This window comes from Podarcis erhardii, assembly GCF_964252035.2.
Source record: "Podarcis erhardii genome assembly, chromosome: 15".
Classification (NCBI taxonomy): domain Eukaryota; kingdom Metazoa; phylum Chordata; class Lepidosauria; order Squamata; family Lacertidae; genus Podarcis; species Podarcis erhardii.
In genome coordinates, this window is record NC_138505.1 from 37,826,920 (window position 1) to 38,403,635 (window position 576,716).

General features: G+C 44.5%; 1 protein-coding gene and 2 long non-coding RNA genes across 4 annotated transcripts; 1 reads left to right on the forward strand and 2 right to left on the reverse strand.

Annotated features, from left to right (window-relative positions):
- Positions 1–7,603: 7,603 nt before the first annotated feature.
- On the reverse strand, positions 7,604–283,680 carry LOC309330532 (transmembrane protein 132C-like). 2 transcript variants are annotated; one of them, XM_081842225.1, is made up of 9 exons: positions 282,899–283,680; positions 190,351–191,239; positions 124,818–124,964; positions 82,637–82,823; positions 48,554–48,697; positions 21,705–21,910; positions 20,156–20,429; positions 17,929–18,120; positions 7,604–9,376 (listed from the first exon to the last, which is right to left on the reverse strand). In XM_081842225.1, the coding sequence occupies exons 1-9, from the start codon at positions 282,960–282,962 to the stop codon at positions 8,174–8,176; spliced, it is 3,306 nt and encodes a 1,101-aa protein (XP_081698351.1). In that variant the 5' UTR covers positions 282,963–283,680; the 3' UTR covers positions 7,604–8,173. The 2 variants fall into 2 exon arrangements, with proteins under 2 accessions (XP_081698351.1, XP_081698352.1); XM_081842226.1 differs by lacking the exon at positions 282,899–283,680 and adding an exon at positions 196,326–196,418.
- Positions 104,998–110,109, reverse strand: LOC309330577. The gene is made up of 2 exons (XR_014151484.1): positions 109,998–110,109; positions 104,998–105,149 (listed from the first exon to the last, which is right to left on the reverse strand). It is a non-coding gene; the product is annotated as an uncharacterized lncRNA (long non-coding RNA).
- LOC309330582 lies at positions 193,211–208,520 on the forward strand. The gene is made up of 3 exons (XR_014151490.1): positions 193,211–193,306; positions 194,321–194,435; positions 208,109–208,520. It is a non-coding gene; the product is annotated as an uncharacterized lncRNA (long non-coding RNA).
- Positions 283,681–576,716: the final 293,036 nt, after the last annotated feature.

Sequence of the window (576,716 nt, forward strand, 5' to 3'; positions counted from 1 at the left end):
TGAAATTCCCGGACTCTTCAGATTCAAAGCTACGGTATGCCACCTTGTAACGACACTTTTTAACAGATAATTATCTCATCTCAGCTTGCTGAAAGAGACTCTTAATATCCTTTTGCAGCTCTACAACTCCTGGGCCTCCTGAGTCCCTCGTCTGGGGAGCTCCGATACATTTGCCGAGAGCGATGCCGTCCTAGACGCTCTATCCACTCATTGCTGGGCCCCCTCCAGAGTTTCAACATGCTGGCACTTTCAGAAATGCAAATCTCGACATTTTGACCCAACATGAATTTCTCAAATAAATGATATTTCACAGCCCAACGGCTTCCTCCCCTGCTGAGAAGAGAATTTATATTTGCATTGACTTAAAATGACTTCTGATGGAAGGAGGGGTGAGGAGCGGGGAGGAATGATCCATTGCTTAAAAGCATGATGTTCCATCCATAGCATCAGGGAATATCTGTTGGGCAACAGGAGGACTGTTCGTTCAATATTCTTGCTTTAAATACCACCCCCCCTTAAGATCTCGGAAATTGTAGTTCCAGCATCCACTCACAATTTGGTTCAGATAAGTCCATATGAATGTGTGAGCAGGAGTAGGACATTTAATAGCTGACGCACAAAAGTATTTTGTAGCTGAAAGTATTGGGTAGCTGGTACACACTGGCATTTAGTTTATCCGGCAGTTTTAGATTGCTGACAGGGACTGTGGCCTTGAGTAACTGACCACTGGTAACTTGCGTTAGATACCTGACAAAAATCAAGCCAACCAGTCAGCTAGTCTAAAGTGCTCATCTACTCAACAATTATATTCCCCTTGTGCAGCCACATTCAACATTTTGATATTTTGAGACTTTCAAACTCAAAACTGCAAAACTGAATGTGTTGCCATATTTCAAATAGCCTTGAATATGCAAAGTTTGACCCTTAACAAACTACAGTTCCCATAATCCTTTGGGGGAGGCTATGACTGTGGGAAATGGTATCATGGTACATTAAATGCAGAGGCTTGACAACCATATGTCAGGAGTGCTCTGATGGTGTTTCCTGCTTGGCAGGGGGTTGGACTCGATGGCCCTTGTGGTCTCTTCCAACTCTATGATTCTATGATTCTATGAAATGTATGGTGTGAATGTGGCCTTCGATGGTTGACCTCAGCTGCAGGAAAACTATGATCCTTATGTTTCACTAAGGTTTAAATTTTAATTAAACTATGGGTTTAAATGTAGTTAGGCTTGTGCTCTGTGACTAGTTAGGCCCCCACACAGCAGACATTTTGAGGCTTACAAGGCTCTCAGAGCAGCCATTCTGTGGTGGTGTCCACAACAGTTTATCCTGTTCCAAAATTGGCCCTAGGGGATCCTTGATTGGGTGGGATCATTCTACAAAATTGAGTGAAGCATTAACCCAAATCACAGATGACAAGTGTACCTGCTGCCCCAAAGCTAGCACCTTCTTAAAAAAGAAAAAGAAAACTGTGAATACTTGGCCCTACTTGGAATCTCCTGGAGCTTCACAGATTGCTCTCACACACTTTATTGCTCAGTGGTAGAAAATATGGCGGAAGGGCAGGGCAGACGGCCGAGGTTCCCACTGGCATCGCCATTCATCAAGCTCATTCTCGCAGTCATCCTCGACATGAAAAGCTCCAGAAAACCTTGTTTCTGCCACAAGTGACTTTTTTGAGCAGTTCATCATTCATTGTGCCATCTCAGTGATGGATAGCAGGACTTTGCCAGAGCTGCTTGGCGAGACTTGGGCTTGCTGATACTTTCCCAAGGACATGAATCACTGTGTTCAACCTCACTTACATGCTAATGGGGGTCAGAGACCTATTAGAGTGTTTTGTGCTTCCCCTGTGAAGGCTGTGTATGGTGTTTGTGTGTATGTGTCATCAGCCTGTGGTAACCAAGACCTGGCCTCTGCTTTTATGATGCAGTCTGATGAAACGGAATCAATGGGGCAGGTAGGTAATTTTAGGCTCTTGGAGTAAGTGTTCTAAACGGAGCCCCTCCGTCCTCACTTCAAGATGTGATGAACCACCCCGGCGTTTTGGGTCCCTCTTGCTTATTCTGTGCAGTGGGATCTTGGGCTTCTGTTCCCCAAAGTCTTGCCTGGATAGCACCATTGAACAGAATCCATCCTCTCAGATTGATACAGCCTAGCTGTTTGGGCCAAGTGAGGTAACAGATAAGGTATCAATGAGGCAATGCCTGGTCAAGTTCAAAGTGTTACTATTGGTATACAAAGCTCTTAGCAACTTGAGACGGGTTTACCTATGAGATTGCCTTAACCCATAGACATAGGAGCCAATATTTGAGGGGACTGGGCCCCTCCAAAGTTGTTGGGCATTGTCATTCAAATGGTGTGCATCCACCGTGTCATGTGATCAGTTATGTGGGGTACGGCTTACCTGCCCCCATGCAATATTTTATTCAAGTTGGCACCCCTGTCCATAGACTCAACACTTCAATCAGCAGAATTGACACTACTACAGGTGCCACAAAATACCCATGCCACATTGGTAAGAATAAGTCATTTAGTGTGGCAGCAGCACCCTCACTTTGAAACTCCCTGCTTACTGATATCAAGCAGAAGCCTTCACTGTAGGTGGGGGCTGGCTGATGGCAGACTGAAGAAGAAGAAGAAGAGTTTGGATTTGATATCCTGCTTTATCACTACCCAAAGGAGTCTCAAAGCGGCTAACAATCTCCTTTCCCTTCCTCTCCCACAACAAACACTCTGTGAGGTGAGTGGGGCTGAGAGACTTCAGAGAAGTGTGACTAGCCCAAGGTCACCCAGCAGCTGCATGTGGAGGAGCGGAGACGCGAACCCGGTTCACCAGATTATGAGTCTATCGCTCTTAACCACTACACCACACTACACCACACTGGCTCAGACTGAAGTTGGTGGGGCAGTGTCCCACTTGCCCAAATGGAGCAGATTCCATTGGCCATTGTTTTAAATAATCAGGCTCTTCCTACATTCTCAGAAATGGTATACCCTACACCATATGAATAGTAGGCAACACCACTTTCCCATGTAGCAAGCTGTTGACCTCAAGCTGAACATGACATCTCCAAGAAGCAATGAAGCCTATTGAGAGTGCAGGATTACTGCATCCCAAGTAGACCTACTAGAACTACTAACTAGATCACAAACTGGATCACTAATTGGGGAGAAGATTGTAGCTCAGTGGTAGAACATTTGATTTGCAAGCAGAAGGTCCTAGGTTCACTCTCCAGACAGGGCTAGGAAGGATCCTTGCCTGAAACCCTGGAGGGCTGCTGCCAGCCAGTGTAGACAGTTCTGAGCTAGATGGACCAGTGGTCTAACTCAGTAGAAGGCAGCTTCCTATGTCCCTAATGGTCTGTGGTCTGTGAACATATTGAGCACCTTTTGACCCTGCCACTGGCTGAAAATTTCTGAATTTTTATTTTATTTTAATGTTGCCAGAGGTATGTGCAAACACCATTGCTTAAGGGCAGGAAAAATAAGGCATACTTTTAAAGCAAATGCTTTTTCATACCCATAGGAGCCTCCTGTTATTGTTGGACCAACTTCCACCACCCCTAAGCTTTGGCCCTTTGAGTTGGGTCTGATGGCAGCTGGAGTTCAATGACATCTGGACAACCACAGCTTTCACCAGCCATGGCCAGGTTCAAAGCATACACATTTCCATATAAAACAAGACACTTATTTGCAACACACAAACACCCCTTTCCCACTTCATTGAAGCATCCTTGTATCTGTCTCTGCAAAGGATTTTGATTTGATTTCCACACTTTCACCAACAAACCTACTGATCAAGCCATGTAAAGCCTTTTAATTACAATTTGTATAACACATATAAATAAATATTACATTCTTTGAGTCTACAATGCATACTAGGCAAATTTTGTTTTTTAAAAAGTCAATCTATGTTATAGGGTGGTGGGCTTCGTCACACCCAGACAGTCAGACAAACAAAAGGGGGGTAGGGAATCTGGACCCAAATAAAACTTAATGAGTCGTTCAAATAATAGTTGGAATTGATGAAGGCAAGCAGAGTGTGTTCCTATTTAGCAGGCAACACAGGGTGCAGCTTTCCAAAGATGTAGAAGAGAGTGACAAGACCGTTAAATCTTAACAAGATTTTGCTGTGAATCAGGAGGAAGAAGCGAACCTGGAATGTCAGGAACTGTGCTCTTTCGACCCCTTGCCATTTGGACCTGCAATTAGAATGTTTTCTTGGGCTATGATAGTCCTCCCTGCCACCAGGGGAGCTCCACTCAGCCAGGCAGCACATTAGTTTATTTTGACCTTGTGTTTTTTAAGCCCCGCCCCCCGGTTTAGTCCAAGGTTTTGATTGGGTGACAGGCAGCTTTGATTGGTGCTCCTTGGCTTCTAAACCTGGCTCTTTTGGCTGTGAGGGTATGTCTGCTCACTTGCTTGCCTGTCTGCCAGGTCCCTCTTAGGCTCCAGTCCTGGGCACGTGGGACTCCCTGCTTCTCACCTTGCTAAGCTTCATCTGCAGCAGCCAGCAGTTCTTTTCCTGGTGTCAACTTTCCCCTTGTGCAGGGCCGGCCCAACCATGAGGCAAGGTGATGCAACTGCCTCAGGCAGCAGCATTCCCTGGGGCAGCAGATCCCAATGTAGATCTTAGTTCCCCACATGTTTCCTGGTGTAGATCTTCACTCACCCCTTCTTCCCTGGCGGGGAGGGAGGCACCATCTTGTGGTTTGCCTCAGGTGTGAAAATGTCTCGAGCCAGCCCTGCTGCTGTGGCCTAACCTTCTCTGGGTGATGCAATATCATGGCATAAAGTTGCACACATGAGGTCACCGGGCTTGGCTTTGGGCTTATGGTAGCTGCTGGGAATAGGGGAAGGACTATAGTTCAGCGGTAGAGCATCTGCACTGCATGCAGTAGATACCAGGTTCAATCCCTGGCATCTCCAGCCAGGCCTGAGTGGGACCCTGCCTGAAATCCTGGTAGGTTTAGACATTATGGTTGCAGATACTCATATTTTCTGTCCTGACATTCTGAAAGCTGACATCCTCTTCCGCTTCTGTAGCATGTGGGGCAGAAGAGGAAGGACGAGCCTTCAAAATCTTCTTCCGGGTGTCTTTTGTTTTACTAATCATGGAGGGGTAAGGACCATGCATTGAAACCCACCATCTTGTGCACCAGGAATTCTGCTGTCCCCAGTATCTGAGATTTCCCCAGGTGCTGCTCACACACTTCCTCACCCTTGAGGACTGGAAATTTGCTTCCATGCTTCTGAGGCAAAAAATAGTCATCTCCATGCTTGGAAGTCATGTGCATTTTTTCTTCTTCTTTTAGGATATAACTTTGGTTGTGAGAATGAAACTAGAAAGTTCATTTCTCCCTCACTCACCTGCAAAAGACTTCCCTCCTGGACATAGTTCAGGAATGGTCAATGCCTACCTTGTCAGGACTACCTTATTGTTCTAGTCTGAAGGCTGAAACAATACACCTGTTTTGAGATCCTAAGAATCTCTAAGTCAGTTTTCAATGTTCTGTCACACTGTGGGGTGACCAAGAAAGAAAAGTGGGGCTACGTAGATGAGTGGGTGGAGCAGCACCACAAGGAAAAGGTCCAGCCCCACTTAAGTGATGCACCTTTTTCCTTGCTCCCATATTTATGAATGACTGCCACTCAGTCCTATGGGGGTACAGTAGTGGGGTGCGGGAGGAAGCCTTTGGTTCTGATGTTGCAGAACTTCAATCCTCCTCATCCCATACCATTGGCTATGCTTGATAGGGCTGATGGGAGTTGTAGTTCCGAAACATCTTGAGGACCAAAGTTTATGCACAGCATGGAAACAATGGAGCACTGCTGTTGGGGTGTGGGGTGCCAACATTGTAGTGTTGCAACTCCCCTGCCCACCCAAGTAGAAGGTAGCCATTTTGCCACTAACTGGAACACCGTCAATATATTTCCTCATCCTTGTAAAGACTATTCTAACATTACAAGGGAAGGGCCATAGCATTTTAATGATGCCTTCTACAAACCATTGCCTCCTCTTCCAAAACACACGGCACCTGGGATGCCCAAAGTCTCCTTTAGCCTACATTTCTCAGGTCTTTGGGCTTCCATTCAGCTTGTGGAAACTGTGGGGTTTGCCCAAGTTTGGAGCAGGACTGGCCCCACCTCTTGGCTTGGCTTAAAACACCAGCCTCCATGATGAGATGTGGGAGAAGAGACGTAGAACAGGGAAGGGGGAACCTGTGGCCTCCCAGATGGTGCTAGACTGCATCTCCCATGGTCCTTCACCATTGGACATCCTGGCTGGGGCTGGGAATTGGAATACAAGGATGTCTAGAGGGCCACAGGTTCCCCAAACCCAATGAAGGGGTGCATACAGATTGGGGCTGGAGAAAAGACTGGAGCTCTCTATCCTTGCCTCCCGCATGATAGTCTTGATGGGTTTTTATGGATAGCATGTTTAATATCCTGTTGTCTTGGGATGAAACCACAAAGGGAACATCACAATGGAAGCACCCACCACATAGAGGATCCTATGCAGCATTTTGTCGGTGTCATTTGTCTACTGATGATAAGGCTTTATGCCAAGGGTAGCCCAAGTGATGCTTGGCATATGTTGGACTCCAGGGCCCATCAGCCACTGCCAGATGGCCACATGTTCCGCCATCCCTGGTTCAGTCTGTAATGGAGTTGGGATCGCCTAACATCTCATACTTCACAGGTACATCATACGTGCAATCAGGAACAATGAGGTCATTGATTATTCAGGTTAAGAGATGCATGTGCTTCTGGAGAAGTTGACAGTTGTTAACTCTGCCATTCCAAAATGTTCAAGAACTTTTGACAAAAAAGATGGACATGAAATATGCACCCAGCATCCTTGCCAGTGGTGGCCTCTGGGACTGGCAGGGCAGACACCAGGGAAGCCACAATGGATGGAGCCTGAGCCAATGGCAGGTGGCACCAACTATTTCCACTTTTGTCCTGTCTTCCTCCCTGCTAAGCTCCATAACTGCAAAATAGAGACTTAGGAGGAAGAAGCTGACATCCAGGGCCAATCCCTGGACTGGCTGTGAGAAGGCAGGCAGGGGGGCTCGGAGGAATCAAGAATGAGGTTGGTGGTGAAATTGTGTGTATGGGGGGAAACCCCAGTCCAAAGTGGGAAGGGCTGATAGTTGGCAGGTGGGTGGTGAGGGCTGAAAAGGCTGCTTCAAGGGCCAGATCCAGCCATCAGCTGGCCCTTAATGAAATTCATGCATTCCAAAGGCATGCCACACTGAAATGAAGTGCTTGTGTTGATCATCTCCAAGTGTTGAGAGTATATGTAAACTAATGTTGGGATATTATTTTTGTTCCATAGAAAAACTCCTTGGTTAATTATTGCCCCCCACCCGCTGCATCCCTCCAAAATGAAAAGTAAGGAATGAAAGGCAGAAGAGTGGGGAACAAAGGGGCGGGGGACCCTACGTACAGCATTTGACACAATCTTTTTTTAAAAAAATTGAACTGTAAAGAAAATAATATTGTCTCTCCTCTGCCTGGCATCATATCCTGTCTCCAGCTGCAGTGACTGTATGACTATTACCTTCAGACAGTCTCTTCATAAGTCTCAGTATCATATTTTTGATGCTTTATTAGAAATATAAAGAAGTTTTCTTTCTTTTTTATTATCTTTTTTCCTTTTTTGTAAAAAAAGAATACTTTTGGTACCTTGTGTTTAATTGTCTTTGACACCCTAATCATCCATATCATAACCTCACCTTGTCCCAGCACATCATACTAGTCAGTTCAATTCCTTTGGGCTGTCCCAAATTCTGCCAAGCTGGTGCCCTCAAGATGTTTTGGACTACCAAATCCCATCAGCACAGCTGTACAGGCTGGGGCTGAGGGGAGTTGGTAGTCCAAAATTTCTGGAGGGGACCAGCTTGGTGAAGGTTAGCTTATCCAAATGGTTGGACATTCCATCTGGGGAGGGGGAATAAGAACAAGCCATCATGAACATCTTTATCAAATACCTCTCCCTGACTATATATATATATATAATCTGTTGTGTGTAAGTCTGTTCAGTTCCCCCCACAGTTCACACACACACAAACAGATCCATCTTATTCCGCAAGTCCCTCCCAACTCAACTGAAGGCATCAAGGTGTGGTTGCTAAACCATAAAAAAAACCATCAACTGAAGCTATGCTTTGTCTTTGAGCTTCTCCATGTAGTTTCTTATCTCTTTCGACTCCCCCAGGTCCATGTCATGGCAAACCCATTTAATGTCATCTTCATTGCAGTTGAGGATAGAGTTGATGGTGGGGCAACCATCGTCTGGAGGGATGGTGGTAAACGTCGTGAACTTCACCCGCTTCCGCTTGGAGGTGGGTGAATGCAAAGGGGGATCGGGTTTTGGCCCTTCCCCCTGCTTGCCCCCTGAGTCAGCCGACCGATGGATTTGGCTCTGGATACTTTTCGGTGTGCTGCTACCATTGAGGAGCTGGTTGCTCTCCTCAAAGCCTATCCCTCGGTCTATGTTAGTTGTGCGTTCGTTCTGCTGGGGGGAGACATCCGCTCGGTTCTCTAGGAGCTCACTTTCATTCCCAAGCCACACCCAGTCATGGGAGTGGCTCATGGAGGTTTGCCCTTCCATCGGAACTTGCTTGTGCCGGTATTTTAACGTGAAGGTGGCACAATTTATCAGGAAGACAAGGATGGCAAGGCAGAAGACTCCCAGCAGAGCATACATCCCAATCTCCAAGTCACTGAGACCCCTGGGTGCCTGCACAAGGTCACTGTCCTCTGTGCCACCATTGCTTTTGGGAAGGTCAATTTGCGCTGGGAAGTTGGTGAAGTCAATTGGGATGTTTTGGAGCTGCCCGTCATCCGAGAGCTTTTCTCCATCCAGGCTGTTCTTAAAGACTTTGCTTTTGATCGTAGACTTTGCAGTGGTGCCAGCTTTCCTGACGGAAACCTCCTCTCGTTCGGCAGAAGGGCTTCCATAGTACCGCCCGTCTTGCCCATACCGCTCTTGGTCCAACACCTTCTGCCTTCGGTCGCTCGCATGGTTCTCGATCTCATCGGCATCGTAATCGCCGGCCCCATGGGAGTTGGCATCATTCTGACCAAACTTGACCTTGATGCTACCGTTGCCTACGGAAAGAACACTCTTCCTCTTGGACTTCTGGCAGGTTTCAGAGATCATCATGTCCACTTTGACCAATGTGCCTTGTCCTTCGCCTTCTGCTGCAACCACTGGCCATTTCATAGCAGAGCTCTGGTGGGCTGAAATGACTGATTCATCGAGAGAGGAAGCCGAGAGGGAAAAGTCTTTGGGGTCGTAAATGTCCAGTGGGGTCACTGAGCCATCGCTGAACTGGATCCAGGAGCTGACCACTGCTTCCTAAAAGATAAAGGAAATGGTTAACCACAAGATCTGAAACGGGCCCTTCATCTCACAGTTGCATGGAGAGATAGGTATAGGTTTTCCTGCTTCCTAGCACTAAAATGAAGGATTATCAACTCAAACGAAATTGCAAATAGCTAAAACATGGAATGGGTTACTCAAGATGTAGTGATGTTCAACAACTAGACAAAATCATGGCAGATATAGATATCAATGGTTACCAGTCATGATCACTGTATACTGCCTTTAGGATTAGTCACAATAAAATGTTTCTAAGTATCAGTTGCTATGAAATATGAATGGGAGAGCTATATTGCAGCCATGTTCTCGTGTTCCCATGGGTCACTGTGATAACAAAATGTGGACTAGATAGACCTTTGGTCTGATCCAGCACGGCTTTTCTTATGTACCATACTACCTTCACAGTTCTGAGATGAAGTATTCGTCTGCATGTGCATAGGTGTCATGCATGTGCATAGGTGTGAATGGGGAGGGGGAAAAGATAATTCTTTCTATTTTCATTTTTCCTCTTCTTGGAAACAGGAGCAAAAGGACCATCATTTAGCCAAACTGTGATTGATACATTTTTTAATGGTGGCACCCCAATTATGGAACCATCTCCTCACCGATGTCATTTTGCTGCCCTGCGAAACCTTTCCAGGTCTATTTCCCCATGATTTTTTAATCCAGAGTAACTCATTTGATCTTTGTCAGTGTTTTTATGCAGCCTTTTATTACTTAACTTTTATTTCTGCTGACGATTATGCCCTGGTCTCTATAGATCTTGTTGCTTGGATATATGTTCCTTTTAAATTGTTTCTTCTCATCTGCTTTTATTGCAGGTTCCTTTTAAATTGTTTTTATTGTATTTCCTGAGATATATATGTTTTTATTAGCCACCCAGCGAAAGTGTTGGAAGGCGGGGGTAGAAATCCCCACATTGAATAAATAAAATATCCATTTTCATCAAAGCTGGAAAGAGGGAGGAAGCAAAATATTAATTAACAAAGCAACCCCTCATTTTTTATTTTTTTTTAGGAGGGGAATCCTATAGCAGAGCTACTGCCACTTCTTCTAAATCACTGTAAACACGGCAGGTGTGTTTTTTCTCTTTTTTTCATGGAAACACAGGGAACTGCTTTGCAGTGAATCAGACCCTTGGAGCATCTCAGTCCTTTCTATACTGACTGGCAACTGCTTGCCAGGATATGGCAGGGGATTTTCTCAGCCCTTCCTGAAGATGCGCAAGGACTGAGCCCAGGACCTCCTGCATTCAAAGAAGATGGTTTTACCAGTGATCTACAGTGGTGCCCCACAAGACGAACGCCTCGCAAGACAGAAAACCCGCTAGACGAAAGGGTTTTCCGTTTTGGAGGTGCTTCACAAAACGAATTTCCTATGGGCTTGCTTCGCAAGACGAAAATGTCTTGCGAGTTCCTGCGGTTTTTTTTTTCTTTTCCTCCCCTTTTTCTAAGCCGCTAAGCCACTTATCAGCTGATCCACTAAGCCGCTTAACAGCTGATCCGCTAAGCCGCTTATCAGCTGATCCGCTAATTCGCTAATCCGCTTAACAGCTGATCCGCTAATGGGCTTGGTTCGCAAGACGAAAAAACCGCAAGACGAAGAGACTCGCAGAATGGATTCTTTTCGTCTTGCGAGGCACCACTGTACATTCCTTCCCCAAATCAATATCCAAGTTAAAACCTGATACAGGGACACAGGAAGCTGCCTTAGTGGAGGCTGTCAGTGTTTGAAAAAGAAAAGGTTCTGACCTCCTTTTTACTCCTTTGCCTAGTCCTCAGACCTTAGTTGGCACAAAAGAGTCTTTGAGAAAGAGTATCCTTGCAGAGTATGGCTGCTTTTATTCTTAAAAAGTCTCCTTCTCCAACCACGACCGACAGCTTTTACATACACCAAACACAACCAGCTTTCTACCATCCAACCAATCCACACCAAACACTAACATTGGCCACTCTATATATACAGGTACAATTTGGTGAAAGGTTGCACGAGTCATTGTAGGCTGCTGACTCATGCTGGCTTAGTTCTTTTAGCATTAAAGAAACTGCGGCCATTTTTTAGGCGTGACAGGGGCTGGTTCATTGGGGCAATCAATCTCAGTCTCCCTCAGCCAACTTGCATGCAGTCCCTGGGGTGGCCCTGGTAGTCAGCTTCCTCCTGCTGAGTCTCAGGTTTGCCCTTCTGGAACTCAACAGGGAGGAGGGAGGTGGGGACAAAACTAGAATTAGTTGACCCAAGTGCAACAGCACTGCCTCTACTTGTGACCCCCAACACCTGGCATTCAAAGGCATATGGCGTCCCATTGTACTGTCCAATCATAATGCCAGCATATGTTACCAGGTTGTTTGCAAGCAGCTGAGATTTGTTCCACCCCAGCTCAGAACAAAGGGCATTGCTACCCTTCTGGTTAAATTTCAAGCTTTTTGCTGACAACAGCGAAGGGCGTTTAGTTCCCTGGGAGCCTGGGACTCAGCTAATATTCCATTTTGAAGCTAATCCACAGCATGCTTTGCAGAGACCAGGTGAGGGGAAAATGTACCATGGCACTGCAGAGAAAGGACAAAGGGCTCAATGTTTTTAGAATGCTCAACATGTTAAGTTGGAAAGGACCCCAATGGTTATTTAGTCCAATCTCCTGGAATCGCTGATAAGGGTCTGGAAACCAAGCTTTATGAGGAATGGTACAGAGAGTGGGTATGTTTCGCCTGGAGAAGAGGAGACTGAGTGGTGACAGCCATCTTCAAATACTTCATTGGAGGTTTTTAAACAGGGGTGGGAGGTCTCCTGCATAGCCAGGGGTTGCACTCAATGTCTTCAATGGTCCCTTGAAACTCCACAATTCTATGATCCTTCTGTTGAAGGCTAATTGGGCTGTGGGGGTGTTTTTAGTGTGCTTGGGGGGCAGCTGAGGAGAGGAGGACTATACTTCCTGGCTGTGTCATCCCCCCACCATAACTGTCCCTCCTCCATTTGACATCCAACTGCAACATGATGGGCATTTTTGGCAGGGAGGTCACAGCTGGGGAAGGAAAAGTGAACATCACAAAAAGCTACTGGCTACAATAGAAGGCTCCCCACCCCCCAGCACAATTACAGCAGGAAGGAATGGGGCCCTTTTGGCACTCGGGGGTGCCTCTGTGGGCACTTGGGTGCTGTGTTGGTGACTCATGGTCTAAGGCAGCCTTTGCCAATTTGGTGCCCCCGAGAGTACCACTCCCATGATCTTCAGCCAGTGCTGTGCTGGCTGGGGCTGAAGGGAATTGTAGCATCTATGAAAAAAAAAGAAAAACCCCTAGAAATAATGTAGCACTGTGTCCTTCAAAGAACTGTTTCTGCAAAGCTGGCCATGCTGGTGTGCTACATCAATAAATCGCCCCCATCCTCATTCTTCGACAGGCACCTCCAATTACCATCAAGGAATGAAGATGGATGAAAACCATCTCATCTGCAGAGCTTCAATCTTTCATGATGGCACCCGAGATGTGACGGATCTCCCCCTGGCCCATTAATTACAAGTCATAAACATGGAGAGATTATGGTAGCCCTGGTTACATTCGCCTCCTCTTCTCCTTCCTTCCTTCCTTTCTTTCTTTCTTTCTTTCTTTCTTTCTTTCTTTCTTTCTTTCTTTCTTTCTCAGTTCTGCAGTTCTCTCTGCAAACAAGCAACATTTTCACAGGATTGCTGCCAATGGTCTTTTTTTAAAAAATGGGATGATTTATTTGATGGCAGCAATGATGGGAAGAGTGTGAGATCACTTTGAATGGCAGCGCAGCACAGCTGAAGGGAAGAAAAAACTGGGACCACTCCAGCAGTTGTGTGTCCATCGCAGGACCTCAGATGTTGAAGAAAATATGGAGGAGAGCATGTCCAGGAGAAGGTAATCTGTAAGGTGCCCAAATCCTAGACATGCTACTCACAAAGTAAGTGGAAGTGATTTACATTAAAACCAATGAAGAACATCTAATGAAAATCTAAAAACACAGCAATGCTGATAAAAAGCAGGACTTACAGACCCCACCCCATAGAAAGAGGCCGCAATGGTACCCTTCAAATTAAGGACCAAAAGGCCAAGTAAAGATAAATGTCTTTGCCTCAAAGTAAATAGGGTGTCAGGTGGCATTCCACGGGGAGAACATTCCACAAGTGAAGTGCCACCTCAAAAAGGCCCAATTTTGTGTTGCCACTCTGCAAATCTTCCATGTGGGGGCACTCAAAGAAGGGCCTCATATGATGATTGCATTTTCTGGGTTGGGTCATGTGGGGAGAGGCAGTTATTGAAGGACTGGGTTCTTGAGACTTTTTATTTATTTATTCTATTAGATTTATATACTGCCTGTCACTGACTGAAAGTCAGTGCCAGTCAGCTGAATAGCAGTGACTTTAAGCCCCACTGAAATTTGCTACATTCCAGAGCTTCCAACTGGGAAGTATGGAGTATAGCTGATACAAACAGAGCTTGAAGTCAGCACCAGTCAGCAGAGATCTTCCTGTGCAATGGAACTTGAGTTCAGGCTATGCTGTGAAGGAAAAATGTGTTACCTGATGTCATGATGTCAGGTGATTGGCAGGGGGTTGCTCTGTCTGTCTGTCAAAGTGGCCTGCTGGGGGTGGGGGAGCTAAGGATTTGCCCTGCTGGACTGCAAGGTTTACACATCACCACATTAGAAAAAGAAGATTTGGTTCAAAAATGGACAGCTGTGAAGGAAGTATCCAGTTTTTCACCCATTCAGTATTGGGCTGTGCTGTCATTCATGATGAGGAAACGTCTCATATCTGAGCAGGCTTCTATCATTGCTTGAGTCAAATCAATCATATTGTGTTCTGATGAACACAGGCAGAGCCCATGGAAAAAACACCATTTGTCTTCTCATTGACATTTGTAAGCCGCTCTGGGAGCCATTTTTTTGCTGAACAGTGGGATAAAAATGTTTTAATTCAGATCTTTAATTCAATCAAATTGCTTATAATGTGAAATGGTCCTGGAGAAAGAGAAAGGGGAAGAAGAGAAAGGGAGATGTAGCCACCAGGTAACTCAGGCATAGGCAAACTCGGTCCTCCAGATGTTTTGGAACTACAACTCCCACCATCCCTAGCTAACAGGACCAGTGGTTAGGGATGATGGGAATTGTAGTCCCAAAAACATTTGGAGGGCCAAGTTTGCCTATGGCTGATGTAACTGCTGCTTGAGTCACTTGCTGATGACTGTGTTGACTAAGGGTCTAAGTCAGAGATGGGGAATCTGGTGTGCTCCTGATGTTGCAGAACTCCAACTCCCATCAGCCTCAGTCAGCATGGCCAGTGATAATGAAAGCGGTAGTCCAACAACATCTGGAGGGCCACATGATTCTCATTCCTGAGGTAAGCTGTATATGCCAAATGTAAGTAAGAAGACCTTAACACCCTCTGAGGACTGTTACTTTCCTTGTAACTCTCCCCACCTTTTTTAAATATGAGAGAGATTTTCAGCGTGCAAATAGAAAGATGACACACTGTCAATGCTGGGCTGTGGGAACAATCTTTGGTGAACCAATAGCTGTGGGACTCACTAGTAGTCAAGATCAAAGAGGACAGAGGAGCAGGGCAGGAATCAGGACCAAAGAGTGAGCTGGAACTAGAGGACAAGCCAGGAGGCAGGGTCAAGGAGCAAGGCAGAGAGTCAAGACTGAAGAATTAGCAAGAATGCATGTGCGGATCAGAACTCAGGGAGACCTTGTTCTCCAGCAAGGCTCTGCTAGCACAGAAACCCTCTTCTGCTCCTCCCTGCTCAGGAAGATTCAATCTCCAGCATTGGTGAATGGAGTCAATCCAGGGCCTGATGGTACTTCTTTGAGAAGGTGCCACCTGCAGTTCAGCGGCTCACCACATGGGGCAGCTGCAAACAGAACCAGCAGCTCCTGACATTTTCCATTTCCCCCTCCTGCCCCCACCTCCAGGAAAAAGAAATGTGAGAGCCTTGCTGGGTCTGGCCAAAGGTTCTTCTAGTCCAGCATCCCATTTCTCCTATTTATTTAGTCAATTAGCTGCTTCCCAGAAGCCCACAAGCAGGGCTCAAATACAACAACTATTCTCTTCTGTTGGCACCCATCACCTGGTAGTCTGAAACATAGAGGATTTGAACATGGTGATTCCAGATAGCGATCACGGATAGGAGCCGTGGTTCTATGCCAGAGGTCATTTCTACCTTTGAATAGACAAGAAAACACAAACCAGGGAGGGATTGGGGAGGAAGCTGGTAGCCATGAAGTCTCCTCCAGCCTCAATGGAGCATAAAGGATAGGCAGGAGTTATTTCACTCGGGGACATTCCTGCACTATCCTCCATTAGCAGCACAAGATAAAGGAGCCAAGCCTAAGTGCCCATTAAAATTTCCCCATTCTACTCTCTTTTCTTTCTCTTGAGCTGGTTTTTATAGCTTGTTGGGCCGTGAGGCAAAGGAGAGCACAGAAGTGCATCCTGCACATTGGGGAGTCTCAACTTCTTGGATTGGACTGATGCACTCATTTTCAATCTTCAGGGATTTATTCATTTCTGTTTATGGTGGGGAGCACCCCAAAGCAGCACCTTCCCCACCTTCTGCCCAAATTGGTACAGCCCATTCTACCATCTCACTCGGCAACATTTTTATAGACCCCGTTCAAGGGACTGTTTCTAGACATGTGAGGGAAATGAGTGCCCCCTTGCAGATTCCTTCTGTGTCTGCCTCACCTACTTATTTGATTTGCCTCGAGATTGAGACTTCTATACATTCCTCATCTCCATAGAAGCCACGACCTGAACCTTTCTACTCGGAAGCTTTGCCCTGGCTCACTTGGAGTATCAGAGACCTGTGAATTAAGTAGGATCAACACGCTGGTGCCTTGATGAGCCCAAGCGTGAACCTGCCTCTGTCAGCCAAATCTGAGAATAATAGGCTACCAGCGGTGAATGGCTTTGCCCTTCCAAATGGAAGAAAGGAACATGTTTCACCTGCTCCTCTCCTCTCCCTCCCTCCCTACTTTCAATGGAAGCGAAGTCAATTGGGGGTGGGGCTTGAAATACAAACTGCAGTTAAAAGAGCATCTCCCCAAAATGCCTTATACCTTTCCCCACATCACTGTTGCCTGCCATGCATTCCTCTCCCTTCCAGAGCTGCCAACTTGAATAAAATATTTTTTTTGGGGGGGGGGCGGGGAGCGGGTAAGCCCAACCCTGCATAATCAATGACATGACACAGTGCACACACACCATTTGAATGGCAATGCCCATCAACTGCAGAAGGTGCAGCAACACCCTCAAATATTTTATTAGGGGAGGTGAAGACCCTTTGGCTCCCATGCCTCCTTCTTTTCCATGGTAGTGGGACAAGGGTGGCAGCCCCTTTTCCTCTTCATTGGGATACCATTGCTGTTAGGAGTTTAGTTAGGGCTCTTGAGAAAATTTAATTCAACTTGGCTCCTAAGCCCAGTAGAGTTTATTGAATCTGGGAGCCCTAGAGAATGTCACTTCCCAGAGCTCCTTCAGCCTGGAACACTATTACCACCACCACTAACACCCAAGCAACAGGTAAGTTTGGAGAAAGAAAAAGGGAAGATAGCAGGATAAGGGTTCATGGGATGGGGGTTGGTTGGAGGGAAATTGAGATGCTCAGAATCAAATCCTGGGATCTTCAACATGCAAATCATGTGCTTTACAACTGAGCTGTGTTTCATTCTGAGAGACCAAGGGATTGTTTTTTTAAGCACCTGCAAGGAAATACTGAAGCAAGCAAGCAGGCATATTTAGGCAAGCCAAAGAGAATAGCATCACTTAAATGCTACTTTAAAATACCTTTTTAAAGACCCTGACAACCACAGATAGCAGCTGAGCTCTCCCCATAGTCAGATGTGCAGGACTCTCAGAGAAAGGCTTATGAAACAGGGGTCCACAGCTCAGCTGTAAAGCACATGTTTTGCATGCTGAAGATCCCAGGATTTGATTATGAGCATCCCAATTCAAAAAGGTCTCAGGATGCCATCCTAAGGAAATAAATCTTATGCAGCCTTTGGAGACCCAACATCTACGAGAAGAGATTGATCCATGGTCAAACTTGGTATATGACAGATTTGTGTGTTCAGCTTGCATACATTAAGCAGCTTTCTCCAATTTTTGCTGTTCTGCATTATGTATGACACAGTCATGTTCTCCAGTGTGATTCCCTCTCAAGCTTGGAGGAAGACATAACAGGAAGAGGCACCACTCAGGGAGCCTTTGCCCCCCACTCAAGAATTTTCTGAAGCAGAATATGTGTCCTTGCTGGAGTCTTTGCATTTGTAAAACACACACACAGTATAGTCTTTGTCTGCTCCACACATGATCTAGAGCAACAACTACTGGGCATTTGTTTAAAGAGAACCAAACAAAACATGAAAGCTAAAAATCTCAGGAAACAGATTACTGTGTCTTTCCAGAACCGCCACCCCTCCTACAATGGCGGGATCACACATCTTGGTGCATTGCTCCAGAGAACTGCCTGAATAGATAGAACAAAACAGGATTCCACATACTCTACCTGTTTGGGCGTATGGAGCAGCTCCTGGGCCACAGTGACAGCCACAACAGCTCGGTTACTCACTGCACTGGGCTGAAGGAAGAGTGACAATCCAGCTACCAGCTGGACCCCCATATCCGTGATGGTCACCTTCTCATCCAGCACCGTCACAGTTTTCTCTGCCAAGATGGAATCAGACAGCGGAGACAATACCTTTGGGAGAAGCCAAAGGACAACAAGGAATCTATTTAAGATGGGGTTAAAGAGCAATAGTCCCCAAATTCCTTATGCAGATTTATATTTTCTCACATGAGTATTTCAAGACTCCAAACGTCTCACAATAATGTCTATGGCAGGGGCTGGAGAACCAGCATGGTCGTTGCTAGCACAATTTTATACATCGTTGCTGCATAAGTTGGAAACAGGACTTTGGTGATGGCTAGTCTACCTACCCCTTAGTGAAACTGTGAAGAGGGCAACCAAACACCTTGAGAGGTATGAAGGACTACAGGTCACTGGCAGAGCCATCTGCTTTATATCAGTGGTTCCCAATTAGCTAAGTACTGCAAACCCCGTTTTTCAAAAGCCAATCCATGGATCCCCTACTTTGACAATTTTGATATCTCTATGGTAGTTTTTGTTATGTGAATGGTGCCTCAAACCCCCTGGGTGGGTTATGCAGACCCCCTGGGGGCTGTGGACCACCAACTGGGAACCTCTATATGACAAAAGGGCCCATCCATGGCATCACCAAGCACGGTTGGGGAAAGACTCCCAGCATCACCAGGGCTGGGGAAACAATGCTAATGTAAACCAGGGATTGGCAACTTGTGGCAGTCCAGATGTTCAGTTGCAATTCATGCCTACCCAGACAGCATTACTAATGGTCAGGAATGATAGCTATACACCAGAACATCTGTAGGGTCACAGGCTCCCCACCCCCATTGTAGACCATAGTAAGTTAGACAGACTAAAGGTCCAAATTGGTATAAAGCAGACTCCTATGTTCCTATCAGGCATGTTGACTTGTCACTTGTTGGTATCTTTTGCATACAGAAGGTCCCAAGTTCAACCCCCAGCATTTCCTGGTAGGTCTGGAAGAGGCCCTGTCTGAAATTCTGGAAAGCCACAGCCATTCAGTGCTGACGTTGACAATACTGAGCTAGTTGACTCCATACAAGGTGGCTTCTTAAATTTAGGCCTAGAGTTTTCAACTAGGGGAGGGGAGATTGAGTTCCAGCTTGTTGCCTGCTAGCAGAAGCTGTATTAGCCAGCTGCAGTACCTTAGAGAGAGGTATATTTAAAAAGAGGTGTTGTACTACTGCAAAGCAGTAAAGATGGGCCCAGTTTTCTGGTTCTGGGAGCTGTAAACATCATTTGAATGTATGGTAGATAAGACCATTCAGCTGAAGTTCTGGCTTAATGGGGTCAGGACATATGAGGGAGAGAGCCAGAAACAACATCCCTTCTGGAGGGACTCCTTATACATAGATAATTCAGAAAACCAAGAAAGCTCAGTTTCTTTGCTGCTGCTATTCATGGATCAGGCCCTGAGGAAATAATATCTATGGCCAGAAGGGCTTCCTGTAGCTGTTGGAAACAGGATAGCAGGGAAATCTTGCAAGGCTGACTGTCTTAAGGTACAGGGAACATTTGCTTGAATCTGAGTTGTCTGGGCTCTTTGGGGAACAAACATACAACATGGCTTTTGCCCCAGTGAGAGTTACCATTTTCAGTTTACCCTTTTCCATTCTGAGCAGTCTACTGAGGGCCACAGGACAGTGACCAGCAAGACCAGAGGCAAAAGTGGATGGGGTTATACATGTACCTTTGTATGGTAGGCTGGTCTCCACACACACTCACAACCCCTCTGGGTCCTCCATCCAGACAATGAAGAGGCATTGTCAGTGTTCAATGACACATTCTAGCTAGGCAGAAACACTTGCTAGCAGAGCCCGTGAGGTATGTGGTCTGGAGGGAGGGGGCATGTGCTGGGCACAGTACAAAGGGCCAAATAGAGAGGCCTGGAGGGCCATATTTTCACCCCAATTTTGAGGTTCCCCACCCCTGCTTTTGCCCATGCTCAGAATCTGGCAAGGCACAACGCCCAGGTACCATGCTACTAATTCAAGGCATCTGAGGAAGCTTCAGCCCTGCCTTTCTTGCACAATAAAACCATGGAATGGGATGCTCTCGCACCTAGGTGCAACCACAGCAGCTCAAAAGATGGCACCCATTGTTGACTGACCTGGACCATTGTCATGCCGACTTCCTGTCCCACCAAGACTTTGCCCCCCTGTAGCTGGGCCACGTGAGGCTTCTCTAGCTTCATGAAGTCCGTCACCAAATCCGTGATGTCAAACTGCCAATCAGATCCTAGCAAATAGGTGAGCTGTCCCCATGGGCTGGTGTCCTCAGCTACAAACTGGGTGAGAACCCGCACCATGGCGTGCTGGTACTGGAGGGTGCAGCCTCGTCCTTTCCGCTCATCTTCGTCCTCATCATCACTCTCCCTTGTAGGTCTGAAAGATTATTATTTCAACTTAACATTCATTCCCAACCAGCACAGATATCTAGCAGGTGTGCCTCATGTGCACAGACGTGCCTTTTACGAAGAAAATGCACCTTGCAAGCATATGAAGCAAACTCTTGCTTGGAGAAACCAAAGAAGACCAATGCGTTCTATTATGGTTGCTAGATCATGGTCAATGCACTTTCTCATAAGGCCCTAGTCAATGATGAGGTCCATGGCCAGACAAAAGAGTTTAGCTCAATTGTAAAGCACATACATTGTGTGCAGAACATAGGAATTCCATCTGTCTCGTTCAAACCACCCTTTCATCACCCAGGAAATTAAGACTTTGCATTATTTCCAAAAAACAAACTTAGCAATGGCAAGGGGGGGTGACCCCAAAGGTAAATGAGGAATGGAGGAAGGTGTCAGACTGAGTGAGACTGTTGGTCCATCTAGCTCATCGTTGTCCACACTGACTGACAATGGCTTTCAAGGATTTCAGGGAGGAGTCCTTCCTACCCCTACCTGGAGATGCCGGGGACTGAACCAGGGTCTTTCTGCATGCAAAGTATGTATGTGCTCCACCACTGAGCCATGGCCCTTCCCCAGAAGGTCTCATGCTCAGTCACTGGCATCTCCACTTAAAACAACCCGTTCACAGGTTGTGGCAAGGACTCCTGCCCCAAACCCTGGAGAACTGCTTGCCTAGATAGACAAATAATCTCACCTGGTATAAGACAGCTTTGTACGTTCCAAACTGGGGAAGGGATATACCCCTATGCCATCCTCATGGATTCTCTGTTGCCATGCCATTGCCATAGACCATGCTCTTCCTCACCCTCTCCTGTCCTGTGGATTGGCAATGTGGGGAGGCAAGGGGATCTCTTCAATGGAAAGAGGGTGGGGGCTCAGAGCTTCTTTCCTATTTATTACATTTGAAACCATTCAGCTTTCTGCGCTTCAAACTTTGAAAACAAGCACTACAGGAAAAGTGAACTGGTGTGTGTGTGTTGAAATATAGACGGTTAATTTCCCACATGGTGCTGGTAGGGGAGAGCTGAGTCCCTTCCAAGCTTTGTGTCTTCCACCGCTATCTCTCATGTGCTAACCTTCCATAGCAGTTGGGAAAGTGGGAAAGTTTAGCTGTGTGAGATAGCACTTCAGCCTCCTCAGATTCCCTGGTCTGTTGGGAGGTCATCTCCAAGATTCTGAAGAAGGAAAGGCAGGCTGATACATCAGCCTGGCTTGGAGGAGATCAAATGCATTTAGCAACAAAACTCACCTCTTGTTCGAAATGATGGGAACTCTCCAGCCTTTTATTTGACTCAGCTCAGTGTCTGAAACATCAATCTGAAGAGGCAGGCGTGGCACCCATACAGTAACCTGCAGAGGAGCACTCAGGTACTGATAGGTGAAGTTCACCACTGCATTCACCTTGCCTTTCATTTCTTTGCCGTTGACATAAACATAGTCACACCTGTCGGAAACCTAAAAGAAGAGGAGGGAAAAGAGAAGTATTTAAGGGTGACACCAGTGGGTATGCCATTTGAATAAATGTAGCTGATTCCCTCCAGATATTCTAGGATGTATTTTTTTTTAAAATTTTTATTAATTTTACAGAATAAGAAAAAGAACAAAAAAGAAAAAAAATAAAATACAAGAGTTTCATAAATCATAAGTCTTTTACAGAATCTTTTGGACTTCCCCACGTCTTCCCGAATCTGCATTATTTATAATACCAACTTCAGCATTTTGTTATCTTATTTCCTCACTTATTATATCTTTCATTTTATCATGTTATCCATTTCAGTATATTTGTAACCCAATGTTCATAATGCAAAGTCTTCAGCTATTTGTTATCTTATTTCATTACTTATTGTATCTTTCAGTTCATCATGTTACCAAAGTCAAAAATTATTATAACCATGATCTTATGTATTGTGATTAAAACATAATGCAATAAAAATTTTTCTTAATTTCACCTCTATCTTCTTGTGCCTTAGTTTTCATTTCACCTGATTACCATTGCTGGGGCTAATATTTCCTAAAAAGTGCATTTTCTTAACATTCATACAACTTATAATATTTTTGCAAATAGTCCTTAAATTTTTTCCAGTCCTCTTCCATTGTTTCTTCTCCCAAGTCTCGGATTCTGCCAGTCATTTCAGCCAGTTCCATATAGTCCATCAACTGCGTCTGCCATTCCTCCAGTGTGGGTAAATCTTGTGTCTTCCAACACTTTGCGATAAGAATTCTTGCTGCTGTTGTAGCATACATAAAAAAGGTTCTATCCTTCTTTAACACATTCTGGTCTACAATGCCCAGAAGGAAGGCCTCCGGTTTCTTAGGCACGGTATATCTGAATACCTTTTTTAACTCATTATAGATCATTTCCCAAAAGGCCTTCACTTTCGGACATGTCCACCAGAGATGAAAGAACGTCCCTTCCGCCTCTTTACACTTCCAGCACTTATTATCAGACAGGTGATATATCTTAGCAAGCTTGACTGGGTCATGTACCACCGGTATATCATTTTCATAATATTTTCTTTCAGGGCACTACATGCCGTGAATTTCAATCCGGTGGTCCATAGCCTTTCCCAGTCCTCAAACATAATGTTATGTCCAATATCCTGTGCCCACTTTATCATGGCGGATTTAACTGTCTCCTCCTGTGTATTCCATTTAAGCAGCAAGTTATACATTCTTGAAAGTAATTTGTCTTTAGGTTCTAACAATTCTGTCTCTAATTTCGATTTATCCACCTGGAACCCAACCTTTTTATCTGTTTTAAAAATTTCCCGAATTTGAGCATAATGCAACCAGTCTCGCACCTTGCTTTTTACACTTTCAAAACTCTGCAGCTTCCAATTGTCACCATCTTTTTCAATTAATTCCCAATATTTTGGCCAGTAGGCCTCCATGTTAAGTCTCTTACGTGCCTTGGCCTCCGCCGGTGAAAGCCACCTTGGTGTTTTGCTCTCCAATAAGTCTTTATATTTTGTCCAGACCATAAAAATTGCTCTTCTAACAATATGGTTTTTGAACATTTTATGAACTTTAACCTTGTCAGATATTCTAGGATGTAAATTCTTTTTTAATACAGGCCTTTACAAAAAACCTGAGGGTGATGAGCACCATCTTAGAAGCAGTGTTCATTTTCCCTATCATACAAGAGGAGGTGCTTCTTATGAGCATCTGAGAAGGCGTGTTCCCTGTTATACAGAAGGTAATGCCTCTTCTAAGATGGTGTCTACAGGAAAGGTGGGAAGCTGTGAAACCAGGGATGATAAAACTGTGGCCCTCCAGATCTTGTTGGACTCCAGCTTCCGTCAGCCCCAGCCAGCAAGGCTAATGGTCATGGCCAATGGGAGCTGCAGTCTGATACCATCTGGAGTCAGCCAAGTTGGGGAAGTCCAAGCTGCAGCAGCATCATGTGAACATGTGTGAACCTGTATCACAAATCCATAACACAAGGTTTGCAAACCACCCCATATCATCTCTCCCCCAAACTCTTGTATCCTCCTTCCTTCCTTGGGGCTTGGGGTGCCGAAGTTCTTATGTTGGGGGAATATTTATTGAATTTTATAACAAATAATGGTACAAATCTCAGTCATCATGTTATTTACAATTATTCTCCCTCCTTTCCTCTGGACTTCCCTCAACTGCCGCTCTGCTGAGTTATTTAGTTTTATTTATCATATCCTGCTTTTCCTACACAAAAACAAAATCCCTTATCATTTCTCTGAAATATCTGTTACTCAAATGAAATTGTGAAAGTTTATTCAAATCCTGCCAGTGAATCCAGTCCATTCTGTTGTTTCTGCGAATAAACTGTAAATGGTTCCCAGACTCTTTTGAAGTCCTTTTTGTGCTTCTCACGTAGTTTGTCTGTTAGCTTAGCCAATTCTGCACAGTTCATCGTCCCTGTATCCTCCTTCCTGGTGCACAGAGAGTTCAATCGTGCTTCCTGCGGTATCCTCCCCACCACAGTGAGCCAGCTTTGAGGGTTGGGCAGTGTCAGGGGACTGCCATCGGAACAGGGGAGGGAGGCAGGGGGGCCGCTGGGATACAGAGAGCCTCTGAAACTCCTGAGGAGCAGTTCCTCTTCCAGCGGTGGGAAAAGCCACACCTCCAGTGGAGAAGTGAGGGAAGGGGCCAGCCAAGCGAGGAAAGGGCTCGAGGATGCTGCTGAGAGCCCCAGCGCCTCACCTCACTGGGCTGGCCAGGAGGGACACATGCCACTTCCGTTGCCCACCTGGTGCAGAGGGGTGAAACACAAGGAGGGGAGGAGGAGGTTTGGGGTGCCGAAGTTCTTATGTTGAGGGAGAAGGGGCCACTCCCAGATTCTGCAAGTGACTAAGACAGACATGAACTTTGTAGATCTGCACTGTAAATAGTTTGCACAATAAAACCTGTAAATGACAGGTCGGAGTTCTGCCTGGTTACTCATGAGCAACCACCATCAGCATCTGACAAGCAGCACCACCCACCTGCCAATCACCAGCTGTCAGTATGATGTCAGGTGACTGACAGGTGCAAGGTCCAACCCACCCCTTAAAGTTGGCCTGCCAGGGTGGGAGGGATAAAGACATTGTCCTCTGGGCCTGAAAGGCCTTCTGCAGTCCAAAGCAGTAATGCTTCTGAATACCAGCTACTGAAAATGGAAAGGTGTGAGAGTGCTCTTGTGCTTAGGTTGTGCAAGTGGGTTTCCCAAAGGCGTTTAGTTGGCTACTGTGAGAACAGACTGCTGGACCAGATGAACTACTGGACTGATCTGGCAGCTCTTCTGATGCTGCTGTGTTTTTACATTCGTAGGTTCTGCACCCTGCTTCATGACATGCTCAGTGGTCCTTAACACTCCCTCTGCTTCCTGTGATCAGGTGTGAGCGCCATTGTCTATGTAGCTAAAATGTAGCATCCACGTGTAAAATGAGATGCATTGGCAGGAGCAAGGAAACCTCAAGGTTTGCAGAAGTACAAAATACTAGAAGAAAAAGCCAAAGAGGGGGGTCTCTCCCAGCCATTGAGCACTGAGCATGTTCAGTGGTGCTGGAAAGCTGCCTGGCAGTTTGGGGAGGGAGAAATGGAAGACGGAGAAGGGGCAGGAGAATGCAGTGGAGTCTCACAAACAGGAGTCCTCCACGTTGCAGCATTCTGCCATGAGTCCCACTTGCTTAGCATAATCTCTTCTGGCCTTCGTCATTACAGTTAAGAGATTCTAAATCCCCACAACAGCTTGATATGAAGAATGGAAAACCAAGTGAAAATAATTTCCTCCACAATAGCCCATTATCTGTTTATAAGCATTTGCAATACGTTTAGTACGATGAAGCTATTCTCTCCTCCCCCATCTCGCTGCCTCCCTTCCCTCCAACGCTGCAGTGGATTTATCATTAGCATGTAAATACTGTCCTGAACTACAAGCATGCATTAGCATAGTCAATTTAAGAGTTATATTAGTAATCACTTCTTTAATCAATGTTGCAATTTACAGACCATTGAGTTTTCTCATTTATTACCTTGCTGAGTACAAGTGGGAGGGATTTTTTATACTATTTTTTTAAAAAGAATCCTCTCTAGAAGATATAAATCATTAAGAAGGATGGGGATAGGATGAAGTGACGCTGCTTGATAAAGTCGTTGTCATAGTAATTCCTAAAGGTGTCATAAACGTCGAGGGAAATCTTGCAATGCGTTAATCATGCATAAAGTGGTCTGCAATCGGGGAACCTTCTGTGTTACTAAGGACAGACCAGAATGTTTGCAGAAATTAACCAGCACGCAGCTTCAATTCCCTTTATGCTGTGTGGCAATCCCACCCACCTCTGAAAATGTTTTCATCTTCTTTAAATGAGGACCATTAGCTACCAGAAGGAGATTCTCTCTCCCTGCCTTAAAGTTATATGAACCAGGGCTAGGCGAGTGCTACCAGATGCATCCATGCAACTAGCATTCTGAGAATCTTACGTTAAAATGTAAACATGAATCCCCAAGTTTCTAGGCTAGAAGGTTGACCCTGCCTGTAAAAGCTTCATGAATGAACAAAGTTTAGTATGCTGCTGAGCAAAGTTGTCGCACAGTCTTCTCTCTGGAAGTTTTCTATATGTGAAAAGTGTGTGTGTGTGTGTGTGTGTGAGAGAGAGAGAGAGAGAGAGAGAGAGAGAGAGAGAGAAGAGAGAAAGAGAGAGAGAGAGAGAGAGAGAGAGAGAGAGAGAGAGAGATTCTGCCTAAAGGCCAGTGCAGTACAGCATAGTAAAGTGACATTATATGTGAGATTTTTTATTTCACATCCCAGTTCGAATACTAGATCTAATTTTGTACCCTAGTTTTGTGGATATACACATCACATCCATTAGCTCTCCTTGTAGTTAGCATTCATACAGCTCTTTCAGTGTTTGATGCACATTATCACTGCAACCCACACCATAGCCCTGCAAGGTAGGCTCCTATGATCATCATCATCATCATCATCATCATCCACATTGCAAATGGAGGAGGGAGTGTCAAGCTGAGATAGAGTGGATTGCTAAAGGCTGGGATGAGGAAGCTATGGCCCTCCATATGTTGGACTACAACTCCCATCATTCCTAATCATTAGCTATGCTCGTGGGAGTTGGGGTCTAACAATATTTGGAGGGCCATAGGTTCCCCATCCTTGAGCCCAAGGCCAGGTAGGCATTTCACAGAGAAGCTACCTTGCTAACCAGTGGTCTTCAAACTTGGATTTGCTGGACTACAACTCCCATCATCCTGGACCAAAGGTTAAGCTGGCTAGGGATGATGGGAGCTGTGGTTCAACAACAATTGAGAGCCCAAGGTTGAAGAACACTGCCCTGTGCACACCCATCTCTATGCTCCATCCAGGAAACCAAAAGGCATGATCAGTGTTCGAGGACATATTCCAGCCAGGCAAAAACATTCAAGGAGGGGATGCAAAGCTGGGACAGTGAGCTGCATTGGGCCTGGAGAGAGGGGGCATGGCTGGGGAAGGAGTATGGCCTGCAAAGAGTCTCATGAGCCAGAGAAAGAGACTTGGGAGCAGCAGTTGACCCCTGAGCTTGAGATTGCCCACTTTTGGAAATGTGACAACCTGGCCTCTCATCTCCCACCCACTCCAAGACTAATGGCTGGTGTGGGATGCTGGTGATGTTTTGCAGAGAAAACATCTTGCAGAGGAGGTGGGAAATGTTTGCGATAAAACTTTCACCTTCAGGTTGACCTGCCTGTACTGGACACCCGATATATGATTTAACGTTATCTGTAGCCAAATGCTCTGTCAGAATCAGAACAAACGTGCCAGCCAGCCAAGGCAGGACAAGGCTGCTGTGACAAAAGACAGCCAGAAAACCTGCACTTCAAAAATTGGTTCTGGGCTAACATCCAGGCTGTTGTTTTCTCCTGCAATGACACTGCTGGCCCATCTCAATGCTAGACGAAACAAAAAAGCTCACATCCTGGAGAAGCGAATTTTGCAGCCAAGCCTCTTGTATTTTTTTTAAAGGAGCCATGTGATATTACTTAGGGACGCGGGTGGTGCTGTGGTCTAAACCACTGAGCTTCTTGGGCTTGCCAGTCAGAGGGGTGTCTGTAAAAACAGCCCACTTTACAAAGGCAAAATGTCCATTTGCTGCAGCATTCACTTTTGCTTCTGGTCCCACCCACCAATGGCATGTGACCGCCAGAAGCCAGCCCAGACAAGAATGTAGCCCTCAGGCTGAAAAGGGTTATTTTATATTTTAAAATATCTATCAAAACCAAAATGCCTACATATACCTCTGGGCACCAGCAAAATCACCAAAGTATGCAATTTTCAATTACCCATGCACATTAGTTCTGACTTTAACTAGTTAATTGTACTCTCAGAGATACTACCAAAGCTATTCATTATTTTTATTAATTATGGTACATATGTTTCTGCCTATTAGTAAATCATCGGTGCACAAAGCTAATTTAAATCCCACTTGCTCATGTGCAAAACCAGAAATCTTCTCTTTCTGTCTAATTGCACATGCCAGTAGTTCCAAAGAAATCAAACATCAATGGAGCAAAATGCAGCCCTGCTTTGTACCTCTTTTCAAAACAAACAGATCTGAGAAGATTCCATGTGCCTTTACTTGTGATTTAGGAAAGAGGCATCATATTCTAATCCACTTTATAAATTCTCAAGGAAATCCAATTTTTCCAAAGTAACAAACACAAATTGCCAATATATCTTGTCAAATGCTTTTTCAGCATCCAGGGAAATAAGTGTCGCTGGATTTATTCAATAGCTTTCCGAGCACAATTCAAAGTGTTGGTGCTGACCTTTAAAGCCCTAAACGGCCTCGGTCCAGTATATCTGAAGGAGCGTCTCCTCCCCCATCGTTCTGCCTGGACACTGAGGTCCAGCTCCGAGGGCCTTCTGGCGGTTCCCTCACTGCGAGAGGCCAAGTTACAGGGAACCAGGCAGAGGGCCTTCTCGGTAGTGGCGCCCACCCTGTGGAACACCCTCCCATCAGATGTCAAAGCGATAAACATCTACCTGACATTCAGAAGACATCTGAAGGCAGGGAACATCTGTTCAGGGAGGTTTTTAATATGTGACATTTTAGTGTATCTTTCATGTTTGTTGGAAGCCGCCCAGAGTGGCTGGGGAAACCCACCCAGATGGGCGGGGTACAAATAAATTATTATTATTATTATTATTATTATTATTATTATTATTATTATTATTGCTGTTTAAGGCAACCAAATTGGGTACCAATCTTAAATAGTCTGCTCCCTGTCTATGCTTAATAAAACCCACTTGATCCAAATGTACTACGGCTCTTATCACTGGTTGGACTATGTGCCAATTAAGAGGGCAGAAGTAGAACCAAAGGGTGGAAATGGCAAGGAAACAGGCTTTAGTTAAACCAGGGATGTGGAAGCTCAGGCTCTGGACCTGAACCTGGCCCTCCAGATCTCTCTGTCTGGCCCATGAAATTCTCCATAGGCCACAGCCCTCACCAGTAGGACCAGCATTTTGGCAGAGGAGATGAACCAAAAAAATGCCACCTCCCCACCAGGGAAGAAGTGGCGAATGAAGATCTACATTGTGGGAACAAGGGAGGGAATCTCTGATGGTTGAAGTGGGAATCAAAGGCAGTGGCAGGTGAGGGGAGGGGGGAGGCCCACTCTGAATCATGTCTGGTGAGTAGAGAGCCCAGGAAACCCCAGAGGGGTGGGAGAAGACTAGCAGTGCCTCCCATTCACCAAGAAGCTGCTGTAGTTGCAGGGAGAGGGAGTGGCTGTTGAGAAGGAGGCAGATCTGGCCTTCAAGGAGCATGTGGCAGTGGCAGCAGGAAATGCATTCTTTGGAAGCTGGTTCTGCTGCCCTTGTGGATCCTGCCACCTGAGGTGATTGCCTTGTCTTGCCTGATTGGTGGTCTGGCCCTGCTCACCAGTCTAGCTTCATACCCTCTCTGGGTGCATTTGCCTGGCTAGAATGTGAACCTAAACTATGATGCTTCCTGATTTTGGATGTAGGATAGAGAGGGGTGCAGGAAGTGAGCTACTGGACAAAATCATGGCTCCACCCACCTCTGACCCTGGCCCCACTTGCCAAGGGTATGTGGCCCACACAAGGTTGCCCAGAAAAGTTGGGCTGGAGAAAAGTTATTTATCCCTGGCTAAACATTAGGAGACATTTACTAATATTAAGAGCTGTGTGGCAGTGGAAGATTCTTGCCTTGTGAGGTTCTCAGAAGTATCCTAGAAGGAGTTGGACACCAACTGCCAAGGATATTGTTTGCATCCTGTATCAGAAATCTTGTCTCATTACAAAATTGGGTTGGACTAGATCAGGGTTAGCTAACCTGTGGCACAACTGCCTCATGCATCTGATAGGAACATAGGACACCTGCCTTATCCCAAATCAAGCTGTAAGTTCAGCTGGCTCACTTTTTTCTATACCAGGGATACTGGTGTAGGAACCTGTAGCTGCTGAAGGGGTCATGGGAATTGGAGTCTGGAAGGACACAGGATAGCCATGCCTGAACAAGGTGACCTCCAAGGTCCCTTCTGGCTCCAGAATCCTATGCATAGTAGCAAGGGTGGAGAAGCAGGAGAAGGTTCAAGTGACCCCCAAAACAGGTGCAAAATCTGCATGATTCAATACTGGAATAAATTTTAAACCAGAATTCTGGAGGGATTCATTGAGCCTATGAAACAATACAGGCATTGCACAAGGAGTATCTGCGCTTCCAGGATCAGGATCAGAGAGAAAACTAGTGACTTACTGTTACAATGGATTCTGTGCACACACCATGTATTTAACGCACACACACCCCTCGCAAGAATCCCAGGAACCATAGTTCACCTCTCACAGCACACCAGTTCCCAGCACTCTTAACAAACTACAGCTCCCAGGATGATTTTTGGCAGGGTGTTTGTGATGCTTAAAATGGATGCTGCGCACGAGGAAATAGAGCTTATTGTACAGGATTGGAAGCAGGCTGGTAAGGGAAGCTGTCTATCCTTTTTTTGAGACTTTCCACCTCAAAGGCCTCACTTGATGCCGCCTGGGAATTATAGCAGCCCTGCTGTGTCCTTTCCCTCTATTATCCTGGTTCTTCTTCTTCTTTTTACCTTGTGAAATGTTTTGGGGCTTTTAAACATATTTTGATATTTGCCATCTAGAGAGAGATTTGCAATCCCCTTTATGTAAATCCTGTGCTCTGCTGAGCAGAGAGATGGGCATGGCATTTTTATTTTTATTTTTTGGCATTTTCAGGTGCTCAATGTGACGCTCCCTCAGCACTTTCCTTGATTATCAAAGTTGCACTGCAGCCACTTTCCCACAGCTCCTTCTAAATTTCAAGGAAACATTGGGGCGGGAGTGGCGGTAGCAGCAGGCGGGCGGCGGGAGGGAGATAAAGCATAGAAGAAAAGAACGGACCTAAGCAAAATTTCCAAAATGCTTTTTCTAGTTTCCTTATTTCCTTTCCCTCCACTTCTCTTCCCCACCCCATTAGTTTACTGGCACCTCTTGTAACAAAGGCTGTTGCATTAAACCTCCAAACAGCTTTGTCCAGTGATAAATCACACTCTATCAAGGTGACTGGTGCAAATTGCTGGGAAGAGTCTAACCTTGGTCTACCTGAAAGCAGGCCAGTTGTTGTTCGGAGGTACCCTTAAGTACTGGGATGCTAGAGGCAGGATGCCAGAAAGCTGGGAAGAGACAAATATCTCAGTGGCAGACCTCCTGCTCAGCAAGCAGAAGGTTTCAGCTTCAGCCCTTGGCCTTTCCAGTTCAGAGGCAAAGGGAAAGGTCCTCAGATTGAAAACCTGGAGGAGTCTGCAGCTGTTCACAGTAACTAACATCAGCAGCCAATCGGTTACAAAGCTAGATTCAAAAGGCTGTAGCAAAGATAGCACAAATTTAGCATCACTCAGTGGTATACTTGTTGCATGCAAACAAAAGCACCTTAGCAAACAGTTGTGCAATAGTTTGCACAAGCATTATGAGCTAGAGACATGGCATCTCCCTTGCCATCCCAACTGTTTGCTTAATTAGGGTTTCTAAAGCCCTAATTAAACATTTTAGCCCAGCCCGATTTGGGGCTGAATTCAGGTGTGTGGTTGCTGGGTTGTGTCAGGGAACTGACATCAGAGCGAGAGGCGGAGGCAGGGCTCCAGAGCGATGCCGGAGAGGGGACCAGCAGGGGGGAAGGAATTCAGCATAACACCAGTAGAGAAGAGAGGGAGATGGGGGAAGTGGAGACAGCTCTCCAAGACCCTTCACCAGAGACTAGTGGAGAGAGCGCTGACACGCCCCTGCCTTCCCCGTACTTGCGCAGACGAGTTCCGCGCAGGGAAAGTAGGAGGAGACTAGGCGTCAAACAGCTCTTATGCTGGAAGAGGTTCAAGAAACGCCCACTGACGGATTCTGCAAGTGACTGACCGGTCACGGAGTGTGAGCTGTCAGCCAAAGCATGGTTGGCCAGGCAATATAACTAAAACTGAAGGCAACTTATGCACAAGTAACCCCCTTACAACCATTACAGGTTGGATCAACCAAATCCAGGGGCTGGGGTCAGAGACCTGGGTCCCGGGCAGGGCCGGATTTAGGTTTGATGAGGCCCTAAGCTACTGAAGGTAATGGGGCCCTTTATATGTCCCTTTATATGTTCTCATCCTGGGGCAAAGTTCTCAACTCAAGGTTAACTCTTCCAGTTAGCGGAGTTTGTAACCTGAGGTATTTATAACCTGAGGCATTTGTAACTCGAGGTACTACTGTGTGTGTGTGTGTGTATGTGTATGAGCAAACCAGTGACATTTTTGGGAGCAGGCTAGCAGGCAGGGCCCATTACTTACATCATAGGAGCCTACAGAACACAAAACACTGTTGCTGCATGTAGGTTTTGTTTTATTTGTTTTTTATTTTATATTTTGGAAATGTACATCCAGTTTTTTCCCCTTTAATTTTTTGGGGGGCCCTCAAGAGACTGGAGCCCTAAGCCATAGCTTGTTTTGCTTATACATAAATCCAGCACTGGTCCAGGGTGGGGGGGAGGCACTCTGCACAGCCCTAGCAGCATCCTCTGTCCCTATGAGATTCCCTCATCAAGTCCCAGATATGTGCTGTCATTTTGCGTTTCAGCCAATGAGAGGTCAACCTCATGTATGGCATCTCAGACTCTTCCTCCACTCCTGTTCATACCAGTTTGTCTTGGAGAAAGAAGGTTTCAAAGGGCTATGTGCAGTACCAGCTTCTGAGGGACCAGCCTCCTTTTCACGACACACTGTAAGTCTCCTGGGCATGGTCTTAATTAAATAGCCTGAGATCTAGAAGTCCTCAGGCCTTAAGAGTGCAATAATCAGTTTCTCTTTAGGGGAGCAACTGGGAAACCATGCCTGGTCTATCAATGTAGTCAGCTCATGAAGGCTCCCTGCTAGCTGCAATATATGGAATGAAATGCAGCCCACAGAACTAAGTTTCAAATTTAGCACCTGTCGCCTTCCCAGCTTTCAGCTTCAATCACAGGGAATTGGAACAGGATAAAAAAAATGCAGTGTGTGTTTGAAGGAGGCATATTAAACCAAAAGTAGCTAGTAGTTAGGCTTTGTTAAGAGCTGGCTTCACATTATTCATTAAACAGAAATCATTATTTATTAAACAGAAATAGAAGGAAATGTCCACCAGTAATATGGTTTGTTCCCCCCCCCCTTCCATACCTAAAAGCTGTTGACAGTACTGCTTGCCACTAGCCTGCCTTTTAAAACCATCTACTCCAGAGGTTGAGGAACAGTTGACAACATCTGTAATTGGACCTCCATGTGATTTCCCTCCCTTTCTTTCTGATGATAGCAATTGAGACCTTTTTGACCAGGGCTGCATTTCTCAAACAACTGAACAGTTAGCAAAGTCAGTTAAATAACACAGAGAGAGTCCGGGGAGAAAAGAAATCCTAATAATATGTTAGTGAGCAAACTGAACAAAAAGAGTGTGCAGTTTGAGGAGAAAGGAGCAACAGGGGATTTTCTTTCTTCCATCAGACCTTGTAAATAGCAGGGAGAAAATCAAGTCAGCAAACAGAGGAAAAACTCCCTCAGAGCTGCACAGCCAATCAGAGAACATGCTGCTACCCCAGCAAACATCAGGTCACTCTGTCTAGTTGCTAAGCAACACCTTCATCACCACCCTCTTGGTTAGTTGGCTTGCTGATACGCAATTTTCGGTGCCTGCGCATGCGCAGACACAATTTTCAGCAGCAGAAGCGAGTCCCTGCACAGCACTGCACCAGTTTAGCACAGCGCCCCAGCGGGCACCTCAATTTGTGGGCCGGTCAAACAACCTCCACAGGCTGCTTCCAGCCCAATGGGCCTTAGGTTGTTGACCCCTGCCTTATAGTATCCCCCCCCTCCATGGACCAGTTTAATGTACCCATTGTAGGGCTCATTATACAGTGTTACCTCGAGTTACAAACGCTTCAGGTTACAAACTCCGCTAACCTGGAAGAGTTACCTTGAGTTGAGAACTTTGCCCCAGGATGAGAATGGAAATCATATGCTGGCGGCGCAGCGGCAGCAAGAGGACCAATTAGTGAAAGCACGCCTATAGTTAAGAGCAGTTTCAGGTTAAGAAAGGACCTCTGGAATGAATTAAGTTCATAACTAGAGGTACCACTGTACAGTACTGTTTTTGAGAATGATGGGCAACCAAAATATATTAAGTCATCTGCTGAGACCCCCATCAATTTTTACATGGTCCACAAAAGTTAGAGAACAACTGAACTAATTTAATGACCACATTTCTTTCTTAAGGAAATGAGTAAAATATGTATCATAGGGTGTTTTTCTGTTGTTGCTTTTTTGGGGGGGGAGTGTTCTTTGTGGACGCATTGCTAAAGTAAACATTGCTTACCTGATATGTGCATTAGGAAATGGGGAGAGACATTGTGATAGGTTATGAAAACATTTTTGCCCCACCCTTCCTTGGAGGAGCTTGGTGTGATGCAAATGGTCCTCCTCCCCATTTTGTTCACACAACAACCCTGTGAGGTAGGCTTGGCTGAGAGAGAGTGACTAGCCCAAAGTGAGCATTATGGATAAACAGGGATTCAAATGTGGGTCTCTGTCATCCTAATCCAGGGGCCTACATAGGGTTGGTAGAGCTAATAAGCCTCAAATCTGCCCAGTGCCAGGGTTCCCAGAGTGTTCTGATACCAACTTAGGAATTTAGTGGCCCAGTGGAATGTAAACTTTTATTTGATCCACGTAAACCTTTGGGCCCTAAATCAGTAGCACTATTTGCAGTCTAAGGTCTGTTTCCTTCCAAGAGGACTATCAGAAGTCTGTTCTTCCCCGGGTAGTTGCTTGTTTTTATTTTCTCCCATAACCTGCTATAAAAATGTAATGTACAGTTTTAAATCCTATCAAACGATCGTCCTGAAAAGAACCCAAGCTAAAGAACTGGAGAGCTGGGCAGCAAGGAGAAAGGAGCAAAGAACAATCCAAGGAGAACAGATTGAAAAAGTTGTGTGTAAATTTGAGTATCTGCCTATAACATTCAGCACGTGACGACAACAACGTTTCTGTGTATCTTCCTAAATGTTTCTGTGTATCTTCCTAAAGTATGAGAGAAATTGCAGATTTAAAGAGTGCTGCTCAGGATGGGGGAGGGCTGATAGACATTTACTCTGGAGGCATGCAAATATTGATAGCAACATTTCTTTTTGGGTGGGTGGGTGTGGGTGTGTTCCAGAGATGCCATACTGTGGGATTTCCCCAGCTTAGCACATGATCCTTGCCCAAGAGTGGAAATCCATTGCACAAACTCTTGCACAGAGTCTAAAAATGCTCACATGCTTTGAAGATGCTTGAGGTATTGTGAAGACCTCTAGGTGACCCTCAGCCCCTTCCTGCACCAGGTCAGCAGGAGAAGACAAGTAGGAGATTCTACCAGCTGCCCACCTTGATACATATTTCTTTCTAAACTATATAGGAAGAAACTGTATTTCTTTCTAAACTGTTTCCAAAATATTTTTACTTCCATAAGGAGTTGCTGCAAATGTGTGCGACTCTGCTGTGTGGTGAAACCCAGAACTGCCTGTGGCTGCATCTCAATGAAGTATGAAGTACCTTCAGACCCTGGGCTAACTCTGCTCATCCAGACTGGCCACTGGAAATCCTCATGGGCAGGAGAGAGTATAAGAGAGCTTCCTGCTCCAGTTGAGCAGGATTTGATCAGTGACAATCTCATCCTGAGCTCTGGCTTATTCCACCTGAAAGCACCCTTGGTTACGCCTCAGTCCAGCTTGTCTTCCATCCTACTGCCTGGTTTGCCCATCAATCTTGACTGCTCCTTTAGTCCTCCTTCCTCCTTCCCAGATCACCTTATGCTTCTACCAGCCCTGACATTGCTAGCCTACCATGGCTTCCCTCAACCTGGTATCCTATAGGTGCTGTTGGGCCATCCCTCTTGACCACTGGCTATGCTGGTTGGGACTGATGGGAGCTGTTGTCCAACACACGGTAGTGGCTGGTACCCCCTCGGACTGGTAGAGTGATAACAAGGGAGGCCAACAGTAAGTCAAGCCAGAGCCAATTTATAGGCTTAACCAGAGGCAATACTGGGCAGAGCCAACTTATTCTAGTTTCCTTCCCATCCTCTTCTCTGCTGAATTCTACAAAAGCACTGAGGCTAAAGCACATCTGAGTAATCAGATGTTGGGGGTATTGCATTAGTTTTCCTGATTATAAGCACTACTCTCTCATTTTCTAGTGCTCCTGTCACATTGCAGCACCTATTGCATTATGGAGCTCTGACATTTTGATTTCATGCCCACCAGTGGTCATGGTGCAACACAACGATGAATATCACAAGACAACGTCACTCTTCCCTGTTTTTTGCACATGCACGCCTCTGTTTCCCCTTGATTTCTTGAAAACAGCAGGAAAGAACTGTATGCTGTGATAGTGCCCTAAAGTTCATCACTTTACTCCCAAGATTTTCCACTTTAAAGGGGGTTGCAAATGGTTTCTTTTCTGTTAGCAATTAACATGGAAATGAGCACTAAATTGTCACAAGACTCCCCTTGATTTCCAGAATTGGCATTTAGGTCATGTGAAAGCTCAGATATAACACAGAAATTAACAGGGAAATATTGGGGAAATGAAATGAGCTTCTGTGTGAATGCAACCTCAGGAGGAGGAAAGTGAGAAAACCGCATGGACTGGTTGACATAGGAAGGAAGGAAGGTATGGGGTGGCAGAAGGCAGATCAAAGACATCTGGAGAAAACCAGGTTGGGGAGGTCTGCTCTGGCAGTCTCTACTTGTGTTCTGGTCCTTCCCCCCCCCCATAAACCACTCTCCTTCAGCCTTTTCACGGATATAACATTTCCTTGAGAATACCTCACCAATTCAACAAATCAGCTGGCTTTAGTTGATTAATCTGCTAAGAAAGCCAACTCAGCCTGCAACATGGAAAAAACATATATTCAATAATTTGCATCTGACAAGAGTGTAGCAGTCCAGTGCTATTAAGCACTTTGAAACAATCCATCATAACAGCTTGGCGGTGCTAAAGAAATAGCTGAACACCGGTTTTATAAATTATTTCACATCTCTCTCTCTCTCTCTCTCTCTCTCTCTCTCTCTCTCTGTTCTCTACCCCCACCCCACCCCAAGGCTGACTCCCCAGATGCAGAGTTTTTAAAAACTCAGCTCCCGCTAATGGGGAAGGAACACCCCCCTTAAACTTGAGAGTGCAACAATTACCTGCTGGTCTCCTTAGGAAATTCTCCTCTGTCAGCTTTCTTTTTGTCAAAGTTAGATGCTTCTGAGTTATATGGTGGAGAATGCTTCATTCGCTTTAATTTAAATAGACACACAAATAAACAGGAGAGTGTCTATTTCAGGACTAGGCAATTGGTTCTGGATTTGTGTGCGAGAGAGAGTGAAAGAGAGAGAGGGAGAGAGAATTTCAAACTTCCTTATGTGCTTCTTGGAGGAACACTATCCTCAGTTTGGGGAAAACAGAGAAACATAGTACAGTGGTGCCTCGCAAGACGAAATTAATCCATTCTGTGAGGCTCTTCATATAGTGGTTTTTTCGTCTTGTGAAGCAAGCCCATTGACAGCTTAGCGGATTAGCGCTATTAGCGGTTTAGCGGCTTTTAGCGGATCAGCTGATAAGCGGTTTAGCGGCTTAGGAAAAGGGGGAAAAGGGGGGGGGAAACACGCAGGAACTTGCAAGACATTTCATCTTGCGAAGCAAGCCCATAGGGAAATTCGTTTTGCGAAGCGCCTCCAAAACGGAAAACCCTTTCGTCTAGCGGGTTTTCCGTCTTGTGAGGCGTTCGTCTTGCGGGGCACCACTGTAAGTTGCCTTACAAACCAAGTCGGACTGAAGGAAAGTTTTGCTTCTGCACATCACCCTAGAATGTTCAGTTCACCATGAGTTTATGAGACATTGGATCCTGACCTGTTCTTAGTGCTTGGTTGACCACATCTACAGATGAATGCTATATATTAATCATTAGTAATTGTTTAAGTCTTGCTATATTAATCACTAGTTACAATTTAATAAGGAGGTTTCCATGCCTGTCTAGTTCTGTGTTCCCTTTCCCAGCCTTTAATCTATTGGTGATTAATGCTTATATGCAACCTTTACTTTGTACTTGTGTTGACCAATCAGCAACAAGCACATATGTGGCAATGCTGTAATATTCAATAAAAGAGACTCCCCGAGACATGCTCGGGAGATGCCTCCCATATGACACCCACCACTCGTCTGTCATTTATTTCAACCCAACATCGGACAACTGACATATCAAGCTCAGCATTGTCTACATCAGGAGTAGCCAAGATGGTGCTCTCCACATTTGGCTGGACTACAGCTTCCTTCATTCCTGACCATTGGCCAGTCTGGCTGAGACTGATGGGAGTTGGAGTCAAACAACAACTCAAGGGCACCACATGACTGCTCCTGTTCTATCTGCACCTGCAGTGGCTCTTTGGGATTTCAGATCCAGCAGCCTATCCCAACCCTTCCTGGAGATGCCTGTGACTGAACCTGGAACCTCCTGCATGCAAATTGTGTTGAGATTTCCATTCCACCTTAATGAGCAGATGTGTGGAACTGTTGCGTGTCACATGTCTGTTTACATTCCAGCACAGCTTGCTGGGAACTTCCATTGTGTGTATAGCTTTTGCTTTTCCTGGTCTCTCTGAGAAGACGTAGAAAGAGAGAGATGACATGTTTCTTTGTCCTGATTTATGATTAATAAATCTGTAGTTGTAGAATGCTTTCACAAGCCTCACGCCTATTCTGTGTGCACAGTTCGATCTGCTGATAGTGTGCCCTGGCTTTGAAGCTAGGGTCACTGATTTACGTTGGAGCAGATGGGATGGGTCTTCACAGTGGGACGGCTGCAAGGAGATGGCCCAGCCAGGGCTAGCCAGCTTGCCTCCTTGCCCTCTGCATGTCGACAAAGTGTGCTCTACTTTTCAGTGGGAAAAGTGTTTTCCAGTTTAAAGGGTCTTGCCTGATCCAGCAGCCGCTGGTTCTGGTTCTGTAAGGGAAGCTGTGGATTTTCTGAGACTTTCAGGACAGAGTCCTCTGACTCTCAGCAGTATGATGGGAAGTGGTAGCAAGTTGGCTCCTAATGCAGAGAGGCTTCTGGGAAAGCAGGTGAGCCCGGGGTCACTGTTAAGGTCCATTCCCTCTCCCACTTACTCCCAGTCTATGGGCTCACTGCTCAAACCTGGCAGACCTGACCCTTCCTATAGACCTTCTTAGATAGACTACCTGGGGGCCTCAGGTTCACTGGAAAGCAGTTTGAAACCCACTGTGTGATTTGAAAAGCACCGTGCTTGGAAGGCGAGCCCTGCCTAGGCTCTGAGCAAGTGAAGAGAGGCCTGCTGTCAGGGACAGGGGGCAGCCATTATTAATAGACACAGAGAGATCTTCTTGGTGGAACCGAGCTTAGCAAGCAAGATTCGGCTCTTAGTCATGTTTTAGTGCCACTGTAAATATATTTTGGTCCACTTTTAAAAGGTTAGAGACATCATTTGGAAGTCTAGCACATTTATAGCTAGTGAAGGCACACGTAAATCTAGGTGCAAAGGAGCGATGGGGCTGTCAAGGGCGGAAGCCGAAGTTGGGGGGAGACAGTTGGCAGATCAAGCAGGGACATCAGTTACCTGCTGAGTCGTGTAACTTTTATTGCGAGGAGGGTAGTATTACCAACCTATTGATCAAAGAAATACTTTATGGGACTGGTTTTGTTGGAAAGCCACTTAGAGAAGCAACTGGGGGCAGGCGGCAAGGCTCTAGTCGCTCCCCCTGCCATCTAAGAGCAGACCAGCAAATCTGGCTGTCATATTTTCCGCTTCTTTCCTTGCTACTCCATGGGATGGGTCGTAGCTTAGCAGAAAAGCATCTGCCTTGCATGAGGAAGGTCCAAGATTCATTTCCCAGCATTTCCCAGCTGAGAGAGACCTGAAACTCTGGAAAGCCAGCATGAACAACCTTGAGCTAGATGGGTCAGTGGTCTGACTCTGAATAAGGCAATTCCCTACATTCCGACTTGACTCAGCCCTTTATTCTTTTTTTTTTAAAAATAATTTTTATTAATTTTACAACATAAACAAAAAACAAACAAACATAACACGACTTCCCCATACCTCCCCTTCACTGCATCCTTGTTTTAAAATTTTTTAGCAATCCTTCATCCATTTTTATATTTAATTCTCTTTAAAATTTTCTTAAGCTTAAATTTTTACAGCTGTAATTCTTTATATCAAATCCCTTGACATCTTAACATTCCGAAATTTTACAACAATTTTTAAGATAAATTTTAAATTTTTTCCAGTCCTCTTCCACTGTCTCTCTCCTCTGGTCACGAATTCTGCCAGTCATCTCTGCCAGTCCCATAAATTCAGTCACCTTGGTCTGCCATTCTTCCAGAGTAGGTAGTTCTTTAGTCTTCCAGTACTTTGCCAAAAGAATTCTTGCTGCTGTTGTTGCGTACATAAAAAATGTTCTATCTTTCTTTGGAATCATTTGGCCTACCATGCCCAAGAGAAAAGCCTCCGGTTTCTTTGCAAATGTCCACTTAAGGATTTTCTTAATTTCATTATAGATCATTTCCCAGTAGGCCTTAATCTTCGGGCAGGTCCACCAAAGATGATAAAAAGTTCCTTCGCATTCATTACACTTCCAACAGTTGTTATTGGGCAAATGATATATCTTTGCAAGCTTGACTGGGGTCATGTACCACCTATAGATCATTTTCATTATATTCTCTTTTAAGGCACTACATGCCGTGAATTTAATACCTGTGGTCCATAACTGCTCCCAGTCAGCAAACATAATATCATGACCAATATCTTGTGCCCACTTAATCATAGCTGATTTAACCGTTTCATCCTGTGTGTTCCATTTTAGCAGCAGATTATACATTCTAGACAAATTCTTAGTATTGGGTTCTAACAATTCTGTTTCTAACTTTGACCTCTCCTTCTGGAATCCTAGTTTCCTGTCCTGCTTAAATGTCTCATTAATCTGGTAATAATGTAACCAATCTCGGACTTTAGGTTTTAATTTCTCAAAACTCTGTAGTTTCAACTTTTCACCATCATATTCTATAATTTCACAATATTTTGGCCAGTCTGAATCCATGTTCAATCTTTTTACCGCCTTAGCTTCCATTGGTGACAACCACCTGGGGGTTTTACTCTCCAACAAATCTTTATATCGATTCCATACATTATAGAGTGCTTTCCTGACAATATGGTTTTTAAAGTTTCTATGAACCTTTACCTTGTCGTACCATAAGTATGCATGCCAACCAAAGTTATTGTCGTAGCCTTCCAGATCCAAGATATCTGTATTCTCAAGAAGTAGCCATTGTTTCAGCCAGCAAAAAGCTGCTGCTTCATAATAAAGTCTTAAGTCCGGCAGGGCGAAACCCCCTCTATCCTTTGCGTCAGTCAAAATCTTAAATTTTATTCTGGGCTTTTTGCCCTGCCAGATAAATTTAGATATATCTTTCTGCCACTTCTTGAAACAATCCATCTTATCTAAAATTTGCAATGTCTGGAACAAAAATAACAATCTCGGCAATACATTCATCTTGATAACAGCAATTCGGCCTAACAAGGAAAGTCTCAGCCTAGACCATATATCAAGATCTTTCTTCACTTCCAACCAACATTTCTCATAATTATCTTTAAATAGGTTCACATTCTTAGATGTTAAATTCACCCCCAGATATTTCACTCTTTTTGCAATTTCCAAACCGGTTTCTCTTTGGAAACTATCTTTTTCCCCCATCGTTAGATTTTTTTCCAGCACCTTTGTCTTATGTTTATTTAATTTAAAACCTGCTACTTGACCAAATATTTCAATTAATTCCAGAACTCTTTTTGTACTGGCTTCTGGCTGTTGCAATGTCAAAACTAGGTCATCTGCAAATGCTCTTAACTTATAATGTTTAGTTCCGACCTGTATTCCTTTAACCAGCTGGTCCCTTCTAATCATATTCAACAAGACCTCCAGTACCGATATAAACAATAGGGGGGATATTGGGCATCCCTGTCGTGTCCCTTTCTCAATTGGGATCTCGTCCATGACCATACCATTTACAATTAGTTTAGCCTTTTGCTCAGAATATATTGCACCTATACCGTTTTCAAAATTTTGGCCTACCCCCATCCCTTGAAGATTCCTCTTCATAAAACTCCAGCAAATGTTGTCAAAGGCTTTCTCTGCATCCACAAAAATCAACACAGCTTTTCTATTTATGTCAGTTTCCAAAAGTTCCAAAATGTCTATAATGTTCCTCACATTATCTGACAATTGTCTGCCTGGTAGAAAGCCTGTTTGGTCCTTGTGAATCTCCTCTAACAAAACTTTTTAAAATCTTTTTGCTAAAATGTCTGCAAAAATTTTGTAATCCACATTCAAAAGTGATATAGGGCGGTAGTTCCTAACTTGATGTTTTTCAAGTTCTGATTTCGGTATAAGTGAGATGAATGCTTCTTTCCACGATTCGGGAGCCTTTTTCCCCTCCAAGATTTGGTTGCAAACTTCTTTCAATGGTTGTATTAACCATTCCTTCAATGCTTTGTAGTATCTCGCGGTCAGCCCATCTGGTCCTGGTGATTTTCCTAATTGCATATCCTGAATGGCACCCTCTATTTCTTGATCTGTAATTTTCTCATTCAAGCTCCTTCTATTTTTTTCCGAAATTTTTGGCAGGCCGTATTTTTCAATAAATTCTTCTATCTCTTGTTCATTCTTTGGCCCTTGTTTGTACAGTTTCTTGAAAAAACTTTGAAAACAATTACTTATCTCATTTGGTTTATTAATAAACTTCCCATCTACTTCGAGTGATGTCACCGTATTCAACTTTTGTCTCTTTTTCAATTGCCATGACAGTAGCTTCCCACATTTGTCTGCTGACTCGAAGGTCTTTTGCCTCATTTGTTTTATTTTCCATTCTATTTCCTGATTCATCAGTTCCATATATTGTGTTTGATGAAACTTTATTTCTCTTAAAATCTCATGAGACTTAGGTTTAGATCTAAGTTTCTTCTCCCCTTCTTTTATTAGGTTCCAAATTTTCTCTTTCCTCTCATTCTGTTTTTTCCTCTTTATGGAATTCTGTTGTATTAGGAAACCACGCATCACGGCTTTGCTTGCGTCCCAAATTACTCTTTTTTCGACATCTGATCTCAGATTTATCTCGAAGTAATCTTTAAGTGTCTTTTGGGCCTTTTTGTAAATTGCTTCATCTCCAAAAAGGGTGTCATTCATTCTCCATCTAAAGGTTCCAGCTGTTGTCAGTCTCATTTCCATCTTTACTGCATTATGGTCGGAGCAGGTTTTTGGGCAAATTTCTGTTTTTTTAACCCTTGATGCCAGATTGCTAGAAATCCATATTTGGTCGATTCTAGTCCATGTCATTTTTGCTTCAGAGAAAAAAGTCCCCTCCCTTTCCAGAGGGTTCCTAGTTCTCCAAATGTCAATCAAGTCCATAGTGTCAGTCAGTTCAAAAAAAGTCTTTGGTAGTCTTCCATCCTTAGATATTACTTGTCTTTGGGCCTTGTCCATGTTTGTGGAAACAACTCCATTCATATCGCCAATCATTATAATTTTAAGGTCCAAAAAGTCCATTAAAGTCTCATGCAACTTCTTAAAGAACTCGGCCTTCCCCTCATTAGGTGCGTAAACTCCTACAATCAAAATCTTTTCTCCTTGAATTTGAATTTCCACTGCCAGGTATCTTCCTTGTTCATCCTTAAAGATCATTTTTGGTTCCAATTTTTCCTTGACATAAATCACTACTCCTCTTTTCTTAACTCTATCTGAAGCGATAAATTCTAGTCCTAGTCTCTTGTTTGTTAGAAGTTTTCTATGTGTCCTGGCAATGTGGGTTTCTTGTAAACAGATTATATCTAAATGTTCTTTCTTTAATATATGAAACACTTGGCCCCTTTTTCGGGGATGGTTTAGACCATTACAGTTCCAGCTCAAGAGTTGCAGAGACATTTTTATTGCTGGGTACCTCTTCCACCGACTGCACCAAGTTCTTGCTCCTCCTCGGTCGGTGCTTGGTTCAATCCAAATGAAAGGTTTGAAATGTCCGGTATTTCCCTCTCACTCACAGTTCCTTTCTGAAGATCCTCTGAATTTCTTTCCAGAAAATGTTCTTTATCCTGATTTGTTTTTATTTTAATTTTCTTCCCTTTGAAGTTAAAGGACAGCCCTTGTGGGAATTCCCACCTAAATGGAATGGTGTTCTGTTTGAGTAAATCAACTAAGTCTTTAAATTGAGTTCTGACCTCCAAAAAGTGTTTAGGAATATCCTTGAAGATCTGTATCTGGGAGTTTTTAATGACCAAAGCCTTCTGGAAATGTAAATTCAATATTTTATCTCTTTCTTCCTTTGATCTCAAAGTGATTAAGCAATCTCTTGGTTTCTTGCCTTGCTTCCTGCCAATCCGAAAGGCTGTAGTTATTACAAATTCATCTTCCTCTCCATCTAGCTCATCATTCCAAAAGTCTTGAAATTTATCTGTAAGGAATTCCCCAAGCTTGTCCTCTTCCTCTTCTGGTACCAATCTCAGTTTCAGATTCTTACTTTTCCTCTCCAATTCCAAAAGGGCCAGAGCTGCATCATGTTCATGTACTTTCTTTGCAATGGGCGCAAATTTTCCCTTGGTTTCCTCAGCAGTGCTCCTAGCGCTCTCAGCTATTTTCCTTGTTTCCGTGCTCTCTTGAATTAAACGATTAATAGAGTCTGTATTAGATGATATTGTCGTTGTGTTCAAGTCCAATCTTGTTGTCAACTCCGTCAGTTTCTTAGAGTTCTCTGTAGACTGTTTAGTAAGCTCTGCAGACTGCTTAGTAAGTACTTCTAAAGATTGATTTATTCCGAGTAGAGCCTGTGTCATAGAATCCATTGATGCTGCTGTTGTTTTCTCCTGTGCAGCTGCTGCTCCTGATATGGAACCTCTTTTTTGAGCTTGCTTTTGAGCCTGCTTTGTTTTACTTCTTGTTGATATTTCCTCCAGCGGGTTGCTCATAACTCAAGGTCGTTCACACAGGAAAGTTGCAAGTGGAAAATCCCGCTGAATCCACCGTAATGCAACTGAAGCCCTCTAGAGGGAGAAATTGTATCCAAACAGAGGTAACAGATAGACAAAGAAACGGAAAGTCCCAAAAGCAAAAGTCCAACCAAAAGTCCAACCAAAGTCCCTACTTTGTAGCACTTTATGGTGTTGAAACTTTTATCCACCAAAGTCCCGTTATTATGTTTCAAATAGATCTTATTTTGTAACCGCGATCTTTTGACAGCTCATTTGACAGTTCCTTCTCTAGGCGATCGCTGCTCCGGCAGTCTGGCCAGAGGTGTCGGCAGCGGAAACTTCCCCATTCATAACTCTTTCTTTCTTTTAGCAGGTTAAATTAGTTCAATTCCCCCCCCCCTTCCCCTGCTCTACAGGGGGGAGATCCTTTCGATGTCCGGTCTAATAGAATTTAAAATAACTTTCCTTTTAAATACAGCTCATTCTTTTCATTGCTCCGTCACTCATGCAGTTCCGGGAGGCTGACTTCCTTAATTTTGCCTTTCCCGTTTTCAGCCAAATCTTCAAAATTTTTAAAGTCCCGTTTCCTTAATTTTTCCGTTCTTACTCACGGGTGTTGTTGCCAATCAGTAGTTTCAGAAAGGAATCGGCGCTCTCCGTCAATGGCGATGCGGCTTCACTCCGCAAGCTGGGTAGCGATCCTCAGCACCGCGCTCGCCCCGATGCCGCTCCGGAGCCTTTAAAAAGGCTCTTTCACGATACCGGGGGGCGCAAAGGTGCCCACCGAATCTCCTTGTTCACAGGCTTCAGCGCCTGTGATTTTAGGGGTCCCCCGCTTGCCGTAGCGGGTACGACCCGAACTCGCGGAGCAGTCCTGCCTCGGAGCTCGAGGCAAAGACCGCCATTAAACGCTGGCGCCGACCGGAAGACTCAGCCCTTTATTCAGAATGATGAGGCCTGGAACCCTACTTTATTTTTAGGGAAAGAACCATTGCTCAGGGCACAAGCTTTACATGTGAAAGGTACTGGGTTTAATCCCCAGCATTTCCAGGTAGGGCTGGGAAGGACCCCCATCTGGGAGCCTGGTGAGCTGCTGCCAGTACAAGATGGACTAGTGGCCTGGCTCAGTGTAAGGAAGCTTCTGAGGTTCCTTGTCTGCCTTTGGGGTCAGAATGAACCTCTTTGCCCATTCCCAGTCTGGTTTCGGATATCAGTAGTGGCGCTGTGGGTTAAACCACAGAGCCTAGGACTTGCTGATCAGAAGGTCGGCGGTTCAAATCCCCATGATGGGGTGAGTTCCCGTTGCTCGGTCCCTGCTCCTGCCAACCTAGCAGTTCGAAAGCACGTCAAAGTGCAAGTAGATAAATGGGTACCGCTCTGGTGGGAAGGTAAATGGCGTTTCCGTGCGCTGATCTGGTTTGCCAGAAGTGGCTTGGTCATGCTGGCCACATGACCTGGAAGCTGTACGCTGGCTCCCTTGGCCAATAAAGCGAGATGAGCGCCGCAACCCCAAAGTCAGTCACGACTTGACCTAATGGTCAGGGGTCCCTTTACCTTTTAGGTCCAAATAACTTGACTTGTTTACTAGATGACTGAAGGTGTTGCTGGACTACAGCTCTCATCATCCCTGACCATTGACCATGCTGGCTGGAGCAGAAAGGAGTTAAAGTCCCACAATATCCAGAGGGCCGCAGGGTCCAGAATTAAGCCATGGTCTGGCTTAGAGTGATGTGCTGGCTGAGCACATCAGCCACTTCCCTGGCCACCTCTTTGCACTGGGCTCTGGTTGATGGACCACTGGGCTCTAGTAAATATACACATAGATGTTTCAAGTCTGGAGACTGCCCATGCCTGCTTTAGGACACCCTTTGACTTGCTGTTCACCCACTGAAAATGCAGGCAATGCATATATAAGGAGAAGAAGTGAAACAAGATTTGGAATATTTTATGGGCCCTACCTTTAACTATGGAAGTCTGGCAGAATCGCTAAGAAGGAATATGACTACCGTTGGGTTGGAGCTAACCCGAGATTTGTTCTTTAACACCAAAGACTATCAAAAAGATCGGCAGAGGGGACATGAAAGAGAGTTAAGAGCCTCAGACTTAAGATCTCCGGGTTGATGGACTTTTGGAGAACTGTTGGCAGGGGCTGAGACCGGGGAGGGGAGATGGTAAAAGAAAAATTGGGAATTTAAAGTGTATATATTGTAATATATATATATAAAAAACACAATTCTTTTAATGAGGGATGGGAAAATTGTGGAATGGAATCTTTGTGACCCTAGGGGAAACGTCTTAAGAGAATAATTTCAGATATATGTTTTAAGGAGAAATAAGATTAAATAAAGTAAAAGTGGATGGCTACTTGGCAAATGAGAGAATGGAAAATTACAGTATATTAAGATAAGTTATAAAGATAAAAATAAAGATGAAGGATTTGCTGAAATATCTATTTGAATTAGAATACAAAGAGGGGAGGTGTGAGGAGGTCAAGAAAGGGAGTTATATCAAGGTTTAACTTGTTCTTTTGTCGTTTTTTGATTGTATCTTTTTTTCTTTTTAGCTGTTTTTTCTTTTTTCTTTTTTTTCTTGGATATGTTTTGTTTTTGTGTACTGTGTTCCTTTTTGTAACCTTTTAAAACTTGAATATTATTTGGGGGAAAAAAGAGAGAAGAAGTGTCAGTGACCAAACAGTGGAGAGTGAGCTGGTGGGAGTATAGAGGTTACAGCATTGGACTAGGGACCTGGGAGGCCAGGAGTCAAATTCACACTCGGATGACCTGGGTCCAGTTACTGCCTCTCGGCTTAACCTGTTTCATAGGGTTGTTGTGGGAATTCAGTGAGGGCTGGGGGAAGAACCACTGACATCACCTTGAGCTCCTTGGAGAAAAGTTGGAATATAAATGCAAGAAATAAAGTTAAGACAAAGGGCCAGTACAAAGTTATTGACCCAAGAAGGCATGTGGATCATGAAGATCCAACAGCTCAAGAAGCCGGTTCAGCCCCTGGGAGATGCACATTTCAAGCCCACTAGTGGTGGTGGGGTGATAATCCTGTCACTTACTTTGACGACATCTTCAGCAGAGGACTTGCATTCCACGGATTCGGAGATGTCCGTCACAGCACTGTTCTCTTCAATTGACACCACTTTGATGGGGACCGCAACTGTCTTCCCTGTGAGGATCGCAGTGTTCAGGATCTCTGTGTCCTGCAGGGCAAACAACAGTGCAAAAGGATTGCTGCCATTGCTTTGTTTGAGCGGAGCTCTTGAGATAACGAGGAAACCTGAAATGAAGTTCTACAGCTGCCTTGCCCATCCTGGTACTTTCTCAGTGCTGTTGGGCAACAGCCCCCCCCACCATTGACTATTAGATCATGCTGCCCTAGGACATCTGGAAGGAACCAGGTAGGGGAAGGATCCTCTACATCAGCGGTTCTCAACCTGTGGGTCCCCAGATGTTGTTGGACTACAACTCCCATCATCCCTGAGCTCTGGCCTTGCTAGCTAGGGGTGATGGGAGTTGTAGTTCAACAACATCTGGGGACTCACAGATTGAGAAGGCTGCTCTACATCTTCCAGACTTAACCAATGTATATGTATTATATCTCTATAATGTTCTTGTGTGCACTATGGATTTATGTTGCCACAGGGTTGGCTCCCTAGCTTAGACGACTTTAAAGGGGATTTTTTGGGGGGGAAATGAACGAATTCCTATGCCCCACAAATAACCCAGAGGTGCATTTTAAATAAAAGCACACATTCAACTCAGGTAAAAACACCAGGCAGGCCCCACAAATAAACCAGAGATGCTTTTTAAATAAAAGGACACATTCTACTCATGTAAAAACATGCTGATTCCTGGTCTGTGGGCTGGATTGAGAAGGTGATTGGCCCACATCTGGCTCCCGGGCCTTAGGTTGCCTACCCCTGGTCTTGGTTATCCACAGAAATTCTAGGAAGCACCATGGACAGCGTCGCTTTAAGGGAGAGATGGGGAAATGTTTGGCCTTCTAGATGTTGGATTCCAGCTCCCACCAGCCTCAGCCAGCATGAGCAATGGTCAGGAATGACAGGAGTTGCAGTCCACAACATCTTGAGGGCTACCACTTTGGCCAACCTGGACCTAGACTAATTCCCCAGTTGAAACTGCCCAGGCAAAAGCAAGAAAGGACCTCCAAAACCTGAAAGGCAGCTCTTCATGAACACAGTTTCTTTCAAAAGAGTTCTGATCTAAATGAAAAGCAGATTGCTTTTTCATGTAGTTTTATCTTTGTTGAACCCCATCTCCTGATCTCCCTTTTGCAAAGAATTTCAAAGTTTGCCGGATGCACGTTTTCAACTTGCAGCCCTAGAAAATGACTGGAACATTTTGCAAAAGCAGCAACAGAGGTAAAAAAGAAGGGATTTTTTGTTTGTTGTCGACTTAAATATGGATCAAAGAATGTCCAAAGGTACCCACTGCTTCATTTCCAATTGTTTGAAAGCCATACCCTCCCCTCTAACCCCCACCCCCCCATCTTCAGATGCTTTGCTGCCAGTTTGATTCCTTCCATTGAGGAACAAAAGAAAAAAGAATGAAACAGTTGAGGTGGGAAATGAGGTCATCTCAGGTGAAGTTGCCCTTTGGCTATCATTTTTACCAAAAGCTAGGATATCTTATTCAAACATTGTCATGCACTATTATGAAGCTGCAACCTCTGCCCATTCCCAGCGATGTTCCCACCTACCATGATTGTGTATGCTGATATTATGATTCTAGTCTACTCTTATTATAATTATTAAATATATATTTGCATGCTTCCTGCATGCCCAAATGGATTTGGTTTGGAGTGGGTTTGCAGCCAGAGCATGAGGGAAACACTGTAGGTATATCCTCCATTTCAACACCACTTGGCATTGGGCTTATTAAGCTCACTCTGTCCTGAAATAACCAGCCCCTTCTTCTGCCATCTCCACACCCCTCCCACTTAACCACTGTACAGTTACAGCTGGGTTGGGGGGGGGGAGTGTCTTTCAGCCCAAGGGCCACATTCTGTTCTGGGCAACTTTCCAGGGACCACATGCCAGTGGCAAAACTGGGTGGTGCTATTCATGCAAATGCTACCTCTGTACAGTTGGCTAGTTTCTGCAAACACTTCTCTCTACCCTCTGCCAAGACAAGCAAGAGGCATTACCATAGATTGATGATACATTCTAGTCAGGTAAAGGCTCTCAGTGAGCTTGTGAATCAAGGCCAGTGGGGGGCTGTGGCTTGAGGAGAGATGGTGTGGCCTGGGGAGAGTTTTGAGGGCCAGATAGAGAGGGCTGGAGGGCCACATATGGCTCCTGGGTCAGATGTTCCCCATCTGTGCTGCAGATTTCTCTGGAAGCAGGTGCCTCTCAATGGGCCTTTTTTTTTTGGTAGCTATACCAAAGTTTGCACTGTGAACCATTTCTCTTTCCTATTCCAGGACTTTTGGCGAGTTTACGAATGGGTATTAAAAAGCTATGGACTAACTTATGGAATTTCACTGGTTCCATTCTGACTCATGGATGCAAAATGGTCTACTTGTCTTTTATCGTATCTGTAATTAAGACACTTCAATCCCCTGCCCTTGGCTAATGGTTTCATTACAGAAAACCTGCATATGAATGGATTTATTTTGATTAATTACTTTGGGGACTTACATCTGGGAGGAAAGAAATCAAAGGCATGGCTTGTTGTGCTAATGGCTTGCTGAATTTTTATATCCCTGCCCCCAAACACTCCCACATAAACCAGCATCTAAAACTGCAAGAATAGCCAGCTTCAGGAGCATTCATTAAAAAGCATCTAACAGGTACCATTAGCATCATTACAGATGACTGACATTAGTCTGGGATGGGTAACTATTGTGCTAGCTCAACCAGAATACAGGAGTGGGAGGCTAATAGTTCATCTCTGTCAAAATCAATTGTGATTTATTAGCCTAGGAACTGTCCAAGTTCATAAATCATAGGGATGCAAGAGGAATGTATTTTCCACCTCCATGTGTGCTGCTGGAAATCACAGGTCTGTGTAACATGCATTCCCATTAGTCAAATGGCACCAGAGACCATGAGACAGAATCAAGTAGATTGCTTGGGAGGAAGAAACAACATGAAAGAAGTGTGGGGGAAATGGATAGAGAAATGCTTTAGTATCTCTCTCAAAACACTATAACTTGTGGATAGCCAATGAAATTGAATGCTGGAAGATTCAGGGTAGACAAAATAAAGGACTTTCTAAAAGAAGTGCCATGGTTGGATCACTTCCTGGTGCAACTGGACTTCTCCACGACCTTCCCCTCTGCAGGGAGGTCTTGTACTTTCACAATGATTTCTGCATTCATGATGATGGTGTAAACGGCCTCAGCCCAGAATACCTGAAGGAGCATCTCCACTCCCATTGTTCTGCCCAGACACTGAGATCCAGCTCCAAGGACCTTCTGGTGGTTCCCTCATTGTGAGAAGTGAGTTTACAGGGAACCAGGCAGAGGGCCTTCTTGGTGGTGGCACCTGTGCTGTGGAATGCCCTCCCGTCAGATGTCAAGGAGATAAACAACTACCTGAATTTTAGCAAACATCTGAAGGCAGCCCTGTTAGGGGAAGTTTTTAATGTTTGATTCTATTTTTAATATTCTGTTGGTAGCTGCCCAGAGTGGCTGGGGAAACCCAGCGAGATATGCAGGGTATATAAAAAAAAATATTATTATGTTACTAAATGGGGAGGGGAGGGGTTGACAATAATGGATGGGTGGAGGAAGTAAGCACCAATGGGAAACAGGATCCAACTAAAAAGGGAGAGCTCAAGGGACAAGGAAACTCAAACAGGACCTAGCTGTAATATTTGCTTCACCGAGTTTTGTATATCAGGGACCACCAACCTTTGAGGGCCAGTGAACACATTTGGAATTTTGAACAAATGTAATGGGCAGCAGTCACAAAACGGCTGTCATGAAGACATGACATACCATGAAATGGCTGCCATATCTAAAAGAGTGGAAAAAGAGAACTACAACATGGCTTGGGTGTGTCTCCCATCGATGGAAAAAAAGGCACTTACATCAGCAGCCACAGGGAGAAGATCTTCAGACTCCTCCTCTGTTCAGAATGAGAGGAACAGTAGGCACTCAATGCTTCCACACAATGGAATGTTGGCATGTTCAACGCAAGAGAATTCCTACTCAGGAAATGAAGAAGCCGTCACTCATGGATTGTGGATTTCTGAAGGGCTATCCACTGGCACCGCAGGCACACTGCCATCTGAGGGAGTTATGCAGGTACCTATGGATATTGTTTTGGTGACCGACCTAAGACTGGAGTGTGCCACTTGATTTGTTTTGCTCTTACAATGATAACATAAAAGTGAGTGCCGCTCTCCGTTTCCATCCCTGATCTGTTACTCCCCACAGAACTGCTTCTCTCCATGTGATGAGTTGTGGAAACCTTGGTTCCTACCACAAGGCACTATCATAACACAAGAGAGTTTGCATCTTGCTTGGGTGACACTGTGGTCTAAACCACTGAGCCTAGGGCTTGCCGATCGGAAGGTCGGCAGTTCGAATCCCTGCGATGGGATGAGCTCCCGTTGTTTGGTCCCTGCTCCTTTCAACTTGGCAGTTCAAAAGCATGTCAAAGTGAAAGTACAGTGGTACCTCGGGTTAAGAACTTAATTCGTTCCGGAGGTCTGTTCTTAACCTAAAACTGTTCTTAACCTGAAGCACCACTTTAGCTAATGGGGCCTCCCGCTGCTGCTGCCGCGCCGCCGGAGCACGATTTCTGTTCTCATCCTGAAACAAAGTTCTTAACCCGAGGTACTATTTCTGAGTTAGTGGAGTCTGTAACCTGAAGCGTATGTAACCTGAGGTACCACTGTAGATAAATAGGTACCACTCTGGCGGGAAGGTAAACAGCATTTCTGTGTGCTGCTCTGGTTTCACCAGAAGCGGCTTAGTCATGCTGGCCACATGACCTGGAAAAACTGTCTGCGGACAAACATCAGCTCCCTCTGCCAGTAAAGCGAGATGAGCGCTGCAACCCCAGAGTTGTTTGTGACTGGACTTAACTGTAAGGTGCTTTACTTTACCTTCAGGAAGGACTATAGAACAGAAAGCAAAGAGCAGGAGAAAGAAGGGAAGTGACTCGACTTTATATTTACATGGAAGCCTTTTGCCAATTCTTTGACCAAGGGGCCTTCATTTTCTAGGGTCTGTATAGCTGAAGTTGAGATGATAGAGTTTCAAGTGCAGGTAAAGCTGCTTCTTTTTCTGCTGCAAACAGACAGGAATTAATTAATTCCCAAACACTCCCAGTATACAAAGGGGAGCATAATTACTTCATGTAAATAGATAATTAACAGGCAACAACATTAAAAAGCATTTTTCTTGCTTGTTTCTCTAATGACTTGATAGGCACAATGAATTGGTGGTACAAGCACAGAAACTGCCCCCCCCATTTAATCCCACGCAGGAGAAGCAGAGTTTAAAATGTGATTGATGAGTTGCATTTTCAACCAAACTCCCAAAGAGCTTCTGATTTCATCACAGATCCTAGAAATTTCACTGCTTCTCTCTAACTCAAAAATAAATTATTCCCCCAACTACAAAGACTGATTAGAGATCTCATTTTGTGCTTGCCTTTCAGGCTGCAAGCCTAGACATGCTTACCTGAGAGGCTGGCAGTAAATCCCATTGAACTGAATGGGGGTTACATATGAGTAGAGAGAACAGGGGTGGAGAAACTTTTTCAGGCTGAGGGCCACGTTCCATCTAAGCAACTTTCTGAGGGCCACGTGACAGCAGTAGGCAGGGACCAAGGCAAAAGTAAGTAAAGAAATACAGTGGAACCTTGGTTCTTGAACTCAATCTGTCCCAGAAGTCCATTTGACCCCTGAAACGTTCGTAAACCAAGGCACGGCTTCTGATTGGTGCAGGCACCCTGGAAACCATAGCTGACAGCCGCATCAGACATTTGGCTTCCAAAAAACTTTCGAAAACTGGAACACTTACTGCCAGGTTTCCAGCGTTCGGGAGCTGATTTGTTCATCAACTAAGCCGTTCAAGAACCAAGGTTCCACTATGAATGCAAATCTTGCTTTTGCACAGTAGGCCAGTTCTGACATACACTCACTCACTCCTCTCTCTCCTCCACCCGGACAATCAAGAATTCAATGACACAGAGCAGCCAGGCAAAAACACTCAAATATGGTGTAAAGCCGGATCAGTGAGGGGTGTGGCCTGGGAAACAGTCCTGAGGGCCAAACCAAGAGGCCTGAAGGGCCACATTCAGCCCTTGAGCTTGAGGTTCACCACTCCAATGTACATGATTGCACTGTTAGTCTCTCAAGAGAGGGTGAACTGCCTTCCATATGTCAGAGAGCTAAAAACAACTTTATATCCTTCCACAGCAGGCAGGTCTTTCTCTCCCTCCTTGATGTAGTAATCTGACTACAACCATTTCAGCAGCACTGCTTAAGTCTGTGGTCCTCTTATGTTGCTGTTTCCCACCCCACTCCCTCCATGCTATGTAAGTCTAGAAGCAGCCTTTAGAATTCACCTTTCTTCCTGATAAAAGAAAATGGAGAATACTACTGTATGGAATTCCCCGGAGATTCACTCCCCAAGGAGAAAGGGAAGAAAATATGTAAGAATCCAACAAGGGACAAGGATGTGTGCAAGTATAAACAGGAACAAGAAAACCTGCAGAGGGGGCATAGAAGGGACCTGAGAGCCTCAGATATTAGAACACCCGATTGATGGACAGGATACAATGGTGTAAGGACTGACATTATCCGAAACCAGGAAGAAGGGACGTTGGATAAAACCAGAATGAGAATTTCTCTTTTATATATCTTTTTATTTTTGGAATTAGTGTAATACTAATGAAATACTAGAATGTGCTGGAAAGGAATTAATTGGCTTTAGCAGAAAGGTTTGAAGGAGTTAAGTTTAAATATGGTTTAAATTTCGAAATTTTAATGTTTTGAAGGTAAGATAAGGTTAAAGAAATTAATGGTAAATTGAACTGCAAAAATTTTAAATGTTAATGATGTTGAAATGAAATGAAGTGGTTCTAGTAATAAGGTAAAATAAGAATTTGCAAGAATGGACTGATATTAGATGAAAATCTGAAGTCATAACATGTGAGGATAAACAATTAAGGGTAAATTAAGAGGGTATGAATTTGCTGAACCAACTTTTAAATGGAATACAAAAAAGGGAGGTGTGAGGAAGTCAGGAAAATAAGTAAATGAATGGTAAGAAATTGAAAAGAGGGATCTTTATTTTTTATTTTTCTTTATTTTTTCTATGTTAAATTTTGGTTTTTGTATTTTTCCTGTGTTTTTTGTTTACTGTTCTGTAACTTTTTTCTTGTTAAAATCTAATAAAATATCATTAAAAAAAATAGAATTCACCCATCTTCTTTTTGTTTTTCATCATGTTTTTATCTTAGATTGATGTTGGAGAAAAAAGATATTTGATTAAGTTTTGTGTTTCTCTTTGCAAACTCTAATAAAATTTATTTAAAAAATAAAAATAAAATCCCTTGTAGTTTAAGATGCTAGTGTTGACAGTGACAACCACCCCCTTATGTTCTAGATCTCCTTGGTAAGTACATAAGAAGAGCTTGCTGGGTCACGTCAAAGGTCAGCATCCTGTTCTCACAATGGCCAATCGGAAGGCTATGGGAAACCTGCAAACAGGAGCTGAGAGCAACAGCACTCTCATTCTTCTGTGGTTTCCAGCAACTGATGTTCATAAGCATTGCTGCCTTTGACCATGGAGGGTAGAACATAACCATCATTGCTAGAGGCCATTGATAGCTTCTACCTTTTGAATTTGTCTAACCCTCTTTTAAAGCCATCCAAGTTGGTGGCCATCACTGCATCCTGTAGGAGGAAATTACCATTTACTTATGCACTGTGTGTAACAGTACTAATTTACTGTAGAGTCATAAAGGTAAAGGTACCCCTGACCGTTAGGTCCAGTCACGGACGACTCTGGGGTTGCACGCTCATCTCGCTCTATAGGCTGAGGGAGCTGGTGTTTGTCCGCAGACAGTTTCCAGGTCATGTGGCCAGCATGACTAAGCCGCTTCTGGTGAACCAGAGCAGCACACAGAAACACCGTTTACCTTCCTGCCGGAGCGATACCTATTTATCTACTTGCACTTTGACATGCTTTCGAACTGCTAGGTTGACAGGAGCAGGGACTGAGCAACGGGAGCTCACCCCATCACGGGGATTTGAACTGCCGACCTTCTGATCGGCAAGCCCTAGGCTCTGTGGTTTAACCCACAGCGCCACCTGCATCCCAGTAGAGTCATAGCACAGGCAAAAAGACTCAAGGGAGGCGGAAAGCAGGTGAGGTCTGGGAGAGAGGGTATGACTGGGGAGATGGCATGATGTTGGAGGAGACTCATGGGTCACAGAGAGAGACTTGGAAGGTTGCATTTGACTCCTGAATCTGAAGTTCCCAGCTCTGTTTTAACATTTAGACCTCATGACTATGAAAATATTATTAACATAAGTCAAGTAGTCACATTTCTATTTAAGCAAATTGATTTGAGTCTCAGGCATGGATATGTTAAATCTTAAGGACTTGAAACTTGGTCTTTAAAATAAAATAAAAGTGAGCACTTTGGACGCAGTATTACATATGGAAGCCTTTCTTTGTTTTGGAAGACTTGAGATGTTTTTTTAAAAAGCTGCATGAGTAGGGAAGAAAGAGTTTGTAGGGTGCTGGAACAAAACTCCACAACAGAACTCACAACAACATAGACTTCATTGCATATTCAGAAACTGTGAAGCCACATTACGAGCCAGCCTGACATTGCAATCACAGATTAGAGTTATTATCCACAGTGGCGATTACAGCTGATTAGCAGCAGAACATTGTTAGGCAAGGGATTCTGTTTATCAACATAATCCTGTGATTAAAATTGCCCTTTGGCCAACTTGACTTGCGAACACTCCCACGTATGCACTCAGCGCCAGAGCTAAGGGAAGGGACGAAAAACACAGCCACAAACACTTGTGGAAAAACAAGTGTTTTTTAAATGGCAAGGTGTGCAACTCAGAGCACAGCTACATACAAACCTACAGAGCTATAAAACTAAAATGTAAGGGCTTGTGTGTGGGTGAAGGAAAACTCAGCTTACCCCTGGAATTAATCTGCTGGGCAAGCTTATAAAAGCCACCCTGCTTCCACCACAATCTGCAGAATGGGTATAGTAAGAAATTCCCAACTTTAACAGGATTGTCTTAAGGATACTCTCCTAAGTGAAGTGGGCAACTTCTACCTTGTGGACCTAATTAGGCCTGGCAAAGGTCCCAATTTCACCTCTGTCTGGTTCCCTGAAAGCATGCCCACCATATCCACACCTTGCATGATAAGCATAGCTGTCAACTTTCCCCCCTTTTAAAGGGAAATTTCCTTATTCCGAATAGGATTCCTCGCAAGAAAAGGAAAAGGTTGACAGCTATGATGATAAGTGATGGTTCCTTTGCAAGCAGATGCCAATCAGCTGATAGGAGCTGATAGGGTGCCCTCTGATGATCAGCTGCTCTTTGGGATCTCCCTAATAAAGCTGCTACAAGGTATGTCCGGACACCCAACTTTATAACAATGCCAAGAGGGGTTGTCCTCGACAACGATCGCCTGATTAGCATGGTCATTGACAGCATGCCTTGAACAGGGTGTGTTGTGAGTCTTGCTTTGTTTCTTTGCAGGCACAGTTCAAATTCAAACTGCTCCTGCAAATGGACTTCAAAGGGGCTCACTGTAACCACTAATCGGTGGTTGCAGCAATCCTCTTTTAATTTGCTATCTCTCCAGCCTTTATGCATGATGTTATGCACCGGGAGGGGCTAAATCCTAGCTCAGGGGCCTTATCCAGCCCCCAAGTCCATTTTGCTGCCTTTCATCCAAGTTCCAACCCATTTTGTCAGGAGCAGCAATCAGAAAAGAGTATGCAGTCTTGAGATAGGTGGAAAGACTGAAAATTCTCTGCCTGGCCCAGTGGTCTGGTATAGATGGAAGTTACCTGCCCTTTGGGCAATCAGAATGATCACCTGATGAGTAGAGAAGGGACAACAGCCCCCTTCCTCAGCTGAATTGTACTGATCAGCTGTGGCAGGATGGCTGTGCATTTCCCTCACCTGTCTGCCCATGTGTGCGGTGTGTGCATGGTGAGAAGTTGGGGTGCAGGTTGGCCATGCCCACCACTTGCATGTGCCCCCTAGAGAGATGTCTGAGGGTGAATGTGGCTTGTTCCTTTCCCAAACAACGTCACTTAAGACAAAGTCCTGAGAGTGGGTGGAAGAAACAGGATGCAGGGACCTGAGAATACTCTGATTCACCCTGAATGAATTGCAGTGCCTTAGTTTTAAAGTCTATGCATAGAGACAACCATTAATTAAATAGCCCTTTCTTATAGAAAAATCAGGATTGCAGGCACCACTTTGGAATGTTTAGAAATGCACATGCAGTCCTGCCTTCCTTAAAATACATGCCAGTCAATCGTTTTCGGTGGACCTGAGACACTGACATCTCTAAGACAGCAGGGGGTGTGGGGAGTGCGCCACACTCCTCAATTCGGATGCCTCAGAGCTATCTTTAAGATCCTTGATGCCTCTTCTGAAGTGCCTTTGAAGTGGTCACCCTGTTAACATCCGGACTCTCAGAAAAAATGTCAGTAGACAGACGGCTCCTTTTGATGTGCCACATGACGGTTGCATTGCTAAAATTCAATTATGCAAGCTATCAAAACTTTAAAAAATAAAATAAAATATCCACTTTCCCATGAAGGAGAGCAACATAAAACACTTGCAAACAAATTGAAATAACATTTTTGTGATGTGAGGTAATGGATCATGATTAGGATTTTGCCTTGCATCTAACTGTGTGTATATGTGGTTGGAAAGAAAGAAAGAAAGAAAGAAAGAAAGAAAGAAAGAAAGAAAGGAAGATGATAGATTAGGCATAGGCAAACTTGGCCCTCCAGATGTGTTGGGACTACAATTCCCAACATCCCTGACCACTGGTCCTGTTAGCTAGGGATGATGGGAGTTGTAGTCCCAAAACATTTGGAGGGCCGAGTGTGGCTATGCCCGTGATAGATAGAGCAAGCAATGGCCTAGAGGCGTGACTTCCTAACCGCTAAATTTCAGACAGATCAGGCAAAGGATGCCCATTTTAGAGGCAAAGAAACAAAACTTTAGTGTGGACGATGGAAACGAATACACCTTATTCCATTATGATATCAAACCAGTTGAGAGTTTAAAAACAAAGATGCACAACTTTCTTTGAGGGATGGGAAAACATGCTATGGGAAGGAGCACCATTACATGTGCCACCCCTTTATGGCAGTACAATGTGGGCAGCTACACTGTGTGGGGGCCACCAGCTCTTACAGTCATCATTTTCTAAAAAACATCCTTTACAAAATTGATAAGATGATTGTATTAGATAATCCAGCTCTAGCAGTAATGAGAAATGCAAATTAATCAGGACATGAAATAGAATCTGTGGCACGCCTTCACACATGGCTGCTTCTCTTTTCGCCCTCTGAAAAGCTGTAAATGTGGAAATTTCCCCTCTCTTTTCTCTCCTGACCCATCATAATTAATGTGTCTCAATTGTGATTAAGACCCCACTTCTTGATCTCAACCCTGCCCCCCCCTTCAGCTCAGGACTCTCTGCTTGGAAGAGTTGTAATGCTAAATATAATTAGGCATAGTTCAGTGAAAAGACAAGTATTATTTGCCCGTTGCCTCCATTTGCTAAGAAATAGAATACACATTTCAAGATATGGCGGCAGCTGGACATCATAGGAAGAGAATGGATTTCCCAGTGCATGCTGGGAAAGCACAAGATTATTGTGACTTCCCTTATTAGGGCTGCTAACCAGTTAAAAGATTTCCAGCTGATTAATTGCCTGGCATTTAAACAATGCATTGATTAGCTAATCAATAAAATAAAATTAAAGGCCTGCAGCACATGAGATTTAGCTACATACTGCAAATCAAGATGTAAACTCCAGATGCCCACTCCTGGCCTCCCCCAACTGCTTGTTCTATTAGCTTCTTATTCTCCCTTCCTCCTTCCTTTCATACTGGGACGGGACAATATGGGATTGGGGGGGGGGAACTCCCATCTCTTGCAGGGGCACAATTAGTGCCAGCACCGTCCGTTAAGAGTTTGGGTGTAATCTTCGACACCTCCCTTTCCATGGAGGCACAGATTGCAGCTATAACAAAGGCGGCATTTTTTCATCTCCGCCAAGCTAAGCAGTTGGCTCCTTACCTTTCTCGCCCTGACCTAGCCACTGTGATCCATGCGATGGTCACCTCCAGACTGGATTATTGTAACTCACTCTACGTGGGGCTGCCCTCGAGACTGACCTAGAAACTCCAGCGGGTGCAGGATGCCATGGCGAGACTCCTTACGGGGTCCTCGCTGCGAGATCACATTCACCCAGTGCTATACCAGCTGCACTGGCTCCCTGTGGAGTACAGGATCAGGTTTAAGGTCTGGTTTTAACCTTTAAAGCCCTATGCGGCCTAGGACCCTCGTACCTACAGGACTGCCTCTCCTGGTATGTCCCACAGAGGAACTTACGGTCTTCAAACAAAAACATCTTGAAGGTCCCAGGCCACAGAGAGGTTAGGCTGGCCTCAACTAGAGCCAGGGCTTTTTTGGCTGTGGCTCTGATCTGGTGGAACGCTCTGTCACAAGAGACTAGGGCCCTGCGGGACTTGACATCTTTCCGCAGAGCCTGCAAGACAGAGCTGTTCCACCAGGCCTTTGGCCAGGGCACAGCCTGACTCCCTCCTTGGCAATCTTCACAGAACTCTACCCCAATGGTTGCCATCAATTTGATTTGAAGTGATTTTTTAATGAAATGATTTTAGAATGTTGTATTATTTTATTGTTGTTAGCCACCCTGAGCCCGGCTTCGGCTGGGGAGGGCGGGATATAAATAAATTTTATTATTATTATTATGAACTATGGCAAGGACCATGGTGTTGATTCAGAGTTCATTCGGTTAAGGACCATGGATAGCAACACTACAGTTGAGGCTGAAGGAGCAAGTTGTTACAGCACTAGCATGCAGCAATTGTCAAAGTGTTACCGTTTGGGTTAAGTAGTCAAGATTAAAGACCCTCCCCTTTATTAATCTATTTAATCATATTTCTGGGCCATCTTTTTGGGAAACCCTCACAGCAAAAGCCAGTAAAAGAAATATTATGCTAGCCGTCTAAAACATTTTATCCACAGAAGAAGCAAGAAAATTGCAAATTTGACACCTGCAAAAGAAGTGTTTACAAGGCCTTCCAAAATGTTTGCTGTGTGGTAGCCTTCCAGAGATGAACAGTAATGGAGTGTCAGAGCTGTGGGGCCACCACAGAAAATACCCTTTCTTTCATCCCTGTTATTCTCCGTTATCAAGGTGGTGGGCAAACAAGGAGGGTTGCAGAACTTAGTGTGTGGGTAAATGGATAGGGTGGTCCTTCAAAGAGCTTGTGCTCTGATTGCCTTTTATGCAGCCACTGGCTTCTTCTAAGCAAGCAGTGTTTCAAGCTGCAAGGACTTTCTTTGGGGACACATCTTATGCCTTTCCTGATTCTCCTGATAACAGTCAGTAGGAAGATGAGAGTAGGAAAATGAGTAGGAAAATGAAAATACCCCTAAACCAGGCATAGGCAAACTCGGCCCTCTGGATGTTTTGGGACTACAAATCCCATCATCCCTAGCTAACAGCACCAGTGGTCAAGGATGATGGGAATTGTAGTCCCAAAACATCTGGAGGGCTGAGTTTGCCTATGCCTGCCCTAAACATGTTTTTAAAAGAAAAAACAGCACTGGAGGCAGCTATGCATACAGTATATCATTCTAGGTGGGAGGTGGGCACAAAGGCAATCCAAAAGTTGGCCAGTTAAAGGCAGTGAGCGACAGTGTGGGGAAGTGTGGGTTTTAGAGCCACACACAGTGAATTCTATACCTCTGGACTGTCAGTATTTTGCAGGAGGCATCTAAGCATATACTGGTGAATTTAGCTTTGTAGACAATTATAGTGCTCTCTTGCCCCAGCACAACAAATCCACTTTTAAAAAAAGTTTTTGCCGGTAGGAAAGTGGTGGGGAAATGTGGAGTGATCGAATGATTAATGGGAAGGTGCATAAGCACCCCATCAGCAAATCAGGGCAATTCCTCACTCTTGTATAACCTCCCTGCAAACAGATCAGAACAAACACCTGAAGAAGACCAGGTATAAGCTACCTTCCATATAAGCTTTGTGCTTCTAAATTAGGATGAATGCTCAATAAATAGGTCATCCAGAGGCAGTGGAAGGAGAATATTATTGGCTGGTGACTGTTTCCCATTTCATAGGGAAATTTTACTGCGAGGTGGGAGAATTTTAAACTGGAGAGGTTCTTTTTCATTTTTGTTTCATGCCAAGCTTGTCAAGAAAGTTTTGTTCTGTTTCTTGAGTGCTGGAAAATGCTGGCTGATCTCCTTCTCTCTCTCTCTCTCTCTCTCTCTCTTCTCTCTCTCTCTCTCACTCACTCTCACTGTCATTGTTGTCAAGAGGCATTCTGTCTATGAAAACTGAAAGTCACTTGGAGAGCTGTCAGTTTGCTGGGGTGGGAAGCACTGGGTTCTTTTTCCGCCTGGACCATTGCCAGCCATTTGCTTCTTAGCATTCATGCTTGTTGTGCAAGAGAAGTTGCACTCCATTAGAGGATGAGGCAGAGGGTAATGGGGAGGCAGTGCTGAGGACCTTGTTCCAATGAAGACTAATGATCAGCACCTCTCCCATCCTTTGCTCTGGGTTCATCTATAAAATTAGCTCTGGTGAGCGGAGCCTGCAACAAAATATTGTATCATCTATGCACCTACTATGGTCCCATCTTCACTATACATTTAAAGCAGTATATTACCACATTAACGAGTCACGGCTTCCTCCAAAGAATACCAGGAGCTGTGTGTTATAGGTGCTGAGAGTTGTTCGGAGACCCCTATTTACCCCACAGAGAGAAAATTCCCAGAATTCCCTGAGAAGAGGGATTGGCGAATGGGTGAGGGGGTCTCCTAACAACTCACAGCACCCTTAGTAAACTACCATTCTCAGGATTATTTGGGGAAAGCCATTGCTATTTAAAGTGGAATGAGATTGCTCTAAATGTGCAGTGCAGATGGAGCCATTATCACAGTTCTGTGACACATCCCAGCCAGGCAAAAATACTCAAGGAGTCTTATATAAGGGACATGGCCTGGGGAAAGTAGGTGTGGCTTGGGGAAGAGTCTGGAGGGCCAAATGAAGAGTCTGGAGGGGGAAAGTGGTGGTGCAGGCTGGAGGTCACTACCCCAGTGCTAGAGACATCCAGTCCCCTGCAGATATTCACTTCCCTGTACGTAATGAATGATCTCTAGCTACTGCTTCAAGATGAGCTTTGAAGCTATCAAGAAGGAAATCCAGCCATCGCTTCTGGAAACAGCTATTGTGGGAGGGACCCATGCTATGTCCACAAAATCTAAGATTTTTTAAAGAGAGAGAGAGGCAATCTGTCCTGTGCAATTTGAGTCTCATCCCTTTTAAAACCAAAATTAAAAATGCAGCAACATTATGTACTCGGCCCTATGGCTACGATAACTTATTTATTTGCTAATTTACTTAGCAGAGATGGTATAATAGCTGTGATCAACAGAGAGCAGCAGTGTAACAAAATGCATGAATATTTTATCTAAAAACATACATTTGTGCACACAGCTGGTGTGGAAGCGTGCCCAGTGGGGGCTGGGTAGGGGACTTCAGCAGTAATGGATACAACTCAGATTCTGTACGATAGCAACTTCCTTCCCAATGCAGACTTTTTTCAGGGTATCAGCAACTCCCAGCCCCCATGTTTACAAAAGCAAAGCTTCTAGTCTACAAGGTTGTTGTTGATGGAAATACTAAAAATCTGTCTCTGCACAGAAGCATAGCTTCAGACTAGAGTGCAGAGGGGCTCATAACATCATCATCATCAACACCACCAGCAATGTATGCATTTCATCCTTAATATTAATAATGATTTTATTTATATCCCGCCCATCTGGCTGGGTTTCCCCAGCCACTCTGGGTGGCTTACAGCATATATAAAACCACAACAAAACATTAAACATTAAGAAACGGGATATCCTATACAGGCAACAAACAGTTATTGCGTGACCAGGCGCAACAGCCCCAGCCCCCAGGGATCATAAGAAAGGGATAAAGATTCTGACAATGCTATGGAATTAAAAATTAGGCCACAACTTTATTAAACTTCCGAATGTAGGAAGATCTTGGCTTAGGCCTTGGGTGTGTTTCCCTCCCAGACCCCCAGCCAGGGGAACTAGGGCACATCAGTGTAAATGGGATATGGGGGTGCTCTGCGAGACATAAGTGTAGCAGGCAGCCCAGCCCATATCCCCGGATGCAGGTTAGTTCACTGATAACCTTTCAGTGTATGGCCAGTGACACCCATTATATAACCCCTGTAAGAGGGGACCCTGGAATGGCTGCCGCAGAGGGCTGAATCACCACTTCACGCCCCCTCCCCCAATTATAGGGAAGAAAAGAGTATAGGATTCCACTCAAGACCATAACCAACAAAGTTGTGATGAATTGGTACGGGGAAGACAAAAGCTGCCAATGCAGGAAAATTTCTTCCCGGTCCTTCAACAGCAATCAGTCAAAGACCATAGCAGCGCCCACTAAACAGGAAGAAAAAGTTAACCCGCATACAAGAAAATATTAAACAAAGGGAGGGTAGGGAGGGAGAATCTCCAGAGCTGACTGGCTGGCTATCATAGGCTCCACCCCCTATTTATAAATGGGGCTGGCCCCACCTCCCAGCAAGAAACTTGATTACTGAGGCTGGGCGTGAACCTCCAAATAATAACGCTGAGAGGCAAGCCAGCCCCCTTTCTACTAATAAGTTCCCTGGGAACTGTAGCACCGCGTGCAATCCCACAAAGGGCACCCACACTATAAAGTGTGAGTGCTCACTGTCTTCCACAGTGGTTCACATCTATATAGAGAGAGATGGAAACACTGCTATAAGCAGCATGAGCAGTGGGGGTCGGTGCCCAATGAAACTGGAGGGGCAGAAGGCAGGGAACCCACTGGTAGGTGGGGCCAGAGCCAATGACAACCAGGCAAATTAATTCTAGCGCTGTCCTCATCCTCCTCACTGCTAGTGTTACCAGGGCCATCTTTTTTTAAAAACAACAACAACAACACATTAATTACCGTATTTTTTGCTCTATAAGACTCACTTTTTCTCTCCTAAAAAGTAAGGGGAAATGTGTGTGCGTCTTATGGAGCGAATGCAGGCTGCGCAGTTATCCCAGAAGCCAGAACAACAAGAGGGATCACTGCTTTCATTGTGCAGCAATGTTGTTCTGGCTTCTGAGATTCAGAATATTTGTTTTCTTCTTTTCCTCCTCCAAAAACTAGGTGCGTCTTATGGTCTGGTGCGTCTTATAGAGTGAAAAATACGGTAAATTTTCCATTTTAACAATCCAATCAAATCACATTAAATATTCCAAATTATACAAATACATATCATATAGTCCAAATATTCTGCCAAATTATAAATTTTTATTGGGACTTCCCATGCTTCGATTTCGGGCGGGCTCTGATCATCTTATGTCTCTACTGCTTTGAGTGTCCAATAGTTCCTTTAAATCTTCCTGTTGTTAACCTTCTACCAGGGCCATCTTAAGCATAAGCGGTGCATGGGTGCGAAGATCCACTGACACCACGCTTATCTCTGCTCAGGAAAAGAAAACTGGAAACATGAGGAGCCCGGTGCAACAAACCAGCCCGAGGCATCAGCATCGGCGACTGAGCAAAGCCAGGCAGCTTGTGGTGTGAGCAGCTTGCGCTGGGCGGGCCTCTCCATGGCCCTACGGCAATCCCAGGCGCGCAGGAGGATGGAGCCGGGCAGCCATCTCAGCATCTCGCTGGCTCGCTTACCCCCGAACCTGTGGTGCAGAGCTACCTGCAGCAGAAGAGCCCGCCATGGCGCTCTGACCGATGGCTGGGCTCTTCATAGAATCATAGAATCATAGAATCATAGAGTTGGAAGAGACCACAAGGGCCATTGAGTCCAACCCCCTGCCAAGCAGGAAACACCATCAGAGCACTCCTGACATATGGTTGTCAAGCCTCTGCACCAATTCTTGGACTCCAATTCTTGGACTTCTCTGGACTCCAATTCTTGGGCCCCGGACTCTTGGCCTGGCACCCCTGGGAGCCTGGCGCCTGGGTGCCCCGCACCCCTGGTGCCTATGGTTAAGATGGCCCTGAGTGTTACAAAGGCAACAGAGAAGCTAATGAAAAAGGAAACTGACAGCCAGAATCATCCCATAGGCTGAATGTAGACAGAATGAGGCCTTGAATGAAGACTGACTGAGCTTTGTGGGACAGTGCCCCATTCATCCTAATGGACCAGCCCCAACTGCATACAAGTTTAAAAATACAAAACACACGAGGAAAGGGGAGTGGAGCAAAAAGGTAGAAGAGGAAGATCTGATTCTTCTAGGCCAGAACAAGGTTGTGAGCTGTTAATTGGGCTTTTATATTCATTTGGGACCAGGCTGCCCTTACCTTGCTCGTCAGACCTAAGAAATGTCCCACTGAACCCAGGTCAAAGGCCCATCTAGTCAATCATCCTATTCTAACAGTGTCCAACCAGATGCCTTTGGAGAAGACCTGAATGCAATGGAAATTGTTTTTCAATTGTTTTATTTTAGGTTAAATCGTACTGTTCTAACAACCTTATGGTTAAAACAAAATAAAAGAAAAAAAATTCCTTCCAGTAGCACCTTAAAGACCAACTAAGTTAGGTCTAGGTATGAGCTTTCGTGTGCATGCACACTTCTTCAGATACACTGAAACAGAAGTCACCAGACCCTTCTATATAGTGAGAAGGTGGGGAGGGGTATTACTCAGAAGGGTGGTGGGAATGGGTGATTGGCAGATAGCTGTGATGAGCCTGTTGACGACTCTTAACGACTGCAATAGGTCTTACAGGAAAAAGCAAGGGGTGAGAAGGTGAAAAATGGCTTTGTCATGTATAATGAGATAAGAATCCAATGTCTTTGTTCAGACCAGGTCTCTCCATGGTTTTAAGTTTGGTAATAAGTTGCAATTCAGCAGCTTCTCTTTCCAGTCTATTTCTGAAATTCCTTTGTTGTTTTTTTAACAATCTTGGGCTCCTTTGAGGGGAAAGTCAGGATATAAATTAAAGAAACTAGCAAACTATTAAGGAACATAGTTCAGTGGTAGAGTCTCTGCTTTGTATGCAGAAGGTCCATGGTTCAGTTCCCAGCGTCTGCTACAGCTTGGGCTGGAAAAGGACTCCTGGGGCGTACTGCAGACAATAACATGCTAGATGGTTCAATCAATGGCTTGACTTAATCCCTGGATAATGGATTAAGAAACAAGGCCCTCGTTTTTTTCTCTTTCCTCTCCCTCTCTCCCCACATACTCTAGGGCAAGAGTGTTATCAAATAAATAATTTAAAAGCACACCAACCTCTGCCCCCCACCTCTGCATTGCACATTAAGTTATTTCTAACACCGCACTGGGGGGGGGGGTTCTGGCTTGTTTTAACTTTGCAGATTAAGAGGATGGGGGTTTATTAAGGGTGCGCCTTTCGCCTTGTAACGGGAGGAATGCATCCTGCAGACATCTCTCCAGCTCTTCAATTTTTTAGCAAGAGGTGCTGGGGAATGACGCTTGAGCACTTGGGCATCTACTTGCGGGTTTTATTTTCAGAATCCAATTTTGAGAGAGAAAGCAGCCCAAGTGAAAGTTGCCTACCCCAGCTCCCTTCCAAAAATATATATATAAAGAAATAACAAAAGTACAATCTCAGTTTAATTTAGTCCATTTGGCAAGTCTGCAGGGAGACATTACCACCGGCTCTCACCTCATTTTGGAGGCACCTCTTTAATTTTTGATAAGCACTAGTAATAACACAGGCACTTGATCATGCGGCAGAGAGAAATGTGATGGTGAAGCAGCCATAAAAATGCCAACAAAGGGGGTGGAGGCAGGGGAAGCAGAGGAGTAACTTCACAATCAGTGCACCCATTTGCTCTCGCTCTTTTTCTTCCAAGGAAACTTTTTTTTTTTTGTCAAAACGGAACAGCAAACTCCTTATTTTATGGATTGAGTAGCACTGGAAGCTGATATGCTTGGGCAAACAAGGTTCTGCCAACATCAAAGCTCAACCTGTCCTCAGCCAGCTTTCACCTACCTAACTCCTTACAACGAGATGTAAAGGGCATCGTTTTCCATTCCACCCTGTAGTTGACATATGCCACATTGTTTCTGTGCCACTGCAGGTCATCTTCCACACACAAAAACCTGCATTTTTTTTCATTGCTTTTCACTGTGGTGAGATTAAGCAATTTACATATCTTTTAAAATTATTATTGAGATGCAAAATCAAGCATAGAACAGAATTATAGCGGAAAACAGGTATGAAATATCAACGTGAAGACAAAAAGGGGGCTAGAAACATCAGTAATACATTCAAGACTTTTGAGATAATAGAAATTACAACAAGTCTATTAAAACAAAAGCAACCATAGACGTGGATGTTTTCCAGGTAGATGAGCTGCATTTTTTACCAAAACCTTTGTTTGTGAAGCTCTACATGTATTCATGATTTATTATATTATCCACATCCATTTATAGACCTCGAGAGGTCAAAAAAGTAAGAACAAATTTCTTCCTGTTTGGTATGATTTTACTGTCTATGTTAATAATGCAGAAGATAACCAGTAATTTACACAATGCACATAATTAATTATGTATATTACATGTTACATTGTCATTATGTGATTTCACCCCATTCGTTTCAATGCAATAGAAATAAAATGCAAAGGGGGGGGGGGGGTAGCGGCAGCCATCATCAATTACATTTCGTTTGCAGATTGAAAGCAACAAAAGTGAATGTTGCTCATATTTGCTGTATTGATTTCCATTTCAGACATGGAACAAGTAAGTGAGCACGGGCAATTCCCATCTTCATCAGAATTCTCTGACGTGCCTGCTCTTCATAGGCGCCGACTCCATGGGGCCTGAGGGGGCCTGAGCCCCCTCAAAAATTCGTTTGGGGGGGCTCTGCCCCCCCAATAATTTAAGAAAATTATTAGTTATATTATGCTTTGTAAAATCACAAAATTATGTTGGTATTTTTTATTTTCCTTGTTTGACGATAGTTACCTTTTAAAATACATTCAGTAATGAGTTAAAACAAAGCCACTCCCGATCTAGAGAGGGGGTGGGGTTGCGGGCTCTCGACCCATCAACAATCTCGCGGGGCTGGCGTCAGCCCCGCGAGAAGCGGGGATTCCCCCTAGCTCATTAATATTCACCGCCCACGGCGGCAGCCAATCGGCTGCCGTAAAGGGCGGGCCCTCACAGGTTCACTTAAGGTCGGGGCAGCCCGGGGCTCGCCCCTTTTGTTCCCCCAGCAGCAGCGGTTTGGAGGTCTTGGCCCCCCCCCCAATATTTTTTATAAGTCGGCGCCCCTGCTGCTCTTCACTTAGGACCAACGCAGGAGCTGGAATGGTTTACCAGCATTGCCTTTGTAGAATTCAGCAGGGAGGGAAATGGGGTTCAAACCAGAATTAATTGGGTTCACCTGCTGTTGACTCTGGCTCCCCTTGGCATTGGTTCCTTCTCCAGCTACTGTTGGCCTCCCTGCCTTCTGCCCTTCCCATCTCAAGGGGCACCATCCTCCACAGTTGAGAAGTGCAGGGAATTTCTCAACACGGAGTAAGGTAAAGGTATGGGGACCCCTGACCATTAGGTCCAGTCATGACTGACTCTGGGGTTACGGCGCTCATCTCGTTTTATTGGTCGAGGAAGCCAGTATACAGCTTCCGGGTCATGTAGCCAGCATGACTAATCTGCTTTTGGAGAACCAGAGCAGCGCACAGAAATACCATTTACTTTCCCGCCGGAGTGGTACCTATTTATCTACTTGCACTTTGACGTGTTTTCGAACTGCTAGGTTGGCAGGAGCAGGGACCGAGCAACAGGCGCTCACCCTGTCATGGGGATTCGAACCACCAACCTTCTGATCAGCAAGTCCTAGGCTCTGTGGTTTAACCCACAGTGCTACCAGAGTACATTTAAGCCTTCCCCACCGTGTGACCATTCACTTGTTTTGGACTGCAACTCCCACCAGCCCCAGGCACTGCATGGCCAGAGTCAGGGATGATGAGGGTTGTGGTCTTAGGTTGGGGGAATCTGAGGCATCCAACAGCAGTGGCTTTCATGCTGTGGCTTCCCATCTCCAGCAATGAATGAGAAGATAAACGGCATTCATAGGTTATGAAAGGGAAGATGAACATGCTGGTGAAATTCTTATGGATGGGATGCAGGGTTTTTGCTGGCTGCTTTTAAGGTGGCCAAGAGAGGTTTGTGGGTACATTTCCTTGCATTCTAAAATCCTCTTTTTGGTGGTCTGCTGGGGAACCTTTTCAGCCTGAGGGACACCTTCCTTTCTGGGCAAGCTTCCAGGGGCAGTTGGGGGCAGGGACATAGGCAAAAGTGGGTGGAACAATGCGATATTACTTTTGCACATGCTATGTTTCCTCCATGGAGGGAAACAGAGGCATTATTAGAGTTCAAGACTGCATTCCAGACAGGCAAAAGCCCTTAGGGTACAGAGCAGGGCCAGTGGAGTTTGTGGCCTGGGGAGGGGCTCAAGGACCAGATGGGGGGGGGCTTACAGGGCCACATTTGGCCCCTGGACCTGAGCTTTCCTTTCCCCGGTCTGCCCTCTGCAGTTTCTTGGATGCCTGAATTCTCTGGAATCTGCACAACATCCAACATAGAGGGAAAAGGCAGGACAGAATATAGGTAGAGCCTTTCTCTTCCATGTGCTTATTTTGCATGTGAAATGTTTTAAAAACTGAAAAGGTGATCATTCAAAAATGCTTTAGTGAAAAGAGTTCTTTTGTCCACTTTTGCTGCATGTTGAAGGCTCAGCCATCATGTTTGAGAAAGGTTGGCTTGCGTTCGCCCAGAGTTCCCACAAAACACAGTGAATCCTTATTTTGTTACAGCCTCCTCGGAAGACGGAGGACAGCATCCCTCAAAATGCCAATACTGATACTTGGTATTCGATAGACATCAGCTCGTACAAACTGCAGGGTAACCATTTTTCACTAATAGGGGATTTCAGAAGGCTTACGAGTGTAATAAATTGCAATGCAAGAGCATTTATTATTGTTTGGGGAGGTAACAAATCCTGCAAAAGGGACAATCAGGCTGATAAAGCAGGGAGGGGAAGCAGGGGAGAACTCAGACTTGAGGAGTCCAGATTAAAATTAATGCTGCCAATCCTCTCCTTTCCATTTCATTTGCTAAAGTTTCCGTTCTCTCCAGCGTGCTATTACAGACGCTAACAATTGTAGCGTGACAGCACTCACAATGTGCAGTGGGCTTCAGTTGTTAATGCCTTTTGCAATGTTACTGAAAAGAGGTGGCATGGATTTTCAAGGGCTTGGCCTGTATCAGGGATGCAGAACCTGGGGCCTTCCAGATGTTGTTGGACTCCCATCAGCTCTAGCCAGTATGGCCAATGCTCAGGCATAACAGGATTGATGGTCCAACATTTGGAACAGTGCCAGCACATTCTCAAAGCAATCTAACTTAGTCTCATAAAACACATCCTTTTTAGCCTAGACCATGTCTATTGTGGTCTGTGACCAAACATGACAACCAATGCTGATTTGGAATTCACTGATATGCAAAATTAACCAAACTTTTTTAAGAATTAGAATCTGACATCGGAATCTCTCTGATGAGGCAGACATTGACATTGACATTGACACCGGAATCTCTCAAAGACTTCACATTTCAATGCCAACCTCAACCGGCCCTACCTATTTTCTTTTAAATCCATCATGACAGCCATCAAAATGCTAAAATCTACCATCTAAAATGGAGACTATGACATGTAGGGGAGCAGATCAATGAAGAGTTCTCAGCAAGTTAAAGTGAAGGTTCCTATGAAAAGAAAACCCTTTTCAGAGCTGTAGGAAGCTGCCCAGTCAAGAGAGAAAGAAGAGGAGACAGCAGTAAAAATATACAATATGGACATTGTCCAGGCCAAGTCACAATCTGACCAGGAAGCCTTTGAAGGCCTTCTAGGCCAAGCAAAATCCATGACCAGCTGATGTGGCAAAAGTCCTTTTCTGCTCATGAATGCTCTTCACGTGGGCAGAACCTGACAGGTCCATGGGTTCCAATTCAAGCTTCAGCAGCTCTCATGAAAGATATTCCAAATATTGCCACCTTAATTTTTTAAGTGCATTTCAAAGATGTCAGTGGGGCAGTTTGGCAATTTTAGACTCTGGATTTCACAGGCTTACTGGGATGGGGAGGTCACTCTCGAAACAAACGGATGGCAGCTGGGATGTCAGGTGGATGTCGGAGGGGACGCTCCCATCCCACTCAATATTTCCAATGGAGATATTTCTAATCTGGCATTTTTTCAATCTCTCCCCCTGCATTTTCAATGGTTTTTTTTTTTTTTCTTTCTTTCTGAAATGGAAGCAGCCAACCAGCAATACAGAGACAAGGGGGGGGGGGGATTATTTGTCTCTCCTGATTCCTGATTTGCCAACCAGTAAAGCAGAAACAAGGAAATAAGGAAGTATTGATGTTCGGATAACTGAATATGCTGTGTTTATACTGAGGTTTGGGCATAATTCTTTACGTGCAGATGAGTGAATTTTTGCATAGTGAATTGGCAGAGAGCAGGACCTGCATGTAATAATATCACTGCAAACAAAACCTGTCTGATACTAAATACCTTTGTGCATCAAGAAACAGTCATAATTTAAATAACACTACACACCAATGAACAACAACAACAATCCAGATAATAAATGCTACTGAACAGGAACCAGCAAATGCTGTCCAACACTAAAAAACTAAAACACACACACCATTGTACACCAGTAACCAAACAGTGTAACTATCACCAAATATCAGATTCTGGGAATATTCAGTGAATATTCAGAGAATATTCCAATATTCCAAAAAGGAAGGTGCAGGTGAGAAAGCTGCTGGGGTCCCTTGAAGTACTATCCAGTTATTCTTCTGACAAGGTGTTTGTTTCAGGGAGTCAAAAGTCCAAATGCTACCTTTTGATGCTGTTTCAAAAACCTTAAACATTTCTTGCTGAGTGTTCCAGGAAGCAATCAAGCAGTAGGCTGCTGAGAAGCACCTTGATTCTGCCAAGCAGTAATTAATGAGGTCCTTAAGGGGTTTGTATGATGACAGCAGAAACAATAAATAAATAAATAAATAAATAAATAAATAAATAAATAAATGCACTAATGAGAAAGAACGCTTTATCATAATGGAAGGTAATGACTGAGGGAAGGATGATAAATTCACTGGGAATTTTTTAAGCCTCAGCAACATAATGAGTTACCTCCAAGGATTTAACAAATAAATATTATTATTTTTTTTAAGAAGGAAAAGAAACAACCCTCTAAAGCTTTTCACTTTCACTTTGTTATCCGACACATGTTTTGCCTTGCTCGGCTCTTTGGTTTACAATTCATTATCTAGACAAATTCTCATCACCATTATGGATATTTCCTTTCCGTGACTCTCAACAGCTCAGCATCAGAAATTACTGTGGGAAGGAAGAATGGGAGGAGGGAATCAGAAGTGAAGAGGAAAGGATGTCAGGTGGGCTGGGTTCTTGCCTTCTGTGTGGTGGCACCCACTTTTTGGAATTCCCTCCCATTAAGTATTAGACAGGCTCCATCTCTGTTGTCTTGTTGGCAGCTGAAGACCTTCCTCTTTCAACAAGCCTTTTAATCAGAGATCTTTCCCTGTCTGCACCTGCAGTTGAATTGTTTTTAAGATAGAATCATAGAATTGTAGAGTTGGGAGGGACCTCGAGGGTCATCTAGTCCAACCGCCTGCAGTGCAGGAATCTTTCATCCAACATAGGTCTCAAACCCGTGACCCCAAGATTAAGAGTCTACTGACTGCTCTACTGACTGAGCTAACTTTTAAATAAGTTTTTATTGTTTTATTGCTTGCGTTTTTGCTGCCCTGGGCTCAGTTGGAAGGAAAGGTGAGATATAAGTGAAGTCAATCAATCAATCAGTCAATGTCAATCAGTATCCAGGACTTCCTCTGTAAGCACAGAAAAATGACCCACCGTCCTGACTGGGTCACTTGCCGTTCTTCAATGGTGATGATGTAATTGCCATGTATTAGTGAAGCCTTCCACAAACTTCACTCTAGAGCTGGGTTCTTCAATCTTGGTTTTTCAGATGTTGCTTGACTTAAACTCCCACCAGCCCCAGCCAACACAGAGAATGGTCATGGCTGATGGGAGTTGTAATCCAGCACCACTTGGGGATCGAATGTTGAAGAGCACTGCTCTAGATGTTGTTGGGGCTCCAACTCTCATCAGCCCCAGCCAGCAGGGTCAACGGTCAGGGATGATGGGCATTGGAGTTCAGTGACGGCTTCAGGGCTTGGGGAAGGCTGTACCAGTGTACAAACCTCAGTGGCAGCCTCACTACTTGAAATTTTGTCTAATGCAGTGGATAGTATGTCAGACTAGGAATGGAGACAGCCAGGCTGCAATCCCTGCTTCAGGCATGAAGCTCACTGGGTGTCTTGGACCAGTTACTGTGAGCCTACCTCACAGGGTGGTTATGAAGCCAAAATGTGTGTGTGTGTGAGAGAGAAACTGTGATATATATATATATATATAGAAAGAGACTTTGGATGGTCTGGAAGGATGAGGTATAAATGCAATAAAAAAGCCACTGACTGGACACTGGGTGGAGGGGGCAAGTATAGTTTGGATAGTTGTCTTCCCATTAGGTCTGAGCATCCTTGGATGTATCTCACATGCATGTATCTCACATGCATGTCTGTCAGCAGCATCTTGGTCCTCAGACTCTGTAATGCCATGGAATGTGGCCCTTTCCACAATGCTACTAGAAAATTGGAGCGACTTCCGGGTTAGCGCGAACGGCTAATGGCGGATTCCCTCCGAGCTCCGGAGGGAATCGGCTCTACTGAGGACGGGTCTTGCCGTGCCGGCGACACGGGGACCCTCAGAAACCGCAGGCGCGGAAGCCTGCGGACTTGGTGACTCGGTGGGCACCTTAAGCGCCCTCCCCGACCCACGAAGAGCCTTTTTAAAGGCTGCGGAGAGGGTACGGAGAGTGGCGTGGTGCTGAGAGTAGACCGCTACCTCAGTAGAGCGAAGCCGCAAGCCATGGCCGGAGAGCGCTGACTTTCTTCCCAAAATTTGGACTGGATAACAAAGGACCCGTGAGTAGTGGAATTTGGACTTTAAAAATTTTATCCTGTGAATTCGGCACGATCGGGGGATGTGTTAAAGGGAAGTCCGCACCCCCTCTACTTATAGACGTTTCAAAGCAAGGAACGGAGAATTAAGGCGGAATGAATACTGTTTTGATGATTTAAAAGTTTCTCACAAATTTGATAGAACAAGATTTTTGTGCTGGAGAGAAAGGGAATTTGGAACTTTGTGTGTATCCCCCCCAAAAAACCCGGGAGTGTCCTATTTGGGTCCCGGAGGAAGAAGTGAAAGGAGTTTGACAGCTGTCAAAGAAGCTGTCAAACGGGCGGACAAAGTAAAGAATTTTGCTATTTAATAACTCTTGGAATTAAAGCTGATACATTTGGACTGAGGCGATTGGAAACAAAGTATTGATAATAACAAAGTAACAGATTATTGGAAAAGGACTACTAAATAACTGAAAGCCCCCTAGGGGGAATTAGTGACATTACAATGGCTGCAGAGGGAAAATTACTGGCGGAGATAGAAAAAATGTTCTTTCTCGTGGGAATCCTGCAGGAGCAGAGTATGGCTCTGAGTAAAGTTTTTATGACCTTGAATCCTGAAACAAACAACTCTGCTGAATGCACAAAGGAGATGCATGATAAAAATTCTGCAGCTGAGCAGGAAGAGATGCCTTTGGAATTGACAGAGAAAAAAGAAGGAGTTCAGACACTACAAGTGGAAAATATCAACCAGGAATCTGCAGCGTTAGAGTATGAGCAAGAAGACCTCTGGATTACAGACCTGCGAAAGATGAGAAAGAAGAAGAGAGAAGCCCCTGGAGTACTTGGAATATTAAAACTAGAAAGAACAAAGCAATATGATTGGGACTTTTCTCTTGAGTATGGAAAACTAGATGGTCTTTCGCAGCAAACACTCTTCAACATTCTGAATGAAAGAAAATATGATCTGACTCTGACTGAACTCCTTCGGGGTCTTAGGACCATCAAAGAGGACTACCAATATAGTTGGCAGAGAGGGACTGACAGAGAATCAGACGCCTCGGACGTGAGGAATCCGGGCTAGAAATATTTTTTGTTTGTTTTCTGGACATTTGTCTAGGAAGGGACAGAAACCGGGGCAGGGGGGGGAGAGAATAGAATTATAAAATGTTATGTTTTGTTTTACTTGGTCAATGTGACCTATAATTAATATAATAAAGGGAAAATTTGTGAAGGGGAAGTTAGATCGACCTTAAAAAAAAAAGAAATTAATGATTATAAGAGAATTGGATAGTTGAATATAGATAAACAAAAGAATTTAATTTTTAAAAGCAATGTGAATATCTTTAAGAGGTTAGGTAAGAACTTGCTGAATTAATTTTGGAATTGGGATGTAAGAGGAGGGGGTGGGGGGAAGTCAATGAAAGTGGGTAAAGAAACTTAGGGTATGTAATTGTATTTGTGTGTTTGTTTGTCTTTGTCTTTGTGTGTGTGTCTGTTGTTATAAAATGTAAAAACCCAATAAAAATTATTTAAAAAAAAAAAAAAAAAGAAAATTGTTTGAGGAAGGTCTCATTCTGCACAGCAAGTGATCCAAAAGAAAAACAGACTCTCCATGCCCAGGTTATGAAACTGCTCACCCCTTTCACAAATACTTTGAGAAAGGGGCTTCAGAACCATCAAAGTGATGCATCCCTCTGTTGCTAGGTTGTCACAACACAACACGAGGCATGGGTAGGAGAGAGGGAAGAGACCGTTTTTTTCCTGGACTGGGCTAGCCTTCTAGGGTTTCCAAAATCTCTGACAATCCTCCTCCCTAGGGTCCTTTCAGCTGGAGTCACCAGGGATTGAATGTGGGACCTTCTACATGCAAAACATGGACTCCACCACTCTGCTTGCCCACTCAGCTATACTCCCTCCTTTCCTCTCCAACCACAAAATCTTTTGCAACCCATAGACATTGCCTTATTTTCACAACTGCCTGCTCTCTTCCTAGAAGTTGGAATAATTGTGCACATTCTGTGACATCGCTGAAGCTCAGACACTGATGAGGAGGAGTTGACAAGCAGTCTTTTTTAAGAAAAGTGCTTATTACGTATATATGGCTTTGTCTTTTGTATTTCATACTGAAACTCCAGCAAACGGTCTGTGTTCTTTCCATGGCACCATGAGCTTGTCTTGACTGTTCTCCAGGAGGATTTTTGCAGCATTTCCTCTAAGCCACAGCTTGACGACCAAGAGGTAAAAATGATACTTAAGCCTCAGTATGTAGCGGAAAAGACAGTGATACCATAAGCCAGCCCAGTCAACAGAGCCCCACGGGCAACCTTACAGCTGCTGTAGCAGCATGAGCAGTAGATGCTGGAGAAACTTCAGAATTGGCCAGAATCGAGATGTGCCAGCCTGCTCTCGCCACAGATGCTGCTTGCTTGTGAGCGACATCACAGAGCGATGCTTTTCGATCCGGCGGCTGCCAAGTGCCGCAGCCACCATATGTGCCCACAGTTGCTGCCTTTGCCTGCCAGATCAGAAGGAAGGAGGATAAGGCGAGAGAGCCTTTCTCCCCAGGATGCAAGGAACAACTGTGACAACTGAGATGTCTGAGCCAGTCTGCAAGAGAAACAGGACTGGGAAGCTGGAGGCTGAGAAGGTGAGGGATTTTCAGGACTGCTGAGAGCTGCTACTGCTCCACACTGCTGCAAAACAGCTTACATCAGTGAGGTGTGATCAGTTTCCAGCCTGAGGGCCACACATATAGTAGAAGAAGAAGAAGAGGAGGAGGAGGAGGAGTTTGGATTTGATATCCCACCTTTCACTCCCTTTAAGGAGTCTCAAAGTGGCTAACATTCTCCTTTTCCCTTCCTCCCCCACAACAGACACCTTGTGAGGTGAGTGGGGCTGAGAAACTTCAGAGAGGTGTGACTAGCCCAAGGTCACCCAGCAGCTGCATGTGGAGGAGCGGGAAAGCGAACCCGGTTCCCCAGATTACGAGACTACCGCTCTTAACCACTACACCACACTGGCTCTATTACTAGTAATAATAATAATAATAATAATAATAATAATAATAATAATAATAATATAATTTATTATTTATACCCCTCCCATCTGGCTGGGCTTCCCCAGCCACTCTGGTCAGCTTCCAACAAAGTATTAAAATACAGTAGTCTGTTAAACATTAAAAGCTTCCCTAAAGAGAGCTGCCTTCAGCTGTCTTCTAAAAGTCTGGTAGTTGTTCTTCTCTTTGACATCTGGTGGGAGGGTGTTCCACAAGGTGGGTGCCACTACCGAAAAGGCCCTCTGCCTGGTTCCCTGTAACTTGGCTTCTCACAGTGAGGGAACCACCAGAAGGCCCTCGGCGCTGGACCTCAGTGTCCGGGCAGAACGATGGGGGTGGAGATGCTCCTTCAGATATACTGGACCTTCTGGGCAATGTTTTGAGGGGCACATGCCAGTGATGAGTGAGGCCAGAGGCAAAAGTGGGCAGTAGGCTAGTTTTTACACACACTCACACAACCTTCTCCATCCTCCATCCAGGCAAGCAGGAGGCATTCAAGGATACATTCCAGCCTGGCAAAAGTGCTCAGGTTGCAATGAAAGGCTAGAGAGGGGTGTGGCCTAGGGAGAGTTCCAAGGGCCAGAGAGAGAGGCTTGGAGGGCCACATTCAGGCAGTCAAAAAGAGGATCTCCATCCAAACCGAGATGCAGTCTGTAGGGGTGCCCCCCATTCACCTTAATGAAAATCGACCCAATTCACTCTTCTCTTCTCAAAGCAATATACTAATCTTCAAAACTCACACTTCTCCTAATTTTGCCATGCAGTTCTTTAACCCAATGATTTGTAGAATAATGCATATATTAGGGAAACGTGTACATAATAATGCATACATTGGTAAAAATAATTCATAAAAATGCTTTCACACTAAGATACTCATGAATTTACATGAAGACTTAAAATAAATAAATCAGAAATTGCTACGGAAATGTAGGGAACTGAGTGGAAAAATGAGAAACTGAGAGAAAGCAAATTGACCGCCCACCTGTACTCAGAGTTCCACTATTTCATTCTACTGCATCAGCAGGTCCTCCACAGGCCCCACTCTGTTCTAAATTTCCAAAATCTAACTTCGAGGGGAAAACTTGGTACATAACACAGGGGACCTAAATTTTTTAATATAGAGTTGGCAGCACTTAGCTTGCCTGAATGCACAGAGCAATTCTGACTTCTTAGCAGATGGCTGCATCAAACTTTCCCTTTGACTCTATCTTTCTCCCTCTGTCTCAGTCTCTCTGTGATTCCGAACAAGGATATTGCCAGGTAATCAGCTCGGCAGGAGATTAACGTTCAAATGAAGAAGAAATTTTTTAAAAGAGCCCGGCTGGAACTGCAAAGCTAAAGAGAAAGCAGGGAGCTTTCCTTTATCTAGTCATATCCTGCTAGCAAAGGCTTTTTTAAAAAAACCACTGGCACATTATACACCTGGATTTTATCAGTGCAACACATTAGAGCTCCCGCCATGTCTTATCACCAGGCATGGCACAGAAACAGATGCACTCAGCACTAAGAAGGTGTTTCAAAGCACATTTTTAGTAGGTGTCCTCGTACCAGGCTGCTGTCTGATTTTTATCCCCTCCTCTCTTTTTTGGGACCAAGTACTATAAATCGCAATTGACTTTCACCAAGAGAAGGTTCCTGAACTGCCCATTAACATCAAGTAGTCTGAACTGCTTTCCTTTCTGTAATCTAACTGGGGCTGAGTCAAAGCTATTCACAGTTATTCCACAAACTTTTCCTCCCATCAAAATCACCCCAACTTCTTTTTCAACCACTCCCAGCTGCTGCCTAGAATTTTCTGTTTTGCCTGTTTGAACACAACGTCATCACTTGCTCTCACCTGACTTTGCTCACCCCCAGTAATGTCCCTGTGTAGTCAGAGCTGAATGGCTATGTATTGATTAGATTTATTGCGGCCATTGGCTCATAACGGAAACAATACATCCAAATTTATCCATAAACAATACAATTTAAACAGTTCCAAGTTAAAACACCCATATAAAACCAATTTTATTTCGGTTAAGTAAACACTATACACAATAAGCTCCCTCTATGTAAACCGCAATTCAAATCCATCAGATTTTGGGGGGTATGCATCTTGGTTCTGGCACTTATTAATGGTTCTTAAGTTTAGCTAAGCTGTCAGAGTCATACAGTGCTCCATTTCTCCTCTTTTGAAATAAAACATTAATCAGGTATCTAGCGACTGCAAGGGATCTACTTGTATCTTCGTCGTTTAATAGGTATATTATTTGGGCTTCCTGAGGTCCATCAGCAATTCTCGATAAATATGGGGCCAGAAACTTGGACCGTGAAGCCGAATGTAATGGACAACAGTAGATTATATGATATAATGATTCTATGGATCCACTTTTACAGTCGCAGAGGAGTGAGATCTGTCCGTTGGAGAGTCTGTTACCCAACACATTTGATGGGAAAACATTGAATCTAGCCTTTATAAAGGCATACCGGTGCGTCACCACAGATAAGGTAGTTAAATAAGAATGGCAATGTAGAACTTGCAATGTCTTCCCAGTGCACTGACACGTGGGCAGATGCAGTGGCCTAGCGTGGGTTGCCAGCACCCAGCGCAAGGCAAGCATTGCACCCCCTAATCCTGTGAATGTTGTATGGGATATCCCCTGGAAGCAACAGGTGGACTCTGCTGCACCCCTGCAGTAACCACTCTTCAGATGGGTCACCTGCCACCTGCTGGTTCTCTTGTTCACCTTTTCAGCTCTGTGAGCTCCCAGTAGGAGCAGCAACTTGTGTTCTCTGGCAGGCTTGGTGGTGTCCCAGGAGTGCTGGAGCCCCAGCTGCAGCAGGCATAGTAGGATGGTGGTGGAGAGCAGGTAGAGACACAAAGCACATCATTTCCCTGACCACCTCTCATTGGCTGTGCTGTGTGAGGGGCTCATGTGAGGTGGGCACTGGCGGGTTCTGGGCATGCTGGCAGCTCTCCTCTCCATGCTCCTGCTGCTGGGTGCATGCCTTGCCCAAGGACACATGCCAGGAGGGAAGCCCCAGAGAAGGACTGGCACAGGCTGGGGAAAAGTTTGGGCTTTGCCGGGCAGGAATTCTACCCTCTCCAGCCCCAGCCACAAAGCCAAAGGTGCCTCAGAGCTGCTGCCTCCTGGCTACTGAGTGGGAGACAGGAGTCTCGCAAGAGGTCTTGGCACCCACCCCGTGTCCCTGTGGGCCTCTTCAGGAGAGAGCAAGCAGCTTAGACAACCCATCAGTCCTCTTGCTCACTCATTGAAGGAGCAAGCAGGAGAGAGCATGGCCGGGCATGGGGCTTTATCTGAACAGCAGTGCAACAGGTAGAGTTAGGGGAGGGGAGGGGAGGGAAGGGGAGGGAAGGGAAGGGATGGGAAGGGAGGAGGTGGTAAACATTGCCTTTTTGTTCAGCACTTTTCTTCAGAACAAGTTCTCCATCCCTGTCATAGACATACCATAAAATGCAGGTTGGATTCTGACTGGGGGAGAAATCAGAAAAAAGCCACAATATCTTAACCCTCTTTTTCTCAAATGTTTCTTTTTAAAACCTTATTTAGTGTCAGGATAACATGGTGGTAGTGGGGAGCCATGTATCCTGAGCTGCTTGCGAGATAGGCAGAATAAAATAAATTATTACGTTGCAGTACTCACCATGTAAGAAGCCTCAGAATTAATAAATGGCAATAAAAGTAAATTTTGAAAAGGATTACGTCTGTCTACGTGAACTCACTTACCATCGCCAACGGAACAATCCCGACGAGATCCTTCTGGCAAATGAAGATTTCAGAGAGGGCTGGGTCTGTTGTCCCCTTTCGAGGATATTCCACCTGCCAGGTGATAGGCTGTGTTCCGGAAAGACTGCTGAAGCTGGCTATTTCAAAGTTCAGCCGCACCACCTCGCTGAACCTATTGTTATTATTTCTGGAATAATGGCAGGGGTGGGGGTGGGGTTGAGAGAAGAAAAGCAGAAAAGGCATTCAATTAAATAGATTGGCAAACATTGTATGGCCAAGGTGAAAGTTCACATCAGGAATGAGGAACATTTTTCAGCCTAAGAGTCACATTTCCTTCCATGCACTGTCGCAGGACCAGAGATGAAAGTGGGTGGAGCAACACATGCAAATCTGACCTTTGGACAGTAGAGTAGCTTTAGCACACACTCACATACTGCTCTTTATTCTCCATCCAGGCAAGCAAGAGACATGATCAGAGTTGAAGGACACATTCTAGCCAGTCAAAAGCTCTCAAAACAGAACCAGAGAGATAGTATGTCTGGGGAGGGCCTGTGGTCTGAAGAGAGTCCTGAGGGTCAGATAGAGAAACTTAGACAGCCTCATTTGATGCCAGAGCCTGTGATTCCACACCCTCTGCTTTAATTATTTGAACATTTGATTGGAATTCACAGGGGCTGGGATTGAAAACAGGGGCCATGTCTATGAGAAAAGAGTAGCAAAATGACATGGCAAGTTCTTTGGTGGTGGGTAGCATACCCCCTTAACCTCCTCCTTTTTGCAAGCACCAACACTCCCTCCCTATTAATTTGCATTAAATTAATAAATGTATTAGATATAAAATTAAAACTCTCAGAGAAAGTTAATCAAATCACCTTAACTATATGTAGGAATACAGATCATCATAAAATGTTAACAAACCCAAAGGTCATACGATAAAGAAGTAAAATGGTTGCATGTTATGTATAATAACAAAAAAAATCAAATAAGTCTACTCTGAGTAGAATTTAATTGGAATCAGTGAAAAGTGTATTTCCCCAAGCAGACCAGCCCATTTCACCTCAGTTCTGAAATTCTAAACCAAGCTCCCCACTGTGGCCAAAGTAGGAATACAGTCAGGTCTAGACTTGCCAACATATATTTTTGTTTTGCTTTTTGCTTTTCTGTACCTTTAATGGACCCTTGATCTCCAGACACCGGTACACCATCCTGCTTATTTTTGGGTCCTAGAGCAACATACACACTACCTCAGGTACAAAGTGAAGCATCCCCACCCCAAAACTATGGAACATCATTATTTTGCGTCTCCTTCCTGTGGTTCCATAGCTCTTGCAACACTCCCAGCAGATGAAAAGGGCCGCTTGCAATTCACTTGCCTTCAGCTATCATTGCCTTAGCTAATGGTTTGCTTTGCCTCCCTTTCTTCGTCTCCTTTCATTTTGTTTTTAATTTGAGTTAACTGTTTCTTCTAAACTCTTTAGCGTGTACGCAATAAAACACCTAAGCGGATTGCTCTAGAAATAAATCCCCTTTCAAATTCAGGTTCTCTCCCTCCTTCCCCCTTCCCATATCTTTGTTCTTTTGAAAAGTCAGATTTCTGCTTAGTATTCATCCGATGTGGAAGTCTCTCTCCGCAGACACTGAAAGCAAAACAGCATTTTCCTCCACAGGTGATAGCAACAGTTTAAGGGCTCTAAAGCTTCAGAGAGAGGCTATAGTTGAGTTAGACACCTCTTCAGGAATTCTCAGGGAAGGTATCTATTTTTTCCCTCCAAAGTTTCAGTTTCTTAAAAGCGGGTAGCAATTATCAAACCGGGGCCTGGATTCACTTTGGATCATCCAGCAGTGGCAAATCTCCTTATGTTTTGTGTCTCTTTCGCATATGCTCAATTCTTAGGTCTGTTCCAGCACATTCTGGCATTAAGCTGCAATTAAGAAGAAGAAGAAACCCCCACAAAAGACTGCATTTAAACATATGCTTTACATCAGGGTTGTGCATGCTCTATCGTGATCAGATTTGGGCTCCTAGACAGCCCAGGATGATCAGGAGCTGGACCCTGAACTGATTTGGAGGACTTGCACAATCATGCGGTTGGAGGGTGGGAGAAGGAGAGGTACCTTTCCCAGGTATGTTTAATTAAGGTTTTGAACTTAGAATCATAGAATCATAGAATCATAGAGTTGGAAGAGACCACAAGGGCCATTGAGTCCAACCCCCTGCCAAGCAGGAAACACCATCAGAGCACTCCTGACATATGGTTGTCAAGCCTCTGCTTAAAGACCTCCAAAGAAGGAGACTCCACCACACTCCTTGGCAGCAAATTCCACTGTCAAACAGCTCTTACTGTCAGGAAGTTCTTCCTAATGTTTAGGTGGAATCTTCTTTCTTGTAGTTTGGAACCATTGCTCCGTGTCCGCTTCTCTGGAGCAGCAGAAAACAACCTTTCTCCCTCCTCTATGTGACATCCTTTTATATATTTGAACATGGCTATCATATCACCCCTTAACCTCCTCTTCTCCAGGCTAAACATGCCCAGCTCCCTTAGCCGTTCCTCATAAGGCATCGTTTCCAGGCCTTTGACCATTTTGGTTGCCCTCCTCTGGACACGTTCCAGTTTGTCCGTGTCCTTCTTGAACTGTGGTGCCCAGAACTGGACACAGTACTCCAGGTGAGGTCTGACCAGAGCAGAATACAGAGGCACTATTACTTCCCTTGATCTAGATGCAATACTCCTATTGATGCAGCCCAGAATTGCATTGGCTTTTTTAGCTGCCGCGTCACACTGTTGGCTCATGTCAAGTTTGTGGTCAACCAAGACTCCTAGATCCTTTTCACATGTACTGCTCTCAAGCCAGGTGTCACCCATCTTGTATTTGTGCCTCTCATTTTTTTTGCCCAAGTGCAATACTTTACATTTCTCCCTGTTAAAATTCATCTTGTTTGTTTTGGCCCAGTTCTCTAATCTGTCAAGGTCGTTTTGAAGTGTGATCCTGTCCTCTGGGGTGTTAGCCACCCCTCCCAGTTTGGTGTCATCTGCAAATTTGATCAGGATGCCCTTGAGTCCATCATCCAAGTCGTTGATAAAGATGTTGAATAAGACCAGGCCCAAGACAGAACCCTGTGGCACCCCACTGGTCACTCTTCTCCAGGATGAAGAGGAACCATTGATGAGCACCCTTTGTGTTCGGTCAGTCAGCCAGTTACAAATCCACTGAGTGGTAGCATAGTCAAGACCGCATTTTACCAGCTTCTTTACAAGAATATCATGGGGCACCTTGTCAAATGCCTTGCTGAAATCAAGGTAGGCTACATCCACTGTGTTCCCTTCATCTACCAGGCTTGTAATTCTGTCAAAAAACGAGATCAGGTTAGTCTGACATGACTTATTTTTCAGAAATCCATGCTGACTATTGGTGATCACAGCATTCCTTTCTAGGTGCTCACAGACTGTTTGCTTAATGATCTGCTCCAGAATCTTCCCTGGTATTGATGTCAGACTGACTGGGCGGTAATTATTTGGGTCCTCTCTTTTCCCCTTTTTGAAAATAGGGACAACATTTGCCCTCCTCCAGTCTGCCGGGACTTCGCCTGTTCTCCAGGAATTCTCAAAGATGACTGCCAGTGGTTCTGAGATCACATCTGCCAGTTCTTTTAATACTCTTGGATGCAGTTCATCTGGCCCTGGAGACTTGAATACATCTAAACTAGCCAAGTATTCTTGTACTATCTCCTTAGTTATTCTGGGCTGTGTTTCCTCTGCTGAATCATTTGCTCCAAATTCTTCAGGTCGGGCATTGTTTTCTTTATCGGAGAAGACTGAGGCAAAGAAGGCATTGAGTAGTTCAGCCCTTTCTGTGTCCCCTGTTTGCATTTCACCATCTTCTCCTCTGAGTGACCCCACTGTTTCTTTGTTCTTCCTTTTGCTACGAACATACCCATAAAAGCCTTTTTTGTTGCTTTTAACCTCTCTAGCAAGCCTGAGTTCATTCTGTGCTTTAGCTTTTCTGACTTTGTGTCTACACGTGCTGGCTATTTGTTTGAATTCCTCTTTGGTGGTTTCCCCCCTTTTCCATTTTAACTTCATAGCTGGGTTGAAATTTCACAGAAGACATCTTCCACTCCAAGAAGACCACTCCACCATTCATTTCTTTCTTTTTCTGGTGTCTACAGTTTCCTACTCACAGTGTCCCGGAATGATGCAAGCCCCAGTACATTGTGGGAAATGCAGAATGGGAGCCAGACTACCGATGCCGGAAACTGCTTTTATGGAAACTGGTTAACACCACTGGTGCTGCTCTATTTTGTATTATATTGGCATTTCATTGTAACCCACTCTAGGATTAGTATGATGAAGGGCTGATTTATAAAAAGGAAGGAAGGAGCTGTCACATTGTCACTGTGAATGGTGAGCTCCACCCCAGAGAAACCTCTGGTGAACGTTACCTCCTCCTGGAAATATTAAGTGAAAAGATCACCCCAATTTCTGCCCATTAATAGCACAGATAATATGGAGAAGGCAGTTGTACACAGATCTGCAGATTACCAGATTCTCCCCTGACCAAATTTTGCTGCCCCCTCCTGAGATTGTGCTCCCCCAAAGCCTGTACCATATCCTCCTCATGCTTCACCCCTGATAGAGAGGAATACCTGTGAAGGGATATGCTCCAGACACCACCAGCTAGGCCTATTGTCATGTGGCCTTCAAATGCCTACCCACTGATATATAGGGCCTTCAGGGACAAAATATTGCCAACCCTGGCTTATGTGATTATAAATCTGTCTTTAAGACACTGCCTTAGGACACTGTGTGTGTGTTCTTTTCTGATGTAACATGGTAACAAGGCAGTTACAGTTATAGCCACATTATAATTTCAGTGTTCTCCCTCTCTCCGTTTCTTGTTTTTAATTGCCAGTTTTATTACAGTAGTTATTTAAAAAGAGTAAATTAACCAAGTCACTGCCGTCTGAGTATGTCTTTCTGGTGGGACATAATTTATTTATGCCTTGCTCTGGCAGGGCTGAGATGCAAGGCTTGTGGAGAACTGAGACCTGGTGACCACCATAATCAAGAAGCAGTTTTCAGATAGTAACACAGGGATGGGAAACCCCTTTTAGCCAAGCAGGGCAGATTGTTATTCCCCCCATCTGACAGCTAGATGCAGTCATTCACCGGATGTCACAATGATGTCAGATGACATTTTTGCCTGCAGAGATCTTCAGAAGCCCCATCTCAAAGTGCTATTTTGTACACCACATTGAAAAGGTCTTTGAAGACACCACCCATCAGCTAGTTGGTGATACCTGCAAATACCCTTTAGGATGTGTTTGATGTTCACCTTCCTCACACCTTACATCATATTTGATGGCCTGAGAGGGTCAAATGGGGAAGCCTGGTGGACCTAATTAGGCACATGGGATGGAGGTTCCTCATTCCTGTAGTCAAAGCCTGGTTTACAGGTATTCAGAGTCAGGTTCTTCAGCACCCAGGAGAGCTCCCAAGGACAGCTGGTGTTGCCCTAATGAAGTCCAAAACTCATTATATGTCCAAACTGGGCCTGATAACTGCCAGATCTGCCTCATAATGATTCTGGCATTCGATCTATTGTACTATGCTGCCTCTACAGAATCATGGTTGCAAATTTCAGACCACAACAGAAGCTTCCTGGATGAAGAAAAATCAGATTCCAGAATGAACTCTGCCTTCAGAGAAATCAGCTGAAGTGCTGCAATTTCATTTTAGCCTAAACTCAGCTTGTGACGACTAGAGGATGCAAGCAATTTGTAAGAACCAGAGTTAACAGTCAAGGCAAGCTAAGTGAAGGACTGGGGGCTGGGGAATTATATTTTTTGGGAGATAGCAACATTCAGCTTATGTTCCCACAGAGACAGGCAGAGGCAGTGGCAGCTGGCCTGTTGCTTCCCCTCAATTTTAAGACTTTGTCTCTAGTTGTTAGCCTCCTCCTTGGCACTTGTAAGATGTAACCTCATTTGGCACTGCATGCTTGCATCTATTTGCTGTGGGATTTTCCCTCTCCCTCCTGCAGTTCCTTGGCTAGATCTTTGCCCCTCCTCATGATGGAATAATTTGAGATGACAAGGGCAAAACACATATATCTATATCTATCCATCTGTTGAAAGAAATTGATATCTACAGAGCATTCATGTACACGTCTCCTCAGAAGCAAGCCCTATCAAAAGGGAATCTTTTTCAGCCTGGGGGCCACATTCCCTACTGGACAACCTTTCAAGGGCCACAGGGCAGTGATGGATAGTGCCAGAGGCCAAAGTACATGGAACACCAAATGTAAATGTTACCTTTGTACAGTAGGCTAGTTTCAACTCTCGCTCCTCTCTAACCTCCATCCAGACAAGGTGCATGATCAGAGTTTAAGGCCAGGCAAAAACACTTAAAGAGGATGAGAACAAGGACTGGTGAAGGATGTGACCTGCAGGGGGATGTGTGATGAGGGAGGGAGTGAACAGATGGAGAGGCTTGGAGGGCCACATGTAGCCCCTGGGTCTGAGATCCTCCACATCTACCCTACTGAGTTTAGTGGGGATTATTCAGCGGTGCAGTTCAGTAGCTCAAGGCTCAGAACTCAAAGTGGGAGCTTAGACCATTCAGATGACAATCACTTCAAAATGTGGCAAGGCAGTTATACTGCCTTTGCTTCCATCATCCCCATGCTCATTCTGCTGACTTTTCACTGGACCTCTCTTCCAAACACCTGCCCTGACGGCACCACAAGATTTAAACCCTGCATAAATAGGGACATGGGTGGCTCTGTGGTCAGAAGGTCGGCGGTTCGAATCCCTGTGACGGGGTGAGCTCCCATTGTTCGGTCCCAGCTCCTGCTCACCTAGCAGTTCAAAAGCACATCAAGTGCAAGTAGATAAATAGGTACCACTCTGGTGGGAAGGTAAATGGCGTTTCCGTTCGCTGCTCTGGTTTGCCTGACCCACATGACCCAGAAGCTGTCTGCGGACAAACACCAGCTCCCTTTGCCTATAGAGCGAGATGAGTGCCACAACCCTAGAGTCGTCCATGACTGGACCTAATAGTTAGGGGTACCTTTACCTTTAAATATGCATAGGATTGCAGTCATATGGCCTCAATGTTTAACCGATCAAACAGCTAAATTAATATCCAGAGGAATGCATCTAAAACATGAGACCTGCTGTCTACAGTCAGCCCTCTCCACCATTGATCCACTCTCTTCATTGTTGGGCCCAAATTCACTTAAGAGCTCGGCCTGAATTCCACTGGAGTCATGGACTTGGCTCATAAAGGGTTTGGTGAGTTACACAGAGAGAGCCCTACAGTTGCTGTTACAAGTTTCCCTGTTCCAAAATTTGGATGCATCTGTGCATTGCCTTATAGTCACCCAGTGGAGGCTGGTTCATTGGGGAAAATGAGGAACCGCCCCACCAATGCTAGTCTGTGCTCTCCTCACCTCACCTGCCTTCTTACTTCCAAGCCGCCCACAGGTGATCCTGGCTGTCAGCTTCCTCCTCTTTAGTTTCACTGTTGCCCTTGCACAACTCAGCAGAGAGGAGGATGGAGGCAAATCCAGCATTAATGGACTGTGCCTGCCATTGGCTTAGACACCACATACTGTTTGGGGGTCTCTGCTTTCGATCCCCACCAGTCCCAAAGGACACCAGTCGCCACTGCAGTCATCAAGTGATAAATACAGGGTGAGTCCTTTAAAAGAGGCCACATGGATACAGAGTACACATGTTCCATGGGGCCTCTTTTAAAAGACTCACCCTGTACATATGTATGAACTACTCCTACAGTTCAGGGAAAAAAGAAAAGATGCACAAAATGTTCACTGATCTTTAAAGGTTTCACGGGGTTTCAATTGATGGCTTTTGTCCACAGCACAAATGAATTGAAGAAAGCTTTCTCCCCCACCCACAACAGATAAATGGACATTGGTTTTGTGAATCCCTGGCACAGACAATTCTGTCTGACTGTCAAACACAGAAGAGCAAAACATCCTCAGTGTTTCAAGAAGACAAATGAAAGAGATACAATCCTAATGTGAAATGGTCTGTGAGAAATGTAGGAGCTGACTCAGATGATGTGGATGCTTTGCTGATAAAGTCTGACAAGGGGCAAAAACTTATTTCAAGTGATGCCTCAGAACAGAGCAGGTCAGGTCAGGTGAACATGGCTGTCAATTAAATAACACCTACGCCTGATGTGCTGGTGGTCCTGGTTTTCAGACCAATGCAATGGCGAGGAACAAGTGACCCTCCAGGATTTCAATTCTCCAGCCAGTGTGGATGATCCCTACAGTCAAGGATGATCAGAGCTATAGTTCAACAGCAGTTCCTCTCCCCTGCCCTGTGCACTTTTTGGGGCAGGATGATACATCAGAAGACATGGTTGCCCGCTGACCCAAACAGTGGTCCCTTTCTGTAACATGTAGTATAGAATTTACCTCATGGACTAATGAAAGGATGCTGAACCTGTGGCCCTCCAGATGTCAGTATGTTCTAACTCCCACCATCCCATAGTCAGGGATGATGGGAATTGGAGTCCACAACATCTGGAGGGCCACAGCTTCACCACCCCTGGCCTAAATCTCTTTTGCTGACTACTACTCCTCTCCTGCCATTAGTGGGCAACACATCTGGCCTAATTTGTTGAACTGGCAGGAACACACCACATATATATCAAAGTAACAGACAGTTTAGAGAACATCTATGAATGTCCAAGTTTTCAAGCTACACACCCCTTCCAGCTAGCTTTAAGACCACAGTATGGCTAGCTAGACCATAAGACATTGGAGGCTGCCTTATACTGAATAGAGTAGTCAACAACCTATTCATAAGGAAGTAGTAGCAGAACTCAAGCTAAGAGATGAACCCTTTTCATGCATGTAGACTGTGGGGGAAGAATAGTTCTTACAATTTCATTTTCTAAGTAGAGATAATAACATGAATAAAAATGAATTGAAAGCTGGGAAATTGTAAAGAAGAAAGAACTCCCCTCCCCCGCCTGCCAAATCTTCACCTTCATTGCCAACCCAGCTTTTTCTCAGAAAAGCAATTTCTGTTGTGTTCTTATTTACCCTTGGAAATACTATTCTAAACTCTGAGAGGTTGGGAGAAAAGCAGATGTACTTCAATCTTAGCATTCCTGGAAACAGGGTACAATTCACTTAGAAGAGTATAGTTTTCAGGTGAAAACTACATTCAGAGTATAGTTCTGAATGAGTCACTGTTGCCTCTGCTTTGGACATCCAAAAAGTAAAGCAATTTCAGGTAGCAAGACAACTGAAATCTGTGCATCATCAATAATACTGAGGGCCTGTCCTGAAAGATGGGGTGCACCTGGGGATTTTAGATTCACCCAAATGAGTTGTCCCGTTAGCACAAGGACCCAGTGCAAGAACATTTCACCTCCTCTACCCATGTTCTGAGTTCCTCCTCCAACCTATGCATATTGACTCAGATATCGTGGGGAATGATAACAGATGTCTTCTAGGCTGAAGGAAGCATTCCTTTGTGAGCAACCAGTGGGGTGTAGCGGTTGGAGTGTTGCACCTGGAAAACCAAGTTTCAAATCCCCACTTGGCTATGAAGCTCACTGGGTGACCTTGGGCCAGTCGCTGTCTCTCAGCCTAACTTATCTCACAGGGTTGCTTTAACGATAAAACAGGGAGGAAGAGAACCGTCCATACACACTACCTTGTGCTCCTTGGAATTAAGGTGGCATTTAATGTAATGCTTCCTCAGGTAGCAGAGCAGTGGTGGATGGAGATGGAGGAAAATGTGAGAAGGTCCAGATGCAGAAGGGGGCCGACCAATACACATGAATCTTCCTACCTTTCTACAGTTGGCTACATTCCAGCCATGCAAAAGGAGGGCGTAGTGAAAGGGCTGGGATGGGTTGTGCCTGGGGAAAGTTCTGACAGCTGGATAGAGAGACTGGGGGCAGTGGGGTCTGCATTCAGTCCCTAGGTTTGAGGTTTACCACCCGATAGTATAGGAAATAAGTCTAAATCAGCACTTCACCAATCTTTTGCTCATTGCATTTTTTCTTTTCTTGAAAACCACAATCTGATATCTGTTATTTACCAAGGTAAAACACCCAATTAGCTCATTTAAGGAATCCTCTAGATCTCATTGAATTTCATTTGATCTCTGCTCAAAACATACAGTTTAGTAAGACGTGTCACAGACGCAACTTCTCCAATCCCACAGAAACATTAAAAGTGTATAAGGTGAAATATCCTGAAATATTCCTTGTAGTAAATGCAGAGGGCAAGGTATTGAGCCTATCTAATGTTAACACATGTCTATATTTAGGAATATTTGACACATCTAAGCCTTTTGCTTCTCTAGTCCCATAATTGGGATGCATAACCACAAGTAACATGGAACAGGTTTTAGTTGCTAGAGATCCCATATTTTGAAATTATAGGTCCCCAATTCTTAATTCTTCATGAGCAGAGCTTGAGTCCCCTAGCCCTCTCCCCACTAGGGATTCCCACCAACTGGTATTCAGAGGCATACAGTGGTGCCCCGCAAGATGAACGCCTTGCAAGACGGAAAACCCGCTAGACGAAAGGGTTTTCCGTTTTGGAGGCGCTTCGCAAAACGAATTTCCCCATGGGCTTGCTTCGCAAAACGAAAATGTCTTGCGAGTTCCTGCAGGGTTTTTTCCCTCCCCCCCTTTTTCCTAAGCCCTAAGCCGCTTATCAGCTGATCCGCTGATAAGCCGCTTATCAGCTGATCCGCTAAAAGCCGCTAAACCGCTAATAGCGCTAATCCGCTAAGCTGTCAATGGGCTTGCTTCGCAAGACGAAAAAACCGCTATACGAAGAGCCTCATGGAACGGATTAATTTTGTCTTGCGAGGACTTCCGGTCAGCGCCAGCGATTAATGGCGGACTTACCTCCGAGCTCCGGGGGAAGTCTGCTCCACGGGTTCGGGTCCCGCAGCTACGGTGAAGCGGGGACCCCTAAAAGTCACAGGCGCGGAAGCCTGTGAACGAGGAGACCCGGCGGGCACCTTTTGCGTCCCCCCAAACTGCAAAGGAGCCTTTTTAAAGGCTGCGGAGCGGTAGCAGGTGAGTGGCGCGGTGCTGAGGGTCGTTACCCAGCCTGCGGAGTGAAGCCGCGTCGCCATGATCAGAGAGCGCTGATTTCTTCTTAAGAATTCAGACTTAAAAGCAACTACTCGTGAGTAGGATTAAAGGACTTAATTTGAGTTAAATTTTAAGAATTTCGGCACCAGCACGGGAAAGGTACAAAAAGGAAGTCTGCCTTTCCGCCCTGCAGATAATCTAAAGCAAAGTGATTGCAAGCTGTAACTTAAGAGGGAACTTTTTCTGAAGTTGGGAGTCTATCGTTTGGAAGAGCATCTCTCCCCCCCCCCCGGTTTGCAGGAGCGGTGGGGGGTGGAAAATTGAACTATATATGCCTGCAGGAAGGAATGAATTTAAAATTAAAAAGGACATCCGCTGCCTGATCTCTGGAGCCGGACTGCCTTGAAGGGGAAATTGAAGGGTGAGCTGTCAGCATTTTGAAACTGCTTATAGTAATAACTCTGCGTAAAGATACATTGTCTGTGGAGAGACTTTTATACAAAATAGCATTGGAGATAGAACTGAAACTGTGGCTTATTGGAAAAAAGGGGACTTTTAAAGAGACATTGTTCTAAAAAGTGTAAAGTGAAGTTGGAACTTTCCCCCCTAGTGGAGACTTTGTTGCAACAATAACAACTAAGCCACTTGAAGTAAGATCTAGTGGAAAATTCCTTTAAAAACAGAGGCACAGGTGTGGGACGCAACCTTGGTTCTGAATGAGAGTGTTATGGATAAAGAAAAGGGGAAACTAGAAGAAAAAAGTGCAAGCTTAAGATCTGGTAGACAATACAAGACTGACTTTTCCCACCAGCGAAGAGCTTCAACAAGTGGAGGCACGGGAACAGCTGCTGCCGTCCAAACAAAAGTAAAAACAATGTCAACAGAGGACGCCCTGGCAGAGGCACTTGGCAAAATTAATGCATCTTTGGAACATTTAACGAAGCAGGGAATAGAAACAAGTAAACAAGTTGCGGAAACTAATAAACAAGTAGCCGAGGTCTCAGCAAAAATTGATTTGAATACGAAAAGCATTGATGAATTAGGAAGGAAGGTGAATTCTAACACAGAGACTATTGTAAGACTTTTGGAGGATTCGGCTACAACTCGAAAGATTGCCGAGGAAGCAAAGGAAATTGCTGTTGCCACTCAAGAGAGGATACCACCGGTTATCAAGAAGCTGGAGGATCATGACCTGACTTTTTCTATGACTGAACTTCAAAGGAAAGAGAAATTTAAGGATCAGGTCGGTTCCGGAAAACGAGAGAGATAATCTGGTGGACTTTTTAACAAAATAATTTCTAGACTTTTGGCAACAGGGTTTGGAGAAGGAAGAATTTAAGATAGTGAGTGCATTTAGGCTTGGCATAAGACAAAAGAAGAATAAACCAAGAGACTGTTTGATAACATTAAGATCAAAAGAAGAAAGAGATAAAATTTTGAACCTGCACTATCAAAAAACTTTGGAGATTGAAAATTCCTTTGTGGAGATTTTTAAAGACATTCCGAAGCATATCTTGGATGTAAGAACCTACTATAGAGACTTGGTTGTTTTACTGAAAAAAAATAAGATACTTTTCAGGTGGGAATTTCCACAAGGCCTATCCTTTAAATATAAAGGAAGAAAGATAAGAATAAGAACATTGAGTGACAAAGACAAGTTTCTGAGAGATCACGAAGAAGATCTGGTGAAGGAGGTGGAACCTGGAGGGGAATCGACGCCGCCAGGAAAAGGAACACTGGACATTTCAAACCTATCATTTGGATTGAAACTACCGTTAGAAGAAGACCAACTACTTGGAGCAACAGGAGTAAGTAAATAGTCGCATCATGGCTCTGCAACTTCTAAGCTGGAATTGTAATGGTATAAACATGCCCCGAAAGAGGAAAGCAGTTTTTCATATATTGAAGAAAGAACAATTGGACTTGATTTGTTTACAAGAAACACATGTGATGAGGTCACATAGGTGAATAAAAGATTGGGCCAGGAATTTATCTCAGCTGACAAAGTCAAAAAAAGAGGAGTTGTGATATACGCAAAGGAAAAATTGCAACCGAAATTTATTTTTAAAGATGAACAAGGAAGAATATTGGCAATTGAAATTCAAGTCCAAGGAGAAAAATTTTTGATCGTAGGAATTTATGCACCGAATGAGGGGAAATCTGAATTTTTTAAGAAGTTGCATGAGATCTTGCTGGACTATTTGGATTACAATTTAATACTGATGGGAGATATGAATGGAGTAGTTTCTACAAATATGGATAAAGCACAAAGACAGATAATTACTAAAGATGGAAGACTACCCAAAACCTTTTTTGAAATGACTGACAGTATGGATTTAATTGACATTTGGAGAACAAAGAACCCCCTTGAAAGAGAGGGAACCTTCTTCTCTGAAGCCAAGATGACATGGACTAGAATTGACCAAATCTGGATTTCTAGAGGATTGGCACCAAAGATAAAGAAAGTGGAAATCTGCCCAAAAACTTGCTCCGACCATAACGCAGTAAAAATGGAAATGAAGCAATTAACAACTGGTTCCTTCAGATGGAGGATGAATGACACCTTATTTAGAGATGAAGAAGTTTATAAAAAGGCCCAAAAAGCTTTGAGAGACTATTTTGAAATAAATATGAAGACCAACGTGGAAAAAAGAGCAATCTGGGACGCAAGTAAAGCCGTTATGCGTGGATTTTTGATACAACAAAATGCAATAAAAAAGAGAAGTCAGAATGAGAAAAAAGATAAGATTTTGAGAAAGATAAAAGAAGGGGAAAGGAAATTAAGATCAAAACCAAAATCTCAAGAGATCCTGAGAGAAATTAAATTATACCAGACACAATATATGGAACTGATGAATCAACAAATAGAATGGAAAATTAAACAAATGAGACAAAAGACATTTGAATCAGCAGACAAATGTGGAAAACTATTGGCTTGGGAAATAAAGAAAAGACAAAAACTGAATATGGTTACAAATCTAGAAGTGGAAGGAAAGAATATTTATAAGCCAAATGAGATTAGAAACTGCTTCCAGGAATATTTTAAACAACTATATGCACAAGGGCCTCAGAACGAAATGGACATTGATTGTTTTTTGAAATCAAATGGATTACAAAAAATATCAGAAGAAAGTAAACTAGAGTTGAACTGTAAAATATCTGACCAGGAAATAGAAGGTGTCATTCAAAACATGCAACTGGGCAAGTCTCCGGGACCGGATGGGCTGACTTCCAGATATTATAAAGTTTTGAAGGACTGGTTATTACAACCTTTGAAGGAAGTCTGCAATGAAATTTTGGAGGGGAAAAGAGCACCAGAATCGTGGAAAGAGGCTTTCATTACACTTATACCAAAGACAGAGACTGAAAAGACCCAACTTAAGAACTACCGCCCTATCTCGTTACTAAATGTGGATTACAAAATCTTTGCTGACATTTTGGCTAAGAGATTGAAAAAAGTTTTGATGGAGGAGATTCATAGAGACCAAGCGGGCTTTCTCCCAAGAAGACACTTGTCAGATAATGTAAGGAATATAATTGATATTTTGGAAAAATTAGAAGTGAACATAAATACTAAAGCAGTTTTGATTTTTGTGGATGCGGAGAAAGCCTTTGACAATATTTCTTGGAGTTTCATGAGGAAAAATCTCCAGGGGATGGGGGTAGGCCAAGGGTTTGAAAATGGTATAAGTGCAATATACTCTGAACAAAAAGCAAAGCTAATTGTAAATAATGTGGTTACGGAAGAATTTAAGATACAAAAAGGGACACGTCAGGGGTGCCCAATCTCCCCACTACTTTTTATATCAGTCCTGGAGGTTTTGCTGAATATGATTAGAAGAGACCAGTTGGTTAAAGGTATACAGGTCGGAGCCAAACAGTACAAATTGAGAGCATTTGCAGATGATCTTGTTCTTACATTACAAGAGCCAGAATCTAGTACTAAAAGGGTTTTAGAATTAATTCAAGAATTTGGTCAAGTAGCAGGATTTAAACTGAATAAGTTTAAAACTAAGGTATTGGAGAAAAATTTAACACCTATTGAAAGGGAGAGGTTTCAGAATGAGACAGGTTTAACTGTGGTTAAGAAAGTTAAATATTTGGGGGTTAACATGACAGATAAAAATGCGAATTTGTTTAAAGATAATTATGAGAAATGTTGGACAGAAATGAAAAAAGATTTGGAAATTTGGTCAAATTTGAAGCTTTCCTTGTTGGGGGCGAATTGCAGCTATAAAGATGAATGTATTGCCTAGAATGTTATTTTTATTCCAAACATTGCAAATAGTTGACAAGATGGACTGTTTCAAGAAGTGGCAGAAAGATATTTCTAAATTTGTCTGGCAGGGCAAAAAGCCCAGAATAAAATTTAAGATTTTAATAGATGCAAAGGAAAGGGGGGGATTTGCCCTGCCAGACTTTAAATTATATTATGAAGCAGCAGCTTTCTGCTGGTTGAAAGACTGGCTACTTCTGGAGAATACAGACATTTTGGATTTAGAAGGTTTTAATAATGCTTTTGGGTGGCATGCATATTTGTGGTACAACAAGGTGAAAGCTCATAAAGCTTTTAAAAACCATGTTGTCAGGAAAGCATTGTATAATGTTTGGGTCAAGTACAAAGATTTGCTGGAAAATAAAACTCCAAGGTGGCTGTCCCCAATAGAGGCAAAGGCTGTAAAAAAACTTAATATGGAATCCAAATGGCCGAAATATTGGGAGATTTTGGAACAAGAAGGGGATAAATTGAAATTGCAGAGTTATGAGAAACTGAAAGATAAAGTGTGAGACTGGTTTCATTATTATCAAATAATGGAGGCTTATAAGTTAGACAGGAGAATTGGTTTCCAGGTGGAAAAATCAAAATTGGAAACAGAACTGTTAGAACCCAATGCTAAAATATTATCAAGAATGTATAACTTGCTGTTGAAATGGAATACGCAGGATGAAACGGTTAAATCAGCTATGATCAAGTGGGCTCAAGATATTGGTCCCAACATTATGCTTGCTGACTGGGAACAGTTGTGGACCACCGGCATGAAATTTACGGCATGTAATGCCCTAAGAGAGAATATTATGAAAATGATTTATAGGTGGTACATGACCCCAGTCAAGCTTGCAAAAATTTACCACTTGCCTGATAATAAATGTTGGAAATGTAAAGAAACTGAAGGTACATTCTTTCACCTTGGACGTGCCCAAGGATTAAGGCTTTCTGGGAGATGATCTATAATGAAATGAAAAAGGTATTTAAGTATACCTTCCTGAAGAAACCAGAGGCCTTTCTCCTGGGCATGGTTGGCCAATTGGTGCCAAAGAAGGATAGAACATTCTTTATGTACGCTACAACAGCAGCAAGAATACTCATCGCAAAGTATTGGAAGACAGAAGATCTACCCACCGTCGAAGAATGGCAGATGAAAGTTATAGACTATATAGACTGGCAGAAATGACTGGCAGAATCCGAGACCAGGGAAAAGAGATGGCGGAAGATTGGAAGAAATTTAAGGATTATCTTAAGAAATATTGTAAAATCATTGAATGGTAGAACGATGTTGATTTAGAAATTAAGGGGTTTTCAGCTGTAATGATTAGGTATTAAGAAAAGAAAGATTAAAAATTAAACAGAAATTAGGGGAAGGATTTGCTGAATTGATTCAATTAGAGATTGGAATACAGGAAGGGGAGGTATGAGGAGGACGGGAAAGTAAGTTTTATGAATATAAGGGATTGAAATTATACTTGTTATTGTATGTGTTTTGCATGTTTTGTATGTATTTCCCCCCCTCTCCTTTCTTGTTTTTTCTATTTTAGAAAACTCTTTCAAAACTTTAATAAATATTTTATTAAAAAAAATATAATAATTTCGTCTTGCGAGGCACCACTGTATTGCCTTTGATCCCGGAAGGATTAGGGTTGAATCAGAAATTTATTAGTCAACCTTCTTGGCTCAAAGGGGGCCTTTCAGAGTGGGATTTCCTGCCACACTCCCCCAATCACATTTTAAAAATCACTTTGACTATCTATTCATGGTCATGGAAGTATTGGACCATACTTGCTGCTGGTGCTGGACACAGTTATTTGCTTAATTTTTTACTCACCAGATGCCAAAGCAAGAGGAGTAAGCATGAACCTCACTCTCCTTTGGCTTTAAGACAGTTTAGCATGGCCAATGAGCTTAGATTACATGATGGCACTGGAAGACAAATCAGAGTGAGGGCAATACTAAATACCCCCCAGGACGACATCTAGTTGATTAACCATAGAGTTAAAAATAGAAAACCCCAAGAGCATGGGGTTTGCTATTGCCGTTATACTAAGTGGAGTGAATATTTTGTACATTTGGTCTCCCCAAAATTGCCAAAATGTAGTGTTCCACTTTGCAGCTTGCTAACAGGGCTCTATTGGGAGTCTGTCAGGGTGAATGAAACACTGCCCTGCCAACCACATTCTGCCCCCAAACCAGCTCCGACCTGTCTCCCTTCTAATAAACAAGCAGTCTATAAGAGGACCAAACTGCAAGAGGCAGTGGAGGACAGAAGTGCCTGGCGTGCTCTGGTCCATGGGGTCACGAAGAGTTGGACACGACTAAATGACTAAACAACAACAACAACAACAACTATAAGAGGAGGCAGTGCCTATTAGATTTTTCTCTTTCATCTCAGTTTTGCCGTTGTTGCACTCAGCAGTGAGGAAGATGGGGGCAAAAGAAGAATTAGTTGGCTCTGCCTATCATTGGTTCTGACACCACCTACTGGTTGGTCTCCCTCTCTTCTGTCCCACCAAACCCAATGAGCAGCCACCACTGGGGGGAGCCATTTTGACTCAGCCCTAGGATGAATAGATAAGAGATTAAGAGACAGACAGAGAGAGAGAGAGAGAGAGAGAGAGAGAGAGAGAGAGAGAGAGAGAGAGAGAGAAATGATAGGTAGATAGGTAGGTATAGATTCATAATTTGCTACAAATGATGTAATCTTTTTGCCTATGGGTTTCCTGCAATGAGCAGCAGAAGAAGTTAAACAGTATCCATGGCCAAACAAATTATATTTCAAATCTGCCCCAAATCATAATGGAAGATGGATGCAAGAGAGCGTGAGAAAGCCAGGACAAATGAAAATCCAGCAGTCAGTATTTGAATTAACAATCCCTCTTTCTCTCACCTGCTCTCTCCCTTTGTGCTTTTCGTACTGCAGTGGGGGCAGGGGGGGGGACAGCCACTTCCAGCTTCTGTAATTATTGATGCAGTTTTTGCTTGGAAGTGCAAAGATATTTGTGACAAGCCACAGAACTGAGAATATTGGAGGTGTAAATGGAATGGCCTCTTTCTGTAAGCTCAGCTGAAAACGGGTATTAGAAGAGACATCAAAAACATGCTGGAGAGTAGAGAGTGTTTAAATAAAATTGCCTCAATCTCTTCACCTTGCTGTATTCACTTCTGGCTGCTGCCTTCCAGCGCTGCCGGCATGTGTCCAATACAATGGCCAGTGTGTCCTCTTGAGATGACAATTTGAGATGACAAAGGCTTATTTTATATTCTTCACTACAGTGGTATCTTGGTTTACAACCATAATCCGTTCCGGAGGTCCGGTTGTAAACCAAAGCAGGTTGTAACCCAAGGTGCACTTTCACCAATGGGGCCTCCCCACAAAAAAAATGTTGTAATCCAAAAAAATGGGTTGTAATCCAAAAAAAGGGACACGAACTTCTGGGTTTATCATGGTTGTAATCCAAAGCGGTTGCAAACCAAGGTACCATTGTATTTCAGAAGGGAGTCGGCATGGTATAATGGTTAAAGGTGCTGCGCTAGGACCTTGGAGGACAGAGTTCAAATCACTGCTCACCCATCCACTGGGTGACCTTGGGCCAATCATCTTTTAGCTTAACCTTCCCCACAGGGTTGTTGTGAGGGTCGAACTGGGATGGAGGAGAATCATGTATACTCCCTTGAATCACTTGGAGGAAAGATGGAATTGAAATGTAATTATAATATATATTTTTTAAATCTCCCCCAGTGTTTCCTCCTAAGATCCAGTCCAGAGAGGGAAATGTTTGGGAACATGTGGGCCTCCTGCTATTGTTTGACTCCAACTCCCATCAGCCCTTGCCAACAACCATCATCACCTTGCCAACAAAGGTCTGTATAGTTAAAGCTATGGTTTTCCCAGCAGTGATGTATGGAAGTGAGAGTTGGACCACAAAGAAGGCTGATCACCGAATAATGGATGCTTTTGAATTATGATGCTGGAGGAGACTCTTGAGAGTCCCATGGACTGCAAGAAGATCAAACCAATCCATTCTTAAGGAAATCAGCCCTGAGTGCTCACTGGAAGGACAGATCGTGAAGCTGAGACTCCAATACTTTGGCCATCCCATGAGAAGAGAAGACTCCCTGGAAAAGACCCTGATGTTGGGAAAGATGGAGGACACAAGGAGAAGGGGCAACAGAGGACGATATGGTTGGATAGTGTTCTCGAAGCTACCAGCATGAGTTTGACTAAACTGCGGGAGGCAGTGGAAGACAGGAGTGCCTGGCGTGCTCTGGTCCATGGGGTCACGAAGAGTCGGACACGACTAAATGACTAAACAACAACAACCCATCAGCTCTAACTGATCTTTATTTATTTTATTTTTAAATAAAGGTAGATACTAGCACTTGGGACCTTTTGCATGCCACAAATGTGTTCCACCACACAGCTATCATCCTTTCCTAGGACATGAAGCTCCCTTATACTGAGTCATTGATTCACTGAGCCTGGTATTATCTTCTCTGACTGGTAGTGGACCTCTAAAGTCTGAAGCAGGGGTTCCTTCCCAGCTCATGGTCCCAGATCCTCCTAACTGGAAGAGGCAGAGTCTGAACGCAACTGCATTCAAAATGTCTGTCCTTCAGTTGAGTTCTTGATGCAAACTTTTTTAAGAATGTTGCAAACGAATTACTTTTACCATCCTCTTTAGAATGTTCTCTCTCTTTCTCTCTTTTAAAGGAGGCTGTTATCTCCACCTCTGTCCAGAGATGCACATAAAGTGCCAAAAATTGTAAAAGGGGTGGGGGGCGGGAATCAATATGTCATTAGCTATTTTTTCCCTCCCAGAAAAGTTCATAGAAGTAGGTGGTAACGTTGATGAGAAATTGGGAGGGAAGAGGTGGAAACAGTTCCAAAGATCAGATCATTCAAACAACGAAGCTCCTTGCTGATTTCTATCAATATATTCCTTGATGTGCTTCTCCAGAGCTCTGATCTGAGTTGTTAACTTGACATTTATGTCAAAACTACATCCCATAAAAGGTCAGAACAGGGCTTAAACATCACTAGTCGTGTAAACATCAACAGCCCTCACCTCGTGCTGAAAATACAAAGTGAAAGGAAAGAATGGTGAACTTTATGAGTGTTCACTCATGGAGACAATCCATTTTCTCTGATCCAGGTGAGATAGCATCTTAGGCCCCATCTGCACTGTACACTTAAAGCAGTATAATACCACCTTAAACACTCATGTCTTCTCCCAAAGAATCCTGGGAACTGTAGTTTGTTAATGGTGTTGAGAGCTCTTAGGAGACCCCCTACCCCTTTCACATAAGTACAATTCCCAGAGTGGTTTGATAATCAACCCCTCTTCCCAGGAAACTCTGGGAACTGTAGCTCTCTGAGAGTGTAAAGAGGTATGATACTACTTTAAATGTATAATGCAGATGGGGCCTTGCTGTGTCTCCTTAGTCCAGGATTCCCTGCCCTGATGCCTTGCAGATGTTTTCAGCAACAACCCTCACCATCTCTAACCATTAACCATGCTGAGGAAGGGGGCAGGAGGTGAAAACTGTTACTACAAAATTCAGAGAACTGCATAATCTGGAGGATAAAAAACCTTCCAGTCTACGTATTAGCCCAAGATGTGCAAATGGTGTCAATTTGCTAAAAAAACACAGAGGGAACAAAATTCTGCTCCATCGCTAGTAGAAGGCAATATGTTTTGTTTTTATTACTACATATCTGCATTTATTTCTGTACATATTAAGTGATAATTAACCTGTAAGTCTGAATTTCTGTTTTATTTGCTTGCATATGCTTTTATGTGTTTTTATATTGCTATATTACTGGTTTTAGGATGTTTGTGTTTTAATTTTTTAATTTTTTAAAGACTTGTATATTGGTTGCTTTCTAGACTGTATACCACTTAAGATATTTTGGAAATATTTAGTGGTATATAAATGCTTTTAAATAAATAAATAAATAAATAAATGAATGAATAAATGAATAAATAAATAAAAGCACTAAGTAGGGATGGGAGGGAACATTGAGTTTGTTGGCATATTAATAAGAAGCTACCCAATTTGCATTCCTTGAACCAGGAGGGAAACCAAAGTGCAGACATCCTTCAAAATTCACACTTCTCCAAATTTGTGCATTGGTTCCTCCACCAATCCAAAAATTTATCAAAAAATGCATTCTATTAGGCAAAATGTGTGCATAAAAATGGATATACATATTAGGGGGGGCATTAAAAATGCATTGTCTTAGGGGAAATTGCTTGCAAAAATGTGCATTTTAGTAAAAGCTGCATACAAAAATGTATTCATTAGGAAAAAATAAAACTAAAATGCTGATGGCTTTTCAAAAGGATTTTTGTTTTGTTTTGTTTTTTAAAAAAAACTTTTTCAAAGGATTGGAAAAATGAGAAACTAAAATTGACAGCTCCATCTATCCCTAGTACTAAGTAAAAAGCCTGAGCTTCTCTCTCTTACACCACACAACAGTCCTTGAAAGCAGAGGTTTATGCTTGCTGGTTGTCTCAATTCTCTCTCCCCCCTACCCCCCTCCCCAAAAAATCATCTCAGAATCAAGGGGTTGGAAGGGAACCCAAGGTTCATCTAGTCCAGGCATGGCCAAACTTGGCCCTCCAGATGTTTTTTGGGACTACAATTCCCATCATCCCTGACCACTGGTCCTGTTAGCTAGGGATGATGGGAGTTGTAGTCCCAAAACAATTGGAGGGCCAAGTTTGGCCATGCCTGATCTAGTCCAGCATCCTGAAATGCAGGAATTACAGCTAAAGAATTATTTGTCTCCAATGCAGTTCTCAGAAGCCCTGAATAAAAGATTTTTTAAAAAGCTGCCAGGTATCATGTGAATACGTAACATAATGCCTCAACTCAGAAAAAAAGAAAAAATCTTTGCAATGACTTCCACTCTGGAACACATATGGCTGCATACCTCACCATGCAGTAGGCAATATATCAGACTAAATAACTTAAAACAAAACTGCACACCCGAAGGTGAATTTATTGTCTGCATTCTCTTCCATGCGGAGATTCCTTTGAGGTCCCCGCCTGCACCCAACTTTTACGATCTGGCAGGGGATGGGAAACAACGATGGTTCTATTGGAGGCAGCTGTGTAAGCAGTTCCCATTTAACTGGAAGACAATGAAAAATTAATCGCAAACCGAATGTAACTAAGTTTTGGTGGAAAGAGCAAAACCACTCAGACATTATCATCTTCAACAGATGTTTGCTGACTGTCTAAATTTACAAAATTACCTGTCATGTTTTACTATTTCCTCGAGGAAAACAAAAAAGAAAATCAGCAGTCCTGACTTGTCTCTCTGAGTTAATAAAACGTTCCCCATATAAATAGGATATTAAAAGAGCTTTTGACTTGCAGTCATAACAGTTAGCTGGAAAGATTGAAAAATGGGAGAGATAGTCCTCTCACTAGTATTGATTGCTGTTCGATATTCTTAACTACAGAAGGAGAGTTCAGAAGAGTCTTGGCAGTTAAAAGACTGCATCTCTCTCCCTCTCTTTTTTGAACATCTGCTTCTGCTATGGAAGAAGGTGAGGTGACATTTGTCATGTCTGAAAAGTTGTTTTCCTACAGGCGGAAAATATCCAGAAGCATATCACGCAAAGAAAGTTGAACAGGAGCTGAGGGCCAGCAGAAGGCTCTCTAATTCTTTTCTAACAAAAGCCCTGCAAGGTAGTTTAAACTGAGAGATCACGACTAGCCCTGGGTCAACTAGTAAGGTCAAGCAGTGGTTTAAACCCAGATCTCCTGGGTCCTAATCTAACCACTAAAGCCACACACTTCAACCCCGATCCCCAGATGTTGCTGGACTGTAACTCCCATCATAATTATCAATAGTGGTAGTAATAGTAATAATAAATATTAATAATTACCATATTTTTCGCTCTATAAGATGCACATTTCCCCCTCCAAAAATTAAGAGAAATGTGTGTGTGTCTTATGGAGCGAATGCAGGCTCCTTGGCTTCAGCGATAGCAACGCGAAGCCTCCGAAGCGCAGTGGGAGCACTCCCGTCACGCTCCGGAGGCTTCGGGTTCCTTTCACTGAAGGGTAGGTGCCCTTCAGCTAAGGCGCAGTGCCCCTTCAGCTAAATGAGAGGGGTAATGGAAGGGGCTCCGTTTCTCCTGCCGCTTCACTGAAGGGGCGCTGTGCAGAGAGGGGAAGATTTATTTTTTCTTGTTCTCCCCTCTAAAACAAGGTGCGTTCTATGGTTGGGTGCGTCCTATAGAGCAAAAAATATGGTATAGCAAATATAGTGGATGCTACGGGCTTCTAAACAAGGTATTAAACACACAGCTTCTTTTAAACTTCAGTTGCTTATTTTAAGTGTTTCCTAAAGGAACATTTGGGATGTGGGTGGCCTAGGGCTTGCCGATCAGAAGGTCGGCGGTTTGAATCCTCGTGATGGGGTGAGTTCCCATTGCTCAGTCCCTGCTCCTGCCAACCTACTGTTCAGAAGCACACAGTGCAAGTAGGTAAATAGGTTCCGCTCTGGCAGGAAGGTAAACGGCATTTCCGTGCACTGCTCTGATTTCACCAGAACTGGCTTCATCATGCTGGCCACATGACCCGGAAGCTGTATGCCGGCTCCCTCGGCCAGTAAAGTGAGATGAGCGCTGCAACTCCAGAGCCGTCCATGACTGGACCTAACAGTCAGGGGTCCCTTTACCTTTAAAGGAACATTATCTCCTGACACATCCTTTGTTGCATTAACTTTGTTCTGTAAAATAAATATTTCTTATTTGTCCAACCTCTGCCTGAGTCTCCCAACTATCCAAGCTTACCCTCATACTAAAACCAAAAGATAACCCATCTTGGTTATTATAGCATGTACCGAGGGGGTTTGCTATACCCCACAGTTAAAAAACCAACCAAAAATGTTTTGTCTATTTCCTTTATAAAAATATATCCTGAACTTTTAACCACTAAGATTCCAGGGGTATCACTTCTGTTATGGCCCTCAGTTGCATTAACATGGACAACTGTTGTCTCAGGTCACTGAGTGGTATCCAACAGTCAGTGGTACAGTGGTTAGAGTGTTGGAATAGGACCCATGAAGCTCACTGGGTGACCTTGGACTAGTCACAGTGTCTCAGCCTAACCGACCTCACAGGGTTGCTGTGAGGATAAAATGGAGTTGAAGAGAATAGTGTGCAGCACCCTGAGCTCCTTTGAGGAAAGGAGGGATATCACTGCAAAGAACAAACAAACAAACAAACAAACAAACAAACAAACAAACACATAGGTGCCCTTCTGTGAGTGCAAAGGACTTCTGTTCCAATCGAGGTGTTCACTAACAATCTTTGCCAACTCCTCTGCCTCCTTGCAGCTCACAACACTCCTCCCAAAATCTGTTGTGGAAGGTCCTGTAACCCACCAAAATAAATTTTTATGTGTGGGAGGGTTCTGGGGGCTACAAAGAGGAGGGGGAATTACCAATAATAATCTCCTCTCTTCTTCCATTAGTAGGCACCTCTGATGAAGCCAGCAGTGCTAGGAGCACCAATTGGATTCAACCCATTGGAGATAAAAGGTAAAGGTAAAGGACCCCTGACAGTTAAAGTCCAGTTGCGAACGACTCTGGGGTTGCAGCGCTCATCTCGCTTTACTGGCCGAGGGAGCTGGTGTTTGTCCTCAGACAGTTTTTCTGAGTCATGTGGCCAACATGACTAAGCCGCTTCTGGCAAAACCAGAGCAGTGCACGGAAATGCCGTTTACCTTCCCACTGGAGCGGTACCTATTTATCTACTGGCACTTTGACGTGCTTTTGAACTGCTAGGTTGGCAGGAGCAGGGACTGAACAACAGGAGCTCACCCCGTTGTGGGGATTTGAACCACCGACCTTCTGATTGACAAGCCCAAGGCTCAGTGGTTTACACCACAGCACCACAAGCAAAGCCTACTGAGAGTGAGGGCAGGCTAAAGCCCATGCAGAAACTTTTTCACTAGCTGTCCTGGACACATGCTGGGAAAGGTTCATGTTTCCTGATTAGATGGGGGCAGGAGTTAAAAAAACAACTCCAGTCTGTTCCTGAGTGTTGTCAGCATCACACAAGGTCACAGTCTCCTTTAGGGCCAAGGAAACAAATCAAAGTTTGCTCCACAGCCGTGACTCTGTCTCCATGTTCGGTTCTAAACTTGCATAAGAGCAAGCAATCAATATTCAGTTTAGAAATAATTGATAGGATGATACAGCTGCTCATGCTAAAGGATTAAGTCTCAACCAATAGTAATAACCCTAAGGCTTTTTATAATGTAGAGAATCTTCTTCTGGGTGTGAAATCATTTCTCTAGAAGGAGAAATTCTGACAGATGGCATTAAGTTGTCAGAACCTACACATATATGGCTGTGATAGATGAGTTCTTCCATATGGATTTTAACTTCCTTGGCATGCTGGGTTTTCTGATGGCTATCAGGTCAGATGATGTGCCAAATTCTGGGAGAAATAAAGTCTCTCTGTGTAGCAAAATGCGTGGAGAGTTTCTCTGACAGAGACACAACCAGAAGCCATTTCATGTAGTGAGAAACAGAGTTGCAGATTGGAGCATTCTCTGGCTCTCCTCTGACTTCTGTCTGCTGCTCAGCCAGGGGCTCCAACCGGGCCCCCACTTTGAGGGGACCCAGCCACGTGACACCACCTGGCATGCACCGGGCGGGGGCAGGGCATGGGGAGGGTGATCTTCACGCTTCCTCATCCCAGCCCCTGCCTGGCTCCTGGACTCCCGGGCAGAGGCTGAGACGAGCAAAAGCAAAGATCAGCCTCACTTGTCTCAGCTGCCATGCAGCTGGGGGGTGCTGAAGCCCCTTCTGCCCCCTGTACCCAGAACCCCTATGCTCAGCCTTGACAACTTGGTTGTGAAATTGCAGAATTAAAGACCAGCAGGGGCTGAAAGGGAACTTGGCAGTGGTCGTATTACTCAGTGGTTGTTTGTTCAAGAGGGGTAGTTACTGTATTTTGTTCACTCATTTCATATACAGTGGTGCCCCGCAAGACGAACGCCTCGGAAGACGAAAAACTCGCTAGACAAAGGAGTTTTTCGTTTTCTTAGCCGCTTCGCAAGACGCATCTCCCCATGGGCTTGCTTCTCCGGCGGGGAGAAGATCACTTCCCCTCTGTCCCCGGAGATTGCGGGGCAGGCAATGGGGAGAAGCAATCTTCTCCCCGCCGCCCCTTGCTTTAAACAGGTCCGGGGACAGAGGGGAAGGTGCACGCCTTCCCCTCTGTCCCCGGACGGTCTCCATAGGAACGCATTGATTGATTTTCAATGCATTCCTATGGGAAACCGTGCTTCGCAAGACGAAAAACTCGCAAGAAGAAAAAACTTGCGGAACGAATTAATTTCGTCTTGCGAGGCACCACTGTATTTATATAACACAATGCCAAAATAACCTCTAAGTGGCTTACACCCACCCACACCCACACCCCTGCACTGCAAGGCAGGCAATTTACTATGGTCACAGTTCAATTCAAAGTGTTGGTGCTGACCTTTAAAAGCCCTAAATGGCCTCGGTCCTGTATACCTGAAGGAGCATCTCCACCTCCATTGTTCAGCCCAGACACTGAGATCCAGCACCGAGGGCCTTTTGGAGGTTCCCTCACTGCGAGAAGCCAAGTTACAGGGAACCAGGCAGAGGGCCATCTCGGTAGTGGCACCCGCCCTGTGGAACGCTCTCCCACCAGATGTCAAAGAAATAAACAACTATCTGACTTTTAGAAGACATCTGAAGGCAGCCCTGTTTAGGGAAGCTTTTAATGTTTGATGAATTATTGTATTTTAATATTTTGCTGGAAGCTGCCTAGAGTGGCTGGGGAAACCCAGCCAGATGGGTGGGGCATGTATGTGTGTGTATATTATTCTGGTTCTCTCACAAAGGTTTCTATTTCCCACCCAAGATGCTGACCCAAGGATGGGTGAAAATTCACATACACCCCTCGCTGGTATTTCTCTTTCTCACCAGGCAGGCTCAAGCAGCAACGTTCCTGCAGGCATGGTCATCACTTGACACCTGTGGCTTCAAGTGACCATCTGCATGCATGAACAAGCGGCCCCAGATCAAGAACCACATGGAGAGCTTCCATGGCATCTCCAAGGCAACACCCTTCCAAAGAGTCTTGGCACTGAAGCTTCTTTTCATTCCATCTGCCCCAGATCTAATTAAATGGCTTGGCAGTCAGTCCAGAATGGCCAAAGGGAGATACTCCTATGTACAAGGCACAATTTAGGTTTGGAGAGGATTAGGCACAGTGGTAAAAGAGGGGAGGTCTATCAGCTGTAATAATAATTTCTAAATGGAAGGGCTATAGCTCAGTTGCAGAGCCCATGCTTTGCATGCAAAAGGTCCCAGGTTCCATTCCCAGCATCTACAAGTGGGACAAGACTCCCTTCTGAAGGTCTAGATCAGCCTTTCTCAATCTTGGGTCCCCAGATGTTTTTGAACTACAACTCCCATCATCACTGACCACACGCTGGCTAGGAATGATGGGAATTGTAGTCCAACAGCATCTCAGAACCCAAAGTTGGGAAAGGTTGGTCTGGATAATTGCTTCCGGTCAGTGCAGACCAGTGCTGGAGAATCTAACTTGGCCTGAAAGGCTATATCCCCCAAAACAGGACCACCAGTCCCATATCTGACATCATATGTAACACAATGTGTGAAGCAGGTGAAGATGTGGCTGTAAAGGAACCACCAGGAGCTTAAAGCATGTTCTTTACTGCTTCTCAGCAAACAGGGCTTGCTAATCAGTTCCGACAGCATCAAGCTCCATAAATGATCCATTTTTAGGTATGCTTTGCATTCCACCTGTGCCGACAAACCAACATCCCACACCCTGTAAGCTGGCTTTGCAGACACCTTTGCCTGTCTGCAGGGTGTGGGGGTGTTGATTTGGGGGCATGGCTTGAATCCAAATTATACCTGCAAACACCAAAAGCAGGGCTTGCAGTGGGCACCAATTAGCTGGGTCACCATTTGCAGTCAGGAAAGGCCATGGTTCAATGTGAAAAGCATCTGCTTTGCATGCAGAAGGCCTCTGGTTCAATCTCCAGGAACACTGGGAAAGCCTCTCTGCCTTGAGAGTCACTGTCAGTCAGTATACACAGTTCTGAGCTAGCTGGACTCATTGGATTCGTTCGGAATAAGGCAGTCGGCCTCCTGTATTCCTGATGTCATAACAATGTTAAGTTATTAACATATGGGAAGCGCCACCCATTTGTCAAAATGGCCAGTGGAGGGTCGGGGAGGTCAGTATGTGGCCCACAGGCTAGATCCTGGTCCTCAGCCCTGGTGTAGGCAACCCTGAGCTGGATGGACCAATGGCCATCTTACCTGCCCATTGCGTGGTTCAGAAGCACTGATTGCCATTTCCCAAGAGGCAGTCAGTCAAGAATGGATATTGCCTTCATGCGCTCGTTATGGGGATCAGAGAGGCATATCAGAGTGGCCATGATGGGAAACACTGGACATGCATTGGGTCCAATCCAGCCAGTAGAGGCTGGTCGACTAGGGCGAATGCAGGGCTGCCCTTCCAAGCACAGTCTGTTCTTAGCCAGCCCCCATCTGGCTGCCGTCTTACTTATAGCGAGTCAGGGGTAGGTCTGCCTGTAATTTGCTTTTGCTCCACCTACTGTTGGTATCCCTGCCCTCCTCAAAGGTTACCAGTCACTACTGGACCAAAGAGGAAGATACAATGTCGGACTTCAAGGGTTGTGTCTAATCAAGTTATACCCACTGAGAGTTATAACCACTGAAATCAATAGACTTCAGTTAGACATGTTCATTAATTTCAAAGGGTTTACTCCGAGTAAGACTAAAACTGAATATAATATTTGAAGTGTTCCACAGGAAATGATTCATATATGGAATGAAACAAATAAAAACAGTTATAGAAATTATAGAAATGCTCTCCCCATGGAAATTTGCCTGGCACCTTCATTATACACCTTTAGGTTCTAGGCAAAAATGTTCCTCTTCAAACAGGTTTTTGGCTGACCAAAGTCCTTTTAAATGTTCTGGGGGGGGGGGGAGCTGGGGGGAGGGGCTTATTGTTCTGTTTTTATTATGAATTTTAAGTTTTTATATTTTTTTTTGCTGTATCTACGGATGAAGGGCGGTAAACAAATGTAATAAATAATAGTAATAACAAAAATATTTTAAAATCCATCTATCAGTGATGGTCATTTATTCTCCAAAACACACACACACAAACACATAAATTTCACAGTGAAACGCAGGTGGAAAGCCATGTAAAAACTCAAGTATTTGAGTCCTGCATTAGGCTACTCATTTCCTCCCAGCATCAAAATTGAAGCCATGATGGATGAGCTGCTAGCACTGTTTATTTGGCCCAGTTTCATAATCTGACAGTGTGAAAATACTGATCTGAGGCTGAAATTCAGACAGCACAATAAGGGCTGCCACAGAGCATCTACGTCACCTCCTGAAAGGCATCCTGGTTATGAAATTGCCAAGTTGATGGATGTCGCATCTGCATTGGAACTGAAGGTCTGATTCCTTTCCCGCCCCATGCCTTCCCCTACCACAGACCTCCTGAGCCCATAGAGACACTACTGAAAATCACGAGAATGTGCTCTTCTTCTTCAGCACACCCTCCTCACCTTTGGAATTGCGAACATCACTGATTTGGTAGGATGCCCACCCACACACCCAAGTTGCTCTCACAAGCTCCAAATGAGATTGAACCTCCCCTTTGCATGTGAGACAGGCTGCATGTTGCTTCCCATGCATGGGCTTCTGGGTAGAGGAGAGAGATAGAATAGCAGGGAGAGTAGCAATTACTGCACAGAAAGCAGCTCCTGCTGCTTGATTAATATCTCACCAAGGTTTTACAGGAGATAATGAATGGCCCATGTCAGTGGCCCACAAAAGTCTGGCTAGTCAGCCCAGCAGGGTGCATGCAAGCCTTAAAGGGACTCACACCAACAGGAGCCCAATGCAAAGTTTAAGATGCAAGATGTAGGAGATCCATCTGAGCTGTCACAAACTTTGGAAGCAAGCAAAACGTCAGAGCCTTACACGGGATTGATACCTTTTGAGAGGCTGAGAGCTGCCTGGGTAAGAATAGCCAGAGGAGGGTGGAGAAAAGCTTTCCTCTTGAGATTCTGTTTGCAAGCTGTGAAAGTGAAGAACACATTTCCTTTATATTGGGAGAAGAGCTGTTTTTAGGAAACCACCAAAATGGTTGAGCTTTTGGAGCTGTTTCCTCTGCTTTTTCCATCAGCTTGCCGATTTGTCAAAATCCCCCCTGCCCGATGCCATTTTCACACCCGGAAATCAATTCCTCCTGAGCTCCCACAAACATTCCCCTCTGCTGGTGGGCAGAGCTATGTGTTCTACAAAGAACAAAGGAAATTGCCTTATAATGAGTCAGATCACTGGTCCATCTAGTTCAATACTGTCTTCACTGACTGCTGCGGGCTCACCTGCAAAATTAACTATGTAAGGTAGATTTACCCTGTATTAGTCCATGTAGAGGAAGAGACATTTATCACAATACTCACAAGAGACTCTAGAGGTCACCCTAACAACCTTCAAGCGTTTGAAACAGGCTAAGCAAATGGATCACTAATCAAATCAATTTCCTCCCAGAAAATTGATTTGGAATTGAAAGGGAAGGATGAGTTCAGCATGATTTGTATTGTTAAGCCAGAACATCAAGTTGATGAATAATGGTCATTATGCTGTGTTGTACAAGACGGAACTGTGAGATTGGAGGCGTTGCCTGTGCAAATGACTGGGGTTAACAAGGAGGAGATAGAGACCTCATCGTGTCAGAGCAAAGAATATGGGTGTGTTTAAGAAACTCAGCTGATGGCTTAACCTTGATTTGTACACATGGGCAGGTGTGAAATCTAGAACAACAAGGCATGCTGGTAACAGACTGCGAGTCAAGCAGCTAAAATAAATTTGCATTATTTGGGCCCCATAATTAGTGTTTCTGCGGGGTCAAGCCATAGCCAGGATACCTGCTAACATTTACCCTGGGCAATCTTTAGAAGGGGTCTTACACTGTATTGCTCATTTGATAACGGGAACTATCGTCACATATAATTGTAGCTTACGAAAAAGAGTAGAATGGGCAGATTTGCAAAGGTAACTGATTTCCCCTCCTCCTGGCTTCAGTATAGAAATTGCAATTATATTTTGATGTAGACAAAGAGGTTTGCCATCCCTTCATTATTTTTAAAGTAGATCAAGAGGAGGGAACGATAATGAGCCACTGACCAAGAGATGGGATTGGAGGGCTTAAGAGAAGAGCCTGTTTACGTTTGTGTGGGTGCATGGGGGGAGAGTGCAAGATTGCAACCTTGCATGAGAGCATGGAGCCCCAAAACATGTGTTGGAGGGTATACACTGGTTGGGACTGATGGAATAGTACCATAGCTGTCAACTTTCAGATTTGAAAATAAGGGACCAGCAGCCTCGGAAATAAGGGATCAGCAGCCAAAATAAGGGATTTTCAGAGCACAGGTATGTTCGACTTCTGAGCCCCTCCGAGCCAAAGGCAGAATGCCCAGCCAGCAGCCAAACGAAGCCTCAAGTGGTGGTTCCCACAGCACAGCAACCCAGCAAAGGGGATGCAGCAAGGAAAACCACCATCACCTCTCTGCTGGGAAGCGCTGAGCAAAGGCGAGTCCCCAGGCAACGCGGCTGATTTGATCGGCACAAGGCTTGCAAGCTCCACCCCCCAGTCATTCTTAGACTCGTTATTGGGTGAGCAACACAGCCAAGCAACACAGTTGGAGTCTCCCTCCTCCCTGACCGGCAGGGAGGGAGGGAGAGGAGCTGCTTCCTTTGAAACCCAGGAAATTTAAGGGATATCATCAATAAGGGACAGCAGCGGGACACGGGGCTGGTATAAGGGACTTTCCCGCCAAATAAGGGACGGTTGACAGCTATGAATAGTACATCCAGCAATGGCAATAGGACCACAGGTTTGCCATCCCTGCTACAGTATAACTAAATATGCCTCCTACATTGGATGTGCTCTTTATACACGCCTGACAGCCGGATGTATTCTGAGACTGAAGTCCTTCCCTCATGCATCACAGTAGTCTCATTGATTGAATCCCTGCTGCTCTGATCACAAGCAGTGTGGTCTCAGTCCATTAATTTGGAGCATGGAAACACACAAAAATCAATGAGGTGCTACTTAAAACCCACTTTGCTCATGATTATAAATCCTGTGTTTAAATGTGTGCAAGGAACAAGAGAGAACATTTGAGTAAGTGGTAGAAAACAAACCAAGTCCATTGAGCCCTTTCTCAGATATAACAGGAAAGAAGGATGGGGCAATTGCAGGTGCTTATGCTGAAGCTGAGCCCAGATACGTATTTTCTACGCTCTAGCTGGGCCCTGTGTGCTAGACCAGTGGTTCTCAAACTTTTGTACTAGTAGGCTACTGAAAATTGGTGGGGTTCTGAGCAGACCACCTAAAACATATATTTTTTTCAGGGCCAGCATCATCAACACCAGCACTGCATTATTATGAAAACCACAGGCCCTAAGCCAGGCCAATGAGAAGGACCATTTTAACTAGTACCTAAAGGCAAAGGGACCCCTGACTGTTAGGTCCAGTAGCGGATGACTCTGGGGTTGCCACACTCATCTCACTCTGTAGGGCGAGGGAGCTGGCATACAGCTTCTAGGTCATGTGGCCAGCATGACTAAGCCGCTTCTGGTGAACCTGAGCAGCGCACGGAAACGCCGTTTACCTTCCCGCCAGAGAGGGATACTTTAATTAGGAAAAAAATTAGTAGACTACACCAGCGCTGTAAAGTGAAAATCATGGGTCCTAGGCCAGGGTGTTGATAGTCTGTTCAGTATATCTGACCCTGATTTAAAGAAACTGTCTTGGTGTCTGTTGTCAGATCCGAGTGCAGATATTCTCAGCTGCTCCACCAACTTTCCAGGGACCTTCTGAATGAGTTCATGGGCCACCAGTGGCCTGTGGACACAATTTGAGAACCTCCTTGGTGAAGTATCTAACTGGAGACCAAAACAGGTTCATTGGTTCAACACTTGAGGAGAGAAGAGGAAATGATGCCTTATGTGGAATGGCTAAGGGAGCTGGGCATGTTTAGCCTGGAGAAGAGGAGGTTAAGGGGTGATATGATAGCCATATATATATAAAAGGATGTCACATAGAGGAGGGAGAAAGGTTGTTTTCTGCTGCTCCAGAAAAGCGGACATGGAGCAATGGATCCAAACTACAAGAAAGAAGATTCTACCTAAACATTAGGAAGAACTTCCTGACAGTAAGAGCTGTTCGACAGTGGAATTTGCTGCCAAGGAGTGTGGTGGAGTCTCCTTCTTTGGAGGTCTTTAAGCAGAGGCTTGACAACCATATGTCAGGAGTGCTCTGATGGTGTTTCCTGCTTGGCAGGGGGTTGGACTCGATGGCCCTTGTGGTCTCTTCCAACTCTATGATTCTATGATTCTAAGTCTAGGGATGGACCCACACTGCCATTTTGAATTCCCAACAGGATGGAACCTAAACTCTGATAGATGTGAGATTTTGCAGTTGACAGTGACGTATGGGTCTAGAAAAGTCTGGGAAGTGAAGCTTAGTGAATACTAATGGGGATTTTATTTGCTTTATCTTGTGATCCCCCCCCCCAAATTCTCTCATGCTTTATTGCCTGGTTGATTTATCACTTCTCTCCACTGTCGAAAGCCAAATTGGGCAACAGTGTGATGTTCTGCTGCTGAAGTCAGCTGTTTATGAGTTTCAGCAGATGTTCCTGTTTGTAAGATACTTTGGGAGAGAAACCTTGCCTCATCTTAGCTATGCATCATTTTGCCCTTCCTTCCCTACATTTCCTCAGTCAGTAGGCAAGTGCTTCTCCTCTGAAGCTGATCAAACATGCAAACCGAGATTGGGTGAGGGGCACTGGAAAGTTTATGCAGCTATGTTCTTTTTAAAAACATCACACAAGGGTCACTCTGAAAAACCTTTTTCAGGACACAAGAGTTTTTAATGGATAACCTAGCTACCACTGGCAGCTCATTAGAGAGGAAGGTTGTGGAAAGAATTGTGCACCAGCAACAGCAACAGATTGGTTTCGACGCCAGGCGACAGAGTCAAATTCCTGTGGCTGCTTGATCAAAGCACACTGGAATTAGCAGTGTCGCAGAAGTTTGTAATTACCTGCTTTGTCCCGTGAAATTATCTAGTTTGTAGTGTTCAGTGAGATTAGGAAAGAAGTGTTTTAGCATTTTCTCTCTCTCTCTCTCTCTCTCTCTCTCTCTCTCTCTCTCTCTCTCTCCAATATATATATCTTACACAATGAGAACCAGCATTGTGCAGTGGTCAGAGAGTGTTCCTCAACAGTACCCACCAGATGTTGTTGGACTCAACTCCCACCAGCCTTTGCCAGTGTGACAGATATCCGGGCATGATGGGAGTTGGAGTCAAATACATCTAGAGATGTCACCATGTAGGAGAATGTTGGGTTGGAATGTTGAATTAGGACATGTCCTTGGTTTCTGGGAATCCTGAACTAAACATACATTTCTGTTGCTGTTGTTATCCCTATGGTTAATGTCATTAATTTTATTAGTATACTGTTGTTCTTGATAGTATTGGCATTGGTGATGATATTGCTAATGATATTGTTATAGATATTATTCATCTTTTAAACAACAACAGTAAGAGCAGCAACATGTTGCTCTATGGAACAAATGCCGCTGCCAAGCTACTTTGGGAGAAGCAATGACCCAGAAAGATCCCATTTGGGGACTGCCGTCCTGTGCCAAATTAAATTAGTTTGATAAAATATCTCTGTTCTGTGCAGATAGGGCTCCAAACTACCCTTGGCAATGTTCTGAAGGCCTGCTGTGTGGCATGTGCCAAAGGAAGACTGACAAACGGGAGCAGAGCAGCGCAACCTTCCATACCAAGTAGGCCGCAAAAGTAATTCGGCATGGGGGGAGGGGGGAGAGAGAGGCCAAAAGGAAGGGGGAGGGGGTTTATTGATGGGGGGTGTTCTTGTTTTTCTTTTGTATGTTGTGTTTTTGTCTTGCATTTAAATGCTGTCAACTGCCCTCAGATCTATGGATGAAAGGATGGTATACAAATTGAGTAAATAAACTTTTTTTAAAACAAACAAACAAACCCTCACCCCTGTTGTTTGGCTAAAAAGGCCACTTCGTAGTCAGTCAAAGCATTTAAACTTGTAAACCCTTCCAAAAAGATATACATCCCTTTGTAAAGATGAACAGGGACTGAATGTGCTAAACCATATTCAAATATGGCTTCTGCCATTGTGTCTGACTAGTCATGAAAAGGAACTATGCTAGAGGCTCTCTCATCTTTACAGCAGGGGTGGGGGAATCTTTACCGCCCCATCCCAATGTTGCTGAGCTACAACTCCCATCAGCCCCAGCAAGCATGGCAAATGTTCTGGCTGGATGGGAGTTGTAGTCAGCAGCATATGGAGCAGGGCTGTCTTTAGCATATGCTCTGCCGGGGTGCAAAGAGAATAACAACAACAACAACAACAACATATTATTATTATTATTATTTATACCCCGCCCATCTGGCTGGGCTTCCCCAGCCACTCTGGGCGGCTTCCAACAAAATATTAAAATACAGTAATGCATCAAACATTAAACATTCCCTAAACAGGGCTGCCTTCAGATGTCTTCTAAAAGTCTGGTAGTTGTTTTTCTCTTTGACATCTGGTGGGAGGGTGTTCCACAGGGCAGGTGCCACTACCGAGAAGGCCCTCTGCCTGGTTCCCTGTAACTTGGCTTCTCGGAGCGAGAGAACTGCCAGAAGGCCCTCAGCGCTGGACCTCAGTGTCTGGGTTGAACGATGGGGATGGAGACGCTGCTTCAGATATACTGGGCTGAGGCTCGGTGCCCCCAAATTAACTTTTATTGAGCTTTTTCTGGGAGGGGGGAAGCCAAAGTTGTTGACCTCTTTTTAGAGGGGAAATCGCTCACCTGTAATGATGATGCAGCAGGAAAACTGCTTTTGTTTTCTGAGTCATCGGGAATATTTGACGCTACGGAGTCACTGTCGCTGATCAAGATGTGCCCCCTCCCTGAATTCGGCCCCCAGGTGCCCTGCACACCTTTACCCCTGGGTAAAGATGGCCCTGATATGGAGAGCCCAAGGTTCCCTTCACCTGCTTCACAGCACATAAGGTCTAGAAACATGTGTGTGCTTTTTTAAAAAAGCAGACATTTTGAGCAAGCTAAATTCTGTGCATTTCCTGAAGACATATAGCCCTGTTCACTGTATAACAAAGACAAATGGTTGTCTCCAATAGTTGTCCTACTCAGAGTAGACCCATCAAAAGTAATGGACATTGACTCACTTGGGTCCATTAGTTCTCCTGAGAGTGTAGTTTAGCTGGATACAGCTCAAAGAGATTTGCAGTTCTATTTATCTAAGTAGATTTCATCAAGTGTGTTTATTTGTGTGTAGCAGGGACGATGACGTGACAGCCTGCTTATTGTTTTTACTGAGGATGTAACTATACTTGACATTGCCCATGAAAGCCCTGGCTTCCTTTTCAAGGATATCTATGCTTCCCCCCTTTTGGCAGACTCCCAAAATGTTTTCTTCTTCTCCTTTTTGGTCCTCTGCCCTTTGCTTGTATTGCAAACTCTCTATTGCAAATCCTACTAATGGAAATGAGATCCTTTGTGGTCAGATAGAGGCTGTAAGCTGCTCACAACAACAGATGTTTTCTCTGTCCCCAGAATGTCAGAGGTTTGTTGCACCCACTCTCAGATGTTGCTAACCAGGCATGGAATGCCTTTAAAAAAATCTCTCTCTCTCTCTCTCTCTCTCTCTCTCTCTCTCTCTCTCTGTGTGTGTGTGTGTGTGTGTGTTGGGGTGCAGTGTGTTTGCTTCAAAACCTGGATATCTTTCCAAGTTCAGAATTTATCAGATATCAAACCCTCTGACAGAGAACTTAGGGGGTGAATGGCAACTGAAAAAGAGCAGGAAAAGGGGGCACTGAAAAAGAATATTGATGTATTGACATTTTGTTGTTGCTGCTGTTGTTGTTGTTGTTGTTGTTGTTGTTGCTGGATAGAGGGGAGAGCTCCCTGAAGCTTGCATAAACAAAACTAAATAAATAAGGGAGCATGCAGAACAGGGCCTTTTTAGCAGTGGCTCCCAAAACGCAAGCCCAAGCCTTCATCATTCTTGGTCATTGGCCATGCTTGCTCCAAGGGCTGATGGGAGTTGTAGTTCAATAACCTCTGGAGGTTCCTTCACAGCATCGTGCATTCTGAAGTGGCCTTTAGCAGTTAATTATTATCTGAGCTGCAGAACTGGCATGATGACATAGTTTCAGAAAGTTTGTGTTATGCTGGGTTACTGTTATTTTTGTGCAGCCTTTTTTATAATGTTTCAAAGTGAGATGGATATTCTGAATGGTTGTAGCTTATATTTCATTGTTTATGTTTGGTATGTAGTTTATAAACTAGTTTGTGAAGTTTTTTCCCCCCTCCTTGAAAAGAGGTTAATAATAATACTACATGCAAATCAACCCAGTGGAAATTGCACATGCTCAGCAGCCACAGATTGTTTAGTGTCAGTTGGAAAACTGTTAATTTCTGCACTGTATTTGAGCTTTCACACAATGCGAAAGCCACTTCTGGAAAACTAATGGAATATAGCATAGAATTTTTGCATGCAGTTTTGCCTGTTATACACATTTTTGCAAAGCAATCCTCCCAAATATAATGCATTTTTGCAGGTCACTTTCATTAGCAATTACATTTTGCATTTTTGTTCACATGATTTGGCTGGAGAACCGCACAACAAAAATCAGAAAAAAGTGCAAATTTCAAAGGGTGGTTCTGTTTGCCTTTAATCGAAAAGTGAATCGAATTTCTCCTTCCAAGATGCCCCACAGCAATGTCACACTGAGGCTGTTCAAGGGCAGGGGTAGGCAACCTAAGGCCCGGGGGCTGAATGCGGCCCAATCGCCTTCTAAATCCAGCCCGCGGGCGGTCCGGGAATCAGTGTGTTTTTACATGAGTAGAATGTGTCCTTTTATTTAAAATGCATCTATGGGTTATTTGTGGGCCCTGCCTGGTGCTTTTACATGAGTACAGTGGTACGTCTAATTGTGAACGGGATCCATTCCAGAGGCCCATTCGCAACATGAAAAGAGTGCAACCTGCAGTGGCGCATATGCGCACGCACGGGTTGCGATTCGTAGCTTCTGCACATGCGCGTGACATAATTATCGCGCTGCTGCACATGCACGAGCGGCGAAACCCGGAAGTAACCCTTTCTGGTACTTCCAGGTCGCTGCGTGACGTAACTTGAAAGAACGTAATATGAAGCGGACGTAACATGAGGTATGACTGTAGAATGTGTGCTTTTATTTAAAATGCGTCTCTGGGTTATTTGCGGGGCATAGGAATTTGTTCATATTTTTTCCCAAAATATAGTCCGGCCCACCACATGGTCTGAGGGGTGGTGGACCGGCCCATGGCTGAAAAAGGTTGCTGACCCCCGTTCTAGGGCATTGCCAGAAATTTATTAATGGCAGCTTTGAGCCGTCCCCATGTACATTGGAGCACTAGAAAAGGAAAGCTGGAAAAATGGGGCTGGGCATGCACCCAAGCAGGGTTCAGCCAGGGTTGGGGGCTGCAGCAACTACTCAAGGGTGCCCAACACTGGCACTAGGCCTGCACCCATCAGTGTGCAACACAGCAGGGGAAGAATCATAAGGCCACCTGGCAGAAAGGAAGGGAAGCTGAACAAGGAACATGCATCTAGATGAGTAGTGCAGTTAATGAAGGCTTTGCAACAGGGTCCCCTCCTCCCGCCTGGGATAGAATTAGGTACCATCTGTAGCCAAAAAGAAAGAAAGAAAATGGTTTGAGACCTTTGCCCACGCCCCACAGAATTGCACTATAAATAAACTGATCAGGGTTTCAACATATATTACATGATGCTACTTGCCTGTTTTAGAGAGAGAGAGAGAGAGAGAGAGAGAGAGAGAGAGAAGAGGCTTCAAGGCATTTTTTTTCTGCACATGCTTTCCTAATGCACAATCAAATCCACTTTCTTCTCATTTGCAAATTGTGGGGGGAGAGTGATAGATTGATATTACCCTCCTCTTCCTGTGCCCCCCAAAGAGCTTTATCTTGCACAATGGCCCTATGCTAACATGTAATACAGGAAGAGCTCATTGGAAAAGTGATAGACCAACCAGCAATGAGGACATCTCTCTCAAGAAATGTAAGATCAGAGCAACGGAGCCAAACATACCAATGTTCTGCAAAGCCATTTGAAGAACAAGAGGACTCTTTGCTAACACACTCACCCACCACTAACCATAGTAAATTGCCTTATACCATTGATGCTATCTATTCTGGCAGTTGCTCTCCAAGATTACAGACTTAAAATCTTCTCCAGGCCCTACCTGGAGATGCCAGAGATTGAATCTGTGACCTTCTGCATTTAAGGCTCTACCACTTAACTAAAGTTCAAATCCTAAAGTTCATATTTACACTAATTTCAAATCCTAAAACCATGCATTTTTTCTGTTTAGCAAAATGGTCATTTATGATAGGCAGGTTCTCCTTTACAGAGAGTAAAGATGTTATGTTGGGTTAGATCAAAGATCCTGTTTCTCACTTAAGAATAGCCAAGGGTCCAGTATCTTGTTCTCAGAGCAGTCAACCAGATGCCAAAGGGAAGCTCACAAAGCCAATCCCGACATAAGGGGGGGGGGTTTGCGGGCTCACACCCACCAACATTTGCGCGGAGCTGGTTGCGTGGCAAGTCCCCTCCCCCATGTGAAATAAAGACACGGACACGTTAATTAAGGTTAATGGGCGTAAAAGGCCACAACTTTATTGATTAGAGAAATTGAAGGTATTGGCCCTAGGCATTGGCACCTATCGACTACCCGACATGGTGACCGGGAGGGGTTGCCCACAAGCCGTGGGGGTCCTGTTGAAGTACGCCAACTAGGATCCCACGGGTGTCACCGTTCGGGGGCGTGCCAGAGGCCCTTACCTTCCCAGGTTTCGGACAAGGCAACGCCCCCCGGAGTCCTCTAACGGACTACCCCTTTCATTGGGGGAAGGTGATGGCAGTTCCTTCCCCCCCGTCCATTTGCATAACAATTAACCCCTGCCAATGCCTAACCGCCAATACCAGGAAGTTGTGACGATTGCTACGAGGTAGGCGAAAAAACCAAAAGGCAGGAAGTGTGCCAACTTGGAAAAATTCCTACCAGGCCCCTTGCGGCGACCAACCGGAGTCCATAGCAAGGTCGTACCTGACTAAGCCTAAGAGCCTAAGGGTGGGTGGGATGGGAAAACCTCACAGCTGGCGAAAGGAGGGGAAGAGGGAGATCCCGGGGCGTGCCTGGCCTTAAGTACGGCTTTGGCCACGCCCCCTTCGGCCCGCCGATTGGCGGGCCGATTGGGAGGCACGCCCCGGGAATTCCCTGGATCTCGCGGGGGCAAAGGGCCAGCCCCTGCGAGGGTGGGAGGGGGTTTTGCCCGCAACCCCCTCTCCTCCAGAGTCGGAAATGGCTCTGCGGCCCCGCGCGACTTGGGGAACCCTTGGGCCACGTCAGCCCCAGGGCCACCGATCGGCTGGCTGCAGGGGCGGGGCTTGGGCCACTTAAGGTTGGCGCGGCCTGGGATCGCCCCTTTTCTTCCTCGCCCCAGCTGTGGTTTCCCACCCACCCTCCCTTTAGGTTTCCCTTCAGATTTTGCTATGGACCTCGGTTGGTCGCCGCAAGGGGCCTGGTAGGAATTTTTCCACTTGGCTAATTGGCATTGATTTAAAAGCCATTTGGTTTTTTCGCCTACCTCGTAGCAAATCGTTGCAACGCCTTTGGCTTGGCGGTTAGGCATTGGTAGGGGCATTGTTATGCAGATGAGTCGGGGGGAGGAGCGCCATCACCTCCCCCAAATATTTAAGGGTAGTCCGATAGAGGATTCCAGGGGCGTTGCCTCGTCCGGAACCTATGGAGGCTAGGGCCTAAAGCGGTGACCCCTCGGGGAGTGCCTAGGGATGTGCATCTTAGGGGCTCCCCCTGCTGGAGTTAACCCTTCCGGTTCTCATAACGGATAGTCTGATAGGACCAATGCCTAAAGCCAATACCGCTCTTACCTGTAACCAATAATGTTGTGGCCATTTTTCGCCCATTAACCTAAAATTTTGGTGTCCTGTCTCTTTATTTATTCCAACTGGTGGGGGGGCGGGAATCGCCACGCAAACAGAACCTGAGTGCAAGGGAGCCACTGGGAATGTTATCTTTCCTTGAGCTTGTCTACTCTTCTTTTAAAACCATCCAAGTTGGTGGCCGTTGCTACATCTTGTGGGAATGAACTCCATAGTTTAACTATGCACTGTATAAAGCAGTGCTTTGTTTGCCTGTCCTGCATCTTCCAACATTCACCTTCATTGGATGGCCCCAAATTCTAGCATTACCAGAGAGGGAGAAACAGGTATCTCATGGTCGTTCAACAGATGCCTTCAGGAAGCTCCAAAGCAAGCTGTGAAGGCCACAGCCCTCTCTAAATGCTGGTCTTCAGCCATTTCCCACTTCAGAGAGACACTGCCTCTATGCAATGAAGTTCCATGAAAAATATAAGAAGGTCCCTGCTGGATCAGACAAAAGGCCCAGCTGGCAAGCATCCTATTGACTATGTGGAATAATAGCTTGATCAGAATCACAGCCTTTTCACATGTTATGTGGTTATCAAACTGATACGATGGGAGCCTCATGTCCCATGGCAATGGCACCAACTCACCTGCTCCTTGGACTCTGCATTATTCTCTGACACATCACTGTTGTGGTCGAGTGTTTCCCACCGTTTCCTACGTTCTGCGTCACGTCCCACTGCCTTGGGTCACTTGCCTTTGCACTCAGGATATTTACTCCTTTCTTTACCTTTGCCCTATTGGGAAAAAAGAATTGCAGTCATCATCATCATCATCATCATCATCATTTTTTATTTGTATGCCACCTTTCCACAGTTAAAAAACAATGCTCAAGGCGGCTTACAGCATAATAATTACAAAAGTCGTAAACAATAAATAAACCACATTAAAAAAATACACAGCCAAATGGGAAACAATTTTCACATAAATCAAAATCTAAAGCTAAGAATACACCATTAATATCACAGTTTAAAATGACATAGGTAAAAAATAGCAGCAATTTAAACAAAAAACAAAACAAAATGGAGCCCTCTCTGCCCAGCAGTAGCAGCGGCAGCAGTCCTTTATAGAGCCCATCAGGCCCTACCCTAGGCCAGGTGTTGAGTGGCAGGACTGGGGCCCTCAGGCGCTGAGCAGGGGAGTCACAATAATATTGCAATCTGTCAAGGTATACACATACCCCTGCACACACAAACACACACCTGTATAGGAACCTAAGAATAAGCCTGAAGGTCAAGGTTGGGAAATACTTCTAAAATGGTCAAATGAGGCATTTTCTTCTGTGAGATACAAAACAGAAATACAGGTACCTTTACTAAAACGATCAGAAGAGGCAATCCCTGCTATATGAGAGCAAACTGGAAGTGACTTCTAATGAGTTCAGAAGTCTTTCCTGTTGTGTGACAGGAGGAATTCAGGGAAAACAAATAAGGAAGCCACCATTTTGAACGGGATTACACTCCACCCTGACAAAGAGTCCTGGCCTGGAAGATATTGCCAAAAGTCTGTCTAGCTCAAGGTTAGCCAACATGGTGTCCTCCAGATGTTGCTGGCTGGAGTTGATGGGAGTCTAACAACATCCAGAGAGCATCACCTTGCCTAGCCTTGGCTTTTCCCAGCACCCTGTTTCTTACAGAGGCCAACCAGAGGCTTTTGGGAAGCCAGTCAGACCATCAAGCAATGAGCAATCTGAAGCACAATGGCACAGGACAAGATAGAGACAAATGCAAGATGGCGTTGGTTCAGAAAGCAGGCTTCGGAGCTCCCCAGGACTTTAATGGACTTTAATTGCTGCTCAGGGAAGTAATTTTTCCTTTCTCCACTTTAAACTTACCAATTCACTGAGAACTTATCAGCACTTTTTCTTATCTATGTTATAAGAAACACTCTGGGCAAGTTCTGTGAGAAGCATCATGGGCAGGCCGCTAGCGGTTAATTGCCTTTTATACTTTGTTTTTTGACTTCCTGGCTTTCGTTACACAGAGAAGCTCATCAATAGAACAAACTGAGCACCTTTTCCCTTTCTTTTCTGGCTAAGGAAACCTCTCTTTGCTTACTCCTCACTGCATTATTATGCCTGTTTGTAAACGCTACAGGGATCCACAGGAGGCAGCCTTTCACCAGTTCCCAAACAATGAAAAATGGAGGACAAATGCCCTGTTATCTTCATTGAATTATCCTGAAAAGAAGCCAAGCAATTTCCAAACAAGGAGGAAATGTACGGTCCCACGTCTGAGCCAATTCATGTACGATGGTATTGGAACAGGGGGTAGCTATCCTGCCTCCCTCCAGCTGTGGCAGGAGCGTAGCTCTCATCATTCCTATCCATTGGACATGCTGGCTGGGACTGAAGAGACTTTGGGCTCAGCAGCATCTGAAGGGAGGCCCAGGCTAGCCACCCCTGTGCCAAAAGGAAATTAGACAAATTCATAGAGCATGGGCTAATCAAGGCCTATTAGCTATATGGAACCTCATTTGAGAAGAAGGATCCCACTGAATTCCAGGTGCTGTGCTTAAAATAAAAACATGGCAGGGGATATTCTCTTCTTGCCCCGGTTGGCTAGTGAGATGGCTAGTATGGGAGACAATATAGAGCAGGGTTGCCTTCGGATATGGGGAATACTGTGTTGGCTTTTCTGATTGCAACGCCAGTGGTTCTTTCAAGTTTTCTGGCAATCATTTAACACTGCAATACTGGCTGCATTATGGAACTGTGGCCTTCCGGCCATTATCAACAGAAGTATAGCATCCCAATGAAGGTACCACTCTATTCTGCCTTGGTCAGACCACACCTGGAGTCCTGTGTCCAGTTCTGGGTGCCACAATTTAAGGATATTGACAAGTTGGAACATATGCAGAGGAGGGCGGTATCAACAGAAGCATAATGTCCCAGCAAAGGGAAGATGACCAAGATGATCAAGGGTCTGGAAACCAGGCCTTACGAGGAACGGTTGAGGGACTTGGGTATGTTTAGCCTGGAAAAGAGGAGACTGGGAGGAGATAAGATAGCCATCTTCAAATATCTCAAGGGCTATCATATGGAAGAGAGAGCAAGCTTGTTGTCCCCTGCTCCAGATGTCAGACCCAAACCAATGACTTCAAGTTACAAGAAACGAGATTCCAACTAAACACCAGGAAGAACTTTCTGACAATAAGAGGTGTTTGACAGTGGAACAGACTCCATTGGAAGGTGGTGGATTCCCCTTCACTGGGGGGTTTTGAAGCAAAGGCTGGATGATCACCTGTCAAGCATGCATTAGTTGAGATTCTTGCTTTGCACTAGATTGGACTAGATGATGCTTGGGGTCCCCTTTCAATTCTACAGTTCTATGATTCTATGATATACCAACATGCCACACTATATTTCATTTACCTCAGTGGGTGTGGTGTGACAAAACAATGAACATCATTGGATGACGTTGCTACTTGCTCACCGCCCCACATGTGTGCTTCTGTTCCCTCATGAAAGCAGCCAGAAATAACTGCATGCCCTTATACAACCTCCAGTTTTTGTCACTTCACTCCTGTGATTTTCCATTCTAAGGGGGGTGCAGATGCCCCCCCCCGAAATTAAGCAGCACAGAAATGAGCACCAAACAATACACTATGTTCTATCAGTTTTCCTGAAGTGGCTCTCACATTGTATGAAATCTCAAATTAATGCATAAACTAACAGGGAAACATCAGGCAAATGGAATAAGCTATAGTGTGAATGCAGCCTAGTCTGTGATAGTAAACATGGCACCCTCCAGAAACAGGAGGCTGTTGGAAACAAGATGGGTAGACTTGATTGGGTAGCCTGCATGGGGGTCCTCCAGGACTTCCAGCTCTTCCTAACCATTGACTCTAAGGGCTGGCTGAGGGCTGATGGGAGTTGGAGTCCACACCTTCTACTAAGTCCATCTAGTTCAGTATTACCTACATCGATTGGCTCTCCAGTATTTCAGGCAGGTGTCTCTCCCAACCTTACCTGGAGATGCCAGGGACTTGAACCTGGGACCTTCTGCTTGCAAGGCTCTACCACTAACACTGAGCCCTTCTCCCATCTGGACACTGGCTATCCCTGGGCCAGAAAGGTCTTTATTCTGATCCATCAGGGCTCTTCTTCACGTTCCAAGATGTTGAGTAGCAGCAGATACACAAGAGGAAACTGCTGAAATGACTACTGACAAAGACCCTCCCCACCAACCATTTTCTTCCATCCAGACATCTCACACATTGGCTGCCCCTGTGCTGCCTCAGAGAGATCCATTGTCACTTGCAATTGGAGTTTGTATGGGGTGGGGGTGGGGAGAGAAGCTACAATTTCCCCAGGAGTTGGAGATTGCTCTTTCCACCGTAAAGCCCGGCAGAGGTACGAGCTGGCTTTGCGGTTGATTAGGGAGGATGTTTTCACTGGACAAGGTTAGTAGCACAATCCAGGACTGGAGGACAAAAATTTAAAAGAGGGGGAGGAAAAAAGATACAAGAACAGCAAGAGGAATAAACAACTCTGGTGACAGAGCCATTCTGTTAATTAACCCACCGTATCGAACATTTTGGGGAAAGCAACCTGCCTTTACATACACACACACAGAGAGAGACATTATATAATGGCCTTCTGGAGGCAGGAAGAGTCCAGGAGTAAAGTAGGTTATCCAGAGTAAGGGAAAATCAATGCAGTGATGGCACTTAGTGCTGGAATGGGCAGCTGGAATGCCCCAAAGACTCGAGCTTCTAAATAAATATGTGGAATTATAATCTGCAGCATTCTCTCCTCCCTCCGCAGTATCTCTCTTTCCCTCTCGCAGTTTTATATAACAATGTCAACAGATGAGGTGGAATTAGGCTAGGAAGTGAAAGATGTCTGGGTATCTGTGCTTATTTTCTTAAGCCAACTCAGCAGCCGCAACAGCAGTAGTATTACAAAGGCATCCTCTTTGGCTAACCACAAGAACAGGGAAAGCTGCCTTATTCTCAGCTTACATTTGCAGCCCTACTTGGAGAAGCTGGGGCTTGAACTGAGGATCTTCTGAGTACGTTTCCGAGCACAATTCAAAGTGTTGGTGCTGACCTTTAAAGCCCTAAAAGGCCTCGGTCCAGTATATCTGAAGGAGCATCTCCACCCCAATCGTTCTACCCAGACACTGAGGTCCAGCGCCGAGGGCCTTCTGGAGGTTCCCTCACTGCGAGAAGCCAAGTTACAGGGAACCAGGCAGAGGGCCTTCTCGGTAGTGGCACCCGCCCTGTGGAACACCCTCCCACCAGATGTCAAAGAGAACAACAACTACCAGACTTTTAGAAGACATCTGAAGGCAGCCCTCTTTAGGGAAGCTTTTAATGTTTGATGCATTACAGTATTTTAATATTTTGTTGGAAGTCTCCCAGAGTGGCTGGGGTATAAATAATAAATAAATTTATCATCATCATCATCATCATCATCATCATCATCATCATTATTATTATTCTACATGCATAGCAGACGCTGTGTCCTTGAGCTACGACCCATCCCACTTGTTATTCCCAAATGGTCATAACTGCTACTGAGCAAAGGAGCTAGAAACATTTCATTTCTTACATGTGTTATGCTAGCTTTTCCTTTATGGCACAGGCTGTTAACCCGCGGTCCTCCAGATGTGGCTGGACTGCAACTTCCATCTCCTCTTGCCTCTGGCCATGCTGGCTGGGGCTGATAGGAGTTGGAGTCTGTCCAACAACAGCTGAAAGGGCCACAGGCTCTTTGCTCCTGCATTAAGTGGCTCAGGGTGGTGAGCCGAGTCCCTCACACTGCCGTTTTATTCTTACAACAGCCTTTTAAGGTAGGCTAAAGGGATTTTCTTATGGATGTTTTATGTAAACCACTTGGGAGTTTATTATTACTATTATTAAGTGGCATATAAATTTTGCTAAATCATTTTTAAAATATATATCAAAATGTGAAAAGGGAGCTTGGCGGCATATGCGGATCTCCTTGCCCAGTAAGATGAATGGGTGATAGAATAATAGATGTTTAGAGTAAGAAGGGACTCCCAAGACCAATGCCTTGCGACACAGTTAAAGTCTCCCTGACAGATCCACCCAATTTCTGGTTTTTTAAACTACCTATGAAAGTGTGTCCACCACCTTCCAGGGGAGTCTATTCCATGGTCAAACAGGTCTTTCTGTCAAAATGCTCTTCCTAATGTTTAGTCAGAATCTCCTTTCTTGTAATTTGAATCCATTAGCTTGAGTCCTAGCTGCTGGAGTAGCAGATTTCTACCCCCCAAATCCTGCTTCAATGGTATCACTGAAGCCAATTTTAGTGTTGTAAAAAAGTATGTAGTTTAGAAATACACTTAAGCAAATAAAGTTTTGCTAGTCCTGCTATAGGTAAAAGGTAAAGCTAAAGAACCCCTGGAGGGTTAAGTCCAGTCAAAGGCGACCATGGGGTTGTGGCACTCATCTCGCTTTCAGGCCGAGGGAGCCAGCCTTTGTCCACAGACAGCTTTCCGGGTCATGTGGCCAGCATGCTTCTGGCACAACGGGACACCGTGATGAAAACCAGAGCACATGGAAATTCCGTTTACCTTCCCACCACAGCAGTAGCTATTTATCTACTTGCACTGGTGTGCTTTCAAACTGCTAAGTTGGCAGAAGCTGGGACAGAGCAAAGGGAGCTTACCCTTTCACATGGATTCGAACCACCGAACTTCCGATCGGCAAGCCCAAAGAGGCTCAGTGGTTTAAACCACAGCGCCACCTGCGTCCTCTTTGTCATGCTTTATTAAGAGCAGAAATCATACAATAGTAATCCTATTCATAATATAATATTGGTAATGATGTAATATGGAGAGCTGAAATTGATATGTAACAATGGCAGCTACTATTACAATTGCCTTTCCTTAACCCTCCTTTAACTGCTCAAGGCAGTCATGCCTGTTACTTGGTTAATGAGCCCTTGGCAGGGGATCAGTGGTGTGACTTTGAATTACTTTTAAGACACCCAGAGCCTAGGGGATAAGGTGGTCTATAATATGACAGACACCTAAATAGGGAGGAGAAACGCTGTAGAAGAGTGTTCCGTTGTGTCATAACACCACCCCAGAAAAAAAAATTCTAAACAGTTTTGGACTTCAACTTAATAAACACTGCCCCCTTTTGGCTGATTTCTATCAGCGTCTCAGATTATTTGTACCCCCCCCCCATTTCCCAATAACGCTTGCTATATAGCAATGCTGTTTCAAGATCCACCCCCAGCTGCAGTATAGAAATTGACGTCCTGAATCTGAGAATGAAAAATGAATTTCAAAGGGGTTGGGACATAATAGCACACAACTGTGTTGTGCACAATTTTCTGCAGTGCTGAAAATTGACTTCCCATTCCCCAGCACTTTTTCACCCCTCCTTAAAAAAAGAAAGAAAAAGAAAATTCACAGAAAAGTGCACTTTCTGGCTCTCACCTACCTTCACTGGCCCCCTTAGGCAGCCACGTCCGACTGGCTATGGAGCTCTGTAACAGTAACCCATTTACTGAATGACCCCGACTTTTTGAGATCACTCACATGCCTAATTCAACAGGCAAGGGCACCGATGACACCAAACAGGATAATCACAGAACTGTAGAGTTGGAAGGGACCACAAGGCTCATCTAGTCCACCTATCTGCAAAGCAGGAATCATCCAAACTCTCTTTAAAAACCTCCAATGAAGGAGAGCTAACCAGCTCCCATTCCACTGTCAAACAGCTCTTACCACCAGATATTTATTCCTAATGTTTAGTCATAACCTCCTTTCTTGTAATGATTGGCTTGGGTCCTAACCTCTGAGGCACAACTCTACTTTTTACATTTGCAGGTGAGGTAGTGGATGTGCTGGGCCGATGAGGTCTTGCCTCAGTATGAGAGTCAACAAACTGAAGCTCAATCCAGGTAAGACTGGGGCACTGTTCATGGGTGGTTCCCCAGACCAGATGGCTGGGAGGTGGCCTGTTCTTGATGGGGTGACACTCCCTCTGAAGGAGCAGGTATGTAGCTTGGAGGGTACTCCTGGATCCTCTGCTGTCGCTGAGACTCAGGTGGCCTTGATGGTGTAGAGTGCCTTCCATCCGCTTCGGCTGGTGGCCCAGCTGCACCCCTATTTGGACAGGGACAGTCTAACTTCTGGGTCCTGTGGTTTTAGCTGGATTCACCCAGCAGCAGGTAACAGTCTCCAGAGAGCAGTTCCTGTCACAAATCCAGTCACCTGAAGTAGCATCAGACTCTTCAGGACCACAGAGAGCTCCCAAAGGGAGGCAGCTGTTGCTTTAACAGAATCCAGAATTTAGCTAAGCATCAAGCAAAGCATGGCCACTGTCAAGAGTACCAATGCTAAAGTAAACTTGCAAGGGATTTAAAAGAGTGGGCACTTTGATATAGAACGCTTTCTACAATGAAGCTGAAAAGTCTTAAATTGTGCCTTTTGAAGACATCAGGGGTTGCCTTCAATTCCCTGCCCCACAACCCACACTCCTTTTGTTTGGATTGCAGTTATCCCTGTTATCACTCAAGCCTATTCAAGAAGCACTGACCTCGCTCTGAACTGACATCCTTTGACCTCAGTAACAGCTGTACATAACCAAATCTGACTGGCTATATAGTCTTGTGAAAAATGTCACCCCATTTACTTTGTGATCCCCAGTTAGATGGGATCACCCATGTGACTCATTCAGGAAACACCGCTCTCACTCTCAATTGGCTTAGTTTACCTTCAGCTATGCCATTGACTAGGGACATGGGTAGCACTGTGGTGTAAACCACTGAGCCTCTTGGGCTTGCCGATCGGAAGGTCGGCGGTTCAAATCCCTGCGCTGGGGTGAGCTCCCATTGCTCAGTCGCAGCTCCTGCCAACCTAGCAGTTCGAAAGCACGTCAAAGTGAAAGTAGATAAATAGGTACTGCTCCGGCGGGAAGGTAAATGGTGTTTCTGTGTGCTGCTCTGGTTTTGCCAGAAGCTGCTTAGTTATTCTGGCCACATGACCTGGAAAAACTGTCTGAGGACAAACATCGGCTCCCTTGGCTAGTAAAGCGAGATGAGTGCCGCAACCCTAGAGTGGTTCACAGCTGGACTTAACTGCCAGGGATCCTTTACCTTTTCCCTTCAGCTGTGCCATTGACTAATCAAACCTGAGTGACTATGTAGCTTTGTGGTGTGAACCTGTTCACCAGATAATTCCCAAGTGGTGCTTCTCTTTAGAATACTAGTGGGGGGTTTTGTGCTCTTTTAAAACAACAACAATCCATGCAGACTAGAAATCAGGAGAATTTGTTTTAGATTAGCTTTCTTCCCAACATGCGCAGGGATTTTGTTGTTGTTGTTGTGAAGAAGCATTTAATTATGTGAACCCCATACTTGCATACTGAAATGGTTGACTACATCAGTAAATATATTTCCTGGTTTCAGTCCTGTTAATTGCTGATTCAGTAAAATATGTCCTCCTAATTTCTGCTGCTGGTGCTTCCTAAAAAAGTCAGAGAAGTGATCTTAGCCAGCAGGGAATCACAAAGCAAATAGGTTGGTGCCACAAATGCTACCCTGAGAGTGAGCTATGATTGAGTCACAGTATCACAGGGGGCAACTAAGCCAATCTGGAGTGAGAGCAAAATTTCCTGAAGTAGTAATATGAGCCAATGAGTGAACAGAAAACAGAATAATGTCATAGTTATCCTTTCTCCTTCTGTGATGGAACTCCTATTTGGGGACTTCCCTGGCTGTTTTCTGGTCCATGTAGGACCAGTCTGGATAGTTAGCCTTGGTGAAGGCTTGACATTTTCATCCCCCAAAAAGTTTTTGATTTTAATTTCCACTGAAATGAGGCTGCATTTTAATGTTGTATTTTAATTTTGTTTTTCAGTTGTATTTCAATCAATTGTTTTTATACCTGGTGTTAGCTGCCCTGAGCCCGGTCTTGGCTGGGGAGGGCGGGGTGTAAATAAAACTATTATTATTATTATTATTATTATTATTATTATTATTATTATTATTATTGTATTGTGGAGTTAATTAGATTTGGCAATGTGCTAATATCACTGAGAACAACTGACGTCAATTCAGAGTAAAGACAATGCTACTTAAATACGCAGAAAACTGTTTTAAAAACCCTATCGAAAAAGGAGGGAAAGCTGAAAATATTCAGAAATTTCAACGAGTACCTTCATCTCAACACTACCTGCATTTTGGTTTTGGTTTTGGTTTTTTAAAAAACCTCACCCTCAATTTCCCCCCCTGTTATGATTAAAGCACTCTATCCTCTCTCCTCAACCCCCCCCCCGCTTTGCTCTATGCTTCACTGCCTGAACACCCATGCTTTGCCCCCTTCGCATTTGCTTTTGTGTCCCTCTGTGCTCCTTGCTTTACTGAGCATGCACATTTAGACAGAACACATGCTCACTCAGGCGTTAAGCCAGGTGCTTGTCCTGCGCTCGCAGCACCCAAGTGGGATGGAGTCTAGGGAAAACACTTTCACTCTCTAATGCAAACCAAAGTAGAAACTAAGAAGAAAGTGGAGAGAGAGAGAGAGAGAGAGAGAGAGAGAGAGAGAGAGAGAGAGAACAGCCCCTGTTCCACATTTTCTCTGTTGATTCAAAATTTCAATTTGCAGTTGAATCACATACAATATCCTTACATAGAGATTGGATTTTTTTTTTTAAGACTATAATTTAAAAACAAGAATGGTCAAAACCTGGGAAGTATAAATTCATTTATACAAGAGAAGATATTTATTCTGATATTTATTCACAGTGGACTATGCTGAGTTATCTTAAGCTTGAAAGCCTTTGGAGATGTGGGTCTGTGGGTAGGTGGGAGGGTTAATGTTGGTGCCATCATCCACCACCATTATTTATTTCCTGGCTACAAGCCTGAGGTGAGGAAGGATAATAAGATTGTAAGCTTGGAAAACAGGGGTTGCAACCAACTATGGGCTCATCAAGACTTCCTCTTGTGCACTCAGGCATAGGTCTGTATCTGAGTGCGTTTTTGTTTTGGTCCTGGCACTTTCCCTGGGAAAACCCACATTTTGCCACTGAATTGGAGCAAACTGCACATGGGGTTCCCACAGATTGCAGATTGCAATCTGCAGTAAAATTTGGGTTTTCCTGGGAAACACCCACCCACACCCCACAACTCGGACCTGGAAAGCCCAGATCTGTGCCTAGAAAACACAGAGCAAAGTTAAGTGTGGATGAGCTCTAACTCCTACTTAGAGGACACTTTTTGAACCAGTGAAGCTACATTTGCCATATCAATTAATTTCAATGGGGCTACTCTGCGTAAAACAAACAATGGATACAACCAGCAGATTCTGTTGTTCAAAACTATATTTTTTACTTTCAGGAAGGAATGTCATGCCAACTTCAGACAAGGCAAAAACAAGCAATTAAAGGGTCTCTAGAGTTCTGGTGTCCAAAGAAATTTGCCTAGTTAAATGGGAAGGGGTGGGGGAAGAATCTCCTGACTCCAATCCACTTCTTATGCACTAGAAATACTACTACTACTACTACTAATAATAATAAAATATAATAAAATATAATAATAATAAAATATAATAATAATAATAATAATAATAATAATAAATAAAATAATAAAATATAATAATAATAATAATAATAATAATAATAATAATAATAATAATACCCTGCCCATCTGTCACTCTGGGCGGCTTCCAACAAAGTATTAAAATACAGTGCTCTGTTAAACATTAAAAGCTTCCCTGAGCAAACCAGAAGGGTTCTCATCTTATTTTTACACCAGCCATCTTTCTTTATTAGATCTTCTCACACCACCTGGAATTTGTCATCATTCCTGAAATACTTCTACAGATCTGTGTAAGTGCATTACAAAATAATCTATTTTCTTCCGAAGTAAGAATGTGACAATAAACAGTCTCAGAGAGCAGATGAAAACGATTTAGAACAGATTCTAAAAGAAGGGACAGGGATGTAATCTTGATGAACAGCACAATTCTGTGAAATAAAAATGGTCTCTGCTGCCCATCCCAAAAGCAGGCAGTGACAGACAGGCATACTTCGGTTTGTGGTTTTATAAAAAGTCCTCATGAAAATCCATCACCACTTTTAGTGCTGATTCCACCTTAATATACATATGTCTGTACACCTATTATACACATTTTTATACAGCAGTTTTTCAAAATATAATGCATTTTTGTATACTCTTTTCTCTAATACAGTGGTACCTCAGGTTACATATGCTTCAGGTTACATATGCTTCAGGTTACAGACTCCGCTAACCCAGAAATAGTACCTCAGGTTAAGAACTTTGCTTCAGGATGAGAACAGAAATTGTGCTCCGGTGATGCGACAGCTAAAGTGGTGCTTCAGGCTAAGAACAGTTTCAGGTTAAGTACGGACCTCCAGAACGAATTAAGTACTTAACCCGAGGTACCACTGTAGAAGCATTGTGGTGCACACATTTCTATAGTATACACACTTTTGTACAAGCTACTTGGCTGGAGGACTGCATTGCAACATTCAGATAACTGCAAATTCCACACAAAAAATGTGTGATCTGTGAAATTGGGCCACGAAATTTAGAGTTCAATTTCAGCTCAGCTCGATACATTTCGGTATATCTGCCCTTCTGCTATGCTTCCTTCATAAGAAGAAAAAAACTTTATAAAGATGGTTGGCAATTTTACATCACATAAATCTTCTGCATCTTCCGAAGGGAATCATCTTCCAGTTCCCTGACTTCCCCTCAACCCTGAAGTAGTTCTGATTCCTCCAACATCAGCTCGGCTTCCTGACTGCAGGGATTCAAATCATTTTGTTTCAGCATGATGCCGCAAAAATGCAATTGCATGTGGCAGGGTCTCCGCACAGGAAAGCACCTGGCCCTGGGATCCACAGGCTGCTGCCGTAGCGGGAGAGTTCAGTTTGGGAGAAACAACCGACGTGGCGTATGAAATACAGATGAATCCATTTCAGTGCACCGAACGATTCTGCATGCTCTAGGGGAGAGTAGTGCATGATGCTCAAAGACGGGAGTGGAACCAAAGCCCTACATTTGGCTATCAGGAGAAATTATGCAAATTAAGAACATGTATGCAGAATGACACAATCTATTCTTAGCACAGAATGTGAGCTCTCTTGGCCTGAATTTCATTTCTGGTAAGGCAAGAGGTGCACACATTCATTCCCCATTCTGTGCTTGTACTTAGAACTGGGTTTTTCCAAAGGCATGGAATTGATTTGCTACATTTATATCCCACCTCCCTCCAAGGAACTCGAGGCAGCATGGGTAGCTCTTCCCTACGCTAATGTTTTAACGTGTTTGGAGCAGTGGAGGTGGGTCCATTAGGGCAAGTGGAGCACATCTCCCCCAACCTCAGTCTGCCCTCATCCATTGCCCACCCACATGCCTTCTTACATGCAACCATCCCAGTTGGTGGCATCACTACCTATCAGATTCTTCTGCCTTAGTCTGTACTGTCCTTGTAGGAGTCAGCAGAGAGGACGGGAACAAAACTAGAACGAGTCAGTTCTGGATCCACCTACTGTTTGGGCTAACTGCATTCTGTCCCACCAGCCCCCCATGGTTTGGGTAGGTTGGTCTGAGAGAGAAAGACAGAGGCAAGGACACCCAGTGAGATTTATGGCTGACGCGCTGTGGGTTAAACCACAGAGCCTAGGACTTGCCGATCAGAAGGTCGGCGGTTCGAATCCCCGTGATGGGGTGAGCTCCCGTTGCTCAGTCCCTGCTCCTGCCAACCTAGCAGTTCGAAAGCACGTCAAAGTGCAAGTAGATAAATAGGTACCGTTCTGGCGGGAAGGTAAACAGCGGTTCCATGCACTGCTCTGGTTCGCCAGAAGCGGCTTAGTCCTGCTGGCCACATGACCCGGAAGCTGTACGCTGGCTCCCTTGGCCAATAAAGCGAGATGGGCGCCGCAACCCCAGAGTCGGTCACGACTGGACCTAATGGTCAGAGGTAATAGTTTTGTTTGTATTTTTTCTTCATTTTTTTGCACTTCTGCAGACCTTCCACACTGGTGTTATTATTTTATTATTCGTCATTATTATTTATTTATTAGATTTCATCATAAAATCTCAGGGCTGTTGACAGTGGCGCTATTTTGGCTGCAGTCCCATCGGCGCCACAGCAGCCAAGCTTGCTATTAGAAGGAATAACTTGGTGCAGCTTCCTGCCCTAAGATATGATCCAAAACCACTTTGGCTGAGAGTTGTTAGGAGACCCCTGCTCCCTTCACAAAGCCACAATTCCCAGAGTTCCCTGGGAAGAAGGATTGATTGTTAAACCCCTCTGAGTATTGTAGGCCTGTGAGGAGTTCTAACAACTCTTAGCAACCTTAACAAACCACAACTCCCAGAGTTCTTTGGGGGAACTAATGGCTGTTTAATGTCGCATCATAGTACCATTAAATGTAAGGTGTGAATGTGATGCCGTGGCAAATCTTTTTCCATAGGAGGCATTTTTTAAGCAGATGAACCCTGTCCCTCTTTCCTTATTTGACAAAGTCTCTTAAGTTAAAGCCTTTGTATTAGCTCTGAAGCAAGGGAATCCCCTAGCCTACCCAAGCACCCCCATGCCTTTTCCCTGCTCTGCCCTTTGTGTATAAAACCCATTTGTACACAAAACACGGGTGCAGACACAGAGAATGTCCTGGTTGCCATGCAGTTGCTAAAGCTTGAACTATTTCTTATTGTTAGAGCCAATACATTCTGCTCTGCAAAGCTCATAACTTAATTTTTTTTTTATTCACCTGAGTTAAAGCACGACATAATTCACTTGTTAAAGAATAGAATAAAGAGATCTGCTACATTTTGAAGCATTATGTATGACCATACATAATAAATCTAAATGTCTCAAATGTTGAAGAGGATTTGCCACTACAGTGGCCTAAATGGATAGTGCATTTGGGGTCTTAGTTGCTGATGTGCGATGAAGTCTGAAAGGTGTGTGCACACATAGTGTTTTTTAAATCAATTCTTAAAACATTATGAACCAATAACTTACATTAACAACAAACCACCTGCTTTTGCTGTACTCCGTAAAACAATTCCAGCTAATGAAAAAGCTCTTTTAGCCACACTTTTGTTCCCTAAATCTAAACAAGCAGATCAATTTAGCCTTGGTGGCAAATTTCCACATTTTTCCATCTGTTCATTAATAAATGGTGCATTAGGCAGTCTCCATGTTTTTGGAGAAAAGGATTCAAGATAATTGCTGGTCTTGGCTTCTTTTGGTTATGTGTGATAGAATGATGAAAAATAAAAACCAGTAAATATCAATAAAATACAGCATTTACTTTTTTGATTTGTTCCCCTATAAGTGCTTTCAATGACCATCTCTCGATGGATGGAGGAATGAATCTATAAATGTTGGTTCTCTCCGTGACCCAGCCTTCTTGCCCTCTTCCTGCATTGGTTTGCCAATGTCCCGGTTGAAGAAAACATGTCAGTATTTTAGTATACATTTCTCCTATTAATAATAATAAAAAATTGTGTATGTAATTTTGCCTAATACTCATTTTTGGAAGTGATTTATCCTGAGATAACACATTTTTGTATGTTATTTTCATTACTATAACACCCACAGTGACATTCACACGATCCTTTCAAAGCACTATTTAAAACCTTCTTCAACAATCATGGCTTAGTCCAAAAAAGTCATGGCAACTATAGTTTGTTGCAGGATTTTTGGAATTGTAGCTCTGTGAATGATCTCCTAGCAACTCTTGGCACCCTCGGCAAACTACAGTTCCCAGTATTATTATTATTATTATTATTATTATTATTATTATTATTATTTTAGGGGGGAGTCATGGCTGTGAAAGTGGCGAGATACTGCTTTAAATGTATAGTGTGGTTGTGACCATGTTTTCACACTTTCCCCAAATACACACATTTCTGTACACAATTTTTACTCATTGAAGTACTGCCTCACATTTGGAAATGAGTGGATTTTGAAGGATAACTGCATTTCAGTTCCTGCATTGTTTCAGGAAGTGCACCATGGATAAAGATAAAGGTACCCCTGACCATTAGGTCCAGTCACGGACGACTCTGGAGTTGCACGCTCATCTCACTTTAATGGCCGAGGGAGCCGGCGTTTGTCCGCAGACAGCTTCCGGGTCATGTGGCCAGCAGGACTAAGCTGCTTCTGGAGAACCAGAGCAGTGCATGGAAATGCTGTTTACCTTCCCGCCAGAGCGGTACCTATTTATCTACTTGCACTTTGACGTGCTTTCGAACTGCTAGGTTGGCAGGAGCAGGGACCGAGAAACGGGACCGAGCAACCCCGTCACGGGGATTTGAACCACCAACCTTCTGATCGGCAAGTCCTAGGCTCTGTGGTTTAACCCACAGCGCCATCCGCGTCCCTGCACCATGGATAAGGTTACGTTAAAAGGCAAATCAAGACCCCTTTCCCCGCTCATCCAATGGAGGCTGGTCCATTTGGGCAGTCCATTTGCCCCTCCAACCTCTTGGCCACCCCCCACCTGCCAACCTTTTTACATTCAATCCAGGGAGTAGCCTTGGTTGTCAGTGTCACCACTGTAGAACTCAGCAGGGAAGAGGATGGGGGCAAACCTAGAATCAGTCCGATTTGCCTGTCATTGGCTCTGGCTCCACGTACTACTGGACTTCCACCAACCCAATCCCACCACTGCCCTCGTTCCTACCTCGATGACAGTGAAAATATTAACACAGGCACAGGCTCACAAGTTGGATAGCTTGGAGGAGCAATTCAGGGACTTGGCAGCAGACAAGAGGCAGAGCCACCTGTAAGGCAGTTGAAAGGCTCCATAACCCCGAGTCAACTGTTCCGCTCATTTGAAGGGTCTTTGATCAAACATACCAAGAGTTATGGGGCTGCACAACAGCAAGGGATATCTAGAAATGACAGCCACAAAAGGAAAGGACATGAATAATACAAAGGGGAGGCCATTATTTCCCGTGCTGCAGGAAAACGTTCCTGCTCCCTACAAAAGAGAGAATTTATCTTTCTTTGATCGGAGGCGACAAAGCCAGAATACTAATTTGTTCAAATGAAACACAGCAAAGGAAACGAGAAAACCGTCTGATATTTCAGCATCACACACTCAGTCCAGTGAAGGGATTGCATTGTGGACAATTCTGGTTGTCTTGCTTTAAAAAGGATTCCCTCCACCCCCATCCCCGCTTCAATCAGCATTGCCTGGCATGATTTCAGCAATGAGTCAGTTATCCGTCAATTAAAATACCCTTTAACGTATGGAGCTCAAAAAGGAATATTAATGTCTCTTGATGGCTGGAAATCTCTCTCCCCTGCCTTTGGAATGTGACATCTTTGAACTACTGAGAAAACCAGGGAAATGGCTTCATTCCTTTGCATTTGGGCACTGAGCAGCTACATCACCTGGCAACTAAAAAGAATGGGAGGTATACAAAAATAACATCAATGCCCCTTGACGGATGGATAGTTTCGCTAATTTGGACACAAAGGACAGACATGAGTGTACATCAAATGTAAAACACACTGTATTATCTACCTCATTCCTCTTTGAAGCATGTATATATGTGAAATGGAATGAACTATTCAGGAACAGAGCATAGATAAGCTGTCTGGCTAGCTGGAATCCTGAACAGGAGCTCTCCACATTTTGTTGAGGGTTGCAACCTGCCATTTCCAATCAACTACCAACCAACAAGTTACATGGTGGCTTGTGCCAAGTTTGCCTGAAATGCTGAGATCAAAATTCTTGGGTGCTGCGATCAATCATTACTTGCTTTGCTGTGACACTGAACTGTTCAGAGCAATCCTCTGGTCTATAGGATGCCTGCACTGGGTATGATAGCATTTCCCCCTGTGTGCTGACAATTACATTTCTTTTGTGAAATACGGCACCCAGCAGAAAGCATGAATAAAGAGGAAAGTTGTAGAAAGGAAGGGAGATTATGACCCCTTCCAAGATTTCACAGGCAAGTATAACAACATGCTTGTAGCAACCCTTTGCTGCTATAATTATTATTATTATTATTCCCTATCCATCTGGCTGGGTTTACCTGGCCACTCTGGGCGGCTTACAGCATATATAAAAAAATTGTAAAACATCAGACATCAAATATTTCCTGATACAGGGCTGCCTTCAGATGGGGAAACCCAGCCAGATGGGTGGGGTATAAATAATAAAATATTATTATTATGTCATAGTGAGGATCAGTGCCACTGCTGTACTAGTGGACAGACCCAATGGCATAAGTACCCTGGGCAGAAGAGGCATGCCCTGTTGTGTGGCAGAGAAAAGTGAGAGGCCCTTCTAAGTTGGTCCCTACCCCCTCTTTTTTTGGGGGGGCGGGTAGGTACTTGTATTTTAAAAGGTACATTGTGGGAGGAATTAAGGAGTGGGAGGGAGTAATTGGTTTGTTCAGTTTTTGTTCATGGTTTTAATATGTATTACGTATTTTTATTCTGTATTTTTATGCTGTGAACTGTCCTAAGAGCTATGGATGAAGAGTGGTATACATTAATTATTATTATGATTATGATTATTAAGTTGGAAGGGACCAAAAGCATCATCTAGTCCAACCCCCTGCAATGCAGGAATCTTTTGCCTATCTTGGGGCTCAAATCCACGGCCATGAGATTAAGTCTTATGCTCTACCAAATGAGCTATCCCAATATAATTTTAATATTAATAATAGTGCACTCCTTGGACCCTGCATAGCTGATTCCTACCCTGGTGGGCTGGGCCCTTAAAAATAAAAGAACAGAGGAGCACAAGGAGATAGAGTCTTGCAGATCTGCCATTTAATTTCCCGCAGTGCCTCCTAAATCATCTCACTCCTACTGGAGGAAACTCTTCAAGATCCCCACAATGTCCTCCAAACCTCAGGACTCTCACTAGGCCCCACCCCTCCCCGGTCTTGCTTCACACCTTCTCTGAGTGTTCCTCCCTGGCTAGAATGCGTTTTCGAACTTTGATAATACTTCTTTGTTTCCCTGGCTGGAAAGGGTAGAGAAAGGTGTGTGAATGTCTCCAGAATCTATTCTACTTCATGAAGATAAAAATTGCATTTGTTGCTCAAAACCCACTTTCGCCTCTGGCCCTGACCATTCATAAAAACACAGAATCGTAGACTTTGAAGGGTCCTGGGGGGGGGTATCTATTCCCTCCCACTGCATTGCATTGTTGGCAATGTGGCCCTCAGAAAGTTGACCAGAAGGGAATGTGGCCCTTGACCTGAAAATAAATTCCTTGAAATAAGCAGTTGCATTAGGATGACAAGTGAGATTGAGGAAAATATAAATGTTTTGGAGAATTATTAGATTATATTTAAATGAGCGGGACATAAGAACGCAAACAAGATGATAAATTGCTGGTAAAAATCTATAATGATGTAAGTGGGAACGGGAGATGTGAGGGAGTCCAAAGAAGCTATGAAACTATGTTATGATACATGTTACATTATTTATTATTTTTGCATTTGTATTTAAAATCTTAATAAATATTTATATATATATAAAAAATGAAATAAGCAGTTGCATACAAATAAATAATAATAATAATAATAATAATAATAATAATAATAATAATATGACGCGTTCTTAAAATGCCATCCCTGTCAAGCAAGTCAGAGTCCAACCTTCTCTTTGTCTCTCCCAAACTCCACAGAAGTGTCTCCCATTTCCCTGCCTGTATTTGAGCCAAACTGCATTCTAAATGACCCTGTCTAATAAAAGAGATCATTATTTTTTGTTATCAACCAAAAACCTCCTTTAACAGCCTCATAAGAGCCCTTTAACCACTTACTATAGAACAATTACATCGTCTGGACATAAATTTTGCCCGATGGTTTTTACTGCCACTCTAAGCCAATGAAGGAGTTGTTTTGTGAAGGGAACCATCTACTTCCAAGTTCAAAGGGTGGGGGAGGCTGGTCCTGCCTGGCTTGATATCACCCAGAAACACTAATGGGATCCAGGCAGGTTTATGGGACAAAGAGCAGGCCCCTTTCCCTTAGGCTGTTTTCAATTTTGCTTTCAGATAGACATATGTGCCCCATTTCCTGAAGATGAACCTAGAGTAGGTTAACCCATGAGTGGGGGGAATTGATTTTGTTTGCATTTTAATGACAGGCTACCTAATTCTCACTTCCTCAAACCAATATAGGGACCGAAAAACAATCCTTTGAAATTCACACTTCACGCCAGACTCTGAGATGTAGTTCTCCAAACGATCCATGTGATAATGCAAATTCTAAAAGAGAGGGAAATATGCATATACATGCATATGTGACTGAAAATAGCATGCAAAGATGAACCATATTGAGTGAAATTGCTTGCAAAATGTGCTAGGTTGGTGGTTTGAGCCCACACAGAGATGGCTGTCCGCAGGATTCCTGCATTGCAGGGGGTTGGACCAGATGACCCTCAGGCATAGCTGTCAACTTTTCCCTTTTCTTGCGAGGAATCCTATTCGGAATAAGGGAATTTCCATTAAAAAGGGAAAACTTGGCAGCTATGCCCTCAGGTTCCCTTCCAACCCTACAATTCTATGATTAGGAGAAATTTGCACTAATAAAAAATAAAAAATAGCAAGCTTTGCAAATTTCTATGGAAATGTGGAGAACTGAATTTAAGACTAGAAAAATGAAAAGAAAAGAAAAAAAGAGAGAGAAAGAGAATCTGAAACTGACCATCTGTCCCTACCCAGAGTCTTACCACTTCATTTTATCGCATCTTTGGACCTGGCCTCCCACAGCCCCTGCTAAATTGTAAATACTCAAAATCTAACTTCAAGGGGAAAACTTGGTACAAAGTGCAGGTCACAAATTGCTATGAAACTGAATTCAAGACAGGGAAAAGGAGGGACTGAGAGAACAAAAGCTGACAAATGTGTGCATCCCTATTCCTGGGCCTGAGGTAATAATAACAAGGCAGGCTGGAGCCATCCTTTAAAACCAGGAAGAGAAAATTTTGGCCTTCCAGATGTTGTTGTACTCATCCCAGTCAGCCTGGCTGATGGTCAAGATCAGGGGTCAGCAAACTTTTTCAGCAGGGGGCCAGTCCACTGTCCCTCAGACCTTGTGGGGGGCTGGACTATATTTTGAAAAAAATAATGAACGGATTCCTATGCCCCACAAATAACCCAGAGATGCATTTTAAATGAAAGCACACCTTCTACTCATGTAAAAACACGCTTATTCCTGGACTGTCTGTGGGCTGGATTGAGAAGGTGATTGGGCCGCATCCTGCCCCTGGGCCTTAGTTTGCCTACCCATGGTCAAGATTATGGGAACTGTATTTCAACAATATCTGAAGGGCCATAGGTTCTGTCTCCCTGCTTTTAAATAACCAAATACTCCCTCCCTTGAAATTCAACCTGCGGCCCCACAAAGATTTTGTGTGTGTCCATTGACCAGCTGCAAACACCAGCTTCACTGACCACTTGTCTCAACTTAATCAGCCCCTGCTTCCCTCTAGGTGATGTTATCATTCTGTTGAGATGCAAGAAAAGAATAATCAGCTCCCCCAACTGCCTTTTTCTTATTTTTAAAGTCACGTTATTTCTGTAGCACGTTCTGTTCTGTAGCAAGCAGAATAACACCCCTTGTAGGATACTTTTTTGGACTTCATTTATTCCTCCTCATCACTCAGTGGATCCACCTTTGGGGAATCCATTGGTATTTTAATTTTTGCCTCACCATTCGGGAAGGTAAAAGTGGGAAGGACCACCTTGGAGCTCTCTATTGATCTCTCGGAGGATAAGCCCAAACCGAAGCTGAAATGAGAAGTGCCAGAGTGCGTAATATGCCTCTAAGTGGTTTTCTATTGCTCTCAACTTCTTATTACCAAACTCTCTGGCTCTCCAGCATCGCAGGGACTCCCAATTCTCTCCCTGCTTAGTTTTCCAATCAGTGACTCAGAGGGCAGGAAGTAAAGGAACCGCAAGGCACGGGTCTCTCTGACACGGGCAACTCTGCCAGCGCCGAATCAAAACAGACCACATGGAATTTGAGCTGTTTATGCATATGGTTAGGCACTGGCACCAAGAGAGATGAAAAATATCAGCGACCTGATCACCAGAATATCTTATTTTCTCCGCTTGCCTTTTTAGTTTCTCTCTCCTTGCAAAACTGCAAAGTGTGAATGCCAGGACAGTCTGAAATAATGGGTAGAGCTGACATTTTAGAAAGGCCTCTAGACAACAACAGCAGCCACAACAGCAGCAAGGATCCTTATTGAAAAGTATTGGAAGACACCAGATCTACCCACCTTGGAAGAATGGCAGATGAAAATGACAGACTACATGGGACTGGCAGAGATGACGGGCAGAATCCGAGACCAGGAGAAAGAGACAGTGGAAGAAGAGTGGAAGAAATTTAAAGATATCTTAACAAATATTATAAAATTAATGAAGGCTAGAATGACATGGGTTGAAAAATAATATGGTGTTCAGAGATGTTGATTAAGAAAAGGAATGGAATTGATCAAAGAACTTTGGGAAATAAGGGAATGGATTTACTGATTGGATAATGAAAATAGAATACAGAACGGGGAGGTATGAGGAAGTCGGGGAAAATAGGTTGAGAAAATAAGGCTCGAAATTATACTTGTTGTTTTTTGTTTATGTATGTTTTTGTTGTTGTTGTTTGTATTTACATGTTGTTATTGGAAATTTTAATAATTTTTTTTTTTTAAAAAGAAAGGCCTCTAGACTACAGTTCTTCATCCTTGGCCCTCCAGATGTTATTGGACTACAACTACTATCATCCCTCAGCATTGACTAGACTCCTCCTCCTCATTTAATCCTTAGAGACCCCTTTGAATATCTTCCTTGCGGGCTTCTAGTAAATCCATTATCAGACTGGTGGCCATATATCTGCATGTTCTAAGATCTCTTAGACTTCCTAAGACAGTTCCTAAGTGAGGCCAAGGAAAGTCCTGTTACCTACACTTACTGGCAACAGTATGATCACACCTTACTCGCTGCCTTTTGTAGAGTCTCATGCCTTTCATAAATAACCATAAAATCTGTAACACCTGTGTGACATTAATGGAGTCAAACTAACAATTCATGTTTTGCCAGATAGGCACATGAAGGGACTGAGGCTCACTGAACTTTCCTGTAACATTTGCTAGAAAGAACTCTGTGAGATCACTTCCTTTGTCTGCCTTGGCAGGAAGCTGTAACACTACTTCCTTCCTTCCTTCCTTCCTTCCTTCCTTCCTTCCTTCCTTCCTTCCTGGACAGCCTCCTCTTTATTCCATGCTTCCAAGCTAACCACACGTGCATGTCTGAGCTCTGCAGCTCAGACACCATTTATGAACTTAACATTTTGTATTTCTGTAACTTAGGAGTTATAAACCTGCCTTCTTTTTGCTACAGTAACTGCTGCTTTACGACCTACATTATGTAAGTAAATGCCACTTTTACTTTTTCATAATTCAATATGTGTGTGATTGTTGTTGTTTTTTTATAATAATTTTTATTGTTATACATTTTATAAATTTCCATCCGATTATTCATTTAATCCTGCATACAACAAATCATAATTATTTTTTGACTTCCTTTAGCGTCTCTGACAATCATCCGTGGTTATACCTTTAGTACACATTCCCTTCTTTCGTATTGCCATTTTTCCTCCTTACTCCCATTATTTCTAATAGACAATACTTATTTTCTTTTTTTTTACAGTGCCTCTTTAAATCCCACTAGCGTTGTATTCACACCACATATATTTTTCAGATAATCCACAAATTTTCCCCAGTCTTCGATGAACTTTTGGTCTTTAGTATATCTGATTTTCCCAGTTAATTTATCCAGTTCTGCATAGTCTGTCATTTTTAGTCTCCATTCTTCTATCATCGGTATTTCCTCTTGTTTCCACTTCTGGGCCAACAGGATTCTGGCTGCCGTTACCGCATACTGGAAAAGCTTACAGTCCTTTCTTCTAATGTCCTTTCCTACGATACCTAAAAGAAAAGCTTCGGGTTTTTTCACAAAAGTATATCTTAACATTTTTTTCAACTCATTATATATCATTTCCCAAAAACTTTTCACTTTCTTACATTCCCACCACTGATGAAAGAATGTCCCTTCCTTGTCTTTACACTTCCAACATTTGTTATCAACCTTATACATCTTTGCTAATTTTACAGGTGTCATATACCATCTGTAAAACATTTTCATCACATTCTCCCTCAGTGTTGTACATGCCGTAAATTTTAAATGCTCTTTCCACAGTTTTTCCCAATCTTCAAATTGAATATTGTACCCAAAATCCTTTGCCCACTGTATCATTACCGATTTAACCTCTTCATCTTTCGTATTCCATTCCAGCAATATCTTATACATTTTTGACAGAGTTTTATACTCATTATTTATAATGTCCTTTTGGAAACTTGATTCTTTTTCCACACAACCCTTTTCCTTCAGATCTTTTTTAAATATTTCATTTACTTGGTAGTGGTGCAACCAATCATAAACTAAATCTTTAACTTGTTCATATGGCTTCAATTTCCATTTTCCTCCCTCGTTAGTTACCAATTCCCCATAGGTGGCCCATTTGTTTCTCATATTAGTCTTCTTCACACTTATTACCTCTAACGGGGACAGCCAGTGTGGAACTTTGGGTTCCAATATATTTTTATATCTCTCCCAAACCTCAATTAAAGAACCCCTGAAGATGTGGTTTCCAGTTCCTTTATGAACCCTCTTTTTGTCACACCAAAGGTACGCGTGCCACCCAAATCTGTTATCAAATCCTTCACGATCTAATAATTCATTGTTTTCTAACTTTATCCATTCTTTTAACCAACATAGACAGGCTGCTTCATAATACAATCTCATATCTGGCAGGGCGAAGCCTCCTCTTTCTTTTACATCCGTCAATAATTTAAATTTTATTCTAGGCTTCTTCCCCTGCCAGATGTACCTTGAAATCACTTTTTGCCATTCTTTAAAAATTCCTATACCCTTTAGTATGGGTATGGTCTGAAATAGAAATAACATCTTTGGTAGCACCGTCATTTTTATCGTGGAAATTCTTCCCCAAAATGATAATTTCATCCTGGCCCACACCTCCAGATCCTTCTTTATTCCCTTCCAAACCGGGATATAATTATTTTGGTATAAATCAATATTCTTGGCTGTTACCCAAATTCCCAAATATTTAACCTTTTTCACCACCTCTATCTCCGTTCGTTGTTGCATTAATTCAATCATATTTTGATCCATATTTTTTACAATCATTTTTGTCTTTCTTTTGTTCAGTCTGAATCCTGCCACCGTACCAAATTGGTCCATCTCTTTTTTTAAAAAAAATATATATTTATTAAAATTTTTCAATACAAATGTAAAAATAATAAACAATATAACATGTATCAACATAGTTTCATAACTTCTTTGGACTCCCTCGCGTCTCCCGCTCCCACTTGCATCATTGTAAATTTTTACCAGCAATTTATCATCTTGTTTACGTTCTTATGCCCCATTCATTTAAGTATAATCTAATAGTTCTCCAGAAGGTTTACATTTCTCACTTGTCATCCCAATTCCGTCTAGTTTAGTGGTGCTCAATTATTTATAATCTAGCATCCTTCTTAACATTCAACCAAATTACAGTATTTTTGCAAATACATCTTAAATTTCTTCCAATCTTCTTCAACCCTCTCCTCTCCCAGGTCTCGGATTCTGCCAGTCATCTCGGCCAGTTGCATATAGTCCATCAGCTGCATCTGCCATTCTTCCAGTGTGGGTAGATCTTGCGTTTTCCAGTTCTTAGAGATGAGTATCCTTGCTGCCGTTGTTGCATACATAAAAAATGTTCGGTCCTTCTTTAGCACCTTCTGACCGACAATACCCAAAAGGAAGGCCTCTGGTTTCTTAGTGAAGGTATACTTAAATACCTTTTTCAACTCATTATATATCATTTCCCAGAAAGCCTTCACTTTAGGGCAAGTCCACCAGAGGTGAAAGAATGTTCCTTCACTTTCCTTACATTTCCAACATTTATTTTCAGACAAATGGTATATTTTGGCAAGTTTAACTGGGCCAAATTGGTCCATCTCATCCAATACCTCCTCTATACTTTCTGTTGGTTCTTCCATAGTCAGTACCAAATCGTCGGCAAAGGCTTTAACTTTGTACTCATTTTGACCTACTGTTACCCCTTTTATTTGCTTGTTTTGTCTAATTGCATTTAAGAAGTCTTCCAGAACCGTTATAAATAACAATGGCGATAGTGGACAACCTTGTCTTGTTCCTTTAGATATTTTTATATCTTCAGTAATAACATTGTTCACTATCAATTTTGCTCTCTGTTCTGTATATATTGCCTTTATGCCATTGAAAAACTCTTGTCCAACCTCCATATGTTCTAAATTTTTCAACATAGATTCCCAAATTATATTGTCAAAGGCCTTTTCTGCATCCACAAACATTAGAATCGCTGGTTTATCACACCTATCAGACAGATATTCTATGACATTAATTATATTTCTTATGTTATCTCTCAGTTGTCTGCCTGGTAGGAAACCTGCTTGGTCTTTGTGTATAATCTTTGTTAATATCTTTTTCAGTCTCTTCGCTAGGATTCCTGCAAAGATCTTATAATCTGTATTCAGAAGTGAGATAGGCCTGTAATTTTTAACTTGTGTTAAATCAGAGTTTTGGGATTAATGTTATGTATGCTTCTTTCCACGTTTCTGGAATGTCTCTTTCTTTTAAGATGTTGTTCATAACAACGGTCAATGGAGTTGTCAGCACCTCTTTCATTTCTTTATAATAACTAGATGTGAACCCGCCCGGGCCTGGGGCTTTCCCTCTTTTCAATTCCTTTATCGCTTCTTTTACTTCTTCTTTTTCTATTGGGGCATTCAGCTGGTCTTTTTGGTCTGTCGGGATCTTTTGCACCATTTTCTCTCTTAGATATCTTTCTATTTTCTTCTTATTGTACCTTTCTTTATTTTTATATAATTGCTTATAAAAGTCCAAGAATCCTTTTCTTATTTCTTTCGGGTCAGCTGTCTCTTCTCCATTTATCTTGATTTTGTTAATTGTATTCTGCTCCTTTCTTTTTTTCAGTTGCCACGCAAGCCATTTTCCTGATTTATTTGCTGATTCAAAGTTTTTCTGTCTTAACCTTTTAATGTTCCACTCAACTTCTTTGTTTATTATCATCGCAAATTGTGTTTGTAAAGTCTTTATTTCCTGCTTTATTTTCAAATTGTTGGGTTTTTTTATCAGTTTTTGCTCATAGTCCATAATCTGTCTTGAAATTTCTTTTATCCTTTTTTCCTTGTTGTTTTTCTTCACTGCATTCTGTTGAATCAGAAAACCTCTCATTACTGCTTTGCTTGCGTCCCAAACAATACTCATTTTTGTGCCTTTGTCCACATTGTCCATAAAGTATTCAGATAGTTTCTTTTGCGCTTTTTCGACCATCTTCTGATCGTCCCACAAATTATCATTCAGTCGCCACCTAAATGATCTCTCTTCAAAGCCTTTTAAATCCAATTCTATGGGATTGTGATCTGAGATCACTCTGGCTTGTATTTCAATTTGTTGGATTCTTGGTGTCAGTTCGGTCGAAACCCATATTTGATCTATTCTTGACATTGACTGATTCGGTTCTGAATAATGAGTAAATTGCTTCTCCAAGGGGTGCCTAAGTCTCCAGATATCAATCAAGTTACAGTTCTTCATCATCGTAAAAAATGTCTTGGGCAGTTTCCCTTCTTTATTCTTTGCCTCTCTTAATCTATCCATTTCCAATGATACCACACCATTCATATCTCCCATTATTACAATTTTTTGGTCCATATACTCAAATAGTTTTTCCTCCAATGATCTGTAGAAATCAGTCTTATTTCCATTTGGTGCGTAGATCCCGACAATTATTAATTTCTCACCATGCCATTTAATTTGGACAGCTATGATTCTCCCTTCTTCATCTTTGAATAATTGGTGAGATTCGATTTTATTTTTGATGTATAAAAAAACACCTCTTTTTTTCCTCTTTATCCGAGGATATGAATTGATTCCCTAATCTTTTGTTGGTCAAAATTTTTCTGTGTCTTTTTGCCACATGAGTTTCTTGTAAACAAATAACATCTAAATTTTTCTTTTTTAGAAATTGTTCAATTCTATTTCGTTTCTTCTTATCATTCATCCCATTAATGTTCCAATTCCATAATTTCAACGCCATTCTTCTTCCGATTAAATAAATTTAATTTTTAATTTACAATCTATCCACCTCTTCTTCTTCCTCTTCCTCTTCTTGCGAACTTTCCCCGTTTTGGTCCTCTTCTTCTCCTAATTCAGACTCCCCCTTTGATCCTGGTCCTCCCTCTGCTCCCTTGGTCTCTTCCTCTCCCATCTGTAGTTCTTTGTATCTCCTCAAAAATTTTCCTATTTCCTCAGAACTGTCGTTGTTTTTAAGGGTGAGAAAAGGTCTAATACCAGGAAAATCCAGTTTGGATTATTGTTTCTTGAAGGTTAGATCACCCTTGTCTTAGCTTCCAAATTTAAGTTGCAAAGGATGGTACTCCGCTGATCTCACTAAGGTGAGCAAGGAAGGATAATAGCTAAACCATACATCCTCTCCTTGTGTCTAAATCCACTCCTAAAATACAGAGCCCCGCAGATTCTTGCCCTGGAGAGCAGTCTCCCTAAGGACAAATTTGCAAGACCCGGATTGCTACACAGGAGAGACTCTCTGCCTTCTGTACATCACAAACAACCCCATATACCAAGATCAACTGTTTCCTCCACCCCACAAACCTCACAGCATCCAGAGTCAATCCTTCCAACTCTGAAGAGCAACGATGACCCATTAAAACTTTGAACAGTGACTTGTCTCTGCCCCCTGTTCAGTTAAAAAGAAAAAAGAAAATCCCTCATAGATGGGCAAAAGGAGAATGCCTTCTTTCCCTTACTCACTGCCTTTGCAATCACCTAACAAGGTCCATTTAACCCAACTTTTAGCTTCCAAAGTAAGATCAATGTCCCTCTCTCCTGGAGCTTTCCTAGACAAAGTTCCTCTCGATGATATGTCTCTGTAGCCACTCAGACCTTGGAAACATTCTCTGATGTGTTCTTCTACTGTAGATTTTATCAATGGGTTAGGGGACACATAATTTATCCCCTTATGAGGTGGCTGGTCGAGCCTTAGAGACCCCTTTGAATATCTTCCTTGCAGGCATCTAGTAAATCCATTATCAGACTGGTGGCCATATATCTGCATGTTCTAATATCTCTTAGACTTCCTAAGACAGTTCCTAAGTTGTCACTTTTAATAATTGATAATTGGTTCTCCCGAGGCTGTGATTCTGTATCATTTTATATTTTGTACTTTGCTTAATGGTCGGTTGACTGTAATAAACATTTGATGAATTGATACAGCCAAGAGTTGATTCCGCTATATAATAAATGGCCACCGCTTCTGAACAACATCAAACAACATTATATGCCTGTTTCTTTGGCAAACCATGTCCTTCAATTTGTCAATTTGTGCAGTCCCAAACATCCTTAATAGCCTCTCCTTCAGAGGAGACGCAGACAGGGATCTCCATCAATGAGCCATTACAAGTTTCCACTGTGAGACACAGGGCTTACAAACAAATACTTGGGAAACTGCCTTATCCCTTATACACCCAGTAGATTCCTGTGGATTGTGGGAAGCAAGTTCCAAAGATCTCAGAAGCCCACTCCACGGTAATCCTCCGAAGGGGGTTAATGCAGAGGTACCTTGTGTTACCTCCCAGCTCTACAATTCTATAATTCTAACTTTGAGCAGGGTTTTTAGTGTGCCTGCTGCCTCTGTTCTGTGGAATAACATTCCTCTCAAGATGTGTTACTGTGAATAAAGGCGAGGGAGAGACCCTAATGGGAGATACACATTGTTACACCAATCCCTCCAAACCTGCTTTGAGCTGCCCTTTCCATCCTTACACCTTGGGGGAAACAGACTCCAGGGCTGAGAGTAAGATTGAAGTTTCCATCTCCTCCCCACTAAAACTCCAGTTCCCTGCAACTGACTTAAAACAAAAGCCACACAGTGGGTCAACTCCGAGTAGAAATTGTTTGGCTATCATCCACTGCATTTGAGAATCCTGCACTTTTCCATCTCGGAACTCCCTTTTTCAAAGGAGAGAAGTAGTGAAAAGGCTCTTTAAATGACGAATTAAGGGTTTTAATGACATCGTTGACCAGTAAACCAATCCCCACTTCCTCATTTGCATGTGCCAAACCACAAATTCGAGTCAGGATGTGATCAAGGTTACAAATATCCCTACTATTTTGTGGCCATCGCTCAACAATATCACTATCATTAATTCTCCATTGCAAGTACTCCTACTGGATACTAGGGAAAGTATCCCAGTAGCATTTGCTAGGTTTAACTCCCAATCACAGTAGGCCAAGAGAAGAGACTCCTCTTGAGATAGCCATTCAAGTCCTTTTCGTTATGCACCACAACAACACAAAGCCACAGCATGATCAATACATTCTAAAACCAGTTCATTTTGTCCTTCACTCACCCCCACAGGTTGATGCTTTAATGAGATACATATGAATAGGGATGGGGGATAGATATCATCTCCTAGCTCTTTTGATTTACTCATTTATGGCCTTTTGAAAAGATGCTAATGAGAACCTCAAAAGAGAGGGGGGAGTATAAGAAGAAGACCATTGCCCCTCATTTGCTCCTTGAAAACATGTCGCCATTCCTGGGTCTTGCAGGAAAGAGGAAGCAGTGGGCTTCCTCCAGATTGATTGATTGATTGATTGATTGAGTTGACTTGATTGATTGTGCAGACGAAGATGATAGAGAGTCTGGAAACCAAGCCTTATGAGGAACAGTTGAGGAAAGTGGGTATGTTTTGTCTGGTAAAGAGAAGATTGAGAGGAGATATGTTAGTCATCTTCTATAAAGGCTGTCAACATGGAAGATGGAGCAAATTTGTTTTCTCTTGCTATGGAAGGTAGGACTCAAACCAGTTACAAGAAAGGAGATTCTGATTAAACATCAGGAAGAACTTTCTGACAATAAGAACTGTTCAATAGTGAAACAGACTCCCACAAGAGATGGTGTACTCTCCATTCTTGGATGGTTTAAAGCAAAGCTTGGATGCCCATCTGTCATGGATGCTTTAGTTGAGATTCCTGCATTGCAGAGGGTTGGACTAGATTCCTGCATTGCCGAGGGTTGGACCTCAGGGTCCTTTCAGCTCTGCAAATCTGTGATTCTACAATACGTATATGTTGCTTTTCCACAATGAGCTGTGCCTAGAGTGGCTTACAGGCAAAAGGCAAATGTTGGGATGGGCAATGATGGTAGTTCTCTTCCCTAGGCTCCTGGATGTACCAGCTGATTAGGTCACCTCCAACAGTATGGGATATTTAATCATGATTTGGGATGTACAAAAGCATTGCTTTCTCTCCCACCCTGTATTCATTGCATGCAGTGCTGTTTCCATTCCACTGCAGTTCATTTCCCACCAAAAACTATGTTATTCCTCTTGCTGTCTGCTGTGGTGAAATTAAAGGTTGTGCAATTAATTATGTAAATTACATTGTTCTTATGTTATCCCACCCTATTCATTTCAATGCAAAGGAAACCCAATACAAATGGGGTGTATTGTTTATGGACTGAATTATGTATTGTTTAAGGACTGAAAGCAGCAAAAGCAAGGGGCAATCGTATTCACTGGATTGATTTCTGTTCCGGATTTCGGAAGGATATTTGAACACTATCTATTTCCACTCCTGTTTCCATTTTCATCAGCATCCCCCCATGTCCCTAATCATGACCCTAACTAAAAATAAGTAGACGAAGCTAACTCATACTGTGTCATGTGGAGGGACCATCATTGAATGGCAGAACATTCAGTGACCCCATTCAATCCCTGACATCACCAGCTAAACATACAAGGCAACAGGTGATGGGAAAAGGCCTTTCTCTCTGTACACCCCTTAGCAGCCACTGCTAGTCAGCACTGACAATACTTGGCTAGATGGAAAAACAGTGTAAGGTAGATTTCTGTGTGCCAGTCTATTAACTCAGTGTGGTCTACTCTGTTTGGCAGAAGCTCTCCCAGGCAGGCTTCCCTAAGCTGGTGCCCTGCAGATGTTTGGACTACACCTCCCATCAGCTCCTACCCAGCATGGCCAATGGCTAGAGATGACAGAAACATCTGCAGGGCACCAGGTAGGAAAAGGATGCTCTTATGTCTCTCAAGTACACAACTGCTCTCCTTTTAGATAGGGACATCTGGAATTGAATCTGGGACTTGCTGTATGTAAAATGTAGCCAATGAATTATTCTGATTGGCCATGGGCAGCCCACTGGAATTTTTCAGCAAGCACCCATGATCTCAGCACAACAGATGTAGCTTCACAGTGCCGTTGACAAGACAAAAATAAATAAATGACAGCCCATAATATCCAACAGAATTAAATGGCAGTGAGGGCAAATGAGGGCTGAGGCCAGTGAAGAAAAAGGAGCAGGAAATTGCATTGAATAGAACTGAAATACTGCAGACATGCACTGAATTTTTCAACAATTCCCCCAAAGAAAAGCAAAATGAGGGAAGTCGCTTTGGCTTAGGCTTAGTTGAAAGGGAGCCACCTCATCTATCAAAATGGCAACTTAAGAAAAATAATAAACCTGAGGTCAGAAAAGTGAGGATGTTTCAAAGAACGGATGTTTTTTTCTCCAATTTGTACAGCTTACTGCTATGTGGATTTTGTCTAAGCAGCACTCCAAAGGAGCATGCAGGCAGAATTCAGAAATTCAAAATAATAACAAAGGATAGAGTAGAGTGCCACACACAGACTGTAATTTCTTTTGCTGGGATGTCAAAATGTTCTCTCCTTCAATGAACGTCTTTCTCAGGCATTCTAATTACCGTGACAAACATCAAAAAGTGCTGCTTGCAATTTGGCTCCAACCTTACTTAACGGGGAAGAAAGTGTTTGAATTTCAGATGTGCTGTTTTGCCACTTAACTTCAGTACACCTTATAGCAGTGAAGAGGCAGTTCCCATGGCATTGGATGGAACGCTCAGTCTTTCTGAAGATCTAGGACAAGGGTGGGGAATATTTTTCAGCCCAAGGGCTGGCACATTCCCACCTGGGTAAGCTTCTGGGAGCCAGTGGCAGGTGGCGCCAGAGGCAAAAATGAGTGGAACTATTAGTGCAAATTTCACATTTGTACAGTAGGCTAGTTTCTCACATATCATCTGCCCAGGCAAGAAAGAGGCACCATCAGGGTTCAAGGACACATTCCAGCCCAGGAAAAACACTCAAAGAGGGGGTAGAGCAGGGTGAGGGGTGTGGCCAGGGGAGAGTTCTGAAAGCCAGTTAGAGAGACCTGAAGGGTTGCATTCATCCTTTGAGTCTGAGACTTCCATCCCCTGTTCTATGGGACAGCAAGACCCCAGAACTGGAACCTCCCGATTTGTTCTGATTGGGTAACCCTGAATTCTAATGGGAAGACCAAACATTCTCTCTTCCAACCCCCCTTTATCATTCTGTGGACTTTAATTACTCCCCACTCCCACTTTTCTTCTCTTTTCTAAACAGACAATTGTGCCAGCACTATCCATGCATCAAGCACACAGAGCGGGCAGCCACTTAAAACATAACCATGAAAAGATTACATTGATGCTGCCCAGATGCAGCCAAGAAGAACTCAGCATACACGGCAGCCTCTGGCCATAAAGGCCTCCTTTGGATTATCCTCAACAGTGAAGTCTCCTAGATAAGTTCATTTGCTGTTATAAAAAAAGCCAGTGGATAGAACTGATGGTTTGCATCTTATTGTCTTCAGCTGCATAGATGTCTCCAAGGCAATAAAGCTCAGCTAAATGGACCAGCTATAAAATTCACTGTGGAGACTGCTACAGAAATCAATATTTGATAGAAATGTATGGAACAGGAGAGATCAAAGTAGATCTGACTTCCAGAAAGAGCTGCAAAGTCCTGCCAGAATTAATAGTGCCAGACTGGAGTCATGGGCTTCCCTAAATGGCTTGAGTCCAGGATAGCATCTTCTTCCATATTATCCTGCCCACACCCTAAGATATGTTGGAGAGACCTTGCTATGCCTCAACCAGAGGATTCCTCATCAGAGGATGACCTGGGGCTACCAGCACTTAACAAAGCCCAGGACCTGACTAAATCTGGGGAGAAGGATCGGTTGGAACACTGGGACAAGGCCTCCAGTAGGCCAACCATGCAGTGGGAGAGTTCAGGAATGGAGGCTGAGGCTGAATAGGACCAGGTCCATGTGAGCTTAAACAGCAGAGTTCTAAACTCCAGAGAAAGCTCTTTAAGAGTCAAGGTCTCTTTGACCACAACTACTTTACAAAGGTAAGAGTCTCATCCATTGCTATGGTTCCACTCATCACTGGCATATAACAACTGATGACTTTCAGCCAGACCCTTCCAGAGTGAAAGCCTCGGTACCTGGCTGGAAGAGCTGATAGAACTGTCTTTCTTCCACCAGTCTGTCTTGTACCTGAACCTCTGCTTGTTTGGAATTGGCTCTTGGACTGCTCCTAGACTCACTTCTCATCTGGAATCAGACCTTAGACAGGCCTCAGATTTTGCTGCTGTCTGTGCCCATTCAAGAGACCTTTTTTTTTTTTTTTTTGCAGCTGTACTCCAGTTGCAGAACCTTCTTATGGCAGCTGCATTTGGTTCCCCCTCTCTTTTTAGCTTCTATAATCAAACACAGACGATTTTGTTCAGGCAGGCTTTTTTATTGACCTTGGCACTTTAAGCTGACTGTGATGCTTTAACCATCTGTCATGCTGTTTCTGATTTTTTTTAATTGTTTGTGAATTATTGATGATTGTTTTATTGTGATTTGAAAGTTGTCAGCAGCCTTGAGCACTATTCTTCTAAGCGGAAATGGAGGAGACAAATTATTCTCCCATATAAATAAAAGCTGGACCTGGAATGTCTGTTTGATATCTTCCAATATGTCACAGAGGAAAATAGCCCTATAAAATCCCCATCATTCCTATATCCAGGATCACTGCCCAACATCCTTCCAGTTACACATTGCTGAGGGCTGTATACCATGGGTAGCGAACATGGTACCCTTCAGATGCTGTTGCAGCCCAACTCTCATCATCCCTAATCACTGGCCATGCTTGCTGGAGCTAATGGAAGCTGAACAACATCCAGAGGGCCACAGGTATCCCATCCTTGCCTGAGCACCGACTCACATGTGTTCCAAAGTCCTTGAAGAAATGTACTGCCGCTACTGTCTTAATAATAATAGCCAGTTCAGAACTGGATGACATTTCTTGAATGATTTTTTTTTTGGGGGGGGGGGAGAGAAACATCATATGACATTTTAACAAGCTGGCAAATCAGATGTTGATTGGTGGAGAGCTATAAACAGGTAGGAATGTAGTCCCAACAACCCTTTCATTAGAAGAATAAAGGGTCTCCCAGAATGTCACAGCATTTTCTCTAAATGGGTAGGCTTTGCTCTGTTCCAGTTCTGTTCAAGCAAATTCAAAGGATTTCCCCTTATTTCATGAAGAAGATTTTGTTGAGCACTAATAACTGGACCTCAGCATAAGCAGAATATTTTTTCCTGGCTGTGGGAGGATTTGGGGGTGAGGGGTGGTTGACTAGTACCCTAGTGGAAATGGCTTCAGTGGAAAGATGAGGAGGTTGCTTCTTTCCATACTCTCTCTACTCTGGAGTTGTGAATCCTGCGAAATAAGGGTGGAATTAAAACTACTATACAAAGGTAAGAGTCTCATCCATCACTATGGGTCCACTCATCACTGGCATATAAGGCAGCTTATGAGGAAATGTGGCCCTCGGACTCTGCTTAATGCTTGCAGACATAGACTAGGTGGTTTTCAGTTGGAGACTTTCCTTCTTCTCAGCCACTACCACTGACAGCCATAAGAAATCAGTAAATACCATTTCTTGGACCCCAGCTTTGCCATTCCTGGTAGCACCTTTGGGGGGGGGGGATGTTGATTTGCAAGCATATAGCCAGGATTAAAGAAACAGCAAAGAAATGCCATGGGTGGTTATTGCACACCCAAGTGAACTATTTCACAGATAGGAGGGTTACATCAGATTTGTACCTCTAGGAACTATTACCAGCAAACATCAGATTATGGTTCAATGAGCTACAACAGACTCACAATGCTTAACAATGTATCAGCACACCAGGCACAGTCTGACGCTTGCCCATGCTCTTGGTCGTTTGGCAGGATAGGAACAAACCAACTTGATGTAAAGCACTTTCATAGCTATTCTTGAGATAGTGGAATGTGTGCACCCTATTGGTGTACTTCCATCTTGAATGTGAAAGCAAGGTCACAGGAAAGAGGAGCCTTCCTGTCCTCACCACAACAGATGTGTCTGGGTTAATTGACCAGTAGCTGGTAGGCTCAGGCTGGAGTTTCAGTACCCTGGATAGCTCCTAGGAGACAGTCTTGACAAGGCCTGTAGCTCAATTAAGGCCTTTTGTCCAGGGCATTTTTTAAGCTGGAACTCAGTTCTGGCACCTCTCAGATGGCGCCATTGCCATTCTGAGAGAACAAGGGAGGTGTGAATAGTGAGCACCTCTTTTTCTGGGGGAAATAGCACTGCTTTTATCCCTCTTGGTCCAAACAGCCCTTTTCAGGCTCCACCCTCTTCACAAAGAGTAGAGAGCCTCAGATGATTAGCTCTTTCACCTGCAGCCTAACATTCTGCTGCCTCTTGGTCATCTCTTGACTCTTCCATTGCCTGCATTGGGAGCCTGAAACCCCAACTGTAGAAGAGGTCTGCATCACTTCTGTTTATACCACAAATCATGAGGCAAATCAGAGTGATTCAGGGACAGGTCTCCCGTTTTTGAACCGGATTGTCACAATATCAAGATGCTTCACAGTTGCAAGTTCACAGTTATAAATTTATAACAAAATTGTGAAATTAATAAATATAGTTATGCTGCTGTTGCTGTTATTGTTTTATTGTTGCTGTTAATTTACTGTTTTTATATCCCATCTTTTCCACCAAGGAGCTCAGAGTAGCATACATAGTTATGTTGTTATGTGCTCTGTTATTTCTTTGCTGATATGAAAATTTGTTTGATATTTGAATTACAATTGAAAGAAAAACAGAGAAAAAATAGTGAGTTATGTTGAGGTAGTTCAGGGACCCCAAAAGATTCCAAGGCTTATTATCTCAAAAAATAAAATGACAGGAAATGTGATTGGAATATGTGGACTTGGGTGTGAATCAATGATTATATAATAACTAAATAATTACACTGAGGCACTTTTTTTTTTTTCATTTGCTGTTGCAAAAGTCGGAAATTGAAAGATAACTATAGCATGTACATGAAAATCGATTTCAGATTTGAAATCAGTATTGAAAGACCATATAAGAACAGTTGAAAAATCTCATGCAAAAGAAAATAAAAATAAAAAAAAAATTCCCCAGTATACTGTGTATCCCAAGGGAATATTTTTTTTTTGCATACCTCCAACTGCACATAGATATACATGTCACTTTCAATGCTATATAAGTCACTTACATTTATACTCATATTGTACTACTTTGGCTATGTGTTTAATAACATATTGAATTCTTGCAGTGTGAAAAACAAAGATTATGGTGAAAAGTGAAAAACATGAATTGAAAAAAAACCTAGAGCTTACAGAACAAAACCAACTTCAGATATGAAATCAGCATGTCGAAATTAGGTTAGAACAGCTGCAGGTGTCAATGTAACAAAAATTTTGTTCCCCAGTGTTATGGATTGATGCCCTAACATATAACCACAGTGAATAAATTTTGGAGGGAATAAAGAGTTAGGTTTGAATGTTTCTTATTATTAGAGGCAACATTGTGATGTTGGACTGAAGGAGAACTATTGTTGACCTTCATATACAACAACCATCAGAGAACCTCCTTTGGACTTCTTGTATCAAAATAAATGAATAAACTGGAATGTCCTGGGTTGAAGTCTGGAAAAAACACCACCTAGAAGAGGGAGGAACACCTGAATATTAATCTAGATTGAACATTTGACGGTTTTGAAGAATTATTGCATATATAACTGACAGGTGGATAGTTGGAAGTCATTTATACCTATTTCTTTTTCTCTCTCTTCTTTTTCTCTTTATTCTTTTATATTGTCTGTTGCTGTATTTTGAAAAGCCTTAATAAAACTGCATTTTTGAAAAAAGGAAGGTGATGGATTGAAGGTGGACTCTGTGTGAGAGGCAGGGTAGAGAGGATCTATCAGGGTGGGAGAATGGGAAAAGAGGGAGCAGCTTCCAGGTGACAGCTGGGAGGGTTCACCCTCTGTGTAGCATAAAGGTTAAAATTTTGACAAAGGGCTTTCTCTTCTTTTTCTTCCTTTCTATTTTCTTCTTTTTGCTATTCTTATATTTTTTTCTTATTTAGATAGGTTTGGCTCTTAGTGTATTTTATGCCAAAAACTTTTAATGATGATTGAATATAAAAAAGAAAATTAAAATAACTTAAAACACAGAGGCATCATTCCCCACTGAGAAATGAAACTGTAGAAATGTCCAGAGCTTGAAAGGAGAGAGGATGGAGAGGTGGTGTTGGGAACTTATTATTTTGATGGACAGGTCTTGCTTTTAATCTTAGTGAATTATTTCCTGAGGTCTCTCTAAACACTGTGATTTGAAGGAGGGATGTTAAAGTCCATACACATAGTTGCTCTTCACATGGGTCACCATTCTCCTCTCTGTTTTCATCGCAAGAGCAGGATGAACGCATCAGTGTAAAACTACTGGGCTAGGCTGCTTCTTTCTCAATCCTTCTTTCCCCTAAAAAAACAATTTAATACCAAAACTCTTGCTCTCTTTTCTTCATAGAAGGTACTTCCACAAAAGTGGGGCAGGGTGAAAAAACTGCTCTTCCTTGTTTTTCTGTTACATAGCAAAGATAAAATCAGCTAACATGATAGCTTCTTAACCTACAGTATTTCTCTGAACTTTGGTGAGTGTCTTCTCCCTGGGATGTGGTCCAGAGAGAAAGTGCTGAGGGGCTGATATCTAGGCCTGGGTGGCTGCATCCAGCCTCTAGAGCAGGGGTCAGCAAACTTTTTCAGCAGGGGGCCGGTCCACTGTCCTTCAGACCTTGTGGGGAGCCAGACTGTATTTTGGAAAAAAACAACAACAAACGAATTCCTATGCCTCACAAATAACCCAGATATGCATTTTAAATAAACGGACACATTCCACTCATATAAAAACACCAGAGATGCTGTTTTGGCCCCTGTGGCAACTTTGGGGTACAACAACTTTGGGGTAAAATTGTAAAAAGAAAAAAAAGCTTAAAAAGCTTAACAACTTCAATCCTAAAAAAAGCTCAACTCAACAACTTCAGTCGGCCCTCACACATGTTCACTTCATCATGTTCACTTCATCTTTGAAAAAAGTTTGGGCACCCCTGTGAGTCTAGACCTAAGGTGGGCTGTCCCTTGCCTGTTTGAGCCTCCACCCTTTGCTTGTGCAAACAGGACCTGGATCACAGCCAAAGTTTCCCTCGGAACCCAACAGCTTGAGATGTAGGGACAGCTCCAAAGAAATCTTATTCAGGCCCCCAGCCTTGACAATGCCTCCCTTTGCTCCCACGTGGAAATGATATACAAGCCAAGCCAGCGTATGGGCAGCCAATTAAAAATGCCAATAAAAGTTACAAGAACAAAAAAAGGTCATGTTTACTCATTATGTGAGGAGGAACAACAGCAGTGAGAATCTCCCCAAAACACACACACCCCGCCAAACCTCAGCCTCTCTTGTCAGGTGTTGATTAAACCGACACAATCATGGCCAATCATTTGGTTTCACCAAGTAATTAAGTGACACGGCTTAATGAGTAGGAATTTTGCCTTGATTAAATATATTGGTGCAGGATAGTTTGATGAGAAGAAAAGACATTATGTGTGGGCGGGTGTTGTATGTGTGTGTGTGTGTGTGTGTGTGTGTGGTGCTGTTTCTTGCTTGGATCTGTGTCCACTATGTGTCCCCTGGTGTTAAGTCACTGTTTCTGTTAGCTACTTACCTTGAATAAAATAGGGAAACCTTTGTGCAACTGGAACACCTGTATTCTCAAAGAAAGATCACTGTCCCAGCAAAAGCACACCCCCCCATTTATTTTGTAAAGCTCTTACACATACACAAACACACCAAGCTTTACAAATGGAAATATTTGTGGTAGTGAAATTGTTTTTAAACTGTCTGTGCATAATATAGTGTCATGAACTGGCAGGACTTCGGGGAGGGGGAATAGGATCCCGGCGAGGGGTGCGTCTGGGTCACACAGGGGCAAGCTAGGGATGGGGAAGGAGAGGTTGTTGTAGATAATACGGGGTGGCAGAGAATGATGAGGGGACAAGGGCCTGTGCTCGGGAAGCTGAGCAGTGGAACCCCTTGCCAGAGCCAGAGAGGCCTCCATCAGCATGAACATGGTGGGTCCTAAGACGTAAGGAACAACAGGCAGGGCACTCCAGGAAGCAGAGGCAGGCCTGGGCCTGCAGCCTAGTTCACTAGCTGGCCAGCTGGGGAAGGAGGCTTGTGATTCCTCAGCTGGGGAAAGCTGAGAGCAGGTGAGGGTCACCTGCCTCATCATGCTGCAATCAACAAGCATAGTATCAGAAGGCAGCAGAGCTGTGGGGCTGTGTCTACTCAACTGCCCATGATGAGGGACCTTGCCTGGGATTCTCCTTGGACCTTCATGGGTTTCGACTTTGAGATTGACTCTGGACTGTATCCTGAGCACTGAACTTCTGTCTTGGAACCCCCGGACTGTGTTTCCTGATCTTTGGTGTGTGGGTTGGCCTCTGGTCTTGGCACAATGTCTGCCTGCCAGGTAGGCCAAGGGATCAGGACCTGGTTTTTTTTAATCTATGGAGTTTTAAATACTGTATTTATATGTGGAACTGTTATATGGATTTATTATATTGTAGAGCACTCAGGGATGCTTCATGGGAAGCAGTTGGTAAATGAAATAATAATGTTGTTAATAAATAATAATAATGATATCCTGTGTTCACATGATGCATTGGAAGACCCACCACATCCACTTGGTGATTCACATCCTGGTTGTTTTTCACTGGACTGGAATAGAGGGGGGGGGTGCATGTAGAAACTAGTTTTCTGTGTAAATATAAAATTTACTTTTCTTGCTCTTCCTACTTTTGCCTCTAACCCTTTCCACCACTGTAATGTAGTCTTTGGAAAGTTGCCCCCCCCCAATAAAGTAGCCTTTGTTCCAAAACTGGACTGGTGCATCATCCATTTAATTTCTATCATGATGGAACTCAAGGTGGCCTTTATGGAATTCCCCAGGCAGTCATCCAAGAAGTCCCTGACCACATGTGGATCCGATTAGCCTCAGCAAAGCAATGGTACCATGTGCCTTCAAGGTCATGCCCTGTCGAAGAAAGCCACTGTGGAAATCAGGGGTGGGGAATACTCCAGATGTTGGTAGACTCTAACTCCTATCAGCTGGCCATCAGGATGTTGTTTTCATCCAGCAAGATCTGGAGGGCCCCCAGGCCCTCACCACGGATACAAAGAATGGAGCCATTCCACATCAGGCCAGATCTGTTTTCTAGTTCCCTGGCTTTTTGCCCAACACTTTTGGGATTCTGGCCGCACTTAACATCTTTGTTTGGTCGATGGCACCCACATCCCAAGTCCGCCCTCCCAGCAAGTGGATTTCTCCAAAGAACTCCCCTCCCCGCTCCCCAACTTACTAAGCACTCAGTGAAGCTAACTTTTAAAAAGTTCAGTAAAAGCTTTTGGCTGGCCTCACCTGCCACTTTGCAGAAGGGGTGATGGATGGCAGAAAGAAGACATATAAAAAGCAAGGCACTTTTCTCCCTCCCCTCCCCCGCCCCCACACCAGGCCCATGCAAACCATATGCTCCTAATCTGCCCGGCCATACTTGGCAGAGCACATTTTTATGAAGGCTCATTTTGTGGTCTCCAAAGACCCCATAAATATTTCCCCTACACAGAGAAGGTCTTACCACATTAATGCTAATGGGATCGTTGTGCAAAGGCAAATGGGAAGATTGCCAAGCTCTAACAGTGTGGCATGTCTCCCTTTAATATTCCCTGTCATCCTCTCTCCCTCTAAGAGTTAGCTAGAATAGTATAACTTGGAACTGGATCAGAAATGATGTGTGTGTTTTCATGGCCGTAAGGGACTGCGGCACTCAGGAAATCAGTAGACAAAGGCAAAGCCAAGCAGTTCTCAACATGTGATAAACTAACTATGGTGCACTTCCAGGAGGACCATGAAGCCTAAATAGAAATGATGGGGGGGGGGGCAATGCAGTGAGCCAGTGGTTTATTTGGAGGTCCCAGCACATATTGAAGAGGCAACCCTCAGGAAAGTGGCTTGCCTCTTCAGCAGTGCAAACAGCATGCCAAAAAAATCCTAGCTGTACGTAGTTCTCTCCAGCATGTACATTTTACCTCTGAATCACGATCAAAGGGATCAAATATACCCAGAAGTGATATCATTATACTTTCATGTGAAGTTGTAAGATTAGAAATGTGGTGTTGCAAAAAGAAGGGGTGGTGGTGGATGGGGCCAGGAGGCAGAGCCTAAGCAGAATACATAAAATATTGATGATGATGTTGATGATGATGATGATTTATTATTTATACCCTGCCCATCTGGCTGGGCTTCCCCAGCCACTCTGGGTAGCTTCCAACAAAATATTAAAATACAGTAATGCATCAAACATTAAAAGCTTCCCTAAAAAGGGCTGCCTTCAGATGTCTTCTAAAAATCTGGTAGTTGTTGTTCTCTTTGACATGGGAGGGCGTTCCATAGGGCAGGTGCCACTACCGAGAAGGCCCTCTGCCTGGTTCCCTGTAACTTGGCTTCTCACAGTGAGGGAACCGCCAGAAGGCCCTCGGGGCTGGACCTCAGTGTCCATGTAGAACATGTGCATTTCTGGCATCTGCAGAGGCTCCCCCCTAAAAAAGCACCAAACCTACTGCGGTGTTACATTCATCCCTACCATTCTTGTCCTCCCCACCTGTCTGTGCTGTACTGAAGTGCTTGGGCAAATGGAGAAGAAGATAGATGATAAATAGATAGTTAGATAGATAGATAGATAGATAGATAGATAGATAATACTTTATTCGGCTATAAGCCCACAAGGTAAAACAAATCAATAGATAAAAATAGCATTTTACAATCTAAAATATCAACTAAAATATTTCAACGCAAATGGAGAAGAAGATGGCATTGTGATGTGCTCAGGGCTTATACATTCCATGTTTCATCATCAAACATGAGAGTATGCTAGAAAGGTGGATGGGAGGGAAGATGAGAGAAAAGTTTCACCTACCCCAGTTCTAGTATAAATTGTAGAAATCCATGTGAAATTGGAAAGAGGGAGAAGCAGAATAATGTGCCTGGGGAATGTGTAGAATGACAGAGGGAACCAGGGGAATTTGCTTTTACTCTCTGTGTTCATGGCATGGGTGGGGAACCTCTAATACCCTAGTCAATCTTGACCCACTAGAAGATCCTTTGCAAAAGCACTCTTTGAAACAGCTTTGTACTCCTCCTTATGCAGGTGGGCAGCATCGGGGAAGGTGTGGAAGATGAGACAGGAGCAGGCTTTCTCCTTTTCTCCACCCCACCCTTTCCCAAGCAACCCTATTACCGCCTGCCCATTCACTTAAAGACAAAGCATGGAGCTGCTTCAAAGAGTTCTTTTGCACACTTCAGAGTCCCAGATCACTCACTCCAATGTTTAAAGGAGTAGGGCAGTGGCTGCTTCAAAGATGATTTTGCCTCCTAAATTGCTATATGACTGCTATTGCACTCCTTTTCAAAATGGGAGCACAAGGGCTGCCAAAGACTTTACATGCATCCCAGTGCTCACTTTTTAAACCTCCAATATTGACTTGAAATGTAGGAAATTTTGGCAGGGAGTAGTTCCACCTATCTGTCAGATTTGACCTGTGAGGCTTATCCAAAAAGCCAAAAAGGTTCACCATACCTGGTGTATAGGAAGGGGTGGCCAACAATCTCCCTGTCCCGAGATCACCTGTGCCTCTTAAAAGGGGACCAGTTCACACTCTGAACACCTTAGCAGTAGACAGCCCCAGCTTGTAAATCTATTCATCTTCACTGAACAAGCCTTAGTGAAAGGGATGCCACCCACTGGGATTCTTATAATTAAAAATGTCAAGTTGCTCCCTGTAATATTTCCACAGCTTCATTACAAGCCACTGGTGGCGATGAACTCATGACCTCCTCTTCAAAGGCTCTGTAACCGAGAGCTGAAGCTCTGGAGCCAAGCAGAGTTGATGAGCAAGTCTGTAACCCAAGAAGAAAATTGGTCCTTTTAATCATTGTGCCCTACTTCAGGCGTGGGGAGCCTTGTGTCCCTGGAGATCTTGCTAGATGGTAGCTCCCATCAGCCCCAGCCCAGGGTCAGAAATTATGGGACTCCAACACAGCACACCAACAACATATTGAAGGGAACAATTTGACCATCCCTGCCTTAGTTGTAGATTTTGAAAATGAGTAGTAGGAAGGAAGATTGTCCTCTGTGAAAATTATGGTTCTGCCAAAATTTCTGGTTTTGTTTCAGACTACACCCATTTGAATTTCAACTGAGATTTTTTTAAAATGGGAAAAGGTGGTGCCAAATGTTGTACACCAGGGTAAAAGACCCAGATTAACATCAGCTGCACTCTATCAGCAGACTGGGGTGGGGTGGAGTCCTTGCTTTTCCTCATTCACAAAGATACCACGATGCTACCCATATTCAAATTGTAAATTGAATAATACATAATGCAAATGATAAAACATGGCTGCAAATGGAGTTTGACAGAAATACATAGAGACCAAGTTTACCGCCCTGAGACCTCCGGGAATAATAATAATAATAATAATAATAATAATAATAATAATAATAATAAATTTTTAATACATAATAAAAATATCTTTGATTCCATTGTGAATCCATTTGCAAAGACAGATCTGAAAGCATGTTAGATGTGGGCACCTAAATTGGTCCTTCCATCTCACCATTGGTACCTTTTGTACTACATCCACTTTTGCATATGACAGAAAAAGAACATGTTGTTCAGAGATGGAGAGAGAAAGATCTTTATACACTAACCAATTTATTTGAAATGGGTTCACCTATATCAGCTGAATGAGAAAAATTGGAATGCAGGGTGTAAATTGGCTTCCTATTCATAAAATAGTGCTTTTTGTATCAAATTCTGAAGTTAAAGCACATGCCACAAGACCTTTAACATCATATACATCTATACTCTATCAGACAATTAACAAATTAACAATTGGAGGATGTAACTCCATGAAACAGCAATGGGAATTTGATCAAGGGATGGAGATTGCAGAGGAATAATTTGTGGGCTAGAGAGCCACAAAAATCAGTCTCAACACATGTATGAGAAAATATTTAAATTATTAAACTGATGACATTTGACACCATTAGGGTGTAGCTATATTCATAAAACGATATCACCATTGTGCTGGAGAGGCTGCAATAATATAGGTACAACATTTCACATGTGGTGGACATGTGAGCCTATAAAGCCCTTTTGGCAGAGGGTATTTTAATGTATTTTTAATCTTTGTTGGAAGCCGCCCAGAGTGGCTGGGGAAACACAGCCAGATAGGCAGGGTACAAATAAATCATCATCATCATCATCATCATTTACAGAAATAAGCTATATTACAGGTGGAATGTACCCCAAGTTTGGGATTGTTAATCATTTTTAAAGAAGGGCAATTTGGCCTTTGTTGTATTGAACTAATTATTTTTTTCTTTTCGTAGCTACAGAACTGGAACATCTGTGTATTTCTCACTGGAAAAAGAATGTGTGTCTGATTGCTGTATCAGAAAAGTTAACAAAGATTAACGTGTATGGAATAATACAGAAAATTTTGTGGAACTATGACATCCTTTTATAAAATACTTTACTGATAATCCAGAAGAATGGCAACCACCAAAATCACAGGTTGAAACTGGACAAACTTGAATAAACTAATCTGCCCTGAAGGGAGGTGAATTGAGATTTTGTTTTTGCATTTTGTTAGTTTTGGTTTTATTTTGTAATTGTTGTTCTATATTGGAAATCCAGAACCACCACCCCCAGTAGTAACAGTGGAAGGTAGTCAATGCTTGTCCTCCTCAGAGTAGATCTACTGGAATTAATGGACCCATGCTTGTCATGCCCATTAATTTCAATGGGTGTATATATTACGTACATACAACTCAGTTGTACCAAAGGTAAGTAGTAGCAACAACAGAGACACTCTTTTATAGCAATAGCAAAGTAGCCATGGGAACAGATATCTCTGAGTCATTGAACTGTACAGTTGGAAGGGATTACAATGGTCATCTAGTCCAACCCCCTGCAATGCCAGAATCCCCCCCATGTGGGGCTTGAACCCATGACCCACATTTTAAGAGTCACATGCTCTCAGACCAAGCTATCACATGAACATGGTTTATATATCCTAGATTACTAATTCCACTCTGAAGGCTATGCAACTATTTTGATTTTTTTTTGCAAGTGAAAACTTCATTCTAAACAACATATCAAACCTTCCATCTGCTAATCTTTGTGGGAAATGTTAGCAATGATGGAAAGAAAACAAACATCCTGTTTCAAAAGAAAGTTCCATCTTCCATCTCAGCAGCACTGACCACCTGAGTGTACTGCTATAAAGAGACACTTGATTATTCAGAAGCAGGCTGTTATATAATAATAATAAAACAGTGGTACCTCAGGTTAAGTATTTAATTCGTTCCGGAGGTCCATTCTTAACCTGAAACTGTTCTTAACCTGAAGCACAGCTGCGTCGCTGTTGTGCCATTTCTGTTCTCATCCTGAAGCAAAGTTCTTAACCCGAGGTAATATTTCTGGGTTAGTGGAGTCTGTAACCTGAAGCGTATGTAACCTGAAGCGTATGTAACCCGAGGTACCACTGTAATAATAATAATAATAATAATTTATTATTTATACCCTGCCCATCAGGCAGGGTTTCCCCAGCCACTCTAGGCGGCTTCCACCAGAATATTAAAATACAATAATCTATTAAACATTAAAAGCTTCCCTAAACAGGGCTGCCTTCAGATGTCTTCTAAAAGTCTGGTAGTTGTTTTTCTCTTTGACATCTGGTGGGAGGGCGTTCCACAGGGCGGGTGCCACTACCGAGAATGCCCTCTGCCTGACTCCCTGTAACTTGGCTTCTCGCAGTGAGGGAACTGCCAGAAGGCCCTAGGCGCTGGACCTCAGTGTCTGGGCAGAACGATGTAGGTGGAGACGCTCCTTCAGGTATACTGGACCGAGGCCATTTAGGGCTTTCAAGGTCAGCAGCACCACTTTGAATTGTGCTCGGAAATGTACCAGTCTGCTAAAACAATGACATCCCTTGCGCAGGAGCTGCTGATTCTCCAGTAGCAGAAACTTGGGGGGGGGGGTGTCACTGAATTCCAGACAGGTGCAGTGCCTCCAGCAGACAAGCAATGGCCTTGAAAGGTGATGTGCCATGGAGCTTGCTTTCCTTCGGCTTAAGCTGTTTCAAGGGTTTGCTCTTCTTAGGAACAGCTGGCTGTGCTTCCATCCCACTCAGGCTTACAGACTCAGCAAGTTCAACTCCCCTTTGGCTAGGTTTCTACCTGAATATGCAGGTGATCAGCATCGAGGTTCACTCTATGTCTGAGGTTGTACAATCTCACTATGTAGAAGGAGGAGAAGAATAATATCTGAAGAGGCAGACGTAGTAATTTCTCCACCTTTTCCTCATGCTAACATCTCTCTAGAGCAAGGGTGTGAGAGCCTGTGGCCTTCCAGATGTTGCTAGCCCGCCCCCATCCCAACCATTGAACATCCTGGCTGGGAGCGATGGTCAAAATCTAACCAGGAGAGATAGATTCCCCATCCCTGCTCTAGAAATCAGTGCTGTTTCCAACTTCCATCAGTCCCAGCCAGCACAGCCCAAAGGTCAATAAGGTTGGGAAATGTGGTCCAACTATATATAGTCCATGTAATAAAATACTGGCGAGTTGCGACACTGTGAAAAGCCACAGGCAACTAGGAATCAGCATATTTGTCAACGTTGGTTTCTCCCAGTTCCTCATTCCTCCTAACCCCCCCCATCTTAAATTTGGTTCTGCACAATTCTACATCAGTTTGATGATGATTTTAAAAAGTCCTCATGAAGATTCACCGGCATTGTAGTGCATTTTTTCCTCTTACGACACTTTTGGTTGTATCCTTGCAAAGCAATTTCCCTCAATATCATGTATTTTTGTATGTTTTCACTAACATACGGCAGGGGAGCTAACTTGGGCCCCAGGTTATGGGTGCCCAGTGCGTGTGATGGTGTCACATGCCCCCCAGCCTCGGAACCTGACTTCTGTTGGCACCAGAAGTCAGGTTCCAAGACCTCACAAGACCTTGGATGTTGTGTCGGGGGTGCTGAGCACCCACAACAATTTTTTGTGGGTGCTGAGGCAGCCAGAGCCCCCTATACCTGACACCCCTATGGATATTTATGCACAGTTTACCCTAGTATATGCATTTTTGTATGTGTTACTTGGCTGGAGAACTGCATTGCAAAATTCAGAGAAGTGCAATTTTTGAAAGATTGTGTTTTAGTTCAGATTGTGGGTTTTTAAAGTGTGAATTAAGTAGGTTTGCCTTTAAAGGCAAACTGAATTAGTCCCCCCCCCCCCCGGGATACAAGTGACACAAGAGTGGATGTGCAATAATACAGCTCCCCTCCCCCATTGAAGTGCTTGACAATTTCTCAGTTACTTGCACTTCCCTTGCAGATAAAGCAAATACAAACACAAATATACACACCTGATACAGTTTCCTCCCCTTGGGGAAATACGAATTCCCATTTCAACCTACAAACTTGTAGGCTCTCTCTGTGTAGCGGTCTTAGATCTCAACGGCAAATAGTCAAATGAAAGATTGCCATTGGGGTCCTTTGATATATCAGAGCACAGAATGCATTTCTAAATTATTATTATTATTATTATTATTATTATTATTATTATTATTATTATTTGTAAGGACAGCAAATGTTACCTTTGTTAAATGAAAGTCCATTCACTGGAATGTGGGTGTTCCTTGGCTGCTATTAGCCAGCACTGTCCCAGATAGCAGAGTGGGGGGGCGGGATTTCACTAGACACTCTTGCATCTTAATTAGTCTAGAGAACTAGATGCTTTTAATTAATGCTTGTAAGCCAAGCCTTGAGACAGGTGTGAAGACCCTCTCCCAAGTCAAGTCTTAGCTCTGAGGATCTTCAAGTGTATAAGCAAGCTTGGGAGGGAAGATCATTAATTGTGGAGGTTAACAAGGAGGAGTGATGCCCCTTTACACATTCCACCTCCCAAAGAAAAGAAGCGGCTCCAGGTGCACTTTGAACAATTTTTGGCAAAAGGTCTACTGGAAAAGATCTGTAAAGATGGCTGCCGAATGCTTGAAGCAGGGTTTTGAGCTCTAAGGCCAACTCTAAGGTAAGTTTTTGCTCTATAACCAACCCTTAGCATTTGTTTTAATCCTCGCTTCCATTTTATTTCTTAACTCCTTTTAGTGCTTTGTTTTGTTTTAATTTATTGTTTTATCTCATTGTTTTATTGTTCTAACTCCCCTAAACTGTGAGGCTGCATGAAGCTGGGCTGGGCTGAGCACTTTGCTAGGCAGTGCCAAACACAAGGTCGAGCCAAAGTTTACAAGATACTATAGTCAAAGCTTTGGTTTTCCCAGTAGTGATGTATGGAAGTGAGAGCTGGACCATAAAGAAGGCTGATTGCCGAAGAATTGATGCTTTTGAATTATGGTGCTGGAGGAGACTCTTGAGAGTCCCATGGACTGCAAGAAGATCAAACCTATCCATTCTTAAGGAAATCAGCCCTGAGTGCTCACTGGAAGGACAGATCGTGAAGCTGAGGCTCCAATACTTTGGCCACCTCAGGAGAAGACTCCCTGGAAAAGACCGTGATGTTGGGAAAGATGGAGGGCACAAGGAGAAGGGGAAGACAGAGGACGAGATGGTTGGACAGTGTTCTCAAAGCTACCAGCATGAGTTTGACCAAACTGCGGGAGGCAGTGAAAGACAGGAGTGCCTGGCGTGCTCTGGTCCATGGGGTCACGAAGAGTCGGACACGACTAAACGACTAAATAACAACAGTTCTAAATTAAGGAAGAGAAACATCTTGATTATCAGAACTGTTGACGAGTATTGCAGTGGACCTTGTTAGCGCAACAGGAGATGCTGAAGAAGCAAGATATGGTCACTGTGGCACATTGCTTTGGTCACAATCCAGGCTACTGTCACATGCTCCAGATGGGGCTGCCCTTGGGGAATGTTTGGAAACTGCAATTGATGCAGAATGCTGTCCCCTAATATAGAAAGTAGCCGAGGGTTCCTAGAAGAGGCAGGGTATAAGAACACAAGAAGAGCCCTGCTGGATCAGGCCAGGGATCTATCTGATACAGCTTTCTGTTCACGCAGTTGTGAACCAGATGTGTATGAAAAACTGGCAAGAAGGATGTTACACCCTTGTGTAAATTAATTGTAACAAACAATGTAGTTTACTGTACAAAACTCACATATACATGTACAAAGCTCACATATACGTACATTAGTAACGGATATGACCTCCGCTATTTTTAAGCAGCATTTGAACACGGTTTGGCATGGAGTCTACTAGTTTCAAAGAGTCACTGTTGATTTTTGGATTCCTGTACCACACTTGAATCGGCACCTGAATGAGCTTCTCCATAGTCGTACAGTCTACAGCACGGAGGTGACTTTTGCATATAGCCCACAAATTCTCAATGGGATTTACATCCGGGGAATTCCCTGGCCAATCAAGTACCTGTATTTGCTGCTCTGTCATGAATTTCTTCACCACTTTTGATGTGTGACAGGGGGCTAGGTCCTGCTGCAATATCTCAGTACCGTCAGGATACCTCTTTCCCAGCTCTGGAATAACTCTTTTGTAGAATCTCAATATACTGTGGCGAGCACATCATTCCTTCTATTGGCTGCAGGCTCCCGACATCAACTGATTTTCATGTTTGTTTTGAGCACAGGATTACGAGTAAGACAGAAAACATGCTTTGTTTCAATTAATTTGCAAAAGCTTGTAGGTGTACAGACCAGATGTGGCCCTCAAGGCCACTTTATCTGGACCTCAGGACTCTCCCCATCCATCGATCCCCTCCCCAGATTACAGCCTTCAGCCTTGCTTCACATCTTCCTTGAGAATTCTTGCCCAGATGGAATGCACCCTTCAACTCTGATAATGCCCCTTTGCTTCCCTGGATGGAAGGTAGAGATGTGGGCGTGTGTGTAGAAATCACACAGTACTACACAAAGGCAAAATTTACATCTCTTGCACCACACCCATGTTTGCCACTGGCCCTGCTGACCAAGGGCATTTATTGTTTAAAAAGAGAAACAGAATTTTTATAACCATAAACCCTACTAAGCATTTTGCATAAAATATACATTAAAATGATCAATGAAAGGCAGAAGTAAGAAAGAAGTTCACTTTAAAAAAAAAATCAAAGAAACATAAGCAAAATCAGCAGGTGTAGAATGAACATTATAGGGCCCTTGTTAAAGTGCTCGATCCACAGATCAAAGTGATCAAGTGGTTCTTGAAAGGTTGCCAGAAGAGAAGGTGGCTGGAAAAGATTCCTCACCTATAACTTATGAGGATCACCTGCTATTCTGGCTGAGCTGTAATAAGCCAGTTAAACGATAACACTGAAAACAAAGTAAACCCCATCTTCACAAGGCCTTTTAAAAAAAGCTCTCCATAATAAGCAAAACTGCTTGACAGGAATCTGAAACTAGGATCTGATTTCTCCTCCACCTGTGTCTGAAAACAGAAAATGAAATAATAAGAGGTGGAGGGGTCTGTGTGATGGTTGCTACATCCCTTTATTCTCCAGAACTGAGCCAGATCACTTTGGTACTTTGGTGCTTTGCTGAATCTCCTAACAATAGTGCAAGCGCTTTGAACTTGTGAGCGTTTCAGAGCCACGCTGCATGAAGGGGAATGATTTGATGCCATTCACATCTGAAGGCACACGTGTACACAAGGGGGGGGGGGCAGGGGACACATGAAAGAAACCTTACCCTCAGGTCAACATCATTCTATGGGGTAAGCTGCCTTTGAAGCTTGGCTTCCTAAGTTTGAACTATTGATTTGAACTAAACAGCCACACTTTCATCTAAAAAAGGAGAGAGCTGCACGTTCATTCCGCTGCGTGCTGAAAGAAGGTTCAGACTGGTGCAGAACCATAGGGATAAGTTCTAACTAGGGATGGATAAATCTCTCTTTTTCCCCCAATCCCCCCTCCAAATCTCAAGTTCAGTTCTGCACATTCCCACATCAGGTTGCAATTTATTTATGTTTTGAAGAAACACACTCCTGAAAATTCATCCACATTTTACTGTGAATTTCTCCCGATAGCCAAGATACTCATTTTGCAAAATGATTTCCTGCTATGTAACGCATTTTGCTATTTCCAGAACTATTTGGATTTTGATATTTTCGTCTTACGATATATGCATACTAGCACACATTACTAGGCTAGAAAACTGCATTGCCAAATTCAGGAAACGTGAATTTTGAAGGGTGGCTGTGTTTTGGTTCATGTATAGTTTCTGAAAGTGTGGATTAGGTAGGTTTACCTTTAAATGAAAACTGAACCACATTTTTCCTCAGTCCCTAGTTCTCCCTCCCTCCACTCAGCTTCCCTCAACACCCATAATTTCAAACCACATAAGAAGTTCTCATTGTGGACTGCTAATAGAATCATAGAATTGTAGAGATGGAATGGACGACCAAAGAGTAATGCAAGAATCACGGCTAAATAATCCCTGGCAGATGGCCATGCAATTTCTGCTTAAAACCTCCAATGAAGGAGAGTCCACCACCTTTTGAGGTAGTCTGTTCCACTGTTGAACAGGTCTTATAATCGGAAAGTTATTCCTAAGGTTTAGTTGGAATTTCCCTTCTTGTAACTTAAATCCATTGGTTTGGGTCCCATCCTGTGATGCAGCAGTAAACAAGCTTGTTCCATCTTCTAAGGGACAGCCTTTCAAATATATGAAGATGGCTTTCATATCACTTCTCAGTCTTCTCCTCTCCATACCCAACTCCCTCAATAGTTTCTCATAAGGCTTGGTTTCCAGACCCTTGACCTCCTCCTCCTCCTTCTCCTCCTTCTCCACCTTCTTATTTTATTTATACCCTGCCCATCTGACTGGGTTTCCCTAGCCACTTTGGGTGTGGTTCCCAACAGAATATTAAAAATACAATAAAACACATTGGCCATCTTCCTCTGTACGCATTCCAGCTTATGAATGTCCTTCTTAAACTGTGGTGCCCAGAACTGGACACACTTCTCCAGGTGGGGTCTGAACAAGGCAGAATAGAGCGGTACTAATACTTCCTTAGATCTGGAAACTATGATGCAGCCTAGAATTGCTTCAGCTTTTTTTCTTACTTCCCCTGCTGCTGCATCACAGTGTTGACTCCAGTTGCTCGCATTACTGCTGCCTCCCAGGAGGGACGCAGGTGGCGCTGTGGGTAAAACCTCAGCACCTAGGACTTGCTGATCGTATGGTCAGCGGTTCAAATCCCCGCGGCGGGGTGAGCTCCCATCATTCGGTCCCAGGTCCTGCCCACCTAGCAGTTCGAAAGCACCCTTAAGTGCAAGTAGATAAATAGGTACCGCTTTATGGCGGGAAGGTAAACGGCGTTTCTGTGTGTTGCACTGGTGCAGGCTCGCCAGAGCAGCTTCGTCACGCTGGCCATGTGACCCGGAAGTGTCTCCAGACAGCACTGGCCCCCGGCCTCTTAATGGGCGCGCAACCCCAGAGTTGGTCACGACTGGCCCGTACGGGCAGGGGTACCTTTACCTTTACCAAGGAGGGAAAGGGGGAGGTGGCGGCAGCATGGTTGGTGTGGTCCAAACACAGCAGCAGAGCCAGTCCAGTGCTGCCACCAGTCTGATTGCACCACACTGTGACCAACAACCTCTACTGGCTAAAAGGGAATTCTGCAGACTGAAGTTTCCTGCTGTCGTTGCAGCATTCTGACCTGGAAACTCTGAAAGTCAGCTGCGGTAGAGGGGTGGGGATAGCAGCGTGAGGTGCTGAGGCCAAGAATTAGTGTAAGGAGGGAGACGTTCATTCATATATTGATCTGAGTCAAGCAGGCAAGTCATGGGCTGCCATCACCTTGTACACATCTATTGTAATGCTTAATCTTCTTCCATGCTAATATTTCCAGCCTCCTTAGTTCACCTGCCCCAGACATCCTGAATACAGCTGCACTGTCAATACTCATTAGGATCCCACCACAGAGAACTGTCTTGGCTGATCTGTTTAATCGCTCTCCTGGCCACATTTAGCCTCTATCCCTCTTGCAAGCTGATGATTTATTATCCTTGCTAATTGTCTATTGTCTCGCCGTCAACTTGTTAGCTGGCAATGGGTAATTCCATACCTCTCTTTTACAAACCTGGAACCTTGCAAGATGCTGTAACAAGCTGAGGAACTGGGAAGAGGCAAAATCTGCCATCCACTAAGATGAAAATAACCTGGGGTTTCCTATTGGAACATAGAACTTCATCCCTCACCTTTTTTTTCTTCCTGCCTGGCTTATCCTGCTCAGCACCACCTGTGATCTGGTCTGCTGGGTACCTTCTGCATCAAGTTAACAGATTTAACAGCTAAGTCACAGGATAGTCACGCTCTCAGTATTAAACGCCTTGGCGTGTTGTGTGTAATCCCATGCCAAATCAAACATGGCACACTGCCCTGCAGATAAATGTTAGGGCATTACGTGGAATTTAAAGTCATAGGAGGCTGCCTCATACCAAGACTGGCCAACATTCTGTCTAGCTCAGCATCCTCCACATTGACTCCTAGTAGCTTTCCAGGGTTTCAGGGATAGGTCTCTCCCAGCCCTATGCTGGGGATTGAACTTGAAACCTTCCACATGAAAGGCAGACGCTCTGCCACTAAGCTGGAAAACACAGGAAGAGAAAATGCTGTTGCACTCAGGTCCTGCTTGCAGGTTCCCCACAGGCACCTGGGTGGCCACTGTGAGAACAGGAGGCCAGACTATATGGGCAAGTTGTTCTTCTGTTCAAGTAGCAGAATTTTTGGAAACAGAAAGCTGGCAGCCACAGCTGACAGGAAATGTGAGAACTAGTCAGCTCCATGGGGAAGGGCTGTGTCATTTGCCCCTAGATTCTCACCTGCAGGAAGGAAGGCTCTGTCATTAGAAGGCTGGTATATCCTGGCTTAAAAGGAACGCAGGTGGCGCTGTGGGTTAAACCACAGAACCTAGGACTTGCCAATCAGAAGGTCGGTGGTTCGAATCCCTGTAATGGGGTGAGCTCCCATTACTCGGTCCCTGCTCCTGCAAACCTAGCAGTTCGTAAGCATGTCAAAGTGCAAGTAGATAAATAGGTACCGCTCTGGAGGGAAGGTAAACGGTGTTTCTGTGCACTGCTCTGGTTTGCCAGAAGCGGCTTAGTCGTGCTGGCCACATGACCTGGAAGCTGTACGCTGGCTCCCTTGGCCAATAAAGTGAGATGAGCGCTGCAACCCCAGAGTCGGCCACAACTGGACCTAATGGTCAGGGGTCCCTTTACCCTTACCTTTATATCCTGGCTTAGTTTAATAATTATGCAGCCACACAGAAAATGGGTCCCATTTTGTGGGGTTCAACAGAATGAAAGGGGGGAAAGAGTGGTGGAGGGCATTCTACACCTGACAGAAGTGGTCAAACTCATAAAAGGTCTTGCCTGAGAGACTGAGATAAGACAGAGCACATAAAGTAACATTTATTTGTTTGTTTGCTACATTCATGTGCCACTGATAGGCTGATAGAGGGGCTTTTGCTGTTTCACTTTGTCCTCCGATACTGTGAGGCAGAAAGTCTACTGGTGGTGATTCTGGGAGATGAAGAACAAATTGGCTATTAGTCATAGCTAGTCCAGTGACGGGGGCCTAAGTGTCTCGCCTTTACCTTCGAAGCAAGTAGTCTAGTGAAATGGTCACTGATGAAGACATCCTCTGAGGCGACCAGATAGTGATTAAATGTGGGAGGTTCATGTGCGCATCTATGAACCAAGGAAGGGGTTGCACAAATGCCTCCAATCACCCATTACTTTATCTGTGGGGAGCGGGATAAGGCGTTTGTTGACTCCTTCTCCACAGGAAGTGTGGGTGAATGTACAGTATCATAGCTGTCAACTTTTCCCTTTTCTTGCAAGGAATCCTATTCGGAATAAGGGAATTTCCCTTAAAAAAAGGGAAACGTTGACAGCTATGTACAGTATTAACCACTTCTGTGGGTCATTGGATGTGCCAGTGTGAGCAAAGGTTAAATGCGGGATGAGACTGAGTTTTCCTCATCCCTCCCCCCTCATTTTCCTTGTGTAGCATGACTTTTAAACTGCAATCCTGAAACCACACTGGCAGCCCTTTTTCACTGAAGTGCATTGAGCAAATGACTTGAGCAGCCAATGGAACAAAACAATGTGAACGTGGCTATTCGTTTAGACAAAAAAAATGATTATGGTTTGAACTTGTCTCAGTTTCAAAGCCCCTAGCAAACCACGGACAGCACACTCCAAGTAGAATTTGGTGTAAGAGTTTCCAAATCTAACTGAAATGAAATGTTTTGTGGAGCATCCTCCCTCCCCAGCCCTCCCTGCTCCGCTTCTCCCCCCACTTCTGAACGGCAAGGTTTGAATAATGACGACTTTGCTCAACGCAGGAAGATTTCCATCAGCTTTCCTCAGCTTGGGTAATCACAGTACAGATATACGAGATTCCTGTGTAATAAATGGCCATAAGGGCATTACATAAATCTCCTTATGTTTGAAAAGGATAAATGTAAAGCAAACATCTCATAACTTAGTTGTATCATTAGCTATAAATAGAAGAGAGAGAGAGAGAGAGGAAGGAAGCACATGAGATTCATGCACTTTTTGCTACACCTGTGAGGGATGGCAATGAATTCAAAGAATGGGTAGGTCAAGCAGTTTACATGCTCTGGTCAACCCTGATTGAGCTATTGGCTGTCACAATTGGACTGGGATTGGAACAGGGAGTCTTGGAGTCCCAGATCCAACTGTAGACCACTCCAGGGTGGTTTGGAAGTCCCCAAAAAAGTCTAGAACAGGGGTTCCCAATTAGCTAATTACTGATGACCCCCTATTTCCAGGCCATGGACCCATTACTTTTGAAATTTTGATAACTCTATGGTAGTTACCTGTGCAAAGCATTTTTTTAAAGAAAATGTGGGGTGGCCCCTAATATTCAAAGCATTTTAGTTATTCTAAAAACAAATATGTGATGTTAGTACAAACTGCCTACCCCTGGGCAGTAGGAAATACTTGTCTCTATTGCTCCACTACAATTGATTTTAAGAAAGCAATTGTGTCCCTAATTTGCAAGTGTTCTATATGCAGAAGGCTATTTATATGAGAGCAAATTCAAACATGCAATTCCTTACTTGTAATCTGAGATGGTATATCTTAGCAAAACCTTGCAGCATATGGTTCTGCTAACTGAGGGATCTTGTGCCCTCAAAACACAGGTGAAGGTTTGGTCAGAGCTTGCTAAAGTATTGGTGAACACTGAGTAGAAAACAGCTGGAATTTTGTACTGTTGGTACAAAAGTAGTAGTAGTAGTAATTTACCTATTTATCTACTTGCACTAGCATGCTTTCGAACTGCTAGACTGGCAGGAGCTGGGACACAAAAACAGGAGCTCACTCCATCGAGGGGATTCGAACTGCCAGCCTTCTGATTAGCAAGCACAAGAGGCTCACAGTTTTAGACCACAGCACCACTGCTGCAGGAGGAAGGTAAATGGTGTTTCCATGCACTCTGGTTTTCATCATGGTGTTCCATTGTGCCAGAAGCGGTTTAGTCATGCTGACCACATGACCCAGAAAGCCATCTGTGGACAAACACCAGCTCCCTGGTCCTGAAAGTGAGATGAGCGCCGCACCCCATAGTTGCCTTTGACTGGACTTAACCGTCCAGGGGTCCTTTACCTTTTACCTAGTAGTAATTTATTCTTATTATTTAGTGCCCAAGTTTCATCCCTGGCTCAAAGAGATTAGTTAAATAAAATAACATTAGTTAAATAAAATACTTATTTGGAGTGAAGTCTTTATTCTTGCTGATTACCCATTTTATTTATCAGGATTCTGCCATGCATCTGTTTCCTCTCACCCCAAATGTAGCCACATAGCTTCCCACAGAAAACAAGAAAACAACATCCATTCAGGCTGCCTTTTGCACTAAACAGGCCTAGGTGATGCATTGATACATCACCCAGGACTGGTATGAACCAGGCAAAAGAACTCAAAGAGGAAGTAAAGCAAGGCTAGTGAGGAGGGTGATTTGGAGACAGTCTCAAGGGTCAGACAGGGAGGCTAGAGTGCTGCCTTTGGTCCCTGGGTTTAATGTTCACCATCCCTGATGCAGAGTATTCTATAAAGTGGTAGTATTCTCTCTTCGTCTCCCGCTCCCTCTCCTGCTCTCTCACCACCTACATTTAATCTTCAGCTTTGCTAGTATCAAGAACACCACATTTTTCTTTACATCTGTTTTCTATCTGACTAAGACGCCATGCATTCTGATTAATCCTAGAGGCAGACCAAAATAGCAAGTTGGGTTCTGCATTTCCAAAGGGAGAATGCCCATTGCTGCTGCGTCCAGCAAAGCCTTTCTACGAGCAGACTCCTTTTTTGTGTGCCTAGCATGGAGTGAAACACAAGAACGTAATGTCATTGGTTCATCCAGTTCAGTACTGTCTACACTGACTGGCAGTGCCTCTCCAGGGTTTGAAACAGAAGACTTTCCCCGTCTTAGCTGAAGATGCCAGGAATTGGGACCTCCTGCATGCAAACTACACGGTCTGTTGCTGAGCTATGAAGCTTCCTAAAAAGATAACGTGAGATTCTAGTCCTCGTGGATCTGAAAGAAGGGCAAAATGCAATAGGAACATAGGAACATAGGAATGTCAGGCCATTGGTTCATCTATCTAATTTTTTCCACTGTCATCTGCCATTATGGGGCAACATCTTGTACCTAATCCCATGTAAGACCTGCTGTCATTGGGAAATGATATCAACCCAAATGTCAAGCACAAAGAGTTGGTCTTCTTTTGTACGACAGGAGCAAGACAAATACAATGGAAGCTCGGTTCTTGAAAATCATTGTTGAATGATTTGGAAACTGAATGTCGGAAACCTGGTAGTAATTGCTTCCATTTTTGAACATGCCTCGAAAGTCAAACGGCTTCCACTGCATGTTTTCCCCATTTTTTCAAAGGATTTTGCCAACAACCCATTGATCCTCGGGTTTTGAACGTTTTGGAACAGTCTTCCGGAACGGATTACGTTCGAAAACCAAGGTTCCACTGTAGTTGCTTTCAACTGGGAAAAAACCCTCCTCCTGCCACAGAAGGTTGGATCGAATACATGTAAAAGAGGTGGCAGAAAGATATCTCCAAATTTGTCTGGCAGGGCAAAAAGCCCAGAATAAAGTTTAAGATTTTAACAGATGCGAAAGATAGAGGGGGGTTTGCCCTGCCAGACTTAAAACTCTATTATGAAGCAGCAGCTTTCTGCTGGCTGAAGCAATGGCTACTTCTTGAGGACACAGACATTTTGGATCTGGAAGGGTATGACAATAACTTTGGTTGGCATGCGTATTTATGGTATGACAAGGTAAAGGTTCATAAGGGCTTCAAAAATCATATTGTCAGGAAGGCATTGTATAATGTTTGGATTCGATATAAAGATTTGTTGGAAAGTAAAACCCCCAGGTGGTTGTCACCAATGGAAGCCAAGGCAGTGAAAAGGCTTAATATGGACACCAACTGGCCAAAATATTGTGAAATTTTAGAACAAGATGGTGAAAAGTTTAAACTTAAGAGTTATGATAAGCTGAAGCATAAAGTTCAAGATTGGTTACATTACCATCAGATAAATGAAGTATTTAAGCTAGACAGGAAGGTAGGATTCCAGAAGGAGAGGTCGAAGTTAGAAACAGAACTGTTAGAACCCAATACTAAGAATTTGTCTAGAATGTATAACTTGTTGCTGAAATGGAACACTCAGGATGAAACGGTGAAATCAGCTATGATTAAATGGGCACAAGATATTGGTCATGATATTATGTTTGCTGACTGGGAACAGTTATGGACCACCGGTATTAAATTTACGGCATGTAGTGCCTTGAAAGAAAACATAATGAAAATGATCTATAGGTGGTACATGACCCCAGTCAAGCTTGCAAAGATCTACCATTTGCCCAATAACAATTGTTGGAAATGTAATGAGTCTGAAGGAACCTTCTATCACCTTTGGTGGACCTGCCCAAAGATCAAGGCCTACTGGGAAATGATCTATAATGAAATTAAGAAAGTCCTTAAGTGGACATTTGTAAAGAAACCGGAGGCTTTCCTCTTGGGCATGGTCGGCCAATTGGTACCAAAGAAGGATAGAATATTCTTTATGTATGCAACTACAGCAGCAAGAATTCTTTTGGCAAAGTATTGGAAGATGCAAGAACTACCCACTCTGGAAGAATGGCAGATGAAGGTGACCGAATTTATGGGACTGGCAGAGATGACCGGCAGAATCCGAGACCAGAGGAAGGAGGCAGTGGAGGAGGATTGGAAAAAATTTAAAGTATATCTTAAGAACTGTTGTAAAATTTCGAACTGTTAAGATGTCAAGGGGTAAGAAACAGAGAATTACAGCTGTAATCGTTTAAGTTGAGAAAATCCAAAAAAGTTAAATGAAAAAATTGACTGAAGGGTTGCTAAAAAATTGCAAAACAAGGATGCAGTGAAGGGGAGGTATGGGGAAGTCACATTTTATTTATTTCTCTGTGTTTTTCTTTTCTTTTCTTGTTTTCTGTCTTCTGTTTTGGAAATTAATAAAAATTATCTTAAAAAAAAAACCGAATACATGTAAAATATAGTATTTCTGCTTATCTCACCATTCTTCTAATTTTCTCATCTTTACAACTTTAAATTCAGTTTTCCACATTTGCATATCAGCTGGCAATTTATTTCTGGTTTGCTTTTTTTGTTTTAAAAAAAGCCTTCATGAAAATTCATCATCATTTTTGTGCAAATTTCCACGAACAAATGCATTGCTACCTCCCCCTCCCCCCCGGGCTTTAAATTGCTTTTATATTTTGCATTTTACCTTCTCAAGTTGCACTGAGACTTTTTACTGTGAAAAGTGACTGATAAATGTACCGTATATTTTTTTTGTTTGACATGCTCAGTAACATGAACATTTTTTAAAGGCACACTTTATCCTAGTATATGCATTTTTAAAAAAATACATCACTTGGGTGGAAAACTCCACAGCAAAATTTGAAGAAGCAAGCTTTTCAAAGGGTGGCTGCAAGTTGTTTGCATATTGTTTCAGGAAGTGAAAATTAAGGAGGTTCTTCTTTCAGCGCAAACAGAAATGAATCTCTCCCCCACCTGTATTCATGGGGAGCAGTTTGAGGGAATGCCAGATAAGGAGTAAAAATCTAGAGCAATGTCCGTTTTAGGATGCTGATGTAAGAGCAACACAATGTTTAGTCCAGTCTCCCATTGCACCATTTCTTTTTGTGTATGGTTGTGTAAATGCTTTTTATTAACTTATTATTACAGCATATACACACATGACACTTAGAAAACAAACTACAAAAGAAAACACAAAATAAATGATAAACAGATATTCATAAATCCTCAAATATCTGCACATGGACTTATGTTATCTAATCTTTAGTTCTTATTCTATTCTAATAGACTTCCTCCTCAACGTGGGTCTGATTTTAAACTTGATAAACTGTTTCACTGCACCATTTCTAAAGGTTGCAGCAGAAGTCTTTACAATCAGCCTCAGACGTTCCACTCAGCTGGCAGGTGTCACGCAGATTATCCCATCAACTTAACCAAAGCTGCTTCCAGGACAATCAGTTTCCTTTCTTTCCTCCATATTTTTACAAGGTTGGAGACAAATAATACCTCCCCCAAGAGCTGAATGTGATATGCAGTTGTGCACATACGGATTGGTTATAGCAGGACAAACATAGGAATCTTCCCTCTATTGAGCCAGGTGATGGGTCTACCTAGCTCAGTATTGTCTACACTGACAGGCAGCAGCGTGCCAGGTTTTCAGACAGGGGTCCTTTCCAGCCCAATTTAAAGATGCCAGAAACTGAAATGGACACTGTGCACAGCAGATGATCTATCATGGACCAATGGCTCTTCCCCAAATAAATATCCAACTTAAAACCTGATATCAGAACATAGGACATTGCCTTATACAGAGTCAGACCACCTGGACTGGCTTCCTAGGACTATACGTCCTCCTTAGTCCTACCTTGGAGGTACCAAGGATTGAACTGGGGACCTTCTGCATGCAAAGCAGATGCTCCATCTCTGAGCTACAGCACTTCCTCTTGCAATGTGTCTGTGTCAAAGGGTCTTGAGCTGGGCTTGAAGCAGGAACCAGGACTCATGTCAATCATAGAATTATAGTATCGTAGAATTGTAGAGTTGGAAGGTACCCCAAAGGTCATCTGGTCCAAGCCTCTGCAATGCAGGAATCTCAGCTAAAGCATCCATGACAGATGGCCATCCAACCTCTGCTGTAAAACTTCCAAGGAAGGAGAGCCCTAAGGAGACCTTAAGAGCTGTTCGATAGTGGAATTTGCTGCCAAGGAGTGTGGTGGAGTCTCCTTCTTTGGAGGTCTTTAAGCAGAGGCTTGACAACCATATGTCAGGAGTGCTCTGATGGTGTTTCCTGCTTGGCAGGGGGTTGGACTCGATGGCCCCTGTGGTCTCTTCCAACTCTATGATTCTATGATTCTATGAGACTGTTCCACTGCCGAACAGCTCTTACGGTCAGAACGTTCTTCCTAATGTTTAGTCGGAATTTCCTTTCTTGCAGGTGGATCGCTTCCCAGATTGCTGCCTCCCTCTCTGCACAGTATTTCAGTCAGATATTGGCAGGTTTACATCAAGATCATGACTAGGTGGCAGATAACCACCATTTTAAAATTTCCCCATGATAGACTCATCGAACTGTAGGATTGGAAGGGGCCCAAAGAGTCACCTAGCCCAACCCTCTGCAATGCCCTGCAATGCTTCATTAGGGACAGTACTGTACTGTTTTTGAGGGACAGGGGGCAGGCAAGAGTGGGGGACTCCCTGGTCCTGAATGGGGTAACTGTGCCCCTGAAGGACCAGGTGCGCAACCTGGGAGTCATTTTGGACTCACAGCTGTCCATGGAGTCACAGGTCAATTCTGTGTCCAGCACAGCTGTCTATCAGCTCCATCTGGTACGCAGGCTGAGACCCCACCTGCCTGAGGACTGTCTCGCCACAGTGGTGCATGCTCTAGTTATCTCCTGCTTGGACTACTGCAATGTGCTCTACGTGGGGCTACCTTTCAAGGTGACCCGGAAACTACAACTAATCCAGAATGCGGCAGCTAGACTGATGACTGGGAGTGGCCGCCAGGACCACATAACACTGGTCCTGAGAGATCTGCATTGGCTCCCAGTACGTTGCCAAGCACAATTCAAAGTATTGGTGCTGACTTTTAAAGCCCTAAATAGCCTCGATCCTGTATACCTTAAGGAGTGTCTCCACCCCCATCATTCTGCCCGGACACTGAGGTCCAGTGCCGAGGGCCTTCTGGTGGTTCCCTCATTGCGAGAAGTGAGGTTACAGGGAACCAGACAGAGGGCCTTCTCGGTACTGGTGCCCATGCTGTGGAGCACCCTCCCATCAGATGTCAAGGAAATAAGCAGCTATCTTATTTTTAAAAGACATCTGAAGGCAGCCCTGTTTAGGGAAGTTTTAAATATTTAATGCTGTATTGTTTTTAACACTCGACTGGGAGCCGCCCAGAGTGGCTGGGGAAACTCAGCCAGATGGGCGGGGTATAAATAATAAATATATTATTATTATTATTATTATTATTATTATTATTATTATTATTATCATCATCATCATCATCATCATCATCATGAGAATGTCAACAGCAGTGGCCAAACTTGGTCACTTGGTGCTGACAAGAATACTGGGAATGGTGGTAAATTAATGTATGGTGCAGGGCTAGGCAATAGTTGTGTACTAGCAACTGCCCAGTGCAACAACCTATTGACACTGGATTTCATGGAACCTAATCTAGAACATTAGAACATAGCAGTGGAAGATAGGAGTGCCTGGTGTGCTCTGGTCCATGGGGTCACGAAGAGTCGGACACAACTAAACGACTAAACAACAACAACAATCTAGAACATAATGGACACACACACAGGCTTTATAATCTTCGTCAGTCACAGAACATAGCAGTGATGGCCCCTACAATAGTACTACGCCTGTGGCTTCCCTAAGCCCGGTATAAGTCAGTGTGGTGTAGTGGTCAGAGTGTCAGACGAGGGACCTGAGAGACCTAGGATCAAGCCCCTGCTTGGTCATGGAGCTCACTGGTCAGTGACTTTGGGCCAGTCACTGCCTCTCAGTCTAGGCTGTTGTGGAGATTAATTGAATAGCAAAACCATGTACATCACCTTGAGCTGCTTGGTGAAAAAAAGTTGCATATAAATGCAATAAATATAAGAAACAAGAAAATAAAAAATGGCCTTCTAATCTTCACAGTCAGTGGTGCAGCATTCCTGGCTAGTGAACTTCAGATTCTGGCTCGAATCCTTATTCTAGTAAGTGGCGCCAGGGCAGCAACATAATGGTAAATTTTGAAGCTGCTTATTTTGGAGGTGCTTGCCATGATAGCTCCTATGACTATGCCCCCATAGTCTGAAATGCAGGCAGCTCTCCCTCCCCTATCTATATATCCACGCACACATACAGTATATACCGCAATGCCCAATTTATTAGTACCAGCATGAGTGCAATCTTATGCATAGTTTCTTTGGAGGAAGTTCCACTGAACTCAGTGCTGTACAAAGCACATTGACCTTTCAACCAAATAAGGACTTTGGCAAGCTGGAAATGAAATTGTCTGCTTTTAATTAGGGATGAAAACAACCTTGCAAAGAAGTGCAATCATTTAAACCATTAGTGGGAACCAGGGACACCTTCAAAGAAAAGGAAGGGCGTATCCAATCTCTGCTTGATCATTTCCCCCTCTTTTTACTGCCTTCTTCAATGTTAAGCTGTCACAAACAAACTTGAAAGCCTTGTTATCACCTCATTTGGTCAACAGAGCAGGCGGGGCCCATCAGTTACCCAAGTGTTCCAGCAGAAGATGTCTTTACCGCTGCTCTGAAAAATGTCCCAGAGCTGCATTCATATTCACCTACATCGGGGTTTTTGGGCTAGAAACCATAGCCACTGGTCAAGATTCAGGCATGCCAACTCACTAACTGGCCCTGGCTGTGACAGTCTACAAACTGGAAGCAACAATAGCAAGATCATAACCCTTCAACTCTCTTTTAGAAATTATTTTCTGTTTCTAGCCTCCGGAGGGCTATCTGCCCCAAAAAGCTATTACCCCCCTCTCCACTATGATCTGTCCTGCATTAATGTAATTCATATAAGCTTGAGACATAAATATGTTCATGTGTGGAATCCTTGGGGAAACCTTCAGTTGCCTAAAGCACTGGAAGAGCAGTTGTGACCTTTATTGCAAACATCCCTTGACTGCAAAGCATAGAAATCAAAGGGAAAATACATAAATAAAGCTTGCCCGATATTTTTGGTTAAAGTTCTTTCATCTGGGATGTGGAAACCAAGGAAGATGCCTCATGCAGAGTCAGGCCATTGGTCCATGTAGCTCTGCACTGTATCCACTGACTGACAGTGGCTTTCTGGGTTTCAGACGATGCACATTCCCAGTCCTACCTGGAGATTCCAAGGACTGAACCTGGGACCTTCTGCATGCAAAGCAGATGCTACTGCCTTTCCCCCAATCTAAGCTTGCCAGTGTCAGCAGAGAGGAGCCAGCTGAAAAGCCAACCCACCCGCCAATCACACCCAGCAACACAACACAGAGCAGACATGCAAACTCATTATACCTCAGGATGAATTGGTCCACAGTGATGTTGTTGGTGACCGTCACCAAAGCACTCACAACTTCTCCTTGTCTGATGGGTTTCGCTGGCAACCAGATGACGACGTTGCTGTCCAGCCACAGCTCTGTCAGCTGAGAGCTCTCCGGGGTCCTGTAGAGAGTGATGGAACCAATTCTCTGCAAGTGGGACATGGTTTCCCCTGACCCTTCCTTCCCTGGGCGGATGGCGTTCCCCTTACGGATGTCTTCCGAAGTACACTCTGTATTTTCATCTGCAGGCTGAATGGTGTAGTAAAGCTCCACTGAGCTCCCTTCAGACTGATTGGATGCTTTTTTGCGGCCGGTGACAACGGTTGCTGGGTTAAACCAGGTGGGCTGAAGTTCCAGGTCAGCCACACACAAGCCCAGGTGACCCTTCAATCTGCAGCTGCCCCGAACCTCCCGCGTTTCCCGAAAGGCAAAGACTCGCATGCAAGGCAGCTGCTCTGTCATGCTGTAGTCATCCCAATCTCTTCCCACAATGTAAAAAAGAACTTGGGCTTTGGGCCTGGTCAAATAGACCTTTTCACTCATGATGTATGCTTTCAGCTTCCAATTGAACGTAAATTTGTTGTTGGATCCAAAAAAGCTTGAGGTCAGCAGCAGGTCCTGGGGCACAGCCTGTTCCACAGAGAAGGGCCCATAACTAGCATTGATCACAGGGGTCTTCTTGGCTTTGTAGGTGAAGAAAGTCTCCATCCGAGATTGCAAACTGGAGTTCCGCATGAACTCCTGGTTAGTTTCTTTGAGGAAAAACGAACTCTCGGTGCTGGAGATCTGATATCTTACAGGTAGATATGTTGGCAGAGAGGAAAACTTCTGAACATTGTCTGAGGCCCCGCGGCCAATGGTCACTGTTGGCAAAGAAGGAGGCAAAAAACAAAGAACAAGATGGGTCAGATGAGACAATGCCCAGTTAGCTATTTGTGCAAGAAAGCTCCAGTTTGGTTCAGGGCCCAATTTTGTGTCCATGATCACTCCATGCCCAACATGATCTGAGGCCTGAATGGAATTAGGGACCTTGCAACCTGCTAAGGTTGGCTGTCTTGGGGGCAGGGGAAAAGATTCCTGGACTACATCACCTCCCATTCTCTGTCTCCCCCCCCCCCACCACATGCTTCATATCCCCTCCTTGACAGATCCAGAGCACCCTGGGTGATTCTGACCCCATCCAGTGCAACCCAGGGCTGCCTCAACCCACTCTGGACAAATCCTGGATCAGCCCAATTAAGTTTAGGATCTGGGATTTCTCCAGACCAGATGCAGTTATGGCTGCAAATGAAGTTTTATCAATCAGTGTCTCAGGGGTGGAGAAGTACCAGGAGTGGGGAACATCATGCCCAGGGGGCCAGATGCAGACCTCAACTTTTCTCTATCTGCCCCCCTGGACTCTCTTGAGGCAACATGTTCTCTATCCAGACCATAACTTGCTCTGTACCCTCCTTGAATGTACCTCTTCCTTCCTGAATTTGTCCAGTCTCCCATTTCAACTATCTAAGCCGGGGTTATCATTATATCTTGTGGCAGCGGATTTGATTAAAAATGCCCTATGTGATAAATAACTTTCCTTTGTCTGAACATAAGAAGAGCCCTGCTGGATCAGATCAAAGGTCCATTTAGCCCAGCATCCTGTTTTCACAGCAGCCAGCCAGATGCCTCTGGGAAGCTTGCAAGCAAGACCTGAACATAACAGCATTCTCCCCCCTTGTGATCACCACCAAATGGTATTCAGAAACATGCTGCCCCCAGTAGCATAGGTAAAACATAGCCATCGTGCTGATAGCCATTAATAGCCTCCTGCTCCATAAATTAGTCTAATCCCCCTTTAAAGCCATTCAAGTTGGTGGCCATTACTACATTTAGTAGGATCAAATTCCACACTTTAGCTATGCCCCGTGTGAAAGCTCTTTCAGTTGTCTGTCCTGAATCTTTTATTCTGACCCAAATCTAGCATCAGGCAAATTATTATTGAGCTAAAATAAACTGGATTTATCACAGTCTTGCATCTTGGAGCATGGTTGCTATCATCATCATCATCAAACCTTTTATTGGCGTCACATACAAACATCACATATCCCTTCTGCCCTTAAGGTCTTCAACGCCAAAATTATAGCTCAGTTGCTCTATGGTATTCCAGTCTGGCTGCCAGGGTTTACCCAGTTGGTAGAACGAGTGCAGGCAGCTTTCCTCTTCAAGATTATTTACTGTCCCACGCTGTGTACCCTATGCAGCCTTGTGTCTAGAGGGAGGTCAGCACAAGGTAGAGACTGTCGCCTGGTTGCTATTAGAGACTAGCAATGCTGAGAGCTTGCAGAGGTCCAGAGAGCTCACTTGTACTGGTTGGGGCAGGGTAGCACTGCTCCCCTGGCCCCCCATCCCCATTGTCACAGTGACAAACCAGAGGAAAAGGGGAAGAAGAAAAGGACAGCATAGTGCAAACACACCAGCAAAGCCAATGCGGCACTCCTGCTGGTGAGTTTGAACCTTGCCAACCTTGCTGCCACCTCATCCCTCCTTCTCACCTTCCTAGAACATCACAGTGATGGCAGTGACAGAACATAGGAAGCTGTCATTTGATCTTGGCTCTCCAGGGTTCCCGGAAGAGAGTTTTCTCAGCTCTACCTGGAGATGCCAGGGATTGAACCTTGGACCTTCAGCTTGCAAAGCAGATGCTCTACCACTGAGTCATGGCTCAGATATGGATCTTGACATCTCAGGTTTAGTTTTGCTCATTTTTTGCATTTTTTTTTTAAAAAAGAGGAGATTTTAGGTGTTTAATAACCCGCTAAAACTTAATTTTATGATTTACAGGTTGCAAATTCTCACCATTGAAAAGACAGCCAGATTCATCAATATTCTACCAAGGCATTGCAACACAAACACATCAGCACCCGTCTGCCTTTGTACAAGCACGGAACTAGGTGGGATGCTAGCAAGTGAAAAGCAATAAAGAGAGATACTTTCTTCTGATGAGGCAGGGATAGGAAAATAGCAATAAGTGCCACAACTCCAGAATGTTAATTTAAGGTGATGGACCTTCATATTTAATTCATGTTGGAGAGATAGGTGGCAGGATTTGTTCCTTCCAAATGAGCAAACTGCCATTAAGAGCCAGAAAATGCAATAGCAATCAAACAAGAATAGAATATATATTTTGATTTTGCAAGACATGGGGAGCTGGGGGATGCTGAAATTCACACACCCGTCCCCAGCAACCATTGGACACCTTAATCAGCAACCTCTCTTGGCTTCTGAGATTTGAGTAAACAATGCCCACGAAATTTCTAGCATTTCGTCACAGACATAAGGACTATGATTATTATTTTTATTTAAAAGAAACTGAATGGTAAAGCCTGCATCCTCAGGAATTTGAATCCTGAACCCAGCACCCCCATGACAACACCACCCTCACAAAAAGCAACGACAACACACCCCTAAGGATAGGATTCAAAACAATGTATAGATACTTCTACACCTGCTGAATCCATGCCCACCTCCAATTTAAAAATCCAAAGTTCTAGCCATCAGGTTCCAATGGAAACACAAAGGATTCTATAGCTCTCCCTTTGCCAGAGGCCCAATGTCCAGCCTGAGGATGCTGAAGTTGTAGTGGTTTACCACACAGGGCAGGCACATAAAAAGCCAAAGGTTCCTGACAATAGATATTCTTGACAGTTAATCAGACCTTTTCATTTAAAGGCTTAGGCACAGCATGATCCTTACTTAACCCTGATTGCACAGAGGTCACGGATGAGATATCAAGCAGGGCCCAGACAGAGCCATGAAGTCTAAGCATCCTGAAGACCTTTTTATTAAATTCCTCTGGGCTAGACTCTAATATCTTGGTTGGGTGCTTATTACCGGCCCGCTGCCGTGAAGCGAAAATTGCAACCCCTGTAATAAAGGGGATTTTCTATTTTCACCCTCCCCTGCAGGGATGCTTCGCCATCCGTCGATGTTTCGGGAGCCTTTACTGACACAGATCAAATGCTGGAAATCTGTGGACAAAGCCACATGAGCCCTTTGTGCTGAAATAAGCTCTACACAAAGGTAACCCAAATGCAGTGACCAAAATAGTTTTGTTGGGTGTGTGGGAAGGTGGGATTAAATGTGCCTACAGAGATATGACGGCATTCTGAAATGTAGTCCACTTGCAAGTTCCAATGGGTACAAGTCAGTTAATTCCTACTCACAGTAGACCTGATAAAATTAATTGAGCTACGTTAGTTGTTCCCATTACTTTCAATAAGCCTGCTCTGAGTAGGAGTAGCATTGAATGCCAACCAATGTTTCCAAAGAATTTGTAACCCAAACTTGTGACATTTCTGATGAGAGGAGCTTTTCTTCAGTGGTAGTGGCCTAATCTCCCCCAAGGACTTAGAAATCAAACTGTGACCATGACTGGAGGTCATGGTTTATTGGTGAATCCAGTATAGTGTCCCAGCATAGATCTATAGGCTGCAAACAGGCAAATCAAGGCAGAGTATAATGAACATGGCCAGGCTTTAGCTAAGACATTGATCCAAGTTTCCTAAACCAGACAGATGGGAAGTGTAACTCCTGATGGGGTTATACTCCCTCTGAAGGAATGGGTACACATTTTGGGGCTACTTCTGGACCCATTACTGTTGCTTAAGGCTCAGGTGGCCGCAGTGGCACAGAGTGACTTCCACCAGTTTTGGCTGGTGGCCCAGCTGCACCCCTCTCTAGACAGGGATAGCCTAACGTTTGTTGTCTATGCTCTGGTAACCCCTTGGTTAGATTACTACAATGTTTTATATATGGGGCTGCCTCTGAAGACAGTTCAGAAACTCCAGCTGGTGCAGAATTCAGCGGCTCACCAGGGCAAGACGGTTTGAGCATATAATACCAATTCTGGCCTGACTACACTGGCTGCCGATTAGTTTCCTGGCCCAATTCAAAGTGCTGGTTTTGACCTATAAAGCCTTAAGCAGCTCAGGGCTGCAGTACCTTAAGGACCACCTCTCTCCATATGAACAGACCCAGACCCTGCAATCATCATCTGACATGCCTCCTCCATGAGAGATTTGGAGGGTGGCAACACAAGAATGGGCCTTTTCCGCAGTAGCTCCCTGCTTGTGGAATGCTCTCCCCAAGGAGAAAACATCATCATAATCATCATCATCAAGTTACCTGTCCTGTTGGAGATAGCAAAATAAGTGAGGGCATTCAAATGGTACCTTTAAATTCTACACAACCTCAGTAGAAGGGTAAAGTTTTGGTACTCATCATCTTACAGATATAAGGACTCAGGTGAGTTTTGCAGTTTGTCAGAAAAACTCCTCCTGTTTTGCAGAGCTCTCCTGGGTCCTGAAATGCCCAAGTTTGACCAGCTACTTTGAACCAGTGCTGTGCTATTTGCTTCATGCTTCCTGCCACTGGCTGACCTTTGCTCCAGGCTGAATATCCCCAGATCTTGCCCAGGATTCCATGGGCACTTGTACCAGCAGAAATAAGAGGTCTCATCTGACAAAGACGGAATCAGATTTCATACATTACAGAGATGAATCACTGTATATCAGGGATGTAGTGTGACATTCATGATTATGCATACAGCAGCAGTGAGGAGACTGGGGAGTGTATGGGAACACTGTGAAGTGTATTCCTGCACCCTTGAAATCCCTGCAAACAGACACACGCACACATACCTTTTGTGGCATAAAAGTAGGGAGAACATTTTTGCTCCGTCCTATCAAATAGAGATCCATTTCAAAAAAGGACAGACCCTGGACAGTCTAATCCAGAATAGGTGTGTGTATATGCGTGAAGAACCTAAATCAGATGCCTCAAACTTCCCATCTATTTTAACACATTTCAATGTGCCCATTAACTTCACCAAGATCAGAAGTGGTTATGTCAGTCCTGTAAGAGTCAATGTGCTTTATTTATTTGTTTGTTTTCAACATAACCTTCACCAACCTTTGCGGCATCCTCCATCAGGAGGCAGCTTCTGTAAGGTCATCGACCGGCAGGATAGGAGAGGTTCACAGGTTTCAATCACAAGAATCCCACAAGGTCTATAGCCAGCTTGCACATCATTTGTGAGAATTAGCCAAGAGGTGAAGAGAAAGACAGGCCAGTGGGATGAAAGGGCACGAGTATATCCAGAGTTAAAAAAAAGGGGCTATTTGGAGTAAAAGGCCAAATTCTCCTTGCAATACATAAATCAGAGTCAGCGCCCTGTCATGGAACGTTAAATCAATCCATGATACTTTTCTAACATGGTAGTGGTCAGTCCAACCTCCTCCCACCATTAGACATTAAAGGGCATTTTAAGAAGAATGAACAGGAAACAACCCTCCACTCTCAATACTTAAACTTCCACATTTCCTGCATAATTCTTTTGAAAGTCCACACTGGTATGGCTGAAGCTTCACTGTGATATGATCCCATGCATCTGAACAACAGAATCACATTGAATGAGTAGATTGCTCTAAGGGACCCCAGAGCTTGAACTGAGAAGCTCTGTGACCCTCTAGATCACTGGTCTCCACTAGTGGGTCATGACCTGATCCAAGGTGGATTGAAAAAGCAGCACTAACACAATACAAATATATGGTAACGGGTTAAAAAATGGGTCTCCGATTACATGTTTGGTTTAAAAGTGGGTTCCAGGTCTGAAAAGGTTGAAGATGTTGCTGCACTCCAATTCCCATAAGCCCATAAACTGGTGATGTCAAGAATTGAACCTAGGACCTTCTGCATGCAAAACACATATCCTGACACTGAGAGGCAGACCCTTCACTTTCTGATTGTTGTGGCCAGTGACACAGATGTCAGTCACCCTTGGACTCATCAGTTTCTGCTTCTCTTCCACCAAACTCCTCTTTTAAAGGTGGGCTTACGCACATAAGAAGCCACTTTATACCAAGGAAAACTGAGTGAAGGCTGGTGCACATTGGGACTGGTGGGGTGGAAGGCAGGGGGTCTACAGTAGACGGCATCAGAGCCAGTGGCAGACAAGGCCAACTAATGGCAAGTTCTACAAGGGTGACAATAACAAAGCTGAGAGCCACTGCCACCCCCAGGAACTATTGCAAATATAAAGGCAGTGGAGGCTGGTCCATCAGCGTACATGACATACTGCCCCACCAAACTTAGTCTACTCTCAGCTAGCCCCCACCTGCCTGCCTTCTTACCTACAATCACTCTTAGGGTTGGCTCTAGCTGCCAGCTTCTTCCTCCTCCTTAGTCTCCATGTTGTCCTTGTTCAACTAAGAAGGGAGGAGGATGGGGATGAAAGTGGAATTATTTGGCTCTGCCTCTCACTGACTCCACCTCCAGCTGGCCTTCCTACAGTCCGCCCTACCAGTTCCAACAATCACCAGCCACCACTGCTCCAGAATCAATGAGAGAACCACCAGCAGGAAAATGTATCCCTCTGAGCATCAGCCTTGCATGGTTGTAGGACAATAGCTTGTCACCTGTGATTAAGGAGACCTGCAGGTTGAGGGCAGGGGAGGCTCTGTCAGAGTGATGCTCAGCGCCACTGCTGTTTATGTCTCCTGCTACTTTATATGCTCCATCAAGTTAATACAAATAAAATAGGTCATGCCTTTATGATATAGGGGTGGGGTGGGGGAGAGAAATAATGCAGACATTTCCTAATTAGGACTGCATTGTTCTGATGTTTCCCCTGTCAGGCTGCTCCTTTAATGCATTGTTTCTTTGTGTTAGGCCAGCTAATTAAAGAGGGGGAGGAGAGAAGAGGAAGGCAAATCCTGGATCCGATGTCATTCCCCCCCCCTTTCTTTCCTTAATGGCAATGAATTTTTCTCCCCCTTTCAATTAGGGCCACCACCATTAATGGATTGCTCTGCTGAATTAATAGCTCAGAGGCAGTATAAAAATAGAACTCATTTTAATCAGAAGCAAGGACCATGACCCTGCCATTGCCATCATGGAAACACCAACACCGGCTATACTTGAAGGGGCTTCCAGCAAAAAGCTCCACGTCTCTAAGGATCTCCAGGCAGAGAATTGAAAACCCAGCTGCCCAGAACCTTTTTCTCATTGGTTAAAAACTGTAACCTAATAGATGCCTGGAGACTTAGACATCCGCTGGAAAAGCAATTTACGTACCACTCTGAGCCTAACCAATCACTGTCCCGAATAGATCAGATCTGGGTCTCGAACGAACTAACACTAAGAATTATACGGGTAGAGATTCAGGCCAAAATAATATCTGACCACAACCCAATAAAGATGGAACTGAAAGGTCTGGAAGAAGGTACTTTTAGATGGAGACTGAAGGATTATCTCTTAGATGACCAAGATATAGTTGAAAAAGCGCAGAAAAGGATGAAAGAATTCTTTAAGGATAATATGAATAAAGGCACCAAAACTAAGGTGGTATGAGATGCGGATAAGGCAGTGATGCGGGGCTTTTTTATTCAGCAGAATGCCATTAAAAACAAAGGAAGAGATAAAGGGAAAAAGGACATTCTGAAACAGATAACGGACTTGGAGGGGAAATTAGTTAAAAAACCTAATAATAAGAGAATAAAAGAAAATATTAAAGTACTGCAAGCCCAGTATGCAACAATAATAAATAGGGAAGTAGAATGGAACATAAAAAAACTAAGACAAAGAACGTTTGAGTTTGCGAACAAGTCAGGGAAGCTTCTGGCATGGCAAACCAAGAAAAGAAAGGAACAAAGCACAATAAATAAAATTGTAGCGAACGGAGAAGAAATAACTAACCCCAAGGAAATAAGGAAAGTTTTTCTGGATTATTATAGAGGATTATATAAAAATAGAGAGAGATTCAACCAGAGAAAAATAGATAGATTTTTGAAAGATAAGCAGGTTCAGAAGATTCCAATAGAGGAAAAAGAGCAATTAAACACCCCAATAGAGACAGAAGAAATAAAATTAGCAATTAAAGATTTAAAAAGAGGGAAAGCCCCGGGCCCAGATGGCTTCACAGCAAGCTACTATAAAGAAATGGAAAATACTGTATTGGCACCACTGAGAGAAGTAATGAATAATATTTTGAAAGAAAAAGAAATACCAGATACTTGGAAGGATGCTTTCATTACTTTAATCCCAAAACAAGACTCAGATCTGTCGCAAGTTAAGAACTACAGGCCGATCTCGCTGTTAAATGTTGATTATAAAATCTTCGCAGGAATACTGGCAAGTAGAGTTAAAAACATATGGTCAGAATATATCCATGGAGATCAGGCGGGCTTTCTGCCGGGCAGGCAAATGAAAGATAATATTAGAAATATAATAAATTCCATAGAATACTTGTCTGCCAGGTATGATAAGCAAGCCATAATGATGTTCGTGGATGCAGAGAAAGCATTCGATAATATAGTTTGGGACTTTTTACTAAAACAGTTAGAATATATGGAGGTCGGTATGAACTTCTTCAACGGAATAAAGGCAATCTATACGGAGCAAAAGGCCAAATTGATTATAAACAACGTGGTGTCAGAAGAAATAACGGTAGCGAAGGGTACAAGACAGGGTTGCCCACTCTCCCCGTTGCTATTTATAATAGTACTGGAAGTACTCCTGAACTCAATAAGACAAAACAAGAAAATAAAAGGGATTAGAATTGGTCAAAATGAATATAAAGTTAAGGCGTTCGCAGACAACTTAGTAATAACAACAGAAGATCCGCTGAACTCAATAAAAGAGATACCGGAAGAACTGGAACAATTTGGTAAGGTGGCTGGTTTCAAGTTAAATAAAAGAAAGACTAAAATAATGGTGAAGAATTTAGATTCGAAGGCAATCGAGGAATTACAACAACAAACAGAAATAGAAGTGGCCAAAAAGGTGAAATATCTAGGAATATGGATAACCCCGAAAAATATAGACCTATTTAAGAATAACTATGAGCAGGTATGGAAAGAGATAAAAAAGGACTTGGAGAGGTGGGGGAAGCTGAGATTGTCATTCTGGGGTAGGATAGCTTTAATTAAGATGAACGTTCTCCCGAGAATGTTATTTCTGTTCCAGAACTTACCGATAATCAAGGGCACTAAGATATTTAAAGAGTGCCAAAGAGGAATCTCAAAATATGTCTGGCAGGGCAAAAAACCAAGGATTAAGTTTAAATTGTTAACAGAAGCTAAAGAAAGAGGGGGATTCGCTCTGCCAGATCTGAAATTATATTACGAGGCATCGTGCCTTTGCTGGGTGAAAACGTGGATAAAATTGGAAAATAAGGAACTATTAGATCTGGAGGGGTTCGACAATAGAGCAGGATGGCATGCGTACTTATGGCAGGGGAAGAGGAAGCACAAGGGTTTCGCAACACATATCTTTAAAGGCCCTCTAATGGAAGTTTGGGAGAGGAATAGATTTTTACTAGAACCTAAAGTACCACACTGGCTATCCCCATTGGAAGTTATGAGCGTGAAAAAAGTAAACATGAGAGGTGATTGGATAACTTATGAACAATTGTTAACAAAAGTAGGGGGGACATGGAAACTGAAACCATATGACCAGGTTAAAGAAAAAGTCTATGATTGGTTACACTATTTCCAAATAAACGAAATGTTTAGACAAGACATTAAAGAGAGAGGATACGCGGATAAAGAATCTAAATTCCAGACTGAAATAATAAACAATGATTACAAAATTCTTTCTAAAATGTATAATATGCTATTAGATGTATAATATGCTATTAGTATAACTTGATAGATGAGGAAGTGAAGTCGGTGATGATTCATTGGGCAAGGGACATCGGCCATAATATATACTATGAAGAATGGGAGAAACTCTGGAAAAAAAATCTTAAATTTACAGCTTGCATAACGTTAAAAGAGAACCTCATGAAGATGTTTTACCGTTGGTATATAACACCTGCAAAATTAGCAAAAATATATAAAACTTGCAATAAATGCTGGAAATGCAGGGAAAAAGAGGGATCCTTCTTCCACATGTGGTGGGACTGCAGAAAGGTCAAAGGCTTTTGGGAAAGTGTATATAATGAAATGAAAAGTTTATTAAGATATAACTTTGGGAAAAAGCCAGAGGCTTTTCTGTTAGGCCTAGCAGGAAGTGATATAAAGAACAATGACAGTAAATTCTTTCAATATGCAACAACGGCCGCAAGGGTCCTATTGGCTCAAAATTGGAAACAACAGAACATACCGACGCTTGAGGAATGGAGAGCAAAACTACTAGAATACGCGGAGATGGACAGATTGACGGGGAAAATTAGATATTTAAAAGACCAAAGGTTCATTGAGGACTGGGGGAAATTTGGGGAATATCTGGAAAATATAAGTGAAGGTCAGATAACGCTAGTTGGGTTTAAAAAAGCTCTGTGAAAAGGTTGGAATATTGTCTAAAGAGAAAAAGAAGGAAAGAGAAAATAATGTCAATATAAGCCAGGATTTGTGTGAATTTGTTAAATTAGGGTATGGATGATTTCAGGGGAAGCTGAAGGAAGTCTTATAGAAAAAAATCTGCGACAACAAGGTGTAAACTGCTTTATTTTTTTGTTTGTTATGATCTAAAAAACAATAAAAATTATGCAGAAAAAAAGAGAATTGAAAACCAGGCTTTTGTGCCCTCCTTTTCTGTGGCATTTTTGCAGCTGGTCACAAGAGGCAGCAGCTGCTGCTGTTGCCCTCTCCACTGCGCTTGGGTGTCACCAGTGCTGCTGGCCAGAAGGAGGTACTGCAGCTACTAACTTAGAGTTGTGGGTGTCATAATAAGGCTACTGTTTCAGAGCTGCAGCTAGCTTAAGGGGACTGACTACTAGGCCATGGGTAGGCAAACTAAGGCCCGGGGGCCGGATCCGGCCCAATCGCCTTCTAAACCCGGCCCACGGACGGTCCGGGAATCAGCGTGTTTTTACATGAGTTGAATGTGTGCTTTTATTTAAAATGCATCTCTGGGTTATTTGTGGGGCATAGGAATTTGTTTAATTTTTTCCCGTTCAAAATATAGTCCGGCCCCCCACATGGTCTGAGGGGCAGTGGACTGGCCCCCTGCTGAAAAGGTTTGCTGATCCCTGGACTAGGCAAATCCAACCTTATAAAAACTCAGCTCTCCTAAATAGGAACACCATCTTTTTTGAGAACAAAGGATGCACCCTAAATCCAACATCCTGCTTTGCAGAAAAGTCAACCTCTGGAAAGACAACAACGAGAGCATGGAAGCCAACACTCTGCCTGCTGTTCATCCCTGCCAACTGGAATTCACCCTTCCTTTAAGATAGCAGTCCTATTTAGCAGTTTGGGCTAGCCATTGATAGACCTTCTCCTCCACATTTTTTTCTCATCCCCTTTGAGTGTCACATAAGCCAGGATGCACTGCCACACCCCTTCTAAGAATGTACAACTTTCTAAGATTATACAATCATCTTCTAATTATACAATAATGATAATTAGGAATGCATTTCAACAATCAATACAGATCTCAATTTGTTGACTTTCAGGTAGAGCTTCTATTTTCTCTGCACATATATCGGCAAGTGGTTTGGAGCGTTCTAGTATCTTCTTTCGAACTGCTTGTCAAAGTGCAAGTAGATAAATAGGTAGGTAAGGTAAATGGGAAGGTAAACAGCGTTTCTGTGCGCTGCTCTGGTTTGCCAGAAGCGGCTTAATCATGCTGGCCACAGGACCCGGAAGCTGTATGCTGGCTCCCTTGAGCAGCTCTAGGAAGTTGGAAACCGGGACCCTGCTACTGAAATAGTATTGGATCTTTGACCACCCCCCTCCCCCAGGACACCACACCACTGAACAAAACCTCTGTGGCTCAGTGGTTTGCCATGATGGCACCGTTTGCCAGATGCAAACACTGCCTTAAAATCAGTGGCCATGCAAACAGAGCTCCCCTGCTAACAAAACACTCTTGAGGTGTAAAATACCTAAGCAGGGAGCTTCCAGGAGCAAAGACCATTCAAATTCTAGACTGTAGTGATAACAGGTGGGAAAGAATCCATTTACCCTGGAGTAAAATCTTCAGCATGGCCTGTGTGCCCCAGCCTGTGGCCAACTCCCTGTGGCACCATGTTTGTGGCTGAGCATCAAAGCCACAAGTTGCACCCACTGAGCCAAGTATTTGGGATGCTATTGAACGGCCGTTTGTGCCCCCCAGTCTGCCAATTCTGCCAATTATTAATTGCAGTCCTTTTATTTACTGGTAAACCTGTCATTCTCTTTGGTATCACATTTAACAACAACAACAACAACAACAACAACAAAAATGTTTTGTAGTTGAAACCCAAAAGAATTCTTTTGAAACCCAAAAGAATTGTAGTTGAAACATTGTAGTTGAAACAGCAGCTCTTAATGAGAAACTATTAACAGGCATTCCCCCCACTGCCCAGACTCTGCCACCCCTGTTCCACCCCTCAGAACGAGCCTTGGCAACCTGAGCTGATGCCTGAACTTTCACCTTTCTCTTGGCAAAGAACCAGACTAAGTCAACATCTCTGGGCTGGTTTCCATTACCAACTCCTGATTAACATACAGAAGAGTCATTTCTCCCCCCCCCCCCCCGCCCGCCTTCTTTCTTCCAAGCACCCAGCAGAACAGGAAAACTTCAGAAGAGGGGGCCTCCCGATTGATGTCTGACTTTGGAACTGAGCTCATAAAAAGGGAATAATTAAAACCAGGTTACCGGGGGGGGGGGGCAGAGGATAGATTCTTCAGAACTGTTTTCCCCTCCTCTGCTGTTAACATTGCACTTCATCACAGCCTAAGAAAGGAAAGGCTGAAGGTTGTTTTGCATCCTGTCCAATGCTTAAAAATAATCATCTATCTGGATTTATCAGATATGGGAATTACTAACATGCAGCTGAATGAAATAAGTTGCTTTTCTAGCACTTGGTGCACTGTTGACCCTCACGACAGGTCAAGTCAAGGGGCTTCTTGCATCTGCCCCCTAAACTCTTTGCTAGAATCATAATTCCTTGGTACAAATTGATGGTGTGGCCACATCTTAAATACTTTGCACTAGTCTAATTGCTCCACCTCAAAAACAATACTGCAAAACTGGAGGGGGGAAATTAAGGGGCCACTGAAGTGATCCTTCCCTAGAAAGAATGGGGGAAATTTCACTTGGTTCTCATTTTTAAGCAAAGCTGACCTTATTTCATTGTTCTGAACTATTATGAGGATGGGAATGGAGTTAGCCTTCCAATTTTGCAACACAAAGGGACATACATAGGAAGCTTCCACATACCAAGTCAGACCCTTGGGTCATCTACCTCCATATCATCTACACCAGGCACGTCCAACAGGTAGATCGTGATCTACTGGTAGATCACTGGTAGATCACTGGCTCCCCAAAGAAGCTCAACAACTTTGCCTCCCCTAAAAAAGCTTGACATTTTTGCCCTGCAGCCCAAAAAACAGGGCTTTCCAACCTAAGAAAAACTCAACAACTTTGACCTGAACCCAAAAAAAGGGGGTAGATCACTGCCAGTTTTTAACACTGTGAGTAGATTGCAGTCTCTTGGGAGTTGGCCACCCCTGATCTACACTGACTGGCAGTGGCTTTCCAGGTTTTCAGGCAGGGGATATTCCCAGCCCCACCTGGAGATACCAGGGATTGAACCAGAGGTCTTCTGCATGCAGAACAGATGTTCTACCACCGAGCTATGGCCTTTCCACACCTCTTAAGATCCACATTTTGGCTCCACCCACTGATCTGCTTTGTTAGGGCATGTGGTCAACCTCAGTTTGCCCTCACCAAGTCCCCATCTGTTTGCCTCTGTACTTACAGCCAGTCCTGGGGGTGACATCTTCCTCCTCCTCCTTAGTCTTGCTCTTGTAGAACTCAGCAAGGAGAAGGAGGATGGGGGGAAATCTGTTACAAGTTGGCTTTGCTTTTCATTGGCTCCAGCTCCACTTGTTATTGGGGCTCCCTGAATTCTGCCCCCAGAAGCCTCAATGGGCACCAAGCACCACTGTCAGAGACAGAATCATGGAACTTCACACCACAGCCATCATCACAGGGGATACAATCTGGAATACCAAGAACATCAGATCTGGGTGAAACCTAAGCACAATTTCAATGCAAACAATGGCCTTAGATGTGGAACGACCTAATTTTCTTTCTTGGAACTTAGCAAAATAAAAATAAAAAAATCCTAAGATATTCTTTTTCTGATTACTGAACAGAAGGTAGTCATTTATTTTGTGTTTTCATACATGATCCTTTGTAGAATGTTTCTCCCCTCCCATTGTTCCCGCCAACGGTGATCTCATTTCATAGCATGCCTGCTCAGGCTGAATTGAAAGCAGAGATGCTCAGAGCTAAAGCGTCTGTTCCCATTTACTGTGGCTGCAGCAATGCAGGTAAAGGGAAACACTGGCTTGGGAAATCTTTCAGCTTGCTTTTTTTAACCATTTGGGAGATTGCGAAAGGAACTGCCACACCCAGTTCTTGCAGGGTGCCTTGATGGTTCATGAAAGCCCTTTGAAGTCATCCAGACTTCCATCCTGGATCTTCTCCCTCCAGAGAGCTACAGCTCAGTGACAGGGAATAATAACATAGGATGAGCCTGCAGGATCAGGCCTGCGGCTCATTAAGGCAGTTATCCTGTTCTCATATTGGTTCAACGAGATGCCTATGGGAAGCCTGAAAGCAGGAATCAAGCACAAGAACTCTCTCTCCTCCTGTGCTTCCCAGCAGCTGGTATTCAGAAGCATCAAGACCACCGACTGCGGGGGCAAAGCTAGTAGCCATTGGTAGCCTTATCTTCCAGGAGGGTATGTTTTGTGTGCAGAATATCCCTGTTTCAATCTCTGGCATCACCAGGTAAAGTAAGGTAAAGGGACCCCTGACCATTAGGTCCAGCCGTGGCCGACTCTGGGGTTGCGGCACTCATCTCGCTTTATTGGCCAAGGGAGCCGGCGTGGCCGACTCTGGGGTTGCGGCGCTCATCTCGCTTTACTGGCCGAGGGAGCCGGCATACAGCTTCCGGGTCATGTGGCCAGCATGACTAAGCTGCTTCTAGTGAACCAGAGCAGTGCACGGAAATGCTGTTTACCTTCCCACTGGAGCGGTACCTATTTATCTACTTGCACTTTGACGTGCTTTCGAACTGCTAGGTTGGCAGGAGCAGGGACCGAACAATGGGAGCTCACCCCATCACGGCGATTCGAACCGCCAACCTTCTGATTGGCAAGTCCTAGGCTCTGTGGTTTAACCCACAGCACCACCCGCGTCCACCAGGTAGACTGACATAAATATCCCTGTCTGGAGCTCTACAAAGCCACGGTCAAATCGGTGTAAACCAGATGTGGGAAATCAAAAAATCCAGCCTTTCAGGCCTCTTCTGCTCCTTATCCCCAATATATGGCCCTGTGCTGTGCCCTCCTTGAGTGCTTTTGCCTGGCTGGCTTCCCATTGAAGCATCTGGTTGTCCTCTATGAGAAATGGGTGCTGGATTAGATGGACCTTTGGTTAGATCCAGTATTGCTCTTCTTTAGTTATGCTGGCTGGAGCTGATGGGAGTTGGGGTCCAACAAGGTCAAGAGAGCCATAGGCTTCCTCATCACTGCAATCTATTGTTCTCATTTGGAGGAAGTGCCAACTTACTCCCACTTAAGCTACTAGGGACACGGGTGGCGCTGTGGTTTAAACCACTGAGCCTCTTGGGCTTGCCGATCGGAAGGTTGGCAGTTCGAATCCCCATGATGGAGTGAGCTGCCATTGCTCTGTCCCAACTTCTGCCAACCTAGCAGTTCGAAAGCACGCCAGTGCAAGTAGATAAATAGGTACCACTGTGGTGGGAAGGTAAACGGCATTTCCGTGCCCTCTGGTTTCTGTCACTGTGTCTCGTTGCGGCAGAAGCAGTTTAGTCATGCTGGCCACATGGCCTGGAAAGCAGTTTGTAGATAAACACTGGCTCCCTTGGCCTGAAAGTGAGATGAGTGCCACAACCCCATAGTTGTCTTTGACTGAACTTAAGTGTCCAGGGGTCCTTTACCTTTACCTACTTTTACTTAAGCTTCTGAAATCCATTACTGGATCTTCCTGCCCATGTGCTGTGGGTGAATATAGCTTGCCTACATGCTCCCTCATATTTGCCAATAGATGCAATTGCTGTTGAAGCCTCACTCTTGCGATTTTAATGCTGGCAAGTAAGCAGTCGACTCCCCTCAGAGCCAGGAACTTTCTGCACTTGGACAATGGGCCACCAGGGGGAGCTGCCTGAGTGTCCCTTGCAGTTTTTATGCACCCCCCAATCCCACCCCATCTAACTGTTCAGGTTTCCATATCAAAATTTATCCCAAACAAGCCTCAAATCCCCAGGAAATCACAGGCATGAACATTCAAACACACAAACCATCAACAAAACAGAATTCAAACAGCAGAGAATTCTGTTCCAGCATCTCTTCTTGAATATTTACGCCAATCAGAGTATGTGAATTTCTGAAAAACCATTCATCTGTGGTTTTGATCAATGACAGTGGTTTTGCTTTGATCATACTGGTTCTGGCTGTCCTGGAACGCACTACTGCAGGTGTGCCTGTTTGTTTGTTTGTTTGTTTGCTCTGGATTGTTACAATTTACATGCCTTTGATGGCCAGAACATTGGTAGGCAGTACTGGACCACAGCTCAGTGGCAGGGCATCTGTGGTAGAACATCTGCCTAGCATGCAAAAAGGTCCCAGATTCAAACCAGTGGAGGCTGGTCCATTAGCCTGTCTGCCTGTGGCACTAACTGTCAGATTACTTTATTCTCCTCCTCTTTCATCTCACTGTTGCCTTTACAGAACTCATCAGGGAAGAGGCCAACTAGAAGTCGTTGGTTCTCTCTATTATTGACTCTGCCTCCACCGTCTGTTGATCAGCCTTCTGACCTGCCAGTCCCAATGGGCACCAACCTCCACTGGCTCAGTCTCTGGTGTCTCCAGGAAGAACTTCAAAGAGCTCCTGTCTGAAAGCCATTGCCAGTCAGAGTAAAGGCAAAAGTAAAGGTAAACGACCCCTGGATGGTTAAGTCCAGTCCAATTCGATTATGGGGTCAAATTCCACGTTCAGGTCGAGGGAGCCAGTGTTTATCTGCAGACAGCTTTCCGGGTCATGTGCCCAGCATGATTAAACTGCTTCTGGCACAACAGGACACCGTGACAGAAGCCAGAGCACACGGAAATGCCGTTTACCTTCCCACCGCAGCAGTACCTATTTATCTACTCACACTGGTATGCTTTCAAACTGCTAGGTTGGCAGGAGCTGAAACAAAGCAAAAAGCAAGGGGAGCTCACCCCGTCATGGGGATTTGAACTGCTGGCTTTACGATTGGCAAGCCCAAGAGGCTCAGTGGTAGACAATACTGGACTAGGTGGACCAATGGTCTGACTCAGTGTAAATAAAAACTTCCTGTTTGCTTCTCATTGAGCAATTTAGTCAAGCCTTCTAACATGGCTTCTCTTATTTCCTCAAATAAAATACCTTGTGCCCTCCAGATCTTATAACCTACAACTCCCATCATTCCTGGCCACTGGCCATGCTGGCTAGGGCTGATGGGAACTGGAGTTCAAAACATACAGAGAGAAAAATGTTGGCTATCCTTGGGCTAGAGGCTTGCTTTGCAAAGCTGAAAGCTGAAAATGGTCCAGAAATCTGCAGGCAAGGGACAAGACTCCCAACAGGCCCTTCTGTGGCAACACCAAGCCTGCCTTTAAACCACAGAAACCTGAGCATGCCAGGACTTACACTGGTGAACTAATTGGCAAGGCTGCTTAAAATTCAACCATTTAACCTTTTTTTTTTTTTTAAAAAAAAAAATGTGCTCGGATCCCTAACACACACACACACACACACACACACACACACACACACACACACTTACTTCCCCACATTATTTTCCAGCCATTTCTGACATTGCCTATGTAAGCATCTTGAAACACTTTTCTAAAAAGAAAGAAAAAACCCAAACACCCAACCCTCGCTTAATCAATATCAAGATTAAACCAATATGTTTCCAGGCTTGGATTGAGATCTGGCTCTGAGTTTGTGTAATGGAGGAGAAGAGAATGGAGCAATTTAACCACATCTGTGGAACAGAGCAAATAAAGGAAAGTTCAAAGAGGTTGGGTCCTCTCCCCCCCCCCTTTTTAAAGGACTAAAGTTTCAGATTTAAACACATATGCTTCAGAAATGCAAGGTCACATTTTAAATGTGTGTGGCATTTTGCTGATTAGTTTTTTATATAAAAAAGAGGTTATACAGTGGGGTGAAAGTACTGCTCTGTTGACTAGTCAAGGGCAAAAGGTCAAGCTTCTATTATTTCTATGAGGCCTTGGTCAATCCAAAGGTTTTGTTATTCTAGCCAATTTGAGAGGCTGATAGTTATAGCTCAGGAATTCTGAATCTGAACTACCACCAACATCATGATTATTTATAATGTAAATACAAATCTGCCTGGACATTCAGATAATCATCAAGGACATGCATGTGGGTGCCCCCTGTTAGAATTCCTGCTCCGTGATTGCAGTCATGGGATTTTTGTCTTTCACATGACGGTATATGTTTTGACTCCACAGAGTGGGAAGTGATGGAGACAGGATGTTTGTGTTACTGTGTCCCGTGAAGTGGGACTATTGTCCTTTGTTCTTTTTCTCTTTGCTATCTGATGCTAGAGAGAGAGGGAGCCATGTTGCAGTGCTCCGTGTGTGTTTATATGTAAATAAAATAGATTAGCCAACATGCTGAGTTGCTGAAGTCTGTTATGCAAGCTGCGAACACTCTGCGGATCCCTAAGTGTGCCGATTTCTGTTGGCATCGGTCGCTGTGATGTTCGGGCAGAAGAAAGCTTTTGAAGCTCCTGAACGATCGACGAGGAGGGAGGGAACATGCCAGTAGGGTATGTGTCTCTGCCAAGGTCCTACTCGAGTGTAGGACGAGCTCCTGACACCTCCTCCCACAACTGAGACAAGGGGGCTGGCTACTGGGTGCCACATACAGAACCTTTTTGGTGGTGTCTTGACTATGGAACTCCTCTTTCAGGGACAGTGTATTGTTTTTGCATGTAGGTCAGATGTGGATGACCTTTGGTCCTCCAAATGTTGCTGAACTATAACTCCTTTTATCCCTGCTCATTGCCTACATTTGCTGGTGTCGATGGGAGTTGTGGTTTAGAAACACCTACAGGGCAAAAGCTCGCCTGCACAACAGTGCCAGGTTAAACCCCAAGTATATCCAGGTATTGTAAAAATTCTGGTCAACTGCTGCCAGTTAGTGTAGACTAGGCATGGGGAACCTGAATGGACTTGAGATGTCATTTTCCCCAAGCCCAGTTCGCCTACCCTGCTATATGGCATCAGGTGCAGGGCAGGTAAAGAAGATGACTGCAAGACCTGATTTCAGCAGGATCATTCTATGCAGTTCAAGTCCTCCTGTCAATCAGGTTCAAGTCCACCTGTCAGGGGAAAGGGGAGGGTTTTTTGGGAGAGTGTGGGTTGCCAAGCTAACTTGCTTCCAAAGCTCTGTTGCCCCTTTGCTTATCCATCTCTCTCTGAGCCTAATCTGCACAATTGCCCAGAGGCAGGGGTGCCTCTTTGCAGGCGTGTTGGCACCAGCAGAGCTAATAATAGTAGTAGTAGTAGTAATAATAATAATAATAATAATAATAATAATAATAATAATAATAATAATTTATTTATACCCCGCCCATCTGGCTGGGCTTCCCCAGCCACTCTGGGTGGCTTCCAACAAAATATTAAAATACAGTAATGCATCAAACATTAAGAGCTTCCCTAAACAAGGCTGCCTTCAGATGTCTTCTAAAAGTCTGGTAGTTGTTCTTCTCTTTGACATCTGGTGGGAGGGTGTTCCACAGGGCGGGTGCCACTACTGAGAAGGCCCTCTGCCTGGTTCCCTGTAACTTGGCTTCTCGCAGTGAGGGAACCACCAGAAGGTCCTCAGCGCAGTGTCCAGGTAGAACGATGGGGGTGCTTCCACCGGTATGCCCACCCAACCCTGAGCCTGCCCTCACTGTGCCCCACAGGTAAATGGCAGTAGCACCCCTACCAGGAGGCTATTGCCAAAAGGAATAACTGCTTCATTTTCTCACACCTGTCGTTGCTCAGGAAGGGCCCTTGCAAGGCTGTGATGGGTGTTGCCAGGTGGCCTAGCCATGACTACCTCTGGTACCTTCCCTGCTTAAAACCAATTCATCTCTTCCCCACTCCTCTGTATTCTTACATACTCCACTAGGCTTTTTTTTAGCAAATAAATAAATAAGAGCATTCTGAACAAGAGGGAGCTACCAACATCTCTAACAGTGCCTCCTCAACAGTTCTCTTGATTAGCCCTAATGTTTTGACACAAGCTTTTTATTTATTTATTCCTATTTATTTTTTACTGTCTTTTTTTCCCCTAACAGGGCACAGAAAAAGCAAACATTGCATTAGCCCATTAAGGATGGAAGAGCTGGATAAATACCCTGCTGCTTTGTTCCCAGCACTTTCCTTAATACACTCCTCTTGAAAATCACATTTCGCAGCGTCAAGAAGCCAGGCTAGGTTAATGCAGACTGTTAAGACAGGAGTGGAGACATATTCAAGGCCAGCTCACGGCAGCAAGATTGGTAGAATAGGGCAAATTGCTACCTTAAGTGCTCAGGAACAGGCAGTTGCCCAAAACTCAGGTTTTTGTTGTTGTTACCATTGCTGTTGCTATATTCACACCTTGCTTCCACCATGGAGCTCAATTGTCCCCAGGTTGTCTCCCATCCAGGCCCTGATCAGACCAAGATCTTCTTACCTTCAGTAAGGAGGGTCTGTCCAAGACATTTTGTTGCCTGAGGCAATGAGCAAGCTGATGCCCCACACCATCTATGAAAGCTGATTGAACTAGCAATAGGATTGTGGTCACATCCACACCATACATTTAAAGCACTGTCATTTCACTTTAAACAGACATGGCTTTTCCCAAAGAATTTTGGGAGCTGTAGTTTGTTAAGGGCACTGTATTCTGCCTTGGTCAGACCACACCTGGAATACTGTGTCCAATTCTGGGCACCACAATTTAATAAGGATGCTGACAAGCTGGAACGTGTGCAGAGGAGGGCAACCAAGATGATCAAGGGTCTGGAAACCAAGTCTTTTGAGGAACAGCTGAAGGAACTGTGTATGTTTAGCCTGGAGAAGAGGAAACGATGATAGCCATCTTCAAATAGCTGAAGGGCTGTCACACAGAAGATGGAGTAAGCTTGTTTTCTCCAGCTCTGGAGGGCAGGACTCGAACCAATGGCTTCAAGTTACAAGAAAGGAGATTCTGACCAAACATCAGGAATAGCTTTATGATAGTAAGAGCTGTTTGACACTGGAACAGTCTCCCTTGGGAGGTTGTGGACTCTCCTTCATTGGAGGTATTCAAACAGAGGTTCGATGGTCATCAGTCATGGATGTGTTAGTGGAGATTCCTGCATTGCAGGAGGTTGAACTAGATGATCTTTGGGGTGCCTTCCAACTCTACAATTCTATGATTTCCCCACCTCACAACAGGGCAGTGTGCTGCTCGCAGGTTCCATGTTGAAGTACTCCTGCAGCCCACTTGGTATGAAAAGTTGGGCTGCCCTGCTATAGGAGAAGCATGGTTGCTGGCAGAATCCGAGACCAGGGAGAAGAGTCGGTGGAAGAAGATTGGAAGAAATTTAAAGTTTACTTACAGAAACATTGTAAAATTAAGGAATGTTAGAAGGATGCTGGAATGAAGTTATGTGGTTTTAGCAGAAATGTTATAAAGGATTAAGTAAAAATGGATTGTTAATTGGTGAAAGAAGAGAATGTAAAATTACAGTATATTAAGATAAATTATTAGGATAAAAACAAAGATGGAAAGGATTTGCTGAAATATCTAACTGAACTAGAATACAAAAAAAGGGAGGTGTGAGGAGGTCAAGGAAACAAGCAAATGAAAGATAAGTTATGGGAAGGTTTGATTTGTTTTTTAATTGTTTGTATTTTTCTTTTTTGTTGTTTGTTTTTACTTATTGTGATGTATTGTCTTGTTGTTGTTTTTTTGCTTAATCTGGTGGTTTTTTTTTCTTTTTTCCTTTTGTAACCTTTAAAACTTGAATAAATATTATAAAAAAATAATAATAGGAGAAGCATGGTTGACATTCAAGGAAGACCCCATGTATGAAATGGAATATCCTGGAGGAAAGCATGGATGGTTAGGACTCTGAAGAGGAACCCTCTAAGTGCAATATCAATCCCCCCACCTTTTTTTAAAGCACTGCATTTCAGAAGATCCACAAGGGAAGTGAATTTTCCTCCACCACCTCTTTGGCTGAGGCCTGCAGCTATACCAGGAGTGGCATTTCCTTTTGGGCTCATTTGGTGTCATGGCCCAAAGAGCACTTTATTTCAGCAACTTCCCAATCCTCTGTCTCATTTGGCTGCCTCCCAAAAGAGCTCCTAGCATCCTTTAGGCCTCTGCAACCTTTTCACTCCAAAGAGAGGAAGCAATATGTTACCTAACATCTGGTCAGACATGTAGTTGGCTGACCTAGATATTGCTTACCGCAGATGTTGCCCATCAGAATATGAAGGGGGTGGCTATCAGGGAATGCAGGGCAGAGATTATATATATATGGGTCTGGCGATTGTAAAGAAGTCTTCATTGGCTGCTGTTCAAATTCATTCCAAGGGCCAATTCACATTCTCTCGTGCACCACAAAAACATGGATCCAATGTCAGCCACAGTATACATCAAGAGTCCAGATTTTGACACAGTTGAAACACTTTTTGCAAGAGCTTTTTCAGACATGAATGATACCTGAAAGGTCATGGGGTGCCTTGTAGGTTTGAAAACATAAGAACAGAGACCAGGGCTCTCAGGAAAGGTTAAAGGAATATGTGTGTTTAGCATGGAGAAAAGAGAACTAAGAGACAATATTGAAGCCATATGCAAATATGGCAGCCCAGTCCTGGTTTCCTATCCCTGCTGAAGTTGGCAATGTGGGCCCAAATTGTGCCATGCCTGCATTCTGATGGACGTTCCTACCATTTTGGAGGGTGTTTTCCTTGTAGATAAGCAACCACTTTTTAAAAGTAAGTCAGAAGGGGGGGGGGGAGGAAGAGGAGGTTCCCTTGGGTGGAACACCCCTCCCCAAATAAACTTGACAGGGATGCTCAGAAGCCATGCCCAGAGATGGTTAGCTCTAAATTGAAAGAAGAGAAATTGTTTATTTGATACTTGAAAGGGCGGCAGTGGGCGGGTGAGAGAATCGAGTGTGGGGAAAATAATTAGAGGAAGCCACTCTTGTCATTGCCTGGTTCATTTCTGTCGAAAGGCTGTTGAATAATGATCCCAAATACTCTCCTAGTGATTACAGTTTCCTGATGATTTATCAGTGCACTCTCTCTCTCTCTTTGCCCCCAATTTGCCCCCACCCCCTGAGCTCCCTTTTCTTGATCCCTTTTCTTACCCTGAAAGTACAAAGACAGGTGGTGGCTTGGGTGACTGAAACATCTGAGAGGGAGGAGAAGGGAATGGCGGTTCATCCTTGGGTGCTCTGCACCAATGGCACAAGCTTCAGCCTTTCTCTGTGACCTTCCCACCCTCCACACTGGTGGACTGAGCTTCAGTTTATCTCTTCTCCCGTCCCCACCCAACGAAAAGAAGGATTTTTGTTTTTGTTTTTTTAAAAAAGCTTCTAATAAAAACACTCCTTGTTCACACACACACACACAGAGGTATTTATGGTCATAAGAAATAAGGGCCACATTAACATTTAACTCAACATTATCAATACTGACTGGCAGCGGCACTCTAGAGTTTTAGCCAGTGAACAATCCCAACCCTAACTAGAGAGGTCAGGGATTGAACCGTCTATGCACAATGTGTGTGCTCCTCCATTGTTATGGGACCGGTGGCTATGGCAGGATGTGGGATGGTTTGGTAGCCACAAAAGCAAGAGGATGAGGAAAATAAAGAAGGAGCAAACAGTGTGGGAGGGGGGAGAGCAAGAGAGAGAGAGAGAGAGAGAGAGAAAGAAGGAAGGAAGGAAGGAAGGAAGGAAGGAAGGAAGGAAGGAAGGAAGGAGGTGGGCAAAGCCACATCAGGGATTTTGACCAGTCAGAGGGAGGGGCTAAACAAGAGGTGACATTGGCATTAAAGTAAAGGTAAAGGGACCCCTGACCATTAGGTCCAGTCACGGATGACTCTGGGGTTGCAGCGCTCATCTCGCTTTATTGGCCGAGGGAGCCGGCGTACAGCTTCCGGGTGATGTGGCCAGCATGACTAAGCCGCTTCTGGTGAACCAGAGCAGCACACGGAAATGCCATTTACCTTCCCGCTGGAGCGGTACCTATTTATCTACTTGCACTTTGACATGCTTTCGAACTGCTAGGTTGGCAGGAGCTGAGACTGAGCAACGGGAACTCACCCCGTCACGGGGATTCGAACCGCCAACCTTCTGATCAGCAAGTCCTAGGCTCTGTGGTTTAACCCATAGCGCCACCCACGTCCCAGTGTTGGCATTGGACGTTGGCAATCTCCATCAGCTTAATAACCATCAAAACCAGTTATCATTGCCACATTGCAACAGCTCTTCCACTTAGCACCTCTCTTTTAATGGTTAGCTAAAACCTGCTTCCCTGCAATCTCTGCCCACTGCTTCTTTTTCCTGCCTGGCAGAATAACAGAGAAGAAATCTTCCTCCACAAGACAGCCCTTGGGATGTTTGAGGACCCCTTGATCTTTGCTTCTCCAGAAGAGAAGAGAAGAGGAACCTGGAAGGCCAACAGATGCAAAAGTCAACTTTTGTCTGTACATAGACTGCTGGTGAGGACTTAAAGGATGGAATTCTGTCCCCTCAAACACCGACATGAATATACCTGTATATAAAAAGCTAGTACATCAGGAGAAGGATAGGCTAGAACACTTCTGAATCCCATTATCTTTTTGACCTTTGCTGAGGAATTTGGGGGGGTGGGGTGGCTTCTCTCTCCTTCCATCTTTCTCTCTGTAGAAACATTTTGAAAATTGGACCCCTGCAAGCAATATATAGTAGTAAAGTGGCAACACAGGTTTGCCAGCTTTCTCCACACATACAGAGTTGCCATGCATTTCTCTGTATTTGAGAAAATTGATGAGAAGAAAGTTTTTTCTCTCTCTCTCATAATTCCAGAAGTTGGGGGCATTCAATGAAGCTGAACGTTAGAAGATGCAGGGCATAGAAAAGGAAGTACTTCTTCACACAGAAAATTCACTCCAGAATTTGCTCCCACAGGAGGCAGTGATGGTCAGCAACTGCTTTAAAAGTAGAATAGACTAAATTGTGGAGGTTAGACTATTGGTGGCTTTTAGTCCAGCATCCTTTTCTCACAGTGGTCAACCAGATGCCAATAGGAAGTCAGCAAGCAGGACTTGAGGGCAACATCACTCTCCCTTCTTGTGATTCCCAGCAAATAGCATTCACAGGCACATTGCTTCTGGCAGTGGATGGAAGACATAGCCATTGTGACTAGTAGCTGTTGATATCCTTATTATCCATGAATTTGTCTAATCCTCTATCAGAAGTGCCTGAACAGCCAGTCATGCTACCAGCAACTCTACTTCCCTTCTCCATTTTTATGTTTCTACTATCAGATCCAGGACAGGTAAGAACAACCAGAAAGGATTATTGTGACCCTTTAGGGTATGTGTGTGTGCTGTGTGTGTGTGTGTGTGTGTGTGTGTGTGTGTGTGTGTTGCATGCATTCTGCATGTGTGTGACACGTATCATGTATAGTAGGCATGCATGCTACAGATATGGTCAAACCTGCATGTGTGCAAATTTTCATCCCAACTGACTTGGCCATGTTCACCATGCATGTGGGAGACTGAAGTCAAATACAACTAGCAAGCATAGGGCTAGTTAGTGCATGAAAGGGTAAAGGACCACAGAGTTGTACTGCTAGATAGACTCAGCTAGGTCACACCCTCTCTGCTCTGGAGAGGAAGTAAAGCCTTTATCTCTATCTATCTCTCTCTCTCTCTCTCTCTCTCTCTCTCTCTCTCTGTAGCATGTAACAAGACAGATATATGTGAGCTTGCTCCCAAGTTTTCAGCACTTATTTGGAATTATATTTCCACCCTAGAGTATTTTCCTTGTGTTATCTTTGCTGCTGCATGGAACAATGCAATGACTAAAACCATGAATCTGTAAGTAAAGCATTTTAAACTTACTTAACAGTGTGTGGTCTGCAAGAGAGGCAGAAAGAGGTAAGCTGCTGTGCACGGTTGAATGGGATAAGAAAGGTCTAACAACCTATATTCCTAAAGCTATACTGTGCTGCTTATTCTTGTGAGTTTAATACCCTGCTACTGGGGCTCTCTGTGTGCTAGCCCTGCATTTTGAATCCAGGAACTCAGCCATTTATTTTTGTTGTTCACCCACACACATGGGTTCAAAGGGATTCATATATTTAGTTCCCCACAAAGCAGAGGGTGGCAAAGGGCTGGAGGGGGGTTGGATAGGTTAAGGAGAGAGTTGGGGAGGGTTAGGGGGTTTGCAAAGGATTGGAGAGGGCTGCGAGAGATAGAGGGTTTGAGAAGGTTAGAGAAGTTTGCTGTAAACATGGCTTTGCCCCCAATTTAAAAACCTTGTAAATAATAATCATGGGAATAAATCCTCCTCTCCATCTGCACTAACTAGCCACAGTAAATACAGCCTGGATAAGAATTAGGGGACCATAATGTCCCTCAGGCTGCCCACTAATGCCCGCAAGAGAAAAGCCAACACCGGATTTTCTGCACATTTGTAAACCAGCTTTACTGGTTAGATTGCTGGGGGCAGTAATAGATAGATTTGAAACACACCCACACCCACCCCGGCAGCTCTCCACAATTCATCCCCATCTGGGGAGGGTCACCACCATAACAATACAGGATTATTGCCATCCATGAGATCAGATGGGGATGAGGAGGGGGGAGGGAGAGGAGGGGGAAAGAGACATACTTTGCAAATGAAAATGTCAAATGCAAAGAATGAAGAAAGGGAACAAATGATGCCCCCCCCCCACACACACACTAATGGGCTTGCAAAAACAACAACATATAAATTTCCAAACATGCAGTCCAGCAGATCTAGTGATGCCCTGATGCACTTGCTCCTGTTTGGAGCATATTTTTCTCGGGCACAACAGCAAGCAGGAGGTACTTGGCTGTAAATCCAGCCAGATCTTTGCCTGCAAGCCTCATGCTTGCAAGGGTCACGGGATGCCGTCTTCTAAGTCAGAGTATAGGTCCATTCAGTTCATTATTGTCTACACTGACTCTCAGAGGCTTTCTGAGTTTTCAGGCAGGAGCGTTTCCCAGGGGCCAAGCCTCAGACCTTGCACATGAAAGGTGGGTGCTTTACTACTAAACAGGAGCCCTTCCTCAACTGCTTCTTTTAGGGGTTGGTCTTTCCCTGTACACTGCCCACCCACCCCCTTCCTCTGTGCCACCAAGGATGGGAAAGGACATCAAAACGGAGACTCAAAAAGCACTATCTCTGCAACAAAGGACTCAATGTGCCTGATCAAGGCTCAGCGATCCAACCAAGTTTATGGCAGTGGGTGGCTTTTCAAGCTTTCAAGCCTCCCCATTTGATCAGAATAGCAAAAGGGCCCCTCCTTTCAGCCCCTTGACAAGTGAGCTGATATAAATCACAGTCTTCCCAGCAGGAACTCTTCCCTAGACAATCGACCCTGGCAGGATCTCAAAGCCTCACATAGGCTATTGTAAAAAAAAAAAAAAGGGGGGGGGAGAGACCATTGCCAGTTTTTTGTTTTGTTTTTTAAGAGAGAGGGAAGAGGGAGTCTGATCTTTTACAACCCTATGTCATAACCCAAACCTACAGAATCTTATAATAGGCCTGCATGGGGAGGAGGTGGGTGAGTGGTGGGGTCATTCCCGTGTCATCAGACATTGCCAGTTGGTTTTAAGACATCTTGCAGGGGTTTTAGACTCTTGGTTCCCAAAGTTAAGTGCACTCATCAACAGGCTGCACATTTGTTTAAAAGAGCCAATCAACCATTTTGCTGTGGAGGGCAAATACTCCTGGCTCCTCCATCTTCCATCCCATGTAGTCAAACTCAGGACAGGACAGACCCTAAGCACTGGGATGTGCCTGCTGGGGTGTGGTCTAGGTGGAGAAAGATCCCCAAGATTAAATAACCCTCTTTGCAGGAAAAAGGTCTGTATTTCTCTGACACAGCAAGCACTGAGAACTGAACTTCCTGCTTCATGGGATCAGGCAGTGGAACGTGATGTGGGGTACTTTGAAAGCCACCTAGTCTGGCTCCCTGTTCAGTGCAGGGAATCCAGGACACCCCCAACACATGGCTTCTGCCTGAGACCTCTAGGGAGGGACAGCAACCCCTTACCCCAGGTAGCTAGTTCCAGTGAGGGAGAGCACTCAACCAGGTAATCGCTTCCATGAATGAGCTGCTGTTACCATTAAGGACTTCTAAAATTCATCCTAAAATTCAACTGAAAACTGCCCATCCTTCCACATAGTCTGGGGACAGCCTTGAGGGCCTGATAGAGAGGACTAGGGGTTTTTAAGCAGCTTTTAAGCACCTACACTTTCAACAAAGGAGCTGCTGGTCAGCCTTTGGGTATGTTGCAGTGCCACTCCTGCAGGTGGCCAGAGGCCAACAGTGGTCCTACAGTGACCAACTCAGCAGGGATCAAGTGAAGCCCCAAACTGGATTCTAGCTGCTCTTATGAAGCTACTGGCTTTGTCCTGGCATGCCATTCAGACCACCTGGCCTGGAAAGACTCTAAACCAGCAGCTCCTCAAAGTCTGATGTTAACCACAGGGAAGCCTGTGATTTTAAGGCTGCACCAAAATCCTCTTCCCATTTCCCAAAAAGCTTTTCTGTTGCTTTATTGGGGGGGGGGGATAAAATTCTCTGAAATTCAGGGGGATGGGTTGGCATGTACTTATTTCAAAGAGAGCCTTGTGGGTGGTGCTGGGTTTTTTTAAAGAAAAGTTTTTAAAAGAAAGAGAAAATGTGTACCTGTGGTTCATACAGTAAAGTAAGGTGAACAGTAACTTCCTCTCACTAACTTCATAAACAAGTCTGTTCCCCCACCTCCCCAATCTTTCAGGCACGATCAAAACATATTCTTTATATTTCTTTGAACTAGTTATCTGACCAAACTCTCACCAGTTTCCTTAAGAAATGCCTTTACTGAGCTGCATTTCCAAGTGATGCTGCTACAAGGTGTCTTATGTAGATAGACTTCGTATTTGCAGTCAACTTCAGGTGGAAGACATCATAGAGTCCCAAGAGATTGCTTGCTGAAAACCTTCATTCACATAAGCAAGCAGGTATATTCTGGCAGAAATGGCAATACAGTGGTACCTCGGCTTACAAACTTAATTCATTCTGGAAGTCTGTTCTTAAACCAAAACAATTCTTAAACTGAGGCGTGCTTTCCCTGATGAGGCCTCCCACCGCTGGTGCCCTTCCACCATTCGGATTCCATTCTTAAACCAAGGTAAAGTTCTCAAACCGGGATACTATTTCTGGTTTTGCGGAGTTTGCAAACCGAATCGTTCTTAAACTGGACTATTCTTAAACCGAGGAACCACTGTAATAAATTCATAACACACAAAGTGGCCCTCAATGCACTGGCTTGGAAAGAAATCAGGAAAAATGAGTGTGATGAAATCACTACAAGTTGTGGTGAATCTAAAATCAAGATGGATTTTACTTCTCTTTCTAGCAGCCTGGATGGTGGCTCATATTATGGGTGAATGTTCTGTATTATTTTCATAATACTATTGCTACAAGTCTGTCGTGGCCTTTGGCTAGAAAAATAAACTTAAGCTGAATGCAATAAATTCTTTCTAAAACATTTTTTACACAGCTCTTGTTGTGATAATCCAGCCCCTTTTAATCCAGATTAGGATACACGGTACTATTTACTACACACTCACAGAGATGAATCCTTGGCTAAGAGGGATTCCATAATGGAAACATAAGAAAAAGGTGTGTGTTTGTGTGTGTTTGTGTGTGTGTGTGTGTGTGTGTGTGCACGCACAGAAACAAAGAAGTGTAGAGAAAGGGCCATCAATGCAGATAGAAAATGAGGAAAGGAAATGAGGGTGGGGGCTCATGCTCTGGGCACAGGAACAGAATGCCCATTGAGGTGTTCACAGTAAGGCACTTAAGATATTCTCCCTCTGGGTATCTGTGTCCCTGATCAAAAGGTCAAGAGCGAATGCAACACACACACACACACACACACACACACACAAGCACACGATGGGTGGCCTGTCGATCAGGCTCTTGCGCTTTGCACAGAGTGGCTTCTCCAAAAGGGGAGCAACAAAAGCACACTGTGTGTGTGTGTGTGAGAGAGAGAGAGAGAGAGAGAGAGCAAGAGTGCAATCTTCACTGCATGGCACACATTGTTAAAGGGGGGAAATGGGAGTTGGAGATGAGAGGTGCTAGCTGACTGGCCAGCTTAAGCAAGGGACAGTTGTGGTGGTGTAGGACATGTCTTCCATCACGATGGGGGAAATCTCTTCCTCTCCATTTTTCTTTTCTTTTTTTTCCATTCTATGTTCAGTCCTTTGAAAATTCATCAGCATTTTCATGTGACTTTCTCCTAATCACATTTTTTTGGTAAAGCAGTTTACCCTAACATATTTTTAAAAGTAATTTTCACAAATATATGCATTTTTATTCAAACTTTACCCTAGTCTATGCTTTTTTATACTTGGATAACTGCACTGCAAAATTTGGAGAAGTGTGATTTTTGAAAGATGGCCATGTTTTGGCTGGAGTACCACTTTGGAAGGTGCAAATCAGAAAAGGTTTGAATTTATAAGGGAATTGAACTTTCTCTCTCCATCCCTAGTCTGCCACTTGGGTAGATTACCAGCTTTGCATGCACAAGGTCCTCAGGTTCAATCCCTGGCACCTCCAGGTTTCATCTATTATTGTTTTAAAAGATCAGGCAGTCCTGGGCTATGGACAAGCTTCTGCCTTCCTCCATCAAGGATGCTATGAGTATCAAGCTATGGAACAGAGGGTGAGGTTCTGTGCCAGATCAGGCTCTTTGTCCGTGTCTACTCTGACTGACAGAAGCTCTCTAGAGCTTCAGGAAAAGGAAGCTATTCCCTATCAACTGCTGTCTTAGCGGTGGAAGAACCTCTGACCCATGGGCATATTTAGGTCCACCAGGCATCCCCATATTGCCCATGAGGCCATTTTAGCCAAGTCATGCCCACCTGTCCTATGCCCAACATCACATGTAAAATCAAGTTTGGAACAGGTAAACTGGGTCAGAAAAGAGGTTGCATCATCATTGACCTGCTGCTTGGAGGCATCTGCAAAGCCCTGCACACAGCACCCTGTGTGGCTCATTGCAAGGCCCAACAATCAACTGTTTCTCAGTGCTTGCAGAGAGCTGTGCATGGCACCTTGAAGCCCTATGACCAGCTGGTTGTTGGAGCTTCGAAAGACTGCAGAGGACTTTCTGCAAAGACGGACAATTAACTGGTTTCCAAGGGCCAAGTATTACAAGGGGTGAAAATGGGTCACCTGCCATCATGTTGTTCCATGGCAGAAGGAGGAGGTAAGTACCCTGCTCATTGGTCAGATTCGGGACCCCATCCCTGTGCTGCCTTATTTTTAACTGGAGATGCAAAGGACCTGGAACCATCTGCTTGCAAATAATGTTCTTCACCGTGGAGCCACCATCTCTCCTCAAAAGAATCTCCACCCCTCTGTCTGGTTTCTCAAACTAATTCCATCCCTCCATTGAAAGAGAGGTGGGGGAAAGCTGAAACAGGTCCCATGTAAAAATATAATCGACAATTTCCATAGTGGGTGAAGGCGAAGAGAATAATCTCCACTTACAGTAATTCTGTGGAAGTGTCTGAGGCCTTGGGATAAAACAGATCAGAATGTATCATAGCAGGTGGTTTGAGGGGATCAATGTTGATATTTTTAAAATGCAGATCAATGGATGACATTAGATAATGAGACAGGTAAACCACAATGTTTCAGGAGAAGGGGCAGTAGGCAGCTGGTAGGCAGGCAGCAATGTCTGGAACCTGCAAATGTACATACAACATAATTATATCCCGTGATCATTATACACTCTCCCTCCTCTCTCATTATTATTATGATTAAGGGAATTTCTAGGCCACCCTTCATCTGAGGATCAGAGGATGGTTTACAATTGAAATACACAGAAATACACACAGTCATTAAAAACAAAAACAAAGCCCCTCACCAGTTTAAAAGGCCATATTTTGTTTTATCACCCAAAGGCGTGGAATAAGAGGAATGTTTTTGCCCTAAAATATGTAAGAAATGCACCAGGAGAGTGTCTTGTCTCTAGGGATAGCATTCCACAAGTAGGGAGCAACTGCAGAAAAGGCCCATTCTCATGTTGCCACTCTCTGGTCATCTTGTAAAGGAGGCACACATAGAAGAGTGTCAGAAGATGCTCTCTCTCTCCCCATATTATGTACAGAGCAGTGACGCACATTCTGGACTGAGGACCACACCAGGTCAGTTTGCTATCTGATACTACATATTTAAAAGGGACACAGGTGGCGCTGTGGGTAAAACCTCAGCACCTAGGGCTTGCCGATCGCATGGTTGGCGGTTCAAATCCCCGCGGTGGGGTGAGCTCCCATCTTTCGGTCCCAGCTCCTGCCCACCTAGCAGTTCGAAATCACCCCTAAGTGCAAGTAGATAAATAGGTACCGCTTTACAGCAGGAAGGTAAACGGCGTTTCCGTGTGCTGCGCTGGTGCAGGCTCACCAGAGCAGCTTCGTCACGCTGGCCACATGACCCAGAAATGTCTCCGGACACCACTGGCCCCCGGCCGCTTAAGTGAGATGGGTGCACAACCCTAGAGTCGGACACGACTGGCCCGTACGGGCAGGGGTACCTTTATCTTTACTACATATTTGGGGATATGTGAGGTCTAGAAGCCAGTGTGGTGTAGTGGTTAAGAGCGGTAGTCTCGTAATCTGGGGAACCGGGTTCGCGTCTCCGCTCCTCCACATGCAGCTGCTGGGTGACCTTGGGCCAGTCACACTTCTCTGAAGTCTCTCAGCCCCACTCACCTCACAGAGTGTTTGTTGTGGGGTAGGAAGGGAAAGGAGAATGTTAGCCGCTTTGAGACTCCTTAAAGGGAGCGATAGAGGGGATATCAAATCCAAACTCCTCCTCCTCCTCCTCCTCCTCCTCCTCCTCCTCCTCCTCTTCTTCTTCTTCTAGAAGCTTGCATCTTCTAAAGCTGCTTCTCTCAAACTCACAAGCTGCTCCCATGTGCACAGAGCTGGAATGCTAGCACCTAGGAGGCTGCTTTATTTGGGGCCAGATCATTGCCCATGTAGCTCAGTATTGCATAGGGATAGGCAGCAGCTCTCCAGCATTTCAGGCAGAAAACCTTTCCCAGCCCTACTGGCAGATAAATAAATCCTTTCCCAGCCTGGCTTGGAGATCACTGAAGAGCGAAGCAGGGATGTTTGCAAGCAGAGCACGTGCTCTACTACTGAGTTATGGTTCTGCCACAGCACAGAAAGCTACATTATGCAAACTATCGCTCTACCTAGCTCAGCATGGTCTACACTCACCAGCAGTGGCCCTCCATGGCTTCAAAGGGTAGAGGATGACTCTTTCTCAGCCTGGTTTGGAGATGCTGTGGATTGCTCAGGGACTCTGATGCTAAGCTACCAACTTCCCCCAAAGAGGAAAACAAAGCTGCAGTAGACCTATAGGAAGTGGCTCTGGCTCTGTGCAAGAGCTATATGTCTGGGGTGATGTCAGATGCTCCTAGGCTGGAACCAGGAGTGTTCCACTTCCAGGGCATGTGCAGGCTTCCCTCCTCCCACAGAGCTGGTGGCTGGAGGATAGTACTTATAAAGAGATCACCACAGGCTGTACCTCATCCTGTTCAATCAGGGATCCAATTCCACCTCGCTGTCTGCTTTGCATCTGCCAGCTTGCTGCTGCAGTTCCCCAGTCCCCCCCCCCAAATATAAAATAAGATTCCAGTCCTCACGGTCTATCTATCCATTATCTCAGTTGGCTGGGTGTGTAGAACTCATCCGGAGCACCAAGGGTGCCCAGGAAAAGCCTTTTGCTCAATGCAAACCCCTCGCCTAGGCGTCTGTTGTTGTGCTTGGCAGCTACATGTCCAAGCCCCTGCTTGCTTGTATGATCCCTGATCCAGCTGGGATGCCTGTATTCTTTGTCTGCCCAGCTTCTTGCCCATTAGCATAATGGTTACTCCTCAGAGTATGTTTTCATTCAGCAAATCCCCCACCACGGCAGTCAAAGAATTAATTACTCTGAGAAGGGGCCTGTGCTTTCCCTTGGAGAGAGAAAAAAAGAGTTTCACAAGTTTGGCTTTTCACGAACCTCCCTTTCCCGCTGAGGTTGCTCCAGAGCTTGTCAAAGCATTTGGGGCACCGCCATGGGTCAGTGCCTCGCAAAAGGGGAGACAATGCCAGGGGAACTATGACACTCATCCCCAAAAGTGATTTACTTGCTGTTTGAAGCGGGGAGGGGAAGGGGGACAAAAAAAGAGGGGGGGGATGTGACAGAAGCAAACTCTTGGGTCAATGTGCTTTATTGAAAAGAGGTGCGGTGTTTTGTGAGCTTTCTAAAACTTTGTTTTTTCTAAAAAGATAATACACTAGTAGACCAAGGGACCACCAGTGGGACTTGAGATTGCGAGGGCTGTAGCTCCGTGGTAGAACACCAGGCTTTGCATACAGAACACACACACACACACACACACACACACACACACACACACACACCTCCAAGGGAGATAATGGCTGGAGACTTGCTGCCCCTCTGTCTAGGCAATAATAAACTGAATAGACCATGCAGACTGGAATCTTACATTATATTTCGGGAAAAGACTAGTTCAGTCATACAGCACAGGCATTGCTTGCAAAGTGTCCCAGATTCAATCCAGAGCATTTCCAGGTAGGGCTGGGAGAGTCCACTGTGTGAAATCCCAGAGAGCCACTACCACTTAGTTCCAGTTACAGATAGGTAGCCGTGTTGGTCTGCCATAGTCAAAACAAAACAAATTCCTTCCAGTAGCACCTTAAAGACCAACTAAGTCAGTTCTTGGTATGAGCTTTCGTGTGCATGCACACTGTATCTGAAGAAGTGTGCATGCACACGAAAGCTCATACCAAGAACTGACTTAGTTGGTCTTTAAGGTGCTACTGGAAGGAATTTGTTTTGTTTTGACTACCACTTAGTGTAAGACAATACTGAGCTACATGGGCCAATGGTCTGGGTTCCTCTGTTCCTAGATCAGTTTTTAATTTGGATATTTGTTTGGAGGAAGGGCCCTATCTCACTGGTATAGGATCTACTTTGCATGCAGAAGGTAACAGATTCAATCCTCAGCATCCCCAGGAAGCCCGGGCAGAGACCCCTCTCTGAAAGACTGGCCAGCTGCTGCCAGTCAATGTAGGTGGACAAGTGGTCAGAAAGGGATAATAGGAATTTGTGGGGGACACGTCATGTTCCTTCTGGGGGAGTTTGTCCACCTTTCGTCCGCACACTGCACAACTCTCACCTGTGGCTCCTAGGTGCTGTCTGCATGAGACAGTGACCACACTCCAAGAATGGCTTTGACTGGCCGGCTAAACCAGGTGAAGGGTGCTGATGGGTCTCAAACCCTTAGTGAGTTAGGGACTCCCCCAGCATGCAAAGGCAGGCTTTGGCAGATTGAGCAGACAAGACTAATAGGTCAATAAGGTGGTTTCTGAACATCATGCAGAGAGAAGTGAGGGGGCTTGTCAACCTGGGAAGGTAGCCCACCTAGGAGAAGGAAGACTCTTATTCTAAGCCTCCGCTGCCTTGTGGGATATCTCTGGGAGAAGAAGTGGCTCAGGAGTAAACCCAACACAAATCCTGAGTGAGGTCCCCAAGAAAACCTTGTACACCTCCTTTCAGCAGCTCCTGCAGTCAAGCTGGTGCCAAACGTATTGCTTTCCTTTCCTCTGGACCCCATCAGCAAGGGCAAAAGGGGGCCCCTGTGATCTGGAGAACCCAGTAACTCCACACGCAGCCCAAGCTTGCACCCCAAGGAGGTCACTTTGTTGGATGCCAACAAAGCCAAACCATCTGGAGAGCACCAAATTAGGGAAGGCTGGTCTACACTGACTAGCAGTTCCTTCCCAGGTGTTTTTCCAATTCCTACCTGGAGATGCTAGGAACTGAATCGGGGACTGTTTGCAAGCAAAGCATGTGTTCTGCCTCTCCCTTCTGCGCTAGTTTTCTGCTTTCAGGGAGATTTCTGTTTCATTTTGCATATAGCAGTGGGCAGAGAAAAAGAAAATGTGGCTCCTGCTTCCTGGTACAAGAAGCAGCTTATTCTAGCAATTCAGCATCCCATCTCCTTATTCTTCTGGATGTTTAGCCCTGTCCTCGGTCAGCTAAAAGCCTGGCAGCGGAAACCTCTTGCATCACTTACTAGAGATGAAGTGAAGTCTGAGCTGAGGACTTCTTTTGAACTTGGGGTCCCTGAAATGTCTATGTTTACCAGTGAATTTTCAAGCCTCCTCTTCAAGCACCAGCAGGGAGAGACGGGCAGGGGAGGTAGAGTTTTATTTTTACTCTAGAAGAGGAACAAGGTGACCTAACCGGGAGGAGGAATATGCGGAGAGATGTAAAACAGATATAATACTGACAATAAAATCCAGTCTACTGTTCACAGCATGTACTAGTTAAATTGCTTTCTAGCTTTTAAAGACGGTGGCAAAATCCTACTCCATTTAAAAAATGCATTAAATAATAACTATAATTAGTCAGACTAAGTGTAAAATCAATTTCTAATTAATCAAAGGAAGACAAGACTGGGGACAGGGAGCAGAACTGACATTCAGAAGCCGTATTACTAAAAACCTGGGCATTCGGACCAAAAACTGTCATCCAGCTTCATTCAGATCCTTTGAAGAATTGAGCCATTATGTTCTCTTTCGTGCCATGAGGACTAGAAACCTTGCTGACATACAGCTCTGGCTAAGGGCGTAGGAAGGGGGGGCGCCCCAGGTTCCATCATGGAGAGGGGTGACAAATTATCAAGGAACAATTACGGCCCTACTAGGGCTGTTCATAAAAAACTTTTTTTTTTTTTAAATGCCTGCTCCAAAAGTCTTATCTTACTACACTAGGGATTATACAGCTATATATGAAATTTCATGCATATCAGTTAATATCTTGACCCTCCTCCACGAAAATAGCTGTTTACTTGGCCGTTTTCCTATGTCATGAAGGCTGAAATTTCAATTCAGTGAAGCACTTACTGTTCCCATCCCTAACCCTGCGGAAAGCCACCTAATTAGACTTTAATTTGATTTTGACATGTTTTTAGGAGGTAATTTAATTATACCAATGTTATGTACAGTGGTACCTCAGGTTAAGTATTTAATTTGTTCCGGAGGTCCATTCTTAACCTGAAACTATTCTTAACCTGAGGTACCACTTTAGCTAATGGGGCCTCCTGCTGCGCTGCGCCACCACGGCTCGATTTCTGTTCTCATCCTGAAGCAAAGTTCTTTTTTTTTTTTAATTTTTATTACATTTTCAATTTACAGAAAAAAGAAAAAAGAAAAAGAAAAAGCGATCCAACTTTCAAAATGCATTTTTACATTGTTAACTGGACTTCCCCACATCTCCCTCACCCTGCGTTCTTTAAAATAAACATGTCAGCAAATTATTACCTTATTTCGTGTCTTATTTGTATCTTTCAAAATATTTTACTTCTAGATTTAAAGTACCTTTTTTCAAATATTTATGCCTTAGAATAATACATAAAATAACTTTAAATTTCACCTTTTTCTTACTTATAACTTAATTTTCTATTTTCCCAATCTAGTTGCAGGAGCAAAAATTTCCAAATCATGCAGATTCTTAACATTCATACAACTTATAATGTTTTTGTAAATAATCCTTAAATTTTTTCCAGTCTTCTTCCGTTGTCTCTTCTCCCAAATCTCGAATCCTGCCAGTCTGAAGCAAAGTTCTTAACCTGAGGTACTATTTCTGGGTTAGTGGAGTCTGTAACCTGAAGCATCTGTAACCTGAAGTGTCTGTAACCCGAGGTACCACTGTATCTGATGTTAGCCACCCTGAGCCTGACTTCAGCTGGGGAGGGCAGGATATAAATAAAAGTTTATTATTTTATTACTTATTATTATTCCTTTGTAAGAAAATATGATATAACGTAAAACCATTTTTGCAGGCAAAAAAAAAAACAAAACAAAAAAAACACCACAATGTGGGGGGGTTGATAAGAAATTTTCCGAACCGGGTGCCACCTTACCTTCCTTCGCCTCTGGCTCCTGCTAGATCTGGTCTCAAAGACCAGGTGTTTAGAAAGGAGAGATGATATCAATGCAACCATAGAATCATAGAACTGTAGGATTGGAACGGTTATCTAGTCCAGCCCCCTGCATTACAGGAATCTCAAACAGATTATACATGACTAATAATAATAATAATAATAATAATTTATTTATACCCCACCCATCTGACTGGGTCTTCCCAGCCACCCTGGGCGGCTTCCAACAAAGTATTAAAATACAGTGATCTGTTAAACATGAAAAGCTTCCCTAAACAGGGCTGCCTTCAGATATCTTCTAAAAGTCTGGTAGTTGTTCTTCTCTTTGACATCTGGTGGTATATTATTTATACCTCTGCTTAGAAACTTCCAAGGAAGGAGGGTCTACCACCTCTTGTGGGAAGAAGAAGAAGAAGAAGAAGAAGAAGAGGAGGAGGAGGAGGAGGAGGAGGAGGAGTTTGGATTTGATATCCCGCCTATCACTCCCTTTAAGGAGTCTCAAAGCGGCTAACATTCTCCTTTCTCTTCCTCCCCCACAACAAACACTCTGTGAGGTGAGTGGGGCTGAGAGACTTCAGAGAAGTGTTACTAGCCCAAGGTCACCCAGCAGCTGCATGTGGAGGAGCAGGGAAGCGAACCCGGTTCACCAGATTACGAGTCCACCGCTCTTAACCACTACACCACACTGGGAATCTGTTCCACTGTTGTAGAGCTCTTATTGTCAGAAAGATCTTCCTGATTCGTCTTCTTTTCCCATTAAAACACAGGGGCTCCAGAACAGAGCTGGGAAATCTCGAATCATTGGCATGCTAAGATCGTCATTTGGCCATTGCGTTGACTATTGATTTCAAGCCATCCCAGTGCAGTCTTTTAATGCCCAAGTTATGATGATGATGATGTCTCAGTGTGCGTGTGTTTTCAAAAAGGGAAGTACAAGAATGTGGCACTATCATTTTAGTATGTGTGCTTTAATGATGACTCGTCCACAGTATTTTATGAGCCGGATCTATTTCTCTCTCACCCCATAAGCAATGACTGTTATGGTGAGTTACTGTGGCGAATTAGACAGCGCCGTGTGATCAATCATGGAAGATTTCCGATCGTTGCCGTTTAATGGCTAATTCTTCAAAGCTACTAAAAATGTGAGCTCATGCAATTAGTCTCTTTCTAAACGAAAGCGATGGAAGCGCAGCGAATGTAGGGCACCCCAACAGTGCAATTAAAGAGAAAGATGAAGAGAGGACTTTATATTAGCTGAATGGGAAAAGGGATAAATTTTGGCAGCAGCTATCCCCATTTTGTGTGCTGTGTTTGGTGGTGCTGGTGATTTTTTTTTGGGGGGGGGGTAGAATCCCATTTCTCAATTGCTTCCATATTTACTTGTTTTAAGATTGTCTACCCCACTTTTCTTAAGGAAAATTCACATTAGCTTTTGATAAAATCCTAATATAGGCAAGCAACCAATAGCAGTAACTAAAACCACCGCAACTGGTGCACACAGAATCAGCAATAAAAGTAGACAACAGGTTTACTTAAATTTTTGAATTATTCTTAGTAGAAATAGTAAATGCAGATTCCATCTCATCAGGTTATCCATTTTGTACAGTGTAGGAACTGGGTCTTTGGCACAGTGGCACCTAATCTTTGGAGCACCCTCCTTCTCAGTGCCAACTGAAGACCTTCCTTGTTCAACTAGTTTTTTTTAATGGAAATTTTTACTGCAGTCAGCATCTGTATTGGAATGAAAAATTGTTTTCATGTACAGAATTGTTTTTTTAAACTGCTTTAACATAGGAAAAAGTTGTTCATTGTTCTGTTCGTTTAAAAAAAGATTTGTGAAACTGTAATTGTTTTTTTATTGCTGACGTTATCATTGCAAAGTGACTTTAAGATAGCGTATGGGAAGCAGTTCATAAATGGAATAAATTAAATAAAAACAGCAGTAGGGCTACTGTTTGCCTTGGAATGTGGAATGTGACTTGTATTTGTTATACTGATTCCTGTATGTTGCAATCTGTAAACAGCTTAAAGGTTTCTGTTGAAACATGAAGTGGTATATAAATTAAATTAAATGTGGAAATGTTAAATGTTAATGCATTTTAGGGGGTTGGGCTAGAGGGCCTTTGGAGTTCCTTCCAACCCTCTACTTCTATGATTCTAAACAAATAAAAGGCGAGCCAAGCACCAAGCACATCAGGCAAAGCAGCGAACAGCCATCAGCCTACCCCACAATTTCCATAAAGAGGCATGCTGTTTTACATATATAAGGAACATGGCATTGGAGCATTCTATTGTATTGGTGCCACCACCAAAAAATGCCCCGCTGCCCGTCATACGCACCCACTGAACCTGATGGCAGAAGTGGATCAGGCAAAAGGCTCACCTGTTCCAGCAACTTGTTTCCACAGTGGTCAGTCATTAATAGGATGTGAGTGCTTCACATGTTTTGGTTTGCAACTCCCATCCTCCCTGACCACTGGCCAATACCCAGGGGTGGTGGAAATCCACAACAGACGGACTTGGGCCAACAGACACAGATTTATTTGCCACTGACTGCTTTCTTTCAAAGCACTCATAATCGTAGCCATATGAAGACACACAAAATAATTTCTTAAGCGATCTCTAGGGTTCCTTTCAATTCACAGGATTCCCTTTCCATCAAGAACAATTGACAGCTAAACAAGCAGCAAACTGGGTTAAGTGTGTAGTGGAGACATACCCCACGATCAGCTGTGCTACCTGTTCCACACTGAAAAAGCTCATTAATATCATCAGTGCCTAATCTGCAGCTCTCCTGCATTCTATAGGACTGTTTCACATGAGTTGTGGAATGGCTTTGGCTTGGCTAAGGAAGTCAGGAGTTTCCACACACCCTGCAGAAATGTATTCCTGAAAATGGCCAAGTAGTTTTCAGGACAGCCCTCTGCTTGATGTCCAACAAGCTCTTCTAGATTATGCTTTTTGTTCTTCTTGCACATGAAGTGGATGAGATGTCTGACAGTTCTGCTGACTAGCCAGCCAGCCAGCTGGTTCATGTTTTGTGTCACCTTCTCCTCCCTCTTTCTGCCTTCACCGGCACACCCAGCTGCCTAAATTCCTTCTTTCCCCCATCCCCATTTCCATGAAGGCAGTTGGCTTATTTCATAAACGGAAGACTGGTGGCCATTGGGTCTCTTCCCCTCCCCCATCATAGCTGAGTCAGCTTGATCGCTGACCAAATCTCTGGAGACAGAGGCCAAATTTATTTTGACCCTTGCATCCCCCAGTCATCTCCACAGGGAAGAGAAAGACATGGATACCCCCAACCCCTTCATTCCCACCAATCTCTTTATTTCACCGACAATGTCAATGACGATAAATAAATTATTAACAACAATTATTAAGGTGATGATGACGCAACAACCTAGGCAATTTACAGTAGAAAAATAGGAGCTCTCCCAGCTGAAATTTATTTGTGCTAAGTGCAACAGTTGGATGAAAGGGGGATTCATCAAGTTTATTATCATTATTGCTCCTTATTTCCATCACAAATTGCAAAGAGCTGTTCCTAACTGCAGCCCAGGATATGGGACAGACGCAGCCTCTCACCTGGACCTCTTGCCTCCTCTCCCTGCCTGCTTCTGGAGAACACCAGTTGGAGAAGACCATTCTACACTGACTGGCTGTGGCTAAGGCCTAAACGTCTTCATCGACCTTGAAAACCCCAATATTTGGTTCAAATACGAAGGGTGGTAGCTCAGTGGTTGAACATCTGCTTTGCATGTGGATTATCCCAGGTTCATTCCTCAGCATCTCCATGGAGGGCTGTGTAAGATCTGAAGCAGCTTCCTATGCCCTTATTTGAATCAATCATATATTCAGAACCATGAGAGCTAATCTTATTTCATATTTAGGGGTGTAAAGAAGAAGAGTTTGGATTTGATATCCCGCTTTATCACTACCCGAAGGAGTCTCAAAACGGCTAACATTCTCCTTTCCCTTCCTCCCCCACAACAAGCACTCTGTGAGGTGAGTGGGGCTGAGAGACTTCAGAGAAGTGTGACTGGCCCAAGGTCACCCAGCAGCTGCATGTGGAGGAGCGAGGAAGCGAACCCGGTTCACCAGATTACGAGTCTACCGCTCTTAACCACTTAACCACTACACCACACTGGTGTAGGGTCTCAGGTTCAATCCCTGGCATCTCTAGGTAGGACTGGAGAGCCCTGCCTGAAATCCTGGATAACTGCAGCCAGTCAGTGTTGACAGCACTGAGCTACATGGTCTGACTTGGTAGCAGGCAGCCTCCTACATTCCTAAAATGGCAGCATATGAACCCTGGAAGGTGCTTTATTTTATTTTATTTATTTTTTTGATAGGGTGCCTGGAAGCTGCTTTAAACTAGGCTGGAGTACTCACCTAACCCTGTGTTGTCTATTGACAGAAACTCTCCAGGGTCTCCACATGAGATCTTTCTCAACTGAACCTTCTATCTGATGATGTCAGGACTTGGACCAGGGACCCTTTTGCATGTAAAATATAAGCACCACCATGATGCCAAGTAAGTAGGGTAACAACCTACCAAAACAGGGCAGGACCTCTGTCCTTTTAAGATGCCAAGGCATCAACAATAACACCCATGGAATGTTGGCCTGCTTCGGAGCTTTTAAAGGGGCAAACACCCTGTTTCTTTTGGACTGTGGCCAAGCTAGCTAGCCCTTGGAAAACAAACAAACAAACAAACAAACAAACAAACAAACACACAAAAACAAGGTAACTGTTTCTGGAACCACAGCCAGACTCAAAACATCAGAAAGACTCACAGAAAGGTGAAACCAAGCCGAGCATTGAGACATACAATATACTGAGAGTTCTGCCCTATGGGGAAGGTTCTGCATTGGGTTTCAGCCTTGTGCTCCTTTGGCTCCTGTAGGAGCTTCAAACGGTCTTGGCTATACCTTGCCAATATTTCCATTCTGCTAATAATAACACAAAAGCCAGCCCTGGTCAGAAAGGCAGCAAGCTCCAAAATGCACCTCGGCTAATCCAACTCAATTAGTCAGAGGCTTTTCATGTGACCTTCCCAACCTCTGGGATGTAAGCAGCCTGTGGAACGGCAAAGAGGAAGTCGAGAATTTATCTGTTGACCGATCAAACGCAGCCATCGGTGCAGGCAACTGATAATACATTCTCCCATTGGCAGGGCGAGACAGGAGGTGCCAAATGCATTATCCAGTCACGCTCTCTGACTGACTAGGCACCTTGACTAATACCTTCATGCGGTGGAAGCTTGGAAACTACCTCCGTCCTCCCCCAGGGCAGGAAAACAGTCTTTAGAAGTGTATCAAAGCGCGACCCCCTTGAAGCCTGAGCTTCTGACACAGAAACGGAAAGGTGCCGCAAGGGAATGAGTCAAATCCACCCAGCACCCAAAAAATCCCCTACTCACTCACTCTTTCCCTCACACATGGGGAGTCGTGATTTTTTTTGGGGCGGGGGGGTTGCTAATGATATTCCCCAAAGAAAGGAAGAAGATGAATGGGCAAAGGGAGACTCAGATCCTGTTGAGTTCAGACTTCAGTAGTTAACACTGAGCAAAGCTGGGAATAAGTACCTGTCAGAGACACTGAGCTAGCTTCGCAACACAGTTGAATGAACCAAAGTGGAAAGGACACAAAGTTCACTGCTGTAAGGGCTGAAGAGCTTTTTAAAAAACAAACCCAATGCTATTGTGGGGAAAGGGTCACAACAGAATAGTCAGAATATTCTACATGCACCCAATATTTTTAAACATGCAAGTGTAAAAGCAGGGGCCATGGAGGATAAGGCCATGCATGGCTAGTAGCCACAGTGGCCATCTTTGCCCTCCACTGTTGGAGGCAGTATGCTTTTGAAGTCCAGTTTTGTGGAATCACAGGTGGAAAGAGTGCTATTCTGCTTGTGGGCTTCCCACAGGCAGCTTTGCGTAGGTTGGCCATAGGATGTCGGACTAGACGGGCCTTTGATCTGATCCAGGATTTTAGGTTGAATTTGAGAAAAGGATCCACCTGACTCTATTCTGACCAGCAGACACTCTGCAGGTCTTCTCGGCCCACCTACCTCTGATCCTTTAACACAGAGGTAAGGAAACCTTTCTCAGCCTCAGGGCCACATTCCCTAGTAGTCACCCTTCTAGGGTCCACATGCCATTGATGAGTGTAACAAAGGGTATGACTCATCTTTTTTTCAGTAGTCTACCGCCCAGCCACAAAATAGCCAAAGGTTTCTACATGCACATTTCTCTGTCTAGGCATACAAGAGGCATTATGGCATTATGAACCCTGAAATTCTGAACTACAAAACTGGTACAAAACTTTTGTACCAGTTTGAAGTGAATTGGGCAATGTTGTTTTTCCGCAGAATGTGGTGGCTAGACTGCTGATGAAGGTGATCGCAGAAACACAAAATTGTAGAGTTGGAAGGGACCCAAAGGGTTATCTAGTCCACCCACTGGAATCATAGCTAAAGTATTCGACCATCCAACCTCAGTTCAAAAACTTTGATTGAAGTCCACCACCTTCCGAGCTAGTCCATTCCACTGTCAGCTCTTGCCATAAGAAAGTTCTTCCTAATATTTAGTCAGAAACTGCTTTCTTGAAATTTGACTCTAATGGTTTGGGTCCTGCCCTCACGAACAGCAGAACACAAGCTTCCTCCATCTTCCATGTGACAGTCCTTCAAATATTTGAAGATGGTTGTCATATCACCTCTTGGTCTGCTCTTCTCAAGTTCTCTCAACTGTTTCTCAGAAGACTTGGTTTCCAGACCAATCAGCCAGCAGTATGTTATACCTCTGCTAAACCACTGCCTGATCATCTTCTTCTTTGGCGATCACTCGTAGCCAAATAAAATTGTCTTCCATAAACGCGGTTTTAACAGTAAGTGACTGTGGAGGCCAATTCTGGATCCACACGTCCTTCCACAGTGGGGACATTGGTTTCCGGGCGGGAGCTGATCACAGTGTGGATTTGCCAAGCGTGCCTTCCTCTTAGCATGTTTCTCCCTTGCGTCCTGAGTTTGAGTGTCTTCAAAACCCATGACACCTTTGGTAAAGGCTGTTCTCCAACTGGAGCGCTCGCAGGCCAGTGTTTCCCAGTTGTCAGTGTTTATACTACATTTTTTTAGATTTGCCTTGAGCCAGTCTTTAAACCTCTTTTGTTGACCACTAGCATTACACTTTCCATTTTTTGCTATAGGGTCAGGTTCAAGGTTCTTGTGTTGATAAACAAAACCCTGAACAATTTGGCTCTAGGAAGCCTTAAAGACTCCTTGAGCCCTCACATCCCAGCCCTATCACTGATCTCATGCTGTGGCAGCAGCAGAGCAAGCAGATCAGGCTCCTGGGGCAGCACGTGTGCCCTGCGCCCAGGGGCAGGGGCAGCCACCCGCAGGGCGGGGCAAGCCAGGGTAGGACATTCTGCACAGTCTCTGAGGAGTCTGCCTGCCTACTCCCACTCAGCCGCCCTACGGCTGAGGGGGAGGCAGTGGGCAGACCATTTGGGCAGCACGGAGCCTGAGAGCGCCCAAGCCACCATGTCTCTCCCAGGAGAGATGCGTGGCTCAGGCACGCTGCAGGCCCTGTGTGGAGTGCTGCCCGGCATTTTCTCACCCCCTCAGTGGTGACACCCAGGGTGAACCGCCCCCAGTGCACCCCCTTCCTCCTCTCCTGTGCTGTGGAACATGCTTCCAGTAAAGATGCAGAAGACACCCTCACTATTAACTTTCAGACATCTCTTTTCCCTGCTGGCAGTCCTATTCAATAGTTTACTTTTTCTCTGTGTTTGCCCATCATTTCAATGCTTAGTTTGTACTGGTTTACATTTTATTCGTATAAGTTGCTGCGCCCCACTTTGGTATTTTAGATGAGCTAGCAGTGTGTATGTTACATTTAAAGTTGCCTTCATGGGAACACCCCTCAACTGAACAATCCAGGCAGTTGATACTGCATAGAAAAGCCACGTCCAATTTGGGTCCGTTCCCACCCATTTGATATAAATCATTCCCTCCTTTTCCACATACCTGGCAAGATTCCCCTGATTAATCCTTTCCAATGGCAAGGACGGAGAATGCCAACTTTGTGTGAACTGAAAGGGACCGTGGAGGCGTGGAGGGGAAGCGAGAGAGAACCAGCTAAAGACAGAATCGCTTCTTGCAAAAATCCAGGAATAAATGTAAGACGCTCGGGAAAGGGCAGAGGTCTTCTCCCCATAAATATCAAAGTCCTCTAACACTCTCATGCTAATCATTTCAGCCTTTGGAAGGAAGTAGATGGATGGATAGATAGATATAGATATAGATATAGATATAGATATAGATATAGATATAGATATAGATATAGATATAGATATAGATATAGATATAGATATAGATATAGATATAGATATAGATATAGATATAGATTGATAGGAATTAATCCAGAGAGTCATTTTTTGTTACCCTAACCTCTAAGGCTGGCAATCCTCTTTGCATGCTCTCTTTCCCCCAACATCGCAGAAAGTGATTCAGGCAACACTTAATAAATCTGACTCCCTGTGATGGTTCTCATCTTCCACAAAGAGACGGGGGTGGGGGGAGGAGAAAGCTCGGAAAGGGAAAAGAAAAGACAGCGAGAGAGGGAGGGGGATCTGAGAGGAATCTATTCACTGATTAGAGAACTGAATTTGGCTGCCAAACAGCAGCAGGGCAAAGGATTCTGGGCCAATTCCTCCCGACCGCTGTTGAACTTATCACCACACAGACACAAAGCCGCTTCCTGTATGTCATAAGTTTCAGTTTGCCTCTAATAAGCAGCTGGACCTCAGGAGAGAGGGGGCTTCGTTGTTGTTGTTGTCAACACTGCCTTTGCTCTGTCCTTTCTTACCAAGGGTGAGGAAGTTTTTTTCCACCCGAGGTGTCCAGTGCTTCCATGAAACAGAGCAAAGCAACTTGCCTTGGGCAGGAGATCTGACCTCCAGTCCAGCCTTTGTGCCGCTACCAGCCCTACCATGGCTTCACCACTGGCATCACAGCACCCTTGCCACCGAAACTGCACCACTGCTGCTGCTTCGTGGTAGGAGCACTGGTGCAGTCACAGGAGAGGCTGAAGCTATGGTGGCAGCACGGGCACAATGGTGGGGGAAGGAGGGCACCCGGATCTGTGGAGGGCATCAGTGGTAGGCGTTTTGCCTCCAGCAGCAGGACATCCTGGGCTGCCCCTGTTTCTGGGCAACCTTTGAGGGGTCACAGGCCAGCAGTGCCAGGGTTAGAGTTAAATGGGAGGAGCAATAAATGTCACTTTTACTCTTGAACACTAGGCTGGTTTCAGCACACTCCCACACCCTCTCCATCCAAGAACTCTGAGTTCAAAGTCACATTCCAGCCAAGTGAAAGCATTCAAGGAGAGTGAGAAGCTGTCCCAACAAGTAGTGTGGCTAAAGAGCAGTTATGGCCTCAGAAGAGTCCTGCAGGTCAGTTACAGAGGCTGGAGGGGGGCATATTTGAGCCTGTGAACCCAGTTTAGAACCCAACATGCTTGTTCTAGGATGCTCCTAGCCTATGCTGGACTTCAGGTAGCACCTCTACATTTTGTCCCAGCATCTTCAGATGTTTCTGGGTCAAATGTTTACCCAAAGAGTGATGAATATGTTATGAAGCTGAGATGAGACTTACACATTAGGGCGCCGGATATATGGGGTGCAAGGGGCTCCAGCCCCCTCATATTTTGGGGCAGGGGGCTGCGTGCCCCCCAATATTAAGGGGGCCGCTGCATTCCAGGAGTTCAAGAACACATTTTTGTCTTTCAAAAATGCTTGAGAGTGCAAAGCAAGGAGGAGAGGGATTCAGGAGGCCATGTGACCTTGGAGGGGGAGCCCAAGGGCTGGAAAGGGAAGGCTGGAGAACTGAATTTGGCCTCTAGGCCTGAACAGACCCCCAGCCCTAATCTAGGTCCTCTGTAGGCACCACAGTGCTCTCCAAGTACCATGCCACCAGGCCATGGTGACTGGGGCTGGTAGGACCTGGTGTCTGCCACCAGCAGCCCCATGCCTGCAGTGGGGTAGCTCAGTCAGCAGAGCATGAAACTCTTAATCTCAGGGTGCTGGGTTTGAGCCCCGTGTTGGGAGAAAGGTCCCTGCATTGTAGGGGATTGGACTAGATCAGGGGTCGGCAACCTAAGGTCCATGGGCCACAAGTGGCCCACGAGCCACTCCCGAACCAAGCCGCCTACTTGGTGAGTGCACTAAACCGACACAGCGCAACACAGGGACTCGCTTCTGTGGCACCGGAAATCACATCTGCACAGACACAGACACCAGAAATCATGGGCGCATGCACAATCTGGCCCACGGAGTGATCTCTCTTGGGGTGAACCGGCCCAGGTGAGGTAAACCTTGCTGACCCCTGGACTAGAAGGCTCTTGTGTATTATTATTTGTTACTTATTATATTTGTATACTCTGCCCTTCATCCATAGATCTCAGGGCGCCTCACAACATAAAAACACAACATAAAAATACAAAACACATAATAAAATCAAGACCAAACAAATAAAACACAAACACACAAACCAACCACCCCCCCCCCCAAAAAAAGTATTGGAAATGCTAATATTTCACTATTATATCATTAGACCATTGCTTGGCTGGTTGTGGTCCCTTCCAAATCTGCAAGTCTATGCTGTCTACTGCTGAAGAAGACCAGCCATGGACAATCAGAGGTTTCTGGGAAGCCCACTAGCAGAGCACAATAAGTGCCAAAACAACTCAAAACTCACTATATATTAAGCGGCACGAAACAGTGTGGGGGAAACACTTGAATCATGGGCTGGATTTTTTTTAACCACACAGTTTTCACAAGACACTTGTCAGGAGGGGGTTAAGCACTAAGGAGTTCATGGTGGGGCCATGCGCTTGGCACTGAATACAGATGAAGCAATCACATTATTAAAAAGACTCCATCCTTCTCTCCCCCCCCCACCCACTCATAATAAATTTAGGCTCAACCCTTAAGAACACTCACATGAAGCGGTTTAGGAAAACTGAGGAGACAAATCCGCCGGCATTTACAGCTGGGGAAGGCTCATAAACCATGCAAACCGTGGGTGGTGGCGGGGACTTCCACAAGGGGGGAATCTCATATGCTTACGATTAAGTCGTTTGATGGGTAGATGCCAAGGCATTAGAACAGGTCACCCGAAGGAAAAATGACTAAAAAGTACCACTAATATGGGAACATCCGAAGAAGCAGGACTCAGAAAATATTATCTAGGGGCTCAACACTCACATGGGAAAAACAGCACAAAACCAAAAGCTCATGGCACATGCTCTAACGATTCCAGGTTATTGGAGACAGCCCTTTTTTCCAAGTACTAGTCACATCCCCCCCAAAATCAAGGGAAGTGTTTTCTTCTGAGCAATATTGTTGAGGGAGACACATGCCTATGGTGGAAAAAGAGGCAAAAGACGGCACAACAGTGTTTATACTGTGGGTTAGTTTCTCACACACCCTCTACTCAGGCAACCCAAAGGCATTATCAGAGTTCAAGGGCATGTTCAAGCCAGGCAAAAAAACTCCAGGAAGCGGGGCAGGTAGGGGGTGCAGCCTGGTAAGGGTGGGTAGGCATGTCCTGTGGAGGGTCCTGATGGCCAGACAGAGAGGGGCCTGGAGGGTTGAAATTTGGCTATTCTTGATTTAGACGGAAACACTCCAATGCTAGCAGCAAGACATGGGAAAAACCACAACATGGTCATTGGGTAAAGTTTGAGTCTTATACAGTGGTACCTCGGGTTAGGTACTTAATTCGTTCTGGAGGTCTGTTCTTAACCTGAAACTGTTCTTAACCTGAAGCACCACTTTAGCTAATGGGGCCTCCTGCTGCCGCAGCGCCGCCAGAGCACAATTTCTGTTCTTATCCTGAAGCAAAGTTCTTAACTTGAGGTAGTATTTCTGGACCATAAAGTGAGAGCTGGACCATAAAGAAGGCTGATCGCCGAAGAATTGATGCTTTTGAATTATGGTGCTAGAGGAGACTCTTGAGAGTCCCATGGACTGCAAGAAGATCAAACCTATCCATTCTTAAGGAAATCAGCCCTGAGTGCTCACTGGAAGGACAGATCGTGAAGCTGAAGCTCCAATACTTTGGCCACCTCAGGAGAAGAGAAAACTCCCTGGAAAAGACCGTGATGTTGGGAAAGATGGAGGGCACAAGGAGAAGGGAACGACAGAGGATGAGATGGTTGGATAGTGTTCTCGAAGCCACAAACATGAGTCTGACCAAACTGCGGGAGGCAGTGGAAGACAGGTGTGCCTGGCGTGCTCTGGTCCATGGGGTCACGAAGAGTCGGACACGACTAAACGACTGAACAACAACAAACTATTTCTGGGTTAGCGGAGTTTGTAACCTGAAGCGTATGTAACCCGAGGTACCACTATACACCCTAATTCAGAAACCAGTAGAGGTTAGACTGCAGCGCAGCAGAAAATAAATGCAGCATGAAGCAGCCAACCAACGTCTAACGGGAAGTGTGTTCTCAGGCAGAGATCCTTGGTGTGGGAACAATAGGGCTTGTTACAAGCAGACAAGAGCATCCTTATTTCCGTCGGCAAAATGTTGGACGGTATGCTATGTTTGACATTCATTCTGCCTGTACAGAGATGTGAAAGAACAGAGGCTCAGAAAACCCTGGCTAAGAGCGGACAGCTGCTGAGAGGGACAGTAACTGGGTCCTGTCACGTATTTCCTTCTTTGCAGGCACAGGCTTGAGAGGGGAGAGTCGTTTTGATGTGAGCTTCCGCCTGCCTTTTCTTTGCCGACCTACTGCTGGTCATTAACTTCATGTTCACAGAGCCTTCCTGGTTTTAACTTGGGGTTCACTCACTGGTGTCACTGAGACAGATATATACCCTCCAAAACTCTGAGGCTCCATGTATCAGGGCAAACAAAATGGTACCCTCTAGACCAGTGTTTCTCAACCTGTGGGTCTCCAGATGTTGTTGGACTACAACTCCCATCATGCCTAGCCAGCATGACCAGTGCTCAGGGATGATGGGAGTTGTAGTCCAACAGCATCTGGGGACCCACAGGTTGAGAACTGCTGCTCTAAGACGATGATGGATTACAACTCCCATCAACCCCCAACAAGCATGGCCAGTGTCCGGTAATGTTGGGAGGGCGCCATGTCAGCTATGCCCTGGAGATGCTAGGGATTGAAACTGGACCTTCTACCTACAAAACAGCTGCTCTGCAACTGAGTGTTGTGGTCAGTGTTGGGTCCACAGCTCAGGTAGGGGTGGTCCAGTGCCAAGTCCCAGAAAGTTCCATCTTCCCCTGTCCTGGATCTGGCTGCTCTTCGCAGTTCCTCTTGGTCCTTGCTTCCTCTCAGCAGGTGACAGTCCCTCAGTGCACCTTGCTCCTGCCATCTCTGTTGCACCTCCACCCAGCACAAGCTTCTCCATCCTCCGCTGCACTCCAAAATCTTATGTCACCTGCTTGGTCTTCATTTTATTCCTCCTGCTCCTCCTCATCCCTACCCTGGAGAGTTGTGTTGACACTTGGAGCTTGCCTCTCCTCTCCTTAAACAGGGCACTACTATTAGGGCAGGATCCAGCCACAGGTGCAGGGATCGCATGCTCTGTGCTTCCAACCCTATCTTAGCCTGACCAGGCACAGCTGTGAGTGTGTCCTCAGGCATTTCCCACTTATGTTTGGCTGTCATTCTTTCTAGGTAACTGACCTAGGCACAGAACCACTCACTCCTTCTCCTAAGCCAGTGGTGGCCAAATTTGGCCCTCCAGCTGTTTTGGGACTACAGTTCCCATCATCCCTGACCACTGGTCCTGTTAGCTAGGGATGATGGGAGTTGTAGTCCCAAAACAGCTGGAGGGCCAAGATTGGCCATCACTGTCCTAAGCAAATAACACTGTCACTCCCTTCTTGGAGAGCCAGTGTGGTATAGTGGTTAAGAGCGGTAGACTTGTAATCTGGTGAACCGGGTTTGCTTCCCTGCTCCTCCACATGCAGCTGCTAGGTGACCTTGGGCCAGTCACACTTCTCTGAAGTCTCTCAGCCCCACTCACTTCACAGAGTGTTTGTTGTGGGGGACGAAGGGAAAGGAGAATGTTAGCCGCTTTGAGACTCTTTCAGGTAGTGATAAAGCAGGATATCAAATCCAAACTCCTCCTCCTCCTCCTTCTTCTTCAGCTGACAGCGGCAGGGGAGGGGAGTTTGCTTTGATCAGCCCCTCTGGTAACTCTTCCACTAGTCCTGTGCTCCCTCGCAGTCCCTGCTGCCGCCCTCTTCCAGGTCCCCCATGTCTGCCTCATTCTGGAAACTCTGCATAGGGCACTCTTCGCCCTTGCTGTCACTTTCCCCCAAGCCAGTCTCTTCCAGGTGATCTTCCTCCTCTGAAGCATCCCTCATCCCCTGTATTCGCTGGCACCCTCTTCTGTTCCATCTAGAGCAGGGGTCTGCAACCTTTAAGACAAAAAGAGCCACTTGGACCCGTTTCCGCAGAAAAAAAAAACCTGGGAGCCGCAAAACCATGGCGACATTTAAAACAAATATATCTCCGGAGCCGCGATCTGACAGCGGGCAGGAAGTTGACGTCGGGACGGTGCATGACTAACGCACGCACCGCCCCCATGCGACGTCACAGCCAGTACAGCGCCCGCCACAGTGGGGAGTGTCGGGGCGCACAATGCGCCTCCTCCCCTCTCTAGTATCCACCCCGGAGCCGCGGCAAAGGTGTAAAAGAGCCACATGCGGCTCCGGAGCCACGGGTTGCAGACCCCTGATCTAGAGTATGTCCAATGATGGGGCACAGGCTGATCCATGACACTGAGCTAAGGTAATTCAGGAATTGTTCTGTTGCACTTGTTCACAAGGAATACAGAACAGCTCCCCCAAATGGATGTGTCCGCCCATTCTTCATGCACGTTCTTCAGCTGGCAATGGGTATCTCAGAAATGTATCTATTCATGACCTCCTTCCAATTTCTTGAAATCCTATAGCTTGATAGTTTCTGCAGATGCTGTGAAGGGGGGAGGGGGGACCCATGAACCTCTTTCTGAAACTGGTTTTATGACTGCAGTCATAACAGAAGAAAATGATAGAATCAAGGAAGTCTCGCACAGAGACAATTACCACCATCTAGTCAGTGCATCACAAAATATAATGAAACAGACGTGATAATAGTCAAGCGTGATGTTACAGAGGCAGCTCTTATAATTAAAGAGTGTGCTCAACAAAATACAGGAATGAGCTGTGCAGGACGTAATGTGGTGATTTCAAGAGCCTTTTTGCTTTCTGAGCGTCTAAGCCCAGGCTGCACTCCTATTATTTTCCTAGCATTGAGAAACGGCAGCAGCCCACTAGTTCACCCTCTTGAACAAATTGTTCATGTGCAATATCCACTGCCAGAATGCTAGAGTACTGCAGCACACTGCCTGCTCACCTGGAATTCACAGCTCCCACTGTCGCCAGACAGCCAAGTTGCCATTTTTGCATGTTATATCAGAAGCATGACTCACTTGCATTTTTGCTGGATGAATTCTAAGCACCTAAAAGCTTCCATCCAGTCTCAGACCCTGACACTGTTCTTTTAAGCTTCTAAGCCAGGCTTCCTCAACCTCAGCCCTCCAGATGTTTTTGGCCTACAACTCCCACAATCCCTAGCTAGCAGGACCAGTGGTCAGGGATAATAGAAATTGTAGTCTCAAAACATCTGGAGGGCCGAGGATGAGGAAGCCTGTTCAAAGCCATGCCTTTGGCAATCTGCATCTATAGCCTGACCTATACCACTGCAAGCCTCATATATAAAGTATGGGTCTGAATAGATTTCTACTTGTCCTATGCTTTTCCCAAAGAATTTTGAGAGTTGTAGTTTGTTAAGGACAGTGTATTCTGCCTTGGTTCAACCACACCTGGAATATTGTGTCCAATTCTGGGCACCACAATTTTAGAAGGATGTTGACAAGCTGGAACATGTGCAGAGGAGGGTGACCAAGATGATGAAGGGTCTGAAAACCAAGCCTTAGGAGGAACTGTTGAGGAAGCTGGGCATGTTAAGCCTGGAAAAGAGGTGATTGAGATGAGATATGATAGCTATCTTCAGATATCTCAAGGACTGTCACATGGAAGAGGGAACAAGCTTGTTTTCTCCTGCTCTGGAGGGTAGGACTCAAACCAATGGCTTCAAGTTGTAAGAAAGGTGATTCCAATTAAACATACAGAAAAAAAATTCTGACAGTAAAAGGTGTTTGACAGTGGAACAGACTCCCTTGGGAGGTTGTGGACTCTCCTTCCTTGGAGGTTTTTAAGCAGAGTTTGGCCAGCCATCTGTCTTTAGTTGAGATTCTTACATTGCAGGGGGTTGGACTAGATGACCCTTGGGTCCCTTGCAATTCTACCATTGTACCATTCTATGACTCTATGATTCTATGTTGTAGACCTGTGGTCTTCAGCTGGTCCAGACCTGAGACCCACCTCTGCCTCCTAAGCTGCCACATGGGACCCACTTTCATATCTTCTCTTTTGATTTCTACTTAACAGTGCTAACAATGTGCCTTATTCATCCTTAAAATTGAAATTCACAGAGTGATATATATATAGTGTTACATCTGTGTTACTACCAAATGAAAACTAGTCTTGCACTTGTGGTTGGTCAAAAATACCGTACTTTTCCGTGTATAAGATTAGCGTTTTTTTATTTAAAAATTATGTTCAAAATTGTGGGTTGTCTTATATATGGATACAATCCCCCCCCCCATTTTCTCAATTTGGAGTCCCCCAAAATAGGGGGTGTCTTATATATGGGGGCATCTTATACACACAAAAATACGGTATCTATTTTTTCTTTTAAAAAGAAAGTCTCGTTTGGTGTCAGCGTTGCTTGTGTTGTTCACTTGTGTTCCTTTGGTGGTGAGAGAGGTTGGGGTTGGCTTAGGGTGTGATTGTTTGCTTGTGATTGGCTGTGGTGATCTTTGTTTTCGTGTGTGAGTGAGGTGGGTGGGTGTTTTGGATCAGGTTAGCCATATTGATTTGTATGCTGTTGGTGGATTATTGTCATCCCCCCTCTCCCCACCCCCCCTTTCTTTTTTATTTCTGTTTTCTTCTCCCCCTAATGCCTCAACAAATGAAACGGATTTGTAAAAACGTTACATGGAAGAAGAAGAAGAAAAAAAAAATACGAGGCACTACCCTTCTGTAAAACAAGAAAATCCTTAATAAAAAAAAAAAAAAAAAGAAAGTCTCGTGCCTTTCTCCTGCCACATTGTAGTACTTGTGGAAATTGATTACAAGAGCATCTCATCAGAAGAACGCAGCCTAGTCCAGACACACATGTGGAGCTCCTTTGAGCTGCTCAGCTTAAGATGGAATCCAATATGGCAGCAACAGCTTTGCTGAGACCCAACTGGTGTGTCCTCGCAACCCACCATTAGTTGAAGATCTACGCTTTAGACTGTGTCCCTGCTCACAAATCCCACCACCTCAATTTCATATTTCCTTTTCCTCTGGCCTGAAAGGTTTGGTTCAACCCCAATGGTTATGGGATATGAATGGAACCAGTTAGTGGAGAAACTACATAGAGGTAGCTCCCCATTTGCACGGGGGTTGCACACTGAGGCCTCATGCATTATCAGCGCCCACCCTCATAAGCCCACCCTGCCCCTCCTTGTGCCCAAAACGACACATGGGTCAGCGGTCATGCACATGCTAAACACGCATAAATGGGGAGTTGTGTGTGTTTTATATACTTTAGCCTCGGATATGACCCTCAAATGGGAAGGTTTGTGGCTTTTGTTGTTTTAAAATGGAAGCAGAAGTCGTTTTCATCTTTGTTATAAACAAAGCTCTCCCTCTGGTATTAACATCATTAACTAGCGTGAGTTTTCTTTTTTCTTTTTTCTTTTTTTTAAAAGGTATTAGAATCTGACATTTCCAAGCCCCAATAAAGCGTAAGCTTTTGATTTGCTACCTTTGCAACAGATGCTTTCTTCCTTATTCCCCAGCAACAATAACACCGATGGCTTTGCCCTCTTAAACCGCTTTCGTGGTCTAATCTTTCAGATGCCTCCTTCCCTCAGGCCCTCTACCCCACTTTTATTTATTACTAGGATTAGGGGAATTTTCAAAATAATTAGAAGACCTGAAATAAGGTAGGGTTTGTTTATTTATTTTAAAAGCTCTGAAACCTCAGCTTATGAAGAAGCCTATCGGATTATACCATCTAATAAAGACCTACATACTCTCTATTGTTGTGGGGGGTGACCCCGGTTCCATCAGGCCTCCTCTCCCCTCCTCTCCTACCCACCTGTGAGTGGCCATCAGACTACCTCAGGAGGAGAAATTGGAAGTAGGGCTCATTCCCTCAGCTTTGCTGAAAGCCCAGCTCTATCAGACACTTCCTTCAACTAAATTCAGTGGCATCAGGCCTTTGTTCTCATGAACGGTGGGATTTGTGCTTCAAGCATGGACAAAGTGATGCCGAAACCACTGATTTACGGTTCATTTAGGCATAGGGAATATTGTGTTAGTTTTCCCGATTATAAAGCTAGCACTTCCATCCTTTTTTCTAACGTTGCTTTCACACTGCAGTTCTTTGCATCCATCTGTTTCGAGAGACAATGGAGTGTGCCACCAGGGGTCAAGTCAAACCACTGTGTTAGCAGCACTGAAGTGACCTCCCCAAGGTGCAAGCCTGGGCAATGTGGATGGAGGTACTGAGTTCTCCAGATGACAAGGCCCCCTCTTGCCCTTGAGGATGGGTTCCAAAGGATGTGTTCCAAAGGAAAGGAGAGAAATATGTTTGGCACCAACTTGGCTGCACCAGTTGTCAGAAGGAGATGTACAAGGTGCCATCCAACCATCTTAGGACTCCACTCCAGATTTGTGTAGGGTTTACTCCTTAGCCTTTTCTTCTCCCAAAGATATCCCCCAAGGCAGTTTAGAATCAGTGTTTTCCTTCTCCTAGGTGGGCCACCTTCCCAGGCTGATGAGTCTCATCTATCAATCACTTCTTGCTGCAGCACATGCAGAAACCACCTTGACCATTTGACCCACTTTTAGAATCATAGAATCATAGAGTTGGAAGAGACCACAAGGGCCATCGAGTCCAACCCCCTGCCAAGCAGGAAACACCATCAGAGCACTCCTGACATATGGTTGTCAAGCCTCTGCTTAAAGACCTCCAAAGAAGGAGACTCCACCACACTCCTTGGCAGCAAATTCCACTGTCGAACAGCTCTTACTGTCAGGAAGTTCTTCCTAATGTTTAGGTGGAATCTTCTTTCTTGTAGTTTGGAACCATTGCTCCGTGTCCGCTTCTCTGGAGCAGCAGAAAACAACCTTTCTCCCTCCTCTATGTGACATCCTTTTATATATTTGAACATCCTCCTCTTCTCCAGGCTAAACATGCCCAGCTCCCTTAGCCGTTCTTCATAAGGCATCGTTTCCAGGCCTTTGACCATTTTGGTTGCCCTCCTCTGGACACATTCCAGTTTGTCAGTGTCCTTCTTGAACTGTGGTGCCCAGAACTGGACACAGTACTCCAGGTGAGGTCTGACCAGAGCAGAATACAGTGGCACTATTACTTCCCTTGATCTAGATGCTATACTCCTATTGATGCAGCCCAGAATTGCATGGGCTTTTTTAGCTGCCGCGTCACACTGTTGGCTCATGTCAAGTTTGTGGTCAACCAAGACTCCTAGATCCTTTTCACATGTACTGCTCTCAAGCCAGGTGTCACTCATCTCTCTCTCTCTCTCTTTTTTTTTTTTTTTTTTTTTTTTGCCTAAGTGCAATACTTTACATTTCTCCCTGTTAAAATTCATCTTGTTTGTTTTGGCCCAGTTCTCTAATCTGTCAAGGTCTTTTTGAAGTGTGATCCTGTCCTCTGGGGTGTTAGCCACCCCTCCCAGTTTGGTGTCATCTGCAAATTTGATCAGGATGCCCTTGAGTCCATCATCCAAGTCGTTGATAAAGATGTTGAATAAGACCGGGCCCAGGACAGAACCCTGTGGCACCCCACTAGTCACTCTTCTCCAGGATGAAGAGGAACCATTGATGAGCACCCTTTGGGTTCGGTCAGTCAGCCAGTTACAAATCCACTGAGTGGTAGCATAGTCAAGACCGCATTTTACCAGCTTCTTTACATCATGGGGCACCTTGTCAAATGCCTTGCTGAAATCAAGGTAGGCTACATCCACTGTGTTCCCTTCATCTACCAGGCTTGTAATTCTGTCAAAAAACGAGATCAGGTTAGTCTGACATGACTTATTTTTCAGAAATCCATGCTGACTATTGGTGATCACAGCATTCCTTTCTAGGTGCTCACAGACTGTTTGCTTAATGATCTGCTCCAGAATCTTCCCTGGTATTGATGTCAGACTGACTGGGCGGTAATTATTTGGGTCCTCTCTTTTCCCCTTTTTGAAAATAGGGACAACATTTGCCCTCCTCCAGTCTGCCGGGACTTCGCCTGTTCTCCAGAAATTCTCAAAGATGACTGCCAGTGGTTCTGAGATCACATCTACCAGTTCTTTTAATACTCTTGGATGCAGTTCATCTGGCCCTGGAGACTTGAATACATCTAAACTAGCCAAGTATTCTTGTACTATCTCCTTAGTTATTCTGGGCTGAGTTTCCTCTGCTGAATCATTTGCTCCAAATTCTTCAGGTCGGGCATTGTTTTCTTTATTGGAGAAGACTGAGGCAAAGAAGGCATTGAGAAGTTCAGTCCTTTCTGTGTCCCCTGTTTGCATTTCACCATCTTCTCCTCTGAGTGACCCCACTGTTTCTTTGTTCTTCCTTTTGCTACGAACATACCCATAAAAGCCTTTTTTGTTGCTTTTAACCTCTCTAGCAAGCCTGAGTTGATTCTGTGCTTTAGCTTTTCTGACTTTGTGTCTACACGTGCTGGCTATTTGTTTGAATTCCTCTTTGGTGGTTTCCCCCCTTTTCCATTTTTTGTACACATCCTTTTTTAATCTTAACTCAGTTAAAAGTTCTTTAGATAGCCACCCTGGCTTCTTTAGGCACCTTCCATGTTTCCGTCTCATTGGTATTGCCTGAAGTTTTGATCTAATCCACTCCATCCGTAGGAGCCTGCCTTCACATGCAGGGGCGTCCCTAACTCAATGAGGGTTTGAGACCCATCGGGTACCCTCTCCTGGTTTAGCCGGCCAGTCAAAGCCATTATTGGAGTGTGGTGACTGTCTTATGCACCAAAGCAACCTCCCTGGGACACACAAACAAGACACACAAACAAGACACACAAACACTCGGTCTCACTGATGTGGTCCAAAGGAAAGGAAAGCAAGACATTTGGCACCAGCTTGGTTGCAGGAGGTGCTGGAAGAAGGCGTAGAAGGCACCATCCAGGTGGACGAGCCCTCATGTTTCTCAACAGCATGTGCAGAAACCACCTTCGTGACCGTTGGACCCATGGGTGTAGCCAGGATTATTATTAGGGTGGACAGGATCAATGTGGGGGGGGGGGGGCAGAACCAAACTACCCTGTTTCCCTGAAAATAAGACAGTGTCTTATATTAATTTTTGCTCCCAAAGATGCGCTAGGTCTTATTTTCAGGGGGTGTCTTATTTTTCCATTAAGAAGAATACGGTACACATTTATTGTCTAATTGTGAGTCAGTCAGACTCCATCAGGGCAGAGCGAGCAGTGGGTGGCAGCTTGTCCTGGCAGCGGCACGGGCTCTCTGATTTAAAGAGACCTTGCACTGCCTGAACAGCTCCGGCTGCACTGCAGCCAATCAGTGAGATGCACGGTGGCGCCCGCCACTACAGTCCAGAGGAGTCAGACGCCTTATGGTAGTTTCGGGGGCCTCATATTCCGGGGAGGCCTTATGTTCCGGGGAGGCCTTATTATCGGGGAGGTCTTATTTTCGGGGGATGCCTTATATTACAGTGATAGGCAAAACTGGAAGTAGGTCTTAGTTTCGGGGGATGTCTTAGTTTCGGGGAAAGACAGTATCTGCGACACAATTGGTCAGTTAGTTAAGTATTATTATTTTTTACTTGATTTAGGGGGAGGCAGCTGACCCCCCTTTTGCTACGCCCATGGTTAGACCCACCCTTGGTCTTGTCCACTCAATCCGCCAGAGTCTGTCTTTGCATGCAGGGAAGTCCCTAACTCACTGAGGGTTTGTGACTCATCAGCTACCCTTGCCTGGTTTAGCCAACCAGTCAAAGCCACTCCTGGGCTGTGGCAGCTGTTGCATATTGATGGCTTCTAGGAGCCACAGGTGAGAGCCAAGTGCAGGATGGACCAAAAGTGGATAAGCTCCTCCAGAAGGATCATGACATGTCCCCACCAGAGGTACTACCCCTCCCCTAACACTCCATACACACCACACTGCAGTATGTAACAGTGGCTTTTGGACCGATATGAATGAAATTAAATGTGGCATACCTCAAAAGTTACAAAATGAGAGATCTAATGTCGTTGAACCCAAAGGGTGTCTGCAAACTTCTGGAGTTAAGGGGATTCTTAGCTCTAGTGGGACTGTGAAACAAGAGAATAAGTACTTTTGGAGCAACTACCGTTTGGATTACAAATTCAACAATGGGGAGTGGAACTGGGGGGAATGGAACAATCTGACAAATGAAAATGGAGACTATGACTGTATGGAACTTCCCAGAGATCCACTCCCCAAGGAGAAGGGGAAGAAAGTACGAAAGACTTCAACAAGGGACAAGAAAGCGTCGTATCACAACCAGGAGCAAGAAAATCCGCAGAGGTGGCATGGAAGTGACTTGAGAGCCTCAGACATTAGAACACCGGACTGAAAATTAAGATTAAAGGGAAGAAAGGACAGACACAACCCGAAACCAGGAAGAAAGGGACGATGGACAAAACTAGAAGAGAACTTTCGTTTATATATTTGGCTATTTCTGTATAACAGTTGTGAAATAATAGACTGTGGCGGAAAGGAAATAATTGGCGTTAGTAGAAAGATTCGAAGATAATAAGTATAAATATAATTCAAAGTTTAAATTTAAAGGTATATGGTTCTGAAAGTAAAGGTAAAGTTAAAGGTAATATTGATAAATTTGAAATAGATTGTTAAGATAAATTATTCCTTTTTTTGATAAATATGGAAAGAATTTGCTGAAACACTGATTAAATTGGAATACAAAAAAGGGAGGTATGAGGAGGTCTAAGACACAAGATAATGAAAGGAAGTTATTTTGAATCTTGTATACTTTTCTCTCTTTTTTTCCTTCTTCTTTTGCCTTTTTTCTGTTTTTGTTTGTTTATGCTTTAAATGTTTTTTGTATCTTGAAAATTTGAATAAATATTATTAAAAAAAAAACTAATATCATTGGGCAACATGGCTAGACCGCCACCTTTTCCACACATATATGCTTCTGTTTTTCCCACCCCCACCCCCACCCCCACCCCCATGATTCACCCATGAAAACAGCAGGAAAGAGCTGTATGCTGGTACACTGCCCCAGTTTTCATCACTTTACTCCTGCAATTTTCTGGGTTAATGCGGTTACAAGCAGATTATTTCTGGAAGCAATTAACAAAGAAATGAGCCCCAAACTTCCGCTAGATTCTGCTAGATTTCTAGAAGTGGCTTCTACATCATGTGAAAGCTGCAATATAATGCAGAAATTATCAGGTAGGGAAACCCTGAGGAAATGGAGCTTAATCCAAATATCCTTTCAAATAGCCCTGAATTCTGGCTTTTACAGAGGCAGTGTGGTGTAGTGGTCAGAGCAGAGATATGTTTTTTATATATATATATGTTAAATATATGTTTTATATATATATATATATATATATATATGTATGTATATATATATATATATATATGCTTTCGTAGATTTTCACCGTATATATACACCGTATTTTTCGCCCTATAGGACACACTTTTTTTCCCCTCCAAAAATGAAAGGGAAATCTGTGTGCGTCCTATGGGGCGAATACAGGCTTTCGCTGAAGCTTGGAGAGCGAGAGGGGTCGGTGCGCACCGACCCCTCTCGCTCTCCAGGCTTCAGGAAGCTATCTGCAAGCCTGGGGAGCCCGCGGAAGTTCCTGCAGGGCTCCCCACACTGCGGATAGCAGCCTGCCGCCCAGTGTGTGGGGCACCCTGAAGCAGAACGCCCCTCGCGCCGGGCAGACATCCGCAGCGTGGGGAGCCCTATGGTAAGTCTTTCAGTATGACAGCACCAGCACTTTGGAACTTCCTAGTTATTGATGTTAGGTAAGTGCCTTCACTGAACTCTTTTTGTTGCCTGCTTAAAACATTTTTGTTTAGACAAGCCTATTTAGACATGTAGAAGTTACCTGTGTTTTAACTCATTTTAGTTGCTGCTATTGTAATAATATTCTGAATGTTTTTAAATACCTATGGTTTTTTTCATGAATGTAATGTTTTGTAAATCACTTAGATTTTTTTTAAAAAAACACACACACACAATCAAGCAGTATATAAATTTTGTTACATTTCAGTAGGTCTACTCTGAGTAGGACTTAAGTGGATATCACCAATAAATTTATAAAATCCAGCAGCTGGCTGAATCCCACCCCCCACCCCACAAAAAACACCTCTCCCTATTCCCACATATGCCTCTCACTCAGGGTATTTTATTCTCTCTATTTGTCAGTAAACTAAATATCTCCCCAGTGATGCTCTGGAATTTATGTGGGTCTGGTTCCAGAAAGGGGAAATTCTGTCCCGTGCATATTATGGCACCCCAAAAGGGGCCTTTTTAAAAAAACTAGGACATTGGCTGTGAGATACAACAGCTACAGAAGTCGGAAAATGACGAACGCTGAATCAACCGGCAATCAAAGGAACATCAGGCGCTTGGCTTTGAAACGAAAGCCGCATGTCAGTGCTAGACGGCTGAAACGAGAAGTTCACTCATGTCCGACAAAGGCTCAGAGACCGTGGAGGGCAGAAAGGATTTAAGACAGAATAAAAACAGAGAGAAGAGTCCAGATAACCCCAGAATGCTTTTCAAACAAAAGAAAACCTGCACACACAATTCTCAGGACCTTTGTGTAGCAACTTCTCTGGAAGGAGGCCAAGACTTAGGAGGCAAGAAAAAAAATATCCTGATGCTAAAAGTGATTAAAAGAAGAAAAAAAATGCTAAGCTCTGAATCTTGAATATCTCCCCAGGCAGAGCCCCCACCTCCTCCCCAAAATCAGATTGAGAACTGGTGGGGAGGAGGTCTGGAATGTGGAGCGTCAGACCAAGAAGGGATTGAAGAGCAAAACCGAAGGGGAATAATTCTTTCATCTCCATCCCCAGAGCTGGATTCCCCATTGGGTTCTTTGTCCACTTGGAAGCTTAACCGTTAAGGATTTTATTACCACCTGCACTCCCTGCCTCGATTCAATCCAAAGCAAAGACTTGCTTAGCATGGACTCAGGGGTGGGGCGGGGGGGGGGGGTTCAGTCTCAGAACCACTATTTACATTTCTTATTTTTATTGGGAAGACTTTAGATCCTACCGCCAGTGGTTCAATATGCTGCCTCTAGGAAGGGAAAAGTAGGAATGTCAATTTATGCAAGATCTAAAAGGTTCAAAACCAGCATCTCCTTGTCATATATATCCCATATGCTCCAACCATTCACATACACTTATTTATTTATTCATTCATTCATTTACATTTTTATTGTACCCTTTCCCCAAAGAGTTCAGGGTGATGTACAGTGGGTTTATTTATTCATTCATTTTACAGATTTATAAACTGCTTCACAGTCAGAAGTGACTGAAGCAGTGTACAATGTGATAAAAATATATAAAAGATACACGCTCTAAAAGTAATAAAACAATTTTTGCAAACTTACAGATAAAATGACTGAGGAAACTTAAAGAAAGTCACTATTTTCCTGTGAGATTCAATCTTGTACCAGCAAATTTATGCTGGGTAATTATAACTGATTGGGAGGTCTTCAGCAACAAATCAAAAGATCAAACTTTTTTTTTCTGCAATAAGGAAAGTGATGGGGAAATGAGCTAGAAAGTGTGGGATATTTCTTGCTTGATGCAACAGCACTTAACCACCCCACAAACAAATCAAAATGAGGGTTTACTAAATAGTCAACAATGTCCAACCTACCTGCAAATAAATCAGGATGAATGTTCAACAAACAAGTCACATGGAAACATTCTTCTTAAACAAAAGTGGTCTTCATCTATAAACATCAAGATGCTCGGTGTCTGTCGAACTTCAACTTGGACTTCATTCCAGAAGGCTGTTGGCCGGCACCAAAAGCCCAGTTCCTAGTACAAACTAAGAACACCTCTGGGCCATGTGCTATTCTGGACAGTGCCTCATCTGATGAATGCAGTTGCTGGGATGTGATTTAGGTTACTCCTCAGACCAACCTGGAGGTGTTGTGGATTGGATCTGAGATCTTTCTGAACTCAAATCTTCAACAGCATGTTAAACATCTTTGTGTGTGGTGCTGGTGGGATGACGCTTCACATGAAAATGAGTATGTTTCAAACATGACCCTATGGCTCTCAATACCGTCTACCAGAAAGAGCTTACATCACATCACATCACACCACACACACACACACACACACACACACACACACACTGCAGCTTTCAAATTTATTTGCAACTTTCAGAGCAGCCAAATCTCTCCCGGTTCCTCATCTCTATGCTACTGCAACAGCTATGCTGGAAAGCATTAATTACTCCCCAAAATAAGATTCATTTCCCAGTGATTATTTCAGGGATATTCAGCTTGCAGCCTCATCCCTAATTATATTTCTCATGTCAATTAATTAAAATCATCCTAAGTAAAATACTAGGGGGTGTGCATGTGTGTTTTTTACTTCATTACTTAAAGTTTAGCAAAGAGAAGGAGAGCGAAAGAAAATACATTGTGGGATACGATTAGATGTTAGCAGACGGTGGTCTCAGCAGGGTTTCAATTATCCTATGCATAATAGGTCTCTAATTCAATACAGAGCTGTAATTAAGAATGTAATTAAACACACGGAGGTCTGCTGATGTCATCACGCCAAAAAAGCACCTGATGGGGCATATTAGTATAAAGCAGGATACGCTAAGTAGACAGAGCCCCCTTACTGAGAAAGTTAAGATAACATTTGCCGGATGACAAACCTTATCTACTGCAGAAATATGTCTGCAAAATGTACTATGAACTTCTCTAAGGGATCTGGACAGCGGGCAGGAACCACGTGCTCCCATGGAGGCAACCCCACTGCAGCACAGCCAGATATTCTTCTCCAGCGGCGTAGCGTGGGTTGTCAGCACCCGGGGCAAGGCAAGTAATTTGCGCCCCCTAACCTGGGGCAAGGCAAGTAATTTGCGCCCCTAACCCCTAACCTGCCTCCGCTGCCAGCTTCTTCTTGCTGCTGCCTGGGCTGGTCGGGTGTGGTTCTCTCCCGCGCTCAGCGCTGCGCTGGGCGGCCGCTGCACTGTCCCTCCCCCAGATAGTCCCCCCCCCCTCGCTCGCTCTCCACTCTGCACCACAACGCACGCCTGGCACCCTCCCCCTCCACAGTGGGTGGGGACCCGGCAGCTCGGATCGGATCCGCACAGCCAGCACTGCAGTGAGAGAGAGTGAGTGAGCCAGGTAGGGGCAGAGAGCTGCGAGTGCGAGCGCGCCCCCCCAAAATGTTGCGCCCAGTGCGGCTGGCCCCCCCTGCACCCACCACGCTATGCCACTGCTCTTCTCTGCCCACCAAGGGCAGAGTTGGCCAGTGAGGCTCTGCTCAGTGGGTGCACAGGCAGCTCAGGGTGGCCCCACTTTGCTCCGGTGGGGATGAGATCCCTCCTGCGGCAAGGGCTAAGCTAGTGCCCCCCCCCAACCTGGTGTGCATGTGTGTGCCCACAACTGACGCTATGCCGCTGTTTCTGGGTTAAGCACAATGTGTGTGTGTGCAGTCACACATAAATGGGAAGTTGCCTGTAACAACAACAAGAAGAAGAAGAAGAGGAGGAGTTTGGATTTGATATCCTGCTTTACCCGATGGAGTCTCAAAGCGGCTAACAATCTCCGTTCCCTTCCTCCCCCGCAACAAACACTCTGTGAGATGAGTGAGGCTGAGACACTTCAGAGAAGTGTGACCAGCCCAAGGTCACCCAGCAGCTGCATGTGGAGGAGCGGGGAAGCGAACCCGGTTCACCAGAATACAAGTCCACCACTCTTGACCACTACACCACACAACAACATGAACATTATAAGTCCACCTGAACTTAGCAAGACTAAGGGCTTGACTAAACTTCTGCTTGTCCTGTGCCAAGAATATACAGGTCAGTTTCCCTGGGGGAAAGCAGTGGGGTGAGAGGAAGATGTGTAGGCAAGACCTGACTTCTGAGTAAGCATACCTAGGTTTCTGCTGTGAATCCTAAAGACTGACTGACATGAAGCAACTAAGCAGAGCAACCACAGAAAGCAAAAATGTAAAAAAAAAAAATTCCAAGGAACCAGAACCGATTTTTCACAAATGAAATCAAAATGCCTGTGGCCTGTGAAACAGTTACTGCACCATCATGTATTCTCTTCAGATTAAAGACAAATACTTTTGTCATTCCTGGATCCCCAACATCAGGCATGAGACGGGGGGGGGGGGATGAAATACTTTCACATACATTATTTCAGACATACTTACAACAGTCCTGTGTAGGTCAGTATAGTGTTATTCCCATACAGACTGGTGCACTGAGAAGGCATGTGGGCCATTTCATGAGTTAGCAGCTGAGGTGAGGTGTGAAACATAGACATTGGGGCTCAACTCATACTTCCACACCACCCTTATGATCAAATAATAACAGTGGTAATTATAAAAAAGACAAAGGTAAAGGACCCCTGACAGTTAAGTCCAGTCACAGATAAATCTGGGGTTGCGGTGCTCATCATGCTTTACAGGCCGAGGGAGCCGGCGTTTGTCCGCAGACAGTTTTTCCAGGTCATGTGGCCAGCACAACTAAGCTGCTTCTAGTGCAACGTAACACTGAAACCAGAGCAGCGCACAGAAACACTGTTTACCTTCCCGCCGGAGTGGTACCTATTTATCTACTTGCACTTTTTGGCGTGCTTTTGAACTGTTAGGTTGGCAGGAGCTGGGATCGAGCAATGGGAGCTCACCCCATCACAGGTATTCGAACCTCCAACCTTCTGATCAGCAAGCCCAAGGGGCTCAGTGGTTTAGACCACAGCGCCATCTGCGTCCTAGTGATGATTATAATAGACACTAATGATGAGAGCAACCACATTTGTCAGGGGAGCTTTTACAAGCAGCTGAATCAAAATGTAACACTTTTCCTGCGCTCTAACATGGCAGGCTGCCAGGGTATGGAGGGAACTTCATGTCTGAATGTGCGCGCACGCACACACACACACCTGCCACAAAACAAAAACAAGCCCCGGACACAGAATAATGGCATGGCTAGAAGGATTTAGCATAGCTTTCTCTATTTCCAAGGAGACCTCTGCACAGGCACGCACTGTGAGAAAGCTGCAGAGATCTGTCTGTTTGCAACCAAATAAAGCACCCCAACACACACACACACACACACACACACACACACACACAAACACAAATTTGTCACTCACCTGCTGCAGCTCCTTATTATTATTATTATTATTATTATTAATAATAATAACAACAATATTTTTTATTTATACCCTGCCCTCCCCAGCCAAAACCGGGCTCAGAGCGGCTAACATTAAATGAATAAAACATTAACATAAAATCAGGCAATCAATTAAAATACATCCTAAAATCAGATCAGGATCCAGTCAGATGGCAACCCACAGATTAGGGCTGGGGACCTTAAAGTAAATGAAAGGACCTTAAAGTAAATGAAAGTAGTAGACACAAATGTGGATGTGGATTTTTTAAAAAGAAAAAAAAAAAAGAGGGGAGGGAAAGTTTGCACGGGGGGGGGGGTTGAAAAGAGATGAAAAGTTTGCATCTGGTTTAAAAAGAAGGGAGGGAAAGTTTGTGTTGAGAGTTTGGAAAGAGGAGAGGAAAAGTTTGCTTGGGGGTGCTGAAGAGGCAAGGGTAGGTGGAATGAGTGGAGGGGGAAATCAGCATTTGGGAAATGGGGGAGAGTAGAGATCAACATAGGGAAGAAGGAGGGGGAAGATCAACAGTGATAAAGTGCTGGCTTTGTCTTCTCCTCATTCTCCAGAGAAGGAGTGGGGCAGCCAGCAGCAGAAAGAAACTTAAGCAGCATGGCCCCTACGTATTGGGGGTAGGAACTGCCACCCCTGTGGACTGGGCAGATTCAGATACCTGAATCTCCTTTGGGATCAGGAGACCAAGGTTTGAACCCCCCACTCAGCCATGCAGCTAATTGAGTGAATTTAGGCCATTCCCTACCTCAAAGCCTAACCTACTTTAGAGAGCTGTTGTGATGATAAACCGGAGGTTGCAGAGATCCATATGTGCCACCCTGAGCTCCTAGGAGGGAAGACAATAAAAATAGATTAATCCCGGATTCCCTAAGGAGCAACGAGGGGGGCTCATAATGAGAGCCCATTATCATGTCCCTGGTTTATTTACATTGCCTCAAGTTGCTTGCCTCTCATGATGTCAGATCTGGCATCTGAACTTGGTACCAAGTGGGCATTTCTGGTGCTGGAGTTCCTGGTCCTGGGGCATTTTAGTTATGGCATTTCCACTTAGCACCAACGATCCTGTTAGACAGTGCTCCCCCCCCCCTTTAGAAAAAATGTGCTCACCATGAAGTTGTTACAGTAAGTGCCAAACTTTTAACACTTGGGGTAGGCTTCTCAATTTGTATTGTATTATTTTATGTGCTGTGGCTTGCCATTGTTTTATTGATTATAGTTTAGAAATTATTTACTGTATCTGTTGAGTGGATTTCTGTTTAACTTTTATATGGTGATATTATCATTTTATACTATTCTAATAATTGTTGAATGTCACTTTTTTGATGGAGGTTGCTTATTTTAAAGTTTTGTTTTCTTATCACATTTTTGTATTGCATTAGATTGTTATAAGATTTACTTTTTTTGTTTCTTCAGCTTGTAAACCGCCTTGAGTTTTGTAAGATAGAAAAATGGTATACAAATTAAAAATGAGGATGAGGATGGGAAGGTGTTGGTACTGCGTACCCTTGAGTAACCCCAGACAAAAAGCACTGCTGTTAGATTTGGATACATGGTGATTGTAAGTTAGGAGAGATGAAGTCACTGGTGACTGCTAGCCATTCAGGTGGTAGTACAGTGGACGCTCGGGTTGTGAATGTGATCCATGCGGGATGCACATTCACATAGAATCAGAGAATCAGAGAATCATAGAGTTGGAAGAGACCACAAGGGCCATCAAGTCCAACCCCCTGCCAAGCAAGAAACACCATCAGAGCATTCCTGACATATGGTTGTCAAGCCTCTGCTTAAAGACCTCCAAAGAAGGAGACTCCACCACACTCCTTGGCAGCAAATTCCACTGTCGAACAGCTCTTACTGTCAGGAAGTTCCTCCTAATGTTTAGGTGGAATCTTTTTTCTTGTAGTTTGGAACCATTGCTCCGTGTCCGCTTCTCTGGAGCAGCAGAAAACAACCTTTCTCCCTCCTCTATGTGGCATCCTTTTATATATTTGAACATGGCTATCATATCACCCCTTAACCTCCTCTTCTCCTGGCTAAACATGCCCAGCTCCCTTAGCCGTTCTTCATAAGGCATCGTTTCCAGGCCTTTGACCATTTTGGTTGCCCTCCTCTGGACCCGTTCCAGTTTGTCAGTGTCCTTCTTGAACTGTGGTGCCCAGAACTGGACACAGTACTCCAGGTGAGGTCTGACCAGAGCAGAATACAGTGGCACTATTACTTCCCTTGATCTAGATGCTATACTCCTATTGATGCAGCCCAGAATTGCATTGGCTTTTTTAGCTGCCGCTTCACACTGTTGGCTCATGTCAAGTTTGTTTCACAACCCGCAGCGTTCACAACCCACAGCATTTGCAAACCACAGCGGCACGTCTGCGCACATGCGGGTTGTAATTCAGCACTTCTGCGCATGCGCGACCACCGAAACACGGAAGTAACCCATTCCGGCACTTCCGGGTTTTGGAGGTCTGAAGCTGAGACTCTAATACTTTGGCCACCTCATGAGAAGAGAAGACTCTCTGGAAAAGACTCTGATGCTGGGAAAGATTGAGGGCACAAGGAGAAGGGGACGATAGAGGACGAAATGGTTGGATAGTGTTCTCGAAGCTACCAGCATGAGTTTGACCAAACTGCGGGAGGCAGTGGAAGACAGGAGTGCCTGGCGTGCTCTGGTCCATGGGGTCACGAAGAGTCAGACACGACTAAACGACTAAACAACAACAACAAACCCGAAAAAACACAACCAGAAGCGCCTGTAACCTGAGGTATGACTGTATCATATATACCCATGGTATCCAACATGGTGTACACCAAATATTGTTGAGCTAGGGCTCCCATCAGTCGCAGCCAGCATGGCCAACATGGCCAGGAATGATGGGAGTTACAACATCCATCAACATCTGGAGGGCATGATCATGGTTACTTCTACATAGCAGAATAGCAATAACTCTCTGAGTACCGATTCTTATAAAGCTAAAACGGGACCATCTCTTCAATAGAAGAAGATATTTGTAAGTTTTGGGAAGAACACCAAGATGCAACACTACAAAAAAATAATAATCTTTACAAGAAACCCAAACAGCCCAATGGGCCATATATAGCCAACAGGCATGGGGTGAACATAAGGAGACTCCTGCTGGATCAGGCCAATGGCCCATCTAGTCCATCACCCTGCTTTCACAAAGGCCAACCAGATTCCTAATGAAAGCCCACAAGCAAGACTTGAGTGCAACAGTGGTTTCTGCATCTGAGACCCCCAGTATTTAGAGGCTCACTGCTTCCAATAGTGACGGTAGTTCATGACTAGTAGCCCTTGCTGGCCTAGTCCTCCATTAATTTGTCCAATTGTCTTTAAATGCTGTCCAAGTTGGTGTCCCTCACTATATATTGTGGGGGCAAAATCCATTAACCAGCTGTACACACCATGTAAAGAAGTACTTCTTTTTGCCTGTCCTGAATCTCCCAGCTTTCAGCTTCACTGGCTGTCTATAAATTCTAGCATTCTAAGAAAATGCATGGAGTGGAGAAAATGGAGAAGAAGAAGTTTTTCATCTTATCCATTTTCTCCAGTCCATGAATTTTCCAATACATCTATGCCATTTTTAGCCTTACTCCCCCCTTTTTCTCTAAACCAGAAAGCCCCAAATGCAACCTTTTCTCATAGGGGTATTGCTCCAACAGGGGACAGAAACATGTATGGACAGGAGGTTGGAGAGGTAATGAAATGCGCTGAACGAGGGGATGGCTAAACAGAAGCACTCCACAGTGCAACTTTCAAGTTGCAGTGTCCACTTGTAAAACAGGTGAAAGGAAAACATTGATCAAGGAGTGCTGAAAAAGCACATACACCTTTTTTTAATTAAAAAAAAAAGAAAGGCCAGGGTTTTTAACACAGTCAAAAATATCCCCGTGTAGTTTTGCCTTGGCCTTAATCAAAAGTCATCTTTTCCCGCTCCGCCATATTTCCCTTGGCCATGAAATGCTCTTCAGGCTTCTCTGTTCTAAATGGAACTGACTGAATGAAGTAATTTCCCCACAGTGAGCACATCAGGTAAGTGAAGGCTCTTTGAACCTGTAATCTCTCAATGCTGTCAGCTGTGAGCATCGCGGAAAGCCTCAAGTTCCAAAGTTGGAGAGCAGAACCTTTCCCTTGGCATGAAAACCTTTGCCTGGGGGTCACCTGCCCTTCCCCCCACCCCACCCCACCCCACTGCCACAGACTAGAAACTTAGTGTGCAGTGAACTCAGCCTCAAAAGGATGTGGCCATCTAGAAGGCCAAACATACAATGAGCTGAGATGACACACTCCAGAACTTAGAAGCACCAGGGACAAAGTCAGAGATGACAGATCTGAGGACTGTCACTTTTCCGCTGTGTCTTGTGACCTCGCCTTTAGTTAAGGGTCCATGTATCCCTTGGCCTGCTTCTTTAACCTTCTTCCCCATGACTCCTACTTCGTTTAGTTAAAATAGAAGTTGAACTCTGCTCATCAACGGGGTAGCTATTCACCATTTCCCCCTTCCTTTTCAGAATATGGTCCCTTGAACTCTCTCACCACACGGCCGCTCTGGTTTTTCTTTTGTTAAAATAGAATCATTTAAGGCTTTCACGGGGTTTTCACTAAGGCTGTGGCAGCAGTTTGCAAAGCAGGGCTTCTTAGAAGCTTCTGCGTCACCTATAGCCAGATGCACTTCTAGATAGAGATACCATGGAGGGAACATGGAATTCTCTGCATTGAAAGCAGGTGCTATACCACAGAACTATATGGGGCTTCCTCTAGAATACACAGTGGGGAGAATTTGTGGGGCCAGGAATGGGGAAGAAATCTGTTTGCATTTTAATGAAAAGCTACCCAATTTGCATTTCTCCAACTAATACAAAAACAAAAAGCACAGCTTTTGCTTGAAACAAGCGCTTGACTGAAGGTTTCAATTCAGTTCTCCAACCAGCGGGTAACAATAATGCAAAGTGTCCAAAAAAATAAATAAAATGCACACAACAGTGGAAAATAGCATACAAAATGTGTTATATTTGGGGAAACTGCTTGCAAAAGAAAAACGGGTATATCAGTTGAAACTGCAAGCAAAAATGTGTTCATTAAGGGAAAAAATCACACTAAAATTGAGGATTTATTTTTAAAAATCAAACTGTTTCATAAATGTGGAGAACTGAATTTCAGATTGGAAACATAGAAACTGGCAGATTTAACAATGCCCATCTATTACAAAACGTTGTGGAAAGTAGTGTTCCTGTTCAGGGTTCCAATCAGCCATGCTTTCTTTCCAAAATACTTGCCCCACACCAGCCTTCAGATTTCCTTCTTCCTCCCCACCCAACAACAGACACCCAGTATTCCGTGGCCTCTGAGTATGTACAAGCTTAGCTTCAGTGGGTTGTTTTTTTTTTTTTTAATATTTTTTATTAAGGATTTTCTTGTTTTACAGAAGTGTAGTGCCTCGTTTTGTTTTTTTTTCTTCTTCTTCTTCCATGTAACGTTTTTACAAATCCGTTTCATTTGTTGAGGCATTAGGGGGAGAAGAAAACAGAAATAAAAAAGAAAGGGGGGGTGGGGAGAGGGGGGGATGGATGGGGGTGGGGTCGGGTGGCGGTGTTTCTATTATGTTTAATGTATGTAGAGTTTGGTGTCAGCGTTGCTTGGGTTGTTTTAAAGTTCCTCCTTTTCCAGAATCTCATCCGAGTTTTTATCTCTCTCTTTCTCAACCTTGCTGATAGTGCCATCTTGCATAAGGATGCTGTTCCTTTGGCTGCATGAGACTCGCCACTCAGCGAATGGGTTTGCTATTAGTAAATATGATAAGGAGCCTCCAGCACTGTGCAATAAGCTGGCATTGGGTCGTGGTTCTTGGGTATGAAAAATGAGGGTGTTAAAATACAGCCTCATCTTTTTAATGAAACAGTGCGTAGAGCACAGGTGGGATGCCCAAAGGCTCAATGTGCAGTGGCAGACATTGGGCACCCTGTGCAATGCTAAATTTGGTGCCCCCCCCACCAAATGGAGCACCTCTTGCACTCCACTCTATCCCATTGTTGTGGTACCCTCTGCAGCCCAGCACCCAGTGCAGCCACATTGTCTCGCTACCCTAAAACCGCCTCTGAAATGTGGACCTCTAGGCCTCTCTGTTGTCCCTGGGACTCTCTTCGGGCCACACCCCCTATCCCCAAGCCACACCCCTTCATCAGCCTTGTTTCAGATAGACAGCCTGGCTGGAATGTGTTCTTGAACTCTTGCTTCCCTGGATGGAGGATAGAGATCAGGGTATGAGTGTCTTCAGAAACTGGCCTGCAAGAGTGAAATTTGCATTCATTGCTCCACCCACTTTTGCATCTGGCCCCTGGAAGGTTGTGGTCCTTGGGCTGAAAATGTTCCTCCACCCCTGCTGCAGAGAACATGGATCAGATTTTAGTTACGGGATGGAGCTCTATAAAAAAAAATATGCCATAGGCAGGCATCAGCGATAGCATTCAGTTCACCAGATCCATTAAATTTAGAGCAGGATTTTGAGTGCTGAGGCTAAAGCTACATATTGGTTACTGTTTGAGAGAAGACAATGATTCCAGTCTTGACTTAGAACCTGGAACAACAACCAGCAGAGACCGGGGGTGGTGTGTGGGGGAAGAGAATTAGAAAATATAAGTCTCTCTTCAAATCGGCTCTTTACATAATTGTGATTCTCCTCAGTAAATGTCCCCTGAGGGAATGGCTGTCCCCCGCCTTCCTATGCATCGTGACATTATAGCTCAAGATGACCACGTTTAAATGTCAGGCAAAGCTTCTCATTGCAGCAATTGTGGTTTCGCCACTGCAGCTAATTTAATTCTATTTAATTTCAAATGAAGTTTCAAGAGCCAACCTGCAAAAAGTTCAACGGGAGCCTACAGCTGCAATGCTCTCCTTGCAGCATTGAAATATAGTGACATCTAGACTTCACCCATGAAATCAAAAGGATTCTGCAGCACTGTAAACAAGGTTGGAATGTGCCACATTCTGAACTGAAACTGTCCGGTTCACTCATCCCTACCACCAATGCACAAAGGAGCCCTAACCCCACCCCAGGCCACCTGGCTTGGCTTGGCAGAGTCCCTTCTCATGCTCAGGAGCTCTGCAGCAAAGGTCCACTTTCCACAACAAGCAAACATATGGACAGTGGAGATCATGAGGAACTCCTTAGTGCAGCAGATCCCAGAAGGGCTTGCTGTCTGACATTCAGTAAACCCCACCTGCAAAGGAGGAATCGGGAGCTAGAGATTGATCCTTTATAGCTACATCTGATGTCACTTGTGGGAGCTGTAGTACAAAAAAAATCCTATCCCTGCTATATATGTATACTCAGAAGTTCAATGGGATTTATTCCCAGCAAAGTGAGTATAGGATTGCGGCCTTAATCTACAACCAAATTATCAAGTTTCCAGTGATTTCCTAGTACTGTTCGGAACCAGTTTTTCTCTCTGTCTCTTTGCCTTGCTCCAAATTGTTGTATTGAAGTGAACATCAAAACAAAACATAATCAAGCTGCCTTATACTGAAGCAGGCCATCAGTCGATCAGGGTCAATATTGTCTACAATGACGGGCTTTCAAGGGTTTCAGACAGGGTATGTTCCCAGCCCAACTTGGAAATGTTAGGGGATGAACTATAGTCCCCACCATGGAGCTATGGTATCTCACCATGGAAAAATGCTGGGGGAGGGGTTGTAGCATGAAAACCAGGTTAAGCACCCCATGTTTGCAATGCTTCCCCCTCCCACCAACCTATTACCATAATTAGCTAATAAACACCCATCTGGGAAAGACCCGTTTGCCAAAGTACACTGCTGTTCAGCCCTAGAGCACTACATAAACAACATTCGTTATGATTATCAACATTAAGTGACTGAGTCTGGCTTCTCAGCAGCAGAGACTGTGAACCTTTAATTATTTCTGTATGTTTCCCCTTCTCCTCAGAAAAAAAAGAAAAAGGAAATATCCATTTTCCAGTTTCCAAATGTAGCTTTTTTATGGAGAATTTGAAAATGCTGGTGAGTCATGCTTTACAGCTCTCTTGAAGGACAAAAGCATTACAATAATATTAATTTATCTACATACACACAGAGAGGTGCAAGGAACACACAAGAAATAATCAACTGCACAAATATAAGATGGGGGACACTTGGATTACATGTGAAAAGGATCTAGGGGTCTTGGTAGACCACAAGCTTAACATGAGTCAATATTGTGTTACAGAAGCAAAAAAGCTAATTCTAGGCTGCATCAACAGAATATAGTGTCCAAATCAAGGGAAGTAATAGTCTCGCTCTATTCTGTCTTGGCCAAACCATACCTAGAATAATGTGCCCAATCCAGGGCACCACAATTTAATAAGGATATTGACATGTGCAGAGGAGGGCAACCAAGGTTATCAAGGGTTTGGAAACCAAGCCTTATGAGGAACAGTTGAGAGAGTTTAGTATGTTCAGCCTGGAAAAGAAGAGACTAAGAGAATATATGGTAGCAATCTTCAAATAACTCAAGGGCTATCACATGGAAGATGGAGCAAGCTTATTTTTTCCTGCTCTGGAGTGTAGGACTCTAACCAGCTCTCTAATTCTACAAATGAGAACATTGAGGGAGTGAGAAAGAATGTGCTGGATGATTTTTAATATAGTTTTATGTTTTTATTGGGTTTTCTGCAAGTGTAACAAACATCACAAATAAACAAAAAAGAACAAACACTAACAAGTATTACAACAACAAAAAAGTAGAAATGGAAAAGGAAAAGAGAAGAGAAAAGGTTTGCATTAAAACAGTAACATATCCATAAAATGGGATTATCCTAATCCCATGACTTCCCTCATCCCCCTCCCCTGGTTTCATAAAGTGTTTTTTAAACTCCAAATTTCTATTTTAACCTGAAATTAATCTCTAAAATTATAAGTGTTTTTAAAATCATGCCAATGTATTAAGATGTCTACAGTACTTTTGTAAATATATAATCAGCATTTCCCATTATTTTTTAAATTTCTCATCGTCTTGGTTTCTGAGCTTTCCAGTTAATGTCACCATTTCGGAATGTGCTGGATGCTTAACCAAGGTGTACCAGTTGACTAAGAAGTACTAGAACCGTCATGATCTTGGAGTCCAGTGGTGAACAGCACATGGAGTCTGAGGCCACAGAATCGTAGGCTAAGGAGACTGACTTGAAAAGTGATGCAGGTGACCAAAAGACCATTGAATCTGAGACTGGCAAGTAGAAGCTCATCCCCGATCCAGATTACACAGCACTGGGTCTCATTGAATCAGAGCCAGGACTCTCCTGAGTGCCTTCCTCTGGGCCCGAGGAATTGAGCATCTCTGAAACTACTTTGCCACTCCAACAGCACAGGAAATGTTCCAGATGGGAGTCCATTGGGCACAGGAGAATTGCCTCTCTTGAGGCCTAAGTTTTGACCCTTGAAGAACTCTAGTTCTGTATAGAGAAGTTTTTTAACGTCTAATGTTTTATTATGTTTTTATATATGTTGGAAGCCACTCAGTGGCTGGGGCAACCCAGTCAGATGGGTGGGGTACAAATAATAAAATAGTTTTTTGTTGTTGTTGTTGTTGTTGTTTCCCACAAGGTTATGGAGCCTAGAGGAGATGGGCTAGAGGCAGAGGCTCCAAAGGGCTCATACCTCTTCTGACCCTGGTCTGAGCAAATCACCCTTGGAGCTCTCCATGGTGCTGCAACACCTGACTTGACCTGTGGGCTCCTACATGGAACCAAAACAGGGCCCGGCAGAGCAAAGTGTTTGGTTGTTAAGGTACAACAGCATATAACTTCAATTCATAATACAAGAAATGACACACCAGCTGGAAGGGGCATTCAGCAACTGGAAACTGAAAGCAGACACCACAAATTGGAAAGGACACACTGGGTGGTACTCAACTAATCAAACTTAAAGCAGACCCTTTGAAATTAATGGACCTCAACTGATACCATTATTAAATTTATTATCCAGTCCTCATCAGCAGGTCCATCAATTTCAGTCGGTCGCCTCGGAGTAAAACTTAGCTGAGTGCCACCCATTGTGACCGGTTTGGTTAATTTTGGACTATTTCTGGATGCCATTTTTGGCAGAGGAACCCACAATGGCATGAGTGCTCATTCGAACTACAAGATACACATGAGGCTCTCTGTGGGTGAATAATCATTAACGTTGACAATGGCTAGTGTTCTTACCAGCTAGGATGGCTTTAGAAGAGGATTAGACAAATGAGGATAAGACTATCAATAGCTAATAGCCATGATGGCTATGCTCTGCCTCCACATGTTGTGAACTGCCCTTTGGATGAAGGGTAGTATGCATAATTAATTAATTAATTAATTAATAATACTTTTGAATATCAGTTGCTGGGAACTGCAAGGGGAGTGAGTGCCTGAGTCCTGCTTGCTGGTTTCCCACAAGCATCTAGTTGGCCACATTTACTGGTTTTATAAACATTACAATGAACTTTGGTACAGTATTTATTAAAGCTACGTGCACAAAGTTTTCCCCCTATTTCCCCAATTCCAGTCTGCTTAGAGTAGAACATGTCCTTATCTTAGCACACACAAAAAAGCTTCAGTAAAAAGGTGAAACAGGTAACGAGATAGATCAGAAACTGGATATACAAATTCTACTGTTGTATATTCAGTGTATTGTAGGACTCACAGCCTAATCCAATGTGTGTTTGCTCAGAAGTGAATTCAGTGGAGCTTAGTTGAGGTTTGTTTGCTGTTTCGGAGGACAGATTTATCAGTGGCTTTCAGCCACCAAAGCCAACATAGAGCGTCCATGTGTAACGAGGCAGCATCGCTCTGGGGACAAGACAACAGGTGAAGGCCACTGCCTTCGTGCCTTGCTCGCAAACTTCCAGACGCATCTGTCAGGCAGCTGGTGGGATTAGAATGGTAGATGAGGTGGAACCTGGTCCGATATGGAAATTTGTATGTTCCTACTATTACACAGATCGTTCACAATAGCAAACCTGTCAGCATGCAGGGAGGAATCATGGGTAAGCAACAACCCCTGTGCCAAGTGCAACAGCAAGCCAATTGGCACACAAGCAGAGATCATAGTGTTGAATGGTTTCTTTAAATGTAAAGGTTCATCATTTATCCACCCGATGTGTATGTCTTTAAGGGGCCAGAGAAAGGGCCAGAGCAAAATAACGAGACCCAGCTTTACAGCTGTGAAACATAGCAGGTGCTGCTGAGTTGTACTGATTAAGGCGTGTCAGCATTTGGGTGTAGTATATAAGGAGCAGCACCTAGCTCTCCCATTACCCTGGGGGATGGGTTGGTGGTTGGGTCTGGTTTGTTGTTGATGTATTTAGTGTATAAGGAGTTTTTGTTTTTGTAATTAAAACCTTGTTTAAGTTATTTTTGAGTCCCTTTCTTTTTAATGCATGGTCTCCCCAGCAAGCTCTCTGCAGCGCTACCATACTGCAAATAGCCAACACATAGGTGAGAAACAGCTGAGCAGCGTGTGCAATAGCAAGCCAATCAGCATGCTGGGAAGAAGCAGCACTTATGCTAGTTCACATCATATTATTGTATTTACTCGAATGTAATGCACACCTTTTGTGGCCAAATTATGTCGTGAAAACTAGGGTGCACATTAGATTTCATGTCGGCATCGGCAACTACTTTTTTGGTTTCAAGGGTTGGAAAACTGAGGTGCACATTAGATTCGATGGAGCATTTAGGTAAAGGTAAAGGGACCCCTGACCATTGGGTCCAGTCGTGACCAACTCTGGGGTTGCGGCGCTCATCTCGCTTTATTGGCCGAGGGAGCCGGCGTACAGCTTCTGGGTCATGTGGCCAGCATGAGTAAGCTGCTTCTGGTGAACCAGAGCAGCACACGGAAACACTGTTTACCTTCCTGCCGGAGCGGTACCTATTTATCTACTTGCACTTTGATGTGCTTTCGAACTGCTAGGTTGGCAGGAGCTGGGACCGAGCAACGGGAGCTCACCCCGTTGCGGGGATTCGAACCGCCAGCCTTATGATCAGCAAGCCCTAGGCTCAGTGATTTAGACCGCAGCGCCACATGAATATTCACATGAATATGGTACACAAGGGATCACTCCCACACAGCAGGTTTGTGCAAATGCTAGGGCCCACAGCTGCAAGAGGTGACCCAACCACTATCTGAAGCTGCCCTGTCCTTCCCCCCCACTGCAGTCCCCTTGGTAGCTATGCTGCATGTGTTTGGAGGGTTATATTACGAATAATTGTGTGGGAGCAATATTGATGGACAATGGAACTGCCGTTGATGGGGAAACCAGTCAGCCAGTTGCCACCAAAAAGAGAGGAAGCAGGAGAGCACCAATAAGCACCAAATGGTCCCCTGTAACATCCAACCACCTTTTCTTTAAAAAAAAGATACTACCCTGTATACCCTGTATGGGACACGGGTGGCGCTATGGGTTAAACCACAGAGCCTAGGGCTTGCCAATCAGAAGGTCGGCAGTTCGAATCCCCACGACGGGGTGAGCTCCCATTGCTCGGTCCCTGCTCCTGCCAACCTAGCAGTTTGAAAGCACCTCAAAGTGCAAGTAGATAAATAGGTACTGCTCCGGTGGGAAGGTAAACGGCGTTTCCATGCGCTGCTCTGGTTTGCCAAAAGCGGCTTAGTCATGCTGGCCACATGACGCGGAAACTGTACGCCAGCTCCCTCGGCCAGTAAAGCGAGATGAGCGCCGCAACCCCAGAGTCGGTCACGACTGGACCTAATGGTCAGGGGTCCCTTTACCTTTACCTTTATACCCTGTATAAAATATACATCTCCTGCAAATATGTTACCCAAATGTGCAACGTCACTTCTTTTTGACAATGCACAAATACTTGTGGAAATCAGAGATCTTTCCATAAATCCCTACCTTCAAAGGGGATAAATCAGGGAATAGCGACCTGAGCCTCACGGTCCAAATGCAGCCTTCCACAGCCGTCCTTGGCTGGAACTTCGCCTACTGTATGAGGAGTTCTATTCATCTCTCTGCCCACTTTTGTCTCTGGCACCCCTCTCCACTGGCACACAGCCCCTAGGTGGTTGCCTATGAGAGAATGTGGTCCTCTGGCTGAAAAAAGGCTCTGTATCCCTGTTATAAACAGCGATCAGAATCTGCAAACAAATATTCATTTGCAAATGCTGGCTTGGTGTAAGCAGATGGCAAGAGGCTCCTGCCTTGCCATTCCATCCTGTTGGGACTGGTAAAAATTAGCAGCTTTGGAGACATCAGTACAAAATTATCTTCTCCACGGTGGCTAGTCATTGTATGCTAGCCTTTGTTCCAGGCCAAGAGAGATATGCCTTTTGTTTCCACCAGCCACAAAAGGAAAACATTCTGATTACACGGGAGGCTGGAAATTCAAAATTAAAACAGCAGAAAGCATTTGCAGAAAGCAAGGGCGGGGGAGACTTTGCATATATTTAAGTCTCATTAAACTCTGCCAGATTTACTTGACAAGGCTACAGTTTTTGAATTCATACCGTACTTTTCTAAGTGCTCAAAACACTTCACAGATATCCTCTTAGTAAACATTTCAACCCCACTGTAAGGAAGCATTAATGCTTCTCGGTAGTGGCACCCTCCCGGCAGATGTCAAGGAAATAAGCGACTACATGACTTTTAGAAGACGTCTGAAGGCAGCCCTGTTTGATATTTTAGTATGTTCTGACATGTGCTTTGAGCCGCCCAGGGTGGCTGGGGAAACTCAGCTGGACAGGCAGGGTATAAATAATAAAATAAATTATTATTATTGTTGCTGTTGTTATTGTTATTATTGAATTGCCTGTGGCCCTCCAGATGTTGCTGGACTCTAGGTGCCCAACAATCTCTGGTAGCATCATTAGGGATGGTCCTTGAGCCCACCAAAATCTGGAGAGCCACAGGTTCCCTATACCTGTACTATGAGCAATTCTTACTTTCTGGGAACTTTTGCCAGCAAATCACTGTCTCAGTTTTGGGGCTTTGGGACTTTGGGGCTTTGTTAATGAGGCCATTCATAAGGTTTCAGCTTTCCCAAGTTTCTAAAAATAATATCTGCATTAGGAGGGAAGCACAGTTAAATCTGAACACAAACTTGTGATTGAAACTACCTGTGGAAAAGCCTCCATGTGACTGTGGTAGCTAGAGGTTCAGACTGTAGCTATAACCACACAGGTGCAACTCCTTTCAGACGTTGACAAATCCTATATGCTGCCACACATGTATATGGCTATGTCCACAGCCCCTGGGAAGATTGATTGCACCAGTGATATCCAAATCAGATCAGATATACATTTTTAAAAGAGCTACCTTCAAACTCTGCTGAAAATAAATCCCTTTACTCGAGCCCAATCTGAAGGATACTCCTGGCACAGGCAGTATAAATGACTTGTTTTGGATGGGGATATTTACGGTAATAGCTATAGTTCTAACTTTCTAACTTTCATCAGTTTGCAAAAGGTGTTTGGTTTGCAAAAGCTGCACAGACTAGATCTCTGTGCAGCTTTCTGGAGAAGGGAACCAGATGGATTTCATCTCTCCAATCTATGATTCTTTGCTATGCTGTTGAGAAAATAAAATCCCCACACTAAATCCTGACCTCTGTTATACCAGCCACAAACCCAAGAGACTTTAGTGCTTTGTATGTACTGTATACACTCTCTTCGTCTGCTATAAAACCAGGCTTTTTGGAGTGCTCAAGAGACAGCTACAAATCTGCTCCTTCCAAACACACACACACACACACGAACATCTTCTGGAATGGTCTGTTTTCAGAACCTTTTATTTTCCCCTCCTCTTTTTAATAAAAATAAAAATATTCTTCATCAGTAAATTAATATTATCAGAGTTTTGTTTTGTTATCCCCATCACTATTCTTTGACCCAGGATTCATTCGGCTTGCTTTTTTTTTCTTTTTCTTTTTAAAGAAGCCATTTTACCAAAACAGCTCTCAAATCAACTTGTTTATCTATCTGGCGAACATCCAAGTCTTTCTTTACACATCTCAGAGTGGCTGATGTTAGTATTGCCACTTAGCTTCAAGAATGAGCTGGGAGTTCTCCCTTTACTCAGAACGTCTAAATGGACTGGTGAAAGGGGAATGTGGAAATGTGTTTGGAAACCACATGCCCAGAGTGAAGTGCCCTGAATCCATACCTGGGGTCAGTCTGCCTGAAAGCCGCATTCCTTACTGGGCCATCTTTCGAGGCTACATGCCAGTAGGAGGCAGAGCCAGAGACAAAAACAGAAACAAATGTACATTTCACTTTTTACAGTAGCCTGATTTCTATACACTCCCACACATACCCAACTCCCTCGACTATTCCTCATAAGGCTTGGTTTCCAGACCCTAGATCATATTGGTATGGGGAAGACCTTGGCAACATGGCACCCTTGCGAGGCCAAAATTTTACGCCCCCACCCCAGTCCTCTCGGTGCCTTCCCAAGCCGGGTAAGGGAGGCACAAGGCTTTGGGGAGGAGGTATGGGGCTCTGGCAGGGTCCTGAAGCCCTCCTGCCTCCTTCCCAAAACTGGGCAAGCACTAACTAGGCTTTCGCAAGGAGGCAGGAGGATTCGAGAAACCTGACAGAGCCCCAGTGGCAGACCTAGGGATCCAAAATTTCAGTGGTGCCCTGTGCAACACCAAAATTCAGTGTCCCCACCTCTCGTGCTCCTTTCTAAAGCACAGTTGCAGTATCCCCTGTGGTGTGAGCAAACCGGTCATGGTCCTCCCCACCCTGGCTCATACCTTCTTCCCAAAGCCCGGCACTTACTAGGCTTTGGGAAGGAGACCAGAAGGTGCCCCCTTAGCCCCTCTGCCCTGTGAGGGGGAACCAGTCAAGTTATCCTAAATCCACTTCGGTCTTGGTTGCCCTCCTCTGCACATATTCAAGCTTGTCATTTTTCTCTCTTAAACTGTGGTGCCCAGAACTTGTTGCTCAACTATACCTCCCATCGGCCCCAGCAATGGCCAGGGAAAATGGGAGTTTTAGTTCAGCAACTTCTGGAGAGCCAAAGGTTCCTCACACTTGGACTAGATGACGCTTTGATCTGATCCATAAACCTTTGTGCTACCGCACAGATGTCCTGCTCATGAGTATCAAATTAGCCACTGCAACAACACATTGTTGAAGTAGGTGGACCTTTGTTCTGTTCCAACAGGGCTCTCATGTTCCTATGGAGCAGGTAAACCAACAAACAGTTGATCCTCTCCTGCTTCAGTCGGAAACGGCACAGGCTAGCAATAGATAAGAGCATGTGGGTTTTCTCTGTTCATCTCTTTTAGCTTTTAATAATAACGCCTCAAAGCGCTTCAAGCCAAAGGAAAAACAGAAAGGTCTGGATCACCCAAGCTAGTGACCTGAAACACCAAGAGGTGCCAAGCGAGTCATCAGCAAATATCTTAAGTGGTTTTGTCAGTGTTGCGGTTAGCCAAAGCACACTCACGGAGAGCAGAGTTCATCAAATTGACTGGTAGTGCAAGAATTCCTGTAATTTCCACACACACATTTCGTGTATAAGATTCCAGCCCAAGAAATTAATATGCATTACCACGAAAGGGAGAGAAAGGGAGTGAGTGAGAGAGAGAGGAAATAAGGAGATATAAAGGGGGAGAGGAAAGAAAAAAAGAGTTGACATCCTCAGGTTAATTCACTTGCTTTTCAAGCGGGGGGGGGGGGCAGAATGGGGAACCTGAGGCTGTGTATTGACCCAAAATAGACTGAACACATAAAAGAGAGAGGGCCTTTCCACTTGCTAACTCAAACAGACACTGGGAGCACCAGAGCAAAATTATCTGAAGCTGAATGTAGCATCCTCGGGCTTTTACCACATCTTCATTGCTCAAGAAAGAGTTTTTCCATAATGGAAATAATAATAATAACAACAATAATAATAGCTGTGGATTTCCCACTGTGCTGTTCAGACATCCCTCTTTCAATTGACACGAGCTGCCTTTCTGCTTCTGAGGCCTTTGAAGATGCTTGTGTTTAAAGACTTAAATGGACCAGGACCCAAATATTGGAAGGGCCAGTAGCTCAGTCCTACAGCTTTGCATGCAGAAGGTCCCAGGTTCAGTCTCCTGGTATCCCTGCATAGATACCAGGGACTCTGTATGAGGAAACTTCCTATGTCCCCAAAGAAGCTATTCCTCCTGTACTAGCATGCTTGGGTCTTGAGAATTTCTGGAGAGGCACTGCTCCAAGTGCCCTCTTTAGTAAAGTTTCTGCATGCTTCAACAAAGGAGAGAGACTTTCTGCAGTGGCTCTCCAGCCTTGAAAAGCCTTCTTTTGGAAGGTTTGCCTGGTGTAGCTATTACATGCTTTGGGGCACCAAGTGAAGACCTTCTAGACAGCCCAAGCCAGCACACTGACCACAATGCTTGCTACTAGGATGAGATTGGGTTTCTCCATTTTATACCTTGTTATATCTACATGCTTACTGCCTTGGGTCAATGGTCCAATGAGTTCAACATCCTATTTCCCACAGTGGCCAGTCAGATGTCTTGCAGATGTCTCCCACAAGCAGGACATGAGAGCAATAGTTCTCTCCCAACAACTGGTATTGATACCTTACAGCCTGCCTTCAAACCTGAACAACATTCTCAACTTTTCCAAGCAAAAAAATGCTGCCTGGACTCGGCTTCCTTTGGAGTACACAAGAACAGATTCTTACGGCATTCTGAAAACAGAAATGACAAAATATGCAAGCCAAGCAGACATCCCCAACCTGCTACCCTCCAAGCATTTTGGACAGCAACATTCATGATCCTGGACCATTGGCCACACCATCTGAGGCTGCTGAGAGCCTTGCCCCACATCCATCCTTTACCCTTTACTCCAGGGATGAGGGACAGGCACTCCTCAAGATGTGGCTGCCATGCTCAGTGGGTCAATGGCACCCAAGAACATCACCTGGCTAAGGCTCTCCCCAGACCTCCTAGCCTGCAATGTTACAAGGATTCCACAGACCTTGGCAGGATCTGCCAAGATGGTCCTTACATCCACAGAGGTGGCAGTATGCACATAGGCAACTGTGGATAGGTAGTCAAGACCAGTGGGAGCGGGTCCATTAGACCAAATCAGGCCCATCAACCTTAGCCTGTTCTCACCTACCAAAGCTGTCAGCTTCCTTCTCCTCATTCTGAGTCTTGTCCTTGCAGAACTCAGCAGGGAAGAGGATAGGGGCAAGACTAGAATCAGGCTCTGGCTATCATTGCCTCTAGCTTTGCCTTCTGTTGGGTCTCCCTGCCTTCTGCCCTACTGGGTCCAATGGCCATCAATCACCACTGGTTAACACACAGGCTGCTGAAGAAAGCTGGGCAGACTCATAGAATTAATTACTTTCCTCAACCCCCACTTTTTAAAATGCATGCCTTCTTCTCAGGGTTTAGTTTCCTATCCCTGCAGAAATATTCCCTATTCCTTCCCTGTTGATGGCTTAGAGATTCCCAGAGGCAGCTGCTAGCAATGCTTCACACTGGCATCTCTGCAGATGTTCCTGCTGCCAACGTCACCCCCAGTTCTGATGGAATGAAATGGTGTGAAAAGGCTTGGTTGTTTACAGCACCTGCCCCTGATCTCCTTGCCTTGCCTGAAGTGATCATCCTGTGTTTGAGCTTGGACACTTCCATCTGCAGGTGGAAAGTCATGTGATCAGACACACTCCCATACAGAAAACAGTCATCCTTGCACACAGAGAACTAGTATGTCAGACAGAAGGTTCCAAGCAAACCCTGCCGCCAGTGTGCTAGATTTCTATGTGCAGGATGTTTGTTTGCATCAGGGCTGGGATGTGGACAACAGTTGGAAGGGAACCAGGAACTGAGAATCAGGACATTGAACAAGCCAAGGGATTTTGAACAAGCCAGGAGTCGGGACTAAAAAACAAGACAGGGCCCCAGAGGTAGGACTAGAATAGACAAAGATGCAAGAACATGCCAGAGCTCAGGGAGGCCTAATTGCTCAAGGAAACTTCAACTAGAACAGAAAGTCCTTTAATATTCCTTTGTTGTCCAGGACAGCCAGTCCAATTGGGTCGAGTCTGGTTGGGCCTGAAAGTACCTCAATGAAATGTTCTCACCACACCACCCATGGTTTCAATAGTTCCCACAGCTTGTTGTTACCCTTGCACACAAGCCTGAGCTTTTCTCAGAATTCTGAAGTGATGCAGTCAAAACATAAGCTTACTGTCTAGAGCTTATGGCAACTGCAGATGCAATGACTCTAGGAGGGAGAGATAGTTTTGAAAGGATCTCCCACATGCTCAATGCAAATATATCTTTGCATCGAAAAGCCTAATGCCAAACATTTTCAGCATAGACAGTTAAAATTGGGGGGGGGGACTGGCTGGAGAGGGCATCTATTACCCAGCATCCATGATGCCATGAATACATTGTGATGCTGTGCATAGGTGCAGAAAGGGACATACAAAATTGATCAAGACTAGCAGAGAGCTCAATGAAAATATCAACCAAGTATGCAATGACTATGAAACGGACACAGTCCATGTTAGGAACCATTAGGAAAGAGACTGAACATAAAACACCCAGTATTATAATGTCTTTTATGCTACTATATGGTGCAACCACACTTGGAATGCTATGTCCTTGGAAGGCTAGTCTGCCTTCAGGAGGGTACTGTAGAGCTGCATAGGGTGCAGGAAAGAGCCACCCAAATGAGGAGGCCTGGGGCAACTGCCCTATGAAGAACGGTTGCAACATTTGGGGGCTTTTTAGTTTAGAAAAAGTAGGAGGGGGGGCATGATAGAAGGCTATACCATTATGTATGGTGTGGAAATAAGATAGATTTGTTTTTCTCCTTCATAAGATCAAACCAAAGGCCCATCTAATCCAGCATCCTCTTCTCACAGTTGGCTTAGAGGAAGCTTGCAAGCAGTACATGAGTGCTACACTTAGAATCACAGAAGGATAGAATTGTAGGGTTGGAAGGGTCCCCAAGGGTCATCTAGCCCAACCCCCTGCAATGCAGGAATCTCAGCTAAAGCATCCATGACAGATGATCCAACCTCCGCTTAAAAACTTTCAACACCTTCTGAGCAAGTCCCTTCCACTGTTGAACATCTGTTACTGTCAGAAAGTTCTTCCTCATATTTAGTGGAAATCTCCTTTGATGTAACTTGAATCCATTGGTTTGGGTCCTACCCCGCCCCTCCCCAGAGCAGGAGAAAACAAGCTTGCTCCATCTTCCATGCGACAGTCTTTTGGATATTTGAAGAAGGCTATCACATCTCCCAGCAACCGAAATCCAGAAGCATACCTCCCCACTTCTTGCCTAATACTAAAAGCTGGGGCCTCTCAACAGAGCCCAGAAAACTGGGAAGTTCCGGACTGACAAATGAAAAGAAAAAACAATGCATATTCTTCCTTGGTTCCCATTGCTTCCATCTCTGCTGCACTGAATTTGAGATTTTAACCTCCTAAGGACAGGGACCTGTATTTTGTAAAGTGCTATGCAGAAGAATGGTGCTATATAAACACGTAACAGCCAAGTCCCTTCCATGGGAAACTAAAAGGAAAACCCAAACACACCAATTCATTTCATTCATCCCATGCCTCTCGCTTCTCAGAGACTCCCATAAACTTCAGGACTATCATGTCAGAGGGGGTGGAGAAAAAGGGTTGCCAGAGGCCTGCAGCAGACAGCTTTCAAAGCCAAGAGTCTTTTATTAGTAAGATTCTTACGTCACTCCCCCAACAGCACAGCCGATGCTGGCAGGATAAGATGAGGAATAAAATTTGTTTACGGGTCAAGAGGAATGCATCAGCGACAGAGCCAAAAATGGAACCAGAGGCAATCCTCACTGGCAATATTGCCCTGTGACACCTTGAATCTTCAAAAGTTACAGCAGGGCAGAAGACACGAGGGCTAGCCCAAACTGAAAGCCAGATGCTCAGACATTACAAGGTGGTTTTGTGGGGGAGGGCTGAACTTGCTAGCATCTTGGGAGGGAGATGAGGAGGTGATCTCTGCTGCAGGATTTCAGATCAAGGAATTGAGACAAGGCTAAACATTTATTTACATATAAAGGCATCCCAGTGTTTTGCTTAGGTGTTGTGTATTGATGAAATTGTGTGGTGTGGATATTCATATATACCTCTTCTACCTTACTTCTAGCTTAAGTATATAAAAACAAAATTCTAATATTCTTCCACACAATCTAGGAATCTGGAATTAGGCACATTTACAGCTTTTGCACAGTTAAACAATAATGCACATTTTAGTTCTCCCTTGATTGGATGGATATCCCAATCCAACATTTTTTTTCTGGTTGTTCAATAGCACATTTTTTTTCTGGTTGTTCAATAGCACATGGTTGTTCAATAGCACATTCCCACCTTAATAAAATGTTCACACACACCAACTTTCGTGGATACATGGAACAAATGTTTGGTTTTTCTCCCTAAACAAGGATGACACCTTGCTTTCAAACATGTCAAAGATTCTTCCCAGTGACAGAAGTGTTTCTTAAACTTGATTCAGGAAAGGCAAAGAATGCTTATTGGTTACAGCCTTGAATTGATAGCTGTCACTTCCAGAAATACACAGTCTATAAAAAATCGCAACAGGGATAGTCTGTGTGGTGCCCTCCAGTCGCTGTGGACTACAAATCTCATCTTTCCTGGCCATCAACTATGCCAGCTGAGGTTTCTGGGAGCTGTAGTCCAAAAACATCTGGAGAGAACCGTGTTGACTATCCCTGCTATAGAAGTTCAATGGGACTTATTTCCAGGTGCGTGGATATGAATTGCAGCCTTAACCTAGAGCAAAAACACCAATGGCTTTCAGTGATTTCCTAGCACTTTTCAAAAAGAGGTTTCACCTCAGTCTCTGTGCCTTGCTCCAAATTGGTGTAGACTGGTGTGTGTGGAATGAGCATAAAAACAAAGGAAAATAGGAAGCTGCAATTTTCCTGAGTCAGACCTTTGGTCTATCTAGCTCAGTACTACCAACACTGACTGGCAGTAACTCTCCAGAGATTTAGACAGGGGTCTCTCTCAGCCATATCTAGATATGCAGGGCCTGGAACCTGCAACCTTCTGCAGGCAAAGCAGATGTTCTACCACTGAGCTACAGCTCTTCCTCTGAGCCTAACCACTTAGGAACAAGAAGTGAACAGAAAAGGTAAAATTGATGTGCTGCTAATTGTGTCACAAACTCAACACAAACCGCCTCCCCCCCCCCCTTAATTAATTTCATCACCCTTACCCCAAACCCGTAAGAGCAAGGATAAACAAGTGGGAAGGAGGCAAAAACAAACGTGGGAGTCAGAGCTCAGAGCCAGCTGAAAGGCACAGACTTCTAGCCCCAGGAATCTTGCATACCAAACCCAGGCTATATGCAAACCCCAAGTACATACACACACACAGAGAGAGGTCAAAGCACACTGCAACAAGGCAGAAGTGAGGTTGTCCCCACATCACAGAACAAAAGCCAGTAAGTTATAAGGAAGGAGGCAGCGTATAAAAGTTGGATACAATCAGCTTTCAGGGAACAGGTAGCCTGTGAATGCGTCACAATTTTGGAAGGAGGGGGAGAAGGGGAAAACTAAAGACCTGCAACACAAGTTTTCAAGAGCCCCCACAATAGACGGCATTGTATACAATGACACATGCGGGTTGGGGGGGGGATGCCTAGGGAAATTGTGGAGCCAATGTGGTGAGGTTTCCCCTGTCCTCGGGCTTCATCAGAAACCCAGACAAGCAAAAGCAGGCTGACAGGTGGTTTAGTGTTGCACTCAAAACAAACAGGATGGAAGGGGTAATATTGGGTTAATGGGCTTTCCCCGTGCTTAGGGCTGGCATGGTGATGGAGTGGAGCAAAGATTGCTAAGTGATCATCGGTGGGGAGGGGGGTTTCCCTTTAAATATGTGACACAGCTCCAGCTTCAATTGCTGGGAGCCTTTTGCTCTGCGGTCGACCCTCCTCCAGCCTACCTGCCGCCTGAGCGGCAAGTCTACCAAAGTCACTGGTCCCTGAAGAGGATGCACATGTGTTAGTAGCCCATCTGCTCAGTCTTTCCAGGGTTGGCCATTTGTAGCATGCTGATGGCCTGGAGAAGAAAAGGGGGGAGAGGGGGAAAGGACCACGTCTCTTCCAGTTTGCAGTCAAGTGGTTATCTTGAGCAGATGGTCGCTCACCACAGATGAATGCCAATGGGACATTGTTGCTTCAGAACAAGGTTAGTAGGTATCTGGCAACTGCATTACAGACTATGGCTTTCCAATTCCACGACAAGCTCCCATGGGCTTCCAAATATCGTCAAACAACAGGGAACCTGTGGCCCTCCAGATGTTGTTGGACAACAGCATCCACAATCAAGCTGCCCGAGACTGCTAGGAGTAGGAGTTTAGTAACATTTGGAGGGTCAAAGGTTCCCTTGGTCATGGGATAGCTTCTCCATTCTCGCCCATCCCTATCCCAGTTGCATTTTGCTAGTAAGTTTGCCAGTTGCAGACTGCTGTAGCCTTTACCACGTTTTCAACCTCCATACCGTGAACAAGCAGTCAAGATCTCCATGTCCTTCTCTTAGCAAGGGAAACCCCCAGCCCAGCTGTCAAAAACTTCCTATAGCTGTTACTTAAAGGGCACAGAAGCAGACGCACTCACCTCGGCATAGCAGAGCTCCCAGAGTCAAGCTGAAGGCCACAGGGGCAATGGGCAGAGCACCCATGTTGAAGAACTCCCGGGAAAGAGGGGAGGAACCGGGAGCTGTATAGCGGGAATTTGCTGCAGCTTCTCCTTAGAAGTCAAAAAGCTGCTCTTCTGAAATATTTCCACCTTTGCATTTCCTCGGATGGAAGTTCCTGGCTGATCACCTCTTCGCCATGATTAGGTTCTTCCTGAATGGGGGTGGAAGGAGGAGCCCCCTCCCAGCCCCCCAAAATCTCCACAACACCTAGGCATCCAGAGACGCTTCTGTTCTACCGGTTAAGGTGCAGGTGCGCGACACGGGCCAAAAGAGCATCGAGGGGGGTTGGGGAGGCTGGGGGAAAACGCGGAACACCCTCGGATCGCTCTGCAAACTTTTCCCCGTCGGCGGAGCCGCAGGTTCGAGCCCCGCGCTGCGCAAAAGTTGGGCAGAAGAAGAAAGAGACGGTCGTGGGCGCGGGGAGGGCGGAATCTTTCGCTCTTTCTCCGCGGCGTCTTCCTCCCTCTCTCTTCTGTTTGGAAGCAACTCCAGGGGCGTCTGGAAACGACCTTTCCCACCGCTTTCGGTTCTCCCCGCCGGAATCTCTGGTGGCAATTGCTCCTCTCAGTCCAGCTGGCCGCTCTGCTTCGCTGCAAAAGCCTCCGGCGAGCGCAAATCCTGGGAGAGACTTTACGAGAGACAAATCTCCATCACACAGACGCGCTCGCACGCAGAGAAAGAGCAAGCGAGCGAGAGGAGGAGGCGGTAACCTTTGGGGGCTCCCTCCAATCGGAGCAAGGGTTGGGGTGGGTTTTATATTTTTTCCCCTCCTTGCGGGTCTGGAGTGGAAAACTCCAAGGCTGGAAGGGGGGCGGGGGGCGGGATGGCTTCCTCTAACATTCCAGAAGCAGCAGGAACAGAGGCACAATTACTCGCGAGTAATCCCATTGAGTTCCGGGGTGCTTACTCGAGAGTGGGCAGCTCGGGCGCGTGCTTACCCGCAGGCAAGTCCAACGGGGCTCGCTGCCTTTGCGCCCGATTAAGTAAGAACGGCTCGACTTGCGGCCCGATCCTCCGCGCGTCATACCCCCGATGTCCCTTTGGAACTGGAGGGGAGTTACTCTAGAGTAAGCGCGGCTTCGGTTGTTTTGCCCATGCCTCCGCGTACTTACTCGGTAGCGATCCCATCGAAGCTTGTGCGCTTTACTCCAGAGGAAGTGTGACCTGGCTTTCGGCCTGATCCTGCGCGCGTTTACGTGGCAGTAAGTCCCGCTGAGTTTGGGGGGGGTGTTACTCTGGAGTAAGTATGATTTGCTTGGCGGCCCGATCCTGAGTGCTTACTCGGAAGCAAGTCTCACCGACCTGGGGATGTGAGTAGGTGTGAATAAGCTTGCAGCCTACATATACTTACTCGGGAGTAAGCCCCAGCTGAGTCCAAGGAGGGTTTACTGTCAAGAGAAGTATGAAAAAGATCAGAGCCTGACATCCGGAGCCTGCCGCCTTTGGCTAGTACGTCCCGCTGAGTTAATAGCGTAAGTGTGAATAAGCTTACAGCTCGAGCTTTCACATGTTGGTTTGATAACACCCTGGTTTCAAGTTGAACAGGATCACACCCTTGCAAATTTACCTGATGCCCAGAGATTAGGTCCTTGTGGTTTCCCAAATAACTGTGCCTGGGATCACATAATGGCCTGTGGGTTACACTTTCTTAAGAGTAAGTTCCCTTCAGATCACTGGAAAGTCTGGTCAATTGTGGTTAAAACTGACTTACAATGCTCTCTGGAGATAAGTGTGGCAGGGATGAAATGCATCTATTGTGGGGGGTCCTAGGGCCCTCCCAATAAAATATTTGACCCCCCCTCCCCAAGTTGATGGGCATTGCCATTCAAATGGTGTGCCTGCACCACGTCTTGTGACAGATCATGCGTTTTGTGATAGATCATGCGGGGCAGGGCTTATCTGCATCTACCCCCCCCCCCCAAAAAAATATTTTATTCAAGTTGGCACCCCTGGCAAGTTACATAAAGGTAAAGGGACCCCTGACCATTAGGTCCAGTCGTGGCCGATTCTGGGGTTGCTGTGCTCATCTCGCTTTATTGGCCGAGGGAGCCGGTGTACAGCTTCCGGGTCATGTGGCCAGCATGACTAAGCCGCTTCTGGCGAACCAGAGGAGCACATGGAAACATTGTTTACCTTCCCACCAGAGCGGTACCTATTTATCTACTTGCACTTTGACGTGCTTTCGAACTGCTAGGCTGGCAGGAGCAGGGACCAAGCAACAGGAGCTCACCACATCGCGGGGATTCAAACCGCTGACCTTCTGATTGGCAAGTCCTAGGCTCTGTGGTTTAACCCACAGCGCCACCCGCGTCCCAGGCAAGTTATATAGGGGTTTCCATTCCACCCATAAGCCTTAAACTTGCTTTGGTTTATGTGGGCCTCCTGCACAGGGCCTGCTTCTTACTCGCACCCCAAGCATTTTAGCATGGGCAGAATGTGCCTTGAAACTCTGGCGACACGCTACAGCAGCAGCAAGAATACTCATCGCAAAGCATTGGAAGACACAAGATCTACCCACTCTGGAAGAATGGCAGATGCAAGTAATGGACTACATGGAAATGGCGGAAATGACGGGCAGAATCCGAGAAGAGTTGGTGGAAGAAGATTGGAGGAAATTTAAAATCTACTTACAGAAACATTGTAAAATTTTTGAATGTTGATGACATTGAAATGAAATGAAGGGGTTCTAGTAATAAGGTAAAAGATTATGTAAGAATGGATTGATATTAGATGAAAGCTTGAAGCTAAAATATGTGAGGAAAAATAATTAAGGATAAACCAATAGGATATGAATTTGCTGAACCACTTTTTAAGTGGAATACAAAAAAGGGAGGCGTGAGGAAGTCAGGGAAATAAGTTAACTAAAGAGGAGAAATTAAAAAAGAGGGATTTTTGTTTTTCTTTTCTCTTTTTCTTTTTTTTTCTATGTTAATTGTCTGTACTTTTGTATTTTTGTATCTTTGTGTTTTTGTATTTTTTCTTGTGTTTTTTCCATTGATTGTCTCATAACTTCTTTATTGTGAAAATTTAATAAAATATCATTAAAAAGAAAAAAGAAACTCTGGCGACACCCCCTTGTCTGTTTTGCTGGAGGACAGAGAGGTACATGTGTAGAAGACAGCCCACCATCCAAAGGGAAAAAATGTACATTGGTTGCAGCAACCACTTTTGCCTCTGGCCCTGCTCATCTCTGGCATTTGGCCCTCAGAAAGTGGCCTACAAGGAAATGCGGCCCGCGGGCTGGGAAACTTCACCATCCCTGCCAACCAACCAAGCGAGGCATGAGAGACATTCCATTTCTCACCCGTATTCTATCTATCCCACAGGGTAGATAAAGGTGGGCTAGCTCAGTGGGTAGAGCACGAGACTCTTAATCTCAGGGTTGTGGGTTTGAGCCCCATGGTGGGCAAAAGATTCCTGCATTGCAGTGGGTTGGACTAGATGGCCCTTTGTGGTCCCTCCCAGCTCTACGATTCTGTGGTTCTGTGACATGTGGGTCAGTAGGAGGGAATGGCCCCGATGCAGGGCCAGCCCTGCTGTTAGACAGAATGTTTTGCATGTCCCACAAAAGGGCAGAATTAATCTGGAAAGAAGACTTCTTTAGTAGTTGTTACAATAGGTGGTGATGTGTATTTAGTAGTGGTGTGGTCCCCATTATGGTATGCACTTGCTCCAGCCAAATTCAGAATCCCAGACTCATTCAGGTCAACCCAGGATTTACCCAGAGTAAGTTGAGGTCAGTTTGTGTCCTCCTGGAAAGATCCAGAGCTGTCAAGGTGGGGCAGGAGGGCGAGGGATTAGGAGAAAGAGATATGTGCAGTAGACCAGGGGTCAGCAAACTTTTTCAGCAGGGGGCCCATCCACTGTCCCTCAGACCTTGTGTGGGGCCAGATGATATTTTTTTTGGAGGGGGGGTGAATGAATTCCTATGCCACACAAATAACCCAGAGATGCATTTTAAATAAAAGGGCACATTCTACTCATGTAAAAACACGCTGATTCCCGGACCGTCCGTGGGCCAGATTTAGAAGGCGATTGGGCCAGATCCAGCCCCTGGGCCTTAGTTAGCCAACCCATGCAGTAGACTGTGTGGGTCTCCTTCCTCTGACACCATGTTTACCAGGGACGCGGACTTATAAAAAATATTGGGGGGGCCCGGGAAAGCTCATGAATAATAAATAAGCTCATGAATATGCAAATAAAGTGGCGCCGCCTCCTCGTGAGCGAATAGGGGAGAGCGTGCTGCGCCTATTAATCAGCTCCAAAGGAAATTGGGTGGAGCTTTTGCTCGGGAGGGAGGGCAGGAGGCATGCAGCCCGCCCCTCCCTGTGCATTTTGGGCTGGGGGAGGGGCGGCGATGGCGCTCTGCTGGAGGGGCGCCGGAGATTATTGGGGGGGCGGAGCCCCCCCAAACAAATTTTTGAGGGGGCTCGGGCCCCCTCAAGCCCCATGGAGTCGGCGCCTATGATGTTTACTCAGAGGATTAAAATCTACTTAAAAGCTGAGCCAGACCCCTGATTCAGTTCAGGGCCCAGATCCTGGTCAGGCTTATCCTGGGTCAGAGCTTGCATTTAACATGTGTTTGAAAGAGCAAACCAGGCCCCAAATCAGATAAATGAACATGGACAGTCTTGGTGCCCACTAAGCCATGTTTTAGGAGACTTCAGAACAGGAGTGGTGGACTTGAAGCCAGGGCACTGAATGTGGTCCTCCAGGCTGCTTTATCTGGCCCCCAGAACTCTCTCCAGATTGCACCCCTCCCTGGCCCTGCTCCCCCCCCCACCCAGTGTTCTTGTCTGGTTGGAAATGTGACCTTGAACTCTGACAGCGCCTCTTCCTTACCTGGGGAGAGATGAGAGAAAGGTGTGTCAGTGTCTAGAAACTAGTCTACTGCACAAAGGTAAAAATTGACATTTGTTGCTTCTCTCACATTTGCCTGGGTCTCTGCCCACTGCTAGCACAGGGCCCCTGAAAGGTTGTCTAGAAAGGAATGTGGCCCCTGGGCTGAATAATGGGGGTGGGGTGAGTTCCATGGCCTACTTTGTACTCTCACTTCCATTACATACTTTGGAAACTGCTTTGAGGAACCTGTTAGGCTGGGTACAACATTCAGGGTAAAAAAAGAACGAAATTTATTTCTAGATATATTTGTCACTCAGCGGTTTCTGGAGTCGAGGTCTGTGTCATGTTATTAAGTGCAAAAGGAGAGATATAAAGAAGTCTGTGGCTCTTGCTTTCCCGAGTTTGCTATCTGACTTGAGGCGATGTAGCTGCAGGCAGAAACTTGAACACATTTCATCTTGCTCCTCTGTTAACACACACAGAGAGTCACAGACTCACTGGTCATTTTCTATTTATGACATAAAATAAAAATAGGCTAGCAAGTACCATCCAAAAAAACACAGGGAAGTAGTTAGATATTTATTTGACATATTTTTCATCCCATCATTTCAGACAAATGCAATTCAGCATGGCTCATCTTATGCCCTCCTGCTTTGGATGGCAATGTATATTTCTACATTTAGGGATGCTCCAAGGCGATGGTTGTTGTTGTTTTTCTTGGTGGGGAGAGGTCAGTGGCTTCTGCAGCATGTCACTGATGCAATAATAGTGCATTAATGGTGGATTTATACATCAATCCGCTTTTATTAGCTGTTCTGTGGAGCTTTCACAATCCTACCACATCATTGTTGTCTGGAGGGGCGCAACAAGAGGGGAACACACATGGCTAGGATACTACTAGCCCCAAAAAGGAAATATGACAAGACACCAACGAAAGAAGATTGGCAAGCGAAATTGATGGAATATGCTGAGATGGCGAAATTAACTGGGAAAATTAGAGATAAGGACAATAGGTAAAGGTAAAGGGACCCCTGACTGTTAGGTCCAGTCGTGGCCGACTCTGGGTTTGTGGTGCTCATCTCGCTTTACAGGCCGAGGGAGCCGGCGTACAACTTCCGGGTCATGTGGCCAGCAGGACTAAGCCGCTTCTGGCGAACCAGAGCAGCACACGGAAACACTGTTTACCTTCCCACCGGAGCAGTACCTATTTATCTACTTGCACTTTGACGTGCTTTCGAACTGCTAGGTGGGCAGGAGCAGAGACCGAGCAACGGGAGCTCACCCCGTTGTGGGGATTCGAACCACCAACCTTCTGATCAGCAAGTCCTAGGCTCTGTGGTTTAACCCAGAGCACCACCCATGTCCCCATAAGGACAATAGAGACTTTTAAAAAGATTGGGAACTGTTTACGACGTACAGTCATACCTCGGGTTACAGACGCTTCAGCTTGTGCGTTTTCAAGTTATGGATGCGCTGAAAACCCGGAAGTACCAGAATGGGTTACTTTTGGGTTTCGGCACTCACACATGCACAGAAACACTAAATCGCTCTTTGCACATGCACAGAAGCACTAAATCACAACCTGTGCGTGCACAGACGCGGTGCTGCAGGTTGCGAACACTGTGGGTTGCGAACATGCCTCCTGCACGGATCATGTTCGCAACCCGGGCATCCACTGTACTTACAGAAATATTGCAAAGAAGTGGACTCACTAGCAGGGTTTGAGTAAACACTTACAATTAAGAAAACAAGTATAAAAGTTAAGGTGCAACAATTGGGAAAATAATAAAGTGTAAGAGGTAATTTGAAAAAAATGTGAAATAAAAACGATAAGAATATAATAAAATTGATTCAAAATAAAAATAAAAAATCCCTTCCAGTAGCACCTTAGAGACCAACTAAGTTTGTTCTTGGTATGAGCATTCGTGTTCATGCACACTTGGTATCTGAAGAAGTGTGCATGCACACAAAAGCCCATACCAAAAACAAACTTAGTTGGTCTCTAAGGTACTACTGGAAGGATTTTTTTTATTTTGTTTCGACTACGGCAGACCAACACGGCTACCTACCTGTAAATAAAATTGAATGAAAAGATTATATATTTAAGGTAGAATAAGACAAACAGGAGAAGCAAATATTTAAAGAACCAAAAAAGGAGGTTGAGGGGAGTCACGGGAGGGGAGGTTGGGATTTATACATTTTTCTTTTGTGATAATGATGATTGTATTGAATATAAAATTGTAAAACTTAATAAAAACTATTTCTTAAAAAAAAGAGTGGGACTCACATGGAACATTTGCGGGACAAAAAGCCACAGGACTTCAGCAGGAAGCTATGGGACATGCACTGATTGGAAATGATGCACTTTGTGGCTTATGTTCTGCTCAGCAGGACCCTGGATCTCAGCCCCCAAAATCATGCTCTGATGATACAATTGACCAGTGCTTTTTTCTGGGGGGATGCAGAGGGATGCATACCCCTCAACATTTTGTGAATCTAAATTTGGCCTCATAGAGGGGCAGGAAAATGAGAGTATCCCTAAACATTTTTTTAAGAAAAAAGCACTGCCATTGACCATGTAAGCCCCCCCCCCCATTAATTAATTAATTACTTAATTGCTTCCTATAAACCACCCTGAAGCGATTTCACAATACAATAAAGACACACCGGTATATAAAGGAACTGCATATAGAAAAGCAATTAAAGCAATTGCATGCATAGAAAAAAGGAATTTCAAATCCATTTGTAAGGTGGGTGGGTCATTATCCCCACATTACAGGGTGGCAGCAGAATTGCAGCCAATGACTTGCAGTTGCTAAAGCAAGCTAAGGCTGAAAGTGAGATTTGAAGATGGAGATGTCTTAGTTTGGATCTCAGTTTCTTGGATTCATTCATAAATGCCTTCCCCATGAACCATCAATTGCTCGTGGGACTGGCAGGGGCTGGAAGCTTGCTGGATCAGGCCAAAGACCCTTTTAGCCCACCATCCTGTTCCCATAGTGGCTGGCCAAAATGCCAGTGCAAAGCCCCTGAGTGATATAGGATCACAGACACATTGAATTGTAGAGTTGGATGGGACTCAAAAGGTCCAACTCTCTGCAGTGCAGGAATTACAGCTGAAGAATCCCTGACAGATGGCATGTGAGCACAATAGCAGTCTCCCCAGCTGTGATTCCCAGTACAGTGGTACCTTGGTTCTCAGACTTAATCCATTCCGGAAGTCCGTTCCAAAACCAAAGCGTTCCCAAACCAAGGCGTGCTTTCCCATAGAAAGTAATGCAAAATGGATTGCTCCGTTCCATACTTTTAAAAACAACTCCTAAAACAGCAATTTAACATGAATGTTGCTATCTAAAAAGACCACTGATGCATAAAATGAAAGCAATAAACAAGGCACTGCAGTCACACAATCAATCAATCAGTAGCTGGGTTCCACACTATCACAAAAACAAAAAGCCGCAAAAACAAAATCGCAAAATAAATAGCAAAAACAGAGAGACTTCAGCGCAACCCTCAAAACGGAAGTGTGACACTCAAATCGTCAGCGTAACACTCAAAATGGAAGCCCAACACTCAAAACGGAGCATGTTTGGCTTCCAAAAAAAGTTTGCAAACCCGAACACTTCTGGGTTTGCAGTGTTTGGGTTCCAAGTTGTTTGAGTACCAAGGCGTTTGAGAACCAAGGTACCACTGTAACAGAGTGCCGCTGTGCACTCACCTTTAAACAAAACACATACTGCATATTGCTCAGGGCTTGGATAGTATTTCTCATTTTGTTCCTTCCCCACTCTCCACAATATTTGGCTCATCAGTTCAAAACAACGCACAAGGTTAATTGCCTTCCTCCCCACCAGCACACACACACACACACACACACACACACACACACATGCACACGAATGCACAAACACACACAGAGGAATCTTCACATTTGCAGTCTATAGCTCTGTGGCCCCTAAACCACTGCCATAAATATCACATGGGAGAGATGTGTAATCAGACATTCTGAACTTCCCCCCCCCCCAAACCAGGACCTATCACTTTGTGATGTATAAATCCTCTTTGCAAAGTTTGATACCCATACTTCTGGAGTAACAGTTTGAGTCTTGCAATCCTGAAAGTGCTCTGATTTGTTGATTCATAATGCTGGAGTTGGTTGTTCCTAGGCTCTGTGTGGGGTCTTGTCCTGTTTTCTTTAACCGTGTGACTTTTTCACCCTGTCTCTGAAAGAGAAGAGTGCATGCATGGATAAATGGGGAGCCCTTGAGATAACATGCAACATGCATGAAATTGACTGGACCAGAAACAGCTTGCCATCTGCATTAGATTTGAAGTAGGAGATCTAGATAGATTCTACATGTGCCACTTAAAAAGCTTCTGAGCCTCTCTCCTGTGGAGAATGTGCATGTGTTAAAAGATGTGAATGCATTTCAAAATGCATTTTTATCAGGGTTCCCTTTTTCATTGGTTTCACAGAAGGTGGTTTTACAATTGCATTTCAAACTTCCTGCATTTTGTAAAAATATAACCCACAAATGCCTTCCATGCACAGCACTTTTTAAAGTAGGGCTACCACATTTAAATGAGGAGTAAGATCTATCAGTTAGCCTTCTTTGAATTCAATAAAAAGGCACCCCTCCCAAATAATAGGGCAAAATATTATTTATGAACATGTTAACAATCTGAATATAAAACCGCCAATGGGATTTTAGAAGAGGCACTTCCGTCTTTAAATTCCGTTTCAAATTACAATAATACTTAACATACCTTGCTACAGTTTCACAAAATACTTAAATATAACCAAGTATGACTGAAAGAGAGGAAAGGGTTGGGGGTGGATGACATATAGTCGATACTTATTAGATGACACCCAATGCTGCTGCCCGAGGGTGCTCTGTGCTGATGCTAAGACTGTCTGTCCCTACCTTTTCATAATGTTGTTGTTGTTTAGTCGTTCAGTTGTGTCCGACTCTATGTGACCCCATGGACCAGAGCACGCCAGGCACTCCTGTCTTCCACTGCCTCCCGCAGTTTGGTCAGACTCATGTTTGTAGCTTCGAGAACACTGTCCAACCATCTCATCCTCTGTCATCCCCTTCTCCTTGTGCCCTCCATCTTTCCCAACATCAGGGTCTTTTCCAGGGAGTCTTCTCTTCTCATGAGGTGGCCAAAGTATTGGAGCCTCAGCTTCAGGATCTGTCCTTCCAGTGAGCACTCAGGGCTGATTTCCTTCAGAATGGATAGGTTTGATCTTCATGCAGTCCATGGGACTCTCAAGAGTCTCCTCCAGCACCATAATTCAAAAGCATCAATTCTTTGGCGATCAGCCTTCTTTATGGTCCAGCTCTCACTTCCATACATCACTACTGGGAAAACCAGAGCTTTAACTATACGGACCTTTGTTGGCAAGGTGATGTCTCTGCTTTTTAAGATGCTGTCTGAGTTTGCCATCGCCTTTCTCCCAAGGAGCAGGCGTCTTTTAATTTTGTGACTGCTGTCACCATCTGCAGTCATCATGGAGCCCATAATCTACATTCATAATGTATATTAAAGCTTCTTTTCCTGACTTTATCCTATTGTGAATTGTCCTGTCAACAGGCCTTAATAAGCTAGCTTTCTGCATGCAGGGACTTGTTCATTCATTCATTCATTTTGTGAATAAGCATTCAATCATGTGAGTCCATACCAAGGCAAGCTTACCAACTAAGTGAGAAAACAGCAAGCTGCCTTATAAATGAATCAGACCAGTGTGTCATCTAGTTCAGTATTGGCTACACCATCATCATCATCATTATTATGTTATTATAATAACTAATAATAACTGAACTAGTGTGAGGTGATAGACAGACAGAAAGGCAACACATTCGCCCCTCACTGATTCCTTCTTGCTTTACTTCCTTCCTGTTTCTTCTTCAGCATAACAGCTGGACCTGCCTTTTGTTAGCCAGTGGACTCCACAATGGCCACCTGCCTGCTTGTACTCAGAATGGCTTTCTTTGCCTGGAAACATAGACCTTGAGTTTCTTTATTATTCCAGCAAGCTCCAATGTAGAGAAGCCATAGCTCTGCAGATGGTGTGGGACTCCAGCTCCCATCAGCCCCTGCCAGCATGGCAAATGGTCAGGGGTGGTGGGAGTTGAAGTCCAACACATATTGAAAGCTGCAGGCTACCCAGCCTTGGTCTCTACTGTCTGGTAGCAGCTGTCTTGAATTTCAGACAGAAGACTCCTAGCCCTGCCTTGAGATATTGGGGGACTGAACCTGGGACCTTCTGTTTGCTAAGTAGGTGCTCTACCACTAATCTGTGCTGCTTTCCTGAGTGTTTGCTGCTACTCGAGAAAAGCACTGATGAGTCTCCTGGGTGGTTTTTGTGAGCTGGCCTGTCCACGCTACATCTGTCTGTGCTGCATTGTGGTGGTTTAGTTGTCAGGGCACAGCAAGGGAGGACTGTGGGAAGTATTCTAAGTCTCAGCATCATTTCATCTAGCTCAGAGTTGTCTCCAACAGAGGTGTAGTCCAAGGGCAGCAATCCCTCCTGAGAAACCTTCCAAGAGCCACATGCCAGTGGTGGTCTCAGGAGCAGGTGCCAGGAACAGGTCAGCAATAAATCACATGGAGCAACTTCAGTTAACTCTTTAGTTCAGTTAACTCTTTATCAGAGAAAACAAGGCCGCTCAGTAGTGCTAGGTCTAATGAGCAACTCTTCCCCGTAGATCTTGCCCATGTGAGGCAATTGTGGGGAATGAAGGTCCCCACCTTCCCACAGCTGCCTAAGCCTCCCTCTCCTCTGGGTTATTCCCAAGCAATCTGAGATTCTGCTGGCGTGCCTGTCTCTGCTCTTCCCTCTTCATACCCCTTCTGGTTCTAGGAGACCAATGGATAGGGGAGCCTGTCGCAGCAGGAGGAGGAGGCACCCTGGCTTCTTCACCAGGCTGACTCACCTCTGACTCTTGGCCTCCTCTCCTGCTTCTGAATTTGATTCTGACTTCTGTCTAACACAGCCTCTCCCTGCTCACTAAGCCCTGTTACCTCTTCAGCTTCTGACACCTGTCCTTCCAACCTTCTTCTGCTGACCACTCATCGTTGTCCCACCACCAATCCCTGGGCTCTGAGCCTTTTTCCCTTGGTGGTTCCCCAGATGGTGTCTCCTACCATTCATTCCTCTGTGTCCAGCCAGTCCATGACCAGTGGGTGGGGTTGGTGACAAAGGTGAGCAGAGCAGCACATGTAAATCTGACCTTTCATGGTGGGCTAGTTTCTGCACAAGCACACACCTCTCCCTACCCAGACTCGATCCACAAGCTGCTCACTCCTTGTATACACTGACTGGCGGGAGGTCTCTGCAATTACAGGCAGGGATGTTTCCCGGTTACCAGGACTTGCGGCGGGGTGTGTGTATGAGTGTGTGAATAAGGTAAAGGTAAAGGGACCCCTGACCATTAGGTCCAGTCATAACCGACTCTGGGGTTGCGGCATTCATCTCACTTTATTGGCTGAGGGAGCCGGCATATAGCTTCCAGGTCATGTGGCCAGCATGACTAAGCCGCTTCTGGCGAACCAGAGCAGCGCACGGAAACGCTGTTGACCACCGACCTTCTGATCGGCAAATCCTAGGCTCTGTGGTTTAACCCACAGTGCCACACGCGTCTCTGTGTGTGAATACCTGGACCTTTTAAGCTGGAAAGTGCCTTCTCTAAGTGACAGGGGGCTCATTGACATGTCTACTTGTCCGATGCCTAGAAAGCTTGGGTCAGAGTGGTTCTCTGCTTGTCCCATGCTTTCTAAGCACAGATCCAAGCAGTTTTGCCTTTGCCCCACTTCTTTCCCTGGAAAGCCCACTCTTCAGGGCTAAATCAGTACAAACAGCTATCCTCAGAATACCCAACTGCTGTTTGGTCCAATTCAGTGCTAAATTGCAGGTTTCCCCAGCGGACAGCGGCAGGGCAAAGAGAGGGGTGCATCACCCCTGAGTGTCAGCTTTTCCACAGGCTCAGCCTAGCCTGTAACACCCTGTAGGACTGGCCTGGCTTAAAGCAGTGCAGCATGAACATGACTATTATTTGTATCAATGTTCCATTTGCAGCAGCAGCAGCAGAAGCAGCAGCTCCTCTGACAATAGCTAATGAGGTGTTAAGATAAACATCTCTCAGCACTGTTCCCGAAAACCCTTTGCTCCACTGGAGAGTCACATTGAAACACAAAGCAAATGAACTTTGGCCAAAAGAAAAAACAAAAAAACAAAAAACCCCATCACATTATGAATGAAGCAAAGCAAGAACATCTTTGATTTGGACTTTACGCATACATTCTCCCAGTCCTTCCAGAAGAGAACAAAGCCAGAGCTTGCTGTACTTTTCTAAGTGCATATGGCGCCCCCTGCTGTCTGCATCACATTTGCAAATGTGGAGACATGAACCGAAATAAAGGGGGAACAGAGGAAGGTGTCTTATACTGAGACTATTGGTCCATCTCGCTCAGTATGGTCTGCACTGACTGACAGTGGCTCTCCAGGTTTCCTGACATGGGAATTTCCCATCCCTAATGGGGGATGCAGGGAATCCCTGCTCTTCCACTAAGCCATGGCCAGCACTATTTTTCTAAAAAGAAAGAAAGAAAGAAAGAAAGAAAGAAAGAAAGAAAGAAAGAAAGAAAGAAAGAGGGGGGCGCTGGAAACTCACCATGAACACCTTCCTTGTTCTATTAGAATGACAATGGCGCCCATTTGAGAGGTGCTGGAACTGAGTTCTGGTGAGTTCTGGCTGGGAAAAACCAACTTTTGGCTATTGACCCTTCCAGGGTTTGTGTGTGTGGATAGGAAGAAGTTCAGACAAAAGAAAGGACTTTCTTCACATAACACACAGGTAGACTATAAAATGGGAGATGTAGAGATGGCCACAAATCTGGACAGTATTCAGAAAGGCTTAGATAAATCTATGGTGGATGAAGCTGTCAATGGCTACCAGTCATGATAACTGAATTTCTTCCAACGTCAGAGGCAGTATGTCTCAGAATTCCAGTTTCTGGAGAAGGTAAGTAGCAGAGGGCTATTTCATACCCTCCAACGCTTCTCTCGTGGAAATAGGGAAGACCCATTTTATAATGATAATAATAATAATAATAATTTTTTATTTATACCCCGCCCTCCCCAGCCAAGGCCGGGCTCAGAGCGGCTTACAAGCAATAATAAAAACAAGATGAATGATTACAACTTAAAAACAAAAATAAAATACAACGTTAAAATAATGGAACATTAAAATATTAAAATGTAGCCTCATTGCAGGAGGAGAAGGAAAAGAAGGGGAAAGAGAGAGAGAGAGAGAGAGAGAGAGAGAGAGAGAGGGAGGGAATCAAACTGGCTCCAAGCCAAAGGCCAGGTGGAACAACTCTGTCTTACAGGCCCTGCGGAAAGAAATCAGATCCCGCAGGGCCCTGGTCTCATGAGGCAGAGCGTTCCACCAGGCTGGAGCCAGAATTGAAAAGGCCCTGGCTCTGGTCAAAGCCAATCTAACTTCCTTAGGGCCCGGGACCACTAGGGTGTTGTTATTTATGGACCTTGAGGCTCTCCGTGGGGCATACCAGGAGAGGCCGTCCCGGAGGTACGAGGGTCCTAGGCCATGAAGGGCTTTAAAGGTCAAAAGCAGCACCTTAAATCTGACCCTGTACTCCACCGGGAGCCAGTGCAGCTTGAAAAGCACTGGGTGAATATGCTCCCATGGCAGAGACCCCGTGAGGAGCCTCGCTGCAGCATTCTGTACCCGCTGGAGTTTCTGGGACAGCTTCAAGGGCAGCCCCACATAGAGCAAATTACAGTAGTCAAGCCTGGAGATGACCGTCGCATGGATCACTGTGGCCAAGTCAGGGCGGGAAAGGTAAGGGACCAACTGCTTGATGCGGCGAAGGTGGAAAAATGTCGCCTTGGCTGTTGCTGTAACCTGCGCCTCCATGGAAAGGGAGGCGTCAGGGATTACACCCAAACTCTTAACGGAAGGCAATGGCACTAATTGGGCCCCCGCAAGAGAAGGGAGTTGGTCCCTCATCCCCATGCCATCCCAAAATGATAATTTTACTACTTACACCCCACACATCTTACTGGGTTGCCTCAGCCACTCTGGGCAGCTTCCAACATATAAAAACTCAATAAAGCCTTGAAGGTTAAAAAAACCACACACAACCCCTTCCTTATACAGGATTGCGTTCAGATGGTTCGTGGGTCAGATAACTCCATACCCTCCAACATTTCTCCAGTGAAAATAGGGACATCCTAAGGAAAAGTGGGACATTCCAGGATCAAATCAGAAACTGGGACGGCTTCTCTAAATCAGGGACGTTGCTGGAAAATAGGGACACTTGGAGGGTCTGCTATTTCACATGTCCTACTTGTGGCCTGTGCAGTGATGTCTGGTTGGCTACTGTGAGAAAGAGGCTGCTGGACTAGGTAGCCCCTGGCCTGATCCAGAAGGGCTCTACTTAGGAAATTGTTCCTTTCTTTTTATACATTTTTATTAATTTTTTAGCATATCAGTTCCAACAGTCATACAACATAACTTCTCATCTTATACAATGCTTTAGACTTCCCTCAACACCTCTGATGATTTTCCGTTCTTTATCACTTATTCTGCATTTCTTAATTTCTGCATTACATTTAATTGTCCTTAACTAATAATTCTCTTCATAGTCTTTCTTGCAATATTTCAAATAATCCACCTTACAAAACTTCTTGCAGTCCTACTAGCGTAATCTGTTCCTCACAATTACTTTTCAAATAGTTCATATATTTACTCCAGTCTTCTAAGAATCTCTGATCCCACAGGTTTCGCATCCTTCCTGTTAATTTGTCTAATTCTGTGTAGTCCATCAACTTCATCCTCCATTCTTCTTTTGTCGGTAGTTCTGCTTGCTTCCATTTTTGTGCCAATAATATTCTTGCTGCTGTCTACTTAGGAAATTGTTTCAATCTGAAATTATTTTGTGGTCTGGTGTTTTTGTTTCTTTGTTTTGTTTTAGCCCAAGGTGTGATCTGCCCAAAGGTGGAATCCAGTACCAGAAACTTGACATCCATATCCACACCTGGGCAGCACAAAGCCCCCTCTGGATTGCTTTTGAAATGTTGTTAAGCCTTTCGTGGACTCAGTGCCTGTAATTTCTAAGCTGCAATGAGAAAGGGGGCTTCTCCCACACACAGTTGTTGCTAGGAGCTCAAAAGCTGTGGAATGCCATGTTGAGACAACCTCTAAGACTTGTCACGGTACCCTTTAAGGGGAATATTGACTCCTTCGGGGGTCTTGAAAATCACACCAGCCTCCGGGGAGAAGAGCTGTGTTCTGGAATTTGCATCTGCAGTCGCCATCTGCCTATGTTGGGAAGAAGGCAGTGGTCTGGTTCTCACTGAGATGGTAATTAAACCTGTTTCTGATCCTTATTCCTTCAAAATGCAGGTTACAGTTAATGTTTATTATCTTTAAATCCTGCTTGAAGACTTCCTATGGACATTTAGTTTATTTATATTTATGTACATTTATATTTGTGTGCACACTGCCAGCTCATATAAAATATCAAGGAGGGCACAGCAATGTATGCAATAAAACATCAAGCACCATCAAGCAATACAAAACGATCACTAAAATGACTGTTAAATGAAGAAAGATTAAACAGCTACATGGATCTGTCAGTATACTAAGATCTGTGACTGTGTCTAGTAAGATGGCCACTACTGAGCACCACATTTTAAGAAGGATACAGTGGTACCTCGGGTTAAGAACTTAATTCGTTCTGGGGGTCCGTTCTTAACCTGAAACTGTTCTTAACCAGAGGTACCACTTTAGCTAATGAGGCCTCCTGCTGCCACTGCACCACCGGAGCACAATTTCTGTTCTCATCCTGATGCAAAGTTCTTAACCCGAGGTACTATTTCTGGGTTAGTGGAGTCTGTAACCTGAAACATCTGTAACCTGAAGCGTCTGTAACCCGAGGTACCACTGTATTGACCTGCAGAGGAATGCATGCAGAGGACCATCTATCTGAGTATTATCTGCACTGACTGTCAGTGGCTCTGCAAGATTTCAGATAGGAGTTTCTCCATCCTACCTGGAGAGGCCAGGGATTGAACCTGTGACTTTATGCATGCAAAGCAGATGCTCTACCAATGAGCTATAGTTTTCCCCCTATCTCCCGTACTTCACCTCTGTCTTGGGCGAGAACGCTGACACATATAAAATTCAGTAGCACAAGTTTATGGATCTTGCAATGCAAATATGATTCCACAAATGCCACCCCCCACCCATGATTGAATCAAGAAAAGAAGCTCCTTTACTCCTTTGAAGCAAAAGCAGACCCTCCAAGTGTCCCTATTTTCCAGGGACGTGCCTGATTTAGAGAAGCCATCCCAGTTTCTGATTTGATCCACAAATGTCCCACTTTTCCTTATGGCATTTCCTTTTTTTTCATTGGAGAAATGTTGGACAGTGTGGAGTTATCCAAACCCCAAGCCATATGAAGGCAATCCTGTATAGGGAAGGTTTTTTTTTAACATTTAATGTTTTATTATGTTTTTATATATGTTGGAAGCTGCCCAGAGTGGCAACCCAGTCAGGTGGGTGGGGTATAAATTGTTGCTGTTGTTGAATAGGGCATCCCTTTTTTCATCAGAGAAATATTGGAGGGTGTGTGAAAGCAACACAGAGTCTTGTGTTACCTTAACAACGTGTATATGTATGTGGGCAATTCCTTGGCCTTCAAGATGCTACAAGACTCTTTGTGTGATATTCAGTGATTGCTGAACTATTACCTTTTGCTGCACGGCAGAGGGCCCTGTGCCACAATGAGCGATAAGGATGATAGCTTAGTAATCCTCTAAATACTTGCCAATGAGAGCATGTGCTAGGGAATGAATGAGAAAGACTTGTGCATTTTTGTGCTTAGCCATATATGAAAAATGAGATCTTTCTTGCACTTTTTAAAATAGAAAAATGGGGCCACTCAACATTTTCACCTTTGTTTGTGTGAAACTGGCATATATGCAATCTGACAGCGAGATCATGTGACATCAGTTTAGAATATTGGTACCACATGGGCACTTATGTGATTTCTGATTTGCTGTCTTGGCCTACATGACTTTGCCAAGCAACATCACATATCTGTGGTGCCTGGCCCTGCAAGGCTACTGTTATGGTTCAATTTCCCTCCCTCTGAAGGAGTGAAGCTGAATGACATGCCTGAACCGAGTGTGTGCACAGACCATAAGATTTGATTTGGACCCTGCTTTGGTGCTTTAGAAAAGAATGAGAATCAGTCCAAAGAGAATCAGCTAGGGGTTCAAATCCACATCCTGATTTGGAAAAACAAAACTTCTTGCCTATCCTGTTCGCTATCATGGATTGTTATAGCTATTGTCAGTGCTTTTTTTCTGGGGGGTCTCAGGGTACACATACCCCTAAACATTTTGTGAATCTAAGTTTGGCGTCATTGAGGGGCAGTATTTCAATATGAGTAGGAGAATGAGATTACCCCTAAACATTTTTTAAAAGATAAAAAGCACTGGTTATTGTTATTTAAATGGCTATAACATTGTTTTCTTTTTGGCAGAACTGGATGAAATTTGCAAACATATTCACCCCTCCATAGTGGATAGGGTCTGCCAAATTAGAGACAAAATGGTTCATATGTTCTTTTGTTGGTCATTTTTACATTTTGATTCTTCCCCCAAAATGAAGCAATCTACAACTTTTAAATTTCTTTTAATTGAGCAGAAGTTTGTGAAATTTGCAGGCAAGGTATTCCCTTCTGATGGGATAAACCCTGTCAATTTTTAGGAGGACAGCTATAGTGGTTTTCTTCTAATGACAGGATTTACTGGTTTGGAAGGAATGAAAAGGATTTCCTTATTCTCTCCTAGCATTTTGTGGACAATTGATAGTAAAGCAGTATATGTGGGAGAGGTGACCTTGGACAAGGGTTGTTATTTTTTGTTTGTTTGTTTGTTTTGGCGAGGCACGATTCGTTTCTATCCCTCTGGTTTTGCAGAAAAATAGGACAATAGAAAAATTTGCGCCGTAGAAAGTAGCTGTGACGTTAACATATGAGAGTGCTGGAGGTGAAATAGTTAAACAGGTTACCCAATCAGAACCCAGAGGGTGGAGTCAGAGGGACTATAAAACCAGCTCTGGGAGGGGCGAAGAGAGGAGTTTGTTGGGAGTTGGGTGGTGTGGGAGTGAATTGGGATAGAGTCTGTGGGTAGGTTGAGTTAGTGTAGCAAGATAAGCTGAGTCAGGAACAGTTAGGAGCTAGGGAGACAAGTAAATATCTGAGAGGTGGTTTAGTGAGTGAGAGCAGGTAGTGGAAGTTATAGGTCTGGAAAAGTACCCCATGATTGTAATTGACTGATACTGTTTATGAAACCACAGGCTTGTTAAACTGCAATAAATAAACAGAAGTTTATGTTCCAATTTAACCCTGACTGGACTCAGTAGTGTACCAGGTAGGGCCTGGGTGGGGGCAGCGAGAAAAAAAGTGGTAGCACAGGAATCAATAGACAGTGAAATTTCTGGGGACCCTGTGTGATCGCCACAGTAGTGTGCAAAATTTCAGGAGGGTGGGTGCAGGGGCTAGGGCATTGTGATGAATGGGGGAAATAAACAACTTCAGGCTTGTTCTCTGCACTCAAAGTCACAGAAAAAAAGTGCAGAGCTGATTTGACAGGAGTGGAAGCGTGGGCATGCAACACAGAGGAAGGAAGACTTCCAGGCAAACACCACAAACAGAACAAGAAAAGAGCACGGAACAGACAAAAGCAAGGTGATACATTATTTCAGTTTCCCTCCTCCAAAGCATTGCAATTTGAGAGACATTGTCCAATAATTTCCTTTGATTAAAAGTGAAACCTTTCAGTCACAAAAAAGTTCCCCATTCCCACACACCCCAGCCTGGCATTTTCCTGATCTGGCAAGCTGGGGGAGAAAGGTTTCAATTTTTGTAAACAATGTTGTCTGATGCATTTTTCTTTAATCCAAACGTCCAAAGCACTTTGATGCTCTCCATTTTGACAAAAGCCATTTTGGACAGAGCTCGCTTTAACTTGGGCAAACCTCAGGTCTGTCTGAAGGAGCCCTCTTAAGTGTGAATGAGAAAAGTTTGCTTTCCAAATATCAGTTGCATTGAATTTATTGTCCATCCCTATTCACTTTCCTATGATCTTAAAGGTAAAGGGTAAAGGGACCCCTGACCATTAGGTCTAGTCACGGACGACTCTGGGGTTGCAGCACTCATCTCGCTTTACTGGCCAAGGGAGCCGGCGTACAGCTTCCGGGTCATGTGGCCAGCATGACTAAGCCGCTTCTGGCAAACCAGAGCAGTGCACGGAAATGCCGTTTACCTTCCCGCACTTTGACATGCTTTTGAACTGCTAGGTTGGCAGGAGCAGGGACCGAGCAACGGGAGCTCACCCCGTTGCAGGGATTCGAACCACCAACCTTCTGATCAGCAAGCCCAAGAGGCTCAATGGTTTAGACCACAGCGCCACCCGCGTCCCTCCTTCTATAACCTTATGCTTTAATAAATAAATAATATATAAAATAGAATGTATTAGACATTCATCACAGTCACCCACCCCTTCTCTTACTGCTGACAGCTTTGCCTGTCACTTTTCACAAAGGTTTTAGTGCTACAGCATCAGCTCCCAGCACCAAGCAGCTGGTGATAAACATTACCGGAGGTGGGAATTTGAGTCAGACAAACAGAGAACAAAATGATCCTTGCCGTGTGGGGGAATAGTGCAAACATCTTCCCACAGGCAGGTGAAATGGAAGAGGGAGGATCCATTTCTGGGGAGAAGAACTGAAGAGGCTACCAAGAGGCCTCCTTGCATCAGCTTTGAACTTCTGCAAAACCACCTCCTGCCTGGGTGGCAGCTTAGAAGGTTGCAGCCAAGTAACACTTAGAGGTGGCTAGTAGGGCAGAAGGCAAGGAGCCTGATCAACTGTGGAGCCAGAGCTAATGAGGTGCAAAGCCAGCTAATTCTACTTTTTGCCCATCCTCTTCCTTTCTATGGAAGTTCTATGAGGTGTTCTGTGAGGTGGAGACTCAGGTTGGTGGGGCAGTGTCCAATTTGCTCTAATGGACCGGCACCATGGACAGCCATTCCTTATGAAAGTGTGGCCACTAACCATTTAAGCTAGGAATCAGCAATCTTTTTCAGCCATGGGCTGGTCCACCGTCCCCCAGACCATGTGGTGGGCCGGACTATATTTTTTTTTGGGGGGGGGTGAACGAATTCCTATGCCCCACAAATTGAGAAGGCCATTGGGCCGCATTTGGCCCCCCGGGCCTTAGGTTGCCTACCCCTGATTTAAACAAAGAAGCAAGGAGGTGTTGATAGTGGGGAAAGAAACCAGAGGTGGAAGAAACTATGGCAGTGGAGGAAGGACATTCACCAAGGCCAGGACTGGCCCAAGACATTTTGCTGCCTGAGGCGAAGGACGCAAAGACAAAGACATCTCCCCTGCTCCATGTGCAAAAGTTGACCAGGCTGGCAGCTGAATTTTACTTCAGCATCCTCCCTTGCACTTGAAGGTAGGAAACTAGCTTAGGGGGTGCAGGGCAGGTCTCATGGCACATACACAAAAGCTGTGTTCACTAGGGCTGTGCAATAAATCGGCATACCATTGAATACCTATATTGAAATAACATTGCAATAAGTGTTTCAACAAGGCAATATACTGGTGAACAAAAGGTGGACACTTAACAGCTTCCCAGGGGGTAGCTCAGCTGAACTGATACTTTGCAGATAATTTGCAGGCAGGTAACTCCAGCTTTGTTCGCTCTCTCCCTCCTAACCAATAAGAAATTGTGATAAGCCCTCACACAAACCAGCAAACTCTTACAGCTTAGCTGGTATCTTTCCACTTAGAGCTCAGCTAATTATGCAGAGCCTGCTAACAATCCAGGAGGAACCCCCCATGGCTAGAGAATCAAAGATCCAGGGGCAAAGTAAAGAAGTAAACAAAGAATTGGAAAACACTTCTTTCTTTTAGGAAAAAAAAGAGGGGGGAGAGTTTTGTTGCTATTTTCTGGTGGTGTTTATGTTGTTGGTTCCCCCTAAATAGCTTCCATCATATTGAAAAGGAAGGGGTTTTTTTTTTAATTTAAAGGAGACTATCTTTTTGCTTGCTTGGGTCCCTCCTTCCCTCCCTTCCATAAAAAGGGAGAGATGGTAGGATGAGGGCTTGGGAGGGGGGCTCTATGGGGCAGGTGTGGAGGGGAGAAGATTGAGCTGGCTGCCTTATGCCGAAATGGGAGGTTGGGTGCTATGTGAGAATGATGGGGAGGGTGTTTTTCGGTAAGCAGTGCAAGCAAACATGTGTCTACTCACAAGCAAGCCCTACTGAATTCAATGAGGCTTACTCTCAGTAGAAGTAAGTTTAGTTGAACTCAGTGGGGCTCATGCATGCACAGATTCCACTTAGACCTCTGCGTGGGGAAGCAGATGCAACTTGACTTAAACTACTCTTAAATTAATTAAAAAATTATTATATGGAAGTTTATTGAATATTTTTATTAAATCTATTACTTCTTTACATTTTAAGGCCCTCCACCACTGCAGGGAGCCTCGTCTAGCAGCCTCGGCTGCTGCAGGGAAGTGCGTCGCAGCTTTGCCACTGTGGGAAGGTATGGAGGGACCTTCTGCTCCCACGGGGAGGTGTGGCAAGGCCCTGTGCTGTTGCAGGGAAGTACGGCACACTCTCCACCGCTGCAGGGAGGTATGGCATGACCTCTGCTGCCACAGGGAAGCCTGGCAAGGCCCTCCGCCACTGTAGATATATATCATGATATATCATGATATCATGATATTTAGTAGATATATATCATGATATCATGATATTTAGTAGATATATATCATGATATATCATGATATCATGATATTTAGTAGATATATATCATGATATATCATGATATCATGATATTTAGTAGATATATATCATGATATATATTTAGTATATATCATGATATATATTTAGTAGATATATATCATGATATATCATGATATCATGATATTTAGTAGATATATATCATGATATATATTTAGTATATATCATGATATATATTTAGTAGATATATATCATGATATATCATGATATCATGATATTTAGTAGATATATATCATGATATATCATGATATCATGATATTTAGTAGATATATATCATGATATATCATGATATGATATTTAGTAGATATATATCATGATATATCATGATATCATGATATTTAGTAGATATATATCATGATATATCATGAAGATATATCTCATGATAGATCATATATCATGATATCATGATATTTAGCTAGTGATATATCATGATGTTGAAAATCAGATATTGCCCAGCCCTAGTGTTTACCTAAGGCAGCTGTCTCACTTTGTCTCATGTTAGGGCCAGCCCTGGCAGTGTGGCAGTGTGGCAGCCCAAAGGAAACACCTTACCCAGGGTGCCTGAAACCTGACCGTGCACCTAGTCTGGAGATAGACATGTGCTGCAGCGTTGCAGTGCTGCAGAGATGAGCAGCGTTTCTGTCCAATATAGCTCTGATATCACCCACTCACTATCTATCTCTCCCCCTCTCTCTATATAATATTTATATATTTAAAAGCATTTTTAAACAGCTTTAATGTTTTAAAAATCTCTAAGCAGTGTACACTTAGCACAATATAAAAAATAATGCCCATTAAAAGAAAAAATGTAGTTTAAAATCAATAAAAAGGTATAAGAGCAAATGTATTAAGGAGATATGTACTGTACATATAAATCATACACTTTCCTCTGCATTCAACATTCTCAACAATCTGAGTTAACTAAGACAATCAAGTGAATTCCTAAAGGGTTGCAGACTTGTTTTACTGTCTTGTTGAATAGTCTTTGACTTTCAACTTTATTGATTATTCCAGTGTTTTAAACCACTTGTGGCTCCCTTTTGACCTTTGCAAGGTGGTATGGAAATGGTGTTCTAAAGAAATATGTTTCCAAAACAGACACATTGTCTCTCCTTTTGATTCCTTTTGATTCCTTTCACTCTCTATATCCCAAATGCACATGTGTAAAAACACTGCCCCAAAGAACCATTTTTATATCATCTTACATAGGGTTGTATTTATTTATTTTTATTTACATAATTTTATCCTGCTTTTCAGTTGAAAAAGGCACCCAGAGTGCATTGACACAAGACAGTATCTGGCCTTAGGCCTTAGGCTTGCAATCTAAAAGACACAACACAAAAGAAAAGAAAAACAGAGATGGGGAGGGAAGAGAATAAAACTACCTCAGGCACCAATCCTTAAAGTTCAATATTAGTTCATGTTAGGGCCACATACCAGATTTGGCCAAAGGCTGAACTAAACTGATGGTGAGTTCTGAGTCTGGGCTTTGCCTGATTGAGGTGCATACAGCCTCAGATTGGGTCTCTCAGAGCAATCTGGGCTGTCAGGGGGTTAGTGCTGACCTTTAAAAGCCCTAAACGGCCTAGACCCAGTATACCTGAAGCAGCGTCTCCACCCCCATCATTCAATGAAGTCCTGTTCTGAGGGCCTTCTGGCAGTTCACTCACTGAGAGACGTGAGGTTACAGGGAACCAGGTGGAGGGCCTTCTTGGTGGTAGCACCCACCCTGTGAAATGCCCTCCCATCAAATGTCAAGGAAACAAACAACTATCTGACTTTTAGAAGACACCTGAAGGCAGCCCTGTTTAGGGAAGTTTTTAATGTTTGATGTTTTATTGTGTTTTAAATATTCTGTTGGGAGCTGCCCAGAGTGGCTGGGTATGTATGTATGTACAAATAAAATGCATTGGTGTGTGGGGGGGGGGGACACAGACACAGCCAAACTGAGCAGAATAAACCTGGAGGATTCAGTCCTGAGGCTGCAGGGTTTGGAAGGGGAGTTAAAGAGATGCACTCTCATTCCCGGCCCCCTTCCTGAGTCTATATGTACTTAGGAATTAAAATGCACCTCCATTAAATGTTAGCCATTTCCCCTTAACTGATTAAGGGCCAGATCTAGGACATGTGTTCTTCAGGTTGGCCCAGCCTGGGTTGGGCCAGTCCCCTGGACTGGGTAATGGAGGCCGATGTGCATTGCTGCACATCAGGCATGGCTGATCTGGTCATTGCATGATGGTGAGTAGCTCAGCTTACGTACATCTGGATCCTGCTGGTAGTCATTTCCGCCTCTGAATAGACTTCACGTTCTGCGAAGGCAAGCCATGAGATGTATGCCTTTGCAGATGGAAAGGAGAGAGCAGACTTCAGCTATTGTTGCTAAACCTTTTTCTCTGCTCGTTCCATTTCTGCCATTCTGTTTTTCCCACTGGAAACACAGCTGCGGAGTAGCCAGAAGAATTTCAGCAATCAGATAAGAACAAGTGGTGTAATTTCAACACAGCCCTTTTCTTGCCCGTCGCTTTTTGATTTCATTAAAAAAAAAAAAATTGCTTGGCTTGAAGTTTGCTCAGTAGAGTGGAGCAGTGTGGCTCAAAAAGGCAGCCCGTCAGAATAAACAGAAGACCACGGAGAATATATAGTCCTGGTTGCATTCTGCTACAGTGGGGGTGAAGAACCTCAGGCCTGGCGAGGTCAAAAGTGGCCCATCAGCCAGTGCGGTGTGGTGGTTAAGAGCGGTAGGCTCGTAATCTGGTGAACCATGTTTGCTTCCCCGCTCCTCCACATGCAGCTGCTGGGTGACCTTGGGCTAGTCACACTTCTTTGAAGTCTCTCAGCCTCACTCACCTCACAGAGTGTTTGGGGGAGGAAGGGAAAGGAGGTTGTTAGCCGCTTTGAGACTCCTTCAGGTAGTGATAAAGCGGGATATCAAATCCAAACTCCTCCTCCTCTTCTTCTATTTGGCCATCAATAATCTTTCTAGGCTCTGCCTCTCCACTGGCCAATCCTGTTCCATACTTTCCTTGAGTGCTTTTGCCTGTCTGGAACATGTCCTGGTACTATGAAGGTGTCTGTTGCTTACCTGGGTGAAGAAAGGCATGGACAAACCTCTGATTTATACTGTACAAAGGTAACCCATCCACTGCTCCATCCACTTTTGCCTGTCCCTGCCCACCGCTGTTATGCATGGAAGAGGTTGCACTGTGGTTTTCAAATTCTGGGGACTCCACTCAAGCTATAGTAAAAATATGGCATTCTCTGTGACACTGGAGTCCTTTACTCGTAAATGGGCCAGGCCTCTTTAAGAGTAGAACAGGCATCCCCAACCTGCAGCCCTCCAGATGCTTTGGCCTACAACTTCCATGATCCCTAGCTAACAGGACCAGTGGTCAGGGATGATGGGAACTGTAGTCCAAAACATCTGGAGGGCCGAAGGTTGGGGATGCCTGGAGTAGAGGCTCTACCTATCAGGGGCAAAGTTAGCTACTCAGAGGAAGCTACAGAGGAGGCTTTGGGTCTGCTGGTTGCTTGGGCAGCATTCAGTCCTGCCTTCTTTTCATAGCAAGCCTAGTTTCCACTTGGAGCTATCCAGGGTTCTACTTATCTTGCTTCTTTATGCTATTTAGGGGTCTGGACTTAGCTTTGTCTGTCTGTGCCTTGTTGGAACTTGACATTTGCTTGACTTGACTGTGCTTCCTGGATCTGGCGGTATGTGATCCATTGCCCCTGAATTCTATGTACAAGCCCCCAGCTTGAGCTTAGATCCCTGTCCTTCAGCTGGGACTGCTGCCTAAAACAGAACACTTCACTTGGGTCACTTCTAATGTGATTGCATCCACCCAGGCTGGTCATTGGCTCCCCTTGACCAGGATAGGCTATAAAGACTTCCTGGGCATTCTAGGACCTTGCATGGTCCACAACTGAGGCCTGAAAAGGCAGCTGAATCTAACCTAAGAACTCAAGAAAAGCTCAGGAAAGCACCACCTCATCCATCCCATGGTGGTCAAGGTCCATTTAGTTCAGCATTGTCTACTCTGACTGATGGTAGCTTTCCAGAGTTTCAGACAGGAATCTTTCCCAGCCCTACCTGATGGCACCTTCTGTACATAGAGCAGGTGTTCTACAACTAAGCCACAGACTTACATAGGAAGCTGCCTTTGGCCAGAGCATGCTATATGTCTGACTAGCCTAGTGTTGCCTACTTCCAGTTGTGACCCAAGTAGCACCCTTTAGATGGGTCAGATATTAGGTGATGTGGAAGGCTTTCCACCAGAGTGCCACTTTCAGTCTCAGTAGACTAGCCTGGTGCCATCCAGATGCTCTCAGACTACAACTCCCATCAGCCACAGGCAGCATGTAAATTAGTCAGGGACGATTAATTTCTGGAGTCACTACTTTGATCACTTCTGGAAGTAGACAATGGTGGCAAATGTTTAAAAAAATGTTTTTAAAAGGAATTTGGACAAGGAGGGAAGTACAGAGAAGAATGGTCTTTGCCAGCATCCTTCCACTCCCTAACCTGCCCCGCCGCCGCTGCCACTTCCAGGAGATTCCCTGACAAGCCACAAAAACCACTATTTTGAATCAAGCTGCAAGGACAGCTCTAGATAAAATATACCAGGCAAAAGGGTCCAGGCCTTTTGTTCTTGAATGATGGGATGATCAATCTTGTCCTAAGAATCATAGGGGAATGTCAAATGAATATTGTTGAGGGATGCAACAGGGGATTTTGGGGTGGAGGGGATGGGGAGATAAGCGGCAAAGTTAGAGCATTACTGTTCTGAGCCATTAAACAAAATTCTAGTTCTGCTTTATGTGCAGTTGAATGAAGACCTCTTCGTTATTTATTAGCGAGCCATCATGGAAGCCATAACCCAGGTGAGAAGAGGATAGATTTATTGTTGTTCTCTTTAAAGTAGGGAAAGGTTAGTGTGCCACTGGATTCCACACTAATATAACCTTTCTGCTAATGGCAGTGATTAGCATTTGGTAGAAAATGGGAAGAAATTGCTTTTGATATTTATTGATAAGTCTAGCAAGATTTAGCATGACTCTAATAATAATAATGCAACATGTTCAGTGGCTGATACAAAGGTTTTGGATTTCCCCACAATGAACTCAAATAAAATGTTAAAACTATTATTCATAATTAATGCACAGAACCTTTGATGTACACAATGCTTTTAAACAGTGATAGAGCCAGAAAGTGCTTATATGATTAATTGAATAGACAACTTAATTTTTAATAATAATATACTGTTGGCTCAGAAATGTTCCCTCAATGGAGGGATGAGGAACCTCAGGCCTGGGGGCCAAATATGGCCCTCCAAGCTTCTCTCTGCGGCCCTTCAAACTCTCCCCACATCAGCACCACCTATACTCATGGCATGTCTCTCACAGATGCTGCTTTGCACCCTCATTGAGCGTCTTGGTCTGGCTTGGAATGTGCCTTCAGCTTCTTATTATAACCCTTTCCTTTCCTTTCCTGGATGCAAGACAAAGAAGGTTGTGTAAGTGTGTGCAAACAAGAGGCTACCTTTGAAACACATGCCCTTCTCTATTCTCCATCCATGAAAGCAAGAAGTTTCCATAGATGGAGAAGAGAAACCACCCAGACAGCAGAAACACTCAATAAGGGGGTGAAGCAGGGGCAGTAGTGGGTGTGACTTAGAAGGGGGTATGGCTGGGGAAGGCTGTCACCTGAGGAGAGCCTTGAGGCTTGGGGGGGTCTTCTGCATGTTAGTACTGCTGGGCAGCTCCTCTGCCCAGCGTGGATGGCTGAAACGGGACTCTTGCTTCTCACTGCGTGCTAACATGCCCTGAACCGCTGCCTGGGAATGACTTAAAATACCTGAAGGTCTGTCACACGGAAGGTGGCACAAGCTTGCTTTCTGCTGCTTCAGAGCATGGGATCCACACCAATGGATGGTGAGAAATGAGAGTCCAACTAAACATTAGGAAGAATATTCTGGTGGCAAGAGCTGTTCCCTAGTGGAATGGGCTACCTTAAAAGGTTGCGGACTCTCCTTCACTGGAAGTTTTTAAACAGTGGTTGGATGAACATCTGTCAGGGATTCTTTAGCTGTGATTCCTGCATTGCAGAGGGTTGGACTAGATAACACTTGGGGTGCCTTCCTACTCTACATTTCTATTATTCATTGGCTGGTTTACTGTCTGATGCCTCTTAGCTTTTTATTTATTTATTTGGAGGTCTTGCCATGCATCCCAATGTGTTCCAGGAAAATACCTGCTGGTTTAAAGAGATAATTGACTTTCCACTTGGTGTGTGTGCAAGTTGTTTTCCCCTATAAATTAAACAGTTTGGAACGATCACAGAAGGTGATCCTAAGGACCATATTTTTCCGTGCATAAGACTAGGTTTTCCCCCTTAAAAATAATGTCAAAAATTAGGGGGCGTCTTATGCATGGATACATCTTCCCCCATTTTCTTAGATCAGAGTCCCCCAAAATAGGGGGCATCTTATACAGGGGGGGCATCTTATAGATGGAAAAATACGGTAAGTGTTTGATATTCCTCAACACTCACAAGCATCTGATTGGAAGCTTCTTTGTCATTGGGAATTAGGCTCTCGAACGCTGCCTATTTACACCTTCCTATGCTTGGAGTGCTATACTTGAAATTACAAAGGCACAGCTTCCCCACGGGAATGCAATCAGGCCTGTTAGTGAGGTGATATGATTTTGTACACAAAAGGGGAGAAGTGTGTCTCTTCCGAGGTATTAAGAGGCATAAAGGAGGAGGCGGCAACTCCAGAGAGGGTGGAATCGCATGTTGCAAACCACAACAAAAGCTATCTATTCATGCTATTTTTATTCTTCCTTTTCTTCTCCCTCCTTTTCTCCTTGCAGCAACAACCCTGAGAGGTAGGTAGGCTATGAGATCGACATTGCCCTAAAGTCATCCCAAGGTGCTTCATAGCTAAATGGGGATTGGAACCTGGGTCTTGTAGAAGCACGAGGAGTTTATTTTGCCAGAGCTATTAGTCCCTCTAGCTCAGTATTGCATACACTGACAAACAGCGGCCATCCAGGGTTTCAGGTGGGTGACATTCCAAGCCCTACCTGGCAATACCAGACAATGAACTATGGACCTTCTGCATGCAAAGCTGTGTTGCAGGCAGTGCCACAACAATGCTGTAGAAAAGAGCGAAAGGCAGGAGCATGCCAATTTTAGCATTGCACAGGGCGCTGCTGAAACCTGAGAGCCCAAAGTATACCACTGCTGCCCTTCTGCTGGCAAGGTGCTTGCAGAGAACACACTGGCAAAGCAGGTGAGTGGACAGTTCAGTCCTGCTGCGTGTTGCTTCACATCCTGTGGGATGCAGACTCCTCTCCCATCCCACAGGTCAACTTTATCAGGTGGTGTGGGGCAACCCACCTATCTATTTCTTGATGTCATCATGATGTCAGGTGATACATGGGTGGGTGGCCCTACACACCTGTCCAAGTTGACTCACTGGGGCAGGGAAAGAGAAAGACCTGTCTCCAAAATTTCTCTACCCCCATTCTAGTTATCAGCCTTGACTCCTGGCTCCTGCTTCCCACTTTTCCCACTCTGCAGCAGCCTATAGCCCTGCACTGACAAGCACATAAAGTTTTTGAGGGACCCTTAGAATAGATTGCACCCCTTATCTAATGTCCTCTGTCCATGAGTGAAAGGGCTTTTGCAATAGAAGATGGGTGAGTTTTAACATTGCACAACAAAGGAATCCAATGCAACAGAATCTCATTGTGCAGCAAAAAAGGTAAAGGTAAAGGACCCCTGACAGTTAAGTCCAGTCGCGAACGACTCTGGGGTTGCAGTGCTCATCTCGCTTTACTGGCCGAGGGAGCCGACGTTTGTCCGCAGACAGCTTCCAGGTCATGTGGCCAGCATGACTAAGCCGCTTCTAGTGAAACCAGAGCAGCACACGGAAACACCGTTTACCTTCCCACCGGAGTGGTACCTATTTATCTACTTGCACTGGCATGCTTTCGAACTGCTAGGTTAGCAGGAGCTGGGACTGAGCAATGGGAGCTCACCCCATCGTGGGGATTCGAACCACTGACTTTCCGATCGGCAACCCCTAGGCTCAGTGGTTTAGACCACAGCGCCACCCGCGTCCCTTGTGTCAGTGCAGCAAAGTCACCAGCAAACTGATTATGCATTCTCTTGCACAACAATGTCCCACTGATGCAAAACATTTCACCAGCAGAACAAGTATGTAGCTAAGTGACTTTTAACTTAGTGCTATATTGGATACAACCCCATTCCACACACATCCCCTTCATATTTCTGCCTTCCTCTCTGGTGGGATTGGGAGGTGCACAGACACCTGAGTTATGACTCTACAATGCTGAACAGCTGAGGGCACAGGTCTCTCGTACATCTTTGGCAGCGAATCATGACAACCTGCAGGAACCCAGCTAAGAGACACAGAGAGCTGATGCAACAGGGAAAAGAGCAATTTATTTACAGCGGTGAATTTTTGTGCTGATTTTAGGAGCTGATTTGCAAAAGGGCAGGGATGGCAGCACTGCGAATGCTGGCCTTAATTAAAGTTCAATTATATTTTTCTCTCTTTTTTTGCCTTAGAATGCTGACAGGTTTTTCCTTTCCTCAAAACAATTAAGTACATTTGTTTTCTGCATAGAGAGATAGAGAAAGATTGAGAAAGGGGGAGTTTTTCCTACCTCATCTGTCCCAAAGGAATAGTTGTACTCTGTCTCCATCACCCAGCATGGTGAACATCTTGAATGTTGAACCACACTACTGTAGAATTTTCAAAACAGGCCTTGCATAACTAATGGTGCTTAATCCACAGAGAGGAGAGAACAGTTGTCAGCTCTAAGATGGTGTGATAAACTCATACTGTCACTCAGGGATGGAGTGAAAAGTAAATTAGCGGAATCAAAAAGCCATTTTCTTCATGATTAGCCACCGTGGTGATGGCACTCATTTAATATTTGCTCAGGCCTCTCTGATCAAGCTTAATGTACAGAAAAGGATGCATTCGTGTGTGTTTTAATAAAGGAAATCAAATGCAAATTAATTTCATGACTGCACTCCAGCAGCACATTTACCTGAGAGTAAGCCACATTGGACACAGGGACTGACACATCTGTACTCCAAGTTTCTAATTTTTCCAATCTTAAATGCTATTCTCCACATTTCAGCAACAATTTCTGTTTTAAAAAATTCCTCATTGATAACCGATTGGCGTGTAAACGCATCCCCCCCATAATATACTTTTATGCATTTATTCTTTATATTTTCTGTAATATAATTTGTATGCAATATTGCCCAATAGCTACAATTTTTTGTAAAGGAAGTTTCCCTCATACAATACATTTTGTATGTTAGGGCCACTAATATATGCATTTTTATGCAGACTTTACCTGTTCATTTTTTATATATATACATATTACTCAGCTGCAGAAATGCATTGCAAAATTCAGAGAAGTGTGAATTTCAAAGGATAGATATGTTCTGGTTTGTGCAATGTTTCAGTAAGTGCAAATTAGATAAACTTGCATTTAAATGCAAACTGGACTAAATTTCTCCCCTTGCCTACCAGTTTGGATCCTGGATATATATGACCATGTTTGTTGAATGCCCTCTTAGGCAAATATGGTCCTGAGGCAATGCTAGTGTTACACTAGGAGGAGAGTCGAAATGTACTTTAGGTGGCTAATTGTCTTCATTAGCCTCTGTTAAAACATTTCATTAGCTAAGGCTGCAATCCTAACTCCACCTAGCTGGGAGTAAGCATTATTGAATTCATTAGGGCAGACATGTCCAAAGTCCGTTTCGGGGGCCTAATCCTGCCTGCTGGTTGATTTAATCCGGCCCCCATGTCAGTATATGTCCTTGGGTAAAATCCTAAAAGAAGCTCAGCAATCTGAACCCTAAAAATGCTCAACAACTTTGGGGTGAACTTCCATAGATAGATATGGTTAGGATTGCTGCCTAAATCTTGTGACAAGGAAATTGTTTTGCGATTTAAAAAAAAATGCTTCCTCCCCCCCTTCAATATGGATATTTTACCAATCCACATCCAGATTCTTTTTTAATAGTCCATAAAATGCTCTTGAAATATTTACAAACCATCTGGCTCATATTTAATTGTAATTAGACAGAATCTAGGAAAATAATTTTTTTGGCCTTATTGTAATTAAGCTAACCATGCAAATATGCTTGCTTTGTTGAAGACATGGTGACGTTCATTCCGTGCCTTGGGCTAATTTTAAAAATTGCTTCTATTCATCATTGATCAAGGACCGCTAAATTTTCCTCTTTGAACTTCTTAAGGAAATTTGGTGTGAGGGAGGTCAGGTGGCATGTGATGATTTACTGCAGATCTTTGAATGAGCAGAATAAGACTTGAAGTATATTCCATATACTTCGGACAGGCCAGACAGAGCAGCATTTTAATAAGTATGTGAACACATATATTTTTCTTATTCCTAGAAGACTTAGGCCAGGAGCCAAAGACCTACTTTAGTTTCACCCAAGGGTTAGCACATGGGTAGGCAAACTAAGGCCTGGGAGCAGGAGCCAGCCCAATTGCCTTCTCAATCTGGCCCATGGACGGTCCAGGTATCAGAGTGTTTTTACATGAATAGAATGTGTCCTGTTATTTAAAATGCATCTCTTGGTTATTTGTGGGGCATAGGAATTCATTCACACCCCCCCCCAATAAATATAGTCTGGCCCCCCACAAGGTCTGAGGGACAGTGGACCGGCCCCCTGCTGAAAAAGTTTGCTGACCCCTGCCCAATCACACAGGGGGATGTTGTGTGATAAATACCTCAACAGCATCAAGACCTAATACAGTGGTATCTCTGGTTAAGAACTTAATTCGTTCCGGAGGTCCATTCTTAACGTAAAACTGTTCTTAACCTGAAGTACCACTTTAGCTAATGGGGACTCCTGCTTCCGCTGCACAATTTCTTTTCTCATCCTGAAGCAAAGTTCTTAACCAGAGGTACTATTTCTGGGTTAGAGGCATCTGTAACCTGAAGCGTCTATAACCTGAAGTACCACTGTAGCAGGTCCCATCACCAGCATCTCTGCAGGTTGCCACACTCACCTTGCCACTGCCTACGGTGGCGCCCGCCAACCGCTTCTGTCAGGTCCATGAATGGATTGTGGTTGTGTACAGGAGGGGTGTGCCGCACCTATGTGTGGAGGCAATAATCATGCAAAATGGGGTGATGGGGGGTGTATTTCCCTCCCTGTGAGTCAAAACATATTGTCAACAACTCCACCCCCCACCCAACTTGTAACCTTTCCTGATAGGAGAGTCGCTGCAGCCCTTCATCATTTGGTCTGCCCCTTTCTGAACCTTCCGTCTAATCAGCCAATCACCTGAATCAACTAATTGATGCCCCCACCACAGTTTATAAGCTCACATTTCCTACGTTCCCATAAATCTGCTCTTAAAAATGTGTACCCATCTATCTATATATATAGTTTTAAAAATCAATATTTCTTCTTCTTTTCATTATTCAGTAATAAAACAAGGTCCTATTCTCCCTTGTATCTCATTGTCTTCCTTGGCATTGAGGGCCCAGGTAACCTTCTCAAGTTGCCCTGATTTACGATTTAATTTCATTTGCTCTTGTCTTGGTTTTTTATCGTGGCATTGAAAATGGAGCATGGAGTTGGGGATTGCTTACCATAAAATCATATTTTCATTCTCTGGCAAGGGTATCCAAAAAGGGAAAGAAATTAGACTGTCCCAGTCTTTTGAGCAATAAAAGTGACATGGGAGTCTTGAGTTAGGACATGAGCTAAAGCTACAAAGGTCAATCTGTGTGTGTGTGCTGGGGGGAGGCGAGTTAGCAACTCTTTTTGCAATGTATTCCCTGGATGGTGCTGAGCATGCTCAATACACAGCATCCAGGGCTGCTACAAACTGGTGAGGGCTGCTCCACTAGGGAGAATGGGGCATTGCCCCATTAACCTTAGTGTGCCCTCAGCCAGCCAGCCAGCCTTCCTACATATCACTCCAAGGGGGATGAAACTGGCATGCCAGTCTTCTCCTTCTCCTTCTCCTTCTCCTTCTCAGTCTTGGTGTTGTCCTTGAAGAACTCAGCAGGGAGGAGGACATGGGCCAAACTGGAATTAGCTGGCTCCACCAGTCATTGGCCGGGGGCAACCCAGCCTGATGGGCAGGATATAAATAAAAATAAAATTGTTCTTGTTGTTGTTACACCTACTGTTGGTCTCCCTGCATTCCACCCTGCCAGTCCCAATAGGCACCAGCCACCATTGCTATAATAAACCATGGGAGCTGCATTTTCCATGGAGCCAAAGATTCCTGGCTACTGCTGTGCCTCTTTCCTGCAACTAGAGTTGACAGGTCTCTAGTATACCAAAGTCTGAAGCAGAAGAGGCAGGGTCACAGGGATGCCAATTCTCAAAACTCAAGAAACTGGTAGCTGGGTTCCACCTGGGAGTATAGTCCTGTGGCGAAATGGCAGAGTTTGGCAGTAAAGAGGGGAAGCTAGCAATGGGATGACCCAGAAAAATGGGAAGCATTCAGGATGGAGCAGGACATCATTTCTCTACTTCTGCTTCTTTGGGGTTGTGGTTGTGGTGGCGGAATGAAAATCTCTTATGAATGGTTAGTGAGATGTTTTCAATAGCACTTTTCCCAGTTCCCCATGCTTCTTTCTGCAGTAAGCTAAACAGCAATGTGCCCAGGACAATGCACTAACACTGGGTACTGCAAATTGATATGGCTGCTGGTGTTGCATGTATGAATGCCATGTTCAATAGATACCACAGTGTCATGAATGAGACAGCTCCCAGTGAAGGCTTGCAGCCAGCTCCCAGTGAAGAAAGCAGCCAGGAACAGAGAGAGTTAACTGTCATGCAGGATGAACATCAGCTAGTGCCAACTTCGCCACCCCTTGGGATGCAGACAGATAAGGGATTAGCTGAGAGCAGGCTAGAAAGCAGTCAAAGCTTGATGGAAGCACAAACAGGAAGGAAAGAGTTAAGAGACAGCCTCTCAGAGAATGGGGAAGAGGTGGGAGCTGACCCATTAAGTCCGAGGTCTCAGCAAATGGGAGGTTTGCAAGACAGGAAGCAAAGCAAAAGACTTAAGGTTCATCAGTTCAGTATCTTCTGTCGACATCATAAGGAGTCTTCAGAAGTGTCATCTTGATTGATGATGGCGGAGGCTGTGTTAAGTTTTCCAGAGCTATCTGTTGTTTTGACAATAAATTATCCTTTTTAATTAACTACTCTTACTGTATGATCAAGCCGGGGACTGGACTCCTGACACACAGGCAGGCACCTGCTACTGTGCCATACCTGCACACTTTGAAGAAGCCATGCTATGAACCATTGCTATTCCACTTCTGATCATGGAAAGTGTACATGGGCACTGCTGTGATGTCATAGCACCCAGGGGTGGTATGTAACATGGGTTCTTCATTACCCTTACTTCCCAGTGTCCCTGGATGCTGCTGTAACCATGCTCAATAGCATCAATGGCTTCGTGGAGACCCTGTCAACAGCTTTCTAGGAGCTGCCATTTCCATTCCTGCACAAGTAAGGAAATAAGTTGCCATAGAGGGTTCTTGTTGGTTGCAGGCTTTAGGGAGGCATCTAAACCAAGCGTGAAGAATCCCAGACACAGGGCTCAAGTGTGGCCCTCCAGGTATAGGGCAGTATATAAATTCAGTAAATCATCATCAACATCATGTTGCAGGAATTTATGTATAGCTTGGGGGGGGGGCAGATATCATGCACATGCAGACCACTAGCAAAATCAGCACAATTGCTTTTGTGACTGTTGTGATTTGTCCCCACAAAACATTTCATCACAATTTCTTCCTATCTGTTCAAAGGGCCTTTGCTGCATGATACCAAATGTAACAATTCACTGATAAATGTATCTATGTACTTGCTCACTGGAAAAACTTCAGAAATTCATATAGACACGTGAGCTCAGATACTCAGCAGCCCCTCTACCTGAGTGATAATCCCTGGCATCCTGATACCTGAGTGCCAGACAGGTAGCCATTCCAGAAATAACAAACCCAGATGAAGACAAAAGGGTGTGATGAACTTGGCTGGGAAACAGGAAAATGTAAATATATCTTTTGTTACACTTGATGGGTGTTTGGTGGAGGGCAAGGAGAAGCATGGAGCAGGGTCCAGGATGCTCAGATTACTGCCACCAGACCTGCATTTCATGATGTAACCATGATGTATTAGTGATGTAGTTGGGGGGTGTGACATGGGGATTAGCAGCTAATAAAAGTTTGGGGGCTCTTTTGTTCGGGGCTTCCATCTTGTTCCACCTTGTGGCAGGTGGGGGTCCTGTCGCGGCAGTCTTCAATAAAGACTAAACCTACTGGCTGCTGTTTCGCTCTGGTATTCCTGGCTGGTGTCCTTGTTTTTTTGTCCAAGGGAGCCCTCAAATTTCTCTGTTAACAATTACCATCATCATCTATCTGGCCCCCAGCAATGGACTGCCTGAGAAGGTGGAGGTCTCTCCTTTGTTGTGTGGGAATGTTCAGGGGTGCAGGAGAGGATATATTGACTAATTATATTCTTATCCAACGTGCTAACAAGTTCCCAAAATATCAGCAGAGTTTATAACATTCCCTTTTAAGTTCGCAACGGTAATGTCTGCACAGGTTTGCTAGAACCTCTATAATAATTACTCTGGTAATTTCCCCTTTTGTTCCCTCTTAAAACACAAGACACGACACAGTCTTTATAAAAGTATAAAAAAGTTTACTCACGTTCTGTTCACAATATGATCCCAGAAGGCAGACAGCTTTAAAAAGGTTACATACACTTAGAATCTATCTTATAGCAAGATTAGTCCTTATCTCCTCTCTTGGCTGGGAGCCAAGAGAGCATCCTTAGATGTTTCCTCATTGAAGGAAGATGGCAGAGAGAGAGATATGGCTGCCTGCCCTGTGTTTTTATCATTTACCTGCACAGGTGAGGCCACACCCACCTCTGGTCACATGTGGAGGAAGTCCATCCCAGGAAGTTTACCTGCTTGCTAGACTGACATCCCTCCCCATGTTCTAACATGTACATTCTAGGAATGTTGTCATTGACTGCTCCTGTGTTTACATCCCACATGTTGAAGGTTTTTAAACAGTGGTTGGGCTAGACTCTAAGGGTACCTTTCAACTCTACAGTTCTGTGATTCTGTGATTTACAGACTGAACACACAACAGCAGTGAATACTGATTGTATTCACTGGGCTTATTTCCATCCCAGATATGAGTAGAATAAGTGAATACCGGCAATTACTGCACCTGCTTTTCTTGGAATTCTCCAACATTTCTACTCTGAACATGGAGGTTCTAAGGTTGCTGTTGTTGCTGCCATTGTCATAATCAAAATATATTTATCTCCCAGCTTTCGTTCTAGCAACAGGTCTTCAAGGAAAATAATGTTAAGGCACGCAGTAAACATACAATTGTTAGAGAAGCAGGTGAAAGCTGTAGGGATTGGAACAGTGTAATTTATGAGGCTAAATATGGCAGAGGAACAAAATGAAGAAAAAACATAGCCACATTTTTTATATAACTTAGATGCATTAGCAGTGCTATTTTTCTAGAAAAAGACATGCTGGAGCTCACTATAAACTTCTCCCTTATTCTCTTAGAATGGCAATGGTGCCCACCTGAGAGGTGCTGGAGCTAAGCTCCACTGAGCTCTGGCTGAAAATAAGCCCTGTGTATTACTGAGATAAACTCTGAATGCTGCTGCCAAACAGTTTAACATATACAGACTCCATGATAAAAGCAAAATATGGAGATAATTGTCTGTTCAGGTATGTCTTCCCACTTCTCAGCTTCAAACAAGCAGGGTGTGTTTTCCCCGAAAAATTTCATTGGTAAGCAAAAAGTGGGGGATCTGAAAACGTTATAACAATTAAATGTGCCTTCCTTGCTGCTACTTATATCACTCTAACTCTCCAGAAGACATTATTTCCCTATCCAAGGGACAGGAAGATCTCATCCAGTAGAAAATATTTTGCAGTATGCGCACATAATACCTATTTTATATAAGCTGCATTTGTTGCCAATTTGCTTTCGAAGGTCAGTTGAAAGTGTTCATAATGAATACAGTGATACCTTGGGTTACAGACGCTTCAGGTTACAGACTCCGCTAACCCAAAAATAGTACCTCGGGTTAAGAACTTTGCTTCAGGATGAGAACAGAAATTGTGCTCTGGTGGCATGGCAGCAGCAGGAGGCCCCATTAGCTAAAGTGGTGCTTCAGGTTAAGAACAGTTTCAGGTTAAGAACGGACCTCCAGAACAAATTAAGTACTTAACCCGAGGTACCACTGCATTTGCCATGTCTGATGCACAAAAAGTGTGATGACATTTGATAGTATGTGAAAAGTGACATGCCATGGTTCTCTCTTGCTGACAGCTTATGACACTGAGCATATGTTTGTAGGAAACTGCCTTGAACTGCATCAGCCCATTAGTTTCCGAATATCAATAATAGAGAACCTATTCCCTTGGCATAGGTTATTAGGTACAGAGGAGGTTGAGTCCGTTGGAGGAAATGGGGCACTGCCCCACCAGTTACAACCTGCCCTCAGTCACTCCCCACCTTCTTGGCTCCCAGTACGTTTCCGAGCACAATTCAAAGTGTTGGTGCTGACCTTTAAAGCCCTAAACGGCCTCGGTCCAGTATATCTGAAGGAGCATCTCCACCCCCATCGTTCTACCCGGATACTGAGGTCTAGCGCCAAGGGCCTTCTGGTGGTTCCCTCACTAAGAGAAGCCAAGTTACAGGGAACCAGGCAGAGGGCCTTCTTGGTAGTGGCGCCTGCCCTGTGGAACGCCCTCCCATCAGATGTCAAAGAGAACAGCAACTACCAAACTTTTAGAAGACATCTGAAGGCAGCCCTGTTCAGGGAAGCTTTTAATGTTTGATGCATTACTGTATTTTAATATTTTGTTGGAAGCCACCCAGAGTGGCTGGGGAAGCCCAGCCAGATGGGCGGAGTATAAATAATAAATTATGTTGTTGTTGTTGTTGTTGTTGTTGTTGTTGTTGTTGTTGTTGTTGTTATTATTATTATTATTATTATTATTATTATTATTATTATTTACTTAAAACTGCTGTCTTCCTCTTCCTCCTTAGTCTCAGTGTGCATATGGAACGTGCTCCTCCAGGAGGCTGTGATGCCCACCAAACTGGATGGCTTTGAAAGAGGATTAGCCAAATTCATGGAGGAGAGGGCAACTGATGGTTACTAGCCACCATGGCTGTGCTCTACCTCTGCAGTTGGCAAAAGCAATGCTTCCAAGTACTAGTTGCTGGAAACCACCGGAGGGGAGAGGGCTAGCTGGTACCCCACAGGCCTGTGGTGGGCCACCGTGAGAACAGGATGCTGGACTAGGTGGGCCATTGGCCTGATCCAGAAGCCTAGTCATTTGCTCTTATGTTATTGTTTCTTTTGTGGAACTCAGCAGGCAGGAACTAGAAATTAGTGGGCTCCACCTGTCATTGACTCTGGCTCCACCTACTGTTTGGGTTCCCTGCGTTCTACACTACAAGCCTCAAGGAACACCAGCCACCACTTCTTCTGCAGGGAGATTGACAAAAGGAGGAGATACGAAAAGGCTTAGGTGAAACTGCAGTGTTTGCAAAACATCCCCCCAACAGCCTAATACATAGTGGGTCTGCAGTGCTGATTTTGCTGGTGGGCAGGGCAATAAAAAATAGATAGATAGATTCTTTATTGTCATTACACAAGTGCAACATTGCACAAGTGCAACGAAATTGGATGCCATCCCTTAAAAACAACAAAAGCAAAACAACAACAACAACCAAACAAACCACATTCCAGCCACACCCACACCCACACTCATCAAACTCCCAGGTCACACTATCGAGTTACAGCATTTAAGAAGGCCACAGCTCTTGGGTAGAAACTATTTTTCAGTCTGTTTGTCCTTGACTTGATGTTTCTGTATCTCCTGCCAGAAGGCAGTAGTACAAACAGACTGTATCCCGGGTGAGATACATCCTGCAGGATATTGTTTGCTTTCCTAAGACAACGGGAACCGTACAGTTCTTCCAAAGATGGGAGGGGATGACCAATAATCCTTTGGGCTGTGGTTATGACCTTCTGGAGCACCTTCCTCTTCCTAGCTGTACAACTGGAGAACCAGGCACAAATACAGTATGTAAGAACGCTCTCTATGAAACCTCGGTAGAAGGACACCAGCAGTCTCTCACTCAGATTGTTCTTCTTTAAAAGTCTGAGGAAATAAATTCTCTGCTGGGCCTTCTTCACCAGAGCAGTGGTATTTGCGCTCCAAGTCATGCCCTGATCGATAGTCACTCCCAAAAACCTGAATTCCGCCACCCTCTCCACCCGTTCCCCGTTGATATACAAGGGCTGAATGTCCGCCTTTTTTTCCCTGTAATCCACCACCAATTCCTTGGTCTTAGCCGTATTAAGAGCCAGATTGTTCTCTCCACACCAAACACAAAGCCGCTCCACCTCGTCCCGATAGGCGGACTCATCCCCTCCTGAAATGAGCCCCACCACCGTAGTGTCATCAGCAAACTTGATGATTTTGTTGCTGGAATAAATGGCTGTACAATCATACGTATAGAGAGTATAGAGCAGGGGACTCAACACACAACCCTGTGGTGAGCCGGTGTTAAGGCTAAGGGCTGTGGACATATGTGACCCTACTCTAACCCTCTGAGAACGTTCTGACAAAAAGTCCAAAACCCAGAGACAGGTGGAGTTGGAGAATCCAATCGCCTCTAGCTTGGACACCAGTCTATGGGGAAGGATAGTGTTAAAAGCAGAGCTAAAATCCACAAACAGCAGCCTCACATAACTCCCCGGCTGCTCCAGATGGGACAGAGCAGCATGGAGAGTGGTAGTGATAGCGTCTTCCGTGGATCTATTTGCCCTGTATGCAAACTGGTAGTTGTCAAAAGTTGATGGAAGACAGGAAATAATGTGACGGCGCACCAGTTTCTCAAAACACTTCATGATGATTGGAGTCAGTGCAACTGGTCTGTAGTCGTTCAGACTACTGATTGTGGATTTTTTAGGCAGAGGAACAATAATTGACGACTTCAGGCAGGGTGGGACAATAGACTGGTGTAAGGACTTGTTGAAGATCTTAGTAAAGACCCTCGCCAGCTGATCCGCACAGCCCTTCAACACCTTTCCCGTGATGCCATCAGGTCCAGCAGCCTTCCTCGGATTCACCATCCTCAATACCTGTCTCACCTCATGCTCCTCTACAGTGAATGAGGGACCCCTATGGGGTGGTGGCTGTAATACCGGCGTCTCAGGTGGCTCCTTCTCGAAGCGAGCAAAGAAGAAGTTAAGCTCCTCTGCCAGCAAAGGGTCACCGTCGACAGCACCAAGGTTAGGTTTGTAGTTAGTAATATGCTGAATCCCCTGCCACATCTGTCTTGTGTTGTTACTCCTTAAGTTATCCTCAATCCTCTGCCTATAGACCAGCTTTGCCCGTCGAATACCCCTCTTCAAGTTTGCTCTTGCCACACTGTAAAGCTGCACCTCGCCCGACCTAAAAGCCCTGTTCCTTTCCCGCAACAGGCACTGGACCTCTCTATTCATCCAGGGTTTCTGATTGGGGTAAAACCGGATGGATTTATTTACTGTGACAGTGTCTGTGCAGTGATTGATATAGCACAGAACTGCCGCCGTGTGCTCCTCCAGGTCTGAGCGATCGAAAATGTCCCAATTGGTTCTCTCAAAACAGTCCTGCAGCTGATGGATAGCACCTTCAGGCCAGATTTTAACAGTCCTTGATATTGTGGGAGCCCGTTTCCTGAGTGGGATATATGCTGGTACCAGGAACAGAGACATATGGTCGGACTGGCCCAAATGTGGCAGCTGTAAAGCCCTATAGCCGTGATTTACATTCGAATAAACTTTATCCATAGGAAGCCAGACCATATTCATAGGAAGCCAGACCATATTCCTAAACATAGGAAGCCAGACCATTGGTCCATCTAGATCAGGCATAGGCAAACTCCGGCCCTCCAGACGTTTGGGACTACAATTCCCATCATCCCTAGCTAACAGGACCAGTGGTCAGGGATGATGGGAATTGTAGTCCCAAACATCTGGAGGGCCAGAGCTTGCCAAGGTCTGCCTGATCTAGATCAGTGTCGTCTACACCAATTGGCAATGGCCTTCCAAAGTTTCAGGGATTGAATCTGGGACCCTTTGCATGCAAGAGCAGATGCTGTACTAGAGAGTTGTATCCCCCAAAGGAATGCATTGGGGAAGAAAGAATGTAATGCAGGATTCTGGAAGAGGGCATGACTATCTGAGTGGAACCTCAAACAAGACCACTTCACAAGGCAAAATATGTAGTAGTGGCACCCGCGCTGTGGAACGCCCTCCCATCAGATGTCAAAGCGATAAATAACTACCTGACATTCAGAAGACATCTTAAGGCAGCCCTGTACAGGGAAGTTTTTAATCTGTGATATTTTAGTGTATTTCTGGTTTTTATGGAAGCCGCCCAGAGTGGCTGGGGAAACCCAGCCAGATGGGCGGGGTACAAATAATAAATTATTATTATTATTATTATAGTAACCAGGCAGAGGGCCTTCTCGGTAGTGGCGCCCGCCCTGTGGAATGCCCTTCCAGCAGACGTCAAAGCGATAAACAACTACCTGACATTCAGAAGACATCTTAAGGCAGCCCTGTTCAGGGAAGTTTTTAACGTGTGATATTTTACTGTATTTTTGCTTTCTATGGAAGCCGCCCAGAGTGGCTGGGGAGGCCCAGCCAGATGGGCGGGGTATAAATAATAAATTATTATTATTATTATTATTATTATTATTATTATTATTATTATTATTAGTATACCACTTAGGGAAACTGGATGGAAAGAAAAAGGCATCGTCTATAGCTATTATTATATGATGATGATTGATGATGAATTCTCTCAGCAAAACCAGAAGCAGGTAGGGTGGAATGGAGCTGAGGAATGACAACCATCTACTCCAAGTATTCTATTTATGTGATATCTACAGTTAAAGGGGCAGATACCCTTTTTGTACATGGGTAGATGTGTACCCACAAGTATATCAAGTTAGGCTGGATCTAGACACATCAAAAAAGTGACTCAGTTAAACATATTGTAAACTTCAGAAAAGGAAATCCCGTTGGCGAAAGATGGGACTCTACAGTGCCATCTGGTGTCACAGTGTTATAACTCACATAAAACGCCTTTTCTTTACTAAGTCCTTAGTTAGCTGAGTCCTTAGTTGAGTTTGGCATGCAACCCAACTGTACAGTAGACTACTTTCTCACCACTCAGTATGCTCCATCCAGTGGAATAACTGTTGAAGGGCACATTCCAGCCATGCAAAATACCCTCAAGGATGAGTGTGAAGCAGGGGGCATAGCGAGTGTGGGGCATTTACCTTGGGGAGAGTCTCAAGGGCCAAACAGAGAGGCATGGATTCTCACATTTGGCTCCACGGTCTACAGTTCCCAACCCCTTGTCCAATTCTCACCATGAAAAAGTTAAAAGCTTTGATATTTGGGTGTGTGTGTGTGAATATGGCAGAATGACTTCTTTTTCAATGCTCTCTTCTGATGAAGTCAGGTCAAAGCTACAGCTGGGCTAATGTAGCGTTTTTGAAAAGGATATAGATTTTTTTAAATGGGATGTGGATGATCTAATTTAGTTCTCCCACATCTTCTCGGCCATAAGGAGTTATTTATTATGAAAAGGTTTTTTTTTTTTAATTGAACTGTGAATTAAAGGGAGGCTTTCTTCCCTTCCACTTCTCCTCATATTTGAATCAATTTTTTGAATGTACCTGCCTGCTGTTTCACTATCTAATTTGAGAAAATGCATTTTTCTTTCTTATGAAGCTCGTACTTTGAAATCCTCACACACCGAGATGCAATTTTCAGATAACGTACAAGTGGGTTTTGTGCTGTATATCCGGCACTGAACACATGTAGGTGGGGGTGGGGGGTGGGGAATACCCATAAGCCATTTTATAGAAAAGCACAGTTAATAACAGCTCAGGAGTGTAACAATAATGCCTCAGAGCAGGAAATTTAGCCTGCGAACAATTATTCTTCCCCCTGCATTTTGCCCCGGAGAATCTATTTCAGTTTATGAAAGATTTGAGCTGTAAGTTATTAAAAACACATCTTTTATTTGGATTACGGGTGACATGTATTTATGTGCAAAGGGCTTGTTCCTCTTTAAGGGGTTATTAATCACTTCAAGGTGATCCGATTCTGAAGGGTGTTCCATTACTGTAAATAGATTTGGATTAAGGTGGCGGTGAATATTCCGAGATTGCAATATTTGCTTGCAAAGTAGCATTTGCAAGCAGAGCTGGTGTCTTGCATTTGCCTAGGTACCTCAATCGGGGTGCAGTGCTGGCACCCAGGGATAAGTGGCCCCCAATCCTTGCAATTGCTGCCTGTGTGCATGCAATCAGGGGCAAGGAAAAGGAAAAGGACCAGCAGCTTTCATTTGCCTTGTGCTGTCCTTCTGGGCAGTTGTGAGGATTGAGTCCAAGTTAATGGGCAGTGATGGCAGCAGCAGCAGCAGCAATTGAAGGCATCTTGCCCAAAGGCCCCCCAAAATCTGGAGCTGGCACTGCATATCATGCAGCTGAACAATACCCCACTCCCCAACAATTTCCATTGCCCAGGATGCTTTGGTAGTGTTCAGAACCCGTTTATTCCCCTGGCATCTGCTTCATCTCATGCTACTTCCCTTCTTTGTCCTCACTGCCTTCAGCCTAATTTGAACCTTCTTCTGATCAGCCGTGGAGATTTTCCAGATGGGTTTACAAGCACCTTAATATCAGAGACATCATACATAGCCTTGTGAGTGCGTCAACAAAAACCTGTGTGGCCACATTCAACACACAGGATTAAGCAGCAGCATGAACAAATGAGGTGTAACAGTGAGGGTAAAGAAGAAGTGGAGGAGGGAAAGTGGTGCTGAGAAGAACACCAATGGAAAATCATAAGGGTCTTTTCAATGAACGTTGAAAAATCAATGAAAACAGGGGACATTTTCTGACACTCGCAAACTGAACAAGAAAGGAAATAAGCTGTGTGGGCTCAGCCCCAAAATGATCAGGAAAGCAGTGTTTGATGCTTGGTGCTGTTGACTTCCTATCGGTAACAGATCCAACGTTCCTAACAGCTTCGCCTTTCTCACGTGCAATGGTGAGAAAAGATGTGAATCTGCTTTGCAACAAATCAGACCACTGGTACACCTTGTCAGGAGCTCATCCTACACTCGAGTAGGACCCTGGCAGAGACACATGCCCAACTGGCATGTTGTCTTCCTCCTGGTCTTTCATTCGGGAGCTTCAAAAGCTTTGTTACTGATTAAAGGTTCTGGAGGGGAAGGGGTCAGGTAGATGGGAGAGGGGGAGAGGCGAGAAGGCACAGAGGGCAGGACCTAGATCTAAGGGGAGACGCTTGGATTATTAAGTGCCACTTTGACTAGCTGGCTTTCACCGCTGCTGAAGGAAGTGGAGGGAGAAGAGAGAGATGTTTGAAAGCATCAGGAGGAAGAGACAAAGGTGGCCTTGCACTTCGCAAGCAAGCGTGTGAGATCCCCACCCCCTTGTGCCCTGCCACTCCGGAGGGAGAAGGGGTTACTTTTTGGCTCTCAGGGACTTGCGCATGGTGGTCTTGCTCTTCTTGGCCGAGGGCTTCAGGTCCTTCCTTGTGCTGGCGGCTGAGGAGGGCTTCTTGGGGGTAGAGAGAGTCTTGAGGGCTGGACGGGGCAGCTGGCTTGGCTTTCTTGGCCTTGGGGGCCTTGACCTTGGGAGGGGGGGCTTTGGCCTTCCCAAGGCGGGCCACGGGGGCTTTGCGGGGCTTGGGCTTGGCCTCCCGCCACTTTGCCAGTGGGGGGGCCCTGTTCCGGGCCTTTGGTGGGGGCCGCTTCTGCATTATTTTCCTTGGAGGGGGCTCTTCCTCCTCTGACCCCTCCTCTTCCTCTGACTCTTCCTCTTCATCCTCCTCTGACTCTTCCTCTTTCTGTTTCTCTGGAAACAGGACACCGGGGCTGGGATAGTAGGGGAAACACAGCTGGAAGGTGCCACTGAAGCCCTTCCCGGAAATCTGCTCCATCCAGCCGTACTTCTCACACTTCTGCAGGGTCCTCTTCAGTAGGTGGACTTGGAAGCTGGAGTTAAGCTTTCTTCAAAAACCTCACAGTGACTGATGCCAACAGACATCGGCACACTTAGGGATCAGCCGAGTTTCTGCAGCTTGCATAACAGACCTAAGCAACTCAGCATTTTGGCTAATCTACTTTATTTACATATAAACAAGCACGGAGCACTGCAACATGGCTCCCTCTCTCTCTCTCTCTCGCATCAGACAGAAAAGAGAAAAAGAACAAAGGACAATAGTCCCACTTCACAGAACACAGTAACACAAACATCCTGTCTCCGTCACTTCCCACTCTGTGGAGTCAAAACATATACCGTCATGTGATAGACAAAAATCCCATGGCTGCAATCTTGAAGCAGGAATTCTAACACACCTAACATAATATTGTGCCTTTCTGATTGGCAGTAGTTATCCAGGGACTCAAGAAAAGACCCACCCACCACTAGGCATGCCAAGTTGGGCCCAACATTGGACAGGGGGCTGTCCTACGTGCATGACATCACACGTGTGACACACAGACACACAAAGTTGGGCCATGCCTTCCAGGGAGGCACTCTTCCCAGAGGCACTCTGGTGATCACAGCAGGGGGCACAGAGGGCAAAAATCACCCTCCGAGCATGCATCTTGTCCCCACCCAATGAGCCAGTGCTTGCCCAGGGGCAGCCCCTCAATATTGGGGGGAGGCTCAGCCCTCTGCTTCGAAATATTGATTGGGCTGAAGCACCTTCCGCCCCCTCTAGCCAGCCTCCCTGCTCACCACCAATATTCCATTATCTGAGATCCCTTTTGAATGATGAACCAGGGAACATTTGCATGCAAAGAATGTGCTTATGGGCTCTTCCTCCAAGCTGCAGACCATCTCTCCTGTGTTTCATGTCTGCTAGTCCAGCAGCTTTGGAAGACTCAGAAGTGGCAACTCAAACCTTTATGAAAACAGCCTTTAGCACCTCAGAAATGAAAGTCCAGAAACTGTAGAACAGGAAAAGGTGAAAAGCAAATAGCCAGATAAATCCCTAGAGAGGCAGAAACTGTAGTAATCAGAATCCTATATGCATAAGAAATAGGAATTTTCCTTATACTGTATCAGACCATTGGTCTATTTATCTCAGTACAGTGGTACCTCGGGTTACATACGCTTCAGGTTACAAACTCCGCTAACCCAGAAATAGTACCTCAGGTTAAGAACTTTGCTTCATGATGAGAGCAGAAATCGTGCTCTGGCGGCACGGCAGCAGCAGGAGACCCCATTAGCTAAAGTGCTGCTTCAGGTTAAGAACAGTTTCAGGTTAAGAACGGACCTCTGGAACAAATTGAGGTACCACTGTATTGCCTACATTGACTCACCATCATTTCAGACAGGAGCCTCTCCCAGTCCAATTTGAAAATGACAGGTGTTGAAATTGAAACCTTTAAATGTGAACTAAATCAAATTTCCCCTCCATCCTTCTCTCTTTCAACCCTGGTCAATGTCACCATAGGGATAACAGATGTCCATTCTCCCCCTCAAGAATAAAAGGAAATAAACATCCTTCTAGTTGGCATTTTGAAGTACTCATGCAGTGATTTCCAGTTTTTGTTTGTGTGTAAAATCTGCATTTATTTAGGCTTCCAGCCAAGCATACCTCCTGGTGTGCAAGCCCCATTGAACTCAGTGGGACTTCCTTCAGTGAAAACAAGCATGGGATAGGACTGAAAACAGTTCAGCAGATTTGTGCAATTTTAGGCATCACGGTTTAAGAAAGATGTCAACAAAGTGGAATGTGTTCTGTGACCAGTAGTGACTGGTGCCCTTGGCACTGGTAGGGCAGAATGCAGGGCAGAAGTCAGCAGGTGGGGCCAGAGCCAATGAGAGGCAGAGCCACCCACCAAACTGTAAGTGAAAAGACAGTTAGGAAGGTGTGACTGATGGATGGCAGGCTGAGCTGGGTGGGTGCCCTTTTGCCCCAATGCACTCCCCTTCTCAGCAACAAAGATGGTGAGGGACCTGGAAGCCAAGTCCTACAAGGAAAGGTTGAAGGTGTTGGGCATGCTTGCCATTAAGAGGCAAAATGGCACCTGCTTTCAAATATTTAAAGGACCACCACATGGGCTGCATTTGCATTACTCCGTTTCCCCCAGTGTTTCCTTACCTGCTAATTTCCACATTCATGTTTCACATAATGCAAAAGCCACTTCTGGAAAACTAGCAGAATCTTGTGGAAGTTTACTGCTCACTTCTGTGTTTAACAAAGGCTACAATATCTGGACCTTTTCAGCTTAGAGAAAAGGCAAGTAAGAGGAGACCTAATCGAGGTGTATAAAATTATGCACAGAGCATTTTCTCCTTGTCTCTTAACCAGGGCTTTTTTCCTTTAAAAAATGTTTAGGGGTACTCTCATTTTGACTCAAGAAAACTGCCGTTTTATAGTTCAAATCAGGAAAAATAAATACAGTAAATGGACAAAAGTACAAAGATGCACAAAATGTTTGGGGTATGTGTCCCCCTGCATCCCCCCAGGAAAAAAGCACTGCTCATAACACTAACTTGGGGACATCCAGTGAAGCTGCATGTTGGAAGATTCAGGACAAGGCACAAAGTAACAATTCTCCACACCCACATAGTTAAACTGTGGGATTTGCTTCCTCAAGAAGTGATGATAGTCACCAACTTGGATGGCGTTAAAAGAAGCTTAGTCAAATTCATGGTGGACAAGACAGAGTGGGAAGGGACCCAAGGGTCAGAGAGCCAGTGTGGTGTAGTGGTTAAGAGAGGTAGAGTCATAATCTGGTGAACCGGGTTCGCTTCCCCACTCCTCCACATGCAGCTGCTGGGTGACCTTGGGCCAGTCACACTTCTCTGAAGTCTCTCAGCCTCACTCACCTCATGGAGTGTTTGTTGTGGAGGAGGAAGGGAAAGGAGAATGTTAGCTGCTTTGAGACTCCTTAAAGGGAGTGAAAGGCGGGATATCAAATCCAAACTCTTCTTCCTTCGGGTAGTGATAAAGCAGGATATAAATCCAAACTCCTCCTCTTCTTCATCTAGTCCAACCACCTGCAAATGGCTACAATCTAACCTTCATTGATGAAAGTAGCATGTGTCTGAATACTAGTTGCTGGAGATCACAAATGGGGAGAGTGCTGTTGCACTCAGGTTTTTCTTGCAGACTTCCTTTGGGGACATCCAGTTGGACATGATATTGATGCTCTATTGGCCTGATCTGGCTTTTCTTATATATCTCCATCCCACTGTTCCTCAAATAAGTTCCTGTTGATACACAAGGTTCTCCCCCTTCACATGTTATCCTCACAACAACACTGTTGTCACGGTCTAGTCTACGGGAGATTGAAGTCCCGGCTGATGACATTGGGACCGGGGGCAAGATGGTGGGGTGGAAACAGGAACGAGAGTCCAGAAATCAGGGGTCCGAGGGTCAGGAAGCAGGGAGTCACGAAGTCAAGGGTCCAAGGGTTGACAAGCAAGGAGTCACGAAGCCGAGGGCCAAGGATCAGGAAGCAAGAAGCCCAAGGCAGGAAGCGAGTTGCTGTGGCAGAGCCGACAGGAAATGCTGACCTTATATCCATTCCCAGCTCTTGCCACCAGGTGCTGTGAGTTACCAAGTGGCCTCAGCTGTGTGGCCACGCCTTGCCTCTCCAGAACAAACTTAGGAAGGCCCCAGTCCTCCGAAGCCCTACTGGTCACAGGGCCTGGCTCCTGCACATACTCCTGACACCTGTGTGGTAGGTTAGGCTGAAATAATGACTGGTCCCAAGGTTGCCCTGTGAGCTTCATAGCAGAGTGGAGATTTGAATGCTGCTCTCCTAGGATCTAGTCTGACACTCCAACCACAACACAATGTTCACTCTCAAGTTCCACCACCACCACCACCACCACGTGTGAAATACCTTTGAACCTCCCTCTTTCCCCCATCTCTGCTGTTTGGGGCTGTTAGTCACCAGCCCTTATTTGCAGCTGGCATTTCCCTTTCCACTGACAGCTCAACAAAGCCAATAATAAAACCGAGCTCTCCGTGCCAGTCATTAGGTGAGACAATGAGAAGTGGCCCCTCAAACATAATAAACTGCTCCAGCCTCCCACGTAATGGCAAGTGTGAGGTGGAAATCTTCTCTGCGCCTCATCCAAGGCCTTTATTATTGCATTTAGCTGTCAGTGTGCTTCAGCAAACAATTCTAATATCTCTCGCAGCCCCAGAGCGTCATGCAATTCGCTACTTGAAATGCTTCCTTTATGGGCCTCTAGCAAAGAATGGATCCTTTTTGCTATATTTCTTTCTTTCTCTCTCTCTGTCAGGTGGGGAGAAATAGAAGCAGGAGGGAGCAGGACAACTTCTGGAATTTTGGAAGCTTCAGCCCACAGATGTCTGAGTTTTTTCCATTTAAACATAAGGGCTAGAAACTGAGAATAAAACGAGAAGCGTGAAAACACGTTTGCATTCATGGCCAACACCTTTTGTATGATCAACAGCTGAACATGTGAATTCTAGAGCTCTGGAAGGAGCACAGGAAGCTGCCTTCTTCTGAGTCATGCCACTGGTCCATCTAGATCAGTATTGTCTGCACTGATTGGCAGCATCTCGCCAGAGCTTCAGAGCTTTTCCCAACTCTACCAGGAGATGCTGGGGACCGAACCAGGGAGTTTCTGCATCCAAAAATGCAGATGCTCTAATACTGAACAAGGGCCTTGCACCAAATAAATACAGCGGTACCTCAGGTTACATATGCTTCAGGTTACATACGCTTCAGGTTACAGACTCCGCTAACCCAGAAATATTACCTCGGATTAAGAACTTTGCTTCAGGATGAGAACAGAAATCGTGCTCCGGTGGTGCAGCGGCAGCGGGAGGCCCCATTAACTAAAGTGGTGCTTCAGGTTAAGAACAGTTTCAGGTTAAGTACGGACCTCCGGAACAAATTAAGTACTTAACCCGAGGTACCACTGTACCAAAGTTAAAACCTGATATAGGAATCTGATTTACTCAGATACATCTTTATTGGTTTATCTTGTTCGGTAATGCCCATCATCATGATGACAACAGGACTGGACCCTAAAAATAAATTACAAAGATACATCACTCTCTCTAAAACTGACTAGGAGTTTCCTTCTACATTCCAATGCAGGGTTGAGGCCTCAAGTTCAGCCCAAGGGACACATTCATTTCTGTGGACCACATGCCAGTAATGGTCAGGGCCAGAAGCTAAAGTGGAGGGAACAACAAATACCAATTTTACCTTTGTACAGTAGGCTAATTTCTACACAATCACACTTATGATGCAAAGCTCTTTCCTGTAGACTATTTTCCATGCTGGTGTATAGAAATGGGACCGCTGGCCAGTTAACTGAACTTTATGTGAGCTATGCAGCTGTGGGTTGTATCTATATGTCCAAAAGCCTTGGGGCAGTTGGGTGACCATGCTTAAAATGATTCAGTTCTTAATGCAGAAACATAGCATCTAAGTCAGGGGTTGGCAAGGTTTACTGGCCATGGGCTGGATCACTCCCATGGAGATCGTCCATGGGCCAGACTGGTGCAGCGCAACACTGGAAATTGCTTCTGTGCATGCCCAGATGCCCAAATCTGCACCTGCACAAAAGCGATTTTCGGCATCTGGACATGTGCAGATGCAATTTCTGGCGCCGCTTGGCGAGTCCCTGCACCGTGCTGTGCCAGTTTAGCACAGCGCGTGGGGGACTTGCCGAGCGGGTGGCTTGGTTCATGGGCGGCTTGTGGGCCAGTAAAACGGTCTTCGTGGGCTGCATCTGGACCATGGGCTGCACGTTGCCGATCCCTGATCTAAGTGCTCAGGCTCAGGCTCTGGATCTGAAGAGCTAGGCTTCCTTTGCCAAGCACCTCCCAACAAATGCCTCCATCCCTTCTGCATTTCAGCCTCTGGGCTGCTCATTCCAAGTATCTCCTATAAACGTCACAAACAGCTTCTTTTAGTGGCACATCAGTGACACATCTTGTCATCTAGGCATCCCAGGACCTCCTGACACACTGCCCAGACTTGTGCTCCAGGAAGGTCACTTCAGTGCTGCTAATGCAGTGGTTTGGTTTCATCCCTGGAGGGACATTCCATTGTCCCTTGAGACAGACGGGTACCAACTAACCAACCAACCAACCAACCAACACAGACCCTTCTCTGTCCTCCATCCAGGCAAACAAGAGTTCCTACTAGAGTTGAGGGGCACATTCCAGCCAGGCTAAAACATTCAAGGATGAGGCAAAGTCAAGCTGATGAGTGGTGTGGCTTGCAGAAAGTAGGGGTCTTGAAATAATCTTGAGGGTCAGGAAGAGGAAGCTGCAGGGCTGCCTTTGGTTCTCTGGTCCAAGGGCACCAATTTCTCATGCATCTGCTTCTGATTTGCAAAAGTAGACCTCTGGCGCAGAGGAACCCATAGCATGGCCTGGAATGACTTGGCTTTGCGCCTGTGTTTGAAAATCTAACTTTCTGCAGGAGTCGTATGACTTTGGGAGATGTTATAAGTTTGTAACCTGATGAGTGAAGGCTAGCGGCCAGGGGGGCTGGGTGGGAAAGGGTTCAACCATAATTTTCTTAAGACTCGGTCTCATTGATGTAACCCTTGGAGCAATAGACTGTAAGGAAAGAGAAGAAAACATCTCAGAAATTATTTCCCTTGAGATCTTTGCACCTCAGTCTACCTGCTCTACCAAGGGGCTGCTGTCAACTGATGGTCTTTGCTGCAAAGGTTCTGTTAGTAAGATGACAGGTTAAGAAAAAAGAATTCCTAATCAAAATGATGGCCGGAGTCTTGCTTCTGACAGCTCATTGTTGGAATGATCACCTATCTTTCATTATGACCTTCAAATGTTTTAAAACGAGTGTTCTGCCAAAAATTCTCACACTTTTCTCTCTCTCCCCCTCCTTTCTCCAGCAATTAATTGGGGGTGGGGGAGGAATGTGTTTGAAAATTATCAGGAAAAAAATGAAAAAGGGGAATTTAGGCAGACACACAAATATAGGATGAAGGACACCTGGCTTGCCAGCAGTACATGTAAAAAGGATGTTGGGATCTTAGCTTTGCATGAGTCAACAGTGTGATGCAGCAGCAAAAAAGTTAATGCAAGCCTAGGCTGCATCAATGGAAGTATAGTGTTCTGATCAACAGAAGTAATAGTACCACTCCATTCTGCGGGAGGTGCTGTGGTCTAAACTACAGAGCCTAGGGCTTACCGATCAGAAGGTCGGCGGTTCGAATCCCCATGACGGAGTGAGCTTCTGTTGCTCGGTCCCTGCTCCTGCTAACCTAGCAGTTTGAAAGCATGTCAAAGTGCAAGTAGTTAAAAGGTACTGCTCCAGGGGGAAGGTAAACAGAAATGGGGGAATTGGCCTCACCTAACTAGGCACGGGTGGCACTGTGGGTTAAACCACAGAGCCTGAGGCTTCCTGATCAGAAGGTTGGCAGTTCGAATCCCTGTGACAGGGTGAGCTCCCATTGCTCGGTCCCTGCTCCTGCCAACCTAGCAGTTCGAAAGCACGTAAAAGTGCAAGTAGATAAATAGGTACCGTTCTGGCGTGAAGGTAAACGCCGTTACCGTGCGCTGCTCTGGTTTCACCAGAAGCGGCTTAGTCATGCTGGCCACATGACCCAGAAGCTGTACACTGGCTCCCTCGGCCAATAAAGCGAGATGAGCGCCGCAACCCCAGAGTCATCCATGACTGGACCTAATGGTTAGGGGTCCCTTTACCTTTATTCTTCCTTGGTCAGACCCCACTTGTAGTACTGTGTCCAGTTCTGGGCACCACAGTTTAAGAAGGATAGTGACAAGCTGGAATGTACACAGAAGATTATCCAGAGTCTAGAAACCAATCCTTATGAGGAATGGTTGAGGGAGTTGGGTATGTTTAGCCTGGAGAAGACTGAGAGGCGATATGATAGCTACCGTATTTTCCCCTCTATAACACGCAGATTTTTTCTCCTAAAAAGGAAGGGGAAATGTCTGTGCGTGTTATAGAGCGAATGTGTGGTCCCTGGAGCCGAAAAATCAGGCAAAAATCTAATCGCGGCGCTGCACGGAGAAGCGAAACCTGAAAAGAGGAAGTGGCTGCTTTCCTGCATTCTGCCTCAGGGTCTTACTGCCCACCCTCCTCTGTTTCGTTGCTGTGTTTGCTGAAACGGAACAAAGAGCAGGGAAAGCCCCTCCCCTCCAGGCAAGCAGAGGGGAATTCCTCTCTGTGCTGCTGGGGGAGAGGGAGAGAGGGGGGGAGGGAGAGAGGGGGGGAGGGAGAGAGAGAGGGGGAGGGAGGAAGGGAAGGAGGGGGAGGGAGGAAGGGAGGGAGGGAGAAAGAGAGAGAGAGAGAGAGAGATGGCTGGCTTGGGTGGGGGGAAACTTTTGCCTTTCTTTCCTCCCTCCCGTTAAATCCCTCTCCTGCATTCTTAGCCAGCTGCTTCTCTGCACACCCCTCTCACGTCCCTTCTTTGTTTTTCCTTCGCTCCCCACTTAAAATGTGGTTACAAAGCATAGATCCACATGGATCCTCAGGATCTTTGCATTGGGTCACCCCAAATTCACCATCAGATCACATAGCATGTCCATGGCTACAGCCTGCCCCCCCAAAATCACGCACCCACTGTTGCCTGGGGCTGCAATGGTGCAAAAAATGTGGTTACAAAGCATGGATCCACAGGGATTCTCAGGATCTTTGCATTGGGTCACCCCAAATTCACCATCAGATCACATAGCATGTCCATGGCTACAGCCTGCACCAAAAAAATCACACACCCACTGTTGCCTGGGGCTGCAATGGTGCAAAAATGTGGTTACAAAGCATGGATCCACAGGGATTCTCAGGATCTTTGCATTGGGTCACCCCAAATTCACCATCAGATCACATGTCTGTGGCCACAGCATGAAGCCCAAAAATGATACATCCACTGTTTCATTCAGAATGTTTTTTCCCTTGTTTTCCTCCTCTAAAAACGATGTGCGTGTTATGGTCAGGTGCGTGTTATAGAGCGAAAAATACGGTATTTTCGAATATGTGAAGGGCTGTCACATGGAAGATGGAGCAAGCCTGCTTCCTGTTGCTCCAGAGGGTAGGACTCATAACAATGGATTCAAAGTATCCAACTGGGATAGCAATATCCACTTAGATGGGTCACTGAAGAGGAACATCATCATCAGGCACTGAAAAGACAATAGGGATTCGGTCAGTCTGACATGGAACAGGAGGGAGTTGCAAGGGAAGATGGTACCACAGTAAGGGCCTGATTCCAACATGGTGTGGAACACTTTCTGATCAGATGCCTCCTCCTGTAGAGCACAAGTCAGTTGGGTAGATAAAGGATGAGACAATATTTTAGGTTTCTTGGTTACAAGCTAAATAGGTATTATTATTATTATTAATAATAATAATAATAATAATAATAATAATAATTTATTTATACCCCACCCATCTGGCTGGGTTCCCCCAGCCACTCTGGGCAGCTTCCAACAGAATATTAAAATACAATAGTCTATTAAACATTAAAAGCTTCCCTAAACAGGGCTGCCCCCAGATGTCTTCTGAAAGTCTGGCAGTTGTTTTTCTCTTTCACATCTGGTGGGAGGGTTTTCCACAGGGCGGGTGCCACTACTGAGAAGGCCCTCTGCCTGGTTCCCTGTAACTTGGCTTCTCCCAGCAAGGGAACTACCAGAAGGCTCTCAGTGTCCGAGCAGAACGATGGGGGTGGAAATGCTCCTTCAGGTATACTGGACCAAGGCCATTTAGGACTTTAAAGGTCAGCACTAACACTTTGAATTGTGCTCAGAAACGTCCTGGGAGCCAGTGTAGGTCTTTCAAGACCGGTGTTATGTGGTCTCAGCGGCCACTCCCAGTCACCAGTCTAGCTGCCGCATTCTGGATTAGTTGTAGTTTCTGGGTCACCTTCAAAGGTAGCCAGCCCCACATAGAGTGCATTGCAGTAGTCTAAGCAAGAGATAACTAGAGTATGCACCACTCTGGCGAGACAGTCTGTGGGCAGGTAGGGTCTCAGCCTGCGTACCAGATGGAGCTGATAAACAGCTGCCCTGGACACAGAATTTGTAGATCAGTACCAACACCTTTAATTTACCCAGCTAGCTAACAACCAGTATAATTCTTTGAGCAGTAGCATAATATGACAGCCATATTCTGCCTCAAACCCACGACTACCAGGCAACAAGAAAATCTGCTCAACCAGAGCCAGTGTGGTCTAGTGGTTAGAGTGTGGGACTAGGATCTGGAAGACCAGGGGTCAAATCCATACTCAGCCATCACTGTGTGATGTCATGGTATTGACGGAGAATGAAGGGGAGGAGAAGAGACAGGCAGAGGAAAGGGGCAGGAAGTGGCAGTGGAGGAAAGAAGGAAAAGCCAGGAGGAGGGACAGTTCACAGATGTTGGAACAGAGCCTCAACACAGCACAGGAAGTTCTGGCACAGGCAGTGAAACAATGCCTGTTCTGTCTGCCAAGGAAAGGAGAGTGTTAAAGAGGAGGGAACAGAGACATCACATGAAAATTCCACGCCTTTTCTGCTGGAGAAGTGGGGGGCATAAGGCACTCCAAGAATCTGAGCCGGAGGATTCGGATGCATGATTGTAACGTGCTGCTTGTACATATGTAAAATAAAGACTGTATATATGTATCTCTGAGTGAGCAGAGGCATTTCTTGCAGAGAGGGTTCACAAGCCAACACACGTGACCTTGAGCCAGTCAGCACCTTTTAGCCTAACTTACCTCACTGGGTGGTTGTGAAAATAAAAGGGGGAGGGGTGAACCATGTGTGCCACCTTGAACTCATGGGGGTGGTATAAGTGTAGCAATAAATGAAACAAAACACCCCCCAAGAAAAATCATAAAGAAATTCTAAAGTGCCTCTTTTGCATGGGAAAAAGGTCGTTTTGAGAAACTCAAGGACAAATTTCCATGCAGCACTGTTTTAAATGGCAAAGTGTCTTACCAGACCCAACTGGATTGCTTGAGGTTGGAGAGTGTTAATTGTGGGAGCTGTACACAAGGGCTTAATTGCTGTTATTTTCCATTATTTCACCTCCCCCTCCTCACCTCATAATTATGGCACTTGGAATATTGGCATTGTATAATTTTCAGACTTAGAAGTTTAAGATGACCGCTTTTATAATACCATGCTGTTCTTTTAAAAAAGAAATAACAACTCTCGCCTTAGTAGCAACACACAATGTTGTGGAACGCTGCAGTCAGCATGAAGTCACTGCTACAAGTTGCAACAACCAAGTCCACACTTCAGGTTCCCAAGTTCAAGAGTTGATGCGTTTCTGAGTGTCTGCTTCCATTTGGCAAACCACTGAACTGCAGGTCAAGCCTTCTTGGTGAAGAACTTTCCTGCTCTGAAATGACTCCACCTACTCAGACTAGCCATTGGATCATATTGGACATGAAGGAGTATATGAGTCTTTCTCATTCAAGCTGAGTCCTGATGTGTGCCTGTGTCCTTGGTTAATTTTCTTCTCTGATGTCTGGTTGGCCATCAGACCCAGTTTATCCTCTTCAGTTATGCACCCTGGCATGTACATTTGGTCCTAACTTGGCCCTTGATCCTGACTACTGGTTAGTCTCATAGGTCCCAGTTCCTGGGTCACCATCAACTGTTCTCCAACCCTGAGAGTTCCTGAGGTCAAGTCAGCAATCTCAGTAAGAAGCTGGAGACTGAACCCATAAGTTCAGCATTCAGTTTGTCCCCATCAGCCTCAGCCAGCAGGACTAATGACCAAGGATGATGGGAGCTTGACGAGAACCCGCTCACCATCCGTAAATAATCAGTCTCACACCATGATGGGTTGCAGAAATCTGGCCGCAGCTCTCTCAGAAGCTGCTGCTGCCCCAACCTTTATTGTGTGTCCACGAAAAGATACAAATTCAAGGAGAGAGCTTTGCCTCAGTCAGCAGATAAAAGACAATACAATACATTAGTCTCATGTTCTCACACCAGACCACGTATTTGATCAGGCTACGCTTACGTGGGCCAATCATCGGGTAGCATGAGCTCTCCACACATTGATCATGCTCCAAGCAATGCTTTTTGCTATGAAATCATCCTTGCAATAATGAACTTTTGCCCATGCTCTTATGGACAAATGACCATATTCCCACAGGAGCTGTAGTCCAGAAATGTCTGAGGGACTACAAATTCCACTCCAACCAACCTATGCATAGCAGAACCCCACAGATTATGATGGCCTACATAGGGTTTTATTTTCCTTTCCTCCACTCTCTCTTTTATATGGATATATATGTAATATATGTGATATATATACACTATATATATAAAAAATAGATGGGCAGAATGTGTAAATGGAAATGTACGCAGAGAGGAAGAAAACACTGCCTTGGAACATGCCCATAACTTGAAACAAATCTAAATTATTGTGCCAAACGTGAACATAGATATGGAAAGGTAAACTGTATTCCCTCCCCCCCAACTATCACATTCAAATAATGCTCATTTCATGCAGAAGGAAATTCAATACACAGAAGACTATAATATTGAAATATGGTGAGCACCAAGATTGGTTCCTGCAAGCACGATGCAAGGTGTTTGAAATGAACATTGGAAAACAGATGTTTTAACTACATTTCTTTTCCACATTGTACATGGTATTAATGCAGAAATGTATTGAGCTATAGACAAGTCTGAACACTACACTGGAGAACGTCAGATACTGAGCACAGAATAATGCAGAATGTCCAGCTCTTGCACATGGCTAACTTGGTCTATGGCCCCTGATTTTCCCTTTAAGCTCCAAACAATCAACATCCAATGAAGCTGAATGTTGGAAGATTCAGAACAGACAAAACAAAGTCCTCCTTCACACAGTGCATATTTAAACTATGGAATTTGCTCTTACAAGACACAGTGATGGTCACCAACTTGTATGGCTTTAAACAGTGGAATCAGACAATTTCATGGAGGAATAGGCTATCAGTGGCTAGTAGCCATGGTGGTTATGTTCTATATCCACCGTTGGAAGCAGTATGTTTCTGAATACTTGGTTGTTGTTGTTTAGTCATTTAGTAGTGTCTGCCTCTTCGTGACCCCATGGACCAGAGCACGCCAGGCACTCCTGTCTTCCACTGCCTCCCGCAGTTTGGTCAAACTCATGCTGGTAGCTTCGAGAACACTATCCAACCATCTCATCCTCTGTCGTCCCCTTCTCCTTGTGCCCTCGATCTTTCCCAACATCAGGGTCTTTTCCAGGGAGTCTTCTCTTCTCATGAGGTGGCCAAAGTATTGGAGCCTCAGCTTCAGGATCTGTCCTTCCAGTGAGCACTCAGGGCTGATTTCCTTAAGAATTGATAGGTTTGATCTTTCTGCAGTCCATGGGACTCTCAAGAGTCTCCTCCAGCACCATAATTCAAAAGCATCAATTCTTTGGTGACCAGCCTTCTTCATGGTCCAGCTCTCACTTCCGTACATCACTACTGGGAAAACCATAGCTTTTACTATACAGACCTTTGTCGGCAAGGAGATGTCTCTGCTTTTTAAGATGCTGTCTAGGTTTGTCATTGCTTTTCTCCCAAGAAGCAGGTGTCTTTTAATTTCGTGACTGCTGTCACCATCTGCAGTGATCCTGGAACCCAAGAAAGTAAAATTTCTCACTGCCTTCATTTCTTCCCCTTCTATTTGCCAGGAGGTGATGGGACCAGTGGCCATGATCTTCGTTTTTTTGATGTTGAGCTTCAGACCATATTTTGCACTCTCCTCTGTCACCCTCATTAAAAGGTTCTTTAATTCCTCCTCACTTTCTGCCATCAAGGTTGTGTCATCTGCACATCTGAGGTTGTTGATATTTCTTCCGGCAATCTTAATTCCAGCTTGGGATTTATCCAGCCTAGCCTTTCGCAGCCTTTCTGCATATATGTTAAATAAGCAGGGAGACAATATACAGCCTTGTCGTACTCCTTTCCCAATTTTGAACCAATCAGTTGTTCCATATCCAGTTCTAACTGTAGCTTCTTGTCCCACATAGAGATTTCTCAGGAGACAGATGAGGTGATCAAGCACTCCCATTTCTTTAAGAACTTGCCATAGTTTGCTGCGGTCACAGTCAAAGGCTTTTGCATAGTCAATGAAGCAGAAGTAGATTTTTTTCTGGGACTCTCTAGCTTTCTCCATAATTCAGTGCACGTTTGCAATTTGGTCTCTGGTTCCTCTGCCCCTTCTAAATCCAGCTTGCACTTCTGGGAGTTCTCGGTCCACATACTGCTTGGGCCTTCCTTGTAGAATTTTAAGCATAACCTTGCTAGCGTGTGAAATGAGTGCAATTGTGTGGTAGTTGGAGCATTTTTTGGCACTGCCCTCCTTTGGGATTGGGATGTAGACTGATCTTCTCCAATCCTTTGGCCACTGCTGAGTTTTCCAAACTTGCTGGCATATTGAGTGTAGCACCTTAGCAGCAGCATCTTTTAAAATTTTAAATAGTTCAGCTGGAATATAATCACTTCCACTGGCCTTGTTATTAGCAGTGCTTTCTAAGGCTCATTTGGCTTCACTCTCCAGGATGTCTGCCTCAAGGTCACCAACCACACTACCTGGGGTGTACAAATTCTCCATACCTTTCTGGTATAATTCTTCTTGATGTCTTCTGCTTCTGTTAGGTCCTTTCCACTTTTGTCCTTTATTATGGTACTGTAATCTTTGTACGAAATGTTCCTTTCATATCTCCAATTTTCTTGAACAGATCTCTGGTTCTTCCCATTCTGTTATTTTCCTCTATTTCTTTGCATTGCTCGTTTAAGAAGGCCCTCTTGTTTCTCCTTGCTATTTTTTTTGAAATCTGCATTCAATTTCCTGTATCTTTCACTATCTCCCTCGCATTTAGCTTGCCTTCTCTCCCCCACTATTTGTAAGGCCTCATTGGACAGCCACTTTGCTTTCTTTCTGAATACTAGTTTCTGGGAAATGCAGGAGGAGAGAGTCTTGCTGGATATCGGCGCCCTTCTCATGGATATCTGGTTGGCCACTGTGTGCTACAGGTTGAGCAGGCAGAGGGCAGGCGCAAGGCAGAGTGGCCAACAGTAAGTGAGGTGTTTGCAGCACCGAGACCTGGGTCCCATCTGTCTCTTAAGCTAACCTACTACCCTCAGATGCAGTGATGGTGACTGTTGTCATTGACTGGCTGAGTCAGGAGGATGCAGATGAAGGGTTTGTCATTGGGAGGGCTCCAGTGGGACGTGGAAGTTTCTGCTGGAATTGGGGAAGCCTGCTAGTGATGTTCCAGGGTGTGTGTGGGTATCCCTCAATTTACTATTCTGCCTTTCCCATCTCTACAATGAGAGCTGTGAGACTTGCACTTACACTTGCCTCTGCCTCCATCTCCACCTCTCTCTCCACAGCTGTTGAAGCCTGTCTTTGACACTTCCATGGTGCCTGTCATGTCACCTATGCAGATCCCATCAAACACTGTGAGTGGCCCTGCCTCTTCAGAGAGGGATGCTCCACCAGCCTAGGGGGGCAGATACTACTAGGCACAGCGAGAGATTGCAGACACACTTGCTGCTCTGAGATGAGTCTGCCCCATTCCTCTTAATAATAATAATAATAATTTATTTATATCCCACCCTCCCCAGCAGAAGCTGGTCTCAGAGAGGCTAACAACAATAAAAGTAACACAGTTTACATAAAATCACAATCAATTCATTGAAATGCATTCTAAAATCAATTCATTCTAAAATCAATTCAAAATCAAATTAATGGCAACCATTGGGTAAGAGTTCTATGAGGATTACCGAAGGAGGGGGTCAGACAGTGCCTTGGCCAAAGGCCTGGTGGAACAGCTCTGTTTTGCAGGCCCTGCGGAAAGATGTCAAGTCCCGCAGGGCCCTAGTCTCTTGTCGCCACCAGATCAGGGCCACGGCTGAAAAAGCCCTGGCTCTGGTTGATATAGGCTAGTAAGGGTGTGTATCAATGTCAGATCAATGTTTTGGGAGTTAGATCACCTGCCTTTGTGTAGCTGTACTTTGGATTAATCATGTGTTTTGCCTGTAGTGCCTTAAGCCAGCGATTAGCATATGTGTCACAAAAATCTAAACAGTAAAGCCTTTGGATAGAATTGATCTTTGAGTTCTTGTTCCTCAGCAGCTGGGAGCTAGGACAGCTGTCTTCTCACCACGATTGAAGTGGGATTCAATTGCCAGTTCCGTTGACTCCTGAACTTGGAATGGAGGCGTATGTGTATGAGGGTCATCTTGTCCTTTGCCTCAGGCAGCAAAATGTCATGGACTGATCGTGGCTGGAGTGCCTGATCTGTGGAGAAATCTGGAGCATAGGTCTCCAGAGCCTTGTCCTTTTCTGTGTATAAGACACTGCAAATGTTCGGGATGGCTGCTGCTGCCTTTGTCTCTCCAGATGACTCCTTTTCTCTCTTCCAATTCCCCTTAATTACCAGAGGAATTACGACCAAAGTGCCAGCCTTCACTGTGAATTTACTGACTTCTGTCAGCTTGTCATGATCGGCACAATTTAAAAGTTTGATTCCTTTGAATTACAGCTTCTTCACTTACCTACTGAGAAGTATAGATGTGTGTGCTGAGAAGACCTTAGGCATAGAGCACAGGCACCGTCTGCTGAAAAGGGTTTCAAAGAGAAGGGAAGATGTTAAAATGGGTAAAGACTGGAGTTTGCAAAAGTGGGCTATGGCTCTTCATGATGTTGACTTACAATTATGGAAGTCACTTGTTGTCCGGGTCCAGTGCCAGATCCCACAGTGAAAGCAGCAAGGCTGGAGGCAAGGCAAGGCTGTTCAAAGGTTGCTGGGTCATGGAAAGCTCTGGCTGAGCAATTTGCTCCATCAAAGACTGGGAGCAGGCTTATGCCTTTCAAGCCTCTAGTGCTAAACTCTGGTGCCCTCCCTGCACTGCCAAACTGGTGGTGTGCAGCAGGAGGCATCTGGTTCTTTGAGGAAAGGTGTCCGTGAGGATCCAGGCTCTGAGAGCCCTACAGGCCCTGGTGGTCTAGGAGGTTCCTCTAGGGACTTCTGTTCAACCACCTCAATTGCAAAGGTCTCTCTATCTTCAGCTGTGTGTTCTGAGACCTGAACCTAACCTGGCTCCCCATCTCATGCCCTTTGCCCTATGACTCCCTGTCTAGATCCCTACTAGATTCAGTCTTCATGGCATCACTATTCCATATATTGTTGGACTTCATTAACTCCAGCCAGCATGGCCAATGCCCAGAGATTATGGGAGTTATAGTCCAACAACATATGGAGGGCTGCAGTGACCCCACCACTGAGGTAAACAAATCAGCATGGTGCACCATAATCAAGAGCGGTTAACAACAGTGTGGACAAATGAGGTCAAGAGCAATGAGGACAAAGGGGGAGATGGGAGGGGGGAATGCCACTGAGAAGAAAGAGCAGCCAATGAAATGAAAGTTCCCTAGATAATATTGGGAGAGGGGAGGGAATGCAGAACTTGTTCCTTAGTAATTTGTTTGACTTACTTCAAAGTGACTGCCAAACTTTAATTATTTGGCACAGTATAAAACTCAAGACTAATCAATGGAGGAATAAAGAGATGCACACTGGTGTAATCTGGTCCATTTGAGCAAATGAAGCACTAGCCTACCAACCTCAGTCTGACTTTAGCCATCCGCCATCTGCCTGCCATCTTACTTAAAACCAGTGCAAGGGATGGCACTCTGGGCTTATCAACACTTCCTGCAACTTTCCCCCAGTTAAAGCCACTCTTTAGGACTCAAGCAGCAAGCAGCAATTTGGGTTTTCTCCAGATTGATGTTTGCTCCAGTTTAGCACCTAAGAGCAGGTTTTTCCTGGGGAAGGAACAGGGCAAGGGGAAAACCACTCGAACTAATGCCTAGAAAGTGTGGATCAAGTGGGAAACTGCTTGGACCTTTGCTTTCTAAGCATGGGCAAGTGGAAGTGTGGACAAGCCTTGAGTGCCAGCTTCCTCGTCCTTAGGCTCAGTTTTTCCTGTTGGAGAACCCAACAGGGAGGAGGATGGGAACAAAACTAGAATTAGTAGGCGTGCCATTGGCTCTGCCTACTGTTGTCCTCCCTACTTTCACTCCTACAAGTCCCAAGGGGCAGCAGCAACCACTACCACCCTCTACTGTGCTGTGAAAGTTGAGAGGAAATGCAACTGTGCTGGAGGAGGAGAGGAGGGCTTGGTGCAAGCAGAAGTGGAGCTGGGGATCTCTCAGAAGTGGAGTGGAGGCTTTACGCTGAGAGATCCCCATCTCCACTCCTGCTTACATGCAAGTAGGAGTGAGATCAGGCAGCTCAGCTGAGGAGTGTGAAGCCTCCACTCCACTTCTGAGAGATCTCCACTTCCACTCCTGCTTGCCTGCTTGCCACTCCCTTGCCTGCTCGCTTGCCACCCGGCCCGCCTTCCCTCACTAGGAAAACGGAAGTGTGGCACTCAAAATGTATGTTATACTCAGAACAGAGCACATTCCATTTCAGAAAAAAGTTCCAAAACTGGAAAACTCATTTCCCGGTTTGAAGTGTTCAGGTTCCAAGTAGTTCAAGAACTAAGCTGTTTGAAAACTGAGGTACCACTGTATTTATTTTCCCCAGTTTGAACTGTATTTGTTGTTTTCCCCGATTTAAACTGTATTTATCCCCCCCCCGCCCCGGTGGTGATTTTCTTGAGTCAAAATGAGAGTAACCCTAAACATTTTTTTTAGGAAAAAAAAGGACTGAGTCATACCATAAAATTATATATCAATGAAAAGATAATTTAATGAAGAATGTAATGCAGTAACTTTTATGAAGGATTATTTATCACAACAGCAGTCATAAAGAAGAAATGTGAAACACAGAGAAACAATGAGATAAACAGGTTAAATTGCCTTTGAGATAAATAAGTGGGTTTTGGGTTGCAGTTTGGGCACTCTCTAAAAGATTCACCATCACTGCTCTAGTGTGATTAGTGTGATGTTAACTATGAGTCAGCTATTTAGTGTGCCTCAATAATATGATCATGCAATACATTAGGTGGGGGGAGGAACCCTTCAGATCCAGCTTGACAGCTGTTTAAAGACTCAACAATCACTTAAATACTTTGCTGACTTCCTGCCAACACCCCCTGCCCCCTATCCATATTACCCAAGCTTGTGTGTTTTGGAATGTTGGAAATTTTGTCCATTAAGTATTGCTCTTTGCTAATGTGTAGTTAATTGCATAATGGAAAAAGCTTTTAAACCACTCCAAGGGTTATATGGCTGTTTAATTGCATGACTTCCTAATTGACGGTTGGATTTAATATTCTGCCTTTTAAAATAATAAAAAAATTTAAAAAAATTGTCACATGGTAGGAGAAAAAGAGACCTCAAACAGCTTGTACTAAAAATGGCAGTCAGTCTTGTTGAAACCCATTGATTTCTTCATATATATTAATGTCAGTTAATAAAAGATGCAACAGTGACACCATTGAGCCCATTATCTAGCTAAGGTGGAACTGAAAGGAAAAGCTAGTTTAAAGAAAGAGGACTGGGGTATTTTTATCTGGGCAGCATTGTGCCTAAAGGGGCTTCTTTGAAACCAGCATGGCTCTTGCTTCAATGGGAACATGCATAGGCTCATAATCCCAGATCAGTATAGCTTGGGAAAGCATTTGAAAACCAGGGTGTAACAGGGTCAGCCTGTTGGTCCATAGTTCAGCAGCAGAGCCCATGCTTTGCCTGTAGACAGTCCCAGGTTCAGTCCCTGATACCTGCAGGTAGGGTTGGGAATGTCTCCTATGTCCAAAACCTCAGAGAGCATCTACTGTAGCCTTATTAGACTTTACCAATTGGTGGGCTCTGCGTTGCTCCCGGACAGGAGGAAGGAAGTCAAATGACACCGAGGGTTGGTTCCAAGAAAGAGTTTATTCTGCTCTCTGGATAGCAGAAGGCACTTGCGTGGTCAGTCCACAGCAAGTCCAAAGAAATGAGAAATTTCATGCAGTATATATATCCTCCAGGCACCCTCTCCCTCCTTCCCCAGGAATCCAACCACGTCAGCCTATACACGCAGGTTGACATCACATATGTTCCTGCTCCGGTATTCTTAACCATAAAAGGGTGTTCCTTCCTGTACTTCTAACCATAAAAGGGTATTCCTTCATGCACTCTTATCTTGGAGCAAGAAGTCACCAACTCCAAGAACACACTCTGGTGCTGTTCCCAGACTAGGTCTGTGTGTCAGAGTGTGTCCAGGACATAAGACAAGACCTAGACGTGTCATCCCTGTTCTACTGGAACAGTCAAGGCCATCCTTGCCATCATGAACTGATAAAGGAGAGGGCTCTGACCACTTGTTTACTCAGCTGGGTTTTTGTTTATACATTGACTCAGAGCTCAAGTTAATGGATTTTAGCTAAGGAAAAATTGGGATTTTGGTGCCTGTTTCAAACTGCCTGCACATTTCAAACTGCCTGCACAGTCAATTTTGGGTTTGGGAAACCCATTCCTTCACTACCAGACAGTGTAGCCAGAGAGGGGGAACCTGTGGCTTTTCCAGGTGCTGCTAAACTCTTCCCAGCCAACATGGTCAGGGATGATGAGCGTTCAGATATGTTTGGCTGTAAAGCACATACGTTGCATATAGAAAGACCCAGGTTCAGTCCCCAACATCTCTAAAATGAATGGGGAAAGACACTTTCTGAAGCTCTGAATAAACTAGATGCGCAGCTGGTTTGATTTGGCATAAGCCGAGACTATAGGTAGCTGCTGAATACTTCAGACCACTGGTCCATCTAGCTCAGTATTGTCAGCACTGATTGGCAGCAGCTCTGTAGGGTCTAAAACAGAGGGTTTCTCCCAGCCTTATCTGTAGATACCAGGAATTGATCCCAGGACTTTCTTCATGTAGAGCAAATGTTCTGCCACTGACTTATAGCCTTTCCCAATTTCCCACTAGCAACCTGGTATCACCTACTCTGGATTGGGGACATGTTGCCAGAGGTTCAGAAAAGGCGTCATTGCCATGCTGTGACCTGAGAGATCCCATAACTGGATAGTGAACTTGGAAACCTCTGCATGGGCTCTGTTGTTGTTGTTGTTGTTGTTGTGTCATTTAGTCATCTTCCAACTCTTCATGACCCCATGGACCAGAGCACACCAGGCACTCCTGTCTTCCACTGCCTCCCACAGTGTGCTCTACCACCAAGCTTTGGCCCCTTGCCAAAAGCCATGCCTCACTTCTGAAGTTGGCACCACCCAAACCAAGATGTCTGCTGTAGCTCTTTTAAAAATCTAGCTCCTATTTATTGATAAAAAATATTTCTGTACCGCCAGTTCATAACATATCCGGGTGGTGTACAGCAATAAACTATAAGACACCGTTAAAAACAATGCAAATAATAATTACACTGGCTAATTCAACAGCTGCAAAAGGGCTTATGGCATAGAAAGCTCTTCAAAGAGATGCCTAAAAGTCAAAAAGCGAATGCCTGCCATATCTCAGCTGGAAGTGTATTCCATGGCATGGGAACAGAAGCAACAGGATTCTCCTGGGCGATCTCAGTGATGGAACTGGGATATAAAGCTTTAGGTTTTCCTTAAGGTATCCTGGAAACAAGTTGTTCAGGGCTTTGGGCCCAAGAATCCAATAACCTTTTCTCCCCATTCAGCAACCTCTTCTCACAATGGCCAACCAGATGCCCACAAGCAGGGACTAGAACCTTGTGACAAGATTCATACTATTTTAGTCTTCTTACCTTGCAGCTTTTTGTATGCTCTTTAGAGAAACAGCTTTTAAATGAATACAATAAAGCAGCAAATGCCATTTTAGCCACGCTTATTCATTCTGATTCCAGCTATATTCCAATGCTATTATTGTTGGGAGTAAAGCAGCAGCACTTGGAATAAGTTACCTGAACCAATGGGCGGAAACAGACAAAAATGCAATCTATTCTTCCCTCGCTGATTCCTTCTTGACCAGCTGTCTGTATATTCATAGAATCATAGAACTGTAGAGTTGAAAGAGACCCTGAGGATCATCTAGTCCAGGGGTCAGCAAGCTTTTTCAGCAGGGGGCCGGTTCACTGTCCCTCAGACCTTGTGGGGTAAATATTTGTGGGGGTTTTTATGTTATATTTTGGAAATGTACATCCAGTTTGTTTGTTTCTTTATTTTTTGTGCCCCCCCCCAAGTGAGTGGAGCCCTAAGCCAGGGGTCAGCAAAGTTTTTTAGCAAGGGGCCGGTCCACTGTCCCTCAGACCTTGTGGGGGGGCCAGACTATATTTATTGGGGGAGGTGAATGAATTCCTATGCCCCACAAATAAGCCAGAGATGCATTTTAAATAAAAGGACACATTCTACTCATGTAAAAACGCGCTGATTCCCGGACTGTCCGTGGGCCAGATTTTAGAAGGCAATTGTGCTGGATCCGGCCCCCAGGCCTTAGTTTACCTACCCATGATCTAGTCCAGCCCCTGCAACACAGGAATATGCAGTTGTCCCACACGGGGACTGAACCTGCAACCTTGGCATTATCAGCACCACACTCTAACCAGCTGAGCTATAGATGTTGTTTTCTTTCTCTCACTGGTTTTGCTTCCTGCTTCTTCGGCAGTGTTCAGCTTGGGCCTTCTTTTTATGGATCCATGATGACCACATGTAAGCTTGTATTGAGAACAGCTTTGTTTGCCAGAAGTCGTAAACCTTGACCTTTGTTTTTCTTTCAACCAGAGCTCTTACCAAACTGTTTACTTCTGCACTCCACTCCTACAGAGGCCATGCCCCAATAATTCTCATTCATCTCTCCTGCCCCCATCAAACTGTAGCAGGATGGAAAAGGATCATGAGTGTTAAACAAAGTTTAAAAGCAGATTTTTGAGAGAATTAACCAACACACACACACACATTCACATGCTAAGATTAGACTGAGCTTTGCAGCTAGTGGGATTAAAGAGATCCCCTCTGTTTTGTCCTTTGATCTCTCTGCCTCTTATCGCCTCAATGGTCTTCCGGGTCAGTGATACAGAGGATTATCACTGCTCCAAATGGCTCTTGGGCTCTGAGGCCATGGATTATGGGCTGGAAAGAAACCTAAATGGGCAGACTATGAACATTTTCAAGACTGTTGGGTTCCTGGGCAGAATGATATGCCGTCCCAGAGAATGAATTCTCATCTCATTAGGCGACATAGGAAAGAGAGGAAGAGGGAGGGAAGGAGACTATAACATCCATATAGTGATAATTGTTTTCTGTTTGGTTTATGCAATGAGTGAAAAGGTGGCATCTTATACTGGTGCTTGGCTGCATGCCAGGGATCCATCATCCGAACTAAAATCCAGTAATGGTGGCTGGTGCCCATTAGAACTGATAGGGTAGAAGACAGAGAGGTCAAGAGTAGACAGAGTCAGAACCAATGTTAGGCACAGCCAACTCATTCTGACTTTGTCCTGCCCTCCTCTCTACAGAGTTATGCAGAGGAGGAGCTGCCTCAGGCATGCCACCCCCTTGAACTGAATCATAGAATTGTAGAGTTGGAAGGGACCCAAACGGTCATCTAGTCCCACCCCCTCCAATGCAGGAATCTCAACTAAAGCATCCATGACAGATGGCTATCCAACCTCTGCTTGAAAACCTCCAGTAACACAAAGTAAACAAAAGATATATTAAGATAGCAGGAACACCTCCACACACTACAAGCCTGTTATCTGTGACCTTTGTCTGCACCACTGAATTTCACACATCCGACAACTTTTGCCAAAGCTTGGAGGTGTACTTGTAGGCTGAACATTGACTCCCAGAAACTTGTAAGGAATCACATGGGTAACTCTCATTCTCTTATCAAGAGCCAGGTGGTTGGAGATCAAGTTCAGAAGATGACTACCCATCTCATGAGACTGGACTGATACTTTCTCACACTGGAGAGGGGCTCTCCAATTAGTCCTCTTTAACTCCTCTCTAAAGACCTTGAATAATTCACCTGTCATCTCACTCATACAAAGATTTGTGTTCTCTGGAAGCCTTTCAGCACCTTTTGAATATGATTTGAATTATAGCAATCCATTCTCAGAGCTCTCTCTCTCTCTCTCTCTCTCTCTCTCTCTGTGTGTGTGTGTGTGAGAGAGAGAGAGAGAGAGAGATAGAGAGAGAGAGAGAGAGAGAGAGAGAGACTATAATCCTGATTGGAGAGATTCGGCCTTTTGAAAATCAGCCCATGATTCTCTTGCTCAAATAGTTGTGCCTACTGTGAAACAACAAGGCAGTTGAAATTGAAAGGCTCTTCCCAGATTTCCAGAGCACTTAATTCCTGGTTTTAAATCAAGGTTCTATTTAAACCCAAGCACAAGTTTCCAGTTTCTTCAGCCAAAAAAATACCCCTCAAACAAGGGTTGCTAATGGATTTGTTTCTTCCAGTCCTCACATTGCCGGTCAATTTGACCTGAAATGTAATGTGATGCCATCACACAAGAGAAGCTTTTCCAGTGTATGGTTCCCAGTGGTGTCCTCCTGCTAGAGGAACCCTCCGCAGTGGAGGATCTGAGCCAGTAGCATCAAAGGGTAGTCCATGCTCTCAGGAGAAACTTCTGGAGGAGAGAAGATCCACCTCAAAGGCAGAACGACCCTCAAGCCCTTGGGAGAAATACTGCATCAAGAAGGAGGTCAGAGATCTCCAGGAAAAGTCCCCATTTACAGAAAGGGACTCCTCATGAGTAAAGGGCTCCTTGTGAGTGGGACCTTCCCTATGATGAGGACTTCTTCAGGAAGCCTCTAAGAAGCTACCGCTGAACCCTGGTTGGGGTTCTGGCAGCTCTTACTTAAAACCCTCAACTCCAGGTTGAGTAGGCTACTGAAATAATTTCTGCACTATAGATTTAAAGCAGCATAATAGCACTTGAAACAGCCATGGCTTCCCCAATGCCCCAGGAGACTCCTGTTCCCATCACAGCTACAATTCTCAGAGTGGTTTGACCATCAATCTCTCTTCCCAGGGAACTCTGGGAATTGTAATTATGTGAGGAGAATAGAGGCCTCCTAACAACACTCAGTACCCTTTAAAAAATGGCACTTCCCAGGATTCTTTGGGGGTTCCTTGCCCTTTCTTTGCTGGACCTTGTTCTTGCCTGGATTGCTGCTATCTGTTTGCCCTGACTTTAGACGGCCCGTGGAAACTGCCTTTTGCCTTTGCTATTGTCTGGCCAGTTGCTGCCTGGTTGCCTTTGGACTGCTTGTTGACCCTACTGTAGAAGGTGTCTTGGGCATGCTTGAAGAAGGTGATATGGACCCCTTCCTCCCTTTGCACACAATAAGGCTAAATACACTTCTCACGTTTACACAGTGTAGATTGGCTGGAACCTATGGAGTCATGGGTTTGGTAGATGCAGAAATTCCCAGTTCCAGCCCTGCTAGCTCCAGGCAATTAGCAAGTGTAGATTGGCTGGAACCTATGGAGTCATGGGTTTGGTAGATGCAGAAATTCCCAGTTCCAGCCCTGCTAGCTCCAGGCAATTAGCAAGTGTAGATTGGCTGGAACCTATGGAGTCATGGGTTTGGTAGATGCAGAAATTCCCAGTTCCAGCCCTGCTAGCTCCAGGCAATTAGCAAGTGTAGATTGGCTGGAACCTATGGAGTCATGGGTTTGGTAGATGCAGAAATTCCCAGTTCCAGCCCTGCTAGCTCCAGGCAATTAGCAAGTGTAGATTGGCTGGAACCTATGGAGTCATGGGTTTGGTAGATGCAGAAATTCCCAGTTCCAGCCCTGCTAGCTCCAGGCAATTAGCAAGCGCTTGGTTTTGGAGGGCTCCTGTCATCAGTGAGCTCCCTCTCAGAGTGGGGCCCCCTCTTCCAAACTACCCATTCATTTTTTCTCTCTCTTGCAGCTGAAACTTGCCCAACCACCCAAAGTGAGAGTGTAAGGCAAGCATCTCCTCACTGCTTGCATGCTAAGGGAGGGCAGGTGAGCAGGGAGCAATCGCAAGGATGCTCCAGAGATCGACAGTGGACCCCTTGCAGAGGCATGGGCCTTTGCAGCTGCCCAACAAAAACTGCCTCTGACGCTCCGGTAAGCAAGTAGGCATACAGGGTTCTTGTAAACGCATCCTTTTTTACAACTGCCTTGATTAAAGAAAAAAATGAGATTGTAAGAAACACCTGTGTTTCCTCCTTCCCCCCTCCAAACATTGTGCAGCTTGTCACACAGAGGATCAAATCAGTCATTTACGGATGTGGCTGCTCATCCTTTATGAACCGTCACCTGCTTATAATATCCAATATGATGCTTATCTGCAAAAGGAACTTGAGTGGGTGGAAAGCTTTGTGTGTGAGAGTGAGAGCTTCCTTTAATCTTTGGAGGAGGGGGAGAATCCAAGGGTGAGTAAGCTCTTCCCAGCTGCTGGTCCAAATATTTATCGCACCTCTCCTTGTTGATATTTCTCGCCCAATATCCTCCTGAGTACAAAGGCCTAATTGTCTTGATTTAAATGAGGCTGATTGGAAGAACCCAATGAGATGTGAAACAAAAACAAATTAATGTGCGGCGTGGCTGTAGGTTTCTGCGGCAAAAGCCAAGCTCCTGCTTGCTCGGATGAACGAGAAGGCAGACAATCAGAGGGGAGGGAGACATACTGGCTGCCCCCTCTGAGGTTGGCTGGATCCACCTCCCTGGTTGTATAGTTTGAGCTCTGGAGGAGGAACTGATCTGCCCCCTACAGTGATGTTTGGGAAAATTAAAGGTGTCTCAGCAGGATCTAACCATGGGGACCCTCAGAATATCCATTCTCCCCCAATGTTCAACTTTTTGTTTGTTTTTTAAAAGGGCACACCACTCCCCATATTCTCATCTTCTGTGTTCGTGTGTTCATGATTCCAAACAGGAGCTTTAGGTATCCTCTACTGCTATGTTTATTGAAAAAGAGGAACTTCCCTTGGCAGAGTCAAACCATTAGCCCATCTACCTCAGTACTGTCTAGAGTGATTGGAAGAATTTCCCCGCTTTCCTCCAAAGTGGGCAGCCAGCTGTCTCTAGGCAACCCATAGCCATTTGGCTAAGAAACTACAGTGGTACCTCGGGTTACAGACGCTTCAGGTTACAGACACTTCAGGTTACAGATTCCGCTAACCCAGAAATAGTACCTCGGGTTAAGAACTTTGCTTCAGGATGAGAACAGAAATCGAGCGGTGGCGGCAGTGGGAGGCCCCATTAACTAAAGTGGTGCTTCAGGTTAAGAACAGTTTCAGGTTAAGAACAGACCTCCAGAACAAATTAAGTTCTTAACCCAAGGTACCACTGTACACCACAAAATTCAGGTCAGTGCTGTTTGGAAGGTGCTCATGTTCAAGTTCTCATGTTGTTTCCCAAAGTGTGGATTTGTATCAATATGGCTTTAGATGTGAACCAAATAGAGTTTCTCCCTCATCCCTACTTGCCACCCTTAAGTTTCGGTTACCTGAAGAAGCCTCCTCATTCTGCATCTTGGAATGTGGTGGTGTTTGGTGGCTGGTGCCCACCAGGACTGGGAATGCAGAAGGCAGCAGAGACCATCATCTCCTTCAGACCCAACAACAGACAGAGCCAACTCATTCTAGCTTTATCTCCACTTCCTCCTCCCTGATGAATTCCCCAAGTGCAACACTGAGACTGAGGAGGGGGAAGCAGACTGCGAATGCCACCTCACTGAAGTGGTTGCGAGTAAGAAAACAAGGCAGGTGGGGGCTGCTTGATGGCAGACTGAGGTTGGTGGGACCTGCCCCATTTGCTCCAACGGACCAGCCTTTGCTGATGGAAGACTTTCACCTTAAATGACTTATTTGCCCTGAACTGCTGGTTGCAAACAGTTTGCAATTCTTTCAAGTATAAATGTGTGTCAGATGGGAAGCCGGGGGCGGGGCAGGGCGGCGGGGGGAGTCAATGCCTCCCTTGTCAGCAAAGGTTTAATTGCTTTCACCTGTATGGAGGCTGACACTCTTTTTCTTCCTTGAAAGGGGGATGCCTTTTGTCAATTAAATAGCTTTGAATATTTATTTGGAGGAGAAGCTCCTGGCTGCTGTTTATTGTGCAAATGCAGCACACTAATGATGGCGACAGGCAAGCCTCCCTCTTTCCCATTTTGTTTTCAAAAGAGGAGACACCTTTGAGCTCCATTGCCCTTGCTGCACCAGCTTCTGCTGTTGGGAGGGGAAACAGCAGAAGCTGGGGGCTTCTGTTCTTTTGGGGACAATGTTGTTGAAGGCACCTTGGCTTTCCATGCCTCTTATCTCCCCGCTTTCATCTTGCGACTTTTTCAGATTGGGTTGGCATACCCTCCAATGTTTCTCTGATGAAAATAGGAACGTTCCCATTCCATAGTGATAATTTTACTATTTATACTGGGTTGCCCCAGCTACTCTGTGGTATCAGTGGTCAGTGAAAGCTTGCAGGAGGTATATTTTATTTGTTGGAAACACTTCACAATAGTTATATTCTTCCTTCCTTCACTGTCTGAGGGAGTTTGCCTCTGGATACCACAAGCAAGGGGACGGTTGTTTGCACTCAGGTCCTGCTTTCACATACCCACCAACACTTCTCCGATGAAAATAGGGCTATCCCATTCCATAAATGATAATTTTACTATTTATACTCCACACATCTGACTGGGCTGCCCCAGCCACTCTGGGTGGCTTCCAACATATATAAAAACATAACAAAACATTAAACATTAAAAAACAGCCCTATGTTTGAAAAACTCTATACGTCCAACATTTACCTGATGGAAATAAAAGCATCCTACCATACCCTCCAACATTTCTGCAATGAAAATAGGGACGTCCTAAGGAAAAGATGGACGTCTGGGATCAAATCACAAACCGAGACATCTTCTCTAAATCAGGGACACCCTTGGAAAATAGGGACATTTGGAGGGTCTGGGATGGGGAACCTCCAGCCTTTGAGTCAAATGCAGCCATTTAGGCCTTGCTGTTCAACTCTCGGGACACTCTCCGGGCTAGTACACTTACCCCAGGCCATGCCCCCTCACCAACCCTGCTCTGCACCCACTTCAAGTGCCTTTGTCCAGCAGGATGGGTCTTTGAATTCTGACAACACCTCTTGCTAGCCTGGATGGAGGATGAAGAAGTGCGTGTTAAGGTTTGGCTTTTGTGTAGCTAGAATGCAGCTAAGAGGACAAAGGTAGTTGCATCCAATGTTTTACCCACTGTTGCCTCTGGGCCTGCGCACCACTGGTATGTGACCCCTGGAACATTGCCCCAGTGGCGGAGCTGCATGCTCTAGCACCCAGGAGCAGAGAGCGGGCAGGGGCATGGCTGTCCCATGTCCCAGGGGGCATGGCGCACATCCCAGGGGCGTGGCGTGCCACCCAAGGGCGTGATGTGCATCCCAGGGGCATGGTGCACCGCCCACAGGGCATGGCACCACTGAGGTGGGGGCTATGTGGCACATGTTGGGGCAGCCACAATTGTAACCCCCTCCCCAATGGTCCTGGGGGCGGTGCGCTCCCTCCGCCCCCCTTTCTTCCGCCAGCGCATTGCCCACAAGAAACTGTTCCCCTCAGACAGAAATGGAGGCCTTGTCCCTGTTTTAAGATTCCTTATCTTTTCAAGAGGAGAATGAAGTGTGAGCTGAGATGTTCTCAGTTCTAATCTCCACTCCGGACAAGAACATCCTTGGTGGCTTCATTCCAGCTTCTTTCTCTCAGCCCTGTCCCCAAAATATGCATTCTAATTAGAATAAAACATGTTGATTCTGTAACTCATGTTTTGGGGAAACCAGTTCAAGGCAACTTGGGAAAGGCTATGTTTGAGCAGAAAAGGGGCAGGCGAGGTGGAGGCTGTTTGACTCATCGCCCTGCCATCATTTTTCAACTCAAAATCGCCCTCTCACTTCCCCAGGGTGCTTTTCCACCTTGGAAGGGTTCTTTTCTAAGGGGGTGTTGCTTATTATCCTCCTCCTCCTTATCTACGGAAGTTCCTAAGTGGTATACATATTTTCTTTTCAAAAACATACAATGGATAAGATCAGATAAACTAAATCATAAAACAGAAAACTTCATTACAGTGGGTGCTGAAATAACAACAACAATAATAATACTCCTAGAATTGTAGAGTTGGGAGGGGTCCAAGGGTCATCTAGTCCTGCAACCCCCTGCAATGCCTGAGTTTTGTCAGGCACCTGAAGTTCAACAGGCCTTTCCAGAGCCTCCAAGTGTCCCTATTTTCCAGGGACTTCCCTGATTTAGAGAAGCCTTCCCTGTTTCTGATTTGATCCCTGAATGTCCCATTTTCCTTAGGGCATCCCCATTTTCATTGGAGAAATGTTGGAGGTTATGCCTTTCTAGTAAGGGACGTGGGTGGCGCTGTGGATTAAACCACAGAACTTAGGACTTGCTGATCAGAGGGTCGGCAGTTCGAATCCCTGCAAAGGGGTGAGCTCTTGTTGCTCGGTCCCTGCTCCTGCCAACCTAGCAGTTCGAAAGCACGTCAAAATGCAAGTAGATAAATAGGTATTTTTCCTATACCGGGAAGGTAAACGGTGTTTCCGTGCGCTGCTCTGGTTTGCCAGAAGTGGCTTAGTCATGCTGGCCATATGACCCGGAAGCTGTACGTCTGCTCCCTCGGCCAATAAAGCGAGATGAGCGCCACAACCCCAGAGTCGCTCACGACTGGACCTAATGGTCAGCGGTCCCTTTACCTTTACCTTTATGCCTTTCTAATCTCAGGCAACACAGAGCTATGCAGAATCAGGCCCAGAATACCGAATGCACAAGTTCTGGTGGAATAGAGCTGTGCATCTGAGCCATGGAGGGCCACCAACAGGAACCAATCATGGCCAGGAATCTAAAACTTGTACCCTGCATATGTTGTTGGACTACAGCTCCCATTGTCCCAGGTCATTGGTCACGCTGTCTATGGGCTGATGTTCGTTGGCATCCAGCAACACCTAAAGGATTTTCCATCCATGATGAAGGATGGGCAGCTAATCAGTTAATGGTGCATCTCATCCCTCCTCCTTTAAAGCGATGTCTTTGAAAACACAGGTCCTCGGTATGTTCAGCCTCTGCTTTCTTCTGGACAAATGTTGGCTCAGTTTGACATCTTCCATTCTCTCTTAGTGATTCTGTGCCTTGTGAAAGCAGCAGGGGGAGCTCCTGAGTCATAGCTGCTTATGCGTTGCCTTGAAAGAAGGCCTGAACTTTTTGAAAGTTAAATACGGTATGTCTGTGTTATTCCTTGTTCTCGTTTTGGGGACATGTGAAAACATTTTATTTGCTAGGCTTAGGGGCTTTGTCAATTGCTGTTTTGTTTCTGATCTTTTTATTTTTTTAAAAAAAATATTTTATATATGGGGATATCATATATATATATATATATATATATATATATATATATATATATATGAGTATCAAATATTCATATAAGATGGCTACCAGATCACCTCTCAGTCTCAGGTGCTGACAGAGCCATTGGTCCTGTGTGGTGCTGCTTCAGTATAAGGCAGTTTATAAGGCTCTTCCTATATGAAGTTTTCTATATGAAGTCTCCTGAGAAATCTCTATGTGGGACAAGAAGCTACAGTTAGAACTGGATATGGAACAACTGATTGGTTCAAAATTGGGAAAGGAGTACGACAAGGCTGTATATTGTCTCCCTGCTTATTTAACTTATATGCAGAATTCATCATGTGAAAGGCTGGGCTGGATGAATCCCAAACCGGAATTAAGATTGCCAGAAGAAATATCAACAACCTCAGATATGCAGATGACACAACCTTGATGGCAGAAAGTGAGGAGGAATTATTTTATTGAGGGTGAAAGAGGAGAGCACAAAATATGGTCTGAAGCTCAACATCCAAAAAACGAAGATCATGGCCACTGGTCCCATCACCTCCTGGCAAATACAAGGGGAAGAAATGGAGGCAGTGAGAGATTTTACTTTCTTGGGCTCCAGGATCACTGCAGATGGTGACAGCAACCATGAAATTAAAAGACGCCTGCTTTTTGGGAGAAAAGCAATGACAAACCTAGACAGCATCTTAAAAAGCAGAGACATCACCTTGCCAACAAAGGTCTGTATGCTATGGTTTTCCCAGTAGTGATGTATGGAAGTGAAAGCTGGATCATAAAAAAGGCTGATTGCCGAAGAATTGATGCTTTTGAATTATGGTGCTGGAGGAGACTCTTGAGAGTCCCATGGACTGCAAGAAGATCAAACCTCTCCATTCTGAAGGAAATCAGCCCTGAGTGCTCACTGGAAGGACAGATCCTGAAGCTGAGGCTCCAATACTTTGGCCACCTCATGAGAAGAGAAGACTCCCTGGAAAAGACCCTGATGTTGGGAAAGATGGAGGGCACAAGGAGAAGGGGACAACAGAGGACGAGATGATTGGACAGTGTTCTTGAAGCTACCAACATGAGTTTGACCAAACCGCGGGAGGCAGTGGAAGACAGGAGTGTCTGGTGTGCTCTGGTCCATGGAGCACGAAGAGTCGGACATGACTAATGACTAAAGAACAGCAAAGTACCAGGGCCATGAGGAGGGTTGAGGACTGTGCACAGCCCTAGCTTGAACCTAGATCTCCCGATCCTATGTCCAGCATGCCGGCATACTGTTATGCATTGGTCTGGTGCCCCTTTCCCTAGCCCATGCCACCTGCATTGCTAAGCACAGCCACAAGGTGAGATTACCTGGAAAGGAAAGCATGTGCCTATATATGTGTGGTTGCCTGCAGGAATGTGCTTTCCTGTAAATCACACAGATGAAGTGAGACACCATGATTGTAATGCGAAGCTGACATTCTTTTACAGCGTATAGTCATCTAATATTGGTTGCCATAAACACTATAAATCAAAGCCCAGTGCGAGTGTGCAGCACTTTTTTATATATAAAAGCCCTGCATTTGCTGAAACGATGCAAGTGCCTGGCAGTAAAACACCTACCTCTCTCATTATTCATTTGTTCACTTGCCAGGGCAGGTGCCAGTGGTCAGCATAATCGGGCAACGGCCAGGGGCCCATGCTGCAAAAGGGCCCCATGGCTGATCCATGAAGCCTCCTCCTGGCCCTGTTGATCTTCTTGCATATTGTTGCTGCCTCTTCACACGGTCTCCTTTGAGTGAGTGAGCAGTAACAAGAGCAAGAGAGAGCAATCAGGCTGGGCAGCCACAGGGGTCACATATTTTCCCCACTGTTATGAGATGTATTGCTTTTCTCTTCAGATTCTACTCATCCTTTCAAAATCTGCTTCTGTACACATAAACGAGTAAATGCAAACCTGTGATCCTCTTGATTTGGTAAAGAATCACCCCTGCTTTTTGGCAATAGGTAAGTGGCAAACAAAGGAACCAGTGACTGTCTACCAAAAAAAAGTTCGGTTGAAAATTCTCTTTTGTAACCTTTCAGCCCAGGAATTCCTGGGTCCTCTCTGATCGTGTGTGACCCAATGTGCCAGAGCTGGGACATGATCAGCAGGGTGAGATGAGTCAGGTACCAGAATCCATGGAGCAAGCCAAGAGGAGACCGGGTTGAAGAAAAGCCAAAGAAACAGAAACACACCAGAGCTTAGGGAGACTATGTTGCACAAACAAGGCTCAAGCCCTCTTCTGCTCCTTCCTGTCCTGTCCAGAAGGATTCAGTGGTCATCCTGTGGTTCCATAGCTCACCATACAGGGCAGCTGCACCCTGGCCCAGATGCTTCTGACACAATGCAATGGAGAATAGAACTTCTATACTATGAACAACTATGCAGAGGAGGTAATGTCAGCACAAGCACTTTCATTCCACGTATCTTAGAACTTCTGAAGTATTCTACTATGCCAACTCACAACTATCAACTTTTTCTCTTCTGCATAATAGTTAAAAGTTAGAGAAACCTTCTCTCTCTCTCTCTCTCTCTCTCTCTCCCCCCCCCCCTTCCATTGGATAATTCTGTAATCCTATGTGGTGGATTCAGGTGAGAAATTGTGACTGGCTAAAGGTCACCCAGTGGGTTTTATCGCCCTGCTAGGATTGGAACTCAGATATCCACACTGACATTTAAGCCCAGGCAATGGGAGAACCAGTGGGCCTCCAGTTGTTGGACTCCAATTCCCATCAGCCCTAGCTAGAATGGCCAGTGTTCAGGGAAGATGGGAGTTGGAGTCCAGCAACATCTGGTTCCTCACTCAGTCCTAGCCAATACACCACACTGGCTTTGACCTTCATTGGCTATTTCTCCTGCTTTCCCCATCCAGGTCTTTAAAAAAGGGGTAGGGAACCTCAAGTCCCAGGGGTTAAATGTGTTACCAAAAAGGAGCAATGCAGCAGCGAGCAGCAGCTTCGTCAGCTGCAGGTGGCTGGAAAGCCAAACAGGATGTGGATGTTTGTGACTGTTACCATGGCAAAAAAGGGGCAGTCCATTCACCGTACTGAGCACCGGATGTTAGCTCAGTGTGTGTCATCTGACCTGTGCTGGAAGTACATGGGTGGAGTTTTATTCTCTCTGCTGTTGTTGTAAAGAGTGCAGACATGTTTATCTGTACGACTGCAAAAGACAGAAATAAAAGCATGTAGATACATTTCTGTCTGTCTATTTCCCCTCCCTGGGGATAGCAGGGAGGAGAGTGAAGAAGGAGTGGTGTGTTCTTCTCACATCTGAGAAGGATCTCTGATTACAGACCTCGCCTGTTTGCCTGCCGGGAGTCGCAGGGGGAGGTCAACAAGGAATTCAGCCGGTGCCTGGAGCGTGGCACATTCCTCTGACAGAGGCAGGATTCCAACAAAATGCAGGCCCCCCACACCCTTTATCCAACCTTTGAGATCCTTCCCAGGTTATGCTCCTAACCAGCACTGGTCCACCTGCTCCTTAGGTGCCTTTGCCTGACTGGGATTTGTTTTTGAACTGTGATCATACCTCTTGCTTGCCTGGAGGGACAATGGAGAGATTTTGTATTTCGTGGCTAAGAATGTGACCCTCTATACAAAGATAAGAGTCAGTTGCTCTGCCTGTCTGCCTCTGGCCCCAGCCACCACTAACATGTGGCCCCCAGAAGGTTTCCTCCAAGGTGAACACCTCCCTTAAGCTGAAAAAGGTCCCCCCCCCAATCCTTTAGAACATGCAACTTCAGCCACCTTTGTGCATGGGAAAGCTGGTCATGTCAATCTTTTGCATTCCTCTCTTGTGCTGATCCCCCCCCTTTTCTATTTGCTAAATCATTTGCTATGCATTTAGGGGTCTCTTTGCAGCCTTAGGAAGGAAGGAAAATAATGACACCAAGCAAATTTGGATCAGCTGGGGATCCCTCCTCCTGCCTAGTTAGGTCTCGCCTCTGGTAAGCTGGCTTTTTTGAATCGAGGAGGGTGGTAATGGGTTTTTCATTTCCCAAAATGTCCCCCCACTGAAAAGAAGATGAAAAGCCACATGAGAAAATAAAATATAACTAAGGCTATTTTTTATTCCACCCATCAGGAAACAAGGGGAGGGGCTGTCATTACATCTGGAGCATCTTTCTATTCTGATACAAGCAAGGCACACAAATACAAGGGTTATCGTAATATTTTCCTGGGCCATCAGCCACTGCCTTCCTCAACTTGATGCCCTCCATATGTCTCGGACTACAACTCACACCAGCCTCAACCAGCAGGAGGTGGCAGCCTGATCTAACCACTGAATGTTGCTGAATTTGCTCACCAAGGTGGAGAGGCAGACCTTACGCTTCCCATTTCTTTTGGACTCTGCTGTCAAGCAGATGATGTGCATCGCTCCGATGCTATAACTGCCAGAGAGGAGACTGATTTTCATGCTCTGCTATTTAAGGCAGGGGTGAGAAATCTCAGGCCCAGTGGTGGAATGTGGGCCTACAAGGAGGACTGTGCATAGCCCCTTCCCCACACCCTTGGGAGTCCATGATACAACCCAGCTGACTCCTCCCCAAACTCACCCTCTTCTCCTTTGTAGTGTTTTGATTTGGTTTAATCTTGCCTGCAGTCTGGGCAGAAAATGATTTTTTTTTTACATCTCACCAGCTTAATTTTCTGAGGCATTTATGGGTCAGGGGTGTGGGCATTCCAGCTCACCTAGCACAGTGACTAAAGGCTCTCTGGGTTTTCAGGCATGGGGCTGCTTCGCTGGAGATGCTCTTGATGGAAACTGGCTCTCTCTGCATGCAAAACACATGTTCTACCTTGGTTCATCCTGCAGAGTAGCTTCACAGACTATTTGTTGTGGGTGAACATATCAGACGACACAACAATTCTTCAAACAGCTCTTGTTTATTCCGAGGCCAGAACAGAACTGAACTGAAGGGTTCAGCCTGCCTGCTTATACAGAGCTCCGATACAACGTAACTGTAACAACTTTCTGTAACTATCCAATCACTGAACATCACTTTCGATCCCTTATTTGCATATGTGGACCTGAACTATCTACAGTATCCCCCTGCTGGCCCAGGGTAAGAACTTCAGTACATAACAATTCTTACATCCTGTGTCAGAGCGATCCTTCCCAGACAGCAGGTGCAGGCTGCCCTGGGTCCTGGTTGCCTTTGTTCCAGCTTTTGGAGAGAGGATCCTACCTTTCCGTACCCAGTAGCCAGCTGTTATCTGCCCAACAATGAGACATTACTAGCTTAAAATGCAGCTAGGTTGTTCTTTTTCGCAATTTGGATCAAAGCTCGTTGGACAGGGGGATGCGCCAAAATGAAACATTTCATAAGAAGCGAATGAATAGGTATGGACTGCAGTTAATGTTGTGCGTACACAACATGCAGAGGAAATGGGTGTGTCCACAGCTTTAAATTTTGATGCACCCTTCACCTTCTGACAAAATTAAGCTCCCTACAATAGGCATATGGGCAATATGAGCTGCGGTGAAGGGGTCTAAAATAAGTTAGATTCTGGAGAGGTAAATGGCATTTACCAAATATATCTATATCAGTTTATTTATCTACAATAAAAAAGACGGTGTTCCAAATGCCATTTCTTATTTTCATGCCAGGCAAAGTCCATTTGGAAGCCCAGTGAAGATGCAAACACAACTCCTGGGTTGTTTTGAAATGTCAAGGGATACGAAGATAGTTTTCTTTAAAATCTTCTCATTCACCTTCTTAGTGGCTCATGCATGCAACAGGAGGAATGCTTGAGGTGTCAGCTTTGCCCTTGTGCTTATGCTCAGTAATCTTTCTCAGTCTTCTGTTTTGGGAAGGAGGTCTGGCAAGGTGCAAGGCCAACTACTTCCTCGCTTCAAAGTTTTGCATTTGCATTTTTTACTTCTTCTTTGCCTTCCCGGTTCTTGGCCTCATTCATCCACATTGTATTTTAATCCTGTTCTTCTTGCATTTCCCCACTGGCAGCATCTGTTACATCATGACATCTGATGTCATCTCAAGATGCATCATTGAAGAGTAGGAAGGCAAATCTGCCAGTTTTGGTATCTCTCTGTTTCTCTCCCCCCACCAACCATCTTACGTCCAGTTTTCCACATTTTCACATCAGTTTGCATTTTTTTAAAAAAGAGACCCCATAACTCACCAGCATTCCTCTAAATGTACACATTTTTATGCAGTTTTGCCAAATACACACAATTCTGCAAAGCCATTTTCCCTGATAGAAAGCATTTATTTTGTGTGTTGTTTTCACTAATATGTGCTTTGTTATGCCCACTTTAGTACATACATTTTTGCACACAATACTTGGCTGAAGAACTGCATTGCAAAATTCAGAGGAGTGCAAATTTTGAATGAGAGCTGCGTTTTGGTTTTCATGTTGCTTTGGAAAGTGCAAATTTAAAAAGTTTGCCTTTAAATGCAGACTGAATCAGCTTTCCCATGGACTTGAGAGTCCCATGGGCTGCAAGAAGATCAAACACATCCATTCTTTTCTTTTTTTATAAATATTTATTAAGGTTTTTTAAATATAAATGCACACATAATAAACAATCTTACTTCTTTCACAACAATTTCATCACTTCTTTGGACTCCCTCACGTCTCCCGCTCCCATTTACATCGTTAAAAAAAAAATTTTTTTTCCAAACAAATTATCAACTTGTTTACAATCTCATGTCCACTCATTCACATATAATCTAGCGCTTCTTCCAAAAAAATTTATATTTTCTTTAGTCTCACTTATCATCAAATTTAAATCTAGTTTAGTGGTGACCAGTTTTTTATAATCTAGCATCCTTCTTAACAATCAACCAAATTACAATGTTTTTGTAGATACATCTTGAATTTCTCCCAGTCTTCCTCCAACTTCTCTTCTCCCAGATCACGGATTCTGCCGGTCATCTCGGCCAGTTGCATATAGTCCATCAGCTGCATCTGCCACTCTTCCAGTGTGGGTAGATCTTGAGTTTTCCAGTTTTTTGCGATGAGAATCCTTGCTGCCGTTGTTGCATACATGAAAAATGTTCGATCCTTCTTTAACACCTTCTGGCCGACAATGCCCAAAAGGAAGGCCTCTGGTTTCTTTGTGAAGGTATACTTAAATACCTTTTTCAGCTCATTATATATCATTTCCCAGAAGACCTTCACCTTAGGGCATGTCCACCAGAGGTGAAAGAATGTTCCTTCATTTTCTTTACATTTCCAACATTTATTATCAGACGAATGGTATATTTTGGCAAGTTTAACTGGGGTCATGTACCATCTATATATCATTTTCATAACATTTTCCTTCAGAGCATTACATGCGGTGAAGTTCAGCCCAGTGGTCCACAACCTTTCCCAGTCCTCAAACATAATGTTATGCCCAATGTCCTGTGCCCATTTTATCATAGCCGATTTAACCATTTCGTCTTGTGTATTCCACTTTAGCAGCAAGTTATACATTCTAGATAATACCTTGGTCTTTGGTTCTAACAATTCTGTTTCTAACTTCGATTTCTCCACCTGGAACCCTAACTTTTTGTCATTTTTAAAAACTTCTTTAATCTGAGCATAATGTAACCAGTCTCGCACCTTATCCTTCATTTTCTCCAAACTCTGCAATTTCCAATTGTCTCCATCTTTTTCTAATATTTCCCAATATTTTGGCCATTTGGCCTCCATATTGGGTCTTTTTTGGGCCTTAGCCTCCAGAGGTGAAAGCCACCTTGGAGTTTTATTTTCCAATAAGTCTTTATATTTTGTCCAGACATTAAACACTGCTTTCCTGACAATATGGTTCTTAAAGGCCTTATTGATCTTAACTTTGTCATACCATAAATATGCATGCCAACCAAAAGCATTGTTAAAACCTTCCAGGTCCAACACGTCAGTGTCTTCGAGAAGTAGCCAGTCTTTTAGCCAGCAAAAAGCTGCGGCTTCATAGTACAACTTTAAGTCTGGCAGGGCAAAGCCCCCTCTTTCTTTCGCATCTGTTAATATCTTAAACTTAATTCTGGGCTTTTTGCCCTGCCAGACAAATTTAGATATATCTTTCTGCCACTTCCGGAAGCACTCCGTTTTGTCCACAATCTGTAATGTTTGAAACAAAAACAGCATTTTTGGCAATACATTCATCTTAATAGCAGCAATTCGGCCTAACAAAGAAAGCTTCAATTTTGTCCAACTATCCAAGTCTCTCTTAATTTCAGACCAACATTTTTCATAGTTGTCCTTGAATAGACTCAGGTTTTTTGCTGTTATGTTTACCCCTAGGTACTTTACCTTTTTAACCATAGTTAATTCTGTTTCTCTCTGAAACCGTTCTGACTCTATGTCTGTCAAGTTTTTTCCCAACACTTTGGTTTTCTGTTTGTTTAATTTAAATCCCGCCACCCGACCAAAGTCCTGTATCAATTGTAATACTCTTTTCGTACTAGATTCTGGCTCCTGCAGGGTCAAACTAGGTCATCTGCAAAAGCTTTAAGTTTGTATTGTTTCGCTCCGACCTGAATCCCTTCCACCAACCGGTCCCCTCTGATCATATTCAAGAGCACCTCCAGAACCGAGATAAATAACAGAGGGGAAATCGGGCAGCCTTGTCGTGTTCCTTTTTCAATTTTGAACTCTTCTGTAACCACATTGTTAACTATCAGTTTGGCCTTTTGTTCTGAATATATTGCATCAATCCCATTCTCAAACCCCCGTCCCACTCCCATTTCTTTCAAATTTCCCTTCATGAATTTCCAAGAAATATTATCAAAGGCCTTCTCCGCATCTATAAAAATTAACACTGCTTTTGTATTTATGTCTGTTTGCAAAAGTTCCAAAATGTCAATAATGTTCCTAGTGTTAGCAAACATATGTCTACCTGGGAGAAAGCCTGCCTGGTCTTTATGAATTACTTCATTAAGAACTCTTTTAAGTCTACTTGCCAAAATGTCTGCAAATATTTTGTAATCCACATTCAGAAGGGAAATGGGATGATAGTTTTTGAGTTGTGTCTTTTCAGTTTCAGATTTTGGTATCAATGTGATAAAAGCTTCCTTCCACGATTCCGGCGCCTTCTTCCCTTCCATAATTTCATTACAGACCTCCATCATTGGTTGGATCAGATAGTCTTTTAATGTCTTATAATACTTGGAGGTCAAGCCATCTGGCCCTGGAGATTTGCCCAGTTGCATGTTCTGAATAGCTTGTTCAATCTCTTGTTGTGTTATTTTGTTATTCAGGATTAATCTGTTTTTTTGTGACAACCTTGTTAGTCCATTTCTTTCCAAAAATTGTTTAATCTCAACCTCATCTTGCGGCCCTTGAGTGTATAATTTTTTGAAGTATCTCTGGAAGCACTTTCTAATTTCCATGGGGTTCTGAATGTTTCTTCCTTCAATTTCTAGGTTTGTGACTGTATTTAATTTCTGTCTCTTCTTCAACTGCCAAGCAAGCAGTTTCCCACATTTATTCGCCGATTCAAAAGTTTTTTGTTTCATTAATTTAATCTTCCATTCTATTTCTTGGTTTATCAATTTGGAATATTGTGCTTGGTATAGTTTAATTTCTCTCAGAATCGGCTGTGACTTCGGGTTTGATCTTAATTTCTTCTCCAATTCTTTAATTTTCTGCAAGATCTTATCTTTCCTTTCATTTTGTGTCCTTTTCTTTACGGAGTTCTGTTGTATCAAGAACCCCCTCATCACAGCTTTGCTTGCGTCCCAGATAGTTCAAACACATCCATTCTTAAGGAAATTAGCCCTGAGTGCTCACTGGAAGGACAGATCGTGAAGCTGAGGCTCCAATACTTTGGCCACCTCATGAGAAGAGAAGACTCCCTGGAAAAGACCGTGATGTTGGGAAAGATGGAGGGCCCAAGGAGAAGGGGACGATAGAGGACGAGATGGCTGGACAGTGTTCTTGAAGCTACAAATATGAGTCTGGCCAAACTGCGGGAGGCAGTGGAAGACAGGAGGGCCTGGCATGCTCTGGTCCATGGGGTCACGAAGAGTCGGACACGACTAAATGACTAAACAACAACAAATCAGCTTTCTCTCCCACCCCTAGGGGACAGTTGCTGTAGTGCTCAGCTTCTGTTTGTAGGTTTCTCATGGGCATCAGGTTGGTCACCGTGAGAACAGGATGCTGGACTGCAAGGGCCTTTGGGGCTGATCCTGCACGGTTCTTCTTATGCACTTAAGTGGGTTTCATAAAGGTGTTTGTTTTTTTTTTTAAAAAAAAAACTTTCATATTTCTAGGTGGATTTTAAAGGATCTTCTCTTTAAAATCCACACAGAAGTGAGGTGGACTATCTGAATACAGAACCAAGATGGAGCAGACTAAAATGGGTCTGTCCATCTGTACTATGGAACTGATATTTGCACATCATTTGTGGTCATCATCTGAGCCCTGGCATCTGTTCCGCAGCCAAAGTTAGGATGCTTTGCATAAATGAATGACACTTTTTCTTCTCTTACTGTCTTTTTTTACTTTTCTAAAAAAAGACTTTATCATCCAAAATTTCTTCATTCAGTCTCCACCTGAAGGTAGACTATCTTTTTGAATCTCCATAATTGTAGAATTGTGGTCTGACAATGTTCTTGGATCTATTTCAGTTTTTTTTAATTCTTGACTCCAATTCTTTAGAGACCCAGCCTGGTGCTGCTTTCATAGACATGTGAGAAAAAAAGTGAACTGTTTATCAAATGGAAGTTTTACTCTCCAAATATCTGCCAGTTTTACTGTTTCTGTCATTTCAAAAAAAGTTTTGGGAAGCCTAATTTCTTTGGTGTCTTTTTCCCTAATCATTCTATCCATCTCTAGTGATGAGACTCCATTAAGGTCCCCCATCAGTATTACTTTCTCATCTGTGAAACCTAGCAATTGTGTTTCTAAATCTTGGAAGAATTTTGATTTATTTTCATTTGGTGCATAAATACCCACCAAAATTATTCTCTCCTAGTACTTTAATTTGCACCACCTATTTTCTCTCTTTCTCATCTTTTTGAATTAATTGTGGTTCAAGTGCAGGTTTAATATAAAAGACCACTCCACGTTTTTTTTAAAATACCTGCTGCAATAAATTCCATCCCTAATCTCTTATTAATCAAAATTTTCTCATGCTTCCTCACAACATGGGTCTCTTGGAGACAAATTATATCAAGATTTTTTCTTCCAGTGGCAGCACCACAGTTGTTGTACTCTCTTCCAACAGACATTCAACTGCCCCCATCTTTGATGTTTTTGTAGATAGGCACCAAAGCATGTTTATTCCACCAAGGTTGACACTTCATCAACCCTTGGGGTTCCTGCACCACTGTGGGTTCTTCTTTCTGGTGTGCAGATGCTGTCATATTGGCTAATGGGGAATCAACATTTATAGAACTGAGATGTGATGTGATGATGGTTGTGATCAGTGAGTCTGAGGAATGTTTTCTTACTTAGTTACTTTTTGCTTTGAGAGATTTTTTTTCTATCTTGCTCTCCAGCTGAAAAAGGTTCCCAGAGTGGCTCATGCATCAATTGAAACAAAATAAATCAATCCTTGCCCTCCCTGCCTTACAGTCTAAAAAGCAATGACACAAATGAAAAATAGTTAGGGGTGGAGGAGGGAATATACAAACTCAGTTTCAGATTCTTAGTTACAATTGCTCTGAGAACATTGAACAACATTCTCCAGAAAGAATGTTCTCTTTCTGGAGAAAGTTTACGATTTATCTGGAAAATATATGTGATGAACAGACAACGCTAGTCGGTTTTAAAGAGGCTTTGTGAGGAGAAAGGGTGTTGTAAGAGGGGAAAGAGCTGTAAAGATTCACTAACTAGCAATACAATTATAAAGGAAATGTGAATTAAATTTTAAAATCATGAGGATTGTGGAGGGAGCTGGGGGAAGTCTAAAAGAATTTATGTATTATATTGGAAAGTATGTGTTATTTAAATTTGTAAAAGAAAAACTTTTCTAAAAAATTAATAAAAAAAAAACAGGGGTGTTGCGGGAGCTGGGAAGGGACAACGTCTTTCCTCAGTCACCTTACCTAGCAACCTGGCAAGACATAGCCCTTAAAAAAGGAGAAAAAAAAAAAAGAGAGAACATTGAACAACATGAATTAATTTGGGATGAGTACAGAAAATGGCCAAAATGCTGCAGGTGCTTCTCAACTGTCACGAAACTGAACTCAAAACCAGGAAAATGATTTATTCTCAGCTTTATTAAAACCAGATTATTGTCATTCTTTCTTCTCAGTGAATTTTTGTGTGTCTGCTTTCTTCTATTTCTGTTTTCTGTCTTAGCTTCCTTCTTGAATAAGATGTGACCCTTTCCAGTCTGTCTGTCAGCCATTTTGGCTCACAGGTAACAAACCGTATCCAGTTCTGATGTGAACGCCAACTGTGAAAGCAGAAATAATAAAGGAATCAATCTGCACTTTAAAGAAATTTTAATTCCGAGTGCTTGGCTCAAGACAGTCAATTGGAGCGAAGCATCTGAATCGGAGGCAGAACCACACTGCAAATTAATTTTCTACTCATTTTGTTTTATCATTCCAACTAAGTAATGCTTCGTTTATAGGCTGAGCCTGAATGGTGTTTGAAGATTAGCTTACAAAATAAATCTCATACAGGTTGAGTTTGCAAAAGCTAAAAAATAAAACGAAATAAATTATAATCTAAACATTCTAGTTTTACAGTCACCACCTTCAAAAACTGCTCCCAACTCTTTTTTCACCGCTTGTCATGAAATGACAAGGCAATGGAGGAAAGAAAGAGGTTTCCGGCAAGGGGTGCAGCCACCAAGGCAAGATGGGGATGGGAAAGGAGAGGTTGGGGTTGCGGAAAGTACACATAGGGTGACAGAGGACAGCGAGGGGATGGGGACCAGTGCGCAGGGACCAGAAGAACAGGACCCCTCATCAGAGCCAGAGAGGCCCCCATCTCCATGAACAAGGTGAGCTCTGAGGCATAGGAAGTAGTGGCAGGTACACTCTGGGAGGCTGAGGTAGGCAAGGACACACAGCCCAGCTCACTAGCTGGCCAGGAGGGGGCTCAGGTGGGGATGTCCACCCTACAGTATTTCTGATTCTTTGGATTTGCCGAAGCCAAAGGCTACAAAATAAGACAAAGGCAAGTCAGCAAGACCACTCCAGGTGGCCTACAAAGCACTTCTTTTGGCTCTAACTCCCTGTAGACAACATCTCTTATAGCTTCCTTAGATGGGCTCCTTGGATCTGCCGTACATGTTTTCACTTGATGTGACTGAACACTGCTAGCTTCTCCTGTGAGAGTCAAGCTGCCACAGAACTGAAATAAAATGGAGTGAGAAAGAATAGACTGGTTCACTGCCAGTCTAGGTGAAGACCATTTTATTCTGACAGGCTTTGAGAAACTGACTGCTTTTAAATCATATTCCAAGACAATAATGCCCACTCATGTCACAAAGAACTCATAACCCACCTGCTCTCAGCAACCAGAAACATCATAGCCAGACACTGGAGAGACCTGTCAGGAGTAAGCATGGATCAATGGTACCCAATAGTATGGGAAACAGTCCTACTAGAAAAATTAACCAATAAACTGAAGCTGACACAGGGACAAATAGAAGAAGATGCCTTCACCCTAGTATGGCTCCCCTTCATTACATACACAGCCCAACAAGACAACGTCAAGAATCCACCAATGGCATATGAATCAATATGGCTAACCTGATTCACCTGTCTCCTTGATCCTTGCCCATCCTGGCTTATAAAAGCTAGCCGGGTAGGACTGGGCGATGGGCTTCGTGGGGTGGTGAATGCTTCCCTCTGTGAGGGAGCCTTCCCAGACCCACTGAAAGAGGCGGTTATCAAACCACTTCTTAAAAAACCATCTTTAGATGCGGCCACGATGGCCAACTATCGCCCAGTCTCAAATCTTCCATTCTTGAGCAAGGTGATTGAGCGAGTGGTTGCTGAACAACTCCAGGCACGCCTGGAAGAAGTGGACCATTTGGATCCCTTCCAGTCGGGATTCAGGCCTCATCATGGGACTGAAACTGCCTTGGTCGCACTGGTTGATGGTCTCCGGCGGGCTAGGGACAAAGGTGAGAGCTGTTTCCTAGTTCTGCTGGATCTCTCAGCGGCGTTTGATACCATCGACCATAACATCCTTCTGGACCGTCTAGAGGGGCTGGGAGCTGGGGGTACTGTCATACAGTGGTTCCGCTCCTTCCTCCTGGGCCGTGTTCAGAAAGTGGTGGGGGGGGATGAGTGTTCAGACCCCTGGGCTTTCACTTGTGGGGTGCCTCAGGGTTCTGTCCTCTCCCCCATGCTTTTCAACATCTACATGCAGCCGCTGCGAGAGATCATCAGGGGGTTTGGGCTGGGTGTTCATCAGTATGCGGATGATACCCAGCTCTACCTCTCTTTCAAATCAGAACCAGTGAAGGCGGTGACGGTCCTGTGTGAGTGTCTGGAGGCGGCTGGAGGATGGATGGCGGCTAACAGATTGAGATTGAATACTGACAAGACAGAAGTACTGTTTCTGGGGGACAGGAGGCGGGCAGGTGTGGAGGACTCCCTGGTCCTGAATGGGGTACCTGTGCCCCTGAAGGACCAGGTGCGCAGCCTGGGAGTCATTTTGGACTCACAGCTGTCCATGGAGGCACAGGTTAAATCCGTGTCCAGGGCAGCTGTGTACCAGCTCCATCTGGTACGCAGGCTGAGACCCTATCTGCCTGTGGACTGCCTCTCCAGAGTGGTGCATGCTCTGGTTATCTCCCGCTTGGACTACTGCAATGCACTCTACGTGGGGCTACCTTTGAAGGTGACCCGGAAACTACAACTAATCCAGAACGCGGCAGCCAGACTGGTGACAGGGAGCGGCCGCCGAGACCATATAACACCGGTCTTGAAAGACCTACATTGGCTCCCAGTACGTTTCTGAGCACAATTCAAAGTGTTGGTGCTGACCTTTAAAGCCCTAAACGGCCTCGGTCCAGTATACCTGAAGGAGCTTCTCCACCCCCATCGTTCTACCCGGACACTGAGGTCCAGCACCAAGGGCCTTCTGGCGGTTCCCTCACTGCGAGAAGCCAGGTTACAGGGAACCAGGCAGAGGGCCTTCTCGGTAGTGGCGTCCTCCCTGTGGAATGCCCTCCCACCAGATGTCAAAGAGAACAACAACTACCAGACTTTTAGAAGACATCTGAAGACAGCCCTGTTTAGGGATGCTTTTAATGTTTGATGTATCATAGTATTTTAATATTCTTTTGGAAGCCGCCCAGAGTGGCTGGGGAGGCCCAGCCAGATGGGCGGGGTATAAATAATAAATTATTATTATTATTATTATTATTCAAAAACACCCACCCACCTTACTCACACACAAAAACAAAGTTCAACGCAGCCAATCACAAACAAGCAACCGTACCCTAGGCTAACCCCAATTTCTCTCACCAACACAAGTGAATAGCAAAGAGAACCTGCACAAGCAACGCTGACACAAAAACCCACACATACATTAAGCAAAATAGAAATATCACCTCCCGACCCCACCCCCACCCACTATGGCTCCTTCCACCTCTCCCCCCCCCCCTTTTTCTTCCTAATGTAACCCTAATGTCTCAACAAATGAAACTGACCTATGGAAAATGTAACTTGAAAATAGAGACATTGCGCATACGTTTGTAAACCAAGAAAACATTAATAAAATGTGTGCTTTTAAAAAATAATAATAATCAAGGGCTTTGAATAGTGCTGTGTTGTGTTACGTTTTGTAAGCTGACTTGATTCCTAGTCTGGGGAAAGGTGGGAAGAGGAGGAGGAGGAGGAGAAGAAGAAGAAGAATTTATTATTTGTACCCTGCCCATCTGGCTGGGTCTCCCCAGCCACTCTGGGCAGCTTCCAACAAAGATTAAAAATACATTAAAATGTCACACATTAAAAACTTCCCTGAACAGGGCTGCCTTCAGATGTCTTCTAAATGTCAGGTAGTTGTTTATCTCTTTGACATCTGATGGGAGGATGTTCCACAGGGCAAGTGCCACTACTGAGAAGGCCCTCTGCCTGGTTTCCTGTAGCTTTGCTTCTCACAGTGAGGGAACTGCCAGAAGGCCCTCGGCATTGGACCTCAGTGTCCGGACTGGACGGTGGGGGTGGAGACACTCCTTCAGGTATACTGGGCCGAGGCCATTTAGGGCTTTAAAGGTCAACACTAACACTTTGAATTGTGCTCGGAAACGTACTGGGAGCCAATGTACCAGTCTAGCTGCCGCATTCTGGATTAGTTGTAGTTTCTGGGTCACCTTCAAAGAAGAAGGAGGAGGAGGAGGAAGAGAAGATATACAGTGGTGCCTCGCAAGACGAAATTAATCCGTTCTGCAAGTCTCTTCGTCTAGCGGTTTTTTCGTCTTGCGAAGCAAGCCCATTGACGGCTTAGAGGATTAGCTCTATTAGCGGCTTAGCGGCTTTTAGCGGCTTAGCGGCTTAGCGGATCAGCTGATAAGCGGCCTAGCGGCTTAGAAAAAGGGGGGGAACCCGCAGGAACTCGCAAGACATTTTCGTCTTGCGAAGCAAGCCCATAGGGAAATTCATTTTGCGAAGCACCTCCAAAACGGAAAACCCTTTCGTCTAGCGGGTTTTCCGTCTTGTGAGGCATTCGTCTTGCGGGGCACCACTGTATAAACTATGTAATATGTTAAATAGCAGACAGTGAGATGAATAATGTAATATTTGATGGAAACCAAACTGCAGTGGAATGAAAACAGTGCTGATGGGGACAGATACAGGACAGGATGGAAATCACTACTTTCTTACAATTTTTCAAGTATGAACTTTCAGAACTGCAACCGTATGTTTGCTCAGCTCTGACAATCAAGCTCTTCATAAGCATGCAAACGGGTTGTTCATGGGCGAGACAAGAGCTGAACTATTACTGCTGGATTCACCCCCCCATACTGACTGGGAAGTAGTACCTATCACTTTATTGGCCCGATAATGTTGAAGCTTCTAAATTGCGCCTGGGAGGAGAAAAACATACAGGTGTTAAAACCTGATTCTCTGAGAACAATTTATTGTTTTGGAACATTTTGCTTTTCGAGCACAGAATGAAGAAGAAATGATTAAATAGACAATAGCAAGGGCATTAAGGATGACTGGGAGAAGAAATTATGGCTTTCAGGATGGTTTTCACTTTCATCGGTTAGTCAAACTTATGTTTTTGCACTTAAGGGCATAAATTGAAATGTGTTTTTAGATACATTTTATTGTATGTTTCCCCCCTCTTCTTTCTTTCTCTCTCCTATAATATGTGGCAATTTGCAATTTTTGAAGGTTTTTGCTTGTGTTGTTTCTGTTGTGCTTCCATTCTCTTCTTTCAGAATATGCAGGAAGGAGGTGAAAAGGTCTGAGCCAGTGCTACTTAGCTTCTTCCACATTCCTGTTAATGAGTGAAGAAAAATGCCTCCCACATGCAGCAATTGCCAGCAGTCAGGGACAGTTCCATATTGTTCCAATACTTTTTCTCTTTGCCTCTAATTCCTCACATCTCCCCTTAAGAACATAAGGAAAGCCTGCAGGATCAGGCCAATGGGCCATCCAGCCCAACAATCTCTTCTCATAGTGGCCAACCAGATGCTTATGGGAAGCCCATGAGCCCCAGTTAGTCGCCTAATTCTCTTTAAAGCCATCCCAAGTTGGTGGCTGCCACCACTTTTTGTTGGAGCAAATTCCTTAGATTAACGTATTTTTCCATGTATAAGGCTAGGGTTTGGGGTTTTTTACAAAAAAAAAAAAGGTTTAAAAATGGGGCTCATCTTATACACAAGTAGTGCTGAGGGGTGTTTACTTAATTTGGAGACCCAAAAATAGGGGGCGTCTTATATGTGGGGGCATCTTATACATGGAAAAATACCGTAACTATCTGTTTTGTGAAGAAGTACTTTTTTTTTGAATCTTCCAACATTCAGCTTCATTGAAATCCATGAGTTATAAGTATAAAAGATTATGCATACACATTTAAAAAGTCTAAAATAGTCAAGCCCCATCCTGTATTATATTATAAGAGCCATCAATAATGCACATTATATGTGTCTGGGGCAGAGAGACAGACAGACAGACTTCAGCATGAGATGGGGTGAACAAGTCGGTCGATTTTGGTTTCTCCCACTTTTTCATTCACACCACTCTATGTCCTTCTCGGGTTGTAATTTTTATTTTTATTTTTGAAAAGTCAGAATGAAAATTTCTATGCATGCTCACATGCATTATTCCTAACATAAGCATTTTGCATGCCATTTCACAAGCAAATTCCCCCAGCGCAATGCATTTCTTCACATCACTTTCACTAATGCACGCTCTCTCTTTTTGTACACTGCACAATTTGGAGAGCATAGCTGTGTTTCGGTTCACACATTGGTTCAGAAAGTGTGGATTAGGTGGAGTCACAAGAAAATGCAAACTGAACAAATTTCTCCCCAATCCCTACCATCTGAGTGGCTGATATCTGGTCCTAGCCCTCAAACACGATTTCTTCCAGGGACTTATGTTCTGAATTAATACCTTGTTTCCTGGCTAGAGTAGCATTTCCATTACAGGCGCATGCCACTTCCTTTTAGCGAAGTCATTAAACAAGCTATTTGCATCAATTACCTGTCCAGCCACCGCTTCAGCCTGCTGATTCATTTCTCCAGTGTTTATGATATTCCGGGACGAGTAATGTGCTTCATGAATCAGAGGAGCACAAGCAGAGAAATACTAACACTGAAATCAATGGGCCTTTGCTTTCACTTCCTTCCCGTCATCAGCTCCCTGGTCAGTTTTCTGGCTTGGATCATTCTCCAAAAGAAGCTGGTCAGTCAGGAAGGCCCAACATTTCTTTTGCTTCTACAACACCATATGCACTTGGAAACACGCTCAGCCTTCTCTGAACGCCCTGACTCAGGTGTTTTCCAGCATGTGTGAATGGTCACATACAGGGCCGTCTTTAACATATGCACCGCCGGGGTGCAAACAGTGGCAGAGCTTCATGCTCCGGCACCAGGGGGTGGAGAGCAGGCAGGGGTGGGGCTGGTGAATGTCCTGGGGGTGGGGCACACCGCCCACAGGGGCGGGACAGGCGTCCTGGGATGGGGCGTGCCACCTGCAGGGGTGGGGCGCCCAGTGCAGGCGGAGGGGCAGCCGTGTTGGCACCCTGCTGGGATCGCACTGCCAGGGGCGGTGCACTCCAACCACACTCCTCTTCTTCCACCAGTGGGTGCAAAGATCCGCCCAGCGCCCCCAATTTTAGTTTAGCCCCCAAATTAACTTTTATTATGCTTACGTCAGACACCACGCTTATGCCTTATCTCTTGTTTATGAAAGAAGGGAGTAAAAAGAAACAAAAGTGTCCTGCTGCGGGGGGGGGGGGGGCTTCAGGAGGGGTCAGTGAGGTTGCAGCACCCATCAGTAGCCAGCAGGTGGCCAGCAGCAGTAGCAGCAGCAGTCCGGCCAGGGCCCCCCTCTGAGGTCCATGCCGAGCTCCAGGCAGGTGCAATGGGGCAGTGTGGTGATTCGAGCCTGTGGGCTCCCGAGAGGGGTGCATGGAGCTCAAGGGGGCAGCAAGGCGCCAGGAGGGGCATTATGTTTGGGAGGACGGGGAGGGGAGGCTGGCGGGCTGGATCCAGGCATCCCCCTTGGCGTGCCAGCGGGTCAGGTCGACGGGAGGTAAGGCGGTGTCAGGTGTGTGTGCAGGAGCTAGGCCCTGTGACCAGTAGGGCTTTGCAGGACTGAGGCCTTCCTAAGTTTGTTCTGGAGAGGCAAGGCGCGGCCACACAGGTGAGGCCGCTTGGTAACTCACAGCACCTGGTGGCAAGAGCCAGGAAGGGATATAAGGGCAACATTTCCCTTTGGCTCTTTGCCACAGCAACACGTTTCCTGCCTTGCTGCGTTTGGCTCCTTCGTTCCTGATTCTCAGACCGCAGCTCCTCGCTTCTCAATCCTCGGACCCTTGACTTTGAGACTCTTTGCTTCTTGACCCTTGAATTTGTGACTTCCTGCTTTCTGACCCTTGGACCCCTGGCTCTTGTTCCTGCTCCCACCCTGCCATCTTGCCCCTGGTCCCACCGTCCTCAGCCAGGACTTCAATTGCCCGTAGACCAGACCGTGACAGACGGCAAGTTCAGAGTAGGTCCACTGAGAGTGGCAGGGCGGGGTCAGATGGAGAAGGGGTCATCCCGGAGATCCCGAGTCCCCCAGCAGCCTCCCGGCGGTCAGTTGCCCGTGGGCATCTCTGAAGCCCACAGCTCCTGCTTCAAGGTTTCAGTTTGTTCGCCTCCAGCTTGCGCAGAGTCCAGTCAAAAAGGAAAAAGGGGGGGGTGGGATGAGTGCAGACACCGGGGGTGCGTGAGGAGGAGGGTGATCTTTTTGAGTGCAGGTTTCGGGATCTGCTGGATCTGTGTGCAGCTGACCCAAGTGGTGACCCATTGAACTGCAGGTGGCATCTTCTCAATGAAATACTTTTAGGGCCTGGACTGACTGTCCACCCAGGACAGCCACTAGATATTTTGTGGGCAGAAAGGAGCACAAAGGGCTTCTTGTTCCAGTTGAGCTTTCCTTGAGCAATAATGCTTTCCTGAGCTTTGGTGTAATCTTGTATCCTTATTCCTCAGTCCTGACTTTTGAGCTGATCCATGACCCTGCCTCCTCTTTTGTCCTTTGATTTTGACTTGCTCTTTGGTCTTGACTTCTGGCTTGATCTTCAGCCATGCCTTCTGGTTTGATCCTTGGCCTCAACTTCTGGTTTGCTCCACAGCCTCTGGTTCCCAGTCCAATCTTGATAGAGCTGTGACCTGTCATGTCTCTTCTGACATTGTACCATCCACAAAAGTAGACTCCTCATACAACCATTTGTGTGTTAGAGTTTAGCCAGCTCAATATGAAATAATGTATAAAGGTGCCATGTACAAAGGCAAAGCAATGGTCCATCTTGGCCAGCATTACCCATCCTAATTGTACGCTGTAGTTTGCTTCTAACAAAATTAACATTTTTAAAATAACGATTGTAAGCAACAGCCTATAAATATTGGATATAAAAAAACATTATATAAAAGCATGGCCGAGAAATGGAATCCAAGGCAGTGCTATTTATTTATTTATTTATATTCCTTTCATGAAAATTATGCATGACTTGATTTTTTTATATATTAGCAAAACCTTCAAAGTGGTTTTGAAAAAGGTAAAACAATAAAATCAATAAAAATTTACAACCATACTTTAAAACATGCAAAAGTAAAACAGCTTAAAATGACCCAAAATTTCAAAGCATCTGGGCAGGCTTCTCTAAACAAGAGGGTTTTTAGCAGGCACTGGAAACAGCACTGATTGATATCAATGGGCAGGGAGTTCCAAGTGCTACCACACTCAATGGCTGAGTACTACAAATACAGAATGAGGCTGAGACTCTAGTAACCATGGCCAAAATGTCTGGCCTGTAATAGTAGAGGAAGGGGTGGGGCTATGCAGATAAGGGGGCGTGGTCAGTCCTCAGTGGGCTCTGCCATCACTCTGTCTATTTCTGAAGTTTAGACATTCTAATGTCTCTTTGTGGGTGAGTGTATACCTGGGGATGGGTGGCCTCTTTCAACAAGGAGCCTCAGCCCCTAGCAGTAGAGTGTCTTTGCCATTAAAAAAATAAACTAGGTGTCATCCCAAATATGTTATTGATATCTTCTTCTAAAACTACTTGGCAATCCCTTTGCAATAAAATGCACTCCTTACAATGGTGAAGTTATCAATGTCTTCTCCTACCTTGCAAATAAATCACCTTCCAAAACAAGAGTGGGAGGAATGGCTTTCGCCTAAATGGAGCCATCCCTCTCCCCCGACCATGAGAAGAGAAAAACTTTGCAATAACTATCATATTAGTCTCCATCCAAAATATCACCACGGTTGAGTAGCTTTGTACTTGAGGCTGAGCTAATGAGTTCTCCAAAAGCTAAGGAATAAAAGAATTCCTAGAAAGAAACTGGGGGTGGAGGTGGGGAGGGCGATTACCAACTACACTTACAAAGAATTTTCTCCATAAGTGAAGTGATTCATTGTCGAATAGGCAATCATGGCGGCAACTTTGTTAATTATTTTTTCATCGTTTTGTTATTAGGCTATTAATAATGCATCAGAAGTGGGGCTCCTTCTGCCGTAGACATTTGTTCAAAAATGAGTTACCCGACATCTATATTCCATTATTGATGGGATTCAAAAATGCATTTCATTAGAACGCTTTGAGAAGGGAAGCAGCAATTTGAATGCATTTGGGGGGCAGTAATAACAGCAGTGAAATTATGTTTTGCAAAACGGAGGCTGACAAAGTTGTCCTCAAAGTATTTCATTAGTTGCATCCATAGTAACAAATGGAAGGCATTCAATAAATGTTGAAAGGACAGTAAACTCTGTCGGGGAGCAGAACACATACTTCTTTCCTTTGACAGCTGTACCATATTTATGAGATACAAAACAGGATGTTAGAGGAAGTGGGTTTGTGCATTTTATTACAATGTGTTTTGCTGGTATACTGTTACACACCACCCTGATCTCTGGGTGGTGAGATACTACAGGGGTTGTGTGCTTACCCAGAGCTGGGTGTCCTTGGAAGGAAGGTCAGTGGAGACTGTGCTACCTTTAAGATATGTGGCTTTAATTATACATATATACAATTTGAGCATGGGATGGGGGGGAGCTCACAGCATCAACACCCCAGAAGATCTTGCTTCTCCTTCAGCCACAGCTTTGAGTCCAGAACACAGCAAGACATGTCTCTGTCGCCAGCTTTCTCAGCAACTTCCCAGCCCCATTTGTGGGCCCTTTTGGTTCTTCACCACCTAGATGCAGTTAATTGCAATCCAGCTGAACCCTTTGAAGTGAAGCAGAAGACATGGGTAGGCAAACCAGGGCCCAGGGGCTGGATCTGGCCCAATCGCCTTCTAAATCCAGCCCATGGATGGTCCAGGAATCAGCATGTTTTTACATGAGTAGAATGTGTACTTTTATTTAAAATGCATCTCTGGGTTATTTGTGAGGCCTGCCTGGTGTTTTTACATGAGTAGAATGTGTGCTTTTATTTAAAAGAGTTGATTTGTGGGGCATAGGAATTCGTTCATTTTTTGCCTCCAAAATATAGTCCGGCCCCCCACAAGGTTTGAGGGACAGTGGACCGGCCCCCTGCTGAAAAAGTTTGCTGGCCCCTGGCTTAGGGCCCCACTCTCTTGGGTGGACCCCAAAAAAGGAAAGGAAAAAAACTGGATGTACATTTCCAAAATATAAGATTAAAAACAAATAGATACCTATTAGGTCCATAAATTACCATGTAGCATATATTCAACACAAAAAACAGTGACAATTCATTGTTGACAAAGGACAGCTGGACATATAAAGGGCCCCATTACCTTCAGTAGGTTAGGGCCTCATCAAACCTAAATCCAGCCCTTGCCCAACCCATTTCCTAACCTCCTCCAAACTCATAATAGTATGAACTGCACATTCCTCACTCCACAGACAGCTCATCATGTGATTGAAAATGTCCCTGGATTGCACCACTTCATTCTGCTGGTAGGTGGGATTGCATGACTGTGGAGATGTGACGGAGTTTGAAGCAGGGGCACTGGACAATGTGAGCACCCCTGAAGTCTTGTGAGAAGAATTAAATTGGGCATAGACTGCAGCAAGGAGTTCTTTCCCTTCAATTCTTCCTTGGAAATCACAACAGCTAAGTGGTGCAGCGAGTGCTTTGCCCATGAAAAGTCTCAGGTTCAGCTCTTGGCATCTTCACTTAGAAGGACCTTGTGGGCAAGTGATCTGAGACCCCGGGAAACTGCTACCAGTTTCTGTAGACCAGGGCTGGGAAAACTGGCTCTCTAGAGATTGTTTGGTACTCCAGCTCTCATCTGCCCCAGGCAGCATGACCACTGTCAATAAATGATGGGAGATGCAGTCCAGCAACATCTGGAGGGCCACAGGTTTCCCAGCGCCAGTGTAGACAATATTGAGTCAGATGGGCCAACATGTATAAGGCATGCTGTGAAGCATTTGTTCAACTCATAATGGGTTGAGGACAGCTGAACTGAAGTCTGCCATCATTTGACTGAAGGTTGCCATCATTCGACCCAGACAGCATTTCCTAAATTCGCTGCCATCTCTGGTTAACAACCAATACACACTCTAAAGACTGGTTCAGCAGGCCTGTTGTGTTGATGTAGATAAACAGGTGCCATCTTTCCTTGGTTTTTGCTTTAGATGATGTTGCTGGGCTCCTACTCCCATCATCCCTGTCCACTGACCATGCTGACTGATTTTGACGTCCAACAATGGCAGGAGCCCAAGTCTCCTTTCCCCTCCTATGGACCTTTATCTGGCACTAGCTGCAGAAGCACAGCTTGAGGGGGGGCACTGGGCGCCACACCAGGGGGGGGCAGCACTTACCGCGGGGCCTGCAGCATGCTGGAGCCACACGTCTCTCCTGGGAGCTATGCAGTGGCTCATGCGCCTAAGGGCTCCTCGCTGCCTGAAACGGCAGCATGGGGCTTGTGTCTGCCCATTGCCTCTCCCTCAGCTGCCCTACAGCTGAGCAGGAGGCAGTGGCAACACTCCATGCAGCACACCCTGCCCCGGCTCACCCCGCCCCTGTGAGTGGCTCACCCCACCCCTGACCACAGGGCACGGGTGCCACCCTGGGCACCCGAGCAGCTAGCTATGCCGCTGATCAGCTGAATGTAGAATGAATAGCATGTCTCTGATTATTACTATTTTTAATCAGCTTTGAAAATACTGTCCAACAGGGTCTCTTGTACATAGCAAGGCATGCAGGAGGTTGACTCCCCACCTTGGTGAAAAGACCCAACTGACTTTAATTAGCAAGGAAAAAAATGATAACTGACTTTTCTCTCTCCCAAGGCTATGGAGAAATCATACCAACAGTCTCTTCCTTGAGGCTCATTCATTTGTCATTACAGGCCTCCATGGTGCTCCTGGGGTGAAGAACATTAGCCACTGGCTCAGAGTCAATAGGAGTGCCGCAACATTTTCTGTTTTCTTTTGCATCAGTCATACAAAGCAAACACTTGCATTCACTTGTCACTAGGGACACAGCAAGAATTTTAGTGGGGAAGCTCAACATGGTGACCATCTGGGCACAAGATGTTGGACATAATATTATGATGGCTGACTGGGAACAGTTATGGACCACAGGTATGAAGTTTACGGCATGTAATGCCTTAAGAGAGAATATAATGAAAATTTATCATTTGCCCGAAAATAAATGTTGGAAGTGTAAAGAGATTGAAGGTACATTCTTTCACCTTTGGTGGACATGCCCAAGGATTAAGACTTTCTGGGAGATGATTTATAATGAAATGAAAAAGGTATTTAAATATACCTTTCAGAAGAAACCAGAGGCCTTTCTCCTGGGCATGGTTGGCCAATTGGTGCCAAAGAAGGATAGAACTTTCTTTATGTATGCTACAACAGCAGCAAGAATATTTATTGCAAAGTACTGGAAGACACAAGATCTACCCACCTGGGAAGAATGGCAGATGAAGGTGATGGACTATATGGAATTGGCGGAAATGACTGGCAGAATCCGAGACCAAGGAGAAGAGTTGGTGGAAGAAGATTGGAAGAAATTTAAAGTTTATTTACAGAAACATTGTAAAATTAAGGAATGTTAGAAGGATGTTGGAATGAAGTTATGTGGTTTTAGCAGAAATGATATAAAGAATTAAGTAAAAATGGCCAGTTAATTGGTGAAAGAAGAGAGTGTAAAATTACAGTATGTTAAGATAAATTATTGGGATAAAAACAAAGATGGAAAGGATTTGCTGAAATATCTAATTGAACTAGAATACAAAAAAAGGAGGTGTGAGGAGGTCAAGGAAATAAGCAAATGGAAAATAAGTTATTGGAAGGTTTGGTTTGTTTTTTTTCCTTTTCTTTTTTTTCTTTTCTTAATGGTTTGTATTTTTCTGGGGTGTTTTTTTTTTTTTGCTTGTCTGTATTCATGGTTGTTGTTTTTCTTGCTTAATCTAGTGTTTTCTTTTGTAATTTTTAAAACTGGAATAAATATTATTATTATTTAAAAAACAACAACAACATGGTGACCATCTGCTGTTTCAATTAGTACAAGGCAAAATCAAGGTGGGCACAGCTTCTGCCTCTCAATTCTGCTCACACCCCATATTCCACAGGCTGTAACCCCATCTTCCTGTTCCAATGCACACACACTACACCTTAGCAAAAGGGGAATGGGGGAACTGTGGTGGAGGGCTCCAAGAGATAGTGGAGGGATTAAGGAGGTTGGCAACCCCAGATGCTAACTGCATCATAGGAACATCGGAATCTGCCTTATATTGAGTCAAACCACTCTAGCTATGTTTTATTCATACTTACCTGAAGCTATTCCCCAGGGTTTCAGTTTCTTCCACTCCTACCAGGAGATGCTGGGAATTGAACCTGGATCCTTCTTCATACAAAGCAGATGCTCTGCTACTGAACTGGGGCCTCCTGTTCCAACACACACACCCCTTTGCTAGTGGGGGAATGAGGTAACTGTGGTGGTCCCCAATGGGTTTTTGGAAGGGATTCGGGAGACTAGTAATTTCCCCCACACACACCTTGGATCCCTAGTTAATTTGGGTCTACATTCCCCACCATGCCTCACTGTTGACCATACTGATTGTGATCAATGGACATTGTAGTTCAGGGAAAGGGAACCTTTGCTCAACCCCAGCCAGCATGGCCAATGGCCATGATGGGAGCTGTGGTTCAGCAACAACTGGAAGGCTAAACGTTCCCAACATCTGTTGTAGTCAACAAATTGTCCTCCACAGGCTTCCGGAGGCGACGTGAAACGGCAATGGCGGTCCTCTTTACGCTGTGAAGAGGGGCTCCGCGGAAAAGGGTCGTCAGCTGCGGCAAAGCGGAGACCCATCAAGAAAAACCGCAGGCAGAGTGAGCCTGTGGCCGTGGGACTCGGCGGGTGCCAGAAGCCCCCCCAGAAGCGCAGAAGGGACCCCGTAAGGGGCTCCGGAACGTGAAAGGGGGAGCGGCACTGTGAGTTCATCGCTCTTTCCGTGGATGCAAAGCCGCGCAGCTGCTGCTGATGAGCGCCGACCTTTCTTCCTGAAAAACATCGGATTGGCTGTAATTTACCCGTGAGTAAGGGGTATTAAAATCTGGATCCAAAATTTAAAACTTGGAAATTCGGCCGAAAACGGGAGGCGAGTAACAGGAAGTCCGTCTCCCGATCTTGCTAAACAGATCAAAGCAAAGACTCTGAGGAATGCTGAGGAGTTTAAAGGAGATCGTAAAAGTGGAACTATTGTGCATTTACAGACTTAGTTAAAGGATAAAGGAGAAATTATTCTTAAACCTGTGGGATCTGCTTTTGGAACTTTCTTCTTGTTTTTCCTTTGCTTTTGGATTTAAAAGGGACAACCAAGCCGTCGGGCTGCCAGCGCGCAAGAGAGCTGTCAAACTGCGGATTACTGTTGCAAGAGTTTAAACTGTTACACGCATTGAGGTCTCAACACTTAAACATTGTTGCTGTCACCTTTCTTGTTACCTTGTGGCTTTCCTTTAAGAAATAGAAGGCTTTTGGGAACTTTCCTTTTGTCTCGGAACTATAAGGATTTAACATAGGGAATATAGGAACTTTAATGGCGGAAAAATTATTCCCTTCCTTGAAACTGTGAGATACCCCCCCTAGTGGATTGTGGAGATATAGAGGCCTGGGAACTACACTTTGTTTGGACTTTCTGAGATTTAATTGTTTACATTCTGGACTTGTCTATCCCATGGAATAAAAGATAATTTGACCTTGAACAGAGGCAGGTGGGGAATGAGCGGCACAGGGAAAACAAGAGCAGCTAAAGCTAAAGAAAAAGAAAAAAAAGCTGTGCAACTCGTTCAAACAACTTTAACTCATCAACGGAGATCATCTGTCCCAACTGTGCTGACAGCACAGGAGGTGGAAGCTGAACAGCCTGCTGCAGAAGATATGGCAGCAGGAGGGTCTGAAGCAGTTTTGAAACAAATTTTGGAGCAATTAGCAATTTTGAATCAAAAGGTGGACAATCAATCAACAAAAATTGACCAAGCAACATCCTCTATTAGTAAACTGTCTGAAAAGGTTTCCCAGCATACCCAAGCAATTGAGAATTTGCAAGGAGCAACAGCTGAAAATCATAAATTAGCTGAGGAAGCCTTTCAAAAAGCAGAGCAAGCGAATAAAAAGGTTTATGAGATTAAGGGAGAAGTTAGGCCTCTGCAAAGACAGGTAGGGGAACAGCAAGCCTACCTGTCAATGGTTGAACTGAAAAATAAGGAGAATAACCTCAGGCTGAGGGCCATCCCAGAATCGGAGGAAGGTATTTGGAGGGATTTTTGACACTTTTATTTTCCAAGTTCTGGGGAATAGAAGAAGATAAAGACTTTAAAATTGTGACGGCATTCAGACTGGGTAGATCGGTAAAGAAAGACAAGGCCAGAGACTGTTTGGTCATTTTGAGATCAAGAGAAGAAAGAGACAAGATACTAGGCCTACATTTTAAAAAATCTTTGGAGATACAAGGTAAAAAGGCTGAAATTTACAGAGATATACCCAAACAGCTTTTGGATCTTAGAGCCTCATATTTAGAACTGACAAAATTGTTGAGATACAACGCAATCCCTTATAGGTGGGAGTTTCCGCAAGGACTATCATTTACCTACAAAGGAAGGAAAGTAAGAATTAAAACACCAGAGGACCAGCAGAAGTTCCTACACGACCACGGGGAAGACCTCCAAAAAGGGGCAGCAGCTTCTTGGCCACCGCCACTACCGGAACCTACACCTGGAGTTGGACCAGTATTACCACCACCGGGATCGGAGGAAAATCAAGATACCCCATTGTAAGACTTACGAATTGATCCAGGATGTCTCTGCAACTGCTTAGTTGGAACATAAATGGCGGAAACTCCCCGGAAAAAAGAAGAAAAGTGTTTCATATCTTGAAAAAAGAACAATTGGACATTATTTGCCTGCAAGAAACCCATGTGACAAGGCTCCATAGGAAAGTGTTAATTAACAAAAGGTTAGGCCAGGAATTCATTTCTTCGGATAAAGTCAAGAAAAGAGGAGTGGTGATATATGCAAAGGAGAGCCTGTCACCGAAATTTTTATTTAAAGATGAACTAGGCAGAATTTTGGCGATTGAAATTCAAACACAAGGAGAAAAATTTTTGATATTAGGAATTTATGCACCAAACGATGGAAAATCGGAATTTTTTAAGAAGTTGCATGAGACCTTACTGGATTATCTAGATTACAACAACATCATCATGTTGGGAGATATGAATGGGGTGGTGTCTGTACATATGGATAAGTCGCAAAGTGCAAACATAACGAAAGATGGCAGACTACCTAAGACCTTTTTTGAAATGACTGACAATATGGACCTGATTGACATATGGAGGGTTAAGAACCCCCTAGGAAAAGAAGAAACTTTCTTTTCTGAAGCTCATCTGTCATGGACACGAATCGACCAAATATGGATAACTAAAGGACTGGCACCTAAGACTAGAAAAGTGGAAATCTGCCCAAGAACCTGCTCCGACCATAATGCCTTGAAAGTGGAATTGAGATTAAATACAACCGGATCCTTCAGATGGAAAATGAATGACACCTTACTAAGAGATCAGGAGATTGTTAAGAAGGCCCAAAAAACTCTAAAGGACTATTTTGAGATAAACTTAAACACTACGGTGGAAAAAAGAACAATCTGGGACGCAAGCAAAGCAGTCATGAGAGGGTTTCTAATACAACAAAATACGATAAAGAAAAGACTCTGGAATGAAAAGAAGGAGAAGATATTGGAGAAAATAAGAGAAGGAGAGAAAAAATTAAGATCTAGGCCTAAGTCGAAGGAAGTGCTGAGAGAAGTGAAATTTTTCCAAGCACAATATTCGAAATTGATAAACCAAGAAGTGGAATGGAAAATTAAGCAAATGAAACAAAGATCTTTTGAATCAGCTAACAAGTGTGGGAAACTGCTAGCATGGCAGTTGAAAAAAAGACAAAAATTAAATATAGTTACAAATCTAGAGATTGAAGGGAGAATTGTTCAGAAACCCGAGGAAATTAGAAAGTGTTTCCAGAGATATTTCAAAGAACTTTATGCACAAGGGCCGCAGAAAGAGTTTGAGGTGGATCAATATGTCAAAACCAATGGATTACAAAAAATACCCCAGGAAATGAGAACAATCCTGAATGGTAAAATTACACGGCAGGAAATCGAAAGTGTCATACAGAACCTCCAACTAGGCAAATCTCCAGGCCCTGATGGACTTACCTCCAAATATTACAAGGTTTTGAAGGACTACTTGATACAACCTTTGATGGAGGTCTGTAATCAGATTATGGAGGGGAGGAAGGCACCGGAAACGTGGAAAGAAGCTTTCATCACATTGATACCTAAACTAGAAACTGAAAAGACCCAACTTAAGAACTACCGTCCCATCTCACTCCTAAATGTGGACTATAAAATCTTTGCGGACATTTTGGCAAATAGATTTAAAAAAGTCCTTAATGAAGTGATCCATAAGGACCAGGCAGGCTTTCTCCCTGGTAGGCATTTGTTTGATAACACAAGAAACATCATCGACATTTTGGAACTTTTACAAACAAATCTTAACACTAGAGCGGTGTTAATATTTATTGATGCGGAGAAAGCCTTTGACAACATTTCTTGGATGTTTATGAAGAAAAATTTGGAAGGGATGGGAGTGGGACGGGGGTTTGAAAATGGAATAGAAGCAATTTATTCAGAGCAAAAAGCTAAATTGATTGTTAACAATGTGGTGACAGAGGAGTTCAAAATAGAAAAAGGGACACAACAGGGGTGCCTCCTATCACCTCTATTATTTATTTCAGTCCTGGAGGTGCTATTGAACATGATCAGAAAGGACCGGTTGGTACAAGGAATCGAGGTCGGAGTGAAACAATACAAACTGAAAGCATTTGCAGATGACTTGGTATTAACATTACAGGAGCCAGTCTCTAGTTCTAAAAGAGTTTTAGAATTAATTTCTGATTTTGGTCGAGTGGCGGGATTCAAGTTGAACAAGCAAAAGACTAAGGTTTTAGCAAAAAAATTGACATGGGGGTTGAAGTCCAACACTATCTGGAGGGCCACAAGTTCCCCATGCCAGGCTGTGGGCTGCTTTGAAGGGCTGAATCTTTGGAGATTGCTGTTAGGTAGTAAAATTCCTGTCTTTCTGAGCTCTGTGCACAAGGTCCATGTTTTTAAAACCAAAACTGAACAATTATTTTCAGTGGCTTTCTCCACCCCATGCCCTTGTGTTGTGCCAGCAGCCCATGTCTCCCACGTCGCTATAATCTTCTGCCCTTTGTGGTGAGTCACTAGGGCTGGGGGGGGGGGGGTTGACCCAGCCCACATTTAAAGGTGAACCTACCTTATTCACACTTTCTGGAACAATACAACAACTGAAACACAGCCAGGCTACAAATTTCACACTTCTCTGAATGTGGCAATGCAGTTCTCTAGCCAAGTAATGTGAACAAATATGTATATAGGTATAACCATAAAAAGGATTATATAAATGCAAAAATAGCCTACAAAATGCATTGTTTTGAAGGGAAATTGTTTTGCCGAAATGTTCCTATTGCACGAAAGTGCATACTAATTGCAAATTGCAAATATGCGTTTATCAGGAGAATTGTGCATTAAAATGCTGGTGAATTTTCACGAGGGCTTGTGTATCACAAACTAGTGTGGGAATGTGAAGAACTGAACTTCAAATTGGAAAAATGAGAAACCAGGAAAATCTGAAATGGGCAGATTTGCCCATCTCCATGAGTTACTAAGTCAGTTCCCACTAAGCGGAAGGACCATAGTTTAGTGGCAGAAAGTTCCAGGTTCAATTCCAGGTAGGGTTGAGAAATACTCCTGTCTGAAAACCTGTTAAGCTGATGCTACATGGTGTAATACTGAGTTAGACAGTTAAGTTGCTGTATGACTGTTAGTAAGCCAGGAACAGTTACAACTCTCATGACAGACTCCACCCACCTGAATGGCTCACTGGCTTCTTCTAGTCTGGAGGAGATATAAAGGCTTCTGAGTCAGGTTAAGAACATAAGAAAAGCCCTGCGGCATCAGGCCAAAGTCCATCTAGTCCAGCACACTGGTTTCATAGAGGCTAACTAGAAACCTATGAGAAGAAGCCCACTAGGCTATTGCCTGGGTAACAATCATATCTACTGAATGCAGTTCTTGTCCTCAAACCTCTCAGCCATTGTGTCACAGCAACTCCCAATTTGGGTCTGGAGGAATCCCATCTTCTCTGAAGCTGCTGCAATTTGTGTGTCCACCTGAACCAATTGTGGGCAGCATGTCTGCTTCATTTCCTTGCCTTCCATGTGTGCTCCGAATGCTTTAATAATTTCATTAATGTGATGAGATTTTTTTCAAGCAGAGCTACTGAAGTGTTATTTCCCAGGCAACATACTGAAGCACTTGCCTTGTTCATATTCCAGCCTAACTACATGCTTAGGAAATATTCAGGGGCTGTGTTGGGTTGTGGGAGGAAGTGCACCTCTATGTTCTCTCTGGAACAAATAATACCTAGCAGAATTATGATTAATTGGCATAAATTATTGCAAAACAGCAAAGCACAACAAAGAACTTGTAGCTCAGTGGTAGAGCACACACTTTGCATGTAGAAGACCCCTGGTTTGAGAGCCAGTGTGCTGCAGTGCTTAGAAAGTTGGACTAGGACTTGGGGAACCCAAGGTTAAAATCGCTGCTGAGCTATGAAACCTACTGAGTAACCTTGGGCCACCCACAGCCTCTTAGCCTAAACTACCTCACAGGGTTCTTTTGAGGAAAAAATGGGGAGGAATAGAAACATGTGCAGCACCTTGAGCTCCTTAGAGGAAAAGTGGGGTAGAAATGCAACAAGCAGACAAACAAATGACATCTTCATTTCCAGGAAGCAAGGATGGGCACTACCTCTGTCTGGCACCATGGAGAACCATGGAGAACTACGATGCTAGGCTAAGATGGGTCCTACTGAACCCCAGTGCAGCTCTTGCATCCTTTTATTTGCTGGATTGACCATTAACTGGTGAAGAAGTCACATCAGGACAGCCCCCTTTTAGCCAGAATCCAGAGATGTGTCCCCAAGGAGAGCACAAGAAAGCAGGCAGCTATGTTGCTCCATAGTTACACACAGATAGGCATATACATGAGTGGCAGCCATTTTGTGCTATGCCAGCAGCCATTTTCTCATTATGCCCTCCTGTGGAAAGGAAAGTGAATTCATTGGGGAAAGTCGAGGGGGACGTATTTCAAAATAAACCACTAGAAGATTCTTTCTTTCTCCATCTGTCTCCTACAGCGTGTCTGTTTGCTGCTGGAGTTAAAATGAGAAGGAACCAGGTGTCAGTTGGGCCAGGAAGGGCAATGAAAAACGTCTTGCTCTTGCTCTGTAAAGTGATGGTGGTCAATTGAGTCCCAGTGCCTCAGAATGGTCACAGCTATTCTGCTGTCATTTTTCTCCTGACCCACACTGTACTTGACAGCCATGACCTGTGCTTTGCCCCTGACTGTCAGGGCAAGGCAAGTGAAAACAAATCTCAGCCAAGGCAGGGAGCAACCACCACTCCCTACTCCGCTACCCTAAGGCCACAATCTCAAGGGGTGGAGGAGGTGGCAGGCTGCTTCACACTGAAATGTGCGTGGAGGAGCAACCCTCAGATGGCTTTTTCCTCCCCTGTATTAAGACCATAATAGCCTACTGGATCAGGCCAGAGGCCCATATCTTCCAGCATCCTGTTATCACAGTGGCCAATCAGACCACTGTGTTGAAATACTGGCTTATGATCTCAGTATTTGGCCTGGAGAAGGGATTACTGGTACATCTATCCAGCGAGGAGTTTATCAGTCCATGGCTCAAAACTATGGCCAGAAAAGCCACCCCAATTAGACTGTCACCATCCCTTTTGTATCAACTGGGCTACGATACCGCCCTTGTATCCCTGAGGCAAAGGCTTTGGGACATCTCACATAGCGACCTGCGATCCAGATCCAATGTAATCTGTGGCCCGATTACAGCTGGAATCCAATATGGGCACGACTTTCAGTTAGCCTCATATCTTAGGAATTTGTCCATACCCACCTATCGGTGTATATTTACCAAAGCTAGATTAAATGTATTTCCACTGGAAGTTCTAAATGGTAGACTGAGAGGTATCCCCTACCAGAATAGGCCTTGTTTATGCTCTCAGGATGTCGAATGCATGAACCATATCCTACTGCACTGTGGGCAGTATGAGCAAGCAGGAGATCAACTGATCAAACCCTTACTAGCAAATTTGCCGGGAAAATCTGAACCCTCACATATTAAGTACCTTCTGGAGGATAGGTCAAATGATATTATACTGACTGTGGCAAAGTTTCTTTTGGAGGTCACAAGAAACAAAGACCATCTCGCTATAGACAAAACAAAATGACTACCTCAGTCTCTTTCACCTGTTGTTTGGTTGTCTTAACTGCATCTTGTTTTGAAACTGTTTTATGGGTCTATGGACCGATATAGATAGATGATAGATTAGATAGATAGATAGATAGATGATAGATAGATAGATAGATAGATAGATAGATAGATAGATAGATAGAGATAGATGATAGATAGATAGATAGATAGATAGATAGATAGATAGATAGATAGATAGATAGATAGATGATAGATAGATAGATAGATGATAGATAGATATAGATAGATTAGATAGATTAGATAGATAGATAGATAGATAGATAGATAGATAGATAGATAGATAGATGATAGATAGATATAGATAGATAGATGATAGATAGATAGATGATAGATAGATAGATAGATAGATAGATAGATAGATGATAGATATAGATAGATGATAGATGATAGATCAGAAGCTTGAAAGAAGGACCTGAGCACAGCAGTGCCCCCTCTGCTTGTGATTCCTAGCAACTGGTATTCATGGGTGTATTGGCCCCAACAAGTAAAACATTTCACAATCACAGCTTGATATCCTCCATGAATTTGTCCAATTCTCTTTTATTTTATTTTTGTTAAAGATTTTATTGATTTTCCATTTTCAAAACAAATATCCAATACTAAACATTAGTTTTTCACACACCCCTCCCTGTTGACTTCCCTCAGCTTCCATTTCTGGTTTATTACATCAAATGATACGTCCTGCTGTTTATATACAATACTATATTATCACAGTGTTATATTCCTTGTTGTATGTAAACAAAATTGTAAATGTTTATTTTTTTTAATCTTGCCAACGGGTCCATGTTTTTTTTGTGTGTGTTTCTGCAAATATATTGTAAAAGGTTCCCATTCTTTTTCAAAGTCCCTGTTGTCCCTTTCTCTTAGTTTGTCCGTTAACTTTGCTAACTCTGCAATGCTCATCAGTTTTTCTTGCCATTGTTCTTTAGGTACTTCTCCAGTCTTCCAATTTTGTGCTATTAGAATTCTTGCTGCTGTTGTAGCATACATAAATAATGTCCGTTTTTCTTTCAGCAGCTCTTGTCCTAAAATACCAATTCTCTTCTAAAGCCATTCTAGGTGCTGACTTTTGCTACATCTTCCATCGTTTAGTGATGTGAAGAAGAGTTTTCTTTCGTCTCTCCTGGATCAGCTTCATGGGAAGGCTCTGAGCTTGAGTATAATGAGAAAGAAAGGAAAAAACTGTTCTCCATGCCATGCATAATTTTGTCCGGTTCTATCATGTACCCTCAAAATTGCACTTTCCGTACTAGAACTCATTTACACTTCATGTTAAGTATTTGGGCCCCCCTCCCTTTTCCATTCCATGATAAAGAGTTTTAAATTGTCTGAACATAACATAAGAAGAGTCCTGCTGGGTGAGACCAAAGGCTCAACTTGTTTAGCGTCCTGTTACCACAGTGGCCAAACAGATGCGTCTGAGAATCCTGCGGACAGAGTGCTCTCCCTACTTGTAATCCTCACCCCTTAGTATTCAGAGGCATTCGGCCTCTAACAGAGGCATTAGAACATAAACATTGCTGCTAGCAGCCATTGGTTGCCTTATCCACCATGAATTAGTCTAATCCAGGGGACAGCAACCTAAGGCCCATGGGCCACAAGCGGCCCATGGGGGTCATTTAACCAGCCCACGAACCACCCCTAAACCGAGCCGCCCAAACCGAGCCACCCACAGATGCAAACACCGGAAATCATGGGCGGGCACGATCCGGCCCATGGAAGGGTCTCCACTGGAGTGGACCGGCCCAGGTGAGGTAAACCTTGCTGACCCCTGGTCTAAGAAGAAGAAGAAGAAGAGTTTGGATTTGATATCCCGCCTTTCACTCCCCTTCAGAAGTCTCAAAGCGGCTCATATTCTCCTTTCCCTTCCTCCCTCACAACAAACACTCTGTGAGGTGAGTGGGGCTGAGAGACTTCAAAGAAGTGTGACTGGCCCAAGGTCACCCAGCAGCTGCAGGTGGAGGAGCGGAGACACAAACCCGGATCCCCAGATTACGAGACTACCGCTCTTAACCACTACACCACACTGGCTCTCACTATGTAAGAACAACCTGAACATCTAGTCATGCTACTAGCCTCATGTCTTCACCTTGACAGGGTGTGGCAATGCCTCCCACTGCCACTGAAGAGTGTTGTGATGGTGGCGATACTGCAGGCAGCTAGTAGATTTGCACATGTGGCCTATTTGCATTGTTCATCTTTCACAATACAGAATTAACAACTTGCAACATACAAATTAAATGATCTTTCATTATTATGGAAACTCCCTCTTCTGTACTCTGACACCAATGAAGTCAACATGGATCCCTTTGCAGGCTTTTAGAGAGAAATTAAGACTGATTTTCCTGAAATGCGAGGTTGTAGAGATATGGGGAATGGTGCTGAAACAGTGCCAAATAAAGCCTTGGCTGCCAAACCACAATTAAAACAATGACCTATGGCATATGCTCACACATGCACATACATTCATCCTTGCCCTTCCACCCCCATACCTCCTCCCATGCTGAGCTTCATTTTCTTTATCTGTTATTACAGAGTAACCCCTGTGGTGCCCTCCATATGTGGGGCCAACTCCAATCATCCCTCGGCCATTGGTCATGGTGGCTGAGACTGATGGGAGTTGTAATCCAGTAACCGAACTGCTGCCTTTGGTTTAGTATGCCTTTGAACGATTTAGCTAAAAAATATAATGAAAAATGATGCTAGAGGGAAGAATCTGGCCCATTTTTTAAAGCTTCGTTGCATCTATCACAAAAAGCTTCTTTCTGCAAGATCCCAGATCATGTTCTGGAATGCATCATCAGTGCTTGTACACAGTACACTGACCCCATAGGAACTGGAGCACATCCAGTGCTCTCCTGTGACTGCACATTGCAGAACATCACCAGTAATGTCACATTATCTTTTAGGGAAGCTTGCCTACCATTACTGGTCTTCTTTTTGGAAAATTCCTGACATGCTTCCAGAGAACCAAGGCTTTCGCAGAAGACAGCGTGCCAGTGGCTACCCTAAAATTTTCACCTTTTATGCAAACCTCTTAAAGATCCCCGCTTTGTAATAATAAACTCCCATGCCTCCTTTGCAACTAACTAATGCCATCCAGTGGTAATGATAAGACATACATTTATTTGGTGAAGGAATTAGACAAGAATTCACTTGTAGTTGCCACCAACTTTGTCCAAAAGCAAAATTCAAAGCGTATTTAGTTCCCTTCCGGATTGGGCAAATGGTTTGCAAAAGGAAGACAAAACTTAAGAACAGATCTGCTGGGTTGGACCAAAGGTTGATCTAGTCCAGCTGTTCTCATAGTGGCCAAGCAGATGTCTATGGAAAACCCACAAGCAGGACATGAGTGCAAAAGTGTTCTCCCCACTTGTGGTTCCCAGCAGATGGTATTCAGAGGCATACTGCCTCCAATGGTGGAGAGAGTACATAGTCATGATGACTAGCAGCTATTGTGTTCCTGCCTGGTTCACTCTACCCTCTGGACCAAAGGGCCTGAGGCTGATGAGGAGGAAGATCCAAGAGCCAGCCAGGGACCCAGACAACTGATATGGGGACCTCCAGCCCTAGTGCTCAGATGGCTGGATCCAATGATGGCTGGATCCATTGGAGGGTGGAAGTGTGGAGATCAGTTGGAAGGTCTTGCTCTCCCTCTGAGGCAACCTCAGATTGGAAGTATGGGTGGGGGTGAATGTGCCATCCTGCCACTTAAAATGTCCCTCACTCCCCACCTTCTCCCTCCCTCCCTCTCTCCTCAAAACTGGAAACCACCAGTACAGCCAGCTCCTTCAAAACCACTTGTTCTACTGTCCAAATTGCAGCTATGAGCTTCCATCCTACAGCTGAAATAAGGCTCAAGGCGAAAATTAATTGACCAATTTTCAGTTATAAAACTTTCATACACAAGGGGTGTGCATCTGCTTCAGACAAAGCCCCCCAAACTGAACGGAACTTGCCACCCAAGCTGAAGTGTTGTGGACTGTTGCTAAAGAATCAGACTCACTCTGGAGCTTCAGGAGGTGGCCGGATTCAGTTTTGCATAAGCCTCCAAACAGGCATACTTTTGATCTCCCTCCTGGCATGCTTCCTATAAAAGGAAAATGCCAGACAGGAGGCAAGGAAAGAGATGGGGGAAGGGGTCTAGGTTTGTGACTGAGAGCTGTAGGTTCCAGTTGGGAGATGACTATACCAGGACTCCCCAGTCACAGTGCTTTTAGGAGGTACACTGAAATAGCATATCAGCTGTTGTTCCAGAGTTTTTAATGATTTTGCAATTTGACCTTACACTATTCCAGAATTTTGCAGGGAGTTGTACTCGAAGAACCTTTACATTGCCTGCCATGGTCATGCAAATTACTTACAAACCACGGATTTGCCTGTCATCATATACTTACGGTGATGGAGCCCAGCTAGAGTGGTTTCACCCAGAAGTGGGGATGGGGGCGACATGATCACTTTCCCTTTTGGTCTTCTGTGTGAATGGCTTGGTTTAGGTTACAGCACAAAGTTAAACCATGGAACTGTCTCTGACAGGAGGCTGTGACGGCCACCAACCTAGATGGCTTTAAAAGAGGATGACACACATTCATGGAGGAGAAGACTATTGATAGCAACTAGCCATGAAGGCAAAGTTCTGCCTCCACAGTTGGAGGCAGTGATGGTTCTGAATACAAGTTGTTCTCATCAGAAGCTTGGCTCTGCCCTTGCCAGTCCTGGAAGGAGCCTTTAAAAAAGTCCCATATGCTCAGAGACTTTGCACCTGTTCACTGGGGGATATAGGAAGCCCAGAGCACTTGTTCTTTAGATGTCCCTTTTATGAAGAGGCACATAGTAAGACCATTGAGGCTCACTAACCTCCCAGAAAAGCAAAAATTAGATCTTTCCTGTGTACAGATCTGTAAGTGCAGACCATCCCTGACTCAAACTAATTCGTGAAGAAAATCCCCAAACTCGGTTCCATGGGTGACTCTGGGTCATATCTATGCAGAAGCTTACTTTAAAGTTTTAAGTGTCTATATGCTTATTGCATTTATAAATTTTATTGTTGTACATTGTTTTAACTGTTTGTTTTCTTTCTGGGATTGTACCCCCAAAGTGTGTTTTATAAGCTGATCTCCGACCGTAATAAAATATCTATCTATTCATCTAATCTATCTATCCATATGATAACTATGTGAGTATGACATTTTTAAAGGAAAAGGCTACTACATTTATCTAAATGATACTATAATTTAGATTTGTGGGTTATTTTTCTTAATATGTAGCAAAGGTTGCCACTGGAACTATTTATTAAACATGGAAAACAAATTAAATAAATACACATACAAGTTGTTGGAAATCACCGTCAGCACCTCCTGTGCTGAGATCCTGCTTGCCAGTTTCCCACGGGCACCTGGTTGGGCACTATGAGAAGAGGGTGCTGGACTAGGTGGGTGTGGCGATCACACACAGGGCCCCCGGACGTTTGACGGTCTATTGACCCTGTGCCACCACTGCGATTGCTTTTTCTGCTGCCCCCACCCCGTATCTCACGGGGACACCCGGAGTCCTGTCAGTTGTTAACATAAACAAATAATCAAGTTTATTTTTAAATGCAGGAACAAGCTTATGGTTTCAGTTAATTTTTCTCTGGTCAGTTTCTTATTCTTAGTTCCTAACAACTCCAAACTGATTATTCCAACTATCTATCTGACTCCACCTAACAATTCTTCTCACAATACAACTCTACCAACCCACACCTAAACCTCCTTCTTCCTTCTTCAACTCCCAAACCTCAACTGACTTTCAAAACCTCCCACTCTAACTTTTATTCCCCCCTTGCATTCTCACTGGCCAATCACATCCCACCTATTTTAACCCTTTCCTTATGACCCATCCTAGGAGGCAAACACCACATTGGGCCATTGGCCTGATCCAGCAGGCTCTTCTTATGTTCTTATACAGATACTCACATTATATTCGGATACATATAACCTAATACCAGCCTTCTCCAACCTGATGCCCTCCAGATGCCCTGAACTACAAGTGCTGATGGCAACTGCTGTCTAAAACAGCTAGAAGGGAACAAGGGTCTTGAAGGTCACTTTATGCCAAAGTCCTGTCTCTCAAGTCTTCATTCCAGGTGTGCTGGTCAACAGCAGCAACACACACAAACCCTAACACTTCATTTCTTCACTCCTAGAAACTCTGTCACTCAGTAGACATAAGCCTTCTGTGATAAAGGCCACTTACAACTAGACTTGCATTTTAAAACCAATTAGTTGCCATGATTTCTCTGTGCCAGCACCTGAAGGCACAGTCGACGAGGTGTCTGTGAGGCCGCCGCTCCAGCAAGTCATTGGAGACGATATTGCCAAATAATGTGATTCTTTCTATATTAAAAAAAACAAAACCCTGCTTGAACAGAAATATATTAAAAAATCTGAGATGGCAACAAAGGACCTTGCTGTGGGAAAGGGGAGAATGTTAATTGCATCACATTGATTTCATCAAGAGAAAGTCGTGAGGCATAATTGAGAATGGGCAGCATGATTATTAATTCCGTAGATATGTTTTACAGCTGTCACATGCTTTTTTCCAAGGGGGTTGGTGAGCATAAGTTTCTCAGGACTGTGTCTGAAGAATTGTTTCCCTTAAACATTCACAATGGGTTTCTCTATCTCTCTCGTTGTGTCTTTTCTTTCATTAATCTCTTCCTGACACAATGCTGCGGAGACCTGTTGCCAAGCCATAGACTGAGAGCTGTAGCTGAACAAGAATGTGCATTTGTTTTCCTTGCTCCGTAGGCAAAGAAGCTCAGGCCTGGGGAGTGAACGCAGACTTCCAGCCCTCTTTCCCTGGGCCATGGAACTCTCCCCATCCCTAGCCATGTCTCGTCTGCTCAAGCCACACCTTTCTCCAGCCTTGTTTCATGCCCTACTGGGGTATTTTTCCTCCTGGGAGATGCATGTCAGGGGTAGGTAGAACCAGAGGCAAAACAAGGCAGAGCAATCGGTGTAAAGTTTGTAGGATAGTTTCTACACACACAAACACACACACTGCTCTTCTGTCTCCCCTCCAGAGAAGAAAAAGGCATTGTCAGAGCACAAGGATACATTCAAGTCAAGCACAAAAGCTCAAGGAGGGTATTAAGCAAGGCTGCTGATTAAGGTGGCCTGGAGAGAGGGATGTGCCTGAGGAAGGAGTGTGATCTGGGAGAGAGGGCCAGCCCATCCATGAGGTGGAATGAAGCAGCCCACCTCGGGCAGCAGAATCCCATGGTACCCTCAAAAGCATCCACTCACCTTTCTTGCCACAACCTCCCCCAGCCTAGTCATGGTTTGATGTCTCTGGTCTGTCTTGTGACATTTTGTCTCTGCTCTTTTTTATCTCATTTTGTTTTACATTTCATACTGTATGACCATTGTATTTTACAGGCACGTCCAACTCGCAAGAGATTGTGATATACTCCCAGTATTAAAAAAACACAAAAAACTGGCACTGATCTACCCATTGTGATTATGAGCTTTTTTTAGAGGGGACAGTCCAAAAGCCCATGATCAACTCATTGAGCATGCATGTTATATTACTTTAAGCTGTGAACCACTTCTCCCTCTCATCCACCCACCCTCCCTCTCTGCTGTATGCACTTCGTAAATGATAAAATATAAGAAACAATTCAAAAAGAAAAACTCTTACAACAATAACAGCTCAACCCCCCCCCCAGGTAAAAAGTGAAAAACCAAGCAAATTCCCTCCTCCTCAACTAAAATAATTTTAAACACAGAAGCTAAAATGGTTTACCATCAGTCCAAAACATGGGAATGGGGAATTTGGTGCAAAAATTGAAGCACACAATGTATTTTAATTGAGAGATCCAAGAGAACAAAATAATCTAAAAGACTACAGAGCATGTGCCAGGTGAGCCTCTCTGAAAAGGACATTCTCTAAATGGGGTTCCACTTAGTAGCTTCCTGTCTTATTTCATTTCGTGGGGAACCTTTAAAATTCCTTCTGAAGAAGATCTTGAGGTCCAGGCTGGTGAGAATAGGAGAAGGTGATACTTCCAGTAACCTGGTCAGAAGCCTTTTAGGACTTTAAAAGTTTAAGCCAGCATTTAATAGAGCCCAGTGTTATTCGATCTTCAGTCCCCATATGTGATTGGACTCCAATTCCTATCACCTTGGACTATTAAACTGACTGGGGATTATGGGAATTGTGGTCCAACAACACCTGAGGACCCAAGGCTGAAGAACACTGTTATAGTCCAATGTTCACCACCGTGGTGCCCTCCAGATGTGTTGGACAACAACTCCCATCAACCGCAGCCAGCATGGTCAGTGGTTAGGGATGATTCAGTCTAGCTTTACCTAGAATCCACCAAGCAGAGATGGCTGCTGGAGTCATTCTAGACATGGCATAAAGGTGATGGCTCTTGAGGACCATGTCAATTGTTACATTTAAGGTGATGAAACCATAGGACGGCCATGAAGAAAGAGCCACAGGGTACAGTTATATGAACACAGAAGTGGAAGCTTCCAGTCCCAGGGTGGCAATACTGGATCTGAGAACTTCATATTTGGGTGGAGTTGAATCCTGACAGTGAATTATTTGAAAGATTGAAACAAAAACTGGCTAATGTGTAGGCAAACATTACGAACTTTCCCTGACAAACTGGTCATGTAAGTCTGGGGGATTGGCTACATGCCTTGACTCATGGTGGACCCAATAAATTTTCTGGCCTTGGGTGAAGGACAAGATGGTATACCCACCAATCCAGGTGCAGAAACCAAATGGCCTGGCAGTTGAACCTTATTTCAGTTGTGGCAATGGAACTCTCCTCTACCACACCTGAGAGCCGCAGCTAGTCATAGGGGTGCAAGATAGACCATTTGGCACACACAATTCTGTCCTAGAGAAAGCTATAACCAGGGGGCTGTTCTGCTGTCCCTGCAGCAATTGCCTCCTGAGGAAGTCGGTTCACTTTGCCTAATTATAGAATCATAGGATTGTAGAGTTGGAAGGGGCCCCAAGGGCCATCTAGTCCAACCCCTTGCAATGGTAGGGCCAGATCTGCCTTGACCACCTTCCCTGTAGCTAGGCCTTCAAACTTGTGGCCTACTTTTATACATAGAATTATGTTGCTTGAATTCTCATTGGGAAGGGAAATGATTATTTAATCTGATGCATACTAAGTTGGAAGAAAGTCACCTTAAATTCTGGGGCTCATATTTATTTTACTTGCATAAACATGTAAAGAACCCACTGCAAAAAGTCCTTTGCATTCTATGGACTCTCCATCCCAAATGTTTATCATCTTCCACTAGCTTGCTTTGAAATTTTTTTTTTAAAGTGTTTAAGCTAAGACATAAATCCATCTTCAGACTGTCTACAGTATGCACACACCATCTAGTCGCTGTGGAATCTGCAACTTGTGGGAGGAGATGTAAGGAAAATCTTTTCAGGGCTCTTTCTAAGACTTAAGCGTGGGGAAAACATCGCTTGAGGTATAGCTTAGGAAATTCTGAACACAGTACTTAAAAGATTAGTCATGGAAAAAGTACCCTAGTGAATGCTCAATTCTGCTTTCTGGAAACCTTCCATGGACAGCTTAGAGCAGCCTCCCCTCAGCCTGCTGCCCTCCAGATGTTTTGGTCTACAGCTATTTAACCCACTCAGCATGGCCAATGGTTGGCAATTATGGGAGTTCTGCTCTAAAACATCTGGAGGGCACCAAGGTTTTTTTGCACTTACCTGAAACTGGGCCTGAACCAACTTTTCCAGATTGGACACAAGCAGATATGGAGGGAAACTAGGGCATGCATGGTGACATCTGCAAAGTTCTGGGCCCATTCTGTAAACACACCACAACTGGGTATTAATTCAAACCAGAGTGTCCCTAGGCTCTGGTTTGCCCTTTTGACATGTCTGAAGTACCCTACAAAATGGAAGAAGTGGTGACATCAATGTCCCATCAGCATGACAAAGACTTTGAAGCTGTTGAGTTGAGGCCTTGTGTAGCTCACAGAACATTTCTGGATTGTGCTATGCCATGTCTCACCTGCTTCAAGGCCTCCAGCAGGCTGCATGGATGGATATTCTTTGGGCTTGGTGAGTTTTGCTACATATAGAATCATAGGATTGGAAGGTACCTCAAGAGGTCATCTAACCCAAACCCATTGTGTGGCAACTGCAAAAAAGGATCATGCTAGGGATCGTTAAGAAAGAGGCTGAAAATAAAACTGCCAGTATCAGGAGGCCACTATACAAATCTATGGTGCAAACACACATGAAACACTGGGTTCAGTTCTGGTCATCTTACCTCAGAAAGGACATACAGAGCTTAAAAGGGTAACTGTAATGACCAAAGAGATGTAGTAATTCCCTTAAGAGGAATCTGGAGCTTTTTAAGTTTGAAAAATGGTGAGGAAGAGGGGATGTGAGAGAGGTGTATGAAACTGTGCATGGTGTGGAGATAGTGGATAGAGAGATGTTATTCTTCTCCTCCCATAATGCTAGTACTTGGGGACACCCAATAAAGTTGAATGTTGGAAGATTCAGAACATACAAGAGAGAGTAATTCTTCACATAGCTCATAGTTAAACTGTGACAGCAGCCTTCTTCTGTTCAGCACATGGGAGGGCTTTGGAATGTGGACGACATCACGTCAGGTAAGGTCAACCTTCAGTGACATCATTTCCTGCAATCCACAACCAACGTTGAGTAAAGTTTGTGCAAGGTGGAAAGGCATCAGGAGCTCATTGCAAGCTATCCGACGCCTCTCATTTCCCTAAACAGAACCTCCTCCCAATATGGAAAGCCCCCATTCCGCTTCCTCCCCACCATCTCTTTTTACATCAGCTAGGTGAAAGAGATGTTCCCATTGTGCCACTGCTAAATAAGCAGCCAGCAGCCTTATTTCCCCTTGATTCGCACGCATGAAAATTCAAACAAAAATAAAAAAATAAAAAAAGATGTGTGCTTTCCTCTTTTGTCATAGCGGTCCCATTACTTGTCAGTCTTGGTGCATAAATGTTCCACCACTTGCTGTTGTTTTTCTACCGGCTTCATTTAAACTTCACATCCATTTGACATCATAGGTAGCTATGAAGGCCATTTCCTTCCCTCCCTGTTTTAAAACACCTTTTCTTCAAGAGGCATTCTGCAAGGAATTGGTAAATGTTATAAACTTTTTTGAAAAGGCGTTTAATTACCCACAGGGTGAGTTGCCATAACACACACACACACACGTCCCTCCACAGTGGCGACTTCTTTTGTGCCAGATCTTGGCTGTAAGGAAAGAATTGTGTGAGTTTTTCTTAATTGCTGCTCACAAGCTGGCCGGGCTGCCTGCAGTCTCACCCGTTTTCGTTTGCTTGTTTGACTTGTTTGTCAGCCACAAATTGGCCTTGTCATTGTGACTGGATTATCGAGGTGTTTAAAGAAATCAGGCTGGATTAAAGGATGCAGCAGGGAATGGCTCCAAAGTGATGGGCTGGTTCACAAGACAAAAGCAATAGCTTGAGGGGGGGGGGCAGAGCACATGCTCTGCATGCAGGAGGCTCCAGATTCAATCTCTGGCAACTCCAGTTAAAAGGACCAGGTAGCAGGTGGATTGAAGAGAATCTATTGGCCTGAGACCCTGGAGAGCAGCTGTGTGATGGCCTGGGAATCTGATTCAGAGGCTGAACCTGAGGAATCCCAGCCTGCACAGGAGTCCCCACCTCCAGGGCTGGCTGAGCTGGGGCAGGGGCTTGAATCTGAAGGGCCCTCACCTGTGCCGGATCCTCAGGAGCAGACACCAGGTGAATCCGCTCTGGCTCCGGAGGTGATGGAGGACCCATTGCCTGCAGGTGCTCGTCTCTCAGCCCCGTCAAGAGGCGAGGCTGCCTCTGGGTCCAGTAACCCTCCAGCCTCTTCTGAGCTGCAGAGGCTCAGGGCAGAGAGGCAGAGGGAACTAAGTTCTCTCAGGAGGAGTGCTCGCCTTAAGGCCAGGGGAGGCGAGTCACCTGTGGGCCGGGACCGCCCTAGGCCACAGAGGAGATAAAGGCCAGTCAGCCCAGTCCCAGGTTGCGGGAGCAACATCGCTGGTAACCTGTTCCTGCCGGCACCCTGACCCGCTCTCCTGAATTCCTGACCACGCCCAACTCCTCGCTTTGCCCCTGACGGACAGCCTCCTTACCCTCAACCTAGGACCGGACTTAGACCATGCTGCACGGTAACGCCCCCCCCCCCCCGGGACGAGCACAAGCTGCCACTTAGAATAGACAGTATGAGGCCACAGAGGGAAACAGTTTGATCTGGTGCAAGGCAGCTTTATTTTCTGGGGAGGGTGGTGGTGAGTCCCCTACATCTCAAACTGCATGAAATGGATATTGCAGATTTTTTTTGGGGGGGGGGGGAGCCCTTGATGTGCAGTAGTGATGGGAAACCTCAGATCCAGGGGCCAAATGTGGCCTTTCCGGTCTCTCTGTCTGGCCCTTAGGAGTCTTCGCAGGCCATATCCACTCCCTGAGCCACAGCTCTCACCAGCCTTTGCACCCCTGGCTAGAATGGGTTATATTCAATGTTATTCCTAGGTAAAAGGTAAAGGACCCCTGGATGGTTAAGTCCAGTCAAAGGCGACTCTGGGGTTACGGCACTCATCTCGCTTTCAGGCCAAGGGAGCTGGCATTTGACAGACAGCTTTCTGGGTCATGTGGTCAGCATGACTAAACTGCTACAGGTGCACACGAGTGCCAGAGCGCACGGAAACACCATTTACCTTCCCGCTGCAGCGGTACCTATTTATCTACTTGCACTGGTGTGCTTTCAAACTGCTAGGTTGGCAAGAGCTGGGACAGAGCAACAGGAGCTCACCCCGTCACGGGGATTCGAACCGCCAACCTTCTGATTGGCAAGCCCAAGAGGCTCAGTGGTTTAGACCACATTGAAATGTATGGTTATGACTAACTTATGAAATGTTGGGGGGAATGGAATAAACTGTCATGTGAAAGAAGCCTGGGTTGGGCATCACCCATTATGGAATAAATGAAATATTCCATTGCTTGATTAATTGCAAGCCATTCTTCCAGCTGCTAACTGGCTTATACTCACAACTTTCCCCCTTTTTTACTCAAAGTAAATATGCAAACTCATCTGAGGCACTTGCAAAAAGACTTACCAGTGCAACCTTTGTTAGTGTTATGAAGCAAAGAATGTTTTCTTTCAAAATGCAGACAAACGTGAATCCTCTCCTATCGTTTCAGTACAAATGTTTCCTTATTGCTTTCATTAAGCACAGCTGTCCTTCCAGCAGCTGAGTTCCTCGCATTCAAACCATTTGTCCTATGCCAGCAGGTTTCTTTCATTTCCCCAACCTGCCAGTCTGCTAATATGTATTTAAACACCATCAACAACAAGTCAACCTTCTAGCCAAACACCAATTATTTGAGATGAATCGTCACGCAATTGACAATAGCACACTTGCTAAAATGAAGGGTGCCTGTCCATGTAATAGAACCATTATATGCTCTTAGTAACAGTTGTTAAGAATTGAAAAAGAAACAGCAAAGAACTCGGTGTTGCCACCATGGTTTTTGAAACTCTGTGCATGCACAGGAGCAATGCGCACAAAGCTCCTGGGTTTTCCAAACCCGTCAACAGTCTTGATTTGACCGGGACACCCCAGAATTACAGAGGCCACCCTGTCTTCTGATTGGATGTCCCATTTTTGGTGCTGAGCTCTTGTGTGAGTCAGCTGGCTCCTATAACAGCTCAACACCAAAAGATGCTTGTCTTTTGTGCAAAAGAAGGTGGCCTATCCAGATTCATTTAAAGCTGTATCATATTGCTTCAACAGTCATAGCTGAATCCCAAGAACTGTAGTTTGTTAAGAGTGCTGAGAATTGTTAGGTGACCCCATTCCCTTACAGAGCGAAAACCTAATTAATTTGGGACCAGTTCTAGGGTGTAGTGACCCAGGGTGGATAAGTCTGACTGGGGGGGGGGGTCTTGGATCTGAGCCACAGGGTGGATTGGGTGGGGATGAGCCTAATATTTGGCCCAACTGTGGATTTGAAGGGCTTTCTCTCTCTCTCTCTCTCTCTCATCAACCAATATAGCTACATTTGCTTTTTTATGTTCTGGGCATGTAGAAGTAAATACCACAGACCAAGAGGAAGGTCAATAGTGGAGCATATTTCATTGCCTGCAGAAGATTCCATATTTAATTCCTGGAATCTGCAGCTGAAAATATCAGGTAACAGGTGATTTGCAAGACCCCTTCCTGAGACCCTGGGAAGCTACTGCCTATCAGGTTGGAGAATATTGGGCTAGATAGATGAATATTCTGACCTGGTGTAAAACAGCTTCAAAGGGTGCCTTAATATATATTTTTTGTTGTTTACTTCAGAAAAACAGCATGCATTGTCCACCAGCCTTTGGGGACTTACTAGGCGTTTTGGCTTACTATGGTGGGCATTGGCTTTGCTTTACAGAGGACAGCTCTGAAGAGCTGTGTGGCTGAAGTCCAGTTCAAAGTCCAAGAATCCTCAGAAGGGAGAGCAGGATTTCTATTTAACTCATAGCCCTTATTTCTAAATTTGCATCTCTCTTGATATAAATGAGAGTGTACAATTTCCATTCAGTTCTGGTCCCCCCCCCCCCCCATCCTCTTTTTCTGCCTTGCGTTTTCTCTTTTGGGGGGACGATGTTTTAGTGGCCACCCTTCAGCCTATGTGAATGGTCCTCCCCAGCAGGAGTTGAAACATGTATGACAAAATGGGTCAGACGTATTGCAAACCATCCTATCTTCTACTTCCCTCTTCTGAAGCATGATATTCATAGCTTTATGTTCATGCCTGTCGTAAATATGTCCAGCGTGAAAACTGAAGTCCGCAGCACATTCTCTGCTTACGCCTAGAGTGTTGGCTGAAGGTAAAATTTACCCAATGTCAAAGGCGAGTATTTAATGTAGCTTTCAGCTGCTAATACACTGTTAAATATTTGAGAAGGATGAACTGCTGTGTAAGCTCAACATCAGCAGCTTGCTTGCCTGTGATTACCATCATACTAGGTTTGCCAGATGTCCCTTAGTTTCAAAAGATATTCCAAGGCACCATTACCTCTGTGGATATAGGAAATGCTTCTTATTTCAAAGCATGGGAGCTTAGCGCTGGCATGCATTTGGTCCCAGAAATCCTGCCCTGAGTACTTCAGTGTAAAACCTACCCTTTAAGATTTGCTGAAACTTTGATGTCTGCATTTGATGCCCTGTGTTATGTAATTCCAATATTTAATGATGATGATTATGATGATGCTTTGCCCTCCCTTCATCCGAAGGTCCCAGGGCAGTTTACAACATTAAAACATAATTTTAAAAACAGTTTAAAACAATTTGCAATCACAAAAAAATTAATGATGATGAGTCATACTAATCGTATTTCTTACCTTTCATGAGAAGGTGCCAGATCAGGTTACAGCAGATAAAACCATGATACTATTAAAGCAATAACAACAACCCAATCCATGACCCCAGAATCAATTTTGTCCAACACATTACTGAGAAGACACTGAAATAAATTCTTCAGTTTTGAAAGGCCAGGGTAAAGAGGTACAGTGGTACCTTAGGTTAGGAACTTAATTCATTCTGGAGGTCCGTTCTTAACCTGAAACTGTTCTTAACCTGAGGTACCACTTTAGCTAATGGGGCCTCCCGCTGCTGCTGTGCCGCCGCGCGATTTCTGTTCTCATCCTGAAGCAAAGTTCTTAACCCGAGGTACTATTTCTGGGTTAGCGGGGGGAATCTGTAACCTGAAGCATCTGTAACCCGAGGTACCACTGTACATCTTCAGCAATGGTTGGGAAAAGTAACAAGATGCTGCCAGATGCCCCTGTGTGGGAAGTGAGTTCCACATTCTTGGTGCCATCATAAAGAAGGTCCTCTCATGAGCTACCATCGCCCAAACCTCTGAGAGCAGAAGAGCCACCAGAAGGTCTTCCTCCACTGATCTTAATCCCTGGGTTGGTCTACAAGGCACTCTTTCATATATTTGAGGCCCAAGACTTTTAGAGCTTTACGCATTGAAGTGAGCATCTTGAATTCTGCTTCAGAACAGGTGCTACGGACATTCTGGCATCTGTTCCCAACAACAACCATGTTACTCATTCTGAACCAGTTGCAATTTTTGAACCACTTTCAAGGACAGGTGCATGAGGAGAGCACCTTGGTGAACACAGGACAATGGAGCCCAGCATGTGCCTGTTGGTTTCACATACTTAAGGTTTATGTAGCAAGGAGGGAGCATGTCCTTTCACTCCGTTGCTACATGGTCAAAACTGCAGCTGTAAACATGTCCAGGTGAAGTGAGGGATTTAAGCCTTTCATATCACTTCAGCTCACTTTCCTAGACTCCTATGATTTGATTAATTTGTTTGATTGGTTGAAGTTCTTCTAGCTTGCTATATTTAATAAATGCAAACATTTATACAGTGGTAAAGAGTTTCAGACTAAGACCTAGGAGACAAGGGTAAAAATCCTCACCTCATTGCCTCTCAACCTAACCTACCTTACAGGATTGTTGTGGAACCATGCACACTAACTTGAGGTCCTTGCAGAAAACGTTGTTATATAAATGCAATAAATATAAATTGAGTCATAAGTCTTCTTTATAGATGTGTTAGATTTAACAACGTGTGTGTGTGTGTGTGTGTGTGTCTATAACTACACATTTTTTATAAAGAAAGACATTTATATTGATATACATTGGTACCTCGGGTTACATACGCTTCAGGTTACATATGCTTCAGGTTACAGACTCCGCTAACCCAGAAATAGTGCTTCCGGTTAAGAACTTTGCTTCAGGATGAAAACAGAAATAGTGCAGCGGCGGCGCAGTGGCAGCAGGAGGCCCCATTAGCTAAAGTGGTGCTTCAGGTTAAGAACGGTGTGGCGTTCGCCTCCAAGGATGGGTCAAGGAAAGGGTTAAAATGGGTGTGATGTGACTGGCCAGTGAGAATGCAAGGGGGGAGTAAAAGATAGAGGGGAGGTTTTGGAAAAAGTCAGTTGAGGTTTGGGAGTTGAGGTTTGTCAGTTGGGAGTTGAGGCTTGGGTGTTGGAGAAGGAAGAGGGTGTGTAGGGATATCGCGGAGTGGAGAGTGTTGTCCGGAGGGAGCACACTCCCCACCAGCAGGCAGCCACGGTCTGCCTGCACGCGTGACTCTGGGGTGCCGGGAAACCCCCCCCCCCGACAAGCCACAGCTGTCTGTACATCGTCTCCTATGTCTAACCTTTTGCGGTCTCAGCAGTCAGCGGTGTCCTGTCTGTAACCTTTGTCCCTGAGACCTTTTGTCTCCTTCGTCATACACTGTGCAAGGGGAAAATGATGCTGTGGAAACAGATGCCAAAATAGCTTTGTACCACCCCACGATCTCGGGACAGAAGATGTGTAAAGGTCACAGCCCAAAAATGTATTTGCCTGGCTTGCATATTTGTCTCAATAAAAGGAGGCTCCACAGGAATGGCGGCAGCTCGCTTCAGCCCACCTGTGCGCAGCTCACATGATGATCAACACCTGTCTTGGGCCTTCACTTCATCTGGCGCCCATGAGAAGCGGGGTGGTGGCAGCGAAGAAAGCAACCGCAGTGGTGGCACAGGGTCAATAGACCGTGAAACGTCCGGGGGCCCTGTGTGATCGCCACAAACGGACCTCCGGAACGAATTACGGTAAGTTCTTAACCCAAGGTACCACTGTGTTAAAAAAAAGATGCATTGGGGGGGGGGCAGTCCTGTGACATTCCAAGCTGGACCACTTCGCTACTGCTAATTGCCCACTATTCCCCAAAGTAAAACATGTTAGGATCTTGTTCAGCACAAAAGCGACAACTTTATGTCACGTGAAAGGGATGTCTTTGCTCTCATGATCTCTTTGCAGAAGTTATTTGCTTTCCTCCTGGCCATACAAATGGAATCAGCTTGGCGGGGGGGGGGGGAGAGGTAGAAAGACTGCCCTACTTCACCGTAACATCATTTTTATATCTCCACTTCCTTCCCCCGCAGCCTCATTTTCAGATAATGAGAGTGACAACTAAGTACACAAACACACCTCGTTTTGCTGTTTTCCTTTCTATCTCTTCCAACAAAAAAACCTCTCCTCTGCTGACAAGTTGCTTTTATCTGGCGCAGTCAGAGCTGGTGATGGACTCCTAGACACAAAGCAAAGAGAGAAGCTGTCGTGCCAAACCCATCCAAATAAATATAAACAACTCAGCGAGGGGAAGAGACTTAAGGCCCCCACCCATGTGTGTGTGCGTGCCTGTGTGTGTGTGGCTGATATCTCATAATTGGGAAACTCTCTTGCTGATTTCCTCTGGATTCCCAACTGTGAAGGCTGAGGGTGGACAGATCAGTCAGCTTCCAGTCCACATCTTTTTCACGTGAATTAGTTCATCCGTCAATACTGGCTGCTCCCAGACAACCTGCTTATTCAACATCCATCCTGATCTGTTTGCACAAAATTTGCAGGTAGTTTAGACAACCCTGACTATTTACTAGGGCTGAGCATAACCCCTGCCACGACCTGATCTAGGGGCCCCAGTCCCCACCTCGGTTTGGATCCAGCCCCAACTCAATCCAGAGTTGGGGCTAATGTTTAATTAGGGGTTTTACAACTCCAGTGGGACGTGTGTTTGAAGAGAGGCAGGGGAAGAAGGAGACTCTGTCCCTCCTCACTACCACCTCCCCAATTGAGAGCAGGAGGCTATTTCATGTTAGACACACTTTTCCTACTGGACCCTGAAGAGCACCCTGCGACCTACAGGATTAAATTAACTAGCTGGTGGGCAGGTGATTCAACGCTGCCAGGGTGTGCTTTGCAAGCACGTTCACTGTGGAGAAGGTGATAGCAAAACTGATCTTTGCAACCTTCCTGCCCAATAGCCCGGCCCCAGAAAGTCGTGGATCACTTTGGGTGGGCCAGGCCCACCCACAGCTGTCTTGATCTGATTTGGCACCTAAACGTCTTTCCTTCTGCAGTTTTGGATGGCAGGTTGAGAGGAGTTCCCTACCAGGACAGACTTTGCTCGTGTGCTCAAGACATTGATTCTATAAAACATATTTTGCTGCACTGTGCAAAATATGAGCAAGCCAGAGCTGAACTGATATTACCCTTGCTGGTACCTTTCCCAGGAAAATCAGAGGCCCACTATGTCAGGTTCCTATTGGAAGACTGGACAAATGCTAGAACATTAGCAGTCATGAAGTTTTTATTGGTGGTTGCAAGAACCAATGATCCCTATCTTTAAGTCTGAACAAAATGCTTGTTTAGAGACTTCCGGGTTGGCGCCATCGCCGAATGGCGGACTCCCTCCGAGCTCCGGAGGGAGCCAGGTCGGCAGGGGCTGGGTCCTACCGCGCCGGCGACGCGGGGACCCTCAAAAACCATGGGCGCTGAAACCCATGGGCATGGTGACTCGGCGGGCACCGTTTGCACCCCCCCGACCCGCGAAGGAGCCTTTTTAAAGGCTGCGGAGCGGGTGCCGGGGGGGGGGGTGTGGTGCTATGAGTCCTCCGCTTCCCCTGCCGAGCGAAGCCGCATGCCATTCGGCGGAGAGCGCTGACTTCTTCCATTGAAAATTTGGATCAAAAAGAACAACCCGTGAGTAATTGGAAACTGGACTTAAAAAGGGGGGGGATTTAAATTCGGAGCGAGTGGGGGAGGTGCAAAAAGGAAGTCAGTCTCCCCCCGGTTGTAGAGGAATTAAAGCAAAGGATTTGACAACTAAGATCGAGTGCTACCTTATTTTGATAAAGTTACTAATTTCACGATGGAAAACTATAAGATTGGGCTGGAGGAGAAAAGTAAAATGTGAGCTAAAAGGCAACCCCCCGTGAACCGGGAGCGATCCGCGAGAGCGCCGGGAGAGGAGCAACAGAGGCTTTGACAGCTGTCAAAGGAGCTGTCAAAGTTGAAGAATAAAAAAAGAACTTTGTTACGAGGACTTTGCCGGTTATATTCGTTACAAATTGGATATTAACTGTTTAAAATAAGGAATAACAAGTTACTTTGACTGTTGGGTGTGATCTGGAAGGAAACTGAGTTACTATAATCCCTCTAGAGGGGATGTGGGACACTACAAGTATGGCTGGTATGGAATTTGAATAGGACTTTTTATCTCCTGGGAAACTGCAGAAATGGAATACTATTTTGTCTACAGAGGTCTCTACACTAAAGGAGACAATGGATTTATCTATTGAAGAATGGAAGGGACTTGACGTAAAGTTTTGTTCCTGAATAACAAAGCCTCTGTAGAGGATTTAGAAGCTTTTGGAATTAGAACATTTTTGCAGGGGAGCAGGAAATGAAACTAGAGGAAAGTGAGGAGAGAGAATAACAAGAAGAACATGAACAATAAGAATTGGATAAAGTTGGAAGTGGGAACATTTGGGACATCCAGATTTGAAAGGTCTAAAGAAACAAAATTGGAGTTTTTGCTCTTGAATACAGAGATTTGGATGGAAAAAATGGGCCTTTTTGAGATAGAGTTTTTTCCAAGATTGGACGTTCAAAATTAAAGATGACCAAAAAGGTGGCAAAGACTTTTAAAAAGACGGCAAAGTGGACTTGTGAAGGATTTCGGCCTAGATGTGGGATCTCCAGGATGACAGCAGGAATGGACACTTGGGAACGCAACCGGGAAAGGGGGAGGGGATATTGGAATCCAAAGGGTGTTAAACTATACTTTATTCTTTTTTCTATCTTTTTTTATTTTAACCTGTTCTGCATATTAAAGAGAGGAACTCGTGGAAGGGAGCGGGGTCGATTTTAGGGGATGGAAAAACATTTTTAACATTGGGTTAATCATAATAAGTTTAAAATTTGGGGTAAGAACTTGTTGAATCTATTTGAAGGAATTGGAATACAAAAGGGGGTGGGGCGGGGAAGTCCTGAAAGGATATCAATGAAAATAAGGTTATAAAATGGATGTTTTATTTTTCTTTTTTCTTTTTTCTGTTATATTTGAAAATGTTCAATAAATATTATTAAAAAACAAAAAACAAAATGCTTGTTTAACCTGGAGGTAGACTGTCTGAATTGTGCATTACTTTGTAACGATTTGTTGTGTCTCTGGACTGTAATAAATATTGATTGATTGATTGATTAATTGATTGATTGATTGATTTGGCACCAGCCTGGATCCCTGCCCCTCCCCCCTGCCCCTCCCATTTTGGTCCAGGCACAGCTCTCCTATTCACTCCATAGCCACCTGCATTGCATAGCCCTGCATTGCAGGGGGTGGACTAGATGAGCCTTGGGTCCATTTCAACACTATGATTCCATGTTTTGGATCTGTTTGGGTGGGGGTTACATTATGTACCTAGCAGCCATCATCATACACTTTCTAGTGCATTTCCCCATTACTTTCCTTACAGTAAAATATCTGATTTGGGGGAGAAGAAGGTTTGTTGTGCAAAAACCCCAAATCACCTTTAATTGTTCAACATGAAGTTGTCAGTGTGTGGATGGATCTCATACAAAAGTAGATGGTCTAGAAATACCCTTCATTTCATTTTCTACACCAATCTGTGATTTTAAAAAATATATATATGTGCACAAACGGAATTTTAAATTTTAATGTATTTTATGCAAAATAAACAGTTGCAGGGTTGGTGTTGTTTTGTACCTAAAGTACAAACTTTATAAGCATTTTATCCTGAAATTGGCACTCTGGAAGCATTTGGTGCGTTTTTTGTGTGTTAAAGCAGAGTCTCTTCAGTCGAGGAGGAGTTGGTACATTTTGGATAGTAACTTAGTTTTGTTATTTAACAGATCTCTTTCCAGCTTTGAGGGTTCTGTGGCAAAACCATTTTTTAAAATCTTGTTTAAAGGTCTCCAAAATTTGGAGAAGTGCAAAAACTGAAGGATAACTTGATTCCAATCTGCCTCTTGGTCCAGAAATTGCAGATTGGTGGCATTTGGGACTGCCAATCCCAGCTTCCGAGAACAGTTTGTGGCTTTCTCCCCCATTTCCCACCTGTTGCCTTATGTGCCTTTGGCAGCTGAGTCAGCATCTTCAGGCTTCTGAAACAGCCACACCACATTCCTGCCAGCCTGCCCATGGTAACACCCAGCTGTGTCAGAGCTGGTGGGTCACAGCCATCAGGTAGGTCTCTGGCTTCTTTTCAACATGCAGCCCTCGAAAAGCTTCAGAAACTTGCTGCTCTTTGTAACCCCTAAATCCTGACCCATGCCTCTACACTTCGGGGATACATGTGCAAAGGTCCTCTTCCTGTTTCCCCCATCAGCCAGTGGTCCCAGGATGCCTCAGGGTATATGAAATGCCAAAGCCATCTCCTTGAATGGAACCTGGAAACAAAATGAAAGCCAATGGATTTGGTACAAAATTTCCCTAATAAGGGAGTCACTAAAGAAGGGGTGGGGGACCTGTGTCCCTCCAAATGTTCCTAGACTACAACTCCCATCATCCCTGGGCATTGTCCATGCTAGCTGTGGCTGATGGGAGTTGGAGTCCAAAACGTTTGGAGAGCCACACATTCCCCACTGCTGCTGTGTGGCAACCCACCTCCTGTGGCCTGCATGGGTCTATAAAAACATCTGAACCTCTAGTGGTCTGGATGTTATTCATTACATTTTTCTTCTGCATGGTTTTCCCTCTCTCAATATTTTATCTCCATGATAGCCCTGTGAGGTAGGTCTACACTGAGAGAGAATGAGTAACCCAAGGTCATCTAGTTAGCTTTGTGATTGTATGCAGATTTGAAGCTGGACTTGCCTAGTCTAGCACCGTAACCCAGGGATGGGGAATCTGTGGTTCTCCATATGTTTTTGAGTTACAGCTACATCCCTGGCCATTTTCCATGCTGGCTGGGGCTGATGAAAACTGGAATTCCAAAAACATCTGGAGGAGGGCCAGATTTTCCACATTCTTAGTGTTTTAAGTCAGGAGCAGCCAACATGGTACTCTCCAGATGTTGTGGACTACAGCTCCCATCATCCCTCACCACTGCCCGTTCCGACTCGTGCTGGTGGGAATTGTAGTCCAGAAAGCTAGGGGAACACCATGTTGACTACGCCTGCTTTATATCTGCTACCAGACCCAAGGAACAGTCTTGCTAACCCTGTGAATGCATCGTGGTATGTGTGCACCTGCTGAGCACAACTGGCTGCACACAGTGATTCACATCTGCCATCTTTAAAAGCAGCAGGACTATTAACACTGCTACCATGGGTTGATTAAGGATATGTTGTCAGAGCCGAGTCTTGTTCTCTGCATAATGCAGCCATGCAATCTAATTGCTGGTATGGAACAAAGTGATTTACAGCAGGAGGTGGGGGATAATCTCCCTTCCGTCTCTTTTTTGTTGATAGGAAACTCAAAGCAAAATGAATCTGAAAAGGGACACTGACACATTCTGCTTCACAAGAGTCAGCGGTGGTGTTTTCCTCCCCCAGAGAATGTCAGGTAAATCATGCTGCAGAAAGAAACAGTAGGAACCAAAGGTGACAAGGTTGTCCAGCTTAGCTCTGAAATTACCCAGCATGCAAACAGAGCCGTTTTAAGTTCATAACCCAGATTTTTAAGTTTGAGGTGGTTAGTTTCTCCCTAAGGGCCATATTCCACAGTCTATTCCAACATGTTGCTAGAGTTACATTGGCACCTGTTTTCCAATATTGTGTTATTATATTTCTAGTTGCAGATATGCAGCTCAGTGGGTCCTCAAACAATAAACCTGTAAATATGTTTAATAGGTCTATAAAAAGGTAAAGGGACCCTGACCGTTCGGTCCAGTCGCGGACGACTCTGGGGTTGCGGCGCTCACCTCGCTTTACTGGCCGAGGGAGCCGGTGTACAGCTTTCTGGTCATGTGGCCAGCATGACTAAGCCGCTTCTGGCAAACCAGAGCAGCACACAGAAATGCCGTTTACCTTCCTGCCGGAGCGGTACCTATTTATCTACTTGCGCTTTGACGTGCTTTCGAACTGCTAGGTTGGCAGGAGCAGGGACCAAGCAACACGAGCTCACCCCGTCGCGGGGATTCGAACCGCAGACCTTCTGATTGGCAAGCCCTAGGCTCTGTGGTTTAACCCACAGTGCCACCCGAAATATGTATATGTATGAGGGTGTGTGTATATATATATATATAGTGTATATATAGTGTGTGTGTGTGTGTGTGTGTGTGTGTATATATATATATATATATATATATATATTGTTAAGTTGTGGGTTGACATAGCAGACGACACAGCGATTTCTCCAAGTAGCTCTTTATTTCGTAAGCTGGAATAGAACTGACTGCAAACAGCTCAGCCGGCCTGCTTTTATAGGCAGCCGGCTGTCAACATTGTAACAACAACAGCCCAGAGTTCCCGCCTAAAATAACTGACGCGGACCTGAGGGAAAACTATCTACAGACCTGAGTGAAAACTATATACAGTATCCCCCTGCTGGCCCAGGGTGAAACTTCACTACATAACACCCCTCCCCACCGAGACAAGGCGTTAGTTACAATCGTAATGGTTTCCTTATATACAGCACTACGCGTAATGGTTCAATTAGGCACAAAAGCATATTGGTTACATTTCCCATACTTAGACCAACAGTGATACATGTCCAACAACATAGTCCTTTAAATAAGTTGGGCGCTTGGGAACTCTGCCAGACCGCCGGGGACTGGTAGCCAAGTCCGGAGGGCCACATAGTTCTTGCTGAGGCTGTGGTGCGACCCTAGGTGGCGTTGGAACCAACTCCCCTGGATCCGCTGCTGTGGGTGGAGCCTCCGCAAGTGGAGTGGTCTGAGTCTGTGGTAAGTCTGGCAGACCCTCTGAAGCGGCTTGGTTCGGCTCCACGCTGGCAGTTTGCGAGGGAGGTGTAGGTGGGGCCTCGCCATCTGTACGTGTCTCTTCTGGAGCCGCAAACGCAGTTGGGGGCACCTCGGTAGTGTCCAAGTCCCCAACCCTGCGCCTAAGCTGGTCTATGTGCCGTCGCCACAAGCGTCCGTCTTCGAGTGCCACCTGGTACGAGCGAGGTCCAGTGACTCCCACTACTGTGGCTGGCACCCAAGGAATGTCCCCCACATAGTTCCGGGCAAAGACCTGGTTTCCTGGGACAAATGACCGTGGTGCGTTGGCACAGCCTGGGGGTTCAGCCACGGCAAAGTCTGGGTGTAGCCGGTCGAGCGGTGACCTGAGGCGGCGGCCCATAAGCAGTTCAGCAGGACTCCTCCCTGTGGCCGCATGAGGGGTGATGTGTTGCACGAACAAGTATTCGGCGACCCGCTCATGCCAGTCTCCCCGGTCCAGGCGCGCCAGTGCCTCTTTTGCCGAGCGCACCATTCTTTCCGCTTGCCCGTTGCTGGATGGATGAAAGGGTGCCGTTAGGGCATGGCGGATGCCCAGTCCCAAAAGATACCGCTCAAACGTGCCTGACGTGAACTGTGGTCCGTTGTCAGAGACAAGGACATCAGGACACCCATGCGTTGCAAACAGGCCTCGCAGCACCCGGATGACAGCTTCGGTAGTGGTGGAGGGCATCAGGGCGACCTCCAGCCATTTGGAATAGGCGTCCACCACTACCATAAAGGTCCGGCCATGAAAGGGGCCAGCCAGATCAATGTGCACCCTCGACCAGGGTGTCTTTGGCGTCTCCCAGGTGTGTCCCTTAGCTGCCGGTGGTGCAGGCCTCGACTCTTGGCACGCTTGACAGGCGGACACCCAGGCAGTGATGGCATCGTCCATATTAGGCCACCAGACGTAACACCGAGCCAACGCCTTCATTTTGACAATTCCCGGGTGGCCAACGTGCAGAGCCTCCAGGACGCGCTGACGGAGTCCCTGGGGAATCACGACGCGGTCTCCCCACAGCAGACAGCCGCGATGAGCTGAGAGTTCATGTTGTCTGGTTGCGAAGGGCTGGAACTCCGATGCAAAAGGCCCTTGTGGCCACCCCCTCCACACCCAGTTGAGCACCCGGCTGATGGTGCGATCCTGGGCAGACGCGGAGGCCACAGTGGCAGCTGATACAGGCGCTGCCGGAAGATCCTCAATCAGAAGGAGCGATGAAGCTGGAGCCGGGTCTTCCACAAATGCTGGAAGAGGGCAACGGCTGAGGGCGTCGGCATGGCCCATCGATTTCCCCGGGCGATGGATGAGCCGGTAGTGGTAGGCAGCCAGGAAAACAGTCCATCGCAGCATGCGTGGCGAGAGGACCGGTGGAGTTGGACGATCACCGGCGAGGAGGCCCAGGAGTGGCTTGTGGTCAGTGATGAGGTCAAAAGTCCTGCCATAGAGGTATTCATGGAACCTCTTCACTCCAGCCACAAGTGCCAATGCCTCCTTGTCGAGCTGGCTGTAATTCCGTTCCGTCAGAGATAGTGTCCTGGAAAAGTAGGCAAGTGGTGCTTCTCTTCCATCTGGAAAACGGTGACTAAGGACAGCACCGATGCCAAAAGGTGAGGCGTCGCAGGCAAGGACCAGCGGCCTGGATTCACTGTACTGTACCAGCACACTGTCTGATGAAAGGAGAGCCTTAACCGCGTTGAAGGCCGCCGTCTCCCGATGACCCCAGGCCCAAGGCGTCTTTGTACTAAGGAGTCGGTGAAGAGGCTCAGCCACTGTGGCTTTGTGGGGCAGGAACATGTTATAAAAGTTCAGCAGCCCCAGGAATGCCTGCAACTCCGTCTTGTTCTTTGGGGTGGGGGCCTGCTGGATAGCGCGGATCTTAGATGTGGTCGGGTGAAGGCCGGAGGCATCGATAAGATAGCCCAGGAACTCTACCTGTGGAACGGCGATCTGGCACTTCTCCCTCTTTACCTTGAGCCCGGCCTCTTGGAACCTGGTCAGCACGGCACGGAGGCGCTCGAACAGCTGCTGGTGTGAGTCTGCAGACACCAAGACGTCATCAAAATATGGTACCACGCCCGGAAGCCCTTGCAGGAGACGCTCCATAAGGCTTTGGAAAATGCCAGGAGCCACACTCACCCCAAACTGCAACCGGCGGCAACGGAATGCCCCCCGGTGGGTGACGATCGTCTGGGCTTCAGCAGTGGCATCATCGACTGGCAGTTGTTGATAGGCTTGGGCAAGGTCCAGCTTAGCGAAGACCTTACCCTCACCCAGGGAATGCAGCAGGTGTTGGACAACAGGAACCGGATAAGCGTGCTGCTGAAGTGCCTTGTTGATCGTGCACTTGTAGTCAGCGCAGATTCTCACCGACCCATCTGGCTTGACAGGCGTGACGATGGGGGTTTCCCACTTGGCGTGGTCAACCGGCTCCAAAACTCCTTGGGCGATCAGTTTGTCCAGTTGTTCGTCCACCTTAGCCTTGAGAGCAAAGGGAACCCGGCGTGGCTTTAGCTTGATGGGGGCGACTTGTGGATCAAGGCTAAAGGAGATGGGCGTACCTGTATATTGCCCCAAGGTGCCGTCAAAAACCTCGGCAAAGTCTTTGACCAGACCCTCAGTCTCTGCGTTAGAGATGCAGTTGATGCCGGTGACTTCCAGGCCGAGGGCATCAAACCAGTCTAGCCCTAGGAGGCTTGGCCGCTGACCTTCAACCACCACCAACCAGAGCAGGCCCGAAAAATCCTTGAAGGCAATCCGGAACCGGCCAACGCCTACCACGGGAATGTCGTTTCCCTGGTAGTCTCTCAGGTGTACGCGGTGAGAGTCGAGTTGCCTTTTGGACACTCTGGGTACCAGTCTTTTGATGGTGCTCCACGACACGATGGACAGGGCAGACCCGGTGTCAATCTCCATGTCACATGGAGCTCCTTCAATGAGCACCGTGACGTTCAGCTTGCGTCGCGTAGGCGAGTCGGTTTGGCCAATCGTGGTTCCAGACGGGCAGCGGCAGTTGGTGAGAGCGAAACAACTTTCCTTGGCAGACTGGAGTGAAGGCTTGGACTTGCGAGTCGATGAAGGGGGGGTGTCAGACGGAGCCGATCGGCAGACCTTAGCGATGTGGCCCCTTCTGGAACACTTCCTACAGATGGCGTCTCTGAATCGACACTTGGCACGGGAATGGTTGCCTCCGCAGCCGGCACATTCCGGTTGGCCCTTGGACTTCTGTTGGAACTTCCTGTGCTCCCGCTTTGTCTGGTGCACGTCATCGCCTTCACTGGAGGATGCCTCATCACTGCTGGCCTCTTCATGATGCACCGGAACTGGCTCCCTAGCAAGACGCAGGCTGCTGCACTTGCGGATCTCCTGGGCGGAGCGTTCAGCAGCTTCTGAGGCCACAGCCTCCTCAATGGCTTTCTGCAGCGTGAGGTCTGGCTTGGCGAGGAGACGCCGTTGCAGATGGATGTCCCGGACCCCGCAGACGATTCGATCCATCAGGGCATCGTCTAAGTCTTGGAACTCACAGTGCATTGCAGCCTGTCGCAGGGCGGTGGTGTAGTTGTTGATTGACTCCCCCTCTGCCTGGTTCCGGTGGTAGAACGCATGGCAGGCAGCAATCTTGGACGGCTTTGGTGCGTAGTGGTTGCGGAGCTTCTCTTGGATCGTGTCCCATGGTGTTGCCTGGACTGCTTCGGGCGCAACCAATGCTCGGGCCGTCTCAAACACCTCAGGCCCACAGAGGCTGAGGAATAGGCCCCGCTTACGATCCTTTGATACTGCTGTCAGCTCGTTGGCTTGGACGTAGCAGTCGAACCGAGCAAGGTAGGAATCCCATGATTCAGAGGCTGGCGCAAACGGCGGTAGAGGCACAAGTGAAGCCATGATTCCGATGCCGGCGTGAAGGGCGATGGATGGAACACAGTGCTCTAGCCAGAACAGTCAGCTCTGAATTGGTTCTGTCCAGTGATTTCGCTCAGTGATTTCGCTCTGTGATTCAGCTCAGTGATTCAGCTCAGTTCAGAGGCTGGCCGCATCTGGCTGTGCTCTGATGTCCATCCATCCCATCCTCGTCGCCAGAGTTAAGTTGTGGGTTGACATAGCAGACGACACAGCGATTTCTCCAAGTAGCTCTTTATTTCGTAAGCTGGAATAGAACTGACTGCAAACAGCTCAGCCGGCCTGCTTTTATAGGCAGCCGGCTGTCAACATTGTAACAACAACAGCCCAGAGTTCCCGCCTAAAATAACTGACGCGGACCTGAGGGAAAACTATCTACAGACCTGAGTGAAAACTATATACAGTATCCCCCTGCTGGCCCAGGGTGAAACTTCACTACATAACATATATATATTGTGTGTGTGTGTATATACACACACACACACACACACACACACACACATATACATACGTATATGTATGTATGTGTGTGTATAGAGAGAGAGTGTGTACACACACACACACACACACATATATATATATATATATATATATATATATATATATATATATACACACATATATATTTACACCCTATAGGTCTATGGTCTTGAGCTAATGGAGAAAGGATATAAGAAATCAGATGAAAAGTTAACAGATGGGCCTTTAGTCTGAACCATCAGGGCTTTTCTTATGTCTAGTTCCAAGCAGGCACTGAAATAGGGAAGCTCTTTCTGACACTACAGAAAGCCACTGCAGCTCCGTTGAAAAGAGCCAGCTTTCCATGCAGAACATCCTAACTTCAATCCTTGACCTCTCCAGTTTGAAAAACCTCTCTTCCTCTGCCCAAGAGCCATTGTCAATCAGTCATCAATGGGCATACAGCATGTTGTTCTCTAGATGGGGACGAGAGAGGAATCTGTTCTTTTCTTTTCTCACAGTGGACCAACCTGATTTAATGTTTTGAACTTGTTCAAGGATCGGGACACAAGTCTCTGTTGGCTACTTCTCCAGATGCAGTTTCAGTCCCCGAAAGTGGGCACCACAATATGTATTTCATGTCAAAATGTGACTTTTGGAGCTAAGTTAATGCATTGAACACTTGCATCTTTTACGGAGACAGTCCATATTAAATTTGTACAATTTACATGCTGGTGTTTAATGTGTTCTTTCAGAAAGCGCATGGAAAAGCAAGATGAAACAGACCCGTAATTGACCACCAGTGAAACTGGTACAGAATAGCCCATTCTTTGCCACCTTCAAATGTTGTTGGACTACAATGTCCATCTCCCTTGACCTTTGGCCTTGATGGCTGGGGCTGATGGAAGTTGTAGTCTACAATAACTGGAGGGCTTCATGTTGACTACCCCAGGAGTAGGACCATGCCCCCTACAAGCTAGATGGGCAAATATTTTTAACTGATGTGGGGCAGTTCTCAAGGTTTCTCACATGGTATCTGTTCTGCACTATTGTGCACAAAAGGTTGCCTCCATATTGAGATGAGGGAGAAATTTTATTCAGTTCACATCTAAAAGCACATCCTGCAAATGTCAACTTTCTGAAACAATACATAAACTGAAAAACAACCATCCTTCAAAATTTGCACTTCTCTGAGCTTTGCAATGCAGTTCTCCAGTCAGTCAAGTAACTTGTACAAAAATGCATGTACAGTCATACCTCGTGTTGAATGCGCTTCGGGTTGAGCGTGTTCAAGTTGTGCTCCGTGGCAACCCAGAAGTAATGGAGCGTGTTACTTCCGGGTTTCGCCACTTGCGCAGACGCTCAAAATGATGTCACGCGCAAGCGCAGAAGCAGCGAAAAGTGACGTGCGAGTGCGCAGACGTGTCGTCGCTAGTTACGTTTGCTTCTAGATGCGAACAGGGCTCCAGAACGGATCCCATTCGTATCTAGAGGTACCACTGTACCACATAAAGTGTGGATGCAAAAATCATATAGTTGTCAAGATAGCATACAAATATGTTTTATAGCAGGGAAAATATAAATGTTATGGTAAACAGGTTTTGCAAAAATTTCTAATAGAAATTAGGCAAAACTGCATACAACTATGTGTCTATGAGGAGAAACTTACACTAAAATGTCAATTAATTTTCACGAAGCCTTTATGCAAACCAATGTGCAAATGTGCAAATGTGGAGAATTCAGCTTATGACTGGAAAAGATTGATACCAGCTTTGAAAGGTGTTTGTTTGACTATATGGAACTGGCTGAAATGACTGGCAGAATCCGAGACTTGGGAGAAGAAACAATCGAGGAGGATTGGAAAAAATTCAAAGACTATTTGAAAAAACATTACAAGTTGTATGAATGTTAAAAAATGCTCTTTTCAGAAATTTTTGCTTCAGCATTGGTAAACTAATGAAATGGAAATTAAGGTACAAGAAGTTAAAGGTGGAATAATGAAATAACTTTATTATGTTTAAGTTAAAACATATAAGATTTGAATTACAACAGCTTTGAAATTAGGAAACATGATAAAATGAAAGATACAATAAGTTTGGAAATAAGTTAACAAATTGCTGATATTTTGTATTACAGAGAATGCAGGGTTTGGAGGATGTGGGGAAGTCCAATAGATGGAAAAAAGGATTATGGAAATTTGTAATCTCTCTATTGTATTTTTCTTTCTATGTCTTTATTTCCTTTTTCTGTACTTTATAAACTTAATAAAAATATTATAAAAAAAAATGAAAGGTGTATGTTTGTTTGTTCTAGTACAATGAAAGAGAAAACCTCGCAAGACTTGCTCTCAAAGGAAGGCATTCTGCTCTCCCATCCTACAACCATTGTGGGCTTCATCAGTTGCCACTTGGGGCTCAGTAAAATTTTTGGGGTGCACATTGAATTGCCTTTGGAGTCACCTTTTCCAACCTACTTCACGCCGCTTTTAATTTGATTGTCTTATGCTGGGCTTCAGTTTTATTTTGACTGTCTTTTTCATTTGGCATTTAGGACAGGCAGGTAAGCGACTTACAGCACAATCAGCTTCCCGATGCATGTTCTGATACACAGATCACTTCACTAACTACCCCCTTTTGTTGACTGGGTGGTTTGGCACTCAATTCCATCATCCAAGTCATTTATAAACACAAAACAAATTCCTTCCAGTAGCACCTTAAAGACCAACTAAGTCAGTTCTTGGTATGAGCTTTCGTGTGCATGCACACTTCTTCAGATACACAGCATGCACACGAAAGCTCATACCAAGAACTGACTTAGTTGGTCTTTACGGTGCTACTGGAAGGAATTTGTTTTGTTTTGACTATGGCAGACCAACACGGCTACCTATCTGTAACTGTATTTATAAACACGTTAAACAACAACAAGCCCAGGACAGAACCCTGCGGCATACCACCCCAAGTTGATGAGGAACCATTAGTCCAGTCAGTCAACCAGCTACTAATCCACCTAACTGTTACCTCGTCTAGCCCACATTTTACCAGCTTCTCAGCAAGAATATCATGGGGGACTTCATCAAAAGCCTGACTGACTAAACTCAGCTTTCCCTTGCCTCTGTATAATGAAACCCAAGAGGACATGATCACTTCCTCCCAAGGCTACCAGTACATCCACTTCATTGATCAGTTGCTCCCTGTTGGTGAAGACCAGGGTGTTCTGATTAAACCTGCCCAAGCTCATTAGATGTGATTGTCATGAGTTCTTCCTTGTTATATTTTAATAAATATAACCTTTGGTCAATTCTTATCATCTAAAGTCTTCATGAGGAACTGAAATCGACAGATCTGACCATCCTCACCTCCATATGGAGCATCTCTTCCAAAGGATTAAACCATGGGTAGGCAAACTAAGGCCCAGGAGCCAGATCTGGCCCAATCGCCTTCTAAATCCAGCCCGCAGATGGTCCGGGAATCAGCATGTTTTTACATGAGTAGAATGTGTCCTTTTATTTAAAATGCATCTCGGGGTTATTTGTGGGGCATAGGAATTCGTTCATTTTTTCTCTCCAAAAAATAGTCCGGCCCCCCACAAGGTCTGAGGGGCAGTGGACCGACCCCCTGCTGAAAAAGTTTGCTGACCCCTGGATTAAACACTGAGGGAATCAGAAGTGTGCGTCTGTGGAAAAGCACATTGCCGCTGTCTCCCGGCCACTCACCGGTGTGCCAAGCTTAGCGAATCACAGAAATGCTGCATGTCATTTCCCAAACCTTCCTTGGCAGTGGAGGGGAGAAGAAAGCCCTCCGGCAGAGTGGTTTGGTCATTTTATAGCCTGAAGGAAAAATGGATCTCCGATATATAATGTCGTTTGGCTTTAACATTCTTAAAAGAGTGACACTGGGAGCACAATGGAGATAAAAGTGTTATACCTGTCTGGCAAGAGAGACTGAAAACTCATTTCCCACTGATAAGTCATTCATTATTACACTGGACAAACAACTCTTCCAAGAAATTCATGTCAGGCAGCTCAGCACGCTAACTATCCGGGAGTTCCCTCAGGAGATGGCCTGTAAAAAGAACTCTATCCGAGCATTTACTGCGGGACTTGGAGAAGGTGAACTTACATCGACCTCTACCGCTTTCGTATTTTCTCTTCTCTGGTAAACTCTAATAGCCTTTTACAGGAGTACTCCCTGTTCAGTTGCTAGTCAGCTGCCTCGCAAAGGAAAGGCCTTCCGAGTGGGCAGAGTTCTAAAGGGCCAAGTTCTAAAGAGAGCAGCCACAGCCTTGGATGGGGCTTCAGCAAGACCTCTGTGAGAACCACAGGTGAAGCCAGCTGCCAAGATGCTAATGTGTACAAGGGGGCATAGCAGGAAAGAGCTCCCTTGCATCTCCCCAATTTTTTGTTGTGCTTAAAAGTTGTTTACCCTGCCCTAGCTGTGGGAAGAGACGGGGTATAAATAAAAAAACATTATTCTTATTATTCTTATTCTTATTCTTATTCTTATTCTTATTCTTATTCTTATTCTTATTCTTATTCTTATTATTAGCTGTACTGAGGCTCAGTGCAGAGAATAATGCTCTCCTCTTGGCATACAGGATGGGGAATGCAGGAGAGTGTATCTCCATCATCATCATCATCATCATCATCATCATCATTATTATATTATGGTTTCCTTAAGAAGCTCAACACTTTTGGGGTCTTCCTTAAAAATGCTCAACGACTTCCAGGGTGTCCTGCTTTTTACTTTGTTAAAATATGGCAACCCTGATGGAGGAAGACTCAACTGCCATGCCAACTGGCTTCTGTGTGTGTCTTAGGGGAGGGTGCCATCGTGGCCTTTGTCTCAGGCCGCAAACATGAGCTAGCCTTGTCTGGAGGCATTAGGTCTCCATTGCCCTAAGCTCCTTGGAGGTTATAGTATGATAAAAACTCTATAACACAGAAAGCTCTCACCAGTATGGGAAGCAGTATAGTGGTCTCTTCATCCCCAGATCTCTGCAGAACCCTTTTGTTATCCACACAGCACCAACATCCATGATTTGCACAGTCTAATGTCTCTGCCTGAAAATACCTTGGTTGTTTTCCCTTTAGCTACCAGACATCACACTGAGATAACTTTGATAGAAAGAGGCATATATTAAAATTTTAGAATGTTGCTGGGCAAGACCCTGATGCTCTCATTAAGCGTGTGGCTAGTTTCATTCTTAATTAAGTTACCGACAAGCTGAAGGGGAAGGAAGGGGGAAAACAACCCACATCCCATTAGCTCTATAAACTCTTTGAAACCTTTTGATGACAGCCTCTGGCCATTAATATTTCTCCACTCCTCCTCAACCCCCTTCTCTTTTCTCTTAGCATCTCAAAATTGAATCATGAGAGTCATGTCATCTGTAATTACTGGAGCCCATTACACAGACCGGGGTTGGGCGGCACTTAAAGAAATTGCTCTGGTGATTGGATATGTCAGCAAAGGCATCAACTTCAGCCAGGAGAACTCGCCACAAAGCTCATTGCCACGAATGCCACAAAGTGGCGTCCTTTTTTGAGCAGAGAGCTACTGAAAAGGTAAGTTCTACAGAAGTGTAGCAAGTGTCGCCGCAAGAGGAGAAACCATGCACACAAATCCACAGCTATTTTTTGCATGGTCAGGAGAGGATCGGCTGCCTGTGTCAAAATAGCATGAGGGACCAGCTAGGCTAGGGATAAGAAACCTGCAGCCCTCCAAAATGGTGTTGGACTTCAGTTCCCATCAGCCCCAGCCAGCTGGGCCAGTGGTCAAGAAAGATGGGAGCAGCATCTGGAGGGACACAGATTCCCCGGTCGAGACTGTTCCTGTATCATCAGCAACAACAGCAACACTGAGGCTACAGCTCTTTAGAAAGGTTTATTTTATCGTCGTCATCATCATCATCATCATCATCATATACCACCCTTCATCCATGGACTTAAGGGTGGTTCACAACATAAAACTATAATATAAAAACCACAAAATGCCTAATAAAAATAAGAATCACAAACCAATAAACCCCCTTCCCCAAAAAAATACAAATAGAGAGAGGAAAATAAATACCGTACATCAATATTAATTCAAATATACTTTGTACATAAGCTACGTAAATCACAGAAACATATATATAGTGGCTGATAAATATTAAATGTGTTTGTGGGCAGGGGAATTATTACTTTTTTTTGCCATCTTTCAAAAAGCTTTTTTTTCTTTTTGCAAGATCTAAAAGAAGAAGAAGAAGAAGGTTTTGAGCTATTTTTAAGGAAATTCGCCAAAATCTGCACTTTTGGCCTGGGTTGCAATATGTCCGGATTTTCGAGGATATTTATGGCAACCCTAGTTTAAATTATTTATTTGTGTTTTTATCTCATGTTTTTATCCTGTGAACTGCCCTGAGATCTTTTAATGAAGGGTAGTATATAAATCTAAGAAATAAATGAAAATAGAATAGTGATTTTGTTAACATGATTGATATTTTTTTACGTAATGAAAATAGTGCTTATTAAGCTTAAATGTCAAGCACACACATAGAGGCAAATACCATTCTTTGCAGGGGTAAGTCCTACTGAACTCACAGGGACTTACTTCTGAGTAGACGTGTAGAGGATTGCACTATTACTTAATGTGCTTTCCTCTGCAAACTCCATCGCCCAGGCCATGCAAGAACCTACAGTAGCTTCTTCTCTAATGATGAAATCTCATTCAAGACTAGTATTGGGTGCTGACAAGTCCTGAGATCCCTGTCCTGGGTGAGGATATTCAAGCTTCCTGCTCCTGGTCACCCCAGTCATTCAAAATAAAGTCTTGGCTCTTCCGGGGCGCAATTTGTTGGTCACACCAGTTTGACACAAATTGTGTGCAACTGGATTAAGCATAGAACCCCGACATTATCTTACATGTGTCATTTGGGTAAGCTATCCATTCTTTTCTTTTTTTAACCTCATTCTGTCTACAGTGAATTGCAAGTGGCCTGTCATATTAAAAATAACAATAATGAAAAACCGCAAAGAATTCACACCCAAATAATATAAAACACTGTAGCAGGACTCTAGTGTTACATGCCTTGTCTTGCCCTCCTGGACTTTAAAATACAAATCTTTCAGCAGGAAAGTTTTATGTGTTTCTTTACGCAATTCATAACCTCTCATCACACTTACCAGCATACCTTTTCCAAGAATATCATGCATTGGGGATCTCACCCAGGAAAGCAATAAACCTTTCCATCTTTTATTTCACTCACATAACAGCAGCTGCAGGGTAAATTTGCAACCCTGTGTGCCATTACAAGATTTAAGGGCCAAATTGTCTGGTCTATTGCACCTGCATCTCTCCAGTTAAAATAATCTTTTTTCTTTGGACTTACATCACCAGCAAGACAGAAAGAATCCCAGTGACCAGCATCTCACCTAACATACAAGCAGCTACTATATTTTACTTTTAGACAAGCAGGAAAAATGATATCTGCTCAGACAAACATTATATACAGCCAATAGAAATTTATATCATCAGGGTTTAAGAAATGCTGCAGAATGTGGCTGTTCAAAATGGCTCTTTGGGTTTGCTTTCCAGGCCAATTTGGGGAAGGGCCATAGCTCAGTGGTAGAGCATCTGTATTGAGTGCAGAAGGTCCCAGGTTTGACCACTGGCTTCTCCAAGTGAGGTAAAGGTAAAGGACCCCTGGATGGATAAGTCCAGTCAAAGGTGACTCTGAGGTTGTGTCACTCATCTTGCTTTAGGCCAAGGGAGCCGGTGTTTGTCCACAGACAGCTTTCCGGGTCATGTGGTCAGCAGGACTAAACTGCTTCTGGCACAACGGAACACCATGACGGAAGCCAAAGCACACAGAAATGCTGTTTCCCTTCCCGCCACAGTGGTACCTATTTATCTATTTGCACTGGTGTGCTTTCAAACTGCTAGGTTGGCAACTGCTGGGACAGAGCAACAGGAGCTCACCACATTATGGGGATTTGAACCGCTGACCTTCAGATCAGCAAGCCCAAGAGACTCAGTGGTTTAGACAACAGTGCCACCCATGCCTCTTAGGCTTCTCCAAGTAGCACCTGCATGTCCATTGCTGGAAATCCAGAAGAGACACTGTCAGTCACTGCAGCCAATACTGAGTTCAGGGAACAAATATTAGGCAGCTTCCTATATCCCATCATTTTACACAGTTTTGCTGAAAGCTGGAGCTGAGTTCTTGTTAATAATGATGCAGGAACACAGAAAGCTGAATTAACTGCTTAAAAGCCTCAGGCTGCACAGGATCGCATGAAAGAGCGTTTTTGTATGCCACTTAAAAATCCTCAGAATAACAATGGATTTATATTGTTTGCCAATAAAGGAGTCTAAAGGGTCTATTGTTTGCCAATACATGGGTCTATAGAGGCAGTTTTGGGGTGGCATGACCAGTGTGGTCACACTGGCCACCACACTGCAGAGGTCACCAAGACAATGCTGCAGAATGTAGCGAGAGATGCAGGGGGTGCCAATTTTTTGTGTTGCAAGGGAACTGTTGAAAATCCACCATTGGATCCAGAGGATTGACTCAGCAGGGCTCTTCTTATACTCTTCCATAGGCACCAACTCAAAGGGGCCAAGGTGTCTTCAGCCCCCCACAAAAAAATCATATTTGAGGGGACTGTGTCCCCGCAAAGATGAGTGGCATTGCCCCTGCAAGGAAGTGCCAGGAACACAGCTGCCACCCGGCACTTGCTTGTGCTATTCAGCTCCCCTCCCTCTCTGACCCATCAGAGCTCTGTTGGGACTTGTGGGTCCCCACCAGGGGATTCTTTAGCATATGCGCCACTGGGGTGCAAAGATCCTCCCAGTGCCCCCAAATTTAGTTTAAAAAGGTAAAGGACCCCTGACAGTTAAGTCCAGTCGCGAATGACTCTGGGGTTGCGGCGCTCATCTCACTTTACAGGCCGAGGGAGCTGGTGTTTGTCCGCAGACAGCTTCCACGTCATGTGGCCAGCATGACTAAGCCGCTTCTGGCAAAACCAGAGCAGCACACGGAAATGCCATTTACCTTCCCGCTGGAGCAGTACCTATTTATCTACTAGTACTTGACGTGCTTTCAAACTGCTAGGTTGGCAGGAGCAGGGACCGAGCAACGGGAGCTCACCCTGTCGCGGGGATTCGAACTGCTGACCTTCTGATCAGCAAGCCCTAGGCTCTGTGGTTTAGACCACAGCGCCACCTGTATCCCCAAATTTTTATTATGCTTATGTCAGACACCACACTTATGCCTTATCTCTTGTTTACGAAAGAAGGGAGGAAAAAGAAACAAACTTTTTTATTTCCTCATTTAGTGCTGCCATTGCGAATGACAAGGTGGTAAATCAGCACACAAAATCGAAAGTCCTTTAGTGAAACAATAGGTATACATTTCAATAATACCTAGGTATATAGGTACGTGGGTATACAGGGATGCGGTATACAGGGACGCGGGTGGCGCTGTGGGTAAAACCTCAGCGCCTAGGACTTGCCGATCGCATGGTCAGCGCTTCGAATCCCCGTGGTGGGGTGAGCTCCCGTCATTCGGTCCCAGCTCCTGCCCACCTAGCAGTTTGAAAGCACCCTTAAGTGCAAGTAGATAAATAGGTACCGCTTTATAGCGGGAAGGTAAACAGCGTTTCCGTGTGCTGCTCTGGTGTCGGTTCGCCGGAGCAGCGGCGTCACGTTGGCCACGTGACCCGGAAGTGTCTGCGGACAGCGCTGGCTCCCGGCCTCTAGAGTGAGATGAGCGCACAACCCTCTGTCAAGACTGGCCCGTACAGGCAGGGGTACCTTTACCTTTATATAGGTATTTTGTGTTTCTAGCTTGATCAAAATTATTTATTACCGTATTTCATAACAGGTACATAGTCAAGAGCTTAGGCGGATTCAGCGGTGGGTGCCTGGCGCCCCCCAGAATTCAGCGCCCGGGTGCCCCGCACCCCTTTCACCCCCAAGTAAAGACGGCCCTGGTCCCCACCAAGGAGGGAAGAGAGCTGTGTGCACCAGCCGGCTCGCAGTCTCACCTCTTGTAATGCTCTGTGCATGTGCACCCTTCCTTCTCCCCAAGCCCTTAATAAGCTTTTCTCTTCCACAAACAATTTAACACAGTGAGTGCTGGTTATGCATACACACACATAGGGTTTAATTGTTTGTTTTGTTTTTTTGTAGTATGTTGTTTTAATTAGCTGTCTGTTTGAAATGATGTTTGCACATCTAAAGTTTTAAATTGTGTACTTATATCTTGTATATGTTGTTTACATTTTGAGGTGGGGCCTGACACACAAACGCGCGGAAGAGCCATTGGCCGGCCGGCTGGTGGGGGAAAGGAGGCAGTTGCTCTCCATTGGCAACTTGCGGGTGGCTGACAGGGTCATGAGAAGGCAGCTTTGGAAGGGGGCGGTGATGGCTGCTGCTGCTGCCCAGCACCTGCCTCTGCCTCCCTTCCCCTCCTCAGCCCCAAACCACAGGGCTTTCCACACCTGCCAAGTCCTGAGGGAATGTGGTGGAGTCTCCTTCTTTGGAGGTCTTTAAGCAGAGGCTTGACAACCATATGTCAGGAGTGCTCTGATGGTGTTTCCTGCTTGGCAGGGGGTTGGACTCGATGGCCCTTGTGGTCTCTTCCAACTCTATGATTCTATGACTCTATGAGACCTTGGTGCATGACCCATCACCTCCACCAGTGGGAAGTGGAGTGTGAGTCCTCCTCTTTCTCCTCTTCCTGGCCCATGACAGAGGCCGAGAGTGAGAGAGGAGGAGCTGCCGGCCACCGCCTTCAGCTCTGCCCCCTGGCTCCTCCCGAAATGCATGGTGACATTGCACATTGCACATGACATCGCACACATGGCATCAGCCCCCTCAATCTTTGGCGCAAATTGGTGCCTCTGTACTCCTGTGTTATTGATGAGTGGCCTGTAGAGAAATCCAGTCTGGTTTGATGTGACATCTCAGAAGCATAGAAAATCAACTGTTTAATTCCAAATCTAGGGATAGTGAGAATTATAAAAGCCTCCCTATGTTTGTTTCTGTTCCATCACAGTCCAGAGTGTTCCTTCCAGTTGCTCATCTAGATTTAAATGTCAACAAGTGCATGCTAAAGATAGGCTCAAAGTCAAAAGTCTTTCTCCCCCCCCCTAAAAAAGCTTTCTTTCTTTTCAATAGCAGATAGCATAAATCTTAAGCAAGCATCACCACTCTCCCTACACCCTGTTTTCTGTTTTGTAATTAACTTCCAGATGTGTGTGGCATGGTTAGCATATATATCCCCACACCACATGGTATAGGAACAAAGGAAGTGACACACTTTGATGTCCTACCTAAATATTTGAAAACCAAGAACATTGTGATCATGATGCACTCCTCGTGAATGTGACAGCCCCAGGCAAACATCAAGGAAGAGGTATTATAATGCAACGTGGCAAAATAATTGGAGCTGTGAACAGCTCTTTGTCTACACCTGACAGCTGGGGAAAGTTAGAGGTCTTCTTCTGCTCTAACTTGCTAACGGGGCATTATTCCATATTGGAACATCATGGGAAACATGTGGGCAGCCAGACTGGCCTATGTGGGTACACCAGAGGGAGGTGAAAGAGGCAAAGCTCAAAATGGGGCAAAGATAGCAATATAGGAAGCTGTCTTATACCAAGTCTGACTTTTTATCCCTCTTGCTCAGTACTAGCAGTAGATCTTCAGGGTTTCAGACAGGAGTCTCTCCCAGACCTACCTGGAGATGCCTGGGGCTGAAACTAGGGCCTTCTCCATGCAAGGCTGATGCTCTAACATTGGCCTGGAGTCCTCTGCTTAAACAGGAACACAGGAAGCTGCCTCTTACCTAGTCACACCATGAATCCACCTGGCTCCGTATTTTTGGCAGTGGCTCATCAGGGTTTCAAGCACTGATCTCTGAGGTCTACCTGAATATGCCGGGGATTGAACCCATCTGCAAGGCAGATGGTGCAGCTAGGTACAAACCTAAGATGATCCTAGAGGGACCAAGCCAAAGTCCCATCTAGTCTAATCAGATGCCTATGGGAAGCCCACAAGCAGCAGCTGAGTGCAAGAGTATTTTACGGTACATTCAAATATCTCCATATCACCTCTTTGTGAGTATTTCCTCCTCCTTTAAACCTTGCTGAGAATCACAAGTGGGGAAAGTCTTGACAACTCCCATCACCAGCAGTCAGCGTGACCAATAGCCAAGCATACTACACTTGATCTTAGCCAAAAGGCAAACTCAACCATCTGACAATTAATCATGGAAAATCTAAAGTACTGGTCTTTACCAGGTCTCGGAAAACTTACAGCTGGAAGTTAGATGGAGTCCAATTAGAACAGGTTTTCAAATTTAAATACCTGGGAGTCTTTTTTCACTACAACCTAAGCTGGAAGCCACAGATACAGTATTTACTGAACAAAGGGAAAACAATACTTTACACTCTACTCCAATTTTTTGCGGTCGACGGAGCCTCCCACATCCCTTCTGCATTGAAGGTGTACCACGCAAAAGTGGTTTCCACCCTCTGTTATGCTGCCCCGCTCTGGGCCCCAGGATCCAATTTAACATCGCTGGGGACATTGCAGAATCAGTTTCTCCGTCGCCTCCTGAAACTCCCCATGTGTGTGAGCAATGCAGCCATACATCTGGAGCTAAGGATTGCATCATTGGAGACTGTCATCTGGAAGCGAGTCTTTGGCTATTGGCTGTCCTGCTGGCATAGGCTTCCCGACCATTACCTCTTTCAGTGCCTCTGGCGGGATGACTTTGTTAATCCGTGGGTAGGGAAAATCCATGCCAAACTTCTGAGCATCGGAATTTCCCCAGCGGACTCCTTAAAGATGAACCTACACTCAGCCAAAAGCCTTATCGAGCAAAGATTAGCAGACATTGAAAATCAACACAACCTCTCCAGGGGTGGGGGTGTCTGCTCCCCCAGGTATCATGGAATAACCCCACCACTTGGCCTTCCATCATACATGTCATCTCTTTCATCTGTACCACACTGACTTGCATTTATTCGTGCAAGGTTCAATGTTTTTCCATCGAACCTGCTGAGCCACAGATTTTCCAAGGGTTTGGTGTCTCCGCTATGTGAGTGTGACGGGAAAACAGTTGAATCTCTTCCACATATAATGTTCAACTGTCCCTTACATAGCATAGCCAGGACTAAATTCCTGGGTCCTGCTTTACTGCGCTTGGTTGGCAGGCCTGTTGAGTCACATGCCGCACTGCTTTTGCAGGATACAGATCCTTCTGTAACTCTGCAGGTGGCGAGATTCCTGAATGCGGTTATCTCACACACAAAAACCACCAAAAAACAACATCAACAACAAAAACTAATCGGACAGTTATGATGAGAGTGCATGACGGATCTCGTCTCCAGTTCTCCTTTTTCTGTGAACCGTCCCTTGGATCTTTCCGGGCCTCAAGCTGTTATTTGTCACTGCTCAATGACCCACCCTTGCATCGTGGTGTTCCCCTTCTGTTGTTAGATGTATTAGTTTTTATGTTTCTGTGCTTTTATGTTTGTACATATTTTATGGGCTAATAGCCGTAAATAAACTATAAATAAAAATAAAATAAAATAGCCAAGCATAATGAGAGTTGAAGTCCAGCAACGTGAAGGGCCACAGATTCCCCATTCCTGATCTACAGGTAGCAATCAGTGTCCCTGTCAGGTCCAAGCAGGATCATAGATACAGGCAGTAGGAGTTCAACAATATCCAGAGAGCACCACATTGGCCGACCCTGCATTAGAGCATCAGCATTTTCTTATAATGGGCTTTATATCCAACAGTTTGGGAAATGAAAGCAGTAATAACTCAAGAGGGAGACAAAAAGGAGTGCTGATCAATGATAAACACACTCAAGATGTTTGGAGTGTGTGAACAAAATATTCAGCTTATGAAAGAAGAACAAGATGAGACAAAGATCTTAAGAGGGACTTGCCTTAAGCAGAGGAGGGGGTCATGTAGCTGGCTTTATACAGAAGAAATAGACAAAATGAAGGATGGCGAAGGAGAGGAGGGAGGGAGGCAGATCAGTGAGGAAGACAGCTCTGTTTTTATAAAACTGCTCTGAATAAGAAGATGAGACAAAGATGAGCAAAGGGCACAAACACAGAGTGTGGAATCGAAGAGAGGAGGCAAAATGAATCTAAGAGGATCTGAAAGCAAGGGAGTGGATAGCCAGACCCAAACCAGAACAGAGGGTAAGTGACGACGGCTGAGTTTCCATTGCAATTCATGTTTCTATTATTATTCAATATGAGCTAGGACAGGGGTCATCAAGTTTTTTGGGCCTGTGGGCACATTTAGAATTTTGAGAAACAGGATTTTTTGAATGGTTAAGAATTTTTAAGGTGTACCTCTTGGGAATTATATCGGCTGACATTCCTGCCGCTAGGAAAAAAGTTTTCTTATATGCAACCGCTGCAGCCAGAATGATTATAGCAAAAAATTGGAAGGGAGAAAAATAAATTCTCAATAAGAGAATGGAATATAAGATTTTGTGAATGTATAGATTCAGCAAGACTTACAGCAGTGGTAAGAGGCCAATCAGACCAAAAACTGATAGAGGAGTGGACTTGCGGGAAGGAATACATCAAAAAACATTGTTCTGGTATTAATATATTGATATGCAATGAATGAAACTTATAGAGTGAAAAATTAAGAAGAAATGGGTATAAGATGAGATAGTCAAAAATAATATTGATAACAGCGAAAAGAAGAAAAGAAACAAAGGAATCCACATATAGGTGGAGGGAAGTCAAGATTTATGTCTTACAAACACACTTTGTATGTTTGTTTTCTTTTTTTGTAATCTAAGTTGAGAGGTGTATGTATCTATGTATAATAAGTTTGTTTAGTGTTCTGGTTTGTGTTTGTAAGTATTGCATTTATTAATAAAAGGTAAATAAAATAATAGTAGTAATAATAATAATAATAATAATAATAATAATAATAATAATAATAATATATAATTTTTAAGAATCATTAGTTGCTGTTCAAAAACACTACAAAAACAGAATCATTAGTTGCTGTTCAAAAACACTACAAAAACACCAATTTTCCCATAAATTTATTGAGTTGATTTGATTGACTAAGTGCAAGCCAACAAAATGAATTTCAATAGGGACAAATGTAAGGTTCTGCACTTAGACAGGTAGAACCAGATGCACAAATATAGGATGGGGGACATCTGGCTTACTAGCAGTACACGTGAAAAGGATCTAGGGGTCTTGGTGGACCACATGCTTAACATGAGTCAACAGTGTGAGGCAGCAGCAAAATAGCTAACGCTATTCTAGGCTGCATCAACAGAAGTATAGTGTCCAGATCGAGGGAAGTCATAGTACCACTCTATTCTGCCTTGGTCAGACCACACCTGGAATACTGTGTCCAGTTCTGGGCATCACAGTTTAAGAAGGATGTTGACAAGCTGGAACATGTACAGAGGAGGGCAACCAAGATGATCAAGGGTCTGGAAACTAAGCCTTATGAGGAGTGCTTGAAGGAGCTGGGGGAGGGTGTATGTGACACAAAGTTGCAGGTCCCACTTGTCTACTCTGACTGAACTCAGCAGAACTCATTCAATCATCCTGCTCCATGAGGGGTTTTTTTTTGGAGATTTGGACCAGAGCAAAACAAGCACCGCTGGCCACTCTCCAAGGAGGGGATCATTATTTTCCCATGGAGAATCTTAGATGGGAAGCTCAGCTTTGCCACTAAACCATGGAAATCCTTTCATTTTAAGATAAGATTAAACCCCATTCTATCTGTTGTGAGCCGCAAGCTTCTGTTTCTATTGCACCTTTGTAGAGAAAAACATTTAAATCAGCACCTAAAATGTTCCTCTGCATTCCAAGCCCTGGTGTTTGCTATACAATTGAATGCTATAATATATATTGATTTTAGCTTGGTTCCCGCTGTGAAATGTTTAATGTCGCTCTTTGAGAGATGAATTTTTAGATGTATGGGTTTCTACTGAGTTGATCCAGACACAGACACACACTTATATTCGCAACTGAGGAAAACGGAAAGGATAAGTAAGCAAAGAATATCATGATGATTAATTGTCACATTAGCATTCCGCCACTGAAAATATGCTTTTCCCCATACACACTGCTTGTTGCTAGGGCTCTGATCACAGCTTCAGAACTGCATTATTAAAAAATGTGCATCCATGGTAGTGATACCTAATTTAAGAGGGATTATGCTGTACCAGAGCGAGGGGACCAAATATCTACAATTAAATGCCAGCATCACATAATTTTCAAGAATAAAGCCCCTGCCAATGTGTGAGATGCTTTGTCATTCCAGAGACACAGGTACAATAAGGTGATCTGATCACAATTTGCATGCATAATGCAGAGGTTTGCCCATCTCTAAGACTTCTCACCAAAAGGATGTCCTAAGCAAGGTTGTCCTCTCTCCACGAGGCATGGCTGTGACAGCAGCTACTAAAATGTTGTGGGGCTTCTTGCTGTCAGATTCTGGTGACAGCCTTAAAGCAAAATACAGTGGTACCTCGGGTTAATTACTTAATTCGTTCCGGAGGTCTGTTCTTAACCTGAAACTGTTCTTAACCTAAAGCACCACTTTAGCTAATGGGGCCTCCTGCTGCCGCCATGCCGCCGGACCACGATTTCTGTTCTTATCCTGAAGCAAAGTTCTTAACCTGAAGCACTATTTCTGGGTTAGCGGAGTCTGTAACCTGAAGCGTATGTAACCTGAAGCGTATGTAACCTGAGGTACCACTGTACTAAGAAGCCCATCTTCTGAAGCATAGCTGTGTTTCTATTTGCAAAAGGCCTAAGGAAGTTGTTGACATCTGTCTGTCTTAGAATCATAGAATCATAGAATCATAGAATCATAGAATCATAGAATCATAGAATCATAGAATCAAAAAGTTGGAATAGACCACAAGGGCCATCGAGTCCAACCCCCTGCCAAGCAGGAAACACCATCAGAGCACTCCTGACATATGGCTGTCAAGCCTCTGCTTAAAGACCTCCAAAGAAGAAGACTCCACCACACTCCTTGGCAGCAAATTCCACTGTCGAACAGCTCTTACTGTCAGGAAGTTCTTCCTAATGTTTAGGTGGAATCTTCTTTCTTGTAGTTTGGATCCATTGCTCCGTGTCCGCTTCTCTGGAGCAGCAGAAAACAACCTTTCTCCCTCCTCTATGTGACATCCTTTTATATATTTGAACATGGCTATCATATCACCCCTTAAACCTCCTCTTCTCCAGGCTAAACATGCCCAGCTCCCTTAGCTGTTCCTCATAAGGCATCGTTTCCAGGCCTTTGACCATTTTGGTTGCCCTCCTCCGGACACGTTCCAGTTTGTCAGTGTCCATTGTCTTGAAGGATAATGGAGTGCGCCTCTGGAGGTGAAGGCATACCGCTGCGTTAGCTGCACCCAAGTGACCTCCCTGGGGCACAAGCCTGGGCAGTGTGTATGAAGGTCCTGGGCTGCCCAGATGCCAAGACCCTCCCCCTCCAAAGGAAAGCAGAGCAATACGCTTAGCACCAGCTTGGCTGCAGGGCATACAATGTGGGCATACAAGGCACCATCCAACTGCCTTAGGAACTTCACTCCTTAGCCTTTTCCTTTCCTGAAGATGCCTTGCAAGGCAGCAGGTATGGATTGCTCCTCAGGGTTTACTCCCGAACCCTTTCTCATGAGTAAGTAGAGATGCAAGGCAATGGAGGTTTAGGATCAGAGTTTTCCTTCTCCTAGATGGGCTCCCTTCCCAGTTTGATGAGCCTCATCTGGTATGATACTCCTTTAATGCACAATGCAGGTGCAGGCCTCAATAGAAAGCAACTTCCTGCATGTACATGGCAATTTCCTGTACAATATTCATACGGTTCTTTAAATGCTGCCTAGTTATTAATAGCTTGTTTACTCCAAAGTAAAGCTTGGAGCTCTTATTGAGAACAGCACATTCTGAAAGATCAGCTCATCACTTAAAAGTGATTTAAAGGTGATAGGACTAGGTGAAGAAATTTAACACATTAGTTTCCATTCACAGCAAACCATTTTGATGACCTTTCATGAAGCTCAGTATTGATGCAGTATAAATTAGCCTCTCTTCATTTCCTTTAAAAAAAAAAAAAAAGTTAACTGGCATGTATGTCTGGTAACTTCCTTCCCAGCTCAGCTTTTCTGAATGCTTTTAAAATATAAAAGGTGTTTTTTGTTCAAAGAGACGGGGAGGATAATGATTTCTGCTATATTTATTTTCCCTCTGGGAAGTGTTATATTTGAATAGAATAGGGGCTTTCTTGTATTATTATTTTTAAAAATCAGCTAGCAAATCGAAGACACCAGAAATTGTCAAACATTGCCATTTTGCTCCTAATGCAATTTTTTAAGAAGAATAATATTAAAAGAGAGAATGAAAAAGCTGATATGGATCAGTCCAAAACTTTCAGAAGTTCCAGTGTCTGCTGTAGCAAAGTCTGTAGAACAGGCGGGCAGGGGAACCTTTTTTCAAGTGTCATGTTTCCTTGTGGGCTACATTATGTGGACCACCCCCCAATGGTGGGCAGGGCCAGTGAGAAAAATGGGTGGAGCAACAAATGCAATGTTCACCTTTGTAAGTAGGCTACCACCCTCTTTGTCCTTCATCCGAGCAAGCAAGGACAGTTCAGGGACTGCACTGGGAAAAACATTTGGGGTGTGAAGCAAGGCTGGGGAAGGGTGTGGGCCTGGAGAGAATCCCTGAAGTTCACCACCACAGCTGTAGAAAAGCCCTAGACCAGGTGCGTAGCCTGGGAGTCATTTTGGACATGCAGCTGTCCATGGAGGCGCAGGTCAATTTTGTGTCCAGGGCAGCTGTCTACCAGCTTCATCTGGTACGCAGGCTGAGACCCTACCTGCCCGCAGACTGTCTTGCCAGAGTGGTGCATGCTCTAGTTATCTCCCGCTTGGACTACTGCAAAGTGCTCTATGTGGGGCTACCTTTGAAGGTGACCCGGAAACTACAACTAATCCAGAATGCTGCAGCTAGACTGGTGACTTGGAGCAGCCGCTGAGACCACATAACACTGGTCTCAAAAGACCTACATTGGCTCCCAGTATGTCTCCTGTATTTACTCCTTTCTCCCTTATTAGAACATTTGCGATTTGTAAGATAAATATTTCAGTTCATCATCCATCCACATTAAGGTTTGATTTGTCCTTTACTTGAAGACTTGGAACAACCCAGTTTAAGTCTTTTGCATTTGAAACGAAACCAACTTTCAAACAGTCACCATTTTAAAAAGAAAAGAAAAGAAAGGTGATTCCATTGTGCTAAAATTATTTATAGCTCTCTTAACTTTCGCCAATGCATCTATTGGAGTTAATAAGCCTATGGTTCATTCTTTCGTGTGCCTTCAGCACGGGGTTGGAGGAAACAATAACAATGCAGTTGAAAATAAGGTCTAAGTCACTGTGATACAGGAATAAATTGGGACAGACCTGACACAGGAGCACAAGAAGCTGCCTCATGGGTCTCTCCAGTGCATTTTTTCTGGGGGAATGCAGGGGTGCACATACCTCTAAACATTTTGGGAATCTAAGTTTGGCTTCACTGAGGGGCAGTATTTCAATATGAGTAGGAAAATGAGAGTGCCCCTAAAAAAAGCACTGAGTTTCTCCCAGCCACTGGCGGAAAAAGAGGAGTGCAAGGGGAGCAGCACAATCCCCAGGGTGCCATTGCAGCTGCCCCCCACCCGCGCTGGGTGCCCCACCCCCACAGGTGGTGTGCCCCGCCCCAAGGACACTCACCAGCCCTGCCCCTGCCTGCTCTCTGCCACTGCTCCCAGCCCTTCCTGGAGGTGCCTAAAGTTGGACCAGGGATCTTCGGCATACAAGGCAGATGTTCCGCCACTGAGCTATGAGCCTTTATTTAAATAGGAATACTGTGGTACCTCGGGTTAAGTACTTAATTCGTTCCGGAGGTCGGTTCTTAACCTGAAACTGTTCTTAACCTGAAGCACCACTTTAGCTAATAGGGCCTCCTGCTGCTGCCATGCCGCCGGAGCACGATTTCTGTTCTCATCCTGAAGCAAAGTTCTTAACCTGAGGTACTAATTCTGGGTTAGCAGAGTCTGTAACCTGAAGCATATGTAACCCGAGGTACCACTGTATAGGAAGTTGCTTTATGCTAAGTCTATACAATCTACCTCAATATTGTTCACACTAACTTGCAGTAGGGTTTCAGACAGGGAACGTTCTCAACCCTAGCAAAGCAGATGCTTTCACCGCTGGATTGTAGCCCTCCCCACAGTCACTGGCGGAGGAAGAGGAGTGGGGGGGGAGCGCACCACCCCTGGCAGCGCAATCCCAGTGGGGTGCCATCACGGCTGCCCCTCGCCCACGCTGGGTGCCACACCCTACGGGCGGCACACCACTCCCACGCCTGCTCTCTGCCCCCTAGTGCTGGAACATGAAGCTCCGCCACTGCCCACAGTTCCCACATGGGTCCTCTTCTATTTTTGCTCTCCTTCTCACCTGATGGACAGGTTTCAATGCTCCTTCTTAACCCCTCCCCGCTTCCCCACACAAGTGAAAAGGGGGTAAGCTCCCTTGACACCAGTGATTGACAGAAGGGAGACCAGGGCCTGCTGGAAGACCTCCAGAGGATTTGTAGTAGATCAACAAAGATTTCTTAGGCTCAATTATTTATCAACGGCAAAAACAAAACTACTTTCTTCTTCCCTCAAAATAGACTTCTGAAATAAACAGACCAATGTGAAAGGTCTGAAGGTCAGTTTTTGAAAGAAAGCACACACAACACCCCACCCCCACCCCCGGGGCTTAGCTTGTTTTCAAATGTGCCACAATCCTTTTATCAAAGTGTGTGTCCCGTGAAATGCAACAGGAAGGGAAACAGAAAAGAGTGTCAATATTCCAACTTCCTCCTTCAGCTGTATGCATTTTTCAACTGAGGGAAAACGTGATTGCCCTCACAACCTCATAACCAAGAGGGCGGTGATGGGAGGCCCCAAGCTTTTGGGCACTGTGTCCATTGGAATCATGTTGGTGACCGCCCCCAATCTAGGGTTTCCCTGGAACTGGCGAAAAGCCAAGGAGCCCAGTTTAGCAATCTAGGCAAATGATTATGAAGGTGTCCTGCAATAGCAGTGCTAATCCCTCTTTCCCTGTACATTTTTCTCTGCAATTGCTCAACAGGACTAAGGCATGTGACTAGTCCTCATGCAAGGATTCCACTTGATTGGGGGGGGTATTGCACAGTTGCCTTGGAATGAACCTTCTGGTTTGATTCGTGTTAAGGAGTTGCTCCATTCATTTACCACCCACTGGAAAGTTGCATCTATTACTTTGCCCAGTTACTATCATTCTAAATTATATGCCATGTTTAACGCAACAAGTACTTCAATGTGCCTAACGCAGATATAAAAACTCTATAGAAAATGAAATCCCTGAAAAAGAACAGTAAAACTATGAGTTCTCCAGATGGAATCCATTGTTCGGCAAGCTGAGCTGATCTTTACAAATTGCAAATATGGGAAAAAGTCTCCCCAAAGACTGGTTATTATTTTCTAATCGTAGGGGGAAAAGACTGGCTATTATTTTCTAATGATAGGGGGAAAGACTGTCCTGATTCATCTTACCTCCCAAATAGCTTATCACAATGTAGCAGCTTGGAGAAGTCAAAAAACCCAATTATTTACTAAGGAAAGGGGGGGGGGGAAGCTTGCTTGGAAAGGCCAGCATCACTGATGCACAAAAAATGCTGGATTAATTCCAGGTTCTGTTGTTGTGGTCTTATTAAACTTTTAAAAGATGTGGCCTGGGATGAGTTTTATATGCAGATAGGTGTGCATTAACCTTAATTTTAGACAGCAATCCTGTGGTCCCAGGGGCCATAGACGAGAGTAGATCGCTCCCTCTGTGGGCAGACAGTGAGATTTGTGGGTAAAGCAAGAATGCATCCTCTTTGCAGCCATAGAAACTTCTATGGATGTTCCTTATCTGATGAAATAGAGGTGTTTAGGGGAAATCTCATGGCGAATCAGTGGAAGCTTGGAATCCATCCGCTCTCCCAATAACATTCCCCTTCACTGAAATTTGCAATGCAGTCCTCAAGCCAAGCAAATTGTACAAAGTTGCATATACAGTGGTATATCTGGTTCAGAACTTAATTCGTTCTGGAGGTCCGTTCTTAACCTGAAACTGTTCTTAACCTGAGGAGCCATTTTAGCTAATGGGCTTCCCCGCTGCCACAGCCGCACAATTTCTGTTCTCATCCTGAAGCAAAGTTCTTAACCCAAGGTACTATTTCTGGGTTAGCGGAGTCTGTAACCTGAAGCGTCTGTAACCCGAGGTACCACTGTATTAGTGAAAGTAACATGCAAAGATGTGTTGTGTTAGGGGACATTGCTTGCAGCTGTCAACATGCCCAGGGGACTAGAGGGATATGTCTCTGCCTGATTTTCCCCGAATTTCACCTGCCCATACTTTTGGACTTTGGTGAATCAGGTTGCTGATCTTCTGTTATATTTAATGAATATGACCTTTTCTACCATTTCCTTGCCTATGGAGCCTCCTTCCTGGGTGTAGGGGGCAAAGCTTGTTTCACAAATCGCCTCCCAATTCCCCACGACTTTCCATAGGGATGAGTCCCATTCTGAGCCAGAAGGAAGTTTCCAGGGACTTGGACCCAATTCGTAATGGGATATAGATTTCAAAACTGGGGTTCATATTGTGAACAGCCCAGTCCCCTCACTGAAAAGTGTTACGACTCTTCCTGAGCAGCAGGCTCCCTCACTCCCTTGTCATTGCAATTATAACACAGACCTCCTGTTCCAGCCACTGCAAACAGAAGAGCTACAAGCATCCTTCAAGGCAGAATCTCTCGACAAACATTGAATTGCTTCTTGGCAAACTTTGCAACTGACAGTATCTCCAAGCAGATCTTTTCTACACCACAAAACGTGTAAGTGGTCAAATACCATTTGTTGGCAGAACGGCTCTGAGGTCAATAGAGATAGCAGAGGGATGTGTTTGACCATCAGGGACTTAATTTAGTTCATTATCCTGCACAATTTGCTGATACCTCTCTTCCATAATTACATGACTCTTCCCAACACTCTGAATGAGCATCATTGAAGCTGTCTGTGGAGCTGCTGTAAACTCTTAGCTATAATTATCCTGTTATTCAAAGCCCTTGTTTTCCCATTATCCTAAGAGTGAAGTCTGAACCACTGGAAATCTCCTAGAGTGGTTCATCTAAGCACATAAATTGGATACTGTCTCCGTGCTGGTTTACACATGCATATTCAGCATTTGTTGACAGTGGATTGAATAAAGGATCAAGCAATAATGAAGGACCAAATCACAGTCTTAGAACATCTGTTTTGGAGGCAGAAGACCTTAGGCTCAGTGCCTGGCATACCCAGATAGGACCACAATAGACCTTTGTCTAAACCCTGGAGTACCTTTTCCAGCCTGTGCCAATCATGGGCGGTGCACCTATGGCCCTATGGATGAAGTTGGACTCTCATCAGTCCCAGCTAGCATGGCCAATGGACAGGGGTGATGGGAGTTGCAGCTGAACAGCATATGAAGGCCCCACAGTTTTCCCATCCCTGATCTATAACAAGAATACATTGTAGAAACAAGGAAGAAGAATTATAACTACTGGTTCGTCATCCCTGGTGTGAACAGAACTGATCAAGATGGACCAATGGTCTGACTTTATATGAGGCATCTTCCTGTTAATGACTGAGCCATCTCATGTCAATCACTAAGTATGCAAGCAGAATCATCAAATCACCTCTGATGAAATGTTCTTTCCCTTGATGGCATCTCACCAGCTTCTCTCCATCATCTCTGCCACCAGCCATTTATGTAAATAGAAGAAGAACAAGAACAAGAAGAGGAGGAGGAGGAGGAGGAGGAGGAGGAGGAGGAGGAGGAGGAGGAGTTTGGACTTGATATCCCGCCTTTCACTCCCCTTAAGGAGTCTCAAAGTGGCTAACAATCTCCTTTCCCTTCCTCACCCACAATAAACACTCTGTGAAGTGAGTGAGGCTGAGAGACTTCAGAGAAGTGTGACTAGCCCAAGGTCACCCAGCAGCTGCATGTGGAGGAGCGGGGAAGCGAACCCAGTTCACCATATTACGAGTTCACCGCTCTTAACCACTACACCATGCTGGCCCATTGCACCATAGGGCTTTTAGTCCATTGCTTCTCTCCTTTTGACCACTCATTCAAGATGACAATTGCTCCCTGATGAAAGGGAACATTAATGCAAACTCAGCAAACGGTGTTAAGTTAGTGAACTAAATCCATTAAATGCAAACAAACAAACACCACTGAATCTATTTGATATATGTGTGTGTATGTGTGTGTGTGTGTGTGTGTGTGTGTGTGTATGAAAGTGAGAGAGAGAGAGAGAGAGAGAAGGTGGTAGGAAGATACAGTTCAGCATGATTTGCTTATAGGAGTTGTACTTTGAGCTAGTGCTGAGACCAGTTACAGACCTCATGTTGAAATATATTATTATGTCCAAATATTCTCATTGAATCGGCGCTTACACATGCACACACAAACACTTCTGTCATACAAATTAAGTTGTCCAAGAGTTTGAACTCTCTGAGACCAACCTACAAACATCATGCAACAAATTAAAGCAGAAACACAGTGGAAACTATCTTTGGTTTGGGACCAATGGCCTGGCTCCGTATAAAGCAGCTTCCTGTATTCCTGTGAAACTCTCTTTCCTGGCAGAACAATCACAAGGAAGTTAGGGTTGCACTTTATGGTGGCAGCAAGCGGAACCTGCAACAACCACAAAATTGCAGTATGGAGTTCCACTGTTCAGGATTTCAATCATGCCCTTCCCTCTCCCTGCTCCAAATTTCCATTCTGCCCTCCCAACAATTTTCCCTTGTTAAAGCACTCTGGGAATTACAACTCTATGTGGGGAACAGGGGCCTCCTAGCAACTGTCAACACCCTTAACAAATGAAACTTCCCAAAACTCCTTGGGGAGAAGTCATGACTGTTAATGGGAATCACAAATGGGCAGAATGCTGTTGCACTCGGGTCTGGCTTGCAGGCACCTGGTGATGCATGTGGTTGGCCATTGTGAGAAACACGGGATAGTGAGAAACACAGGCCTTTGGCCCAATCTAACAGGGCTCTACCTATGTCTCTTCATGGGACCAGTTAGACCACTGGTCTAACTCAATATAAGATGCTTAAAAACGTGGATGAGCAATTTTCTTTTGAATTCTTCTCTGATCTACTGTGGAGATGTAAAATGGTTACCATGGTACAATACTGTACAAAGCAGTGAAATTACAACATTTAAGATTGCCTTTAAGAACAAGAACATTTGGTTCCTGCACTCTTGACAATGCTGTGTTGAATTTAATGGAGTTATATAACCTGCAGATTATGGAATCAACTGTGAAAGTGTTTGGCTCACAATTCTCCAAAGAAGTGGACTCATCATTTGAAAGGGCCAGTGCTTTTACTCAGGATTACTAGAACAGATTGAGAGGGACTCGAGAAACTGACCTGTTAAGGAGGTAGGATCTTGAAAAAAAGATATTGATATTGGTTAGGCCAACACTATTGCTGCATAAAACACAGCATTCTTCTTGCGGATGAGTCATTCTTCAGTCTATTGTAGGACCATATCAGTTTTGCATGTGTTTACTCAAAAATCTGTTTCAACTTCTTCCTGCATTAATCTGTGATTGTTTGTTTCATTGATTGATAAATATATATACACAGTCCACACATGGGACTCTAAGGATTGGTCTGCTGGGATAAATAAGAGAAATTTACTCTACTCACAAAATGAACCTGGGATTGTTCTTCACCCACACTTCACTGTGAAAATTAGATCTGTACAAGGGTCCCACCACCCACCCCAGTCTGGATCCCTGATTTGGGACTTTGGATTAGCCCAACCTGGGGAACATACAACCTGACCCAGATCTGGCTCTGGGGGAAAAATGGGTGGTGGGACTAATGTTTATTAATTCTTCCCTCTCACCAGAAGCTTGTCCAGTTTTAGGAATATTTTATTCCAACATAATTATGCTTGACAGCCATGGCACTGATCGTTGAGTGAAGTATGTTAATCTGCACCATTTAATCGCCATTTGGTACTGGCTCTTGCCTGTTTGAGGACTCATCTATTAGGATAATCCTTCAACCAGCTCATTAAACAAGGTAACTCCTAATCTCTGGGCTTTCTTGTTCCAAATGCCGTTCCAGGCAAATGTTCCAGCTACGACATAATTGTGATACTACTTCATACTGCTGCTTAAATGGAGAAAACAAAATCTAGATCATCCAGTCGAATTTATTTGTCAGAAACTATTGTGCATCACAAAAAAATGCAAACAGTGAAGAAGCATGTTTTAGCATAAGTGGTTCCTCAGCACACAAGACCCCAAGTTATCCATTGAAATTCTGTCTAATTCATTGGGCTGCTAAGGTGAACATGGAAACCGTCTATGTGGTGAGTGTATCCCCACCCATCAGCAAATAACATATTTTTCTGCCTATTTTTCAGGAAGGAAGCTCTCTGGAGAATTCCTTAGAAATATCTGTCCCTTGGAGAATTATACAGGGAGCAATAAACTACATAACAAACAATATTTTCTACCTCTTCTAGGAAACCGATACACAAATGACGATTTACAGGTATTTTGGAATATCTGTTATCCAGATACGGCATGGGCACAGTTCAAAATCAAAAGCTGTAAATGCCTTCCTCAACACACTAACTATTAATATTTTTTAGAAAAGTAATCTGGAAGGCAGTTCATGCAGTGCATAGTTAAACTATGGAACTTTCTCCCCCCCAGGAGGCAGTAATGGTGAGTAACCTAGATGACTTTAAAAGAAGATTAGACAAATTCATGAAGGATGAGGTTATCAGGGGCTTCTAGGCACAATGGTTATGCTCTACTTCCACAGCTGGAGGCTGTCCTGCTTCTGAATACCAGTACAGTGGTACCTCTGGTTACGTACAGTGGTACCTCGGGTTACATATGCTTCAGGTTACATACGATTCCGGTTACAGGCTCTGCTAACCCAGAAATAGTACCTCGGGTTAAAAACTTTGCTTCAGGATGAGAACAGAAATCGTGCTCTGGCAGCACAGCGGCAGTACCAGGCCCCATTAGCTAAAGTGGTGTTTCAGGTTAAGAACAGTTTCAGGTTAAGAACAGACCTCCAGAACGAATTAAGTACTTAACCCGAGGTACCACTGTGCTTAATTCATTCCGGAGGTCCGTTCTTAACCTGAAACCATTCTTAAGCTGAAGCACCACTTTAGCTAATGGGGCCTCCTGCTGCTGCTGCGCCGCCACTGGAGCACAATTTCTGTTCTCATCCTGAAGCAAAGTTCTTAACTTGAAGCACTATTTCTGGGTTAGTGGAGTCTGTGACCTGAAGTGCCTGTAACCTGAAGTGTATGTAACCCGAGGTACCACTATAGCTGGAAATGGCAGGAGGGAAGGGTGCTCTTGCACTCGAATCCTGCTTGTGAGTTCCCCACAGGCATCTGGTTGGTCAACATGAGCACAGGATGCTGGGCTGGTTGGGCCATTGGCCTGATCCAGCAGGCTCTGCCATGTGACAAAGACACACGAGAGCAGAAGCAGCAAAACAGGCTGGGAAGTGCTGGGACTGCACAATCAGTCCCAGTTAAAGTTATTCAGGCCTAACTGCTAACTGTTGAGTCACTCTGACAAGTGACTCATTCTCCTTATAAGTAGCCGCCATTTTCTCTCTGTGTTCTCTGTAAGTTTTCAGTCAGAGTCAGTCTGCCTCAGCTGTGAGCAGAGTCCGTATGGAATCTCAGTCAAACTGTTTGGAACCATGTTGTTTATGAAGAAGTTTATTTCAATTCAGTAAAGCTCTTATTCTTTCACTTAAAAACTCTGCATTATTAATTTATGCTTCACGTCAGCCTCTTCTTACAGTTTGGCTTTGCAGCAGGCTGCAGCTGACTCTCACAACAGTATTGTAGGTGGGGATGAAGTGGGCCAGAGGCAGAAGACACCTACAAAAGACAGACTGCTGGCTGGGCACTGGGATGGACAAAAAGGCAGGAATTGCCACTTCCACTCTTTAGCAGGGGCAAATTCGCCACACACACCTTTGTTTTTTTTGTTTTTTTTTAATGATATTTATTAAAGTTTAACAATAAAAACATACACAAACAAAAAACAAAAAGAAACAAGTATAATTTCCCTCCTTATTTTCTTAAACCTAATTTCCCCGACCTCCTCACACCTCCCCCTTCTGTATTCCAATTTCATAATCTAATCAGCAAATCCCTTCCCTTACTTCCCATATTTTTTAATAATTTTATTCTTTTTCCATAATCAACACCCCTGAAAACCACATAATTTTTAAACCCATGTCAATTCTAACCTTCATTAATTTTATAATATTTTTCAAGATAGTCTTTAAATTTCTTCCAATCTTCTTCCACTGTCTCTTTCTCCTGGTCTCGGATTCTGCCACACACACCTTTGGAAGGAGGCCCAATAGGATGACCGTACAGTGGTGCCCCGCAAGACGAATGCCTCGCAAGATGAAAAACTCGCTAGACGAAAGAGTTTTCTGTTTTTTGAGGTGCTTCGCAAGACGAATTTCCCTATGGGCTTGCTTCGCAAGACGAAACGTCTTGCGAGTTCTTGCGAGTTTGTTTCCTTTTTCTTAAAGCCGCTAATAGCCGTGCTTCGCAAGACGAAAAAACCGCAAGACGAAGAGACTCGCGGAACGGATTAATTTCGTCTTGCGAGGCACCACTGTATGTGACAAGAGATGTGGGGAAATAAAGATACGACTAGGGCAAAGGGGGTTTCCAAGCGCAGTTCAGATAACACCCACATTACTGCTCCTTCTTTAAGAGGGGTGCAAATTTGCCACTCCCCAACTCCCCCAGGAAGAAGAAACAAGTTGTTGTTTTTCCCCCAAGGGTGGAGCTGGGGTAGGCATGGGTTACCACCTTTGGTCAAGCAAAATATAGAACAGGTTGGGGAAATAGGGGACAGGTTGGGAATTTCTATTCTAACTTTGCTCTCGGACTCCCAAGTCTCCATCTCCAATGCACACACCTCGGCCTATGCAAAAACTCTCTCTCCCAAACCAGACCAGACCCACCCACCCCCTCTCTTGCTTCCTGACCCTCCCTTCACCATCTTCCCATGCAAAACCCGAGACTCCATCATAGCACTGGAAAAAAACAAAAACAAAACAAAATCTTGCTTCCCACAGCCCAACCTCTGCCTGCAAATTCCTCCTCCTGGCTACACCCAACCTTCTGCCCACATCCCATGATAACTCTCGCTCTCGACTCTCCTCATGAACCCACCCTCTGCCTGTACAGACTTGTGCTCAGGCTCTCGCTCTCCTCCTCCCGATGGACCTACCCTCTGCCTGTACAGTTTTGGGGAGGAGGAAGAGCTTGAATACATGAAAAAGGGTGTTCTGTTTGAAGTCCAATAAAAACAGGGGACATTTTTCTGCAAAAGAAGAAGAAGAAAGGACAATCACAGTTTTCTGGGGACAGGTGACAACCCTAGGTGCTAGGGCCAATCAGAACGTTGGAAGTGCTGGGTTTTATAAACCAGCTCCTCCCCAAACAACCCCCAAATAACTCTTCTTCACTGTGTGACCCTCCCTCCCTGCCTATGCAGTGTGAGCTTGGGCTAGCTGCCTGCTAAAAAGCCTGGGTATAAATTTGGCCCTCAGGAAATGGGGGAAAGCTGATCCCTCCATTGTTAGGGAACTTTTCTACTCAGACTATTTCCATTTGGCTAATCCTGTTTAATCTGGTTTAATTGTTTGACTGCAGATCCTCTAGGTGGTTGTATATTTAAAAAAAGTATAACCTTTTCTTCGCCATAGTAACTGCATCTTGCATCTTTATGAATGTGATCGCAAAGCCTCATGTATGGCACTTTGTCAGCCTTGATGATCAGATGATCTTCAGGCCTTGCATACCGCAGGGTAGAAACACCAGGCAGGCCCCGCAAATAACCCAAAGATGCATTTTAACTAAAAGGACACTTTCTACTCATGTAAAAACACGCTGATTCCTGGACCATCTGTGAGCCAGATTTAGAAGGAGATTGGGCTGGATCCGGCCCCCGGGCTTTAGTTTGCCTACCCATGGTTTAGATCAGGGTGGCCAACTCCCAAGAGACTGCGATCTACTCACAGAGTTAAAAACTGGCAGTGATCTACCCCCTTTTGGGGGGTTCAGGTCAAAGTTGTTGGGTCAGGAATGGCCTCAGCCTGGAAGCTATCCTCGTGGTTCATCCGGGTTCTCTAGTTTGAGATCCTGGTGTCCTCCTGTAAGATTTAGTAGAGATACCAGGGAATGCTCTTTGGTGCTGTATATGGCTTAGTTTGCTTGCATGAGCCATCTGCCCTGCAGGCTTCTTAAATCCCACAGATATGTTTCCTGATTACAGTGGTACCTTGGTTCACTAACTTAATCCGTTCTGGAAGTCCGTTCTTAAACTAAAGCATTCTTAAACCAAGGTGTGTTTTCCCATAGCAGCGGGGGACTCAATTTACAAATGGAACACACTCAACAGGAAGCAGAACATGTTATGCTTTCAAGGCAAAGTTCACAAACCCAAACACCTACTCCCAGGTTTGCAGCGTTCTTAATCCAATTTGTTCATAAACTAAGCTGTTTTTAAACCAAGGTACCACTGTATATGAAGCTATGCTTAGGTTAGAAGCACTAGACCAGTGGACCGTAATGTTGACGTAACAAAGCCTTCTCCAAACCGTATCATCTTCAGATTGGAATGGGTAGCTTGCATATTATGTCCTTGCAATAAAACTCACGATGCACAGAAAAAGGGAAGATATCACAGTGGTTTTCTCCATGAAATGCCAGTCTTCACCCCTAAAGGAGGGGCTACTCAAATCTGCGCTCCCACATCCGCAATGGTTAAATTGCTTTATCCCTTAATTTTGCTGATGGTATTGAATATAATTTGTAGATGCAATACTAAAATCCAGGCCCAAATTCCTCTTGTCATATATGGAAATGTCAGAAAGTAAGCAGCCCCCCCATGGCAATTCTGTCCCTGTTGCAAGACGGCCACATTTTTTTCAGCCACATAGCATGAAATTGTTATTGAGAAAGCAAATGGTAGCAACAATTATGTTAGAGTAATTGTGTTGTGCACTGGCTCTGTTTGCAAAATATAATCCCCTTATGCAAAATGCATGTGATTAATAAAAGATGAACATTTTTAATTCTGCTATCTTTGCCCTTCCAAATCCTACTTATCTACTGTTTTAGCTTTTTTGAAAAGAAGAAAAGAAAAAGAAAAATCCAGGCCACCCATTATTATTATTATTATTATTATTATTATTATTATTATTATTATTACAGTTGCATCCACAAATTTGGTTTTTGAATTATCACATCACTCCTCGCCCCTAGAGTTTTTAAATCACCATCCCTTTGCCTTAGAGTAGATGGGTGAATCTGTTTGTTTTGGTATCTCTTTTTTGCAAACTGAAATGGATTTCCCCACATTTCTGCATCCATTTGCAATATTTTTAGGGGTTTTTTTGGGGGGGGGGTTCTTAAAAAAAAAGTCTTCATGAGTGTTTGTCAGAATTTTATGTTGGGTGATAACGCCAAGGCCGGTGCCCCCCCCCCCAACGCAGCATCGCCCGGGATTCATCGCTCCGATCTCCTGTCACACTGATGTGATCCATATCCAAGGACATGAGCACATGACTAGCAGAGTCCAGACAGAAGCTGAGCCTTGAGGTGCAACATCTAAGCCTAATTTTATTGCGCACGAAATCAAACGTAACATAACAAAGAAAACATGGCTTTTCTCTTTGTCTTTCTTCCTCAGAGAGAGAACTGCAAAAGCAATAGCTATACAGAATGGAACAGTGTATCTCAATTTCCGCTCACGAGACTCCAGCAATCAGTGCTGGAATATAAACACAGACATGTGACATGTAACAATCCCACACATCTGCAGCATGGGAGGAATGGAATTCCCAACATTTTAGTGCCTATTTCTTTTAATATACCGTATTTTTCGCTCCATAAGATGCACCAGACCACAAGACGCACCTAGTTTTTGGAGGAGGAAAGCAAGAAAAAAAATATTCTGAATCTCAGAAGCCAGAACAGCAAGAGGGATCGCTGCGCAGTGAAAGCAGCAATCCCTCTTGCTGTTCTGGTTCTGTGATAGCTGCGCAGCTCACATTCGCTCCATAAGACGCATACACATTTCCCCTTACTTTTTAGGAGGGGAAAAGTGAATCTTATAGAGCAAAAAATACGGTATACATTTCTTGCATGCAATTTCCCATCATATAATGAGTATTATATGCCATTTTTACTAATATATGCATGATTACACGTGCTTTGTATTTCACACTTTCCCCTAATGCATTTCTGGACACATCTTTTGGTTGGAGAAATGCACTGCGAAATTTGAAGAGGTATAGATTCTGCATTCTGCTTCAGTTGGGGCAGCATCCAATGAATGTGCCCTGTCAGCAGAAGGAATTATACTTTCACAATGGGGCTTCACCACCTGTCTTCTCCCCACATGCACCCCAGACCATCTCCAAATGCGCTCTGGAAGGGGCAGGGGTATGTTCTGTTTTGCAGCCATAAACCTTAGCACTGATAAAACAAATTACTCCCACCCTGGAAGAATGGCAGATGAAGATGATCGACTATATGGGATTGGCAGAAATGACCGGCAGAATCCGAGACCAGGGGAAAGAGTCGGCGGAAGAAGATTGGAAGAAGTTTAAAGACTATTTGCAGAAATATTGTAAAATTAAGGAATGTTAGAATGTTAGAATGATGTTGGATAGAAATTAAGTGGTTTCCAGCTGTAATGCTTAAGAGAAATGGAAAATAAGGTTTTGAAATAAGTAAAGGTCAATGGTGAGGATTTGCTGAATTAATAATTTGAACTGGAATATAAGAAAGGGAGGTATGAGGAGGTCTGGAAAATAAGTTAAAAGAAAATAAGTAATTGGAAATTATACGTGTTTTGAGTTGTTTCTGTTTTTGTATTTTTGTATTTTTGTTGTTTTCTATTTTTGTTTTACATTGTATTTCTTTTTGAAAATTTCAATAAATATCTTATAAAAAAAAGATAAAACAAATTACTTAGCAGTACATTGGGGAAGTGCAACTCAGGTTGATTTACATTGAAATTCAAACTGCACTGAAACCACCACCACCATTTCTATCAAAGGAGCAGAGACGATGGTGCAACTGGGTTATTTTAAACAGTGAACTTGATAGTCTTGTGGGGAAACCCCTAATGTGCATTACTTCACTGGCTTCAAAATATAGAAAGTCAACCCCACAGCATTGCAACATTGGGAGGCTGCATTTTGGTTCAGGAAGTGTGGATTAAGTAAATTCACCTTTAAATACAATGTGAATCAAATTTCTCCCATGTTTCTCATGTTAGAGCATCTGCTTTGCACGCGGAAGGTACCAGGCTCAATCCCTCGCATGTCCTAGCACATTTGGGGATGTGCCTTGCTTGAAACCCTGGACAGCTGCTGCCAGTGTAGACAATGCTGAGATAGGTATAATGTCAGTCTATCTCAGTACAGTGGTACCTTGGGTTAAGTACTTACAGTGGTGCCCCGCAAGACGAACACCTCGCAAGACGGAAAACCCGCTAGACGAAAAAACGAATTTCCCTATGGGCTTGCTTCGCAAGACGAAATGTCTTGCGAGTTTTTCCGACTTTTTTTTCCCTTCCCCCCCCCTTTTTCTAAGCCGCTAAGCCGCTTATCAGCTGATCCGATAAGCCGCTAAGCTGCTAAAAGCCGCTAAACCGCTAATAGCGCTAATCCGCTAAGCCGTCAATGGGCTTGCTTCACAAGACAAACAAACCGCTAGACGAAGAGAATCGCGGAACGGATTCTTTTCGTCTTGCGAGGCACCACTGTAATTCATTCTGGAGGTCCATTCTTAACCTGAAACTGTTCTTAAGCTGAAGCACCACTTTAGCTAATGGGGCCTCCCGCTGCTGCCACGCCGCCAGAGCAAGATTTCTGTTCTCATCCTCAAGCAAAGTTTTTAACCTGAAGCACTATTTCTGGGTTAGCAGAGTCTGTAACCTGAAGCGTATGTAACCTGAAGCATATGTAACCTGAGGTACCACTGTATAAGGCAACTTCCTATGCTCCTAATTAAACACGCACATTGTGTGTGTGTGTGTGTGTGTGCATGTTGCCTTCCCTTTAGGGCGTTCTTTATTGTTTTGATGAAAAACAACAAGAACTCTATTGTTTGAAAACCAAGGGCACCTTCAATAACCCCAGGAAAAAAGAAGAAATTGGAGATGGTCACCTTGTTGACATACAGCGCAAAACAACTTCTTTCTCTCTGTTTTCGAAGGGGGCTGATTTGAAGCAGGAGGAAACCTAAGTGGAGTCAGAGAAAAGGTCTCTCTGCCCACTGAGACTTAAGCTGCAATTTCCTGACTGAGGAAAGAGAGACGGAGGGAAAACAAACAAAGCCTTGTGAAATAAATAAAGTTAAAAGACACAGTTCAGACAAAAGCAGGTGAAATTAGGAAGTGAAATGCACAATCGGAACGGTCAAAGTTTCTCGTTTCTGCACATATGCACAGTGTGGGAGGGAGGATACTGTGGACTGGGCAGGGAGGTCAGCACAGTGCAAACCAGAGCTTTTTTTTCAGCTGGAACTCAGTTCTGGCACCTCTCAGGTGGGCACCACTGCCATTATAAGAGATCAAGGGAGGCATTCATGCTGAGTTCTGGCACCTCTTTTTCTCGAAAAATAGGATTGGTGCAAACACATAAGCAAGGATTGTTGGATTGGCTCCATCAATGTGTTTGCACTGCACTGACTTCCCTGCCACCTCAGCCTCCTAACAAGCCACAGTCAACCATCTAGGGTAGCAAATAGTGCAGCGAGTTCCTGGCGAGTCGCTTGCGCCTGATATGAATGCTGGAAAATTCAGGACAGATAAAAGAAAATACCTCTTCACACAGCATGCAGTGAAATTGTAGACCTCACTCCCACAGGAGGCAGTAATGGCCACCAATTTGGACGGCTTCAAAAGAGGATTAAACAAATTCATGAAGGAGAAGGCCAACAGTGGCTATGAGCCATGATGGAGGCAGTTCTTGTGACTGGGTCCCGCTTGCAGGTTTCCCACAGGCATCTAGATGACTACTGTGAGAACACACTTTGTGTGTGTGTGTGTGTGTGTGTGTGTGTGTGTGTGTGTGTGTTACTATACATTTGTTAAAAGGTACAGGAATGTTTTGTGCTCTGTATTGTTTACTTTTATTCTTAATCAGAGTTGTAGCCTTATTGGAGTTCACCAATTGGGTCTGCGTTGCTCCGGGACAGGAGGAAGGAAGTCAAATGACACCGAGGTTGATTCAAAGAAAGAGTTTATTTTGCTCTCCGGATAGCAGAAGGCACTTGTGTGATCAAGTCCACAGCAGGTCCAAAGAAATGACAAGTTTCATGCAGTATATATATCCTCTGGGCACCCTCTCCCTCCTTCCCATATAAATCCAACCACGTCAGCCTATGTACGCATGTCGACATCACATATGTTCTTGCTCTGGTATTCTTAACCATAAAAGGGAATTCCTTCCTGTACTTCTGACCATAAAAGGATCTTCCTCTTCCTACTCTTATCTTGGAGGAAGAGGTGTCATCTCCGAGAACACGCTTTTGGCGTTGTTCCAGACTTAGGTCTGTGCGTCTTTTGTGGTCAGCACATGAGATAAGGCACGGACGTGTCTTCTCTGTTCTGCTGGTGGAGTCAGGGTCATCCCTGCAGTCACAAACTGATAAAGGAGAGGGCTCTGAGCACGACCGGGTTTTTGTTTATACATTGTCTCAGAGCTCAAGTTAATGGATTTTTAGCTAAGGAAAAATAGGGATTTTGGTGCAGTTTCAAACTGCCTTCACAGTCAGTTTTGGGTTTGGGAAACCCATTCCTTCAGAGTGTCTTGTGGCACCTTAAAGCAGTGTTTCCCAACCTTGGGCCTCCAGCTGTTTTTGAACTACAATTCCCATCATCCCTGACCACTGGTCTTGCTAGCTAGGGATGATGGGAGTTGTAGGCCAAAAACATCTGGAGGCCCAAGGTTGGGAAACACTGCCTTAAAGTTTAACAAGTTCAGGTCAGCATAAGCTTTCTTGGGTCTGATGAAGTGGTCTTGAGTCCAGCAAAGCTTAACCTATACTGAATGTGTTACAGTCTTCAAGGTGCTAACAGACTCTTCCATTGTTTTCGCTGCAAGAGACTCACAGGGCTGGACATTTCATGCAATTTATCTCACTACCTCTATAGCCCACATTTCTTCCAATCATGGAATCTAAGGCAGTATGGGTGTGGTTCCCAATTAGCCTCCTGTTCAAGGCACTGCCCTCAACGCAGCTCTCCTGTGCCTTCAGACCATATTATGGGCATCCTATGGTTTTAACCGTGTTGTAAGCTATGTTGTCTGTACCTCAGTATAAGGTGGGTGAGATTGGTATGTGTGTGTGAGTGAGTGAGAATGAAAACCAGAGATAATGTCAATCCCTAATGCATTGTTCTCTCCAATTCAGTATTTGCCTTATGCAAACATGAATATTTCCCCGGGCTTTGTAATAATATATATTTTATCCGTCAAAATGTTAAAACACCAGATTCTCTTTACAGATTTCCAAACCTCAGCTGCACCCCTGCTAGCTTCCTTGCAGAGCACAGCATGAATCTTCTGCAGTCCAATAATAATGAGGAAAGTAATTAATTACCAGTGGAGCTAACAGACAACATGAGTGTTTTAGCAATCAGAACAAATTACTGTGGGGGCAAATACCGAGTGTAATGAAATCCGACAGCCATGTGAATTTACATGTATAATTCAAAAAAGTTCCCTTCTAAGGGCTTGCTTCTTTCAAAACTTCACAATTGGGTATTCTGAGTTGGAGGAAATGATCTCTTTGTCTCTCTATCTATCTATCTGGTTTTAGCACAGATGCTTCAACTCTGTTTAATTTATCCCCTTGGCTTTCTGTATTAATTTATGGCTGCTGTGATGTTTTACTCTCTTAAAATCTCTGCTTTGGAATGATTTGGGTTCAGCACACAGAGAGCCAAGTCCTTGTTTCTTCTCAGCTGCAGGCTCTAGGTAAGACTAGCCCACCCCCTACATCTAGGGGGGGGTGGCCTACAGCTGTATGTGAGGAAGGTAGATCTGCCCATTCCTTCTGGAAGCATCAGCAGCTAGTTGTTTTTATGGAGACAGGAGGAACTCTTGTTGACCTGTCAAGAAACAGGTGTGTAAAAAAGGATGCCAGGCAGGCTGGGCTTGGGCCATTAACTTGGCAAGAAGATTGGTTTGACTGCTTTAGAAGTTCCTTCTATTACAGATATAAAACCACAGACTTAGAGGTGATGGCATCTATTGCATGTTCCATGTTTGAAACACTGGACCAGGGTCAGCAAACTTTTTCAGCAAGGGGCCGGTCCACTGTCCCTCAGATCTTGTGGGGGGCCGGACTATATTTTGAAATAATAAAAAAATGAATGAATTCCTATGCACCACAAATAACCCAGAGATGCATTTTAAATAAAAGCACACATTCTACTCATATAAAAACATGCTGATTCCTGGACCATCTGCGGGCTGGATTTAGAAGGTCCTTAGTTTGCCTACCCATGCAATGGACATATATGTCAGATGCTTGATTTTCATAATGCAAACCCAAATCATGGCTGTGCTTTGCATACGTATTTGTTGGCCTAATTGTGTATCGTATTCCCCAGTTCAAATGTACAGGCACATATTTAGGCAAATGAATGGGGAACTAAATCATTGTTGCACACCGCAGGTGTATCAATGAGTTGTACCAAACATTCATCCTACTCAAATTAGCCCCATTGAAATTAATGGGCATGGCTAACTCAGGTCCATTAATGTCATTGGTTCTACTCTGAGTATGGTTTGTTTTATTTTATTTTATTATTTTATTTATTTATTTATTTATTTATTTATTTATTGCTTGCCTTTCTAGCCCAACTTTTTCTCCAAGGAGCTCAATGAGGTGTTTCAAGGTCCCTCCCTCCTTGCTTAGTCCCCACAACTACCCTGTGAGGTAGGTAAGGCTGAGAGGCAGTGACTAGCCAAAGGTCACCCACTGAGCTTCATGACCGAGTAGGGATTTGAACCCTGGTCTCCTAGGTCCTAGTCCAACACTCTGACCACTACACCACACTGGCTTATTTGGTAACAACCCATTCTCTTTGTGCATCATGTTCCCTGTTTTGTAGCACAGGCACCTCCTCCATATGAACAATGCAACATAGTCATGAGTCATCATAGCACAGTATTGGTGCAAATGGAAATAATTTGTGTATTCAGGTACCACATTCCCACTACCAACCCCTCTTGGGTCTAACAATGATGCTCTTAAAAGCAGCTGCCTGTTTCTTTCTCACTAAGGTGTTTCCATTGATTTGGCTGCTCTCTTGCTCTCCCCTTCCCACACACCCCATTCAGTGATGATATGAGAAGCATCACTGTCATTGTAAACTAGAGTCAAAGAAAGAGACAGACAGATCCAGCATTCTGGAATCCCATGCTGACAATGGGTGAGTGGCGCTCTTCACGTCCTTGCTAGCAAAGGAGCAAGCAATAGAAACTGACATTGAAATGTAACACACAAAAACAGCTTCCTCCTCCGTCCTTGGCTGAATTGGATTTTATTTCTTTGGTTTTTTGCATCATAGTGCATTTTTGCAGCAAACCAGTTCAGGGCCGAATCATCCTAATACTGAACTTCATCACCATAGTGTTCATGTGCTTGGAAAGCCACTCCCGAGCTAAGGAGGGGGGGGGAGTTGCGGGGCTCACACCCACAACCCACATTCTCGCGGGGCTGGTGCCAGCCCCGCGGGACTTAGGGATCCCCATTAGCATTCATCCATTTCCGGCAGCGCCAGCCAATGGGCTGGAGCTAGGGGCGGGCCCAACTGAGGGCACTTAAGGTCAGGGCAGCCCGGGCTTGCCCCTCTTTCCTCTTCTGAACTTCATCACCATAGTGTTCATGTGCTTGGAAAGCCACTCCCAAGCTAAGGAGAGGGGGGGTGTGCGGGGCTCACGCCCACAACCCACATTCTCGCGGGGCTGGCACCAGCCCCGCGGGACTTAGGGATCCCCATTAGCATTCATGTGCTTGGAATGCTGTTATTGTGCGCTGGAAATGCGTACTGACTCTCTTCCCACCACCACCACTGCATTTTCTTCTTCCTTTATTTTTTTTTTACACCCATATCTCACCTTTTCCTCCACAGAGTTCTAGGTGGTGCACTCCCCATTTTATCCTGACAACAACCCTGTGAGATAGGTTAGGCTGAGAGACAGTGACTGGCCCAAGAACACCTCGTGAGCTTCATGGCTGAGTAAGGATTTGAACCCTGGTCTCCCAGGTCTTAGTCCAACACTGTAACCACCACACCACATCGGTCATTTCTTTGGTTCAGTCATAACTTCTCACGGTAGTTCTACATGCTTTTTGGGAGATAAAATAAGGAGAGGGAGAATCATATATGTCACCTTGATTTCCTTGGTGGAACGGTGGGATATACCGTATTTTTTGCTCTATAAGACTCACTTTTTCCCTCCTAAAAAGTAAGGGGAAATTTGTGTGCGTCTTATGGAGCGAATGCAGGCTGCGCAGCTATCCCAGAAGCCAGAACAGCAAGAGGGATTGCTGCTTTCATTGCGCAGCGATCCCTCTTGGTGTTCTGGCTTCTGAGATTCAGAATATTTTTTTCCTTGTTTTCCTCCTTCAAAAACTAGGTGCGTCTTGTGGTCTGGTGCATCTTATAGAGTGAAAAATACGGTAAATGTCATAAATAAACTACATGTGCACATTATGCAGATGCACACTGGACATTATCAGCTGCTTTGTGGAGGACGTTCATTAAAAAGCAGGGTATTTCTTGAAGAAATTAAATAGAAACTGATGAAAATGAACAATGGACGACTTCTTACTATAGAAGAAGCAGGGGAGTTTGGATTTGATATCCCGCCTTTCACTCCCTTTAAGGAGTCTCAAAGCGGCTGACAATCTCCTTTCCCTTCCTCCCCCACAACAAACACTAAGAGACTTCAAAGAAGTGTGACTGGCTCAAAGTCACCCAGCAGCTGCATGTGGAGGAGTGGGGAAGCGAACCCGGTTCACCAGATTACGAGACTACCGCTCTTAACCACTACACCACACTGGCTCTCAAGACCAGGTAATGTGGAACTACAAGATCCTGAGAGAAAATTGGATGAGATGCATGTTGGGTAGGGATGAGTGAGTTGGTCCTCGTTACTTTTGCATGTCCCGATGCATAAAAAGTAAGCATTTTGATTTGGCTCTTGAGTTGAGAACTGCATTAGAATATTTGAGGTGTACAGTGGTACCTCGGGTTACATACGCTTCAGGTTACAGACTCCGGTAACCCAGAAATAGTACCTTGGGTTAAGAACTTTGCTTCAGGATGAGAACAGAAATTGTGCTCCGCTGTCGCGGCGGCAGCAGGAGGCCCCATTAGCTAAAGTGGTGCTTCAGGTTAAGAACAGTTTCAGGTTAAGAACGGACCTCCAGAATGAATTAAGTACAGTGGTGCCTCGCAAGACGAAATTAATCCGTTCCGTGAGGCTCTTCGTATAGCGGTTTTTTCGTCTTGCGAAGCAAGCCCATTGACAGCTTAGCGGATTGGCGCTATTAGCAGTTTAGCGGCTTTTAGCGGATCAGCTGATAAGCGGCTTAGGGCTTGGGAAAGGGGGGGGGGAGGGAAAAAACCCCGCAGGAACTCGCAAGACATTTTCGTCTTGCGAAGCAAGCCCATAGGGAAATTCGTTTTGCGAAGCGCCTCCAAAATGGAAAACCCTTTTGTCTAGCGGGTTTTCCGTCTTGCGAGGCGTTCGTCTTGCGGGGCACCACTGTACTTAACCCAAGGTACCACTGTATAAAAAATGGTGGTTAACGAAGGCTGCAATCCCATACATGTGTCTTCTTTAATCTGAGAAGATGCTTAGGGTTCCAACTCCCATCACCCCCAGCCAGCATGGCCAACAGTCAGGGGTATTCCACTAAAAAGATCCAGGGGAGATGTTTCTGTCTGGATGCCCAGGCAGGGACAAGGAGCCACAGCATTCCCAAAGTACAATCCAGGGGGGGGGGAGTTACTCATTGATGTAGGTCAGGGACTCCCTCATTTCCGGTTGACCCCCAAAACATAAGTCCTTCCAGCAGGTGAGCTGGAAGAGGTGGGGTCTACCCAATGCTTATGCCAGACTACATCTGTAGTCAATAATGTTGTGGCCTGAATTCACCCAAATGATAGTTGTCTTGCCTCTTATTCTTGGTATTGTGAGGTCTGAAGGGTAGGGGGCTGCCTTTCCACACCATAGGGATTTGCAAATATCAAATTCCTCAAACATTCCAGATTTCACAAACGTTCCTAGGGTGTTTCTTATAAACTGCTTAGAGGTTTTATTACAATTGAGCAGCATATATAGTTGGTTAAATAAAAGTGTTAGGTTTGTGAGTTCCTGGAATGGTCATTTTCTCTCCCCACCTCCACATTCACCTCTTAATTCACCACTTAATTCAGATTATTGAGTCAATATTGTCTGTCATTGGCTTCGACTTAAGTGGCTCATAACCAGGTTTCCTGAAACAAAGGCTGACGTGGGTTGGTTCGGTATTCGGCCTTGAAACAATAGTAAAAGAGTATGAATGGGATTTCAGTACATTGCTCTGCAAAGTGCTGTGTTTTTGCAAAGCAACTGGAGTTGTGCCATCAACTCTTCCTGTGGCAACGGCTGAGCACTTTTCTGCTTGCTGTTTCCCCAGACATGTTCTCCTCCAGGACAGGTCTTTTGAAAAGCAAATGGTGAAGCTTTAGCCCTTACCATCCCCTATTCAGGGCTTTTGTCTATCTACCATTGAACTCTTTAGCAGTGATGGGCAGTGATTTCCAAGGTTTTAGAAGAAAATCCTTCTTGTACATAGAGATGCTAGGTTTGAACCTGGGATGAGTTAGTCTCCCTGGGGAACATTTCAAAGTCAGAATGCCAGCCCCCACCCTGGCTTTTCCCTGATCATCACCTGTTGCACATCAGGTAGCAAGGGAATATGGATGGCCATCCTTGAGGAATTTTTAGCTGTAATTACTGCAATGCAGGGGTTGGGCTAAATGACCCCTAATATCCGCTTCCAATTCTCCGATTCTATGATTCCATGAACATCTGGTGGACAATGAGTGCGCCACCATTTCCTTAACAATTCAAAATAACACATTGAATTAACATAAATCTAGAAACATCTGAGCCACACAGGACCTAACTCTGCATCTATGAGCATACATGGGCATAAGACAAATACATGGAGGGAATTTAGCGGTGGGACCAAACATCAACTTCGGGCCATGTTTATGAAGGCTTAGACTGCCATTAAGTGAGCTATAGTATAATAACATCCAAGGTTTTTGAGCAGTTGCATTGAACATCTTTTGCACCACAATTTAAGACTCTCTCCTGATTGGTAGTCAGCAAAAGTCCCATCACACATCACTAATCTCAGTACATGGATGTGGTCAGGAATACCAAACAGGAACATCTTTAAGTTTTTTTTGCCCTCATAATGAATGGAAATTGAATCGATCTCTTGAGACATTCAGGCAAAGTGTTTTAGTTTTTCACTCACAGGAAGCCCATACACTCACACACATGCGCCAGTTTCAACTCCTATTAAAGGCTCATAACTTCTCTCTGATCTCATTTCCGTGAAGAAACTCATTAGCTACTGAAATATGTGGCTTATTGGTGAATGATGGCAGCCAAGGTTTTTTTCCACAAATGAAAATAACAAGTTGGGCTCAGTCATCAGGTCTGACAAGATTCATAGGATTGTAGAGCTGGATAGAACCTCATGGGTTGTCAAGTTCAACTGCCTGCAATGCAGGAATCTTAGCTAAAGTGACAGATGGCCATCCAACCTCTGCTTAAAAACCTCCAAGGAAGGATAGTCCACCACTTTCCGAAGGAGACTGTTCAACTGTTGAACAGCTCTTACTGTCAGAAAGTTCTTCCTGATGTCGAGTCAGAATCTCTTCTTTGAAATAGTAGCCATTGGTTCTAGTCCTACCTTCCAGAGCAGGAGAAAACAAGGTTGCTCCATCTTCCATGTGACAGCCCTTGAGATATTTGAAGATGGCTGTCATATCTCCTTTCAGTTTCCTCTTTTCCAGCATAAACATACCTAGCTTCTTCAACCGTTCCTCATAAGGCCTGGTTTCCAGACCCTTTATCATCTTGGTCACCCTCCTCTGCACATGTTCCAGTTGCTGGGAATCAGAGGGGCAGGGGTTAGAGAGGGCTTTGGCTCTGCTTATGGGCTTCCCGTGGGCATCCGGGTGGCCACCCTTGAGAAGAGGAAGTTGGACTAGATGAGCTATTGGCCTGATCAAATACAATTGTTATTAGTGTGTGTGTCACAGTCCGGTCTATGGGCGATCGAAGTCCCGACCGAGGACATCAGGACTGGGGGCAAGATGGTGGGGTGGGAGGAACGAGAGTCCAGAAGCCAGGGGTCCAAGGGTCAGGAAGCAAGGAGTCACAAAGTCGAGGGTTGAGAAGCAGGGAGTCAGGAAGCCAAGGTCCAAGGATCAGGAAGCAAGAAGCCAAATGCAGCAAGGCAGGAATCCTGTTGCTGTGGCAAGGAGCTGCAGGGAAATGCTGACCTTATATCCCTTCCCAGCTCTTGCCACCAGGTACAGTGAGTTACCAAGCAGCCTTATTCTCCAGAATAAACTTAGGAAGGCCCCAGTCCTGCGAAGCCCTACTGGTCACAGGGCCTGGCTCCTGGATGCACTCTTGACAGTGTGTACCCACTGCTGGTTGAAAATTGCTTGATCTATTTTTAGATTGTTTCATTGCAAGGCCCCCTCCCACCATAACTGAAGGTCCCATTTGGCATGGAAAAGGTTGTGAATGAGCAAACAGACATGAAGCATGGCTAATTCAGTAGCCACTCTTGAATAATCATCCCCTTCTGTATCCACATGATGGTAGTGCTAGCGAGAATCTAATACTTAGTGCCCAATATAGCATGACGGGCTCCATCTTGCTCATTAGCTCACCCGTGGAGATTCTGATTGGATGGAATGTTGAGCCAAGCGTCTCTGCAAATTAGGCAAGAAATGGAAATGTGTGCAAAATATTGGCTCAGTGGAAGCCAGTTCTTCTTCTGTTCCACCCCACCCCAACCTGCAAGACTTCCTAGAGGCATCAGGAGAAAGGTGAAAGACAGCTGAGTGTTAGAATGCCAAAGCAGGTGGCAGGCCATCTGTAGCTGTCTATACAAATATTTCCACCAGCTGACTGTTGCTGACACATCAAAAACACTGCTGTGACTTTACAGGAGGAAACTGTACCAGGAAACAAATTAAAGACTGGAGGGGGGGGGGAGAGAGATTTGGGTTTCCTAAATATCAAGACATGTGAACATGAATAAACATGAATAATAGAATTGGGGGGGGGGACATGACTCATAGAATCGTAGAGCTAGAAGGGACCCAGGGGTCACCTAGTCCAACCCCTGGCAATGCAGGAATCTCAACTAAAGCATCCATGACCGTTGGCCATCCAACCTCTGCTTAAAAACCTCCAGTGTAGGAAAATCCATAACCTCCCAAGGGAGACAGTTCCACAGTTGCACAGCTCTTCCTGTCAAAAAGTTCTTCTGACTGTTTAGTTAGAATCTCCTTTCTTGTACAGGTCAACCTTGGTTCTCAAACGGCTCAGTTTTTGAACATTTCAGCTACCGAACACCAAAAACCCGGAACTAAATGCTCCGGTTTTCTAACGTTTTTTGGAACTCAAATGTCTGACGCAGCTTCCACTTGAGTGCAAGAAGCTCTTGCAACCAATCGGAAGCTGTGCTTTGGTTGTCAAATGTTTTGGAAGTTGAACAGTCTTCCGGAAAGGATTACGTTCGACAACCGAGGTTTGACTGCAACTTGAAGCCATTGGTTTGAGTCCTACCCTCCAAAGCAGTGGAAAACAAACATGCTCCCTCCTCCATGTGGCAGCCCTTGAGATATTTGAAGATGACTGTCATATCTCTTCTCAGTTTTCTCTTTTCCAGGCTAAACATACCCAACTCCTTCAGCCTTTCCTTGGTTTCCAGACCCTTGATCATTTTGATTGCCCTCCTCTGCACACTTTCCAGCTTGTCTTCTTAAATTGTGTTGCCCAGAATAGAGCGGTACTATTACTTTCCTTGATCAGGAAACTATACTTCTGTTGATGAATCCTAGAACAGCATTAGCCTTCTTTTTCTTTTTCTTTTGCTATTTAGGTAGAGATAAAGATAAGTTTTTGAAGTGTTATTGTTGTATAAGGATGGGGGGGTACTATTTTTATTCTTTTTTATGTGTGGTTAATTGTTGAAATTAATGATGAAAAAACAATAGGGGACCTCCAGCAGCTGACCCAAGATGCTGGGTGTTGCTGGGTCTGGGCTGGATGTGGGAAGGATCATTGTTAAGGTTGAACAAAGGCTGCTGCGGGGATAAAATAAACTTTATGTGAAGCAGTAACCTCAACTCACTGTTTCTGCTGATGGAGCACATAGTGACTGCCAGCATGGCAGGGCTTCTGGGGCAGCCTGTGTCTTGCAAGGAGGATCCCAGCTCCAACACCAGACACCTCCAGTTGAATGCATGAGGTGGCAGAGGAGGGGAAGCCTCTTTGGATTGAGCCAAACCACAGAATTCAAATTACCGTATTTTTCACTCCATAAGACACACTTTTTTCCTCCTAAAAAGTAAGGGGAAATGTCTGTGCGTCTTATGAGTGAATGCTGTGCAGAGGAGGGACGTGTAAGTGGCTCCTGTCCCCTTTGTTGCTTTAAAGCGAGCCACAGAAGAAGGAAGGAAGGGGAACCATGGCTCCCGTCCGTCCCTCCTCCATGGCTCACTTTGAAGCAGCAAAGCAGACTGGAGCTGCCCGCTTTGCTGCCTTAAATAGTTTAGTACAACATTTGATTCAGAATATTTTTTTTCGTGTTTTCCTCCTCTAAAAACTAGGTGCGTCTTATGGTCAGGTATGTCTTATGGAGCAAAAAATATGGTACAGTCATACCTCGGGTTGAAGTAGTTTGGGTTGAGCATTTTCCGGTTGTGCTACATGGCGACCTGGAAGTAACAGAACACGTTACTTCCAGGTTTCGCCACTCATGCATGCGCAGATGCTCAAAATGATGTCACGCGCATGCACAGAAGCGGCGAATCATGACCCACGCACACACAGACGCAGGTTGTGTTCTCTTCAGGATGCAAATGGGGCTCTGGAACGGATCCCATTCACATCCAGAGGAAGGCAACTCCAACTAAATGCCAGGAAGAACTTTCTGACAGTTAAGAGCGGTTTGACAGTGTAATGGTCTCCCTCAGGAGGTGGTGGACTCTCCTCCCTTGGAGGCTTTTAAGCAGAGGGTCGATGGCCATCTGTCTTAGATATTTGAGTTGAGATTCCTGCATTTCAAGGGGTTAGACTAGATGATGTTTGGATGTAGCTTCCAACTCTACAATTCTTTGGCCATTTCCTACAGATCCTTAGGTAGGAAGCTGCCTGTTACTGAGTCCATCCAGCCCAGTACTGTCTACATTGACCAGCAGCATTGTCCCTCTAGGTTCTCTCTCAGCCCTACCCAGACATGTTGGTGGGTGTCATGGACTGGCTAGACTCAGCGAGGACTGGTGAGAGGCACCATCTGGGGAACCCCCAAGGGAAGAAGGCTCAGAGCCCAGGAAAGGGGAGCGGATGATGAATGATCAGAGGGAGAAGAGGGGGCAGACGAGGAGAAGGAAATGTTGGAAGCTGGAGAGGTAACAGGCCTTAGTGAGCTGGGAGATTCTGTGGCAGAGAGCAGTCCAGAATCAGATCTACTGGGAAGAGCTGCTGTGCTCACTAGGCTTGGCCCCCTGAGGTGTTTATTTCTTTGAATAAGTTAACTTTACTGATGCCATGTGAGTTATTACTGACTTGCTCCTGGCACACACACCCAGACACTGACTGTGGGGATTGAACCCAGGACCATCAGCATGCACAGCAGCTGCTCTGCCACTGTCACCTTGTCAATCACTGCTGTGCACAGAGTGGGCAAACAGTTCTCTTGTCTGGCTACCCCTCCACGCCAGAATACGCCTGGTCAGTTCAGGGGTTTGTATTCTGTGGCCATCATCACCTTCCCTGCTAAGGCCTTTCTAGGGAATGATAGCAACCCAAACACCATCCATACACCAGAAGAGCCTGCTGCTGGATCAGGCCAGGGGCCCATCTAGTCCAGCATCCTGACCAACCAGATGCCCCTTTTGGGAAACCTGCAAGCAGGATCTGAGCACAGGAGCAGCCTTTTCCCTTCCTGCAGTTCCCAGCGACTGGCATTCAGAAGCATCGCTGCCTCCGACCATGGAGTTAGGGCAGAGCCATTGGTAACCATCCCCTCCATGAATGTGTCTCGCCTTCCTATGAAGCCATGCGGAATGGTGCCCACACATTTTGCTTGGCCTGAGACATTTTTCTGCCTGTGGCGACAGAGAATCCTAAAATTGTAGGACTGAAGGGACCCCAAGGGTCATCAAGCCCACATACACCCCCCCCCCTGAAATGGAAGAAGCCTCTCTGATCTCAGAGATTCTTAGAGGACTGGAGTAAATATATGAACTATTTGAAAAGTAATTGTGATGAACAGATTACGCTAGTGGGCCTGCAAGAAGTTTTGTAAGGTGGTTGATTTGAAATACTACAAGAAAGACTATGAAAAGAATTATTACTTGAGGACAATTAAACGCAATATAGAAATTAAGAAATGCAGAATAAGTGATAAAGAACGGAAAATCATCAGAGGTGTTGACTGAAGTCTAAAACATTGTATAAGATGAGAAGATATGTTGTATGACTGTTGGAAATGATAGGTTAAAAAATCAATAAAATGTGTATATATATTAAAAAAATTAAATGGAAGAAGGCAGCGTACACATTCACTGGTTCCATGGACGGAGTCCAGCTGGAGGGGTGGCTGGGTTTTATTCTAGCTCCACCAACTCCAGGAGTTGCTGTGATTTCCAAATTTGCAGAGAACAAAGTTAGGGAAAAAGGGGTTTGAGTGCTTATGCTCACAATGTTAAGTACAGTAAATAAACCAGAAAATAACAATTGCAACTGTAAGTATCTTATTTTTTCTTCTTTAATAATTTCAATGGAGGGGGAGGGTGTTTGACAAAAAAAATTCCGCACTGGGTACCACCTGACCTTCCTATGCCACTGGGTCAACAACTCTGGGAAATGGGGGGGGGGGGCTGCCGGAGGGATCTTTGCACCACGGAGCCGGAAATGCTGAAGACAGCCCTGTTCACTATAATGGGGAACCCATTCATTATAATGGGAAATATAAACTTAGTTATACGTCTCTCCCCTCTTTCACATGTGGAATAAATCTGGAGGCAAAGGAGCGCTTGCATATAGATTAAACCTGACAAATTTCAGGCAGACCCATCTTCCTTTCTTCCTTTCCAGAAACCTTTAAAGTATCTCAGTATCTCTCTCCCTCCCTCCCCCCCCCCCCCGGTGCTTAATATGCTTATTTTCTGCCAGAATTGGATGCAAATGGCAAGTATGGCCATGCTCTTCTGAGGGGATGAAGCCAAATTTCAGAATGATAAGTGCTCTCCTACAATGACAGATTTTATCGCTTTAGGGTAGAAAAAGAAGGGTTTGTGAAGACAGGTTAGTTTGCAAATTGGACTCATGAAGGAGATGTCCTTGGGTCAGAAACTCACCAGACAAATAGCTCCTGGAGCTACTGTGCTTGATGATTTGACCTTCATGGAAAACGTGTTTTTTCCCCTTGCCATTCCCCTCTTTCTCTAGAAGTACCCTCCATGAAGGAAGGAGAGAGCGAGCGAGCGCGCACTATCATATTTAATGATTTGCCAAAACAAAGACTGAACAGGAAAGAAAGCAATAGTCTAACTTCACTATTTATGCACTGCTCTCACAACCAAAACTTGGAGAAGAATGATGAGGGAATATCGCTCCTCCAAACCCCTGTGATTGGAGTGCCTTGGGAAAACAATTCACTGTGATTTAAAGGTGTGCCTGTGCATCAAAATATCCCAATCTTTGCACCCCTCTCTCATGCCCCTGCAAATTAAATCATACCCCAGCCCAAATTTCCATTCAGCACATTCCCCACTCCACCCCCAAAAATCCACTTTGTGGGTGTATGCACTTGCCCCTCAAAATGTACGTTTTCTTTGGGTGGGTGGGAGGGGGAGAATTGCACCATATAACTGCATTCCAATCTATGTATGATGCCAGAAAGTGAAAATGAATTTGGGTCACTTCAAAACGCAGGCTGAGAATTTAATTCTCTTTCCACTGTACCCCCCCCCCCCAAAAAAAGGAATTTCCTCAAACTCCAACAAAAGCTGACACTGCATTGTCAGGGAGCGTTGCTGGTTTGGGTTAATTCACTGGTTCATTCCATTTAGAAAGCCCGCCCACCCCTCCCCCTCCCCTTTGCCTTTGCATATGCTAATATGCCATGAAACACTGTCATTTCTCTGCTCCGAAAGCATTAGAATTTAATTAGTGCTGGCACGAGCATCGCCAACCTTGAGCAACAGAAATGCTAAATTGCTTCAGTGCGCCCATAGAAGGTGAGAATATATATCATGAGATTTCTGTTCAAGCTTGATTTTCATTTCATTATGCCTCTAAATGGATTTACAGGAGTCTATTTAGGATTAAAAAGCCGCTGGCCTGTTCAAACATTAAAATACAGCCAAGGGTGGGTAATTTCAGCCAGGTACGAGAGAGAAACTTTGTCTTGTTGTGATTAGCAGAATCCATTTCCAACTTGGTGAGTTCATTACTTCTTGAGGTGAGCAAGGGGTTGCTTGCTGGAGGTGAACCAAGATGACATGCGCTCAGGGAAGTTCACATTTGTTGAATTTAGCTGACTGAAAGAGCCGTGATCCCTGACCAAGGCTCTGCTTGGTTGATGCGTGTGTTTGGATAACATGACAAGTGAAGGACTTTCATAGATGAGGAACCTCAGACCCAGTAGCCAGATGTGCACACACACACACACACACACTCAGACCTTTCTACCTGGTTCTCAGAACTCTCTCAGCCTAGCTGGAAAGTGTCTTTAAACTATGGTGATGGCTTTTACTTCCCAGCAAGAGACCCTGCAAGAGGAAACAAGGGTGCTTAAATAGCTCAGGACCACAATACCTTAATTACGTATTTTTTGCTCCATAAAACACACCTGACCATAAGACGCACCTAGTTTTTAGAGGAGGAAAACAAGAAAAAAAAATATTCTGAATGAAACAGTGGATGTATGATTTTTACAGTTCATGCTGTAGCCACAGACATTATATGTGATTTGACGGTGAGTTTGGGGTAGCCCAATGCAAAAATCCAGAGAATCCATGTGGATTCATGCTTTGTAACCACATTTTTGTGCCATTACAGCCCCACGAAACAGTGGATGTGTGATTTTTTTGGTGCAGACTGTAGCCATGGACATGCTATGTGATCTGATGTGAATTTGGGGTGGCCCAATGCAAAAATCCTGAGGATCCATGTGGTTTTACCTACTCCCTCCCAGGCAGCCTCCTTTATCGCTACCGTCCCTTATCCCCCTCCTGATCACTTGCCGATCAGCTGCTCAGCGGCTTCGTTTCAACACTCCTTTCCCTCTTGTTTGCCTTAGTGTCTTTTCCTTAGCTGGAGCAGTTTTTTGCTCCTCCTTTTCTTCTAATTTCTCTCTTCATTGCTTGTTTTAGTATTCCTGTCTCGTCTCCTTGCAAGTTTGCTGTCTTTACCTCCTCCCCTCCCCCAGCAGCTTCCTTCACCCGTAGCCTTATCTCCCTCCTGATCGCTTGCCAATCAGCTGTTTAGCGGCTTCGTTTCAACACCCCCTTCTCTCTTTCTAAAAAAAAAAAAAAAGACACAACCTGCTTTTTGCCCCTGGGCAATTTGGCTCCAGGGACCATGCATTTGCTCCATAAGACGTGCAGACATTTCCCCTTACTTTTTAGGAGGAAAAAAGTGTGTCTTAGGGAACGAAAAATACAGTACCACTTCTTGCCATATGAACTGACTGGGAGCCTGAAATTACCAACTGAGGCCCTTCTTTATATGCCTTCTCCATGAGAAGACCGGAGGATGGCAATATGAGAATGGCCTTTTCTGTGGTGGCTCCCCATTTGTGGAATATTCTCTCCAGGGAGGCGCCCCTGGCACCATCTTGATATATCATTTGGTGCCAGGCAAAAACTTTCCTCTATAACCAGGCCTTTGACTAATTAAACAATCTGTGGCCTTTTAAACGGTAAAAGGGAGATTGTTTTGTTTTTTAAAAGTTGCACATTTTTTGTGTTCTTATATTGTAAACTGCCCTGTCATCCTCAGATGAAAGGTGGTATAGAAATCTAATACAGTGGTACCTTGGTTTGCAACCATTTGGGATTATAACCACGTCAAACCCGGAAGTGTGTGTCCCTTTTTTTGGATTACAACCCATTTTTTTTGGATTACAACCCATTTTATTTTGGGGGGAGGCCTCATTGCTTTGGTTTACAATGGACCTCAGGAACGGATTATGGTTGTAAACCAAGGTACCACTGCAAATAAAGAAATTCTTGATGAATTGCTTCTTTCCAGCATCTGGCATGGACTGGCTTGATCCGCACCTCTTGGACTTTGTGCATGTCAGAAAGGAGGTTTTTTCAATGGATAAGAAGTCCGGCTAGATCAGACCGAAGATCCATCTTATCCAGCATTCTGTTCTCACAAGATAATAATAATGATAATAATAATAATATAAATAAAATAATTTTATTTATACCCCGCCCTCCCCAGCTAAGACTGGGCTCAGGGCGGCTAACACCCGATACAAAAACAAATTCATGGGAAGCCCACCTGAGCACAACAGCACACTACCCCCTTGTGATTTCCAGCAGTTGCCATTCAGAGCCACATTTACTCCAACCATGGATGGAGTAAATATGGCCAGCAGCCTCTGATAGCCTTCTCCTACCTGAATTTGCCTAAACTTCTTTTGCCGAAGTTGATGGCCATCACCACATCATATGGGAGCAAATTCCATAGATTAACTATGTACCATGCACAAGCAGATTTAGGGCAGTGCAACCGCTTCCCCTGCAATGGGCACCCAGCCAAGAGGGGCGCTGTAGGGCATTGCAACTATGACATAGTGCATGTGCAGAGCGGAAGGCGAGAGGCAGGAGGCTACTGAACTTTGGCCTCACACAGAGCCACTGAAACTGGCAAGACCAAAGTCTGCCCTGGCACCATGTGAAGAAGTGTGAAGAAGGAGGATGCTTCCTGAATCCTCCAATATAAAAATAATTTGTACAAAAAGGTGAAGCTGTGCAGTATACAATTTTAATAAACAATAAAGTACTACTACTACTAATGCATATAATGGTGTAAGTAGCATACAAAAATGTGTTGCATTGCAAAAAATGCATTAGGCAAAATGGCATACAAAAAATACATGTACAGTGGTACCTCGGGTTAAGAACTTAATTCGTTCTGGAGGTCTGTTCTTAACCTGAAACCGTTCTTAACCTGAAGCACCACTTTAGCTATTGGGGCCTCCTGCTGCCGCTGCGCCGCCGCCACACGATTTCTGTTCTCATCCTGAAGCAAAGTTCTTAACCTGAAGCACTATTTCTGGGTTAGCGGCATCTGTAACCTGAAGCGTATGTAACCTGAAGCATTTGTAACATGAGCTACCACCGTATCGGGATGAATTTGCTAATGAATCTCCATGAGAATCCGGAAAAGCCCAATGATGGGGAAATGTGGAGGACTGACCTAAAGGTGGGAAAAATGAGAGAAGTCAAAATTGACAAATTCGCCCATCCCAAGAATGCCTGCCCAGAAAGGGCTCTTCTGACACCACCCAATCCTACCTCACTGCTGCTACATCCAGGGGCGGAGGAAGGGGGGTGCGGTGTGGGCGGGCCACCCCGGGTGTCACCACTGGGGTGGGGTGACAAAATGCTGAGCCGCACTTACCGTGGGGCCTTGCAGCACGCCTGAGCCACACATCTCTTCTGGGAGTGACGCGGTGGCTTGGCTGCCTGTAGGCTCCGTGCTGCCCCAAATGGTCCACCCGCCGCCTCCCCCTCAGCTGTAGGGCGGCTGAGTGAGAGGAAGCAGACAGACTCCTCAGAGGCCCCGCAGAGCATCCTGCCCCGGTTTGCCCGGCTGGCCCTGCCCCCTGGGCGCAGGGCATGCGGGCCACGCCAGGCACCCAATCAGCTTGCCCAACTGCTGGCTACATCCTTGAATCATAGAATCATAGAGTTGGAAGAGACCACAAGGGCCATCGAGTCCAACCCCCTGCCAAGCAGGAAACACCATCAGAGCCACTCCTGACATATGGTTGCCAAGCCTCTGCTTAAAGACCTCCAAAGAAGGAGACTCCACCACACTCCTTGGCAGCAAATTCCACTGCCGAACAGCTCTTACTGTCAGGAAGTTCTTCCTAATGTTTAGGTGGAATCTTCTTTCTTGTAGTTTGGAACCATTGCTCCGTGTCCGCTTCTCTGGAGCAGCAGAAAACAACCTTTCTCCCTCCTCTATGTGACATCCTTTTAGATATTTGAACATGGCTATCATATCACCCCTTAACCTCTTCTCCATATCACCCCTTAACCTCCTCCTCTTGCTCACTGCAGTTGCATCACCATCTCATCCTCCATCCTCTCACTTTGTGCCATTAATGAGCAACGAAGGTGCACACGCAGGGTTTAGCATTGCATTTCCTTTTCCTTCTATCCCTCTATCCCTTTGCTTTGCTTTTGACTGCAGCTGAAGGTCCACCAACCCTCTCGATTTTAATTAAGTCTCGCTGGAATGGGGTTGCCTCCATCTGCCTGTCTTCAGGCGCTGATCAGGATTCCTACCTACGCTTGAAATAATTGCCCTTAAGGAGAAGGAGGGCAGAAACAACCCAGGAATTAAACCAATTTCTACAAACAAATAAACATAAAAAGGTATTTATTTACAAAGAATGCTTTGGACCGTTTGTGCATTATCAACTTTCTGCACACTTCACTGCCTTCGTCCTTTCCCCCCAACTTCAATTTAGTTTTCAAAAGTCTGGAAACGACAGAACAAAATCAGTATATCAAAAAAGTATTTTTATATTGAAAAAAACCATTCTCTTTCAACAAATACGTTATTATGCGCACATATTTACAAAGCTAAGATGCCCATTGTTATGAATGTCTACTGACAATCCAAAAGATTGTTCATCAGGTCACATCTGCACCTTATATTTAACACATTTAATTATAGTTACAGATAGGTAGCCGTGTTGGTCTGCCATAGTCAAAACAAAAAATTCCTTCCAGTAGCAGTAGGAGAACACTTCAATCTCCCAGGACATTCTATACAAGATCTCAAAGTAGCTGTTCTATTACAAAGGAATTTCAGAAATAGACTGGAAAGAGAAGTTGCTGAATTGCAACTTATTACCAAACTTAAAACCATGGGGAGACCTGGTCTGAACAAAGACATTGGATTCTTATCTCATTATACATGACAAAGCCATTTTTCACCTTCTCACCCCTTGCTTTTTCCTGTAAGACCTATTGCAGTCGTTAAGAGTCGTCAACAGGCTCATCACAGCTATCTGCCAATCACCCATTCCCACCACCCTTCTGAGTAATACCCCTCCCCACCTTCTCACTATATAGAAGGGTCTGGTGACTTCTGTTTCAGTGTATCTGAAGAAGTGTGCATGCACACGAAAGCTCATACCTAGAACTAACTTAGTTGGTCTTTAAGGTGCTACTGGAAGGAATTTTTTGTTTTGACACTTAATTATATTACTTTAACAATAATGCCCCCCCCCCAAAAAAACCTGGACTGTGATTCATGACTTACAGGGGGTTGGACTAGATTGAACTCTACAACTATGTGATCTACTGTCCAAGAGAAAAAGGCCCTGATTTCAACTCATATCTTGTTCAGTTCAATCTTTAACTTGTTCCACATTTCTCCATTCTGGGCACAGGGAGAATTCTTACTCTTTTTCAATTGCTAAATCCATTGCCAACTGATGTAGTTATGAAGGGATCATGTACAGGTAGCCTGATGGTGTCAGGGATGGAGAAGAAATTGTATTCAGCTTGCAGTCGAAGGTAAACCTACCTGATTCACACTTCCCAAAACAATAAGCCAACCAAAACCACAGCCTTCTTTCAAAAATTTGTTCTTCTCTGCATTTTGCAATGCAGTTCTCCAGCAAAAATGCATTTAATAAGATAACCTGTGCATTTTAAAATCACATAATGCAAAGAAATATAATGATATTAGGGAAAACAGCTTTGCAAAATTGTTTCTATTAGGAGAAATTGCATACAAAGATGTGCATATTAGGGCAAATTCACTGATGAATTTTGATTAGGGTTTTTTTTAATTTAAAAAACCCACACACAATTGATGGGGAAATGTGGATAACTGAACTTAACAATGAAATAACAGGAAACCAAAATCAACAGATTCATCCAACCTTACTTGCAGCTCATACCAGGAACCATGCACAGGCTTCCTGTTCCACTTCCTGGCTGGAGAAGGGAACTGTAAGTCAGGCATAGGCAACCTTGGCCCTCCAGCTGTTTTGGGACTACAATTCCCATCATCCCTGACCACTGGTCCTGTCAGCTAGTGATCATGGGAGTTGTAGTCCCAAAACATCTGGAGGGCTGAGGTTGCCTGGGGGGGTCAGGGAGCCTTCCCATTGTCTCAGAAATTGAGTAATCAGCATTTCAATGGGTGACAGACTATCAGGAAAGGCAATCAGATAATGGGTGACATAATAATGGGTGACAATCAAGAACGGCAATCAGATAACCTGGCAAACAGGAAAAACAACAAATTTCTGTTTTAGACTGCCTTTTCTGTGATGTAGCTTTGATGTATCTGGGGGCTGGTCTTAAGTTACACGCCTTCTGTGATGTATGTATGATGTTTCTGGAGGTGGTCTTTGTTATGTACTGAAGTTCTCACCCTGGGCCAGCAGGGGGATACTGTAGATAGTTATGCAAATAAGGGATCGAAAGTGACGTTCAGTGATTGGATAGTTTTATAAAATTGTTACAGTTACATTGTATTGGAGCTCTATATAAGCAGACTGACTGAACCCTTCAGTTCAGTTCAGTTCTGTCCTGGCCTGTGAATAAACAAGAGCTGTTTGAAGAATCGCTGTGTCGTCTGATATGTTCACCCACAACTTAACAGTCTTGATCTACAGGGTGGCAATTTCAAAAGTCTATATAAGGCCTTGCACGACATTGTTCTGGGTTCCTCCTCCTTTCCTGCATGTGAGGGGCACACCCTATTGCAACAGATTAATAAAGATCAAGCTTACTAGCTGCTTTGCTTCTCAATATTCTCTGGTTGGTCTCTTTTATTTTCTCCTACCAATAGGGAACCTATGTAAGGACTCTATATGGGCTCTTGGATAACCCATAAGGGGAAAAGGGCAGATTTTTGTTCACAACAGGGGGAGGCACTGGGTGCAATGAGAAAAAAAACAACCCACAATCATCTGTTTATTAGTTTGCCACTTTTCCAGAAAGTTGTGCCAAAAGTAGCCAATGCCATAAGAATATAAAAAGTGCCTGTTTAATCAAGCCAATGGCCTACCCAGTCCAGCATCCTGTTTTCACAGTGGCCAAGCAGATGCCCGTGGGAAGCCCACAAGCAGCATATGAGCATAATAAACACTTTCCACACCTGTGACTTCCAGCAACTGGCATTCAGAAGCACTGCTGCCTCTGACTGACTCTCAAAGAAAGCTCAGCAAGGAGTGGGAACCAGAAGCAAGCGCAGTGCTACAAAGAAAATGGGGCCAGGGACATGTGCTGTTTCCAGCAACTAGAAGGCTCAAAAGGAGGGGTAGTATTCCTTGGCTTATTCGTCCAGCTGCTGATAGTAAAGCCGTTTTAGGTGCATGTTTGTTTTTTACTCATGAGTAGGCACCTTACTCATGAGTGGCACAGCAGTATTGGATGCACAGATGCATGCTATGTTGTTGCACTTCGGCCTGGAACCAGGGCTTTTGCTGGAGGCATTCTTGAGGACTGAGGATGTTAAGTATAATTGATTTAATTCACACTGAAATGGGAACAGCATTGGTGAAAATGACTATTGTGGAAGACAGAAGTGCCTGGCGTGCTCTGGTCCATGGGGTCACGAAGAGTCGGACACGACTAAACGACTAAACAACAACAACATTGGTGAAAAGGGTTTAACTAGAAGATTCCACTGAAGCTGAAGAACAGCAAGAAGAGCTCCCTCTGAGCTTTAACTGGCTGATAATTAACAAACTGTTGTTCTCCAGCAGCTAACATCTGAAGCTTAGATCAGGTGACAAAGGTATTTGGTTGCAAGTCTCCATTTTGCCTTTGGTTCTTTGTTTGTTTGGTGGAGGATGTAAATCAGGCTTCCTCAAACTCGGCCCTCCAGATGTTTTGAGACTACAATTCCCATCATCCCTGACCACTGGTCCTGCTAGCTAGGGATCATGGGAGTTGTAGGCCAAAAAAAATCTGGAGGGCCGAGGTTGAGGAAGCCTGATATAAATGAAGCTCTCCAGGTAAACAGCCTAAGGCCAATGGAGGCTGGAATTCAGGTTGTGAGTAGAGACAAACCTCTGCTTCTAGATCTGTTGGAGTTACAAGTTAAAGTTATTTCTAAGATGTTGAGCCTGTACAAGATATTGTATGGATATTTTGGTTGTATCTTTGATGCTTTTGTTCTCTCTTTTTTAAAGAAAGTTCTGCAAGTAAGCTTTTGAATTAAACTTATGGGCCTCGACAATGTTTATATTCCAAAAGGACTCAGTTTTCATGCATCTGGTCACTTCAAACTGCACAGTATTAATATCTGCAATAGAGGAGTGGCTCCTTGTCTGATGGCTCTGAGGCGTCTCCGACAAAAGAGAACACCCTTACCACTGGGTCCACAAGACCCTGACAACATCCTCGACCTGTGTATTTTCCAGCTTGACCTGTGAGGATCGCATGTCTGGAAAGCCATTTCCGACCTGGGAGCAGAGGGGGTTGTGGGCAGAACCCTCCTCCCACACACGCTGGGGCGGGGATCTTGCCCACGCGTGAAGAGGGAATCCCCGGGCGTGCCTTCCAACCCATCCGCCAATCGGCGGGCCGGGGAGGTGGGGCCTAGCCCATTTAAGGCCAGGCACGCCCGGGGACCGCCCTCTTTCCCCTTTCCCGGCCGAGTGGTTTTCCCAACCCACCCACCCTTTAGGTTTAGGTAGCTATGACCTTGCTATGGACTTCGGTTGGTCGCCGCAAGGGGGCTGGTAGGAATTTTTCCAATTTGGCACACTTCAAGCCTTTTGGTTTTTTCGCCTACCTCGTAGCAAACGTCACAACTTCCACGGTATTGGCGGTTAGGCATTGGCAGGGGTCAATTGTTATGCAAATGAATGGGGGGGAGGAAGCACCATCACCTTCCCCAATGGAAAGGGTAGTCTGGTAGAGGACTCCGGGGGGCGTTGCCTTGTCCAAAACCTAGGGAGGTCAGGGCCCCCGGCACGCCCCTGAGTGGTGACACCCGTGCGATCCTAGTTGGCGTACTTCAACAGGACTCCCACGGCTTGTGGACAACCCTTCCCGGTTTCCATGCCGGGTAGTCGATAGGAGCCAATACCTAAGGCCAATACCTTCCAATTCTGTAATCAATAAAGTTGTGGCCTTTTTATGCCCATTAACTTTAAATAATGTGTCCAGTGTCTTCATTTCTCATGGGGGAGGGGACTTGCCACGCAATCACACTTTTAGTGTAACAGCACTGTGTTGTATTCGGTGCCTGCTAAAAACATTTTTTTTTTCAACAATCCTACCTAGACATGTAGATTACTGATATATGTTTTAATCTGTTTTCAGTATGTTGCCAATTTTGTCTTTAGAACATTCGAAAAAGTCATTTTTACTGATAATTTTGTTATTTTATATTATTTTTGTAAACCGCTGAGGCTTTCTCTTTACAACCAAGTGTTGCATAAATTTTATGAAATAAGTAAATAGGGGAAGTGTGTGACACCACCTCAGTCAGCAAAATGCCTCCTGGGGCAACCTGCTTTCTTGGTGTATCAGTTAAGCTGTCAAAACTGGCTCCTGCTTCCTCCCTGCTTAGTTCAGCTTCAGTGACAGTGTCCCATCTGAGTCAATGAAGTTATAAAAAGCCATCCAATTGATCGCTCCCTTAATAACACTCCTTATCACCGAGGTACTGCTGCACTGACTCTTTCTCTCCAGTGCCTCAAATCTGCTAGACATTGTTCTGTAACAATCAATGGGTCACTGCATAGATGGCCAATGAGACTCCATCAATTCAAAATATTTAACTGCAGCTTTGGGGAAATTACTGGTTGAGAAGAATGCAATTAGCTACCCTTCAAAGACAGGTATTTTCAGACTGAAAGTGGTCTTTTCTTTGCCCTATTCTATTATCTTGGATGATTAGGTAGCGACATTTTAAGAAAATTGCCCACCCCCACAACCCCCCAGCAAAGGCTTCCTAATCTTTGAAGCTTTAAAATGAACCCATGTATTTCTCTAGTACTAATAAAAGCTTTGCACAACTGAATGTTTCGAGCAGGCAAATCAATTCTGTACAACGGAACAAAAATTTTATTTTCCCTTTTTTTAAAGAAGAAGAGGAGGAGGAGGAGGAGGAGGAGGAGGAGGAGGAGGAAGCATACATTTAATTAATGTTAAACTGTACCACTGTCAGCTTTCTGCCTCCCTCAGAACCCAAGGTGATCTCTCGTTCTCAGTAAGTCCCCTCATGGGGACTTGGCTCAAAGAGTTTGGTTGCCTCTTTCATCACGGGAAGGCACTCTGTTTGTTATTACAGTGGTACCTCGGGTTACAGACGCTTCAGGTTACTCAGGTTACAGATTCCACTAACCCAGAAATATTACCTTGGGTTAAGAACTTTGCTTCAGGATAAGAACAGAAATCGTGCGGCGGCGGCAGCGGGAGGCCCCATTAGCTAGAGTGGTGCTTCAGGTTAAGAACAGGTTCAGGTTAAGAACGGACCTCCGGAACGAACCTGAGGTACCACTGTATTTACAAAGATATTTATTCTCCTGCATATCATTCCATTATTATTATTATTATTATTATTATTATTATTATTATTATTTAAACATATTAGCTCCAGAATCACATAAGCCATCCCGGCTTCTGATTTGACCCCGGAATGTCCCTATGTCCCCCATCAGTGCTGCTGCCACTGAACTCAGGGAGGAGAAGGAGGAGGAGCCAGCGCTTGCCCTGAGCTGCAATCACAGCTGCACAGGAACATCCCATTGCCTCTCCATGTCTTCTCCATAGCCGCCACTACTGGCTTCCTCCCTTGGGCAGCTCATAGCAGCTGCTGGAGAGCAGGTGAGGAGGAGGGGAGGCTGCCACTGTTAAGGCCCAGCCCCAGCTCTGAGAGGCAGGCAGAGGGCAGGACCGCTTCAACCGCCCTGGGCAGGAATAAAGGAGGAGCAGAGTGCAAGGAGTACTGATTTATTTTTATTTTTTAATGCTTTGTATGTCCACATCTAATTTTGCCCGTTTCTGAAATTTATTTATTGGTGTATTTTGTTTTTCTTTTTGTAGATCTACCGAAGAATAAAATAAAATTGGGATTAACCGTTGGACTTTTTCACCAACATAGAGTGTGCACAGCGACTGGAGCATAGAAATAAAAGGCTGTCCGCAATATGAGAAAGCTAGAGCAATAATCTGCCAACGAATTTGGGATGTGGAACTGCAATGCCACGTGAGCGAGATGAATAAACACCCAGCAATAAAAGATAATGGGAGGATTTACCTCAGCAAATTATTTGTCAAAATTACAAATACCTAAATACAGATGGTCATTTACCCTCGCTAGATTCAACGTGCTGCCATCTGCATTATTGCAGGGCAGATTTGAGGGTAAACTCAAAGTGGCTTGATGGAGGTAGAAACTGTCTCTCATGCCTTGTTATGCTGCTGTTTCTATGGGGATATAAGCTCAGTATTTATTACCCCTGCTATGCAAAAATCTCCAAATGAATCCAAACTTCAATGTCTAAAATCCTTGGTAGAGGACAAGGATCCTGAGATCACGTTAAGGGTAGCCAAATTCTGTGCGATTGCCATAAAACTTAGGGAACAAGCTGTGCTATCGTAAAGATTAAGGTTTTAAGTGATAATTTTAGGTTATATGTTAGTGACTAAGTTTTAATTTATATATTTTTAAACTGTTGCTATATCTGTATTGTCCCTGTTATACCTAATTGCAAATTCAAATGTATCCCTATTGTGTTTTATGACTTCCTTGATATTGTATGTGGGCTGGAACTTCTGTGACCCAAATAATAAAATTCAAGCTTGTCCGCAATATCTTTGCTTAGTTTTAATTTTGAAAACCTAACGGTCAAAAACTGCAAGCCATCACTCGCACTCCTCACCAGCAGCATACTAAACATTTGATCAAATTAAATACAGTTTTCACATAATCAATTATCCTATCACATCCCTTCCTGCAGCCAATGAAGAAAGTAACCCCCCTTTCTAATTAGGCAAAAAGTCGAGTCCACAAGTATGCAGCTAAGTAGGTCAAACTGCAAACATACACCTGTGAGCTTCAATCAACCAATTCTGTTCCTGCGTAGCATCATTAACCTCTTTAAGATAAAGAAAAACCAACATTAAGGGGTTTTCTTGGGGGGGGGGAGGAGAGGCAGAGTCATGCCTTGCTCAGAGCTCCCTACATACTGGAGTCCACATGGACAGTGAGAGAGAGCAAAGGCCTGGTGACCCATTTCTTCTCAAGGTGGGAAGTGATGACAAAGGCTAAGCCAGGTAGGACAACTTACTCTGTGATTTAACTGCTTCATGCAATAATTAGATTCAAACATGAAAGGGTTATATGAGGCTGGAACCTTACATCCTGCCCATTTGGATCCCCCCTGCAGTCCCTACTGTAACATTGGCAAATGCCTCAATGATGGCTGGCTGCAACAACGGCAGCAACTAGCTTATGGGTTGCCTTCTGAATATTCAGTGCAAAATCTCCCAAAACAGCTCTGCGCCAAAAGAACCCAAATACAAATCCTGAAAACTAAAGAAAATACCATGCAAACTTTAGCAGAGGCTTAGTGTTGCTGTAACATGGCTGCAATGAATCCTGTGGGGTTCTCCAAGGCTATTTTAAGGTCGTTTTCCTGTTTATATGGTGAATTTTAATTGTTCTTCTTGTCAATGGTCGTGTAAAAAAAAAAAATTATTTGAACTGCTTAGAAATCCTGAATATTAAGCAGTTATCTGAAATAAATAAATAAAATGAATAATTTTGCCTGGATCATCCCAATGTCTCAATCTGAGGAACAGCCCTAAAGATGTGTATCTAGGGATGGGCAAGAATTCTCTTCAAGCCTCTTTTTTTTTTAAGCAAAGAAAAATTAATTTGCAATTGCTGGACCTACCTACGCATCAGAATATAATTGCATTTCAGATTCCATTGAAATGCCCCCAAACACAATAAAATGTGCATTTTAGTATCAAATTCATTTATAAATGTATACATTAAGATAAAGTGCATTTCTAAATGAGAATTTCATAGAATCATAGAATCCTAGAGTTGGAAGAGACCACAAGGGCCATGGAGTCCAACCCCCTGCCAAGCAGGAAACACCATCAGAGCACTCCTGACATATGGTTGTCAAGCCTCTGCTTAAAGACCTCCAAAGAAGGAGACTCCACCACACTCCTTGGCAGCAAATTCCACTGTCAAACAGCTCTTACTGTCAGGAAGTTCTTCCTAATGCTTAGGTGGAATCTTCTTTCTTGTAGTTTGGATCCATTGCTCCGTGTCCGCTTCTCTGGAGCAGCAGAAAACAACCTTTCTCCCTCCTCTATGTGACATCCTTTTATATATTTGAACATGGCTATCATATCACCCCTTAACCTCCTCTTCTCCAGGCTAAACATGCCCAGCTCCCTTAGCCGTTCCTCATAAGGCATCGTTTCCAGGCCTTTGACCATTTAGGTTGCCCTCCTCTGGACACATTCCAGTTTGTCCGTGTCCTTCTTGAACTGTGGTGCTCAGAACTGGACACAGTACTCCAGGTGAGGTCTGACCAGAGCAGAATACAGTGGCACTATTACTTCCCTTGATCTAGATGCTATACTCCTATTGATGCAGCCCAGAATTGCATTGGCTTTTTTAGCTGCTGCGTCACACTGTTGGCTCATGTCAAGTTTCAATGTGCCTTAATCACAGGGTAATGCAGAAATGGGATGGGACGGACTTAGGCATGAAGGTTGAAAAAAATGATATGGACCAGGAACAGGCTGATCCGTCCATTCTTACAAAGATCTTTACTCAGAATGAGGCATTATTTGGTGGAAGTCAATAGGCTTCCCTGTATGATTACTGCTGCAGTAGCAGAAAAACTCAAGGATGGGGAAATCAGGTTGAAGGTGTAACACAGGCTTCCTCAGCCTCGGCCCTCCAGATGTTTTTGGCCTACAACTCCCATGATCCCTAGCTAGCAGGACCAGTGGTCAGGGATGATGTGAACTGTAGTCTCAAAACATCTGGAGGGCTGAGGTTGAGGAAGCCTGGTGTAACACAATTCCACTGGATTGTCCATGGTAAAAAGAAGGAACTAATTGGACGTGTCGCAACACGTTAGTGTGTCAGCTGCAGTTTGTAGGTGTGTTGCGCAAATGTTCCCCCCTCTTATCCCGGGGCTGGAAAGGGGTTAGTTTGCTAATAAAACTGAATTACTGTGTCGCAAAATGATGCATATCTAAAAAAAGTGTGTCACCAACATGAAAAGTTTGGAAAGCTCTGGTTTAAAGTGAGAATTTTAGGGAAGTTCTTAACTATATCTGTATAGAGCATTTGTCTGAAACAAAGTATTGTGCCTCATTAGAGAAACCATTAAGCTATAACCCTCATTGAGTGTGTGTAAATAAATTTCTAGTTTTGTTCCAAAAGTTCATCATTATTTTAATCCTCTGGTTGAAGGATAAGTGGGAACAGGTTTTCCTTGTGCATAATTTCCATACCTTGCTGCTGGTTATTAAGCAAATCTGCCACTTTCAGATAATAAGAGACCTCTCAAGCGTTCTGACAGGAAGAGTCTAATATTTTTTTAAGCTACCCCAAAATCTGGTCACATTACCTCACTCCCATCTTTCTTGAAGGAAGCTTTAAAACACACCCTAACCCTCCGGAACGGAGTCGGGGGCATGCAGAAAGAGGGGACGGAGAAGCAGTTCCAGTATGTAGCCCAAATTGCTTGCCATAGCAGAACTTGAAGATTAAATTTGTTTCCCCATGAATGGGATTTGGAACTGTGCTTAATGTTTCCTTCTCATTTTCCAGTCCATGCCCAGTATGAAGAAGCATTAGCATTTATTAAAAATAACTCAGGGGGCACAATCCAGACAAGGTCAAGCACTTTCAAGTTCCATTGATCTCAGAGAGAGAGAGAGAGAGAGAGAGAGAGAGAGAGAGAGTGAAGCATGTGCTTAACTTTCCTTCTGTGCTTAATTTTTTAAGGACCATCCCCCCCTTTTGGCAAATGGATCATGCTAAAAAAGAGAGAGTTGACCAGCTCATTTCTGCATTATTATTATTAATAATAATAGTTTTACATCAAGCAGACTTTCAGGGTCACATCGTATCTCAAACATTCCGTAGGTAAATACATTTTAATTGTAATGATTTACAATTCCCCCATGTACTTTCATGTTTATGTGTTTATTGCCAATTACCATATGAATAACTCTAGAGGATGCCCCCCCTCCTTTGGAGGCGATTAAAGTGAGAAAATGTGGTTTAAATCTGAACGATTCCCCCCTTAATCATGTTTGCAAATGAATTACAATAACCCACTATTGGGAGCCATAGAAACATTTAATTAATTAATTAATTAATTAATTAATGCATTTATATCCCCCCCCCCCAAGGAGATCTAGGTGGTATTCACAATTTGTCCCTCATTTAATCCCCACAACAACCCTGTGAAATAAATTAGGCTAAGAGGCTGTGACTGGCCAACCCTCACACAGTGAGTTGCATGGCTGAATGGCATTTGAACCCAAGTCCTAGGGTAGCCCTCTAACCACTACACAACACTGCCTCTCTTTAAACCAGGGACGGGCAACCTTTTTCCCCCTTCTGAGGGCAGTGCCAGATTTACGTATAAGCTAAACAAGCTGTAGCTTAGGGCCCCTCTCTCTTGGGGGGCCCCAAAAAAATTTAAGGAAAAAAAAACACACCTGGATGTACATTTCCAAAATATAAGATAAAAAACAAATAAAATAAAACCTACAGACGGCAACAGTGTTTTGTGTTGTGTAGGCTCCTATGATGTAAGTAATGGGGCCCGCCTGCTAGCCTGCTCCCTCAAATATCCCTGGTTTGCTCATTTCTATATATAGGGTGCCTACATTCTGCATGTGCAAATGGCTTTAGATACCTATTAGGTCCATAAATTACCATATAGCATATATTCAACACACAAAAACAGCAACAATTTGTTGTTGACACAGGACAGCTGGACATATAAAGGACCCCGTTACCTTCTGTAGCTTAGGGCCTCATCAAACCTAAATCTGGCCCTGTTTGAGGGCCACATTACTTTTCATGTATAATAATAATAATAATAATAATAATAATAATAATAATAATAAATTTATTTATATCCCGCCCTCCCCAGCCGAAGCCGGGCTCAGGGCGGCTAACAACACTAAAACAGTGCAACATTATAAAAACCTTATAAAAATTAATTAAAATCAAAATCAAATAACATGGAAAAACATGGAAATGAGCACTGAACATGTACTATATAGTATATTGGTTTTCCAGAAGTGGCTTTTAAGTTGCGTGAAAGTTCAAATAAAATGCAGAAATTAACAGTTAGGGCAAGGATAAGCAACCTAAGGCCCAGGGGTCGGATGAGGCCCAATCACCTTCTCAATCCGGCCCGCAGACGATCCAGGAATCAGCATGTTTTTACATGAGTAGAACGTGTGCTTTTATTTAAAATGCATCTCTGGGTTATTTGTGGGGCCTGCCTGGTGTTTTTACATGAGTAGAACGTGTCCTTTTATTTAAAATGCATCTCTGGGTTATTCATTCATTTCCTCCCCAAAAATATAGTCCGCCCCACCACATGGTCTGGGGGACGGTGGACCGACCCCCTGCTGAAAAAGCTTGCTGACCCCTGAGTTAGGGGGGCATCGGGGAAATGGAATAAACTTCCATGTGGCTGTAGGTGTAATAATTCCCTTTGTGCTGGGAGATCTGTTTTAAATGGGGCAGCGGGGTGTATATGTGGGGGGGTATCCAAGAGCCTGCACTCCTCAAATAAGCCACAAAGAAGGAGGCAGTTGTTTGCTGCTGCCTTCTACCGAATGCTTAACTGGCCCCCAGACTGCGCTGCTCGGGGGAGAGAAGAGCTTGGGATATTTGTTGTGCTTTGTCTTTCCAGTTCACCTCCTCACCTTACAGTCTTCCTCGGCTTCCACGCCTCAAGCATCAAGGCAGCATCAAGATCCAAGCTGATTGAGTTTATTGATTTCTCACTGATCTCCCGGGTCTTATTATTTGAAATTCATGTTCTGCTAGGAGTTGCATCAAGAGCTCCATGTCGGACGGCTTTGCATTATTTATTATACATAAACTTGGCTGGTGTGGTGTTTCCTGAGCCCCCACCCCTCCATTTTGACAGCTTTTAGAGTTCAGCTTTCAAAGCCCCGCTTTTGCTGGGGAGATGCGGACACAACGTGGCTTCTTTCAAGTCGCTTTGTATTGGAATCGTCTTCTGAGGCAGCCAAGATTTATCCACCATCCCACCATATGAATGCTAAAGGCATACTGCCTGCATTCCCCCAAATACTAAGATAGCAGTTATCCAGAGAGGGTTTTTTTAAGTGCTCAAATACAAATTCCCTCTGCTAGTGCAGTGACCCTTACAACAGGGATGGGGCACCTCAGGCCAAATGCAAGCCCTCCGGACCTCTATCTCTGGACTCTCATAAGTCAAAGCCCCTCAGCAAGGCCACATCCATCTTCTCCAGATGGCACCCTTCACCAGCCATGTGCTGTCCCCTCCTCAAATGCTATTTTGTGCCTGGTGGCAATTTGTCCTTGAACTTGCTTGCTTGGGTGCAAGACCAAGGTGTGTGTGAACGTTCTTTTTTTCTTTTTCTTTTAACAAATTTTATTAAATTTTACATTTTTTTTCATATTACAACATATCCAATCATCAAAATGAAAACAGACAAGAGAAAAACTCCCCCCAATTTCCCACATCTCCCCCTTTAAGTTCCCTCAACCTCCTCTTCTGGTTTTTCCCCAATATTGGCTTCCTCTGCTTTCTTTCTTATACCTTCATATAAATTCTCAGTATAATTTATATATATATTTTTATTATTGTTGTTATTTTTTCAGTTTAACATCATCTTTATATCTTTTATACTTATTTTTGTTAATTGTAAATGTTTACTCAGTGTTTACCCTGCTAGTGAGTCTATTTCTTTACATTGTTTATGTAAATACAACATAAATGATGTGTGTGAACTTTCATGTGGCCTAACGAACAAAGGTTAGAGTGGGGTTTTTTACATTAAGAGTCACATCCATTGCTCTATTCGCTGCTTACTGTTCCCCTTCCCACCACTGGAATGTGGTTTCTGGAAGGCTGTCTGGAAGGCAATGGAGCCCTGAAGCTGAAAAAATGGCTCCCCAACTGTGCCTTACCATCAACCATCCTGTAAAGTAGGCCAGGATGGCTGTCACCATCTACAACAGGGGATGGAGAACCTGTAGACCTCCAATACAGTTGAATTACCGTATTTTTCGCCCCATAGGACGCACCGGCCCATAGGACGCACCAAGTTTTTTGGGGGGGAAATAAAGAAAAAAAATATATTTCCCCCCCAGGCGCTTGTGGGGCCAGCAGCGGGGAGAAGCACTCTTCTCCCCACTGCCCGCCTGCAGACCAGGTCCGGGGACAGCGGGAAGACACGCTGCGCCTCGCAGCTGTCCCCGGAGCTTGCGGGGCTGGCGGCGGGGAGAAGCACGCGTCTCCCCGCCGTCAGCCTCCAAACCACATTGGGAGACAGCGGGATGGCGGCGTTCCGCCTCCCCGCTGTCCCCCGACCTTGTGTGGCTGGCGCTGCGGCTCTCCTGAAGCCTGGAGAGCGAGAGGGGTCGGTGCGCACCGACCCCTCTCGCTCTCCAGGCTTCAGTGAAAGCCTGCATTTGCCCCATAGGACGCACACACATTTCCCCTTCATTTTTGGAGGGGAAAAAGTGTGTCCTATAGGGCGAAAAATATGGTATATCTCCTGACCATGGGCACAACCTGGCTTCCAGCAGGTATAAGGCTCCTATGGCCCTTCCATATGTTATTGAAGTTCAGCTCCTATCAACCCTTGGTCAGCATGCTGTAGAACAACAGCATCCAGAGGACCACAAGTTCCCCCAACTCTGTCTTAGATCTCAAAATGTGTCTCAGGGATTCCACAACCTCCCATGGCAGCTTGAGGTTCATTCTGGGATGTGTGCTTTTGTCCAAATCAGGTGGACTTAGTGCATTTCATCTCCATGTGAGCTGCAGTGTTCAAGAGAGGAAGCAAATCCCACTGCTCCAATCCCACCCACTCCATGTGCTGGGCCCAGGGGTAACCCGTGAAATGCAGTCCAGGACTGGACCAGAATCCAAAGGGTCCACTAGGAGTCAGTCTGACAGGGCCAAGGCAGGACACCAGGCAAGAAACCAGGCAAGGACAGGTACAGGATCTCAGGCAGGATCCGGCATACAGCAATGTTGCTCCTGCAACCTGGGGCGGTATCCAACAGCCTTTTATCTTTGTCGGGGTAATGGCTGGTCCTGATCCCATGGCGACTCACCTCCCTGTTTCACCCTCCTGCAGGTACTCAGGTCTCTCACTCATCTTTTGAGTACTCAGGTCTCTCCTTCTCTCAGACCTTAGTCTCTGCAGCTCAGGAGAGGTTGGTGGGTTACTAGACCCAGGGGCCACCTCAGCCTCGCCTGACCAAACCGGTAGTGGAGCAGCTGTAAGTGATGGCCCAGCTGAAGGCAACAAGGTAATCCCCACATCTAGAGCCAGGGCCCTGACTCGGCCCAGCTGATGTTTGTTGCAGGGGAACCTGTGCAGACTGGGACTCTTCAGGATCAGGCCCCAGACTTGGTTCAGATGATGTCGGAGGTAAAGAATCCGGTGCAGACTGAGACTCCTCTGGTTCCAAGCCCGAGCCCGAGTCCCAGGCCATCACACCCCACTAGCTTCCAAATTTAGGGTATAAATAGTTGTTTGTAGCTGCTGAGGGCAGGCATATAGTATTGCTCTGCGTGGTGTTGCTGGACTCAAGGATGACTCTGCTCACCCAAGCTTGACATTGACTATCTCTGACCTGGAAGGACTATAGAGCTTCCAAGTCAGGCTTAGTCATAGACTAAGTAGAAATCCAAGTTTTCGCAGGCAACTGTCAAGTTGCTCTAAACACCAGCGTCATTGAAATGCCAAAGCTTTCTCGTGAATGCTATGATCCATAATGTCATTCAGTCTTTCTTCAAACAGGAAGTCCCAGAAGGAATCGACCATTCATAATGTATGTAAGTGGCATTGTTGGGGGAAGAAAACGGAGAGGCCCGAGGTTGTGAATTCACAATTTGCTTTCTTGAACCCATTGGGAAAGTCTAAATAGCTAGCAGAGACCAGACAGAGTTCACTAATGAAGATAAGAGGTGTTTGGAAAATTATCTGAAGTTGCTCGTGGATTACAAAATGAAGATCAATGAGGTTTGTGCGTCAAAAGGTTAATGGTGATAAAAGAGTCTAGAAGAGTTGAAGAAGCAGCAATGCTCAAGAAATAAAGAAAAATAAGAAGCAGAAATTTGAAAGCTTGACTATGACTATCAGATTTTTATCCCACCTTCCCTCCAGTTTGCTCAGGTTCCCCCTGATCTTTACAACAATCCCATGAGATAGATTAACCTGAGTCCTAGCAAAAGTGATTTTTGTGGTTGAGAGGGGGAATTTGAACCAGGGCTGACTCAATCAATCAACACTCTAACCACTACACCACACTGATTCCCCAAACACATCATGGGAATAGTTTGCACAATATGTAGAAGCATTTCACACATTAACAGAGAGAGGCAAACCCAAGTTTTCCACTTGGATCTGTGCTAGGTGGTGACTTATACTCCCTGGTAAGCAGCACCAAAGTGACCTTCTGGGGCACAAGCCCAGGCAGTGTGTATGGAGGCCCTGGGCTACCCAGATGACATGACCCCCCATCTCTGCCTAACTGATAAGGTTTGAAGAAAAGCAGAACAATACATTTGGCACCAGCTTGGCTGCAGGAGTTGCCAGAAGGCACCATCCAACCGTCTCGGGGACTCCACTTGTGATTTGTGTACAGTTTACTCCTTAGCCTTTTCTTCTGCTGAAGAAATCCCTCAAAACTATAAGCTGTAGGACTCCAGATCCCATAACTTCCAGCTGATGTGCACTCCAACATCTGGAGGGCCACAGGTTCCCCATCCCTGGCTTATACCCTACTTTGCACATTAAGGCTCCATTAATCAACATGTATCCCTAGCAGTTTGAAAGCACATCAAAGTGCAAGTAGATAAATAAGTACCGCTCCGGCGGGAAGGTAAACGATGTTTCTGTGCGCTGCTCTGGTTCGCCAGAAGCGGCTTAGTCATGCTGGCCACATGACCCAAAAGCTGTACACCGGCTCCCTCGGCCAATAAAGCGAGATGAGCACTGCAACCCCGGAGTCGGCCACAACTGGACCTAATGGTCAGGGGTCCCTTTACCTTTATCCTTTTGTAAAGCAGCTCCAGGAAGCAAAAAAGAAGAGAGATATTTTATATGAGGAGCCTAGCATTAATAAGTATTAATAAACCCTCTCCCCCCCCCTTTTGTTTTGCTGAGAACCTTGTCAGAGGCCAAGCAGGGCCACTCTGTTCTCTTTGCAAAGGATGAGAAAACATGAGAGGGCTACTGGAAGCCCAACTGCAAGCTTAGCTTTGGTTTACAACAAACATTTAAGAACTCCAGACCCTGCCCGCTTAAAGGTCTTCTGCATTGTCCCACCACCACCACCCATGAGACCAGGTATTGGAGGAAAGATTTTATTTGTCGACTGCAGCAACTTTGGAGGAACTGCAAGACAAATTAACTAAAATCATAAAGTCCAAGCAGACGAGGGTTTCAAAACAAAATAAAAAAATTCCTTCCAGTAGCACCTTAAAGACCAACTGAGTTAGTTCTAGGTATGAGCTTTCGTGTGCATGCACACTTCTTCAGATACACAGAGTTTCAACTAACTCTGATAGCGAAGTGCCTCTACCGCACATGGGCATACAGCCACTGGCTTCTACAAGTTCTTGGCATCTAAGCCTCCTCCTGGCTTCAGATCATGAACAATTTCAGTGTTATACTATTTCCTCCATCTGTGTTTATATTTTTATAAATATATTTTGCAAGGTGCAAAACAAGTGGTGCAAAGTATGTGGTGAAAATGCAAGACATTCTCAAAGAAACCATGCCAACAGTTTCTCCTAACTTGTGTTTTTATCCCTAGAGAAAGAAAGGCGCCTCAAGAAGGTCTTGGATGACATCTGCCAGGAGATTTGCCTTAATAAAATGGGCAGTCAATTTACACCAGTATCACGCATTGTTCAATAGGGTCCCTTTCCCCTCTTGGCTGATAAAAACGAACAGGGGAGTGACAGCTGGCTGGGCTAGGGAGGTGATTAATGCCTCCTTGGAAGAGGGGGGTGGTCCCTACCTGCTTGAAGGAGGCAGTGATAAGACCACTCCTTAAGGAACCCACCCTAGATTTAGTAAATCTAATGACCACAATTCCTAATCTCCCCTTCTTGTGTAAAATTCTTGAGTGAGTGGTTGCAGAACAGAGCCAGACTCTCTTGGAGGAAACCTGGTTTCTAGATCCATTTCAATTGGTGTTTGTGCCCAGTTTTGGCATAGAAAGTGCTTTGGTCACCCTGTATGATGGCCACTGCTGGGGGGGTGGGATGTGTCCCTGTTCATTCTATTTGACCTCTCCGTGGCTTTTGATACTATCAACCATGGTATCTTTTTGTAGCGGCTGTCAGAGTTGGGGGTGGACAGCACTTACCTTGCAGTGGTTCTGATCCTCCTTGAATGGTTGCTTTCAGAGGTTGATGCTGGATGAGTGTTGTTTGATCCCATGGAACTTCAATGTGGGGTTCCTTAGGATGTCCCTATTTTCATTGGAGAAATGTTGGAGGGTATGGAATTATCCAGTCCCCAAGTTCATAGAATCATAGAATCATAGAATCATAGAATCATAGAGTTGGAAGAGACCACAAGGGCCATCGAGTCCAACCCCCTGCCAAGCAGGAAACACCATCAGAGCACTCCTGACATATGGTTGTCAAGCCTCTGCTTAAAGACCTCCAAAGAAGGAGACTCCACCACACTCCTTGGCAGCAAATCCCACTGTCGAACAGCTCTTACTGTCAGGAAGTTCTTCCTAATGCTTAGGTGGAATCTTCTTTCTTGTAGTTTGGATCCATTGCTCCGTGTCCGCTTCTCTGGAGCAGCAGAAAACAACCTTTCTCCCTCCTCTATGTGACATCCTTTTATATATTTGAACATGGCTATCATATCACCCCTTAACCTCCTCTTCTCCAGGCTAAACATGCCCAGCTCCCTTAGCCGTTCCTCATAAGGCATCGTTTCCAGGCCTTTGACCATTTTGGTTGCCCTCCTCTGGACACGTTCCAGTTTGTCCGTGTCCTTCTTGAACTGTGGTGCTCAGAACTGGACACAGTACTCCAGGTGAGGTCTGACCAGAGCAGAATACAGTGGCACTATTACTTGTCTGAAGACAATCCTGTATAGGAAAGATTAAAAAAAAAACTTTAATGTTCTATTATGTTTTTATATATGTTGGAAGCCACCCAGAGAGGTTGGGACAACCCAGTAAGATGTGTGGGGTATAAATAGTAAAATTATCACTATGGTATAGGATGTCCTCATTTTCATCACAGAAATGTTGGAGGGTATGTGGAAGCAGGACCTGAGTGCAAACAACAATCTCCCTGCTTGTGGTTTCCAGCAAATGGTATTCAGAGGTGAACTCCCTCAAACAGTGAAGGAAGAATAACTATTGTCACGTGTTTCCAGCAAATAAGACATACTTCTCCCTCCTGCAAGCTTTCCCTGACCACTGGTGCCACTTTTCAGCTGCCTTCTGTATTGTTCTGATGATGTTACAGCATTGCTATGTTTTATTGTGGTTATGTTATTGTGTTGATGCAAGTTAATCTGCTCTTGTAAAGTGCTTTGGGAACGTGAAAATAATAAGAGAAAATGTTCAAGAAATGCTTTTAAATAAAATTGTTGTACTGTATGTTGGTGCTTTAATGGTTTAAAAACATGGTTATTATATATTAATTCCAAGGCTACTGAAGCAAAGCTCTGTTTTGAGAGGCAAGTTATACACCCTGAAATAAATATATGGGAGGCCAGACTTTCATTGAACAATACAAGGAATGTCTCAAGGATCAGTGCAGCCTAACCATGTCTACTCAGAAGTAACTTCTATTGAATTCCAAGGGGTTTACTCCCAGGTAAGTGGGGGATTAGATAGCAGTCAAAATCAATTCCTTGTCTTCTCTGTGTTGGAGGGTGTGCACTAATGTAGGAACCATGTATCATATGTGGGGGAACATCTAGCAAGCGTCAACCATTCTGAACAGATATTTTCACAGAGATAAGTCTTGTAACACCACAGACTGTGCATTGAACGCCACCATTGGCTTTATTGACCACCTTTCAAGAAAAGCAGAAAGACTCGCAACACAAAGAACTCATTACAGACTTGCTTGTGGTGGCTTGACAGCTCATTGCACAGAATTGGAAAACACAGGATCATCTTCAGCTCTCTCTGTGGAGAGAGAGAAGGTGTGGTCAGGAACACGATAGAGAAACAAAGTATGTTAAAACATGAAACGCTGCTCAAGACTCAAATGACTTTATAGAAGGATGGCGTCTGTAATGGTTCTAGGAGTTGCTCGTGCGTAAACCAGTGCAACACCTGGCTGGGTTGCCTGAGTGAACCTTTTCTGTCCGGACAGCCACTCACCCGTGGCTGTCTCAGTCGCTGGCAGAATCCGTCAGTGGGCGTTTCTTGAACTTCTTCCAGCAAAGAAGCTCTTTGACGCCTAGTCTCCTCCTACTCTCCCTGCGCAGAAGCCTTCTGCGCAAGGAGGGTGTAGGCAGCGGAGGACCCTTACTCTCCCCGCTGGTCCCTGGCAAGGAGTCATGGGATCGCCTCACCGATTCCCCCATCTGCCCCCCTTCTCCACTGGTGCTACGCTGATTCTCTTCCCCAGAAGATGGGCTGCCTCTCCCCATCCCGGGACGCTCTCTGGGACCCCTCCGGAGCCCGCTCTCTCCCTCCGGCCCTGATGGCAGTTCCCTGACAGCGTCCATTCATTGCTTTTTCTAAGAACAACAAAGATATAGGGCAGCCACCAAATACACATGCTCACTTGTGGCGTAATGAACTCTGCTGACATTGTTGCCTGTTCCATTATGAGGAGACAGAGTGTTTCTAATTGTACTTGTGAAGTTATATAAAATTAAAAATGAAGGGTTGAGAAGGGACTCAATCCTTCTTTGGAAGTCCTTAAGCAGAGGGTCAAGGGCCTTAAGAATATAGAGTTGCCCCATCTAGTCCAGCATCGTATCCTCCTTCCTTCTGGGAAGCCTGCAAGCAAGGTGTGAGTGCACCAACATTCTCTCCACTTGTGACTGGCGGCCACTGGAGGTTTACTGGCTCTGTTACTGAAGGTTTTATACATCTACTGTGGCTTGCAGCCACTGATAGACTTGCTCCTTCATGAATTTGTCTTCAAAAGCCATTCAAGTTGGTGGCCATGGCCACGTCTTGTGGCAACCAACCGTTGAAGGTGCTCTAGCTCTGGATTTTCTGAATCAATAAGTGTGTATGTGAAATGACCCTCACTGTGGATGTCCAACCATGGGCTTCAGTAGGAAATTTACTAGTGGGGCAGCAAAGTTTTAGAAAAACACTGGAAGGGGGATAAGGCCAGTTTCTCAATAATAATGCCTGTACATAATATCTCAGATTCTGCAAATGCTATAATCTACACCCATTCCATGATTTAAAGCAGATGGCTTCTCCTCAAAGTACCCTGGGGATTGTACTTTACCATTGGAGAGCTACAATTCCAAGTACCCTTAACAAACTACATGTCCCAGGATTCTTGGGGGATGTATGGTGTGGGTGTGATCTTACTCTTTTTAGTAAACAAAAATGGAAACTGGGAGTCTGGAGATTATGGGGTGGACTGCCACCCTTGACCCCACCCTTCTGGATGTCCATGCCTCCAATTCTATGATGCTCTGGGGGTACGTCAAATTCTCTGTGCTCCACATAGTGTCACAGAATCCTACAACCCAGCAAAATTGTTGTGTACCCTACTTGGCATGTGGTAAAGATGATATAGACTACTGCATGAATGTTTGGCTTCCTAAGTTGCGGTTATCCAGCAATGAGACCACATAAGCATGTGCAAGCTCCTAAAACCCCTTTCTGAGTTTTGCAGTGGAAGGAAATCCTTTCATTTATCGAACCTCATTTCTCAGTGCTCTTTCCTAAATTAGATCCTCTATCAGTGTGCATTGCTCCTTCTTCCTTCATACGGTGCTTTTCATCCAGGTCATAAGGAATATAGTACATTCTCCTGTGACCCAGCTCATTGTATTCCCATTGCATCTTCTAATTTATGAATTTCAGTAGTTGGGACAAATCTTCCATGCCGTAACCTCAAAACATGATTGATGAGAGACTCAAGCTCATGCAAAAGGCGACTTATCAGCTGGTGTCAGACTTGCTCTCGCTTGCAATTTTTCTTATTTTCTTTGCCCTGACCTTGAACGCTTTCCACAACCATGGATTTTGTGCATAAACAAAAGCCCCTCTCTCAATGAAAGAACAAATGCAAGGAGGCGAGGAGAGAGTAGTTAGGATTGGAAAGAGGCAAGGTGGAAGTGGGAACATGTATTCTTCTAGTACTAAAATGTATGTTAGTCTCACTGGGATTTCCTACCTGCCTTTGAGACAGTTTTTCCGCCTTTGCACAGACAAAAGGGCAATTGTATGGTTAGGAGATCTTGACAAGTATGGATTTTTGACAACGAGCCGCTATACTTTGTGATGCCTTCCCGGTCCACAGATGGCAACACTGTTCCAAAAAGATAATCTAGGGTTATATGCAACTAAGCTACACTCGGGTCAGATCCACTGAAATTAATGGGCCTCAATCATGTTCATTAATTATAATGGATTTACTTCAAGTAGGACTAAAATTACTGACAAGTTTAATATGTAGCAATTGCCGACATCTAGGAACTGGGGATAACTTCAATTCAGTTTGCGTTTAAAAGTGAACCTGCCTGATTTGCCATTTCCAAAACAGTATCTGAACCAAAGCACATCCAGCCTTCAAAATCTGCATTGCTCTGAATTTTGCAGGGCCATTCTGCAAGTCATGTGTACAGAAATTCATATGCCAGGGGGAATTCATATTCCAGGGGGAAGTGTGCATAAAAGCATATATTAGGGAAAATATCAGACAAAAGCTAATTCTATTAGGGCAAATTGCTTTGCAAAAAAATGTGTATATTAGGAGAGATTTGCAGTAAAATGATAATGAATTTTCATGAGCACTTTTCTAAAAAAAAATGCAAACTGATATGCAAACGTGGATGGTTAAGTTGCAGGAAGCAAGGAGTAAGTATAAATAGACAGATCTCTGAATGGAGAGATGTAGATGGTAGAGTCACCTAAGAATTAGTATTGGGACTACAGGTGCATTTGGGGAAGCGCTACCATTTCAGTTGCATTGGGCATGGAGCCTTGGGAGCACTGCAGGAACCAAATTCCATGTGAGGAATCATTAGGAAAGGAACTGAAAATGAAATTGCCAATGTCGTAATGCCATTAAACAAAACTATGATGCGACCACATTCGGAACATTGCGTACAGCTCTAGCCACCTCAAAAAGGATACAGCGGTGCCTCGCAAGACGAAATTAATCCGTTCCGCAAGTCTCTTCGTCTTGCGGTTTTTTTGTTTTGCGAAGCACGGCTATTAGTGGCTTAGCGGCTTAGCGGCTTTAAGAAAAAGGAAACAAACTCGCAAGAACTCGCAAGACGTTTCGTCTTGCGAAGCAAGCCCATAGGGAAATTCGTCTTGCGGAACGACTCAAAAAACGGAAAACTCTTTCGTCTTGCGCGTTTTTCGTCTTGTGAGGCATTCGTCTTGCGAGGTACCACTGTACTGTAGAATTAGGAAAAGGTTCAGAAAAGGGCAGCCAAAATGATCAAGGGGGTGGGGAGAGTCCCCCAGGAAGAAATGTTGCAGCCTTTGAAATCCTTTAGCTTAGAGAAAAGGTCAGTAAGTGGTGATGTGATTAAAGTACCTAAAATTATGCATGGCATGGAAGAAGTGGACAGAGAAAAGTTATCCACCCTCTCGTCTAACACTCATGGACATACAATGAAGCTGAGTGCTGGAAGATTTAAGGCAGATGAAAGGAAATATTTCTTCACGCAGAACATAGTTAATCCATGGAAATCACAGGAGGCCACAGTTGGAGGCAAAAATAGTTTTAAATATCAGTTGCTGGGAACCACAAGAATCGAGAGTGCTCTTGTCCGCAAATCCTGCTTGTGGGTTTTCTGCTTGTGAGAAGAGGATGCTGGACTAGGTGGGCCATTGGCCTCATCCAGCAGGCTCTTGTTACGTTCTTTTGCTAGAGTCAGGCATTGTTGAGGAACTAGCAGTTGTTAGTCAAATCCAGGGTAGGCTGGCTGAAATTAATGGACATGGCTGATGCAGATTCATTCATTTCTAGAGGTCTGCTCTGCGTGGAGCTTTCTTGGGTATGGCTTTAAGCTCCTAGTCTTGGGGAAACAAGCATGGGATTGTAAACAAGAAAGGTACTGCATAACCACCTCTCTTGAGACACCTGGGATTGAGCACAGAGCTGCCACATGGACCTCTGTTGGAGGAAGTTATCCCTGGTCACCTTGCAACTATCATCTGAGAAATAATGAATGCTTTGTTTCTTTAGTGCTGCACCTTTGCCATTGGGACAGACTTATCATCATCTTGAGACACAATCTGCTGAGATAGCTCCCTTCAGTGCCAGACAGTCCATAAAGTGAAGTGAGATAGCTGACCCTAGAAGGCAAGGTTAAATGCAGCTGGCTAGATAATAAGAAAACACCCATTTACAATGCATTTCCTATATCTGGGGAAGACTATCGCTGTAAATTATTAAAAAGACACACTCACAAAATATGAAGCAACCCAAGGCAAATAATATATGTTTGCTGCTAAAAGTTTACTTAATGAGGTCCTCAGAGTTTTCCCTCTTCCTTGGGTCCACCTAGGGGACCCATTGTCATCCAGAGCTGTAAAGGACTAAAGGCTCTTCACATCATGAGTCTCCCCAAGCTGACTTCTCTCTTTGTCTTAAAACAAGGATTGGGAGACAGTAGCACTACAGAAGTTGTTGGACTATAGCTCCCATCACCCCCAGCCAGTGTGACCAATGGTCAGGGGCGATGGCAATTGTAGCACAGCACCAATTGGTGGGCCACAGGTTCCCCAGCCATGCTCTAAAGAGTACTGGTACTGCCTCCCCACTGTGCTTTACACACAGACCTACCTAAGGAGACTCTCTAGTTCATCTCCACTTTTTCCATTGATTCATCCTACTTCCCATAATGTCTTTCCCACTACTCTTATCTCTGTTACCTTTCCACTCCTCCAGTTCTTGTCTTCCCCTTCAAACTTTCAGGCACAATGGGAGTTGTAGTGTAGCATCACCTGAGGGGCCATAGGTTCCCCATCCTTCAAATGTAAAATGGTGGCTTGCTTCTTAAAAAGGTGGGCTCTTTTGGATGCTCCATTATTGCCTAGATGTTAGCTGCAATCATTCACTTTATTTATGTTCTTCCTTTTCCTCGAGAGCCCCAGGGTATCAACTGCAGGGCTCAATAGTTTTTAACTTCACAACAATCCTGTGAGGTAGGCTAGGCAATTTTGTAGGTGCTTGGGGGAAAAGTGCCCTTGAGAGGCTGTTGAACTCCAGTTCCCATCAGCCCCACGTAGTATGACCAATGATCAGGCACAATGGGGGTTAAACGTTCAACAGTACTGTATCTGTGTCTCTGATTAACTGTTTCATTTGCTATTAACGTATTACATTTTCTCTTTCAATTTGAAATGTAGTTCTAGTGAAATATGGTAAGGACAATAAATCAAAATCACATCACAATTATGGAAACACTAAGATGCCTCAAAACATTTTTGAAGACTCCAGTAGGACTGACTCACAACTCTCTCTCTCTCTCGGCTTGACATGAGACATCAAGCTTCATCACAAATATAAAAACATGAAAACACTTCCAAGACTTAAAACTCCTTTGAGAGCCACTTATAATTTCGAAGCCTTGTATTCCAATAAATTAACTCCCCAAAATATAAAGCCTTAAGATTATTTAACAGTACTACAGTACGTTGTCAGTAAGGATGAGCAAACCTCAATTTCAATTTCTCCCAGACTTAAATACAGTTCTGCACATTTGAGGACATAGGAAATGCCTGCTGTATCAGGCCAATGGCTCATTTAGAACTATTCCCAATGTGGTCACACCTAAGATTTGTATAATGGCATTATGATGTTGGCAGTTATATTTTCAATTCCTTTCCCAATGTTCCTTATCATGGAATTTGTCATTTCACAGCTGCCGCACACAGGGTCCCCATCTTCACTGAGCTATCTGCTACAACCTCAGGATCTTGCTCCTGGTCCGTCACCGGCAGTTTAGACCCCATGAGTGTATATGTGAAATTAATATAATTTTGTCCCAACATACATCATTTTTCCCCCTGTACAGACAAAACACTTCCACATGTCTCCCCTTCACGACTCACCATCACAACCTTCCCCACCTCCTTTCCTGGATGTCAAGTGAAATAATCAGACCTTACCTCTGAATGAGAATGTATCTCCTTCATAACACACATCTTCTGAGGTATTTTAGTGTTCAGTAGACCTCCATCTGCAGCTGGTATACACTGCAAGTCTAGGTGCCCATTGTGCTAGGCTCTGCAGCTGGATTAACATGGTGTGCTCCCCACTGTTGCCTATTTACTTCCTCCTTGCCACGCTCAACAACCCATCTCTAGCTCGGAAAGCAGAGCCCCTGCCTCTCAACATCGCCCACCACACCACCTTTACTGTGGGCTTTGCAACATTATGCTGTTGTCAGCTCTGAGGCTTCTGCTGTGTCAAGCAAGTGGTGATGATGTCCTCTGGCATTCTGGAAACCATAGAACACAAATAGAGATGCACCTGTCTAGAAGAGATTGCAGGACTCATTGCAAATGCCACAATACACCCCAGAGTCTGGGATTGAACAGAATGTATTTGGCAGAGCAGAATAACTATTGACAGCTCCAGAAATGGAAGGTGGACATAGCTGAAGGATTAACACCTCGGGGGCATGCTGAACCTGCCGCCAATGTTTTTCTGTAATAGGTCCAGAACTGTACTGGAAAATGGCAGAGTTATAGCTCAATCCAAGAATTGTGCAGAACAAGTAACACAGATTCCTCTTTGTGCAGAACACCACCATTCTTAAGCATATAAGAAGAGCCCTGCTGGATCAAATGGAAGGTCCATTGAGTAATAATGGCTAACCAGAGGCCCATGGGAAACCCACAAGCAGGACATCAGGGAAATTCTCTTTCATGGGTTCATCAGCTTTAAGGTTTCCAGTTTAAATCTGGTCCTGCTGATGTGCACACTTAATTCTTCTAGTCTTTAGAATAAAGATAGTCTACCAAATAATTGTTGGACTCAAGCTCTCATTAACCCCAGCCAAGGGATGGGAGTTGTAAATTAGCAACATCTGAACTTGGATTCCCCCAGCTGATGATGAATGGGCTGGATGAGACATGAAGAAACTAAGCGAGTCAGACTTGGGTTTCAGTGTAGTCTTGATACCCTTGAGATGAAAAAAGGAATATGTCCTCTGACATTTACAATAGCAATGTGTGCTGCAGAAAGAGACTTAAACTTCAAAAATCCTGTTATTTTCAGTATGTATCCATTTTTTGTTTAATCATTTCCACTGTGGTTTATCATCAGGTTGATTAATTTATCTCTTCAAGGAACCTTTAGTTGGCTCTGCTGTCATGTCATTCCTCACCCCAGTCCTTCAAACGCCTGCAGAAAAGTGAAAAACTAATTAGTGCCATTCTTTTTTCCTCCCTCTGTGTGTATTCTTTTATGCTTCTTTTTTGCATCTCATGTTTGGGGTTTGTGGGGTGGGCATTAAAGTGGCATAAGAACCAAGAGTCTTCTACCTCCCCTTCTCCTGAACAAAGGGGGAGCCATAGCTTGTGGAGTGGGGGGAGTCGTCAGACCTAGTTTAATAGATGTCCAAGCTCTACTGAACAGAACAAGGTGTAAAAGACTTTCAGTGTGAATGAAAGTTGAAGGTGCCTCTGAGCAAAATCTGAGCATGGGAATCTGTTTACATTACCAGGACAGAACTGAGCTCACAGTCCTTTCACACAAAAGTCTACTCCTAGTTTACTTTCTTCATTCCAGTAGCTTAATTTAGCTGAGAAGAAGCCCCAATATATTTAAAGAATTGGAACCTAGGCTCCATCTGCACTGTTCCTTTAAAGCAGTATCATACCTCTTTAAACAGTCATGGGTTCCCCCAAAGAGGAAGAGGGGTTGGCTATTGAACAGATTGCAGCTCTTTGAGGGGAATGGGGCTCTCCTCACAATTCTTAGCAGCCTTAACAAACTACAATTCCCAGGATGTTTTACAGGGCAGTCATGGCTGGTTAAAGTAGCACAATATTGCTTGAAATGTTTAGTGCTGGTGGAGCACTAGAAGTCCTTGCTATAAATCACATAGAGATCATCTACCAGTAAAGTCCAATCTACCTTCTCCTCACCCTTCCTACAGATGACCATTGAAACAGTAGCAGACAATGGGGTGGAATGGGTTGTTTTGTTTACCTAGAGATAGAAGGGGAGAGGTGAGATGGTGAGGGCAGTGCAGTGCAAACCCACCAGTTTGGGACACCAGATTGGCTCTGCTGGTGCATTTGCACTATGCAGACCTTGACACTACCTTGTCCCATCCCACCCACAAGTGTTAATGCTCAGGGATATTGGGAGTTGTAGTCCAACATGGGGGGGGGGGGTCCTGCAGTTCCACATCCCTGTTTTAAAGGTTTGGGCCTGGAGGATAAATTCCGAAACCCCTGATGCATTTTTTGTAGCCTGGGATTCATTTCCCACCGCCAGCTCTCCCTCTTTTTCTTTTCTTTCTTAAATTTTGCAAGCTATCACAAATACAGAGAAATGCTCTCAGGATGCCATTGAACTCAGACAGCACCTGGTATCAGAATGGATTGCTTCAATATGGATCAGTCCATGTTTTCTCTTTTGCCCAGGCCTCAATCTCTAAGGGAATAATATCATATTAGTCTTCAATAAAATGATTCTGGCTCCCCCCCTTCCCTTCCCCCCAGCTAGCAGGAGATTACAGCAGGAGAATGGAATACTCAAATACCCAAAGGTGCCATGAATTCCCTAGAGCTGACTCTCTTATTTATTTATTTTGTTTCCTTGGTTTGCTTCACTGATCAAGAAAGAAAAACTCTGAAAAGTTGTGGATTTCAGTAATACCTGGCTTATTCACTGATGCAACTGGAAACTGCATTATCTCCTCTCTTTCTACCGCTCCCACCCCCTGCTTTTTCACCTGTCACACACGGGAAAAAAGTCTGCTTCCCCCTGACAATGTTGTAGCTGCTGTTCAGCTGGGAGAAGGGGTGACTGTGAGCTCATTATTTTATGCTCAATTTCCCTCTTTAATACCTAGGATATTAAAGAGGAGGAAGAGGAGATGGAAAATAAACACAGGTAAGAGGGATGGGGGGGGAGAGAATTTGGTTCAGGATGCATTTAAATAAAAATGAACCCACCCTTTGCAATATGTACTTCTCTGAATTTTGCAATGCAGCCACGTAATGAATGCAAAAATGTATGTAGTAGGAGAGCAGTATTAGTGGAATTAACTTTCAAAAAAGAACACCGCATTAAGGGAAATTGTTTTGTAAAAATGTGTGTGTTTGGCCAGGTTGCACCTGAAAAGGGTGGGAGAAATTCACACTAAAATGCTGATGGACTTTCAAGAGAAATGTTTAAAACCAATCAACCACAAAGCACATGTGGAAATGTGAAGAACCAAACATGTGGTGGTATTCAACTAAGTTTTACTCTGAGTAGACCTGCTGAAATTAATGAACCTAATGAAGTCATGCTCATTAATTTCAAAAGCTCTACTTTGAGCAACAGTCAATTAAATACAACTGAAAGAGTTGTATCGGAGCAGATACACTGAAAATAATGAGCATGACTAGGTTAGGTTCATTAATTTGATAAATCTACTCTGAGTAGGACTAACATTGGCTACAACCCTTATATTTGAAAAATGTGAAACAAAGAAACAGAAATTGACAGATCTACCAATTCTTAGGAAAGTTCCACTTGCAAGCCAAAGGGAATTAAATTTCCATTCCTTTTTATAACAATAAAACAAATTGCCCCTCTCCTGCTTCTCTAAGGTCCCAAACACTCTCAAACTGCATTAGAGGGAGAGGGGACAACCTCTAAGCCACGTTGGGCAAAAGGACAAGGTATGAAAGACATTGCCTGCTTGCAGAAGCAGACTTGGGCTTTGCAAAAGAGATAAATTCTTCATGCATCCCTGCATCCTTAGGCCCACATCTCTTACAAATGAAAATAATTGGATTTCTTACACCATAGTTTTTTTTTTAAAAAAACCCTTTTCTCATTGCTCTCAAGCAATTGCCTGAACTTACTAATTGTCTCCAGATGTCTCTGTGAGAGCCAAAAGAACATGGTGTGTAGAAAGCAGCTTGGGAGTGTATTGTTGACGTCTCTCTGTGTGTGTGTTTCATATTTAGCTAATGGGCTAAGTTCAAGATCATAGAATCATAGAATCATAGAATCATAGAATCATAGAATCATAGAATCATAGAGTTGGAAGAGACCACAAGGGCCATCGAGTCCAACCCCCTGCCAAGCAGGAAACACCATCAGAGCACTCCTGACATATGGTTGTCAAGCCTCTGCTTAAAGACCTCCAAAGATGCTGGAACCTGGTGTACAAGGCCCCAGTGGTGGCTGGTGCCCATTGGTACTGGTGGACTGGAAGGCAGGGAGACTAACAGCTGGTGGTGCCAGAGTCAATGGCAGGCATAGACACACCCTGACTAGTTGGAAGCAAGAAGGCAAGCTGGTGGGAGCTGTCTGAGGTTGGTAGGGCAATGCCATGGAGCCAACGCTGACTGCTTCTAGAATAAAGATTCCTAGGCTATATGGACTAATGATTCTGTGAAGTCAACTATGAGTAGGTCCATGGCAGACTGAAGCAGCCGTCTCGTGTGGCTTAATCCCACGGGGCCTACCCCTGCCATTGCGACCAGAGAGGAGAAGCAGTGGTGGCTTCTGGAGAGATCTCTTGAGATCTCTGTGAGATCTTTACAGATGCTGCTGCCATGTGACTCTGGCAAGTGAGGCTTTGGTGGACCAGATGGTGGCACCTTCCAGTTTCGCCTCAAGCGGTGAAAGGGAATGGGCTGCCCCTGAGTCAACTTCATACCAGTTAAGCAGCTGGCATTGAAGAAGGGAAGCTCAGAGGGTGGGGTGTCAGTCCGGCAAAGCTGGATGAAGCCTTTGGATTTCTTGGATGAAGTTCTGTTGGAGCGGGCAAAGAGGGGTTGGGGACGCAAAGACAGGAAAGCAATTGAAAAATGGGCTTCAAGAGGCTGCCCAGGCATTTGGTGTAAATAAGTCAAGCGAATTAGTTTGTGCTCTCTTGGAAAGAAAAAAGACGACATTTCCACAGGACACATTGCTAAATAGCTTGGGCCTGAGACAACAGCAGCTGCAAAATAAATGAGGCAGAGATAAAGGGGGGAGAAAACTGGCCTTGATGTGGAAAGAAGCATCAGGCAACGCAGCCAAGAGCAAAGACAAAGGGAGGCTGGCAACACAGGAAAGGGTTTGGCCACCCAGCCGGCCCACTGCAAGGCCGACATATGAATGTCACTGATTTAGTTGTGTTTTTAATCCACCCCACTCCAGACAGTGAGAGCAAGGTTCTTTTTCAAGCCCCATCTGCACATTTAAAGCAGTTGTCAAGGCACTGTAAACCACCATGGTTTCCCCCAAATAATCCTGGCAGCTCGAATTTGTTCACGGTGCTGAGAGGTGTTAGAAGACCCCTGCTCCTCTCACAGCGCTACAGTGCTCCGAGTTCCTTGTGAAGGAGGTTTTGTTGTTAAAGTACCCTGGGAACTGTAGACCTGTGTGTGGAGTAGAAGAAGAAGAAGAAGAAGAGTTTGGATTTGATATCCCGCTTTATCACTACCCGAAGGAGTCTCAAAGCGGCTAACATTCTCCTTTCCCTTCCTCCCCCACAACAAACACTCTGTGAGGTGAGTGGGGCTGAGAGACTTCAAAGAAGTGTGACTGGCCCAAGGTCACCCAGCAGCTGCATGTGGAGGAGCGGAGACGCGAACCCGGTTCCCAAGATTACGAGTCTATCACTCTGAACCACTACACCACACTGGTAGGTGATATCCAACAACTCTTGGCAATCTTAACAAACTACAGTTCTCAGGAAGTGGCGGCAGCTTACAATGGTATGATACTGCTTTAAATGTACTGTGCAGACAGGGCCTGCACTATACATTTAAAGGGAGGGACAGAAGTCACCAAGGAAAGAACATTGCTCAAAAAGAATGCAGGGCTGGCTGTCACATGTGGGAACATTAAGAACATGAGAGCAGCCTGTTGCATCAGGCCAATGGCCCATCATGCCCAGAATCCTGTTTTCACAGTGGCTAACCTGAACAATACATCACATGCTTAGTTAGCTTGGGATGGGGGTGATATTTGTCCAGTTTACATTTTAATGTGAATCCACAAAATTCACAATTTCTGAACCAATGCAATTTTGCCTATTATTCTCCAGCCCAAGAATGCTTGCAAAAAATGCATATATTGGTGAAATTGGCACACAGAAATGCGTTTTGTTGCATGATGGGGTGGGGGAATTGCTTGCATAAATTCATGTCCTACGTACAGTCCTACGTACACTTATAAGGCTGCAACGTATATAGGTAAGTCAGGGCTTGAGTTGAGGATTCCCAATCTTCAATTTGGCTTCTTGTAAATTAAGTAAATGCAGAGTCCTAGAGCAACAGTGGAATTGCATATAAAAATGTGTAGATTAAAGGGAAATATATTGCATGTGAAAATGGGGCAAACCAAAGTTCAGATGGGGAAAGTGAGGAGCTGAAATGGATCAGTAAGTCCATTCCTATATACAACTCATAATGAGTGATGTAGCCTTCCCAAATCAATTCAGAATAGGCTTCAGCAAATCAAGCTGTTTCCCACCACCAACAAGGGAGGAAAAATCTGGAAAATAACACATTTTTCTGCAATCCAAGCTAGTATCCTTTGCCACATGCTGTGGCAGCAAATTCCATAAATTAATGATCTGTTGTGTCAATGGCTTTCTTCTTCCCTGAATCTACTGCCAAATGATTTCACTGATGTTCTGTTAGGATGACATAGGCGAGAATGGGGGAGGAATGCCTGTCTCTATTCACTTTCTCTAGGTCAAGCGTACTTTCTCTCTCTCTCTCTCTTTCTCTCCCTAGCCACAATTATCCTTTCTAATGAACAAAGACCCATACATTTCTAACCTTTCTTTTGAGGAAGGAAGGAAGTTCCTTTTCCATTTTCATGCAGATCTGCTTAATTCTCACAGAAACAATACATGAACTGAAACAGAGATGATCCTTCAAAATGCACACTTCTGCACTTCTCTGAGTTTTACGAGGCATTTCTCCAACTGCAGAAAAAAATATGCATTAGTGAAAATGCACTATATATAGGGGTAAGTGCTTGCAGAAAAAGTGTATAGTGGATTAAATGCATGCTAAAATGCTGGCAATTTTTTCCCCAGGAAGATTTATAATAAAAATAACAAACTGATGCAGGAATGTGGCAAACTGGACCAGACTGGGGGAAAATGAGAAACTGACATTTTACCATTTCTTTATTATTTCCATTTATGGACTGCTTACTTTCTAGAGAGCTTGAGGCAGTTTAATATGGATAGATAGATGCATGCACACACACACACACACACACACACACACTCACACACAGTACAATTTTTTTTAAAGTCAAATGATTAACATAAAAACAAAAAAACAAATACATAAAAATATCCCTAAGTATAGTATCAATATAAAGTCAAAGAGCATTACAAGGGAGCATAGTGTAAATTCCCATCTTACATGAAATGCACTGTTCATACCTGCTCAATTTCACCCTCACCAATCTGTTGAATGAAGTTGCCGTTGAGCCCAAGGAACAACCAGGAGGGCACTTTCAGCTCCTGATTGTTCCTTTATAGCCACATATTTACCTGCTGTACGCCTGACATCACATATAATGAGTAGTGGGGTTTGGGGAAAATGGCCTCATGCAACAAATGAAGACCCCTGATTGATGAATTAAGGTCATAATTCATAATTTTATATAGATTGTGCTATTTTTACTGTTGTTAACCGCTCTGAGTCTGGCTTTGGCCGGGGAGGGCAGGATATAAATAAATAAATTTATTATTATTATTATTATTATTATTATTATTATTATTATTATTATTGGTTGGAGGCTAGTGAAATGGATAGATGATAGATGATAGATATAGATAGATAGATGATAGAGATAGATGACAGATAGATAGATGAGAGAGAGAGAGAGATGATTTCCTGGATGCCAAGATCCAAGTTTGGGTCAAATCCTTGTTGGCGTGAAAACCCAAGCACAGATTTAAAATCACAAAATACTCAGCAAAGTAGAGTGTGGAAGCACAGGCTGTAAACCTTAACATGTGCCCTTTAAAATTCGTTCCAAAATTTCCCACTTCCCCTAGCAGAGGAAAAAGACCACAAGTTTGGTTAGTTAAAGATAGTTTACTTACAAACTCTTCAAAGGTCAGGTTCATATGGTTCAGAAAAGTTGGACTGGCAGTAAAACTAAGCTTAGTTCCAAAGCAGTAAAAGTTCCTATTGGGATAGGAACTCAAGAGTGGCTGATGAGAGCCATGTGGTTGAGCTGGAGCAAGCTGCTAAAACCTCTTCACATGCTGAGCTTTTCAGACGGACGGGAGGTGAACAAAAGCCTTGATTACTATTTCCTCCCAAGGTAAGGGAAGTGATTTAGCTAAGCCTGGCAGGACAGCTCACTCTATGGTATTAACACCTTCATGCATCAATTAGACTTAGGCATGTTCATTAAAAATGCCTCCGTGGAAAAAGTTATCACATGATGTTTCTCCCTGGACTTCAATTGAAGTACAAGAAGCTAGGAAGGCTGAACCAAGGTGATTGTAGTGTGCTCGCTGAGTTTGTTTTTTAAGTCCTCCTTTCCCCTTTTCTTCACTTATTTGTTTAGAAGTTAAGAAAGACTGCACCTAAATAAATAAAAAAGAACAGTAGTCAGACACATAGTAAGCAATGTTCCCATGCTTACAGGACAGCCTAGCAAGGAGCATGAGCACCCAGGGAGGCTGCAGAATGCAGATGACTATAGAGATAATTTGTACAAAGAAAGAAAAGACACTTACCAAAGACCTCCGCCACCTCTAATATAAAGTAAATGTGCTTTTAAAACTTCATACCCACCCCTTCAAAGCTCTGAGAATTTCAGTTTCTTCACTGACAATTTCAAAATGCAGTTTCTTTTCACAATAATTGACAATGAATTGTTGGTGGGGCGGGGATGCAGATTAATTTTTTTATCACGGTGCTAACAAAGATACATGGCTAGGTAGAGGAGCATAGCTTTGGCTTAAATCATAGCAACCTTTCCTAAGAGAGGGAGAGGGAAATCATACCCTACACTACGAGAAATGAGCAAAACATTTGCCTGCCAGCGTTTTGGAAAGGCTCTGTTGGAGCTGAATGCTGATGGAGGAGAATATTCAGATCGGGAACATGATGCCCAGAATAGATTTAACAAGTTAAAACATTAATGACAACTACACTCTTCCCTTTGGGTACCATTATATCTGTCTCGCATCTGACTGAACTGACTAATCATGGGCTTGCCTGCATTGCCCTCTCTTTCAGAAACATAGGAAGCTGCCTTGCATTGAGTCAGACCACTAGGCCATCTATCTCAGTACTGTCTCAGCTCTTCCAGGTTTCAGAGACGGAACATTTCTAGCCCTACCTGCAGAGGCTGGGGCCTTGGACCTTGGACCTTCTGCATGCAAAGCAGATGCTCTGCCACTGAGAAATGGCCCATCCTATTTCAGTCCTTGTATTGCATCAAATCCTTGGCCGTGCACTTTCTCCTCCGATGTACTACTTTTATCAATGGCTTCTAGCCATTAGGACTGTGCATGCTACCCACAGTATCAGAGGCTGTTTGCTTCTGAATACCAGCTGCTGGGAAACCTGAGCGGAGAGACTACTTGAAGGGGGAAGGAATGGGTTTCTGTGCAGTCAGTCTGAAACGGGACCCAAAATCCTCATTTTTCCTTCTCCAAGGGAGCATTTCTAAAATGCTTTAACTTGAGCTCTTGAGCCAAAACCCAGCTGTATAAACAAGTGCTCAAAGCTCTCTCCTTTATCAGTCCATGACGCCTAATGAATGGCCTTGTCCATTCCAAAGTGGAGCAGTAATGACACATCTGGGTCTTATCTTACACTGAGGCACAGACCTTGTCAGCCACCTGGGAACGGCGCCAGGAGTTGGTGACCTCTTACTCCAAGATAAGAGTATAGGAACAGGAACACCCTTTTATGGCCAAGAGTACAGGAAGAGGAAAACCCTTTTATGGTTAAGAGTACCAGAGCAGGAACATATGTGATGTCAACCTGCGTGTATAAGCTGACGTGGCTGGATTCCTGGGGAAGGGGGGAGAGGGTGCCTGGAGGATATATATACTGCATGAAATTTCTCATTTCTTTTGACTTGCTGTGAACTGACCACGCAAGTGCCTTCTGCTATCCGGAGAGCAGAATAAACTCTTTCTTGGAACCAACCCTCGGTGTCATTTGACTTCCTTCCTCCCTGTTCTGGAAGCAACGCTCACCCCACCATCGGTAAAGTCTAATAAGGCTACATACTGATGTATTCAGATTCTGCTTGTAGGCTTCCTAAAGGCATCCGGCTGGCCACCATGAGAAGAAGACACTAAACTAAATAGATGGGCCATTGGACTGATCCAGCAGGGCAGGTCTTACATTCTCATTCCCAGCAGTAAGTGAGGCCTAAGGCCCCATCTGCACCGTACATTTAAAGTAATAATAATAATTAATTTACTTATACCCCACCCATCTGGTTGGGTTTCCCCAGCCACTCTGGGCGGCTTCCAACAAAAGATTAAAAATACATTAAAACATCAGAGAGCCAGTGTGGTGTAGTGGTTAAGAGCGGTGGACTCGTAATCTGGGGAACCGGGTTCGCGTCTCCGCTCCTCCACATGCAGCTGCTGGGTGACCTTGGGCCAGTCACACTTCTTTGAAGTCTCTCAGCCCCACTCACCTCACTGAGTGTTTGTTGTGGGAGAGGAAGGGAAAGGAGAATGTTAGCCGCTTTGAGACTCCTTTGACTAGTGATAAAGCGGGATATCAAATCCAAACTCATCCTCTTCTTCATCAGTTATGAAAAACTTCCCTAAACAGGGCAGCCTTCAGATGTCTTCTAAACGTCAGATAGTTGTTTATTTCTTTGACATCTGATGGGAGGGCGTTCCACAGGGTGGGCGCCACTACTGAGAAGGCCCTCTGCCTGGTTCCCTGTAACTTTGCTTCTTGCAGTGAGGGAACCGCCAGAAGGCCCTCGGTGCTGGACCTCAGTGTCCGGGCTGAACGATGGGGGTGGAGACACTCCTTCAGGTAGCACTATGATACCACTTTAAACAGTCACGGCTCCCCACAAAGCATCCTGAGAACCCTAGTTTGTCAATGATGCTGAGAGTTGTTCCCCTCCCAGGGCTACAATTCCCAGAGTCACTTCTCAATCCCTCTTCATGGGGCACGGCTCCCTTGCCCACAGCTTAGGAAGGAGGAGGTCAGGCCACCCTTGCCTCTTTCAACATGGCTTCCAGATTTTAACTGCAGATGTATGGTTTAAATCAGAGTTAGGGCATCTGTGCCATTCAAGACATTGCTGGATTCCTGCTTCTAGTATCCCTAACCATTGTCTGGGCTAGCTGGGGGGTGGGGGAGGAAAGGAGTTGGAGTCCAATGACATCTGGGGGGGACAGGTTCCCCCTTGTATGATTTAGGGGAGAGAGATTTTGTGCTGGCCATCAAGCAATGGCTTTTTTTTCACCTGCTTTGCCCTACCTGCTAACCCTAGGAGCCTTCACCAGGGAGCTCTTTCCAGAGGAAGAACTATGAGAAGAGAGAGACTGGCTGGTCATCATGGGGTGGTTGGTTTCACCTCTGCTGCCCCACCTCTAGCCCAAGGAACCTTCAGAAAGGAGTTGCTGTCATGGCCATTATGCATACCTGTCATTTAATGGACTGAATAGAGGGAAAGATGACGGGGTTGTGGAGAGTGTGTGGGTGAATTCAACAGTGCTTAGTTTACTTTCTGGGTTGCTATTTTGCTAACGTTGCTAATATTTTTTATATTATGGTTGCTGTAGTACTTTGCCAATCCCATAATATGGCTTTTGCTGTTATTGTGATGTTTAGCTTTTTTTAAGTTGTTTTGTTAATAACATTTTATAGATTGTAATTGCTCCTACTGATGACTTGCAATTGTTTTACTGGTGATTTGGTTATGATTCTATACCTGTGATGCTCCATTATGTTAATGTTATTGTATGCAAGCCACTTTGCTATTCATTTGAATGAAAAGCAGCATAGAAATATAACAAATCAAATAAATAATCAAGTTGTGTTAGCCGAACAGCTTTCTCCTGCCCCGCTATTCCTGGCTGTGGGTACAAAGGAGCACCGTGGTTTTTACTGCAATGAGATGCAATGCACTGAAATTCTGTTTGAACACCATCTCCCTCTCACATCCACTTTGAATTCCTTTTGCCCTGATGTTTTCAATAAACCCACATTTGTCCACGCAACGGAGCTTTTACAGAAATGCTGCTCCTTTTAGTGACCTGGATTGGCGTGGTGCTTTTTTTATTCCACAGCAGTATACAAAGGGTTTTGGGAACAAAAGAGAGAAAAGAGCCTATGAGAAAGAACAACAATTATATTTTTAAAAAAGCGTAACAATATCACAGCTTCCTCCCACCTCCTCACTTAAGGAAATAAATTCCCCTTTTAGTTGTCTGAACTCAAAAGCTGAGGTCTAAGCTGAAGGCTGAGAATGTGGAGATCAGACGCAATGCAGGGAGGGGGTGAATTTGGAGTGCATGGTTGGAAGAATGGACAGGTGTACAGAGGCCTGGGATCATCCCATGGATAAGGCAGTTCCCATGAAGTTACAAAGGAAACTGACTGCAGTCTTAGCTATGCCTACGTGGAAAGAAGTCCGACAGAATTCAATATGGCTTACTCCCCGGTAAGTGGGGTTAGGTTTGCTACCTAAGTAGGGGGACATGGACTATCAAGGCCAGAAGGAGGAGCAGGAAGGGCCATAGCTCAGTGGTAGAAAATATCTACATGGTGCCTAGGGAACAACTTGCACCTTAATATCAGCAAGACAAAGGAGATGGTGTTGGACTTTCGGAGGAAGAGAGGAGAACTAGTCCCACTGTACATTGGGGAGGGCAGTGTGGAGAGATTCTCTTCCTTTAAATTCCTGGGAGTTTATCTCAGTGAAGACCTTACTTGGAAAATCAATACAACCCAGGTGGTTAAGAAAGCCCAACAGAGACTGCATCTCCTCAGAGTATTGCGAAAGAACGATGTCAATCAACATTTGATGATCTCCTTCTACCGGTCCACAATAGAAAGTGTCCTTTCATACTGCATCACGGTGTGGTACGCTGGTTTGACAGCAACTGATAGGAAATGCCTACAGAGGATGGTGAATGCAGCACAAGATATAATGGGCTGTTCCGTGAATCTGCTGGATGACATCGTGAAAGAATGTTGCCTCAGGAGAGTGAGGAAAATTCTCAGGGATGATTCACACCCTGGCCGGCACTTTCTTGATCTCCTGCCCTCGGGCAGAAGATAAAGAAACATGATTAGTCACACCAACAGGGTAATGAACAGCTTCTATCCGTTGGCTGTTAGGCTGCTGGATGAAAAGATAACAACAGGGCAACTGACTTTTGGGTTTGGTGGGTGTGCGTCAGTAAACGAGGGGAATTAAGACTAAGAGAGCTGAGTGGGGGGTGCTTGTGTAATTTCACTGTATACAAGTTGTACAAGTGACAATAAAGTATAAAGTTGTAAAGTTAAAGTTAGAATATCCTCTTTCCATGCAGATGGTCCCAGGTTCAATTTCCAAGTAAGGTAAAGGTAAAGGGACCCCCGACCATTAGGTCCAGTCGTGACCAGCTCTGGGGTTGCGGTGCTCATCTTGTTTTATTAGCCGAGGGAGCTGGCATTTGTCCGCAGACAGCTTCCGGGTCATGTGGCCAGCATGACTAAGCCACTTCTGGCGAACCAGAGCAGGGCATACGGAAATGCTGTTTACTTTCCCACCGGAGCGGTACCTATTTATCTACTTGCACTTTGTGCTTTCGAACTGCAGGTTGGCAGGAGCAGGGACCGAGCAATGGGAGCTCACCCTGTTGCAGGGATTTGAACCACTGACCTTCTGATCAGCATGTCCTAGGCTTTGTGGTTTAACCCACAGTGCCACCCGCGTCCCTCAATTTCCAGGTAGGGATGCGGGAATCTCCTGCCTGAAACCCTGGAGAGCTACTGCCAGTCAGTATAGTTAATACTCAGCTAGATGGATCAGTGCTCTGACTCAGTAAAAGGCAGCTTCCAAGGCTCCTATGTCACTTGGATATAGTGGGGAATCCTCCAGTACACAAACACACACTTCACCTCTCCCCAATTAGCTTTGCTACCTTCATAGATGTATTGTTCTGTTATAAATGTGGCTTTGAGTTCCATTACGTTTCCTTCCTCATGAAATATGACCATAATCAATACAAGAGGGAGGAAAAGTGGGATGTGAGCAATAAATGAAAAGAAGCGGAACTTGTAATTAGCAAAGAATAATTTTATTTGGAACTCAAATATAAATTAAGTTGAATAGATCCATGCGTGTACGTAGCAAGTGTAGTATCTTGAAACTAATGAATGTTTCCTACCACCTAACCCATGTGAAATCTTACTCTGGAACAAAATCGATATAGATATGTAGCAGTAGTTTATTAATGCTTCAGCCATAGGCCATTTGCATATAAGATAAATAGATATGAGTGCGCTGTCTGAAGCCCAAAGAGTTGAAAGAAAAGTTTAACCATATGCCATTAAATATAGGCCCAGTTTCTGCTGAAACTGTACTACTCCAGACTGCAGATGAAGGCTTAGCCTATAGACTACATCTCCATACCTTCCCCCACCAGAAAAATCCTAACCCTGCCCACAAAAGCTATAAGTCATGGAGAAGGGTTGTCCTACCCTGGAATGAGGAAACTTTTTCAGCCATATTTCATTCTGGCCAACTTTCTGAGGGCCATACGCCAGGGGTGGCAGCGCAAGGGCAAAAATGGCTAGATCAACTGATGTAAATTATACTTGTGGACACCTCTCTATCCTCCCAAGGTTTCATGGGTTTTGATTTAGGACGAAAGGGAGAAATACACTAAGAGGAAGGCACGCTTGGCAAACCCTCACCACGATCAACTCCCACCCAGAAACCTATGTCCCCGCTGTGGAAGGACGTGTGGATCCAGAATTGGCCTCCACAGTCACTTATGGACTTATTCTAAAACCGTGTTTATGGAAAACAATCTTATTTGGCTACGAGGGATTGCCAAAGAAGAAGAAGATGCTCCACCTACAAAAACAAGAGACATCATCAGAGTTCAAGGACGCATTACAGTGAGACAAAAACACTCAGGGTTGGGAAGTGGATGTGGCCTGGGGAGTGTTCCAAGGGCCAGACATTGAGGCCTGGGGGCCACATTCAGCCCCTGCACCTGGGGTTCCCTGCCCCTGTTCTAGCCTAATGGGACAACAGTTTTCCCTTTGATGGTTTTGGGTGTTTCCATGGATCATTCCATTGTGAGTAGGACTCCCTGCAGCCCCATGTGGTGTTCTGAGTGCCCCTACCCTTGTACCCAAAATGCAGGCTTTCCACTTCAATGTTAACTAGGTGACAGAAAGTGACTGCAGCTAGTTCACCTCCCTAAGAGTCTATACTGGGAAGCTGAGAGCAGCATTGCCAGGATGAGGAATGGTTAAGGGAGTTGGGTATGTTTAGCCTGGAGAAGAGGAGACCGAGAGGAGGTATGGTAGCCATCTTCAAATCTCTTAAGTGCTGTCACGTGGAAGATGGGGGCAAGCTTGTTTTCTCCTACTCTGGAGGGTAGGACTCGTACCAATGGCTTCAACTTACAAGAAAGGAAATTCCAGCTCAACATCAGGAGAAACTTTCTGACAGTAAGAGCCCTTCAACTGTGGAACAGACTCCCTTGGGAGGTATTGCACTCTCCTTCCTTGGAGGTTTGTAAGCAGAAGTTGGATGGCCCTCTGTCACAGATGCTTTAGTAAGATAGCATAGCATGGGGTTCGACTAGACGACCCTTGGGGTCTCTTCCAACTCTGCATTTCTTTTCTTTTTAATATAATATTTTATTGAGTTTTCCAATTTAATAATCCAATAAGAACCACAGTATAACATTTCAAATTACAATACAATAAAAAGCCAAATATATTGCCAAATTATATATCTTTGGGTGACTTTCTATGCTCTGAATTTTGCGGAGTGCTAATCATCTAATATCACATTGCATTTCTTAATTAGTTGCATTTCTATGAATCTATGGGACAGTTTGCATGAAAGCTAATGAAAAGTGCCACAACTAGTCTAGCATCCTGTTCTCACACTGGCTAACCAGATGCCTGTGGGTATCTGAGCACAAAAGCACTCTCCTCTCCTGCAGTTTCCAAGACCTGACATTCAAAAGTCTACAGTTTCCAACAAAGCATAGCCACCATAACTAGTAGCTATCAATAGCCTTATCCTCCATGTGTTTGTCTATCCTCTGCTAAAGCCATCCAAATCAGTGGCCATCACTGCCTCCTGTTGGAGTGAATGCCATAGTTCAACTATGAAGCAATGCTTTCTCTTATCTGTACAGAGTCTTTCAACATTCAGCTTAATTAGAGGCCCTATATGTTCAAATGTTATAAGAGAGAGAGAGAGAGACTAAACTTTGTCCACTTTCTTCACACCATGTGTGTTGTGTTGCTAACATCCCTTATTGACAAGCACACCTTCTCAGGAAGGGACAGACTGCCCCAGAAGGCAGTAGACTCTCCTCCTTTAGACAATTTTGTGCAGAGGCTGAAAAATCAACTGTCAAAGATGCTGCATTAGTGGGTTTCCTGCACTGACATGGTGCTGGACTAGAGGACCTTTGAGGTCCCTTCCAGTTTTTTATTTTTTAAAAAATAATTTTTTATTGATTTTTCCATGTATACTTCTTCTAACAATATATCTTTAACAATTTTTCATATTTTGACCCTCCTCCTCTGGCCCTCCTCCCCTGGACTTTCCCCCATACTCCCGTTTTGTTTTATTTCCATATTGTTCACCCTGTGTATTGTTTCCCCAAAATTTTCTCCATACATATAGTCTTATTTTTGTTGTATGCAGTTGTGATTGTTTACTCAAACCCTGCCAATGAGTCCATTTCTTTATTTTGCCACTTCATATATGTTGTAAATGCTTCCCATTCTCTTTTAAAGTCTTTGTTGTCCTTTTCATGTAATTTTTCTGTTAGTTTTGCCAGTTCTGCATATTCCATAAGTTTCCCTTGCTGTTGTTCTTTCGTTGGTATTTCTCCAAGTTTGTGCTAATATAATTCTTGAGGTCCCTTCCAATTTTATGAATCTATGAATGTGCATTCTCTGCTATCTCTACACATTATATTTTTAGATGTACCCCTGAGATGTTGGGGTAAGGGGTCTAGCTGTGGTAGAGCACAGGCTTTTGACCGCATTGTCAGCACCAGCTGCCTGAAAAATGGTGGAAAACTAAGTCACACTTCCCGCTATGGCTGAGTGGCTGGCTGAGAGATCTTTAATTGATTCTAGGGCAGTTTCTGGAATGGAAGCGCACCCTCAGGATTGTACATCTGAAGCTGCCATCTCACTGCTGATTATTCTGACTGGCAGGAATTCCTCAAGGTCTCAAACAGAGGTCTTTCCCAGAAAAGATACCTGAGACTTTTTTGAAGCCGGGGCCTTCTGTGCACAAAGCGTGTTTTCCGCTTGTTGTTGCTATTTTCCACTGTTTTGTACTGAGTTGAATAGGATCCAAAATGCAGCAGTCTGATTGGTCCTAGAACAATGCAGCAGTATGATTGGTCTGCAGGAGCCACCCAATCCGGCTCCAGATGGAAGTGAATCCACAACCTGATTGGCCTACAGGAGAATTCCAGAATTAGCCAATCACGTGCAGCCCATTGTGTAAATAATGTATATAAAGCAGATACTTTGAGGGGACTTCCATTCCTCCTCACCACTATGAGCTGAATAAAGAGCATGAAATCCACTCTTGACTCTGAGTATATTTCATCCACCCTTACCCCAAGGTCCCAAGGCAGGTTGTAACATGAAAACACAATGTTAAAAAACAGTTCAATACAATTTACAATCGCACAAATAAGGTGGGTCCAAAAAATATGCACCTCAAGTGTCAAAAGCAGGTTAAAGAGGTGTTGAGTCTTCCTGAGAGAGAAAGCAGCTCTCCTATTTTTTGTCATTCCTTGGAGGAAGGGTGAAAAGAACACAGCTCCCAGATGTAAGGATGGGAGAAGTTTCCTTTCCTAAGGCCCTGTACACATTAACATCTATTCTGGCCCCAGTACACTCCCACCCCAGGGGTCTGTACTTCCTAGAGAAATGCTGCTGATTGATGCGCTTTCCTTCAACTAACATCCATGTGATGCGAAAATATAAACTGTGGTGAAGAAGAAGAAGAAGAAGAAGAAGAAGAAGAAGAAGAAGAAGAGGAGGAGGAGGAGGAGGAGGAGGAGGAGGAGTAGTAGTAGTAGTAGTAGTTTGGATTTGATATCCCGCCTTTCACTCCCCTTCAGGAGTCTCAAAGTGGCTAACAACCTCCTTTCCCTTCCTCCCCCACAACTAACACTCTATGAGGTGAGTGGGGCTGAGAGACTTCAAAGAAGTGTGACTGGCCCAAGGTCACCCAGCAGCTGCATGTGGAGGAGCGGAGACGCAAACCCGGATCCCCAGATTACATGACTACTGCTCTTAACCACTACACCACACTGGCTCTCAGGTTAAGCTGAGGTGTATGCAAGTTAGACATCAGCATGAGCAGATCATGTGCAGAAGATGGCTTCATGCGTTGTAGCTAGGAAAAAGCAAATCAAGTAACAATACGTGGCTTCTGAAATGCATATTTCCCTTGAAGTATCTGAAGACTACACAGCAATGCTCCAAAGAATGTTCATGGAAATGCAAGTATTAGTGCAGGCACAGGCGAACTTGGCCCTCCAGATGTTTTGGGACTACAATTCCCATCATCCCTGACCACTGGTCCTGTTAGCTAGGGAAGATGGGAGTTGTAGTCCTAAAACACCAGGAGGGCTGAGTTTGCCTATGCCTGAATTAGTGGAAAGCGTGCATAAAGCGATTCTCTTCATTAAAATAATAAGCAAAAAGGCCTTGTTTCAGAAAATGGCTTGCAAAAATGTGAATCTTTGGGAAAATTTGCATTAAAATGCTGGTGAATTTCACAAGGATTTTTTAAAAATGCAAACCAATGTAGAAATGTAACAAGTTGCACTTATGACTGGAATAATGAGAAACAGAGTGAAATTGAAAAAGACAGATGTAATCCCTCTCCCAGATTTTTGGGGAGGGCTTCTTATCTGAGTTGACTTTCAAAATTGGCAAGTGTGCTTGCTCCTATTTCAGCATATTTGAGACACACACACACACACACACACACACACACACACACCGGTTGTTCTAGGGGAGCACAACTAGTGTGGTCGTACCAGGAACGTAGCTTCTGGGGCACTGCTGCAGGCAGCACAACTGTAACATCCAACGGAAGGTGAGAGGCAGGGGTGCCAGATTTTGGCTTCACTCAAGACACCACTGAAATTTGAGATGAGATAAGGTCCACCACTGCACACAGAGTTCCTTGTAGCCTCCCAGATCAATGGCATTTTCCTCGGCCACATTGCAAGGCTAACTGAAACAAGACAGGCCCTCTCCATAAACCCCAACATTCTGAAAATTCACCCATCCGCTCAAAAGCAGTTAGCTCCCCCACTTTTCCAAGGAAATCAGAAGAGGATCTTCATTCCACCTTTAGTTTTTACCTTCTGAGCGAGCCTATCTTTTCTGGCTTATTCCAGGTTGAAGGCTTTGGACATGCTATTATGTATCATATCCAGAGGGAACAATACTTGGGACGGATTTAAGGGAGATATGGGGAAATGCCTATCCATGAAGCTGTTATCTATCTTCTGCGTGGACAAGACTGATATGCAACTCTGAAGAATGCATGTTTTCTGTCTGCAGTAATTGATGACAGAGTGGGGAAAGTTAAGGGAGAATGCTAAAAGAATGGCACTGGCTGCCAGTTCACTGCCAAGCCCAAAGGTGAGTATATAAAGCCCTATACAGCTTGGGCTCCTGAGACTTGAAGGATCACTTCTTACACCTCTTAGTGAGGGCATGCTGAATTTTTCAACATTCAATTTCCCAAAATGAGGGGTGTAAAATTTGTGTAAAATTGCACAGACATCATTAAAAATGATTGTCAAGTACTTGCAGTTTTTATTTCTTTATTTCTTTTTTCATTCATCTATCATCTATCTATCTATATCTATCATCTATCTATCATCTATCTAAGGGATGCGGATGGTGCTGTGGTCTAAACCAATGAGCCTCCTGGGCTTGCTCATCAGAAGGTCGGTGGTTTGAATCCCCACGATGGGGTGAGCTCCCATAGCTCAGTCCCAGCTCCTGCCAACCTAGCAGTTCAAAAGTGTGCCAAAAATTGCAAGTAGATAAATAGATACCGCTGTGGCAGGAAGGTAAACGGCATTTCCGTGCACTGCACTGGTTTCGCCAGAAGTGGCTTAGTCACACTGGCCACATGACCCAGAAAAACTGTCTGCAGACAAATGCCGGCTCCCTTGGCCTGTAAAGCAAGATGAGCGCCGCAACCCCAGCGTCATCTGCGACTGGACTTAACTGTCAGGGGTTCTTTACCTTTTTTTATCTGTCTATCTATCTATCTATCTATCTATCTATCATCTATCATCTATCTATCTATCTATCTATCTATCTATCTATCTATCTATCTATCATCTATCTATCTATCATCTATCTATCTCTATCATCTATCTATCTATATCTATCTATCTAGCTATCTATCATCTATCCAGCTATCTATCTATCATTTATCATCTATCATCTATCTATCATCTATCTATCTATCTATCATTAGCTGACATTTTCAGAACAAATTTCCAAGAACAAATTATGTGCTTTTTAATCAAATGTAGATTTACCAAGCTAAATATTGTCCAGTCACAAACATAATAGCAGATTTGAATTCCTCACGCTCCAAAACATATTTTTAAGACCCCTCACTGAGGAAATGTGCAAATATTAAGTTCCACCTCCTACTTAATCTTGCCATAGTGACTCATAGCAGAACCTTGCTAGTAATGGCTACCTGGCCGTGGAATTACCTCCCATAGGAGATACACATATCCCCACTGCTGACATCAACTATTGAAAAAAATATCTGACCCATTTGGTATAGGAGGGTATACTAGTATATTTTCTGACACTGTATTGTGCTGCTGCTGAGTCTTCTTGTGGCATTTAGGTTTATGAGTTTACTGCTGATTATTTATTTTGTTAGGTGCTCACTTGAGAACTTTTGTTTAAGGCCAGTCTGATGACAGCGATGGCAACAATTATCTAACCTTAGTAGAAGTAAATATGGAATTTTGTATGCACTTCTTGCACACTGAAATTCATTGCAAAATCTGGAGAGCTTCATCATCTGACTGGAAGCCACATTCCAATGAATAAGCAAGTTTGGGAGTGTCAGCCGGGGGTCAACCTACTGTGAAAAGCAGAGCAAACAAATTCATCTCCTATCCCTGGAGATACCACAAATGGAACTGAGGCCTTTCCGAATGCAATCATTTCCTCTTCTTCTGAGCCAAAAGAAAACATGGGGAAAGCCCTGCTGGATCAAGCCAATGGCTCACCCAGTCCAGCACTGTGTTCTAACAGTGACCAACCAGATGCCTATAGGAAGTCCAAAAGCAGGACCTGAGGACATCTGCCCACCTGGGATTCCCAGCAAGTACCATTCAGAGGTTTACTGCCTCTGACAATGGAATACAGCCTTATCCTCCATGAATTTGTCCACTTCTCTTTTAAAGCCATCCAAGATGGTGGCCATCTCTACTTCTTGAGGGAGTGGATTCCAAAGTTTAACCATGCACTGCATGAAGAAGGACTTTCGTCTGTCTATCCTGAATCTTCTAATAAATGAAGATTCTTCTGAATCTTTTCAAGCTGCACTGGCTCCCGGTGGAGTACAGGGTCAGATTTAAGGTGCTGGTTTTGACCTTTAAAGCCCTTCACAGCCTAGGACCCTTGTACCTACGGGACCGCCTCTCCTGGTATGCCCCACAGAGGACCTTAAGGTCCATATATAGCAACACCCTAGTGGTCCCGGGCCCTAAGGAAGTTAGACTGGCTTCAACCAGAGCCAGGGCCTTTTCAACTCTGGCTCCGGCCTGGTGGAACGCTCTGCCTCATAAGACCAGGGCCCTGCGGGATCTGATCTCTTTCCTCAGGGCCAGTAAGACAGAGTTGTTCTGCCTGGCCTTTGGCTTAGAATCAGTTTGATTCCCTCCCCCTCTTTCTTTTCCTTTCTCCTCCTATGAAGAGATTGCACCCTAATGTTTTAATGTTGTATCTTAATCTTTTAAATTGTATTTTAATCAACTTCTTTTTATTATTGGTTGTTAGCCGCCCTGAGCCTGGTCTTGGCTGGGGAGGGCGGGGTATAAATAAATTATTATTATTATTATTATTATTATTATTATTATTATTATTATTATTATTCCATTCCGTTCGGGTGTCCACAAGTTTTACTTTTATTACCTTTCCCTGAAGATGAGCTCCCTGGATTCAAACCTGCACTGCAGATGTTGCTGGACTCCAACTCTCATCAGCTCCAGCCATGGATGATGAAAGTTGTAGTCCAGCAACATCTCGGGGCACAAAGGTTCAACTGTTTGACCCTAAATATTCAGCCACAGAAGCCTGTCCTGACCACTACCCTCTTCCGGTTTTAAATAGCTTTTAAATAGACTAATTCCAGCCTGCCAGTATAGACACGTTCAGCATTTTGATGGCTGCAGAAAACATCTTAACAAAGCCATTTGGTTCCACCACCCCCCTTCAGCTGATGCCCACAGAGGGAAGCTGATTAAAGCTGCCTCTGAGTTTGTGAGGCAGCAACAAAGCTGTTAATTAATTCTAAAGTTCCTACTCTCCACTTTCATTCCCTTAATCGGCACTAGGATGACAGAGGACTTAATAAAAGGGGGGAAATCAGCAAGGGTTTTAATTATCATCAGGAGGACATGAAGCTGGCATCCAAAAATCTCTCGCTCTGTGTGTGTGTGTGTACAGGGACAAATCTTTTAAGTTTTTATGCACAAGGAGGTATTTATTTGCCACTGCTCTTTCATTGGTGAGGGAAGGTAGATTGTATCCTAATCATTTTTTAATCTGCATGCATATTAATAATTAGGGCAATCTTCCTTTGGAGTGGATGATACCGAAGGAAAGAAAAAAGGCAGCAGCTGTTTAGTCCTCTGACCTTTTCTGATTCAAAAGCTATTCCATGGTGACCCAGCTGCTGTCTTCGAACGCATGGCATCATTTGCATGCTGCCTTTACAGATCCAGCTAAGTTTGGCCTGTTTTGTTTTATAAATAAATAAATAAATAAATAAATAAATAAATCAAATCACATGCTCCAGGCACAGACACACAATATCAGACAGAAATATCGGAAATCAATTCATGGTGACAATAAAGTGGATGTAAGTGGCTATGTGAAGCTGGACTACCTAGAATCAAAGAATTTTAGAAGTGGAAGGGGACCCAAAGGTTCATCTCCATGGGTAGGTAAACTAAGGCCCGGGGGCCGGATCCTGACCAATCGCCTTCTAAATCTGGCCCGCGGACAGTCCAGGAATCAGTGTGTTTTTACATGCATAGAATGTGTCCTTTTATTTAAAATGCATCTCTGGGTTATTTGTGGGGCATAGGAATTCATTCATTATTTTTTTCCAAAATATAGTTCGGCCCCCCACAAGGTCTGAGGGACAATGGACCGGCCCCCTGATGAAAAAGTTTGCTGACCTCTGATCTAGTCCAACCCCCTGTGTAAATGTCAGTCAGATTCATCCCCAAATGTGGTTGGACTCCAGCTCCCCTTTTCCCTTACCATTGGCTAAACTGGCTAGAAATGGAGGGAGCTGTAGTCCAGGCATAGCCAAACTCTGTCCTCCAGATATTTTGGGACTACAACTCCCATCATCCCTAGCTAACAGGACCAGTGGTCAGGGATGATGGGAGTTGTAGTCCCAAAACATCTGGAGGGCCGAGTTTGCCTATGCCTACTATAGTCCAACAACATCTGAGCTGAGGGTGATGGGAGATGTAGTCCAAAACAACCAGAGGGCACCAGGTTGGAGGATGCTGCTTTGGATGAAGCACAGCCTCCTCTAGAGAAGGTTTGGTACTTCACCCACAAAGTAGTACTTCTTGCATCAGATTTCAGTTTATTTATTGTTACCTAGCCCATTACCATCTGTAGGAGCTGATTTTAGCCCTTCCACCATTTCAGCTGTGATGAATGAAAATGAGAAACAGAATTGGCTATCATCTGCATATTGATGAGCTTTCACTCCAAATCTTCAATTGACCTCACTCAGTAGTTTCGCTTAGATACTAAAAAACATGAGGTGGTTGGTTGGGGGTGGAATCATTAAACTGACCTTAGAACAATGGATTTTATGTGTGAAGATTTTGGGCCAATCAGAAAGGTCCTTAATGATGTATGTTCATATCAAAGCATGTCTTTCTCTCGCAACATAAATACAATTACAGCTAATGCGTGAAGGCTTAGAGTTCTTTTCGCTCACATGGAGTTGAATCAATAAGGCCCGCTGGATTCATTGAAGCACAATGGATAATTTGGATTAAAGGCTTTAGCTGGAGCGAGTTTGCTAATATGAAGGCATGGGGAAGACCGACATGGATCAAGCAATGCAAAATCCTTCTGACTGTGTAGGATTTCACCATTTGTCAGATGAAAGGGGAGACGTAAGCCACACCCCACAGGTCTCTGAGCATCGCTGCAGGAAGAGAGTTGCTTTGCAGAGAAAGAAGAAGATCCTTGAGACTAACATGCTTTCTGTAACTGAGCGGCGCTCTTGTGGAACAAATTCAACCCATGAATGAAATGACACCGAATTTGTCATGTAATGCTTGTTTAAAGATGAACATACAGGAAGCTGTTAGCAGACTCTCCACGTGTCCCTATTTTCCAGGGACATCCCTGATTTAGAGAAGCCGTCCCAGTTTCTGATTTGATCCTGAATTGTTCCACTTTTCCTTAGGATGTCCTTATTTTCATTGGAAAAATGTTGGAGGGTATCGAGTTATCTGACCCCTGAGGTGTCTGAAGGTAATCCTGTATTGGGAATTTTTAAAAAATGTTTTAATATATGTTGGAAGCTGCCCAGAGTGGCTGGGGCAACTCAGTAAGGTGTGTGGGGTATAGATAGTAAAATTATCATTATGGAATGGGACGTCCCTGTTTTCATCGGAGAAATGTTGGAGGGTATCTGATGTGTGTGTACAAGGGGTAAGAGCATCACAGGTTTGTGTTGCACCTGGGGGTTGGCAAATTTATATCAGTCTCCCAAAGATGATGATGCAATAATTCATCATGATAATGCCTGTTTTTATTATCTCAGATATTCCAGGCACTGGCGAAGAAAGGGGGGTGCAGTGGGTGCGGTTCGCCCCGGGTGTCATCCCTGAGGGAGGTGACATTGCCGCGGCTCCCCCAGGACAGTTGCCTCACCCTCACGGGCGGCTAGCTCCACCCCCCTGGGCCGCTAGCCCCACTCACCGGGTGCACAGCATGTGTGGCACTCCGGGTGCTGGAACAACTAGCTCCGCCTCTGATTCCAGGCATGTTTATACCACGCATCAACACGATTGGTCAGCATTAAGGCTAGGGATGAGGGACCTGTCCTCCTGCAGATGTAGCTGGACTGCAGCTCTCCTCATCCCTGACCATTGTCCTTGCTGGCTGGGGCTGATGGAAACCAGAGCCCAACTACATCTGCGTACCCTTCGACATCCCTCAGTTGAAAATAGGGATATTTCTCTCACAAACCCAACTGACCTTCCTTGACCACCCCCACCCCCATTTTTGCTTCCCCCAACACAGAGCATTTCCACCACCACTACACAAACAGGACACAGCACAGACACTCCACCACCCTGAGAAAACCTGTTAATCCCAGTTTTATTTATTTTATTCTTTGTTAGATTTGTTGTTGTTGTCGTCGTTTAGTTGTTTAGTCGTGTCCGACTCTTCGTGACCCCATGGACCAGAGCATGCCAGGCACTCCTGTTTTCCACTGCTTCCTGCAGTTTGGTCAGACTCATGTTCATAGCTTCGAGAACACTGTTCAACCATCTTGTCCTCTGTTGTCCCCTTCTCCTTCTGCCCTCAATCTTTCCCAACATCAGGGTCTTTTCTAGGGAGTCTTCTCTTCCCATGAGGTGGCCAACATATTGGAGCCACACAGCAATAAATAAATTTTAGAGATTAGACACAGATGCACAAGACATTATTGTTTAAATAAATAAATAAATAAAAATCAAGAATCCATGTGCTCCGTTCTGCTCCCCCTTTCTTCCCACCCAGGACAGCCCTGCCCTCTGCCTGCCTCTCAGAGCTGGCATGTCACACAAGGCTAGGCTTTGGTGCCAGCAGCCTCTCCTCCTCCTTGCCCACTCTCCAGCAGCCACTATGAGCTGCCCAATGAAAGTGGCTGTCATCGGCGACCGTGGAGGGTGCCACTGCCACCACTCAAGACAAGTGCTCGCTCACCTCTCTGAGCTCAACGGCTGCTCTGGTGGGGGAAATGGGGACATTTCAGAATCAAATCAGAAGCCAGGCTGCTTTTTGTTTTTGTTTTTTTTTAAATAATTTTTATTAATTTTCATAAAACAAAAAACACACAAATAAACAATACATGACTTCCCCATGCCTCCCCTTCACTGCACCCCTGTTTCAGAAGTTTTTAGCAATCCTTCATTCCTTTTCAATATTTAATTTCCCTCAAAATTTTCTTAACTTAAATATTTACAGCTATAGTTCTCTATTTCTTAACCCTTAACATTTTATCAGTCTGAAATTTTGCAACAGCTCTTAAGATATAGTTTAAATTTTTTCCAGTCCTCTTCCACTGTCTCTCTCCTCTGATCACGGATTCTGCCGGTCATCTCTGCCAGTCCCATAAATTCAGTCACCTAATAATGTAACCAATCTCGAACTTTGGATTTTAATTTCTCAAAGCTCTGTAATTTGACATTTTCACCATCATATTCTATAATTTCACTATATTTTGGCCAATTTGAATCCATATTAAGTTTTTTTACCGCTCTAGCTTCCATTGGTGACAACCATCTGGGTGTTTTATTTTCCAACAAATCCTTATATCGATTCCAAACATTATATAAAGCTTTCCTGACAATATGATTTTTAAAGCCTTTATAGATCTTTGCCTTGTCATACCATAAATATGCATGCCAGCCAAAATTGTTATCGTACCCTTCCAAATCTAAAATATCTGTGTCTTCAAGAAGTAGCCATTGCTTCAGCCAGCAGAAAGCTGCTGCTTCATAATAGAGTCTTAAGTCCGGCAGCGCAAACCCCCCCCCCTATCTTTTGCATCAGTTAAAATCTTAAATTTTATTCTGGGTTTTTTGCCCTGCCAGACAAATTTTGATATATCTTTCTGCCACTTCTTGAAACAATCCATCTTATCTATAACTTGCTGTGTCTGGAACAAAAACAACAATCTCGGCAATACATTCATCTTAATAACAGCAATTCGGCCTAACAAGGATAATCTCAATCTAGACCATATGTCAAAATCTTTCTTAACTTCCAACCAACATTTCTCATAATTGTTTTTAAACAAATTCATATTTTTAGATGTTAGATTCACCCCCAGATATTTCACCTTTTTTGTTATCTCCAAACCGGTTTCCCTTTGAAAACTATCTTTTCCCCCCATCGTTAGATTTTTTTCCAATACCTTTGTCTTTTGTTTATTTAATTTAAAGCCAGCCACTTGACCAAATATTTCAATTAATTCTAAAACTCTTTTTGTACTGGCTTCTGGCTGCTGTAAAGTCAAAACTAGGTCGTCTGCAAATGCTCTTAGCTTATATTGTTTAGCTCCGAGGTGTATTCCTTCAACCAGCTGGTCCCTTCTAATCATGTTTAGCAACACCTCCAGGACCGATATAAACAATAGAGGGGATATTGGGCAACCCTGTCGTGTCCCTTTTTCTATTGGGATTTCATCCATAACTACACCATTCACAATTAATTTTGCTTTTTGCTCTGAATATATTGCACCTATACCGTTTTCGAAGTTTTGGCCTACCCCCATCCCATGGAGATTCCTCTTCATAAAACTCCAAGAGATATTGTCAAAGGCTTTCTCCGCATCCACAAAAATCAAAACTGCTTTTCTATTTATGTCAGTCTCCAGTAGTTCCAAAATATCTATAATATTCCTTACATTATCTGACATACGTCTCCCTGGGAGAAAGCCTGTTTGGTCTTTATGGATCTCCTCTAACAACACTTTTTAAAATCTTTTTGCTAAAATGTCTGCAAAAATTTTATAATCCACATTTAAAAGTGATATAGGGCGGTAGTTCTTAACTTGATGTTTCTCAGTTTCTGTCTTCGGTATAAGTGAGATAAATGCTTCTTTCCACGATTCGGGAGCCTTTTTTCCCTCCAAAATTTGGTTACAAACTTCTTTCAATGGTTGTATTAGCCATTCCTTCATTGCTTTATAATATCTCGCCGTCAGTCCATCTGGCCCTGGTGATTTTCCTAATTGCATATTCTGGATGGCACCCTCAATTTCCTGGTTCGTGATTTTTTCATTTAAACTCCTTTTATTTTTTTCCGAGATCTTTGATAGTCCATATTTTTTAGTAAATTCTTCTATCTCTTGTTCATCTTTTGGCCCTTGTGCATACAATTTCTTAAAGAAACTTTGAAAACAATTACTAATTTCATTTGGTTTGTTTATAAATTTTCCCTCTACTTCAAGGGACGTCACGGTGTTCAACTTTTGTCTCTTTTTCAATTGCCATGACAGCAGTTTCCCACATTTGTCAGCTGATTCAAAAGTTTTTTGCCTCATTTGTTTTATTTTCCATTCTATTTCTTGATTCATCAATTCCATATATTGGGTCTGATAGTACTTTATTTCTCTTAAAATCTCCTGGGATTTTGGTTTTGACCTCAGTTTCTTCTCTCCTTCTTTCATCTGTTTCCAAATTTTTTCTTTCTTCTCATTCTGTTGTTTCCTTTTTATCGAATTTTGTTGAATTAGAAAACCACGCATGACAGCCTTACTTGCGTCCCATATTATTCTTCTTTCCAAATCTGTTCCTAGATTTATTTCAAAGTAATCTTTCAGAGTTTTTTGGGCCTTTTTTAGAATTACTTCATCTCTAAAAAGGGTGTCATTCATTCTCCATCTGAAGGTTCCAGCTGTTGTCAATTTCATTTCCATCTTTACTGCATTGTGGTCGGAGCAGGTTTTTGGGCAGATTTCTGTATTTTTAACCCTTGGTGCCAGACTGCTAGAAATCCATATTTGGTCAATTCTGGTCCATGTCATTTTTGCTTCAGAGAAGAAGGTCCCCTCTCTTTCCAGAGGATTCCTTGTTCTCCAAATGTCAACCAAGTCCATTGTATCAGTCAGTTCAAAAAAAGTCTTTGGTAGTCTCCCATCCTTAGAAATTACTTGTCTTTGAGCTTTGTCCATGTTTGTGGAGACGACTCCATTCATATCGCCCATCATTATAATTTTATAGTCCATAAAATCCGTTAGTGTCTCATGCAACTTCTTGAAGAACTCAGCCTTCCCCTCATTAGGTGCATAAATTCCTACAATCAAAATTTTTTCTCCTTGCATCTGAATTTCCACTGCCAGGAATCTTCCTTGTTCATCCTTGAAAATCATTTTTGGTTCCCATTTTTCCTTAACATAAATCACCACTCCTCTTTTCTTAACTTTATCTGAGGAAATAAATTCCAGTCCTAATCTCTTATTTGTCAAAAGTTTTCTGTGTATTCTGGCAATATGAGTTTCTTGCAAACATATTATATCTAATTGCTCTTTCTTTAATATATGAAACACTTGAGTCCTTTTTCGGGGGTGGTTAAGACCATTGCAGTTCCAACTCAGAAGTTGCAGAGACATTTTTGTTACTGGGTATCTTTTCCACCGACTGCTCCAAGTTCTTGTTCCTGATCGGTCGGTGCTGGGGTCAGTCCAAATGATAGGTTTGCAATATCCGGTATTTCTCTCTCACTCACAGTTCCTTTCTGAAAATCTTCAAAATTTCTCTCCAGAAAATGTTCCTTATCTTGGATTGTTCTTATTTTAATTTTCTTCCCTTTAAAGTTAAAGGACAACCCTTGTGGGAACTCCCACCTGAATGGAGTGTTGTTTTGTTTCAGCAAATCCACTAAATCTTTAAATTGAGTCCTCACCTCCAAAAAATATTTAGGAATATCTTTAAAAATCTGTATTTGAGAATTTTTAATAATCAATGCCTTCTGGAAGTGTAGGTTCAATATTTTATCTCTTTCTTCCTTGGATCTCAAGGTGATTAAGCAGTCCCTTGGTTTCTTGCCTTGCTTCCTGCCGATCCGGAAAGCTGTAGTTATTGCAAATTCATCTTCTTCTCCTTCTAATTCATCAGTCCAAAATTCTTGAAATTTATCTGTGAGAAATTCCCCAAGGTTGCCCTCTTCCTCCTCCGGTACCAGTCTCAGTTTCAGATTCTTACCTTTCCTCTCCAATTCCATAAGGGCCAAAGATGCATCATGTTCATGTACCTTCTTTGCAATAGGTGCAAATTTTCCTTTGATTTCCTCGGCAGTAGTTTTAGCAATCTCAGCTATTTTCCTTGTTTCCGTGCTTTCTTGTATTAAACGATTTATAGACTCTGTATTAGATGATATTGTTGTTGTGTTCAAATCCAATCTTGTTGTCAATTCTGTCAATTTCTTGGAGTTCTCTGTAGATTGCTTAGTGAGTACTTCTAAAGATTGGTTTATTTTGAGCAGTGCCTGTGTCATAGAATCCATTGATGCTGTTGTTACTTTTTCTTGTCCAGCTGCTGCTCCTGATATAGAGCTTCTTTTCTGAGCCTGCTTTTGAGCTTGCTTTGTTTTGCTTCTTGTTGATATTTCATCCAGTGGCGTGCTCATAACTCAAGGTCGTTCTCACAGGAAAATTGCAAGTGGAAAATCCCAGTTCTTTGCCTCAGTACTGCAGTCTCTCTTTTAATCCTCTAGAGGGGGAAATTGTATCCAAGCAGGAATAACAAAGAAACAGGGAAGCAAGTAGCCATACAATGTCCCAAAGTAAATAAAATCCAATCCAAAGTCCTACTTTGTTGCCATTTAAAATCTGAATCTGTCAAGTAAAGTCCCGTTATTATGTTTCAAATGTAGTCTTACTTTGTATCCACAGTCCTCTCTTTTTGACAGTTCGTTTCTAGGTGCTCACCGCTCAGGCAGCCTGATCAAAGGTATCGACAGCGGAGAGTTTCCCGTTCACAACTTTCTTCTTCTAGCGGGTTAAATTTAAGCCAATTTTTCCTTCCCCCCTACTCCCGCTCCGTGGGGGGAAGATCCTTTCAATGTCGGGTTTTAGCAAAGTTCAAGCAAAATGTTCCCTTTAAATACAGCTAGCTCTTTTCATTGCTGCGTTAATCGTGCAGTTCCGGGAGGCTGACTTCCTTAATTTTTGCCTTTCCCGTTTTCAGCCGAATCCTCTTAAAAAGAATCCCATTCAAATATTTTACAGTTCCTACTCACAGGTTTTGTTGCCAATCGGTAATTTCAGGAAGGAATCGGCGCTCTCCGTCAATGGCGACGCGGCTTCGCTCCGCGAGCTGGGTTACGATCCTCAGCACCGCACTCACACCCGATGCCGCTCCGGAGCCTTTAAAAAGACTCCTTCGCAATACCGGGGGGTGCAAAGGTGCCCACCGAATCTCCTTGTTCACAGGCTTCTGCGCCTGTGATTTTAGGGGTCCCCCGCTCGCCGTAGCGGGTTAGACCCGAACTCACGGAGCAGTCCTGCTTCGGAGCTCAAAGCAAGGACCGCCATTAAGACGCTGGCGCCGACCGGAAGTCCCAGGCTGCTTTTTGTAATTCTGGGACTGTGCCTGGAAAATAGGGGTAGTTGGTGTCATGTCAGGAGCTCGTCCTACACTCGAGTAGGACCCTGGCAGAGACACATGCCCGACTGGCACGTTCTCTCCCTCCTGGTCATTTGTTCAGGAGCTTCAAAAGCTTTATTCAGCCTGAACATCACAGCGACCGATGCCAACAGACATCGGCACAGTTAAGGATCCGCAGAGTCTTTGCAGCTTGCGTGACAGAGCTCAGCAACTCAGCATTTTGGCTAATCTACATATAAACACACACAGAGCACTGCAACATGGCTCTCTCTCTCTCTCTAGCATCAGACAGCAAAGAGAGAAAAAACAAAGGACAATAGTCCCACTTCACGGAACACAGTAACACAAACATCCTGTCTCCATCACTTCCCACTCTGAGGAATCAAAACATATACTGTCATGTGATAAACAACAATCCTATGACTGCAGTCATGGAGCAGGAATTCTAACAGATGGAAGGTATGCCATACAGAGTTCCCAGCAAGCATGGATGATTTTCAGTGCTTGGAAAGAGGTGCACAGGGTGATATGAAGTGGGTTATGAAGGCATTGCTGCTCATCTCATCATTGGTGGCTTGAAACCCCATTGTGGCCCAGTCCCTTCCTTACCTGCTGTGCACCTGACATCATATATGACATTAGGCATAGGGCAGGTGTGTGTAGCTTGACCCAGATGGCCTTGTGGGTGAAACAGGGAGGGCCTGGTGGATTTAGTTATTCCTGCAGGTTGAAAGTTCCCCACTCCTGATGCCATCCATTCCATGTATTACATTCCACTCCTGAATCTGGGCAAGAGTGGAATGGACAAGGCCGAATTGCTGTTATCAAGATGAATGTATTGCCGAGATTGTTATTTTTGTTCCAGACATTGCAAATTTTAGATAAGATGGACTGTTTCAAGAAGTGGCAGAAAGATATATCTAAATTTGTCTGGCAGGGCAAAAAGCCCAGAATAAAATTTAAGATTTTGACTGATGCAAAGGATAGAGGGGGTTTCGCCCTGCCGGACTTAAGACTTTATTATGAAGCAGCAGCTTTTTGCTGGCTGAAACAATGGCTACTTCTTGAGAATACAGATATCTTGGATCTGGAAGGCTACGATAATAACTTTGGTTGGCATGCATACTTATGGTACGACAAGGTAAAGGTTCATAGAAACTTTTAAAACCATATTGTCAGGAAAGCACTGTATAATGTATGGAATCGATATAAAGATTTGTTGGAGAGTAAAACCCCCAGGTGGTTGTCACCAATGGAAGCTAAGGCGGTAAAAAGACTGAACATGGATTCAGACTGGCCAAAATATTGTGAAATTATAGAATATGATGGTGAAAAGTTGAAACTACAGAGTTTTGAGAAATTAAAACCTAAAGTCCGAGACTGGTTACATTATTACCAGATTAATGAGACCTTTAAGCAGGACAGGAAACTAGGATTCCAGAAGGAGAGGTCAAAGCTAGAAACAGAATTGTTAGAACCCAATACTAAGAATTTGTCTAGAATGTATAATCTGCTGCTAAAATGGAACACACAGGATGAAACGGTCAAATCAGCTATGATTAAGTGGGCACAAGACATTGGCCATGATATTATGTTTGCTGACTGGGAGCAGTTATGGACCACAGGTATTAAATTCACGGCATGTAGTGCCTTAAAAGAGAATATAATGAAAATGATCTATAGGTGGTACATGACCCCAGTCAAGCTTGCAAAGATATATCATTTGCCCAATAACAACTGTTGGAAGTGTAATGAATGCGAAGGAACCTTTTATCATCTTTGGTGGACCTGCCCGAAGATTAAGGCCTACTGGGAAATGATCTATAATGAAATTAAGAAAATCCTTAAGTGGACATTTGCAAAGAAACCGGAGGCTTTTCTCTTGGGCATGGTAGGCCAAATGATTCCAAAGAAAGATAGAACATTTTTTATGTACACAACAACAGCAGCAAGAATTCTTTTGGCAAAGTATTGGAAGACTAAAGAACTACCTACTCTGGAAGAATGGCAGACCAAGGTGACTGAATTTATGGGACTGGCAGAGATGACCGGCAGAATTCGTGACCAGAGGAGAGAGACAGTGGAAGAGGACTGGAAAAAAATTAAAATTTATCTTAAAAATTGTTGTAAAATTTCGGAATGTTAAGATGTCAAGGGATTTGATATAAAGAATTACAGCTGTAAAAATTTAAGCTTAAGAAAATTTTAAAGAGAATTAAATATAAAAATGGCTGAAGGATTGCTAAAAATTTTTAAAACAAGGATGCAGTGAAGGGGAGGTATGGGGAAGTCGTGTTATGTTTGTTTGTATTTTGTTTATGTTGTAAAATTAATAAAAATTATTAAAAAAAAAAAAAAAGAGTGGAATGGACACACCCTGGGCTCAGCCAAAGATTCTCAGCATGGGGAAAAATAGTTCCAATATATCCCAAGGAATGAGATGGGCACTATGCATGTCAGCTAATCTTTCATGAAGAAAACAAGGAATGGCTTCTAGAGATCCCAAAACACTCACACTCCAGAACCTTTCAAAAATATTGTGAAAGCAAAACAAAAAGTATTGAGGTATACTTACTTTAGGAGAAGTGGGTACATCCAGTCAGCATCTTGTTTCAAAAGAAATTGGAACTATAAAAGTATGCGCCTTTGCCCACCATCCTGCTAGGTGTGATCCCCAGTAACCAGGCTCCATCGAATCAAGAAGGGCAGTTGCAGAGAATGGGAAGAAATGAAGGGATTTACAGATTTCAGTGTGATCGAGATGAAATGAAAAAGAAATATGAATATCTGTGGGAACAATCAATGTGTGATATGGCACATAGCTTAAAAAGGCTTAAGGGGAGGATTTTGATAGCTTAAGGTTCTTCCCCCAAAACATTGTTTTCAACCTTGATTTCAAGGCCATGGTTTATTTATTTGGAAGAAGAAGATTTGATTGCCATGAAAGTATATCCAACAAAGGTCTTCATCCTAGCCCATTCTCCATGCACCATGGAGCTGGACTGGGGAGCTCATTTCAGTTTTCCTGGCACCCATAGGGTCCAACCCAACCCCATCTCTCAGCAGAGGCTGCTTCATTTGGGTGCCTGGGACACTGCCCCACCTACCTCCACCTATCTGAGCAACCTGCATCCAGCAAATCAAAGAGATTATCTTCCATCCTTGTTGTCCACCATTAGTTTCTGAATTGATTTGGAATGCCCTTTTATGTCTGGGACGCAGGTGGCACTGTGTTCTAAACCACTGAGCCTCTTGGGCTTGCCAATCAGAAAGTCGGCGGTTCAAATCCCCGTGATGGGGTGAGCTCCTGTTGCTCAGTCCCTGCTCCTGCCAACCTAGCAGTTCGAAAGCACACCAAAAAGTGCAAGTAGATAAATAAGTACTGCTCCAGCGGGAAGGTGAACGACATTTCCATGCACTGCTCTGGTTTCGGTGTTCCGTTGTGCCAGAAGTGGCTTAGTCATGCTGGCCAAATGACCTGGAAAAACTGTCTGCAGACAAACAGCGGCTCCCTCTGCCTGTAAAGTGAGATGAATGCTGCAACCCAGAGTCGTCTGCGACTGGACTTAACTGTCAGGGGTCCTTTACCTTTACCTTTATCTTTATGTCTACTGTCTTATGCACTAAGCTTGGACTTGTGTGAGCCTGTCCATTTATAAATTGGGACACTCTTGCACCCTACCTTGGAGTGGTGAACCTTTTTTTGATGCTGAGGCCACATTTCTTTCTGGGCAACCTAAGATGGGTATGGCTGGGGGGGGGGAGAGTTCCAAGAGCTAGATGGAGAGTCCTAGAGGGCCAATTGGGCCCCGGGGCCTGTGCTTCCCCACCCATGTTCCATGTCACAATGCGGCATTTTGTTGCAAGCCTCACTTTTTAATATAAACATAGATCTGCGGTAGCTAATCTGTGGACTTCAGCAGCATCTCAGGGGCCACAGGTTGTCCCCCACCATGATACAGATATATAAGAGAGTCAGTATGGTGCAGTGGTTAGAGGGTTGGACTAGGACCTGGGAGACCAGGGTTCGAATCCCCAGTCCGCCATGATGAAGCTCACTGGGTGACCTTGGGCCAGTTACTTGCTCCCAGTCTAACCTACCTTACAGGGTGTTTGTGGGGATTAAGTCAAGAGCGGGGGAAACCCTGTACACCATCTTGAGCTCCTTTGAGAAAAGGTGGGGTATAAATGCAATAATTGCAATAAATAAAATAAAATAATGACAGAAAGCTGATTTATCAGATTCCTTCATGTGTGTGAACATGTCTCATGTGACCTGGTCTGTATACAATGCTTGTGATTGTGTCTTTAGTTATTCCAGCACCTGCTCCTTCCTGCCACCACTCTTGAGCTGCCGTCAAGTCCATCAAATCTACCTGTACTTTAGTATCGGTGGGACCGGGCATCATCATCATAATAATAATAATAATAATAATAATAATAATAATAATAATGGACTTGAACTGATTGACTTCCATGCTTCATTCTCTGTGCAGAAATCATCTTCTCCAGGAACGTTCCCAGCTGCGAAGATGGATATGAAAGGCTTATTATTTATCCTGGAGCTCAGAGCAACAACAAATCTTTCACATGCTAAAAACAAACAAAATAAAAATAAAAACTCAAGGTATTCTACAACTCTACATGTTTTATTTGGGTATGCATTTATTCTGTTTTTTGTGCATCAACAATAGAGGAGAGTTCTCAGAATTGTCAGGAAGTCTTTTCTTTTCAAACGAACATGAAATAGCTATCAACCTCCTTAAAAGAGATTGCTACAAGTAATTCTCACTTCTTATGTGCCCTACATCCTTCTCAGAAGATAGATCTCTGCACAGTAGGTCTCCTGTACATTTTGCAAGCTTTTGACCTACTTTTATCTAGAGATAGACAGGTCAATGTCTTTCCAGGCCATGTCAATTCCCTTCAGCCTGGACATTTCTCCCAGCAGCAAACGCTGCTGTGATGGTTCTAGGGGTTGCTTGTGCGTAAACTGGCGCCACACTTGGCTGGGTGGCCTGAGTGAACCTTTTCTGTCCGGACAGCCACTCACCCGTGGCTGTCTCAATCGCTGGCAGAATCCATCAGTGGGCGTTTCTTGAACTTCTTCCAGCAAAGAAGCTCTTTGACGCCTAGTCTCCGCCTACTCTCCCTGCGCGAAAGCCTTCTGCGCAAGGAGGGTGTGGGCAGCGGAGGACCCAGGCTCTCCCCGCTGGTCCCGGGCAAGGAGTCATGGGACCACCTCGCCGATTCCCCCATCTGCCCCCCTTCTCCACTGGTGCTACGCTGATTTCCTTCCCCAGAAGATGGGCTGCTTCTCCCCATCCCGGAATGCTCTCCGGAATCCCTCTGGAGCCCTCTCTCTCCCTCTGGCTCCGATGGCAGTTCCCTGACAGCTGATGGTTTCTCACCCTTGTCCAGAGGCTTCAAGATTGTGCTAAGCTTTATTTTGGAACTACTGATCAGCTTCTTCCTATTTTGGAACGGAATCTGCACTCAGGTTACTTGAACTCATAGAGACTAGGGGACAGGGCTACAACTAAACCGAAAAGATTCTCAGAGAATTTTCTACCCTAGGTTCTTCTCCAACTATTGGAGGGTGTTGTTAATGAAAGCGCACACATCTGTTTGTGTATTAAATGTTCCTTGATAAATAAATATATTAAATCTATTAATTGTGTATATTAAATAATATTATACTGCAAACACTTTAATTTACGATCTGGAAAGGTTCCTTGTTGAAGGACTCTTATGGCCCACTTGGTCTGAGAGGCTAGACCACCCTGGTCTAGCTCAGTACCGTCAGCTCTCTCCAACAGCAGCTCTCTGGGGTCTTGTAATGGTTCTAGGGATTGCTTGTGCGTAAATCGGTGCCACCCTTGGCTGGGTTACCTGGGTGAACCCTTTCTCTCCAGACAGCCACTCACCCGTGGCTGTCTCAATCGCTGGCAGAATCCACCAGTGGGCGTTTCTTGAACTTCTTCCAGCAAAGAAGCTCTTTGACGCCTAGTCTCCGCCTACTCTCCCTGCGCGGAAGCCTTCTGCACAGGGAGGGTGTGGGAAGTGGAGGACCTGTGCTCTCCCCGCTGGTCTCCGGCGAGGAGTCATGGAGCCACCTCACCAATTCCCCCATCTGCCCCCCTTCTCCACTGGTGCTACACTGATTTCCTTCCCCAGAAGATGGGCTGCATCTCTCCCTCCTGGGACGCTCTCCGGAATCCCTCTGGAGCCCTCTCTCTCTCTCTGGCTCCGATGGCAGTTCCCTGACAGGTCTCTAGCAGACCTTGTTCCCACCACCCACTTTCAGAACCTCGGGGCTCAGGGGATCAGATGTTGTGTATGCAACCACAGGCTCAGCCATTGAGCTACTCTGTGTCCCCAAGCTTTGGGATTATGATTATCAGCCTCTTCACAACAATTTCCACCCAAATATCTGAGATATCAGCGTGGTGTTTCTCTCCTATTCCTGCGTTGGGTCAAGTGGATGTTTTGGCAACTCTGCCAAATTTGCTCAGTATGCTTTGCTGTGGTTTTTTTTCCCCTCCACCCCTTGGCAGTGCCTCTGAGGCTATTCCCAGTGCAATATCTTAATTTATTTTATTTCAGGGCTCTTGGCAGAAGCTGCCACAATTGGTTCCAAAAAGTTTCCCAACACCTTTGCTGCACCGCATATTTTAAGGAGCTCATAGCCTGAAGCCCAATACAGAAGGGAAGATAACAAATGTGAAAGCAGGGAAGATCTGATTACTGCTACTGATTCCGTGATGAGATAGCAAGTTATTTTAACAACTTAAAGGCAGACCGACAACACAAAGAAGTAAAAACTCCCCAGGCTGCAGTATTATTATTATTTTCTTAATAGGATTCATTCAACTTAGTACATGAATTAGCCAGGAGACAATAAACATCCATGAGGTTATTTGCTTTTCAATATTTTTTTGTGGATATTTGTGAGCTCAGTCTTCTGCAGTGATGTAGTGAATCTTAGTGATCCAACTTTGAACTGTCATTTCAGAGCGGACTCATTCTAAAGTCCACCTTCATTCTAAAGAAGTGTTAAAAGTATACTTACTTGAACAAGTCCATCTTCCTGCAAGCGGGTGGGGGCTGGCTGAGGGTGGGGTTGCACCTCCCCCCCCCCCCCCGTTCTCATCCTTGACATTGTAGAACTCAGCGGGGGGGGGGGAGATGGGGAGAAAACTAGAATCAGCTGGCTCCCTCTGTCATGGGCTCTGACTCCATTTGCTATTGGGCTCCCTATCTTCTGGCACACCAATCCCAATGGCCGGCAGCCACCACTGGTGCAAGACATGCTGTCATGGCAAATTCTGGGAGAACAACTTTCTATGGAACAAAATATGGATGCATGGGGAGGACTAACTTCATGCATTCCTAAAACAACAAGAACCATAATGCTAAAGAGGGATGGAACCCACAAGGATAAAATTGCACACTTTAACTAAAGTGAGCCTTGGAGGATTTTGGAGACATGGCCACAAATTCATCCAATTCGTATTTGAGACCTAAGGAAAGGACACAATTTCTACCAATACTTTTCCCCTCTTAAACTGTATATTGTTCCCATCTCCCCATTATATTGTTGTTGTTGTTTAGTCGTCTTAGTCGTGTTCGACTCTCCATGACCCAGTGAACTTTGGAAACTCTCGCTTTCTTCTCAAAGCTTCTCCTTTTTTATGTCCAGGGAGTTTTCTTGGCAAAATACTGGAGTGGCTTGCCAGTTCCTTCTCCAGGTGGATCACATTTAGTCTAAAGTCTCAGCTATGACCTGTCTGTCTCCGGTGGCCCTGCATGGCATAGCTCATAGTTTCTTGGAGTTATTCAAGCCCCTTCACAATGACAAGGCAGTGATCCATGAAGGGGCCCCTTGGTATACTTGGCCATAAAAGCAACTTCCTTTGGAGAAGGGACATAGCTCAGTGATGGAGCCTCTGCTCTGCATGCAGAAAATCCCAGGTTCATTCCCAAGTATCTCCAGGTAGGGCTGAAAAAGTCCCTGCCTAAAACCCTGGAGTGATTGCTGAAGAATTGATGCTTTTGAGTTATGGTGCTAGAGGACTCTCTTGAGAGTCCCATGGACTGCAAGAAGATCAAACCTCTCCATTCTGAAGGAAATCAGCCCTGAGTGCTCACTGGAAGGACAGATCCTGAAGCTGAGGCTCCAATACTTTGGCCACCTCATGAGAAGAGAAGACTCCCTGGAAAAGACCCTGATGTTGAGAAAGATTGAGGGCACAAGGAGACGGGGACGACAGAGGACGAGATGGTTGGATACTGTTCTCGAAGCTACCAGCATGAGCTTGACTAAACTGCGGGAGGCAGTGGAAGACAGAAGTACCTGGTGTGCTCTGGTCCATGGGGTCACGAAGAGTCAGACACAACTAAATGACTAAACAACAACAACAACAAAACCCTGGAGAACTTCTGCCAGTAAGTCTAGAGATTACTGAGCTAGATGGACCAGTGTCCTGATTTGGCACGAGGCACCGTCTGATGTTTTTGCTATGTTCCCTTGCTATTGACTTATTCATGTGACAACCAAGGGAGCAAGCAGCAGCATTTCTAAGGCTTCAAGGAGGCAAATTATTTTCTAATGAGAGAAATCTTCAAATCCATTAACCTCCCTTTCCTTCCGTTTACATATCGCTAACCTCACTTTCCATCTGTTTGAGGCTTCTAATTTTATTTTATTTGCTTCACATTCTTTCCAGAGTTGGCACCCCAGCTACTACATTACTTCCATTAATATCTTTGGCAAAACATCTGGGAGAGTTGGGGGCTTTTGTGTCTGCTTGCATTGCTATCCTGGTGTGGTTATACACACACACACACACACACACACACACACACACACAGTGGTACCTCGGGTTAAGTACTTAATTCATTCCGGAGGTCTGTTCTTAACCTGAAACTGTTCTTAACCTGAAGCACCACTTTAGCTAATGGGGCCTCCTGCTGCTGCCATGCTGCCAGAGCACGATTTCTGTTCTTATCCTGAAGCAAAGTTCTTAACCTGAATCACTATTTCTGGGTTAGCAGAGTCTGTAACCTGAAGCATATGTAACCTGAAGCGTATGTAACCCGAGGTACCACTGTGTGTGTGTGTGTGTGTGTGTGTATCATAATACAGTGGTACCTCTGGTTGCAAACAGGATCCGTTCTGGAGGCCCGTTCGCAACCTGAAAAGAATGCCACCCATGTCTGCGCACATGCGGGTTGTGATTCGCTGCTTCTGCGCATGCGCGTGATGTCATTTTGCACATCTGCGCATGCCGAGTGGCGAAACCCAGAAGTAACCCTTTCCGGTACTTCCGAGTCGCCGCGGGACGCAACCTAAAAAGACACAACCTGAAGCAAACGTAACATGAGGTATGACTGTATGGGATTTTGGTTTTGGGATCTGCCAGGAAGATGATGTAATAAGAAGAGTTCCCTATGAAGAGGGATTGACTGTTAAATCACTCTGGCAATTGTGAGTGGAATAGGGGGAAACTGCAGTGGGAATGTAAGATCCCACCCCACACCATGAAGACCAGCATTCCTCACTGCAACATTTGGCTTTAGGTCTCCTTTGGGTGTATAGTCATAGCTTTCAGGCATCCTTCCCTTCTCCCCCTGCCCACTTCTGGAAATCCAGCTTTGCTTATTGAAGTGCTCTGCTCTGGCATCACAAATAGTCCTACCAAGAAACAAAGGCAGTCCATCAGCATAAGTTCCAGAACAGAAACTTAGGCATTCCTTAGCCAGGTTTGTAAAACTTTTGAAGGTCAGCCTAATTGCAAACTCTTATTTATAAATTGCTTTCTTGGCCTAACAATGCCACTCACTGTAGATTAAACTTGATTCCCTATCTTTGCCTCTCTTTCTCTTTTTGGCCTTTATGGGAAAGATGGATAAGCAGTTTATTCCCCATAGAAGATTTTTATTACAAAGGTGTTGCTAGATAAGCAACTGAGCTACGTAGATATAAAAAAATGCTCATGAAAATTAAACATTTTAGTGCAAATTTCTCCTAATATACACGTTTGTAGCTTTGATAAATATATACACATTTTTGCAATTATTTTTTGTATATTTTCACCAATATATGGATTCTATGCATACACCCCCTAATGTACACATTTTCCCCCTCACTACTTGGCTGGAAAACTGCATTGCAAATTCAGAGAATTTTGATGGCTCATTGTGTTTCTGCTCGTGTGTTGGTTCAAAACATATGAGTTAGGACACTTCTCATTAAAATGTAAACAAAATCGAATTTCTCCTTCATCCCTAGCTTGGAATGGTGATTCACAATTCAGGATTATACCAAATATTTGCCTGAATATTCACTCCACATCAATGTTGACCAATTTACAAAGGAGGAAAAAGTAACAGTGGTTTTTCCCTCGGATTGGAGATCATAGCATGATGATGTCATGATGTTACGACAACACATTGGATGTCAATAAAGTAGCATCATGTTGGGTAATCATGCACAATCCTAGTTAGCTGTGTGATGGTATTACCAAAGGTGATTAAGGGCAAGTGAGAGCCATTTAAAGAAATGCATGAACATTTTTGTGAGAAATGCTCTGTCTCGCCAATGGTGCATGCTCTAGTTATCTCCCGCTTGGACTACTGCAATGCGCTGTACGTGGGGCTACCTTTGAAGGTGATCCAGAAACTACAACTAATCCAGAATGTGGCAGCTAGACTGGTGACTGGGAGCTGCCGCCGAGACCATATAACACTGGTCCTGAAAGACCTACATTGGCTCCCAGGACATTTCTGAGCACAATTCAAAGTGTTGGTGCTGACCTTTAAACGACCTTGGCCCAGTATACCTGAAGGAGTGTCTCCACCCCCATTGTTCAGCCCAGACACTGAGGTCCAGCGCCAAGGGCCTTCTGGCGGTTCCCTCACTGCGAGAAGCCAAGTTACAGGGAACCAGACAGAGGGCCTTCTTGGTAGTGATGCCCACCCTGTGGAAAACCCTCCCACCAGATGTCAAAGGAAAAAACTACTACCAGACTTTTAGCAGACATCTGAAGGCAGCCCTGTTTAGGGAAGCTTTTAATATCTGAAGGACTGTTGTATTTAATATTTTGTTGGAAGCCACCCAGAGTTGATGGGGAAATCCAGCCAAATGGGCGGAGTATAAATAAATTATTATTATTATTATTATTATTATTATTATTATTATTATTATTACTATTACTATTACTATTACTATTACTATTATTATTATTATTACCAACACCTCAATGGAAAAGGTGTCCTTCAGCACTGCAGAAAATACTGAGACACAACAGTGAGTCATTTGGGCTGAGCCAAAGTTATGCATCTTCTAACAGGAAAATATGGAGGCAGTTTGTTAGAAATGTAGATATATATTCAAGAGCCAGCTACACATGGGTTGTCTTTATCAATATGCAGCCATTGTTCAATGAGCCAACTATTCCTACAGTTCTATCTACCCCACACTCATCAGCGTCTGTCCATACATGCATTTCAATAATTTATCTCCCTATAACTTTTGTGACACTTTATTACACTTTTCATCCTAGCTGTAAATATGCAGAATGCTGTGAATCAACCTTTTGTTCCTGAATATTTGATTAATAGCTAACAGATGCAACTTGCCTCTGTGTATACAATGTTAAATGTAATGTACCAATGCACAATTCATTATTCTAATAACATGTCAGGATAATAAATCAAAGAAACACTCCAGAAGACAGAACTGTAGATGGAGGAAGCCATTTTTTGACCTATGATCTTAAAATGTGATTGTAAAAATGTGATCGTTAAAAAAAACAAAAACTATTGAGACTGACACTTAAATTTCAAGTACAGTTACTCACAAGTAACCACCTCAGTTTGATATTTCAATCTGTAGGCAAGCTGTAGCACATCTACTCAGGAGTAATCGTCTTCAGCTGCAATCCCATAGACCAAGGACGGAGAATCACTGGTCTATCAGAGGTAGTTAGACACCATAAACCCCAGCCAGCATAGCCAATGGCTGGGGATGATAGGTGTAGCAGGCCAGAAACATCTGGAAGGCCCCGCACCCCTAGCACCTATGGGTAAGATGGCCCTGTTGTTAGACTTCGGCTCCCAATGACCCCCAACCGCATGGTCAAGGATTATGGAAGCTGTAGTCTGCGGACATCTGAAGGGCCCCGGATTCCTCATTCCTGGTATAATTCTTTGTGTATGAGCTTTATGCTTTCCCCCTGTTTATTATCTTCCTAAAGATACATGATTTTTAAAAGTGTTGTCAGAGCTGGTAGCTGTTGGCACGCCTTTAACATTGTTACCCACCATGTAAGGCACATAATACACATTCACAGACACAGCAAGCAATTTGTTTTATTATCTAGCGATGCATTTCAGAAACTGCTTTACTTTGTCATGACCTTGGCGCCTCTCAACAGCTTCAGCAAGCAAGCTCCTGGATATCAAGAAGGGATTATCAGATTTGATAGGCCTTGTGCATTTAATTCTGTGTCTTGTACTGAAAGTCTCAACGCTCAGCATTGATTTCCATGGGCAATTAATATGTTTTGTCGGCAATGCATTTTTTTTCCTCCCTAGGAGAAATGTACATGCCTCATTTGAGTTTGTGTGTGTGTGTGTGTGTGTGTGTTTCATTTATTATTTCAAATATTAGCAGCTCCTGGAAAGGAGATATTCCTAACAAAGAAATGCATTCAGAGCAAGGGAAGTGGTGAAACATTGCAGACTGTGTGCTTTATTTTCTTGCGATTTTATCTTGTTTTGCAAACAACAAAATGAAAGGTAGAGTGGAGGGATGGAGCAGATTGAGGACACGGGACCACTGGATGAAATGTGGTGGTGCTAATGCTGTCCTGAGTATTATTAGTGGACAGGGAAAACCAACTCAAGTAGGAAGCTTACGTACAGGTGAACACCAGCCTTGTTCCCAGTACAGTGGTACCTCGGGTTACATACGCTTCAGGTTACATACGCTTCAGGTTACAGACTCTGCTAACCCAGAAATAGTACCTCGGGTTAAGAATTTTGCTTCAGGATAAGAACAGAAATCATGCTCCGGCAGCATGGCAGCAGCAGGAGGCCCCATTAGCTAAAGTGCTTCAGGTCAAGAACAGTTTCAGGTTAAGAACGGACCTATAGAACGAATTAAGTACTTAACCCAAGGTACCACTGTAGTGTCATGCAGAGGGTGGCAATGAGAAAACAGGCTTTTTCAGTGGTGGCACCTAATTTGTGGATGCTCTCCTCAAGGAAATGCACCTGGCACCATCACTGCCAATTTTCAGGTATTTTCAGGTATCAAGCTATAATAATAATAATAATAATAATAATAATAATAATAATAATAATAATTTATAGCTCGCCCTCCCCAGCCAAGACTGGGCTCAGGGTGTCTAAGACTGAATATAAATACAGTAAAAACATTAAAAACAAAGCAAAGCAAAGCAAAAAAACAAACAAACCCATAGTTGATTAAAATATGTAAGAATACAGTTTAAAATGCAGCTTCAAATGCAGCCTCGTTTTAGTGGTAACCCATAGATCAAAGCCATAAAGGGAGAAAACGTCAAATATTCACCGGGGCCAACTATCCATGCTGGTCCTACATGGGCCAGCAAAAAGAGCTGAGGGAAAATTTACATACAAAATCCCATATAAGGGGTTCCAACAAAAAAAAAATGAGAGAGGGGGTTAGACTGAGTCCAGCCCAAAGGCCAAGCGGAACAGCTCCATCTTGCAGGCCCTGCGGAAAGATGTCAAGTCCCACAGGGCCCTAGTCTCTTGTGACAGAGCATTCCACCAAGTCAGGGCCAGTACTGAAAAGGCCCTGGCCCTAGTTGCGACCAATCTAACCACCTTGAGACTTGGGACCTCCAAAGTGGTGTTATTTATGGACCTTAAGGTCCTCCACGGGGCATACCAGGAGAGGCGGTCCCGTAGGTATGACATTTCTGTTTACTCCAGGCTTTGGGTCATTAATTGGAATCACACTGTGGTCTGGTTTCTGGTCTGTCTTGTGGTGTTCAACAGGATGATGTATAATTCTTTCTTTTTTATCATTTGGATGAGCACTTTTAGGAATATTATTCTACCCGACTTTTATGTAATTGACTGATAATGATTGTCAAGCTGTTTTGCATTTTGTGGATTTGTAAGTCGCTTTGAGACTTATCTTTTCATAGAAAGCAATGAATAAATTAGAATGAAAGCATCCTCTCCCTTGAGGGCCCAGTGTGTGTCTGAACTGGGCATGGCAATGTGAGATCATAGATATGGAAAGACTAAACTCAAGCCCGAGAACTGTCATCTCAAGGCTCTGCATGGTTCTGCAAGGAGAATGAGAAGGGTAGTCAAGCCCAGTAAGAATGAGGGGGCTCAGTTGAAGCTGAGCTCCTGTTGGAAACAGTCGTCATGTATACCGTAGTTAGTTAGGAAGCAATATCATTTTTGCACTAGCTGAGAAAGTATTTAGAACCAGATACAAAGACTTTTGAGGATTTCTAGGGTTGATTGTGTTTTTTGAGTTTCAATTCCCCCAACAGTGTTCAGCAGCTTTGGATAAAAGTTTAAGTCAAGTTTCTAATCTTTGAGTGAAGGAACCAGAGACTTGTCTTATGAGATCAAGGGTAGACCATGCTTTTTGAAAGAAAGCAAATATCTACATTGAGGGTCAAGAAATAGTTTGACCTTTAGCCAGGAACTTCTATTTCCTTATATTTTATTTCTTCATATAAGATCTCAGCTTGGATCCCACCCCCTTCTTATTAATAAATATTTCCCTCCAGTCTAGCGATGAGCAGTTCCATTCCCTAATTCAGTGTTTCCCAACCTTGTGCCTCCAGCTGTTTTTGAACTACAACTCCCATCATCCCTGACTAGCAATACCAGTGGCAAGGGATGATGGGAATTGTAGTCCAAAAACAGCTGGAGGCACAAGGTTGGGAAACACTGCCCTAATTGATATCTGGATTTCAGAGCAATAATGGGATTTTGTACATCTCCTTAGAAGCAAAATATATGCACCCCCACACACACATGTATACATGCAAATTATGATTTATTGTTATAATATCACTGTGCAGTTGAACAAATTCATCAATTGGCAAAATAATAATTTGAAAAAGAAGGACCAAATGGTTCACTCTCTAGAAGAAGCAAAAAAGCACTTTAGTTATTCATCCACTGACCCACCTGGAAAATTTCCAAAAAATACTCCTCTGGAATTAATCCCCAAGCAGATTCCATCTTACCAAGTTTATATAATTTCAATATAGTAAAAAAAAAAGTGTATAAAAATGTACAGATGAAATCCACCACAGCAACGTATCACAACAGTTGAATAATGTCACTACTCTAAGCTATCAGTTCAGTTACTTAAAGAGCAAGTATTCCTGTTAGTGCATTCTGACTGTACTGATTATTCCAGTTAATCACAAACCAATTCCAGCTTTCCGCACCATCCTATATATTAATAGCAAACTTATTCCCAGAGTCTAGATCCATATGTAACAAAAACTGAACCAAACACATACAAGAGGGAGATATCAGAAAGCTTGAAACCCCAAGGTTTTCAGAAATACAAAAAAGGGGAGGAAAGTGTGGATCCCAGTTTAGTGCAGTGGTTAGAGCACTGAACCAAGAGCAGGGAGACCACGGTTCAATTCTCCACTCAGTCATGAAGGTGACTGTGTGATCTTGTGCCAGTCACTCTTAGCCTAAACTACCTCACAGGGTTGTTGTGAGGATAAAATGCAGAAGGGGAGAACCGTGTAGGCCACCTTGAGCTTTTTGGAGGAAAGGTGAGATATAAATGTAATAAATAATCACCCACTTAGGACTGAGCATGCTCAGTGGGAATGCTAACTGCTGGAGACAAAGTTGTCAGGAGGGAGGGTATATGGAATAATAGATGCTGGAAGAAGGTATGGCTGGATGGCTGGAACACTGAACGGGAGCACTCCATACTGCAATATTTTGTGGCAGATTGGACTTGCATCTTTCATTTATCTCTCCGCTTCCCTTACATTTTCAAAATCTAACTGATCACCAGATAGACTGTGTTCTCTGAACTGTTCAACCAGGGATGGGCCAAGTGTTGCCAATCAAAGGTGCTTGAGATCTTGACTCCCACCAACTCTAACTAACATGGCCAATGGTCAGGGGTCATGGGTATTGTGGTCCAACAACATCTGGAGGTCCTCAGGCTCCCCATCAGTGGCCCCACCTGTGCTACACATTGAAAGTAGGATAGTGCCACGAGCTGTTATGGCTTCTTCCAAAACACCCTGGAAACTGTAGTTTGTTGAGGGTGTGGAGAGTTGTTAGGCACCTCTATTGCCCTCAGAGAGCTACAATTCCCAGTGTTCCCTTGGAGGAGGGATTGAGTGTTAAACCACTCTGGAAAGTGTAGCTCTGTGAGGGAAATCAGAGTTTCTTATGAACATTCAACACCCTTCAGAATTCAACACCAGAATTGTCTGGTGGAAGCCTTGCCTGCTTAAAGTGGTGCGATACTGAATTAAATTTGTAGTATAGATGGGGTCTGTGTCTTAATCCAATCTATATCTGCTCCTGTGTTTTTCTTCCATGGTGCTGTTGTCGAAACTGCAAATTGTTCAGTTATAGTTGAATTATTAAACACTCCCTGATGATTACTATGAACTATCTCTGAAATATATAAGCTAAAAGGATTTCTCAGATTTCATTTTAGGCAAAATGTCACTGACAACTCTAGTCAACAGATCATAGCATGAAGCCACAATTGAGCGGTGATCAAGCTGGTCGATGAATAAGAGTGTGATTCAGGGGGACTGGGGACTGGAGGTTGGTTTTGACAAGGTGGTTGGGGAGGACAGGAAGAGCCAGAAGAAAAATCCAGACAGGAGGCAAAGCCAAGCAGTGTGTATCATCACCAGCAAGCTTCCTCTTTTGACGCCACCAGCAATTTTACTAGTTTTGCTGTAGAAATAGATTATTGAAATCTGAGGTGCAAAACTGCAGCAGCTCCTCCTGCAAGTTTTCCATGGGCTTGGGTTTTCTTCCGGGGGGGGGGGGGGATAGAAACAAAAAATAAAATAAATAGCACCACTATGCACCTTTGCCAAGCGTGCTCATCCATTTTGCATTTCGCAGACAGGCATGAGAATGCTTTATAAGCTCACTTTTCCTCTGCTTTTTGAATCTTTCTTCATTAGGAGACTCTAGCATCTGACAGGTCATTTGCCTGCCTACCGCTTTCTCCATTAACATTACCCTTAGATAGAGTGAGTAGGAGAAAATGGATAATGGATAGTTTGCCATTTAATGGAGTCCCCATCTCTCATCTGATTCCTTCATGCTGCATTTCCCACCCCCCCCCCCAACTGCATGTTTGGTGGAATCATTGTGCACTAGGCATCAACCTGACATGTATTATATTTTGTCTTCTGCTGCTTGGGGCAGGCAGATGGTAGTCTTGGATCTCAATCAAGCAGCCAGGAGCTCTATAGCAATGTCAGGGGGGTGATGGTCTTGAATGTGAGAAACTGGCCAGCTGTCTGCTCTGCTGGGGTACCATCAATGCAGCAGGCCAGGAGGAGGTACTGCAGCTTGCTTCTCGGCAGTGCCAGATTTACATATAAGCTAAACAAGCTATAGCTTAGGGCCCACTCTCTTGCCCCCTCCCCCAAATTTCGCTATTAATATAAAGGTAAAAGACCCCTGGCAGTTAAGTACAGCCACTAGCACTGTATCAACCACATGGAAAACAAAGTGTTAGAGAACCTGACAAAAAGTGCAAATGTCTCAAGTAATTTTAGGGGGTAAAGGTCAAAGACCCCTGACAGTTAAGTCCATTTGCAGATGACTCTGGGGTTGCAGCACTCATCTCGCTTTACAGGCCGAGGGAGCCGGCATTTGTCCACAGACAGTTTTTCCGGGTCATGTGGCCAGCAAGACTAAGTCACTTCTGGCTCAACTGAACACTGAAATCAGAGCAGTGCATGGAAACGCCGTTTACCTTCCTACCGGAGCAGTACCTATTTATCTGCTTACACTTTTTGGCGTGCTTTCGAACTGCTAGGTTGGCAGGAGCTGGGACCGAGCAATGGGAGCTCACCCTGTCATGGGGATCCGAACTGCCGGCCTTCCGATCAGCAAGCCCAAGAGGCTCAGTGGTTTACACCACAGCGCCACCCACATCCCTTACTATTAATATACTACTCCTTCATTGTATTTCAGTTCAACAATTACTTTGATAAAATACATATTTTGTTATGTGCAAATGGCTTTAGATACCTGTTAGGTCCATAAATATAGCATACATTCAACACAAAAAACAGCGACAATTTGTTGTTGACAAAGGACAGCTGGACATATAAAGGGCCCCATTACCTTCACTAGCTTAGGGGCTCATCAAACCTAGTTCCAGCCCTGCTTCTCAGAAACAGTCAGATGACACAATTGGCCAATCAGAGTCTACCTGGCCATATAAAACCTCAGCCTAAGCTGACCCTTCAGCCTAAGTAAAAACCAAGATTTTCTCAGTCTGTGCTCACCAGCATGCATTTATGCCTGCATGTCATGAGCTGCTAGATCTGTAAGCTGCTGTCCCATATGGTGAGCCACGAAACTGCAGAAAACAGGCTTCTCAGTGAACATAAGGGGAAAAGCCCTGCTGAATCAAGCCAAAGGTCCATCTAATTGAACAGCCTCTTCCCAGTTGTCAGCAAGATGCTGGTTGTTGTTGTTGTTTAGTCATTTAGTCGTGTCCGACTCTTCGTGACCCCATGGACCAGAGCACACCAGGCACTCCTGTCTTCCACTGCCTCCCGCAGTTTGGTCAGACTCATGCTGGTAGCTTCGAGAACACTGTCCAACCATCTTGTCCTCTGTCATGCCCTTCTCCTTGTTCCCTCAGTCTTTCACAACATCCGGGTCATTTCCAGGGAGTCTCTCTTCTCATGAGGTGGCCAGAGTATTGGAGCCCTAGCTTGTTTTTGTCCATGGAGTTTTCTTGGCAGGGATACTGGAGTGGCTTGCCAGTTCCTGCTCCAGGTGGATCACGTTTGATCAAAACTCTCCACTATGACCTGTCCATCTTGGGTGGCCCTGCACGGCATAGCTCATAGCTTCTCTGAGTTACTTATTACTTATACCCCGCCCATCTGGCTGGGCTTCCCCAGTCACTCTGGGCAGCTTCCAACAAAATATTAAAATACCGTAATGCATCAAACATTAAAAGCTTCCCTAAACAGGGCTGCCTTCAGATGTCTTCTAAAAGTCTGATAGTTGTTGTTCTCTTTGACATCTGGTGGAAGGACATTCCACAGGGTGGGTGCCACTACTGGGAAGGCCCTCTGTCTGGTTCCCTGTAACTTGGCTTCTCGCAGTGAGGGAACCACCAGAAGGCCCTCGGCACTGGACCTCAGTGTCTGGGTAGAACGATGGGGGTGGAGACACTCCTTCAGATATACTGAACCAAGGCAAGACCTGAGCAAAACAACACCTCTTCCCATTGGATATTCCCCTGCAGCTGGTATCCAGAGGCGAAATGCCCCCACCAATCGAGGGGGAATGCATCTATTGTGCCTAGTTGCCACTGATAGCTTTTTCCACCATGAAGAGGATAATGAGAAGCGAATGATCCAGGAGAAGTGAAGAACCTTCCAGGCTTACTGCTGGAGATTCTTGGGCAGGAATGGGGTATAAAAGAACTTCCTCTTCCAGTTGAGCCCAGCTCAGCATGAGCTCTGAAATTATATGATTCTATGATTCCTTGGATTCACATAAGATACAATATAAGTTTTTTAATCTAGCCAAAGGCCACGACAAACCCACAGTAAAGTACCAATAAAACAATGCAGGTCCTACATCCATAATATGAGCCAATATCCATGAGGTAAGAAAGAGTTTGCTAGAGGTACCAACAAACTCAAATCCAGCTTGGTTTTATATTAAACCTCTGAATCACCACAACAATTTATAGTGATTTTATCTAACTCCTTTTTCCTGAGTTGATTTTCAGTCAGTCCATAGAGGGCCACCCTATGTGGTACGAAGCTATTATTGTCACTCAAGAGAAACCCAACCATTTCTGCTGGGCTGTACCTGCTTACTTGTGTGAACAAAGGTTTCAAAAAGCAATTTCTTAAGCTTCCATACAAGGGGCAGGCTAACAGATAATGAGTGATGTCTTCCACCCGAGGTTGACCACAAATACAAAGTGTGTCTGTATACAGGACCCTGTTATAGCAGCTACCCAAGACTGCACTGGGCATCACTTGGAAACACAGTTCAATAAAAGCATTTCTTAAGGAAACTGGTGAGAGTTTGATCTGATAACTATCTCCAAAATGCACTGTTCTCAAGAGTGAATACCAAGTGGGAAATTTGGAGCTTCTAATTAATTTCAGGTCCCTTCTGGGTTCCATCTAGAAGAGCCAATCCCGTAAAGGGACCCCTGACCATTAGGTCCAGTCGTGGCCGACTCTGGGGTTGCGGCACTCATCTCGCTTTATTGGCCAAGGGAGCCAGCATACAGCTTCCGGGTCATGTGGCCAGCATGACTAAGCTGCTTCTGGCGAACCAGAGCAGTGCACGGAAACGCCGTTTACCTTCCCGCCGGAGGGGTACCTATTTATCTACTTGCAATTTTTGGCATGCTTTCGAACTGCTAGGTTGGCAGGAGCAGGGACCGAGCAATGGGAGCTCACCCTGTCACGGGGATTCGAACCGCCAACCTTCTGATCGGCAAGTCCTAGGCTCAGTGGTTTAACCCACAGCGCCACCTGCGTCCCTTTTGCCAATCCCTTAGTTGACACTTATTTAATGTGGAAGTAGAACCCAGTTTGGATGGGGGATAGTCTAAAATGGGGTTTCCCAAACTTGAGTCTTCAGCCATTTTTGCACTACAACTCCCATCATCCCAATCTAGCAGGACCTGTGGTCAGGGATGGTGGGAATTGTAGTCCCAAAAAAGCTAGAGACCCAAGTTTGGGAAACCCTGGTCTAAAACATATTGACATAAGAAAACAAGAAGAGTCCGCTGAATCAAGTCCAATGCCCATCTCATCAAACACTTTGCTCTCACAGTGGTCAGCCAGAAGTACATGGGAAGCCCATACAAGCAGGACTTATGTACAAGAGCCCTCTCCCTACCTTTGATTCCCAACAGCTGGAATTCAGAGGCACACTGCCTGCAGCAGTGGAAGTAGAACACAGCCATCATAGCTAGTAGCCATTGATAGCTCTATCCTCCATGAGGTCTTCATTTTCCCTCTGGTCCTGGCTCACATCAGGAGGTGTCCCTAAGCTTTTCACAGTTCCAGAGCCAGGATTTGTACTTGGAATATGTGATGAGGAACAGATCGTGTGCCCGACTTCATCTCCAGCAGAGAATGCAAATGACTGGAAGCCTAACACATGCATACAAAAAGTGATCTCCTCAAACAGCAGGCCTAGGGACCAAGGGGCCAAGAGGGACTCTTTATTCGGTTGTGCAAGGCTAAACTGTGCTGCTCAGAGATGAATGAGCAAAATGACATCCTAATCAAACCCGACAGCAGCATTGCATTGTAATTATAGACTGCCGCGGGCGCCTTTGAAACTATGAGTACTTTTGGGGTAGTTTGCATCTAAATTAAAATTGAACATCAAAGTAGTTAGATAGGGGATGCATTTCCAAGGAGGGTTTTTGTTTTTGTAAAAAGAATTGGAGGAGGGAGGAGGGAAACTATCAATGAAAAACACTAACTGATTAGTATTATGCTGCATGCCAGATGCTTGCTAGCATTAGAAATAGCCCAAAATGTTGATAACTAGAAGCCAGTCTCTTGAATCTTATTAATTTTGCTTCTGAATTATGTATGTAGGGTTTTTTCTTGCTGTTGTTCCATTTGTGCCATTCGTTCAAAAATGTTTGTTTAGATTTCCTTAAGATGCACATGCAGAAATTAAAAAGGAAAGAAAATAAATGAGATTGCTGAAACACTTCCAAAAGGCACTCAGCTAAGAAATGGTACAAATCTGGAACAGGGTCCCCTTCCCCTGCCTTGCTTAAAAGTTGCTTGATCTGCTAAATATTTATGTCAGAATTAATAAATGAATCTCTCTCCCTCCCACCACCCCAAATTCCTTTGCAGTAAAACAAAAGAATAAAAATCTGCTGCTTTTTCACTCTCAAAAGGAAGGATAGAGGGAATCATCTGCTTCTAAAGAAATCAAATACATTCAGCCGAGATGGTATCATTAATACGTGTTGATGTCTTGAGTCGGGGAAATGTGGAGCTGAGCACCGTAAACATCTGCTTGTCTGCTTTACAGATGTTCTGCCTGAAGCTTTGTCTTTTTCTGATTAAATTTTGAGACAACAGCCAGGAAAAAAGAAATAGGCATACTCCACTCCAAGGTGTTTTCTCTTTGCTGTCACACAACAGTTTTGTGAATTGGACGTAGCAGCAGCCAGGCTCTCCAGAGCTCGCTCCATCTATAATATGTGGACCACTTATTGTTAGGACAGCAGTCCTGGTCTAAAGCATTTTTCTAGCCAAGGCAGAGCAGTAAATGGGGACCTCTGCCCAACCTAAGACAAAGGGTTTTGTTTTTGTACCCAAGAGTGGTCTAGTTATTTTGGTACCTGTGGTAGACAGCTTCCCAAGACCATTTCTCCCTCTATGACCGTAAAAATGCAACTAGCATCATGATTTAAATAACTAGCAATTTGTTGTCTTGGATGTTTGCCTCACTCTGTCTAATGACAGAACCAACACTGTTTAAGAATGTGCTCATTACATATTAGAAGTTAGGCCAACAGTACCTTGCTTGTCCTTGGCCGCAAACCTTGAAGGTATGCCAGGGAGACTCTGCCAATGTCAACAAATCCCCTCCATCTGCTGAGCCTGGGGATGAGGTCAAACAATCCAGCATTGCTCAAGGATGCCACCTGTGCCACATACCCTTGAGCTGGTAAGCTGTGAAATGTTGATTGGTAAGCCATCCAAGCGGATGCCTCAAAGGTGCTCCACAGTTTAGCTTTGATCTTTTCTTCTGTTCCAGGGATAAGGGACCTATAGATTCCCAGATGTTGTTGGACTCCAGCTCCCATCAGTTCTAGCCAGAGAAGGTTGATAGGAGTCTAACAATGTCTGGAAGACCACAGTCAAAACAAAACAAATTCCTTCCAGTAGCACCTTAAAGACCAACTAAGTCAGTTCTTGGTATGAGCTTTCGTGTGCATGCACACTTCTTCAGATACCTGGAAGACCACAGGTTCTCCATCTCTGCTCTAATCCCACAAGCATTCAGCCTTGCTTGTCTCCTTACTTAGAACCAGTCCAGGTAGTGGTCTCTTTCCAGGCATGGTCTGTGATTTTAAGCTCTGTGTCCAAGCACCCTTCCACCCCCCTCCAGAGCTTTCCCCATGAAAACTTGCTATTTAAAGCTCAATTGAAGAAAACATCAGTCCACAGAAAACCCGAACTAATGTTTTCTTTACCTGTCATTGGGTCTGACTGCACCTACTGTTGGTCTCCCTGCCTTCTCCCTACCAGTCTCAATGGCCACCAGCTGCTGCTGTCTATGGGTGCAACACTGAGGCAAAAGAGGAGGAAGATGATGGACAGGTCGACTCCTTGGACTGACTGTATGTAAGAAGGCAAGTCAGTGAGGGCTGTCTCAAGGTACCCTGCCACTTATGGGGCAGTCCCTCATTTACCCTAATGGACCAGCTTCTACTGATGTTGGTGACAAACAGCAAACTTTAAGAGCCATTGATCTAACATTATCTGGAGGAGGGAAAATCCTCAACTGGGTTTGTAAACCCATTACAATAACTTTCTGAGTTGCTACAGAAATGGCATCTTTGGAAAGCTGAGCTCTCATACAGCAGTACTTCATTGATGCTGCATGTAGAGCAGATATATATGGGACATCAGTTTGCTTTGTGGAATAGACAGTCTGGATTGTATCTCTTACATTGGCAAATAATGGATTCCCCAAATATTTGCAAGAGGTTCATTATTGCTTTTCAACCCATTTCAGGCTGTCTTTCCCTTGCCACCTCCCTCAGTTGACAGCTGTTGTGTTTTATGGCAGAGGATTGCACTCGCATTTTGACCTGTTGCTACTCAGCATCCATCATGAGAAGATTCCTCTTCCCTGCAACACTCTTTATTGATTTTACACCAGTCGGGGGAAGAAAGATACACTTCATGCACAATGGCAAGAGGCCTTCGAAAATAACTCAAACATGAGACTTCATAAACAAGGATGGGAGATGTTGGTAGGAGACCAAGCGGGGTTTGCCAGGAATAATTCACTGCACAATATGCAGAAATGGGGATGCTGGCAACAAAGATGTTCCAGTCTATTGAACTCATAATCTGTTTCAGACAGTGCTGTGCCAGCTGCCCCCTGAACCTTTGAGCTGCCTCTCAAAACTCAAAAGCCTAGTGTTTGTTTGTTTTTTCTCCACTATGTCATTGTCACCTTAAACTATATTTAATCACACAAACTCTCACACCTTCCTTTCACGTATGGGGGTTTGACTCAGCATGACAAAAATGGCTATCCTGTGCCCCTCCAGAAGTTGTTGAACTACAGCCTCCTTCGTTCCTGACTGTTGGCCCTACTAGCTTTGGTTCATGGGCGTGATAGTTCAGCCAAACCTGGAGAGTTATAGGTTGACCATCCTAGTGTATGGTGTTTAACAAAGAGATAAGACAGAGCTCACAAAATGAATTTCAATAGGAACGAATGTAAGGTTCCATGTGTAAGCAGGAGGAACCAGCTGCCTCTCTTGTATCCCCCCATTCTCTCTCGAACAAGTCCACTCTGTCCCCTCTCTCTAACACAGGACGTGTTCATGGTGTTGCTTCACTACCATAGGGTCAACACAATATAAAGGGAGGTGTTGGTGGCGGGGAACTGAAGGGAAGCAGAAGTTCAGAGTGACTGCTGTTCTCTGAATAGGGCAATGGAGTGATGTCGTCGTCAAATCAGCCAGGATCAGGTGCAGCCCTCTCCTTCTCATTCAGTGCCTTTTGTTGGCTGAATGGCCTTTGCTCCAGAGACACAGCAGAGAAATTGGACGACAGGCTTAGGGAGCAGTGCCATTCTCTGATGCCGAGATGCTGCTTCTTGAAATGTCTTTCATGACAGCTGGCTTGGTGCAAACTAAACCTGGCTGTGTTTGCAAGTTAAGCAAAAATTAGCATAAACAGCAGCTGCCGCACTACCCCCAAAACATGCAACAATGAAGACATTTCCCCTCCTTCCCCCCCCCTCCTGCCCTCTCAGCACCCTTTACCTTCAGAAACAAAGGCAGGTAAAAAGCTGTCTTGAAATAATGAGTTTGTTAACCACCTGTTAAAAGTTCTGTGTGCCATTAGAATAAAAGCAGTGTTTACTAAAGGCGTAGGCAGCATTTTTTTTCTTAGATCTGGGTTTCCTAATTAAAGTCAAATCGATACTTATGATTAAAAAGAAGCAATTCAATTGCTGTGCAACATACATTTCTACACAGAAAAAAGGCAGCTTTTGTTATTATCCCAGATGTGTTTGTTTTTTTCTGTGCCAGGAGCATTGGTGTTGAAAGGGGGTTAACCCTCTCCCACCCAGTAAGTTTGGAAGAGGGTTTTAGCTCAGTACTAGAGGATCTGTTTTGCTTGCAAAAGATCCCAAGTTCAACCCCCAGCATCTCCAGGTAGGACTGGGGATGTCAGCTGCCAGTCTGTGTAATATAATAATAATAATTTATTATTTATACCCCGCCCATGTGGCTGGGTTTCCCCAGCCACTCTGGGTGGCTTCCAACCAAATATTAAAAACAATACAGCATCAAACATTAAAAACTTCCCTAAACAGGGCTGCCTTCAGTTGTCTTCTAAAAGTAAAATAGTTGCTTATTGCCTTGACATCTGGTGGGAGGGCGTTCCACAGGGCAGGCGCCACTACTGAGAAGGCCCTCTGCCTGGTTCCCTGTAACCTCACTTCTCACAGTGAGGAAACCGCCAGAAGGCCCTCGGCGCTGGACCTCAGTGTCCAGGCTGGACGATAGGGGTGGAGACGCTCCTTCAGGTATACAGGACCAAGGCCATTTAGGGCTTTGAAGGTCAGCACCAACACGTTGAATTGTGCTCAGAAACGTACTGTAAATGACAAAGAGCTAGATGGAAGTTTCTTACTAGCCTTCAAGCACACCTCTGCATTTGTTGTAGTAGTCAAGTCTCCACAAGGTATGGAAAACCTGTTTAGGAATTGGATTTGATTAGGGTTTGTGTTGGGAAGAGAGATGTGGTCTTTGGAATTAGCTGTTTTACTAATTGTGCTTGTGTTCAACTTTCTTCCATTGACCTGGAAGCAGATGAAGTGATATTTAAGGCTAGGAAGCCACGTGTCAGAGATGCTGGAGTTGGCATTCCACACTGTAGATGCTGCATTGAGCAGGGGATTGGACTAGGATAGACCAATTTTGGGTCCCCAGATTTCATTGGACTACCATTCCATCATGCCCAGGCCATTTAGCCAATGGTTAGAGAATGGTCATGGGTGTTGCAGTCCAACAACATCTGGGAACTATAAGGCCTCCAAGGGACCTTCCAGCTCTAAGATGTTATGATTCTGTGACCCTAGCAAGGTATGAAGTTTCAACATGGTCTTCCATCAAACCACTAACCAAAACAGCTCTGCTGCAGCAAGAATAATTATATCATATAATCCAGGCACGTTGAAGAGGTAGATCCTGATCTACCAGTAGATCACTGGATGTCTGTGGTAGATCACTGGTAGATCACTGGCTCCCCCCAAAAAAGCTCAACATTTTTGCCCTGGACCCCTAAAAAATGGGCCTGCCTCCTTCCTAAAAATAAGCAAAAAAGCTCATCAACTTTGACCTGAACCCCCCCAAAAGGGGTAGATCACTGCCAGTTTTTAACTCTGTGAGTAGATCACAGTCTCTTGGGAGTTCATTCTTGCAATGAATATCAAAGTTGGAAGATTCAGGACAGACAAAAGAAAGTACTTCTTCACACACAGCACATAATTAAACCATGGATTTCACTCCCACAAGAGGTAATGATGGTCACCACCTTGGATCATTTTAAAGGAGGATTAGACAAATGCATGGAGCATAAGACTAGCAGTGGCTTCCAGCCACAATAGTTATGTCCTACCTCCAGCTTCAGACACAGTATGACTCCAGTTGCTGGAAATCACAACCTGTGTTTGTGCTCAGGTCCTACTTGTCACCTTCTCACAGGCACCTGGTTGGCTAGTGTGAGAACAGGATGCTTGACTAGGTAGGCCACAGGTCTGATCCAACAGGGCTCTTCTTCTTGACTTCAAACAGTGTCCTGTTTAAAGCTGATCTTCAAAAGCTCCAAAAGGATAGCGGCTGTCTGATTCCCCTGCTCGCTCGCTTGCTCTCTACACAGACACACCCACAGAGAGAGAGAACAAATGTGACAGGAGAATCACAAACCAGGAGATGACATATCTTATTCCTCCACCATTTGCTGTTTGAGAGTGATTTTGATTTGGTTTTATTTTTGGAAGCCTCTCGTTGGCTTTTATCTCTGGAAATATCCTCTCTCTCTCTCCCTCTCTACATCTGTAGAGAGAATTTTGTTCTCGCTCTAAGCCAGCATCCATGAAACATTCACACCTCAAAGCTGAAGGAAAGGCATCTGCTCCCTTTGCTCTGTTCGGGTGCTTTTGGCGTTTGCAATGAGTCCGTGGCCTAGAAGAAGAAGAAGAGTTTGGATTTGATACCCCGCCTTTCACTCCCCTTCAGGAGTCTCAAAGCGGCTAACATTCTCCTTTCCCTTCCTCCCCCACAACAAACACTCTGTGAGGTGAGTGGGGCTGAGAGACTTCACAGAAGTGTGACTGGCCCAAGGTCACCCAGCAGCTGCAGGTGGAGGAGCAGACTCTACCATCCTGACTATAGCTCATGTGATCAAATGCCCCAGCCATCCCTAAATAAACAATCACAGAAAATGAGATTCCAGTGGGAAGATTTGCGGCACAGTCTTCAAATATCTAAACGGCTGTTAAGCAAAAGACAGAATGGATTTGTTCTCTGTTTTTCCAGGCTGCATGAGTAGAATCACATACCCTCCAACATTTATCCAAAGAAAATAGGGATGTCCTATTCCATGATGATAATAATAATAATAACAACACTACTCTGGGCAGCTTCCAACACATAATAAAACTATATAGAGCTGCCTTCAGATAGTTACTTATCTCCTTGGCTCTGGGGTCACATAACTCCACACCCTCCAAAATTTCTCCGGTGAAAATAGGGGCATCCTACCATACCCTCAAACATTTCTCCAATGAAAATAGGGATGTCCTAAGGAAAAGCAGGACTTTCTGGGATCAAATTAAAAAACTGTGGCGGCTTCTGTAAATTCGTAATGTCCCTGGAAAACACTTGGCAGGGGGTGGGGTCGGTCTGGAATCAATATGCATAAAGCAGGGCTATGCCCTGGATTCAACCAAATCTGGGATCTTGAACCAAATTGGACTGATTTAGGTCGGCCCAGGATTCAGCCAGATCGAGTTGAAGCAGCCCCAGATTGCCCCTGGTTGGGTCAGATCCACCCAGAAAGGGCTGTTCAAAGCAAGGTCCTCTGGCAGCAAGTATGGGGGGAGAAGGAGATTCACAGGCATCTTCTTGTAACCCTTCACAATGGCACGAATGTGCAGTCCTAATTAAAGCCACAGGGATTTTTTATTTTTTTTTATTTTTTTTTGTAGGGTGTGTGGGGAGAGAAAGAGATTAAATGTTTTTCTCCCACCCACCTACCATATGACTCTGCAAGGCTCCCAAATTGTACTGGAGTCCATATCCTGATTGGGTCAGACCTGGATCATCCTGGGGAGGATTAGGGCCACTCCAAAGTGTTGGATCAGGCCCCAAATAAGGTCAGGGGGCTGTGCACAGCCCTGGCAGACATGGCAAAGAAGCAGCTTTGGGGGCAGCATTAGGGGATATGGCCTAACTCTGAGCTCTGTTCACGAGTGGAAGAGACTGCCTCTGGAAGGATGGGCTCTTCTTCCCTGGAGGTATTTAAGCAGAGGTAGATGCTGGAGCTGCAACCCACATTACAGATCCTGCTTTGAGTTTGGGTGTGTTATGCCAGAGCTGAGGAATTCCTCATCAGACAAGGACCAGGAGGTCCTGACCTTACACCAGGCTCTGGGTTAGGCTCCAACTGGGAGCAAGAAGCCAGGATGATGAGGAGTCGTCTGCACCGAGGATGAGTTTGGCCTCTGATATCAAGGCTGAAGATGTCCAAAGCCTGAGCAGAGGTGCCTTACATGCCACATGAAAGCCCAAACCCTTTCAGAGATGTGATGGGCTACAGGAAAGGGCTCTTTGGGAGTAAAGGTCTCCTTAAGAGTAAGACTCTCTTCTCAAGGAGGCCTCTGAAGGGAAGGGATGGAAATCAGGTTGTGCTTCCAGCAGCTCTTCCAGCCCATCACAATGTCTATGTGCCAGCTCTAAACCCTACCTGCTACTGGATTATCTGCCTTTGCCAAACCTAACCATGAACTGCTTTGACTTTGCCTCTCACCTGACTCCTTGTTGCACATCCTGCATGCTCAGACTCTGATCTTGGACTGGCCCTGGAATCTGCTCTGCTTGCTACTCCTGTTGATGTGACTTCTGGCAATTTGCCTGGTTATGGAGGTGCCCAGTGAAAACAAGACACAAGGGGTTGGACTAGATGACTTCCAAGGTATGGTCCAACTCCATACTCCAGGGTATTCTCTTATCTGTTTTATTCTGAAGCACCATTCTTGCTGCTTACTCTACTTTCACCCCCCTCATAGGGAATGGGCAGGACCCAGATTGGGTCTTGCTACCCTCCCATCCAGTTGAGTCTGTTGTCTATTCCTCACTGATATTTCATCTGCTTGGCTGAGATGACCCATGCAATTTTTTCAACAATAGTGACCAGAGCAAAAGAGGTTATGGACAGTGAGGACAAAGAAGAACCCAGGCCGTGTGTAGAGGAATAACTGATTGTAGCCAACTTAGTTCCACTCAGAGTAAAACCATTGAAATTAAAGGTCTTAAGATAATCATGGCCATTAGTTTCAGTGGGCTGTATAAAACAATGTTCTATAAGTCAGAATAGCCCTATTTAAACTAATGGATCTAAACAAAACAAATTCCTTCCAGTAGCACCTTAAAGACCAACTAAGTCAGTTCTTGGTATGAGCTTTCGTGTGCATGCACACTTCTTCAGATACCTGAAGAATACCGGTATTCTTCAGATACCGTGTTGGCAGACCAACACGGCTACCTATCTGTAACTGGAATAATGGATCTAAGTTAGCCTTGCACGATATTTTAAATGGGTACTCTTGTGAATGACTTTGTGCCTCATCAGTGCATACACGTTCACTTCTCCAGAACGAGAGGCCGATTATTATGTGTACAAAAACAAACCAGAATGTGGGAAGCATTTTTTTTAATGGGAGCATTAAAGAAGGAAAGTTTGGGCACAGCCTTAATTTTGACAAATAAGGCATTGCCACCATCCTGCTGTAATGCGCCACAAACTCAAACATATGTTCTTAGATCACCAGTTACCATTTAATTCCTTTTCTCTCTCTCTCTCCTTTTACCCTGCAAAAGCAATTTTATGTGCATCCCATGGAATCCCTTGGTGCATGCAGACATTTCACCAACTAACACATGTCTGAGACTTGTCACCAGTGCTCCCTGTCAATTTCTTCCTTTGTGTTCAGTTCAGCTCCCCCAAGTCCAGCTGCCACACTCCAAGGTATAGTCACAATGACAAGCAACCTTGCTAAGCCAGTGCATTATGCATTATCTCCCCCCCCCCCTCTCCTTATGCATATTTCTGGAAAGAAGGGGAAATGATGGATGACCCAAACAGCAGCATTTCCCAGTTGACGGAGAAAGATTTCCTGGGAGTAGAGAGGCTTTTGAAGGCAGAGATCAAGAGGTGGGTGACTGACAACCTCTGAAAGCTAAGTACAGGCAATGGGGATGACTCTTATTTTGTGTGACAGTTGCCAAGGCTGGCATTTTATTTTTATACTTGCATGTTTTAATTCTCCTGCAGTAACGAAGAAGTGTTTCTCAGTTCAGTGACCTCGGGAAGGTTTCTCCCCCACTTCGCATGTTTATCAGCCATTATGATGGCAACCTGCTATCATGTGCATTCGGTGTTTGTACAGCCTTTGCAAATTTTCACTGTCAACAGTTGGTGGGAGATTCTCCTGTCTACATCAAACTGATGTAAATGATATTTAAATGAAACTAGAGTTCAGGAGAAGAGGGAACAGAAGCAAACCTTATGGAACAAGAAAAGAATGTGGGGAATCTGTTTATCCAGGGATACGTGAGGAATTTTATCTTTGAAAACATGGAAGTTTTTAGCAGAGGTTGGCCATCTGTTGTGGATGCTTTAGCTAAGATTCTTGCATTGCAGAGGGTTGGAGTCTCCAGCTCCAGCTCTATGTACGTTCTATTGCTATTCCTTAGTGGTGTTTCTTTACTGTTTAGTACCCTCTAAAAAAATTTGTGCTGTGGTTTAAACCATTGAGCCTCTTGGGCTTGCCAATCAGAAGGTCGGTGGTTCGAATCTCTGTGATGGGGTGAGCTCCCATTGTTCAGTCCCAGCTCCTGCCAACCTAGTAGTTCGAAAGCACGTCAAAGTACAAATAGATAAATAGGTACCACCCTGGCAGGAAGGTAAATGGTGTTTCCGTGCGCTGCTCTGGTTCACCAGAAGCGGCTTAGTCATGCTGGCCACATGACCTGGAAGCTGTCTGTGGACAAACGCCAGCTCCCTCATCCTATAAGTCTGGCCCAACCCATAGCCGCGGACATGCCTTGGACCTGGTGTTTACCTCTACGGATGTTGGTGATCTGACACTAAGTAAAAGCGAAACGAAAGAAGTGCCATGGTCAGATCACTTCCTGGTGCAACTGGACTTCTCCGCGACCCATCCCCTCTGCAGGGAGGTGGGACCGATTCGGATGGTCCGCCCCCGCCACTTAATGGATCCAAATGGTTTCCAGAGAGTGGTTGGGGATGCTTTATCCCATGTTGATGGCCTTTCAGCCGATTGCCTGGTGGCCCGCTGGAATGTGGAGTTAACCAGGGCTATTGACTGTTTGGCTCCGAAGCGCCCTCTCCGATTGCATGAAGCCCGGAGAGCCCCGTGGTTTTCCACGGATCTGAGGGCAATGAAACAATCGTTGAGACGGCTAGAGCGCCGGTGGCGGATAACTCATTCTGAATCTGACCGGACACGGGTTAGAGCTCAACGTCGAGCCTACCAGGTGGCGATAGCGACGGCGAAGAAGACTTTCTTCACCGCCTCTATTGCATCTGCAGAAAACAGCAGCAGGAGACTCTTTCAGGTGGTTCGCAATTTAGCGGAACCACCTGTAACATCGGGGCCCAGTACGGGCCACATGTTCTCCTGCAATGATTTTGCAAATTTTTTTGCAGATAAAATCGCTCAGATTCGGGAAGAAGTAGACTCCACCGTGGGAGCAGGGCCGGGGCGGGAGAGTGCTAGAGTCCTGTCTGGTCAAGTTGTGTGGGATCAATTTCAATCTGTTACCTCCGAGGATGTGGACAGGCTGCTTGGACGAGTGAAGCCAACCACCTGTCTCCTGGATCCTTGCCCATCCTGGCTTATAAAAGCTAGCCGGGAAGGACTGGGCGATGGGCTTCGTGGGGTGGTGAATGCTTCCCTCCGTGAGGGAGCCTTCCCAGACCCGCTGAAAGAGGCGGTTATTAAACCGCTTCTTAAAAAACCATCTTTAGATGCGGCCACGATGGCCAATTATCGCCCAGTCTCAAACCTCCCATTCTTGGGCAAGGTGATTGAGCGAGTGGTTGCTGAACAACTCCAGGCACGCCTGGAAGAAGCGGACCATTTGGATCCCTTCCAGTCGGGATTCAGGCCTCATCATGGGACTGAAACTGCCTTGGTCGCACTGGTTGATGATCTCCGGCGGGCTAGGGACAAAGGTGAGAGCTGTTTCCTAGTTCTGCTGGATCTCTCAGCGGCGTTTGATACCATCGACCATGACATCCTTCTGGACCGTCTTGAGGGGCTGGGAGCTGGGGGCACTGTCATACAGTGGTTCCGCTCCTTCCTCCTGGGCCGTGTTCAGAAAGTGGTGGTGGGGGATGAGTGTTCAGACCCCTGGCCGCTCACTTGTGGGGTGCCTCAGGGTTCTGTCCTCTCCCCCATGCTTTTCCACATCTACATGCAGCCGCTGGGAGGGATCATCAGGAGGTTTGGGCTGGGTGTTCATCAGTATGCAGATGATACCCAGCTCTACCTCTCTTTTAAATCAGAACCAGTGAAGGCGGTAAAGGTCCTGTGTGAGTGTCTGGAAGCGGTTGGAGGATGGATGGCGGCTAACAGATTGAGGTTGAATCCTGACAAGACAGAAGTACTGTTTTTGGGGGACAGGAGGCGGGCAGGTGTGGAGGATTCCCTGGTCCTGAATGGGGTAACTGTGCCCCTGAAGGACCAGGTGCGCAGCCTGGGAGTCATTTTGGACTCACAGCTGTCCATGGAGGCACAGGTCAAATCTGTATCCAGGGCAGCTGTTTACCAGCTCCATCTGGTACGTAGGCTGAGACCCTATCTGCCTGCGGACTGTCTCGCCAGAGTGGTACATGCTCTGGTTATCTCCCGCTTGGACTACTGCAATGCGCTCTACGTGGGGCTACCTTTGAAGGTGACCCGGAAACTACAACTAATACAGAATGCGGCAGCTAGACTGGTGACTGGGAGCGGCCGCCGAGACCATATAACACCGGTCTTGAAAGACCTACATTGGCTCCCAGTACGTTTCCGAGCACAATTCAAAGTGTTGGTGCTGACCTTTAAAGCCCTAAATGGCCTCGGTCCAGTATATCTGAAGGAGCGTCTCCTCCCCCATCGTTCTGCCCGGACACTGAGGTCCAGCTCCGAGGGCCTTCTGGCGGTTCCCTCACTGCGAGAGGCCAAGTTGCAGGGAACCAGGCAGAGGGCCTTCTCGGTGGTGGCGCCCGCCCTGTGGAATGCCCTCCCATCGGATGTCAAGGCGATGGACAACTACCTGACATTCAGAAGACACCTGAAGGCAGCCCTGTTCAGGGAAGTTTTTAATATGTGACATTTTAGTGTATTTTTTATCTCTGTTGGAAGCCGCCCAGAGTGGCTGGGGAAACCCAGCCAGATGGGCGGGGTACAAATAATAAATTATTATTATTATTATTATTACTATAGAGCGAGATGAGCGCACAACCCCAGAGTCGTCTGCGACTGGACCTAACAGTAAGGGGTACCTTTACCTTTACATTTCAGTTCAGTGAGAATTACATAGGTTCCCCTTTAAAGGCAAAACGAATCTAACTTTTCCCCATCTCTAGTGAAGGCAGAGTTTTGCATGAATCAGATATATGGCATCTGTAGCCCTCCAGACGCTGATGGACTACAGCTCCCATTCTTTCCTGACCATTGTCTATGCCAGCTGGGCTGATGGGAACTGGAGTTCAGAAACACCTGGAGGACCAAAGGTTCCTCAGCCATGGAATAAACAGTGAGAAGGATTTGAGGAGCCTTTATTTTGAAGAACAATGAAGGCAGATAACATGCCAGTGATGAAGGAGAAATGTGGTTCTGTTTGCACTGAAAGGTCAAACTATCCTATTTGCAATTCCTGGAACAGTTTGTGGACGAAAACACAACCAACCTTTGACATTTCTCCAACTTTTGCAATGCAGCTCTCCAACCAAGAAATGTGCACAGAATGCATATACTAGGTAACACCTGTGCATGCAAGCATATATTAGTGAAAATAACATATGTAAGTACATTGTGGTAGGAAATGTTGCTTGCAAAAATGTGTATACTGTGAGAAATTCACACTAAAATGGTGGCAAAGTAAAAGGAGTTCGCAAACTGATGTAGAAATGTGGAGAATTGAATTTCCAATTTGAAAAATGGAGAGAAACAGAAACCAGCAGTTTCACCCATTCCTAAACAGGCCCTCTAAAAATGAGATGCATTTCTTCGGGGTGGGGGGGATAAATTGTGCAACTATTTGTAATCTTAATTTTCTTGCTCTCAGAAGTCTCAGCTTGGGCAGGACCTCCTTCCTGATCAGAACTTCTGCAACATTCCATTTTTCTTTTTTGAACTGCAAGCCTACTGTGAAGTTTTAAAGATAATTGATCTTCAAAACCCATTAGGCTCATTCCATCTCTGCCTCTCAGAGAAACCCTCTTAATATCTCCCCATTTTTCAAGCATATGGTAATTAAGCCTCATCATATTTAAGCGCAGGGAGAACTTCGACAAGGAAAATAAAAACAGAGCGAGCTCATGGCGGGCCGCTGTTATATCCTTTAATGTTCTGTTTTTATGTCTTATTGCTGGGGCTGATCGCGCTAATAAGCTTTTAATGACTGTTCCTACTGCTGCGGCTGTACCAGATCCTTTGCATATGAGCTTTATTTTCTGGAAGGAAAAAAAAATCAATTAAGCTGCACGACTCCCTGACCTCTACTTGTATTAAGGCTTAGCTCAACAATTAGGATCTCATTATAACACCCAGTCCTTTGAAAAGGGAAAAAGGTTCTGCAGCTGTTGCAGCCACTCACATACTACCAGAAAGATTAACTTTGCTGCAAGACAGCTTCATGTTTTAGCACTCATTGCCAGCAGATCAGTTCACTGGCATAATTAGAAGTTGCACATCAGGAACGGAGGACCCTCCTCATGTGGCCCTCTGATTTTTTTCTGTCTGGCCCTCACAACTCTCCCCATGCCACATCCTCTGGATGTACAGGTCTCTGCCATGGGTATCCATGTTGTATTCCTTTTAAAGTTTACCTGTCATGGTTTTCTCTGTGTTTTTAACTGTTTTACTGAATTTTGTTCATAGTCTTAGGAGTGTGGGAGGAAGAAGAGGAGAGGAGGAGGAGGAGGAGGAGGAGGAGGAGGAGGAGGAGGAGAAGAAGAAGAAGAAGAAGAAGAAGAAGAAGAAGAAGAAGAAGAAGAAGAAGAAGAACAACAACAACAACAACAACAACAACAACTGACAGATGGAAGTTGGAATCTAGCAACTGATAAAGTTTGCAGTTCAGCTTTAGGTCTCAAAAAGTTGTTGAACTACAACTCCCATCATCCATGACCAATTGTTAAGGTGGCTGGGGATGGTGGGAGATGGAGTCCAACAACATCTGGAGAACTGGGAGCTTGAGGACTTTGTGCCAAGGACCTCCTGGAGGTGCTTGGATAGGGACAACTGAGAGCATACAAATTTCAGGAGAGAATTGACAGGTAGACTTCACTTAAGGCAGACTAGCCCATTAAAGATCTTCATGGTGCTTTAAAAGAAATTATCAGAGGGGCTGGAGGAGCAGAAGCTTGCAGATGTGGCTACTATGACCATGTGTTTAGCCAAGAGCTTTAAACTATTACTCACTGCAGAGAGGATTAGGGGAAGCTTTGTCTTTTCCTTCAATAGGCCCTTTCCCCAAGGAGAGCTTAAAAGAAATTTAATATGCGTTCCTGGCAAGAGAACTACAAGGTAGAGAAGGGGAGACAATAATGATCCCCTGCCTTGCAACTGCTCAAATTAAAGGAACAGGGTAAAGAAGAGAGAATTTAAGGGGGTGTTATAAGAATTTTAAGGTCATTCATATATATATATATAATGTTCATATATGTATATATGTACCAAGCAAAGACATACAAATATGTAAACCACATGTCTGAAACCCACAGAAAAGTCCTGAAACCATTTTCTCTCTTCCAAATCGACCTCAAATATTTCTCTGCAAGGTCTAAGGAAATGGGGAACCTCCCCATTATCTCTTTGCTCACAAATCCTGTCTCAAGGGCACATTTAAGATATGAATAGGGTGACCATGTGACCTGTGATCTGGATTCAGGAAAACAACAGAGTGGCCAGGATGCCCAGGTAATCCAATCAAGTAACCTAGCAGACAGGAGAAAAACAATGCGCTCCGATTTCTGTTGTAGTCCGCCCCTTTTCTGATGTATTAAGGGGGTGGTCTTGGGCTACACCCCTTCTGTGATGTATGCATGATGTTTCTGGGGGTGTTCTTGAGCTACAGGGTGGGCTTGCACACCTTTGCCTGGGGTCCTCCTCCTCTCTCCTGTGTGTGGGGGAGCACCCTGTTGCAACAGCTTTAATAAAGATCAGACTTACAGCCGCTTTGCTTTCGTATATCCTGGTCTGGTCTCTGTTCATTTCCTGACCGGTTTGAGCCTTAAAAGGTACACTCTGTCTGAAGGTCCAGTCTTCCTTAAGAAGCTGAACCCCTTGAAGGGACCCCTCATTATTCTTATTTCAGTATTATTTGTACAAATCATGAAGGTTGCTTCACAAACATTATGTGAATACCAGGCTCTGTTGTCACAGTTTGTACTGGTAGCAGGACTGGGGGGAAATCCTGTGTGTGTGTGTGTGTGTGTGTGTGTGTGTGTGTGTGTGTACATACATACATACATACATACATACATATCCTGAGAGGAGATTTGATAGCCATCTTCACATATCTCAAGGGCTTCAACATGGAAGATGGAGCAAGCTTGTTTTCTCCTGCTAAAGGAGGATAGGACCCAAACCAATGGCTTCAAGTTCCATGAAAGGAGATTCCAGCTCAACATCAGGAAGAACTTTATTCCATTTGACAGAGCCATTTGACTGTGAAATGGGCTTCTATGGAAAGCAGTGGACTCTCCTTCCTTGGAAGTTTTTAAGCAGAGGTTGGCCATCTGTCGTGGATGCTTTAGCTGAGATTCTTGCACTGCAGAGGGCTGGAGTCTCCAGCTCCCTTTCAGCTGTACAATTCTATGATTCTATGTACATTCTATTGCCATTACTTAGTGGTGTTTCTTTACTGTTTAGTACCCCCTAAAAAATCTCGTGCTGTGGTCTAAACCATTGAGCCTCTTGGGCTTGCCGATCAGAAGGTCAGCGGTTCGAATCGTCATGGCAGGATGAGCTCCTGTTGCTCGGTCCCGCCTCCTGCCAACCTAGCAGTTCAAAAGCACACCCAAAAGTGCATGTAGATACCTTCCGGCGGGAAGGTAAATGGCATCTCCTTGCGCTGCTCTGGTTTCGCCAGAAGCGGCTTAGTCATGCTGGCCACATGACCCGGAAAAACTGTCTGCAGACAAACACCAGCTCCCTCAGCCTGTAAAGCGAGACCCGCAACCCCAGAGTCGTCTGCAAATAGACTTAACTGTCAGGGGTCCTTTACCTTTACCCCCTAAAATTACTTGAGATATTTGCACTTTCTGTCAGGTCCTCTAACAGTTTGTTTTCCATTTGGTTTAATACAATGTGAGTGAATGAAAATACGTTGGAAAAGGGTACGCCTTTGGTTGTCATTCACATCACACAATCAGAAGGCTTTGTTGTGTGATGTGAGGGGCAACCAAAGGTGTGCCCTTTTACAGCATATGTTCACTCACATTGTATCAAACCAGATGGAAAATAAAGTTGCCAACTCTACAACTGGCATAAGTTCCCCTCCCTCATTTCTGGTGTGTGCACATAGGGATTCAGAAGGTGAAGGAGTCTTCAAATCCATGCCTTCCCCCCAATCTGCCTCCTGCATGCCCTGAAACTGCCCTGAGATGCCCTTCTTTGCTTCCTAGTGTCAGAGTGCCAGCATCAGTAAGGCAAGAAGGTTTCCGTGGCATTGGGAGACAGAAGAACACCTGGTGAACCTGTTGGATCAGGTGAATGGCCCATCTAGTCCAGCTTTCTGCTCTTACAGTGGTTCACCAGATGCCTGTGGGAAGTGTAGAAGCCGGTCATGAGCTTTCTCTCCAATTGTGATTCCCGCAACTGGCATTCAGTGCCTTAGTCCTTAAGCGGTCAGGTCTCCTTCTCCAAGAACAGACCTCTCTTCCTTGGAGACGGTGCTCTGAAGTTTTGAAACCATCCTGGGATGCACTTGAAGGGGGCCATGGGATTCTGAGGTTCATTTATTCTTTTTAGCATAATTTAATACCATTGAATCATTATCCTACATCCGATATCAAAGGGGCTCAGGAGCAGGACAGTGCTTTTGCTTTTATGGCCTGCTTTCAGGCTCCCACAGGCATCTGGCTGCCCAGTTGTGAGAACAGGAAGCTGGACTACAATCAAAGAATGGTAAAGGTCGAAGGGATCCCAAGGGTTAATGCAGGAATCACAGCTAGATGGGCCATTGTTCTGTTCCAGTAGGGCTCTTCTTATTTTAGTCTCTGAATTCATGACAAATTTGTTGGCTATATTGCTTTTATGCCTAAGAGGGGGTGGGCTCTATTGATGTGTAACTGAACCGGTTGTTAATATCATGTGTTTGCATGCTGCACTGATGTATATTTTTTTAATTCCCATCTCTCTCCTTGATTTCCATGAGAAGCGAGTTGTGTTTTTTTACCGCTTCCACTAAAACACAAAACAATTCTCACATATTATCCACATTATTATATGCATAATACTTTATGTGAAATGTTTCTATCCTAGTGAGTGTCTGTATTGGATTTG

Bases quoted from the DNA above. Each gene is read 5' to 3' on its own strand.
- LOC309330532 (XM_081842225.1), bottom strand. From the start codon at position 282,962: ATGGGTGCTCTGCCCATTGCCCCTGTGGCCTTCAGCTTGACTCTGGGA. The intron at 48,698-82,636 runs GTAAGTGAGTTC...TTTGCCCTGCAG, and splicing joins GGATTGTTCCGTTGGCGATG to GACACAGAGATCCTGAACAC. The intron at 9,377-17,928 runs GTAGAGTATGTG...TTTATCTTTTAG, and splicing joins TGCTCCATACGCCCAAACAG to GAAGCAGTGGTCAGCTCCTG.